The sequence below is a fragment of the Macaca fascicularis genome, chromosome 8 (assembly GCF_037993035.2).
Source record: "Macaca fascicularis isolate 582-1 chromosome 8, T2T-MFA8v1.1".
Taxonomy (NCBI): domain Eukaryota; kingdom Metazoa; phylum Chordata; class Mammalia; order Primates; family Cercopithecidae; genus Macaca; species Macaca fascicularis.
The window spans coordinates 44916981-45426991 of record NC_088382.1 but is presented as its reverse complement, the minus strand read 5'-3'; the positions used below and the strand labels follow the sequence as shown (position 1 = coordinate 45426991).

The 510011-nt window shown below is 47.0% G+C and overlaps 5 protein-coding genes, 1 non-coding gene and 2 pseudogenes across 50 annotated transcripts; 3 read left to right on the top strand and 5 right to left on the bottom strand.

Moving 5' to 3' along the window:
* The first annotated feature begins 11372 nt into the window (after positions 1-11372).
* On the top strand, positions 11373-12481 carry LOC123575309 (histone-lysine N-methyltransferase SETMAR-like; annotated as a pseudogene). The gene has a single exon (XR_006700602.1). The product of XR_006700602.1 is annotated as a histone-lysine N-methyltransferase SETMAR-like (transcript).
* A 23609-nt stretch (positions 12482-36090) lies between these two features.
* ANK1 (ankyrin 1) lies at positions 36091-282603 on the top strand. 29 transcript variants are annotated; one of them, XM_073998717.1, is made up of 44 exons: positions 36091-36521; positions 174391-174492; positions 198224-198322; positions 203949-204047; positions 204604-204702; positions 205999-206184; positions 207383-207481; positions 207977-208075; positions 208386-208484; positions 212058-212255; positions 213705-213803; positions 214204-214302; positions 214851-214949; positions 216043-216240; positions 216816-216914; positions 217665-217763; positions 222973-223170; positions 225699-225797; positions 227468-227566; positions 227813-227911; positions 229779-229871; positions 230301-230373; positions 231474-231497; positions 232380-232476; positions 233784-233862; positions 235131-235228; positions 235317-235541; positions 236602-236756; positions 237116-237327; positions 237802-238006; positions 238691-238787; positions 239000-239228; positions 241327-241452; positions 241580-241699; positions 243328-243391; positions 243687-243758; positions 245633-245764; positions 247530-247676; positions 259774-259846; positions 267217-267514; positions 272074-272157; positions 273844-273909; positions 274228-274362; positions 280037-282603. In XM_073998717.1, the coding sequence occupies exons 1-43, from the start codon at positions 36396-36398 to the stop codon at positions 274324-274326; spliced, it is 5262 nt and encodes a 1753-aa protein (XP_073854818.1). In that variant the 5' UTR covers positions 36091-36395; the 3' UTR covers positions 274327-274362; positions 280037-282603. The 29 variants fall into 29 exon arrangements, with proteins under 29 accessions (XP_073854818.1, XP_073854817.1, XP_073854814.1 ...); XM_073998716.1 differs by having other exon boundaries at positions 273844-273984; XM_073998713.1 differs by having other exon boundaries at positions 259288-259846.
* A 2651-nt stretch (positions 282604-285254) lies between these two features.
* NKX6-3 (NK6 homeobox 3) lies at positions 285255-290946 on the top strand. The gene is made up of 3 exons (XM_005563171.4): positions 285255-285960; positions 287847-288016; positions 289430-290946. The coding sequence occupies exons 1-3, from the start codon at positions 285579-285581 to the stop codon at positions 289673-289675; spliced, it is 798 nt and encodes a 265-aa protein (XP_005563228.1). The 5' UTR covers positions 285255-285578; the 3' UTR covers positions 289676-290946.
* A 21124-nt stretch (positions 290947-312070) lies between these two features.
* GPAT4 (glycerol-3-phosphate acyltransferase 4) lies at positions 312071-358363 on the bottom strand. Of its 3 annotated transcripts, none has more exons than XM_015454711.3 (13): positions 358313-358363; positions 331385-332392; positions 324550-324619; positions 324080-324380; positions 323227-323301; positions 322032-322121; positions 321752-321845; positions 321039-321154; positions 319551-319606; positions 318950-319035; positions 315162-315290; positions 314997-315076; positions 312071-313092 (listed from the first exon to the last, which is right to left on the bottom strand). In XM_015454711.3, the coding sequence occupies exons 2-13, from the start codon at positions 331547-331549 to the stop codon at positions 312984-312986; spliced, it is 1371 nt and encodes a 456-aa protein (XP_015310197.1). In that variant the 5' UTR covers positions 331550-332392; positions 358313-358363; the 3' UTR covers positions 312071-312983. The 3 variants fall into 3 exon arrangements, with proteins under 3 accessions (XP_015310197.1, XP_005563225.1, XP_005563227.1); XM_005563168.4 differs by lacking the exon at positions 358313-358363 and adding an exon at positions 346968-347046; XM_005563170.3 differs by lacking the exons at positions 331385-332392; positions 358313-358363 and adding an exon at positions 346968-347046.
* Positions 358364-375673: 17310 nt separating this feature from the next.
* Positions 375674-395688, bottom strand: GINS4 (GINS complex subunit 4). 10 transcript variants are annotated; one of them, XR_012416391.1, is made up of 9 exons: positions 395461-395688; positions 394617-394731; positions 388425-388511; positions 387569-387682; positions 385086-385183; positions 384857-384945; positions 382920-383010; positions 382651-382828; positions 375674-376020 (listed from the first exon to the last, which is right to left on the bottom strand). XR_012416391.1 is itself a non-coding variant. In XM_015454709.4 (8 exons), the coding sequence occupies exons 2-8, from the start codon at positions 394710-394712 to the stop codon at positions 375972-375974; spliced, it is 624 nt and encodes a 207-aa protein (XP_015310195.1). In that variant the 5' UTR covers positions 394713-394731; positions 395461-395688; the 3' UTR covers positions 375740-375971. The 10 variants fall into 10 exon arrangements, 7 of the variants coding, with proteins under 7 accessions (XP_015310195.1, XP_073854810.1, XP_073854812.1 ...); XR_012416392.1 differs by lacking the exon at positions 375674-376020 and adding an exon at positions 380794-380896; XR_012416393.1 differs by lacking the exon at positions 375674-376020 and adding an exon at positions 380794-380896 and having other exon boundaries at positions 395519-395688.
* Positions 395689-412450: 16762 nt separating this feature from the next.
* On the bottom strand, positions 412451-413920 carry LOC102134262 (keratin, type I cytoskeletal 18 pseudogene; annotated as a pseudogene).
* Positions 413921-414072: 152 nt separating this feature from the next.
* On the bottom strand, positions 414073-434185 carry GOLGA7 (golgin A7). 5 transcript variants are annotated; one of them, XM_015454358.3, is made up of 6 exons: positions 434129-434185; positions 433731-433863; positions 426475-426627; positions 419056-419157; positions 417945-418007; positions 414073-415480 (listed from the first exon to the last, which is right to left on the bottom strand). In XM_015454358.3, exons 2-5 carry the CDS (start codon positions 433839-433841, stop codon positions 417960-417962), a joined length of 414 nt encoding a protein of 137 aa, XP_015309844.1. In that variant the 5' UTR covers positions 433842-433863; positions 434129-434185; the 3' UTR covers positions 414073-415480; positions 417945-417959. The 5 variants fall into 5 exon arrangements, with proteins under 5 accessions (XP_015309844.1, XP_015309845.1, XP_015309846.1 ...); XM_015454359.3 differs by lacking the exon at positions 434129-434185 and adding an exon at positions 434007-434116; XM_015454360.3 differs by lacking the exon at positions 434129-434185 and adding an exon at positions 434078-434116 and having other exon boundaries at positions 417945-418012.
* A 66181-nt stretch (positions 434186-500366) lies between these two features.
* LOC123575399 (small nucleolar RNA SNORD65) lies at positions 500367-500439 on the bottom strand. The gene has a single exon (XR_006700690.1). It is a non-coding gene; the product is annotated as a small nucleolar RNA SNORD65 (small nucleolar RNA).
* Between the last annotated feature and the right edge of the window lie 9572 nt (positions 500440-510011).

Below are 510011 nucleotides of genomic sequence, written 5' to 3'. Positions count from 1 at the left end.
ACATGCAGAGACATACATAGGCTCAAAATAAAGGGATGGAGGAAGATCTACCAAGCAAATGGAGAACAAAAAAAAGCAGGGGTTGCAATACTAGTCTCTGATAAAACAGACTTTAAACCATCAAAGATCAAAAGAGACAAAGAAGGCCATTACATAATGGTAAAGGGATCAATTCAACAGGAAGAGCTAACTATCCTAAATATATATGCACGCAATACAGGAGCACCCAGATTCATAAAGCAAGTCCTTAGAGACTTACAAAGAGACTTAGACTCCCATACAATAATAATGGGAGACTTCAACACCCCACTGTCAACATTAGACAGATCAATGAGACAGAAAGTTAACAAGGATATCCAGGAATTGAACTCATCTCTGCAGCAAGCAGACCTAATAGACATCTACAGAACTCTCCACCCCAAATCAACAGAATATACATTCCTCTCAGCACCACATCGCACTTATTCCAAAATTGACCACATAGTTGGAAGTAAAGCACTCCTCAGCAAATGTAAAAGAACAGAAAGTATAACAAACTGTCTCTCAGACCACAGTACAATCAAACTAGAACTCAGGATTAAGAAACTCAATCAAAACTGCTCAACTACATGGAAACTGAACAACCTGCTCCTGAATGACTACTGGGTACATAACGAAATGAAGGCAGAAATCAAGATGTTCTTTGAAACCAATGAGAACAAAGATACAACATACCAGAATCTCTGGGACACATTTAAAGCAGTGTGTAGAGGGAAATTTATAGCACCAAATGCCCACAAGAGAAAGCTGGAAAGATCTAAAATTGACACTCTAACATCACAATTAAAAGAACTAAAGAAGCAAGAGCAAACACATTCAAAAGCTAGCAGAAGGCAAGAAATAACTAAGATCAGAGCAGAGCTGAAGGAGATAGAGACACAAAAAACCCTCCAAAAGATCAATGAATCCAGGAGTTGGTTTTTTGAAAAGATCAACAAAATTGATAGACCACTAGCAAGACTAATAAAGAAGAAAAGAGAGAAGAATCAAATAGACGCAATAAAAAATGATAAAGGGGATATCACCACTGACCCCACAGAAATACAAACTACCATCAGAGAATACTATAAACACCTCTACGCAAATAAACTAGAAAATCTAGAAGAAATGGATAATTTCCTGGACACTTACACTCTCCCAAGACTAAACTAGGAAGAAGCTGAATCCCTGAATAGACCAATAGTAGGCTCTGAAATTGAGGCAATAATTAATAGCCTACCAACCAAAAAAAGTCCAGGACCAGATGGATTCACAGCTGAATTCTACCAGAGGTACAAGAAGGAGCTGGTACCATTCCTTCTGAAACTATTCCAATCAACAGAAAAAGAGGGAATTCTCCCTAACTCATTTTATGAGGCCAACATCATCCTAGTACCAAAGCCTGGCAGAGACACAACAAAAAAAGAGAATTTTAGACCAATATCCCTGATGAACATTGATGCAAAAATCCTCAATAAAATACTGGCAAACTGGATCCAGCAGCACATCAAAAAGCTTATCCACCATGATCAAGTGGGCTTCATCCCTGGGATGTAAGCCTGGTTCAACATACGAAAGTCAACAAACGTAATCCAGCATATAAACAGAACCAAAGACAAAAACCACATGATTATCTCAATAGATGCAGAAAAGGCCTTTGACAAAATTCAACAGCCCTTCGTGCTAAAAACTCTCAATTTGGTATTGATGGAACGTATCTCAAAATAATAAGAGCTATTTATGACAAACCCACAGCCAATGTCATACTGAATGGGCAAAAACTGGAAAAATTCCCTTTGAAAACTGGCGCAAGACAGGGATGCCCTCTCTCACCACTCCTATTCAACATAGTGTTGGAAGTTCTGGCTAGGGCAATCAGGCAAGAGAAAGAAATAAAGGGTATTCAGTTAGGAAAAGAAGAAGTCAAATTGTCCCTGTTTGCAGATGACATGATTGTATATTTAGAAAACCCCATTGTCTCAGCCCAAAATCTCCTTAAGCTGATAAGAAACTTCAGCAAAGTTGGCCGGGTGCGGTGGCTCAAGCCTGTAATCCCAGCACTTTGGGAGGCCGAGATGGGTGGATCACGAGGTCAGGAGATCGGGACCATCCTGGCTAACACAGTGAAACCCCTGTCTCTACTAAAAAATACAAAAAACTAGCTGGGCAAGGTGGCGGGCGCCTATAATCCCAGCTACACGGGAGGCTGAGGCAGAAGAATGGCGTGAACCTGGGAGGCGGAGCTTGCAGTGAGCTGAGATCCGGCCACTGCACTTCAGCCCGGGTGACAGAGCAAGACTCCGTCTCAAAAAAAAAAAAAAAAAAAAGAAACTTCAGCAAAGTCTCAGGATACAAAATTAATGTGCAAAAATCACAAGCATTCTTATACACCAGTAACAGACAAACACAGAGCCAAATCATGAATGAACTTCCATTCACAATTGCTTCAAAGAGAATAAAATACCTAGGAATCCAACTTACAAGAGATGTAAAGGACCTCTTCAAGGAGAACTACAAACCACTTCTCAGTGAAATAAAAGAGGACATAAACAAATGGAAGAACATACTATGCTCATCGATAGGAAGAATCAATATCATGAAAATGGCCATACTGCCCAAGGTAATTTATAGATTCAATGCCATTCCCATCAAGCTACCAATGAGTTTCTTCACAGAATTGGAAAAAACTGCTTTAAAGTTCATATGGAACCACAAAAGAGCCCACATCTCCAAGACAATCCTAAGTCAAAAGAACAAAGCTGGAGGCATCACGCTACCTGACTTCGAACTATACTACAAGGCTACAGTAACCAAAACAGCAACGTACTGGTACCAAAACAGAGATATAGACCAATGGAACAGAACAGAGTCCTCAGAAATAATACCACACATCTACAGCCATCTGATCTTTGACAAACCTGAGAAAAACAAGAAATGGGGAAAGGATTCCCTATTTAATAAATGGTGCTGGGAAAATTGGCTAGCCATAAGTAGAAAGCTGAAAATGGATCCTTTCCTTACTCCTTATACGAAAATTAATTCAAGATGGATTAGAGACTTAAATGTTAGACCTAATACCATAAAAACCCTAGAAGAAAACCTAGGTAATACCATTCAGGTCATAGGCATGGGCAAGGACTTCATGTCTAAAATACCAAAAGCAACGGCAACAAAAGCCAAAATTGACAAATGGGATCTAATTAAACTAAAGAGCTTCTGCACAGCAAAAGAAACTACCATCAGAGTGAACAGGCAACCTACAGAATGGGAGAAAATTTTTGCAATCTACTCATCAGACAAAGGGCTAATATCCAGAACCTACAAAGAACTCAAACAAATTTATAAGAAAAAAACAAACAACCCCATCAAAAAGTGGGCAAAGGATATGAACAGACATTTCTCAAAAGAGGACATTCATACAGCCACCAGACACATGAAAAAATGCTCATCATCACTGGCCATCACAGAAATGCAAATCAAAACCACAATGAGATACCATCTCACACCAGTTAGAATGGCAATCATTAAAAAGTCAGGAAACAACAGGTGCTGGAGAGGATGTGGAGAAACAGGAACACTTTTACACTGTTGGTGGGATTGTAAACTTGTTCAACCATTATGGAAAACAGTATGGCGATTCCTCAAGGATCTAGAACTAGAAGTACCATATGACCCAGCCATCCCATTACTGGGTATATACCCAAAGGATTATAAATCATGCTGCTATAAAGACACATGCACATGTATGTTTATTGCAGCACGATTCACAATAGCAAAGACTTGGAATCAACCCAAATGTCCATCAGTGACAGACTGGATTAAGAAAATGTGGCACATATACACCATGGACTACTATGCAGCCATAAAAAAGGATGAGTTTGTGTCTTTGGAGGGACATAGATGCAGCTAGAAACCATCATTCTCAGCAAACTATCGCAAAAACAGAAAACCAAACACTGCATGTTCTCATAGGTGGGAACTGAACAATGAGATCACTTGGACTCGGGAAGGGGAACATCACACACTGGGGCCTATCACTGGGAGGGGGGAGGGGGGAGGGATTGCATTGGGAGTTATACCTGATGTAAATGACGAGTTGATGGGTGCTGACGAGTTGATGGGTGCAGCACACCAACATGGCACAAGTATACATATGTAACAAACCTGCACGTTATGCCCATGTACCCCAGAACTTAAAGTATAATAAAAAAAAACTATGTTAGGAAATCACTAACAAAAGAAAGCATTAGTATAGGTATATTAATATGAGACAAAATAGAATTTAAGGCAAAAAGGATTACCAAAATAAAGAGGGTTAATAATGGTAAAAGTTTGAATTCATCAGGAAGGTATAAAAATTCTAAATTCATTTGGCCTTATTAATGTGATCCTAAAATATGTAAGTCAAAAATGGGCAAAACTATAATGAGAGAAAAATCATAGAGGGAGTTTTTTTTTTTTTTTTTTAATTAATATACTTGATTTACTAGACCAGTTTTAGGTTCACAGCAAAATTGAGTGGAAAGTACAAAATGTTCCTTGTCCCCACACATGTACAGCCTCCCCGATTATTGGCATCCTCCTCCACAGTGGTACATTTGTTACAATTGATCTACATTATCACCCAAAGTCTATAGTTGATATTAGAGTTCACTCTTCATGTTATACATTCTATGGCTTTTCCCAAATATATGATGACCTCTGTCCATCATCATACAGAATAGTTTGACTCCCCTAAAAATTTTCTGCCCAGTCATCCCTCCCCGCTATTCCTTGGCAACCTCTAATCTTATTCCTGTTTCCATAGATTTGTCTTTTTCAGAATGTCATATAATTGGAGTCATACCACATGTGACCTTTCAGATTGGCTTCTTTCACTTAGTAATAATATGCATCTAAGTTTCTTCCATGTTTTTTTTTTTTTTTTTTTTTTGAGACGGAGTCTTGCTCTGTCACCCAGGCTGGAGTGCAGTGGCCGGATCTCAGCTCACTGCAAGCTCCGCCTCCCGGGTTTACGCCATTCTCCTGCCTCAGCCTCCCGAGTAGCTGGGACTACAGGCGCCCGCCACCTCGCCCGGCTATTTTTTTTTTTTTTTTTTGTATTTTTTAGTAGAGACGGGGTTTCACCGTGTTAGCCAGGATCGTCTCTCGATCTCCTGACCTCGTGATCCGCCCATCTCGGCCTCCCAAAGTGCTGGGATTACAGGCTTGAGCCACCGCGCCCGGCCTCTTCCATGTTTTTTCATGGCCTGACAGCTCATGTCTTTTTAGTGCTAAATAATATTCCATGGTCTGGATGTACCAGTTTATCCATTCATCTACAGAAGGACATCTGGTTCTTGCCAATGCTGGCTATTGTGAACAGAACTGATAAATGTCTGTTTGCAAGTTTTTGTGTGCAGACAAGTTTGGAATTCATTTGTATGAATACCAAGAAGGACAATTGCTGGATTATATGGTAAGAGAATGTTTAGTTTTGTAAGAAGTTACCAAATTGTCTTCTAATGTGACTGTACCGTTTTGCATTCCCACCAGCAATGAATAAGAGTTCCTGTTGCTCCACATCCTCACCAATATTTGGTGTTGTCAATGTTTTGACAACAGAACTGCTAAAAGAAAGTTCTTTGGTGGCTCATACCTATAATCCCAGCACTTTGGGAGGCTGAGGTGGGTGGATCACCGGAGGTCAGGAATTCGAGACCAGCCTGGCCAACATGGTGTAACCCTGTCTCTACTAAAAATACAAAATTAGCCTGGCATGGTGGCACATGCCTGTAATCCCAGCTACTTGGGAGGCTGAGGCAGGAGAATCACTTGAACTCTGGAGGTGGAGGTTGCAGTGAGCTCAGATTGTGCTATTGCACTCTAACCTGGGCAACAAGAGCGAAACTCCATCTAAAAAAAAAAAAAAAAAAAAAGATAACTGGAAAATTCCCAGATATTTAGAAATTAAGAAATACTTTTAAATAATTAATGAGCCAAAGAAGACTAGAAATTAGGAAATATGCCCGGGTGCGGTAGCTCACACCTGTAATCCCAGCACTTTGGGAGGCTGAGGCAGGCGGATCACAAGGTCAAGAGATTGAGACCATCCTGGCCAACATGGTGAAATCCCCTCTCTACTAAAAATTAGCTGGGTGTGGTGGCACACGCCTGTAGTCCCAGTTACTTGGGAGGGTGAGGCAGGAGAAATGTTGGAACCTGGGAGGCGGAGGTTGCAGTGAGCCGAGATCACACCACTGCACTCCAGCCTGGGTGACACAGCAAGACTCCATCTCAAAACAAACAGACAAACAAACAAAAAAAAAACTGAAATAAGTATTGATGCAAGGATATTATGTCTGGAATTTGCTTCAAAATAGTCCAGCGTTGGTCTAAATGAAATAGTATTAACAATAAGCTGATAATTGTTGAAATTGGCTAGTGAGTACATGGGGGCTCATGACACTATTCTCTCTACTTTTGAAGATATTGAAAGGCTAAAGAAGTATTTAGAGGGAAATTTATGGCCTTAATGAAAAATGTATGTAGTCAAAAAAGAAAAAAAGAGCCAAAGATGAACGGCCACTGTGCACCCACTAGATTAACGTCAAAAGGATTGAAAATATAAAGTATTGGCTGGGCTTGGTGGCTCACACCTATAATCCCAGCACTTTGGGAGGTGGAGGAAGGTGGATCACTTGAGGTCAGGAATTTGAGACAAGCCTGACCAACATGGTGAAACCCTATCTCTACTAAAAATACAAAAATTAGCCAGGCATGGTGGTGCACACCTGTAATCTCAGCTACTTGGGAGGCTAAGGTGGGAGAATTGCCTGAACCCGGGAGGTGGAGGTTGCAGTGAGCCGAGATGGCACCACTGCATTATTCCAGCCTAAGCAACAGAGAGAAACTCCGTCTCAAAAAGAAAAGAAAAAAAAAAATAAAGTATTAATGAGAATGTGAAGCAACTTATAAACTACTATGGGAGTATAAGTTAGTTTAACTACTTTTGAAAGCTTCTTGGCATTATCTGGTACAGTTGAAGCTATGCCTGTTCCGTCCCCCAGCAATTCCACTGTAAATTACAAACTTAGAGAAATTTAAGTCCATGTGTCTCAGGGTACATGTACAAGAATGTTCACAACAGCATAATTTGTAGTGGCCCAAAACAGTCCACATACCATCACTATAGAATGGTTATTTGCAGTATGTACATGCCAAATTCTACATGCCAATGAAATTGAAAGAACTACAGTTAAATGCAGTGAATGAATCTGAAGTATAATGTGCAAAAGAAGCCAAAAAAAGAATACCTAGGACACCAAAAAACACAATCCATTAAAGAAAAAAAAACTGATAAATTGAATTTCATTGAAACAAAACAAAACAAAACTCCTGCTCTTTGAAAGACACCATTAAAAAATGAAAAGTTTGGCCACAGGGTGGGAGATATGCATATTTACAATATGTATATCTGACAAAGGACTGGTGTCCAATATGTAAAGAACTCTTTCAACTTGGTAATATAAACAACCTAATTTTAAAAAATGGGTAGGAGATTTGAACAGACACTTTACCAAAGAAGATATATGAATGACCAATATGTGAAAAGATGTTTAGTATTATTAGTCAGTAAGGAAATACAAATTACAACTGCAGCGAGATACTGTTTCCCACAATTAGAATGGAAAAGACTAAAAAGTGACCATGTTAAGTGTTGATCAGGACATGGAGAAATTTGTACTCTCATGTATCACTGATGGGAGTGTAAGAGAGTAAACCACACTGAAAAGCAGCACTATGGCCATTTCTTAAAAAGTTAAACATACACTTCCCACATCCGTCCCAGCAGGTCCACTCCTAGGTATTTACCCGAGAGAAACAGAAGCACATGTTCCCCCAAAGACTTCTACACAAATGTCTGTAGCAGCTTGAGTCACAAATGACCAACACTGGGAAGAACCCAGATGTCCATTAGCTGTTGAGTAGACACACATGGCATAGCCATACAATGGAACAGTAACTGTCCAATAAAGGACATACACAACAATATGAGTGAATCCCAAAACGCTTTGCTGAGCAAAAGAAGCCAGATTCAAAGAGTACTTTCTATATCATTCAGTTTATGTAAAACTTTAGAAAAGGCAAAACTGCTGGGCGTGCCTGTACTCCCAGCAACTTGGGAGGCTGAGGAACGAGAATCACTTGAACACTGGAGGTGGAGGTTGCAGTGAGCTAAGACTGTGCCACTGCACTCCAGCATGGGGAGCAAAGTGAGACTCTATCTCAAAAAAAAAAAAAAAAAGAAAGAAAAGAAAAGGCAAAACTGACCTACGGTGACGGAGAGCAGAGCAGGGGTTGCTGGGCATTGGGGGAGAGATTAACTGCAAAGGGCACAGGAAATTTCCGGGGCAATGGAAATGTTCTGTATCTAGATGACGTCTAGCAAACTGCACACAAAAATGGATACATTTTACTGTGTATAAATTATACCTAATCAAATTTAATTTTTTTTAAAATAAGTGATATTCATACACCCCAGTAGCATTATTCATAATACCCCAAAGATGGAAACAACCCAAATATTCATGAACAGATGAATGGATGAACAGATGTGGTCTATTCACACCACGGGATATGACTCACCCTTTAAGAGGAAGGGGATGCTGCACACCCTGCACCGCAGATGCACCTTGAGGGTGCGACACAGAATGAAAAGGCCAGTCACAAAGGGACGGATCCCATGTAGATGAGGCATCTCCAGAGCCCTGCCTGGTGGTCACGCCATCCGCCTGCAGGCCCCTGGATGGCCCACTAAACACCTGTGCCAGCCGCTGAGTGTTGAGTGGCTCCTATGCAGTTTTACAGTGGCAGTCACTAAGTCATTGGAAATACCTTGACAGGGGGAGGGGACATGTGGGGGGATTTTGAGTGGAGGATTGTTATCATCTGTCCTACACCTGCTGTGCTGTGGAGGACCAGGGTGGAAACGTGGGGAACAGCAAAGAGGCTACTGCGGTGGCCTGGCTGAGACTTGATGGTGGCTGGGACAGGGAAACCATGATGGAGGTGAAGGGAAGATCAGGGCTCGGGTTATATTTTGGGTATAATACCAGTGCAATACCAAGTTAAAGAGTTTGCATTTGGGTGGGTGGGCAGGTAAGAGATGGCAGCTGAAGGGCAATTGCAGGTTTGGGGGGAAGATGGGGTCAAGATCTGAGACAACCTTTGAGGCAGTGGTGAGGGTGGAGTGGAGTGAGGTGGGGCAGGAGTCTGAGACCGACAGCCTGGAAGAAAGCCTGGCAGTGGCCAGGAGACTACGCCTGTATGGACTGGGTGACCCAGGAGAGCCACGTCGAAGGGTGAGTGCATGAAGCCATGGGCTACCACCAACACCTTAGCACAAAATTGGCACTGGGTCAGTCATGTGAACTTAAGGGAAATAGGCAAAGAATGGATGCATTTTAATGGGTGCAGATAAGGGAGAAAGGTCTTAACTTGGGGCTCTGGGTGATAAATAGGATTATGGGGGGAGGGTGGAGGCTGAGGGGCATGGACAGCAGGAGAGACCTGGATATCTCCAAGTCAGGGAAGCGGGACAAGATGGAAGGGAAGGAAAATCTCCTACGAGCCTGTGCTAACAAGAGAGTGTGGTCCCAGCATAAAGACAGACATATAGACCAATGGAACAGAAAAAAGAGATCAGAACTAAACCCTCGTGTGAAGACGGGCAACTGATTCTCAACAAGGATGCCAAAGCCATTCAGTAGGGAAATGACAGACTTTTCAACAAATAATGCTGAGAAAACTGGATATCCACATGCAAAAGAATGAAGCCACACCCTTGTTTCACACTACACACACACACACACAAACACGCACACACGCACACACACATGCAAAACTCAAAATGGATCACAAAACAAAATGTGAAAGCGAACTCTACAAAGCCCTTATTAGGGAGAAGTTTCATGACACTGGATTTGGCAGTGATTTCCCGGACATGACACCAAAAGCTCAGGCAACAAAAGAGAAAATAGACAAATTGAACTTCATCAAGATTAAAAACATTTTGTGAATCAAAGGACACTATCAAAAGAGAGAGAAGGCGACTCACGTAATGGAAGAAAACATTTGCAAGTTTCCTTTTGGAGAAAGGATTAATATCTAGACTATACAAAGAATCTTACAACTCAAAGACAAAAAACGGAGCAACTCAATTACAAATCGGGTGTGGCAGGGCATGGTGGTTCACGCCTATAATCCCAGCACTTTGGGAGGCTGAGGTGGGAGCATCACTTGAGCCCAGGAGTTTGAGACCAATTCTGGCAACATGGTGAAACCCCGTCTCTACAAAAAATACAAAAATTAGCCAGGGCTGGTGGTGTGTGCTTGTAGTCCCAGCTACTTGGGAGGCTAAGGTGGGAGGATTGCTTGAACCTGGGAGGCACAGGTTGCAGTGGGCCTCAATCACATCACTGCACTCCAGCCTGGGTGACAGAGTTAGACCCTGTCTCAAAAAATTAAAAAAAAAAAAAAAGAAAGAGAGAGAGAGAAATTGGATGAGAGACTTGAATAGATATTTCCCCAAATACGATATACAAAAAACCAATAAAGACATGAAAAAAGTGCTCAATTTCACTAATCTTTAGGAAAATATGAACCAAAAGCACATTTAGCTTTGACCTCATACCCATTAGGCTTACTATTATCAAAAAACAGAAAACAGTAAGCATTGGTGAGGATGTTGTATAACTGGAGCCTTTGTGCTCTGTTGGTAAGAATGCAAAATTGAATGACTGCTGTGGAAAGCAGTAGGGCAGTTTCTCAAAAAATTAAACAGAATTACCATATGATCCAACAATTCCACTTCTGGGCCTATATCCAAAAGGAATGAAAGCAGGGGCTCACACAGACATTTGTCCACCTATGTTCCTAGCAGGCTACTTCACAATGGCCAAAAGGCAAAATCAACACAAGTATCCATAGACAGAGGAACAGACCACAAAATATAGTCAATCCACACAATGGAATATTATTCAGCCTTAAAAAGGAAGGGGATTCTGACACATACTGCAACAGAGATGCACCTTGGAGACATTATGCTAAGTGAAAGAAGCCAGTCACAAAAATACAAATGTTACACAATTCCACTTATACAAGGTACCTGGAATAGGCAAATTCAGACACAGAAAGTTTGGTGCAAAAGTAAATTGCGGTTTTTATATTGTTGAAATTTGCCATTTGATATTGGAATACATTCTTAAATCAATGTGGTTATGTTACACATCATTTTAATGTGCATTTCTCACTTTATTTTTTTGCTAATGACTTATTACTGTTGTTTTTTCTATATTTATTTATATTAGACTATGGAAATGATGTTAGACAAAAAGCAAATTTCAGCGATTTTCTTATTCAAGTTCAACATGGGTCATAAAGCAGCAGACACAACTCTCAACATCAACAACACATTTGGCCCTGGAACTGCTAACGAATGTAAGTGCAATGGTGGTTTGGGAAGTTTTACAAAGGAGATGAGCGCCCTGAAGATGAGGAGTGTATGGCCGGCCATCAAAAGATGACAACAACCAGTTGAGAGCAATCATCAAAGCTGATCCTCTTACAACCACTCGAGAGGTTGCCGAAGAACTCAACGTAGATGATTCTATGGTCCTTTGGCATTTGAAGCAAATTGGAAAGGTGAAAAAGCTCGGTAAGTGGTTGCCTCATGAGCTGAGCAAAATTAAAAAAAAAAACAAACAAAAAACCGTCATTTTGAAGTGTCATCTTCTCTTATTCTACTCAACAACAAGGAACCATTCCGAGATTGAATTGTGATGTGCCATGAAAAGTGGATTTTATACAACTGGTGATGACCGGCTCCGTGGTTGGACTGAGAAGAAGCTCCAAAGCACTTCCCAGAGCCAAACTTGCACCAAAAAAAGGTCATGGTCACTGTTTGGTGGTCGGCTGCCGGTCTGATCCACTACAGCTTTCTGACTCCCAGCCAAACCAATACACCTGAGAAGTATGTTTGGCAAATCGATAAGACACACTGAAAATTGCCACGCCTGCAGCCGGCATTGGTCAACAGAAAGGGCCTGATTCTTCTCTGACAATGCCCGACTGACCGCACATCACAAAACCAATGCTTCAGAAGCTAAACGAATTGGGCTATGAAGTTTTGCCTCATCTGCCATATTCACCTGACCTCTCACCAACCAACTACCACTTCTTCAAGCATCTCGACAACTTTTTGCAGGGAAAATGCTTCCACAACCAGCAGGATGCAGAAAATGCTCTCCAAGAGTTTGTCGAATCCCGAAGCATGGATTTTTATGCTACAGGAGTAAACAAACTTATTTCTCATTGGCAAAAATGTGTTGATTGTAATGGTTCCTATGTTGATTAATAAAGATGTGTTTGAGCCTAGTTATAACGATTTAAAATTCACGGTCCTAAACCTCAATTCCTTTTGCACCAATTAGGCACCCCTGGAGAGTAGTTACCAGGGGCTGCAGGGAGGGCGAATTGGGGAGTTACTATTTTTTTTTTTTGTTTGGAGTGCAGTGGTGCAATCTCGGTTCACCACAACCTCCACCTCCTGGGTTCAAGCGATTCTACTGTCTCAGCCTTCGGAGTAGCTGGGACTACAGGCACACGCCACCACACCGGGCTAATTTTTGTATTTTTAGTAGAGACAGGGTTTCACTATGTTGGCCAGGCTGGTCTCAAACTCCTGACCTCATGATCCGCCCTCCTTGGCCTCCCAAAGTGCTGGGATTCCAGGCGTCAGCCACTGCACCAGGCTGAGAGTTACCGTTAACAGGGACAGAGCTGCAGTTTGGCAAGAGGAAAAGGTTCTGGAGATGGATAGTTTTGATGGTTGCACAACAATGTGAATGTAGTTAGTGCCCCTGAACTGCACATCTAAAAATAGTTAAAATGGTAAATATTTGTGTTACATATAGGTTGGTATATACATATTTTTTTAAGTGAAGAAGGAGAGCCGACAAAGGAGTGCCAGGAACCAGTTTATTCAGAATCATTTCTAAGAGGCAGCCCTGATCACGGGGCTGGGGCTCTAAAGGGTTCATGGCCAGCAGGAAGGTGGGTCTGGTCCCCTGTGAGCAGGGTCAAGTGAGGGATTGGGGGGAACTTGAGAGCTGACAGCGCCTGCAGGAAGGATAAATAAGGAGCAGTGGAAAGGAAACTAGGCTCGCAGTGGCAGGAGTCCTCCTTGGTGGTTCTGCCAGGAGGTAACCAAGACTCTGCAGGAGAGAGATGTCAGAGCACACAGGTAGCCAAAGAAGAGCCTTTAACATTCTGTTCTTAGGCTGGGTGCGGTGGCTCATGCTGAGGAAAGAGAGAGACCCTCTCATATTGTTTTACATTGTTTTATACCCAGTACCTGTTTTAAGAAAAAACAAGGAAGTAAAACCAAGACAGGCAGCCCAGTGCCAGGCCTGAAACCAGGCCTGGGCCTGCCTGGCCTAAACCCAGTAGTTACAAATCAACTCATAACTTAGAAACCAATGTTATTCATAGATTCCAGACATTGTATAGAAGAACATTGTGAAACTCCCTGCCCTGTTCTGTTTCTCTCTGACCACCAGTGCATGCAGCCCCTGTCACGTACTCCCTACTTGCTCAAATCAGTCACGACCCTGTTATGTAAAATCTTTAGTGTTATGAGCCCTAAAAAGGGACAGAAATTGTGCACTCAGGGAGCTAGGATTTTGAGACGGTAGCTTGCCAATGCTCCCAGCTGAATAAAGCCCTTCCTTTTACAACTTGGTGGCTGAGGAGTTCTTGTCTGTGGCCTGTCCTGCTATATTTCTTGGTTCCCTGACCAGGAAGCGAGGTGGCTGAGGCAGCCCCTTAGGCGGCTTACGCCTGCCCTGTGGAGCATCTCTGTGGGGGACTCCGGCCAGCCTGAGTGATGTGAACCAAAGAGCGCTCCTGGGTAGGCAATTGTCCCGGTGGAATGCCTCACCAGAGCAGGGTGTAGCAGGCCCCCACGGAGGATTAATACAGTGGCTGAACCCGGGGAGGGAACTGGCACTGGGAGTTCGGACATCTGAAACTTGGTAAGACTAGTCTTTGGAACTTGCCCACTCCATTTGAGTGGAAGTGTGGCCTGATCACCCGTGGCATGCCTTTATTGGCACTTTGGTGGACTGGTCTTGGGAAATTGCTTACTCCATCTGAGTAGAAGCGTGGCCTGATCACCCACTGTGTGCCTGTACGGACACTTTGGTTTTTGTTTTTGACTTGACTTGGATTGCTTGATACTTTGGTTTTGGTTTTGACCTGGCTTGGATTTCTGGATACTCTGATTTTGGTTTTGATTTTGGTTGGTGTAAACTGCAGAAATGTGTGTGTGTCCTTTTTTACCTGTTTTTTTTTTTTGTTGTTGTTTGTTTGTTTTGTGATGTGCGTGTGGCGTGAGCATGGTGTTTTGTCTCAAAGAAGCATGGGTCAGGCACAAATAAGCCCACCCCAGCAGGAACTATGTTAAAAAATTTCAAGAAAGGGAAAAAAGCGGGGAGGCAAAATTTATATAAAAAGAGAATTATATGGTAAATTCTTGTCCTGAAATAAATTAACTGGTTGTTTTAAAAACAAAAAGTTTGTAATAAGTCAGAAAGTTGAAACATGTTGAAAAATTGTCTGCAAAAGTCATAAAAGTAAAAAGTTATAAAAATTTTTTATGCAAAAAATGTTGTGTAATTTAGAAGTAATAAGGCCTCCTGAGTACTATTGAAGAAACAGTTTATGTGTAAGGTGTATAATAAAAGTAAAATATACCTTTGGTAAAAAGATTATAGGGAGGCATAAAAATGTGGATTTTTACCTACATTAAAAGGTTAAAAAATTATTGTTTTAAAAGTTTAAGCAAGTTTTAAAATGTTAATTGTAAAGAAAATTCTGTGTGTAAACATATTAGCTAAAGTTGAAAAGGTATCATCCAGTTTTTCTGTGAACTGGACATTAAAGTAAAATGCAATAGGTTTTTCTTAAAGCATCAACCTACTCTTTAACAAAAATTATAAGAGGTTAAAAAAAGTCTATAAAATCTTACCTTATGATCAAACATAAAAACTTGGATAAATATGTCTACAAGGTTTTATTAAAATTAAGTTTAACATTAATAACATACTAATATACAGGTAAAATTTAGCTTATCTTGTATACAAATCATACAAGAAGCATTATTAAATATAAAATGGTGTTTAGCTTTCTTTGGTCTAAAAACTAATAAAGATAGGTGCTAAAGAAAATGTTCATTTTACTAAAGGATCATAAAAGTTAAAGACTTAAAACAAACTTTGGCAATTAAGACAGCATACCAAGATGCAAATGCCTGGTTAAAATGGATCAAATATTCCATCTGCACGTTAAACAAAAGCAATTGTTATGCTTGTGCACATGGCAGGCCACAGGCCCTGATTGTCCCCCTTCCACTAAGGTGGTCCTCCAGTCGACCAGGCGTGGGCTGCATGGTAGCTGTTTTCCAGGATTCTACAGCCTGGAGTAATAAGTCATGCCAGACTCTCTCTGCTATATCCCAGAGTCCCTGTGAGTCAGCCGCCAAGAGTAATCCAGCTTCTGTTTCCCAACACTAAGTTCACTTCGTGTCTCTCATGGCAGGGAGGAGACTTAGCATTCCTTGGAGACCTGAAGGGATGCGATGAGCTTAAGAATTTTCAAGAGCTTATCAATCAGTCAGCCCTCGTTCATCCCCGAGCAGATGTGTGGTGGTATTGTGGTAGACCTTTACTGGGCACTCTGCCGAATAACTAGAGTAGCACTTGTACTTTAGTCCATTTGGCTATCCCTTTCACCCTGGCATTTCATCAACCAGAGGAAGAAAAAAAAACAATAAGATATCGTAAAGCGAGAGAAGCCCCTTATAGGTCTTTCAACTCTCACATCTATTTAGATGCAATTGGAGCCCCGCAAGGAATACCAGGTCAATTTAAAATTTGAAATTAGTTACAGGATTTAAGTCAATATTTTGGTAGAAGACAGCCAATAAAAATGTAGATTAGATAAACTATATCTAATATAACCAATAGCAATGAGCTTTTCATGAGTTAAAAAGAAAAACTCATATCGGCCCCAGACCTGAGGCTACCTGACCTGACAAAACTCTTTACACTCTATGTGTCAAAAAGAAAAAAAATTGCAGTTGGAGTTTTAACCCAGACTGTAGGGCCCTGGCCAAGGCCAGTGGCCTATCTCTCAAAACAACTAGATGGGGTTTCCAAAGGCTGGCCCCCATGTCCAAGGGCCCTGGCAGCAATGGCCCTGTTAGCACAAGAAGCAAATAAGCTAACTCTTAGGTAAAACCTAAAGTCCCCCCCACCATGCTGTGGTAATTTTAATAAATACCAAAGGACACCATTAGCTAATGAATGCTAGACTAACTAGATACCAAAGTTCGCTCTGTGAAAATCCCCGCATAACCATTGAAGTTTGCAACACCCTAAACCCTGCCACCTTGCTACTGGTATCAGAGAGCCCAGTTAAATGTAACTGTGTAAAAGTACTGGACTTAGTTTATTCTAGTGAGCCCAACCTCTGAGACCATCCTTAAACATCAGTAGACTGGGAGCTGTATGTGGATGGGAGCAGCTTTGCCAACTCCTGCAAAGTGACTCTGAAGAAGATGACAAGCCCTGATCCAGTCACACCCAGAAGCTGATTGGTCCACGCATGGCCGAAGCATGAGGAAACTCATTGCAGGACTCATTTTCCTTGAAATTTGGACTTGTACAGTAGGAACTTCAACTGACCTTCCTCAGACTGAGGGCTGTTCCCAGTATATATACATCAAGGCACTGAGGTAGGATAAAAGATTGCTACAGTCCTATTATTTTATGGTTGTTATAAGTGTACCAGGACTCTAAAAGAAACTTGTTTGTATAATGCTATTCTATCCAAGGTATGTAGCCCAGGAAATAACCAACCTGATGCATGTTATGACCCATTTTAAGCCTCCCATGATCACAGTTTTTAAAATAAAATTAAGGACTGATCCTTTTCTAGGTGATACAAGTAAAGTAATAGCTAGGACAGAAGAAAAAGGGGTCTCCAAGCATATAACCCTAAAATTTAATGCTTGTGCCACTATCAATAGCAATCAGCATAGAATAAGATGCAGTTCTTTAAATTAAAAAAAAAAAGGTTTTACACGGCAGGAAATGAATATATCTGCCATGAATTAAGCTCATATGCAAATGTGTGTAATTACTGGTCTTGTGTAATCTAGACTACTTAAAAAAATGATAAGATACTTTTTAGCTCCAAAAAGGAGAAGGCAGCCCCTCCTGTACAAGTGGAAGCTGCAACCCCTTGAAATTAATAATTACAAATCCCTTAAACCCAAGGTAAACAAAAGGAGAACATGTATCTCTGGGCATCAATAGAAAAGGACTAGGTCCTAAAGTAAATATCTTAGTAAAAGAGGAGGTTCGTAAACTGTCTCTGGAACCAGTATTTCAGACTTTCTATGATAAACTAAATGTGCCAGTACCAGAGACTCCAGGAAAAAACAGAAATTTGTTTTTGCAATTAGCCAAGCATGTAGCCCAATCTGTAAATGTCACTTCATGTTATGTTTGTGAAAAAACTGTAATAAGAGATCAATGGCCATAAGAAGCCCAAGAATTAGTGCCTATAGACCCAGTTCCTGAGGAACTCCCGGCCCAAAAGAATCACCCTGATCATCTCTAGGCTCTAAAAGTCTCAATTATTGGACAATATTGCATAGCTAAGAAAAAGAAAAAAATTCACTCATTCTGTAGGATGACTTAGTTGTCTGGGGCAAAAACTGTATAATGGTACCAAAAAAACAGTTACATGGTGGAGTTCCAATTACACAGAAGGAGATCCGTTCAGTAAATTTCCAAGGTTGCAGACTGTCTGGACCCACCCAGAATTCCACCAGGACTGGACTGCCCCCACCAGGTTATACTGGATATGTAGACATAAACCTATGCTAAGCTGCCTGACCAGTGGACAGGTGGTTGTGTTATTGGCACTATTAAACCATCTTTCTTCCTACTGCCCATAAAAGCAAGTGAACTCCTGGGCTTCCCTGTCTATGCTTCCCATGGAAAATGAAGCATAGCCACAGGTAATGAAAAAGATGGTAAATGAACTCCTAAAAAATTATACAATACTATAGGCCTGCCACTTAGACACAAGACGGCTCATGGGAATACTGGACCCCCATTTACATGCTCAACCAAACCATACCGTTGCAAGCTGTTTTAAAAATCATCACTAATGATTTTGTTCTGGCCTGGCAAGAAACTCGGATAAGAAGTGCTATCTATCAAAATAGATTGGCTCTCGACTACTTGCTAACAGCTGAAATAGAGGTCTATAAGAAATTTAACCTTACTAATTACTGTCTACACATATACTGTCAAAGGCAAATAGTTAAAGACATAGTTAAAAATATGACAAAACTGACACATGTGCCCATACAAGTGTAGCACAAATTCAACCCTGAAGCCATGTTTCAAAATTAGTTCCCAGCACTAGAACGATTTAAAACTCTTATAATAAAAGTTATAATAGTAATAAGAACCTGCTTACTGCTCCCTTGTTTGCTACCTGTACTTCTTCAAATGATAAAAAAGCTTCATTGCTATCTTAGTTCACCAAAATGCTTCAGCACAAGTGTACTATATGAATCACTATCAATCTATTGTACAAAAAGACATAAGTAGCAAAAATAAGAGTGACAACACCCACTAATAAAAAGTGAGAGTCTCAAAGGGGGGAAATGAGGAAAGAGAGAAACCCTCTCATATTGTTTTACATTGTTTTATACCCAGTACCTGTTTTAAGAAAAAACAAGGAAGTGAACCAAGATAGGCAGCCTGGCACCAGGCCCAAAACCAGGCCTGGGCCTGCCTGGCCTAAACCCAGTAGTTACAAATCAACTCATAACTTAGAAACCAATGTTATTCATAGATTCCGGACATTGTATAGAAGAACATTGTGAAACTCCCTGCCCTGTTCTGTTTCTCTCTGACCACCAGTGCAGGCAGCCCCTGTCACGTACTCCCTACTTGCTCAAATCAGTCACGACCCTGTTATGTAAAATCTTTAGTGTTATGAGCCCTAAAAAGGGACAGAAATTGTGCACTCAGGGAGCTCGGATTTTGAGATGGTAGCTTGCCGATGCTCCCAGCTGAATAAAGCCCTTCCTTCTACAACTTGGTGTCTGAGAGGTTTTGTCTGCAGCCCGTCCTGCTACAATGCCTGTAATCCCAGCACTTTGGGAGGCTGAGGCACTTTGGGGTGGATGGCCTGAGGTCAGGAGTTCAAGACAACCTGGCCAATATGGTGAAACCCCATCTCTACTGGAAATACAAAAATTAGCTGGGCATGGTGGCAAGCACCTGTAATCCCAGCTACCTGGAAGGCTGAGGCAGGAGAATTGCTTGAATGCAGGAGGCAGAAGTTGCAGTGAGCCGAGATGGTGCCATTGTACCCCAGCCTAGGTGACAAGAGCGAAACTCCGTCTCCAGAAAAAATGTAAGGCTTTCACATGTCAGAGAAGCAGAAGTGCATACAGGACATACAATGAAAAGTTTAATTCCTCTCTCTGCCCCAACTCTTCTGTTCCCTTCCCCATAGCAGACAGTTCCCATGTGTATCTCAGCAGAGACAGACACAGCTGTCTATAAGTATGCCCACGCCACCTAGCTCTCCTCTTGTGTTTGAGTACACAGATGAAAGACTACTTTCTTCATCTGATTTGTATCACCTATTCTATGGGATCATCTTGTTCTTTTTTTTTTCACCTTTTTGAGACAGTCTCACTCTGTCACCCAGGCTACAGTGCAGTGGTGTGATCACAGCTCAGTGCAACCTCAACCTCCCAGGCTCAAGCAATCCCCCGACCTCAGCCTCCTGAGTAGCGGGGATTACAGAGGTGTGCCACCATGCCCAGCAAATTTTTTTATTTTTATTTTTTTAAAGAAAAGGTCTCTCTACATTGCCCAGACTAGTCTTGAACTCCCAGGCTCAAGCTATCCTCCCGCCTCGCCTTGGCCTCCCAAAGTACTGTGATTACAGATGTGAGCCACAGTGCCTGCCCACCTTGTTCTTTTAAAGGCTTATAGTACTTCATTGCAGGGATGTGTCATTATGCCTATAGGCTAATGCAAACCACTATTCACTTTTTCCTGTAACCTCCTAGGTTTTTTCCTGTTAAGCAACTGGTGGGAGCATAGGTGCGGAATTCCCCCACCCCCGACACGTTTCTGTGCACTGGGCTATGCAACAGACATGTTCAGTCAGCACATGGATGAAGGACGGGACCTCTGCCTCTGCATGCCTGTGCCATCTCTGAAATTCTCTGGGCCTGCACCACCTCCCTGCCCTCTGCGTGCACTTTCATTCTGCTCCTTCTCACTGAGGAATGAGGGGGGCCTGGCTGTGAAGTCTTTGGAACCCCGTTCTGTGATGTGTCTTTCACTTTCCCTCTGTCACAGCTGGACTCAAAGGAAGCTTCGAGGGACACCTAGGGGACTGGAAGCTCAGGCGTGTGTGATGGGCACAGAGGTTTCTGTGGGCTGATCTGGGAGGAAGATTCCTCCCTCCCCTGACTTCTCCCCTTTCCTGGAGCCACCACTCGGCTGCTCGGGGCTCACACCAGCCCCTGAGGGCAAAGCTGGGAGCCCACAGCGGCAATCAGTAACTCTGTGAGGGAAAAATGAAAAGGTCAAGAGAAGTCCAAAGTATTTGTAAGCATTTTACCAAAGAAATGCCAAGACAGCTGTATCTACCTTGATGTAGTACAAATGCCCTAAATAGTATTATAGGAATTACAATTTGTAAGTCAAATCACATTTTATGAGCACAAAAGGAAAACCACCGCTAAGGAAATGCACATTGAATCCTTAAAAATAAAGAAAAAAGAACTTTTAGTCAAACCATCACCCTTCCCTTTGGCCCTCTGCCTTTGCTTGATGTTTTCGGCATTTACACTTGTTATCTGTTGAGTCTTCTTAAAGCAAGGCCCGCAGTTGCAGAAAATTCACTGGAGGAAAAAAAAATCTGCATTTATGTCTCTCAGGGTGTGTTTTTAAATACCAAACAGAAGGGCAGGAGGGAAGAAAACGATGTGCCTTCTGGAGCCACAAAAAGGTTAAGAAATGAAAAGGCTGTTTCACAGTTGGCAGGAGGAAGAAGGTGACAGGGAGGAAGCAGCCTGCAAATGAACGAGCAAAAGCGTGGTATGAATGACCGTGACAAGTGTCTCCGAGAATGAGTCCATGTTCAGAGCTCACAAAGAAATCTTCCAGAAAATAAAGAAAAAACTAGGAACATCAGGATGCTCCAGAGGCCTTGCAAAAACAGCTGTGGCTTTAATTAATTGATCGAGTCAATATACATTAACTATAGATGTTAATTATGTTATATTAAGATAGTGGCTGCCTTACCAGGCTTTGTTAAAGGCACAGCGGATAAGGCAGAAAGTGAAACAGACAAGACTCCCTGCCTTCCTGGGGCTCACACTGCAGCAGGGGACACAGGCCAGGAATTCAAGGCATGGTTAAAATACACAGTGTGGCAGACAGACAGTGATGAGTGCCCGAGGAGCAAAACCCAAGCAGGAAGGGGAGCTGAGGCAGGCCAGATGGAAGGTAATGGGGCAAGGGTATGGGAGGCTGTTATGTGCTGAGCTGTCCCCCCAAAAATCCATGTTGAGATCCTCACCCCTACCTATCAGAATGTGACTGCATTTGCACACAGACCTTTAAGTGATTCGGTTAAATGGCATTATTGGGGTAGGTCCTAATGCAATAGGACTGGTGTCCTATGAGACAAGATTAGGACCTGCACGCACAGGGGGAAGGCCACAGGGAGGCACAGGGAGGAGACAGCCTCTGCAAGCCAAAGAGGGGGAGGCCTCGGGGGAAGCCAGTTCTGCTGACACCTTGATCCCGGACTTCTCAGACCCAGAATTGTGAGAAAATGGACGTCCGAGGTTGCAGGCACCCGGGCTGTGGTAGTTTGTTATGGAAGCCTGAGCAGACCAATAGAAAGAGCTCGCTGTGAAAGCTAACTTTTGGGGCCGGGCGCGGTGGTTTATGCCTGCAATCCCAGCAGTTTGGGAGGCCAAGGTGGGTGGATCACCTGAGGTCAGGAGTTTGAGACCAGCCTGGCTAACATGGCAAAACCGCATCCCTACTAAAGGCATAAAACTTAGCTGGGTGTGATGGCTGGCGCCTGTAGTCCCAGCTACTGTGAAGGCTGAGGCAGGAGGTTCACTTGAACCTGGGAGGTGGTGATTGCCATGAGCCAAGATCACACCACTGCAGTCCAGTCTGGGTGATAGAGTGAGATTCCATCTCAACAAAAAAAAGAAAAAAAAAAGAAAGTTAACTTTTGTATGATGCTCAGAGGGAAGTGAGGGAATGTGCCAGGCAGAGGGTGTGGGGAAGCAGACAGCAGGTGCAAAGGCCCTGAGGCAGGAGGTGCCCAGGCAGCCAGCAGGGCAGCAGGTGGATTACAGAGCTGGGAGGTGGCAGGAGCAGGTTTGGCTTTTACTTTTTAGATGGGCAAGTGTTGGAGGGTTTTGAACAGAGGAGTGAGACATGGTCTGATCTAATTTGAGCAGAATTGCTCTGGCTGCTAATTGGAACAGGCATCATGTAGACAAGGGGGAAACAGGAACAAGTTAGTGGGTTGTTTACACTTTAGGAGAGAGAGGATGGTGGTGTGAACAAGGGCAGGGCAGAGAGCACCCCTTCCGGATGCAATTGGAAGGTGGAGTCAGTGGGACTGGCTGACAGATCACATGTGGGATATGAGAGAAGAGTTAGGAGAACTGTGTTTTGCTCTGAACAGCTGGAGGCATGAAGCTGGCATGGCCTGGGATACATGAGATAGTGGGAGGAGCCAGGGGTAAGACTCAGCTCTGGGCATGTTAGGTCAGAGAAGTGGGTTGGAAATCCAGGTGCAAGTGTGAAAACGGTAGGTGGCCATTGAACTTCAGGAAGGGTGTGGCATGAAGATGTGCAGGTGGGAGTGGCCAGCTGATGGATGTGTCTAAACCACCAGATGGTGAGAGCATTTCGAGTAGGCACAGGAAGGAACGGGGTGCAGGGGCAGTGCCCTTGGATGCCCAGTACTCAAAGGCAGGGAGTGAGAAGGAGCAGCCAGGATGGTCAGAGGAGAAACAGACAAGGTGGGTCTCAGGCACCAAGGACACGCTGTGCTGGAGATGGGGGAGTGGCCAGTGACCAGCTCTGTTGAACGCTGCTGATGGGCTGAGTCAGATGGGACTGAGCGTGGCCTCTGGAGCCATGGGTGGAGGCCTGATGAGGGTGAGAGAGTAGGAGGCAAGGAATCAGAGGCAGCTAAGGCTAAAAATTGGGTGAAGAAGTGAAAACAGCAAAGGTTTTTTTTTTGTTTTGCTTTCAATTTTTTGGAGAGATGGGGTCTTGCTATGTTGCCCAGGCTGGTCTGGAACTCCTGGCCTCAAGCAATCCTCCGAATTGGTCTCCAAAGTGCTGGGATTATAGAGGTTTTAGGAGATGGAAGGGAATTGTTGGACTAGGTGCTCCAAGGCCAGAGTGGACTGTGGCTCCTTTCCCTGTCTCACCTCTGCAGACTCTCTGTGCAGTGCACACACACTGGTGCCTACCCTGGAGCCACTGTGCTAGGTGCTCTGGACCCTGGAGACCAAGGAGTGGAGGTGTCAGCCCCTCCCAACCCCACTCCACGCCCCACTCCCTTCAGTTGGCTGCATGACCTGGTTCTGGGGACTGAATCTGAGCCTAAGTGCCTCGGCTCCTAGGCTGACTCATTTCCCTTCTCCTGCCCAGAGCTGCTGTAGTCTGCAATGGGTCCTGGGCTGGGATGGGGGATCTATAACTCCCGTCCATCCTGTGCACAGACAGTCCAGCAGGACCAAGTCCCAAGGAGCACGCTCAGGTGACATCAGGGCTGGGCGCTCAACTGTGCTCCGCAGCGTGCCTCCTGCGACCCGCTGGCTGTGGCGGTTGAGTGAGATAATGAACTCAGAGCCCAGTTGGTGCCTGGCACCTGGCAGGGGCTCCGGGGGTGATTGGTGGATGACAGGCAAGACTGAAGGGCACTGAGGGAGGGGGCAGGCACACGACTGACTTGTGATGGGTGTCCTCACAGAAGGGGGCATCTGCCCAATGGGTTCCGGGTTCCAGCAGGGTCATCTGGAGATGGCTCTGCAGCCAGTGAGCCTTGGAGGACAGGGAGACCTGCAGGGGAGGGAGCGGGCCTGAGTCGATGCATGTGGCGCTTCAGCTTCATACGCGACTGGGTTGGGGTCAGCAAGCCCTCTTCCCCGGCTGGAATGAGGGCGGCAGGGGATGAGACTAGAAGCCAGGGAGGGGCTGAGCCAGGAGCCTCGACAGCCACCCCAGGGACTCATTACTTTATTGGCGGGGAGAGGAGGCTTGCTGCTGAAGGCTTAATTCAGGGGAGAAGAGAGCGTGAGGGGTTGAATTGTGGCCCCCCCAAAAGATGCTGCAGTCCCAATCCCCAGGACCTGCGACCATCACCTTGGAACCAGTCATTTAACTTGGTGTGTAACATATCATTTGGAAAAAGTGTCTGTTGATCAAATTGAGATGAGGTCATTAATGTGGGCCCTCATCCAAGTGACTGGTGTCCTTTTAAGGGGACATTTGGACACAGGGACAGATACATCAAGGGAATCTGATGGGGAGATGCAGGGAGAAGAGACAGGCTTCCATCTCCAAGCCAAGGAGCACCTGAGCCACGAGGAGCAAGCAGGGAGGCCTGGGACAGATGCTTCCTTGCAGCCTTGAAGAGTGACCTTGACCTTGACTTCCAGCCTCCACGCTTGGGAGACACCTCCGTTGTCCTCCCCGCCACTCCCTGACAAGCTGCCACAGCAAGGGGTGAGGTGTATGGGGGAGATTTAGGAGGTGAGGAGGCTGCCCTACAGTGACACACAGAGGCAGGGGATTTGGCTGATGGGGTTAACAAGCAAAAGAGACTCTGCCCAATGTGCAAGAAGCTGGTGCTGCGACACTGGGCTTTTGAGAAAAGAAAGTTTTGATTGCTAGTGGGCTAACAAGGAGATAGGCATCCAGCTCACATCTGTCTCCAAGTGCTGGCTTTAAGGCAGGAATTTTATTAGAAAAGGTTAAGGGAGTGGATTCTGGGATTAGTAGGTGATTGGTGGAGGGAAAAAGGAGGTCTGGAAAGTTCTTACACCTGTGCAGTTGTCTCTTCCTGCCTCCTCATGGGTCCCATGTGCAAATTCTGAGGAAGTTAGTGTGACATATGCAGTGGAAATTCAGGCTGTGACATTAGCAGATGGGCTCTGTGCAGACTTAGTTGGCCATATTGGTTCCAACCAATTGCAACCGGTTTTAAAATCTCGCAAGCAGAGGGAGTTTCAGTGTTTCCGGAAGTTGTCTTTTCTTATCTGCTATCCTGAAAACTCAAACATTTCTATTAGTCATTAGGTTTTTTTTTTTTTTAAAGCTCTGGGGCACGGTTTCAGTGGGTGACAGCCAAAGCCCAGGGACACTAGTGGAGGGCCCAGGGAGGGGCAGTGGCCATGGAACAAGAGGAGAGTGATGTCTGGGGTGAGCCGATGGACGCCAGTGTCCATGTGCAGCACAGCCACGTGGCTTGGAAGATGGGACTTAGGCACCAACGATGGCTCCATGCAAGACTGGGCCTGCAGACTCACCCTGGTAGGGAGGGACGTCCCTCAGGAGCTCCTGGCAGGAAACTGGCATGGAAAGGGAATGAGGAGGAGCTCATGGATGGAGTAGGATTAGGAAAATACCACTGTGAAATAGTAAGAAATATGTACATTGTTATCTGGCCCTGGTTTCTGACATATAGCTCCTAATATTGCTGTAGAAAGGGGTGCTGGAAGAATCTTTTGTTCTAATATTTGCCCTTTGACCCTGGTTCCTGACACAGAGCTCCTAATCCCTTGGCAGTTCCTGGGTGATCGGAGCCTCTTTTGTTCTAATGAGGTGACTCTTGGTGGGCTCTGGATGGCATCAGGATGGGTTGGTTGCCAGGGTGCTAAAGGTCAAAACAATACTTGCCTTTTTTGGAGGGGCACTGACATTGGAGGTAAGAGAGAGCACACGGGGGTGGGTGGAGCTGGAAATGTGGGCTTGGGCTGGGTGGGTTCACAGAGGTGTGTATGTAAATTGTATACATGGGCCGGGTGTGGTGGCTCACGCATGTAATCCCAGCACTTTGGGAGCCGAGGCAGGTGGATCACCTGAGGTCAGGAGCTCGAGACCAATCCGGCCAATATGGTGAAACCTCGTCTCTACTAAAAATACAAAAATTAGTCCAGTGTGGTGGTGGGCACCTATAACCCCAGCTACTGGGGAGGCTGAGGCAGGAGAATAGCTTGAACCCAGGAGGCGGAGATTGCAGTGAGCAGAGATCGAGCCACTGCTCTCCAGCCTGGACAACAGAGCAAGACTCCATCTTAAAAAAAAAAATTAATTAAATTAAAATAAATAAATAGTATGCATGCAGGGGAGAGACCATGAGCCGTGGCTGCAGTCTATCCATAGCAGTTGAATCAGTCTGAATTTTCATAAGATCCTTAGGTGACATGAGTACATGTGTAAATTTGAGAACTTTGAAGAAAGTTCTCTGAACTTTGAAGAAAGCCTCTGAAATCGAGTGAGTAAGAAGACTGGGGGCTGTAAAGGAGAGGAAACGGGGCTCCCCGGGATGCCCAGGTTTCTGCCTGGGTTAACTGGGAACTGAGGAGCCAGGAGGTGACTTCTGATGGTGCACTGGGCGGACTCCTTGCCTCAGTCTTCCGAAAGAGGTCAAGGCTAGAGTTATAGATCTGGGCATGCGGGTGCTAGTGGAAGCCAGGGCTAAGATCATAGAGGGAGAAGGTATAAACTGAAAAAGAGCCCAGGCAGAAGTTTTATTAGTGAGCCCTATAGAAAACATTCAGGAGCTGGGAGGAGAGCAACGAGAGAGTGGAGTCTCAGGAATGGGGGAGATACACCGCCAGGTCAAAGGCTCCAGGGAATCAGATCCAAATGTGTCCATAGGTTCCACGGTGGCAAGAGAATTTGGAGTGTAGTTGGGCTGCACCCGGGAGTAACAGGCTGGAGGAGCTGGTGACAGGCACAACATGGGGACGCGGTGAGAGCAGGGCTCTCTGACAGCCCGGTTTTCTGAGGAGGTGAGAAGGAGTGGGGTCCAAAGGTATCAAGAAGGGTTGGATGCATACATGTTTCGGTGGTGCAGAAGGGAGGGCACTGAGCCCACACAGCCCATGGCTTCCATTTCCCTCCAGAGTTGAAGGCACTGTCACCACGGAGGGGCAAGGTGGTGGCCACTTTGGGTGGGAGAGTGCAGAAGAGGGAGCAGTAGGGGCCTCACCCACACGCAGGCCTGAGGACCCAGCCAGCCTCCCCTTTCCTCCCCTCCCTTCCTTCTCTTTCTCTCTCTCTTTTTTTTTTTTTTTTTGAGACACAGTCTCTGTCTGTTGCCCAGGCTGGAGTGCAGTGGCACCATCTTGGCTCATTGCAACCTCTGCCTCCTGGGTTCAAGTGATTCTCCTGCCTCAGCCTCCCAAGTAACTGGGATTACAGGTATGCACCATCACACCCAGCTAATTTTTGTATGTTTTAGTAGAGATGAAGTTTCATGATGTTAGTCAGGCTGGTCTCAAACTCCTGACCTCAGGTGATCCACCCGCCTTGGCCTCCCAAAGTGCTGGGATTACAGGCAGGAGCCACCATGCCTGGCCTTACTCCAGCACTTTCTACGAATCTGGATGTACACCCTCTTCCTGCTTTTCTGTTTTTCTCTGAACACCTTGGGTTATAGGCTCTTTTATCTCTTCAAATTCCACCCTGGAACATGCAATTATGAAAAGGACAGATTGCTGTCATTGGTAAACCTTGGACAGGAAATTAGGAATCCGTGAGCTCAATATTCACCTTTGCTATGAACTCCTGACATTATTTTGGTCAAGCATAGGGGAGAGTGAAAGCTCTCCTCAAATATTTGAAGGGCTATCACACAGAAGCAGGGCTTGAATAATTTCAGTGTAGCATTAGATGGCAGAGCAGGGCTGGTGTGCACACACCTGGGGAGATGGCTTGAACCCTGTGGGAAATGGACAGAAGCCCTCTTGGGGAGTGGTCTGGTCTGGGAATGTGAGAGTGAGCAGAAGAAGCCTCCCATTTGGGAAGTGCAAGGCAGTTCTTTCTCATTCTGCAATTCTAATTTTCCATTTGTCTTCCTGTTTTATCCTCTATATTCATGGCTCCTGGATAACCTCTCCTGGATCAAACTTGACCTGAACACCTATAGGGTGTGGCATTGGACTGGATGGCTGAGGCCCCACAGCCCTCTGCCCTCAGAGGAGTCAGGACTGGTAGATACTGGTTGGCTCCTTCTTTCCTGAAAGGGATTAATGGTACATGGACAGAACCTTCCAGGCCCACCCTCAATTTAGGATGTTTGTTCTAAGTAGCAATAAAAGTACAGTCTCTAAAGATTGACTGTTTTGTTTCAAATCTGAGGTCCATGACTTAGTAGCCATTGATCTTGAACAAGTTTTTCATTCTCTCCGTGCCTCAGTTTCCTTATCTGTAAAATGGTGATGATAATGGCATCTGCCTCATGGAGTTGTTCTTAGGGTTAAATACGCTTAGAAGAATGCCCGGTGCTCTCATTATGTTTTAGCTATTTATATTATTTAGTTCAAGAGGCAGTTTTTATCTTGAGAAGCTTTATTAATTATTAATAATGTTTCTTTTAAAAACACAAGTCAGTCTAGTAGCATAAATGCATACACTCAGGATGGGACTGGGAACCAGATGGAAATCTTAGGGAAGAAGGCAGCAAAGATGTAAAAATGGACTCCATTCCCCTTTACTTAGCAGCTAAATAAAAAGGCCCCACTGAAATACAGAATTTCCTTGAGTAATAAGCATCCCTATATTAAAAAAAAAAGAAGCACTGGGGCTGTCTTCTGTACTAGAGTTCAGACCCACTCTCCACACCACTTCCCTGCATGTTGAGTGACCAACTGTCCTCACCCATGGGTTAGTGACCCCCACCGTGGGTGTGTGCCAGATTCTGTGGCTCCCAAGAAATGATGAGAAGAGCCTGAGAATGAATGGTGGGAACCCAGTAGGGACACCTCAGTGAGGGGTGTGGCCGCAGTGGAGGAGGTGGCTCTTTGGTGACCACAGTGGGGGAGTCTTTTGTCTTTTGATGCTGTGTGGGGGTCACTGTGGGTTCTGTTTCTATCACTTTGGAGGAATAGGTTGGCCTTTTGGTTGCCTGCCTGGGGATATTATTTTATGTGGCTAACTCAGGTTACTAATACTTCTACACTCGGGAAAACCAGCTGAGTCACTGTCAAAATCGGTCACCTGATGGTTCCTTTTAGGTCAGGCCTTGCATTAGGCAGCTTGGGCCTGAATTCTGACTCTGCTCCATCAGAATGTGACCTGGGGGAAGTCACTTAAACACATGCAGCCTGTCTTGGTCTGTTCGTGTTGCTATAAAGGAATACCCGAGGCTGGGTCATTTATAAAGAAGAAATGTTTATTTGGCTCACAGTTCTACAGAAAGTGTGATGCCAACATCTGCGTCTGGGGAAGGCCTCAGGTTGCTTCCAGTCATGGTGGGAAGGGAAGGAGAGCCAGCGTGCAAAGAGATCATACAGCAAGAGAGGAAGCAAGAGAGAGGGGAGGGGCCTGGCTCTTCCTAACAACCATTTCTAGTGGGAACTAAGAGTGAAAACTCACTCACCCACAAGGGAGGGCATTAATTGTCCCTTCATAAGGCAGCCACCTCCTCAGCCCAAACACCTCTCATTAGGCCTCACTTCCAGCTTTGGGGATCAAATTTCAACAGAGGTTTGGAGAGGACAAACATCCAAACTATGGTACAGACTTGGCTTCCTCATATGGAAAACAGGGCCGTCAGTGCTTTTGTTATGAGAAATCAATGTTTGATATATGATCAGCAATGCTTGGGGCACAGCAAAGAATCTTGTCAGTGAGTGGTGATTATGATGTTGCTGCTGCTGATGGTGATGATGATGATGATAATGATAATGATGTTGGTGATGGTGATCCTGGTGATGATGATGCTGGGGATGGTGATGGTGATGATGATGATGCTGGTGATGATACTGGTGATGGTGATGCTGATGATGGTGATGCTGGTGATGATGATGGTGATGATGATGATGATGGGGATGATGATGGTGATGATGATGATGATGATGCTGATGATGGGGATGGTGATGATGTGGATAGTAATGATGAGGATGATGATGCTGGTGATGCTGATGATGGGGATGGTGATGATGTGGATGGTAATGATGAGGATGATGATGCTGGTGATGCTGATGATGGTGATGCTGGTAATGATGATGCTGATGATGGTGATGATGCTGGTGATGGTGATGCTGATGATGGTGATGCTGGTAATGATGATGATGATGATGATGGTGATGATGCTGGTGATGGTGATGCTGATGATGGTGATGCTGGTAATGACGATGATGATGATGGTGATGATGCTGGTGATGGTGATGCTGATGATGGTGATGCTGGTAATGATGATGGTGATGATGCTGGGGATGATGATAGGGATGATGATGGGGATGATGATGGTGATGATGATGATGGTGATGATGATGCTAGTGGTGATGATGATGGGGATAGTGATGATGGTGATGATGATGAGGGGATGATGATGATGGTGATGATGATAATGGTGATGCTGCTGCTGCTGACGATGATGAAGATGATGCTGGTGATGATGAAACTAGTGATGGTGATGATGATAATGGTGATAATGATGCTGCTGCTGCTGCTGAGGACGATGCTGGTGATGATGAAACTAGTGATGGTGGTGATGGTGATGATGATGGGGATGATGACATTGGTGATGATGCTGATGATGGTGATGATGGTGATGATGTTGGTGTTGGTGATAATGGTAACGATGATGATGGTGATGATGCTGGAGATGGTGATGATGGTGATGATGATGGGGATGATGATGATGATGCTGGAGATGGTGATGATAGTGATGATGATGGGGATGATGATGATGGTGATGATAGTGATGATGGTAATAATGATGTGGTGATGATGATGATGGGGATGATGATGGTGATATGATGGGGATGATGATCATGGTCATGATGATGCTGGTGATGATGATGCTGGTGATGACAATGTTGCTGATGATGATGCTGATGATGATAGGGATGGCAATGATGGTGATGATGATGATGGGATGATAATGATGGTGATGATGATGATGGGATGATGATGATGATGATGGTGATGACGGTGATGATGATGATGATGGTGATGATTATGCTGGTGATGATGATGGTGATGATGATGGTGATGATTATGCTGGTGATGGTGATGATGATGATGATGCTGGTGATGGTGATGATGGTGATGATTATCCTGGTGATGATGATGGTGATGATGATGCTGGTGATGGTGATGATGATGATGATGCTGGTGATGGTGATGATGGTGATGATGGTGATGATGATGATGGTGATGATGCTGGTGATGATGCTGGTGATGGTGATGACGGTGATGATGATGCTGGTGATGGTGATGCTGGTGATGATGCTGGTGATGGTGATGATGGTGATGATGATGCTGATGATGTTGATGCTGGTGATGGTGATGTTGATGCTGGTGATGATGATGCTGGTGATGGTGATGATGGTGATGGTGATGATGAGGATGATGATGATGATGATGATGCTGGTGATGTTCATGCTGGTGATGGTGATGATGATGATGGTGATGATGATGGTGATGGTGATGATGATGATGATGATATGAATGATGATGATGAGGATGATGATGCTGGTGATGATGCTGGTGATGGTGATGATGGTGATGATGCTGGTGATGATGATGCTGGTGATGGTGATTGTGGTGATGGTGATGATGGTGATGGTGATGATGGAGATAATGATGATGGTGATGATGAGGATGATGATGATGATGCTGGTGATGTTGATGCTGGTGATGGTGATGATGTTGATGATGATGCTGCTGATGGTGATGATGGTGATGATGATGATGGTGATGGTGATGATGATGTGAATGATGATGATGAGGATGATGATGCTGGTCATGATGCTGGTGATGGTGATGATGGTGATGATGATGTGAATGATGATGATGGTGATGATGCTGCTGGTGATGATGATACTGGTGATGGTGATGATGGTGATGATGATGAGGATGATGATGATGGTGATGATGCTGGTGATGTTGATGCTGGTGATGGTGATGATGGTGATGGTGATGGTGATGATGGTGATGGTGAGGATGAATATGATGGCGATGATGCTAGTGATGATGATGATGATGGTCTGTTGCAATGGGGAGTATGGAGAAGGGTTGCATCATCTTTTCTCTGAACAGGAGTGAGGAAGCTCCTCTGGCTACTGAGATGCTGGTGTTGCCCTGGTCCCTCATTTCAGTAGGAACTCAGCTAGAGCTCCCACCATTTACTTATCACTCTCATGGTGTCCAGATCAGCCTGTTAGAGGCTTCGGACCATAGCTTCAATACTACATTCCCACTTTCTCTTTCTCAGCCTGAAATCTTCCCAATATATAATAGGATACAGGGGAGCTACCTCATAAGTAGACCAGGGACATGAACAGGACTCTCATTGTACCCCAACTGAGATTTTTGAATATTCAGGGCCACAGTCACCACTCTAAGTGTTGATATGAGGGGGACTCAGGCAAGACTTTCCTATCTACCAAGTGCTGTCTGCTGTTCCTTAAGGATAATATATTCCCTTTGAGTCAGAGAGATTATTGTTTCTTTCTAATCTTCAAAAGGCTTCTATAAAGATTTAGATCTACAGGAGGAATCACGGTTCTGGGGCTGAAGGAGCCTTAGACACCAACTAGTCCATGAAGAAACTGACACTCTGTACAGCGCTTGATGTTTTACTGAAACATTTAACATTCTCTTTCTCTTCTGGTCCTCCTGACAATCCTTCGAAGGAGGTAATATCAGCACTCTTGTTTATAGATAAAGAAATGGAGTGATTTAGTGCAGTGCAATGGTTAAGACTCCACAGCCAGCTGCTCAGGATTCAAGTTCTGGTTCTGCTATATTTTATTTTATTTTATTTTATTTTATTTTATTTTATTTTATTTTATTTTTAGAGACAATGTCTCGCCCTGTCACCCAGAATGGAGTGCAGTGGTGCAATCATAACTCACTGCAGCCTCAAACCCCTGGGCTTAAGTGATCTTCCTACCTCAGCTTCCTGAGTAGCTGGGACAATACTCATGAGCCACCATGCCTGGCTAATTGTTTTATTTTTTGTAGAGACAGGGTCTCACTATGTTGCCTAAGGTGGTCTTGAACTCCTGGGCTCAAGTGATCCCCCAGCCTCAGCCTCCCAAAGCACTGGGATTACAGGCAGCTCCACTATTTACTAGCTGTGTGACCTTGAATAAGTTACTCAGCCTCTCTGTGCCTCATCTTTCCTATCTGTAAAGTGGTGATAATGCTTGGTGCAATGGAAATGCTGCTATTTTTTAATGATTATTCCTTAAACCAGGACACAGTAGACCTGTGAATTTCTTCAACACATGTTTATCAAGCCCCTACTATTTGTCAGGCACTATGCAACTGCTGCAGATACCAGTGAGCAAAACCAGACACTACCCCTTCCCTTATGGAGATTCAAGTCTAGTGAGAGAGCTATGCATGAATCCAATCAACCACACTAATGTAAAATTACGTGTGTCATGAAGGAGGCACACATGATGTTACTGCAAGAGGATAGAGCCAGTCTGGAGACCCCAGGGAAGTGAAGACCGCAGTGAAATCTGATGAGTGAGTTGGAGTTAGCTAGACTGGGGATGGGGGTGGAGAGGACACAGGGCAGTCTGGGCAGGGGCCATCAAGGACACAGCAGCCTGGTAGAGGGACGACATGGACCTGCTCAAAGCCTGCTGAGGCTGGAGCACAGGGACCAGCACAGACCTGGGCGAGATGAGTCAGTGGGTAGGAAGGGCCTGATCATTCAGGTCTTCATAGGCGGTGTAACAGATTCTGATCTTCAGGAGCAAAAAGGAAGGATGCTAAGTGGAGAAGTGACAATAGCCAGATCTGTGATGTGCAGTCCATCCTGCAGTGGAGGGTGGACAGGTGGGTGGCCAGAGGGAATGGAGACATGACTGTGAGGAGGCCCAGGGGAACAGTGGCCCTGGGGCCCGTGCTCAAGGAAGAGGGCTGTGCTGGAGGTAAAATACGTGTGTTGTCGGTAGGTTGATTACAGCCCAGGCCAGGGGGTGAGTTGGCCTGGGGAGACAGTCTAGAGCTGTGCTGTGTAATAGAGTAACCACTAGTCAAATGTAACTATTAAGCCATTAAAATGTGCCAGGTCTGAATTTAGGTATGCTGTAAGTGTGAAATACACACTGAATGTTGAGCTTAGTAAAAATGTGAAATGCCTTATTCATAATAAATCCATTGCATGCTGATGAAATATTTTGAATATATTGAATTAAAATGTATTATTAAAATTCATTTTACCAGTTTCTTTTTTTTTTTTTTTTAAAGATATGGCTACTTGCAAATTTAAATTCCATATGAAATTGGGATTTGTGGGTTGCACTGTGTCCAGAGTGAGGAGACTTCAGTCCAGGACCCAGCCCTGGGAAATCGTCTTCAAAACAAGGCTTCTGCCGGAAGACTGCAGGTGGAGAAGGGGCTGGAAGGGCAGAGGCGTGGGGGTGGGGGGTGGTGGGAGGCGGGGGGAGGTCCTGTGAGGCAGCGCTTGCGGGCTGCAGGGGTCAGAGACAAGGCCCAGTTGCTCCCAAGTTTGCACAGCGTGGGGCCCAGCTCGCAGGCCCAGGACGTCGTTCTCTGCAGCTTGGTAGACGCCTCCTTTCTGGGCTCTAGCCTGGCTGGGTAAATGTCTACAGTAAGCCCTCAGCTTAGGGAAGGCAGAAGGAGGCAGACTATTTCATAATAACTCTTCTCCGAGTCTCAAATATTGTTTTTCACAACTCCTTCCTTAGCCGTTTGTGGAAAAAGAGCTCATCCCACGAGATGGAGAGGTAGTGGGTGGGCGGTAGCTCCCGAGCCGGGGACCCCGGCTGGCTCCTGTGCCGCGTGACGGGGTGGTTGGCTGAGCCCGAGGCCCCCTCCGCCTGCCGCAGGCTGGGTTGGCGCTGCGGACCCAAGTGCAGCTCTTCTCCGCGGGGCACGGGCGCAGGCGGCGTCCCCAGGGAGGGGTGCGCGGGAGCGCCGGGGAGGGCGGGCGGGCCTGGAGCGGGGACCTAGTTCCACTTCTGTCCCAAAAAGACTCAAAGGAAAACAATTTACTTGATCCTGGACACGTTTTCATTTATAATTGGGAAATATGCAAATGAAAAGGCCCACATGGCCTGAAAGGGGCAAATCAAGCTCCCAGCGCGCGACTCGGGGAACTGGCTTTTCCCCAGGGAGCCCCGGAGGCGCGCGACCCCCGCCGAGGGCGCCCGGGGCGGAACCGCGCGGCTGGCTTTGGGGTGGCGCGTCCGGGCCCTCAGGGGCCGCCGCCCGGGGGCGCCCCAGGCCCGCCCCCCGCCCTCTGCCGCCTGGCCTCCCGGCAGAGCCTGCCCTCCCGGCGGAGCCTCCGCTCCCGCGATGTCGCCGCGCTCGCCGCCGCCAGGCGCGCTGGTCCGCCCGCCGCAGCCTGCCCTCTTTCCCCGGCTTGGCCCTGCGGCCCGCGGCGGGGTCCGGGGTAGAGCGGCCGCTTTGTTCCCGCCGCCCGACGGCGAGGGGCTCTGCAAAAGCGGAAGCCCGGCGCTAGCCATGACCCCGTGCGGACGCCCAGCGCGCCCAGCCTCGCCGCTCCGGCCGGGCCCCCGGGCCTTCCCGCGCTGAGCGCCCGAGTCCGCCCCCTCCGCGGCCGCTCACCGCCCGCCGCCGCCGCAGTACAAGCCGCCTCCCCGCCCCCGCCCCCCCGCGCCGCCGCCGCCGCCGCCGCCGCCGCCGCCGCAGGAGAGGGAGGGAGGCGGAGGGAGGGAGGCGGCGGGCCCAGCCCAGAGCCCGTCCCGGGCGCCGGCGAGCGAGCTCCGGCCGCGGCGGCAGCGCCATCCCGGGCCGCGGGCAGCCGCGCCTCGCCCTCAGCGCCCGGAGCTGCCTTCGCCTTCCCGCGGCCCCGCCGCAGCCGGCCCGCGGCGCGCCACGGACGCTGTCCCCTCGGCGGAGCAGAGACCCCTTCCCCTTCTTAGGGGGTGTCGTCTCTGGGATCGCTGAGCGCTAGGGGTTCAGGAGGCGGGGACGGGAGCGCCGTGACACGCCATGGCTCAAGCGGCCAAACAGCTGAAGAAAATCAAAGACATCGAGGCGCAGGCCCTCCAGGAGCAGAAGGAGAAGGAGGAATCCAACAGGAAGCGGAGAAACCGCTCCCGTGACCGAAAGAAGAAGGTAGGAGGGGGCGGCGGTGAAAGCGCCGCGGCGCCTGGAAGTGGCTGCTGGGGACAGGGGTCGGGCGGCCCGGGACGCGTTGGGGCGCGGGGCCCGGTGCGGCGGAGTTGGGGGCACCCGAACGGGGAGGGCTTCGTGGGCGCAGAGGAGGGACGGAGGCTTCTGCGCGGCCGGGAAGGGGACAGGGCGGGAGGCTGGAAGGGCAGAGCGGGTGGCCGGGAGGCTGAGGGCGCGCAGAGCCGCCCGCCCGCTGCTCGCGGAGACCTTTCAGAACCTTGGACAGCGCCCGGCAGGCCCGCGGGGCTCTAGGACCAACTTTCCCGACCTTGGCTACCAGCCGCGGGTGGTGGGCTGCCCTGCTCGGGCGCGCCGCCCCCGCTGGCTTTCCAGGAGAGCTGGTTTGGGTAAACGCGGCTCCAGTCTCCGGGGGGGCAGATCTGCCCGGCGCCTCCCTAGGTGACCCACTCTGGCGCGGAGACCTTCTTTCCCAGGTGTCTCTGAACTGGAGTGGGGCTCCTGACCTTCCTTGACCCTTCTCAGGGAGCACCTTTCCTGACCCTCCGGATCTGGTAGCGGAAAAGAAGGCGCCTTCTCCTCTCCTCGGGGCATTTGGCAACATCTTATGCTCAGGTCACTCAAGATGAGCCACCCATGACAGGGAGGGGAAGTTCCTTTGGAAGCCAGGCACTGGTGCTCCAGCCTGGCCCAAAGGCCTGGTCAGAGACCAGCTCTGTCCATGGGCAGGCATCCCGGGTATTTCTGTGCCGGAGTGCCGAGACAAGATAGGCCTGTAAAGACCCAAACCTCCAGGGGCAACTGTTGCTGTTTTTAGCCCTTTTTGGGTCTGGGGTCCTCTTACCCCTGATCAAAGCACCTTGAGAAACACCTTAGGTCAGAAACACCTTTGATGGTGAAGGGAGGGTGACAGAAGTCAGGGTGCCTTAGAGCCACGGAGGAGGCCAAGAGTACGTGGGTGTAATTCTGGGAATCGGAGATGCTGAACTCTGGCTTCAGGAGAGCCATTTTCACCTGAAGAAGTCGATGTGGGACCCAGCCTGCACTGCTGCCTGGCAAGGAGTGGGACCCCTCAGGCTTCCAGGGAGAGGCTCTGGCCTTGGTTGAGAAAGAAACATGGTTTCTTTTCCTGAAACTGTCTCATTCTGAGAAAGAAGTTTGGAGCCTGTGGCTGACAGCAGAGTGTTGGGGAGCAGGCTGTCTGTGGGCCACACACCCCTTGACAGTTGGTCAGCAGACCAACATCCATCCTCTTCCTAGAGATGTTCTCTGATTTCAAAGGAAGTAACCAGCACTCTCTAGGCTTTCCTGTACCCTTCCAAAACCGACGTCCCCACCTCCCTTGAGGGATTGCCATCTTGTGTGTAAATAGTAGTTTCACAAAGACACCACCCCTTTAGAGGACCGAAAAGGGGCCTTTCCCAAACCGATGATGAATCAGAGTTTGGGTTGGTGCCACCGAGAGAGAATCTCCGCAGGTCCCTCTGCGGGGGTCTAAAATACCAGAGCCCGTCTTGTGAGTCAGGCAGGGGAAGTCTGGCTCTACGCTGCGATGCTCACCCACTTTCTTGGCTTGAATGTAAACTTCTTCTCGGTAAGGAGTGCTCTGTGTTTCCATTCCTGCCTCCTGCTTTTGGAGCCAAGGCGCTCCTCTTCGAGCTGCTCACTCAATGTTCTCATCCACCTCTCTCTCCCAGGCTTCCTTCTTGACGCTCCTGACACCATAAATCATTTTTTGAAAATAGTCAAAAAAACCCTCTCCCACCCCCTCTCCTGTGATTCCTTTCCATTCTGTGAAAATTTCCTTTAATATAACTCTGAATTCTGAATATGTGTAATACACACATATAAAAGTGGTGATTTCAATATTCTTTTTGCTTCTTTGGTCTTAATCTTTACATTCATAGTAAACCTCATTTCTTTTTTTTCTTTTGGTGATAGATGATAATATTTAATATATTCATCCCCCCAAATGGTGTTATCTTGTTTTACTAGCCGGTCGCAGCATACTGCGTCAGTAAGCGTTCAAAAATCTTCCATTCAGATTTTCATTATTTTATGCAGTATCCTGGGTGCTATGATTAATATAACGATAAGAAAATTTTCATTTAAAGTGATAGCAGTGACGCAAACTATTAGGACAGATTCTTTGGGTGCAGGGGAGATGGTATGGGGTGGGATATAGGGATGCTTTGTTCGTTTTTTGTAAGGGCTATGAGTTTTCTCAGCCATTGGGATGGTCTTGAGGGCCATCTCAGAGAATAGAGTTACAATTTATAGCAAAATTGAAAATCACAAGCAGATGGAAAGCTCTAGAGGGAAAGGTGAGGGAGGCAGTGCAGAAAGGAGCATTTGAACAAAGCTTACACGGGGCCTGGTGAGGCAGAGGGCCTAGGGCTAACTCAAAGGTTCATATAAGGTGAAGTCTAACTAAGCCATTTTTCATGAAGGAGATAATTTTTCAAGGTGAAGTGTATTAAAATCAGGCAGCTGAGGACTTTACAGCTGCTCACACAGACTACAGAGTGTGTGGACCCAGCCTCCGTTTCTTATACCAGCACGCAGAAAGAATCTCATACATGCAAACAAACATTTTATTCCAGGATATTGGTCTCTTGTGTGGATAGATAGCTGAGCCAAGGGCATTCTGAATTAACTTAAAGGAAACGTGTTTGTCCCATGGGTAACCTACTTACCAGGGACTGACTGAGCAGACCGCATCCCTCCCGTTTGTAGAAATAACCGCGGTTGTAACTTTGGCGACGGTTGCAGTTTTTACAGTTGATGATATTGTGTGGGAAGGCGCTTGCTAAGGGGTGCTGTGTGCGGCGGGTGGAGGAGGCTGGTGTTGTGACGCACTGACTGACACAGATAGAAGCTACCTCGACACAGGGAACTGAGCTAAACTCTAGAGCTCTAACGATTCCTGCTTCTCATGGGGCTTCATTCAGTGCTGTGCATGTGCAGAGCCAACCTTGTCAGCCACTTGCTGTTGTAGCTGCAGCTTAAAAAAAAATCAAGCATTTATGATATTTACTGATAAGTCCCTCTGCTTTTGAAGGTTGGAATGGAAATAAATTGCAAAGCATGTGTAAAGCAGGCATTTGCATGAAGAATGACAGCTTTTGAGGGCTGAGGGAGCCTGTGGCATAAGAATGTGTGTGCTTTTTATGTTTACCCAGAGCTTGAGGGTAGGAGGAGAAGAGGACAGGGAGGTGGGAGGAAAAGTGAGGCAGAGGATGGAAGAAGGCAGAATTCAAGGAAGGAAGAGTGGATAGGGAGAGGAGCGCTGACGCCTTGGCCCTGAGTGACAGGTTCACACTAAGCCGGCTACCTTCAACACTATGAGACCCCAGGGTAGTGTTTACTCAGCTCTCTCCTTGTCCCTAGTTATGTTCACCTACTTCATCCTCTGATGGTGAAAGAAAAGGACCATGTCCTATTCATAGCTGTGTACCTGACACCTAGCTCAGTACCTGACACAAGCAGCAGGCAGTGGATGTTGGTGGAGTGAATGGTTGAATGAGTGAATTAATATAATATTAATCTCTGCTTGCCCAGATGTTGTCTTGGTTGCAGGCATGTGTTCCGGTGAATAATACACCCTTTGACTGACTGTCTTTTGGGGGCATCTGGAAAAAGCCTGATCTTTTTTCCTTTTCTAATCATTTTCAAAGCAATAGAGATTTGTAGGCACGCAGTGGAACCATCTAATCTTTTGGTGCAGTGAATTCCACCACTGAGCATGTAGTTAGTTCCTTGCAGGGTCTCTGCTACACTAAATGTCAAGTGGGTTTAGACATTTGTAACAACAACAGTGTTTGCACAGGGTCCCAAGGAGCCAGGCACTCACAAGGAGGGATGGAGGAAGAGTGCAGGAAGAGAGAAAAAAAGCCCAGATGTGGAGAGTGGCCTCTGCCACTTAGCTGTGCAGGCAGCTCCATCAGTCTTTCCAGTCTATGCAGCAGTAATCGAAGAGCCTGCAGCCTTCCTCTCTCAGCAGGAGGAGACCCTGCTCCTGGACAGGAGGGTTTTTTGTGGATCCAATGATTGGAATCACAGGGGAGATTTGGGGTGGGGGCATCTGCGTGAGACTGGAGGATTGACAAGGAGGCTTGGTGGGTCTGGAGGTGGGGAAAGCGGGATGGAGGGAGGAAAGTTAAGCATTAGAATCATATCGGCCCATGACTCTCATTTGCAAAAGGCCTCAAATTTCAACTTCTGCTGTTATCTCCAAAAGGTTTTATAAATCCAATCCAAGAGATCGCCGACAGAATTGAAAGAGAACAGTGCTCATCACACATCTTTAATCTGGGTCCTGTTGCTAAACCATTTCACTAATATATGTTGTGGCATTAATGGATATTTATATGTAAAGCCTCAATTTGGCTTTTGATTAGCATATTTATGTTGTATTGCATGTGAATTATTAGAGCGTTGGTTTCTTTGTTGCAAGCCTTTAAAACATACCACAACTTTGGTATCCCTGCTTTGGCATTTCTTCTTATTTTAGTACCTTGGGAGCCTCAATAAATGGAGGTGGGCCTGCCTCTCTGGAGCTCTGGGAGGTGCCGGCAGGGGCTGAAGATGTGGGAATTTTCCCAGCCTGCCTCCTGTCCATTTTTTCAGTCCAGCTCCTCCCTCCTTGCTGCAGAGGTAGCAGCAGTGGGGGCTGTTCCCAGGAGCTCTCCTCACTTCCCAGCCATAGGCTAGACCAGGAGAGCAGGGTTTTGAGGGCTGAGAAGATGTTACACTCTGATTTTCGGCTGCTGCTCCACCTCTATGAGGGGTGGCTGTGAGGAGCAAGTGATATGCAAACCATCTAATGCAGGACTGTCTCAGAGCAGGGGCAGCAGCAGCCGAAATTCAGAACCTGGAGCAAGTCACCTCCCTGGGCAGGGGACACGAGCCAGCTTCCAGTGTCTCCCCATTTCTTTTGCTCACCCCAGCAAAGGCTGCTGGCTCACCAGTTCTGCTCCTCTCTTCTCAATGTGGCAACACTTAAAAAAAAAAAAAAACAAAACAAAACCATCTGAGGCTTCTTCCCCGTTTTCACAATAAAAATGAGCGCGTAGTGGCGAGTGTGTCCTATGTACAGGCACTCTTCATCTGTGTCAGCTCACCCCTGCGTCTGCTTTGGCAACACCTTTGAATAGGCAGTCCTGTCATTGATTCCTTGCTCCTTCAATGTCAAAGCCCATCACTGTCGCCTGCAAGAAACCTTTCATATCTGCCCCCTCCTCACCCCCACCCCACGGCTCTCTCTGCGCCTTTCACACATACACACATGCACATGCAGAAGTTCTTGTTTTATCTCTTCTACTAAATTGTAAGTACTTTGAAGCCAATGCTTGAGTCTTTGTACATAACCATTCACTACATATCTATGGCTTGTAGAATTGGTTGAAAAGCTACATTTAACTAGTACAGGTTTTTTTTCTTAGTTGTTCTTTTTGATTTTGAGAAAGTTGACCCTAAAAAATTGGTACCAAGTAAAACTATTGTTTCCCCCCACCTTGAATTATTCTGACTGAAATAAAATCTATTGTACTGTTTTTTCTTTTCTTTTTTTTTTTTTTGAGATGGAGTCTTGTTCTATCGCCCAGGCTGGAGTATAGTGGTACAATCTCGGCTCACTGCAACCTCCACCTCCTGGGTTCAAGTGATTCTCCTGCCTCAGCCTCCAGAGTAGCTGGGACTACAGGTGCGCGTCACCATGCCTGGTTAACTTTTGTATTTTTAGTAGAGGTGGCATTTCACTATGTTGGCCAGGCTGGTCTTGAACTCCTGACCTCAGGTGATCCGCCTGTCTTGGCCTCCCAAAGTGCTGGGATTACAGGCGTGAGCCATCACACCCCCACCCAGCTAGTATTTGTTTTTTTGAGAAAGGCAAATCAACTTTGCCTGGTTCTCTATCTCCATTTCTGGTTCTTGAGAAGCTCAAAAGTCTGCCTCCTACAGAACACTGGCTTGAAGTCGGCTGCCCGGGTTCCAGTTTGAGCTCTTGCATGTATCAGCTACGTGTGCATAATAAGCCTCTGAATTTCCTCCAACCTCAGTTTGCTCATCTGTAAAATAGGGATGAGGATCAAATGAGATAATAAATGAGAGCGTGCTTTGTAAATTTTAAAATTCCCATATATTTAATGGATTATAGCTAATAATATAATGATTGTTCATAAAGTTATTCTTTCTAATAAATCCTTTATCAAGGTTCATGCCTGGCCTTCCAGTGGCATTGTGAAGTCTTGAGGTTTGCTGGGGAAGGCCAGCTTGTTATTCTTTCAGTACGGAGAAATGAGAAAAGGATACTTTATATCATATCTTCATTTCATTTTCAGGAAAAAAATGAATTTTCTATTTGGACAGGATTTTTATTGCAGACCTGCTCAGTAATCTGCATGGATTCAGTCGACAACTTCCAGGTGGGCCTAGATACTTGTAAGCTTTATTGAAGTCCTGTGTGGCACCTGTGCTGTATATCAGAGGGGAACATAAAAGGGCTTCCTAACTTTGCTGAGACTCCCATGGCTGTTAGATGAACAGGTAGTAAATCTGGGTGTGAACTGTCACAGATAATGGAATGTGTGGTGTTATGGGGAGACCAGATTCCTCTGGCGGAGACTCTCTGGATCTTGGGCACACAAAGCACAGCACATTCTCCAAGAAAGGAAAACTTGCATTGGAGACACTGAAAGTGAAAGCAAAGATGTAATGGCCAGCCAATTAAAAAAAGAAGAGAGCACCATTTTTTCCTTCTCATTTACTTCCAATGTGACTGGACTCTTCTTCTCAAAGATTTCCCTGTATTTTTACAAGGAAATTGTACATGTCCCATTGCTTTTGCATCCATTGGCGAGCATTGACAATGATACTTGCAAAAAAACTTCTTTCTTTATCAAGGGAGGTGCCTGCACTTATAAGGGTCTCTAGTGTTCCTCGTGCATGACATGTGTTATCATGCTCTGTCGCCCAATAGGTTGGTAACCCCAGAACTGGGGCTCCAACCCAGACACACCTGACTCCAAAGCTTATTCACAGCCCACAGCACTAGACTACTCCCCCAGGTACTGGTTGTGCCCTTAGGATATTCAAAGCTATGCTAGGCACTGAGAGAAGAGTCAAAGCTGAAGCTGTCTTGCCTTCTCTGTCTGGACACGGTGACTCATGCCTGTAATCCCACCACTTTGGGAGCTGAGATGGGAGGATCACTTGAGGCTAGGCATTCAAGACCAACCTGGGCAACATAGTGAGACCCAGTCTCCACAAAAAACTTAAAAACTGAAGATAGTTTTCCTTCTTTGAAGTGAAGGACTTACAAATTAGTGGAAAAGCTGCCAGAGGTGGAAGTAACCTCAGGCAGAGGATGGAGAGCATAGGGCAAAGCCTGTGGCCTCTGGTTCCAATGGAAATGTGGGTGTCCGAGGCCCCTCTGAATGTCTTGGAGCTGAGGACTCTGTCCACCGGGCCCTGAGATTAACATAGAGTGCAGATGAAAAAGCAGGTGAAAACGGAGTCCTGGGGTTTCGGCTTTGTTTCTGGCTAGTCTGTCTCTTAACAGGTTAACTTTCCTCTTAACTTCTGTTTGGAGATTCTCTGTTCACCACATCGTCAAGTCCACATCTTCTCTATATAATCACTTCATAATGTGTGGACACTAGTCAATACACAGGGGTGGCATTGCTGCCATGATCATCTGTTTTTCCTGTTATCTGGGACTTTAGCTTTTCATGTGGATGCTTCCCAGGCCTGTCCCAGAAGCACCTGCCAGGAGCCGGACACGGAGATGATACGATGAGCAGGGTGTGAACGGATGAGCCCGGCTGGCTCTTGCTCCACAGCTCTCTCCCGGCTCTTGCATCCCCGTGGTTCTGTCGCCTGCCCCTAAGAAGTCGGGTGGTCTGAGTAGTTTCCAATGTGCGATATCACATTTGCATACAAATGTACATATGTAAGTGTGTGTATGTGTGTGTACATATGGTCAGATGCCAACAGGGGACCCTTCTTGATTTGGCGTTTGGGCAGTTTGTTAGTTGGTGCCTTCCATTGAGCTTGGGAAAGAGGAGGGGGACGGGTTAGGAGGAAGATGGTGAGTTCTTGGCATGTGGCATAGGTGGCTTCCTGGGGCTCTCACCTGATAGAGGGAGAGAGCTCATAGAAAACATCTTCAACAGCAGGGGCAGCTGCCGGGCTTGCAGTGGGAGGAGCTGGCAGTCAGTTCAAGTCTATGCCCTCCAGCTAGGCCCTGGAACACAGAGCTTCTAAGCATTGGCTTTAAGTATGACACACACATGACCAAGCTGACAGGGTGTTAGGACAGCTAAGGATGCTGATGGTCCCACCCAGAAGCCAGCCCCACCGGCTGGAGGTGGGCTCAGGGAGCAGGACCCAGCCACTCTTAAAGACAGGACTTTGGTGCCATCACCCATGTGGTGACATGTTTTACATTCACCAAAAACATGCTTAAAATGTTTTTAAGAATATTCTTTTAATTGAAAATAGGAATATGCTTCAGTTGTTGTGTTATGTTCACTTGAAATTGACACAATCTACACTTGTATACATAATATACGTGGAGTAGACCAGGAAGACTCAGGGCCAGAGTAGCCAAGTAACATGTCATCAGACAGAGAAATACACACTGTGTGAGCAGTGGTCATCTTTGTCATGTGTGTTTCTGGGTGATTAAATTTTCTTTTTTATCCTTTTCTGTATTTTTAATAATTGTTCAAAATAAACTGGGCGCAGTGGCTCATGCCTGTAATCCCAGCACTTTGGGAGGCTGAGGCAAGAGAACTGCTTGAGGCCAGGAGCTCAAGACCAGTCTGGGCAACATAGCGAGACCCTGTCTCTACAAAAACTAAGAAAATTAGCCAGTTGTGGTGGCATGCCTGTAGTCCCACCTACTCAGGAGGCTGAGGCAGGAGATTCACTTGAGCCCAGGGGAGTTTGAGGCTGCAGTGAGCTATGATGGTGCCACTGCACTCTAGCTTGGGTGACAGAGTGAGACTCTGTCTCTAAAAAAAAAAAAAAAAAAGAAAAGAAAGAAAAGAAGAAAAGAAAAAAAATGTTAAAAATAAACAAGTTATCAAGACACAGAAAGAAGAAGCAGAGGACGCCCCACCTGTCTGAGAGGGTAGCAGGGCTTTCTCTGCCTGTGTGTCTTCTGGAGATGAAATCTGGAATTTATAGCTGACGCCACACCCTCAGTAAGGGATTCCAAGGTGCTGTGGACTAGAGCCAAGTAGGTAACGGAATGTACTGGCTCAAAGTGGAGCTGAAGCATGGCCCCCAAGAGCCTGGGCAGTTGGGTCTTGGCATGTGAAGCCTTCCATTGTAAACCAACTTGAAAATGCGTGTGTGTTGGGCTTAATACTCCCTTCTGCAGCCAGGGGGATCTTCCAAAAATGCAAATCAGATCCTGACACTCCCTTCTTTCAATCCTTCAGTGGCTTCCTAATTGCCCTTAGAATGAAGTCCAGGCTGATTAACCAGGCTTCCTCCCTTCCAACCCCTGAATCTACTCCCTAGCTGCCTCTCCTGTCTTATCGCTCTTTCCTGCGTCCTGCACTGGGCTGTACACTGATACTTGGAAACGTATGCCTTCACTTGCTTTTAGACCTTCCTGTGGCCTCCAACATTAATGTCAAGTCCTCCGTCAGAACGCAGTTGGAACATTGCCTCCAGTGTCCTAGATGAGGTTGGGCTCCCCTCTCCCATATGATTCCAGTATACCCTTGGGCAAGGGGGCCAGAGCATCAGCAGAGCTTTAGTGTGCATCAGGAGGTCATCTTGGTGAAATCGAAGCAGTAATGAAGAGCTGTGACCTGTGGAGTGAGATGGAGTCAGGTGTTTACTAGCTGACTTTGAGCAAGTTGCTCAGTAGAGCTCCCTGAGTCTCAGTTTTGTCATTTGTAAGGTGGAGAGAATACTACCCACCCCACAGCTATGCAGGGCTGTTGGGAGGATTGAATGACTTCATATATGGGAAGTACCTGGCATATAAGCACTTCATAAATGGCATGGCAATGCCTCAGCTTCCACCCATACTCACCTTGGGGCTGCCCATAAAATCCAAGACACGAGCATTAGCAGGCTGTGGACCTGGGGGTGGCTGGCAGAGAGAAACACATGTCTGCACCTGAGCCCTGAGTGGGTAAATAGATGAAGACTTAAAAAATGTGGCCCTTGGAGTTTTCCTCTTTAATCCTGAACAAGACTTAAAAGATGAACGTCCGGTCCCACTTGGCTAAATTCTCACCTTGTATTTATTAATTTAAATACAGCGTTAGCCTTTCTGGAGATGGCCATCAGGTCAAATGCCAAGGTTGGTAGTACTCAACTAGTATTACTGCCAGTTTCTTAAATGAATTAGTAAAGACTTTGGAGAAATATGAACCTGATCTGAAACTCAGAGTGAAGAATCAGAAACAGCCCAGTCAGGCAAATTTCAAAGTCTGAAACGTCCGTAGAGTTGCACTGAATTTATGGAGACAATAGATTCTCCTGCAGCATAGAGATTTGGCCAATTCATTGTAATGCCATTTGCAAGAACTGCTTTGGTTTCTACCATTGACCATACTCTGGAGAGGAGACTGTTTCCCTGCTGATCTCAGGTTACATAGTGCCAGTGGGAAGGGAAGGCCCTTCCACAGCTTGTCTACCCTATGAAGCCTTGGGAAGGGACAGGCGTGTGACGGATCCAGTCAGCAAGTCTCCTCTGATTCAGGATAGCACACAATGCAAGGGAACCAGTGCCTGTCCGCCGACATGGAGCAATGTCTGGAAATCATGGTGTTTTACCAAGTTCTTGAGCTGTTGCACTTAACTACAATATCTGCTTTAGGCAGAGGAAGTCATAGTCAAACCATTTGTCTCTTTTAAAAAAATTGTCTTCTTGCCAGTCACATGTGTCACTTCATTCTTGAGAAGATCTGCATTGAAGGACACCTGGACTACAGCTGATGTGGTTGAATGTTAGCACTTTAAACCCAGATGTCAATACTGCCCTACACAGGACTTAAAGACACAGATGGAAAAAACGTACTTTATGGTTCTGTACCGGGCACCATCACCAGATTTTTCAGGAAGAACTTTTAAGGCTAACTCCAGTGAACTCACCGTCCTCACTGCTGCTGGAGTCTCCATTTCATCCCTGCCTCCTCTAGTCTTGCCCTTCGAATCTGGTCTTTATCTTGCAGTGAGAACCCCCCCCCTTTTTTTTTTCAAACACAAATGTGATAGTTGTCACTTCCCTTCCTAAAACCCTTCAGTTGCTTTCCACTGCCTTGAGGATGAAGTCAGACCCTTCCCCACTGCCGACCACTGCGCCTCACCCCTCCTCAAGCCTCCCTGTGTTCCTAGGATTTGCTGAGCTCCCTTGCTCCACACCTTGCTCAGGCCGCTCCCTCTCCAGAACTCAGTCTGATTCCCACTCATCCCTTGTTTGTTTGTTTATTTATTTTGAGACAAGGTCTCACCCTGTCTCCCAGGCTGGAGGGCGGTGGCAGGATCACAGTTTATTGCAGCCTTAAACTCCTAGGCTTGAACAATTCTCCCAACACAGCCTCTGAGTAGTTAGGACTACAGGCATGCACCACCAAACCCAGGTATTTTTTTTGTTTGTTTCTTGTAGAGACAGAGTCTCACTTTGTTGCCTGGGCTGGTCTCCAACTCCTGGGCTCAAGTGATCCTCCTGCCTCAGCCTCCCAAAGCTGTGGGATTACAGATGTGAGCTGCTGTGCTCAGCCTCTACTCATCCTTTAAGCTTCACCTCCTCCAGGAAGCTTTCCTGAGGCTGGGTCTGAGATACTATGGAAGAAGTGCCTGCCCTGAGGGATACTGGATGCAGTGGTGACCAGATCCCTTCCCACTCTGCCACTGTGTGTTAGCCGAGGCAGTTTCCCAGGCCCTTTAATGTAATGGCACCTTTATTATTTATTCATTTATTTATTTGAGACGGATTCTCACTCTGTCGCCCAGGCTGGAGTGCAATGGCGTGTTCTTGGCTCACTGAAACCTCCACCTCCTGAGTTCAAGTGATTCTCCTGCCTCACCCTCCCAAGTAACTGGGATTACAGGCACGTGCCACCGTGCCCGGCTCATGTTTTATTCTTGTAGAGACAGGGCCTGCCTCGGCCTCCCAAAGTGCTGGGATTACAGGTGTGAGCCACTGCGCCCAACCGTAGTGGCACGTTTAATGAAGTCCTAGAGCAACTCTGTGAGGAAATGGAACCAATGCATTCCCTGGCATTTCCCAGTTAACTGAGCCTGAGAACAATCTGAGTTGTAGGAGCCTCTGCCGCTCCGGTGCCACTCCCTCTGATTTATGAGCATTAACTGTGCTGCTGTGGATGAAGAGAACCTGCCCTCGAGAACAGATCTGCGCTTAGTTCCAGTCCTCTTGACTGTCCTGTGTAGCTTTGGACACAGAGGCTCTCCTGCTTCTGAGCCTCTGTTTCCCTGCCTTTAAAATGAGGGCTTTAGTTTAAAGGACTCTTAAGACCCTTCTGGGGAGCTGGGTGCTGTAGCTCATGCCTGTAATCCCAGCTCTTTGGGTGGCCAAGGTGGGAAGATCCCTTCAGCCCAGGAGTTCAAGACCAGCCTGGGCCACACAGGAAGACCCCATCTCTACAAAAAATTTAAAAATTAACCAGGTGTGGTGGTGCATGCCTGTATTCCCAGCTACTCAGGAGGTTAAGGTGGGAGGATTGCTTGAACCCAGGAGGTTGAGGCTGCAGTGAACTATGACTGTGCCATGAACTCTAGCCTGGGCAACAGAGTGAGACTCTGTCTCAAAAGAAAAAAAAAAAAAAAGATGAGATCCTTCTCGGTACCTGTTATGCTCTGATTATGTGGGTTTACAAGGCCACAGGGCAGAATGGTTTCAGATGCCAGCTGGCTTACATGGGCCTAAGGTTGCTTGAAGGGAAATCTGGATGGGTGGTGGCACCAGACTGCAAAGCATATGAGTGTGAACAGACATGCAAAAGGCCATCCAGCTCATCAGTACCCCATTCCACCTGGCCTCTCATTGCTCCCATGCTGACCCTGTTGTGGCTGATATGGGGAGGAATCTGTGCTGCTGAAGTGCCCGGGCCACATGCACTGTGGGAGTGTGGGCTGTGCTCTTCGTTAACAGAGCTGGCCATTTGGATATGTGTTTTTGAAGACTGTCTCTCGCTGAGCCTGTGTAATCAGGCACCCCTGTGACTCTATAAACCTCTGGCTGAGGCCAGAGAGGAGGTGCCCCTTTCTGTTGGCCAAAAGAGTGACCTCGGGGAGGGTGGAGAGCACCTGCCTCAGGTGAACAGGGAATGCAGGAGGCAGAATGGTGTCTGTTTTCAGTGCAAGGTGACTGGGTCTGTCACACACCGCCAAGTTGCTTTCAAGGTCAAGGGGACAGTCATCCTCCTCTGTGGAGCCTGGAGGAGCGTGGAGGCCCTAACTCCAGAGGGAGAGGGGGCTAAGCAGCCCTGGCTGCCTGTTTTCCTGGAAAGCAACTCAGGCAATCCCACAGCCCAGAGCACTGGCGACGAAACCAGGGTCAGACAGGCCTGGCTTTTTGGAGGCTTGGCTTGTAGTAGTGAATTTGATATTTTTGGTAAATCCCAGCTTCTTCCGTTTCTGAGGACTCAGGATTCTCAGGAGAGATCTGTCTCCCGGTTCACCCTGGCTAAAGTTCCTTTTCAATTTCAGTCCCACCCAGTGCCCATCTCCAATGCCCTGGGATGCATTCCTCACTGGTTGTCATGGAAGCTCCAGGTGCTGAACACCTTTTGCATTTTTCTCCAGCAGCTGCTCAGCTGGGGCCGGGGAGAGGAGAGAGGGAACTCCCCCAGGAAGGTGATGGCCAGGTTTGGGCTGCTGTTGAGCTGGAACCCTCTACTGTGGCTGCATGTACAGGCAGATGAACCCTGGAAACTCAGCCTTCCAGGAGCCCCAGGGCGTGGGGCCTGCACCGTGTGGACGGTGACCCATGGTGTCACATGGAGCTCAGTGGCTCACCAGGTGCTTCCCAGGGCATTATGTCATTGATCTTCCCAGCAACGCTGTGGAGAAGCAGGTATCATGTTTCCCATTTCACATGAGAGAAAACTAAGGCTCAGGAAGATGAAGTGCATTTCACACTACTGCTCAGTGGCAGAGGTAGGGGGAAGCCTTGAACAGTCCCTCTCCAAAGTCCTGATTTATAACAAGCAGGCGGTGACAGATGTAGGGTTTGTGATTTGAAATTCATGTCATTTTCTCATCTATCAACTGCCCACCCAGCTACTAGCAGGAAAAGAGCCAGGCCCCGTCACCTGTGACTGACCTTCTCTCCATGAAAGGAGACAGGGAAGGCAGGGACCATCTGTGATGGCTGTGCTCCCCACTCAAGCCCACTCGGCCCTCACAAGCCAGGCAGGTGCGTGGGGATGGTGTTTTACAGGTGAGGACCTCTGAAGGCTCAAGAAGGTGAAGTTCTTTGCTCACATCACATGTCTAATGAGAGCCACAGCTGGGGTTTGTCCCAGCTGCCTGAGACATCCTTGCCTTACTGCTTCCAGGGCTATTGTGAGGATTAAATGAAATGAATGAAGTAAGTACCTAAGAGGAGAAAAGTGAGAGGCAGAAGGCTAAACAGAAAGGTTTTGAAAGCATGTAACACAGAGCCTAGATCTTGATAGGAATGTTATATACCTGTTCCCTTGACTGTAAGATAAAATAGTATCCCCACCTTGTATTAGCATCCAACTCCCACACTGAGTACAGAAGGCATGTACTCCCGAGACAGAACCAATCCCATAGATACAGATACAGACATAGACACACATAGACATAGACATAGATCTGTACATACCACACACCCGGGTATGGGCAGTGCCTTAGAATGGGAACATTAGGAACTGAAGCTGCTGGGCTTGACTCTGCCTCTCAGGAAGTGGCTGGGTGACCTTGGGGAAATAACTGTGTGTCTCTGGGCCTCTGTTTTTTCACATGTAGAACAAAGAGCTTCTAGTCCGGACTAGACTAGAAGACACAGCCTCTTGGAAGGGACCTTGCGAATCTCACACCCCATCCCCTTCATGAGGAAACTGCCATCTGGAGAAAGGAAATGGCTTGTCCAGATCACAGAGCTATTTTTAGTGGCCAAGTAAGCACTAGAACTAGATCTCCAGGCCCAACTCTGTACTCTGGCAAGAAATCCCAGCCCTTATGAGCAATGGCTCTTGGAGCACAATGTGCTGAGAGGAACTCTGAGAAGACAAGGGGGATGCTGTTCTTTTGTTCCACGTGGAAATGGCCCTTGGCCCTACCAGGTAAGGCAGCAAAGTGCAGAGCCTGCAGTAATGGGAGGTGCCCATCTGCACTGCTGGTGCAGATTGCTAAATTATTCAGGACCCACCAGGCACCTCTGCGGGGGGAGAAACCTGCCAGGGAGCTCCAGTTTGGATGCAGAAGCCTGAGCCCTCTCTGGGACCTGGTGCAAGGAAATGTGTCCTGGATAGATTATTCCAAACTGCTCCTCGTCCCAGTGTCCTAATTAGTGCTCTTTGCATGCCTCGCATAGCTCAGGTGTTTGCGGGGTTTGGTGGATGCCCACACCAGCCCCCCTGCAAAGAACTGGCCCTGGGGGCACATGCAGTATTGCAGGACATATCAGTGGGACAGGCCCTTAGTTCAAAGACAACCTACTCATCCTGCAAATAAGGAAACTGAGGCCTGGGGTGAGGGCAGCCGCTTTCCCGGGGTTCACAGCTAAGCATTAAAGTCCAGAAGAAAAAAAATCACTCCTGGGATGCCTTCCCCAACTTTATTAAACAGGAATAATTGTTCCCTCTTCCGTGTTCCATTAACACTGATAATCTCACTCACGGCTTTGTTTCAGAGATTGGCAAACTTTTACTGTGCAGGACCTGGCAGTAAATATTTCAGTCTCTGTTGCAAATACTCAGCTCCGCTGGCGAAGCATGGAAGCAACCATAGGCAATACACAAACAAACGAGCATGGCCATGTTCCAATAAAACTTTATTTATGCACTCTGAAATTTGAATTTCATTTAATTTTCACACATTACGAAATGTTTTTCTTTTCTCTCCTAACCACTTAAAAATGTAAAAATCATTCTCAGCTCCCGTGCTATGCAAAAAATGGGCAGCGGGCTAGACCTGGCCCTTGAGTAGAGTTTGCCATCCCCTGGGTTAAACCCTTGTTGTTCTTGCTGGACGGCACAGAGGCAGCACCTTGGTCCCCTTTGCATTCCCAAAACTCGTTGGTTGAATGAATGAATCTGGTAATTTGCACTAAATGCAGACACACGGAATAATCATTATTAACACCTTAAACAATCTTTCGAGAGAGGGAGGCAGAAGAGGCATTATTGCCCCTCTTTTATGGATGGGACAACTGAGGCCATAGGACTGGTCTGTGGGAGGAGCCCCAGGGCTTCTGATTCCTACTCCAGCGGGAGTGTTGCTGTGACCAAGGTCTGAGCGGGGCTGTGCTGGTTGTTGGTCCTTCTCAGTCGGGGGAAGCTCCAATGAACTGGGCCAGCAGGACGGCTGGATGAAAGAGAATCTGTCCAGCGGCACATCTTTCAGTTGTGGAAACAGGAACAATCTGGCGCCTGCCTGGGTAAAAGGCCTGTGGCAGAATGGTTTGGTCTCCTTCCTACATCTCTCTGGCATTGCACTCCTTGAATGAGAGGCAGCAGTGCCTGTTCTGTTGAGAGGGAATCGTTACACATAGCTAAAATTAGATGTTTTGTTTGAATTATGTTAATTTGACTTAATTGCTGGGGAATGTCAATGTTCTTGAGAAATCCAGGCGCTCTGGCAGGTCTTGGTGAATAATAGTAATCCCTTACATTGGTGTAGTGCCTCCCGACCCAGACGCCACCTTCATGATCTCATTCAATCTCTCACAACAAACTCAGAAGGGCAGCAACCCCCGAGGAGGTGATCCCTGATTTTCCGGACTGGGAAGATGGGGTCCCCACTGATTAACTTACATTCCCCAGGTCACAGCTCTCGGGAGGCAGAGCTAGGACAGGAACACATGTCTGATTTCTCTATGGCTTCTATTCCACTGGGCTATATTTTAAACACATTGTCACGCTTTTTTTTCAATTTTTCAATTTTTATTTTTTATTTTTGAGACTGAGTCTCGCTTTGTCTTCCAGGCTGAAATGCAGTGGCGCAATCTCAGCTCACTGCAACTCTGTCTCCCAGACTCAAGCAATTCTCCTGCTTCACCCTCCTGAGTAGCTGGGATTACAGGCATCTACCACCATGCCTGGCTAATTTTTGTGTTTTCAGTAGAGATGGGGTTTCACCATGTTGGCCAGGCTGGTCTCGAACTCCTGACCTCAAGTGATCCGTCTGCTTCAGCCTCCCAAAGTGCTGAGATTATCGGCATGAGCCACCGCACCTGGCCCCTCTTGTATTTTTTTGACATGTAGGCAAGGCTGGCTTTATCAGTCGACAACCTGTCCAGTTACATAAGGTCCTGTCCTTAAAAGGGTCCTGTGCTTGTTTCAATGCTCTGTTCTGTGTTAAAATTACTCATTGTTTTTTTAAGGAGGGGTCCCACATTTTCATTTTGTCCTGGGCTATGCAAATTAAATAGCCAGTCCTGGCTGTAAGATCATCTTCCTGGGCTAGCACTTGTATTTTTCTATCCAATTAACCTTGAGTGCAATTTGATCTTGACCATGGCTACTGGGATGTCCAGAGGAGCTTTTTGTAAACAACTCCCTCGGAACCTGTCTAAAGGTGTAATTTCCATGTGGCTTCTGGCGAGAAGGCCAAGTCAGCTGGCTACTGCTGTTCCTTCCACCTTTGCCTCTGGACTTAGTCCCTGTGCGGGCAGGGACCATATATGAGAGGTGAGCTTGAAGATGTAGGGGTGTGTCTGTCCCCTGCCCAGGGCGGGGCAGCAGGCTGGATGCAGAGTAAACCTTCGGGTACCGTCTTCCTGGTGAGGGTAGAGAGGAAGAGCCACCCCAACTCTCCAGAACTGGCCCGGACTCAATTCTCTATTAGTTTTTGTTATTGTTGCCGATGACATTTGGGATGGTTTGGTAAGTCACATAACGGGTTTGAGAAAAGTGGGTGTCTGGTACTGCTATGGACTCTGCCACCTTCCAGAATGTTCATGCACGTGCTTTCAGTTGACTGTTTTCCGGGAATCCCAATAGCCTAGTCACTGACCTTCTGCTGGGTGCCAGGCTGTGTGTCCAGCCTTCCTGCCCAGGTCCCAGCCTCCTGTCCCTGTCCTCTCCCTTACACGGCCCCAGCCCTACTCGCCTTAGCTCTGTTCCTCAGGCACGTCTACCTGCTCCTGTCTTCAGGCCTTTGTGCTTCAGGCTGTCCCTGTCTTCTCCACAGCCATGAACGAAGCTACTCCACTCCTTTTTGTTGTCCTTAGCTCAGATGTTGCTTCCTCAGAGAGAACCGCCCAGACAACTGCTCTCCAGTGGCCACTTCGCCCCCGCCCAGCTCCCATCCACCTGCTTTATCACATCATTTTGTTTCATTTTCTTCACTATCTGGAATGGTCCTATTTATTTCTGTTTTATTGTCCGTCTCTCTCTTCCTCCACTAAAAAATAAATTCTGTGAAAGCAGCGACTTTTTCTGTCTCCTGAACTAGATTTCCAGAATCTGGAGGAGTGCTTGGCACACAGTTGGTGCTCCGTAAGTGTATATCCAACAAAACAATGGATTGACACCACAGTCTTGCAGCTAGGGCACTATGAGCGTCACTTCCTAGATGGGGTAGTGGAGACCCTGGAGGAATTCAGCAACTCGCCCAGGGTCTCAGCTGGAAAGGAGGGCTGTTGTCTGCATCCCCAACACACATCTCCCACCATCAGCGGCCTGCCGGCCACCGTGAGCCTGCTCCTCGCCCCAGCCTGGAGCACGAGACTGGTGGTTAGGAGGCCACGGTCTGGACCAGGATGTGTGCTTCTCCAGCGGGTCCCGCCCTTCTCACCTGCCCTGTGGAATGGTGATTTCTTTCCCAGGTCCCTTCTATGACAGTGTGGAAGTTCCATAACAAATATTTTTAATTATTATTTTTTTTCATAACTACTGGGTCTCACTGTGTGGCCCATCTGGCTTTGAACTCCCAGCCTCAAGCAATCCTCCTGCCTCAGCCTCCCAAAGCACTGGGATTACAGGTGTGACCCACTGTGCTCAGCCCATAAGTCTTTTTTTTTTTGAAGATGGTCACAGAAGTTATCCTGAGTAGCAAATTTGAAAATATGAGTTTTTCCATGAAATCCCTTTTGGTTTTACATTGATTAAATGGCCTTTATTAAAACGAACAAATTCTACCAAATCCATCCAATCCCCTCACACATGGTAAGAATAGATGAGATAACGTCTGCAAACTGCTCCGAAAAGTTAAAAGTAGTGCAGCCAGATGAGGGGTTACCATTCCCCAACAAACCTTTCATCTTCATCTCGGTGTCTTAATAAACATGACACGGGCGATGAGGATCAGGTCAGGGGATTTTAGGCATTCCCTTCCTTGTGCATTCTCCAGCCTTCAGGCTGGAAACCAGAGCCCTTTAGTGGTGTGAAGGACAGCGTGTAGGTTTCTGACTTGGACAGGCCAGGCTGGGGTCGGCTGAGTATTAAGTACTGGTTGTGCGAACCTGGGACTACTCACTTAGCTCAGCTTTCTTACCTGTAAGATAGGTCATCAGTTCCTCCTTGACACCTCCATGTGCCTGTGAGGTTTCAAGGTTACCTTCAAAGCGCCCCAGCCCCCAGGGGGCACGATCAATGTCAGTCAGCTCCTCTCCAGGTGGGGCCTGTCCCGGGGCGAGGCGCTGCTACTGAGCGGCCAGAGAACCTGGGTGGGGACAGGGCCCGCTGGCCGAGGGGCTGCGCGTCCGGGAGAGAGGCGACTGGGCGGTCGGTGCCAGGGCGCCAGGGTGCCGCGGCTGGAGCGCTGGCAGCGCCCCACGTGCTGGCGAGGCCAGACAGGGCCGTCCCCGCGCCTGCCTGGGAAGCGCCGCCTCGGGAGCCCAGTGAGGGAGGGCGGCCGGCGCTCCGAGCTCTAGGGCAAGGAAGTCGGTTTCTATATTTGGGCAGGAGGCGTGAGGCGAGGGGATTGGTGGAAGCTCCTGCCCTGCCCATTGCGGGCCGCGAACCTGCGAGATCGCGGGACGTGCGCGCGCGGGGCCAGGCGCGGGTGTGTGCGCGCAGGCAGGTGTGCGAGTGTGCGCCCCGGCGCGCGCCGGCCCTTCTGGGGAGCCTCGGATGCAGCTGGAGGAATGAAGGCAAAGTGGGTGTGCTCGGTCTCCTTTCTCGTGCCGGCTGCCTCACAGTCCCTGCGCCGTGTAACACTAGATCATCTGCAAAACACTGCCAAAAGGGAAAAAGCAAGATGCGGCTGTCCCGGGAGAAATGGCGCCCACAGTGCAGTGGTGTTAAGTGGGAGTTTGTCCTCCCCCTGCAAAGCGTGTTCTCATAGGAGCAGCAAGGAGGCTTCCCAGCTGCTTGGGAAGAGGGACCGGCTAACCCAGATTCATTCCATCGTCACTGACTGCATCCGTGGCGCAGCAGGAGAAAGGAATGGCCATGGGAAGCAGCCACTTAATACTGCACAGATGTGCCTGTCTGCCGAGCCTTGGCACTGGAGCTGGGCTGCCCACTGGGAAGAGCCAGGAGTTTGGAGTTGGATGGATCTAGGGTTAAGCCCAGGTTCCATCAGGTGTCACCTGGCAGAGTTCCTTGTAGATCCTCTTGGCAGGCCCGTGGTGACTTTATCAAGAACTTGTGGAGGCCCAGTATTGGGTACGCCCATCTCCATCCATGTTGACCCATTCTTTGCACTGATCCCCTGCCTCCTCCTGCCTCCAGTTCTTTAAAATGCCTGCTGCCGCCAGCCTCTAAACTTCTTCCCGTTGGCAAGGAACTGCAGAGTTTTAGGGTCTCCTGTGGGGGAGAAGAGGTGCAGGAGCACCCCCCATCTGGGTGACCAGGACTTGGAGGAACAGGACAGGAGAGCTTGGAGTTCAGGAGGAGAAAGGGCCGGAAGAGGGGAACCCGGTCATGCCGTACCCTTTCCAGCCCAGCTCTGCTCCCTCCCCTCTCCCATCCCAGCCCCATAAAGGGACCAAGGCAGGTGGTCCTGCTGGGCCCGTTCTCTCTAGACCACCACAAACTGCCACCCAGTCTCTCCCGAGGGTGCTGCAGCGGGGACAGCGCATTTTGTTCCATAGTCAGACTGTGGGGTTACATTGCAAGTGCCAGGAGGAGTTGCCCAGTGGAGGGTCAGTCGTGATGGTGGAAATGACCTTGGGTATTTTTCCAACTTTGGAATGGGAAGATCAAAAGCAAGAACTCACTCAGAGTCAAAGAATGACCATGAAGGAGAAGCAGTGGGAGACAAGGAGGCCAGAACCCAGAAAGCACAATTCTCGGTTGTCATGCGGGCAGGTGACCCGGATGTGCAGCCAAGACTTTAAGAAAAGAGTGCTTTGCTAAATGGTTCTCACTCCCTACTCACTGCCTTTTTCCTGGGCCCAGTGCAACTTTTCAAAATTCAATTATGATGGATGTGAGAAAAAATATAAGATCTGAAATAGAGGCCTTTGAGATAAGTGGCTGTGGGCCTTGCTCTGAAGGCGGCCACAGGAGGCTCTATTTTTGTTGTAGCTGCAGTCCAACAAGGATGTCCCTGAGACAGTTCAGGGTGCAAGCCCCATACCTGGTCCACCCCTAAGTGCCGCTGCCCTACTCCCTACTTACCTGCAGGACATCCAAACATCTGAGCTGTTGCCTTTCAAGTCCCCATCCTTCCCTGTTGTGTGTCCACAGGTCTCTTAGTACTTAGGAGCCCATGTGTGTGTACATGTGTGTGCCTGCATGTGTGTACTGTGTGTGCATGTGTGTTTGTGTGTGTAGGCGGAGTGTGTTGGTTTGAGCTTGGTTGGGTCTGTTTGGCTCCTGGAGTAACTTGTCCAGCCAAGGCCCCAGGTTTGCCAGCCTCCCCTTGGTTCAGCATATAAGGCAGTCATGCTGGTTACCAGGTTTTCCCAACAAAGGCACAAAGTGATCAGGGAAGCGAAGCTGGGTCTGCAGCATCTAAGGTCTCTGAGGTCCAGTGCTGTGAAGCCGGCAAGGCCCAGGCTCCACTCCACAGCTGTGCAATATGGCAGGAGCCCCTGCCTACCCCTGAAAATACCAGTGAGCCTCAACCTGACACGTGCCAGCTTACAGAGGGCTCGGCTCTGGTCTATGCTGTTTAATTTTATTCTTATAAAGGCATAGTGATTCCAGTGAGAATTTGGACTAGCCTAGCTTGGATGCAACTCCTGGCTCCACCACTTGTAACCACAGGCCAGTTAACCCTTTTCAGTCTCAGTTTCTTGTCTGCAAAATGGGGATAAGATTAATAATAGCGTGCCTTGGAGGGTTATTGTGAGGATTAAATGAGATCGTGAATAGGATGTGCCTGTTTCACCAGCCATGCTGAGTGGAACTCATTCACCAATGCTGACATCACCATCTTCAGTTTGCAAGTAAGGAAAGCGAGGCCTGGGAAGCAGATATCCCTAAGAGAAAGCGGCACTGTCAGGACGCGATGGACCAAATATGACTTCAAAATCTTTCTTATGTGGAGGTCCACAAAACACAGAGATAATGACATTGCATGAAGGTTTGAGGCAATCGGGAAGAAAATGTAGTCACTTGTTTCTTTATAGACTAAATCCATCAAATCTTTTACATAGAATAGTGACTTTTTTCTTTTTTGCAGAGAAAATAAACGATAAAGGGGGGGAGGGGAGAGCTCAGTGGAATGAGCAGGAGAGGAGAATGGCTCGCTCCGCATGGCTGGCTTCAGCCTTCCCCTCTGCAGCGTGCCCACGAGAGACTTCTTTTCCGTTGAAGAGGATTGAGGATTTAATATTGTGTTTTTATACATTACGTTACCCATTGTTCTACCTCACACTCTCTGCCTTTGTCAGCCGAGACACGGACCCTACAGACTCCCCAGCGGGAAGGCAGATGTGGGTTGGCTCGTGAGGGCGGCTGTGCGCTGAGGCTTTGGGTGCTATGGGAAGGGTCCCAGCAGACCTCCTGCAGGTTATTCCAGGGAGAGATGTGGGCAGGCCTCTGTCTTTCCGGGATGTTACTGAGTCATTCTGAAGGTATCTCCTCTTGGCTTGTTTCAAACCTTAAGGTCCCTTTGTAATCCAGGCTGAGAATTGTAAGGTGAGCACCTCCCATTCCCCACTTGGGGCACACCCTAGGGAAGCTGGCCATGCATCCGCAGCTGGATGCGCTCCCCACGGCTCCAAGGCCTCTGACATGGGGCTTCTGCCCTCACTGCCACCTTCACCGGGCATGACTTTCCAGAAATGTGGCTTATTTAGTAGGGAGAAGAAGCTGGGGGTCTGGAATTGGGGCTAGATTCGAACCCTGGCTTCCACCTGCACTGCTTCTGTGGCTCCTGGCACTCTTTGGACTCTGACGTGAGGAAAGAGCAGCACTGGGGGATTTAATGGGATAGCTGCACAGAGGCCTCGCCTGAGGGCCTGGCAGGAAGTGGAGTGCATGCTGGGGTGGGTGGCTGGACAGGGGGTGCTGTGTGCACTCACTGGGACTCAGGCCTCTTAGCCATAGGGACGCTGCTCTTCGGCTGTAGTTAAGCTCTACTGGGGAGCTGAGGCCTCCAGGCAGTCGGCTTCTCTCCTCTGCACAAGATGTTCAACTTGAAGTCATCTTGCAGCACCCTTTTGGAGGAAACGTTTTGTATGACTAAGACCACGAACCAGCTTGGGCAACGCTGGCTCATCTGTTTCTGAAATATTAAACACTCTCCAAAGTGGGTTAGACTCAGCAAAGTGAGGACAGCAGCTGATAAATAATAAACCCATCCAGGGCTGCTGCGGCCCTGTTGTCTGGAGCGTGGGTGCCTGGCCCGGACCCTCCCTTCCGCCATCCCAGGGGGCTCCGTTCCAGCCAGGATCCTTGGGAGGGACTTCGAGGTCTGCTTGTGCTGGGTGGGTTCAGAGCAAGCTCGTGCCCTCTGCTCCGCAGCAGCTACCATTGCTGTGGAATTTCAAGTATTTCACACGCAAGTTTTCTATCAGAACTGAGATGCATGGCGTCTTAGCTTGCTAGGGCTGGCGTAACCAAGTCCCACAGACAGGGTGCCTTGACCAGCAGACATTTATTGTCTCCCTCTTGTGGAGGCTGAAAGTCCAAGAATAAGGTGTCGGCAGGATCGGCTCCTTTGGCGGACTGTAGGAGAGCACATGCCCAGGTGGTCTGCCGGCAGTCTTTTGCATTTCTTGGCTGGTAGGAACATCGCCCACCCCGATCTTCTACGTAGGGTGCTCTCCCTGCATCTGCCTCTATGTCTGCATTTCCCCTTTTCATAAAGGCACCATAGGCTGGACGCAGTGGCTCACATCTGCAATCCTGGTGCTTTGGGAGGCTGAGATGGGAGGATGACTCGAGCCCAGGAATTTGACGCTGCACTGAGCTGTGATCATGCTGCTGCCCTCCAGCCTGGGTGAGACAGCGACCCTGTCTCTAAAACCTAAATAGCATCTACTATAGCTCCAGCGGCTGCCTTGATTCTGCAGAGGTTTGGAGGTCCATTGGTAGCCCCACCCTTCAGCAGCTTCCAGTCACTGGGAGAGAGAAGATGCAACCTCATAAATGCGTCAGAAACAATGCAGGGGCGATGGGAAGGCACCCTGGACCTGTACGGTGTTTCCCCCGGAAGCTCCTGGGGTGCGGGTCATAGTAGCAGAGGCCTCTTAGAGTCAAAGGTGTGACCTGTGAGGGGCAGATAGACGTGCTCTGTAGGACCCGGAGGCTGCAGAGAGGGCCAGCCCTGAGGAAGGGCCTTCCTGAGAGAACAGGAAGGGATGAACATTCATGCCCATTCGAGAGCCAGGAGTGCTGGGAGAAGCTCATCCTTGATTCCAGAAGGAGTGTTCACCAAGCAGAGGTTCCGACCCACGACTGCCAGCAGCACCACGTGCCCACATGCTCTGGTGCGAAGCGGAGCCCAGGTGCCATGGCCAGAGCGCTGCCAACAAGAACAAAAGCTTGGTCAGCTAAAGCCAGGGACTCGGCTAATGTGTGTGCCGGACCCACCCTTTCTGCCTCCTTTTCCAGCTCAGCTTTGAGTGGGCTCACATTTATTTGGTTGGCCTCCCTTGGCCCATCATCAAGCAAATGCTCCCTCACGCCGGCCACACGTTCTCAGACCTCTGGCAGCTTTGCCCAGTAGCCTCACGTTTCTCATGCAGCTCCTTCCGTGATCCATGGGGCTAGAGCTCAGAGAGTCCCCTTGATATTGTGGGGTGAAGCATCCCCAGTCACAGGGGCTGAGGCTCAGGGAGTCCTTTAGAATGGAGGGACACTCATGTCCCTGGAACCTTGCTTGAGGTGTGAGTCACGAGTGGAGCTCAGAGCATGTCGTCTGAACGAATGAACGCGAGTGAATGATGGAGAAGCTGACTCAGCCTTGTTTTCAGAAGGGACAGAGGTGGACTTGCATAAAAAGACTGTGCCCATTGAAATCTCTCTCTCTCTCTGTCTCTTTTATAGCAAAAACTTAGGCTGGTCATGCTTATCCTCCTCACCTTCACATGCATAATCTCAGGCATTTGGTAAAGACTGGCATTCTCTGCTGGATCTCTCAGCCTCCTCATTTCATTGGGGGCATAGAGGTAGGGCCCTCTGTTGGTAGAGCTGCTGTTGGTGTTACTTGCAGAGGGGTCCTTGAACCGCCTGAATCCCTAAAATGGTTTTAGGCCTCTAGGGCACCGATTAAAATGGCAGGGCCTACCCTCTCAGCCTGCTGAATTGGATTCTCCAGGGGTAGGACTCAAGACTCTGTATCTTAGATCCTTTCTTTTTGGGATCTTCTTAGTAAGTCATCTGTACACTAAAGTTTGAGAATTATTGCACTCAGAGGCCAACGTTATTGCCAAATAATTGAGCTTTTGGATGTGTAACAATATTGAAAATATAAGCAAGCCCCAGTTACCATTTTGACTGAACATCAGCTTTTCCTATAACCTGGGTCAGCAAATTGCAGTCTGGTGTCGACTGACGGTGGCCTATGGAGCATGCGGATGTCTGGAAGCACCCCCAGGCCTCGGCAGGCACAGGCCTCTGTGAGTTCTCAGGGTGCTTTTCCTACAAGGCAGCATTTCTCAGCACAGTCCTGATCCTGGTCTTCCCTGGTCAGTGTTCAATGCCCAGGTTTTTCTTTCTTTTTTTTACATATTAGATGGTCTTGCTCTGTCACCCAGGCTGGAATGCAGTGGTACAATCATGGCTCACTGCAGCCTCTGCCTCCCAGGCTCTAGCTATCTTCCTGCCTCAGTCTCCCAAGTACCTGGGACAACAGTTAAGAGCCACCACGCCGGGCTAATTTTCAGGTCCCATCTTTTAAAATGCAGCCTCTGGGTTGTGCCTCAGAATTACTGAATTAAGATCTCAGAGGATGGGGTCCTCAAATCTGCATTTTAAAGCAAGATCCTTGATGATTCTTCTGTCCAGTGAAGTTTGAGGAGCCCAGCACTCTCTTCCCTGCCTGAGACCCTGAGGAGGGCGAGGGGCTCCTGCCAGTCTTGAGTCAGAACATCAGGGATGGAAGGGAATGGACCATCCAGTCCAAACATGCAGTTTTAGGGATTAGGAACAATTCGTTTTTTGACACCTCCCACTCTGGATTTTGATCTTTTCCTCCTTTCTCAGCCCAGAAAGAGTCACCTAAAGAAGAAGACCATTGTTTATTGAGTTTCTCATAAGAATCAGGCCTGTGCTTTGCTTTCCTCATCCCATCTAATCTTGCCAACGAATAGTAAATGGTTTTACGTAAATATTTCGCTTTATGATCAGGACATGCTTTAGCTGGATGCTGGAAACCTGGGTGTTACCATTCCTTCTCCCCTCTCTGAGCCTCATCTTTCTCATTCCGTTTGCTTTTGTTAAATAGGCCTTGGGTGTAGTGTCTCCTATCTGAAAGTTCGAGTGGCTGTTATAAAATTTGTTCCAGGAACTTTGCTCTCTGCACACCCCTCTGAAAATTTCTAAGCTCTTTTAAAAAGATTTTGAAGGGAACAGTTTTGATGCAGTGATTCCTTGTCCCAGGCTTTAGTGAGCTTTGTAAATAATGTATCAGACCAGGGTCGATAGCTTATGGTACATGATTTAAGATTCCTACCAGAAGATCTGCTGGAAGAGGTTCCCGGGCACATTTCTTAATTATTCACAAGGTATATAAAGTCATAAATCATTTACAAAATGATAATAAATGCTGCAAACACTTCTGATGAGATTTCGTACATTGTCTGGAAGCTGCGTTGACGCCTTGGACCTTTAGAAAGTCTCTGAGAGGACGAACCCTGCCTGAATAATTGCTCATCATCTTGGTGCAGTGATTCTGAACTGGGAATGTTTTTATCCTTCCCCACCACCCCAGGGGACATTTGGCAAACTCTAGAAACATGTAAGATGTCATAATTGCGAGGAAGGGTGAAACTAGCACCTAGTAGGTAGAGGCCAGAGATACCAAACACCCTTCAATTTGCAGGATGGTGCCCTACAGCAAGGAATTATGTGGCCCCAAAAGGCCCCAATAGTGCTGAGATTGAGAAACCCTGCCTTAATACTGTTATCATGCTTTTATCATTAAAACCTGCTTTAGGCCGGGTACAGTGGCTCATGCCTGTAATCCCAGCACTTTGGGAGGCCAAGGCTGGTGGATCAGTTGAAGTCAAGAGTTCAAGACCAGCTTGGCCAAAATGGTGAAACTTAGCCTTTACTAAAAATACGAAAATTAGCTAGGTGTGGTGATGGGCACCTGTAATCCCAGCTACCTGGGAGGCTGAGGCATGAGAATTACTTGAACCTGGGAGGCAGAGGTTGCAGTGAGCTGAGATTGCACTACTGTACTCCAGCCTGGACGACAGAGAGAGAATCTGTCTCAAAACAAACAAACAAACACACACCTGCTTTAGAAATATTATTTAACCGTCCAAAAATATTTACAGAGCTTCGATTGTGTGCCTTGTCCTGTGCTAGGTATTGGGGATACAGAGATGAGGAACACTGACATTTCAGTGGGGGAGACAGCTAACAGCTTAGAGGGGTGATGGGGAAGAAACCCAAGCCGTGTCTTGATGGACATGCGTGATCTGCTCAAGCAAAAAAGAGGATGTCACCTAGCCTGATGGTGTGTGTGTGGCATGGGTGCTGCCGGGTGGAAGGTTGTGGTGGGCAGAGGGAATGGCATGGGAAAAGGTCTGCAGGAAACAGGGCTTGACGCTTGGGCTCTGGGAGTCATTTGCTGTGGCTGGAGTGGAGATCACTTGGGGCTGTTATCAGGTCCAGGACCCTCCTGTGCAGAAACTTCATTTCTTAGGCATTTTAAGAGATTTTAGGCATTTTAGGAGATTTGTATTATTTTTGGTATTAACCAGGCACTGTGAGAAGCATGAGCGTCTTTGGCTCATGAGTGTCTTATTTGAGAGCTGATGTTCCCTCCTTTTGCAGAACTTTGCAGCCCCCTGTTTCACCCCCTCCACTCTGGAACAAGCCCATCACAAGATGAGAGGAAGAGGGGCATCATCAGAGATTGGGGTGCTGGCCTGACACTCATTCTTCTTGGGGTCTTGTCCTGAGACAGCTCTTTCTAGGGCCTCCTAATGGAGTCCTAGCAACTTGTGCCTTCGCTGCTTCTCCTGGTGTTGGGGCCTGTACCTCCCCACGCTAAGAACCAACTGATCAGATGGATGTAAAATTTATACTAGGTTAGATGGGACACTGTAGGGAGGTTCCTCAAAAAATTAAAAATAGAATCACCATAGGATCCAGCAATTCCATTTTTGGGTATATACTCAAAGGAATTGAAAGCAGGAACCCAAACAGATGTTTGTACATCCATGTTCACTGCAGACTTATTAACAACAGCCAAAAAGTGGAAGCAATCCGCCTTTGATGGGTGAGTGGATAAAGAAAATGCAGTGTATACATACCACCATGGACTGTTATTCAGCCTTAAATAGCAGGAAGGGCAATGCTGCACCCTCCACATGGGTGAACCTTGAGGACAATGTGCTGAGTGAAATAAGCCAGTCAAAAGGACAAACTCTGTATGATTCCTAGAGTAGTCAAATGCACAAAGACAGAAAGTAGAACAGTGATTTCCAGTGGGAGAAAGCAATGAGGAGTTAGTGTTTAATGTGTACAGAGTTTCACTTTGCAGGATGAAAAGAATTCTGTGGTTGGATGGTGGTGATGGTATCACAGCAATGTGAATGTACTTAATGTCCCTGAACTGTAGACTTAAGAATGGTTAAGGCATCCAGGCACAGTGACTCGCACCTGTCATCTCAGCACTTTGGGAGGCCAAGGCAGGAGGATTACTTGAGGCCAGGAGTTCAAGACCAGCCTGGGCAACATAGTGGGACCCTGTCTCTACAAAAAATAAAAAATAAAATCAGCTAGGTTTGGTGGTGCACACCTGTGGTCTCAGCTACTCCGGAAGTCGAGATGGGAGAATCACTTGAGCCTAGGTGATCAAGGCTGCAATGAGCTGTGATCACGCCATTGCCTTTCAGCCTGAGTAACAGAGTGAGACCCTGTCCCCCTAACCACCACCACCTCCAAAAAAAGAAAGAAAATTACCTTTGGGAAAGGGTGAAGGCATGATATCCTAAGACAAAAGAGGAAGCAGGTTCTCTGGTGGCCCCAAGAGAAGGGAGGGCAGGCTCCATACGTCCCCACTGAACGGTATGTGCATAGTTCCTCCAGGGTCTGGCCGAGGCCAGTGTCATGGTGGAGAAGCAAGAGCTGGGCATGGAGCTCTGGGTTAGCAGGGGCACTTCAGACCCACTGAGTGTGGAATGTATCAGAGTGGCACTGTCACATTCCTACCTTGGAGAGATTTTCTGAGATTACTACGGATAGTGGCTTTGAAGGCTGGTGCAGGGATAGGGGAGAGAGAGAGAGAATGGTGATGAGGGGATGGAGGCGATTAAGAGGCGAGTCCTGGGGGGAAATCAGGAAAGCAGTGGAAGGGGGATGGGAAGAAGGAGATTGAACCTTCCAGAAGTCCTACCTGGGACTGATGTGGGGAGGAGGGAGAGGGGAGAATCTAGGCTGACTCCCAGGTCCTGGTGAGGCTGGCTGAGTGCATGATGGCGCATGCATTGTGCGGAAAGAAGAGAGAATTGGAGGAAGGGAGGGAGTTAGCAGCTCCAATTCACAGGTGTGCAGCTTCAGGTGCTGCAGGGCCATCTGCTCTGAGCCAGTGGGACCTGTGAATTTGGAGGTCTGGACTGGAGATGCAGATCTGGGAGGCCTCGGAGCACTGAGGAAGCCATTCCTTCCTCACCCAGGGAGTATCTACTGGGCCCCAGCTATGAGTTCAGTCCTGTGTTAGGCACGGTGGGCACCCGTGTGTTCATTGAGCTGTGTGTTCAGCTGAGAGCTGCTGAGTCTCCTGTGGGAGCGGGGCACCTTGCTAGGAACAGAAATGGGAGGAAGGCGCCGCTCAGCAAATGCAGTTCCGGAAAATGCGCTGCTTCAAAGAGACCATGAGTTTTAACACTTGTTTCAAGTCCCGCCTCAGCCATGAATCCAAATTCACGAGATGGGTGAGTCAGTGGGAGCTCATGGACCCCAAGCTCTTGGAGCCCTTGGGTGGCCAGGGAGGCCTCAGCTCAGAGGGTGTGTGCAGCGTCACACACTGGACGCTTGCAGACCCCACCACCTTGTGACTGGTCGGAATAGGGGTGATCCCCTTCTGGAGCCTCAAGGCTTCTGAAAGGGGTTGCCATGTTTCTGGCTGGTCCCCTCTTGCCATGTGTGATCGGGTTGGTCCGTGCTCTGAGCCTGAGACAGGCCTACCCTGGGAGGAGAAGCTGAGTTGTTTGGGCTGGGAAATGCTTATGAGAGATGCTTTCTAAACATCCAGGTGTTTGGCTTCATGTGGACATGGCTTTGGTCAGGGAGCCGAGGGAAGGGCTATCAGTTTCTTCTGTCCTGGATGCTCCGCACACCCGCTCAGCCGTGGTTCCATGAGTGATGATGGTTAGGTTGATGAGGGATCTGAGTTATCCTTTCCCTGCCTGCCTCACCCGCTAAGCGCTTATCTCTCTGCAGGGTTTAATTTCCCTCCAATTCTTCCATTTATTTTATTTACGATGCAGTAACTGGCAGAAGTAGCCGTGGTTTGCTGTTGCTTACAAGGAAGCCGAGTGTGGTTACCAGTCAGTAAATTCTGCGCTATCAGTTGAGGGGATCTCATGTGCAAGGAGGAGCCAGGGATGAGGGAGAGTAGGGAGGACTCAGCATGCGGCCAGCAGCTCTGGTGGTGGGCAGGAGGTGCACTCACAGGCTGGCTCGCCTCCGCTCAGGGGATCGTCCACATCCCACGGGCCAATCAAGAGAGTCTCCTAGGCATTTAAATAAAGAAACATTCTTATAAGGTTTTCACATATAACCCAATAGGAGAAATAATTTTCCGTTTGGCAAGATGTGGCCTCTTGGAGGAAATGGTACCCTCTTTTTTTTTTATTTTTATTTTTTTGAGACAGAGTCTTGCTCTGTCGCCCAGGCTGGAGTGCAGTGGCGTGATCTTGGCTCACTACAAGCTCTGCCTCCCGGGTTCATGCCATTTTCCTGCCTCAGCCCCCCGAGTAGCTGGGACTACAGGCGCCGGCCGCCACGCCCAGCTAATTTTTTGTATTTTTAGTAGAGACGGGGTTTCACCGTGTTAGCCAGGGTGATCTCGATCTCCTGACCTCGTGATCTGCCTACCTTGGCCTCCCAAAGTGCTGGGATTACAGGCGTGAGCCACCGCGCCCGGCCATTGGTACACTTGAATTAACAAAAGCACAGAACATGCAGCAGACTCATTCATTGCACCAGTTTCATAGAATAAGAACCCACAAACTGGCCCTTAGCATGTGGTAAGCGCCTGGATGTGTGGCAACAGCCTGAAAGAAACCACATTCGCTATTCTGGGAGGTAGAGGAGCCTCTGTTCCAGGCCCCAGCACAGAACCTCTTTCAACTTGTATGACATTAGCGAGACAGCTTCTGGTTTCAGTTTCTCCCTCTGCAAATGGGATTCATGATACCTCACCAGCAAGGGTGATGTGCAGAAGGTTTATCAACCAGCCAGCTTAGGCTTTAACCAACCCAAAGCTAAGATCTGGTGAGCTTTACCCAAAGCAACAATGTTAGAGTTCACTGTATAGTACTAATAAGGGAGGAAGTAAGTTACCAAGCACATGGCTTCATTTTAGCCAGAAAATATTTACGTGCCAAACATGCCTAGCAAGACAACAGCCAAGGTATACACAGGTTTGAAATTACCTTTAGTTGGTGAGATTATGATGATTTCCCCTTTATTTTTCTCTGCTGAATGTGCTTTCTAATTTCTCTATAATGAAAATGAATTTCCTTATAATACACTTTTTAATCCAGTGCAAAAAAATTCTCGATGTTAAACTTTTTATTTTTTATTTTTAGAGACAGGGTGTCTTTCTGTCACCTAGGCTGGAGTGCATGGCTCACTGCAGCCTGGAACTCCTGGGCTCAAGCAATCCTCCTGCCTCAGCCTCCTGAATAGCTGGGACTATCGGTGCATACCACCATCCCCAGCCAATTTTTAAAGAAATTTTTGTAGAGACAGGGGTCTTGCCATGTTGCCCAGGCTGGTCCTGAACTCCTGATCTCAAGTGATTCTCCTGCCTCAGCCTCTCAAAGTGCCGAGATTACAGGTGTGAGCCACCGCACCTGGCCTGCAGTAGTTTTCCTTTTTTCCCCTTTTGAACTTGTTTAGTTTTTCCTGGTTTTTTTTTTTTTTTTTTTCCTCTGAGCGTCCTCTCTCATCCCCTTCCTCTGTTCCTCGTCCTAATTTTAAGGAATTTTCACTTAAACAAACATTTCCCCAGCCTTTTGGCTTGCAAAAATTGGATATAAAATATTTCCATTCTTTTAAAAATGTTGAATGTGTCCTTTCTGCCATCAAACAGGTGCTCCTCTGTCTTCTCCAGTCTGACCTGGGAAGATGAATCAGCAGGTCCACCTGGGGCGCAGGCTGGGAGAGGGTGGCTTCTTCTGTTTGCTCTCTCTGTTCAGGGCTGGGAGGTGCTACCTGCCTTCCAATGTACCTGCATTTCAGCTCAGCCTCAACCCACCCTTGAGGCATAGTGTTTCTAGACAGCATTTTGTAGATAAGGAAACTAAAGCTTAGAAAGGTTAAATAACTCGTCCTCTGCCTCCCAGCTAGCAGTGCCAGAGCTGAGAGCTGCACCCTGGACTAGGAAGTTCGTGTATATCTGTATCTAGCTCTGTTATGCCCCAAGCAGAAATAATGTCCCTGGGAATCCGGCCCTTGGGAGGCCAGAGGGAGAGGGAAGAGGTTAAAGACATTTTGCCAATTTCCCTGAAATTTTGTTCCAGTTCCAAGTCACCTAGATTCACCCCGTCTGAGCAGGGCCTGGTGCTATTTGTAAAATTGGCATATCTGCTTCTGATCTAGAGAGGGACCTCTGGGGATGAGAAGAAAAATGTGGGTTTAAGGCAGGAGCGTGCAAGAGGAGGCTCGCGGAGGTGGGCACTGCTGTGCATGAAAGTGGCTGAGTGTGTTTGCTAAGAAGGCGTGCTCAGAAAGTTCAATGTGAGTCTCCTGTAAGATTCAGCAAGGAACGCAGGGGTGCGGGGAGAGGGAGAGGCCGAGAAACTGCCTTTGCCTCGGGTCCTCCCAGATACCCGTCCTTTGGTATTTCCTCAGAGGGCTTGGGTTCGCTCCTGCGCTTGTTTCTGCTGCAGTACCTGGCATGGGCCTGGCCATCTCTGGTGGACTTGGTAGGGTCTGCTCAGCCCCAGAGCACAGAGACCTGGAGATGAGTGAACACAGGCACTGAGTGAGCTCTCGCCACTGAATCAGCAGCAGAGTGGGGTCTCCCAAGCCACGGCTGATGCTTCAGTAGCAGAGTTCTGAAGTGGTATACCCAAAGTGTGTTCTACGGGGTTCTACCAAAAACCAAACTACAGTTCCACGCTTAAACAAGCCATGCATTTTTTTTCCCGCGGGCCCTTTCGAAGCCTTTATTAGTGCAGCTGTTCAGTGGGGGTTCTGTTCTGCAGTGTTCCCAAACACCTTTGACTGAGGAACCCTTTCATCATGGAGCATATGGTAGAACTTGTTTCCACAGAACACACTTTGGGAAATGCTACTCTCCAGGAGTGTGCCCAAGACTGTGAAACACTGCATGCCGGACACATGCTCATTAGCGAGCCCTGAATTGGATGGAGGGCTTTATTCAGTGCATGGTGTTGCTCTCCTTGTCCGGAGTTCATTCCGCCAAAGCCTGGTATCCGCAGGCCTGTCTTTTCCAAGCACACATCACCCAGACAGCCCTCATCCTCAGCCACACACAAAGGGCTCGGCTCCTGTTGATTCTTCTGTGAGGCTATAGGTTCAGGGCACCCTGCTAGCATTTTGATCACTCAGGCCAGTTTTTCTAGGGTTAAGGCATTTCCGAGGTTGTTAAAATGGCAGAGGAGTTTTCCGGAAGCAGCAGTTCTGTTCATAAACTGCTGGAGAACATTTGGCCGGCTCTCTGCAGGCTTCTGTTGGTAGCAGTGCAGCCTCGATGGTGCTCCAGGCACAGCCGGGGAGGCACTCGGGCACTGAGGACCCTTAAGGTTTTTCATTTGGCCCCCACAGCAATCCTCAGAGGGTCACTTCCTGGGAAATATTCTTACTGACTTGTAAAGTCCTTCACTTATTGCTGTTCTCCATATTTGGGAGAGATGCCGATGTTAACAACACCGCTTCTTGTTGGAAGGCAAATTCAGCTCTGGGCACTTGCCTGTATTCATCCTCCCAGCACCTCACGAGTTAGGTTCTTTCATTCCCCCATTTTTCAGATGAGGGACCTGAGGTTCAGAGAGGTTAAGTAGCCTGCTCAGGTCACACAGCTGAAGCTGGCCTTCCCACCACAGCCTACAGCGTCTTAGCACCTGGATGTCTCATGAGTGCATTCACAGGGGCTCTTAGCTTGGCCTGGTTGTGTGTTTACCAAGAATGTTAGACCTGGTCTTGACTGTTTGACTGCTCCACGTTGTGGACAAGGCTGATCGAGCTTCTCTTTATAGTTCGGGGTCCTCTTGCCTGTGAATGCCAGCAGTGGAATCTGCCTAAGCCAAAGTGAAACCTCACTGCTTGCTTGGAGGCCGCATCTGGGCCAAGCAGGACTGTCCAGCATAGGGGATAAATCTTGAGTTATTCTTAGCCTGCAGATTTTAATGATCTGGCTCCTCCGGGCTTTGGAGACTTAGCAGAATTTTTAAATGTCCATCTAGCACACAGGCTCCCCCTCCAGCCCCCACCCCGGCAGTTTCCTCTTTTATGCCATAAATGTTTGAGCAGATTCAGTCTGTAGTCTGCCTTGTCTTGTTTGCTGACGGTAGGTGTTAAGAGGGCCATGTCCTTGCTCCAGATGCTTCTCTCTGACCGTGGCCACCTCACCACTTCCCTTTCGTTAGTGAGATCAAGCCTTTGGTGGCAGAGGTCAGCAGAGAGGGTTGGCAATTTTCTAGAGAATCTGGACTGTAGACACATCAATTCTTCCAGCTGGTTGGGGCCAGAGTCATCCGTCAAGCTGCCTGTTGTGGCTGCGGCCAGCCCGGAGCCCCTGCTTGGACTTATAAAGTTCCAGTCCCTCAGAGGTGGGAAGACAGGCAGTTCATAACCCCACGCTTAACAGGCTTCATGAATAGGTTCATTCCTGGCAACACAGCCGAGGAAGAAATCAATCAATCAATAAGTGTTTATTGAGCAGAGTCTGTGACTGTCAAAAAAGTAGCCACTAAGGCTGGGCACAGTGGCTCACACCTGTAATCTCAGCACTTTTGGGATGCCGAGGTGGGCGGATCACCAGAGGTCAGGAGTTCGAGACCAGCCTGGCCAACATGGCAAAACCCTATCTCTACTAAAAATACAAAAATTCGTCAGGTGTGGTGGTGTGCGCCTGTGATCCCAGCTACTCAGGAGGCTGAAGCAGGAGAATCACTTGAACCTGGGAGGTGGAGGTTGCAGTGAGCCAAGATCATGTCACTGCATTCCAGCCTGGGCGACAGAATGAGACTGTCTCAAAACAAACAAACAAACAAACAAACAAACAAAATAACCCCACTAAAACAATATGGATTTAAGAGACTCAACTTTTGTTGGAGGGCCAAGCCCAGGGAAAATTCTTGTAGGTGCCCCATCGTCCTCCCACCTGCTGCCCAGGGGGCTTTCTTTCCTTCCGTGCTGTTCCTCTCCTGTCCTAGGTTTCCTGCTGCACCGTGGGGCCTCAGAGACCCCATGGGGGGCCTGCGCTCTTTCGGCGGGCATTCCCAGGACCTGATTCCCTTGACCCCTTTCAGTGTCCTGTTCCTGAGGCCCTGCTCTCCTGGGGCACCAAGCTGAACCTGGTGGGGTCAGCAACTAATAGCCCGGGGTGGCTGGGGGCCGCCCCTCTGCGCCTGGGTCTGGCCTCCCTCCTTGCAGCCTTCCTGAGCTGAGTCTCTCCATTCTCAGAGCCTGTCATCCACCCTTCTCCAGGGAGCCGCTCCTCAGCCCTGTTCCACACACAGGTAATGAGAACAGCCTGGATTTATTAAGCTCCCTGCCAGTCACCCTGATACCAGGTGTTTTACATAAGCATGTCATTTAATTCACACAACAAACTGTGAAGCAGGTTTTATTGTTGCTGGTTTTGGTTTGGTTTGTTTTTTTTCTAGACAAGGAGACTAAGATAAACTTGTCCTGGATTTTACAGGGGATCCCACAGAAGGAGCGGAATCCAGGCCTAATCCACCTGACGCCTGAGCCGGGCTCTTGGCCCCCAAGCCCTCTGCGGGTCCCATCTGTGCTCACATCTGAGCAGTTCTCTTGGCACTGACTGTTTGCACCCGAGGTCATCACGGTCTTCTGTGTTTCTGTTCATTTCTCCAGTGGACGCCCAGCTTGGGGCACAGTCCACGGGGTCTCCCCCAGTGTTTCTCATGTAGGGAGAATTGCTCAGCAGTGCTTGGGCAGATGATTTGGGCATCACCCTCTTGCCCTAGGTGAATTTTCTTTTCTTCTTCTTTTTTTTTTTTTTTGAGATGGAGTCACTGAGTCACCCAGGCTGGATTGCGGTGGTACAATCTTGGCTCACTCCAACCACCACCTTCTAAGTGCAAGCAATTATCCTGCCTAAACCTGTTTTATCTTTTTAGAGACAGGGTCTTGCTGTGTCACCCAGGCTGGAGTGCAGTGGCACAGTCGTAGCTCACTGCAGCCTCCAACTCCCGGGCTCAAGTGAGCCTCCAGCTGCAGCCTCCTGAGTAGCTGGGATTACAGGTACATGCCACCAAGCCTGAATAATTTTTAAAAATTATTTTGTAGAAATGGGGAGTCTTTCTATGTTGTCCAGAATGGTCTCAAACTCCTGGGCTGAAGTGATCCTCCTGCTATGGCCTCCCAAAGTGCTGGGATTACAGGCATGAGCTACCGTGCCTGGCCCCCTTGGTGGATATTTATTTATTTATTTATTTATTTATTTATTTATTTATTTATTTTTGAGACGGAGTCTCACTCTGTCACCCAGGCTGGAGTGCAGTGGCACGATCTTGTCTCACTGCAACCTCTACCTTGTGGGTCCAAGCAATTCTCCTGCCTCAGCCTCTCTAGTAGCTGGGATTACAGGCATGCGTCACCATACCTGGCCAATTTTTTTTTTTTTGAGACGGAGTTTCGTTCTTGTTGCCCAGGCTGGAGAGCAATGGTGTGATCTCAGCTCACCAGAACCTCCGCCTCCCGGATTCAAGTGATTCTCCTGCCTCAGCCTCCCGAGTAGCTGGGATTACAGGCATGTGCCACCATGCCCGGCTAATTTTGTATTTTTAGTAGAGATGGGGTTTCTTCCATGTTGGTTAGGCTGATCTAGAACTCCCAACCTCAGGTGATCTGCCTGACTCAGCCTCCCAAAGTGCTGGGATTACCGGCGTGAGCCACCGCATCTGGCTTAATTTTTGTAATTGTAATTTTAGTAGAGATGGGGTTTTACCATGTTGCCCAGGCTGGCCTTGAACACTTGACCTCAAGTGATACACCTGCCTAGGCCTCCCAAAGTGCTGGGATTATAGGTGTGAGCCACCGCGCCCGGCCACTAGGTGGATTTTTGACAGAGCCCATTAAAATGCCTTCACACCAATGAATGAGTCAAAGAGGGGTTCAAAGTACTTTAGAGTAAGAGAATTTCTTCAGTTCTCATTAATGGAAAGGGGGCGGAAAAGATGCCGGGAGCAGTAGCTGACGCCTGTAATCCCAGCACTTTAGGAGGCTGAGGTTGGCAGATCGCTTTGAGGTCAGGAGTTTGAGACCAGCCTGACCAACATGGTGAAGCCCTGTCTCTACTGAAAATACAAAAATTAGCCGGGCATGGTGGTGCGCATCTGTGATACCAGCGACTTGGGAGGCTGAAGCAGGAGAATTGCCTGAACCTGGGATGTGGAGGTTGCAGTGAACCAAGATGGTGCCACTGTACTCCAGCCTGGGCGACAAGGTGAAACCCTGTCTCAAAAAAAAAAAAAAAAAAAAAAAAAAAAAAAAAAAAGAAGGAGGGCTATTAAGCACCAAGGTGTAAAACTGTTGTGGTTGATAAGGTTGAGTGTTCCTTATCCAGAATGCCTGGGGCCAGAAATGTTTTGGATTTCAGATTTTTTTTTTTGGATTTTGGAACATTTGCATTATATATTTACCAACCAAACATCGCTAACCCCAAATTCCAAAATCTAAAATGCTCCAATGAGCATTATGTTTTGAGCATCATGTTGGCACTCAAAATGTTCCTAATGTTGGAGCATTTTGTGATTTCAGATTTTTGGATTAGTGTTACTCAACCTGTAGTCACTTTTCATGCGTTATCTGAAAACCCTGTGAGTTAGTTTCATTCCCAGTTTTCAGATAAGAAACTGAGACTCAGAGAGATCAAGTGGCTTTGTTAAAGAAACAGCTGTTAAATAAAGAACTGGGATTCGAATCCAGATTTTCCAGATCATAATATCCTAGGCAGTTTCTGGCCTGCATAAGGCCTCTCCTCTCTAACTTCTAAATCATATTTGGGCAGAGAATTGAAGACAACTCTTGTTGGTGTTAACATTAGTTGAGGTGCAGTCCTGCTTAGAAGACCAGAGCAAAGGCCTAGAGTTTGCATTTCTATCAGGGATTATTAACCTAGAATTTCTGGACCTTAGGGACTCTACAAATAGCTCTTAAGAAGTTCTCTTGAAATTGAAAGCAAAATGTGCACGTGTGCATTTTCCCTGGAAGAGAGGAGTCATTGCTTTTGTCAGTTTCTCAAATGTGTCCATGATTCAAGCAAGGTTGGGGACTTCCACTTTAGAGGGACAAAAACCAGATTTCTCCCAAAGAGCATTTCGTCCATGGACTTCTGGTGGAGCAGACTGTCCTGGCTTGTTGACATCAGAATTTCCCATGCTGAGGGTATTGGGGCGAATGATCTCGCCATGCCCCTTTGAAGCTCTAGATTCAGAATGTCATGGCTTTAAGTCCACAGGGACTGCAGTCTCCAGGCCCGGCCTACAGTAAGTGATGAATTGGATGTGACAGAACTGGATGGTAGGGAGCCAGGAGCTGTAGGATTTTCCACTTGGCAAAGGCAGGTTCTGAGTGAAGTCCTGCCCCCTTGGGTTAATGCATTCGGTGTTTTTGCTGATGCTGGGGAAAGGAGAAGGATGTCTCCAGCCTGCAGAGCACACTCGCAGCAGAGTCCCCACCTTCAGATCATCCAAATCTTGTCATGTCCACGTTTATAGAAACAGAGAGCCGGTTATCTGGGGTAGGCAGTGACCTTCTTCCTGACTTTTTTCTCAGAATGGTTTGGTTTCCAATGTGGTTGAAAAACAGACACAACAGATAGCCTGCAGTGGCTCTGTGCGTTCCTTTATACAGAAAGCGGCTTCTTTGATTGACTTGCTCTGTGAAAAATCCTCTCTAAACATGACCCAGTGATCCAAAATGTGGATGGAGGGAGGAGGATGGCCTCTGTGCAGTGCTTTGTTACGTATCTTTCTCCTCTCAAGCACCTTTTAAAAGGGAGCTCTCATATGGGCTTTGTAGTCCACTTTCTTCACTGACAAATAAAAAATGGAAAGTGGATGAGTCTGGAGATCACCGGGATTCTAGCTGTTCATCTCCTGGTGACTTTGGTCACGTAACATTTTTGTGTCCTATCTCTCAATGCATCTCATTTATTTATTCAATTGTTCCTGTACCTATCTATCTATCTACCTGTCAATCATCTGGTCAACTAACATTTCTTGAGTGTCAGCTACTTGACTGACACTGGGAATACAGAGATGAATAAGACATGGTCTCTGAGCTCTGGATACTAGAGCAATGGTTCTCGATGTTTATATGCACACGAATCACCTGGGAATCTTGGGAAACGCAGATTCTGAGTCATAGGTCTAAAATAGGGCCCAGTGTCCTGCTTTTCTTTTTTTTTTCTTTTGAGATAGGGCTGCATTCTATCTCCCAGGATGGAATGCAGTGATGCAATTATAGCTCACTGCAGCCTCCAACTCCTGGGCTCAAGTGATCCTCCCACCTCAGCCTCCTGAGTAGCTGGGACTACAGCTGTGCGCCACCAAACCTGGCTAATTTTTTTAAAAAAAATTTCTTGTAGAGATTTGGGTCCTACTATGTTGCCCAGGCCAGTCTGAACTTCTGGCCTGAAGTAATCCTCCTATGTTGGCGTCCTGAAGCACTGGGATTGCAAATGTGAACCACCATGACCAGCGTGTTCAGCATTTTAAAAATACTCCCAGGTGGGGCCGATGCTGCTGGCTAAAACAAGAGCCAGTAACTGGAAGGCCTTCACTGCCTCCCTTGTCTCTCTTTTCACCACCTCTCACTGAAGCATTATGGTGAAGGCCCAGTACAGAAAGCATGTGAAGGTGCTTTAGAAAGCAGAAGGCATGTTTCAGATATGATGCTCGTGCTTGCCGTGCATCCTTTCTGGGTCTCCAGACAATTAGGTGAAATAGAGGGTTCAGTTGGAATTATTTGGCTCTGTGATTGGCTTGATGGGACTGGGGACCAGGCTGAGCTGGATGGATACCGGCAGAGTCAGGTTTTAATCTAGATTGGGAGTCACAGCAAGCAGTTACATAAGTTCAGTGCTCTCTCTCCTCTCCTTCCCATTTCCTCGTTTCATGGGAGCTGAAATGAGCTGAAACGTTTTATACGAAAGATGCTCTCTCTCTCTCCTGGGAGTGCCCAGAGCCCTGGCACAGCCCAGCTGGAGCAGCGACCCACTGCAGGAAGATGTGGTTTAGCCATTTACCTAATTGGCAAGATTGGAAGCCATAATAAATAGCCAAGTATCTAATCAAATATTAATTAGTGAATAAATACTGTTAGTCTGATAAGGAGAAGGCATTTCAGTCCTTCATAGGAAAATGGTCATGTATATTAAGCCCAAATTGAGCAGAGAGGTTCTTCATTAGCCAATAAAATATTAACCCAGGGGGTCAAGTGTGGTGGCTCCTGCCTGTAATTCGAGTGCTTTGGGAGACTAAGGTGGGAGGATTGCCGGAGCCTAGGAGTTTGAGGCTGCAGTGAGCTATGATCATACCACTGAATTCTACAGAACGAGACCCTGTTTCTAAAAATAAAATAAAATTAAATTAAAAAATAAAATAAAATAAGTAAAATCCCAAGGGAAGGTGAGTTTGTGTCTCACCAATGCCCAGCCTCTGTTATAAGGTGGTGGGGGTAGGGATGAAGAGGTTGAATTTAGAGAGGAAAAGAACCAGTTTATTCTAGTCTAGTCTTTTTGCCATCTTTAAAATGTAAAAATTAAAATAAATTTGATTTTTAAAAGGAGCAGTGCATCAAGACAGCCTAGAGCAAAATCAATAATAAAAATTCAAGTTGAAAAATTACCCATAGGAAGAAAAACATTAAGTGTTCTGACCTCAGAAGAAAGAAACGTCTAAAATATATTTCGTTGATCTTGTCAGAGCGTTTTTAAGTTTGCTATTTTTCCCTCCCTCTTTTGCCTTTGCGATGCAGAAATTCTGAAAGTTTATTTCAACACTGCCCTGAAGAGACATTGTAAGCAAAGTTGGCAGACGTTTTTGTAGAGTTAATCATTTTTCAGCAAACCTTGACTCTCTTTGGCATGTCAGTATCAGGAAGAAAGCCAGGAAAGAGAACTGTTTTGTTCTCTTGTAAATTGACAATAGTCGTGTTCCTGAAAAGTTGAATGTCAAATGAATTTTTGTCAATTGAGTCTTATTTCTGAATGCACTGGGGGAATCTCATAGGTGTCAAAATGAAGATGCCTTTCGGGTAAGCGAATACTTTCCCTTTCTCACTGTTTTACATGGAAAGATTGTTTCTAAGACTGGATTTTTGTATTTTGAGTCTGCTTAAAGCAGCCACCACATATAGACAAAGAAGGAAAGGATAAATTGTCCCCATCACAGCCTGTGAGGTTCAGGCTAAACTCTGGGGGACATGTCCTTGAGCCAGGTCAAACATGGCAAAGCCTCAGACAAGCCTTACTCACGGAAGACTTCCAGGCCTTGGGCAAACCCAGGCACTTGATGGCCAGGACACTGAGCTGGTTGGGGAGAGGATTGCCTTGAGGCCAAACAGACCTGGGTGAGCTCCTGACTCCATCACCTATCAGCGGCATCAACCTCGATAAATCATCAGACCGTGGTGAGTTGCTGCTCCTCGGCTCTGTGACCAGGCGAAGGATGTTTCCCTTAGAAGCTGCTTAAGGGATGAAATGAGATTGTGCCTAGTAAATAGCAGGTGCTCAATAAGTGGTAGCCATATTTAGTGAGGGGGCTGGAGGTCTTTGGGTGCAGAGCCCCTCTGCCAAACCGTGGCCTCTTGGGGTCTCTCCCAGCCTCTTCCTCTGAATGTCCCCCATTTGTGCGCACTCTGTGCTGTGCTTCCTCTCAGTGAGCAGCATAGGAGGTGCCTTGGTCATCAGCAGAGCCTCTTGCAAGTACATGAGAGGCAAGCGGTGGCACCAGGATGTCACAGGGACCTCCTAGTTTTCACACCCTGCTTTGGCCTGCATGTTCCCTTGAAGCTCTCAGGCAGGGGCCACGTCTTAGGGCGAGCCAGGCCGTCTGTGACCCAGCATCTGCTCCATGGCTAAGGGCCCCTGAGTACTCACCCTTTCTTTCTCCCCACCAAATGCCTTCCCAAGGCATCGCTGTGGCCTCTTCCTTGCCTTCCAAGGCCCAGAACCCCTAACTTTGCTCTCCTTCCCTCTACCTGAATATTCTCTCCTAGGTAGGCATCCTGGGCTGAGCCATCTACTACTAGCCATGTGTGATCTCAATATGCTACTTTTCTTCCTAAAGCCTCAGTTTCCTCAGTTATAAAATGGGCGTGGTGATGTCTGAACATGCAGGATAATATAGAGAAAGCCTCTGAAGAGGGTTATGAATATGAACTTGCTTGTGCTCAGGACTGGGGGACAATGGTAGAGGAATGTCATAGCTGAGCCAGTTAACACACTTGTGCTTAGCCGGGTCTTAAAAAAAAAAATTAATAGAGACAGGATCTGCCTCTGTCACCCAGGCTGGAGTACAGTGCCACAATCATGGCTCACTGCAGCCTCGACCTCCTGGGCTCAAGTGATCCTCCCACCTCAGCCTCCTGAGGAGCTGGGACTGCAGGCCCATGCCACTGCTCTGACTAATGTTTTTTTAAAAATTTTTTTGTAGAGATGGAGTCTTGCTGTGTTGCCCAGGCTGGTCTCAAACTCCTGGCCTCCAGCAATCCTCCCATCTTAGCCTCCCAAAGCACTGGGATTACAGGTGTGAGCCATGCACCCAGCTGCCTGGGCTTTTAATACTTAGATGTGAAGGAGCAGCCTCCAGAGGTGGAGTGGTACTGCAGGGAGTGAGGCCCAGCAGGCAGGAAGGGCAGGAGGCAGTCAGTACCACCGCTTGCCTGCCCTGTGCCTAGCACGGAGCTAAGCGTTTGGCCTCATGTGAGCCCTGGTCTAGACCTAGTAGATTCAGATCTTGTTGGGAGCAGGGTGGGGCTCTGGCTTTTCCGTGGGCCTGCAACGCCCACTGCCTCATTGCTGGAGTGTTCTCTGCTGTCCTCGTGGGCCCTGGTGAAGCTTCAAGGGAGAAAGAGAAAGAAGAGATGGACGAAGAGAGAAACTGCTGAGTAAGCTGATGTCCATGCTGTGCCATTAATATTGATCACAATTTGATCGATTTCATTCTGTGAACTCTGCAGCTCCAGTATTGATCTCTAAGCACTAAAATTGAATAGGGAGGCACCTTACTGTCAAAGGTCAGCTCAGAGCTGGAGCAAGTTTTGATTGAAAAGACACAGTTAAGATTTCTGGGGAGGTGCCTTCTTTTCCAGAGACCACAGAAATCTCAACCAGTCTTCTCTTTACCAGACGCCCACCTGGTTGACTCACCCCGCCTCCCTTAGAAAGAGGCCAGGTAGCCTATGTGGTGACATGCATGTGAGCTTTGCCATGAGACTAACCTGGGCTTCGCTCCCGGCTCAGCCACTTACTAGCTGAGGCTTCAGGCATATTGCTTAAGCTTTTCATTCATTTGTTTTTCATTCAATAATTAGTTATTGTCGGCCAGGCATGGTAGCTCATGCCTGTAATCCCAGCACTTTGGGAGGCTAAGGCAGGTGGATGGCTTGAGCTCAGGAGTTTGAGACCAGCCGGGGCAACATAGTGAGACCCCATCTCTGCAAAAATATAAAAAATTATCTGGGTGTGGTGGCTCATACCTGTAGTCCCGGCTGCTCAGGAGGCTAAGGCAGGAGGATCACTTGGTCCCAGGAGGTCGTGGTTGCAGTGAGCTATAATTGCACCACTGCATTCCAGCTTGGGTGACAAAGCAAGACTCTGTCTCTAAAAGATAAATAAATTCATAAAGACAGATTAAAAATGACTATTTATTGAACACCTACTGTATACCAGGTACTCAATATGCCAGTGAGTTAGTTAGACCTGCTACTGTTTTGGTCATTTTATTTTTCCTTTCTGGAAGAAACAACTTTTGATTTTAAATGTTTATTATGAAAAATGTCAACTATACTCAGGTGAAGAGTTGTCGCCGTGAGCCCCACTTAACCATCGTTTAGTTTCAACAGTTATTGGGCATTCAGGTGGAACTTTTAGCCCATGGGCTAAACGATGGCTGCACTGGAACAAGAGTGAAAGGAAGTTGCTGGGACCACCCCCGTCCCCAAGCCTCAGTTTCTTCATCTGCAAAATGGAAAAACTCTACTTACCTTATAAAGGGTGAAGCGAGTGACTTCACGAAGCGTGCTGAGCCTGGTGCCGGCAGGAGGGTGAGGACCTCATGTGTGGGAGCGGTCGCAGGGCTGTGGGGAGGCTGCAGTGAGGGACTGTCTGAGAGCCGCTGCCGGGGCTCTGACGGCGTGATCAGAGGAAGGCGATAAAGGTTTGTGGCGATCCCTGTGGTGATGCTGTCTGCTTGTAGCACAGTGCCTGGCCAATTGCAGGCGCTCCACAAATAATGGAGAAGATGAAGATGGTGAATAAGTTTTCTCAAACTTCAGCATGCTTGGTGAAGACGAGTTAAGAGGAAGAGAGAAAATTGTGAGTGATGTGCTGATGAAAGGAGCTGAGAGATCACGTAGAAAAGACATTGTCCCGTTAGGTGCAATAACAGAGCACTAACTATTAAAGAATGAAAACACTGAAGTGATGGAAAGCCCTGAGCCTGTGGTGGGCACCTTCCCTGTGCGGTGGTGGGATCCGAGGGGATTGTTGTCATGCTCAGGATCCTGCGTTTGCCTTCAAGGGGTTACCCTCTATTTGGGGGACATAGGACAGGAACTCCTTATAAATGACTCCTTTTTTTTTTTTTTTTTTTTGCGACGTTGTCTCGCTCTGTCTCCCAGGCTGGAGTGCAGTGGTGTGATCTTGGCTCACTGCAGTCTCCACCTCCCAGGTTCAAGCTATTCTCCTACTTCAGCCTCCCTAGTAGCTGGGATTACAGGCACTTGCCACCATGCCTGGCTAATTTTTGTATTTTTAGTAGAGACGGAGTTTCACCACAGCCCAAGGCCAAAGAAGAGCTGCCATGGAGTGAGGCGGATGAACTGGCCTATTACTTGTACAGACAGTAAGTGCTCTTGAGTTCAGAAGAGCACAGGTCCCTTCCAGTGGAGACATCAGGGCAGCCTCACCCAGAAGGTTTCTGTTAGGCCTTCAAAGATGGACAGGGGATATGAAGTGAGCCCCTCCAAATGTGGTTCAGAGGTCCCTAAAATAATGCTGAAGCTTGGTTCCAAGTTCACACACTTTAGTCATTTTTGAATTCCCTTGGGTTTGATTCCAGTCCCTGGTGCCCTTTCTGGTCCTGGAGGGTGGAAACTTCAATCAATAATGCTCCAGGTGGACGGAGGCAGGTCAAGCTCCAGGTGGATGGGGGCAGGTGGCACCCGGGGCAGTGGTCACAGGCCTGGAGACTGGATCTGGCCCAGGGCCCCTGAAGCAATATTCCCTGCAGTGGGGAATGGGCTTTGCAGTGCAACCTGGGGCCATCTACTCCCTGCTGGGACTTGATGTATCCAGTTGTAAAATGTGGATACCAATGCCAGGCTGTCTGCACAGTTATATAAGGATTACATGAGATCACCGTAAGCACAGTAAATTCAGCTGTCCAGACCTGGGGCTATTTTCAAGTTGGTGTAGTCTTGTCTGTCTTTCAAAAAGTGTGAGATTTTTTTCTTCACCTTCAAGGGATCCATGTATCCCCAACTCCCAGTGTTCTGGGCAATTTGATGAGAGACAGGGTCTCAGGGCACAGACAAGAGTGCCCCCAAACCAGGCCAGGGGCCCAGGGCTGGCCTCTGGGGAAGGGCATCCACAGTGTCAGTCTTGGGCCTGGTCTCCCTGGGCCTAGCTCTGCAGTGACCAATGGTGCTACACACAGGCGTGAGTGACTGTTAATGCTTCATGCTTCCCACTTGCCTGTGAGATCTTCACATTTTAGCCAAGAACCTTCTAGAGTCCAAAGGGATTACTTACTCTATGGTGGAAAGTTGGGAAGCTGTGTGATCCAGCAGAAAAAAATCACTGGATGTTTTATGCAGAGGAATGTGCTAGAAATTTATTGCATAATAATGTATATTGCACAGTTTTATTTATTTTATTATTATTATTATTATTATTGAGATTGAGTCTCACTGTATCCCCCAGGCTGGAGTGCAGTGGCGCGATCTCGGCTCACTGCAATGTCCACCTCCCAGGTTCAAGCGATTCTTGTGCCTCAGCCTCCCAAGTAGCTGAGATTACAGGCACATGCCATCACACCCAGCTAAGTTTTGTATTTTGAGTAGAGACAGGGTTTCACCATGTTGGCCAGGCTGGTCTCGAACTCCTGACCTCAGGTGATCTGCCCCTCAAGTGATCTGCCCAGGTTGGCCTCCAAAAGTGCTGGGATTATAGGTGTGAGACACTGTGCCTGGCCCACAGTTCTATTTTTTAAAGAAAATGATAAATCTATCAGATAATCATGAGTACATGCATATAAATGCACATACAAAAAGATTCAGGACACACATCACACTGCCAGCTCTGGTGAATTTGGGTGCGTATGTGGGGAATCTGGGATAAAAGGCAAGGTGGCCAAGAACGCAGCTCTGTAATGTCTTAATTTTGCACAAGAAGACTATAATTTCTATGTTAGAGCAGGAACTTGGAATCAGGTTGCTGGATCTCTGAATCTCTGCATGTGTAAAATGAAGATGAGTAATCCTTCACAAGCTGTCTTGGGGATTGAATGAAATGATGCTTATATAGCTCCTATCGCAATACTTGGCTTACGGAATTCCATCAATAAAAGTCCGTGTCATTTTCACCTCCGTAGCAGGTCGTGGATGCTCACCTGCCTTTTCTCTTCTGCTCCCCAATGAAGACCATATTCCCCGGCCTCCCTTGCAGTCAGCAATCATGTGACTGGTTCTGGCCAGTGAAATGTGTGCACACAATGCCGGGCGCGGTGGCTCACGCCTGTAATCCCAGCACTTTGGGAGGCCGAGGCGGGCGGATCACAAGGTCAGGAGATCGAGACCACGGTGAAACCCCGTTTCTACTAAAAATACAAAAAATTAGCCGGGCGCGGTGGCGGGCGCCTGTAGTCCCAGCTACTCAGGAGGCTGAGGCAGGAGAATGGCGTAAACCCGGGAGGCGGAGCTTGCAGTGAGCCGAGATTGCGCCACTGCACTCCAGCCTGGGCGACAGAGCGAGACTCTGTCTCAATAAAAAAAAAAAAAAAAAAAGAAATGTGTGCACACAAGATGTGTGTTATTTCAGGCCTGGCCGTAAATCCACCTGCACCGTCTTCCTTGCTTTCACCTCCTCAGGTAAACCTTAGAGCTGAAGGTGTCATCCCTAAGTGTCCACCTGGACAACAGCCACCTGGAAAGCCAGCTGGTTCACATTAGACTGATAGGAGCAAGAAGTGAACTCCTGGTGTTAAGCCACTGAGATTTTGGGGTCGTTTGTTGTCAGTGCTAGGTATATTAAATTATCCTACTTTATTTGCTGTCAGGGTTCTGAGTTTGTGATTCTGTTTTGCTGCCTAAATCTCAGTTTCTTCACGGGAAGGTGAGAAAGTCACATTTTTTTGCTTTTGTTTCTGGCCTCAAGGGCTGCGTGTGAAAATCCCATGAGAGGCGATGGTCATGCCACTCTGTGAACGTTGCAGGGAGTAGCAGGCCGAGGTATTCGGGTTGTGTCCTGGAGCTGGGCTTTCTCCAGGACCCCAGGCCATGTGGAACAGACCAGGTAGGGTGGGCTGTGTGCTTGAGGCTCTTAATGAGGAAGGCCTGGCTGCAGACCATCTGCAGAGCAGGGTGGGAGGGTGTGGGAAAAAGGAGCCCAGATGAGGGCTGCTGGGTGTCCTCCAGCTGTGAGAACAACCTGTGGCCAGGGGTGGTTGCTGCAGCTTCTTTAGTTACCATAGAATCCATGGATAAGGCACGGATCAATTTCCAGGATCAATTAACTGCAGGCTGATAAGAGACTCAATGTGTTTGGGGGATTGGCTATTGCCCAAGCCAAAGCAAAAACTTGCACTGTAAGCAGTAATTAAGAAGCAATTTGCCCTTGGCCCCTGTTCCTGGGACAAATGCCAGCCGCTGCGAGCCTTCAGAGTTGCCTGACTTCAGGAGTCAGCTCAGATGGGGCAGGTGACACACGTCTGCATGTGCTGCAGCCCACGTGGGCCTTGGCAGAGCTCTGCCATCGTAGCTCCAGGCCTGGCTCATCTGGTGCTCTGTTCTGTGGGTGAATATGGCTGGAAAGGGCCTTTAAGGGCACACAGGTGAATCTGCCCATTCGGCCAGTTGCCAGCATAATGGGTGGCGTGGGCCTGCGGAGAGAGCTCTGGGCTCTGTGGCAGGACCCTGGACTCTGCTCAGCACTTCGTCTCAGTCTGTAACAAGCTTTGTAAGTCCAGCCACACCACAGTCATACTCCAGGCCTGCTTTGTCCCCCATAAAATGGCCAGAGGCGTCTTGTTTGTCCAATCATAGACCCTGGAGACACAGTGCAGTGCAGGTAGCCAGCATCCCTGAGTTTGTGGAGCCTCCTGGCTGGTCCATTATTGTGCCCTGTTAGCTTAAGAATTATCAGCTTCCATGCATGCTAAACACTGAAATCTGAAGCCTTCTATTTTGCAGAGAAAATGGTAGAAATGAATATGGAGAGAAGGTAGGGGGAAAAAGATGGAAGAAAGCAGGACTTTTGGTGATCCTGATATATCAACATTCTGCAAATCCCTGAAGTACATTCAGCATGTACTTTCTGCATGGGAAGCTGAAAACGGTTTTGGTATGTTTATGGAAGTAGCAGGAGGGGAAGGAGAAAAACAGATGGAAAAGGGGAACAGAAAAACACATTCCCATTTGCTTTTACTCATGCTCAGATCATTTAGTGAGGAGGCATAATTTATGCACATCTATGCAAATGAGCCAGGTTCCTAGAGTTAATCATTTCTCCCTTCTTCACTAACAGAGTGGGTGCAACTGCAGTAGGAAGGGAGTGAGTCATTGTTTCATGATCCAGACCCCCCCAAGCCCCAGACTCTTCTCCCCAAAGGCACACACCACACCATGGTCAGTGCCATTGGACTTCTTGAGGGGAGACCCCACTGTGCTCAGTGAGGCCACTGCAAACAGCAGAAATGAAAAGAGAACACAAACAGAAATCACCAGTCAATTGGTTCAAGAATTCACATCTTTTGTTTTTGAAATGGAGTATCGTTCTGTCACCCAGACTGGAGTGCAGTGGCATGATCTTGGCAACTACAACCTCTGCCTCCCAGGCGAGTTTAAGCAATTCCCCTGCTGCAGCCTCCCAAGTAGCTGGGTCTACAGGCACATGCCGCTACGCCTGGATAATTTTTTGTATTTTTATAGAGACGGGGTTTCATCGTGTTGCCCAGGCTGGACTCGAACTCCTGAGCTCAGGCAATCCCCCTGCCTCGGCCTCCCAAAGTGCTAGGATTACAAGCATGAGCCACTGCACCTGGCCTGGAATTCACATCTTTGTGTGACATGATTGGCCACCAGTTACTTTCAGGGGTAGAGTCTCTTTCAAAATAAACAGGAAATTGGTCTATCTGCTGAGTAGAGGCAGCTCTTCCGCATTACAATCCTGGGGCTGGTACAGATTCCATCCCTGACCAGTGGGTGTGCAGCGGGTCCAGAAAGTGCATCCTGGGGACAGGGGCAGGGGCCTGCTCATCTGTCTTCCTCTCCCAGCTCCTCTTCCCTCTGGCTCTCCCTCACTCACCCCCTTCTAACCTGCTTGGACCAAGACATCACATCTTCTGGGGTCCAATGCTGAAAGGACCATTTCATTAAGAACAAAAACAACTTACATTGATAAGCTGATTGCAGTTTACAAAGCTCTTTAGAGACTTTTTATCCCTATTTGTTCGTTACCACGTCTCTTTGGAGGCAGAGCTGTACTCAGAGCTGTGGAAGCCTAGGCTCAGGGAGATTCTGAGGCATGCCTGAGATCATGTTAGAGACGGGTGGCAGGGCTGGGACTCTGAGCCTTCGACTGCAGCTCCTGTGCTGCCCGCCCCACTGTGGCACTGTGTGTGTGGTGGGTGCATCAGTTGGGGGGAGGGGTGTGTGCCTGTTGTGTATGGCTGGGTGGGGAGGCTGGGGCTCAGGTGATGGAGGTGGGGGAGGGTGTCCTCTCTACTTGTTTGTCCTGGGCCGAGAGGTACAGAGGGTCTCTGTTCCCATCTGCCCACTTTTCTGACCTGGATCTACCCATTCGCCAGCACCTCCAATATAGCTTTTTCTGACTGTTCTTATTGGACCAGGTCACACCCATGGTTCATCTATAGACTTCCCTGAGGGTATACCAGGGTCTGCCAGGGTGAAGAGTTGGACCAGGGCAGGGCACAGATGCCCTCCTCTCAAAAGGCAGGGACAGGTCCAGTGAAGTGGCTCATGCTTGTAATCCCAACACTTTGGGAAGCCGAGGTGGGAGGATTGCTTAAGGCCAGGAGTTCAAGACCAGTCAGGACAACATAGTAAGACCCCATCCCTATAAAAAATACAAAAGTAGCTGAGTGTGATGATGCATGCCTATAGTCCCAGCTACTGGGGAGGCTGAGGCAGGAGGATCACTTGAGCCCAGGAGTTGGAGACTGCAGTGAGCCATGATTGTGCCATTGCACTTTAGCCTGGGTGACACAGCAAGACCTCTTTGGCTTCCCTCAATGACAAATGTGTGATTTCATGGCATGAGATTTATGGAGACCTGTCTCTCTCTGATTCCAGCCTGCATCATACATATCTTGAGTTAACAAGATCCGTACATGTACAAGCTGCTGCAAATTTGTCCTGAAATCACCTTGAAGAAGGGATCTGCTCTCTGGCAGAGAGAGTAGAGAGATCTGGCATTGTGGGGTTTGGTGAACAAGTTAGTGTCTGCCAGTCCTTCTCATGAGATTTTTCTAGATTCTTATCACCACTATCTCTTTGGCCTTTCCAGGAAGGCCCAAGCAGGCCTCCAGCAGCAGAATGAATCTTCTGATCGCCCCTAGCTGCCCTGTCTGCACCATGGACCATGCGCCTGCCCTGTGTGCCGGACCAGGGCTAAGAGCATTGCTGCAGGCTCCCACCTTTAAACACACATTCAGAAAGAGATAACAGAGACTGGGAGGAGTGTGGGGTGGGCGGGGAGTTGGGGCGGGGGGAAATGAAGAGAAGTGGGTGAAAGGGTACAAGTGCACAGTAAGATGGAGCAGATTCAATGTCTGATCGCAGAGCAGGGTGACTATACTTCACAACAATGTTTTATACTTGGGTGATGGACACGGGAATACCTTGACTTGATCACTACACATTAAATATGTGTAACAAAATCTCTCATGTATCCCAGGAATTTGCACAAATAAAAAATGTAAGGCAATGTAAGCATACTTTGTTAAAACATATAAACATCGGCTGGGTGTGGTGGCTCACGCCTGTAATCCCAGCACTTTGGGAAGTCGAGGTGGGCGGATCACCTGAGGTCAAGAGTTCAAGACCAGTCTGGCCAACGTGGTGAAACCCCGTCTCTAATAAAAGTACAAAAATTAGCTGGGCGTGGTTGTGCACACCTGTAGTCCCAGCTACTCAGGAGGCGGAGGCAGGAGAGTCGCTTGAACCTGGGAGGCGGAGGTTGCAGTGAGAAGAGATCATGCCACTGCACTCCAGCCTGGGCGACAGAGGGAGACTCTGTCTCAAAACAAGCAAACGAACAATCCCCCAAAAATGTGTTCAGTTATTTTATCTAAATAATCTAAATAATAGATTCACACAGTTCAGTGAAAGCAGCACTCCCCAAACCCACACCTTTCAATGCCCAGCCCCAGTCCCAAACAAAGTCGCCTTAACTGTTTCTGTGTTTAGTTCCCCGGGAGGCCCCCTCCACATCTGCATTAATATGCGCTTTCCTGTAACCTCCACCACAATTACACGAGGCGGGCGGTCTTCATCTCACAGATGAAGAAACTGAGGCTTACAGGGATATGTGGTTCTCACAGGGTTGCTTGTGCTAAGAAAAGGCAGAGCCAGGGCTTCATTCCTATTTTTATTTTTAAATTTTATTTTATTTTAGTTTTTTGAGATGGAGTCTTGCTCTGTTGCCTGGGCTAGAGAGCAATGGCATGAGCTTGGCTCATTACAATCTCCGCCTCCCGGGTTCAAGTGATTCTCCTGCCTCAGCCTCCCAAGTAGCTGGGATTATAGGTGCCCACCACCGTGCCTGGCTAATTTTTTGTATTTTTAGTAGAGACAGGGGTTTCACTATGTTGGCCAGGCTGGTCTCGAACTCCTGACCTCGTAATCTGCCTGCCTTGGCCTCCCAAAGTGCTGGGATTACAGGCATGAGCCACTGTGTCCGGCCTCATTCCAGATCTTTACTCGAAAACCACAGCACTGAACAGGGAGCAACGCTTTACTTCCTGCCCTGCCCACCCTGGTGCCTCCTGGGCCGCTGCCTCCCTTGCGGTGGCCTGGGTCACAGTCAAAGCAGTGCCTTCTCACTTCCAGCCAAGGTGTCTCTACAGCCGCTCCTACCACAGAGGCTGCCCCGCCTCCTCTCATCCTTGTCCAGATAAGTGGAACACATGATGCAACTGTCACTCCAGCAACAGGAGCAACAACAGGATAGAGCTACACTGGCTGGGGGAGTCCCCATGGCAGGTGACATGAGCTGCTTCTCTGCCCCAGGAGGTGCCTTAGGGTCCTGGCCATAGGGGGTTACCAGTTAGGACCACATCTCTGGGTTTACCCTTTGAGGAGGAAGTACAGAGAGGGGCAGGGGTCTTGATGTGTGGCAGAAAGGGTCATTTTTTTCCTTTTCCTTTTTTACAGTTTCATTGATACGTGATTGATATGCAAAAAACCCTGTGTGTATTTGATGTATACATTTGATGAGTTTGGACATCTGCACACACCTGTGAAACCATCATTATCAAATGGTGATAGATACATCCATCACTTCCAAAGGTGTCCTTGTACGCCCCTGTTTTTGTTTGTTTGTCTGCTTTTGTGTTAAGAATGCTTAGCTGGGGGGTCATCCTCCTAACAAATGCTTCAGTGCCTGGTGCGGTGTTGTTTACTGTAGGTACCATATTGTACATTGGATAGCTAGAACTCATTCATCTTGCGTAGTGAAACTTATGCCTACTGAGCAGCAAATCCCCAGCTCTCCCTCACCCAGCCCCTGGCAACCACCATTCTAGTCTCTGCTTTTATGGGTTTGACTATTTTAGTCCTCTGTTTAAGTGGAATCATGCAGCGTTTGTCCCCGTAGGCCTGGCTTATTTCGCTAAGCGTAACATCCTCCAAGTTCCCAGTAGGATTTCCCTCATTTTCAAGGCCGAATAATATTCTGTGGTATGAATAAATCACATTTTCTCAATCCATTCATTTGACATTGGACACGTGAGCTGTTTCCATGTCTTGGCTGCGTGAATATTGCCGCAGTGAACGTGGTGCTGCAGGTATCTCCTGGAAATTCTGATTTTCATTCTTTTGATGAATACTCGGAAGTGGACTGATGACGGGTTACACGGTAGATTCGCAGTAATTGCTGAAAGACCCTCCACACTGTTCTCCGTAGCAGCGACACCATTTCCTGTTCCCCATCGGTGGATAAGTCTTCCGATTTCTCCATGACCTGGCCGGCACTCCTTGTTTGTTTCGATATGGCCATCCTCACAGGCGTGAGGTGAAAGGAGGGATTACCGCCGTTTCAAGCGGGCCTCTCTGTGGCGTTGATATGCTCCTTATGGAATTCAGTTGTATTACGGGTTGCATGTTTGGGTCCCTGCTCCCAATCCTTACATTGAAGCTCTAGTTCCCAGTGTGGCGGTCTTTGGAGACCCCACCTTTGGGAGGTAATTGAGCCATGAGGGTAGAGCTCCCGTGATGGGACTTGTTAGAAGACCAAGAGACACCGGAGCTCCCCTCTCAGCTGTGTGAGGACACAGAGAGAAGCCAGCTGCCAGCAAGGCAGGGCGACAGCTCTCACCCAGAACCAAATCTGCTGGCACCTGGACCTCTGATGTCCAACCCCCAGAAATGTGAGGAATAAAGGTTTGTCTAAGCCATCAGGTCTATGTTATTTTGTTATAGCAGTCAGAGCGAAGACAAATTGAAATATGAAAAAAAGAGGTAGGTATAAAATTAAGTAGTATCATTAATGAGTATATATTTTTTATAACACGTTTTATTTGTAAAGAGTGTGCCTTTAGTTCCAGTTACTTGGGAGGCTGAGGTGAGAGGATCGCTTGAGTCCAGGAGATCTGGGCTGTAGTGTGCTATGTCAATCAGAGGCGTACACTAAGTTCAGCATCAATATGGTGACAACTCGGGAGTAGGGGACTGGCAGGTTACCTAAGGAGGGGTGAACCAGCCCGGGTTGGAAAAGGTCAAAATTCCTGTGCCGATCGGTAGTGGGATCATGCTTGTGAATAGCCACTGTGCTCCAGCCTGGGCAACATAGTGAGACCCCATCTCTTTAAAAAATAAAAATTTTAAAAGAAAAAATAAAGTTTAAATCTATAGAAAATTTGCAAGGCTTGTACAGAGAGCTCCCATAAGCCCCACGCACAGTTTCTCTACTGGTAACATCTTCCATGAGTATGCTTCATTTGTTGTAATGAATGAACCAGTGTTGATACAGTTTTATTAACTAGACATCTGTACATTATTCGGATTTCCTTATATTTTTCCTCATGTCCTTTTGCTGTCCTAGGGACCCATCCAGGATGCCACATGACGTTTAGCTGTCATGCCTCTTTAGGTTCCTTTTGACTGTGACGGTGTCTCAGATTTTCCTTGTCTTTGGCCACCTCGACAGATGACCCCTGGTTTTCTGGAATGTCATTTTGGCTGAGGTGGTTGTCATAAGTCATTGGTGAAGGGGATGAAGTCCCACAGTGGGTGAGGATTTGGGGCTCAATACACTTTCCTGGGCAATGTTTCTGGCAAAGGAATTTTTATCCCACCCATCTGTGCCTTCCAAAGATATGAAAATCATCTCTAGGGCCTGGGGGAGGCCAAGCCCATCTCCTGCTAAACACTGTTTGTTTCACAGTTTTCTGAGGACAAAGGGGTCTGCTGTGTCTGCTTCACAATGGCCCCTGAGTCCATTGCAGCTCAGGCAGGTGTAATGAGTGGGCAGAGAGTGGGTTTATATCCCAGATCTGCCACTAACAGCCAGGGAACCTGGCCAAGTGACTGGGTTTTCTTATCTCAGATGAAGTGAGGATAACTGTTGGCTCCATCTTAGTTAATGTGTGCAGAGTCCTCAGAACATGCTTGGCACAGGGTCAGTACTATCTACCTGGCTCCCATCATTATTATATAAAAGCACCAGTTTTAACTGGAAGTTACTGACACATGGAGGAGACAGGCGACTTTTTCTTTCTGCAGCATGACTACTAACTGGTGCAGGTGGTATGGTCATCATTGCATGTGTTTTTTTTTTGTTTTTTTTTTTTTTTTTTTTTTTTTTTTTTTTGTGAGAGGGAGTCTCACTCTGTCACCCAAGCTGGAGTGCAGTGGCGCCATCTCGGCTCACTGCAACCTCCACCTTCTGGGTTCAAGTGATTCTCCTGCCTCAGCCTCCCAAGTAGCTAGGATTATGGGCATGCACCACCATACTCTACTAATTTTTGTACTTTTAGTAGAGGCAGGGTTTCACCATGTTGGCCAGGCTGGTCTCCAACCCCTGACCTCAGGTGATCTGCCAGCCTCGGCCTCCCAAAGTGTTAGGATTACGGGCGTGAGCTACCATGCCCAGTCCATTGTTGCATCTTTAACAATCACTTTAAAACATAATACAGCAGTCTGGGGCACACGGTAAGTGCTTACTATTAATAAATGTTAGCTTTACTAGTAGAGTGTGTTTTACAAATACCCTGGGCTTCTGGCCATCCAGGTTATTCAGGTCCTACAGCCTGGAAACTGTTAACTTCAGATGTACTCAAATGGACTAGCCTTCAAACCCTGGCTGCCCTCACACTAGCTGTGTGATCTTGGGCAATTCACCAAAACTTTCTGTGCCCTGCTTTCCCCATCTATAAAAAAGGATAACAATAGTACCTCCAGTATCCTCAGTGTGAGGATAAAGTGAGGGGAGGGGTGTCTGGAGTATGTAAAGTGCTCAATAAACGGTGGCAATTTATGTTATTAACACATCTGTGAGCACTGTCCTTGTAGGCCTTGGTGAGGGGCGAGGGAGGGATCACAAATGGCAGGAGAAGACGGATGTGTGGAGGAGGTGATGTCAGAGGTCCAGTCACCCCTCCCCTAGAACTCAGGGTGACCAGAGCCTGCTCTGCAGCCTTGGCCATTCAGGCGAATGAGCTTACAGTGTTCACCAGGTGTCATGCCATTAAATTAACGTTATTTATTTATTTTTTTTTTTGAGACGAGCCTTGTTCTGTTGCCCAGGCTGTAGTGCAATGGTGTGATCTCGGCTCATGGCAACCTCTGCCTCCTGGGTTCAAGTGATTCTCCTGCCTCAGCCTCCTGAGTAGCTGGGATTACAGGCACCTGCCACCACACCCTGCTGATTTTTGTATTTTTAGTAGAGATGGGGTTTCACCATGTTGTCCAGGCTGGTCTTGAACTCCTGACCTCAAGTGATCTGCCCATCTCAGCCTCCCAAAGTGCTGGGATTACAGGCGTGAGCCACCGTGCCCAGCCTGAATTAACACTTTTTAAGCTCTACTGTGTGCATGGACTGGCTAAATGCATTCATACATATTATTTCATTTAATTTTCACAAATATCCCACTTGACAGGTGGAGAAATGAATGTTCAAATAACCATCCTTGGATCAGGAGGTCACTAATGGTGAAGTAGGAAGCCCACTTGTCCGTGCATTTCCCCCCCAACTCCTGAGCAAAAGGACCATGGCTTGAGTAATAAAAAACACACCATCTTTCGTTCTGGAAAGTAGACTGATATGTACGCCAGGGCAGGGACTGCTTCTCTCTTGTTCACTTTTGTCCCGGAACTGAGTTTGTGAGTGGCACCTAGTAAGTGCTGGATGAAGGTGTGACTATAGAGATTATAGCTATAAATCTCTCCTGCGTTATTTGTCTCACCTGAGACTTAAAATGACTCTGTGACAAAGGGGTTGATGATATTATCTCCATTTTACCAGTCAAGGAAATGTACGGGAAAGACACATTTATCGAGGGTCTTCTCTCAATGGGCGTTTTGCTGGTTTTATCTCATTTAACCAGTGCACATTGCCCTTGGGGGGACGTCACACAACTACTGACCACAGACCAGGACCAAGACCTCTGCATCCAGACCCCAGGCCCACGCTGTGCCCAATGCCTTGGAAACCTCTTACTCTCCCTTTTTTTTTTTTCTTTCAGAGATAGCTTCTTACCCTATATTCCAGGCTGGAGTACAGTGGTGCAATCATAGCTCACTGCAGCCTCCCACTCCTGGGCTCAAGTGATCCTCCTACTTCAGCCTCTTGAGTGGCTGGGATTACAAGTGTGTGCCACTATGCCCGGCTAATTAAAAAAAAAGTTTTTTTTTTATTGAGACAGGAGTCTCAGTATGTTACCCAGGCTGGTGTTGAACCCCTGGCCCCAAGCAAAGCCTCCTAAAGCACTGCGATTACAGAGGTGACCACTGCATCCACCTCTTACCCTTGTCTTGAGAGGCCCCTGCCCTCATGGCCCTTAGCCCGGGCTGAGTTTTCGCTGGTTGGAAGCCAGGGCACTGAAGAATGGAACTTGGTCTAGGAGCCCACCACCACCTGGGGGAGGGGAAGCCTGGACACATTGCTGGGTGGTGTCAGGAAAGGGCCCTGCACTGGCTGTGCTCACAGCAGGGTGCCGCCACAATGAGTTCCTGCTCTATAGTCACACGGTCCCTGCTATTGCAGACAGGAGACAGAGAAGAAATTACTGGAGAATGGAAACCTCGCTCAATGAATGTATGTGACGGATGACTTCCTCTCCCCTCAGAAACACCAAGAATGGAGGGGTATTTTTTCTTTGGGTTGTGAATGAAAATACTGAACTGTTGGCAGGATTTTGTGGCGACGGGATTTGCAGCAAAGAAGGAGGCCACTCTGACACGTCCGGTGAGATGCTGTGGGTTCTGGGGGACTTCCGGCCTAGTTGGAGCCTCCCAGAGTGGCTGAAGCGTCTTGCTGGGTCCTCTGACAGCTGTGTCGTCCCTGAGAGTTCCAGGGGAAGCACCGCCACCCCAACCTGAACATCTGTGCTGGGCACGGCCCAGAGAGAGGCTTGCAGACCAGCAGATCAGACCTGAGCTGTGGTCCTTCCGGCTCCCCTGCCTCTCTTCCTGCCCTCTCCTTTGCCTCTCCCCCTGTCCTCTCCCCTCCCTGGCGGGGCCTGCGGGAGACTCTGGGAGCTTGTGCGGGGCATGAGGGTCCTTCCCAGGCGGGGCGACACCGCAGGCTTCTCCGTGACAGTGTGCCTGACCCTGAACGACCATCTCAGGTGACAGACATCTGGGCCATTGTGTAGGCCGGGAGGCAGCACGCTTCCGCCAAAGACCAGATAGTAAATATTTCAGACTCTGAGGACCACATGTTCTAGGTCGCATCTATTCTTCTGTCTTTGAGTCCTTTTCTCAACTATTTAAAAATGTAAAAACCATTCTTGGCGCAGGCTGCACAGAAGCAGCCCTGCGGCCAGTGTGGGCTCTGCTGGCAGCAGCATCCCCTGCTCCCCGCTCCTCCTCCAACCCCCTCAAAACCTGGATCTTTTCTGTGGAAGCCCCTGTGACAAGGTGACTGTGCAGCCTCGGCCCGAAGGTCTTTGCAGAGTATACGCCTGCTAGCTTTTAAAAATATATATATTTAATTTTTATTTTATTTTATTTTATTTTTGAGACGGAGTCTCGCTCTGTCTCCCAGGCTGGAGTGCGGTGATACGATCTCAGCTCACTGTAACCTCCACCTCCCGGGTTCAAGCGATTCTCCTGCCTCAGCATCCATAGTAGCTGGGATTACAGGCACCCGCCACCATGCCTGGGTAATTTTTGTATTTTTAGTAGAAACGGGGTTTCACCATTTTGGTCAGGCTGGTCTTGAACTCCTGACCTCAGGTGATCCACCTGCCTCGGCCTCCCAAAGTGTTGGGATTACAGGCATGAGCCACCCTACCCCGCTTACACCTGCTAACTTTTGCAAAGGGACCCGTGGCTCTCCAATGGCTACAACACCTGCTTGCTTCTTGCCCTGCGCCCGTTGTAGCTGCTCTGACCTAATTCCTAAGCGCATCTGGCTGCCTTCAAATCAGACAGTAAGTTGTAGGGTCCTTTAGCCGCCCTGGGGCAGGATGATGGCCATTCTGGGTCAGGACCCTGCCCTCCAGCTCCTCCCGGGCAGCGGAGATGATCCCTGCACTGAGTGTGTAATGGCAAGAGGTGAGCAGTAGGCGGCAGCACTGAGCTGTATTTGCTGAGTTCTGCCCTCAAGAGGATCCAGAGCTTAGACCCAATAGGATGTGGCCTTTGCATGCTCATCCCTGGACAGACAGCTATGCTGAGCCCCAGCATGGGAGCAGGTGCTCCGGAATCCCTCCCCAGGGCCCCGTCTGCTGCATGGCCTCCGCTAAGACCGGGCTGTATTCCTGTACTTCTTGGGGCCTCTTCAATGCCTTCAGAATCTTCACCATGGTGACCACCTAAGGCCAACTCCGGACTCTGAGAACCTCCCTCAGCAGGTCCAGGTCCAGCCACACCTGTGCAACTGTGGCTGAAACGCTGCGGAGAGGCCGGGCCAGGCTGGAGACCACAGGACAGCCTCTGTGGTGACTTGTGTCCTAGGTTTGGGGATGGGGTTTGACCGGCCAGGGCAGGTCTTGGGGTTTGCAAGAGCCAGGGGTTTGCAAGAACAAAGCCCCAGTGCTGCCTCCGACGTGGGTGCCGTGTCATTTGCCTTCTCCTAGCCAGCTGGTTGGTGTTGGGAAGCTGAAGCACATATTTTCCTGCCCCTTCCTCGCCTCCTGCGTCCCATTATTCTCCCGAGTCTGCTGGCATTGCCTCCAGGTTTTCTCAATCCTACCCCTGCTCTCTGCCCCACGGCCATGGCCTTGTGGAGGCCTCGGCAGCCCGAGCCTGGACAGCCTCCTGACAAGCCACCCTTCTCCTACCGGAGTGACCTTTCCAAAATGCATGGAGGACCCTGTGGCTCTGACCTGCTGAGAGACCCCTGGCTGCTCGGGACAGGGGGAAACCCCCCACTGATCATGCCAGGCCTCCATCTGGTGCCCTCTCACCCTCTGATGTCACGCCCGAGCCACACCATGTTCCCCACGTACTCCAGCGGTTTCTCACCTCCATGCCTTTATCCACGCAGGGCCCTCTGCCTGGAGCCCTGTCCCTCCACAGCCTCTTCCTGGCTGACCTCTGCTTTTCCTTTCACACTACGGTCAGGCAGGGCCTCGGGGCTCTTAGTCCAATCCTGCAGCTCCTCAGCGCTCCGGGATTCTGGGACTCTGCTGTATGCTTGCCCCTAGAACACGACCTCCGAGTGCCAGGATTGTTCTGTACACATCTTAGCTGCTACAGCACCAACACAGAGCCCGGAACACAGTGGTGCCTAATAACTGCCTGTTCACTGATGAAAAGATAGGGCCCTTCATCAGTCCCATCTTTGGGACACCCAGGGACAGGAGACGTACCAGTCTTGTGCAGTGACCATTATCATCTTCAGCTTTCTTTCTTTTCACACCCCCCTTTTCCATGTCTAAGCTAACCTAAATCCCCACGCTTCCCCTTAGCCTTGTTCCATCAACCTTGCAGATGGAGGCCAGCTGCTTAGCATCTGCTGGAGCTTTTAATATAAATTCTGGACAGATTTTCCCTTTGTTAATGGCAAAATAAAACGCCCCAGAAAGGAAGCACCACCCCCTTCCCTACATTGCAGGGACCCATGGGTTTCACCACCCCCAGACACCTGCTATCACCACGGGGCACTTGGAAGGTGTAGAAACCCCTGTGGGCCACCTGGGGTGACTGGGGGAGACCTGGGAGGCTGGGCTGCGTGCAGAGTCTATCTAGGGGTTTCTAGGGGTGATCCGTGTATCCTTTGAGACGGTCTGATGGGTACCGGAGGGAGGCCTGGGATGGGCCTCCCTCCCCGCAGCCTGCTCAGGAAGAGGTGCTCAGGCTGGTGTGCCTTTCCCTCTCATGCCACCCACATCTGGCTTCTAAGCCCAGATTGTAGTAGGGGTGGGAGTTGGAGAGGGCATGCTGTTTGCTTTTTCTGCGCCTTCCTCAGCACCCCAGGTTGTTTTGGGGCCAGGTGTCTTGAGAGTTTGCCTAACAGACCCAGTTCTCTAATTCCCAGGAGATGAGCCAAGAAGCAAATTACGTGGGTGTACGGATCTAGAGTTACTGAGATGTAATGGACTACCTTCTGGTGTGGTGACCATAGGCACGCCCCTGTGGGTGGGGACAGAGTTGCCAGATTTAGCAAATAAAAACACATGCAAATACTGCACAGGAGAGACTTGTACCAGAACGTTATTTATTGTTTATCTGAAATTCAAATGATTCGGGTATCCTGTATTTCCTCTGGGAACCCTCTGGGAACCCTGGTGGAGAAGAAATCTCCCTTGCAGGGAGGGGGCACTCCCAGTGTCTGCCTCGCAAGAAGATGGGGGTCCTCCCCAGCTACAGGGGACTGGGCAGCTGTCCCTGGTATCAGGGTCACTCCTCTTGGCTCTGTTTTCTTGGGTCTTCAGGGCTTTGGGACAGCCTGGGGGTGAGAGAGTGGCTTTTGCTTCACTGGTACTGGCTAGGAGGTGGGCAGGGCATGGAGGAGGGGGTGTTAATACCTGGTTTGTTTCAACCTTACTGGCTCTAAACCTGTAGTCAGGTGAGGGGATGCATTCTGATCTAACATCTGCTGTGCTGTGAGCTGCGAAGGGAAGGGTCTGGCCCGTGCATGAGGCTGGTGGGAAGTGGCAGTGGGGAGGGAGGTGGGTCCCAGGGAACGTGGGTTAACTTTGGGGACACTTCTTTTTCCCCATCTCTCCCCTTCTGGTGGGGAGCCATAATGTCTTACAGGATCTGGGCTTGATTTTTTAAATACTTTCTAGGATTTATTTTGAAAATTCACATGCAGTAAAATTCACATTCAGCCCTGTGAGTTCTGACAAATGCACAGTTATATATCATCACCATGGTCAAGATACAGACAGATCCATTGCCCTGCAAAATTCTCTCCCCCCTTTTCCCACTCCTGCCACCACAGATCTATTCTTCACCCCTGGATTTTCCCTTTTCCCAATTGTCTCCTAAATGGGATCATAGAGTCCGAAGGCCTTGCATCGGTGTAGCAGTATGCCTTTGGGATGCACCCATGTTGCTGTGCGAATCCATATTCGTTCCTCTGTAGCACTCCACTGTACAGACGTGCTGCGGTTGGTTTATTCATTCACACGCTGAGGATGTCCCGACGTCCAGCCTGGGGCAGTGATAAGTAAAAATAAAGCTCTGCACATTTGGGTACAGGTTTTTGTATGTACCTTCTCAATGGTCTCGCTTCCTTCCCTGCTTCCGTCCCTCCCTCCCTCCCTCCCTTTTCTTTCCTTTCATTCCTTTTTTTCTTTCTTTATTTCTTTTCTTTTCTTTCTTTTTTTTTTTGATGGGCTCTTGCTCTGTCGCCCAGGCTGGAGTGCAGTGGCACAATCTTGGCTCACTTGCAACCTCTGCCTCCTGGAGTCAAGCAATTCTCCTGCCTCAGTTTCCTGAGTAGCTGGAACTACAGGCATGTGCCATCATACCCCACCAATTTTTGTATTTTTAGCAGAGATGGAGTTTCACCACGTTGTCCAGGCTGGTCTCAAACTTTTAGCCTCAAGTGATCCGCCCACCTTGGCCTCCCAAAGTGCTGGGATTACGTGCATGAGCCACCACGCCTGGTCAACATGGGTTTTCATTTATCGGGTAAATACCCAGGAGTGGGATTGCTGGGTCACGTACAAAGTATGTTACCGTTAGAAGAAGAAACTGTTAGGACTTGAGGTATAAGTGCTCACAGCTGCCCACACTTTTCAGACAATAGCCCCAGATTGCTGAGGGGCTTTTGGTTTTACAGATGTGGAAATGGAGGCCTTGAGAGGTCAGAAGACGAGTCCAGAGTTTTAAGGAAGGTCGTCGTCAAGGTCCAGGCAGAGCCTCATCTCCTGTCTCCCAGGCCGCTGTGCTTTCGTCTGTATCTCAGTTCCCTTCATCATCTGTTGCTGCAACCTTATTCTCATGGGATCCGTTTATGGGACACATTGGGCCACCAACAATGAGCTTCTCCATGCACTGATAAGGAATGTGACCAAAAAGATTAATTCATTTGGTGAAGTGACCAAGTGATTCTGTAAACAGCTGTGTTGATGAACAGAATCCATCTTCAAAGGTTATGACAGTATTATACACACAGCCCTCATGCTGGCCCTTTGGCTTGATGGAGCTGTCTGCAAAATTATTCTTCAATGATTCATCTACCAAATTACTCTTCTCAGATCTTTTCAAGCAGAACCGACACAGAACTGGTGTCTGCGTTTCTTTGGCACTGGGTAGGTAGGAGCTGTTTGCTTTCCTTATTCGTTTCTGACTCCCTTTGCCTTGGGATTTGGGTCCTATCCCCGAAAACCCTAGTCCCAGACCACCTTTTCTTTATCTGCTTCAAGCTTAGAATCAAGAGAGCAGTTCCTGACACTCCCTGGGAATCTTGGCTTTACCACAATTCCAGCTTTTGAATATTTCAATGGAGGATTAATTGTTATTCATGCTGTCATTGTTATGTAGGTCATTTTTTCTTTGGATCAAGTTGATGGGATTTTATTATCTGTGGAAAGCAGCCATATACCAGAATGAAGAATACTTTTGATTGATGATTTAGCTTAAAAATAGTTTGCTATTTTAATAAGCCTCATTCGGGAACAAATGACCCCAGAGGGGAACTTGGTGCTTATCTAGTAGCTTATGTATTTTGCAGAGAATTTCTAGAAATGTGTGTGTTTTGAAGAAAATAAGAGGGGCTTTGGCTGTTTGGTCCTGGAGATGGGTCTAGCAGCCTGGGGTGGGGGCATCTCTTGGTCTCTCCTAGCTGACCCCTGCCCAGAGAACTGCAGTGCCCCTCACCCAGATAAAAGGTGTGCCTGGAGTGGCTGAGTGTTTCTAGTTGGATTACTGCGGGCTCAACATTAGATTCACCAAATCGTTATTTAGTACTTACTCTGTGCTAGGCAAAACGTGCTAGATACTTTCATTGATGTTATTGGAGGAATATCTAGGCAAAGAGAGGAGACCTCACTTATAAAAACTAAAGACCTTGTCACGTCAGATTTCTTTTTAAAAGGCAGTTAGGGATGACAGTTTTAAACAATGAGCTCCCCTAGTGCCCTTCCGATTGAGAATCACAAAGAGCATCTAAATTTTGGAAGACTATTGACTGTATCCTGGGGAGCTGTAAATGCCAGGTCTTACAGGGTGAGTGGGACTAGGAGAAGGCATCGACTGGACGCTGGGGTCAGTTGCCTGGGAGCGAACCCAGCTCCACTCCCTGCTGTGGCCTTAAGCAAGTAGCACTTAACTTCTCTGAGCCTGTTTCTGCATCTGAAAAATGGGGATTGGTCATGACCCCACTCATAAGGTTGCAATGGGCATGCCACACGCTGAGAAACAGTAAGGTGGTGAGGGTGGCGAAGACGCTGTTCCTTGGGTTTTATTCCAGCAACGAAAGCTAAGTTCATCAAGCCACAAGAAGAAACCTCAGATTTTTATCCCCCTAGGAAATGTGAAAATTGAGGGTTTCGTTTGAAGCCTTGTGGCGGAAGCTTCTGAAAGCCGAGTCACAGATCTTGCACAGTGCTGTCCTAAACGCCGCTGATGTGCAAACAATGGCCCCCATCCCCGTAGAGGGGGCAGGATCGGACAGCAGAGACTGCGGCAGGGTGTCCAGGGAGCAGGGGACCCTCACGTGCGGGTCTAGACGGGAGACTAGTATTTATTTACTAATTCTTTCAACAGCGGCCATGGAATCAAGGTGGCCTAGAGGGCGCCAGGAGGTGCTCTGGAGAGGACGGGCGGCCGGTCCTCGAATGGACCCCGCCCTGGGTCCCGAAAAGAAGGGCGACGCCCCGGGTCACCCGCGACTTCTGCGGAACCCGCCTTTGCCGCGCAGTTCTCGGGATTCGCGGGAAGGAGGCGCAGCCTCTCAGGCCCAACTCTCTCCCCAGCACTTTCGCGTGGAAAATCTTCAGGAAAATGAAATGTAGCTCCCCGTAGCCCCCTACCCAAAGATGTAAAGGACTCTGGAACAGGCGCGAGGAGCAGTTCCTGTTTCATTACGAGCGCCCCCTCCCCAACCCGGTCATTGTAGTGCGAACCAGAACAATCCAATTAACAGAATTAGTGCTACTGGGCCGGGCGCGGTGGCTCAAGCCTGTAATCCCAGCACTTTGGGAGGCCGAGGCGGGTGGATCACGAGGTCAGGAGATCGAGACCATCCTGGCTAACATGGTGAAACCCCGTCTCTACTAAAAATACAAAAAACTAGCCGGGCGTGGTGGCGGGCGCCTGTAGTCCCAGCTACTCGGAGGCTGAGGCGGGAGAATGGCGTGAACCCGGGAGGCGGAGCTTGCAGTGAGCCGAGATCGCGCCACTGCACTCCAGCCTGGGCGACACAGCGAGACTCCGTCTCAAAAAAAAAAAAAAAAAAAGAAATTAGTGCTACTGTTCCAGGAACTGAAGAGGCCTCGGTATGGGAATCCCCAGAGTAATAAACAGCACGTGGTTGGAGCGCAGAGGAGGAGACTCGCTCCACCTTGTGGCGGTGACGTGTTTATAAGGAAGGGAGGCTTCCCGGAGGAGGTGGCAGGACACAGAGGCTGGCGGCCACAAACGGGATCTGTAATTCAGTGCCCGCCATCACGCACCTGGCCTGGCCCTGTGCAGCGTGGAAGCTGGAGATGGGGATGGTGGAGAATGAGAGTTCATGGCGTGCCGGGCCTGAGCTGAAGGAGGCGGCGCTGCTGCACGCACAGACGTGGGAAGGCGGCCCAGGGCGGCTGCGTGGTGTAGGGCACAGCCCAGCACGTGCGGGGCGGGGCGGGGCGGGAGGATGGGCGGGAACGGCGCTGGGTGTTCCTGCTTCCTCCTCCTCTAGCTCGCAGCCTTTCGTAGGAAATTAAACATTCAGCACCGGGTGATGGAGGACCGACAGGGAACTCCAGCCTGGTGCCCAGGGCCTGGAATCAAAATCCCTGAGCGCCTGCGGCCCTGGGGTGGGGCTGAACCCTGAATGATCTTAGTCTGTTTTAATAGGACTAAAGTGGGGGCAAACTGTGGGGGCTTCCTCTTTATTGGTTAGGCAAGGGTGTGTGTGTGGGTGGCGGGCGGTGTGTATCTGTGTATGCATGTGTGAGTGCGTGTGTGTCTGTGCGTGTGTGCATGTGTGTGGGCGTGCGCATGTGTAGGGGGTGTGTGTGGGTGTGTGTGGGGTGTGGGTGTGTGGGGTGTGTGAGTGGGTGTATGGGTGTCTGTGGATGTGAGTATGTATGTGTGAGTGGGAGTGGGTGTGCATGAGTATGAGTGTATGTGAGTGTGTATGTATATGGGGGGATGTGTGTGGGGATGGGTGGTTGTTAGTGTGTGTGTGTGTGTGTGTGTGTGTGAAGAAATAGCCTTTGTAAAACGCGGTCAAAAATACCTTTTATTACTTTAATGTTAGAAAATAACTGTAGTTAACTTGTAATCCTGTCTAACCTACATTTCCTTTTAAAGGCCATTTTATTTTGTTTTATTTTAAAGCTGTGAAGATAGTATGTGAAGGAGAGTTTGCATCTCATTATTTCTTCATTTGATGCTTGACTAATTCAGGCCCTAAATTCCAACTCAGAGAGCAGTCCAAAACGCTCGCAGCTGGTAAGATGGGTGCATCTTGGCCAGCTACTCTGGCGGAGGCATATATCTCATTCACACCAGCAAGGGGAAAGGCTGGATTAGGAAAACGCAAGATGGGAGTCCTGTACTTTTCTAGGACAAAACTTACAAGTATTGCTACCATTAGATGGATATTTATTCCTGGCTTCCAGCAACCTTGTCTGAGAATTTTCACTTTTGCATAGAAACAAAAAAAGGGCAGGAGAATATGGAACTCAAATAATATGAAGCAATCTGAAAATCAGCAAATATTACTGAGCGCTACTATGTATAAGACAAGGTTGCTGATTGTTAAGGGCTTATGTTATTACCAGCAACAGAAAACCAATTCTCAAAGTCATTAGAAAAGACAATAGATCAAGCAGTGAATTACGCAATCTGTGTGGCAAAGGCTGAACATATTGACAGGAACATACATACATACAACCAGAATTATTAGGCCAGGCTTTTCGGGACAGAGAATTAAAGGCAGGGAAAGATTTAGATGGGTGGAGGGGAGGAGAGGGGAATTCGAAAACCCACATGGAGATCTAAGGATAAGAGCAGAATGTTTATTGTTATGATGAGGCTAGAAAAAAAGTGCGGGGTACAAAATATTATGCATGGTATAATTCCAGTTTTGGAAAAACATGTATTATTAATGTGCAAAGAAAAAAGACTAAGCAAATGCATCAAAATGTAAATCATGTTTAGGATGTAATAGATTATGGGTGATTTTTAGTTTCCTCTGTTTACTTTTTGTTATTTTCTATTTTCAATGAAATGATTTATTCTTATCATTAGAAAATAAAATGTTGTTCATTAGTTGGAGAGGGGCCAGCTCAGGTGCTGGTGGGATGGTAGGACACTCAGCACACAGTGGGCCTGGGGTGCAGGGGAATCCAGAGGCCCAGGCGGCAGGGACAGAGGTCAGGGGATGGTGCTGAGCCGGGGAATGGGTGGTGCAGGCTGTCTTTGAGACCTGGGCAGCAGGAGCGAGCATGGTGACCAGAGGAGGAAGGGACCAGCTCTGAGGTTACATCGAGGTGGCAGAACTCCCACCTTTCCTAGAGCCCCAGCCTGTTTTCTCTGGGGACAGTTACAGTGAGTAACTTAGACCCCGTGGGGTCACAGACAATCAGTGATGGGCCAGAGTAGCCTTTTCTAGAAAAATAGGGCAATTGCACAGGCAGCAAAGGGAGGATTAGAAATCTCACAGCTGGCAGGTTGGGGGCACCGAGGACCCCTCCCCTCTATAGGATTGGATGCTAGGGGTGTACATTCCCTAGTTCTGACATTCCTGAGTCATCAGACCTCTTTGGATTAGGACTAAAGGCTTGTTGACTGCCTACAAAAAGTCACTAGTGGGCAGGACCAAGGGTGTATTAATGTGTTCTCATGCTCCTAATAAAGACATACCTGAGACTGAGTAATTTATTAAGACAAAGAGGTTTAATGGACTCACAGTTCCACATGGCTGGGGAGGCCTCACAATCATGGCAGAAGGCAAAGGAGAGTAAAGGCACGTCTTACATGACAGCAGGCAAGAGAACATGTGCAGGGGAACTCTCCTTTATAGAACCATCAGATCTCGTAAGACTTATTTACTATCGCAAGAACAGCGTGGGAAAGAACCACCCCCATGATTCAATACCTCCCACCGGGTCACTCCCACAACATATAGGAATTATGGGAACTACAATTCAAGATGAGATTTGGGTGGGGACACAGCCAAACCATATGGAAGGGTAAGGTGAAATCCCAACATGCTGTCCAGTCTCCACTGGGAGAAAATGGACTTGTTTCGAGTGCTGAGCTCAGACCTGGTGGTTCACTGAGAAGCTTAGCTTGGTCAACAAGACACAGTTCTCAGAGGCCGTTGCCACACAGATACCTGCGGAAACACTGAACCGTCAGTGGCCAAAACGACTTCTGACTGGATGGTGGACGTGGGAGGCCAGAGTGTGATTAAAGTGAAAGTGTGACCCCAAGGCCAGTTCTAGGGGGGACAGAGCTGGAGAGGTTTTGCAGCTTACTAACAATTGTGATTAAATATTAATAGAGTATTGATCATTTATATTCACAGAAGTACGTTTCTTTACCTAATCCACAGAACAGTAACATCATGAACTCAAAATCTTTTCAGCGAGAAGCCTATGTCATGGGAAACTAGAATGGAAGTGCATTTGGAAGAACAAAACTGTCCTAGTTGGGCAGCTGGGTCCTGGGCAGAATGCGGCCTAAGTTCCTGTTTCCACCCGGAAGTAGCCGGGCTGAGCCCCAAGGACTTCCTTCCTGTTGTGGCCTCTATGCTCAGGGACCCCTGAAGGGTCATCTTTAGGTTACTCTGCTGGTAACTTGTGAAATTTGGGCTGCCTATTTTGCTCCAGCCACTTGAGATCAGTGGAAGGCAAGAAATGGGGGCCCTTCACCCTCAAGTGGACCCCACCTCTAGAACTTTGGGAAGGGACTCAGGCCCTGCAGCTGGCCAGCCCCAGCTCCGCAACCAGCCCTCCACACCCCCTTCTTTCACACTGTGTGAGCTCGGGCACAACCAGGGGAGTTAGTGAGTCTTTTGCCTACACTCCTGAGCAGATACCTTGAATGAGATTCAAGAGAATCCCACACTATGCTGAACTCTGCTGTCTAGAAAATAAGAGTGGCGAAGGTGGGGTCAGGGCAGAACTCCACCTTTCCTAGAGCCCCAGATTGCTTTCTCTGGGGACAGCTTATTTAGAATTCATGACCCATCTTTTTGCAGAATAGAATGCCCCCTGTTCCTTGAATCACGATATCTACCACCGTTTTGCCTAATCACAGAACGGTGGGTTTTCTGTGGAAATAGAGTTTCTGTTTCCATAGGAGTGGTGACATGAAAGCAGCGAAAATTTGCAAAGTCTGAAAATGAATTTACAAAGTAATCATTTTTCATGTAGTTTGTGCTGACATGTTTCCAGGACTTGAAAGTGAAGGGACTTTTTGTTGTGATTACTCATGGCACAACAAACATAGTAGGTGCTTTAAAAACATGTGTTGCATGAATGAGTTAATGACCCAAAGTCATAATAATGATTATAAGACTTTTTAAGTTTAAAAATACTCAAAAAGGGCCGGACATGGTGGCTCACACCTGTAATCCCAGCACTTTGGGAGGCCAAGGCTGTTGGATCACCTAAAGTCAGGAGTTTGAGACCAGCCTGGCCAACATGGTGAAACCCCATCCCATCTCTACTAAAAATACAAAACTTAACCAGGCGTGGTGGCACGTGCCCGTAATCCCAGCTACTTGGGAGGCTGAGGCAGGAGAATTGCTTGAACCTGGGAGGTGGAGGCTGCAGTGAGCCGAGATCACACCACTGCACTCCAGCCTGGGCGACAGAGCGAGACTCTGTCTCAAAAACTAAACAAGACAAAACAAAAAATACTCAAAAAGATACAATTTGCTACTTGGGAATACATATGTATGTTGTAAAAGTATACAGAAGTATGTTGAATGATAAATGCCAAATTAATAATACTGGGTTAGGAGGGAGGTGTCGGAGAAGGTGCAGAGAGTGAACTTCACTGTGTGAGTAGTGTTTTATTAAAAATGTTTTTAAAATTTATTTTCAGATAGAGTCTTGCTCTGTTGTCCAGGCTGGAATACAGTGGCACAATCGTAGCTCACTGCAAGCCTTGAACTCCCAGACTCAAGCAATCCTCCCACCTCAACCTCCTGAGTAGCTGGAACTACAGACTCATGCCACCATGCCCGGATAATTTTTTTTTTTAGTTTTTGTAGAGACGTGGTCTTGCTGTGTTGCCCAGGCTGGTCTCAAACTCCTGGACTTAAGGGCTCCTCCTGCCTCGGCCTCCCAAAGTGCTATTTCTTGAGCTGAGTAGTGGATACCTGCGTTTATTTTTCTTTACTCATTTTTGTTTGTCTTCAACATTGCATAATACATTTAGAAGATACATACAACTACATTGAAAAAGTATCGCTAATATAAAGATTACTTCACTGGAGAAAAAGCGGAGGGTGGAAAGTTGAGTAAATATGTCTGTTTCTTCCCCAAGCTGGGCGTTTGTTTTTTTTTTCTAATGTTGTGCATTTACTCCCACTCCCTTTCTTATCTACACCCACCACTTCTCTCCCCATAGACGGTCCCTTGTAGCGTTTCCAAGTAATTCTATCTTCAGCTACCGGCTAGAAGGTAAATGCTCCCATTCATCAGTATGGAGGCTCTTCATGAGATCTGAGCAACTTCATTTCTTACAGATACCACCTAATAAAAAGGTCATGCGCTGTGTATGAGAGAAGACAGAGGTTTGTGGGCACCCCTTCTGCCCATATTGCAGGAGTTTACCCTTCCTGCCTCCGTTCCTGCTCAGAGCAGCCTGTCATGTAGGCGTTAGCATTCCTGTTTCACAAATTGGCAAGGCAGGCTCAGCGGTGCTCAGCGACTACCCAGAATAAGGCACACATGGAGCGCCCCAGATCAGCCTGGGATAAAACTGGGCTGACATCCAAGTCGCCCTCCACCCCTCCTGCTCTCACTGTGCTTCCCGTACAGGGGTGCAAATCCAGCCTCATTGCTGGCTCTTGACCATGTGACCAGCAGCCCCTGTTGGTGGGATGGTTGCAGGGTCAAGGATCCAAGGCAGTAGCTCCGGAGGCCTGTGACCCTCTCTGGCCGTTTGGGGGATTAGCTCATCATCCTCATTGCAAGCACAAGTCCTGCGGTCTCCTGGGTCCTTGTACCCAGCAGTGTGCAGGGTACAAGGATGCAGAAAGAAGTCATTAGAGCTTCTATGTATCCAGATTTTAAAAATATCACCCTTTAAACATTTCTATTTTGTTGTGTGTTTTATATGGCACATCATGTATTGACACAAGATAATACAGGTATATGATTTAAAAATATGTTAATATGTGTATGTTAAGATACCTGCTCAAAAAATATTTTTATTGATAGAAGTGTAAAGTTCTAAAAGTTTAGAGATCGTACTCTGCCAAACGGATCCACCTCATTCCCAATCAGCCATTAGCACACAAGCTTGCTGTCTTCCAGCGCAGAGCTACGCCAATCCTGGGCTGAGTGAGCTTGGACACATATGTGGTTGCAACGATGCTCTTGGGGATATTGGTGAAATCATGACAAATTAGAGAGGTCAACTGGAGACAGGTAGATGTCTCACCCTTCCTCCCTCCCTCCCTTCCTTCCTTCCTTCCTTTTTTTGTGATGGAGTCTCACTCTGTGGCCCAGGCTGGAGTGCAATGGTGCGATCTTGGCTCACTGCAACCTCCGCTTCCTGGGTTCAAGCGATTCTCTTGCCTCAGCCTCCAGCGTAGCTGGGATTACAGGCGTGCGCCACCAGGCTAATTTTTTTGTATTTTTAGTAGAGATGAGGTTTCACCATGTTGACCAGGTTGGTCTCCAACTCACCTTAGGTGATCCACCCACCTTGGCCTCCCAAAGTGCTGGGATTACAGGCATAAGCCACTGCGCCTGGCCAATGTCTCACTTTTTAAGACAGCAGGTTTCATAAGGCCAAATTCCTGAAAAAAATGTTAGAATTGATTATTAAACAGATGGTTTATCACTGATTAGGGGAAAAGCAGTGTTCCCTGGCAGCTAGCGTGGGTTCACCAAGAGGAAGTCATGGCCAACTAAACTCATTTCCTTTATGATACTCAACAATGGCTTATTGGGATAAGTCATTCATTTGTTTGGCCTTTCACGCATGCATGCGTTCAGGGTCCACTTGGCAGGTAATTACTGAGCACTTATTTTGGTTTAAAGCCCTATGGTTGGATGCCATCTAGTGATAAATATATTGCAATCTCTGCCCCCAAAGAGTTTTCTTTTTAATGAAGGAGACAACCACGTACACAGATAACTATAGTACAATAAAGTACTCCCTAAGTGCCACAAGTGACATAAACAAATAGACCATCCTTTTTAGCAAGGAAAGAAAATGTTACAACTCCTGTATATATTTATTTTTTAATATCATATTTCCAATCTTTATCTATTTTGTGTATGTTTTATATTGACAAGGTCTCTCATGATTTTATAGACTGATGGGGCTCAGGACATATCACCCCAAAATATGACCTTAGGAGACCAGAATATGCCACCCTCAACTATACTTCTGTGGCATATTTCGAGCTGGTTATTCTGAGAAACTGCAGACACAGAAGTAGCACTGAAAAGCTGTTCCTTTGTTAAAGAAATTTGCATCTGTAAAGGAAATCTACGTAGTAAAATTGTCTATATCAGGGACAGAGTTGCTCCAGACAACTTTTATTGCCCAAGGTACTTTTTATCTGCCCAGCAAGATAGCTTTCATTCATCATACATTTCCTCCCTTCGCCCTCCCACTGGTGGTCACCACCTCCCTGCAGCCCTGGCCCCTCTTCCTTTGTGTAGCTCAGGACGCCGTATCAGCTTCAATAATCTGACCCTTCATCGAATCTCATATTTTGTGGGACTCTCATGTGTACATATGCAATTAAAAATGGTTTTTCTCCTGTTAATCTGGTTTATGTCAATTTAATTCCTAGCCCAGCCAAAGGACCTAGAAAGTGGGGAAAGCGCTGTTTTGCTTCCCTACAGTTGGTGCCCAGTGTGGGTCATCACTGGCTGGGACCAGCTTGCTCTGGTACTGCTGCAGCTACAGGATCCTGGGACCCCTGAGAAAACACCGGCCACAGGTAACATTTTGTACCAAATTAGGTTCCTGAATCTGTGCCTGCAGAGTCTGGTCAAAATGAGAGTGGTGGCTGGGTGTGGGGGCTTATGCCCATAATGCTAGTGCTTTGGGAGACCCAGGTGGGAGGATTGCTTGAGACTAGGTGTTTGAGACCAGCCTAAGCAACATAGGGAGAACACATCTACACACACACACACACACACACACACACACACACACACAAATTTAGCTTGGTGTGGTGGTGCACACCTGCCATCTCAGCTACTCAGGAGGCTGAGGCAGGAGGATCACTTGAGTCCAGGAGTTTGAGGCTGCAATGAGCAATGAGTGTACCACTGCATTCTAGCCCGGGTGACAGAGTGAGACCTCATCTTAAAAAAAAAAAAGAAAAAAAAGAAAAAAAAACCTGAGATCTAAATTTAGATTAGAAAACGTGTGTGAATTAGTTCCTGTGGAGCAACTCTGATGTTTTGGGGGAGTATGAGTATTTTTATTTTCTGACCCTCTCCCTCCCAGAGATGGTCATTGTTTTCCTGCCTGTGTTTCTTGTGTCATGTGTCATAAGGAGGAGACTCTCAGAGCAGGATCAGTGGCATGCGCCCTACATAAGCCAGTGGTTTGAGCTGGCCTCACAGGCTGCTGAGTTCATGGTTCTCACCATATTGGTGTCTGTTTAGACGAACTTTGCTGTGTGTCCCTCAGACAGAAGAAAATGGATGAGAGTCTCCTTCCAGCTTGTTTTATGTCGTGAGATCCTGTCTTTCCGATCAGAGAGAATACTGTCTGGCCTCTGCCAGTCTGGGGTGCACGTGTCAGCTTGTGTCGGGAGGCCAGTGCAGTAGGCTGGGAGCCCGAGTCACAAGCCATAAGCAGTATTCTCTCTGTGACTGTGCCTGCTTTCGGGAGTTTGTCTTCAGAGGTCCCAGTTCTTAAGGGCCCTTGTCATCCCAACCTTTGATTGCTTGGTTAGCACTGGGAAAGTCCAATCCCAGTAGGTCCTGCCTGGCATCATAGATTGACAGGCTGGTGCCTAGAAGCTCCCCATGTGTCCAAGGGAGGCTGGAGGCACCATTTTCACAAACACCATCCCTTCCACCTGTGGCAATGAAGATCTTAGCTTTCTTTGTCCGTCTGTGGGAATGAACTCTTCAATCATGGGAGCTGTGTCTTCTGTGCCCACTTTCTAAACCTGCAAGTTACCTCTGGGTCTTTCTATGAAAAGACTTATTGGAGCTGAGTGGGGTGGCCCAGCCTGTAATCCTAGTGTTACAGTCTCGACATGCATCACAGTGTAGCAGTCTCTCATTGCCTGAGGTAGTACCTGAAGTCCTTTGTCTCCCGACCAAGAAATTTAAGGAACGTGGACACCAAGGGTGAGGTTGGAGCAAAAGTTTAACAAATGAAAGAAGAAAGCTCTCTGCTGTGGAGAGGGGACCCAGAAGAGGGTTGCTGTTTTTACAGTTGAATGCAAAGGCTTGTTTACGAGAAACCAGTGAGGGCTGGGCATCAATAAGGCTGGAAGCTCCACCCTGTCCTTCTAGTGCGCATGCAGGCCCTTAGCTTGAGTTACTCCATATTGCTTTGTTACCTTTACTGTGCATGTGTTAGGGGACAGAATTTTCCATTGCTGGCCTGTCTGGGCAAGTTACCTGTGTAGCCTTTCTTATCTGTGCTGCTGTGGGCATGCCTTTGGCAAGCCCCGCTGTGCAAGATCCCTTATCTGTGCCTGCAGATTGTTCTTTTGTTTGAAAGGATCAACCGAGAACCCACTTTAACTGCCTGACCAGGTTTTTTCCATTCTCCTCTCTCACTAGCATTTAGGGAGGCAGAGGCAGGAGGATTGCTTGAACCCACGAGTTCAAGACCAGCCTGGGCAATATAGTGAGGAGGGAAAAAGAAAGAAAGAAAAAAGAAAGAAAAGACTTACTGGTTTGAGTCACTACCTCTGGCTATATTTGAAAAAATTTTTAGAGAGCTCGCATCCCGAACAACTGTCTTACAGATGATACCTGTGGGATAATCCAACTGAAAAGAAGACATAATGGATTTAATGATTAGCCTTAGGGCCCCTTTAGCAAGAGTAAAAGCAGAAATCAAGTTTAGAACCAAGTTAAAATTGCTTAAATTTGACCTAAATTCCTCTTCTGTGCTCTCCTATATCCACAACTCCCTGGCTCTGGCCCTCGGGAAGATCTCTGGAGCTCTGGGCCCCTGATTTAAAATGTCACTCCTCCAACTCCAGCTCCATTTTCTCAGCAAATTCCATTAGCTCAGGCGGGAAACATTTGTAGGAATGGGTTTGAATTGAGTCTTGGTGTTGGGGTACCCATTAGTTATTAACCCTTTCCCTCCCGTGGATAGCTATTGCTTTCCTATATGTCTTCTTTTGTTTTTTCTTCCCCAAGAGCTTTGTTTGACTTCGCAACCAGCGGGGGCACTTGGGTTATTGGGCCTGTGTGTGCAGGTGGCCAGCCAGAAGGTTGGAAACCTCCAAGAATGTGACTGGACAGAAACATGGGTGCAGCCCATTGGCAGCTGGCACACCAACTGTTGCCAGCTCTCAGGAGCATTGTCTCAGTGTTTCTCTCTGTGGCTGTCTTTGAGAGTGACCCTGGATTGTGAAAGGGCTGCATCTTTTCTATCTCTCTTTGGAGATGCCTCATGCATCCGTGGTTCAGTGGTGAAAAGCTTGTTTGTTTTAGTCTTGAGTCACTTGTTAGGTATATCTTCGGTTTAGAGCTTTGGTTTATATAGAGCATGATAGGAACTTCTTCCTTTAGCTCTTCCCTCCTAAGCTAAAATGGAACTGTGTACTCAGAAATAAAGAAAACAGTTTATTATTAAAACTTTTCAAAGACAAATAGCTCTACCTCTAGAATACAGGAATATTTTGATTTCCATCCTAGTTGGAAATCTGTTTCCTGATATGAAGGAGCAAACTGAGAATCGGACGGATGGGTCAGCATCTTGACATTCAGGCTGCAACCCAGTGCTTAGGGCAATTAAAAACAACTGTCCTTGTCTTACATGTTGAGGCTTTATCACAACAGGAATGTGCCTCTAGAAGCAATTCAAAGCCCACCTAGCCTTCTTACCGGTACCCAAACCTCACCTGTTCATCTCAAGATGCTTGCAGAAACCTCAACAAATCAGAACATTGGAAACACAACTGTCTTGCATTTAAGAAAAAGAAGGAAAAGTTTAAATAGATTTATCCTAGGCTTCTGATAATAGGCAAATGTGCCCCCAAAACTCTTTCCTGTTGAAAACTTGAATTCTTTCTCTGTGTTTTTGAGATGTAACTTTTCTAACCTGTCTTATCTAAGAACAATCCTTCTTGAAGTGCAAACTTCAGGGAGATGATTCTCAGGTTAAAAATAAAGAAAAAAAAAAGAAACTATTTGGAAACTGGCAAATGAAAAGTCTTGACTACAAAAGCATGAGCCACCTGAGCAGGGAACCTTCACTGGTCCCATTTGCCAGATCCAGCTATTCTCTTATAAGTGAGTTTTGAATTATTGTATCTGGCACATGATTAAAATTTAGAAAGATCTGTTTCTGTCTGTATGTTTATGTATGTCTATGTATGTATGTATGTCATGTAATGCGATATTTTCTGTCTCTGGATGAGGTCTATTAAATTGGCTTAAAGAAAAATAAGTGCTTATAAAAATTATTGTCTCAGAAAAAGAGAAACTAACCAAAATGCTTTTCAACTTCATGTAACCGATAAAATTTGGTAAATAAAAATATTATTGGCCAGACCTGGTGGCTCACGCCTGTAATCCCAGCACTTTGGGAGGCTGAGGTGGGAGGACTGCTTGAGGTTGGAAGGGCAAGACCAGCCTGGGCAACATAACAAGAACCCTGTGTCTACAAAAAATAAACTTTTTACATTTTTATTTTCAGACTGCATAGTAATCTCCAGAATTCTAATAAGGAAACTGATAGATTCATGAAACTGCTAATAACATGAAGCAGAATAAGAACTAATTACATAGTTTTTCATAGGCGTGGTGGTACATGCCTATAGTCCCAGCTACTTGGGAGGCTGAGGTGGGAGGATCCCTTGTGCCCAGGAGTTCGAGGCTGCAGTGAACTATGATTGCACCACTGCCTTCCAGCCTGGGTGACAGAGCAAGACCTTACCTCTAAATAAGAAAAAAATGAATATTATTTGTTTAATTAAAACAGGCATGTCTTCAGAATTGTTAGCATTCAATATAATGCAAACAAATTTTCATCTCTTAGATGTTTAAAATCATAAGATTATGGGTTCAACCTAAGAGCAACTGTGCAAGTAAAACTGCAGTATCCATTACTGTGTGTATATCAAACACAGCAGTAAGACAAAAATCCAATTATTTAACTTTTTATGTTATTGCTTTTGTGACTCTCGTAACATGCAGGTGCTATGAAAATAGTTAATGGAAACAGCGTTTCCATTATTACTGAATAGCTGAATAGTTCCATTCAACTATTAAAATAGTTAATGGAAATGATGGCTAGCTTTATCTAATGTCTTATTTAATTTTTATGAATAATCCAAGTATAATTGTTAAGAACAAGTGAATTACACAGATGTAAGAGTGATAAAGGTTTGTAAATGGATTTTGAAACAGTAATTATGTTTTATAATATATCTGTTTAAAAAGGTTTCCCAATCTCTTTGGTAACTATACCCTTAGATATCTTCATCAAATGTCTAGTTTATTTCCAAATAAGATAAAATACTGAAACATTAACTGGTGAACATAAATTTAAGTTTATTTACATTTGGGTTCTTAAATTTTATAGAAAGACAAAACATACTTGGGTTAGTAAATATGTCCTGTTCCACATTGAAAAAGTATTCTATGAGGAAGCAGGAAGCATATATTTCTAGAAACGATGAAATATGCAGTCAGCAAATGTTATGTGACTGTTCAAAATTGCTTGCTTCCTAGGTTTTCACTGGGTTACTAAGTCTTAAAATTCTAATAATGTAATTAAAACTACTATAAATGATAAGAAAAACAATTCTGTATGGAAAGTGTACAAGGAAAGTAAGTTGTTATAAGGCATGAGGTTTTTTTTTGTTGAGGGAAAATAACTTTGTCTAGTTTAGAGGTTATTAAAAGGTTGTTTCAAAATGAAAGAAGGAAAGATGGGGGAAAACTGAACGGATATGAAGTTGGGAAGAAAGAGAGAAAGAGGGATCCCATAGGGTCAAACTGACTAAAATGGAATACATTTATTATAATGGTTTTTAAAATGAGCCTTAATATCAAAAGTACACTGATGCCAAACTAGAATTTAGTCTTCTCTTCTAACAACAAGTGTGCTTTGTAGTCTTAATAAGAGATAGGGAAAATTTTTTTTCCACCTTTTGAGTGATCTGCCTTAAAAAAAAAAAAAAAGAGGATTCTGTGTTTTATCAAAATAATTTCCTGTGCTTCCTGTTTTCATTATTAGGTCTTTGATTACTTAAGAAAACTGAGTCTTCTCAATGTTAAAAGAGTTGAGGCTTTTTATGATTATGTAAGCTTTTAAATATTTGCCTTTAAGATCTCATGTCACTTTGATTTTACTTCATAATGATCTGTGATCCTATTTAATTAAGTGTTTAAACCTTTCGATATTGGCACTTTCCAAAATCAAATTCAAAGTTAATCTTTTTGACCTGGAAATAACTTTGGGATTTTTCAGATGGGACCCTGGAAGTTTTCAAAACCAATTGTTCTCTCTTCTTATAAAACATACCTGGTAAGCTAATTAGGCTTATTTTATGTTACATTTGCATGGAAAGCATTATCAAGTAGGAAATGATGTTTAACCTTCTTTGAGTTATGTGGATATATGTTATTACATGCAATTCCTAGAAATCTGCTAAGTTCTGATAAATCAGTCATGATTCTAGTTGTTATTTTAAGATGTTGTTTGCCATGGAAATACAATGAATAATAAAACAATAAAATAAATAAAAATTTAAAAATAAAAAATAAAACAATAAAAATAAACAAATAGCTTGTCAGGTGCATCATTATTATAATGAACTCTCTTCTGATCTTTAACCATGGCTATTTTAAGTCTTTGTCATCCATTTATTGTTTTACTTTAATTCTCTAAAAGCTTCTTTAAGGAGATTTACAGAAAACACTCTGACAAATATTTTGGAATACAGGTTTCTGATAACTTTAAGATCATACCATGAGACTGCATAGTAATCTCCAGAATTCTAGTAAGGAAACTGGTAGATTCATGAAACTGCTAATAACATGAAGCAGAATAAGAACTAATTACATGCAACTGAATGAGCCCAGGAGGAATACTTTTTTTTTATTATTATTATTAGGCGGAGTCTCGCTCTGTCCCCCAGGCTGGAGTGTAGTGGTGCGATCTCGGTTCACTGCAAGCTCCGCCTCCCGGGTACACGCCAGTCTCCTGCCTCAGCCTCCTGAGTAGCTGGGACTACAGGCGCCCGCCACCACACCCGGCTAGTTTTTGTATTTTTAGTAGAGACAGGGTTTCACCATGTTGGCCAGGCTGGTCTTGAATTCCTGACCTCGTGATCCACCTGCCTCGGCCTCCCAAAGTGCTAGGATTACGGGCATGAGCCACTGTGCACGGCCTCTATGTGGCAATATAGTTCTTTGCATAAGTTTAATAAGAATCTGTTCTTGTAACGGGACACAATTGGAAACACTGATTATGTTACCAATGCTTTGACTGGAATGTCACATTTTATAATATGCCAGACAACTTTAAGGACCTAAGGTTGACTTTATGGAGCCAATGAAGCCCTTGAAAAACAAAACAACCGATGTGGTACCTTGAATCCATGGTTCATATGGTAACATTAAAGGTGGGTAAGAAATGTCACTTCTTGGCAGGCCCAGGAACCTCAGGATATTTTAGGGATCTTGAAAAGAGAGGAATTCACCCCAATCTACAGGTATTACAGACAAAGTTTGATGGCAAGTCCTTTGCTTAGCTTCCTAGCCTTAATAGGCTTTTAAAAGTCCAATCTGAGATTCCTTATTAAAAGTTTCAGAAAAACAGACTTCAAAGAGCTTATATGATCAATCACTATTCTTGCTGCACTTTTGTAAATGCTCAGGCCAAGTTTAAGAAGACTAAAGTTATTTTGCAGATATATTAGTCTTGCTGTAATTATTTTTGGTAAAATTGGAGGTGACTGTAAGAAAATCCATGTTTCAGTAGAAACTATAGGGTACCTGTTGTTATATTCTGGCCTTCATGTTCCTTGAGATGTTTATCTACCTCTAAACTGGACTGGAACCTGAATTTCCTTAATATCTGGCTATGACTCTACAAGCTAACATTTCAGAATTTCTCCCACCTTTCTGACTTGGAATCACTAAAAACAAAAGTTGTCCATTTCCGGAAGCCCTGCAAGCTGAAGCCAGATAACCTGATGTGAACTTTGGAGAAATCATTGCAACATCTTATGTATGGATAACCTTTGTGCCTATTGCCCTGTGGGCCACATAGACCACCAGAGACGTTCAAACTGCAAAAGGTGCTTCGTTATAACCCACAATCTAGAAATTTTCTCAACTGGCTGCCCTCCAGACTCAGAAATTTGGTTTATTCTCTCCTCCAGTTATTAACTTACATTTTCCTTTTGTTGCCATAGAAATGACTCTTTGGTGGATTATTGGACAATCTACCAACTCAGTTTCTGGACTAAAAAACTTCTTGGGAGAGTTTCAGCCTGTCCGGGGCCTGTTAGGAACCGGGCTGCACAGCAGGAGGTGAGCAATGAGCCAGGAAGCATTGCTGCCTGAGCTCCGCCTCCTGTCAGGTCAGCGAATGCATCAGATTCTCATAGGAGTGTGAACCCCATTGTGAACTGTGCATGAGAGGGATCTAGGTTGCACACTCTTTATAATTTAACTAATGTCTGATGATCTGAGGTGGAACAGTTTCATCCCGAAACCATCTCCCAACCTCCGGTCTGTGGAAATATTGTCTTCCACAAAACTGGTCCCTGGTGCCAAAAAGCTTGGGGACCTCTATTCTCTGGTGTTATTTCATGCTGGTTATTCTAAGAAACTACAGACACAAGAGTAGCTCTAAGAAGTTGTCCTTTTGTCAAGGAAATCTACATCTATAAAGGAAACCTACAGTAATGAAAGTATCTTTATCAGGAAGAGGACTGCTCTAGACAACTTTTACTTTTTATCTGCACAGCAGGACAACCTTTGCTGACCATGCATTTCCTCCGTTGACCTTCCATGGCTGGCCACTGCCTCCTCCTGGAGGCCCCAGGACCTTCTTCCTTTCTACAGCTTAGGACACTCTATCAGTTTCAAACATCCGACCCTTGAGTCTCATATATTGTGGGATTTCCATGCATAAGTAGTATATAATTATTTTTTTTCTCCCTGTTCATCTGCATTATGTCAACTTAATTTATAGCACAGCCAAAGAACCTAGAACAGTGGAGAGAAGCCATTTTTGCTCCCCTGCAGACAAAATGAAGGAAAGTGAAGATATTTGAGTTGGATGATGATAACGAAGTGATTTGGAACTCATGGAACAACTATACATTAAGTGGGTTACTTGATGAATTAATATCAGCCTCAAGGGAGAGCTTTAGTGATGTGCTGCTGGGCCCCATCCCTGGCCATGTACTGATTAACATTCCAGTTTACAGTTGCCTGCAGACATAGCAAGCAGCTTCATTTAATTCTCAGGGAGCCGGATCATTAAATGTATTCAGATGAGTGGAGGCTATAATTGCTCTTTGTCTTGTGTTAGGACATATACAGGTATGTTGTCACCACCTCTGAAAGATCTTGAGAAACATGGACAAACTGAAAGTACAGTCAGAGAAATTAACCATAATAATGATAACAATAGTTACATGTACTGAGCGCATACCACATGTGAGCACTGCGTTGAGTATTGCACTGGCACAACCTCACGGAGTCCTCACAGCAGCCCTGTGAGGCAGACACTATTGGCAGTCCCACTGTGCAGCTGGACACACTGAGGTTTGGGAGGTTCTGTGCTCTGGCCTCTGCAGCACAAAGACTGGTGGAAGGGTCTGGCCTGTGGCCTGGAGAGGGCAGTCTGAGTCAGGGAGGGCAATGCCATCCTATGTGTGGATGAAGGCTGAGGGGAAGGCTGTGGGTTTATTCCAAATGGAGCTGATGCACAGAAGTGGAAGCAGAAGGTAGGAGCTGCGGGGCAATGGCAGCTCCTGTGTGAGGAGGGACTTCGAGTCTTCTGAAACTGCCTTTGCAGAATTCTAAGTAATGAGAGAAAGCTAACGTGACTGACTCCATCTTGCTTCTAATCTCATAGGCTAACTTATTTCTTGTTTTGTTTTTTGCTTATTCTGGCATGGAGGCCAAGATAACTATGAGAGGAATTTAGTTTATAGTTAAACTTTGAGGCAAGGAAAACTGAAACCCCAGCTCCCTTCCTCGGAGCCTGAAGCTGCATTCAGGAAACAAGGTTTGAATTACGGTAGAGGCTTGAACTTTGCTAAAGGATAGGCAGAGTTAAACAATGAGCTGCCATGCTTAGCTTGTTTTTCTATAAATTGTGTACTGCCCCAGGGTCATGCAACCAGGGTAGGCAGGATTTATAACTTCTCTGACTATCCCTAGAGATAACATCACTACTGTGAAACCTAAAGAAGGGGCCTTTGAGATATTTTTTCAGATTTAGCATTTCCTCAGACCAAGAACCCCAACCTGGTCTTGAGACCCGCACCCGGGAACCGACGCACCTGCGTGAAGACGATTTTAGGCACCTCTGTGATGCCATCCATTGCTTCAGTTTCCCAGCCCCTGCCTGCCAAAGTACCCTTAAAATACCCCGGCCTCCGAATTTCTGGGGAGACAGGTGTGAGAAGTTTCTCCCGTTCTCTTGGCTCTCCCGGCCCTGTGGTCATGAGGCCTGCCTTTGGGGCAGTGCCTGTTCTCAGCACATTTGGCTTTCTGGGCAGCGGGCAAGATGAACCCATCCAGCTGTTACGCTTCGGCGGCACATTGCTCTGGAAGGCCAACGAGAGGCTGCACAGCTCCTCCTCAGGGATGCCAGAAGAGGAGTTCCACCCTGGATGACTCAGAGATGCTCTGCTCCTGTATGGCCCGATGGACCTGCAGCCACTGCTTACAGACAGTGGGTTTGCCAGCCACTAAAGAGCCTTCACACGGCTTCAGGGCAGCCTCAGCAGAGGGGCCACAGATGGCTTCACCGTGGAAACACGTTCTTTCTGGGGAGGTCAGATTCACGGCCTGAGGGGTGCAGGAAACAAGCTGGAGTGGCCATTGCCCGAGCTTTCCCTTTTTTGGGGGGAAATAGAAAATAGCCTTCAACGTTTACACCTCCTGACATGAAACCGCAGATTCGCTGATTCTTCAGCTAATTTGTGCACATTCAGCATTTGTCAGTCTGACAGACTTTCCTCCCCCAGAGCCACCTGGATTTAGGAAATGCCAAGCTATGAATAATCAGGCCGACCTCGCCCAGGTCTGAAAGCAGAAAGGAAAGAGTTTGGGCGTTTAAATGCCCTTCAGGTTGGAGAATGACCCTTCAACAGGATGTTTTACGTTTTAAACTTTATAATCAGCAAATCAGGGGTAAAAACGGAATTTAGGGGAACCTGAAGCGAAATTCTTTTCATTCTCTCTCTCTGTCCCCCCTCCCCACTACCTGCATATAACATGCCCTCCCCACATCTGTGGATCCCCGTGGCTCACAGTAACATGACAGTGGGAGAGCACAAGCCATCAGTTAACCCGAAACAACAGGACTGATTATTTTCACAAAGTAGGAGAGGCAGAGCACCTAGGGTTTAGTCAGAAGAATGGATTCCAGCCTCAGTCGGTAATTAGCTGTAGGATCATGGGCAGTGCAGTTTAATGTTCTAAGTTTCAATTCTTCCCTATTTTTTTTTTTTTTTTAGAGACAGGGTCTCACTATGTCACCTGGGTTGAACTGTAGTAGCACGATCATAGCTCACTACAGTCTGACCTCCTGGGCTCAAACGATCCTCCTGCCTCAGCCTCCCAAGTAGCTGGGGCTACAGGCATGCACCCCCATGCCTGGCTGATTAAAAAATATTTTTGTAGAGGTGGGGTCTTGCTGTGTTGCCCAGGCTGGTCTTGAACTTCTGGCCTCAAGTGTTCCTCCTACCTTGGCTCTCAAAGTAGCTGGAATGACAGGCGTGAGCCACCATGCCCAGTCCCAATTCCTCCCTTTGTAAAACAGAAATAATAACAATTTTTCATGATAATTGAAACTCCAGGACGGTTTTGAGTATCACACACCATAGTGCATGTTGACGCATTTGCTAATTGCTCTACGTTATTTCTATAATGATTATAAGATGGAGACCTCCTGCTGGCTTGGAAGTGTTCACAGAGCTGCGTATTTGGTGTAGATGTAGTGTTTGTTTTATGGATCCTCAAAGGATTGGGATAATTAGCTAAATAAATCTTGGCTAAGCCAGCATGTGTAAGGTAGTCATGCCCTTAGCTCAGTAACATGTACAAAAAAGACCCGTAAGGCATGAGATCGAAGTGGAGATTAAGAATGACTCCCCAGTAAAGGAGAGTCACCTGGGGAAGTGTGAGCCCTGGACGAACCACACTTGTGTGGTCACCTGGATCTGGCCATCCACAGGCAAGAACAAGACTTGCAGGGCAGTCATGCAACTGGGTGACTAGTGGGGATGATAATCCTATAGCAAAAAGTTAAAGAATAATAATATCAAATACCCTTTGCCAGCACAGTGCAGAGAAACACTCATTTTCTGGTTGGAAAATCTATAATGCCAATAAGGCCTCAGAAATGTTCATAAGCTTTGACTTCAGCCAGTCTAGAAAATTATCTGGGAAAGATCTTAAGGAAATAGTCACATTCAAGAGCACAAAATCTTAATTGTAACATTGTTTAAATTAGCAAAAAAAAATTAGGAAGCATCTATGTGCAGCAGTAGGGGGTGGATTAAATGAAACAGCAAACATTCTTTTTATTTTTATTATTTATTATTATTATTTTTGAGACAGAGTCTCGCTCTGTCACCCAGGCTGGAGTGCAGTGGGCATGATATTGACTCACTGCAACCTCTGCCTCCCAGGTTCACTTGATTCTCCTGCCTCAGCCTTCCAAGTAGCTGGGATTACAGGCGCCAGCCAGCAGGCCTGGCTAATTTTTGTATTTTTAACAGAGACGGAGTTTCACTATGTTGGTCAGACTGGTCTCGAACTCTGACCTCAAGTGATCCACCTGCTTCGACCTCCCAAAGTGCTGAGATTACAGGCTTGAGGCGCTGTGCCTTCCTTACAACAGGTAAGTGGCATGTCCCAGGTTCCATGGCCTAAGTAACAAAGACTTGCCCAGGACTGAGACCGTCTTACTCCAGTGCTTTTCTCTAGACAAGGAGCTGTCAGGACAAGTTGCTGTGGAATTGAAACAACCCCATGGGAACTCACATGTGATCAGAAATTGCATGGTGGGTCTGCAGCGGTGGGCCGGAGCGGTCTGAGTTGGTGCAGCAGGTAGCCACAGGGCGCGGCACTCATAGAGGAGGTGGGGTGTCCCCGGCCCTGGCATGCTCTGCAGAGAAGACCCTTTCTGGGTCTGGGCTTAGAGCAGAGGGCTGCCGACCTTGGGGCTGGCCAGGCACGGTCTCCACAAGGAGTCCTTCTCTTCCTCTTTCATCATCATCTCTTCTCCCTCCTCCTCCTCCCCTCCTCCTCTTTCCCTCCCTCCTCCTTCCCCCTTCTTTTGTCCCCATTCCTCTCCTCTTTCTCCCCTCCTCCTCCTCTTTGTAGAGAGAAACCCAGTCCTCCTTCTCACTCCCTTCTTTGGCTCCCCCTTGTAGATGCTGGGAGAGAGGGAAGTTTTGGAGACATGATCTGGCTTTCTTCAATTAGCATCCTTTGAATACTAATATTTTACTCTCAGATTTAAAAACAAGACAGAGGAAGTCAGTGCCCTAAGATTTCAAATATTATCTCAGAGGGGATCAGAGATTTTATGTGAAACCGCCCGGCCTCATCAGTGTCCTCTTCATCATGACCACTGCCACCACCAGCACCGTGCAATCCATCCAGGACACCAACCCCTCTTCAATGCCATTTCCTGTCAACTCCTAGGGATAGTCCTGCTCACAGATACAAGGTGCGATGTTGAACCAGCCATTCACAGAAAGAAGGTGAAAGGGCCATGACAGACAGGGCAGTACAGACTCTCTGTTTCCAATGCTGGACTTGAAGGGAGTATAAATTAACATAAATAAACTACAAGTGACTTGAAGCCACATTAGAGTCTTATCTGGGAGGCAATACAGTGTCATGGTTAAGCATGAGACTTGGATTGAAGTCTCCATTTGTCACTGGTTCTGTGACCTTGGTAAGCCTCTCTCTTGCCTTGGTCATCTAATCAGTAACAGGGGGGTTATCACAGTGCCTGCCTCATCAGACTGCTGGCCTCATGAGTGAATAATGATGCAGAACTCTAGACCGGGTCTGTTTTCTTCACCCATTGCATACCTAGTACTATCGCTGGCACATAATAGGCACTTGGTAAATATTACGAGAAAGACAGATGAGTGAATAAATGAATGATGAACAAATGAATGAATGAGAACATAGTAAGTGCTTAATAAATGTTAATTATTAGCATAGTGAAGTATCTAATTCTTCCATCCCCTCTTTTTCTCACATCTGTGAATGGTAAAACTGTTAGCAGCAGGAGCATGATCCAATGCAGGCATAACCAGGGATTTCTGAGGACAAGAAGGGCCTGAGACATCTATAAACTGGATGATCATCATGGAAAACCATTGAGAGTGGAGTCTGTCACAATCTGCTCTCTTACAACATTGTGTTGCTTTTTTCTTTTGAGACAGAGTCTAGCTCCGTCGCCAAGGCTGGAGCGCAGCGGCACCATCATAGCTCACTGTAGCCTCAAACTCCCAGGCTCAAGTGATTCTCCTGTCTCCCGAATAGCTGGGCTTACAGGTGCCATCATGCCCAGCTAATTTTTGTATTTTCAGTAGAGACAGGGTTTCGCCATGTTGCCCAGGCTGGTCTTGAACTCCTGACCTCAAGTGATCTTCCCTCCTTGGCCTCTGAAAGTGCCAGGATTACCGACACGAACCACTGTACCTGGCCTGTGCTGCTTTTATATTATCTTTTTCCTCCTTTTTTCCCTTTATCTTGCTCCTTTTTATACACAGTAGTGCAAAGAACAGGGGATGCATGAACTTTGCTCTGGAAAGATCCTGGACAAATTGTGTTATCTCCCTAGGCTGCCATTTTATTCTCAAAATGAGGACATGGGCGCCATCACTCTCTGAGTTCTTGTCCAGTCTATCATAGTCTGGTTCTGTGATTTTTAAAAAATAGCTTAACGCCAAGGTATATTTGAGTGCCTAAACTTGCAGTTTCAAAGTGTAGCCTGGGGACCCAGGGAGCTCCCCAAAGACCCTTTCAAGGGGTTCTAGGGTCAAAATTCTTCACAATACAGCAATGTTATTGGAATTTTTCACTTTCTCTCTCTTGGAAATGTAAAGGATATGAAAAGCTCATTAATATTCTTTGTGATTCCACTCTGTAACCAGCCTTTAAGAAATTACCACTTGCTGAGTTTTTATGTGGTATACAAAAGAATTTCACAGTTAACTGAAAAGGCTATTAAAGTACTCTTCCTTTTTCCAGCTACATATCCAAGTGAAGCCAGATCTTCATATACCTCAACCGACACAACCTATTCCACCACATTGATGTAGATAGCAATATGGGAACGTATCTGTTTTTTCTTAAGCCAGACATTAAACAAATTTGCAAAAATGGAAAGCAGTGACCCTCTTTGCACTGATTTTTTTTGGAAAATATAGTTATTTTTCAGAAAAATATGTTGTCTATATTAATGTGAAATTGGTTTATTATGCTATGTTCAAATGAACTAATATATACATAGTTTTAGAAACTCTCAGTTTTAATTTCTGATATAGTATATCTTGCTAGATATAACTCACATTTAAGAAGGAGCTCTATGGGGCTGGGTGGAGTGGCTCATGCTTGTAATCTCAGCACTTGGGGAGGCTGAATCAGGAGGATCGCTTGAGCCCAAGAGTTCAAGGCCAGCCTGGGCAACATAGTGAGATCCTGTCTCTACAAAAAATAAATTTAAAAAATTAGCCGGGTGCAGTGGCACAAGCCTGTAGTCCCAGATACCTAGAGGCTGAGGTGGGAAGATTGCTTGAGCTCAGGAGTTCTAGACTGTAGCAAGCCATGATCGTAATAATGTGCCCCTATCTGGGTGACAGAGCAAGAATCTGAGAGAGAGAGAGAGACAGAGAGAGAGAAAGAACTTTATGAGAGAGAGAGAGAGAGAGAGAGAGAAAGAGCTCTATGACAGCGAGAAAGACACACACACACACACACACACACACACACACACACACAGAAAGAAAGAAACAGCTCTATGGGGTCCTTAATATTTTTTAATGTAAAAGGGTCCCGAGATCAAAAAGTTTGAGTTCCATTCAACAATATTCGAAGTTTACCAGAATGAGTGGGAGTTTGTCCTTGAATTTTTAAAAAATTAATTAAGCATCTGTTGTTTAACCTCTTAAAGCTTTTAGTTCCCCCACCCTTCATGTAGACTTTTAAAAAAGACTGAGGTCACTTCTCTGTTTTCATCGTGTTTTGCCTGAATGTGGGAATTTCACAGCACTCTAAGCCAGTGCCGAGCAGATGGAGATGTGTAAGGTTTAAGCGAATGAGAATCAAGTTTTCAGAATCTGGAATATGTTCTAAAATATTGATCTCTTAAACTCGTAGCCTGAGCAAACATTTAACATTAAATAAAGTAAATCAGTAATCTCCCTCCCATAGTTACCCTCTCATTGAAAAAGACCAGATTATTTTGCAGGCAATTAATTAATCCCTCTCATAGCCAGGGAAAGAAACCAGCCAACTCACCTTGTGAGTTTAGTATGGTATGATACTAAAACTGGAGACAATTTAGGAAAATAAAATGATAGGCCAATGTGGGGGTTTTAAATATGTACATATTCTTCAATATACTTCCCTTGGACAATTCTGCTGCCGTTGAGGGTGGGCTGGTTTAGTGATTTGCTTCTAGCAAATAGAATGTGGCAGAAGAAGATATCACATGATATGTGATGTCTAGACTAGGCCATGATAGCCTCGTGGCTTCTGACTTCTCTCTTGGGTCACTCTGGGAAAAGCTAGCTGCAGTGTAAGAGGATGGTTGGCAGTCCTATGGAAGGTCCATGTGGTGAGGAGCTGAGAGCTTCTGTCAGCAGCCATAGGAGGATCTTGGAAGTGAATCCCAGCCCCAGTTGGGCCTTCAGATGACTGCATCCCCAGCTGACATCTTAATGGCAACTTCTTGAGAGATGCTGTGCCAGTACCACCCAGATGAGTTGCCCCTGAATTCTCGATCCACAGAAACTCTGAAATACTAAATTTATGTATTTTAAATCAGCACAATTGGGGGCTACTTTGTTATGCAGCAGTAGCAAAATAAAATAGCCAATATAACTTATGAATATACAGGTGTAAAAATCCTGTAGAAAATTCCACAACTCTAATTCAGTGGTGCTATATTACAAATAATTCATTATGACCAAGAAGGGTTTAATTCAAAAATGGAAGGATAGTTTAGCATTAGAAAAATCTATTAATGCAGTGTACCACCTTCACAAAAAAGGAAAAGAAAAATTTGGATTTCAACATTCATTCATGATTAAAATTTTAATAAACTGAGACTAGAAGCTAACTTCCTTAACTAATAAAAAGATATTCACAAAAGTCCTACATAAACATTATACTTAATAGTAAAACTTTAAAAGCAGCTCCATTTAAGTCAGCAACTAGATAAATGTCCTATCACTGTTTCCGTTCAAAAATATATTGGATATCTTACCCAACATAATAGAGCAAGAAAAGCAAAGAAGGGGCACAAAAACTGTAAAAGAAGAGAACAAAATGTCCTGATTTGTGAATAATAATTGTCTACAGAGAAAAATCAAAGAGAATCATCATCAATGTTTTTGAAGGCTAGTCAAGTGAAGCAGTGGGGATGGAGAAGGGACAAATAAATCTGTAACTGAATGTGATCAATTAATTGTAAACATCACTGCACTCGGACCAGCCAGGGACAAACTATGAGACCTCATAAAAGAGCTCAACAAAATTTCTGGCTACAGGCTCAAGATACAAAAATTTATATATCTGTAGACTGTAACAACCCAATAAAAATATCAAACAAGAGGGCAAAGGACCAAGAGAAGCTTTGATGCTTTTTTTTCTCTCTCTCTCCCTCCCTCTTCCCTTCCCTTCCCTTCCCTTCCTTTCCCTTCCCTTCCCTTCCCTTCCCTTCCCTCCCCTCCCCTTCTCTTCCCTTCTTTCTTTCTTCTATCGTCTTTCTCTCTCTCTCTCTCTCTTTCTCTCTTTCTTTCTTTCTTCTTTTAGATAGGGTCTCATTTTCATTACCCAGGCTGGAGTGCCGTGGCATGATCATTGCTCACGGTGGCCTCAATGACTTCCTAGGTGATCCTCCCACCTCAGCCTCCCCAGTAGCTGGGACTACAGATGCGAGCCACCATGCCTGGCTACTTTTTTCTATTTTTAGTAGAGATGGGGTTTTGCCATGTTGCCCAGGCTGATCTCGAACTCCTTGGCTCAAGTCATCGGCCTCCCAGAGTGCTGGGATGACAGGCATGGGCCACTGCGCCCGGCCGTTATGATGCTTTTCTAGAGGAATAAGCAAGGAGACTTCCTCAACAATACAAAGACTTATTACAGACAATATTAAAACTTACTATAAAACGTATTATTAGTTGCAGTGGCAATGAAGACAGTATGACATCAGTACTGAGATAGACTTACAGGCCAATGGATCATAGACTCTCCAACAGACTCATGCATGTGGAGACTTAATAAACGATGAACATGACACTGCAGTTCAGTGGGGAGAGGATGGGCTATTCAATCAATGGTGCACAGATATTTCATTATCCACATGGTAAAAATCAGAACTCAACTCACATCATACACAAAAAAAGTCAAGTGGATTTAAAGACCTAAATATGAGAAAACTATAGGCTGGACGTGGTGGCTCACACCTGTAATCCCAGCACTTTGGGAGGCTGAGGCAGGCAGATCACTTGAAATCAGGAGTTTGAGATCAGCCTGACCCCTGTGGTAAAACCCTGTCTCTACTAAAAATACAAACATTAGCCAGGCGTGATGGCGAGTGCCTGTAGTCCCAGCTACTCAGGAGGCTGAGGCAGGAGAATTGCTGGAACCCGGGAGGCGGAGGTTGCAGTGGGCTGAGATGGTGCCGTTGCACTCTAGCCGGGGCAACAGAGCAAGACTCCATCTCAAAAACAAAACAAAACAAAACAAAAACCCTATAAAAGAAATATAATACAGAAAAAAACTGTATAAGCTCAGGGTAGAAGTGGACTTCTTAAATAAGACAAAAGAAACACAAATCATAAAGAAAATGATTGACATATTTGACACATTAAAATTGACATTGGTTCATCAAAAGATACCATTTTAAAAAGTGGAAAGAGCTACACACTGGGAGAAGATATTTTCAATGCACATAACTGAAAAATGATTCGTATTCAGACTGCAGAGAACTCCTCCACCTCGATAAGAAAAAGCAAACATCACAGAAAAATGGGCAAAAGGCTTGAATAGTAATTTCATAGAAGAGGAAAAGTAAATGGCCCATAAACATGTGAAAAGATGCTCAATCTCATTAGTAATCATGGAAATACAAATAAAAAGCACCACGCCATACCATTTTATACCAACCAGATTGACAAAAATGTTAACGTCTGACAATACCAAATGTTGCTGAACTTGCAGGGCAACCACATCACCCTGCTATTGAGAGTGTAAATTGGAAAAGCCAATTTCAAAAACAAGTCGGTGTTATCTAGTAAGAGGGAAGATACACATACGGTACAATTTAGTAATTCTCCTGCTAGCATATACACTAGAAAGATCTTCCACACATGCACTGGGAAGCTTTTATAAGAATGTTCATAGCAATAATGTTTCAATAGGAAAGAGTTGAAAACAGCTCAAATTCCATTAGCAGTAAAATGGATAAATATTTGTGGTCTTAGCAACTCAGGAGGCTGAGGCAGGAAGATTGCTTGAGCCCAGGAGTTCAAGGCTGCAGTGAATCATGATGGGGTCACTGCACTCCAAGCCTTGGTGACAGAATGAGATCCCATCGGGAAAATAAGTAAATATTGTGTACTATTTGCCTTCAATGGAATATCACACAGCAGTGAAAAGGAATAAATGAATCCTGGCTGAATTTCAGGAACATCATGTTGTAGCAAAAATGCAAAGAGAAAAATTCACACGACATAATTCTATTTATTCACAGTCAGAAAACATGGCAAAACTAAACAAGACATTGTTTGAAGATACAACCATAAGGTGAAACACCGTCTCTACTAAAAATACAAAAATTAGCTGGGCGTGGTGGCACATGCCTGTAGTCCCAGCTACTCGGGAGGCTGAGGCAGGAGGATGGCTTGAACCTGGCAGGCAGAGCTGAGATCGCGCCACTGCACTCCAGCCTGGCGACAGAGCGAGACTCCGTCTCAAAAAACAAAAAACAAACAACAATCATACAACCATAAGTGGCAAAACTATAGAGAGAAACAAGGGATGATAAACACAAAATTCAGGATAATGTTTCCATCTCTGTTGGGGAGGGGAGCACAGCATGAGGTTGATGGAATCCCATGAAAGACTGGGGCATTAGAACCCAGAGCCTCTTTGTTAGCTGGGTCATGGGTGCATGACAGTATTGGTTTATTATCTTTTTGATGCCTTCCAGATGGGTATAAATATAGATGGGGAATGTGTATTGGCTAACTGTGAACTGAATTAAAGTGTTAATCTAATGCAAAATGGTGCACATGGCCTCCAGACCCTAGATCCAAATGGTTTGGGTAGAAACCTGGCACCGCGTCTTCTTGAGTAGCTCTCTTAATCTCCCCGTGTCTCCGTTTCTTCACAACGACTGGATCTGACAAGAGTGGATTACAGCGAAATTATAAGGGTTATATGTGATACTTAATATTTTGTCAGATGCTTAAAGCAGTACCTGGTACCAGGAAAGCACTATAAATATGTTAAACAAAGGGTGGGGGCTTGTGAAGAGGTTTGGGGGAGTGGAGGGGAGCACTGAATTTTCGAGGCATTCTCATAAACCGGGAGCAAAACTTTAAAGGCCTGGCACTGCACTTCCAGTGTGGGGACAGCTTTTGTGGCCCTCTTTCAGAGACTGGGGGGAAGCAAGGTATTCTGTGGCAGATAACTTGGGAAGTTCTTCGGGCAGTCTGTTGATGAAGGGAGGGACAAATGTCACTCCAATTCACAGTCCATGACATGCCTGTCCTTAGTTCCTTGTCATGGGGGGAGCTGCTTCCAGGGGTGAATTTGGGGGTCTCAAGCACTTCGTGAGTCCGGTTCACTGAAACCAAGCTGCGTGAGTAACCAGCCCAGCTCCTTCTCACCTGGGTGTTCGCCTGCCCCCGAGCACACCTGGCCTTTTCCTCCGCTTCCTGTATCCAAGGGAGAGGAGCCTTATGTTGCCTGAGGGGACCTGGTTCTGGGGTTAAATTCTGAAATGATCTGGTTCCCAGAGAAGCTGTGCTGGCCTGTCTCAGGCCTGAGGGACTGGGGAGGCACCATGTTGCCACCAGAAGCACTGCAGAAGGAACTAGCAGGATCCTAAGCTTTGGAATTATACTCTCTTCCTAAAGGACGTTTCCTACATCATGTGACACTCTGTGTTCATATGCTGGTGTTCTCTCTTCTGAGTGTGGGAACTCCAAAGAGAAAAATATTGTTCCTCCTCTTCCCTGGATGGTGAAACGGCTTCTAGCTTTCATCACTCCTGCTGGTGACAACCGTAGGTTTGTTCCAGAAGCCGTTACTGAGCACTTGCTGTGTTCCGAGTCCGCTATTATTTCAGCCTCATTCTTGCCCCCGAGTGGGGCGCAGGCCATACTGCCCCTTCATGAATGAGCCTGGCCCAGTATGTGTTGCCAAGTGAGATCATCTGTCCTTCGGGGAGGCTGTCTGAAATCATGTCTAATGTGACCTGCTTCTTTTACATTTTTTAGCTTTCTGGCTCCCTCAAAACAAACAAACAAACAAACAAAAACAACAAAAATAGCCATTGTTTTGAGTCCAAGTGCTTCAAAAGGCTCCTGCTTAAGGACTGTGCTGTGGTAGACATGGCGGTTCCTTCTAGCCCAGATGTGGCCTAGAACTGTGTCAGCTCTGTCAGGCACTAGTACCCAGGGAGATGGCCCAGCCCCTGTAGGGTGCGCTCCAGCTGCTGTGGGAAACACAGAGGGTTCATGAAGCCGATCTCCGTGGCATCATTCCGCAGCAGCTGTGCCCTCATGGCAAGGCTGGTTTGGTGCTGCAGGAAAGCTCTAAAGCCAGATGGCAGCCTTGTCAGGGGACCTGGACCAGTGTGGGCCCAGCAGGAGGCCAAGCACCATGTGAGGAGAGCTGGAGAGACCCTTCTCAGGTAAGACTGCACCAGCGGCCCCCAGCGGCGACACCCACCCCTAGAGGAAACCATGGAGGGAGACAGCCCCCACCTTAATGGCACCACCCCCAGGCTCCAGGGAGGCTGCCATGCCCCTGGCCCGGCAGCTCAGCTCGTCGGGGTCATCTGTTCCCTCTGCCAGCCACCAACTGCCATTCCAGGGCGTGGTATTCTCACTGATAAAGCCACTCTGGGCATACGTACACCTCATCCCATTGTTGGATGTGGACCTTGCAAAAGAAGGCTTCCTAGGCCAGGCCTACAGGAGCTTGGCCTGGGATGGTCCAGCCTGGCTGGCGGGCAGCCCCGACCTTCTGGCAGCTGCGGGACCGCCTGGGCGCCCCGCCACCCCAACCAGGGCCTCCTAGCCGCTATTTGTGGTGACTCACCTCTGGTTCCCAGGAACGTTGTTATTTTTGACCCTGATGTTATTAAGATTGTGCCCAGATTCCCTGCAAATCGTCCACTAAGCAGCATGGGGCCCTAGTGAAAGCACGCGGAGAACAGAGGGCCCAGGGTTGCTGGGCAGCGCACTCCGGAGGCTCCCCAGCCTTGGAGAGCTCCAGCCTCCCCCGGGGGTGGTGGGGAGGTATGGCCGGAAGGACTCCTGCGCCCCACACCCGCAGCGCCGACGGGGCGTGGCCCTGGCCCAGCTTTCCCTGGCTGCTCCCAACCCCGGGGCACCCAGGGCCCGAGCTGCCTCTACGAGCCTCCCCATCCTTGTGGGGGGCGGGGGGGAATCAACCAGGAAAGGCAAATTGTGTAGATGCCACTACAAAGAAATTCCCGCTTAACATTGCTTCCCCTGCACCCAGCAACTTTCAGACCAGCAGAAGAGGAGGTGCCCTGCCCGAGACTAAACCAGACTCGCTTCATTTACTACCCTGTCAGCGTGTGGCCTGATGGCCAACTCTGGGCTCTGAACTCAGCTCTCCCAGGCTGCTGCCGATGTCGGGGCACCCAGAGGTCCGCGCCGGCAGAGGCCTGTGGAGCGGGGCCGCCTGGGGTTGGAGGGGGAGGTGTTCTTGTAATCTGCGGTCCCCAGGCGGGCGCCACCCCTCCACCCGCCCGTGCCGGGAGCGCCCGGCCCGATAGCGCGCGCCTCCGGGGCCGATAAGGCCCTCGGGGGCCCGGCCCGCACGTCACAGGCCCCGCAGAGGCTGCGGGGAGTCCGCCAGCCCCAGCTGCTCCTCCTCAAGCCCCGACGGCCCCTCGGCGGGCCCCTGCTGAGGGACCGGCATGCCCTGGTCGGTGGGCTTCCGCAAAGTGAGTACTGGGCGGCTGCTCGGGTGGACGGGGGCGATGTCAGGAGGGGGCCACCCAGGCCGCTGCGGTGGACAGCACGCGGGCAAGGGCAGCTTTGCACCCCCCTGCCTCCCCGCGGCCTCCCTGCCTTAGCAGAGCGGCACATCGGCCTTGTAGCTGAAGGGAGCAGGTGGACTCTGCCCTACTAGCTCAAGCCAGTACATATTTTTTACATTCAGAGATTTGCTGTCAAATTGAGTTCCAACTACCTGGGTCTCTGAATTATGTCCTGTCAGCAACAGCGCTGGGGAGGGATGGTTTTTGGATTATAGTCCAAATCTATTGAGATCCTAGAAGCTTTCCTTTGAGTCTGCTAAACTGCGTTTTGTAGGTGTATCATCACAGGCTGCAGGGTGGGCCTCCCGGCTAGGTGGCTGTCACTGTCATTTGGAAGGGGACTTTGGCTTGTTTTCTCAAAGACCCACGGAGGCCGGTGGTCTCAGGGTCACACCTGCTCGGTTCTTTGGATTTATGTTGTTAATTCATGGCGGGAAAGACATCTACCAAGGAAGGAAAAGAGCGGTAGCATGGCCCTGGGAGATAGGCTCTCATGAATATTTTTCAAGTGATAACGGCGCGTTAGCAAGGCCAGCCCAGCCTTCTCGTTCTCCCTGTGTAGATAGGACCCGTCCTATCTCTGCCTGGCAGCACGGCCAGCCTGCACCATGTGTCAGTGTCCTGTGCTGGGTACGGTTCTTAGTTTGGTGATGGGTTCAGAGCCCAGAGTTGGCCATCAGGCCACACGCTGAGAGGGTAGTAAATGGACATCAGGCCACACGCTGACAGGGTAGTAAATGGCCACCAGGCCACACGCTGAGAGGGTAGTAAATGGCCACCAGGCCACACGCTGAGAGGGTAGTAAATGAAGCGAGTCTGGTTTAGTCGCAGGCAGGGCACCTCCTCTTCTGCTGGTCTGAAAGTTGCTGGGTGCAGGGGAAGCAATGTTAAGCAGGAATTTCTTTGTAGTGGCCTCTGCACAATTTGCCTTTCCTGGTTGATTTTTTTCCCCCTAAGGATGGGGAGGCTCTGTAGAGGAAGCTTTAGTTCCACCAGTGGCAAGCACTTCAGGTTAAGTTTGTAGAGTCTTTTTCCTCTCACCAGGCCACTCCAGGGCAGAGGTTCAGGGTGAGCCTTGGAGACCTGCTCATAGCCAACTTTGGAAGGAGGCAGGTGACTGCAGGTGTCCCGTGTAATGTGTGAACTGTCTTCAGACTCAAACACAAGTCTTTTGCAGGAATAAGGAATGGCCGATGGAAAAAACGGGTAAAATTAGCCTCCTTTCACAAACCAAGTCATAGCCTCAAGCCGCTTTTCTCTGTGTCTCAGTTTCCTTGTGTGGAAAACGAGTCTGCTGTGAGACTGAAGTGAGGTACTCGGTTATGAAAACATTAGCAAAGGGGACAGAGGCTTGAAGTTGGTTATTGTAACGATGATCCATATACTCAGCTCACTCTTGACTTTATGGGTCAATTATAATTAGTTTCTTCTCTGTTATTGGTATATAATAATTTACTTCTTTGTGGGATACATGTGAGTGTTTGTCTCACGCATAGAATGTGTACTGACCAAGACAGGGTATTTGGGGTGTCCATGGCCTTGAATGTTTATCATTTTTACATGTTGGTATCATTTCAAGTCCTCTCTTCTGGTAACTTTGAAATGTACACGGTATTGTTGCTATTACAGTATAGTCACCCTAATCTGCTATAACACCAGAAGTTATTTCTTCTCTCTAACGGTATGTTTGTACTCATAACCAATCTCTCTTCGTTCCCCTTGCCCCCCACCCACCCCTCCTGGTCTCTGGTATCTATTATTCTATTCTTTAGGTCCAAGAAATCAACTTTTTTAGCTCCCATGTATGACTGAGAACATTCAGTATTTGTCTTTCTGCGCCTGGCTTATCTCACTTAGCATAATGACCTCCACTTTCATCCACGTTGCTACATGATTTCATTCTTTTTCATGCCTCAGTGGTATTCCGTTGTGCAACTGTAATTAGTTTTTATATTTATTTATTTAATTATTATTATTATTATTATTGAGATAGAGTCTCACTCTGTCATCCAGGCTGGAGTGCAGTGGTGTGATGTTGGCTCACTGCAACCTCTGCCTCCCGTGTTCAAGCAATCCTCGTGCCTCAGCCTCCTGAGTAGCTGGGACTACAGGTGTGCGCCACCCTGCCTGGCTAATTTTTGTATTTTTAGGTCTCAGTCTCACCATGTTGGCCAGGCTGGTCTCAAACTCCTGACCTCAGGTGATCCACCCGCTTCAGTCTCCCAAAGTCCTGCGATTATAGGCGTGAGCCACTGCACCTGGTCTATAATGGTTTTTAAACCCAGGTTGCCACCTCTCACCCCAAAATGGTTCTGCCAGTGTCTCTGCAAAACCAGCTGACTTATTTTGAGATTAATCAAACTGAAATATATTTAGAAAAGCAGGTTTCAGTTGTTGTTGTTGAGAAAACGAACAGAGAAAATAGAGTGTTTTCTAAAGGTAAAGTGACTAAAAACCTTTGTCCTCGAGGTCTGTGTAACAACCTTTACGACCAGGCACGGTGGCTCATGCCTGTAATCCCAGCACTTTGGGACGCCGAGGCAGATGGATCATGAGGTGAGGAGCTGGAGGCCAGCCTGGTCAATAGGGGGAAACCCCGTCTCTATTAAAAATACAAAAAATTAGCCAGGCATGGTGGCGTGTGCCTGTAGTCCCAGCTACTCAGGAGGCTGAGGCGGGAGAATCGCTTGAACCTGGGAGGTGGAGGCTGCAGTGAGCCGAGATCATGCCACAGCATTCCAGCCTGGGTGATGGAGCGAGGCTCTGTCTCAGAAACAAACAAACAAAACAATCTTTAACAAACATTTATGAAGCACCTATTGTGTATTAGGTCCTGTTGGGGCACCAGAAATATGGCAGTGAATAAAACTGACAAAAACTCTGTCCTTGCAGAGCTTATTTCCTGGCAGGGAAAGGAAATAGACTAAAAACAAAATAAAGGAGTCAACTACATTCTGTTGAAAGGTGAAAAGTCAGTCCTGTTATTGAGGGAGAGGGAAGTGGGCAAGGGAAATAGGATGTGTGGGGAGTTCTGCAATTGAAATAGAGTGCTCTGAGACAGCCTCGGTGAGGTGCCATTGGATAAAGAGGTGAAGGAGACAGCCAGGCCCAACTCCAGAGGAAACAGCACATGCAAAGGTCCCGGGGCAGGCGTGTGTCATGGGATTAACCAGGAGGCCAGTGTGGCTAGAGCAGAGTGAGGCAGGAGGAGCAGGAGGAGGTGAGGTCGGAGAGACTGGGAAAGGGGCACAGGTGCAGAAAATACAGGGCTTTGTACATTGATATGGGGATTTTACTTCCGCCTTGAGCGAGATGAGAATCATTAGACGGTATTGGTATGATGCAAATGGCACCATTTGACTTCTACCTATATCTATGACTTCCTAATGCCTTTGAAACCAGGGATTCACATTTTGTAGGGATGGGCTACCAAATTAAACCACCTGATATAGTGTGGCAAATGGTGTTATCATGCAATTCTGATGCAACTGTTCTCAACTTGCTTCCCTCTGGGATACATAGGGCTGGTTGTTGACATTGTTCTGCATGACGTATTTCATGGCCATACCTGGGTATTAATAATCCCCCTCTCTCTTACACTTTCCTATTTAATGAGAAAATAGATAGTGCTATAGATGCTTCTTACTTAATAATTTACCACTGGTAATATTTAAAAGGAGATGGGAGCCACTATAAAATCACAATTCATATGTAGTATATGAACTTTTGATCACAGCTACAGAAGATCCTTCGTGGTCTTCTTGGGACCTTGGCATGGATAAAGCGGACCAAGGTTCTGGAGCACGAGCTGTCAAGAAAGCTTGGGTGTAAGCATGCAAGAGCAGCGCTGTGATAGAGGGGAACCTTGAATGTGTTCTAAGTTTTAAAAACTAGCAGTGGTCTTCTTACAGGTGGTCTCACTCCCTCTAATCCATTCTTCACACACAACCAAAGTGCTGTTTTAGAAGGGCAAATCTTACCACTTCTCTTTCTTGCTTTAAATCTTCAGCCGCTTCACAGTGTTCTCAGGACAGTGTAGACTCCTTCCTGAGATGCCTCCTGTCCTGATCCTGCACTGTTTTATTTTGTTTGTTTATTTGTTTGTTTGTTTGAGACAGGGTCTCCCTGTGTCACCCAGGCTGGAGTGCAGTGGCACAAGCATAGCTCACTGTAGCCTCCAACTCCTGGGCTCAAGTGATCCTCCTTCCTCAGCCTCCAGATTAGCTGGGACTATAGGTGTGTGCACCTCCACATTCGGCTAATTTTTGTATTTTTTGTAGAGATAGGGGTCTCACTATGTTGCCCAGGCTAGTTTCAAACTCCTGGCCTCAAGTGAGCTTCACTCCTTGGCCTCTCAAAGCATAGGGTTTACAGGCATGAGCCACCACACCTGGCCCTGGACTACTTCTTACTCAGCACTCCCACAATAATTGTTCCAGGACACTGTCAGTTCCTTCAACAGACTGCACTTGGAAATTTTTATATAATATTCAGAAACTCCACATGGGTGGGACTCGGGCTTGCCTTGTTCACTGCTGTGACCTTGGCACTTAGCACAGTGCCTGCCACTTGGTAGATGCTCATTAAATGTTGGTTGCATTCATGAACGAACAGTAAATTATTTGCAGAACACCTCGTGGTCGATGACTGCTTAGCAGTTTGCTCACAAACCTGTGATTGAAAATTATTGCTCTAGGGTTTGCGTGGATGCCTTTTTAGATACTCTGCTCTTGGGATTTTTTAAAATTCATAAAATAGTTTCTCCTTCCTCTGAACTCTCATTGCACTTTATCAGAACCTCCCTCAGGGCCCTCCTCATTTTCCACACCTCCCTGCTTATTTATATATATGTCATCCCTCCTCCCCGCTGTGAGCGGGCGGGAGGCGGGCAGCAGCTCCATCTGACTCATCTTTGAGTCACTTCCTCTTATTTTCCCTGGCTTCTACCAAGGTCTTGAACGTGGGGCTGAAAAATAGATTTGTTAAATGAATTAATTGGAAACCCATGAATGAGTCTGAGATCCTGCTTCTCCTTCACTTGCCCAGATCGTGAGCTTTGGCTGTTAGGAAAATGTTGGGCCAATTGATGTTGGGAAAATTTGGAAAATAAATTTGCAAGCTAGCCCCGTGCGGGAGTAGGTGGTCACAGCCTGACGCCCCTGCCGGCCGAGGGTTCTCGGCACAACCCAGCCTGGACTGCAGCCCTCTCGGGGCAAGTGTGGTGTTTGTCGTCACTCTCCGACAGGCAGTGACAACCAATTAGAAATCTAGTGAGAAGTGGCATTGTTTTTCCTGCTGCTTCTCACTCACCCTTGACCATCACCCTCCCCTCGGCTGCTGCTCTCTGAGCAGAGGTTGATTTATCTCCTGAATTTACAGTAGGGGCTCAGGAAGAAAAGCGCATTACAGGAGGAAGGCTGACTGCTGCTAATGGGCCCGGCTGAGCAGCTGCTGAAACCTATTGGCGTGTAGGGGAAGGTGGCGCAGGAATGAGACAGGGTGTGTTGCCTGTGCAGAAAACTTGTTTATAGACAGATTAGGAAAAACAAAGCAAACGACCTTCTGCCCCCAGCCTTTCTCTCCTATAGGAACTCCTGGAAGGGTTTTTCTTCCTGAGAAAGCTCTGGGCCCCCCAGTGGTGTCTGGAAGGCAGCAGGGAGCCTCTTGGCCCTCCCCCAGGGTGATATTGGTCAGAACACTGTTATACCCTTTCCAGAAGTGGGAAATGAAGCAATATTTTGGAAGAAAGGGCACCTGGTTTCAGTTTCCTTCAGAAAGTTAGTGCCTGCGCACTTTGGGAGGCTGAGGTGGGTGGATCACGAGGTCAAGAGATCAAGACCATCCTGGCCAACGTGGTGAAACCCTGTCCCTACTAAAAATACAAAAATCAGCTGGGCATGATGGCGCATGTCTGTAATCCCAGCTACTCAGGAGACTGAGGCAGGAGAATCACTTGAACCTGGGAGGTGGAGGTTGCAGTGAGCAGAGCTGCACTCTAGCCTGGAGACAGAGAAAGATTCTGTTCAAAAAAAAAGAAAAAGAAAAAGAAAAAAGAAAGTTAGTGCCTCCCAGTGGATCACCTGAGGTCAGGAGCTTGAGACCAGCCTGGCCAACATGGAAAACCCCATCTCTAAAAATACAAAAACTAGCCAGGCATGGTGGTAGGCACCTGTAATCCCAGCTACTTGGGAGGCCGAGGCAGGAAAATCACTTGAACCCAGGAGGCGGAGGTTGCAGTGAGCCGAGAGGGAGAGGCCGTCTCAAAAAAAAAAAAAAAAAAGTTAGTACTGAGGAAAGCTGAAAAGAGGCTGGCAGAGGCCCAGCCCTTCTCCACACCTAGGGGCGCAGCCACTGATTGAGGATGATGATGATTTGCAAACAGTGGAGCGGATTCCAGCTACTCAGAAAACCTATTAGCAGCTCGTGCAACCACCTGGTGCCCTCTGTCCTGCTCTCTGCCCACTCTGGCAACCTCTTCTCTGGGTGGGGGAGCTAGGCTGGGCCAGGGTGTGTACCTGTAGTTTGCTTTTTCTCCAAAGGGAGGCAATGGCGAGAGGCTCCTCATCTGCCATCTGTCTAACCTCTAACATGTCTAAGTCCCGCTTGGGGCTGGCTAATGTTCTGTCTACACGGCGTGATTTGAAGGTGCCAGAATGTCTTCGTAGTCCTTGAATACCTCCTCCAACCCCCATTAACCAGGAAGTCTAAAGTTCCGCCATCAGAGATTATTCCTTAGGTTCTTAAAGGGGTTTTATATCTCAAAGTCTTCTATTAATTGCATGCATTTAAAGCTGTATAATAGGATCTTGAGTTGTACAGATGCAGGGAACTAGTGGGATTAGTTGAGGATTAGGCATACGCCAGGAGTGAGATTCAGGGCAGTTCATGAATTGGGCGGGCGGGGAGGTGCAGAGGTGTTGGTGCAGTGGTTAGGAGGAAAGGGGAAGCTCACTCCCTGAGTTAGGATAGGAATGGGCTCAAGATTCCTTCTCAAGCTGGGTGCAGTGGCTTACGCCTGTAATCCCAGCACTTTGGGAGGCCGAGGCGGGCGGATCACCTGAGGTCCAGAGTTCGAGACCAGCATGGCCAACATGGTGAAACCACGTCTCTACTAAAAATACAAAAATTCGCTGGGTGTGGTGGTGGGTGCCTATAATCTCAGCTACTTGGGAGGCTGAGGCAGGAGAATTGCTTGAACCCAGGAGGCAGAAGTTGCAGTGAGCTAAGATCGCACCATTGCACGCCAGCGCAGGTGACAAGAGTGAAAATCTGTCTCAGAAAAAAAAAAAATCCTTCCCAAGTGGTCAGATACCCTAGGACAGTCTGGCCTATCACAGCATGGAGAGTGCAATTTGGTGAGTGATGTAGGACTTACAGTGGACCTGGAGGTGGGTGACAGGAATTACCCGGATTCTGAATACCTTTTTCATGAACGCGTCATCCAGGTGGCGACAGGGTCGGCCCAGGAGTTGGCTGGACTGCGTGGCCTGAGATCCCTGGGGTTTTATCCCTTGCCTCTCTACCAGCTTTTCAAACCTTCTGTGTGGAATTATATAGTTTTACCATACAAGAAGCACAGAACTTTCTTTATATATTTCATCTTAATGTGGTATTGAAACTGTCCTCGGATGTAGGTAACACTGTCCTCACTTTCTAGATGAGGAAACAGGGTTGAACAGTTAGTTGATTGGCCTACGTTTCCCAGCAAGGTTTCCAGCTCACGTCTGTCTCCTAACCCTTTAAGACAGACACTCTTCACCATACTGGTCATGCTGAAACTGTTATTTAGATGCCTGTCTCCCCACTAGTCTGCAGTCCCAATACCCAGACTGCCCGGTGCAGGTGAACCCATCCACGCAGGGCCTTGAGGCTGGCAGTGTGACCGTAGGGACCCAGCAGCACAGCATATGGTCCAGCTTGTGGGCACCGCAGCCAGAGCGGCTGACCTCCAACCTGTGCTCTGCTGCTTTCTGGACGTTATCCTTTGCCAGATATGTGCGCTCCCCGCATCTCCAGTCCGCACCTGGAAACTGAAGACCATCATGGTTGTCCTGAGGAAATCATAGCCAGCCTTTTGGGAAATGTTGGTGATTATAAACTTTTTTGGAATCACAGGTTCTTCTCTGGATCAATAACTCTTAACCTTCTAAGAACTTTGGAAATTTTAAAAAGATCTTTCTACCTTCCACGTACCTTTGACTCAGGCCAACAGAATGTATGGCGTAGGAAACAGTAAATCACACAGTCCCTTGTTCTCAGGAAGTGGGAAATGCTACTTTCAAACAATACCATGGAGGCTGAAACAGGGAAGAGTGAACGCTCTGGCCAAGAAAGCCAGGGAGTGTGCCAGGGAAGCTTTGCAGAGGAAGAGAACTTTGAATGGGCCTTGAGGAATCTGTAGAATTTCACAAAACAGAAAACCTCATGAAAAGTGTGGCTTGTGTGTTTGGGAGAAGTGTGGGATCCAGTGTTGAGGGACACGTGGGGTGGACAGAGTAGGAGATGAGGATGAAGAGATAGAGAGGGGCTGGTTTGAGGAGGTTTCTGAACGTCAGCCTGAGACTTTGGTCTTTAGTCCACAGGGTTGGGGAAGCCCACAAAGGTTTTGAGTAGGAAAGTGTTACGGCTTCAGGAAGCCCCCTCTGGCAAGACCCTCTCAAAGAGGGGTCACTGGAGTGAAAATACTGCTCCTCTACTGGCAAGGCTTGATGAGGTCCTAAATAGAGGGAACTGGAAGATCATGAACATTCTTCAGTAGCTACTGTGTACCTGCCACAGTGCTACGTGATTAAATATCGCAGCATATTTAATGCTCGCAGCAGCCACATAAAAATTACCCATGTTACAGATAAGGAAACTGAGATTGCAGCTAGGAAGAGTGATGAAATAAAGTTGCTTATTGGGGATACTGACTGGCTGGTCAAGCAGGTGCCCTTGTGGTCTGAGATGTAGTTCCGGTAACTTGATTTTGAGACATAACCAGAGGATAGCAGGTTTGGAAACTGACTTAATGCACCTCACAGGTGTCTGTTGTTTGCGTCAGCACTCCAACTTCACAATAAGAAATCCTCCGGTCCTCTGTCTTTCTTCTGTGTTCTTGTTCACTTGTGTTCTCTGGTCAGTGAATTCTGTCCTATCAAGAAAACCTAAAAGGCAAGTCAGTTACAACCAATGTCCTGGTAAGGGCGCAATCAGAAAAACAGGAGGCGACATCATCTTGAATCTGTCATCAAGGCTGTGCTATGGCATGATGAATCATGCATGCCCCATAGCCGAGAGCACCATGTTTGTTACAAATTACTGATTAAACAACATTGGAATAGAAAATGAGTCTCACTGCCCAGTGTCAACGCCAATCCGATTGATAGCAGCTGCCTGGGATGCTGTGTTGAGAGAGATTCTGAAGGCACTTTTAGACTTATGGGCGAGAGTGCTCTGATAACTTAGCAACCTCTGCCAGGGGTACTGAGGGGCAGGGTGGTGTGTTACTGGGAGTGTTATGGCAGCCATTTCTAGGTCACTGGTGTTTTTCCTTCTTTTCCTCCTCCTCCTCTCCTCTCCTCCCCTCCCCCCTCCCCTCCTCTCCCCCTCCCTCCCTCCCTTCCTCTCTCTTTCTCTCTCTCTCTCTCTCCCCCTCCCTCCCTCCCTTCCTTCTTCTTCCTTTCGAGACAGGGTCTTACTGTGTCACCCAGGCTGGAGTGCTGTGGTCATGGCCCACTGCAGCCTCCACCTCCTGGGCTCAAGTGATCCTCCTACCTCAGCCTGCCAAGTAGCTGGGACTACAGGTGCAGGCCAGCACGTCTGGCTATTTTTTTCTACTTTCTGTCTCCTTCTTTAGTTTAGCCTTAATCAGATGAGCCATGTTTTGACTGCTATTTACTTAAGAGACATCCTGTTTTTCAAGGATGTTTGAAGCTAGCTGGGGCTATGCATCTGTGTTGATTGCACTGGTTTACCTCTCAGAAGGTCATATGATACCACACGGTTTCCAGTTCCTTATCTCTCCTAGCTACCCCTGTCAGGTTGGGCTGGGGGTAGGGGGGTGGGTCTCCCTTAAATATAGGTCAGAGAGCCAGTAAGTGGCAGGGTCTGACCTAGGACTGTGTGAATTCTAAGCCCAGCTCTTTCTACTATGCTGAATCCATAAGTTGGGGAGGCTTTTCATTACTAAATAGGTGTGAATTGCCATTCAATATCACCAGCCAGAGCGGACTTTTCCCACATTTTTTACATAACCACCCACAAACCATGACTGCTCATTTCCACTGGCCTCCCCCAGGGCCAGCCCCTCCACCCCTGTTTCCCTGCCCCTGTCCAAGCCCAGCCCACCCCTCTGGGCCAGGCCAGGGCCTGCCCTCCTGTCCAGCTTCCTGGCTCCTCACCCTCTGGGCCCCTTAAGGCCATGACCCCCATCAGGCATCCCTCTGTGCTTTGGGATGTCGCTGGCACTGAATAAATACATGTGGAGTGGAAAAATGAATGACCACCGGACACCCACTCTGACTTGAGTGTGTGGGAAACCATGAAAACGTGTCAAGCTTGTTGCGTTGAGTGATTTGTTAAAGGGAACTTGTTCCACCACCACCTTTGTTCTTTTCTCTTTATGGCATCTGCCATAGAAACAGCCTTTCATTAGAACCACTGTGTTTCTCAGATGTGGTTAAAAAGCATCGGCAGGTGGAGTGATGAACTGGCAAATTGAGAGACTTGAATTTCCAGGCTTCATCTAGATAGTCTTCCTGCGGAGTTTTGAAAATTCACTTCGTTTTCAGTGTCCTCATGCCTGCATTTGAGAAACGGAGATGCTAGTGTGTGGCACCGACCACCACAGAGGTGCATGGTGGTGAGTGCTGGGCCAGGATTAGCAAATAGCTCCGAATGTCTCAGGCACAAAGCGGTACTTAAATAGCCACTCCAGGATTAGGATAACTGTTCTCAGCCCTTCTCTCGACTCTGTTAGTTTGTAACGTGGCCACTGGGGGCTTGTCCCTAGCCTTTGAATAAATGGGATGGCTTCAGAGCCAGCAGTGGCTGGGGCAGCCTGAAGGTGTTGTTGAAAGATTTTTGCTTTGCTTGTTTGCATCTAATTTTATTTCTTTACCAATAAAGATGCTTTCTCTTCAGGGGCATTATTATGACTGTGACCTGGGCGGAGCCTGTCTACAGGGTCCCCTGGGTTCTCTCAGGGCTCAGGGGCAGCAGGCAGGGCTGCCTGTAGAGGCCCCTCCAGCCCTGCCTCCTACAGGGAGCACCCCCTCTGAGATGTTCCTAATTCCTGGCCCCTGGCAAGATGCGAACTCCTCCTCTTCTTTCAGTGTCTGTGGTGGTTTCTCTGAAAAGCACTTAAGAGCCTGGAAGGGGAGATGGGCTGTGCCTCGACCACAAATGCCGCCAAAAGGAACCTGCAACAAGAGGTACAACGCTTTGAGGGAAAACTGCAAGGGAGGGAATAGGGAACGATCCGCAGGGAGGCGCCTTTAAGTTGGCTGTAAGGGACACTTCAGCGTGGAGGGAGAAGGGACGCAGGAGGGCTCCCAGGCGGAGAGTACGGCTGCCCGGCAGTGCGGAAAGCGTGAGGTCAGCTCGGACCCTCCGCTGCCAAGTGGACCCAGAAGGGCTGGGCAAGGCTCCGCCGGGGTGTTTAAAGGGTCTGGAAAACACCAAGGAGCAATGGACGACTCTGAGCGGGAGGACCCTTGCAGTGCGCGATCTGGAAAGGAAGGAAGCCTGGATACCAAGATCAATTCGGCAGCGCCTGCGGGAAGGCACAGACCGGAAGTGATGAAGACCCCACCTCAGGGATGCGCAGCGAGCAGGGCAGCAGTGGTTGGGACTGGAGTGAGCACACCCAGAAGAGGGGAAGGTCAGACCCCAGCCAAGCCTCATTGAAGAACCATGCATGCAGGAGCGCATTTTATCCCCATAGTTATCCCGTGAGGTCACTGCAGGCTACAGATAAAGACACTGAGGCACAGAGAGATTGATTTACTCACCTCTCCATAGCTAGACAGCTGCGGACTAGGACAGGAAGCCAGGCAAGCTGACCTCAGAGTCAGAGTCCTTAATCACAAACTCATTCTGCTTCATGTGGTTTTATTATCTAATTAATTGCTTTTAGAGACAGGGTCTTGCTCTGTCACCCAGACTGGAGTGCAGTGGTGTGATTATAGCTCACTGTAACCTTGAACTCCTGGGCTCAAGCCATCCTCCTGCCTCAGCCTTCCAAGTAGCCATGACCATAGTCATGCACCACACCCCTGGGTAATTTTTTAAAAATTTTTTGTAGAGAAGAGGTCTTGCTATGTTGCCCAGGCTGGTCTTGAACTCCTGGACTCAAGTGACCCTCTTGCCTTGGCCTGCCAAACTGCTGGGATTATAGGAGTGAGCCATCATGCCCAGTCTCATTCTGCTTTCGTTTGAGGGGCAGAAACAGGAGACTCAAGAGAAGAAGCTGGGGCTCGAGGGCTGGCAAAGCCCAGCGTCGCTCCTCCAGGTCCTGTGAGGCATTTCAGATGGGACCCTTGGAAGCCTGCTGACCACATGTGTGACCCCAGGGGAGGCCCATCTTTTGGAAACTTTGTATCACCTGCTTTGCCCATTCCTTCAAGAAACCCTGATTTGTTGAAGGAACATAGTTCGTTCCACTATGTACAGGGTTTTCTTCTGAACTCAGAAAATCAAAAACAAAACCACCTTAAAAACTGTGTACACATCAAGACTCAAAGCCCAGATGCATTGCAGGATGTTTGTTTAATTTGCAAAACCTTCACCATGAGGTTTCTTTGAGTAATTAGCTCCCAAGTGCACATGAAAAATATTATAGATAAAAACATTTGTGGAAGGCAAAAAAAAAAAAAAAAAAAAGCTTTAACTGAATAGATTTAGGTATACTTGCATGCTAAAAAGTGTCCAAAATGTTTCTGGTTTTCTCCTTGCCTTTCATATTTGTCAGCGAATTTAATGACAAACATCAATTACCTGAAAAATGCCCTTGGGGTAGGTGGTAGCATTGAATTGTATTACAATACAGATCTCGTTGAAGGAGTGAATACTTAATATACTAATGTTCACATGTACAGAGCCAGAAAATTAGAGAATTGATTAATTGTATCCCAAAAGGATGCTTCGTTTTAAGACGGAATTCACTAAATACTGAGAGCTATTGCGTTAAAGTTCTTTGTTTTGATGGTGTTAGTTCCTGGGGACCAGGAGGCTAAGAGTGGGGAATGGGATAGAGAGGGTGAGGGTGAGAGAGTGGGGTAGAGAAATATAGTGAAGTGTTAAAAGCTCGGTCAGAGTGAAAATAACCATCCTTTCCCAAAGCGTGTTTATTATGTGGGGGAAATAAAGAGTTTTAGAGTCAAATGTGATTATGGAATCTTGGCTTAAACACTGTTCATCAGTTTCTCCAAGAATGCTCACAGCTTTTTTTTTTTTTTTTTTTTTTTTTTTTGAGACGGAGTCTCGCTCTGTCGCCCAGGCTGGAGTGCAGTGGCGCGATCTCGGCTCACTGCAAGCTCCGCCTCCCGGGTTCACGCCATTCTCCTGCCTCAGCCTCCCGAGTAGCTGGGACTACAGGCGCCCACAACCGCGCCCGGCTAATTTTTTGTATTTTTAGTAGAGACGGGGTTTCACCGTGGTCTCGATCTCCTGACCTTGTGATCCGCCCGCCTCGGCCTCCCAAAGTGCTGGGATTACAGGCGTGAGCCACCGCGCCCGGCAAGCTTTTTTTTTTTTTTTTTTTGAGGTAGGATCTTGCGATGCCACCAAGGCTCCCTAGGCTGGAGTGCAGTGATGCAATCATAGCCCACTGCAGCCTCTATCTCCTGGGCTCAAGTGATTCTCCCATAGCTGGGACTATAGGTGCATGCCACCATGCCCAGCTCATTAAAAACAATTGTTTTTAGAGACAGAGTCTTGCTATGTTGCCCAGGCTGGTGGCAAACTCCTGGCCTCAAGTGATCCTCCCACTTCGGCCTCCTAAAGTGCTGGAATTAAAGGTATGAGCCACCATACCTGGCCCTGCTCAGGGCTTTAATATACTTCCTTGGTTTGTGACTAAGGACAAGGTTTTCATTGTCCACATTTACTTACCCAGAGCCCCCTTTGGATTGGTGTGGGTGACATTACACAGGGCTGGTGTTCCTGGGAACACACTTTGGGAAATGCAGTGTCAGTCTCCATTAAGAGGATGGCATTCAGATTTTCCTTTATTGGAGAGACCTTGATCGTTGGATGAACGTCAGCAGGGGTTCAATGAGGAAAAGGGTCTTTCTCCGTGCCTGGGAGAAACCTTGGAGGAACAGAGGAAAAGAGAATACTGAAAAGGCTGATAAAAGTCCAGATTTGTCACCAGGTTGCTACCAGCGAGGGTAGAGATTCACTCCTTGGTGCTCCAGGGAAGAACCTGGGAAAGGGTGGGGTAGAAGTCACAGGAAAGCAGATTTCAACTTGAGATGAGAAAGAACTTTCCAAAAATTAGAATTCTCTGAAGAGGGAAGTATTTGACCAGAGTCTTGTGAATAATTTTGGAGGAGGGACAGTTGCATGGACCGGGAGTAGGACTTGGGAGACCTTCAAAACGATCTCCTTCAATGACTGGATTACCAGTTAGACAGCTCTCAGAGGAAATAGGACTTGGTTCACAGAAACCCCACGCACTGCATTCAATTAATTAGGTGCACCGTTACTTTGCTAAGAATTGACTTATTTGAATGTTGTCTAATTTCTTCCTCCTCCTGGGCCTGTGTAGCTTTGATAGTTTGCATGGCTGGTTTAACAGCTCTCTGTGGAAATGAGAAAATCATTCAATCAGATGAAATGGATTTGGGATGAGCAAAGGAGCTTTTTTCAGTGTGGATATTTTAGAAACGCCTATACCATTTAGATTACAGTAGTTAGAAATCTTGGGACTTTCTGATCAGCTAGCATCTAATGATCAAGTTAATGAAATACTTGAAATTTGATAAACTGAATAGGATGGAATCTTTTCATCTAATTTGGGATCCAGATTTACACCTTGTTTACTTGGATTTGCTAGGTGATTAGAGAGGCTCTAACTCCAAATGCATAAGATGAAGTAAACATTGATGTATACAATGTGATGCATTTCGATTCAAATAAAATGCTTAGAATTCAACTCACCAAGAATCTGAGACCCCCTGAGACGGTTCTCAACAGGCGGCCCCACCCTTCCTGGGTGTCAGGAAGTACCTGGAGCAACAAGGGCCTTACAATGTTTAGGGGAAGACTTGCTGGATGCAGGGCTGACTCAGTTCCTACGCTGCTCCCTCTGGGAAATAAGATCTTATTTTGGGGAGGAAACTGGGGAGCGGAATGGTTCAGTGGCTTGCTGCTTAGCAGCAAATAGATAAAAGGAGACACAGAGGGTGACATTAAGGGACTCGCAGAAGGGCAGCTTTACTTCCCCTGTTTGAAATACCTACCCAAGAAATGCCAGGCAAAGCCTCACCCGACACGGTGGACTCCCCTGCAGCAAGCCCCTGCGTTTTCTTCTTGGCCCTGTGTTTTGGCCTTGTGAGTTTGCGTGTTTGGTTTGAAAGCTCTCTATGGAAATAGTCAGTTATTTTTTCCATCAGGTGGCCCCAAGGCAGGGGATGTGGCAGCAGGAACCCTTGCTGAAGGGCCCCCGGCCCAAGTGAGATGGAGCTGGTGTCAAGCACATAAGCAATGTTTCCTCTAGATGGAGGGCTCTGCACATTGTCATGAACCCCTGTTTTGTGCCTAGCCTTTAAAAATCCCAGTTATTTAAATCCCTGGGTTTACTTAGCTCCATTCCCAGTTTGGCCAGGGGTATTTCTTGGCACTCTGTCCCTGACTGTGACGTAGACCCTTAGCTGTGAGGCAGCAGGGGAGCCGCCAGCAGTGGGGACCCCCAGCCCTCACTCAATGTGCTCTCCACCCCCTCCTAGCCCCAGCCCCCGGGATGGACCCTGAAGCTAACCTCTGCCCCCAGCTGTCTTGGCCTTGGAGACCCTCTGCCTCCCTCCTGGCCCTGGGTCACCACCCTGGGGCAGGGTCTGTGCTCCCCTGGCTCTGTTGATTGCTGGTCTCTGCCCTCAGCTCCATCCCTTCCCATGAAGGGCAGGGAGCAGCCATCTGTGCAGACTCCAGTGGGGTGACTGTGGAATGGGCTGGCCCAGACCACAGGGGATGTGGTCTCTGGTGCCACCTCTGTCATGCCTTCTGCTCTTGCTGGGATGGGGACTGAGGTGTGTTTATTCCTCTGCAGAAGACAACAGCAGTGTGGTAGATGACTGCAGAAGGGAGGGCAGGGTGGTGGAAATACAGTGAGAGGGCCTAGGAAGGTGGTCCCTGGACGTGATACCCACGCAACAGGCACTGTGCATAGCTGTGCTGGGGCGAGAACAGATTCTCGTGAATTCTGCCTAAAAGGCGTATCTTGGAATTGCCTGGCATGGTGGCCCTATCCAGTTGGCGAATGGCTGCTCAGCAGGGAGTCCTAGCTGGTAGGCTTGTGTGTAGTCCAGAGCTTGCCACCTTTTAGAGAAACTGCAGAGAGCCGGGAGATGGAGGTGGCTGGACAGGCTTTGGCGTGCATGGGCCACAGATGGATCGCACTGCACATCACCAGTAACACCTCCTGTTGGCTTTCAGCTCTTCTCTACAGCCTTCCAAATGGAGTCCCCAGTGAAAACAGAAAGTGGTGACTGTTTTCCAGAGAGGGAGACTTTCCACAAATATAGAAGAACTAGGCAGAGATGTTTCTCTTGAGCACTTCTGGTTAGACGTTTTACAAGTTTTCTAGTGAGAAGAGATTAGAAATTTAAATGTCAGAACCACTCTTGATTTCTTTTTGTAGTATATTCTCTCCCCACCCCCAGCTGCATCCTCCTCATCATCCTCTCCCCCAACTGCCCCCAGCCCCACACACTAACCCCTTGGGACCCACTCTTGGTTTCCTTGTCTCAAGTTGCCTTGATATATGCACACACACACACACACATCCATGCATGCATGCACAGACACACACATGTATGAACATATATACACAAATACAAACTCATACATGCACATACTCGTGCATACACATACACATGCATACACACGTGCACACACAGGCACATGTGCACACACATGCATGCACATGCATGTGCACACATGTTCCCTCTGGGTGGCCCATAGAACACACATTCCCTTGGCAGCCAGCGCCACCAAGGCCTCAGACTCCAGGAACACCCTGACCCTCAGTGTCCAAGACACATCGACCCACTACGGAGGGAGGAATCTACTGAGGGAGAAGTGTCCCCTCCCCTTCCCACCCCCTGGGTGGGCAGAGGAGAGCATCTCACCCCCCAGAGAGGAGGAGAATAAGCTGAAGGCTCTCTGGTGAGTCACTCAGGTTAACTCAACAAACTCCTATGGGCATTTGCAAAATGTTAATGCTATTCATGAATTCAACTGGAGTCTAAGAGGAAATAATGGAAAGTTATTGGTCAAAAATCGAGAAGAGGCTGGGTGCGGTGTCTCATGCCAGTAATCCCAGCTCTTTTGGTGGCCGAGGTGGGCGGATTGCTGGAACCCAGGAGTTCAAGACCAGACTGAGCAGCATAGCAAGACTCCATCTCTAAAAAAAAAATTCTAAAAGAAGTGAACCCAGGCCAACTCTCTAGTCCGATTGACCAGTTGCCTCCCAGGTGAGTCCCCAGGGAGGCCCTGGGAGGACTATGTCAGCTGTCATTGACTTCAGCATCCCTCCATTGGCCTCAGCACAGGGTAGGCACTTGGCAAATGCAAAACACTAATTAGAGTTAGTGGCCTGAACAAGGCACTACCGTGCTCTGTAGCAAAAGCTGTCGATGGAGAACCAAGAACCTCCCTAGAGTCTCTCTCATGGCTTTCCCAGCCAGATCCCATGTCTCTCTTACTCATTACTTCCTCAGAGTTCCTGAGCTTCCTGTTGTTGCACAGGCATCTTTGAAGCACAAGAGCAGCATGCTCGTGGGGGCCGACTTGGCTCCGGTTGCTGAGTTCAAATCCCAGCCCCACCACTTCTCTGCTGTGTGACCTTGGGCAAGATTTTTAACCTCTCTGTGCCCTGTTTTCCACTTGTAAAATCAGGATAAGTGGAAAACCTGCTTTATAAAGTTGCTGTGAGGGTTAAGTGGGTGAACACTTGTAAAATGCTTAGAGCAGTACCCAGCGCCTCCTAAATGCTATCGATTCCTGTCTTTTCTTTCTTCTTTTCGTTCCTCCACCAGTGCCTCTAACTGCTTGTCCCATGGGCATCAAACTACAGGCTGAGCACAGTGGCTCATGCCTGTAATCCCAGTACTTTGGGAGCCCAAGGCAAGAGGATCACTTGAGGCCAGGAGTTTGAGACCATCCTGGGCAGCATAGTGAGATCCTCATCTCAACAAAAACTAAATGAAAAACATTAGCCAGGTGTGGTGGTGCTCACCTGTAGTCCCACCTCCTTGGGAGGCTGAGGTGGAAGGCCCACTTGAGCCCAGGAGTTCGAGGCTGCAGTGAGATATGATTGTGCCACTGGACTCCAGCCTGGGCAACGGAGTGAGAAAAAGGAAAAAAAAAGTTGCCTAACATCTGTAGGTGTAGAGAAGGACATTCCAGACCAAGCAAGGGGCATATCTCAGGGACAGGAGAGGGATGGAGTGGGGCACTAGAGTGGTCTCCCACTGCATGGAGCTTACCTGTCACAACCTGGGCATGTCCAGGTGCTGCGGCCTTATCCCCGCCTGCATCCAGCTCCCCAAGTGTCACCTCCTCAGAAAGGCCTCAGGGACCAAACACTATCGGGCACCGCACCCCACAGCCCTCTCCGTCCCCACTCCACGTTTGATTTTCTTCTTAGCACTCACCACTTCCCTGTGGGATAAATAGATCTTACTGCTCATCTGTCTCTCTCTCCTCCCGCCTATAGGAATATCATCTCTGTGTGCACAGGATTCCTGCCTGTCTGTTCAGTGTCAGATCCTAAACAAGGCCCGGCCCCTCCACAGGCACACACATAGTTTTTAAATGACTGAATAGATCTAAAAATCATCACTTTATTTTCCTCTTTGTATAAAATCTTTGTGAGGGATGGAAACTCCCTCCAACCTCACAACAGGAGACATTTAAGGCTGTAAAGGCTATACGATCATTAGCAACGAATCATTCCTTTACATAACATTCACACAGCTTCCTACAGTAGGCATATTTATGTTATCGTCTAACATACATGCTTTAATTTTCAAGCATTTGGTTCTGGATCCACACATTCTCTCCAGGAGGTCAGGAAGCCTGTGTTCTCTGATTATCTTTTATAATCAAGAAGATTCTGGAACACAGTGGCCTTCAAAAAAGCATTAGTGGTGTTGAAATGGATCCCCACGACTTTCTAAAACCTGGCAATCTTTGAAGATTCTGTTCAATTCTCACTGCTCCATCAAAGATGCCCCCAGAGCTGTAGCTCTCTCTGATCTCAGCCACTCCCATGAACTCCTGGCGGTTCTTGTTGCAACCTCTCATTTGGTATTTAATTGTACACTGTCTTGGGGCATCTCTTGAGCTATTATCTTACTGAGTATGTAACCCTTTTATTGTCCTATTTTTCATAGAACTCTACCTTTCACCTCTATTAGTTTGCAGTCTTTCCAAGAGTAGGAACCAAACAGCACTTACTTTTTTTGTGTCTACCACTGGGTGCTCAGATTGTACAATGCAATTCAACAGTTCACATTTGAATGAAAGAATAAATGAATGAGGAAAAAGCCTATTTAGTCCCATCGAATTTTTGCATTGAGACTTTATCTCTGTGACCCTCACCCGAAAAGCACTTGAGGCACTAGAGGCGGATATGGATATTGGCAATGATGTTCCTTCGGAAATGTTGATTGGCATCTTGGTATCTTATTTCAGAAATCCTGGAAATGTCTCTCTGAAGACTAAAGCTCAGTCATTCCAGAAACGATGCGTTGGCTGTTTTTGTGTGATACTTGATTCACTGTGCATTTTTCATTCTTTCTCTAACACTTGACATCCCTCTATTCAGGAGTTCAAGGTCACGGGTGCTGAGACAGGTCACTTTGAAAAGGAGATTATGAAAGTGGATTTCAGCACTGATGTTAGAGTAGAAATGAGGTCTTCACTTCACAAATTCATGCAACTGCAGAGGTGGAAAGAACGTTGCCGGCACAGCCATAACGTTATTGTTGTTGTTGTTTGAGACCAAGTCTTGCTGTGTCGCCCCGGGCCCAGGCTGGAGTGCAGTGCCGTGATTTCAGCTCACTGCAGCCTCTGCCTCTGGGTTCTAATGATTTTCCTGCCTCAGCCTCTTGGGTAGGTGGGATTATAGGTGCACGCCACCATGCCCGGCTAATTTTTGTATTTTTAGTAGAGACGGGGTTTCACCATGTTGGCCAGGCTGGTCTCAAACTCCTGACCTCAGGTGATCCACCAGCCTCAGCCTTGCAAACTGCTGGGATTACAGGTGTGAGCCACTGCACCCAGCCGTAATTCCTTAAAAAGACATGAAGCCAAGGCTTTAAGAGGGGGGCCTCTAGATACCCTTCAATACTGTGCAGATAAGAAATATCCAGATTAGACACATACCTTAGGATTCCCCTGGAGTGGGCAGGGTTTTCTACAGATAAGCAACATAGAAAGAAATGAAGCTGTGGTTGACAGTTTAGAGCTTATTTCCTCACCTTTTAAATTGAAATAGTTATAAAAAGGGTGATATAAATACTGTATGAAAAGATACCTGAAAGAGCAGCCAGCCAGAATTCATAAGAGGATTAAATTGAAAGATAATGGTCCCTCTTCAATTATTAAAATAATACGATGAGCCCCCATGTGAAGTATTATTTGTGGCACCTGCTCTTGTTGCCTTGGTAGTAAAGAGAAAACAGGACTAGGAAGTTGAGGGCTGATTCCAAGGTGTTTTCCAGTGGTAGCTGCTAAGCACCCTGTTGAAAGGAGTTTAAGTGCATCTTGGAGGAAGGAGCCTGTCTTCCTGTTGTTAAGTTGTACAAATGGAAAAATTCAGGAGGCACAGGTAGGCCAGTTAGTAATTTAATTGGGTTTAATTGCAATGTTTTGGCTCTGGGAAGAGAGGGGAAACCTCTGCAGTCAGCATTTAGCCAGTGGAAGCCACCCCTTATCAGCAGGGTCCCAATGACGACGAGTAAGTGGGTTTTACAGCAGAGGGTCCCCCGGGCTTGGTCTACCTCATTATCCTTTCTTGGAGTCTAGGATCATTCTGGGCCAGCCAGGAAGGCCTAGCACCAGCTCCTGGAGCTTCTTTCTCTTGGTTCAGAAGTGTGCAATGGCGGTTACATGATGATATTACTGTCGTAATTCTAGAGAGCTCGATTGGAGTGGGCTGGGATTATTGATTCAAGGACTCCCCATTTCTCTATGGCTCTTGTAAAGGACAGATTCCCCCCTCTTTAAACCCTGGAGGGCCTAGTTCATGGAAACAGATGCGTCACATTTCTGCATTGAACGTGATGGTGATTGGTGGCTGGCATCTTTTCTGAATAGAGATAATGGCCAAATTATTAAAGATGCCCCGGTTGCACCCAAATTTCCAAGACTGAGCAATTCTTATTGGAGAATATTGAATTTCAGTTTTCCCCTCTACCCTAAAAATACCTTGGGTTGCAGGATGGTGCAAAGCCCAGGGTCAGTCCCTCTGCTGTGTTCCATGCACTGCCCCAGGCATCATGTTACTCCTGGGGGACTTTGGACAAATGACTTAATGTTTTTGTGCCTTAGCTACTTCTGTGAAATGGGAATAATAATAGTTGCTAACTCATAGGGTAGTTGTGAGGGTTAAATGTATTAACACATCTAACATGCTTTGAACAATACTTGGCTCACACATTGTAGCTGTTACTATTATTACTGTTATTATTAGAAGTAAGGTCTCACCTGTTGCCCAGGCTAGAGTGTCATGGCAGGATCATAGCTCACTGCAGCCTTGAACTCTGGCCTCAGGCAACAATTTTCCCAGCTCAGCCTCCCGGGTAGCTGGGACTACAGATGCGCACCATCATGTATGGCTAATTTAAATTTTTTTGTGTGTATAGAGAAACAGAGATCTTGCTATGTTGCCCAGGTTGGTCTCAAATTCCTGGCCTCAAGTGATCTTCTTGCCTTAGCCTCCCAAAGTGCTGGGATTACAGGCGTAAGCCACCATGCCTTGCTGACTGTAGCTTTATTATTATTATTGTCTTCAAATCGGTTTCCCCTTCCTGCTCTTAATTCTGTATCTCATGGTCTCTGTGGTGAATCATCATGGGCTAGAGGGTGTGGAGGGGGCCTTCCAGGCCCAGTTCCCAATGGATGGTTCAAGGCTACCTTCTCCATGCAGGGAAAGCCTTGCTCTAGAGGCTGAACAAACTCCAGGGGTACAGACCCCAAATTCCAGGGTCACAAGCCCCTCTGGAATCTTGGGCAGGTCTCTCTGGCTGGCAATGGGCCACCCATTCTGGCTGTGTCCCTTGGGGTGAATTGTTTAAATAAAGGAGAAGCCTCAGGGGACCCCCTGGTTGGCCCTGTCTGCTCCAGATGGCAGCTCATATCAGGCAAAGTTGCATTTCTAAGGAAGGGTGGGAACCTTTCTTCATTGCTAAGGGTGAGCGTGCCATGCAGGGCTGTCCAACCCCTGGGCATCCTTCAGAAACTCTGGAGCCATGGGGTTCACTGCCAGTACTTAAGCCTGTTTGGCAATTTGAAAAAAAAGGAGTCCCTATTTTCCCTATTAGCACCGTCCCAGTGAGTTTGATTTTGCAGTTTCTCCGGTATGTGCTCCTCCTTCTCGCATACCAGCAGGCTGCAGAGGAAGGTTTCCCTAATGTTTGGAAACACTGAAGGTAGTTTAGTAAATGGGCCCATTCTGGCAGTGCCACTCATCCACGTTTTCCAAAATGTGTGTAATTTCCACTCTAGTCTCGGCTCCCCAGTCCGCAATATGTTCTGAAGTGTCAGTTCTAAATGCAGCCCATTCCTTGCACAGTGGGGAAATGTGGCATGCTCTGTGGCATGGGCCAGGGCTCTTGGTGATGTGGGTGCACTTGGAATTCTATTTAGGCACCCACATGACACCCCAACATCTTCCCATCCTCAGCAGAAAGATGTAAACTATTGAAGAGCTGTCTGCTTCGCTGCCTTGGGACTGAAGAAACAGAATTGCTCTCTTGGGCGTGACTGGCAATTTAGGACTAATGGAGATTGTGGGGAAAGGACGGATAGGGCAGGTTGGGGTGTGAAGGCTTTTTTCTGCAACACGGCCCTGGCCCTGGGATGGGAAGCACCTGAAACTTCTCTGCCTAGAAGACGACAGTGGTCCCAAGGCTGTTTCTACAGGGGCCATAACAGCACATGGGGGCATGAACAGTTTAGTCAACCAGCCCCGAATATCTGATTCATTTAGAAATCTGAATTGACTAGATTCCAATCCAGCTAACGTTTATTGAGCCCCTGTTGTGTGGCCAGCATTGTGCTTAAACTCATGTCTGTTATTTTGAGCATGCCTGATGGGAGCTCCTATCTGGTTGACATGGGGCACATAACTGCATCGTGTTCCGCTCAGGAAACATGTATTGAGTGCTGCTTCTGTGCTAGGCTTGGGGATTCTGAGTTGGGCGGAGATGAGAAGAGACCTCATCTCCTACTTCCCTGCCCAGGGAGTCCTGGGTGGTCCCAGAACTGTTCAGCAGAAGCATTTGCTTAATCTCAAGGCATTTTGTTCTTTAGGAATTCTGGTTCTATTTCTTATCCAAAAAGAGACACAGATACTGAAGCTGAAATTTGTTATTGTACATAAAACATTCTGTTCGCTTCATCTGGTTATTTGATGGGAAACAGTGGCGTTTGGATGCCTGTTTATTTCTCACTATTGGGAAAATAATCCTGTCCCCTGCAGGCTTGCCACTTGGGTCCACTCCCCATCCTCCTCCAGCACCGTGACTGGGTTTCTGGGGAGCTGGGCACTATGGCCATGGGGAACTTAGACTTTTTGGGTCTTCCTGTTGTAAATTCTTGGCTGTGGGCTCTGCAGTGCATGCAGGAGGGAGTGGGGGTTCCAGAGCATATGATTTGAAAATAGGAAGAAGGGGGAGATGCCAGATATATAAAAAGCACATAGATTTTTTCACACTGGGGGTAGGGGGATTAAAAAAAAATCTCAATTCTGAAAAATAGACCCAGTGTGCAAAACCTTTTCCAACTCACAAGCTTATTACGAGTCAAATTCCACCAAAGCCGTGCCAAAGAGTGGGCCTGTAACCCAAGAGATCCCTTTGGAAGGACTGTCAATATCTGATCCCAGGAATAAGGGGAACCCCTGTGTGTGTGAAGAGAAAATCTTAGGTTCAGCTGTGCCTCCCTGCTTCCCTCCCTCCTCCAGGGATCTCGGGTTTAATGTTGGCCCTTTTTGGAACCCACACAGCACCTTTCTCATGGGTTTAAAAATAGACTCTAGGGCTGCCAACCCTCTTAAAAAGAACATGATGGAGATCGGTGCCAACTCTGTGGGGCCTGATCTGGGCTCTGATCACCTCCCTAAATAGACCCCCGCACTTGCCATCCCTTACTCCAGCCAGGCTGGGTGCCCAGGGTACCTTAATTGACCACTGGGCACTCCCCACACAAAGTTAAATAGAAAAACAACCAAGACTCCATTCCCCTTTCCCTTTCTTCTGTCACTGCCATCAAGGTTTAGAAGGAATGACCAGGTTTGGAGGGGGTCAGGTTGGATTTCTGATTCAATTCAATGTGACATTTGTGTGGAACATTCTGTAAAGTTCCTTCCTAGTTAATAACATTTCCCCGACAGCGATGCTCTTGGTGGCTGACACACTCCCCAGGGTGGTCGCTGGCTGGGTCTGAGTGGCGATAAACCAGCCTGCCTTTCTCAGTAAAGGGTGGAGTTCCTGGTACCCACCCTTATCGGTGGTGCCCAGAGTCTCTAGGAACGGGGGTGGCTCCTTGGGTGGGTGGGGATGGAACAGATGGAAGGAGGGTCAGGAGGAGAGCTGAACGGGTCAGCGGGCCACAGCCAGCAGCAGGACACTGCAAGGGCAGCTGCGGACAGGGAGCGTGGGGGCACAACTGAGTCCACACATTGTTTCTTTGCTGCAGAGAATATGGGCATTGAAAAGGGTGCATTGTAAGCCCAAGAGGTCTGGGTGCAGGGCAGAGCTTTGAGATTTCTTGGGGTCTTGATTTCGGCCATGGGTGTTTGACCCTGGGTAATCAGTGATGAGGCCTCGATTTTCCAGTGTTGAGGTGATATCAGTGACACCCCACACCTCTGGGGGAGATGTTAACCTTTGACAAAAGCTTTAGTCGAGAAGAAATGGAGGGCAGGAGGAAAAAAGAGCGTCAGCTGTCATTGATGGAACACTTACCGTGTGCCGGAAGTGATGGTCAGCATTTTACATTATCCTCCCAATATTGGAGAGATGGGTAAAGCTATTTTCATTTTACTGATGAAGAAATCAACACTCAGAAAAGTTATTTCCTTTATCAAAAGCTGCACAGCTCTACTGATTTAGAGTCTCTTAAGAGGCTGTCCAGAAAGCAAATAGTGTTGTTGCTATTGAGTTCCGGGTTTGAGTTGATTGAATAGGAGGGTTAAGCGGGATAGTCATTGCCACAGGGCCTGAGCTGCCAGGACGCCCTTCTCTTGAATCCTGGGGCTGCGTGATCTCAGCTCTGATGTCCCTGTAGAGAGCAGCCACCTCAAGTCTCCGACTGGCCACCATTTGAAGCAGCCTGGACCTGCTCGCATGGGAGACCACTTGCATGGGATTCTTTGCTGCAAGCTTGTGTTCTTCCAGCTCATGAAATCCCTGCAGGAACTGACAGCAGCAGCAGCCCGTCAAGTGTCCCGGAGTCCCTGTCTACACCGAGAACAGCCCACCACATCAAGCTAGGAGCAAGCTGGGGGTTTAAGTGCTGCACAGTCTATTTCTTCCCTTTCTTCTCTCCCACATCATCCCCGCTTGGCATAGCTGCATGTGGCCCAGAGGACAGAACCCCACAGGCGAGGCCTCCAGTGTTTCATTATGCTTGTCCGCAGAGAGACCTGCAAGGAGACAGTCGGTAAAATATTTAGCAAGATGGGAAAAGCCTGAAGACTCCATGAAGCTACAGGCTAGAACAGTGGTCTGTGTCTGCCAAGAGTCTTTAGCCTTTTCTTCAGCCCATCAATTCCTTTCTGGTGGTTTGTTTTGATCTCACCAGCAGATCTTAGCACACTAAATGCCTACATTAAAATGTGCAGCCTTGAAGTATGAACAAAATGGAGATGGAGAAGCAGGATGATTATTTGTGGTCTAAGGGTGTGGTTGTGAGGGAAGGTTGAGGGGACAGTCAGTTATGGGGAAAAGAACAATAGTTTAGCTTTCTGAATCCCTAGAGCCCAAAAAGACCCTTCCAAGTCATACAGCTTACCGAGTGATCTATATGCCAGATCAAATGTTGAGGTTATTTTTTTTTTCCTGCCATCCTGAAGGATCTCCTGCAAAGATTAACCCCTTTCTGACTAATGAGTTCTATTAAGTCACATATCTCTTATAGCTGGAAAGTTCTTTCTGTAGAATCTAAATCTTTTCCATAGCAACTGAATCCCAAGACTTACAGTTTCTTTATGACTCATGGAAGTGGTGGGGACATCATTCTTCTAACACCAGTCAGTAATCACTGTGTTTAGCACTGCCCAGCACTGTGCCAGTCACATAGAGGAGTAGGTGGGGAAAGCAAGGGAGAGGGACTGGGAATTTGGAACATGAGAACCAAGCTGTCTCTGCCTGGGAGACATTTAGAATTCAGTCCCAGTGGCAGGGACCACACCTGGGAATTGGTACCATATAATTAGCTCCACTGTGGCATTTCAGGCTGCAGTGCTGGAATTTATGTTTCAAGGGCTCTCTCCCTTAGCTTTATCATCTCAGCTCCTTTAACCTCAGGCCTCACTGAGCAACATGTTTGTAGTTGTGTCCTTTCTCCTCCTCTTGGGCCTTGCCTGACTCATCGCCTGTCTAAGTTTCAAAGCCTCAACCCTAAGGAGGTCATGACTAATGTCAAGAATTCTTGGCAGTTCTGAGAACTTAAGTCCTCTGATAATACTTCAGCATCTTTCCCATTACACTCAGAGTGCTGTGGGTTGTATTCAGCTTCTGGTCCATTATGACTATCACATCTTTTTCTTTGTGATTATATATAACCCACAGTATTGTATAATAAGAAGAAAGACACAGCTTAAGAATTATAAGAACTGGGTACCAAAATGCGACTGGAAATGTTTTGCTACTGAGCTTTGAATATTTTACTTGTAAGAACTGTTTATCTCACCTTTAAGACAGATATTCTGTATAGATAGAACTCTGAAAACTCAGTAAGAAAACAAACTTTCCAATTAAAAAATAGACAAAAGATTTGAACAGATGTATCACCAAAGAAGATATATAGGCCGGGCGCGGTGGCTCACGCCCCTGAAATTCCAACACTCTGGGAGGCCTAGGCAGGCAGATCACCTGAGGTCAGGAGTTCAAGACCGGCCTGACCAACGTGGAGAAATCCCATCTCTACTAAAAAAATTCAAAATTAGCTGGGCATGTTGGCACATGCCTGCAATCCCAGCTACTCAGGAGTCTAAGGCAGGAGAATCGCTTGAAACTGGGAGGCGGAGTTTGCAGTGAGCCAGGATCTTGCCATTACACTCCAACCTGGGCAACAGGAGCGAAACTCTGTCTCAAATAAATAAATAAATAAATAAATAAATAAATAAATAAATAAGAAAAAAAAAGAAGATATATAGATGGCAGATAAGTACCTGAAAAAGGTGTTTGATATTATCAGTTATTGGGGAAATGCAACAGACCCCTTCTCTACAAAAATTTTTTTTAAAAATTCGCCATGTGGTGCATCTATTAGGATGTCTGAATTAAGACAGACCATACCAAGTCTTGACAAGGATGTGGACTGGCTGGCAGGAGGCAGGGAATACCAAGGGGCATGAGGAAACTTTTGGAGGTGATTATGCCCATTATCTTATGTGGCCCTGGTTTCAGGAATATACATATGCCAAAACTTAGTAAATTGTATGTTTTAAATGTGCAACTCATAGTGAGTCAATTAATCCTCAAATAGAAATAGTTGCTAAAAAAATAGTATCTCTTTCAGTTCATTGTGAAAGTCAATTGCATTCGTGTTTTTGAAAGTATTGTACATATGATTTATTCATTTGAGCAGGGAATTTTCTCTCTCTCTCTCTAAATATTAATGTTGGAACAGTGCATTAGAATCTCTTGAGATATTCCACAGGGCTGTGATCAGGGATGTTCCAGTAACCATCATTTGTTAATTGGAGCTCTCTGTGTAGAGGATTCTAGCAAATCTGGAAGGTGGTTTTCAGAGGCGTGAGGCAAGAGACCTGGAGGGTGAGCTGGGCTTTAGCAGCGTGTGCCTGGGGAGGGAAGGGGCTGCATGACTTACATCCAGACAGGCTGCTGCCTTCCAGAGGGTGCCCATCCTCAAGTTCAGCCCCAGTGCTGTGGAGGGTCTTATGCCTGGAGAATTCTCACATTGTTGTCTTCAAATACCAGTTTTTTGTTTTTTGTTTTGAGACGGAGTCTCGCTCTGTCGCCCAGGCTGGAGTGCAGTGGCGCGATCTCGGCTCACTGCAAGCTCCGCCTCCCGGGTTCACGCCATTCTCCTGCCTCAGCCTCCCGAGTAGCTGGGACTACAGGCGCCCACAACCGCGCCCAGCTAATTTTTTGTATTTTTAGTAGAGACGGGGTTTCACCGTGGTCTCGATCTCCTGACCTTGTGATCCGCCCGCCTTGGCCTCCCAAAGTGCTGGGATTACAGGCGTGAGCCACCGCGCCCGGCCCAAATACCAGTTTTTTTTAACACCCATGGGGAGGAGTAGTATTATTACACTTCAGGTCCCTGTTTTTGGCAATACCCTGGCTTTTTCTCTTGATCTTTGATTATCGCACTTCCTTGGGACGCCCGCCGATTGCTGCATGGCTTTGAAGAGTACCTGGTTTGCTTTGTAACACACTCTCATAGTATTTTCTTCTTTTTTAATTTTTAACTTGTTTTTTTTTAGAGACAGGGTCTCACTCTTGTCACCCGGGCTGGAGAACAGTGGTGCAATCATGGCTCACTGCAGCCTCCAACTCCTGGGCTCAGGTAATCCTCCTGTCACAGCCTCCTGAGTAGCCAGGACTACAGGCATGTGCCACCATGACTGGCTAATTAAATTTGTGCATGTGTGTGTGTGTGTGTGTGTGTGTGTAGACAGGGGGTCTCGCTATGTTGCCCAAACTGGTCTTGAACTCCTGGCCTCAAGCAATCCTCCCGCCTCAGCCTCCTAAAATGCTGGGATTATGATCCTTCAAGATCATCCCCCACATTATCTGTTCCTGGCGCTGAGCACACTATTGTTAGGAATCTTGCTGGTGCTGCTAGTGGCAGGGCTTTGGATCAGTTTGGCTCCGAACCGGTTGGACCCACCATTTACTAGTGGTGACCTTGGTCTCGACCCATTACCTCCCTGGGCTCAGATTATTCATTTATCTAACTGTAGTAGCGTTGCCTGCCTTATGGGTGGCTGTGAGGATTAAGTGAAATAATGCAGTATGTCCATCAGCTAATAGGCGCTGAGCATGCTAGTTCCTCACCAACGCACAGCTGTACTGTACAATGTCAGGGGACAGTGGGAGAGGAAAAGAGCATTTGGTATTGTGTCTTGACTGTGACTTGAAGCCATCACGAAGCCGACTCATGATACAAAACACCTATGATCTGAACAAGCCATATTGCTAGGGGCCCAGTTACCTGACACTGCTTTTACTGACGGTTCCCTCATCCCTCTGAATTGAGCCTACTCTTGATGATGTCACCCCAAGTCTTCTCCAAAACCCCTGACATGGGTTTTGACATCTGCCCCTGAAATGACTGCATGAAAAGGCGATGGTGGTCCCAGGACAGAACACTGGTTGCTTACTGCACGGACACAGCCTCGGGTGACGCTAGTTAACCACCAGCGTCAGAGCAGTGCGGGAGACAGCGGGGAGTGACAGCTCTGCTCTCCTGCAACCCAGCTGCGTCTCGCGTGGCGGCTCTCAGGCAGAATCTGGAATAGGCTGATTAACTGGTATCTCAGGACACGATGGAAGAACTCAAAACATGCAAATCGGTTATGGGGCATAAATAGAGTTTGCTGAGCTCACCCCGGCCGCGTCTCGGCAGGCTCCGGGGCCCATTTACTGGGGCATTCGGGGCGGCGGGAGGCAGAGCGGGAGGCCATGCAGCTTGGAGCTCCCCACCTCCATTGGACGTGTGTGCCTCCCCTCCGCAGGGGCAGGACGCCCGCCCCGCGCCCGCCGGCCGGCACCTGCAGCTGGGGCTGCACCCCCGCCCGCGCCACCGCGCGCACCCCCTCCGCAGGGCTTGGCAGCAGATGCCTGCTCTCTGGAGAGCGCTTCGCATTAACTTTCCCATCTGACATAATCATGGAGAGAAAATGAAGAGATCCCATTAGCGGCGGGCTGGCGGGCGGGAGAGCGCAGGGCCAGGGCCCGGCCGGGGCGAGCGGAGGGCGCCTGTATTTTTAGCCAGATGCCGCGTAACTTGCTGGCGCTCCCCGCGCAGCCCAGCAGATAACCGGGAGGGGGAGCGGGAGCCGGGCTCGGATTTCAGCGCGGGCGCCGGACGATGGCAGCGCGACAGGGCAGGTCCGGGCCAGACCCTGCGGTGAGTGCACGAGCTGTCGCGGTGGCCGGTCCGGGGCCGGGGCGCGGGGACCGGGGCCGGGGCTGGGGCTCTGCGTCCGTCCTGCGGGCTGTGGCTCCGTGCCTGGCTCCCCGGCGCCAACTTTCCCGGGCGGGTGCGGGCTCGCGCGCCGGGGCTGCCCTTCTGCTGCCGAGGCTTCTAGCAGGATCCAGAGGAAAATTCCTCTGGCCTGAAGGCTGCGGCCGCGGAGGGGCTGGAGCTGGGGCTGGGAGGCAGCGGGACCTGTGGCCTGCCCGGGAGAGGCGCACGGGCTGGAGCGTGGAGCCGCCGCCGGAGTGCCCCGAGGGGGGCCGGGCCCTGGCAGAGGCCGAGTCCCCTCACCCCAGGGGGAGAGCCTGGCCACGTAGATTCAGCAGAGGGTGGGAGATGCACGGCCTTGGTCTGGGCGGGCCCCTGGCCTGCGGCACGTCTGGCCCCTAAAACTCAGAAACGTGAGGCGCCCGAAGGCCCCCAGGTAGCAGAAAATGAATGGGGCAGAGGAAGGCAGACCTGTTGGGCGCCTTGGCAAGCCTAGAGCTCTTCGCCGCTGTCCCCTTCGATCCTCGCAGCCCCCTGGCAGAATCCCCATTTTAGCAATGGGGAAGTGGAGTTTTGGGGTCTTGGATGAGCACAGCATCAAGTGGCCAAGCAGCGCATCCCAGCCAGGTCTTCCCCAGCGACATCCCAGCCCACCCTGGGTGGGGTGCAGACAGCACAGGGAACCCCAGAGATTTTCCCAAGGTCCCGAGTTCGGGTTGAGAGATTAAGAGGGAGCCCAGCACTCCCGCTCAGGCGTCTTGTTTCCTCAATGACACCTTTGACTTGTTCATTTTATTTTTGCCAATGGTAGTCAGACTGGGGAGTCTGGAGACAGTTTGTAAAGCTGTAACAGCACACCTTTCTGGAAGGCAAAAGGAAAGACGCATAATAAAACACACACTCAGTAGGGCCCAGTGTTCACCTCTGTTTCTCCATCATCAAGGGAGTAAAGGCAGGGCTACCCGGGTATGCTGGCTGGGGACAGCTGTCTTTCCTCATACCCCAGTGCAGCTCTCTGATTCCCCACGCACAAGCAGACAGCTCCACATCAGGGCTGCTGCCTGTCTTCTGGCTGGGCTGCAGGTCCCCCAGGAAAGGACCTGGAATCTCTTCCTGAGAGCTCTGACAGTGGCTATGTTAAAGAAACTACATTTTGCTCCAACAAGACCCCTTGGGAAAGTGGTATTGCCTTATCACTGTTTACAGCAATTGGTATTAGCTCAGTTTCCATTCGCCTTTCTAGATAGGAATTTTGTACTAAAGATCTTGAGAAGGTCAGTCTGATTTGTTCTAGGGAAAACTTAGGCCACCCCAACCCCCTGAGAAGGTGTGAAGAGGCCCTGGGGTTCTCTCACCTGGGTCTGCCTGCCCGTGTTTCTGAACGTCCCCTGCTCATGGGTGACGACATGTTGACATTCTGCAGTGTGTTTCCGGCCCCTCCCTCCGAGGATACTGGAGCCCCCTCGCTCACCATGTATTGCTATATTAGTATCTGCTCAGGAAGTGCAAGTTTAATAATAGTCTGGGTGTCTCAGGTAACCAGGATTCACCACCCTTTCAGAGCAGGCCTGATGAGAACTTAATTCCTAGGAAGAATTCTGTTCCTGCGCGGTGGCTCACGCCTGTAATCCCAGCACTTTGGGAGGCCGAGGCGGGCGGATCACAAGGTCAGGTGATCGAGACCACGGTGAAACCCCGTCTCTACTAAAAATACAAAAAATTAGCCGGGCGCGGTTGTGGGCGCCTGTAGTCCCAGCTACTCGGGAGGCTGAGGCAGGAGAATGGCGTGAACCCGGGAGGCGGAGCTTGCAGTGAGCCGAGATCGCGCCACTGCACTCCAGCCTGCGCGACAGAGCCAGACTCCGTCTCAAAAAAAAAAAAAAAAAAAAAAAAAGAATTCTGTTCCCTTCCTTCTCTTCCATTCCCTTCCTCCTGACATGGGCACAGCCTCCAAACCCAGGCAGAAGGCTTTCTCCAGCCAGAGCTGAACTGGAGAGGACCCTTATGAGCACTAAAAAATGACTAGGTCAGCACAGTGGTGCATACTTGTAATCCCAACATTTTGGGAGGCTGAGGTGGGAAGATTGCTTGAGGCCAGGAGTTCACCAGCCTGGGCAACATAGGGAGACCTTATCTCTAGAAAAAATAAAGAAATTAGCCAGGTGTGGTGGTGCACGCCTGTAGTTCCAGCTATTCGGGGGAAGGGGATGTTGAGGCAGGAGGATCTCTTGAGCCCGGGACTTTGAGGCTGCAGTGAGCTATAATTGCACTGCTGGGGGACCACTCTGAAAGAAAGAGGGAGACGCTATCTTGAAAGAAAGAAGGAAAGAGAGAGAGAGAGAAAGAAAAAGAAAGAAAGAAAGGAAGGAAGGAGAGAAAGAGAGAGAGAAAGAAAAAGAAAGAAAGAAAGAAAGAAAGAAAGAAAGAAAGAAAGAAAGAAAGAAAGAAAGAAAGAAAGAAAGAGAAAGAAAGAAAGAGAAAGGAAAAAGGGAAGGAAGGAAGGAGGGAAGGAGGGAGGGAAGGAAGGAAAGAAGGAAAGAAGAAAGGAAGGAAGGGATATGATTGGCTCAGGAAGCAGTATAGCACAATAGTTAAGAAGATGCTACATAGACTCAAACCCTGGCCACGCTACATATTAGCTGTGTGACTTTGGACAAGTTACTTTTCTGTGACTTGGTCACTTCATCTATAAAGAGGAGATAACAAAACACCTGCCTTGTGACATTATTCTGAGGAGTGAGTGAATCAATTTATGTGGCATGTTTAAAACCTAGGGAGAGCTTTGTGAAAGTAAACTTGTTTTGTTTTGAAAGGAAGTTCAGGCACATCACATTGATTAGGCAGCAGGGATGCAGGCACAGCAGAATGTCTGCTGTGTGCAGATCCCCGAACACGCACACAGGTAGAATTAAATTAAAATGAAGCTGGAGACAAGTAGAGGAAGAGACACCAGAAGACAGCTTTGGTGGGGTGCACAGCAGAGGTGCCAGTGCCTCATTGGTGACCGGGATTTGTGGACACGGTGGGTTAGTTTTCTGTATAGGATGAGCAGACCTCCTGGCCTCCCAATCTGGGAATGGATGAGCCTTGGTCAGGTTTGTATTTTGTTGCTGTTGTTTTTCGGGTCAGTATGCGCTCAGGTAAATATTTTGAATGGAACACATTGGATTCATTGGACACTTCTCCTGCCCTGTTGCATTTGTTGAATGTACCCAGGACAGGTCATTGAATTGGAGCAGTTGGACTAGACAGATGGGCAGTAGGGACTTAGCAGAACATGATGGTAAAGATGAGTGTCACATCCCAACAAGGGCCATTTGCTCTGTAGCTGAAATATTTCCTGGCCCTTAGGAAGTTCTCAATGAATACTCACGGAATGGATCCATGGGTGCATGCATGCACATATGACCCCTTTATAACACAATCACTTGATTGTTCAGATCAAGAGAGCAAGGACCTCTATTCTGAGTTATTGTTCTCTCTTTACCCTAGCAGGATATTGGTCTTGAAATAAGACCCCAGTAAATACATTGTAGAATTAAACTAAGTGATGTGTGGTTGCTACTGGGAGTGGCATCATTATCTGTAGTTCACCTCCCAGATGCCCTGAGGATCCTGCTGAGTCCTGACTACTCTACGTCTGTAGAAGACCAAAAAAAAAAAAAAAAAAAGAAAGAAAAAAAAAGCTTTAGCAGTTGCACTTCACTGCTAACTATCTAGGTGACCTTAGCCAGTCACTTTACTTCCCCAGGCCTCAATTTTATCATCAGTGACAAGAAGGGCTGGAACTAGATGGTTCCTTTCTAGAGACCTGTCTTGGTCTGAATAGAGTGCTCAGGGACAGAGCCCAGACCTAGTGGGACCTCCCAGCATTTTTCCTCTGCCATGGATTAACTGTTTAATTGGCATGGGCATGTAGGCCTGCCCAGCCGCCCGCCTGTCAGGGCTGCCTGGACACCTTCAGGCTTGAAATTGCTGAGAACACCCTTGGGGTCAAGGGCAGTGGAAAGGCATATACTTCAGTGGGGTACCCCTGGATTGAATCACCCCAAGTGTTTATCTGCAGAACTTGGGCAAGTTATTAACCTCTCCAAATCTCAGTTTCATCACTTCTAAAATGGGGATAATAATTATACCTACCCACAGGTTGTGATGAGAATTAAAAGATATAATGCTGGTAATATATTTGACCCAATGGTTGGTATTATAATTTTAGTATTCTATTATGGCAACGACAGAAACGGTTTAGCCTTCCTCAGTCAAGTCCAGATGGGGCTTCCCTTACCCTCTATGTATGTGTTTTTTTTTTTTTTTTTTTTGAGACAGAGTCTCACTCTGTTGCCCGGCTGGAGTGCAGTGTCGCAATCTCAGCTCACTGCAAACTCTGCCTCCCAGGTCCAAGTTGATTCTTCTGCCTCACACTCCCAAGTAGCTGGGATTACAGGCACGCACCACCACGCCCGGCTACTTTTTGTATTTTTAGTAGAGATTGGGTTTCACCATGTTGACCAGGCTGGTCTCTAACTCCTGGCCTCAAGTGATCCACCCGCCTCAGCCTCCCAAAGTGCTGAGATTACAGGAACCACCGCGCCCAGCCAGTTTGTCATAAATATTCTTCTTTGCTTCCTGGATTCAGTGCTTTGAACAGTCAAACAGTGTCATTAGCAGATATTGCGTCTATTTTTATCCACCCATTCTCAGGTTTTCAGCCTGAATCCTATTATTGTGCCATAAATGGTAGTTAATTGGTGGGAGAAATGTCTCTTTAACACTCTTATTCTTGGGGAATAATATAGTGTTTTTCCTAGTAATTGAATCTAGACAGACTTTCTGAATCAGCAGGCATAAATAGACATTTATCTGAGAGACTAAACCTTGACTGGGTTTTCTCTGGAAACCCAGCTCATGCCTAGAGAGCCAACAGTTTGATCTTCATTTCTGAAATATTTCCTGCCCCACAGATGCCTTGCTGAGGAACCTAGGATGTGAATGTCATGTGCTTTAGGTCAAGGGAGGCCTCGCCCTAGCAGACACTTAATGCTCTGGAGGATTCAAAAGAGATAGAAGACTTGGTCGCTGCCCCAAGAAGCAAACAGTTTGGCTGGGGAGACAAGACTTGCCTGAATTAAATAGCTAGAGAAAGAGATATTTTAAGTGCATTAAAAAAAAAACAACAACCAAGCTCCTGTTTTGTGGTTTCTAGATTTAAAGATGAAATACTGAGTGTCTAAGCATAGTGTCATTCATGCAGGAAGTAGCCACCATCGGGGCCTTGAACAGAAGAAGGATTGGAATTAGCAAACCAGAGGGAGACAGAGCTTCAGGGCTCAGGGAGGAGGAACGTGCAGGCCAGGAGGTAGACAGAGCATGGGAATGTCACAGAGGACAAGGGAGGTGAGAAGGGGCTCCTGCCGCCATGGGGACAACGAGATGAGTGTGCTTTATGAGCAGGCAGCCACAGGGCTTGTACTTGAACTTGAGCTTACATCATAGAGGGCCCATGTGGGACCCGAGGTTGGGAAGGGCTGGCAGGAAGTCAGGATTTGGGGAAGACCAGTGAGGCAGGGATGGAGGAGGTTGGCTGGGAGGCAGAGGGAGGAAGCGGTACTTCTGCAGGCCTGGGGTTGTGGGCGGGGTTGGCGGGTGGTGCGGGCAGCACCTGAATGTGGAGGGAGGACCCCTGTCTGGAAGGCTGGAGAGCCCTACTGCTGACACCCTGGGGACTCCCTGTTTCAATGGTGAAGACGTGAAGCGCTGCTTTGGGGAGGAGGATGAGAGTTCTATTTGGTCTTCGGCTGTAGATTTGGAGTCTTCTGTGTTCAAGGGTGTTCAAGGGTGGTCATCACTAGTGTGTGCATGAGTTTCCCATGTCTGCTGTAACAAATCACCACACACTTAGTGGCTTAACACTACAGAGATGTGTTCTCTCAACATCTGGAGGCTGGAGGTCTAAATCAAGGCCTCCACAGGGTCACACTCCCTCCAGGGCTTCAGGGTCCTCTTCCATGAGCCTCCACCTCCCAGAGGTTCCTTGCTTCCTTGTGCATGGCTAAAGACACTCCAGTCTCTGGCTCTGTCTTCACATAGCTTCACCTCTGTGTGTGTGCATACATGTGTGTGCACATGTGTATATGTGTATGTCCGCACGTGTGTGTGTGCACATGGGTCTCTGTGTGCACGTGTATGTGTGCGTGTGTGTGTGTGTCTGTGCATGTGTGTATGTGTATGTGTGCATCTCTTGGTGTGCATGTGTGTGCATGCATCTGTATGTGTGCAAATCTGTGTGTGTGTGTGCATCTGTGTGTGCATGTTCATCTGTGTGTGTGCATGTGTGCATGCATGTCTGTGTGTGTGCATGTGTACGTGTGTGCATGTGTGTCTTCTCCTTTTCTGTCTTTTATAAGGACATTTGTCATTGAATTTAGGGACAGCCAAGGTAATCTAGGATGATCTCATCTCAAGATCCATGACTTAATTACATCTACAAAGACTTGTTTTTCAAATAAGGTCACCTTCACAGGTTCCAGGGATGAGAGTGTGGACGTATCTTTTGGGGGACACCATTCAGCCCACTGCAGCATTTTTTTTTTTTTTAGGAGGGCACGTAGAGGAAGGAGACAAAGTGCCTGGGTGGAGAGAAAGCCACTGTGGGTCTTCTGTGGGAATGGCGTCACATGCTTCTCCCATTTGTGGCTTGTCACATGACTACTCTCACACCTTCAACTCAGCCTTGTATGCAACTATGCGCCAAGCACTATTTATTTCCTTTAAGCATCATGAAAAGGGGACAAGAAAGGCTTTACTCTCCCCAGCTTACAGATAAGGAAATAGAAGCTGAGGATGTCTAAGTACCCGAGGGCACTCAGCTAGACCCAGTGGAGTGGCTCTGAGTCTAGGCCACCAGCTCCAATGCCTGAGGACTGGACTTTAATCATTACATTTGTCTTTGTGAGTGTGTTAGCCTGTTCTCACACTGCTAATAAAGATGTACCCGAGACTGGGTAATTTATAAAGGAAAGAGGTTTAATGGACTGATAGTTCAACATGGCTGGGGAGGCCTCACAATCATGGCAAAAGATGAAGGAAGAGCAAAGGCATGTCTTACATGGCAGCAGGCAAGAAAGTATGTGCAGGGGATCTCTTCTTTATAAAACTATCAGATCTCATGAGACTTATTCACTATCATGAGAACAGCATGGGAAAAACCAGCCCCCATGATTCAAGTACCTCCCACCAGGTCCCTCCCAGGACATGTGGGAATTATGGGAGCTACAATTCAAGATGAGATTTAGGTGGGAACACAGCCAAACCATATCAATTAGTAAACTTTATTTTATTGTCCTCAGCTCTCACCCTCTCTGGCTGTCACTCATCTTTAAAGCAAACAGATGTTCCTGGGGGCAGGGTCTGAGCTGCATGGGGTGGGTGACGTAGCACCAGCTAAGGAACAGAAAGGCTTCACTCTCATTCAATAAATCTGGTGGGGGGCACCCGGTGTTAAAGCTGAGACCAAGCTGGCTGCAGAGCTGGGAGGTTCAGCTCATGAATTTTGGAGTCACACTGCCTGCATCTGAGTCCCAGCTGTGCCTCCTCCCTGCTGTGGGACGCTGCACGAGGCACTTCTGCTCTCTGTGCCTCAGCCCGCTCATCTATAAAATGGGACTCTGCAATCCTACTTACCTCTTGGGTATTTAAAATTAGGATAAAATGCACATGTGTGCGTGTGCATGTGTGTGAATATATATCATTGTCATCCTTTGGTATCCGTGGGAGATTTGTTCCAGAACCCACTGCAGATACCAAAATCCACAGATTCCTCAAGTTCCTCATATAAAGTGATAATGTGTTTGCATATAACCTACCCACATCCTCATATATACTTTAAATCATCTCTAGATTACTTATAATACCTAATGTACGTGTTTTGTAAATAATTGTTATACAGCATTGCTTTTCTGTATTACTTTTTTTTTTTTTGAGACAGAGTCTTGCTTTGTCACCAGGCTGGAGTGCAGTGGTGCGATCTTGGCTCACTGCAACCTCCACCTCCGAGGTTCAAGTGATTCTCCTGCCTCAGCCTCCTGAGTAGCTGGGACTACAGGCGCACATCACCACGCCCAGCTAATTTTTGTATTTTTAGTAGAGATGGGGTTTCACCATGGTGGCCAGAATTGTCTCAGTCTCTTGACCTCGTGATCCACCTGCTTCGGCCTCCCAAAGTGCTGGCATTACAGGCGTGAGCCACCACACCCGGCCTTCTGTTAGTATTCCTTTTTATTTTAGTATCGTTATTTTTATTTTCTTTTCCTGCAAATTTTCCATCCACGGTTGGTTGAATAAATGGGTTTGACTGTATATGTAAAGTGCTAATAATGGTTCTTAACACATAGTAAGTGCTATGTGCTGTTTACTTAAAAAACAAAAACACAGGGCCGGACATGGTAGCTCATGCCTGTAATCCCAGCACTTTCAGAGGCCGGGACAGGAGGATTGCTTGAGCCCAGGAGTTCGAGACCAGCCTGGGGAACATAGTGAGACCCCATCTCTAAAAAGGAAAAACAGGCAAATAAAAACACAAAACAGTTCCAAAGAGCCCAGGCTTGGTTCCTTTGGTGCCTGCATTCATGACTCTTGGGGCCAGGGACCTCTGTGATATTGCAAACTCTTCAGCAAGACTGGAGCCCCCGAAACCTCAGAGCAAGGAGACACCAGGCTGTGTTGTGTGCTTGCCATTGGAATGGGCTCCCTCTCAAAGGCTGATACTTCCTGAGTCCAAACCAAGAACATTTGGTTATAAAAATACCGAAAGGGGACCAGGCACGGTGGCTCAGGCCTGTAACCCCAACACTTTGGGAGACCAAGGTGGAAGGATCGCTTGAGCTCAGGAGTTTGAGACCAGCCTGAGCAACATAGTGATGCCCTGTCTCTATAAAAAAGTTTAAAAAAAATAATTGGGCATGGTGGTGCACACCTGTAGTCCCAGCTACTTGGGAGGATCTCTTGAGCCCAGGAATTCAAGGCTGCAGTGAACTGTGCTTGTGCCACTGCACTCCAGCAGCCTGGGTGACAGAGTAAGACTCTCTTAAAAAAACAAAAACGAAAAACCACGGGAAAGGAGGCCTGGGTGTGAAGGCGGTTCACCCCAAGAACAGTCCAACCAGGGGCTCTAGGGCTCCTGTGCACACCTGGTGTCACTGTGGGCACCAGGGTGCCACATCAGAGGATGCAGGGGCTTCTGCAGGGGCCTGGGGCTTGAATGGGGCAGAGAAGTCATTAATATACCCAGGACACTCAATGCCTGTTGTTTTTCCTCACAGGCCGATGCTGCTACCAGCTTTCTGAGAGCAGCAAGATCAGGTAACTTGGACAAAGCTTTGGATCACCTGCGGAATGGGGTAGACATTAACACCTGTAACCAGGTAAGCGGGATGGAGGCAGGCCTGTTGTCTCTGAAGAGTAGCTCTTGCCTGATGCCATTTCCTGAGAGCTTTGATACTGCCTCTATTAACCTTTTCCCAGTGGCCTCAAAACTCCCCCATGGCTTCTGCCTGCGGAAGGCCCTAACCTTGCTGTTTCCACTTCTGCCGTGGCCCAGGGCCCCACAGAGAAGTGCTGATGCCTGAACAGTGTGGGCGAGGCCCGCATAGATCCCCTGCAGTCTCCTCGCTTAGAAGTTCCAGTCAGTCCCTGCTGTTGTCTTAGAATATGTGGCCTTTGAATTGGGGCAGGAGGAAGAGCCTTTGAAAGATACTGTGTCAGTAGGGACGTTCAGTCTCCTTTGTCCACCGGCAGTCTGTGTGGGTTCTCGGCTAGCCTGAGAAGAAAGTCGGGGAATGAGGCCCCGCTTTGGTCAGGTGCTGACAAAGGCAGGTGGGCTTGGGTTGAGGGTGGCGGGGCTGGCACAGAGGCTGGCACTCCAGGGCTCCTGAGTGACACAGCTGAGCCTTAGCTTCAGGAGGGGCTGGCTAGGAAACAAAATGTGTTCGGGTTGGGTTGGAGGGCAGAGACTCAGGCTTGGAGCCAAAGATCCAGGAACTGACTGAATAGAGAGGAAATGACCCTCCAGGAAGGGAACAGGTGTGCGGTTTGGGCTTGTGGATTGGTGACAGGTTTTGTTTGTTTGTAGATACTTGCCTGCCAATTAAGTTGTTTAGTTACACATGCTAATTGTTTCTAATTTAGAATACACTTATCCATTGCGACCTTTTTAAAACCATCTTAGCCATTAAAAATGTGTTCTTAATTGTGGTAAAATATACAGCATAGAATTTCCTGTCTTAACCATTTTTCGGCATACGGTTCAATGGGATTAAGTCCATTCATATTATCCTGTAACCATCATCATCTCCAGAACTCTTTTCATGTTGCAAAACTGAAACTCCGTACTCTTTAAACACTTACGCTTCATTTCCGACTACTTCCCAGCCCCTGGTGACCACCCTTCAACTTCCAATCTCTACGAATTATTATAGGGACCTCACAGAAGCAGAATCCTGCTATATTTGTACTTTTGTGACTGACTTCTTTTATTTAGCATAATGTCTTCATGGTTCCTCTGTACTTTAGTGGCTTGTATGACTTTTCCAAGCTAGCAGGGCCAGATTTTCTGAATGTAGGTTAACTTTTCCATGGGCCACATGCCTCTGTCCTACCCCCTCATCTACAGTTTCCCTACCCTTCCTGCCCCTGTTTAAAATGCAAAATACCGTCTGGTGCAGTGGCTCACACCTGTAATCCCAGCACTCTGGGAGGCTGAGGCGGGCAGATCACCTGAGGTCAGGAGTTTGAGAGCAGCCTGGCCAACGTGGAGAAACCCCATCTCTATTAAAAATACAAAAATTAGCTGGGCGTGGTGGTGCATGCCTGTAATCCCAGCTACTTGGGAGGCTGAGACAGGAGAATTGCTTGAACCCAGGAGGCAGAGGTTGCAGTGAGCCCAGATCATGCCATTGTACTCCAGCCTGGGTGACAGAGCGAGACTCCATCTCAAAAATAAAATAAAATAGACTGGGCGTGGTGGCTCACACCTGTAATCCCAGCGCTTAGGGAGGCCGAGGTGGACAGATCACAAGGTCAAGAGTTCAAGACTAGCCTGGCCAATATGGTGAAGCCCTGTCTCTACTAAAAATACTAAAATTAGCCGGGCATGGTGGTGCACGCCTGTAGTCCCAGCTACTTGGGAGGCTGAGGCAGAAGAATTGCTAGAACCCAGGAGGTGGAGATTGCAGTGAGCTGAGATCGCACCACTGCATTCCAGCCTGGGCAACAGAGTGAAACTCTGTCTCAAAAAAATAATAATAATAAATAATAAATAAGTAAGTAAATAAATAAATAAATAAATAAAATGCAAAGTACTACCTGCCCCTACTCCTAGGACTGAGACCCCATTTGGATTAAGATGGTCTTGCAGTGGCAGAAATTCACAGCTAAAAGATTAGAGAGAATGGAGCAGTGTGGTGTGTGATAGGAAACAGAAGTAGGTGTGTGATAGGAAGCAAAGCCTCTGGCAGTGCACTTTAGAGGGAAAGTGAGGTATGTGGACCTGACTGGAATTTGCAAACTGGATGAGGGACCAGGCCCTCCACCCCTTTTCTCATCCCTCCACCCAGAAATGCCAACATCCACATATCCACAGCCCAAAGGACATTGTGGTGGTTGTAACCAAGCATCCGCTCAGGCTGACCTTTGCACAGCAGGTTGAAAGTCTGAGCCCATTTTTTGATGCCAAGAGGTGGATGCAGCAAAGTCTGGGGGCAGGGTGAGGGTCCTGGTGTGAGAGTTGTTCGGGAGACAGGGTCTGGGACCTTCTTAGCACCACACCTCCAAAAGCAGCTGCACAGGCTCCAGCTGTGTTGCCCCAGCCCCCCATAGGCAGGGGGATTGCTCACTCTCTCCACCTGGGATGTGTTCTTGGGCTTGCAGAGATGCACACCTGGAGGCTTTCTTTGTTCTTGCTATGACTGGAGAATTGCAGATGTGTTTCTCTGCAGTGCAGTTCTCAGTGGAGGTGAATCACACCTTCAGAGGCCTTCCAAGGGTTAAGATTTTAGCTGTCAAAGGAATCCATTCAGCTAAAATGGGGACAACTGAACGTGTGTGAGACTTGAGCCAGGACTCATTTTCTGTGTGAAATTGGAAGATTTTGATGCCACCCGGGGAATAGCTATGTCCTGATTGGTCTCCCGTTGGAGAGGCCTTGGTGTAACTGCCTTGTCACTCTGCCTTCTCTCCTCAGAGCACCTCTTCGGTTCATTTTGGGCTCAGAGAGCAGCAAGCACTGAGGCATTATTTGCACTTTATTGACACCATTTCCGATCGGCTCAGCGCCAGTGACAAGTGGCTGTCAGCCCTGCTTGAGGTTGAGGGGAGGCTCCTGCCTCAGACTCAAGACTGCAGTCCTGGCTAAGCCTGGCCTCTCTTTCAAAGAGGATACTGCTGCAAGTTAGGCAATGAGTGTCAGAAGGGAACGAAAGGATGCATCGAGCGCAAAGCCCCTTGCTGCTGGTTAATTCCCACAGCTGCCAGATGTGGCCCTGTTGGTCCCTGTCTTATGGTCTATGGCTGAGCAGGACAGGTAGCTGCGGGTGACTGCGCCTGGAAAGGGCTGATCAGGGTTCTCTGAACCTCATTCTGGTTGCACAGGGCAGTTTGGTTTTGCTGTTGGCGGGACAGTCCTGGTAGTGGGGGAAGGACTCCAGTGACTGAACCCATGCCTGCATGAAACCCACGAGTGCACCCAGCGGGACGATCCTGCATCTGCTTAATGTGCACAGGGCCAGCCTCTTAATGCTACTAGAGCTTTCTGCTCTTTAAAACACGCATAAAAGCAAGCTGTTGTCCCGGGGTCATGGCAAGATAATTTGCTTTCAGCTTGAATCTTCTGAGCTGATGGACTGTGGTGGTGGTACAGGGCAAATACTTATCCTTACATAAGTAACACACTTTCAAATGGTATGTTTTTGTGGAAAGAATGCATACTGTTTGCCATAATAGGAAGTAATTAAGTAGTGTAGAAAGAGGAACTCTTGGCTTATATAAGAGACGTCTGAATATTCAGGGCAATTCCTTGTTGCATAGACTGTGCCTACTAATGTTCTATCATCATTATCATTACCATGTCTACAGGAAAGAAGAAATTTATATGTAAGAACACACACATGCATGCATACATGAGCCCCCTTATATGAATGCCAATTTTAAAATTTATTGTTTGCACTTTAGATGGCTGTGTCCAATGTACTTCCTGTGCATCTCCACATGTATATGGAGAGCTGGGCTGAAGGAATAGAATAATTTCATTTTAAAATCATGGTCCTTATCCACTCTGAACTGTAATCTATTGGCAGTGACAGCTATTAATCAAATAATGACATAAACAGATATGCATACCAAAAACTATGTTAGGAACCATGAATGGAAGGCAGAGAGTATATGAGAGGACTTCCTTAGAGTCAGAGGTCAGAGAAGGCTACCATGAGGAAGAAACAGCTGAGCTGAGGGAGGAGCAGGGGCGAATGAGATGAAGCGAGGGAGAATATGCTGGTCTTAGAGAGCAGCCTGTGCAAAGCCCCAGAGGCAGGGAAAGGAGCAGAGGGTTGAAGGAAGGCCAGAGTGGGCGCAGTGCAGACAGCACGAGAGGCCAGGCGAAGTGGAGCTGGGATCATGCTAGAGCTTACAGGTAGGGGCGAGAGTCACAACATTCAGCGACTGAGACAGGGACATAAAGATGGGAACAGGAGACACTGGGAACTATGGGTGGGGGAGGGCGGGAGGAGGGCATGGGTGGAAAAACTAACTATTGGGTACTGTGTTCACTACCTGAGTGACAGGATCATACGTCCTCCAAACCTCAGCGTCATGCAGTACATTCATGTAACAAACCTGCACAGGTACCCCTGAATCTAAACTAGAAGTTGAAATTATAAACAACTGGGACAGCGTGCCCCTGGGCCAGAGCAGTGTGTGTGCATGCATGTGTGTGCTCACCAGCTGCACCAGACGTTAACCCTATAGTTGCTGACTGAAGGGAAGAGGCCTGGGTGGGGGACAGCAGCCAGAGCAGCAGGGATGGGGTACTTAAGAGCCTGCAGCAGGCCGGCGCGATGGCTCATGCCTGTAATCCCAGCACTTTGGGAGGCCAAGGTGGGTGGATCACCTGAGGTCAAGTGTTTGAGATCAGCCTGGCCAACATGGTGGAACTATTTAGTCTCTACTAAAATAAAAAAAATTAGCCGGGCATGATGGCAGGCACCTGTAATTCCAGCTACTTGGGAAGCTGAGGCAGGAGAATCTCTTGAACCCAGGAGGCAGAGGTTGCGGTGAGCCAAGATCGAGCCACTGCACTCCAGCTTGGGCAACAGAGCAAGACTCTGTCTCAAAAAAAAAAAAAAAAAAAAAAAAAAAGCCTGCGGCAGTGGCCACTGACCTGGAGGAGTGGGGCATTTCAGCATTTAACACCTGCGCAGCTGTATTGCTGTGTCCTGGTTGAATATTCCCCCCTTGCAGAAGCCACATGAAGGATTCCAGTCTTTCTCCCGAGCATAGAAGAAAGTGAACCACAGACTGAAGCACAGGAGTGACGTGATTAAGGGTGTGCTTTAAAGGGTCTCACTGGCTACCTCATGGAAAACAGGCGGAGGGCCCAGTGGTGCAGTGGGGGAGCCTGTGTGAGCCCAGCAGCACCGGAGGGATGTATGGGCAGCTTAGATGAGGGTCGTGGCTGTGGAGATGGAGCAAAGCCAAGCAGGCTTGGGTGATGGGTTGGATGGGGCACTGAGGGGAAGGAGACTTGAGAATGACCTTCGGAGGACTGGCTTCCATGGCAGGTGGGTGGTGGCACCATCCGCTAAATGAGAGATGCTGGGAGTGGACCGGTGTGTGGAAACATGGGGGAGGAGTCAAAAGCAGAGCTGTGTCCAGATCCCGGTAAGGAGGCTCTGAGGAATCCGAGCAGAAATATATAGTAAGCAGTTGGATATTTGAGCCTGGAATTCAGATAAGAGGTCCAGCCCAAAGATAGATATTTGGAAGTCATTCAGCCTTCGAGGAAGTCAAGTGCTGGCGGGGGCTGATGAGAGCAGGGAGGAAAGGCATGTTGAATATACTCCCACTCGCCTGTGTGGGGTCATTCCACAGCACTCATTAAGCACCCACTCTGTGCCAGGCCTATTCTAGGCACTGAACAAGACAGACAAAATAGTCTGCGTGCTGGTGGCCTGTGCGTGCTGGTGGCCTGTGCGTGCTGGTGAAGGAAATAGACAATAGCTAAGAGGATGGGCACATACCTGAAGTCAGCTGACGGGAGACACTGGGGAGGAGGAAGGTCAAGGTGCCTATTTCAGTGGGGTGGTTGGAGGGCTGTCTAGGGAGACAACTTTTAAGAGGCCTGGAAGAAGTAAGGGAGAGAGCCATGTGGTTTCTGGGGAACAGCATTCTTGGGAGAGCAGAAAACACGTGCAAAGGCCCTGGGACAGGAGTGACAGTGGTTTGCTTGGGGAACAGTGAGGCTGGAGTTGAGTGATGGAAGGGAAGGTGGTAGGCAGTGGGGTGGGAGGAGTGCCTGGGGCCAGATCAAGGAGGGCTTGCATTGGTGAGGGTTTAGATTTTGCCATAAGGGTGAAGTCATTTGATGGTGTTACACAAGAGATGCTTATGCTGATGGAGGTTTCTAAACAATTGCCCTTGCTGCTGTGTGGAGGACAGACTCGGGGCACAGGGACAGGAGCAGCAAGACTGGTGAGGAGGCTGGTGTGGGGGGCAAGGTGGAACCCCGTGGTGGCTTTGAATAAGGGGGAGAGAAGAGAGGTGGGGAGGCCAGAGGACTTGTTGCCCAGGCTTGGAGTGTCATCACCTGAGATGTGGTAGTCTGAGCACACATTTTACCGGGGCCCCTTACGCAGCCCGGGACTGGGTCATTCTTGCTGCTGGAGCAGCCACATAGCAATGGGTTGGTAGATTCCATCTTAGCTCAACAGCCACTGTGAAGACAGCCCTGATCTCCATAGCTTGAAGCCATCCCTGCCTTTGTGATGTGTCAGTACCTCTCTTAAGGCTTAAGCCTAGCCGGCCCCACTATGTGGCGTGGTAACATTGAGCAGGTCTTCCCTCTCCTGGTGGGCTCCATGCTGCAGGAAGGCAAAGCCCATAACTGGGGACTCTGTTTCTCCACAGCACCTGGCATAGGATGTGTCCTATATTAGATGCTCTGGCATTTGTCTTCATAAATGGCCACATAATTGTGCACAGACCAGTATTAGCTTCACACGCTCAGTTTCCAGAATTATTGTTAGATTGATATCAAATCAATTTTTTTTTCTCATGGAGACTATAGCAATACAAAAATACTTTCTGGGATGAAGTAACTGACTATATACATTAATGAGTCAACCAAATAAAATAAAACTAGAAAAGACCAGTGCCAGCCTGTGTCCCCTGAATTCCTACAATTGTCAGATTGACGTGGATGCTCCACTGGGGGCTGTGAGCTGGAATCCCAGGGGCAAAAAGCCTCACGGTTTTAGTTTTCTGCTCTATTCCGATGACGCTGACACTTGCTGGTTCATTTAGCCTTCCTGATAGGAAAGAAAGAGCTTGAGGCTCCAGGAGATAATTTGCCATGAAGAGGAGAAGCCTTGTCATCTGCGACTCAGTGTAAGGCAGAGTTAAAAGTGAGGACTTCCCAGAGCAGCCCAGGCGCCGTTGGTCCTCTTTGCCTGTCTCATTTTTCTCCATAGTGCTTGCTACTGCCTGCCTTCATATGCATGTATGTGTCTGCTTATTTTTGTCTTCACTAAACTGTAGGCATCTTAAGGGGAGAGGGCTTTGCTTTCCTCATTGCTCCATATCAGGATCCTGCTTAACCTGTAGTAGGTGCTCATAAACTCCGTTGACAGACTGAATAAAAAGGAAAAAAAAAAAAGCAGCGATGTTGTTTGCTGTAGCTATGAATGGTGAAAGCTTATATATTTTATACTTAGACCACGTAGGAACTAGACTAAGCACCATCACTTTGTAAGAGTCTTGTGCAATCGTGCATACTTAGGATAATGACTCCTGCAATAAGCACGGCTCAGATGCTGACATTAGCCCCACAGATCGAGTATTTGGCAATATTTGCTGCAGCGTCCAGAAGCTCGACCATCTGAATGATCACAAAAGCATAAACGATTTCCAGTGCAAAAGCCCACTGAAAGCACCTGAAACCATGCCAGTTCCCCGGATGTGCCCTAAATTTCCACATGTGCATTAGGAAGCCCTATTATTGTTGGGCTCTTGTTTATCTTGAAGGTAAAGGGTTGCCGGCATTAGGAATAAATGGAGCACCTATAACAATAATTTCTGCTACAGTGTAGTATTTTCTATAGCAGCCAAATGCCAAGTCTTTTGATCAGGATTTCTTGGGCTCCAGTGATGGTGGTAATTACGACCTTTCCACGCTATAGAATCTTAGGGCTTAGTGGAACTCACGGCATTCAATTTTCATTTTATAGCTCAGGAAACTGAGGTCTAGAAGTTACTTCTGAATATCTTATGCTGTATTACTTTGGATTTGGTGAGTTGGGCTTAAGAAGTCCAAGATGAGGCTGGGCGCGGTGGCTCATGCCTGTAATGCCAGCACTTTGGGATGCCGAGGTAGGCAGATCACCTGAGGCTGGGAGTTCGAGACCAGCCTGACCAACATAGAGAAACCCCATCTCTACTAAAAATACAAAATTAGCTGAGCGTTGTGACGCATGCCTGTAATCCCAGCTACTCGGGAGGCTGAGGCACAAGAATCACTTGAACCTGGGAGGCAGAGGTTGTGGTAAACTGAGATTGCACCACTGCACTCCAGCCTGGGCAACAAGAGCGAAACTCTGTCTCAAAAAAAAAAAAAAAAGAAAAAAAAAAAAGTACAAGATGAGGCCAGGCACAATAGCTCACACCTGTAATCCCAGCACTTTGGGAGGACGAGGCAGGTGGATCACCTGAGGTCAGGAATTCGAGACCAGCCTGACCAACAAGGTGAAACCCCGTCTCTACTAAAAATAAAAAAATTAGCCGGGCATTGGTGGTGGATGCCTACAATCTCAGCTACTTGGGAGTCTGAGGCAGGAGAACCACTTGAACCTGGCAGAAGTTGCAGTGAGCCAAGATTGCACCACTGCAGGCCTGGGCAACAGAGCAAGACTCCATCTCAAAAACAAACAAACAAACAAACAAACAAAAAATCCAAGATGAAATTTCTCTGCTCATTCATTTATTCTGCAAACACGTATTGATCAATTACAATGACCCGTGCACCATGCTAGAGACTAGGGCTAACCAGGACGAGTAAATTCATGCCCTGTTCTCAAAGAACTCGGAGGCAGGTAAAAGGTCCAGCTTGTAGATAAAAGATTACAAATTCAGTATTGTAAGTGCCATCCTGAAGGAGTACAGGAGATGTTTTTGTCCGTGTAATCATTCATTCAACAAATATTTTTTGAGCTGTTCTAATGTTCCAAGAGCCAGCCAGTCAAAGATGAGCAGGTCCCGGGACCTGCTCTTACATCGTTTCTGGTCTAAGGGTAATGGCTGGCCTGCTAATGAGTCAGAGAAAGGTCGTGAAGGAAGGAGTCTCCTAGTAGAGAACTGGGAAACAGGAATTGCTGTGAGAAGGAACGGACTGCAAAGGCTGGAGTGCCAAAGGGCACTGGGGCAGGGGGCAGTTTGGTGGAGATTGGGGTACATGAAATGAAAGAGGGTGAGGATGGTGGTCGATCCATCTTAGGAGGTTAGAGCTAGATCTGTATAGATCTAGAACCTGGCACCTTTCTCTGTCGTCGTTTTTTTCTTAGGAACTGTTGACAAGCATAGAAAAATGTATTAAACTACATAGCTCTCTGATCCTACCTGCACCCCCAAAACACACAGAAAGCCTTCCTAATATGATGGTGTTGTGGTATTAAAGCTTCTTTAGACTTGCTGCCTTGGTGCAGCTCTGGAATAGTGATGAGGAAGAGAAAATGTTTCACTGGAGCCCTCACCTGGGAAATGAGTGTTCTGTGTTAAATAGTTAAACCAGATATGCAGTTAGGTGCCCCTATGCCTGGCACCTAGTGCCTGCTCCACCATTAATGCTCACATTACCCTGAGAGTTGTTTAGAGCAGGTGCTTGACCAGGGAGGCTGGGGAGACTCAGAGAGGTGAAGAGCCTCAGAGCCCAGGACTGAGACGCCCAGCCCAAGCCTCTGTACTTACTCAGAGGATGGATTTGACACTGCGCAGCAAGCCTGTTATTGCTCTGGGTGATCTGCCCCAGACTGATTTCATTTTCCCTTCCTCTGCAACCAAGGAAGAGCTAGTTGACCAGTTCAGTTACATAAAAATCTTCATTTGTAGTCACAGCAGCGACATTCCGTGGAATCCTGGGGACTAGGCAAAGGGTGACTAGCACCTTCAGGAATGATCGGAACATAGTGCAAGGAAAGCACGCTCTCTAAACTCCACTTTATGCTTTCATTGCTCTAGGAATTTAGAATATGAAGACCAGATGTGATCTTCATAGTGCTGAGAGACTAAGAAAAAAGATAGGCTTGTGTGTGGTTCCATGAAAGTGCATTCAATTCTGCAAACTCTTATGCACCAGGCTCCATGCTAGGACCTGATTACCAAGGTGAGCAAAACACAGGATCTCAAAAAATTCAGGCCTTTGGGATAGACAGACACAAGCACAGATAAATGCAATTCTGTGTGATGAGGGTCTTGAGAGAGTTATCAAGGGCCATGGGAACATGGCCAAGAAAGCAATCCACTTTTAGGGGGCTGGAAATAGGGTACAGTGTGGCAAAGAGAGCGGACAGGGAAAGTCACAGGCAAAATGACACTGGGTCTGGGCCTTGAGGAAGATTCGCCTCTCTGGTTGTTAGAGGAAATGCTGAAAGCAGATCCCATGGTTGTGATGAGACTAGAGGAGGAATGAGAATTGGCCGCGATTGTTTGCATTCTACTGTGACTTCTTTGGTGTAAATCCTTTCTGTCCGTTTTGACAAGCCTTGGCTCTGATTTTAACTCTCTTACGTTCCCCGAAACCACTGTTAACAGTTTATATGAATCTTGGCATATTTTTTTCTGTACATGCAAAACACATGGCTTAACTGTTTTCTGCAAGCTGTTACGTTGTCTTATTCTTGGAATTGTGGAATTCAGAGGAAACTAGAAGCTCAGAGCAGTTTTGTCATTGCAAAGCAGCATAAATTGAAGGCTGGGAGGTCATATATAAGGACAGTTTTAGAAGTCCAGGGTTCTTTTCTCCTGACCCCACTGCCCTTCTTCTGAAGGTCTGGGTCTTTTTTTGTTTTGTTTTTAAAAAGAATACCAAGATCTCGGGCATAGATGCTCTTTCTAGTCCATAGGAGATATTCTTAGCTGCTGAGCTGCATTTCAGAGTCCCATTCTCTCATTAACTCAAGCTCACACTTCCTCCTCCACCTTCCCAAGGGCCTATCAACCTCTGCAGTTGATGTGCTGCTGAGCTACAGGATTTCTCAGAGCACAGGGCTGCTGCGAGTTCTGTACAATCAGAGTAGAAAGAAGGTGAACTGAGGTTGATTCATTTCCTTGCAGAGCTCTAAAATCGTTGTGCATTCCTTTTCTTTAAGGTAATGAAAAGGATTAGAGTGTTTTTCCTCCTCATGAGTATCTAGCAAACTGTGAATCTTAAGTGCTACCTGGGCAGGAAGGCTAAAGTTAGATTGCAAGAAAGCAAACAGGGAAAATGCTCAGAGGCGGTCGCCTCCCTTTCCATCTGCACCACCTCTCTCTGAGTTTGTGCTGTCCTCTCAGTTTCTTCTCTTATTCTGTCTTTCCAGCCCCTAGGCAAGAGACAGGTTTGCAAAGGAGATCAGGTGTGACTTTCTACTATGGTTATGGCAGTTGCTTCAGCTCTGCCTGGCTTCTGATTCATTAGATTCCACGATCATGTATTTTTAGCAGACCTTTCCCACCAAGCGGTCTCTGGGGAGCCATAAACTATCTGGGTTAGAAACAGGCTGCAGGTGGTGTGGCCCCACAGAACGAGAGGCCTGCCCTCCAGAAGCGGTCGCCCCCATCAGCAGGTTTCCCTGTGGGTTGAGGGATGTTCTCTTAGCGTGTTTGATTGCACTCTGGGGTTTCCATCCTGGAATAATATCACAACTCCAGTAAAGGTCGTGCCTCACGGGTCCTTTACAAATAGGACAGATGCACAGCCACTCAGAAGGATGAGGCGGGAGGATGGTTTGAGCCCAGGAGTTCACGACCAGCCTGAGCAACATAGTGAGACCTTGTCCTACAGAATAAATAAATAATTTAGAAATTAAATATTAAAAAACAAATTAGCCAGGCATGGCCCTGCACCCGTAGTCCCGGCTCCTCAGGAGGATCGTCTGAGCCCAGAAGTTCGAGGTTGTGGTGAGCTGTGATCTCCCCTGTGAATAGCCATGGTACTCCAGCCTGGGCAACATAGCAAGACCCCATCTCTAAAAGCAAGAAAGAAACAAACCGGCCAGGCGTAGTGGCTCATGCCTGTAATCCCAGCACTTTGGGAGGCTGAGGTGGGCAGATCACGAGGTCAGGGGATAGAGACTATCCTGGCTAACATGGTGAAACCCCGTCTCTACTAAAGGTACAAAAATATAGCTGGGCATGGTGGTGGGCGCCTGTAGTGCCAGCTACTTGGGAGGCTAAGGCAGGAGAATGCCGTGAACCTGGGAGGCAGAGCTTGCAGTGAGCTGAGATCGCACCACTGGACTCCAGCCTGGGCGACAGAGCAAGACTCCATCTCAAAAAAAAAAAAAAAAAAAAAAAAGAAAGAAAAACCAGGACAGATAGATGTAATTATAACTTCATAGTGGCTGTGATTCCCAAATGTGTAGAAGCCCCAGTGGGCCACCTGTCCCCTACTGAGACCCCAGAATTACCCCCACAACATCACTCTTCTCCTGCACAGCCTCTGCAGCTCACCACCACTCCTCTTTACCTCCCATTAAAAAAATTGTTTAGTAGTTCCAAATCTACAGAAAAGTTACAAGAACCATACAGAGAATTCCTGCGTCTCTGGTGTCTGCATTCTCTACGCCCGTTCTCCTGCACTTCCTGTCCCTGTCCATCTGTCTATAATGTAGGACGTGTGACATGATTCTGCACATCCCCAGATAGTCCAGTGTATACCATCCAAAAGTAAGGGTACTTTTCCATGTATCCATCCCACGTGCCTGCCAATCTGGAAATCAACATTGATGCAACACAACCATCCAATCCACAGATTCCATTAAGATTTTGCCAACTGTCCCAACAATTTAGCCCTCTCTCTGTGCCTCCTTCCCTCACATCTCCCCACCCCTTCCTCTTTCTCCCTCACCTCCCTTTCCTGCTCCCCTCCCTCCTTTCCTTTCTCTTTCTGTCTCTCTGTCTCTGTTTTCTCTCACTGCCTCTGTTCCCCTCCACCTTTTTCTGTCTCTCTCTGTTTCAGAAATCTCTCCAGGAAGATATTTAGCATTTAGTTGTCACGTTTCATCAGCCTCCTTCCATCTGGAATAGGCCCTCAGCATGCCCATTTCTCCTATGTTTGACTGTTTCCATGCTGTAGTTTGAACCTCTGCTGTCTGTCTGATGCTGCCTCATGGCCATATGGCCATGCTTGACAGGAATACCATAGAAATCATGCTCCCTCCCCACTCCTGGGGATGTTAATCTTGATCACCCAGTAAAATTGGTGTCAGCCACATTTTTCTACTGTAAGTTCACTGATTTTCCCTTTGTAATTGATCAGTATTGTGTTGGGGGGAGGGATATATTTCAGTCTAAAGGGATCCACTGATGGGAGCCCATTGATGACATCTGCCTGTATCAGCTACTGCTATGGTGGCTCCAGAGAGTGATTCCCCATTTCCATCATGTCTTCTACAATGTTTAGCTGGCGTTCTACTAAAGGATAAGCTTTTTCTTCTCCCCATTCATTTATTTTTTCTTTATTTGTGTAGACCTGTTTGGACTCATGGATCCATCTTCCATTTGATGGGTTTCAACCTGATACTCCGATGACTTATTTTAATGGTCAAGTCTAAGCTGGGCCAATAGGAGTCCTTCCCATCAGTTGGCTTCTTCATCCTTTGACATGTCCTCCTCATTCCTTGAGCATTTTCCTACTTTGTGGCACAAGGTGCCCCAGGCTCATTTTGTACTTGCCCTGCCCCAGCCCTGGCTCAGCGCTTCTCCAAAGATCCCTGGTTCCTATTAGTGGAGACAGCACTTAGACACCAGGGTCCGGTCCCCAGTGTGCCAGTTGCTCCGGGTTGTCATACGTCTGTGTGCATGCATGTGTGCGTACACGAGTCTGTTAACTACATCTACAGCTGTCTATGTATATATATTTTACGAATCAATGAGATCACGCCAATAGTTTTTCGATTCCAGCCCAGTGCTCAGAATTCTTTCTAACCTTTCCTTTCCCCATGTTTGTCAGTCCTTCAGACAGCAGGAGGCCTGAATGCCACTGATGCCCATCCTCCTTAACGTATTCACTGACTTGTTTGCTCAGTGTGACAACCTCCCAACCACTCCATTAGCTGTCCTCTTTCTCAGACCCCAGACACGCTGCTGCCCATGCCCTGCAGGGCACCTCTCTGCTCACTGCCCTATAAGGCCGACATCACTCCCAGCTGGGTGGGGAGGGAGGGAGAAGGATGAGAAGGGAAGATGGGAAAGCACCCCTTCAGCTTTGATTTCCTTTCTGTTTTGGTTGAAATTTTGATGTAGGCAATTTGAGGAAAGAAATCAAAACTTATATAGCTCTAGTAATTTTTTAAATGTGTCTCAATTCATTTCCTCTTCCAGCCAAACCATCGTGCTGTCGCTCCTTCCCTTCCCATCATCTGCTCTGTTTCCTGTGGCTCCATGGTCTTTGCATTGCTTTCTTCCCTACTCTTTCTTTCATTCTCATCAGTTTGAGAATTTGGAGTAAGAATGGCAGTCACTCCAGTCCTTCTTTTCCTCTCTGTAACTCCAGTTTAGGCTCTTCTCTCCTACTCGGCTGCAGGGCTGCAGACCTGCAAATATAATATATTCTGTTGTGGTCTCACTCCACAAACAAGGACCAATAATAGAGGAAAGCGAGAGGTAACACACATACAGGTTGGTTGCTATTTGGGGAATTAAGCTTCTGTGACATCGAGTATAACACTTGCTTGTTTATAGCGAACTCAACAGAGAATCCAGATTGAATAGGAAACTGGGATATGAAATATATCCCACTAACCTAGGATATTAAATAGAAACATCCACTATGTAGACAGCTTCCTCCTTATCACAAGCAAGATCTTCTGACCGGATCTTTACTGCCTGCATGGGTAAATGTAAAAGCATCTAGGCATTTCTTTTCTCACCTTTCATTTTATTCACTCTGGGGTCCTCAGACTCCTTGGTGTCTCTGCCACTGCTATTGGGCCTGTTTTTTCCAGGACTGCAGTGCCTTCCATCCCCATAACATCTTCCCCTGGCCAGTGCTTCCTTGCCTCTGCGCCTGGCTCGACCAGTCATTGGATAGTAGCTGTTGATGGATGCAAACGTTGTGTTTCCCGAGTGTTATATGAACATGTTTCCTAGGTTCTCCAGAAATACAGCTCAAAGAAAGGGAGTGGGGGTCTGAGCAGTGAGTTTCAGGAGGTGTGGGGTGGGGAGGTCCTCAGTCACAGGACACAGCTGAAGCTGCCTGCTCCATAGAGACAGGGCCAGCCTTGTGCACAGGTGAAATAAACAGCTGTGTGGAAAGGATGTGTGAGGGCTGTGTATCCTCATGGGAATGTAGGCATTTGCTTTTGAGATGTTCTTGCAGTTTTGCAGAGACACCAATGCCTTTCTGTTTCAAACCGTTCCCCTTCTCTTGACAGGCAGAGTTAAATTCCCTGTGTCTCCTGTATTCATACACTTGGAAATCAATTAGTGCAATTGGGGCAATCAGAAGAGCTAAACAGAGGAATCATTTAATGAGAACAAATGTCTGGAATTGTGTATCTTGCCAATGGAATTTCTCACAGTTGGTGCAAGAAAATACTCCAAATTGAATCAATCAGGCTGAATGTGACTTTTTTCTTCTTTGTAAAAATGTTAAAAGAAACATAGCCAGCTGAGGTCTCCTTCCCCGCCCATCACACAGATCCCTTTTCAGAACAATTCTGTCAATTGACATCTCACCTGAAAAAGAGCAAAGGCAGATGCACAACTCCAGGTGTGTGTGCTTGGCATGAAGGTTTTTGCCAAAAAGAGCCTTAAAAGGTTATCTGCTGTGTTAGGACCATTTGGAAAGAGATCATAGGGGGCCAGCTGGCCTTAAGGGCTCAGTACAGGGAGTATGTAGGATGCAGAAGGCTGCAGAGAGCATGGCTCCTACCCTGACGATGAGAAAAAGCTCGATAATCTACAAAACGGTCATTTTTTCCTGAACCCATCTCATGCCTGCCTGAGGCAGTAAGGCAGCCGAGTAAACAGAAATTCAAACAGAAGCCAGGCTCTCTAAGAGCAGGCCACATAAATCACTTCAGCTTTGGCAGAGGTCGGGAAAGAGTGGTGTTCACCATACAAGCCAAAATCTTTTTTTTTTTTTTTTTTCAGATAAGGTCTCACTCCACCACTCGGGCTCAAGAGCAATGGTGCAACCATAGCTCACTGCAGCCTTGAACTGCTGGGCTCAAGGGATCCTCCCACCTCAGCCTCCCAAAGTGCTGGGATTACAAGCCACCACATGCAGCCACCAAAATCTTAAAAGTTCTTGAAGGCCAAGTGTCGGCTGGTGTGTCTGGAACAGGCTTTTCTCCATGGGCCCCCCATGAGAAGTATTGGGATATGTCAGGAGCCAGATGAGGCCCCCTCAGCAGCCAGGTGTGCAGGAGGTGACCCTTGGCTATTCAGGCAGGGGTGGAGGGAGGAACGGACATGAAGCTTTCACTGCTTCTCCAGATCTTTCCCTCGTGTGAAGCAAAAACAGACCCTCTCACCTTTATTTTTATTTTTGAAATTGTGGTAACATTTATTCTGAGAATAAAATAGGCCTCCCATACCCCACTCCTATGGGACACTCTGAGAGGAGGGAAGCCCAGTTCTGGGTGGAGTGGGCTGGAAGCCCCACCCATCTGTAAATGGGACTTCCAGGTCCCTGGGGGTGCATGAGGTGAACAAGGCAATTGCTCTTCCCCACCCACCCAGCATCCTCACCTGCCCTGTCCCCATCCTGGGGACCAGAGATCCCTGCATGGCCAGGAGCCAGCCCAGCCTACCTGTAAGAGCAAGTCTGTTAACCCAGTGCTGTCCGGGTGTGGGAGGCAGTGCCTGGCCCCAGGCTGAAGCCCACAGATCTGCCAGTTGGGCCTGGTTTGCACCTGTATCCCAGGGGACATGGTCGAGCAAAGATCCGTGTGTCAGCCCCATAGGCCTGAGCTGGCTTATCCAGCACTCAATGCACCCCCAACTCAGGAACCTTAATTTGAAGTAGACACTGAGGGGTAGTGATTACATGAATGTGTATATAGAGTGCACGCATATAGAGATACACCAATCCTTAGACCATTCACCTAGAGGAGGAATAGAAACAAACTGCCTCAGCCAGGGGAAGGGTAGGAAACATTCCTGCCAACAACTTGCTGCTGCAGGGAAGGTAGGAGCAGCCACCTTGGGACTCCTAGGGGAGGGGCTGGAGATTGTGTTGGGCCCGGGATTCTACACCAATAACAAGCAGGCAGCTGGACGTGGTGGCTCACGCCTGTAATCCCAGCACTTTAGGAGGCCGAGACGGGTAGACCACCTAAGTTCAGGAGTTCGAGACCAGTCTGGCCAAAATGGTGAAACCCCATCTCTACTAAAAATACAAAAAATTAGCCAGGCGTGGTGGCAGACACCTGTAATCCCAGGTACTTGGGAGGCTGAGGCAGGAGAATTGCTTAAACTTGGGAGGTGGAGGTTACAATGAACCAAGATCATGCCACTGCACTCCAGCCTGGGCAACAAGAGTGAAACTCCATCTCAAAAAAAAAAAAAAAATCAAAAATCAAAACAAACACACACAAAAATAAGTAGGGGTCGGCTACTGCTGGGGGAGGAACAAGAAACTCACACCCAAGACCAATGCAAGTGAGACAGGTTTTGCTGCCACAGAGAAGGGGGAAGGATTGCTAAACATGGAAGAGAAATCCCACCTTGGAGGGCCAGATGTACAGAGCCTGCCTAACACTGAAGCTGGAGCACAACAAAAGAGAACATGCTCATTACTACCAGCCTAACATGTTATAATAAGCAAGAGCAGGCCACTGCTGGGAGAAGAGTAGGAGCATGGAGAAAGACTGCATTTAAGGCCCAGGCATGCAGGATGGCTGGAAGTTGAGGCAAGTCAGGAACACTCACACAAAAAAACCCTGGCACCCCATCTCCAACTCAAAGTTCAAGATAACCACAGTCTACCTTTATAAGAATGTGAAGGCTGTGGTGCACTGAAAGTAACAACAAAACTCAAACTCAGGTCAACCCCTAAGATTGACTCAGCTTTCCCACCTCCATGCTGACAACTTCACAGAAGAAGAGGCATGTTCATTTCCAGCCATAAAAACTATTCACCTCAGTCTCTACTGCTCTTCTATGCTTGATGTCTGACACTCAACCAAAAATTATCACACACCAAAAAAAAAAAAAAAAAAAGAAAGAAAAAAACCAATGAACTATTTTCAAGAGACAAAGCAATAAACAGAATCAGACCTAGAGATGACCACAATGTTGGATGTTGGAAGTATTAGATAGACTTTAAAATAACTATGATTAATATGTTAAAGGATCTAGTGGGAAAAGTGGGTAACATTCATGAGTAGATGGAAAATTTCGGCAGAGAGATGGAAACTATAAGAAAAAGTCCAATGAAATGCTGAAAGCAAAAGACACTTTCTCAGAAATGAAGAATTTCTTCAACAGGTTCATCAGTAGACTGGACATAGCTAAGGAGAGAATCAAAGAACTTGAAGATAAGTCAATAGAAATAATTCAAATTGAAACAAAAGAGAGAAAAGGGGGAAAAAACAAACCAAAACAGAGCAGCCAAGAGCTATGGGACAACATCAGCTGGTCTAAAACACATGTAATTGGAGCTCCGGGAGGCAGTATCTGTAGGAAAAGGACTCTAGTGAACTGGTGTTTTCCTCCAGGAAAAGCCATATGGTTAAAAAATGGCCACAAGCTGTTATTGCTTTTCTCCCCAGCTTCTAATTTAGTGAAATCATTTACTCTTATATCCTTCCACTTCCTTCTTGCTTATCTTCTACACCCTGTTATTTGAGGGAAGAAATGTGTGATTTATCCACACCCCCAAACCCCTTTAACAGCCTGTCTGCCGTTTAGCTTCAAGAAAAGTGGCTGTGAAGGTGAGAGGGAGTCACCAAAAAGATTCAAAGCAAGTCTCAGCAAGCTGCCTTTTAGCAACCAAGCTAACTTAAACTTGATTTAGCTAAAGTAAAACATGATTCTCAGTTTTGAAGAGGTGGTAAATTACAGTTCATCTCTGTCCATAGTTACAGCTAAGAACAAATAGCTCACATAATTTGCACTCCTCCTCCTCCTTCTCATTTGAGCAATGAAAAATCTGCTTAAAGAAAAAGGAAGTATTAGATATGGTACTTATCCACGAAATGCTCTTTTGGATATCAGAAGTGGTCTCCTGTATAAACTAGTTATACATTTAATAAGACAGCTGTACAAGCTCCTTTGTGTGTGTGTGCAGGAGGTTCATTTTCAGATGTTCAGCAACTTCCGCTGCTAGATGGTGGTGACTTGTGGCTGTCACCACCCCTTAGGTAGGTAGACGCAGCCATCTACCTACTAAGACCAATTGCTGGAGGAGAGGTGCTGCTGGGGTCTGGATGTTTGTGCATCTCTTGTATCCAAATGCTTTGGGAAAGGAAGAGGAGGTTACTTGCTGAGAGAGCTGGTAGCATATTTTAGCTTATGGGTTTAGAATCTAAACTCAGACACTCTTCTCATCCTGTTGTTGTTAATGAACTTGCAACCCTGTCTTTGTGCAGGTGGGCTCCTCTGCCTTGAAAAGGCCTCTGTGAAGCTTTCTGGGCCTTCTTGACAGAGCAACTCCTTTCTCCTCTGTGCCACCTCTACCCCTTTACATGCTGTTTGGGACCTTTTTCACATGATTTTGCGTTTTTTTTTTTAATGCATCTGTGTTCCCTACAAAACTGAGTTCTTCAAGGGAAACAGTTTGTGTTTGATTCATTTCTAGCACAGGGCTAGACACAGACTAGATTCTCAATAAATATTTGTTGAGTTGGGTTAAGTAATTGCTCAGCGTTTGATGGCAACAGTGCTCACACCTGTGTTTGAGACGAGTGCTTCTGCAGTCCCGTCCCCATGTGGTTTTTACAGGCATTGCATTCCCAGGCCATCTTGCATCTCTCTCATGAACTGTGCCCAATGGGGTTTGATTCAGTGGCCCTGCTGAGAACAGTGGATTCAGATCCCCATAGTAATAGACTTGGAAGTGATTTAGGGTGACTATGTTAAAGACAAATTTACACTAAAGTGAGAAAACATTTTTCAAAAATCATAAAGAAGATGGAGGTCACTGAGCCAGTATCTGGGATGGAGGGAGAGTGCAGCTCTGCGAGAGGCGGGCCTACTCAGGAGGCCCCTTTCGTGGCAAGGGTCCTTACTCTCTGCCCTTTGCGAGGGAAGCGCGGGACCCAGGAAGGGAAGAAAGGGGATTTTCTGCAGATCAGGGCGATGAATAAAATCCTAGAGATCAATTGCCGAGGTCACATCCATTCGTTAGCTCTAAACTTCATGGAGACCAGAAAAGGGAAGATATGCTTTCATCATCTGATAAAAAGAAACACAGTCGTTTGGGGTTTTGTTTTGGTTTTTTGAGACAGAGTCTCTCTCTGTCACCCAGGCTGGAATTCAGTGGTGTGATCTCTGCTCGCTGCAACCTTGGCCTCCCAGGTTCAAACAGTTCTCCTGTCTCAGCCTCTTGAGTAGCTGGGACTACAGACGTGTGTCACCACGTCTTGCTAATTGTTGTATTTTTAGTAGAGACAGAGTTTCTCCATGCTGGCCAGGCTGGTCTCGAACTCCTGCCCTCAAGTGATCCAGCTGCTTCGATTCCCAAAGTTCTGGGATTACAGATGTGAGCCACCGTGCCCAGCCAGTTATCACAGTAGTTTTTAGGGGGAAGAAAACCAAAACTCTTTTTTCCTGGGAATTCCAGGTTGGTCCTGTGTGTGGGTGTGCCCTGGAGAGGCTGTGTGGCCTCTGCCAATCATTTGACTACTCTGGGCCTCAACTTCCTCAGCTGCAGATGAAAGGGTGGAGTTCAGGGACCTCTAATATCCCTTTTGAGTCCTGCATTCTCTGGTCAGACAGTATATCTAGAATGCCTCCAGATTGAAATCCTGACATTGGCCTCAAAGAGCAGGGGCCGGCCGTCCCAGAGCATTAGCAGCAAGCATTAGCTATTTTCTTTCCAGGCTTGCTGGTTTTGCGGCTTTGATGCATTCAGGACCCACAAATGCTCATCAGAGTGACTGTGCTGCCCAAGTAAACACTAAAACCCCAGCCGTCGTCAAGGCTGGCTGCCACTGCGAGTCAGCTTCCTGCAGTAAGCAGCCCGCGGCAGCTGCCGGACTGTCACTCCAGCCGCGCCCACAGCCACAAACACCACCCCAGTTCCCAAGCAATCACAGGGCATCCGCTGTGAGCACCAGGAAGCTTCTTGATAAGGTTGTCGCCGGGTTGGAAGAGCGCTTGCAGAAATGCTGTGTGCTGCCTGAAAAAGCTCACCCTGCTCTGAGAAGGAGCAGGGACTCCTTCCTGCCCACCCACCCCAGAAAAGAGTTGCAAGATGGCAGAAGCAAGAATGACTCCGGGCTACCAGCGCACTGGTCACTCAACAAATTGCTTTGCAGTGAATTTTTCTTGCAAATCGAGGGGAGGGGAACTGGTTTCTGCCTGCCCAGTGCTCTCTCCCCTTCTCCTGGATTCCCATTTGGCCCTCAAGCACTTTCTCCCTCTCTATTACCCAGAATGGCTCTGACCTAGCTTTCTCTGATAAACTCATTCACACCGGGTGAGAAGAATCCACACAGCTTTGGACCCTTCAGTGAATGGTGTGCAAAATCTGCAAGAGGAGGAAATCTAATGGCCAGTGGTCATTTTCAGGCATTTGCATGAGGAAATATTTGGTGAACCACCCTCTCTCCCCTACACACACACCCTGGCAAGGCTGGCTGTGCTGATAGGCGGGGGTGTAGGGCTGCCCTGACCTACATAGGAGATAGTTAATGTTCCCTTTGCAGCCCCCTCTCATTTCTCTAACATCCAAGGCACCTGTTATATTTCCTCTGTCCAAGGCCCCCACATAAAAGAAGCACTGGACCCCTTCCATTCTCCTATCGTGACTTTGGGTGACTTTCCTCTGCTAGTTATGGCAAAGCAATTTGCTTAATCTGTGAATGGGCTAATGCACTCCCATTCCCATGTAGAATACTTGTGTTTGAACAAGAACCTCCTGAAAATGATGCCCTGACACAGTGGGAGAGCTGGAATTTGAGGAACGCAGGGTGGGGCTGCGGAGATATTTGGGGACATGTGAGTCAGGGACCCCACACATCATACCTGCAGAAACCAAGCCCTCTGTCTAGGTGGCGAGGATCTATTTCATGAGCTGGAGCCTGCAGTGGCTCTGAGGCCTCCCCTGGAAAGGAACAAGATAGAACAGAATTAATCAAAACGGGAGGCCAGGAGGAGGAGGAGGAACAGGAGAGGAGGGGAAAATTGCTAGTGGGGAAGGAGGAGGACAGGAACAAAATAAAAAAGCGGGGGGTGGAGTTTGCTCACTGACTAAAATCATTTTCTATACGGAGCCAAGATCAACTCATCTGTTGGAATTGATATTTTGCTCCTTCATGTTGTCAGACTTATTTGTGGCTCCGAGTAGCACTCCTTGATGTCAGCTTTTGCCAGAAAGTTTCAAGACCTTTCAGGGCAAGGATCAGAAGAGCAGGAAGCATGAGAGTGATACATAAAACTTGAGCTTGGCTGCCTTCCATAAAGCACAGTGGCAGCTTCACCAAATGCAGCTGGAACTTTTAATTGGTTAAATTTTAATTGGTTCTGCTCTTGTGGGCTAAGGGTTGGGCAGGGAAAATGTTTTTGTTTGTTTGTTTGTTTGTTTTTGCTTTGCCTAAAGCTTAACTGTCAGCCAGGCTTCTTTGGTCACCTTTGAAATTATGGGATGGCAAAGGGGCTATTTTATGTTTTATATTTATTTTTATTTTTGAGACAGGGTCTGGCCCTGTCACCCAGGCTGGAGGGCAGTAGCAGGATCTCAGCTCACTGTAGCCTCAAACTCCCGGGCTCAGGTGATTCTCCCACCTCAGCCCGCTGAGTAGCTGGAACTATAGGAACACACCACCACACCTGGCTACTTCTGTGGGTTTGTTTTTTTTTTTTCTTTTGTAGAGATAGGGTTTTACCATGTTGCCCAGGCTGGTCTCAAAATCCTGGGCTCAAGCAACCAGGCTGCTTCAGCCTCCCAAAGTGCTGGGGCTACAGGCATGAGCTACTGTACTGGGCCAAAGGGGCTATTTTAATACTGATTTTTCTATTGAGGAAATCTTACAGCTGGGTGGTTGGTGGTATTCATTTCTCATATGAGCTTGCTTCAAAGTTTAACATCTTATCAAACATATGTCTATTTCTACAAGCGTTTAGGATGCACTGGTGTTACCACTTTGCTTTTCTTGGTCACTGCTGTGAAAATTAACCAGGAGTTGAAGCTACATCATTTTAATTAAGTGGGCTGCCTAAAGCCTGGCCTCAACCTGAATTTCAAGGTCACCATGGGTCTTGTGAAAGCTTCCTGCGCAATTCCCATCTGGGAGTGGTGGGCCAGTTCTTGCCCTTCCTTTCCACCTCTGCTCTGCTGTGACCTGAGGCGTGAAGGGGAGGCTGGGTGGCCCTGCCCTGTGCCCTTTTCAACCCCTAGACACCCTCCACTCCTTCCCTCCAGTGCTGTGAACACCTCAGGGCTGGGAAGGGGCCTGGGCCCCAATGGGACCTGCAGAATGCATCATTTGACTAACCATCCCGTTCCCGCCTCTCTGCTCTTTACAGAATGGGTTGAATGGCTTGCATCTGGCCTCTAAGGAAGGCCATGTGAAAATGGTGGTTGAACTTCTGCACAAAGAAATCATTCTAGAAACAACAACCAAGGTATGTCTCACAGGGAGTGGGGGAGCTTTGCATTGAAAATTCAAGTTTGTGAGTCCTTCCTTAGAAATCAGTCCTTCATGAGAGAACTCAGGCATGCATCTGAATTTCTCTTATCCTTCCAATCACTTTCTATTGATTCTCTGAATCCCTGAAGCTGCCTGAAACAGACCCCGTTTCCAGAAAGATTCAGTGGGCCTTTATTCTCATCACTAGGTTACATATCTAAAACTACAGCCCTTTCCTGGTTGCTCTATGCTTTCTCAGGGTCTTTGACTCTAACTCAGTGTCCAAGGGCTCTGAAAGCGCCAGTCAGGTGCCTGGAGTTGAATCCCAGCAACGTACTTCACACTCTGCGACCTGGGACGAGTTACTTGGCCACTATGAAGCCTCAGCTTTGTCTGTAAAATGGAGATTATAATGCTTAGTTGCAGGGTTGGTATGAAAATTAAGTGAGATGGCATACATCAAATGCCTGGATGTATTTATTGGATGGATGTATTTACTGCTTATTGGATCTATTTATTGATTACTGATGTATTAATGATTATTGATTCCTATAGTAAGGAATCAATAAATACTGGTGACCATGTTGTTGCTGAGGGTTGTAGACAAGAATCCAGATCTCTTTCAGTTTTCCTTCTCCAGCAAGTCTTCCTTGTTCAGCCCCAAACTGATTTCCTCTCCTCGATAATGACCTGGAACAGCATTCTCTTTCACGAGGAGGCGTTTGGCATGGGGCGAGGTCAGGCATCCACAGTAATGTATTTCACTCAATTTCAGTAGATTATAAACACCAGTGACTCAACTTCTGAAATCCCAGAGTCATGAAATTGATACGTCTACAGATTGCAAAATAAGTTTCATTTTTTACCTGTCACGCATCTTATTTATCAAACAGGATGCAACCAGCAATTAAAAATAAAACCAAACAGGCTGGGCACAGTGGCTTATGCCTGTAATCCCAACACTTTTGGGAGGCCGAGGCGGGAGGATCACCTGAGGTCAGGAGTTTGAGACCAGCCCAGCCAACATGGCGAAACCCCATCTCTACTAAACATACAAAAATTAGCCAGGCATGGTGGCGCAGGCCTGTAATCCCAGCTATTCGGGAGGCTGAGGCAGGAGAATCGCTTGAATCCAGGAGGCGGAGGTTGCAGTGAGCTGAGATCACGCCATTGCACTCCAGCCTGGGTGACAGAGACAGACTCCCTCTCAAAAATAAATAAATAAAATAAAACAAACAAAAAATCATCTCCATTTGCTAACTCAAGTATTATCTCCCTAGTTCTTGTTTTCTCTTCTCCTCCCTCCTCTGTTCCTTTCCTATGTTTTTCTTCTGGAGTTCTTTCCCCGCTAGCCTCTTATTTTTCATTTGGTATTTATTACACGTGATCTCACACACAGCCTCAATTTCAGTTCCATGCAGCAAACAGTTTGCTGCCTCTCAAGCAGAGAGTGTAGAAGAACAATACGTAGAGAACAGATATAATTTATGGTTATGAAGTGAACTACCAAAATATTATGAAGGTAGAATCATCTCTCAGGTAAAATTCTGTAATTTTCATGTCATTTCCTGAATGTGAAAAGATCTTATTGCACTTTTGGGTAAAATAAACTGAATTGCTCTTTCTGACTGGATATGGGGTATTTTTTTCCCAAATTCTATGTCAAATTCCGATTGTTCCCACCCTGCTTCTTGTGTGGATGAAGGATGAGATGATTTTCTCCGCACACTCCCACGTACCTGGCTGTGAGCTGCGTGCCATCTGACCTGCCCCGCGTGTGCCGGAGCGGCGCCTGCCCTGGCGTGCCTTCAAGGGCTCCGGAAACACGAGGCTTCCGTGCTTTGACTATTTCCGAATCTCCTCCCCAGGTTGTGATTTTGCAAGTGAACACTTGGTGTGTCTTTTTTATTTTTAGAAATTTTCTAAGCCAACGTGGCTTTGGAATACCATCCAGAGAGAGAGGGGAAAAAAAGGTGGAACTGAAACCGTGGGCTGGGGAAGAGTCACAACAGATTGGGGACTGTGATGGGGCTCCCAGGCAGCAGAAAGATGAAAAAAAAAAAAAGAAAAAGAGTAAAAAGCCAAAACCAATTTAGATTCCTAAAATGTACTTAGAAATTTTAAAAGCATAAAACAAATGCATTCTCTCCCCATCCTCCTATCTCCAGCTCTTAAAGACTGGAGCTCGGCACCTAAGCTGTTAATGAACGGGGACAGCTTTCATCTCCACTGGAGAAAAGCCTGCTCTCTCACTCGGGGTCCCTCTCCCCCTTCCACTTGCATTCACCCAGCACCCATGCAACCTTCGTCCCTGCTCTGAGCTCTGTGAGCCCCTGAAAATAGAGAAATTGGGTATTTGTGGAGCAAAATACAGCTGAGTGATTTTTCCTGCTCCTTTGAGGCAATGGTCTTTCATATTGAGGGAGGGGCAGAGGAAACAGAGGCTCACAAATCCCTTTTCCTGTGACTCCCACGACTTAGGCCAGGGGCCTTCTTGAGCCTCATAATGTGTGTGTATAGATAGGGGAAAGGAGGTCCACTTCCAGAATTTTCCCTGTGTTCTTATTGCTCACTTATGCTGCCCTTGGTCCAGCTGGCTTGAACCAAGATCCATAGCCAGGGTTCCACCACTGATGAGCTCCCCCAGACAGGGGGGCCTTCCCCTCCTCGTGGGGTAAGGAAAGCTCTCATATCGCGGGACTTCAGGCAGGAAGGCTCAGATGGAAAGAAACATTTGACGTGAGCCTCTTGATGTCTCCGTGGCCTCTGTGCCTCCATGCTGGCCCGGGCCTGCTGTGCTTATGCCCAGGAAGCGTGTGACCAGTGAATGAAAGGACCCAGGATGCCTCCTTCTTTTCCATGGGAGCCCAGAAGACGCTACTTGGAGCTCAGCATCCTGGTGTCTAGAAAAGTTTCTGGTGCCAGCAGCCGTGCTGCATTTGGTACAGCAGGTGCCAAGCCTCTCAATGGAGGCTCTTTGGACTTCTATGAAAAATTATTAATGAACTTCCAGACTTTCATATCTGGCATTTATTCTCCAATGGATACTTGAGGAAGAACTTTGTTCTTCATCAAATAGAACTTGAGGAGAAATCAAAAAGACAACTTCAGGAGGCAACAAATGGGAAGTGCCTGCCTTTAAACAAACAAACAAACAAAAAAACCGGTTTTATGCCTTTTTTTTTTTTTAAAGACACAGAGACTGGGTCTCACTGTTTCCCAGGCTGGTCTTGAACTCCTGGACTCAAGCAATCCTCCTACCTTGGCCTCCCAAAGCACCAGGATTACGAATGTGAGCTGCTGTACCCAGCCCCAGGCTTTATGTTTCAATTACCAGGCAGAGTACAAGAAATAGACCTGGGCTGCTTCCCAGCCCCCAGGGCGGCCTCATGGGCTGCCTCCCTGACCCAGGAAAGCTGGGTCAGCAGCGGCTGGGGGGCCACACGGCTGGGCCCCGGGCTGCTCTCTTCCATCTCAGTGAGGAAGCTTTTCCTCCAGGTGACAGGTGCCACTGGGCAAGGTCAGAGTCCGAAGTCCCTGCCTGTCCGTTCTTAAGTTTCTTGAAATGGATTAGTTAACGATTATGTAGTTTAGTAAAAAGAACTACATACTGTCTAAACTCTAAAAACGAGGTTGTTTGAGATCTCTGCTCCTTAAGTAGTGCAGGGACAGATGGGTCCGACCATGGACCCTTTTTCTACACTCGCCCTATTTGACGGAAGCATGGAGTGGAGCCTGCCCACCCCCGCCCCCGAACTCCCTGAATGGGGGCGCAGGTGCAGGACACCCAGGGGAGTCCACCCCCAGAGGCAGTGCTGACATTCTGGTCCAGGACCCCCGGGGGCTGGCAGGAGCCTGGCTGGAAGGCTGTGGGTATCCCGGCAACAGATGGAGGCTGCTGGTCCTGTCTGTGAATTGTTGTTAAATATTCAAGAAGAATCCAGACAAGAAAACCTGAGAACGTTAAACTCATGTTCTCAGGCCCACGCCTGTAATCCCAGAGCTCTGAGAGGCTGAAACGGGAGACCAGCCTGGGCAACAAAGTGAGAGCCCGTCTCTGCAAAAATTTTAAAAATTAGCTGGGCACGGTGGCACACACCTTAGTCCCACCTACGCGGGAGGCTGAGGTGGGAGGATCGCTTGAGCCCAGGAGTTGGAGGCTGCAGTGAGCTATGATGGTGCCACTGCGGTCCAGCCTGGGTGTTAGAGTGAGAGCTCCAATTCTAAAAACAAAACAAAACAAAAACATACTTTCTCAGAACCTGCCTTATTTCTCAGTCTCTGCTGTTGGTTCTCATCTTTTACGAAGTTTAAAACAATTACATGCCTTGTTTTCCTCCAGTGTTTATTCTCTCCAGTTTTTTTCTACTCTCCGATTTGGTGAACCCTTACTCGTTACATTTTGCCTACTAGTATGTCGCATATTCTTTGTATTTTTCTTGGTCAGATTGTATTCCATTTATTAACCCCCATTTATTTTCTGATTTTTCTTCTCTTCCCTACATACATAGTAGAGTTGATCTTACCCTTTCCTTTACTGTCCAATACTTTCCTCACTCTCCTGCCTACCATCTCTTTGTCCCCTCCACTGCAGCTTGTGGTCTGTGGGTATCCCTGGGATGGTGTCAAAGGTGTGGGCCTGAGGGACCTGCCGGCCTCCTTTCCCAGTGCTCCCAGGCCTCTCAGAGGGCTTGTTGCCTTGCAGGGTTGCAGGCTGAGCGGAGCTGCAGGTCCGCGGAGGGTCAGCTCGCTGACAAGCCTTCCAGTGTGTGTCCTGAGGGTCACTGACGTGCCGTCTGCTAGGGACAGGACACCGCACCCACACAGCAGATTAGGTGGTCAGAAGTTGTGTGTGTTGGCGGAGGCTCTTTTTTTCTTTTATAAACATTTTTTGATTTTTAATTATTATGGATACATAATAATAATAATCATAATAATAATAAAGGAGTTGTTTTGACATGGCTGCAGTCTCCTTCAACCGCACCTCTCAGTGTCATCTGTCCCCTTCCTGCGCCACTCCAATTACACCAGCCAATGCTGATGGTCTTCTTTTTAAATGTTTTTCTTTTTATAGATTGAGGGGGTACGAATGCAGCTTTCTTCCATGGATACATTGTGTAGTGGTGAAGCCTGGGCTGTTAGTGTGGCCATCACCCAAATAGTGGGCATCACACCCAAAAGATAATTTCTCATCGCCCCCACCTCCCACCCCCTGAGTCTTCAGTGTCTCTCTACCCTCTGTATGTCCACGTGTGCACATTATGTAGCTCATACTTACGACGGAGAACATGCAGTATTTGACTTTCTGTTTCTGAGTTGCTTCATGTAAGATACTGGCCTCCAGTTCCATCCGAGTTGCTGCAGAAGACCTGATTTCCTTCTTTTCTATGGCTCTTGCAGCATTGTTTTTCATAGACAACAGGCAGGATTTTCCTCCCTGTACTTTCAGTGTGATTTCAGGATGTGCGAGGGGTCAAGCACATACGTGTGTCCTTTCTACCCCTTTTGGCCATGAAGAAAGCCCCCGGGTCCTTCAAGCAGCACCTGTCCACAGACCTTTGCTGGTCCCATAGCAGGCCCAGTGGGAAACCGCCTCTGTTCCCTTCCCCTGTGTGTTTCAGAAGGGGAACACGGCCCTGCACATCGCCGCCCTGGCCGGGCAGGACGAGGTGGTCCGGGAGCTTGTCAACTATGGCGCCAACGTCAATGCCCAGTCACAGGTAATGGCTCTCTGCTCTGTACTAGAGGGTGCTGCCTTTCCATACGTGCTTCCTCTTTCCTGCTCCCTCGTGCATCCACTGGCAGCTGTGTTAACACACACACTGTGGGGCAGGACCTAGATTTCTCAGGAGCGTGTCTCCAAGCAGTGGTGAAGACATCCTTTATTATTTCTCATGCATAGACCGCACGTCCTAAGCATGACGGGGTTGAACTGTTGTGGACCTAAGCCAAATAATATGTCCAGTTATGGCCCAGGTGGAGAGAGAAATGGAGGACTGGAGGAATGAGGCACGGGGTGCAGCATTGATGACATCAATGAGGAGTATGTGAGCCGAAGAGATTGACCTACGGTGGCGAGGGGAGGCACAGCCTCTGTGGCCTTTTGTAATAATCCCAGGATGCCAGTCACCGTGACAATGAGTTTCCTTAGGAGGGGTCAGGTGGGAGGAAATGGAATGAAGAGAGTGCTGTCCTCCAGGTGAGAGGATGTTGTGCTGGTGTCGGCCTTTCTTACATTGCGGATGGATGCTAATGATGTCCTCTCTTGGTTTACAGAAAGGTTTTACACCCCTGTACATGGCAGCACAAGAGAACCACTTGGAAGTGGTTAAGTTTTTACTGGAAAATGGAGCTAACCAGAACGTAGCCACGGAAGTAAGTACCTTGGAAAAATGTTGTCACCACCGGAAGTCTCCCAGTGACACCTTCCTGGGTGTGTGGCTTGGGGCGCATCCATGTAGTGATGGATGACCTTCAGGTCGCTGCACTAATCCTGAGCACTGTCGAGTTCTGCAAGGGAATAATGACAAAGTTGTGGGTCTTGAAGAAGGCCCAGACACGTACCAAAGAAACGACGTCACACTTGAGGACGTCATTCCTGCTATGGCCAATACTTGTGACTGGAGGGGCAGGCAAAGCATGCGTGTGTATGGTTGGCAAGTTTGTATTGGGCCTTAATGAGAAAGGCTTTTGCCACAAAACCACCATGCACCCTTGGACAATTCTCATTCGCTGTGGTCCTGAGTCTTGTCACTGGCGAAATAATGAAATTGGACTAGATAGAGCCAAGGAGTCTCTTGACTATTAACTTTGGATGGCTCAATGACATGCTTTGTTGTCATTCCGTTTTATCAGTTCCTGGGGTCCTGTGCCCCTTAGTATATCCACAACTGAGGGAATTAGTAATAGTAGCTCATGGCCAAGCACAGTGGCTCATGCCTGTAATCCCACTGTTTTGGGAGTCTGAGGTGGAAGGATCACTTGAGGCTAGGAATTCAAGACCAGCCTGGGCAACACAGCAAGACCCCATCTCTACAGAAAAAGAAAATTAGCTGGGTGTGGTGGTGTGTGCCTGATTCCTAGCTACTTGGGAGGCCGAAGTGGGAGGATCACTTGAGCCCAAGAGGTCAAGGCTGCAGTGAGCCATGATTGCACCACTGCACTCCAGCCTGAGTGACAGAGCGAGACCCTGTCTCAAAAATAAAATAATAATAATAGTAGTAGTAGTAGTAGTAGTAGCTCACAATTGAATTCTCAGGGCCTGGTGTGGACTCTGGCCTTTGGTCAGTGTTAATAATGTTCTGCTTTGTCAAGGCATTATCCTGGCACCAGCAGATGGGGTGAGAAGGGGAGCAGGCAAAGAATCCGAGCAGTCAAAATTTCTTAAAACAAATCAAACTGGAAGCAAATTATAAAGGAAAACTAAAGGAATGCTAAAGAAAAATTTGGCAGGTTCTGTGAGATTGCAGAGAAAGGAAGTGGAGGCAGGAAGGGCTTCAGGGAGGAGGTGGCATTTAGGCTGAACTTGGTGGATGAAGAGGGCTTTGGTGGAGGGAGGTCCCTCAGGCTGGCGCCGCTGGGAGCATGAGCCCGAGGGGCAAGGGTGTGTCCTGTGTGAAGGGCAGCTAGGTTCAGACGAGTCAGAGCAAAGCGTTTTCCTCCTCTGGCCAGGACGGGTTCACGCCTCTGGCGGTGGCCCTGCAGCAGGGCCACGAAAACGTCGTCGCGCACCTCATCAACTACGGCACCAAGGGAAAGGTGCGCCTCCCGGCCCTGCACATCGCGGCCCGCAACGACGACACGCGCACGGCTGCGGTGCTGCTGCAGAATGACCCCAACCCGGACGTGCTTTCCAAGGTGAGGGCGAGGCGGAGGGAGGAGCCCTGGGCCGCGGATGCCGACGGGCTCAGGGCGCACTGAGTACACCCTGCGACTTCCCAAGCAGGAGCCCCGAGCGTGCGGGGCCGCACGCTCATCCCAGCGTGCTCACGGAGCGTCCCCACCCCAGGACGCAGAGGGGCCCCTGGACAGCCCTGCTCTAAATCCCTGGCAGCGCGGGTGGTTCCTGTTGCTCCAGGTCATCTGGAAATGTGTCCAGGCGGGCAGGGCGAGTCACCCTGGAACGCCAGAAGGCGGCCTTCCTGGTGTTCCTTCATCTCTCCTCCCGGGCTGCCCCGTAGTGGAGGGAGGAGGCGTGCAGGAGTTGGGGTGTGGAGAAAGGGGGTCCGGGGCTCTGCACAGTCACCTGGACATGCTCTCCGGTGTTCGGAGGCACTGCTGATCTGCTGTCTGTAAGCTGAGGCTGCTGGTTCTCTTTTAGTGGAAATGGATTTGCTGGAGTTATTCACCGTCCCCTCCTGCACCCCGCCCCTCCCCTCTTCCGCCGGCCCCAGATCCACCGGGTTTTGTCTGGAAAACATCTGGGTGGGGTTAGGCCTGGCTTGAGGCTCTGGAAGAGAGTGATGACAATGGACAGAGGCTGAGGCAGGAGGATGGTTTGAGCCCAGGAGTTGGAGACCAGCCTGGACAACCTAGTGAGACCCCACCTCTTAACATTTTTTTTTTAATTAGCTGGGCATGATTTTGTTCGCCTGTAGTCCCAGCTACTGGGGAGGCTGAGGTGGGAAGATTGCTTGAGCCCAGGAGGTCAAGGCTGAAGTGAGCTGTGATCACATCACACTGCACTCCAGCCTGGGCGACACAGTGAGACCCTGTCTAAATGGAGAGGAAAAAAAAAGAAAAAAAAAAAAGACCATGGCCCCATCACATTTTCATTCATGAATGAAAATCTCTTTGTCGGTGATCACTCTGACGAACGGGCCCACAGAGTCTGAGGTTAGCATATAAGTCGGTTTGCTCAGGGTGGATACCCAGCTTTTGAATACACTGTGCCACAGAGCCTCTCTTGACCCCCTCACCAAATGTTCCCACCCATCAAAATCTCCTTTGTCTGTAAAGTCCTGTCGCCCCACCTGAGTTTCGGGCATCCCAGGGCTGACTCTGAGATAGAAGTAAATCACATATGACAAGTTTCTCCCCCTCTGTTGTGCCCTAGACGGGATTCACGCCCCTGCACATTGCGGCCCACTACGAGAACCTCAACGTGGCCCAGTTACTCCTCAACAGGGGAGCCAGCGTCAATTTCACGCCACAGGTAACCTGGGGCAGGTGCGCCCTCACTGTCTGGGGGCTTGGGGCTAGCAGGTGCTCCTGCCTTGGCACCATGGATTTCATCCCAGTGGCAGAAGTGCCTGTGGGTCAAACAGCCCTGCTGTCTGTTCAGCCTCCTTGCTGGCAGGTTTCTGACCATCCACTACCCAGTTTCTACCTGCTTTGCTTGAGAAAACCCTAAAGTCCATTTGCCCATCCTAGAAGTGGGAAATCTGGAGGGCAGAGAGTGATTTCCAAATAACTGACTTTCCTGCAGTCTGTTATGTTGACTCTGGGAGGCGTGGGCTTGGCTGGTGTGGTGGGATGACCCATCCTGTTGGCAGGTCCTTACAGGTTTTAAAATGTCTTAGGCTAGAAATGCCCTGACAGCACCATTGCAGGACTGGGGGCTGGGGGCTGGGGACATGGGGAGCGGGTGCACAGCAGCTGCATTCCAGGGAAGGATGACACACCCTGATGTCCTGCTTCCTCCCTTCAGAATGGCATCACGCCCCTGCACATCGCCTCCCGCAGGGGCAACGTGATCATGGTGCGGCTACTGCTGGATCGGGGAGCCCAGATAGAAACCAAGACCAAGGTGGGTGCCAGCAGGCTCCGCAGCCAGGCAGGGGGAGGGAGTTCCCCCCTCACGAACCTCACCCAGAGCAGCGGGCCCTTGGTGACCTAGTTAGGGATGCACCAGCAGCCTCCTGGAGCTGCCTGCAGCGGTATTCTGGGCAGTGCCGCGTGCAGTGGGAGGCAGTAGTAAAACTGTGCTGAGGTCGAGCTGGTGCTTGAGGAAACGTCAGCACTCGCGTGGGCTGGGACGATGCCATAGGCAGTCTTCTCTCCAATGACCTCTGATAGCTGCCTTTTGGGCTTTCTGTTTTTGACTCTGTCTTTTAAAGGACGAATTGACACCTCTCCACTGTGCAGCTCGAAATGGGCACGTGCGAATCTCAGAGATCCTGCTGGACCACGGGGCACCAATCCAAGCCAAAACCAAGGTGTGTGCTTCCTTCCTGTGAGGAGCATTTTTTAGGCAGGGCTCCAGGTCCAACAGACCTGGCATCAAATCCTATTTCTGTAAAACAGAAATGCTAATACTACTAAATGAATAGCACCTTTGACATTTATTACAAGGCCTGTCACATAGGAGGCACTCAGTGTAGCTCTAATTCATAACTAGATCAGGGTCGGCAAACTTTTTATCTAAAGGACCAGGTATTAGACAATTTTAGGCTTTGCAGGCCATGGTCCCTGTTGCAGTGATTCAACACTGCCAACGTAGCAGAAAAGCAGCCATAGGCAATATGCAAACTAGGGCCCGTGTTCTAATAAAACGTTATTGACCAACACTGGTGGCGGGGCAGATTTGACCCACAGGTTGTATAGTTTGCCTACTACTGCTCTAGATCAATCCCCATGTCTCCCTTCCTAGCTCCAGAAAAGACAGGCACTAAGTACTCTGAGAAGTCTTCAGAGCCCGGGTCAGACTGAAGCGAAGTTAAAAAGAAAAGAACACAGTTCTTCTCAGGCTCCATTACAGGCCGGAGAAAAGGCTTGTTACGTGATTCTAACATAAGGACTTAAGTCTTCCAGGGAAGAAAGCTGTCAGCCACACAGAGCTGCCTGAGCCTGCTCCAGGCCCTCTGCCCCGTGAATTGAGCTGTGTCAGAGCAGAGCAAGGCAGAAGACAGGCCCACTCACGGCTACCCAGAATGTTTCCCACGAGCAGTTCTGTCATGAAATGATGGCTCAGTCCATACAGTGAGAGCTGATTTATTCCCGACACATTATCATGTTCTGTTCTGTAGAGCTGTCGTTAATTTGGGTCATGATTCATAGTCCCCACACTGGCTCTTGTTTGTGTCTGTGTGTGCTGTTGCATGAGGGTGTCCTCTACTAAAGCAGTCTCTCATTTAACCCTCCATCCTTGGCTGATTTGCTGTGTGACTCTGAACATGTGTCTTGCCGTCTCTGTGTTTCAGTTTCCTCATCTGGAGAGCCCCCGCCCTCTCTCCTAGGATTGTTGGGACGACCATGTGAGATAATGTCTTCAAAAGTATATCTAACAGTGAAACTCCTCAGCTAAATGAAAGTAGAATTGCTACTATCAGTTAGATTATTAGGTCAGGAAATTCCCAACATTTTTCCAGGAGTGCTGTATTTAAACATAATACATGACCAGAAGTTAAGATATTTTGTTTTATTATCCAGATCATTAGAATGGGGCTGAAAGGAATGCTTATGAAAAGTATTTTCTGAGAATATGAGAATATGTGACTTTTCCATTGGGAACTATGGTACAACCTTTCTGAAATGCAAGTGTAACTAACTGAGTTAGCTCAGTCCACCCTAACAAAGAACCACACGTTGAGTAGGTTAAACAACAGAAACTTACTGTCTCACACTTTCAGAGGCTGGAGGGTCAAGATCAAGGTGTCAGCAGGGTTGGTTCTTTTTTTTTTTTTTTGTGACAGAGTCTCTCTCTGTCGCCCAGGCTGGAGTGCAATGACATGATCTTGGCTCACTGCAACTTCCACTTCCTGGGTTCAAGCAATTCTTGTGCCTCAGACTCCCGAGTAGCTAGGATTACAGATATGCACCACCATGCCTGGCAAATTTTTGTATTTTTAGTAGAGACAGGGTTTCGCCATGTTAGCCAGGCTGGTCTTGAACTCCTGACCTCAGGCGATCCGCCCGCCTCAGCCTCCCAAAGTGCTGGGATTACAGGCATGAGCCACTGTGCCTGGCCTTTTTGTGTGTGTGTGTGTGATGAAGTCTCGCTCAGTCACCCAGGCTGGAGTGCAGCAGTGTGATCTGCACTCACTGCAACCTCCACCTCACAGGTTCAATCAATTCTCATGCCTCAGCCTCCCAAGTAGCTGGGCTTGCAGGTCCATGCCACCTCACCTGACTAATTTTTGTATTTTTGGTAGAGATGGGGATTCACCTTGTTGGCCAGGCTAGTCTCAAACTCCTGGCCTCAAGTGATATGCCCACCTCGGCCTCCCAAAGTGCTGGAATTACAGGGGTGAGCTACAGTGCCTGGCAGGGTCGGTTCCTTCTGAGGCTGTGAGGGAGCATCTTTTCCAGGTCTCTCCCCAAGCTTCTGGTGGTTTGAGCACAATCTTTGGTTTCCTTGGCTTATAGAAGCATCATGCTGACCTCTGCCTTCATCTTCATGTGGCATCTTCCTGCTGTGCAGGTGTCCAAATCTGCCTATTTCTAAGGACTCCAGTCATAGATTAGAACTCACACTAATGACCTCATTTTAGCTCATTACATCCCCAAAGACCCTGTTTCCAAACAAGGTCACATTCTGAGGTCCTGGGGGTTAAGACTGCAGCATATGAATTTTGTTGGGACTTAATTCAGCCTGTAACACTAACATCTGCTGTCATGGAACCTGATTTGCGTCTTCCTTGATGAAAATCCTCTCATTTCCACTTTCGAAAAGCTGAAGTCCCAAGTCCTGAGCTCCTAGCCCTTCTTGGCGCAGCCCCGGGCTCCTCTCCAGCCCGCCTCCATGCTTGCCATCACTTTGCCCTGGCCTGTCGAACTGCATGGAGGCCCCTGGGTTCCCCTAGGGTAGCTGCCTCTGTGATGTTGCCCATGCTGCTCCCTTCACTAGGATGTTCTCCTTGGTCCTCCTGGTGAACTTCCATTCAGCTCCTTTCAAGTCCTAGTTTAGGCCTCACCTCCTCCCTCCCGGTGCCCCTCCTTTATCAGGGACGCCATCTGTTTGATTCTCACCTCTGTGCTTTGATCATTTTTCATCCCACTTCAGGGCACTGAAAGACACCACCATGTTTGTCTACAAGCTTCCTTGGGCCAGGGGTTATGTCTGTTCTCTTCTGTTTCCACAGAGCTTAACCCATACCAGGAGCATATTAATCACTTGATAAGTATGTGTTGAATTAATGTCTGAATGAATGAGTGAGTCTCCTCTCTCTTTAATGTTTTTTCAGCAAATTGCTGTTTGAGAAATGAGTATCCTTAATGAATTTTCTTTAACTGAACTGCATTTGACAGGGACAAGGAAATTTAGATCCAAGTTCTATTTTATCATCATTCATTCATTCATTTATTCAAAATTGCATAATTTAAGGACCACAATGTGTATTACATGAATTTACTGGGCACTGTGGGGCATTTAAGAAGAAATATTAGGCTCAGTCACTGATCTTAAGAGGCATACAAGTAAAGAGAAAAGATGAAAAGATACACTCCCCTAAACAGTTAACTATGAATGTAATTGGGCAAATATGAGAATAAGGTCCAAGTGCATGGCGCAGATAAGGAAAGCCCACTGGAGTCTAGGGTGGTCAGGGAAAGCTTTCTGGAAGAGATGGGGCTGCTGGAGATGGCTTTGAAGGTTTGGCCAGGTGGAAAGGAGAATGTCTGTGGTCAGAGACTGGCAGAAGTGTGGAGGCCAGGGTGAGCCAAGCTCCCTCCGGAGCCTTGTGGAAGCATCGTGTAGGGAAGAAGTAGGGAGTGACGTTGGAGTCGTCCTGAATCTCCATGCTCGGGCCCCAGAAGGCTTTGTGATTGCTTGTGTTTTCCTCTTTACCCAGAACGGCCTGTCCCCAATTCACATGGCGGCTCAGGGAGACCACCTCGACTGTGTCCGGCTCCTGTTGCAATACGACGCAGAGATAGATGACATCACCCTGGACCACCTGACCCCGCTCCACGTGGCTGCCCACTGCGGACACCACAGGGTGGCCAAGGTCCTTCTGGATAAAGGGGCCAAACCCAACTCCAGAGCCCTGGTGAGTGGGGGGCTGCTGGAGAAGGTGCAGAGGGTTAGGGCAGGCTCAGGGCAGGACCAGAGAGGCATGGCTGGACCTGTGGGAAGGGCGGCAGGTGCCCAGAGCTCCCCAGATTCGAGGCCTGAGAAGTGGGGTGTGACAGCACAGGATGGTGGGGGCCCTGTGTGCACCCCTCTTGCACCCTCCACTGCACACCCAGCTAGGTATCGACCCCTGCCCCTGGTGACCAGGCCGAGGTCAGGGGTGAGTTTGGGCCCAGGAAACCGGACTCAGGAAGCATCCTGCATGGTAGGTATACAGGCTTGGGGCACCTGTCCAGTGGAGTCAGGCCTGGAGCTGAGTGATTCCTTAGGGGCTGCGTGGCTTTCTGAGCTGCTTTGGGGATGAGTGAGGTGGCTGGAGCTGAGAGCATCCTTCGTCCACAGAGGGGCTTGCAGTTCTCATGGCACTCGTGTAAAGGGAAGCTCAAGCCCAGAGCAAATCCCTTCTGTGGTTCCTCTGCCTCCTTCCCAGGACAGGGGCTCCCAGGGAGGTCTGGGGATCCAGTAGGACTGTAGCTTTGCACTAAGCATGCCCGTAACCACATCTCCTCTCTGCCCTTTTCCAGGGCAGCAGAACTGAGGGGCAGGATATCCTCCAGGGATGGCAGAGGATGGCTCATTCACTCACTCACTCACTCAAAAAAGCTTTCACTGAGCAATGCCCGCAGGCCACATGCTATTGTAGGGGAGTTGGGATTTCCCAGCCTCAGGACTATTGATATTTGGGGTCGATATTTGTGGTCTTATGTGTTGTAGGATGTTTAGCAGCATCCCGGGCCTCTACCCACTAGGCACTCATAGCTCTCCTTCCCTAGTTGACAATAAAAAATGTCCCCAGACATTGCCACATGTTTTGGCGGTGAGGTGCAAATGATACCCCCCACCACCACCTCCCACGTTTGAGAACCACTGCCTTAAGTGGGTAAAGCACTGAAAAAACAGACAAAAACAAACATACTTTTCTGCCCGTCAGAGTTTATATTCAGAGTACATCACACTTTAGAGCAGAAATCCATTTCACTAAAAATGATCAGTGGTTTCAGGGAAGAGGGAACATGATTTGCTTCACAAAAGTACTCTTTTATTGTAAATTTACCCTTAGGGGACTTTAAACAGCAGGATCTTTTAGTGCATCCAAAATGTGAATAAATTTTTTAAAAAGGTTTATAAACAACATGTTCAGGAACATATGTAGTGCATCAAGTTAGAGCCACCTGTCTCTTACGTGATTTGCATTAATTGACATTGTAAGACTAATCAATTGGCATTAATTCATTGATTGGTCTGTGGGCATCTGCTGGTGGCCTGGGCAGCAGCTGCCTTTTAGAGCAGCGAGGTGGTCTTCTGGGCGTTCCTTGGGCCCGTGTGTAAGCTCCTGCTTGTCTGTCTTCCTTTGTGTGGGCTGCAGAATGGCTTTACCCCCTTACACATCGCCTGCAAAAAGAACCACGTTCGTGTCATGGAGTTGCTGCTGAAGACGGGAGCCTCAATTGACGCGGTCACCGAGGTAGGAGAGACTGCAGAGGAGCCTGGGGGCAGGCCCGTGGTCTCCCCCGACCCACCTTCTCTAAGAGTCGCTCTTTGTAGCTTTGTGTGGCTGCAGGGGTGTGTGCGTCTGCAAGTCTGGACTGCTGGAAGGAATGAATTAGAGGTGACTAAGGGGAACATGAGTCAAGTCTCATGGAGCTTTCCAAGATCAGACACAATTTTTGCAAGTTGTAAGAGTGGGCACGACTTGCCCACGGTAATTTTTTTCTCCAACCATTTTCTTGGAAGCAAACCCACCTCATATAACTCCATTTTCTTGGAAAACCATTTGTGAAAGCGTTAGATGCCGTCAGGTTCTCTCTTCTTCAGGGGAGCGGAAAGACTCCCCACTTATCTCACTCTGCCCTTGTCTGTTTCAGTCTGGCCTGACACCTCTCCACGTGGCCTCCTTCATGGGGCACCTTCCCATCGTGAAGAACCTCCTGCAGCGGGGGGCATCGCCCAACGTCTCCAACGTGGTAAGCCCTCAGGCAGGCAAGGGACTTGCTCCTCTAGACCAAGAGTTCAGAGGGCAGCTTTCACCAGTGCTCCCAGGCCTCTTCTCTGGGGACAGAGCTACAATTCCCAGAATAGCCAATGCTTCAGACTGGGGGAGGACATCCCCGTGTACTGACGCTTTCTGGATGAAATTTCTCACACATCCGTAAACCTTGGAGGTTTTGTTTTGGACAATAATTTTGGAACGTCTATAAGTGTTCACTGGGAATACATTTACATTTTTGAATATTCATTAGCTCTGGGGTTTACTTTTAAGTGTACCTAGAATATACAGATGCACACATGCACTCACATACATGCCTGCACCTGCACACGTGCACACACACACACATACATACATGCGCATGCACACAAGCACACACACCAGACTAAAGAGTGCCTGCTGGGGCAACTCCACCTCTTGGACAAAAACCCACCAAGCCACTCGAAGCTGCACTTCCTAGCTCTGTGTGTGCAGTTTTGGACAGCAGGCATGTATGAACAGTTCTACAATTTTGTTATTTTATAGAAAGTGGAGACCCCGCTACATATGGCAGCCAGAGCTGGGCACACGGAAGTGGCCAAATATTTACTCCAGAACAAAGCCAAAGTCAACGCCAAAGCCAAGGTGAGTTGTGAAGGCAGGAAGGGAAGGGTTTCAGATATGAGTAGTTCCAGCACTGTGCAGAGAACCCATCCTCATTCCAGGCAGGGCTGCAGTACTGTGGCCTGGGGATCGCTTTTCATCCCGATCAGGCCGCTCTGCGTGCTCCGACTCTGCTTTGCAGGGGGTTTGAGAAGACCAGGGATATTTTTGCATTAGAGCCACATTTCTTTAAAATAAGGAAAGTCCAAGGTGCTTGGTTGGGCTGAGTATGTCCTGGGCTAACGACGACAGTTGCCGTGTAAGGAGGCGGGCAACCTTTTGAAGAAAGCATTGCCAGTGAAAATCAGGCAAGAATTAACTTGATCTAAACCTGGAGGATTCCCCCTTGCTGTAAGCACATTTTGCAGGGGTTGGAGGAGTAGGCAGTGAGAAGAGCTGTGGAGTTTGCCAGTTGCTCGCTCGGCCAACAGCAGGCTTCCTAACCACAGGCCACGATGGGTTCTCCTTAGAGTCAGGCCTGTGATTTGTGTTTGGGGCCCTCGAGGGATGCCTCCAGCTGGGCCCCATGAGACCTGGCCCAGGCAGCTCGACAGCAGCATTCAGAAACAGGAAGCTGGGGGTGTGGATGGAAAAGTCCTCATTCTCTGTCAGCAGTTGAGACTCCCCTGACCCCAGCACAGAGAAAATCAAAGTAGAGCAGAAAGACAAGCGCATCCTCTCAGAAAGGATGTGGGAGACGGATGAGCAACCACACTGCATTGAGTGCCTTTTATGCACAAACGCAGAAACGTGCATTATCTGCTTGATCCCAGATGAGCCCTAGCAAGTAGACGTTATTATTCCCATTTTACAGATGGGAGGGCTGGGTCTTTGGGAAATTAGGTAGAAATAACAGCTCACTTGAAGAGCTGTTGTAAGGATTCAGTAGGATACAGCATATTGGTTCCTGTAACTCAGAGATTTGATTCAAACCCTGACTCTTCATCTTCTTAGCTGTGTGACCTTGAGAAGGTCACTTGCCCTCTCTGGGCCCTGCCTTGCTTCTCTGTAAGATGAAAAGTTGGATTTGGTAACATCAGCATTTCTTCTTCTTTGCTTTCGCTTCGGGGTCCAGGATGACCAGACCCCACTTCACTGTGCAGCTCGCATCGGCCACACAAACATGGTGAAGCTCCTGCTGGAAAACAATGCCAACCCCAACCTGGCCACCACTGCTGGGCACACGCCCCTGCACATCGCAGCTCGTGAGGGCCACGTGGAAACAGTCCTGGCCCTTCTGGAAAAGGAAGCATCCCAGGCCTGCATGACCAAGGTACAACCTCCCTCCTCTCGGTCTAAGGAAGCAACAGGCTCACTCAGCCAGGCCTGGGGCTTGGAGGGGAATTCGTGCCTGGTTCTCTTTGTCACCTCAGTGATGTTGCAAGCAACTGGAAGGGTCATCACACTCGGGGCTGCCTGCCACCTGCAAGCCCGATGTGTCTCCATCCTTCCCCAAAACGGGAGGTCAACCACAGCTTCTCACACACCCAGCCAGCCTTCGTCCATTTATCATGGCGCAATTATTAGTCGAAACCTGCTTTGGGCAAGTCACAGACGGGTTCTGGGGATATGAGAAGGATTAAGACTCATACCCTGCCCTCAGCTAGCCAGCAATCAACTACCACTGCGAGGTGGTCGAGACCCTCTCGCCAGAGGAGTGTGTACAGCAAGTGCAGGGATGCCTGCCCACTCCTCAGGTCTTCAGCCTCCTGGAGGGCTCAAAAATGGCTGTGCCTTTGCTTTTATTGGCATCTCCATGCCAGCGGAAGGGGGCAGCCTCCTTTGCCCTTTCTTCAGAGAGGACAGCCCTGGGGCCCCGATGTCCTGACGGCCTGTGTTTCTCCTCAGAAAGGATTTACCCCTCTGCACGTGGCGGCCAAGTACGGGAAGGTGCGGGTGGCAGAGCTGCTGCTGGAGCGGGACGCACACCCAAATGCTGCTGGAAAAGTGAGTTTGAACCCCGCCCTCCCCTGCAGCTCTCAGGTTAGAGGCAAGAACAGAGGATGGAATTCAGCTCTTGCAGATTCCATCTCTTGCTTATGTTGTCCATCCTTTTTTTTCTTTTCTTTTCTTTTTTTTTTTTTTGAGATGGGGTCTCTCTCTGTTGCCCAGGCTGGAGTGCAGTGGTGCCATTATGGCTCACTACAATTTCGACTCCTGGGCTCAAACCATCCTTGGGTGTCAGCCTCCTGAGTAGCTGGGACTACAAGCAGGTGCCACCATGCCCGGCTCTAACTTAAAAAAAAAAAAAAAAATTATAGAGACAGGGTCTCACTATGTTGCCCAGGCTAGTCTCAAACCCTGGGCTCGGGTGATCTTCCCTCTTCAGCCTCCCGTAGCTCTGGGATTACAGGTGCGAGCCACTGCACCCGGCCTGTTCATGTTTCCATGGGTAGCATCGAGAGAGAACGCCCTTTGGAAAGACTGGCCTTTCTGTCAACGGCCTTATCTGTTTGGAAAGACTCGACGGCCTTCTCTGGGCGAATGTGCTGACCTCACCGCCCACGTCCCCTCTGGTTCCCACAGGGCTCTGGGTCCTGTCCCGACATTCTGTCGTGACTCCAAGTTAAGACTGGCCTGGGAAGGATTTTAAACAGGATTTTACTGTGTAAAATAGGTGCTGCCATGCCTAAAGGGAGCCCTGGGAGAAAGTCCGTGGGAGTGACATCTGGTCTCTTTTGTCTTTGTCCTCTGCAGAATGGCCTGACCCCCCTGCACGTGGCCGTCCATCACAACAACCTGGACATCGTCAAGCTGCTGCTTCCCCGGGGTGGCTCCCCGCACAGCCCCGCCTGGGTAAGACTGGCGCCTCTCCCCAGCTGCCCCCGGAGAGCAGGTCACCTGCTACCTTCCAGTCCCTCAGGGAGGGGGGTTTCCGCAGCAGCCCAGGCGTTTTGCGTTCTGTAGCTATTTTTACCTCAGAAATCATGCCTCACTTTCACACATGTTACCTGTCCTGTAATCGTGCTATTCAGGGTCCAGGAGTGGGATGGGAAGTGGGTAACAATTCCCAGCCAGGGCTTACCTCGCAGAGGCAGAACTTGTTTTATACAGCAAATGTGTCCCCAAGCAGTTGCACGTCAGCTGGGTTTTGTAAACTGACTGTCAGAGATCGGTGTGGATAAAAATCCCTGGGGAGTGGTGAGCCTGGTTCTAGCAGATTCCGACTCTGTGGGACTGTGCAGTGTGGCCTGGAAGCCTCATTTTTAACCTACTCTCTGCGTGGTTCCGGGGCTGGGGCCACAGCGACCGTACTTTGAGAAATCCTCAGGGCTGCTGGTGAGCTTGCTGGAACCTGGAAGCAAGGGACCTCTTTAAAATGAGAATGATCACCTCCAAATTCATTTCTCTCTGAGATCAGACTTTTCGATGGTGGCATTTTTGTAGAGAGGCTTACCTAAATATGAGACACGTTGGCCCGGCCTCACACCAGCTACAGAGGCGAGCTGCTCAGAGCAGCAGGTTCCGTGACTCTTGAGGGAATCAGAGGAGGGAGCAGATGGGTAGCTTCTGGAAGACCCCACGGGATTGGGTAGTACAAGGATGAAGCTGGAAGGATCATTTTTGGGAACAGGCTGCCTGCTGTGGGAAGACAAGGCTGTGTAGGGGTAGGTGCCATGAGACTGGTGGCCAGCGGGGAGAAGGGGAGAGGAGAGGGAGCGGGGCCAGGAAGACAAAAGCCACACACAGTCCCCGCACTCTGTGGGGCAGCCAGGCGCACGGGAAACAGGATAATCTATGGGAGAGCAAACCCTGGCGATCCGTCATGTGGCAGGTGTCCAAGTGCCACAGAGAAGGAGCCTAAGGGTGGGACCACGCATGACTCCAGCCAACACCTGCTGGCTTAGGGCCGCCGCAGCCCAGGCGGGGAGCCTCAGTGTCGTTGCGGCGCGTTCTCCCTCCCTGGACAGACGCGTGTCCCCATCTTGCAGCATCGCTCTTCTGCAGACGCCGGCTCCCGACAGCTCTGTCTCCTCCTGTCCTCGCTACTGCTGCAGCGAGCCCCACGTCGCTGTGCAGAGGGAGCACACGGCCCTGCTGCGATGTCGACTTACTCCTGCCTCTAAAAATAAAAACCTGGACTCCCTTCCTCCTCCTCACTCCCCTACTTATATAAAAGGAAAGGGAGCCAGGTTCATTATATTTAAAAAGAACTAAATCCAAGCACAAACCCTGTACAGATGGGCTTTGTTTCCATGGCAAAAAATAGTTTCCAAAGTAGTCTGGCAATTTTGTAGAATTTCACATGCAAATCTCTCTGCACCCAAACCAAACCCTCCCCTTTCTAATTTTGATGCTAATGTTTGAACATTTGGGCAGAGCTCCCTCCGTATGCATTCCTTAGGATGAGCTCATTTCCTTGGGAAAGAAGAGCCTTTTGCGGGCACACATTCCTCCCTCCCCTCTCCATGACTTTCCAGCCTAGTTGTCCTTGTCCTTGTCACCTGCAGAAGTTCATTCGTTCCTTTCAGTCCTGGTTTAGGGGAAGCTCTGTTCTGTGAACACTCCGTGTTCTGAGAGTGACAGTGGCACTTGTATCTCAATTTTAACCAGAGGTTTACCTGGCAGCCTGAGCCATGTCCAGGGCAGGCCTACTCTTGGGCAGGACAGGGGGCTGGCCTTGCCAGTGTGGACATCACTGCTTCCCAGGTAGCTTGGGATTCCTGAGGATACATCCATGAACACACTGCAGATTGCTCAAGTGATGGTCCTTTGTACATCGAAAGATGGCCTAATAGGGCCAGGAACAGTGGCCCAAGCCTGTAATCCCAGCACTTTGGGAGGCCGAGGCAGGCCGATCGCTTGAGGTCAGGAGTTCAAGACCATCCTGGCCAACATGGTGAAACCCCGCCTCTACTAAAAATACAAAAATTAGCTGGGCATGGCGGCATGCACCTCTAATCTCAGCTACTTGGGAGGCTGAGACAGGAGAATCATTTGAACCCGGGAGGCAGAGATTGCAGTGAGCCAAGATCTCACCACTGCACTCCAGACTGGGCAACAGAGTGACACTCTGTCTCAAAAAAAAAAAAAAGCCTAATAATCATTGCTTTCATGTAGTTATTAATGGAAAAACCAGACTCCATAAAGTATTTCTGAGGTTTATTCTGAGCGGATGTGATAACCATGGCCCTGGGCAACACAGTATCAAGAGGTCCTGAGAAAGCGTGTCTGGGGCGGGTTACAGTTTGGTTTTATACATTTAGGGAGGCAGGAGTTATAGGTAAAAACATAAATCAATACATGGAAGGTATATATTGACAAAAATACCTAGAAACAGGGGCCCAGAGGTTATAGGCAGATTCAGAGATTCTTTAATTTGCAGTTGGTTAAAGGAGTAAAGCTTTATCTAAAAGTTTGGAATCAGCAGAAAAGAATTAAGTTGAGAGAAGGGTCTGTTCACCAGTGTCCTGGGCCGAGTGACCTCTAGGGGGTGTGTGACTCAGCCCTTGCCTATTGTGGCCTTGGGTCCTGTTGATAATTTGGTGTCTTGTCACAAAGAGTCCCTTTAGTTAGTCTTATGATCTCTTTTAACATGAATGTTGGTCAGTTGTGCCTAAACTCCGAAAGGGAGTGGGTATAGCAAGGCATGTCCAACCTCCCTTCTTCCTTCATGGCTGGGAATTCAGTTTTTAAGGTTTTTCTGGGATCTCTTTGGCCCAACTGAGGTCTGTTTGAGGGCTTAGGGTTTAATTTTTCGTTTCCATAGTGAAAGGCTTCTCTGGGCCGGCGCTGACTGGTGTTCTGTGTCTCGTTATGGGGAGGCTTAGCTCCATTTTGAGCCGACCCTGCATCTCAGGCTGGATCTGTGGTATCGCACCCCATTCCTTTGCTCTCTTTTAATACAGTGCAAAAATCATGCTGTTTAATTAAACTTATTATAATCCAAATGCCGATCTTGTTACATGAACACAACCTACAAAGAACAATTTAATGTTTTCTCATAACATAATCAAATTAAAAAGGAAGAATACTAGAAAGGATTATCACTCGTCATTCTTCAAAAAGAATGATTTTTCAATTTAATTCAATTCCTTGGGTAAGTCACAACTTTTCATTTCACCACAAAAGCCGCCTATGGGCCCACTTTGCTGAGCTTTCTCTGTACCTAGGGCTTTGACGGCCTTGGCCGGCACCTTTCTTTCCCTTTCCTCTTCCTGACCAGTGATCCTGGCAGAATCAGAAATGTTAGTTTCCACAGTAAGAGAGTGGCTGGCAGGGAGAACTCAGTCCTCAGCCAGAGGAATGCTGGCCGAGGTGGGGAAATCTCGTGCCCTGAGACAGATCCCACATTAGGCAGCCATCTGCTATGGGCCTGGGTGGGCACATGTCCAGGACGTCCTCCAGCCTGGCATTGCCCTTAACCCTGAGTGCCCTAGGGCCTTGCTACTGAAAGTGTGGTCCCTGGACCAGCATTGTCAGCATCACCTGGGAGCTTGCTAGAAATGCACAATCTTGGGCCCCCCCTAGTGCCTCTGAATCAGACACTGCATTTTAACAAGGTCCCAAGGGATTGTGTACACATCAGAGTTTGAGAACCACTGTTCCAGGTGGAATTACCTGCGCTGTACAATCAGAAGGTCAGGGCTGGGTTATCTGTTGTTCTGCTTACTATGTGACATTAGATAAGGCGCTTAACCTCACAGAGAATTGGCCTCTTTCTCCACACGATGTGATAATAATAAAAATGCCTGCCCTAGTGACCTTATGTGGTTTTAATGAAGCACAAAAAAGATAACGCAGGTAAAAGTGGTTTTTGGCAGTGATGAGCAAAGGCGCCCACCTGGGAACCGTCTCCTGCCTGCAGGGAGATAAGGAGTGTGCTCCAGAGTGTAAACCCATGCACTGCTTCCTTCATTAAGACAGTCTTGCTATCAATGATAATAATAAAAACAAAAATTGGCTGAATAAACAGTGCACAGTGACATCATTGATTTACTTTTGAGGCAAGCTCCTTCATCTCATTATGCAATTATAATGTCTTGCAAACCAGTGCACTACAAAACCATGACACACAGGTGCATTGCTTTTTAAAACTTTCATGTGTAGAGACAAGGTCTTACTCTACTGCAGGCCATAGTGCAGTGGTACGATCAGAGCTCACTGCAACCTCCAACTCCTTAGCTCAAGCCATCCTCCCACCTCAGCCTCCTGAGTAGCTACAGGCATGCATCACCATGCCCAGTTAATTTTTTAATTTTTTTGTAGAGATAGGGTCTAGCTATGTTGCCCAGGCTGGTCTCAAACTCCTGGCCTCAAGTGATCCTCACACCTCAGCCTCCCAAAGTGTTGGGAATACAGGCATGAGCCACTGTGCCCTGCCAACTTTTTATATCTTAATTTTGGAACATACCTTCACATACAGTATCATGTTTGGTCTACCTAACAACTTTGAGAAATTAAAAAGATAGACGCTATTATCCACTTTTAATGACTTAAAAGATACAGAAGGAAGTCTAGGTCATGGAATATCTTGCCCTGGGTCACACAGATAGTTAACAGTGGAGTGAGGACTGTCCCACATCCTCAAGTCCCTTGCCAGGTGCATGTCCCTTAAACCACCCTGCCTAATGCCGGCAAGGCCCAGAGGGCAGCACTTGGCCCAGCTGCACTGGGAAAAAAAGGGGCTGTTGTTTCTTCTTCTTTATGAAATATTTGGGGGTTTTGGCTCTTATTGCAGGAAGAAAGAAATGAGAACCTTTCATTTCCTTACCTGGCCTTCCAGTTGTTCTCTTCCTGTCCAGCAGTTTGTCAGAGCATAACAGAAAACACATGGTGAAAAAAGGTGGACATACAGAGGCTCTGCAAGCCTGAGGCGCTGGCTCTAAATCAAATGGGTTTTGTTTGTTTGTTCGTTTGTTTATCTAAATTGCTCCTGGGTGACGCCAGCCCTGCTCATTGGGTGTCCAGCCGGCCAAGAACCAGACTCAGCCCCTGCTCATGTGTTGATATTGTCAGCTCAGCATTCCTGTAACCAGGCCCTGGGTGGCTTCTTCTGTTTCAGAATGGCTACACCCCTTTGCACATCGCTGCCAAGCAGAACCAGGTGGACGTGGCCCGCAGTCTGCTGCAGTATGGGGGCTCAGCAAATGCCGAGTCGGTGCAAGGTGTGACGCCCCTTCACCTGGCCGCCCAGGAGGGCCACGCAGAGATGGTGGCTCTGCTGCTCTCGAAACAAGCCAATGGCAACCTGGGGAACAAGGTAGACATGACGTCTTTGGATCTGCCCTGAGTGCTGGCTAACAACGTGTGGTGTCTGCATATTAAGTATCTATCTGTGCCCAGGTTCTGAGTTAGGGCTGTGTGTGTGTAAACCTTGGAACAGCCCTGTGTACATTTCACCTTCATTTCATAAATGAATAAACAGAAAGGTTGCTTATTCCCAAGATGGCAGGATTCTGAGCCTTTCTGATGCCAAAGGCTTTGCTGATCTTTCTAAACAGATTGACTTAAGGACCTGCAGAAAGATCAATATTAAAATCCATAATACACTTTCCCAAATATAGGCCGGTGCCTACCTTCAGAAGTACATTCTATCATTTGGGACTAAATATTCTATGTTCTGTGGGGAAAGATGTTTTAAAACTACTGACCTATACACTAGGAGTTCTTACTCCAGCGACAATAGGTATGTGAGGATAAAGCCTTCTAAAACTGCGCACACATCTGGGGAGGAAGGGTGTGTGAGCAGTTTTCTGGGTGAAGTGTTCAGTGTTTCTCAGCTTCTCAAAGGAATGTGTGACCCAAAAAAAGACTAAAAATCACTTCTTTTTTAAATAACAGTTTTATCGAAATATAATTCACCTAGAAGGCACCCTTTCAAACGCTACAATTCAATGTTTTTTAGTATTTTTACAGAATTCAGCAGCCTATGATCTAACTCTAGAACACTTGCATCACCCGCAAAGGGAACCCCGTACCTGTTAGCAGTCACTTCCCGCTTCCCCCAGAGCCCCCGGTCCCTCGCAACCGCCAATCTTTCAGTCTCTAGGAATTTGTCTGTTCTGGACATTTCATATAAGTGGAACCACGCAATGTGAACAACCACTTCTTCGATGATATATTCACATAGCAAATACTCAGAAAGGCAAGCATTTTCAGGACAACTTAAGATTTCTTAAAAACCTGTAGATTTTGTACAAAATCTGGCACATTTTGTACAAATTTGAACAGTTGACCCCCAATGAGGGAACCGTTCTGGTAGGACCATTATATTCATTATATCTCATGGCATTCTGGGTTCCTTCACTGCCCCACTTAATGGGAGCTTTGACAGGACACAGTAAGGTGACTGGTAACCCACTCTGTCATCCACACGCCGCCCTCACGAGGCAGATTATTGGTGTTAGCTCAAGAATGAAGCAGAGCGCCTGCCTGAGAGGCTGACAGTCACTCCTCAACTGAGGACTGTTCTCATTTGAGCCATCCCCGGTCTGCCTGCAGGACAGGCCCGCCAGTTCTGGCCACAGTGGCATGTGGTGGGGTGTCATGACTACCCACAAGCCTCTGGTCAGCCTGTGGGATGTGCAGAAGGCAGAGGACGGCAAGTGGAGTCCCGTAGAGGGGACATGGTCTGTGCCTACAGAGAAATCCAGCTTTGTTGGTCCCACGTAAGCAAAGGGTATTGAGGCAAAGTCCAGGGGAGAGAAGACTTTTCTGACATTTTCCTGTGGGTGCCCACACGTCAAACAACATCTCTGATACCTTACTGCCTTCCTGAGGAAGCTGTGATGCCACGTGCAAGAATATGGTCCGTTCACTCCTGGTGGGATGCTTTGCCCTCTTGACCATGCCAGCACTGGCTGCGCAGTGATAACAGTATGGTACTTTATTTATTTATTTATTTATTTATTTATTTATTTAAGATGGAGTGTTGCTCTGTCACCCAGTCTGGAGTGCAGTGGTGCGATCTCGGCTCACTGCAACCTCTGCCTCCCAGGTTCAAGTGATTCTCCTGCCTCAGCCACCCAAGCAGCTGGGATTACAGGCATGAGCCACCATGCCCTGCTTATTTTTGTATTTTTAGTAAAGATGGGGGTCTAACCATGTTGGCCAGGCTGGTCTCGAACTCCTGACCTCGGGTGATCCACCCACCTTGGCCTTCAAAAGTGCTGGGATGACAGGCATGTGCTGCCGTACCCAGCCAGTGTGCTTCATTTAAACAGCACTGTGTGCCTCTCAATGTGCTTCACCTGTGCTTTCTCCAGCACTCCTCACCTTGCCCCTGAGATGGATCCATGATAACCCCTCTTGTCTAGATTAGGAAACCAAGGCTACAGGGCTCTGAAATTCACCATGGAAATAGGGCATTCTTTATTGGGAAGTCCATAAAGCACCAACACTGGGAAAGTGCCATAAAGTTCATCTAGATCAGAAGTCAGGAAACTACGGGCCCGTGGGCCAAATCTGGTCCACTACTTGTTTGTGTAAATAAAGTTTTATTGGAACACAGCCATGCCCATTCATTTAAATGTTAGTCATACAGAGGCATGGCCAAAAATATTGATCATCTGGCCCTTAACAGAAAAAGTTGCCAACCCCTGGTCTAGTGTAACCACCTTACTTTTTAGATAAGGACATTGGGGCCCAGAACAAGAAGAGCTTTGCCTGGAGCCAAATAACTAGTTGGTGACTGCAAAGTCAGCTTCAGCTCCCAGACCTCAGAGCTCTTTCCTTGTGGCCTGGAATTCTTTACTTGCTAGAAGGTAATGAACATCTTTTTCTTTGCAGAGTGGACTCACTCCTCTCCATCTGGTAGCACAGGAAGGCCACGTTCCAGTGGCAGACGTGCTGATCAAACACGGCGTCATGGTGGATGCCACCACCCGGGTAAGGCAGGCAGCTGGAACTTCAGTCTGTGTGGACTGCTTGCTCACACTTCAGAACTGAATCTTCCACGGGGCTTTGAAAATGCCCCGAAGACCCAGTGGAACATTCTTCCCTGCCACTTCCTAGAGCGGGCAGTGGAGTTTGAAAACGCTACTCCTAATTATCTCACTTTCCCATGGGGGATTTTTAAAGTTTGCTAGACCTTTGAGCCTCTGCAGAGAGAAAGTGGGACGAATGTTTAATCATGACTCTAAGACCTGTCTAATATGAGTAGTCAGCATGTCAAAATGTCAAGTTTCCCCAGATTCACACAAAAGCTTAGCTCCTTTTCTTCCAGCACTTGGTTAAATTCAGTTCAACTTTCTCTGAACCTCTGATGTGTGCAAGGAGCTATGTGAATGGAATCTGGCATCAAGGCGTCTGCAGTTTGGTGTGGAGGTGATCGCCAGGGACAGGAAGGAAGAGCGTGATCTGATATTTACTCTTAAGAGAGGAGCTGGGAGCACAGAGGGCAGAGATGGTGTTTTTAGTCGGTGCGAGGAGGCGGGCTTCATGGAAGAAGCCACATTTTGTTTCTTTTCCCCACAAGGGAACCATATTAAAAGGAAGGGACAGTGACAGTACCAGGAACTCCTGCCCCCTCCAGAGTAGCACAGAAATGCCAGCAACAATGTTATGCTGAAGTCACCCTGAGAAAAGTCTGGAAACTGTTTTGTCTCCAACTGCCTGCAGCTTCCACAGGAACCTGCTTAAAATCTAAGAATGTTCTGGATCTTTGAGGCTTCACTTGCAGGCCCTGTTTAGTCTTTTGGGGTCCTGCACCAAAAGACCCTGTCCTGTGGGTTAGAATGTCCTTGAGGATCCCAAAGTCACCCCATTATGGGAAGAACCTGCGCTTGGGTGGTCTCTGGAATCTGGCACCAGCTTCCCGGGACACTTGGGACCAAGGAGCTCAGAGGGCCTTGGCCTGCCTGCCCACAGGAAGCATTACCACAAAATTCAGCAGGACAGACTCCTTGAACAGCCCAGACTCACATGAGCAAATGTCCCAAGCCCATGCATTTCAATAAGCAATGATCAGTTCCCGTAAATTCCATCACGCCACAACTAAGTCACTTGGACAGCCTTTTGGGGGTTTTTCAATGGGATTTCAGCTTTCTAATGGAAATAAGCCTGTTGTCATTGGAGTGAACATGACCTCACATCCCCATCTGCCCTCATCTCAGCGCCATTCCCAGGCCTGAAGGCTATCTCTTCCTCTTGAAATAGCCCCCTGGGATTCTGTGACGCTGCTCTCTCCAGGTTTCCCTCTCTCTCTCTTCTGCCTTGGCCTCACTCCCTCAGCCCCACTTTTCACCCTCCACTTTATCCTGGGGGACCTCACTCACCTCCAAAGCTCTCAGATCTCCCATGCACTGACGACCCCAGCATAGCCCTCTTCTTGCGGTTCAGTGTCCATTTTCCAGTTGCCAGGTTGACGTCTCCCCTTGGGTCTCCCACAAGCATCTCAGCCTGGTGGTCTCTGCCCAGCAGCAGCCATTCGGCTTGTCAGTGTCAGCCTTCAAGGGGCTCCCTGTCCATTTTTTCTTTGAATCGGCTGCTTTGGGAAGGATTTCATGTGATGCCCAGCTCAGGAGAGCTCTGGTCACTCCTTCTCATCTGCTTTTCAGATGGGCTACACTCCCCTCCATGTGGCCAGTCACTACGGAAACATCAAGCTGGTGAAGTTTCTGCTGCAGCACCAGGCAGATGTAAACGCCAAGACCAAGGTACAGGGATGCCCTAGCCCCGACTCCTGCGCTGACCCTTCTCCATGCCACATCAGGGTGCAGCCAGAGCTGCTGCTCTGGGCCACTAGGGGTTCCACCACAGTTGACCGTGGACACTGAAGGAAGAAAGGGGGAAAATGCATTTTATTAATGTCCCACTTCGAAGATGGACAGGCACTATCATGTGTAGGCAGGTCTCTGTCTAATGGTTGGCTAACCCTGCCAAAATGTCTGCTTGCTTTGCAGCTAGGATACAGCCCCCTGCACCAGGCAGCCCAGCAGGGACACACAGACGTCGTGACTCTGCTTCTGAAAAACGGTGCTTCCCCAAACGAGGTCAGCTCGGTGAGTACACTCTCTCTCCTGAGTTTAGAAAACTGCTCCCCGTGGCAGCAGCCCTGGGTGACCTCCCCTAACCATAGAGGTTAATGCACATGTCTGGGGCCTGGACGGGGCCGCAAGACCCTAAAGCCATAGCTACCTTGGATACCCTGGGGATGGGGCACTGTGATCAGTTCCTCTTTCTGGTGAATTGATCGTTTTCCTTTTAAGCACCATTTTCCCTCCTCTTTTATGTTTATTAAAATATCCTTCTTGAGTGCGAGTGCAGTGGCTCACGCCTGTAATCACAGCACTTTGGGAGGCTAAGGAGGGAGGATTGCTTGAGGGCAGGAGTTCAGGACCAGTCTGGGCAACACAGTGAGTGCCTGAATCTATAAAATAATTTTTTTAATTATGTGGATGTGGTGACACATATTAGCTGTAGTCCCAGCTAACTGGGAGGCTGAAGTGGGAGGATAGCCTGAGTCCAGGAAGTCGAGGCTGCAGGGAGTTGTGATTGCGCCACTGCAGTTCAGTGTCCATTTTCCAGTTGCCCACTTGAAAGCCAGCCTGGAAGACAGAGCAAGACCTTGTGTCTTTTTATATATATATATATATACACACACACACACACACACAGAGACATATACATATATATGCACATACACACATATATACCGTATATATAAATATTTGTTGAAACCCATTCTAAAATATGTGAAACTGTTTTCAATATGGTGCAAGTGAACATAGTTCAATGTCCTGGGTGGTTCCTGATCTTTCAGGGCTCGAGGTTATCTTTAGTGACATCAGCAATCATTGTTCACTATGAGCTTTCTCATTTGACCATGCGGAGGTTCTATGAAATTATCTCCATGTTTGCTTCTATCTCTGAAATAATGTGGACCCCCTTGGCTGGGTGCAGTGGCTTACACCTGTAATCCCAGCACTTTGGGAGGCCAAGGCAGGTGGATCACTTGAGGTCAGGAGTTAGAGACCAGCCTGGCCAACACTCCAGGGCGAGTGTCTCTACTAAAAATATTTAAAAAAAATTAGCCGAGTGAGGTGACAGGCACCTGTAGTCCCAGCTACTCGGGAAGCTGAGGCACAAGAACCACTTGAGTCCAGGAGGCAGAAGTTACAGTGAGCCTAGATTGCACCACTGCACACCAGCCTGGGCGACAGAGTTAGACTCTGTCTCACACACACACACAAAAGTGGATCCTTGATTGTAGATGGGGTTGCAGAAATTGCAGCTGCAGCTGGGCTTGAATCTGAACAGAGCCCAAGGCACATCCTAGAAGTAGAGAGGTCAAAAGAAAAATCAAGCCTCAGTATCCATTTATGATCACGTAGCTCTTTCTCTTGGAATCAAAGTAGAAAGTATGCCCTTGCTGTGTTTCTGGTGATTTGTGATTTATGAGTATTCTGATTAGAGTTCATTGAAGTATATGGATTAATTCAACTACTTTAATACCCCATCACTGACACCCAAGAACAGACTTTGGGAGCAGCAAGCAGCCTCCCTCTGTCCTCATCTTCCTAAAACTGCATCTGCTAACTTCCTGACCTCCTTCCCGGTGGGCACCCACTTGGCAGAGCCTGACTTCTCCTTGGGAGATTTCCCCTGCTGGGTTGCAAGGCCCCACACTTGACGCTGCAGATCAAAAGCACCCCTGCCCTCCCTCCTCCCACACCCATCTCTGGGTGTTGCTGCTAACACACATCTAGGCACACACACGTGCAGGGATCTCGTTCTGGGCCCCACGGTGACATCTGTCCACTCAGGTTCTCCTGAACAACTAGAAGGTGAACTCGATCTGTGTCTAAGGGGCCAGCCCCACCTGCTAGACTCCATCCTCTGACTGCACCTGGGCTGCTCTTTTCCCAGGATGGAACCACACCTCTGGCCATAGCCAAGCGCTTGGGCTACATTTCTGTCACCGACGTGCTCAAGGTCGTCACGGATGAAACCAGTTTCGTGGTATGTCTGCCTCTCCCCCGCACCCACCCCGGACATACTCAGCCTGGCGCAGAGGCGTGCCCGGGGTTACTCTGGAAGTGGGGTGCGTTCTGGAGCTCCAGGATGCCGGTCGGAGGCGCAGCGCCCAGCGGGTGGGAACTTGTCCTCCTTCCAGCGGGGCTGTGCTGCCACCTAGCGGCCTGAGGACTCGGGGCAGGACCAGCATTCCGAGCAGCAGTGGAGTGGATGGGGTTTGGGGAGATGGGAAGCCAGTTTTCCCGGGTCCCATCTCAGTGGTTCCTGCCCGGCAGCTTCTAGGCTGAGCACCTCCTCCGTCCGTTTTTCTGCGTTTGGGGCACACCCCACAGGCGTGACCAGGGAACCGCTGGGCTGGTAAAAAATGTGTGCGGCTCTAGTTTGGGTTGAATTATCTGCTTTTTCTCATTTTAGTTAGTCAGTGATAAGCATCGGATGAGTTTCCCTGAGACAGTTGATGAGATCCTGGATGTCTCGGAAGATGAAGGTAAAGTTGGGGTAATGAGCTCAGGCTGGTGGGGACAGAGGGGCTCTGGGCACCCTCCAAGGGGGCTTCCTGCCACCTGCCGGCTTTGCCCCCTTACAACACGCCCAAGAGCTGTAGATGGACACTGAAAGTGGGGAGACCTGCTTTTTATAGCTGTTGTCTATTATCAAAAATACTACTCTATTAATACAATCTTAGGTGAAGGAACATTGACTAAATTTAAAATTCTGTGAAGTTTCAAAAACATGTGTGTTTGCATAGATTATGGATGTGTTATCAAATTGGAGCATGGTTCTACTCAGACCAACTCTCAGCCCATGAGGAACTGTAATAAAATTCTGTCTGGTTCTTTCTTTATGCTTTGAATGAATACTAAGTGGATTATTCAAAATCTGTGAGAATGCCTTTTAAGCTGCACTTCAACCACATAGAGGGTCAGTAGGTTTTGGGTTATTTCTGTGATTATGAAATTACTATAGTCTGGCTGGGTGCCTGGGTTCATGCCTGCAATCCCAGAATTTTGGGCAGCCAAGGTTGGAGGATTGCTTGAGGCTAGGAGTTCAAGACCAGCCTTGGGCAATAAAGGGAGACCCCCGTCTCTACAAAAAAAAATTGGAACTAAAAATTAGTGGGGTGTGGTGGTGCACATTTATAGTCCCAGCTTCTCTGGAGGCTGAGGTGGGAGGATTGCTTGAGTCCAGGAGCTTGAGGCTGCAGTGAGCTGTAATCACCCTACTGCACTCCAGCCTGGGTGACAGAGCCAGACCCTGTCTCTAAAAGAAAAAGAAAGAAATTACTATAGTCTCAGCTTGTATGAACTACAGAATGCTTCCAGTATTTTCCTACCCCCAACAAACCTTATTTCATCACTAATTAGATGGGGATATTGAGCAGTAAGATCCTCAACTCTGGGGATGTTGAATAGTGGGGTGGGCTGGATCAGCTCGGTAGTCCTTTCCATCTGGGTTATTCCATGGTTGTATAACTTTGTCAACTAGAGAAGCAGAGCTGTCTGGTGCTCCTTTGGATAATATATGTCTCTCGCTTTAACTGCCTTCAATGTGGTCCTTCTTTCAACTCTGCTCTCCTTTGCTTTCCAGGAACTGCTCATATAACTATAATGGGTATGAAACGCTTTCTGTTTCCTGTGGTCTTTTCTCACTAGAGTGCATTTCACCCTAAGCAACCCAGATGCTCACTAATCCATTCCTGCTTTCCATCTTCCTCTGACAGCGAATAACCTGGAGCCAGGAGCTCAACTAAACTAAGGAATTCACACCCATGAGACCCATGCCTGGCAGGCAGCTCCTGCCTGTCCATCTCTGTGTCTGTGCCCATGCCACCATGTTTGTGATCATAACTGCATGAGCTGTTGTTCTTCCATCCTGTTAGCTCCAGATCACAAGCCATGGTGCTCACTGCTGGGTGGCATTGAATGACCCCTCAAGGTTGAGGGCCGGGGCTCCAGCTCCAGTTCAAACTAGGAGAGAGAAACAAAGGGGCAGTCAGAGGTGCAGGCAGCTGATTGACCCGTAGTTTGAACCTCTTTGTGATGGGTTTTGGAAGTAATGAGGTTTTGGCTGCCACGGTTACAGAAAATTCTCCAACCCTTTGAAATGAGTGGGTCCAGTTCCACTGTAGTTTGTTCTTCTGTTGGTGTGGAGTGGAAAAGAGCAGTAGCAGTTCCTTCTTTGGTGTCATTGCACCCTAAAAGGGCTGTTTTGAATTGGAACTAAGCGAAGAAAGTTCTTTCTGGCTGTGTCTTTGGCTTCCTGCAAAGCCTCAGGCATCTAAGATGTCAGGAGCTGGCTGCCCTGCTCTCTGTCCCAGAGCTGGAGGACCAGGACTGGGCAAAGACATTGCTCCCGGTCTCCTTGCAGCATCAAGGCCTTCCCCACTCCTCAGGAGCAAGCCCTGAGAGGCGGAGTGGGAACAGAGCTTTTTAAGAAGTAAGAAGGACTCTTCTCCCTCTACCTTGTCGCTCACTTGAGCTCTTGCTGTTTCAGGGGAAGAACTCATCGGCTCCAAGCCTGAGAGGCCGGATTCCAGGGATGTCGATGAAGAGAAGGAGCTCCTGGATTTTGTGCCAAAGCTAGACCAAGTGTGAGCAGCGCTCCTGGGAGGGTCCCTAGGAGGATGCTGAGGTGTAGCCCTGTGGCTCAGAGCAGGGATTCCAGAGGGAGGAAGAGCACAGCAGGCCAGGTGCTGGGCATGCTGCCCGCAGAGAGAGACGGTTTGCACCTTAGGATGCACTAGCTGTGCACCTGAGCCACCAGGGCAGGAGGAGGCCTTCCTCACACCATGCTGCCTGGATGCCTCTCTGCTCCTCTTCCAGTGTCCCCTCCTCTCCCAGGCTCCCCTCATTCACAGCCTTATATCCACACCCCCTCTCCATCTTATGCACACTCAACTTCTCATCCAAAAGTTGAGGAACATGGCCGGGCGCGGTAGCTCACACCTGTAATCCCAGCACTTTGGGAGACTGAGGCAGGAGGATCACCTGAGGTCAGGAGTTCATGACCAACCTGACCAACATGGTGAAACCCCGTCTCTACTAAAAATACAGAAAAATAGCTGAATGTGGCGGTGTGCATCTATAGTCCCAGCTACTCGGGAGGCTGAGGCAGGAGAACTGCTTGAACCCGGGAGGTGGAGGTTGCAGTGAGCCAAGATTGTGCCACTGTACTCCAGCCTGGGCAATAAGAGTGAAACTCCATCTCAAAAAAAAAAAAAAAAAAAAAGTTGAGGAAGGTTCACATTAGAAACTATTGCCAGGCTAAGCTCGAACTCTGACTGCATCCCTCTGCCCCTGAGGTATGTTCGGTACAAGCCAGGGGAGATTCGGGTCTGCCTGGACCACATCTCTCATTTCCCCGTGACTGCTGTGAGTTATCTCACCGTGGGCACAGTGTACACAGGGACATTTTGCAAAGCAATCTAATATCAACGACTTTGTAGAAACACTAAGCCCTAGGTGTTTTCTGAAAAGACGGAAATGTCCCTGAACAAGCGGGGAGTGAAACCACGGTGCCATTTGCTCCACTTGAATTTGCTAGACATCTGTTAGAAAGAAATACAGAGCTGTAACCCTGACCATAAGCAACTTACGATTCATTTGGTGGGATTGAAATGCACACCAAGTGGTCATATAGCAACACAGAAAGATATATTGTTAGCCAGAGCAAGGATTCTGTCAACAGGTTCTAAAGGAGGAGAAAGGGGTGGCGAGTGCAGGTTGGAGTCATTGGGGAGGACTTCATGGAGGAGGAGGCAGTCCTTCCACCAGGTTGTGAAGGGCAGTCAGGCTCCGCAGTGGAAAGCGGGAGGGAGAGACTTGGAGGCAAGAGGAAGAGGAAGCTGTGTGCACATGTGGATCAGCCCTGTGATGTTCTGGTGTTCTTGGCACGCAGGGTGGAATCTCCAGCCATCCCCAGGATTCCCTGTGTCACACCTGAGACGGTGGTGATCAGGTCAGAAGAGCAGGAGCAGGTAAGAAGCTGCTTGTCTGTGGTTTCCCCACGTGGAGAGCATGAGTACCCCGGGACAGTGATTGTTGAGGGGTGGCCTGTACATAGCACAATAGACACTGATAGCTCACATGCCACTCACTGTCCAGCTGGCATTCCACGCTTGGACGCCTTAAAATGGTGCAACATCGGCGGCATTGGGTGGGCCGCGTCTGGGAGAGATGGTCAGATGGGGCCCTATCCTGTGGTGGCTCAGTCCTTGGATGCAGCCCAGGACAGCAGCAGTGAGAAACCTGCGGGTCCTTGACCAGCCCACTGTCTTCAACTCTTGGCCTAGGGTAGGAATTCCAGCCAGCAGATGTTTACTGGATTCCTGCTGTGCGCCCTGGACAGGCTCAGGCAGGAGGGCTGGACACCTGCCTCCTGGGAGCCAGGGCCCAACCGGAAAGAGTGGACTCGGACGCGTGAACCCAGTTAGCACAGAACCGGGAGGGAGAGCAGGGGAGTGCTCCACTGTGTGGTGTGAGTGCTGGCAGAGTGCAGAGCAGGGAGGCCCTAACCAGCCCCAGGGTGGCCGGGAGTATCTGTGGAGGAGGTGAGATGTGGGGAGTGGAGAGGATTAGATCAACAAGGGTGAGGGACAAGGATGTTCTGGACTGGGGGAAAAGCAGACGTGAAGATCTAGAGAGCACCAAGGCCGGGCTCAGGTCCTGCTGGCTGTGCCAGGGCAGGCTGGCATCCCTGTAGTTGCAATGTTACCCTAAGGCAAGTCCCCGCTATACAGGTGAGGAAGCAGGAAGCCCCACAAGGGCGGGAATCTGTTGTGTTCACCTCATGGACTCCAGATGTCCACAGGGCAGGTAGCCCACCCACAGCTAAGTGGTGAGGCGGTCATGGTGCTGGGATGCAGTGCCCATCCTAGAGGAAGTTGGCCTGCCGAGGGCAGGGCTTCCCGTGGGCAGAGCTGGAAAGAAGGGGGCAGGTCTGCAGCAGGTGCGGTGGGCCTGGGGGCCAGGAGTCAGACTGAATGGTGAGGACTGGCTCCATCCATTCCAAGGCTGTGTCCCAGGGTCTTGAGCCCAGGAGAGGCATGGAGGTGGGAGGAAGCTCCTGTCTCCTTTTAGACTCCAGGACAGCCTTGTCTGATAGGGCGGTGGGGTCCTGTGGGAGCACTTTCTCCACATGCACCTGGTTTCTAGCAGCAAGGCTCTTCCAAGCCTCCATGCCCTGGTACGGCATCCAGCCGGCCAGGGAGGAAGTGGAACAGGAGGACCTTTTCTCTGTCCTCAGGCATCTAAAGAGTATGATGAGGACTCCCTTATCCCCAGCAGTCCGGCCACCGAGACCTCAGACAACATCAGCCCGGTGGCCAGCCCGGTGCACACAGGGTGAGTGGCGGGCGCAGGGCTCGGGGACTCCTGTCTCCATCTCCCAGAGGGGATGCAGAAGCCCAGCGTGCATCTGCCCCACTCCTAGGTTTCTGGTGAGCTTCATGGTCGACGCCCGGGGTGGTTCCATGAGAGGAAGTCGCCACAACGGCCTGCGAGTGGTGATCCCACCACGGACGTGCGCAGCGCCCACCCGCATCACCTGCCGCCTGGTCAAGCCCCAGAAGCTCAGCACGCCACCCCCACTGGCCGAGGAGGAGGGCCTGGCCAGCAGGATCATCGCGCTGGGGCCCACAGGGGCACAGTTCCTGAGGTGAGCATGCACAGGCAGCCCATGTCCTCACCTGTCCCTGTGCCACGGAGGCCACGCCATCTCCACTGTCCCGACGGGGAAACAGAACTGGGTGCCCCTCCCCTTTCCCTGACTTTTCTTAACACACGAAGGCATCCATAGCCCTGAGAGGGCTTACAACTCTCAGATCTCAGATCAGGCATGATAGCTCACGCCTGTAATTCCAATGCTTTGGGAGGCTGAGGTGAGAGCATCGCTTGAGGCCAGGAGTTCGAGACCAGCCTGGAAAACATAGCAAGACCCCGTCATTGTAAAAAAAAAAAAAAAAACAAAAAAAAAAAAAAACAAAAAAAAAAAAAACAAAAAAACAACTCTTAAATATTGCGTGACACTAGAGACAAGGCCAATCTGAGGCCCTGAGGGTCTGACCATTTATGCACTGAGAGTCCCCAGGAAGACAGCCTCCCTGGCTGTTTCCCCTGCGGACGAGCGAAGTACGCAGCTCCAGAGGCCTATGGCCCACCTCCCTGAAGCAGCCTGGGCTCCTCCTGGAGCTTTGCTACCCTTCAGGCACCATGGGTGTGATGTGGGGACAGGGCTGACCAGGAGGTCTTGCCTTCTACCTCTGTCCACCCTCCTGGCCCCGCTCAGAGTGGTCACCACAATTTGCAAAGCAGCAAGTTTTCTCATTGACCTTTCTTTGTCCTCAAAGCGTCCCTCCGAAGGAAATGTCATTATGACCAGTTGATAGATGAGGTTACCCGTGTAGGGATGTCAGATGGATTTTTAGAATCAGGTGCAAGGACAGGATCCTTAGGTCGTGGGAGCAGAGCCCCCGTGAAATGAGACTGGCCCTGCCCTCACTGTTACTGCAAGCCTGGTGGGGAGCAAGCAGGGCTGTGGGAAGCCCGGGGGACCCCCCACGGGTCTGGTCCACTTAGAGACCTGCCTGCAGGTAGGGCCTCCACGTGGCTGTGGAAGCGCCTTCTCCATCTGGGTGGGAGCCGGCAGCCCCATCCCTCCCTGTGCCCTGCCTGCCCTGTGTGAGCACCTCCCCACCACCACGGTGTCCTTGCCTCAGCCCTGTAATCGTGGAGATCCCGCACTTTGCCTCCCATGGCCGTGGAGACCGGGAGCTCGTGGTTCTGAGGAGTGAAAACGGCTCCGTGTGGAAGGAGCACAGGAGCCGCTATGGAGAGAGCTACCTGGATCAGATCCTCAACGGGATGGACGAAGGTAGTAGGGGGAATCCCAGGGCTGGGTCCCCTCCTTGCGGAAGAGGGGTTTGAGTTGCACCTTAAAGGTGGTCTTTCAGGGCCACCTGGAGTTTGGGAATCCCCAAGAGGCTGGAAATGGCCTGGTGTGGACAAGCCCTGGGTCCCCAGGATGTGTGAGGAGATGCTCAGCTGCTGCCTGCAGCCGCATCTGCTCTGCTGGGCCTCTGGGCCTGGGCACTTCTTCTGGCCACTATGCCGCCCGGCACCTGGAGAGGGTGTGTGCACTGGGTCTTGGGGACAAGGAGGCTCTGGGGCCCCTGGAAGGCCTGCATCTGTGCCTGATGTGACCGGGGTGGTGGCCTGTGTGTGTGATTCCAGAGCTGGGGAGCCTGGAGGAGCTGGAGAAGAAGAGGGTGTGCCGAATCATCACCACCGACTTCCCGCTGTACTTTGTGATCATGTCGCGGCTCTGCCAGGACTACGACACCATCGGTCCCGAAGGGGGCTCCCTGAAGAGCAAGCTGGTGCCCCTGGTACAGGCAACGTTCCCGGAGAATGCAGTCACCAAGAGAGTGAAGCTGGCTCTGCAGGTGACAGCTCTCCTCCCCGCCAGGTCCTGGGGGTGGACTGAACTCCAGGCCCCGGGAAGGCCACCCTCTTCCCCAGGACATCCCCATGCTTTTGTCCAGTGCTTTGAAATACCACAGTGGAGATCTGACTTTAAAGCTCAAAGGAGAGTTGAGTGGGAAGGGGTGAGGCGGAAGCTCCCTGATAAGGTGCATCCATCAAGCTGCATGACCCGGTCTGTGCAGCATGCGGGAACCGCATGACCTCTGGGAGCTGGCCGTGATGCGAGCAAAGATGCACCAGCCCTGGGAGTAAGAAGCAGAGGAGAAGGGGAGAAAGGGCTCAGGAAGGCGAGCTCCACCATGTCAGTCCTGCGGTCCAACAGCAGAGGGGACCCCATGCACCGACGGCCACTCTCTCCGGGCATGGAGCTGCCTCCAGTCTGACTAGCCCCTCTCCTGCTTGGGCCTGAGTGTCCTGCCTCTGTCATTTCACAGGCCCAGCCTGTCCCAGATGAGCTTGTCACTAAGCTCCTGGGCAACCAGGCCACATTCAGCCCCATTGTCACCGTGGAGCCCCGGCGCCGGAAGTTCCACCGCCCCATCGGACTTCGGATCCCGCTACCTCCTTCCTGGACCGACAACCCGAGGGACAGCGGGGAGGGAGACACCACCAGCCTGCGCCTGCTTTGCAGCGTCATTGGTGAGAGGGGCCCCTGTCTCAGACTTGTGTTCTCCACAGCTGCAGTGCTTCTGGAACACAGTAGGGGGGTGACACGAGAAGGCGAGGCCAGCAATCCCCTTAGTTTTTGTTGGCTTCCCTGGGAGTGAGGTGCTCTTCCAAGAGGTGGAAGGATGATGCATCTGCATAAAAGTCCATGCCCATGCAGTGGCTCACACCTGTAATCCCAGCACTTCGGGAGGCCGAGGCAGGTGGATCACCTGAGGTCAAGAGTTCGAGACAAGCCTGACCAACATGGAGAAACCCCATCTCTACTAAAAATACAAAAATTAGTCAGGCGTGGTGGCGCACGCCTGTAAACCCAGCTACTCCAGAGGCTGAGGCAGGAGAATTGCTTGAACCTGGGAGGTGGAGGTTGCAGTGAGCCGAGTTCATTCCACTCCTGGGCAACAAGCATGAAACTCCATCTAAAAATAATAAAAAAAAAAAGTCCATGGCCCTGGGGAAGAACCCTCCAAGCCCTAGGAGGAGGGGCATGCAGGTCGCTAGGAGGAAGGGCAGAGGGTGAGGGTAGGTGTGCCCAGGGCTGCAGACCAAGTGAGCCTCACCCAGTCTCACCTTGCACACCAGGGCCTTAGCATTTTAGTAAGCTCCATGCTTACGTCCTGAAGACTGTCCCCAGCCCCGTTTCTGCCGGTGTTACAGGAGGAACAGACCAAGCTCAGTGGGAAGACATAACAGGAACCACCAAACTTGTATATGCCAACGAGTGCGCCAACTTCACCACCAACGTCTCCGCCAGGTGAGACAAGGCCAGCCCAGCCCAGCACTGTGTGGGCCATCCTCAGGCCTGAGACTGAGGCTCCCTCACTGTCCCCTCCACATGGAAGCCTCTGTGACCACAGGTGTGGCGAGAGTAGCCATGGCATGGTTCATGGGCTGCTTCCATCTGGACGGAAAGGATGCTCTCTGTTGGGCACTTGGGAACACATTATAACGTGCCCTCCTTTTTAGGTTTTGGCTGTCAGACTGTCCTCGGACCGCTGAGGCTGTGAACTTCGCCACCCTGCTGTACAAAGAGCTCACCGCAGTGCCCTACATGGCCAAATTCGTCATCTTTGCCAAGATGAATGACCCCCGAGAGGGGCGCCTGCGCTGCTACTGCATGACGGATGATAAAGTGGACAAGACCCTGGAGCAGCATGAGAACTTCGTGGAGGTGGCCCGGAGCAGGGACATAGAGGTACGGGGCTGGGCCCTGCACCGCCTCTGGGACAAACCCTCCCGCCATTTCTCCAGAACAGCCCTGCCTGGTGCAGGCCGGAAGTCCTCCCTCTGTAGACGAGGGGCTCCACAGCTGTCTCTCTTTGAGACCCCTCTTGAGAAGCATCTTAGATAAGCTTCAGGAAAGGTGAGAGATGCCACCATGCACATATCAGAGGAGGCTGCAGGCTTTTGGTCCAGTGATCTGTGAAAAGAGTTGGCATTTGCAGAAGGTCTTGTGCACCAGGGACTATTAAAAGTGCTGGACAGGCCAGGCGCAGTGGCTCACGCCTGTCATCTCAACACTTTGGGAGGCCGAGGTGGGCGGATCACCTGAGGTCAGGAGTTAGAGACCAGCCTGGCCAACATGGTGAAACCCTGTCTCTACTAAAAATACAAAAATTAGCCGGCGTGGTGGCACAGGCCTGTAATCCCAGCTACTCGGGTGGCTGAGACAGGAGAATCACTTGAACCCGGGAGGCAGAGGTTGCAATGAGCCGAGATCGCACCGCTGCTCTCCAGCCTGGGTGACAGAGCAAGACTCTGTCTTAAAAAACAAAAAACAAAAAACAGTACTAGCCAGCTGGGTATGGTGGTGGGGGCAAGAAACAAAACAAAAAACAAACAAACGAAAGTGCTGGCCAGGCTCAGTGGCTCATGCCTATAATCCCAACACTTTGGAAGGCTGAGGCAGGTGGATCGCTTTGAGCCTAGGAGTTTGAGACCAGCCTGGGCAACATAGTGAGATGCCATCTCTATTAAACAAATAACTAAAAATGTTTTTCTTGCATAATCTCATTTAATTCTCATATTTGTGGGTACCTTTATTATTCCTTATTTAGGTATTAAGAAACTGAGGCTGAGAGGTTAAGTAATGTGCCCATGGTCACACAGCTAAGTGAATGGTTGAGACAGGATTTATCCAGGTCATCTCTGGCCCGAGTCCACACTGTGACCTGCTGTGCTAGAGTTTCAGTAGCACCCAAGTAAGGAGGCAGAGGAAAGGGCTCAACAGATAATGCGCAGAGTGAAGGCATGGGGGCTAGGTCTGAACCGGTTCCCGACCCTAAGAGACCCACTTGGTTTAAGATGTGTAGTAAGCCAGCAGTGATCTAAGCCTCAGAATCTGTGCTGAGTTTTCCTGGGGAAGGCTGAGGGCCCCGTAGAACAAGCGCAGGACTGGAACCTTGGTTCTAATCCTGTCTTAGGCACTAACGAGGCAAACCGGTTTTTCTCTTTGGGCCTCAATTTTCTCAACTGTCAAATGGGTTAATGATAACTTCTCAGTTGAAAGCTTTATATATACACAGTAGGGACCATTATTATCGGTGAGATTAAAATAGAGCAAGTGCTTTCCAGCTCTTCTCATGAACAAAGCATCTTTGGACAGACGTAAAAACAGAATCTTGGTTTTATTTTTAGAAACAGGATCTCAGTCTGTTGCCCAGGCTGGAGTGCAGTGGTGCCATCATGCCCACTGCAGCCTCAAACTCCTGTCCTCCAGTGATCCTCCTGCCTCAGCATCCCACGTAGCTGGGACTACAGGCACTTGCCACCACACCTGGCTAATTTTTAACATTTTTTTTGTAAAGATGGGGATCTCCTTGTGTTGCCCAGGCTGGTCTCAAACTCCTGAACTCAAGCAATCTTCCCACTTTGGCCTTCTAAAATGGAGGGATTACAGGCATGAGCCGCAATGCCCAGCCCAGAACCAGGATTTTTTGTTGGTGGTGGTGGTGTTTTTTGTTTGTTTGTTTGTTTGTTTGTTTTTCAGAAACTATGTTATGATATTCAAGTGACGTTTTGGAGTACTTGATAGCAATTCTCATCAACATCTCAGGGATATTAGAAGATCGCTACATGTAACAAAATCCATTGAAGTCAGGAAGCATGCCTCATTGATCACAATTTTAGAAATAAAGCCTTTCCCAAAACAAATAGTGGATTTCTCAGCACACACCCCCATGCCTCTTGCTGTGGCAGGGTGTGTCTTGGAGAGGGAAGGACCGAAGGTTGAAGGTGGGACATCTGGGCCCTTCTCTCCCTGACAAGCTGTATCTGCTTTTCCTCTCCTGTAGGTGTTGGAAGGAATGTCCCTCTTCGCAGAACTCTCCGGGAACTTGGTGCCTGTGAAGAAAGCTGCCCAGCAGCGGAGCTTCCACTTCCAGTCATTTCGGGAGAACCGTCTGGCCATACCTGTAAAGGTGCCGGCACCCTCTGGCTGACCTCTCCTCTGGGTCTAGGAAGTTGGGGAGGCAGAATTCTCTAAACCAGACAGCCCAGTGGCCTAGGAAAGGGCCCCTGAATTCTCCTTTGTGTGATTGAGTTTAGGTGAGGGACAGCAGTCGAGAGCCGGGAGGGTCCCTGTCATTTCTGCGCAAGGCGATGAAGTACGAGGACACCCAGCACATACTCTGCCACCTGAACATCACCATGCCCCCCTGCAGCAAGGTGAGCTGGCACCTGCCGAGGAGCCTTGGCCAGAGAAGGCTTCCCCATAGGCGGTCCCCAAACAGACCCCAGGTCCAGCACTTCCAAGGGGCTTCTTTCTGGTGGAACCTTTGAGTCCCCCGAGGCACACAAAGGTGCTGAGCTCTCCTCCACATGCTCATGTTGTGGCCTGGGGGGAGACCGTGCCCTGGCCCTCTCTGCAATTCACGTGCAGCGCTGGTTATGTGACAGGAGAAACAAATGTTGGTATGAGATGGTGATGGGCACATTCACGCTGTGGACCCTGGGCTCCCTAGGTGTGAAGGTGGCAAGGGGCCCTAAGAGCATCTGCCTCAGTATCCCTGGCCCGAGGCCTCCAAGGTTCGCACCAAGGAGAGCTGCTAAGGTCTCCCAGCCCCGGCATGGCTTCTCTCAGGCCGCTTTTTCATCTACCTGCTTATCTTCCCAGGGTGCTAGGCCCTCACAGAAGGGAAGCCTGGTGTCCTCAGCCACTGCAAACACCCAGGGTTTTGAGCTCAGCAAAGGAGTCTTGGCCACGTATGTTCATTTGTCGATACCTGTAAGAGTATCCCAGTCACCACCTCTGCTAGGGACTTTGGAGGGATCATACGTCTCCAGACCGTCTCCGTGGTTTTCGTTGGTGTTGTTTTGCTGTTGTTGTTGTTTTAATCATTAGCCTTCCATGCTAAACTAGGAAAGAAGCAAGGTTACATTCATAAGTCCATGGCTCAATCTCTTTTCTTTTTGGAGATGAGATGAGGGTGAACCAACTTACCTTTCAAAAGAGGATTTTCAGGCTGGGCACAGAGGCTCATGCCTGTAACCCCAGTGCTTTGGGAGGCTGGGACAAGAGGATTGCTTGAGCCCAGGAGTTCAAGACTAACCTGGGCAACATAGTGAGATCCTGTCTGTACAAAAAAATAAAAATGAAAAATTAGCTGGGCATGGTGGCATGCACCTGTAGTCCCCAGCACTCGGGAGGCTGAGGCAGAAGGATCACTTGAGACCAGGAGTTTGAGGTTGCAGTGAGCCATGATCGTGCCATTGCACTGCACTCTAGCTTCAGAGACAGAGTGAGACCCTGGCTCTTAAAAACAAAAGAGAGAGAATATTTTTCTGCAGCCTTGGGCAAGCATCTGGATGCTTTCCACAGGGCTGTGATGTTAAGGCCTTAGGGCAGTACAGAAACGGGTCTTTGAGGCAGAAAGAAATCCAAAAAGAAAAACAATTGTTTTAAGTTCAAACCCAGCTCCACCACCTATTAACTGGGTGATCTTGGGCAAGGAACTTAGTCTCTCTATGCTTCAGTTTCCTTATTGATGAAATGGTAGTAATACAGTACCCAGCTCCTACGTTGCCATGAACATTAAATAGGGCCTCACAGGTGATGGGGTGACGTGAGCTTGCCGTTATTATGACTGTGATTAATAACGCATGTACACTTCGTCAGCTTCCCTTCACTCCCACTCCTCCCATGCGTTACTCTTTGTGCTAAGTCCCTGAAGAAACGGACTGTTTACCAGGACTGGGGTCAGCCTTCCCCACCCCTGCATCATAGGAGCTCAGATCACCTTCTCTAGGAAGGTGGGGAGAGTCCAAAACCCAAAGCACCCTTTCTTCTTCTGCAGGGAAGCGGAGCTGAAGATAGGAGAAGGACCCCCACACCCCTGGCCCTGCGATACAGCATTCTCAGTGAGTCCACACCAGGTACAGCCTCTGTGTGATAATGCATGCTTGCTCCCTTCCCAAGAAGGGTGGGTGTGAGCTTATCTCCCTGCAGCCCTGTGAGGGCTCTGCTGAGGTGCCGCTCGCTCAGCCAGTTCCAAAAGCAGCTGCAGAGCTGACTCGGGTCTTCCCCTGATCTTGCAGAGAGTCTAGACAATCACCCCAGTGCACGCGGAAGCCACGTCCATCAAAGGCCGTATCCTCACGCCTGTCAACTGTGTCCTGCCCTGGCTACTAAATGAAATCTAATGCTTCTCCCCAGGTCTTCTCAGCGGGACAGACCAGGCAGAGAAGATGGCTGTTATCTCAGAGCACCTCGGTCTCAGCTGGGCAGGTGAGTGTGGAATTGGGGGCAGAAAAGCACTTTGTCCGTCTCACCTACCCTCTTCCCCCGTAATGAGCAATGAATGAGGCATTTCTAACCCTCCTTTTATCACCCATGGGTTATCTGATTTGTGATTGTCTGAGCTGGGTCTGCTGTCCAAGCCACACCATTGAGTGCCCATGGAAGGGGGAGCCCCCGCCTCCATCTCTGTCTGACTTTCCTTTCTAAGAAAGAATCAACTTTTGAGGTTACAGGCGACCTTGAAAAGGAGGGAAGGAGAGGGCAAGTCTTAACATATTTCACTATAATCCGTGGCTGTGCCTGGATCTCGCAGAAGTCCTGCCAGGCGTCGGGGTCGATCTTATTTAAGGGAGGCAGGTGGGCAAATAAAGTGAAGGCTCAGAATGTGCTGTGCCCAACCACAGACCCTAGAACTGGATTCTCCCTGTGTAACCGCAGCAGGTCCATTGCCCGATGTGAATGGCAAGTCAAGACACACGGAGACACAGGGTTGCAGCAGTGAAAGAGGCTTAATCACAGGGCCACCAAAGAAGGAGGGAGGAGGAAACCTCAAATCCATCTCCCCAAGGAGGCGTTCAGGGTTAGGGCTGTTAAAGGCTTTGGAGTGGCTGAAGTGTGGAGGTGGTTGATTGGTTGGAAAGTACAGGGTGAAGTCATGGACAGGGAGAGGAAGAAGCTACGTTCTCGTGCTGATCCCTGCCTTCAGACTGGTTGCTGGAATTGGGATTCTGAAAACCATCTTAAGGGATCCTTAAACAGAAGCCTAATGTCAGAAACCCTGTCTTTAGGAACAATGGGGGTGCAAGTGGTCAGTATCCAGCACTGTGTGGCTTTGAGCAACAAAGAAGAGGACCCAAATGCAGCTTGGTGAATGCTTAATTATAACTGTATTTCTGTCCAGAGCCCAGCGCTCAATTCTTGTTGACGCTGAGAAGATGGCTTCCCCTCCCCCTCCTTATTTTTTGTTAGCCTTTATATGAGTAGACTCCCTTCATTCACTTCACTTCACTTCATTCACTAAAGAAGATTTTAGACATACTCAGAAACCTTTTGGCAATAACTTGTGAAAAGACAGAAGTCCAGACATGGCTCCTTCTTTAAACCATGACTGCTGGCTGCTCAGGGGGCGTGTATGTGCATGCATGTGTGAGCGCATATGTGTTGTGTGTGCACGTTTGTGTTGTGTGTGCGTGTTCTGATTCTCACCATCACTTTCTCCCCAGTCTTCTTCATCCTTGAAATTAAACTCTAATGCTATTTTCCTTCTAAAGAAATAACAGTAAACATAATGGGGGATTTTGGCTAACAGTCTGCATTATTGCCTTGCATTTAGATGGGAACTTGTATTTTCATTTTAAATGTAAATAACACCTCTCCCTGAAGAAGCATAAGCTTCTCAGGAGTCCATTTCTGTTCTCACTGGTTCTTGGCAGCAGGGCGTGGTGAGAATTGGCCAAGGCAGCGCTGGGGTGAGAATTGGCAGGTGCGGCTCCCTCCTGGCTCAGGGGGACTCACTGACTCTGTGACCTTGCAGAAGTTGCTGACCTTGCTGAAAGGTCATGTCATCTCATATTGGAACTTATGAAAGGAAGAAAGGACATTTAATCATTCATTCATTCATTCATTCAGGACCTATTTATCAAGCACCCCTCCCATTCTTCCATTTTCTGGAGATATAAAGGTATAGGTGCTGGCATTTCATAAGGAACTTCTTGATAAGAAGGAAGACCAAATCCACAGGGAGGCTGCCTCAGAGCTCCCTGTGCTCCCCACTGGGTGCCCTCACGCCCCAGTGCCCACCCAGCCTGTGTGCTGGAGGCCCCTTGCATGGCTCACATTTGCCGTTGTTTCTTTGCTTGCAGAGTTGGCCCGGGAGCTGCAGTTCAGTGTGGAAGACATCAATAGGATCCGAGTGGAAAATCCCAACTCCCTGTTGGAGCAGAGCGTGGCCTTGCTGAACCTCTGGGTCATCCGTGAAGGCCAAAACACAGACAGTCAGTACCGTCCCGCTGAGGAAGCCTGTCCTAGGACCTCCTCCCCACCCAACTGTTCTTTCTTCAAATTCCATTCATGACACTGGCCTCTGGAGTCAGTGTGTCTGTCTCTCTCACACACACGCATGCGCCTCTCGCATCAGGAGGTCTCCAGGCAGTCCTGCTGGAAGGCATGATCAGAGAAGCTTGGCCTCAGCCTTTCTAATATCCTTGGAATAAGATAAAAATTGCAAAGCCTGGCACAGTGGCTCCCACCTGTAGTCCCCACACTTTGGGAGGCCAAGGTGGGAGGATTGCTTGAGCACAGGAGTTTGAGAGCAGACTATGTAACATAACCCTTTAAAAATTAGCTGGGTGTGGTGGCACACACCTGTAGTCCCAACTACTCTGGAGGCTGAGGCAGGAGGATCACTTGAGCCTGGGAGGTCAAGGCTTCAGTGAGCTACAGTTGCACTGCTGCACTCCAGCCTGGGCAACAAGCAAAACCCTGACTCTAAAAAACATAAAATAAAAATTGCTTCAGGACTCCTAGATGACAATGTGTGTGCAGGGTGTATGACTCATCTTTGTTTTTTTTGTTTTTTTTTTGAGACGGAGTCTCGCTCTGTCGCCCAGGCTGGAGTGCAGTGGCGCGATCTCGGCTCACTGCAAGCTCCGCCTCCTGGGTTTACGCCATTCTCCTGCCTCAGCCTCCTGAGTAGCTGGGACTACAGGCGCCCGCCACCGCGCCCGGCTAATTTTTTGTATTTTTAGTAGAGACGGGGTTTCACCGTGGTCTCGATCTCCTGACCTTGTGATCCGCCCGCCTCGGCCTCCCAAAGTGCTGGGATTACAGGCGTGAGCCACCGCGCCCGGCCTATGACTCATCTTTGAGGTCTTCCTGTTGAATTTCCCAAGCAAATGAGTATTGTCCTCTCAGGACACAGTCTGGGTAAGCTGGACCCCAGTCTGAACCAGTTCTCATTCTCCCAGGAGCTTCCTCCAACCTGGAGGGAACTTTGCCTCGTTCTCTTTTCAGCTCCTCCTCAACCAGATTCCCAGACTCAAAACCACTAAGTAGAAATTGAGTGTTTACATTTGCATCTCAAATCATCTGGCAAGGACCAAGAATTTCAAAAGGACAGAATCTAATCATTCTAATCCTTATTTTCTTGTAGTACTCCTCTTAGATTACAAAAATAAAAATAAAAATAAAAAACAGTCTTTCTAGACTTTTAAATTGGCCACTGTGGTGGGCGCGGTGGCTCACGCCTATAATCCCAGCACTTTGGGAGGCCAAGACAGGCAGATCACTTGAAGTCAGGAGTTCGAGACCAGCCTGGCCAACATGGCAAAACCCTGTCTCTACTAAAAGTACAAAAATTAGCCGGGTGAGGTGGCATGCACCTGTAATCTGAGCTACTCAGGAGGCTGAGACACGAGAATTGCTTGAACCTGGGAGATGGACAGTGAACCAAGATTGCCCCACTGCACTCCCGCCTGGGTGACAGAGTGAGACCAATAAATAAAATAATTTACTATTTTTTTGGTAACAGGCCAGTAAGTAAAATAACTGCCCACTGTTAGCGTTTGGAAAAGATCTGTTGAAGTATAAAAAGTATTCTCCCAAGAGGAAGTTTGTTTTGATTCTAAGAAAAGAGGGTACCTCCACCTTCTGAAAAAAATTATCTCCCTTCTCCATCTTCATCCTGACACCATTTTCTGAGCCCATGTGATCCTTGCTTGCTGGCCTGGAGTAACGCATATCTCTCTTCTGCACCCACAGTGGAAAATCTGTGCACAGCCCTGCAGAGCATCGACCGTGGCGAGATCGTGAACATGCTGGAGGGTTCTGGCCGACAGAGCCGCAACTTGAAGCCAGAGAGGCGGCACACGGACCGCGACTACTCGCTGTCACCCTCCCAGATGAATGGTGAGTGTCACCTGGACCAGGTGGGGGCTGAGCCGGGGCCCTGCCCTTCAGGCATCAGCACCAATAACCCCTTCCCATAATACTTCATCCCTCAAAGCCCGCTCTGCCTCCCACTGGTGGGAGGGCTGGTTTGTTAGCAATGAGTTCCTCCTTTTGGGGGGAAGCAGAGGTGAAGGAGAGAGAGATGGCTGCTCCTGTACAGGTGGGCATCGCCTGCCGACTGTGCCTCTGCAGCCCTGCAGAATGGCCTCCAGGCCCTTGCCATCAGCAACTGCATCCCCAGAGGGCCTGGTGTATGAGAAAAAGCTGAGTCAGAGGCAGCCAGCTAGACATTGCCCCTAAACAGCTGCAGACTTTCCAGTAGCTCTTTGCAAGGCGTGGGCCCTCTTTGGGGTGTCAGTGTCCCCATCTGTAAAACAGTCAGTGGTTGGGAAGCAGAGGGCCATTCCTGGCCCAAGGTCTAGCACAGTTTAACTGGGCGATGTTTTACAAATCCTGCTGCGGCCACTTCTAGGGACTGAGCAGTTTGCTCTTCCTGGAGCTGGGTCTCTCTGCTTTTTCCTCTCTCCCTTTTCTATCATCTCATCTCCTTCCCCTCATTCTTTGTTGATGTGACTCAGCATGGCAGGGGTCCCCCATGAGATCCAGCCCAAGGAGAGGATGTACAGGAGTCTGTGACCTCTGCCCCCAAGCCCCTGTCACTCCTGGGCCAGGGCCCCTCACAACCCCTTCCTCGCCCACCCCCTCTCTGGCCAGCGGGCACATAAACGGTGAGGCCCCACTCTCCGGCCAGGAGGTCTGGGTTCTAGGCCCTTCCTTCCTGCCAGCTCCCTGCATGACTGAGCCCTCTCCCCTTCTGTAAAATCAGCAAGTTGGATTGGATCCCTAAAATTCCTTACAGACCTTGAAACAAAATTTCCATGTCTGTGACATGGCATCCTCAGGTGGCTGACCCGTCACCCTGGATGCCTGCATGGTGATGTGTATGCTCCTCAAGCTCCTCGTCTTAAGGGCCATCCCCGCCATGCCCAGACTGAGGGTGGGCACCTGCGACTGGGTACACAGTTGGGGGACGCGGCCGAGGGCGAGTCCCAGGTGGGCCTGGGCACGGAGCCCCTGCCAGGGGACCCTGTGCTCGCTGAGCCCTCCCTATTCCCTACCCCACATCCTGTGACTCCTGAAGTGTGCCATTTCGCACCCTGGAAGCAGGGCCCATCTGCTGATCACGTCCCAACCCCTCTCTTCTGCCTCTAACCTCATGTTGACCTCTGTGCACCCACGCTATCGTGCTGCCTGTCTCCACTGTCTCCACTGTCCCCATTTCGGCAGGCACAGAGCCGGCCATGTCCACATGCATGTCATGGCCCCCAGCCCTGTCTCCCCACGCATCTCATGGCTGTGTCCTAGGTGTACATGTGTGTGCGCCTGTGTGTGTGTGCATATGTGTGTGCGCGTGTGTGCATGCATGTGCGTGTGTGTGAGTGTGTGTGTTTGCATGTGTGCGTGTGTGTGCACAGGTGTTGCTGTGTGGTGCTGCCTGCTGCGTGTGCCCAGCCCTCTCCCTGGGTCCACCCCCTTGGGGATTCCAGCCTCCCCTCAGGGGACCTGGCTGGAGCTTTACAGGAGCTCAGTGGGCCAAGGGCAGTTGAGGGAGGTCACAAACCTGGGGAAATTCTGGTGACAAAGCTCCTCTGCCTTCCCGTGTGTGGAGGCTTCTTTAACATCCAGCGCGTACTTTCGGTCAAGTCAGAGGGGCACGCTTTTGATTTCCTGTGCCCTGATTAAGCACCTACAGGACTATGGGCCAACAGAACCGCTTCAGTGTGAATATTCACAGTTACAGACCTGGGCATCTGTGAGCATCTCCCCGGGCCACAGACCCCTGGCCTCTGCCAGGCTTTGAGGCATTCTTGCCCGAGTGGTTCTCAATCCCTGTGTGGGACTGGGCCTGTGTACTCCATGTCTGCTGAAAGCGCTCTGCTTCAGGGGGTCAGCCCATTTGGCAAATATTTTTCAAGCATCAGCCGCACGCCAGGCACTGTGCTAGGCAGGAGAGAGATACCTGTTCTCAACCAGACAAAACAAAACAAAACAAAACAAAAATCTGCCTTCGTGGAACTTTTCCCTCCTGTGAGGAGAACCACGCGGGGGACTGTATCACGCACCAGCAGTTACCGCACATGGTGCAGGAGAAACAGACCAGAGTCGGGGCTTGGGGGACTCATGGTGCAAGGGAAGCGGGTGGCGTTGGAGCACTTGCCGGAGATGAGGTGGGAGCCATGCGTCAGCGCTGAGGAGGAAGATTTCAGGGCAGGGAGTGTGAAGAGGGCTTTCCTGATGTGTTCACAGGATGGGGCTGGAGGCGGAGGCAAAGGGACAGCGGGAGAGAGGGCAGGCGTGGCGGCTGAAGGGGTGGCACGGAGCCCACCCATAGACTGTCATGAGGACATTGGGTTTGATGTGGAGTGAGCTGGAAAGCCACCAGAGGGTTCTGGCCAAAGAGTGGCATGACTGCACTTCAGTCTTTGAGGGAGCCCTCTCCCAAGTAGTTGATTTCAGATGGTCACAGTCGAATGCTCCGTGCTTCCTGGCTACTCTGTGCAGCCTCAGCAGCCCCCGATGGCCTCTCTGGCAGGTCCCCGTTAGACCCAGCTCTGTGCCCCATGTACCCTCCCCTGGCCCCAGCAGACTGATGCACCAATGCCCTGCTTGGTCTAGAATTGGCGTCTTTATATTTTTCCTGCCTTCCTCCCTGCCCCAGAAAGTCTGGCCCTCATCTGGATGCCCTTGTGGTCTGGAGAGAAGGTGGCAGGACAGTCAGAGGTCTGAGGGGTTGGGGGGGCACTACAGGCTCTGCAGCTTCTCTGCTGTCCCCTGGGCAGGGCTCGTGATGGCCTAACCTGGTGCCCACCCAGCCCACTGCACCGATGCCCACAGTCGGACCTCGGCTCCTTTGTGCTTTTCCTGGTCCCTCTGCGTGTCTGAGCCTCCTTCTGAGGCCCTGGGACTCCGGGCAGTGATAGGCAGCTCTGTGAGAGCGCCATAAGTGGGTGGTGTCCGGGAATTAGAAGCCTGAGGCTGTCTCTCCCTCCATGGCTCTGCTTGCCACCAGCGCCTGAATTGGCCAGAGCAGAGGCACTCAGGCCAAAAGGCCAGTGTGCTTCTCCCACACAGGACAAAACTGCCCAGGCCCTGGGAATAAACATGAAAAAAGCATGGCCTATAGAGCCAAAATAAAATAGCATGTTTCTGAAAATAAAACAGACTTCCCTTGTGAGAGGAGAAATGGTCATCTCACACCCATGTGAGCTCCATTTGGCCTGATAAATCAGACACAAACTAATGTCTACTTGGGAATAAAACATGTTTTATTTCCCTCAATTCTTCACAACTGTGGCTAGTGAAGTGTGGCCTTGTCTGGGGCGAGGCTGTCTGATGACCCCTGTTGCCTTGCCCCATTTGCTGCTGACATTATGCTAGCAGGACGATTATTACCGCTGGGTCAGCACAGAACCAGGGCAGTGACCTGAATGAGGAGGGACCACCTGACCGTATGCGGCCCCAAACTGATATGTGTGGCTGGCTGCCTTTTACCTGACTTCCCCAACATGTAGCCCCAAGAGGAGGTCTCTAGACTGAGGGAGGGGCTGGGGACCCAGGTGTGGTGGGGCTGCGTGAGACTACCAGAGAGACAGACATTCTGGAACTCATCCTGGGGGATCCAGTGGACCTGCCTATGGTCTGGTCCACCCCAGACCTGTGAGATGTTCCTCATAAGGATGCGCTTGTGCTTCTGCGAGTATTGCTCCAGCTTCATAGTGATCCCCACCAGCACCAGGAGTACAGCTAGCTACCTGTGGCGTTGGATCTCAGCCTGCATGGCTGGGAGAGGGAGCAGCTGGGCATGCACCCTAAATACTGCTACCAGGGAAGGAGTCTCAGAGTGAAGACAAGCAGGGACTTCCTGCAGAGGTGGTACATGTGCTCTCTGTATCCATACATTTTTTTTTTTTTTTTTGAGATGGAGTTTCACTCTTGTTGCCCAGGCTGGAGTGCAATGGTGCGATCTCGGCTTACTACAACCTCTGCCTCCAGGGTTCAAGCGATTCTCCTGCCTCAGCCTCTCGAGTAGCTGAGACTACAGGTGCCTGCCACCATAGCCAGATAATTTTTATATTTTTAGTAGAGACACGGGGCCCACCATGTTGGCCAGGCTGGCCTCGAACTCCTGACCTCAGGTGATCCACCCACCTCAGCCTCCCAAAGTGCTGGGATTACAGGCATGAGCTACCGCACCCGGCCCCTTACATCTTTATTTGGGTGAAGTTCCATTAAAGTGAATACCGTGGAAGTCTCAAGGTGGGAAAGTCACAAAAGGAACCCAAGAATGAGCCTCAAGTGTTCTGTGGCTACAAAGCTGCCCTCTCCCAGTTCTCAAGTCTCATCCCAATTTCAAGGAGTGATGAAATGTTCATCCAGCCAAATCCAAGGAGCCATGTCAGATGCAATGTGTGCCACTTCTGGCCAAGACAGGGTAACAGGGACTGGATATACCCTCCTGCTTGAAACTACTGCAGACCAAAAAAAAAATGGACATAATATATGAAACAACAGTTTTTAAGACATTGGATGTCAAATAACAAAGGACATTGATCCACAAAGCATGGGAAATCAATGAAGTGAGTCCTACAGCTGTCTAGTTTACTGTTTTGAAAGTCCAAGGAGACCAAGACAGCTGGAGTTCTCAAGACAGAGCACCAGAGAGGAGACAGTTGCACAGATAGAACACTCTGGAGACCTGTAGAGGGTCCCCCACAAATTTCAGATGAGTATTAGCCAGCTTTTCCCAATTAATCTCTCACAGCCTTTGTTCAGGAGACAAAAAAGGATCTCATCTGAGAAATAGGGAAAAATTAACCCCCAAAGCTCCAGTCCTTCCTAATAAAATTTGAAAGCAAAATGCAAAAGGATCAAACTGCTTCCAAGTAACTTAACTGCATAACAGAACAAAGCTCAAGCATACAGGGATACAAAAACATCCAGCACTCCACAAGGTAGAATTCGCAATGTCCAGCATTCAATTAGGAGTAACCAGACACACAAAAAGGCAGGAAAACAGGATCCATAATGCGGAGAAAAATCAACCCATTGAAACTGACCCAGAGTTGACAAATATGTTAGAATTAACAGACAAAGGGCTGGGCTTGGTGGCTCAGCACTTTGGGAGGCCGAGGTGGGCGGATCACCTGAGGTCAAGAGTTTAAGACCAGCCTGGCCATCACGGTGAAACCCTGTCTCTACTAAAAATACAAAAAAATTAGCTGGGTGAGGTGGCGGGCACCTGTAATCCCAGCTACTCAGGAGGCTGAGGCAGGAGAATCGCTTGAACTCAGGAGGCAGAGGTTGCAGTGAGCCGAGATAGTGCCATTGCATTCCAGCCTGGGCAACAAAGGTGAGATTCTGTCTCAAAAAAAAAAAAAAAAAAAAAAAAAAGAATTAGCAAAGATAGTAAAACAGTGATTGTAACTGTATTTCAGATATTAAAAAAAAAAAAAGTTAAGTAGAGACATGGAAGATATTTTTTAAAGGCCCAAGCCAATCTTCTAGAGATGAAACTGTAATGTGTAGGATGAATACACTGGATAGGATTAGACATTAGATACTGCAGAAGAAAAGATTAGTGAACTTGACAATATAGCAAGAGAAACTCCAAATATTTTTCTTTTCTTTCTGTTTTGGAGAAACAGAAAGTGAGCTATGGGGAAATTTCAAGTCACCTAATATGTGAAAACAGTTCCCAACAGAAAAGAAGGAAGAAAAAGTATTGTAAGAAATTCGAAGCTGGGCACAGTGGCTTATGCCTGTAATACCAGCACTTTGGGAGGCTGAGGTGGGTGGATCACTTGTGGTCAGAAGTTTGAGACCAGCCTGGCCATAGTGAAACCTAGTGTTTCAACATAGTGAAACCCTGTCTCCACTAAAAAAATATACAAAAGTTAGCTGGGCATGGTGGTGCACGACTGTAGTCCCAGCTACTTGAGAGGCCAAGGCAGGAGAACTGCTTGAACCCAGGAGGTGGAGGTTGCAGTGAACCGAGATTACATTACTGCACTCCAGCCTGGGCAACAGAGTTCTCAACCATCCCCCTCAAAAAAAAGAAAAAGAAAAAAAAAGAAATATAGACAAAAATTTGCCAAATTTGATAAAAATCATAAAGACATAGATCCAACAAGTTTGATGAACCCCATGCGCAGGAAACATGTGAGCAACTCTATCAGGGCACATTATTAGCAAACTGGTCAAAACCAGTGGTAAAGAGAAAAATCTTAAAAGCAATCAGAGGGGGAAAAAAATGTGTTATGTACAAGGGAACCAAAATAAGACTGACATCAGATTTCTTATTAGAAACAGCACAAGCCAAGGACGGGCATGGTGGCTCATGCTTGTAATCCTGGCACTTTGGGAGGTCAAGGTGGGTGGACCACTTGAGCTCAGGAGTTTGAGACCAGCCTGGGCAACGTGGTGAAACCCCATCTCTACAAAAAATACAAACATTAGCCATGCATGGTGGTGCATGCCTGTACTTCTAGCTACTCAAAGGCTGAGGCAGGAGAATCGCTTGAGCCCAGGAGGCAGAGGTTGCAGTGAACCAAGATTGCACCATTGCACTACAGCTTGGGTAACAGGAGTGAAACCTGTCTCAAAAAAAAAAAAAAAAAAGAAAAGAAAAGAAAAGAAAAAAGGAAAAAGAAAGAAAAAAAGGAACAACACAAGCCAGAACATGGTATGGCATCTTTAAAGTATGCCACATCTTTAAAGAGGAAAGAAACAATATCTCCAAAGTAACCTAGACTTCTATACCTAGCACAGTAACTTCAAAAATGAAAGCAAAATAAAGAGTTTTCTACCTTAAGAAATTAGAAAAAGAAGAGCAAATTAAACCTAAAATCATAGAATAAAGGAAATAATAAAGATTAGAGTGGAAATCAGTGACATAGAAAGCAGAAAAACTTGGAGAAACTTAATGAAACCAAAAGCTGGTGATTTGAAAAGATCAATAACATTGATAAACCTCTAGCCAAACTGATTATGAAAAAAGAGAAGACCTGCAGATTACCAATATCAGGAATAAGGAATATATACTACCTATAGAATATCTACAGGTAGTAAAAGGACAATAAAGGGATACTGTGACAATTTTATGTCAGTAAATTGGAAAACAGGTGAAATCAACAAATTCCTTGAAAGACACAAACTCTCAAAGCTCACTTAGGAAGAAACAGATATAGCCCCATATAAATGGAAGACATTAAATGTATGGTTTGGAACATTCCTACAAAGAAAAGTCCATGCCCAGATGGCTTCACTGGTGAATTCTACCAAACATTTAAGGAAGAAACAACTTGTTTAGAAAATTGAAAATGAGAAAATACTTCTCAGCTAAGTTTATGAGGCCAGCATTACCCTGATATTGGGAAGACAGACAATTAACAAGAAAACTGCAGACCAATATCATTTATGAATATTTATGCAAAAAATATAAACTAACATGAACTTGGATTATTACCTTGTGTACAAAAATCAACTCTAAATGGGTCATAGATTAAATGTAATATCTAAAACTTAAAACTTCTAGAAGAAAACATAAGAAAAAAACCTTAAAAATCTTGGTTAAGACAAAGATTTCTCAGATACAACACCAAAAGCACAATCCATAAAAGAACAAATTGACAAATTGGTCTTCATCAAAATCAAAACTTCTGCTCTTCAAAATACACTGTTAAGAAAATGAAAAGACGAGATACAGACTGGGAGAAAATATTGGCAAATAACCATCTGCTATAGTATTGGAATATATAAAGAACTCTCAAAACTTAATAATAAGAAAACAACTCAGTTTTTAGATTGAACAAAAGATTCGAACAGACTTTTCACCCAGAATATATACACAAGGCAGATAAGCACATGAAAATATGCTCAACATCATTACTCATTAGGGAAATACAAATCAAAACTATAAGGAGGTACCACCACACACCAAAAAGAATGGTTAAAATTAAAAAGGCTGGCCATATAAAGTGTTGGTGAGGATATGGGAGAACTGGAACTCTCATACATCACTGGTGGGACTGCAAAATGGTACAACTACTTGATCATTTCTTATAAAGTTAAACATACACCTACTGTACGGTCAAGTCATTCCATTCCTAGTTATTTACCCAAGAGAAAAGAAAGCATTATGTTCATACAGACTAGCAGCTTTATTTGTAATAGCCACAAACTGGAAGCAACCCAAATGTCCATTGGCAGGTAAATAGATTTGCAAACTGTGATATATCCATCCAATGGACTATGGCTTAACAACAGAAATAAATTATTGATACATGCGTCAGCATGGATGAAACACAAATGACTGTGTTGAGTGAAAGAAGCCAGGCTTAAAAAAAAGAGAGAGTGCATACTGTATGAATCCATTTATGTAAAATCCTGGGGAATGCAAAGTGATGTATAGTGACGAAAAGAAGATCAGGGTCACCTGGGAATGGTTTGGGGGTTGGTGGAGGGGGAAAGGGGAGGGAGAGATTACAAAGAAGCTTGAGAAGACCTTTCTGGGGTGACAAATGTCCATTTTCTTATTTGAGGTGATGGCTTCATGGGGGTACACATGTTCACAATGCATCAATTTACCCCCTTTTAAAGATACACATTTATTGAATGTCAAACATACCTCAACAAAGCTATTTTTAAAAGAGATTAATGGCAAAGTCTATGGGAAAGACCAAACTTACTAGCTATGTGACCTTCCCCAAGTTGCTAAACCTCTAGTTTCCTAATGTATAAAGTAGGAATCACATTATTTTCCTTGTAGGGTTGTTGTGGCAATTAAAAATAACACGTAAGATATGTTTTGCACTAAAAATATGCTCAATGGTCGGGTGCAGTGGCTGAACCCTGTAATCCCAGCACTTTGAGAGGCTGAGGCAGGCAGATCACTTGAGGTCAGCAGTTTGAGACCAGCCTGGCTAACAGGGTGAAACCCTGTTTCTACTAAAAATACAAAAATTGGCCAGGTGTCATGGTGCATACCTGTAATCCGAGCTACTCCCAGTGGAGAGGCTGAGGCAGGAGAATCACTTGAACCCGAAGGCAGAGGTTACAGTGAGCTGAGACTGCATTACTGCGCTCCAGCCTGGGCAACAGAGCAAGACTCTGCTTCAAAAAACAACAACAACAAAAATGCTCAGTATGTGATGTAAATTAAAAAATGCTCGCAAGAGTAATAAGAAAAATAATCATCACTTGACCCCAAAATGTCCTGCTTTTGTATATCTGGAGGCCTTTCTATGAAGGGTTTGAAGGCCAGAGCCCTGGTCAGCTATATAATTCCTCAAGTCACAGTTTCATGTACAGTGACTTGGAGTTCATTTCATGGTAAGATGTGACCCATTTCATCTTTTCTTCCCACTCCCTCCTCCTTGTTCTTCCTAGTTTGGCCAGAGCTAAAAGGGGTTTCCCTCAGTCTCTGCCATTGTGTAGCCCTGCTCCCAGCCACCCCACCTTCACAGGCTCATCCTCCCCGCTCATTTGGGACCTGGAACCAAGTAGACTTGTAGGGAAGAAAACTTTCCTGGGGAGATTAAGAGAATGCATGCCGAGTACACAGCCCGGCTCCGGGCACGTTGAACACACAGGTACATGTTAGCAATTGCAGTTCCACTAAATGTGCCTGAGGTCTTTCTGTTCCAGCTGCTGGGTCCTCACACACCTGGAGAGCTCTGCAGTGGTCATGGGGCTAGTGGAGGCCCAATCCTGTTGTAGAAAAGGGTGGGGACAGGAAAGCAGACATCAGCCCTGTCCTCATGGGTTTGCATTTCCGAGAACAGCCTTAGCAAGGGCCCTAGGACAGCCTCAGAGATGGGAGGGATCAACAGGAGCGGAAGCTGTGAAAATGCCATGAAACAAGAAGCTGGCCCATCTGTGAGTGTGTGGGTGAGAGTGTGTGTGAGTGTGTGTATGTGTGTGAGTGTGTGTGTGTGTTCGTGTTCATGTGTGTTTGGGATTTGTCATCCCCTAGCACAGTGCCTGGCATGTAATGGGACCTCTCTTGTTTTGGTTGAACAGTGAGTGGATGAGAATAAATGGAGCTAGTGATGTAAAAGCAGGGGAGCAGGTGATCAGGAGCTGAGGCCCTTAACGGAGGGTTAAGAGGGCAAGAAAGGAACCCACCTGGCTTGAATCAAAGCACAGCCTGGGGGCAGTTGGATGTGAGTAGAGGTGGGGGTAGGGACTGAATGGCAGAATGGAGCATTTGAACTAGGTTTGAACTCTAGGCTGGGGGTTGTCTGGACATCTCTGGATGGCAGAGAGATGCAAGGGGCAGCCCTGCCCATTCACAGGGTTCACTTTCAGCTCCGTGGGCTTTCCAGCTGCTGTAAGCACGTACTTGTTTCCTGGTTTCCTAGACAGGCCAAGCCCATTGGAGAATCTTGTCTTCTATTCCCTTCTCCCACCCACAGAGGCACCTGCTCTGAAGGGACATCAGAGACCTCTTTCTCCTGTAGCAGAGGTCCTTGCTCCCAGCCAGAGGAGGGCTGAGAAGCCCCGGATGGAACGCTGATGCCCCCGCAAATGCACATGTGCATGCATGCCACTCACTCAGTGTCACGGTCACTTATGAACATCAGGGAGCCAGTGCCAAAGCCAACCAGAACATCAGCAGGGACTCCCATCCCAGCCAGGGAGCAGGGAACGACAGATGGGCAGGCCATGGTGACTACGGGTCATGCGCTCAGGGCATGAGCGAGCTGGCTCCCATCCCACCAGGTCAGTGCTGACCTGCAGCTGGGACAAACAGCTCAGGGCTCTTGGACACAGGGCTTTGGGGCGGGCAGACCTGGTGCCTCTTGGTGCCTTCTGACCTTGCCCCTTTTGAGCCCTAAGAGCCCTCCCCTCTGGCACTTTAGATCATTCAGAGTTTCTAGAACCAATAAGCAACTTGAGGAGGGTGACACCTGGCCACACCAGAAGGTTGTTTCCCATGTGACCACCACATTGAGGTCTATGGGTGTTTGGTATACCCTGGTAGGCCCCTCAAGGGCAGCCTGGTTACTACCCCTGGTTCTGGTGGCTTTTCCTTCCCTTTAAGGTACATCCCTGAGAACCTAAGAACTGAGCTAAAGTGAAGTTTTGAGTAGAGGAGCTATATCTATTTCTGCCCAGCCATGGAGAAGTGGAGCTTTCGCGGGATCAGAGACAGATTGGAGCACAAGTCCTTTGGATAAAGGCTTCTTTATCTAGTGCTCTGAACTGGATAAGAAAGAGTCCAATCTCCTCTTCACCATCCAGCAGGGAGCTCCCCCATCCCTGCCTCACACCCTGGCTGCCCCCACCCAATTCAGAGCCTTGCTTCTCTTGCCTGGATGCCCAGGCAGTAGCCAGAAGGCCTGAGCATTGGGCCTGGAGCTTGGAAAGCCCCAACCCACCCTGAATGTGCATGCACCTCTCTGGCCGTGCCTGCGTGTGTGTGTGTGTGCGTGTGCGTTGACCTGCATGTGAATGCGTGGGACAGGAATCGCTGCTGGAGCATGTTGCCCTCTGTCTGCCCATCCAGGTTACTCCTCGCTGCAGGACGAGCTGCTGTCCCCTGCCTCCCTGGGCTGTGCGCTTTCCTCTCCGCTACGTGCAGACCAGTACTGGAACGAGGTGGCCGTCCTAGACGCCATCCCCTTGGCGGCCACGGAGCATGACACCATGCTGGAGATGTCTGACATGCAGGTGTGGTCCGCGGGCCTCACACCTTCCCTGGTCACTGCTGAGGACTCCTCTCTGGAGTGCAGCAAGGCTGAGGACTCTGACGCCACAGGTCACGAGTGGAAGTTGGAGGGGGCACTCTCAGAGGAACCGCGGGGCCCCGAGTTGGGCTCTCTGGAACTTGTGGAGGACGACACAGTGGATTCAGATGCCACAAATGGCCTTATCGATTTGCTTGAACAGGAGGAAGGTCAGAGGTCAGAAGAGAAGCTGCCAGGTTCTAAGAGGCAGGATGACGCGACAGGTGCAGGGCAGGACTCAGAGAATGAAGTGTCTCTTGTTTCAGGCCATCAGAGGGGGCAAGCCCGAGTCACATACTCCCCCACCGTGAGTCAGGTGACGGAGAGGAGTCAGGACAGGTAAGAGCTTGACTGCGGGAGCAGGGTCCCTCTTTGTCTTCTGGGCTCCTGGGTAAGATTGTGCCTGGCAGTGAGGACAGAGGTGTTGATACCAACCCTGACCCTGGGTTCTAATTGCACAGGAGCAAATACATTCAGTCTGGCAGACGCCATATATAGGAGTGTAGGTGCCATCTGCAAAAGCCAGTGCCTCCCCAAGACCCCACCAGGTATGCCCAGCAGGAGAGACCCCGAGGAGCACTGAGAGAGCACATGTTGGGACATTAGGGCGACGGGAGAGCTCACTTACATACATTAGGGCACTTGGAGGTCTCACTTAGGGACATTAGCCTGCTGGGAGGGTTCACTTAAGGACATTAGGCTGCTGGGAGGGCTCACTTAGGGACATTAGGCTGCTGAGAGGGCTAACTTAGGGACATTAGGGCACCCGGAAGGCTCACTTACGGACATTAGGGTGCCAGGAGGGCTCACTTAGGGACATTAGGGCACCCGGAAGGCTCACTTATGGACATTAGAGCACTAGGAGGGCTCACTTAGGGACATTAGGGCGCTGGGAGGGCTCACTTACGGAACATTAGGCTGCTGAGAGGGCTCACTTGGGGACAGTAGGGCTCGGAAAGAGCTCACTTAGGGATATTAGGGGCACCGAGAGGGCTCACTTGGGGACATTAGGGCACGGGGAGAGCTCACTTAGGGATATTAGGGTGCTGGGAGGGCTCACTTAGGACATCGGGGCACTGGGAGAGCTCACTTAGGGACATTAGGGTGCTGGGAGAGCTCACGTAGAGACATTAGGGGGCTGGGAGTGCTCACTTAGGGACATGAGAGCACTGGGAGAACACACATAAGGACATTATGGCGTGGGGAGGGCTCACTTAGGGACATTATGGCATGGGGAGGGCTCACTTAGGGACATTAGCGTGCCGGGAGGGCTCATTTTGGTACATTAGGGCACTGGGAGGGTTCACTTAGGGATATTAGGGTGACGGGAGGTCTCACTTAGGGACATTGGGGCACTGGGGGGCTCATTTCTGGACATTAGGGCACCAGGAGGGCTCACTCAGGGACATTAGGGCGCCAAGAGGGCTCACTCAGGGACATTAGGGCACCGGGAGGGCTCACTTAGGACATCGGGGCACTGGGAGAGCTCACTTAGGGACATTAGGATGCTGGGAGAGCTCACATAGAGACATTAGGGGGCTGGGAGCACTCAGGGACATGAGGGCACTGGGAGAACTCACTTAGGGACATTAGAGGGTGGGGAGGGCTCATTCAGGGACATTAGGGCATGGGGAGGGCTCACTCAGGAATATTAGGGTGCCAGGAGGGCTCATTTAGGGACATTAGGGCACTGGGAGGGCTCACTCAGGGACATAAGGGTGCCGAGAGGGCTCACTTAGGGACATAGGGCATGGGGATAACTCACTTAGGGACATTAGGGCACCAGGAGGGCTCATTTAGGGACATTAGGGCACGGGGAGGGCTCACTTAGGGACATTAGGGTGCTGGGAGGGCTCACTTAGGGACATAGGGCATGGGGATAACTCACTTAGGGACATTAGGGCACTGGGAGGGCTCATTTAGGGGCATTAGAGCATGGGGAGGACTCACTTAGGGACATTAGGGCACCGGGAGGACTCAGGGGCATTAGAGCATGGGGAGGACTCACTTAGGGACATTAGGGCACTGGGAGGACTCACTTAGGGACATTAGGGCACTGGGAGGACTCAGGGACATTAGAGCATGGGGAGAACTCAGGGACATTAGGGCACCGGGAGGACTCACTTAGGGACATTAGAGCATGGGGAGGACTCAGGGACATTAGGGCACCGGGAGGACTCACTTAGGGACATTAGAGCATGGGGAGGACTCACTTAGGGACATTAGGGCACCAGGAGGACTCACTTAGGGACATTAGAGCATGGGGAGGACTCACTTAGGGACATTAGGGCACCGGGAGGGCTCACTTAGGGACATTAGAGCGTGGGGAGGACTCACTTAGGGACATTAGGGCACCGGGAGGGCTCACTTAGGGACATTAGAGCATGGGGAGGACTCACTTAGGGACATTAGGGCATTGGGAGGACTCAGGGACATAGGGCATGGGGAGGACTCACTTAGGGACATTAGAGCTTGGGGAGGACTCACTTAGGGACATTAGGGCACCAGGAGGACTCACTTAGGATCATTAGGGTGTCGGGAGGGCTCACTTAGGGATGTTAGGGCACGGGGAGGGCTCACTTAGGGACATTAGAGCATGGGGAGAGCTCACTTAGGGACATTAGAGCGTGGGGAGGGCTCACTTAGGGACATTAGAGCGTGGGGAGAGCTCACTTAGGGTCATTAGGGAGCTGGGAGGGCTCACTTAGGGACAGTAGGGTGCCAGGAGGGCTCACTTAGGACATCAAGGCACTGAGAGGGCTCGCTTAGGACATTGGGGTACTGGGAGAGCTCACTTACAGACATTAGGGTGCCTGGATTGCTCACTTAGGGATATTAGTGTGCCAGGAAGGCTCACTTGGGAACATTAGGGTGCCAGGACGGCTCATTCAGGGACATTAGGGCACTGGGAGGGCTCACTCAGGGACATAAGGGTGCACTTAGGTCCGCTTAGGGACATAGGGCATGGGGATAACTCACTTAGGGACATTAGGACACTGGGAGGGCTCATTTAGGGGCATTAGGGCATGGGGAGGGCTCACTTAGGGACATTAGGGTGCCAGGAGGGCTCACTTAGGGACATTAGGGTGCCAGGAGGGCTCACTTAGGGACATTAGAGCATGAGGAGGGCTCACTTAGGGACATTAGGGCACTGGGATGACTCACTTAGGGACATAGGGTGTGGGGAGAACTCACTTAGGGACATTAGGGCACCGAGAGGACTCAGGGACATTAGGGCACCGAGAGGACTCACTTAGGATCATTAGGGTGTCGGGAGGGCTCACTTAGGGACATAGGGTGTGGGGAGGACTCACTTAGGGACATTAGGGCACCAAGAGGACTCAGGATCATTAGGGTGTCGGGAGGACTCACTTAGGATCATTAGGGTGTCGGGAGGGCTCACTTAGGGACATTAGAGCATGGGGAGGACTCACTTAGGAACATTAGGGCACCAGGAGGACTCAGGATCATTAGGGTGTCGGGAGGGCTCACTTAGGGATGTTAGGGCACCGGGAGGACTCACTTACGGACATTAGAGTGTGGGGAGAGCTCACTTAGGGTCATTAGGGAGCTAGGAGGACTCACTTAGGGACAGTAGGGTGCCAGGAGGGCTCACTTAGGACATCGAGGCACCAGGAGGACTCACTTAGGGACATTAGAGCATGGGGAGGACTCACTTAGGAACATTAGGGCACCAGGAGGACTCACTTAGGATCATTAGGGTGTCGGGAGGGCTCACTTAGGGACGTTAGGGCATGGGGAGGACTCACTTAGGAACATTAGGGCACCAGGAGGACTCAGGATCATTAGGGTGTCGGGAGGGCTCACTTAGGGATGTTAGGGCACCGGGAGGACTCACTTATGGACATTAGAGCGTGGGGAGAGCTCACTTAGGGTCATTAGGGAGCTGGGAGGGCTCACCTAGGGACAGTAGGGTGCCAGGAGGGCTCACTTAGGGCATCGAGGCACTGGAAGGGCTCACTTAGGACATTGGGGTACTGGGAGAGCTCACTTACGGACATTAGGGTGCCTGGATTGCTCACTTAGAGCCATTAGTGCATGGAAAGGGCTCACTTAGGGACATTAGGGCACCAGGACGGCTCACTTGGGGACATTAGGGGGCCGGGAGGACCCACTTCGGGACATTAGGGTGATGGGAGGGCTCATTTAGGAACATTAGGGCACCCAGAGGGCTCACTTAGGGACATTAGGCTGCTGGGAGGGCTCACTTAGGGACATTAGGGCACTGGAAGTGCTCACTTAGGGACATTAGGGAGCTGGGAGGGCTCACTTAGGGACATCAGGGCACCAGAAGAGCTCACTTAGGGACATAACAGTACTAGGAGGGCTCACTTAGGGACATTAGGGTGCCAGGAGGGCTCACTTAGGGACATTAGGCTGCTGGGAGGACCCACTTAGGAACACTGGGGCACTGGGAGGGCTCAGTTAGGGCCATTAGGGCACTGGGAGGGCTCACTTAGAGCATCAGGGTGCTGGGAGAGCTCACTTAGGGACATCAGGGCACCGGGAGGGCTCACTTAGGGACATTAGGCTGCTGGGAGAACTCATGTAGAGACATTAGGGGGCTGGGAGGGCTCACTGAGGGACATGAGGGTACTGGGAGGGCTCACTTGAGGACATTAGGGCTCAAGGAGGGCTCACTTAGGGACATCAGGGGCTTGGAGGGCCCACTTAGGGACATCAGGGCGCCGGGAGGGCTCACTTAGGGATATTAGGACACGGAGAGGGCTCTTTTAGGAACACTGGGGCATGGGGAGGGCTTGCTTAGGGACGTGAGGGCACACAGAGGGCTCATACAGGAGAGCAATGATGAGGCTGGGGGAGACGATGGGTCAGTGTGCTGCTGGAGCTGGTGTTCTGAGCTCCTCTCCCTCTGCGTGCTTCTGGTTGAAGGCCATATTTAGTTGAAGACCATATTTAGAAGCACCAGTACCCAGGGAAGTTATTTGTGTGCAGTCACACAGCCTGCATGTGATGGAGCTGAGAATGGCGCCCTCCCCACTTATCCCCTTTGAAGGAGGAGCTGGTGGGCTTATCTGGGGCAGGACAGAGCTTTCAGCTGTAGAGCAGTGGGTCTCTCCTCCCCAAGCTTCCTGGGCTGAGAAGACCCCCCCACCCCCCGTGCTGCAGCAGAAAAGCAGCGTCGGCAGGTCAGGAGAAGGGGGTGCATTTCCCAGACACTGCGAGTCTGCAGCCGAGGGCAGGCTCACCTTGGAGCTCTCATCGTCCCATCTGGGCCAGGGCCTACACTACGCCCCTCTGCTGAGTGCAGGGAAGGATGCCAAGGCAAGCCAGGCCCTTGCGGTTACAGAAAGAGATGAGACAGACATGAGGTGGGGCTCACGTTGTCCTCCTGGGCTAGCACAGGAAGCAGATGACAGAGGAATCCCCTTTCCTTCAGGTCACCTGGCTTGCTAAGTTTTCCCTAAAGAAAGGACACGGTTCTTGTGCCCCCGGGCAGCTGTTCCAGGCCCCCACCCCAAGGAGCTCAGGACTGGCCAGGTAAAGGAAAGCTATTCTCGTGTCCTTTCCCCACCTGTGTGACCCCTCAGTCCCACCCTGAGGCCCAGGCTGGAAGGGTCATTCCACAGGATCCGTTCAGCGTAGCCCCAATGCCCTAACAGGAAGGGAAAGGAAGTAGTTTGGAAGTTGAGACAGCAAAGATTCAATTTTTTTTCCTACACAAATCCTTGGATTCATGGGGAGGATTGAACAGATGGAGCTTAAGCCGGTGTGAAGTGAAATAGTGGCCTTCCCGGGAGAGAGGCACCTTCCTGGGACGGCCGTTCCTTCAACAAGCATTTATTGAGCACCTGCGGGGGCTGAATGCTGGCCCCTGCATTATCCAGCATTGCTAACTGGGAACATGAACGCCTGGGCTCTAGGCCTATTGTGTCACTTCCTGGTGCTGTGACCTTGGTCAGCCTTCTAATGGGGACAGATGAATTTCATCCACTCACTCAACAGTATTTATTGAGTGCCTACTGTGTGCCAGGCACCTATAAAGAGTGCCTGGGTGCCGGCATCGAATGAAACAGAAAAAAGTCTCTACCTGCAAGAAGCGTAGTTCTAGCAGGGAAACTAATAAGAAACAAGATAAAGTAAATAAAATTAGAAGTCATTAAAACAGAAATTCTAGATAATATGTGCTAAAAAGAAAAATCAAGCAGAGAAGGAGGACAGGAGGTAGGAGTGTGTGTGGAAAGAAGGCCGGCTGGAATTACAGATGGGCGGCCAGGGGAGGCCTGCATGAGTGCCAGCTGACAGACTTCAAGGAATTGAGGGTGAGCGTGAGGACATCTCAGGGAGGATGCCCCATAGAAGGCCTAGCCCTGTGAAGGAGACCGTGCCTGGCACGTGCCCTAACAGAGTAACCAAGCCCATGAAGCTAGGGAGGGGAGGGTGAGCAGGGTAAGCTGTACCTGCCTTGAGAGGAGGCTGGCGCAACCTGGCAGAGAAGCAGGAGGTGCGTCGGGAGGAAAGGGCCGTGGGCTTATGGGCTGGAACGGCAGCGGTGGCCGTGCTGAGAGGTGGGTGGGTGCAGGACATATTTCCGAAGCATCTGCTGGCAAATACAATGTGAGGTAAGAGAGGAAGAGAGGGGTCAAGGAGGGCAGTGATGTCCTCGACCTGCCCGCTGCAAGGATGAAGATACCTGGGATGGCAGCAGGGATGGGGTGGGACAGGCTAGGGGAGAAGATTCTGAGTGTGGATTGGATCTCACTGTCCTGGAGATGCTGAGTAGAGATCCAAAGTAGACCTGTGAGCCAGACCCATCTCTACAAAATTTTTTAAATAGCTGGACGTGGTGGCATGTGCCTGCAGCCCTAGCTGCTCAAGTGGCTGAGGCGGGAGGATGGCTTGAGCCCAGGAGTGCAGAGCTGCAGTGAGCTGTGATTGTACCACTGCACTCCAGCCTGGGAGACAGAGTGAAGCACTGTCTCAGAAAACAACAAAGTAGAGATGTGGAGGAGGCAGCGGGATGCACACAGCTGTAGTTCGAGGAGGAGAGCTGAGCTGGAGACACACATCCAGGCACGCTGAGCATAGAGATGGGCTTTGGAACCATAGGATAAACAAGCTTGCTTAGGAAGCGGATGTGGACAATGGTGAGGTCTGAGAACTGAATCCCAGGGCGCTCCAATGTTCAGAAGTCAGGAAAGTTATGAGGAATCAGCAGAGGACACGGAGCAACAGTGGCCAGAGAGGAAGGGGGGACGCCAGGCCAGCACCTTCCAAGAGCCGCGGGAGAATATGTCTCGAGGGGGAGAGAATGACCACCTTGTCAGATGAGGACTGCTGAATGGGAAGGGCCCAGAAAGCAGAAGGAGGTGGTGGCAGAGTTTGAGGATGTGGGATGAGAGTGGAGGCCCCAGTGTTTGGACCATTAGGGTGAGCCAAGTGCCCTGGGAGCCCCAAGGGCGAGCCGTTCACCCACAGCGAGGGACCAGTGGCCTTTCCACCTGGACAGCATTAGATGGGCCACGTGTACCCCTCTGAACCACAGCAGTGAGGTGGGCAGTGTGCTCACGTGCTCCTGACCTTTGGGGGGATGAGAGGACAGTCCGTGTCCTTGATGAGCCAGAGCTCTGGAGGGGGAGAGTGTCTAAAAGGAGTGAGACTGATGGGTGACCAGGTGTCCTTTCTCTCTCCCCGGCCGGCCATCTGCTGCCTCCCCTGGACCCCAGACTGCAGGACTGGGATCCAGACGGCTCCATTGTCTCATACCTGCAAGATGCTGCACAAGGTTCCTGGCGAGAGGAGGTCACGCAAGACCCACACTTATTCCAGAGAACGAGCACCACGACCGAAGGGCTAGAGCCCAGTGGATCTCAGGAGTCCGAGAACGTCCTGGTGTCTGTAAGCGAGCACACACGGACAGAACAGCCCGAGGCTGAGAGCTCCCAGGCCGATAGGGACCAGAGGCAGCAAGGTCAAGGAGAGCAGGTGCAGGAGGCCAGGAACACCTTCACCCAGGTGGTGCAGGTAAGAGCCTGAGGGGAGCTGCATGCTGCTATTCCTTCCCAGCAGCGGAAGGGACCGGGACTCCAGGGCTGCCTCTCAGACACTCAAGCCCTGAGCTAAGCATATCTCCTTCCTTTAACACTTGTGGTGGTGCTTCCCTTTCTCTAGAAGTCAAGGGTAAGGCCTGCCTTTCTGCCTCCCGGATCCCTGCTAAGGTGCCTGTACCCATTGGGCAGCTGCTGATCAGAGTGGCTGAGCAACTTGCTCAAGACCACAGTTTCAGAAGTGGGCTCTGAGCTAGGTCTGGCTGACTCCAAAGTTGTGGCTTTTGTTGGTTTTCTTGTTCCGTCTCGTTTTAGAAAGGGCTAGGAACCCAGCACTGGGCGTCGGGCTTACTCTCCTCCTACAGTGTCCTGTGTGATGTGCCCAAGGTGCTCTCTTTCCAGCACGTCAGGGTCCTCATTGGTAAAGGAGGGAGTGATTGGAATGTCGCCGAAGTTACTTGGCTCTGGAATTCTGTGGCTATTCAGGTGGACTCTGGATGGCGGTCACCAAGTAGAAGAGGGGCTCTGGGATAGAGAGGTTTCCTCTCCTGCTCCTGATTTCCCGGGCCTCTCCCTCTCCCGGCCCTCCCTCTCCCGGCCCTCCCTCCTTTCTTCCACTTCTCTGGACTCCCTTTGAGTTTGCTGAACTTAATTTTGTTTGATTCATTCCCCCCTCCCCATTTCCAGGCTCCATGATGATCTACTTGTGGCCAATCTTGTTTCATCTGCACCCCCACTTTCTCCCGCTGACCTATTATTTGGAAGCACATCCTGGCCATCATATTAATGGATGTCTTTTCCATTTGTGTTCTTATAAAACATGCACTGCTGTTCTCCACATTTGCGTGTTTAGTGTGTACATGAACGACATGTTCTGTCTCTTCCTGTTTTCAGGCCTCATCCAGGCATGGTGCTTCCTCCTCTCCTTCCTCTCTTTCTTTCCTTCTCTCCCTTCTTTTCTACCTGAACCTCAGACTCCAGGACTAGGGTGGCTCTGGAAGGAAGACCCTGAGCTGCCGGCCATAGAACTGCTAGGAATTCAGTCAGGTTTTATTTAGAATGCTCCCCTGCCAAGTATGTGCCCCAGGCGGGGCCAGCACCTGTGTGCACTCCTCACCACAGGTGGCCCGTGCATTTCTTCCATCAGGCCCTCCTGGGCACCTAGTTCTCCTGCTCCCAGAGCACACATGATCTTAACTGGGTCTCTTCTCCTGAATCCCTGGGGAAAGAGAAAGACGCCTATAGCACTTTTTCCCACTGCCTCTCTGCAGTCAGCCTTTGGTGGGGGGAGCTAGAAGGGCCTTCTAGATCACACATCCAACCCCCTCAATTATAAACGAGGGCACTGCAGACCAGAGGAGCCAAGGGCTTTCTCCAGAGTCACACAGTGGACCAATGTCAGGGACCAGGAGGGTCAGATCCCTCAGTTCCCAAGCCCTACATCCTCACGTCCAGCATGCACGTGCAAGGCCAGCATGCCCAGCCCAGAACTGGAGACGCTGATAGGAGGGCCCGGCAGGCTGCTGCCGGTGCCTGTCTCACAGGCCCAAGGGCTGATAAGGAGACCCTTGAAGGTGACTGATGGTTGCAAAGCACCCGCTTATTAGTATTTCCACTGGACCTCTGAAAACAGTGACAGGGAGATAGAGAGATTGCTTGTAACTTGGGACTTGGGAGGTGGCCTGAAATGACTGTGACCCAGCTGATTTCCCTGAGGACTTAGGAGGAAATATCTGAAGTTGGACTCTTCTTGACTGGGCCAAAACCAGATGTTTCCCCATGCCTGGCTTCTTTGCACATACTTTTCCCCATGCTTTCTTGTTGAAATGAGGAGCATTGTGGAGTGAAAGGCATTTGGAATGTGACTCCTCCGTTTACTTACTCCTCTACCTAGGCAGAATACTTTACTTCTGTTTCCTTTGTGTAAAACGGGAAGACGATAGAACCTCCTTGGTTAGGCTTGTGGTAAGGTGTCTCTGAAATAACGTGAAATCCACAAAGAACCATGCACTATCACAAGCATTTGCCATTATTACTCATAGTGTTAGCATTCAAAAGCGGCATGATTATCCCAGCAGCCTTGAGGGAGAGGAGTGGGGAGAGCACTTTAATCCCTGCTTCACAGATAAGGAAACTGAGGCACAGAGAAGGTACCCAGCCTTCCCAAGACCCCACAGTAGGTGAGTTGCGGGGTCAGTCTGCTGTGTCCCGGATCTGTGTTCTTTCTGCCATGCTGCATTGCCACTCAGAGAGGAACAACCTGATCTAGAAAGTGAAATTTTTTCCAGCCACAGCTGCTGCGGCTGCATTTGTGAATCAGCTCTGTAAACACGAGTTAATATGCGTGGTTCCTGTTCAGTGGGCGTTGATAGCCCAGCCCTGGAAGAGCCTTTAAGGACAGGCCTTAAATAGACACACCAGCTCCATGCTTCAGTTTCGGGAGGCTGTGCCCCGTAAAGGAAGGGTGCAAGGCCCTGCGAGCTGATAAGAATTACAGACTGGCTTCCAGGTGGCCCCACCACCTGTGCTGGGCCGCTGCTGGGCTGACTTGACTGTCCGCGAGCCCATCACTCACCCTTTTGGGGCAATTTTTGAAACAGACAAGTGTTCAGGGTATTAGCTGGTCTCATCCCTACCATGCTGGGGAACATCATTCAGATCACTGCAGTAGCAGCCCGAGGAGACACACAAGTAGCTGGTTTCTCGGGCCATGTTATTTTCTGAAAGTAAGAAACTTTCCGTGGGCAGAACTCTTTCTAGTTCCCATGGGGATGGGCAGGATAGGCAAGAGGCCGAGCCCCCACTTCCAGCTCTCTGGACAGGGCGGGGCAGGGCGGGGTTAGGCAGCAGTGGGTGTCACTCACACAGTGACTTTCACTTGTGCTTTCAGTGCTCAGGACATGGGCACCTGCCAGCTTCCTTCTAGCCCGGTTGGACAGCTCCAGCAGCTGGTTTGGGGAGCTAAAATTGTAGGAGCGTGATGTCACCCAGGCCACTAAGGGCAGAGCCTGGCTGCTGGGCAGAAGGGCACTTGGGCTGGGCTGCTTCAGCCGAGAGGGCCATTCGGTGTCCTACCCAGAGAGAGAGAAACAGTGAGAGACGAAGAGAGCAAACCAGAGAGATAGGGAGGGGGAATGCAAGGGGTCCCTGGGGGATTCAGGAGTCCCAGTGGAGAATGAGAGGTGGGCCCCCTGTGGCGGTCTGGCCCCTGGCTGCTCTGGTCCCCGGAGGACCGGGCTGGTGAGGAGGTGAGGATGTGGACTTTCGTCACCCAGCTCCTGGTCACACTGGTGCTGCTGAGTTTCTTCCTGGTCAGCTGTCAGAACGTGATGCACATTGTCAGGGGGTCCCTGTGCTTCGTGCTGAAGCACATCCACCAGGAGCTGGACAAGGAGCTGGGGGAGAGCGAGGGCGTCAGTGACGACGAGGAGACCATCTCCACCAGGGTGGTCCGGCGGCGGGTCTTCCTGAAGGTAACCGCCTGGCAGGAGGCCGGCGGGGCTGGCGGTGTGGGCGCCGGAGGCCAGGGCTGAGGGGACACTGCTGTGGGGAGCTCCGGACCCAGAGTTGGGAGACACTGGAAGAAAAGGACCAGGAGGTCCCCCCGGGATCAGGTTGTGTATGGGAGCCAGAGTGTGTATGGTGCCCACCAGAACCTGCCCTCTGGTGCCCAGTGCGTTGTGACAGTGACATTAAACACTCAGCTTTGGGTCTCAGGAGGCTGTGCTCGTCCTGTTTCCTTCTTTGTTTCTTTCTTCTTTCTCTCTTTTCTCTCTCTTCTCTTCTCTTTTTTCTTTTGTTTTTAAAGGTGAAGTCTTGCTCTTTAGTCCAGGCCGGAGTGCAGTGGCATGGTCATGGCTCACTGTAACCTGGGCTCACTGTAAATTCCTGGGCTCGAGTGATCCTCCCACCTCAGCCTTCTGAGTAGCTGGGACTACAGGCACACACCACCATGCCTGGCTATTTTTAAAAATTTTCTGTAGAGACGGGGGCTCACTATGTTGCCCAGGTTGGTCTTGAACTCCTGGACTCAAGTGGTCCTCTGGCCTTGGCCTCCCAAAGTGCTGGGATTGCAGGCATGTGCCACCATGGGATTGCACCTGGATTGTCCTGTTTCTGTCACCAACTGGCTCTGGGATTTCGGGCAAGTCACATTCTGGGTGATGCTGCCTGTCGAAGGGCTTTTCTATATTGCAAAGTGCTGTAAAAATAGGAAACAGGTGCCTCACTTCCTCTCTCAGGGCCTCCTCCATCAGACTTGCATAATTGCCCCCATTTTGCCGGTTCCCAGGGGGTGTTGTGAGGGCCGAGTGCACAATTGCAAGCTTGGGCTGTTCATCTTCAGGCCTCCCAGACCCTCAGGGGCGTCGCCCACGCCCTGGGAGCCCTGGCGTGGTTCCCGCTGCATGCTGAGCCGGAGTTTCCTGCTGGGGGAGTTATTGGGCCATGGCTATTTTGGCTGCTGCTGTTTCATTTCCTCTTCCTCCCAGACTCCCACTCACCAATCTTGCATTTTCTCCTCTTCTCTAATTCCAGGGGAATGAGTTTCAGAATATTCCAGGGGAGCAGGTGACAGAGGAACAGTTCACGGATGAACAGGGCAACATTGTCACCAAGAAGGTGGGTGTAGAGTGTTGTTCCCCTCTGTGCTGGGGACAGGCAGGTGGGCTAGAAGCTAAAAGGCGGTAGAAGCCAGCAGCTTCTCCCTGCTGCCCTCACAGCAGGTGAGCATGGCCAGGCTGGCTGCCCCTGTGCCCAGGAGGGATGGAGGGCCCAGGAGCTGGGAGCTTTGGTCATCTGCAGTCCAGACACGGTGTCCTCACAACTGCTTTGTCTGAGTCAACCTGAATAGCTTCTGCTGCTCCCTTCCAGAAGGGCCGGCCCCAAGGAAATATCCCAGACCTAGTCCCATGATACCTAACCCTGAAAACAGCTGTTAAACAAGCAGTTTGAGCATCCCAGGCCTACCATGGGCCTCCTTAAATAAAATGGATGTGGGCAGGTGTGTCGGCTCACACCTGTGATCCCAGCACTTTGGGAGGCCAAGGCAGGAGGATCGCTTGAGCCCAGGCATTTAGATCAGCCTGGGCAATATGGCAAGACTTCATCTCTAAAAAATTTTTAAAAAAGGAAGAAAGAAATACACACACACACACAAAGTTAGCCAGGCATGGTGGCGCATGCCTGTAGTCACAGCTATTCAGGAAGCTGAGGCAGGAGGATCACTTAAACCCAGCAGTTCAAGGCTGCATAAGCTTTGATTGAGCCACTGTACTCCAGCTCCAGCCTAGGTGACAGAGTGAGACCCCGTCACCATAATTAAATAATTTAAAGGAAGTGAAAACGCATTGGATTGGTAGCAGATATTAATTCAGAGACATGATCTTGCCTGTCAAGTATGGGGCACGGTGCTAGCTATGGGTAAAAGAGAGGAGGAGCCAAGGCAGGGTCTCGAATGTGCTTCTGCTGGGGTGCAGCTCGCATCACCTTGGAGCGAGGCTGCTTGTGTGTCTGTCTTTCCTCCCGCACTGTGAGCTGCTTGCTGGCAGGGACCGTGTCTGGCTGATGTTTCATCTCCCACTCAGACCACATGGCAGGTACAGAGTAAAGGGTTTGAATATTTGGACAGGTGAATACGGGAGTGGGTGGGCGAAAAAGAGATGCCCTCTGCCCTTAGGCGCCTGGGAGTAGAATGGGGAAGAGCGCAAACTTCCATCCATACCAAAAAGCAAAACAGAAGGCTGTGGGCTCAAGGGGGAGGTCACACCCAGTCACACCTTGGTCATGGAATGGCACTGCCAAGGCCCCTTCAGGGCTGTCTGGCAGAGGGTTTTCCGTAAAGCGATGGGGCAAAGGCTGTCCCTCTTCTTGGCCTCTCAAGGAGGGGCTCCTAGGACAAAGGCTACCTCCCCCACTCGGAGCTCATTCCTGGGACCTGCTCTTGAGGGCTTGACCAGCGTTTTTTGTTTTTGTTTTTGTTTTTGTTTTTTTTATACAGAGTGTTGCTCTGTCGACCAGGCTGGAGTGCAGTGGTGTGGTCTAAGCTCACTGCAACCTCCACCCACCAGGTTCAAGTGATTCTCCTGCCACAGACTCCTGAGTAGCTGGGATTACAGGTGCCTGCCACCGCACCCGGCTAATTTTTGTCTTTTTAGTAGAGACAGGGTTTCACCATGTTGGCCAGGCTGGTCTCGAACTCCTGACCTCAGGTGATCTGCCCATCAGCCTCCCAAAGTGCTGGGATTACAGACATGAGCCCCCGTGCCCGGCCTGACCAGCCCTTTCCTCCTTCCCTTCCTCTCCCAGATCATTCGCAAGGTGGTTCGGCAGATAGACTTGTCCAGCGCCGACGCTGCCCAGGAGCACGAGGAGGTGACTGTCACGGGGCCCCTGGAGGATCCCAGTGAGCTGGAGGTCGATATTGATTCCTTTATGAAACATGCCAAGGTACTGAGGCTCCCGCGGCCCTGGGGGACCCAGCGCCATCACTGCCGCCTCGCTCTGCCCATCTTGCCGGGCCATCTGCGTGACACCTCCCTCCACTCACCTCTTCATGAGCTCCCTCCAGTCTCCCTTCTCCCCTGTGGGCAGTGTGTCTGCCGCCTCCGTGTAGCCTCCTTTCAATTTTCTGCCTGTGTTCTGCCCATCTTTGCCATCTATCCTGCTTTCTGTCTCTGCTGCTGTCTGCAGGTGGAGCTGAGAGGGAGTGGCCTACAACCGGACCTGATAGAGGGCAGGAAAGGGGCGCAGATAGTGAAGCGGGCCAGCCTGAAAAGGGGGAAACAGTGACCCCGAGCCGCTCTCCTTGGAGTAGCCTCTCGGGAGGTAACGCAGCCCTTCTCATCCCCTCTGCATGGCCTGTTCTTTGGTGGAGTGGCTGCTCCCTGTCTCACCCGATCCCCTCCCAGCCACCCCAGCATGATGTGGGACAAACAACTTGCGGCTATGTCTCGAGGCAGAGATTCTCGCTTCCCAGCCCTACTAACAGCGGCTCTGAGCCCCAGCTTCCTCATCAAGGAAACAGAGTTAATAACATCCACTTAACAGGGACCGCACGGTTTTGTAAGAATGCCTTTTGGGCCGGGCACAGTGGCTCATATCTGTAATCCCAGCATTTTGTGAGGTCGGGGCGAGAGGATTGCTTGAGGCCAGGAGTTCAAGACCAGCCTAGGCAACAGAGCAAGACCCCATCTCAAAAAAAACACAAAAAGCCAGAAAGAAAAAAATGCTCTTTGAAGAGTAAAAGCACTCTGTAAATCTAAGTGGTAATATTATCTTGGAAACCAAGCAATGGGGGTCTAGAAGGTGGTGGACAGGGCACTGGAGAGGGCAGGAGAGTCTGTCTGGGCTGTGATGTTTCAACATAAGAGCTCCAAGACTGAGGACTGGACTGTCTCTTGAACCTGGAGCCCAGCTACAGTTCTGACCTGGCCAAGGCTTAGCTTCTCCTTGGTGTTTTGTGAAACATGTTGCTCCCTTGCTTTCTAGGAAAGGGCTGAGCTGACAGGCCTAAGGGGTGGACGACGTGCTTTCTGCAAGTCAGGAGACCGTCAGGGTTGGGGCCTGGGCCATGGTGCATGTGTGTGAGCACGGGGTAGTGTGGCCACGGAGCAGGGGCGTGCCGTGCCGTGCCGTGCCATGAGGGAGGGACATGAAGACGCTGCACGATCGCGACCGTCTCCAGCAGGTGTGTGCGGTGCTGGGGGCTTCAGTGGCCGGCTCTGATCTCCATCCTCCCTGGGGCATCCTGTACTGAGCTGCCCCGAGGCCCTTCATGCTGCCCAGCTCGGGGCAGCTCAGTACAGGATACCTCGGGGTGGGAGTCAGCAGGAGGTGAGGGGGCATGGTGGCCCCAGTGCAGCACTAACCGGGTCGTTACCATTCACACCCCAGGGACTGACTCTGGGGCCGAGCAGCAAGGAGGCTCTGGCTTTCCGCTTTCGGCAAAAATCAGGGCCTGCTGCCTCCTGAGCCACCAAAAGTGCTGACTCTGGGCTTCCCGATATATCTCAGCACTTGGGCAAAAAAGAGGACTGGCAGATCCAGTTATAGGATAAAATTAGACCTGACATCTCAGCAGCTTAAGGAGGTCACCGTGTTAACCCCTGCACTGCCAGGGGTCCCACTAGGCTGCTGGTTTAGAAGACTCTGAGTAGCTGCTGTTGGGTCCTGGAAAGAACCCAAAGATGCAAATAATGTTTAAAAGCAGCAAACGGAAAGGAAGAGTACACTCTTCTGACTTGTTTTTCTTATGGTAGCAGTGGCAGCTGTGGCTTTAGATTTCTGTTTGGCTCAGGTTCTATGGATGCTCCTGAGTGGGAGAGAGGCAGCCCAAAAGCCAAGCTAGGGGGAAGGAGGGAGCCTTGAATTTCATTTTAATTTGCTGTAAATGATCAGCAGTGTGGCTGAAGCCCCCACCCCAGGTGATTAAGGACCAGATCACACTAGCGTGGGTGTCAGAAACACGGAGCAGCCTGGCTCTGGGACAGCACTTTGCCCTCTGTCAGTGACAGGCACAGGGACAAGTGTGACAGTGGCGGCGGGGGAAGGGGGCGAGGAGGGGTGAGAGCAGTGGCGAGGGAGAGGCGGAGAAAAGCTCCTGCTGAAGTCCCAGAGGGTTAGGGGACAGCATTAAATGCCCTACCCTCCCAACCAGGGCTAAGGCTACAGAGAAGACGGTTGAGGGCCTGAAGGCTTTCTAATTTACTGCCCCCACCCCCGACAAGCATGTACAGTCGATCCTCATCATTCACCGATTCGGCATTTGCGAATTCGCCTACTCATTAACATTTATCTGTAGCCCCAAAGCTGACGCTCACCGTGCTTTTGCTCATTCATGGGCATGCACACAGGGGCAAAAAGTTTGAGTCGCCCAACACATGCAGTCCCAGTTGAGGATGGACAAAGCCACACTCTGCCTCGGTGTTTCATACTATAAATAAGTGTCCTCCTCACAGCTTGTGTAGTGCCACATTTTTCGAATTTTTGGTTTCATTGTTTAGAATGGCCCCTGAGGGAAACGCTATCTGGTGTGAAGCGCAAGAAGGCTGCGATGTTCCTTAAGGAGAGAACGGACATCAGATAAGCTCTGCTCAGGGATGAGTTAGAGTGCCTGTGCTGGTGAAGTCAGTGTTAATGAGTCAACCCTATATATTACATAAGGTGTCTTGAAACAGAAACGCACCTAAGACAAAGTTATGTATTCATCAGTTGACCAAAATATTGTGGTCAGAGGCTCGCGGGAGCCTAACCTTGTATTTCCCTTAGGACCAGTGGTTCAGTATTCGCTAATTCCATGTTCACAGCGACTTATTTGTTTATTTATTTATATTTTGACAGGGAGTCTTGCTCTGTTGCCCAGGCTGGAGTGCAGTGGCACTATCTTGGCTCACTGCAACCTCCATCTCCCAGGTTCAAGCAATCCTCCTGCCTCAGCCTCCTGAGTAGCCAGGATTACAGGCGTGTGCTACCACCCTTGGCTAATTTTTGTATTTTTAGTAGAGACAGGATTTCACCATGTTGGCCAGGCTGGTCTCGAGCTCCTCACCTCAAGCAACCCGCCCTCCTCAGCCTCCCAAAGCGCTGGGATTACAGGCATGAGCCACTGCGTGTAGCCTCAAACAGTGACTAATTTATGGAACGGAGCTATTGCAAATGACTAGAATGGGCTGTATTTGTTTCAAAGAGTGAAAGCTGGAGCTTGTGTGTCTAGAATTAAGGCCTCTTCCTCCTGCTTCCGGGTTGTATGGCCTTAAGTCATGTAAAAGCCCTGAGCTTCAGTCTCCTCAAGGGAGGATGAAAATAGTCCCTTTCGATGTGTCACACTTCAAGAAAAAGGTTTCAAAATAATAATGGTAACTGTGAGCACTGATGTGAAGAGAGTAAGTAAGAACATATATGCCCTGGGACTCAAATAATTGCAGGTCTTGTTTGTAGTGTGACTCAGAGCAAGTCAAATGATCTCCCTAAGCCTCAGGTTCCTTAGCCATAAAATAGCAATAATGCCAGCATTTCCCTTGTAGGATGGTTATGATGGTTGCTGAGTTTATGTTTGTGAAAGGGCTGTCTAGGGCTGGGCATAGTGACTCATGCCTGTAATCCCAGCACTTTGGGAGGCTGAGGCAGGAGGACCACTTGAGATGAGCCTGGGCAATGTGGGAGGACCCTGTCTCTAAAAAAAATTTTTAAATTAGCTGGCCATGGTGGCATACACCTGTAGTTCCAGCCTCTTGGGAAGCTGAGGTGGGAGGATCGCTTGAGCCCAGGAGTTCAAGGCTGCAGTGAGCTATGATTGTACCACTGCAATCTAGCCTGGACAACAGAGCAAGATTCTGTCTCTAAATGAAATAAAAATAAAGAATGAAAGAGACTCTTTTCTAACCTTTTGAAAGGTGAGGGGACCCAGGAGAAGAGGTCAGAACAATGCAGGAGTCCTGAGCAGAGTGAGGTGACCTAGATCCTCATCCCACCCCTCTTCTTGCCACTGCACCTCCAGAGTCTCAGTTTACCAAGGGATGAAATGGGCAGTCATGCCAGCATGATCTCTGAGGTCTGAACTTTCTCTTCTGCTCAGTGCCTGGGCAGTAAAGTAGATGGGAGATCCTAGACTATCTTTCCTAGGCCGCACATTCCATGATGGTCTCTTATTTGAGGATTGCTTCCCCTTGGGGCAGGCACCGTGGGGAGCACCAGGAGGCTGTTCTTGCCCTCGGTGTTTCCAATCCAACCAGGGAAATATGCAGACATCAAAAAGCACAAACGGACAGAGACGGTAACATTGCTAGAGAGCCAAGTAATTGTTCACATTCATACAATGCTAAGCACCTATGTGTCTTGGCTTTTTTAAACATCACACCTCTCTAATGGGTAGGTCCTATTACTGCCCTCATTTTACAGCAGAGAAAACTGAGTCACAGAGCGGGTACGGCACTTGACTGAGGTCAGGCAGCACGGGACTTGAACCCAGGTGGTCTGGCTCCAGAGTTCATGTTCTTACCCATTCGACTCTGCCATCTCCCGATCAGAAAAGGCAGCCTCTTTTTTTTTTTTTTTTTTTTTGTATTTTGTATTTTTATAAAATACAAAAGGGAGAGCTTCCAGAGTGGAGAGGGGTCTGCTCCAAGGATCAGGAAAGTTTTGTGGGGTGGAAATGTTGAGGGCGGCAGGCAGAACCTCTGCAGAAAGGAGAGTGGAAGGCAGCCTTGACAGGAGAAGCGTGACCAAAGGCAGAGAACAGGAGGGTAGAGCATGTTCAGAGGCTTAGAGGAGACAGTCAGGCCTGACTGATGTGATGGCCCGGCAGTGATGAAAGCATCTTCCCTCTACGGTGACAGCACTGTCCACCCACTGCGGCAGCGGTTCCTGGTTTTACAGTTCTACAGCAGCCCCTGGCAAGGAACCCGGCACCACCCTCCCATCCCTGGGGAACCACCCAAGAGCTGAGCTCTCCCTGCTCCCTTCCAACACTCCTCCCCAACACCTTCACCTGGAGAACCCAAGACAGCTCCATGTCTGGGGATGGCACCACCTGGGGATGAGCTCCTGCCCCCCTGTGTCACTTCCTGCCCTGCCCAAGAGATTGTCACCTTCTCCCTATTGAAGCATCCTCCTTTCCCCAGTGGTCCCAGGGTCCCTGCAGATAGAACATGAGTGGCTGGTCTTGAAAACATGGAGTTTTCACCCCAGGTTGGAGGCTGGAGGCCCCATGGGAACAGGAGAGTTTTCTCACTGCGAATCCCAGGCTGAAGAATGTAGGCTTAGCTCCTCCAGCAAATCTGCTCTTCTCCAGACTAGGACTCAATACAGGAGGAGGAGAGGAGGATGCATCTGCTTTTCAGAGATCTTGTCCATCTGAGGGGAATGGGGAGAGCAGCCAGAGGCAGCAGTCAGGAAGAGCTGTGGACCAGAGCTGAAGGGGAGCTGTCACCCTTGAAGCATGAGCTCCCAAAGCCAGGGAGCCTGTCTGCACCATCCCTGGGTCCCCAAGGCTGGCGCATGGCAGACATCAGTGCATGTTGGCAGAGCTGAACTGAGAAAGTGAAGGTGTCACCTAGCCTCACCTAGCCCCTTCTTGGCACAAGCCCTGGCTCAAGAAAAATGGCCCTTCCTAAGTACAAGGATCTGCTGGGGGGATGTCTCCCCAGGTGACCACATAGGCACAGGGGCCTCTGCTCCTCTCCCAGGACATGGAGCACAGCACTGTCCTTGGCCCATACAGTGAGGCATCCTGGAGCGCTCGAGCACTCAGAAGGAATTCATGAGGCCTATGTGGCGGCTCTGAGGAACAGCCTCTGCATAAGGAGCAAGAGAAGGAGGGCAGCATCTCAGGAGGTTGGGCCTGCAAGAGCAGCACCCTCTGCACGTCGCCTTGCCTGGGGAGACTGTTTTTCCTGAGTCAGATTCGGCCTGAGCTGCCAGCACAAAACTCTGTGTGTAGGGTTTTTGCTGGACGTTGCCCTTTTGCATTCTAAGTGACCGCTTCTCTCTTTGTGTCTCCCAGGATCACACCTCGACACCCAACCCCTGAACCCCACACACTCTGCCATGCACACAGGAGGAGAGCTGGACCTGAGGGCCACCGCAGCGGTGCACATGTTCCTCTGGGCTGACGGCATGACCTCTGTAAGGGACTCCCACTAGTCCCCTCTTCGCATGAATGACTGACTGTAGACGCATGACCTCCAGGCTTCAATCCTGCCTCTTGCAATGACAGCTGATCTGTCGGAACCAGGACACAAAAGGAGCAAGAAGCGGGGAGAGAGAGGGATAGAAAACAGGCGCGGGAGAGCGTGTGAACGCAAAAGTGAATGAGGGCTTTTTGTGGCTGGGGATGGGTTTTGGTTTTTGGGGTTTTTTTTTTAGTTGTTTTGACTTTGTACAGGGTACTTTTTCCCGACCTCATCTGTCAGAAATCCATGTGGGCTTCCTGGAAAGAAAAAAAAGAAAGAAAGAAAGAAAGAAAACTAGGCATGAAATCAGTTTAGCCACCTTAATCTTAAGCCATGTCCTCATCTGCCCACCCTCCCCAACCCAACCTACACACCTCCATTCCACTTGTGACACCCCCTCCACTCCCTGGTGACGCTCCTGCCAGATCGCTCTACATGACATTCAGGACACACACACACACACACACACACACACACACACACACACACCACTCGCCTCCACTGAATCTACACACAGATTTTACTGTGACTTCTGAAGCTGTATAGACTCTGCTGTGGATAAACTGGAATTTTTTATGTTGTCTCTCTCTCTCTCTCTCTGCCAATTTCAGTACAAGTCATCTTCCAACGGAAAATCATTACCTTGAGAGTGCATTCGGGGTTCCTTGTGTTAGGGACTTAAGAATCTGAGGCGAGGACTCCCAGGCTTACCTGTAGGGCTCAAAGGGAGCCAGGACCCCATCTGAAAGGGTCTTCTCTCTCAGTCGGGGGACGGGCCGGTGGCTGACCCAGGATTGCACCAGCATGTCCATAGAGAAGAGATTTTCTATATCTTCAAGCACTATATCATAGTCCGTGTTCAAAGTGTAAACTGTACAGTAATCAGCCTTGTGTATATGAAAAACAATAAATACTATGCAAACCAATAGAAACATTTAGCAGTATGTACAGAGCCTGACAGCACAGCTCCTGAGGACTTCTGTGGCTTCAGGAGAAGGAGCTGTGGCCTGCCTTTCAGTGAAAGAGGAAGGAAAGGAATAGGGCTAGTGAATGTTTATCTGCCAGTTCTTAGAAGTCAGGACCACCCAAGGTCTCCCAGAGTGAACTTGGTGCTCTAAGTCCAGGCAGCCTGCAGGCTGGGGGCCCTGGGTGCAGGTGCCAGGCTCGAGGCTGTTCCCTGTCTGCCTCGGTGCCTCCCCTCTGCCCAGCCCCTGTGGCCTCTTGGAGAGGCCAGCCAGGGAGCTCCCTGGATCGCATGACCAGTGGTAGCAGAGTTGGTGGCAGAGAGCCTGGACGCCAAGAGGCCGGGGCCAGGCTCTGGGTCAGGGCAGAAAGGAGACAGACAGCTGGCAGTTCCTCGCCTCGGTGCCATCAGGGAGGAGCCTTAAGTTCCACTAGAGCCTCCGGCCCAGGGAGGCCCCAATCAGCACAATCCCTGCCCGCCCTCGCAGCGGGCGTCCCCAGGGCCAGGAGAGAGAGACAGGGCTGGCTCCTCTCGACCCCGGAGCCGCGGTGTGGACGGCCTGGCCCCGTCCGCCCCGCCGCTCTGCGGGAGTGTCCTCGGGACACACTTAAACCTTCCAAGTAGCACAGAAGCCCCCTCCACGTCAGAGGCCCCCTGGCCGCGGGGCCTGTGAGCGGAGAGGGGCCCTGCCTCCCCCACAAGTCCGCTCCGATGCACCCAGGGCCGAGCAGGCCCCGGGGCGGCCGAGGCACCTTGTCTGCCGGGGGCGGGGCTGCTTTTGCTTCCTTAGAGGGGCGGGCAGGGAGAGGAAGCTCTAGCTCCGGGCCTCAGTTTCCCCGAGGCTGCCTCTGAAGAGCTGCAGGGCGAGCCTGGACGGCTGCCGTCGCCGCCAGAAGCCACCCTGGCCCGGCCTCCAGGGCGCAGAGGCGCCCCCATTCTTCCCCCCATCCCGGGGGCCACGGCAGGGCGGTCGCGCAGCGCGGCTGGGACCGATTCGATGACGGCCCAAGGAAGCTGGGCGCAGGGCTCGCCTCCCCCGCCTCGATCCTGCACCTTCCTCTCCCAGGTCGCCGCTGCAGCCAACCCAGTAGCCCCCTTAGCGCCCCCGCGGGCCCCGCGGCTCCAGGCTCCGCTTTGGCACCTCTGCTCCGGCTGGCATGGCTGCACGCTCCGGCTGCTAGTAGGAGCCGTTAGGGGAGGAGTTTGGGGTCTCCACACGATGCCTAGAGAATGCTGCAGTCTGCACATTAGACGCTTTTTAGAAGTTTTGAAATTACCTTGATTTTTTTAATTGTTATGAAAATGGATCTTTTCTTGACTCTCCCACATGCTCTGTTATGGGAGAGAATCCCCTACCCCACTCTGATGTATAGACCATTCTCCCTACACCAGCCGAACCAATGTCAAAATTAATAAAGAAATGGACTAATGGCACAGGGCTCTATCTCTCCTTCCCGCTCGTCTTTAGGGGGTAAGGGGTGCTGAGGCCAGCCTAAAGCCTGGGTTGGGATGTGAAGGAATCTATGGGTGGGGCTCAGGTCCCAGAGAGCCTGCCAATGCGCAGTCCTCCCAGAAGCCTGGACAATCCCTTAATCAGGACCCCTGACCTGGGAGAGGCCTCCAGAGAGGTGGCAGAGTAGATTTCTATTCCACCTGATGGCTCCCATGGGATGGGGAGAAGCTGGGGGTCGGGGGAGGGGGCACCACAACTCACCAAGATTCTTGGCCAGGCCCCCAGCTGGCATGCACTGAGGGTGCTCCCCAGCATTTCCTAGGAAGGCATCTGGCCCCAGTACTCAATGCCATTCAAAGTTCAAGAACTTTTTCTTGCTGTAGGGAAAAAATTGCCCTGTTTCTAACTAGTCGCTAACACTTCCTGCAAGGCTGGTCACCAAGCTGACCTCAGTTTCCTCATCTGTCTAATGGAAGAATGGGTTAGGTGGTTGCTAAAGTCTCTTCAGTTTCTCATCCTAGGGGTGCCAGACACCAATGCCTTTGTCAGGCTTGGCATCTGTAATCCCAGCACTTTGGGAGGCCGAGACGGGCGGATCACTAGGTCAGGAGATAGAGACCATCCTGGCTAACACGGTGAAACCCCGTCTCTACTAAAAAATACAAAAAACTAGCCGGGCAAGGTGGCGGGCGCCTGTAGTCCCAGCTACTCAGGAGGCTGAGACAGGAGAATGGCCCGAACCCGGGAGGCGGAGCTTGCGGTGAGCTGAGATCCGGCCACTGCACTCCAGCCTGGGCGACAGAGCGAGACTCCGTCTCAAAAAAAAAAAAAAAAAGAATCAAATCATTGGCTGTGGCTTTCCTGCCACATAAATTCCCCATCATGAGGGGGTGATGGAGTCACAATCCCAAGGCCCCTGGAGCACCCCAGTCCCACCCTGCTCCAAGCCTCTCTCCTGGAATCGGAGAGGCCGTCCAGGCCAGTGGGCATTCGCAGCAGGTCATCTGCAGCACCCAGGGGGCTTTTCAAAACGCAGTTTCAGAATCACAGTTGCCTGGGTGGGATTGGGTGGTGACGCCGAGAACCAGAACCAGGTCTATCAGATGGCTGTGGCACTCAGCCTGGGGGCAAAGCCATCTCAGACGAAGACATAGCTCTTTTCCCTTTAAACCAAATTTGTAGAGAATCATTCCACACCCTTTGTGAGGTCTTTCTTGCATAACCTAAATCCTTTTGCTACAGAGGGTCAGCTTCTGCGTGAGAAGGAAGCTCGCCCTGAGCCCTGGGGTCCTCTGCTCCCCACTGAAAACCAAGATGGTCTGGAAACCCAGGAGAAGCTCAGTGAAGCAGTGCCTCTCGTCTCCCACCTACCAGGGCGGCCTCTGGGAAGTGAGAGATCAAGCTCTGCAGAGCTCATGCCTGGTCAGGAAGGGCTCTGGGGCCACCAGGCACAGAGATGAGCAGAAGTCCGTCTGTCTGGCAGTCACAATCTTTCCTGGCATTTTACATGTTCAGGCCAGTGGCATGCTAGTTTCCATTTTTAGAGAAAAACTGCAGGGAAGAATCCTGCCCAGTCCAGAAATCACCCATATACCTGGAACGTGGGCTCCAACTCCTCTATACCTTGGTTTCCCTGTTTGTAAAATGAGAGTTTCCCTCAATAAAGCCTTGTACATTATAAAAATTTATTCAAGGAAAAAAAAAAAAGCATATGCATGCTCTGTGATTCAGCCCAGTCCCGTGCATCAACTACTAACTGAGCTCTGACAGAGTGCCTGGCACGGGGCTCCACCACCCTCTCAGCCATCAGGGATTTCAAAACTGGGCACCACACCAGACAGAGCATGGCCATTGCTCCAGCCGAGGCACAAATGAGGAAGAGATTCTGATAGGGAGGTCAGGGAAGGCCGACTAGAGGTGGAGGCAAGAACAGGCACGCAGGGTGGCCCTCTTTTCAGCCTCCTGCAGCTGGAGGAGGCACACCCCGGCACTGTCAGGGCTGCCCATGCCCCACCCTGCCCTCTGCCCAGCAGGCTCCCACCCTAGGCTCTCAAGCCAGCCACAGGGACTTGCATCCCCCAGAAAGCAATGCCACTCGGCCTCTTACCCCATCCCCACACTTACCCAATCTTAAGCCACTTACCCCATCCCCCCATGAGGAACGGAAGGAAGAGCCTGTGTTCTCCTGTGGAGCTTGGACATCTGCACATAAAGGGGCCGGGGCAGCTCCCGGACAGTGGCCTCGGAGTTCAGCCTCATCTCCCCCAGGGAAACAGCTGCTTGGGAGCCTCCCGGGGCCCCCAAGACATTCACCTTTTCCTAGATGCTAGACTTGCGGGGAGCAGATGGACCCTCTGGCGATGAGCAGGGCTTCTAGAGCTAATTCGCTCTCTGTCTTTCTCACACACACGCGCACGCACGCGCGCACACACACACACACACACACACACACACACACACCCTGGCTGATTTTACAGTCAATCTTTCAAAGTGCAATTTGTCTAGGAAAAGCCAATGTGAGGCCCGTGTGTGCCCCGACCAATGGTGGCGCGGCTCCGGCGGCTCAGCCAGTCTCGGGCCTGTATTCTAATGGGCCGTATCTTTATCAGGGAAATGTTCCTTCTCTGAACTTAAAACTTCTCATGTAGGGTCCCCAGACTCAGAGGCAGAAAGGGGGTCTGAGCTGAGGCGTAGGGGGCCACCCAGTCCAGCCAGGGCAAGGAGAGAGGCCAGGAGCCCCGGGGAGGCCTCCCACCTGCCCCGAGCACCTGACTTCCGAGCAGCTGACCGGGTGCCGGTGCCTGGGCCAGGGCCTGGCCGAGGCCTTAGGTGGGAGGCAGTCAGGGGCTCAGAGTTGGTCCTGACCCTCCAGGCCTGCCATGAGATTTGGGGCTAGAGTGTGGGCTCTTGGGTTTTAGGGGCCTGGAGAAGCCTTCCCTGTCCTGACTGGGAGATCATGGAGTCCAACCTGCAGGGGACCTTCCTGCTGAACAACACGCCGCTGGCTCAGTTTCCGGAGATGAAGGCCCCTGTGTGCCAGTACTCAGTGCAGAACTCCTTCTACAAGCTCAGCCCCACGGGGCTGGGCCCCCAGCTGGCCGCGGGGACCCCCCACGGGATCACGGACATCCTGAGCAGGCCCGTGGCTGCACCGAACAGCAGCCTCCTCTCCGGCTACTCCCACGTGGCAGGCTTCGGGGGGCTCAGCTCGCAGGGGGTCTACTACAGCCCCCAGGTAGGAAATTTTTCCAAGGCTGGAAACGAGTACCCCACCCGGACCCGGAACTGCTGGGCGGACACCGGCCAGGACTGGCGGGGCAGTCGGCAGTGCAGCAACAGTGAGTACGGGGCCTCCCCAGCCACTTACCCGCACCCACCAGGCCCCGAGGGGCAGAGAACGAGGAGGGGCCTCCTCCCGGGCACCCCACACCACTGCCTTCTCCCCTAGCCACCATTAATCCCTGGACTCGTGGCCTCAGCTCAGTGCAGGCTGAGTTCCACCCGCTCTTCCTTCCCATCCAGCAGTGCTTGGACACAGGTGTCTGAGCCACCCCCCCTCACCTGCTGCCCCCTTAGCTGCCCTCCTAGGGCCCCCGGCAGTTCCAGATCTAGAGAAGGCCCCATAGCCCACACCTGCAGGGTCCAGCAGGCAGCCCAGCTCGCTTCTGCAGCCCAGGGTGCATGCATCCACTTCTTCACCCAAAGCAGGCAAATGCTACCCTGTGAGGAAGACATGCCAGCTTACCTTCCCAGACAGCCCTGGCATCACTCAGGGGTGCAGAACACACCCTGACCCCATCCAGGTCCAGCCTTTGAGCCAGGGGACTGATGCCCACCACATCCTCTGGTTTCTAGCAACAGCAGCCGCACCAAGTAGCCTGTCTCCGGGAGTTGCTGCTGAGCCCAGCTGAATTTGGTCCTGGCTGTGGGGAAGCAGGGGGCCTCTTCTCAGCCCACCCATCCCTCAGCCAAGGTTTTCAGAGGGTGGGCCTGTGATGCCATTCAGGGTTACTGGAGGAGGTGGCAGGGCGTGCCCGGGCAGGTGAGGCTCCGCTGGGAGGCAGGGAGGTGAGAGTTTTTGGAACCTTCCCTGTGCCACTGAAGCCCTGCCCACGTCAGGCAGGGGCCTCCACTTCTGTCTCATCTCTGGGCTCCCCCACGCCAATAGGGGCTTGGGGCCAACCTAGGAATCCCCAAAAGCACATCTGTCCCCCCATTTGCTACTCTGCCTTGCCAGGCACACTGCCTGACAGCCACCCCTCCATGGGCTGCCACCCATCCCTGTGCCCCTTGAGGTGAAGGCCTCCTCTCTCGGATCCTGTTTTAGGCTTGGCTTCGGGGGCGCTTTAAGCCTCAGCTGGCTCTCTCTTCCCTCCATCTCCCCCTCCCCTGTCCACATCCCACACACTACCTCTTCAGTCCTGAATGCAGGTACACACACAGGGACATAGCCAAGAAAGTCAGTGGCTAATGAAGGCAAAGGCAGACAGACTTGAAGATGATCTCTCAGGAGGGCCCTTCCTCTCTCTGTGCCTCAGTTTCCTCACCTGTAACTTGAGCTGTCAGACTGCACAGAACAAGGCCTGACACATGGGAATTCTGACTCCCCTGAGCCCACTTTCCACGACTCCTTCTCAAGCCGGCTGCCCTGGCCAGGCTGGAGGTCTCTGGCCTCTGTTCCAGGCTCTCCAGGGTGGTTTAGGCCACATAACTTCCAGGCCTGGTGACATGGGGAAGTAGCAGCTTGGGGCTTGGGGTTCCCCCTCCCTGGTTTCCTGGAGACCTGGGAAGTAGGGTCTCAAGAGCAAGGAAGTTGGCAGAAGCCAGGGGTGGAGGGAATTCACAGGCCCCGGTCCCTAATTATAGGAGAAGGGTGACCTGAAGGGACATCCCTGGGACAGAGAAGGAACTCCTGTTGCCCCTCAGAAGAAGGCAACATCAGCGAGTATTGAGAAATTTAGACAGAGAGGCATGAGGCTCTGCTGCCCCTCAGTCCCCTTACCCTAGGATAGCTGCCCTCTTGGAGCCCTGTCCACCCAGGCAGGGCAGAGGTCACAGTCACTGTTCTCCAATATCAAGAATGCTGGTCAGGGGAAAGGAATCTTGGTGTCCTGGCAACCTGTGCAGGAAGGAGAGGACAGGCATGGTTGTTGCCCTGACAGTGGTGCCTAGCCTCAGGGTCCCCACTTACTCTACTAACCCCACACTTCCTTCCTCCTGCCAGCCCCAGATCCCCTAAGTGACAGCATACACAAGAAGAAGCACACCCGGCCCACCTTCACGGGGCACCAGATCTTTGCCCTGGAGAAAACCTTTGAGCAGACCAAGTACTTGGCTGGCCCTGAGAGGGCGCGGCTGGCATACTCCCTGGGCATGACTGAATCGCAGGTCAAGGTAAGTCTGTGCGAGAGGTGGCGCCTGCCCTGCAGGGAGGAGCCTGCTGGACAGGACGGCACTTCGCTGGAGAGAGGTGGCCACACAACGCAGCCCCCCAGAGCACAGCTGTACTGGTGTCTGGGCAGTGCCTGCCTAACCCTGGAGCCTGTGATAATTAACCATAGCCAGGAAAAGGCAATCATCCACTGAGCCCCATTCTCAGAGCCTTATGTGCGGCACCTCATTTCATCATCTCAGCAAGCCGGGGAGACGGTATTATTACCCATTTCGCAGATGAAGATCAGTGTCTCCCGCCTCAGAGAGCTGGGAGAGCTGGCAGAGCTGGGATTCAACCCCAGATGTGGGGGGACTCCAACCTCAGGCTTTCCCTCTCCCCCCGTATTTGGCCAAAAATTCCAAGCACTGTCGGCAGCCTCTGGCCCAGATTCATGCTTGATGCCTGGAGCAAAAGGAGCTGACCTCAGTTTACCAATCTTTAAGATGAAGACAAAGCCTTCTCCTACTAAGCAGGATCGGATGGGCTATCAGGGGCATGGAGCCTTGTCGCCCATGCCAGGGCTAGGGAAGGTGAACCCAGGCTCTCCCACTCCACACGCAGGGGCCCCAAATGTCCCCTAAATAGACCTGGGGAAACCTGTTTCTACCGCCTCAGAGTCTGGGGGCAACTTTCCCCATTTTGATGCTAGATCTCTCTTGGGACTTTGAGTCGGGGCACCGAAGCTCAAGAAAGCTCGGAACTGTGCAGGAACTGCTGGCTCAGTGACTCGGCGACGGGCCTAAGGATGCAGCACGGGCAGCTGGCACCTGGGTCTGGGCTTTGCTCAGGGCCCTGGGGCCTCCGAGCTCCCACCCGCTAAGCCCTCCTCATCAGCCGCTCAACTGCCCTGGGGCGAGAGCTGGGGGGAAGAGGCAGACTCCCCTGCACGTCTTTCTGCTTCTGAGGTGCATTCCTGCACTCTTCAACTATCCCAAGGAATGGACCAACGTTACTTTTCTAACCAGGGGAACAATTATTTATGAAGTAGGGTGAGGGTCTATGAAGCCCAGAGGAGGGACTGCTCATAAGCACCTTCCAACGAGTACCAGGGCTGAGCCTTCCACCCCCGCACTCCGCATCTTCCACCTAGAACCCAGGCGGAAGAAGAGGAAGAGGAAAAGGAGGAGGAGGAGGAGGAGGAGGAGGAGGAGGAGGAGGAGGAGGCGGCGGCGGCGGCAACACGGGGGAGTTGAGGGAGGGGAGGGGAGGGCTCTTGCGCTCACGTTTTTAAATTTTATTGTCCTTCCCCAAAAGAAACGTGAATGTGACAGTCACTTGGTTGTTGAACCATTTGTTTAGCTGTAGCAGGGTGGCTGTTCCCGCGTCCCGTGCGCGCTGTGGCCCTGTGCCCTTCACAGTCTTTCTCATCGCAGGTGTGGTTCCAGAACCGCAGGACCAAGTGGCGGAAGAAGAGCGCCCTGGAACCCTCGTCCTCCACGCCCCGGGCCCCGGGCGGCGCGGGCGCGGGCGCAGGCGGGGACCGCGCACCCTCGGAGAACGAGGACGACGAGTACAACAAGCCGCTGGACCCTGACTCGGACGATGAGAAGATCCGCCTGCTGCTGCGCAAGCACCGCGCCGCCTTCTCGGTGCTCAGCCTGGGAGCGCACAGCGTCTGACGCCCGCCGTCCAGGCCCGGGATCCTGGCTGCAGCCCGCGGGGGAACGCCGAGGAGCCTACCTTCCCCTCCCCTTCCCCACGCTGCTGGGGGCGCAGGGACTGAGCCTTCTGATGAGAGGCGCGTGGAGAAGGTGGAGGAGGAGTGGCAGGTGCAGGGGAGGAGGCGGAAGAAGAGGAGGGGAGGCGGGAGAGGAGGAGAAAAGGAGGGAAAGGGGACAGGCATCTTAGCTAAGGGAGGAGGAGGCGAGGAGGGAGGCACAGCACTCCTGAGACCGGGAAGCCGCTGCCCCTTGCACCTCCGCGGGCTTCGCCTGCCACTTCTGCAGATTCACAAGTGGACAGAGGACTAAAATGACCAGGCTCTGCAGCCAGAAAACTGGCTGTGGGGTCCCAGACATGCCACTGTGATCCAACTTTTGTGGGGGTGGGAGGCAGGACATCCCAGGAAGAGAGGCAGCTGGCTGGGGAGTCAGAAGACCAGAGTCTTGGGCCCCAAGCCAGCTGCTGGCTGCAGAAGAAAAGACAGGTGAGTGGCCAGGTGCACTCCTCAGATCTGTGCACAGGAAGGATCCCACTGGAGGGGCCAGAGCTGAGCACCTAACCCAGGCTGCAGGAATCTGCCTCCAGGAGGGCAAGTGGGACATCTCAGTGAAGAATAAACGCCCCTGACACTCCAGAATGATGGCCCCTGAGCTGCGGAAATCCCCTTGGCCTCCTTTCTCCGATTTACCCTCAGGGTCAATACCTCTGAGACCGGAAGACACGGAAAATCCCTGACAACCGGGAAAAGGGGAGGATGCAGGGAGAGGTGAGGCGGGGACGGTGTACCCAAGGGCTGCCCACCTGGGCATCATTTGGTGCTGATATAAGGACAGGCCTACCCAGAGAGAAGGAGCATCCCATCTGGGGAGGAAAGGAAGGGCTGGGAACAGCACCCCTCCAACAAGGCAGGAAAGGAGAAGGAGAGCCCCTCCAGCTGGGTGAAGGATGCCAGGGAGGGGCTGAACCACGGCCTGCTGGGAATCATGGCCCTTCCTTTCCTCGGACAATCTTGCGGTCTGGCACTGGAGCTGGTGCTGACAGGGACGCTGGCCAACAGAGTGGTATTTTTCACCCAGGTGATCTGAGCTGCTGGCAGGTAGGGGGTGGGCTGGGGGAGGTGGGTGGGGACTGGTGGTAGAGGAATGCAGCCCAGAAGGGACTGAGCATTTGCCCATCCTTGTTGGCTTTCAAAAAATAAACAGTAAAAATAAAAGTCCCATGAACCTTATGGCTCCTGTACTTCTGTGAAAGGAACGAACGGCAGGAAACTGGCTGTGAGGTCCCAGACTTGCCAGCTGTGGGGACTTCCCCGAGGGCCGTTGTCTAGTCTCCTGGGGACATTCGTGCTCTGACAGGTTGCACAACACAGGTTATTTGAAACCTCACTGGTAGATGCCAGACACTGTCCCCAGGTGCTGAGAAACCCAAGATGAATTTTATGGGGTCCCTGATCTCCAGGAATTTATAGCCTAGTGGGGAAAATGATCTGTGTGGAGAATTGGGTATCATAAGAAAAATAAGGAGGGAGAGACTAGAAGAGCTAACTTTAACAGAACACCTGCTAATTTCTCCCCTGTAGAATGTCTGGATTATCACTGACCCCACAAGAAAACTAGGCAGTAGGTATCATCTTCAATGCATGGAGGAGAAAACCAAATCTCAGAAAGTTCCTAAACCAAGTCACAGAAGTGGGAAGAGGCAACCTCAGAGTAGATTCCCAAGGCCCTTTCAGCCACTTCCTTGGGTTGTGAAGGGCACCCTTCAAAGCCTTTTCTGTCAAATGAGAGGCTAGAACCAAAAGTAGTTTAAGGCCCTCCAACTTCAACAATCTATGCAACTAGGCTTGACCCCTTTGCTCTCCCAAGAAGTCCATCGTCCATCCTTGGACCCCCAGGACAGGTGAACCTGGCTCTGGAACCAGCCTGAGAGGGGATGAGGGTGGAGGAAGACCCTAGCTAGTAGCATCTCAGAAAAGTGGCGCACCCACCTTTCCTAAGACCCTTAGTGGAACTGGAGGACAGTGGGGAACATGACCAGAAAATGCAGAATGTGTGCAAACTTCCACCCTCCATCTGTGAAGATGCCCAAGCTCAAGTGTCAGTCTCTTCCCTTGGAAAGCGGAAAGGAGAAAAGAAGGGAATTGAGCACAATCTCTGTGTGCACACTGAGAAGCTGTGCTCTGTCACGGGTGTCCTGAGTGGGTCCTACAGTGGCTACAGCAGGAGAGGACCCTAGAATTCAGCACAGGCTTCAAAGAAGAAAAGTCTCTGTGTCCCTGGGAGGCTCGCGATTCACTGAGTGCTGCAGGCAGGAAAAGGCTATCACATAGCCCAGGTGCGAAGTCACCAAGCAGGTATGGAGGAAGATGCCAGTGACATAAAAACTGTGTTTACTTATCTTTTTCTGAAGCATGCTGTAATCTTAACTGCTCTATTGTAGCTGTAATTCCGGCATGTCTGATTCAAGTCGTTTGGGGGCAATATGAAATCAAGCCTGGGGAAAGTTTTTCCCAGGAGACATTTGCTGATCTAAACAAGACCTCCTTCAACCTCAAAGTTCTGGGTCACCTGCCACTGGAACCTTTAGCTAAAAGACTCCAGCTTTCCAGGCCGTTTCTTCTAACTCTACGCTGCCTTTCAGGTACTGCCTGGACATAAGGCCAAGCACAGGAGAGGCACTGCCTCTCATTTCCCTAACGATCATGCTGAAGCATATTCAAAAGACTAGATTTGGAGTTCAAAGGAGGAGAAAACTCAAAGGTGGATGATCCAGATTCCCAAGGGTGATTCGAGATAAGTCTGGCCCTCTGCAGATATACACACGTGTGAATGCATGTGCATGCCTGTGTGTGCACACGTGTGTGTGTGTATTACTTGGGAGAACACAAGGCTATTTCACTTCGTCCATCATAAAGAAATCATAAGCCGGCCAGGTGTGGTGGCTCACACCTGTAATCCCAGTACTTTGGGAGGCTGAGACGGGTAGATCACTTGAGGCCAGGAGTTCAAGACCAGCCTAGCCAACATGGTGAAACCTTGTTTCTACTAAAAATACAAAAATTAGCTGGGTGTGGTGGTGAGTGCTTGTAGTCCCAGCTACTCAGGAGGTTGAGGTGGGAGAATCCCTTGAACCTGGGAGGTGGAGGTTGCAGTGAGCTAAGATTGCACCACTGCACTCCAGCCTGGGTGACAGAGTGAAACTGTCTCAAAAAAAGAAAAGAAAAAGAAAAAGAAATCATAAGCCATAGGCTCCACTTTTATCCCTGCTCATAAATAGAACTTCTTGTATATTCTGGGTTGAATTAACAAACATACAAAAAGCAACAGAACTTTGGAAATGCATGCTCCCTGCAGCTCCTCTCTTACCACATTACAAACTTTTCAGAGACAAAAGGAAAGAAATTAAGTCCCATGTCCATGACAGCTGTGGCGTCTGCTCTGACAGGTGGCTCCATGGGCTACACCAAGTAGGGACTGATTCTGCCATAGCCGTCATCTTTGTGGCTTCCGCTATCAGCAGGACCCGGGATATGTCTTCAGCAGGTTGGGGGGTGAGGGTGGATGGATGTCCATGCCTTACCAGGCTCACAGTGGCCATATGCTGATTGTAACAATCAGAAAGAAGACAAAGAGGCCAGGTGCAGTGGCTCACCCCTATAATCCCAGCACTTTAGGAGGCCAAGGTGGGCAGATCACCTGAGATCAGGAGTTGGAGACCGGCCTGGGCAACATGGTGAAACCTCTCTCTACTAAAAATACAAAAATTAGCTGGGCATGATGGTGGGCACCTATAATCCCAGCTACTGGGGAGGCTGAGGCAGGAGAATCGCTTGAACCCAGGAGGCGGAGGTTGCAGTGAGCCGAGATGACTCCACTGCACTCCAGCCTGGGCAACAGGGCAAGACTCCATCTCAAAAAAAAAAAAAAAAAAAAAAAAAGGCGACAAGGTGCTGAAGTCCCACTTCTGGTAACCCCTCCTCATCCTCAGGTCACCCCTAGGTTTTGACCCCTGAAACTGGCTGTCCCTGCAGCATGGGTTAGGGGAATGGAGTCAGTTAGATAGGGGCTTAAACCACAGCTCCACCACTCTTCGTATCATTGGGCCAGTTACTTAACCTCTGAACCTCAGTTTACTCATCTGTAAAATGGGAATAATTCCACACCTTGCAAGGTTTCTGTGCTATTAGAACTAACGCATGGGCCTGGCATACACAGTAAATAGTAGCCCTGTATTATTCAGAGAGGGCTTTGGTGTGAGTGTCGGTGTCCCCTCCAAAATTTACATGTCAAAACTTAACTCCCAAGGTGATAGTATTGAAAGGTAGGGCCTTTGTGAGGTGATAAGGCCATCAGGGCTTCATCCTCATGGATCGGATTCCTGCCCTTATAAAAGGGCTTGAGGAAGTTAGTTCGACCCTTTTTGCTCTTCCATTCCTTCCACCATGTGAAGACATAGCATTCAAGTCACCACCCTGGAAGCACAGACCAGGCCCTTGCCAGACACTGAACCTACCAGCACCTTGATTTTGGACTTCCCAACCTCCAGAACTGTGAGAAATAAATGTCTATCATTTGTAAATTACCCAGTCTCAGATATTCTGCTAAAATGCCACAGATGGACTAAGATAAGGCTGGCAGTCCTGAGTTTGAATCCCCACTTCACAAAGTAGTAACTGGGCTGCCAGGACTGGTTAGTTAAGCTCTTCAACTCCACTGTTCTCACCTGTAAAATGAAGGAGATGAACCACTTCTGCAAGACAGATGAGACGATTCAAATGGAATCATGCACAAAGCATAGAATGGTGCAGGCACTTAAACATTGGCACACTCACACTCTCTCCTTCCTCTCAAATTCACGCCACCAGTAAGCGGCAGAGCCAGTTCTAATCTGGTCTTCTCAACAATGGGACAAGCTGGTCCAAAATCACAGCTACCCACTCCTGTAACAGTCCTGGCAAGTCAACTACTAGCTGGGAAGCTACGGAAGGACTCAATGAGTGACCAGATTAGTTTATCTGCAAGCCCCTGAGATCTGAACTCTAGAGTAGGGGTCTGAACAAGGTGCCCAGGGCTGAATTCAGCATGCAGATGTGTTTGTTCATGGAACAGTACTTTTATAGAAACCGTAGCTTGCCAGGTGTGGTGGCTCATGCCTATAATCCCAGCACTTTGGGAGGCCGAGGCGGATGGATCACCTGAGGTCAGGAGGTCGAGATCAGCTTGGCCAGCATAGCGAAACCCTGTCTCTACCAAAAATACAAAAATTAGCCAGGCATGGTAGCACACGTCTGTAATCCCAGCTACTTGGGAGGTTGAGGCAGGAGAATCACTTAAACCTGGGAGGCAGAGGTTGCAGTGAGCCAAGGTCGCACCCCTGCACCCCAGCTTGGGTGACAGAGCAAGACCCTGTCTCAAAAAACAAAGAAAGAAACTGTAGCTTGCCTCTAGGCAGGACGAGCCTGGCCCAGTGAGTGACCCACCATTTCCCACGTCCCACACCTGGGTTCCACAGCAACATCACCTGTCTGGCTCAAGCAGGTGTTTGAGTCTGTGCACCTGCTATAAACCTCACTATGCAAAGAAGTGGTCCATGCACAGAAGCAGCAGCCTCCCTTGGGAAATTTTAGAAATGTGGTGTTTCGGGCCTTATTTCAGACCTCCTGAATCAGAATCTGCATTTCAACAAATTCCCTGCTGGTGTGAGGAGATCCAGAGCAGACATGTCTGTGTGCACATGTGTGGACAGCACCCCTCTTCTCAGACACAGTGCCTGGATGCTATCGTTTGGATATTTGTCCCCGCCATCTCCAATGTTGAGACGTGATCCCCAACCTAATGGGAGGTGTTTGAGTCGTAGGGGTGGACGCCCTCACCAGATGCTCAGTCTCCCAACCAGCAGAATAATGAGCCAAAGAAATCTCTTTTCTTGGCCAGGTGCGGTGGCTCACACCTGCAATCCCAGCATTTTGGGAAGCCAAGGTGGGCAGATCATCTGAGGTCAGGAGTTCGAGACCAGCCTGACCAACATGGCAAAACCCTGCCTTTACTAAAAAATACAAAAATTAGCTGAGTGTGGTGGTGGGCACCTGTAATCCCAGCTATCAGGGGGCTGAGGCAGGGAGAACTGCTTGAACCCGGGAGGCGAAGGTTGCAGCAAGCTGAGATTGTGCCACTGCATGTCAGCCTGGGTGACAGAGTGAGACTCCATCTCAAAAGAAAAGAAAAGAAAAGAAACCTCTTTTCTTTATAAATTACCCCACCTTAAGGTATGTCTTTATAGCAATGCAAATGGACTAAGACACTGGCCCAAATTGGAGGCTCAATGAAAAAATCGTTAAACAAGTACAGATAGGTATGCGCAGATGAGCATGGGCAACACAGCTGGAACTCGACTGTGAGCAGAATAAGGAAAAGCTTCTGAGGACCAGAGGGCAGCTGCCATAGAATCCATGCAATGCTCTCCCAGGTAAGGCCAGGAGATTCAACAGGTGCAAGACTAGACTCCGAGGGTCCCATCAGTGAAGACACAGGGAAGCAAACCACTAGCAGAGGCTGAAGGAGGCAGAAGGAGGAAGCCCAGGAGTTCAGCCTCTGATAGCACTGAAAACCCAATCCAAAGTCAGAGGACATCACAGGGCTCCTGTTTAGAATGAGGCTCCACAGTAATTGAGATTAGCTCTGTTTTTTTTTTTTGTTTTTTTTTTTTATCTTCTGCTTCAAATGGCCAGGACAGCATAATATTCTAGAAGATTTTCATTGGAACATTATCTTGCTTAGAACAATTCATTCACCCTTGATAACGTGCAGATAAACAAAATGGTACCAAATACATACAAATCCTGTAATCACTGTTGGATCACATCATTTCAGCTTGGTTCTGAGATTGGGCTGGGAGTTTATGGAGGAATCTAATACAGGCTTCTGCTTGAAAGGATTTCCCATCATCCCAAGGCAGAGGTCCTGGGAACGAGGCTAAGAGGTTCCCTGTGGTCATCTTGTCCCCAGGGCCTGGAACTCTGACAGGACCCATCTGGCCTCAGACCAGGCTGCTGAAGAGGTGCTTGTGTGTTCCCTATAATGCAGGAGGCCCAGGTGCAGGGGAGACTCCAGAACCTTCTAAGAAATGGGCACGACTGGGTGCGGTGGCTCACGCCTGTAATCCCAGAATTTTGGGAGGCCGAGGTGGGTGGATCACCTGAGGTCAGGAGTTTGAGAACAGCCTAGCCAACATGGCGAAATCCCATCTCTACTAAAATTACAAAAATTAGCTGGGCGTGGTGGCGAGCACCTGTAATCCCAGCTACTGGGAAGGCTGAGGCAGGAGAATCACTTGAACCGGAGGGTGGAGGTTGCAGTGAGCTGAGATCGTACCACTTCACTCCATTCTGGGGGACAGAGCGAGACTCCATCTAAAAAAAAAAAGAAAAAGAAAAAGAAAGAAAAAAGAAATGGGATATTTCTATTAATAAATGCCTCACATTCACGCTTTTATCCTCCAACAGCTGTGCATGATTAACACCCCCATTTTCCAGATGAAGAAGCTGAAGCAGGCAGGTTCACTGGAGTGCCCCAGGCCCATGGCTTCTCAGTGGTGATTCAGCTCCACTCCAAAGCACAAGCTTTGTGCCCTCACCACACTGCAACGGAACAGCCAAGCCTGCCCCACTCCTGCTGCTACTTTCTGCAGACATTTATTAAACATTCACTATGTGCTAGGCACCGTTCTAGGTGCTTTACTTAGCTCGTGTAATTTTCAAAAATCCGTATCAAATAGGCACTACTATTACACCCACTGTCTTGCCAGGACATGGCACGGAGAAGTTAAGTAAACTGTCCTAAGTCACACAGCTTAATCCCGGAAGACAAACCCTGAAGCTCCCGCTCTTAACCACCATAAAAACACCATAAAAAGGGAGAGGAGAGAAGGCCTGTTTGAATTAAGGCTGGGCTATTGAACTGTTTAAAAGAAAATGAAGGTCATATGTGCTGTAAACGAAAATCTATGCAATCAACATTTGAGGTCTGCCTTTTGCCTTGCTCTGTGCTTAGAGCTGGGGATAGTGACAAGGGCGAGCTCCCTACCTTGCTGACCTCACAGTCTAGAGGACTGCACCAAGAAACGAAGGGAATGCGGCTGCTAGTGCTCTGAGGAATGGCTTCACCAGGCACAGAGGGACCTGTGGGAGGCAGTGGTTAAGAAGCAAGAACATTAAGTAATGTACACTAGCAATAACGCGACTCACAATCGATCCACACAGCATCATTCTCACCAAAAGCATTACATCCTTTAACATATAAGGATTACTAAACATATTCTTTAACATATAAAGAGTACTAAAATAAAGGTAAGTGTTTCAGTAAGAATCATCGTGTCTACATTACCTAAAATTAAGAACTCATAGAATTTCAATGAGACTATATAGTATATGAAAAGCCATGACCAAATTCCCATTTTTAACAACATACTAATATAACTCACTAACATACTAACAATATACTCACTATTACAAGCTGAAGTTTTTCAAGACACTTCCTTATACATTATTATTTTTTTGAGACAGAGTCTTACTCTGTGCCCAGGCTGGAGTACAGTTTCACAATCATGGCTCACTGCATCCTCTACCTCCTGGGCTCAAGCAATCCTCCCATCTCAGCCTCTCCAGTAGCTGGGACCACAGGTGCGTGCCACCACGCCCAGCTAATTTTTTGTATTTTTTATAGAGACAGGGTCTCATATGTTCCCCAGAATGGTCTCGAACTGCTGGGCTTAAGTCATCTATCTGCCTCAGCCTCCCAAAATGCTGGGATTACAGATGTGAGCCACTGTGCCTGGCTGTCTTGTACATTATTTTTTGTTTTATTAAAATGTTAATTATAAATTGATGGTTTATAATTGTATATATTTTGGGGGTTGAAAGTGATGCTATGTTTATGAATAGAAAGTGGAATAATTAAATTAGGCTAATTAACAGATCCATCACCTCAAATACTTATCATTTTTTGTGATGAGAGCATAGAAATTTAGTCTCTTTGCAGTTTTGAAATGTACAATACACTATTATTAACTATATTCACTACACTGTGCAATAGAGCTCAAATAAAACCTCACTCCTGGCCTGGCGCGGTGGCTCACGCCTGTAATCTCAGCACTTTGGGAGGCAGATCACGAGGTTAGGAGATTGAGACCATCCTGGCTAACACGGTGAAACCCCATCTTTACTAAAAACACAAAAAATTAGCTGGGCGTGGTAGTGCGCACCTGTAATCCCAGCTACTCAGGAGGCTGAGGCAGGAGAATTGCTTGAACCTGGGAGGTGGAGGTTGCAGTGAGCTGAGACCATGCCACTGCACTCCAGCCTGGTGACAAAAGTGAGACTCTGTCTCAAAAACGAACAAACAACCAACCTCATTTTTCTTGTCTAATTGTGTGGGAGACCATCATCTCCCCACTCTCCCAACCCCTGGTCTCTGTAATTATCACTCTACTCTCTGCTACTGTGAATTCAATTGTCTGAGACTCCACATATGAGTGAGAACATGTGGTATTTGTCCTGTGATTGATTTATTTTACTTAGCATAATGTTCTTCAATTCCATCCATGATGTCGCAAATGACAGGATTTCCTTCTTTTTTAAGGCTGAATAATATTCCATCGTGACATATATCACATTTTCCTTATCTACTCGTCTATGATGGATGGACACAGGTTGATTCCAAATCTTGGCCATTGTGAATAGTGCTGCAATAAACGTGGGAGTGCAGGTATCTCTTTGATATATTGATTTCCTTTCCTAATAGGTGACTGCTGGATCATATGGGAGCTCTGGTTTTAGTTTTAGGAATGAATCTCCATGCTGTTTTCCATAATACCTAATCTAATTTACATTCCCACCAAGAGCAGATAAGGGTTTTCTTTACTTCACATCCTCAATAACACTTGTATTTTTGATAATAGTCATTCTGACAGGTGTGAGGCGATAGCTCATTGTGGTTTTAATTTGCATTCCCTAATGATTAGTGAGGTGGAGCATTGTTTTTTTCATGTCTCTTGGCCATTTGTATGTCTTATTTTCAGAAATGTCTATTCAGGTTCTGTGTCCATTTTTTAATTGTGTTGTTTGTTTTCTTGCTATCAAAGTGTTTGATTTGTTTTGGGGGGTTTTGTTTTGTTTTGTTTCCTGAGACAGAGTCTTGCTCTGTCACCCAGGCCAGAGTGCAGTGGTGCAAACTCGGCTCACTGCAACCTCTGCCTCCCAGGCTCAAGCAATTCTCCTGCTTCAGCCTCCTGGGTAGCTGAGAATACAGGCACCTGCCACCACGCCCGGCTAATTTTTGTATTTTTAGTAGAGATGGGATTTTACCATATTGGTCAGGCTGGTCTCAAACTCCTGACCTCAGGTGATCCACCTGCCTCAGCCTCCCAAAGTGCTGGTATTACAGGCGTGAACCACCACGCCCGGCCTATTTGCAATTTTTTTGTCCCAGTCTATAAGTTGGCTTCTTACTCTCGTCATCATTTCCTTTGCTATGCAGAAGCTTTTTCATTTGATATGACCCCATTTATCTATTTTTGCTTTTGTTGCCTGTGCTTTTGGGGTCAAAGCCAAAATATCATTGTTCAGACCAATGTTGTGCAGTTTTTCCCTTATGTTTTCTTTTAGAAGTTTTACAGTTTCTGGTTTTACATTTAAGCCTTTAATTCAGTGTGAGTTGATTTTTGTATGTGATGAGAGATAAGAGTCTTATTTCACTCTTCTGTATGTGGATATCCAGTTTTCCCAACACCATTTATCGGAGAGGTTATACTTCCCCCATTGTGTGTTCTTGGCATCTTTGTCAAAAATCAGGCTGGGCACAATGACTCACGCCTGTAATCCCAGAACTTTGGGAGGCCGAAGTGGGCAGATCACTTGAGGTCAGGAGTTTGAGACCAACCTGGCCAACATGGCAAAGTATTGTCTCTACTAAAAATACAAATATTAGCTGGGCATGGTGGTGGGCACCTGTATTCCCAGCTACTCGGGAGACTGAGGCAGGAGAATTGCTTGAACCTGGGAGGTGGAGGTTGCGGTGAGCCAACATTGTGCCACTGCACTTCAGCCTGGGTGACAGAGTGAAACTGTGTCTCAAAAAAAAAAAAAAAGAGTAATTGCCCATACGTGTGTGGGATCATATCTGGACTCTACTCAGTTCCATTGTTTGGTGCTTCTATTTTTATGCCAGTACCATGCTGTTTTAATTACTATAGCTTTGTAGTATGGTTTGAAGTCAGGTAGTGTGATGCCTCCAGCTTTGTTCTTTTTGCTCATGATTGCCTTGGCTATTCAGGATTTTTTGTGGTTCCATGTGAATTTTAGGATTTTTTTTTTATTTCTATGAAAAATGACATTGGAATTTTGATAGGGATTGCATTCTTGAACATTATTTCGTAATTCTCAGACCAGCCATCCAGTTTTATTCCTGATTTGCAGATGAGAACACTGAGGCATGCAGTGCTGAGAAGACTTTTCTGAGGCCAGAACTCTAGTAAGTGTGAGGTCTGGGGCTGACACCCCTGCCCTCCAGCTCTCATCTAGATCTGTGTCCACTCCCCAGGTGTATAAAGGCCTGAAGTTCCAAGCTACAGTGGACACAAGAGGATGAGAGGAAGTCTTCTAACCAAAGGCACGCTGATCAAATGTGTTCCAGTTCATTTTCACAGCAAGCATCATATTTACTGGAGTGGTTCCTGCTGCTTTGTAGCTGGCTGCCAGTATTCCTGGATGGAGCAGATACCCCTCAGCCAGCAATGTTCATGTAGGCAGCTTCCCAACCCGCCTGATGACCAGACTAGTCAGACACATAGACCCCACAGCCAGCAGGGATATTCAGACTCAGTGGGAGGTGGGAGGGGAAGGGAGGGGCAGCCTAGGAAACTACCCGGTTAACAAGTGCCCCAGGGACTTGCGACGGAGGCATTTCGGAAAGTGATTTTTTTTAAAAAAAAATTAAAGTTCTGGGATACATGTGCTGAACGCGCAGGTTTGTTACATAGGTATACATGTGCCATGGTGGTTTGCTGCACCCATCAATCTGTCATCTAGGTTTTAAGCCCTGCATGCATTAGGCATGTGCCCTAATGCTCTCCCTCCTGGGAAAGAGTGATTTTTAAAGCCCAATTTGATTTAAATCCATAAGTTTTGGTTCTCCCTGCCCCCTATGGAGTTGTCCATATATGATCTAAGTTGATTTCTGTAGTTTTTCCTTCTTCCCCAGATGATAAAGAAACGAATGACCCGGAAAGGTGGCAAGGGTGAAAGAGCAGGGACAGGCCCAGGCGTCCTGCTGCGCAATGCCCGCGGAAGGTCTTACGGAAGAAAACCTTCGTAGGCTCTTGGGGTTTAAGATCGTGTTTATTTATTTTCTCAAGAGACCCTGCTTTAGCAGAATTTGCTAAATTGCTGCTGCTCAGTGCTGGAAAGAAAGCAATGCCAGCCTTACAATTCTAGCATGGCTCTGCCTGAGAGCTGGCGCTTCTGTTTGGTGGAGGCCTGCTGTGTCTGGCTGCTTGTGGCATGGCCTTGTCTGCCTCCCACCTGGTGAGGTGGTCCTCAGGAGATCCTGGCAGTCCCTGGATCTGAAACAGCCTGCGACTGGGGCGACTCCACCCCTGCACCCGCTTTCATGATCTGCCACCGGCTGTTCTGCTGAGAAGAGAGGCTGTAGGGCTTCTTCTTGCCCTATTCAAGCTGTGCTGAACCTACAAAGTCACAAGGCAGAAACAGCTCTGATCCAATCTTATTGCTGCATCACTCGCAGGCCCAGGAGTCCCCTCCCTTTAGGTCAAGGCCCTGATGCTCCTCTGCCAGCTGTCCCACCTCAGAAGCCCCAGCTTGTCCTCTCCAATGCTATTGTTTACTCTTCAGAGCCATAAAGCAAAGACTGATCCTACATTTGACCTTGGCCTTGGGCACAAATGGAGGGAGGATCTGGTTTGCACAGGTGGGAGGAGAGTTTCCGGTGACTGGCAGGGGCAGGGGTAGGGGCAGGGGCAGGGGTAGAGGTAGAGGTAGGGGCAGACTGACTAGGGACCCCATTTGCAGGTCTGTTGAGAAGTTCTCCTTGTCAGAAATAACCCCAGGGGCAGGACACAAAAAGCCCACATTCTTTATCCAATAACTCCTTGATTCTGTTGCTGCTAGGGAAAGGTACCAGCGCCCAAGGAGGAGCTGTGGCGTTGGAAGCAGAGTGGGGAGGCTGCTTCTCCTCCCACGTCCAGCAGCCTGCAGCCTCCTTCCCTCCGCCAGCCCAGAAGGCATGTGTTCCAAAGCCCCTCATTAGGCCGCTCTTAGCAAGCAAACAAGTATCATTAATCTTGGTAAAGTTAGTGAAAGCACATTCACCTGTCCAAGCAAGAGAATTAATGTTGTGTCAATAGGAAATCAGTGTTTACCCCTGGCCTTTCTCTCTTCCCTTTACTACAAACAGCCCAGGCAGGGTGGGACAGCCCCAATGCCAGACCACAGCCAGACGAGGGAAAAACAAAAAGCCAAAATGCAGGGGTCGGGGTGTGATGGAGCTGGGAGGGCAGGGGCAGGAAAGGCCCTCCTGAGGGTGAGCTCTTGGGGGCAGAGGACAGAAGCCCTCAACCTCAGACAAGGCGGCGGGGGGTGGCGACCACAGGGCCTCGGGGTCAGAGGCTGACATTGGATTGTGGGTCCCTAGGAGGACATGATCCCCCCAGCCCAGTCCTACAAACAGAGGTGTCAGCAGGAGATACCGCCTTTCCAATGCACATGCCTGTGGCTCTCTCTCTCCATGCCTGCAGTCACATGGAACGGTTACAGGAAAGAGGTCCCGATCCAGACCCCAAGAGAGGGCTCTTGGATCTCTCACAAGAAAGAATTCAGGGTGAGTCTACAGAGTAAAGTGAAAGCAAGTTTGTTAAGAAAGTAGAGGATTAAGGCCAGGTCCGGTGGCTCACGCCTGTAATCTCAGCACTTCGGGAGGCCGAGGCAGGTGGATCACTTGAGGTCAGAAATTCAGGACCAGCCTGGCCAAAAGGTGAAACGCCATCTCTACTAAAAATACAAAAATTAGCTGGGTGTCATGGTGGGCGCCTATTATCCCAGCTACTCAGGAGGCTGAGGCATGAGAATCGCTTGAACCCAGGAGGCGGATGTTACAGTGAGCGGAAATCACACCACTGCACCCCAGCCTGGTGACAGAGTGAGACTCTGTCTAAAAAAAAAAAAAAAAAAAAAAAAAGTAGAGGAATAACAGAATGGCTACTCCATGGACAGAGCAGCCCTGACAGCTACCGGTTGCCCGTTTTTATGGTTATTTTTGATGATACGCTTAACAAGGGATGGATTATTCATGCCTCCCCTTTTAGACCATATAGGGTAACTCCCTGACGTTGACATGGCATTCGTAAACCGTCATGGCACTGGTGGGAGTACAACAGTAAGGACGACTGGAGGTCACTCTCGTCACCATCTTGGTTTTGGTGGGATTTGGCCGGCTTCCTTACCACAACTTGTTTTATCAGCAAGGACTTTATGACCTGTATCTTGTGCTGACCTCCGATCTCATCCTGTAACTAAGAATGCCTTAACTTCCTGGGAATGCAGCCCAGAGGTCTCAGCCTCATTTTACCCAGCCCCTGTTCAAGATGGAGTTGCTGTGGTTCACAGGCCTCTGACAGAGCTGCACGGGCTGAGTGGGACCAGGCAAATGACAAAGGAGCTGCTGCTCGTTCCACCTACCAAGTGCCAGGTGCTGTGTGGGGCCTGAAAGCTAATCTCCAGGAGTCCTACAGGGCAGGTATCCACTCTACCTTTCTGTCAGATAAGGAAGAGATATTACTGTGCTGAGAAACTAAATAGGCTAGCCACGAAGACATACATGGAGGAAGCGGGTATGAACCCAGGCCCCACCCAAAGCCAGTGTTCCCCAGTGATCATCACAGACACACACACATTCACTCCAGGAAGGATCGGCCCCAGCTCAGGAGGTCAAGTGTAAAGCAAGCCCCCCGGGCCATTCCCTGCTGCCCCCTTAAGCCCGGGCAGGCCTGGCTGTGGGAGGCTCCGGGAGAGGCAGGGTTGGGACTGTGCATGCCTGTGTGCCCCAGGAAAAGAAACCCAGCAGGCCGATAAGATCTCTGTTTCCAGAGCAAAGCACCAATTAAACACAAGGCAGATGTGAGCAAATAAAGCTGTGGCGTCCAGAGAGAAAATCAATACTAGATTATATGTCCCGGCCCAATCATATACCAATTAATACCAAGCGGGTGGGGCGAGGGAGATAAGTCCACGGCCAGAACCAGGGCTGGCTGTGCCGCCCCCGAGGCCCACGCCCTCCAACTTTCCAGAATGTGGGGCGGGGGGCGGGGGTCAGCCGGCAGCCCTTCTCAGCAGGGACTGGGACCCCTGAGTCTCGAGGGCCTGGACCTTAGCTCTCCGGGGAGCCCCGTGAGCGGGAAGCACATGGGAGGGCAGGAAATGCTGTCTGCCTGCATGGGGCCCACTGGGCCTGGACACAGGGGCAGGGGAGCAAGGGCTGCTGTGGGAGGGTGGTGCCCCTGGGAAGCAGTGGGCGACCCAGACCCTGTGGACAGTTTGCAGGATGGTTAATGCACCCGGGAAGAAATAAGGGACTTGCTCTTCGGAAGTGATAGGAAACTAGGCAAACATGGAAAAACTAGAAAACACAGTTCTCACCCCAAGAAGTGAGGCTGAAGTCTCTAGTTGTTCCGTCCATATTTTATTGAATGAGAAGTACAGTCAAGCAGTTAATAAATCATTTTCCAGAGGGGTGACAAAAGACAGGCAGTGAAGGCTTGCAGCACAGGAGCCAGTGACAGTTACGGTGGGTGTGGGGTGGCACTGCCCAGGACATTCTGTGGAAGGGCTTCAGGCCCATCACTGAGTGCCGGGGAAGAGGCAGCATGACACCCCGTCGCCCGCCAGCAGGTGGAGTGTACCCAGCACAGGGGGCCCCTGCCCCAGGGAGGTGGTTTCGGCATCGTCAGATGGACAAGCCAAGAGTGCTGGTGTCCCAGGGAGGGGAAATCTGGCTGTGGGCTCGGGGGCCAGACGTTGGCAGGTTTTGTGGAAAGAGACGCTTGCTCTAGACCCTCTGTCCTGGCCCCACAGAGCAGTCATAGACCGTCAAATCCCCTTCCACAAAATCTCCCAAAGTCCTTGGGGAAAGCAGACCCCGGATGTGCAAGAAACAGAACAAAGTGGAAGGAAAGGTGGCAAATGACTGATGAGCCAGGCACCTGCGTCCAGTGTTGCCCTACCGGAAGCCCCTGCCCGGAGCTCCTGCAGTGGCCTGAATACTCCCCACACACGAGTCCCGGAGGTAGAGGCCCTTCCTGAGTGGGAGTTTCATGGGCTGTGGACTGTTGCATGCGAAAGAAAAGGGAAATTTGCTAGCTGAATATTTTTTAGACATTTTGCAAGATGCACGGCCTCCCTGACAATTTTTAATGTACTAACTGCCTGGTCCAGTGAGCTGATTAATTGTTGCTGGAGAGATCAATAAAAAACAGAAAATTAAAACAATTTTAAAGTGATTAAGTAGTTTAACACCTGTCTCCCGTCACGTCAGCGCAGGAAGAAAAATAAAGCAGGTGTCGAAGGGGCCTCCTGAACCAAGAGAAAACAGCGCCTGCCTGGGAGAAATGACAAATCACAGCTGGCGGATCAATCTGCGTACGCGCAGCCCTTCCCCAAGCCCACGCCGAGCAGCAGGAACCGGGACCCCGGCCCGGGGCTGGGCCCTCCCAGCCTCTGTTTCCAGCCTCTCCTGCAGCTGAGCAGGGCCTCTATGCCCCCCACCCAGTCCTGACTCCTTAGCAGGGAGAGGCAAGGTGTTCGTTTGTACTTGGAACACAGGGCAAGAGGGAGCAGAGGGAGCCTCCGAACGTCTGCCTAGAACTCTAGATGGATCAGAAGGGAAGGCACCAGTTAACCTCTTGATCTCACATCCAGCCATCCAGAGCTGAGTCTGTGCGTATGGAGGAGTTCGAATGCACTGAAAGTACATTTTGGTTGCCCAGGCAAGGTGTGTCACACCTGTAATCCCAGCACTTTGGGAGGCCAAGAAAGGAGGATTGCTTGAGGCCAGGAGTTCAACATCAACCTGGGCGGCATGGTGAGACCCTACCTCTACAAAAAATTTAAAACATTAGCTCAGTGTGGTGGTGTGCGCCTGTAGTCCCAGCTACTTGGGAGGCTGAGGCAGGAGGATTGCTTGAACCCAGGAGCCCAAGCTGTAGTGAGTCATGAACATGATCACACCACTGTACTCCAGCCTGGGCAACAAAGTGAGATCTAGTCTCAAAATAACAACTGGGCTGGGTGCAGTGGCTCATGCCTGTAATCCCAGCACTTTGGGAGGCTGAGGCGGGTGGATCACCTGAGGTCAGGAGTTCAAGACCAGCCTGACAAACATGGTGAAACCCTGTCTCTTCTAAAAACTACAAAAATTAGCGGGGCACGGTGGCACGTGCCTGTAATCCCAGCTACTCGGGAGGATGAGGCAGGAGAATCACTTGAACCTGGGAGGCAGAGGTTGCAGTGAGTCGAGATCATGCCACTGCACTCAGCTTGGGCAACAGAGCAAGACTGTCTCAAAAACAAACAAACAAACAAAACAACAACCAATAAATGCATTTTGGGACCCGTGGGTTCAAGGGAAGGGAGTGCAGTCATGGCTACTCTTGGAATTACCAGGTCTCCTCTTTTGCTCTCGAGGGAGACAGAGCCTCCTGACATCCGCCTTGCTGTGGCTTCCTGCTGGTGACATCAACAGGTGGTGCAGGTACCTGCCGGGTGATGGCCCAAATCCCCTTATCCCATCTTTAGCCAACCTCACTCCTCTGGCCCCCATCAGCAACTGTAATGGCAGCTGCCAAGCAAGAGCCATTCCTTTCCCAGTTTAATGTATTTGACTCCTGCATAGGAAGTAACCTCACGGAGTACGAGAAAGCCTGAGATCATTCTTTAGCCTCCCCAGCAAAGTGCTCCTAACAGTGCAGTGGGATGGGTGTGGGCACCGGAAGTGAGGTGTCGGGGAGCCAGAGCACTGAAGCCCTCACTGAAACGTTTCAGAAGTGTCCTGCTTAACCCCGAAAGTGGACTTGAAGTCTGTACGTGTTAACATGCAAGGTGCGCTGGGAATCCACATCCATGGTGTCCCCCGGCTTCACTGGCCAGCCTGGCACATTCCTGGGGGCAGGGCTGGAAGTCTTTGGAAGAGAAACTAGGTCCTTGACCAGCCTCCTGCACGTGGGCACAGCCTGGACCACACTCCTGAAAACCACTCTATTAGCATTCGCCTGCTCTGCGGGACACTCAGACCTGTTTTCTGCTGTCCAGTTTCCTAACCACCTTCAAGGTCCCGAGACCAGAAGAGAAAAGGAAATCCTAACAATCCCAGAGAAGGCCCGCAGCCTCACTTCTTACCGAGAGTCCTGCTGTCAAAAGCCCTTGTGTGTTCCCATCCGCTCCACTAAGCATGAATGGGAAGGAAGTCCGCAGGGGCAGCCTGAACGAGGGAGGGTCAAGAAGGTGTTCCAACTATTCGCTTTAATAAAAACGTTTATTAGAAACACTAGAATAGAAAGTGTTTTCCCTTTCCTACAACTTCCCCCTGGGTGAGAATTCTGGTTGCATCGTCAGTGGTTGGGTTACTCTATGTAAGACCATCTGTTAGGGGCCATATTCGTCTCGATGAAAAGTGCCAAACTCTTTACAGCAAACTCTATGCCAATGAAAATCTCACAAAACGGCATTTCCAGTCTTCAGCTATTGGCCCACACTTAAAAAAATAATCCACACAGCCTGATTGCTGCAAAAGACTGTCTCCTGGCACATCTTCCTGCCACAGGTGACTCTGGTGGCAATTTGGCCAGGAAGGAAGCTAAAGGGTCCTGCCATACGAGCTTCTCTTGTTGATGCCAGATGTCTGCTGGCAAAGGGTGCCTGCCCCAGGGTGCATCCTCAGCTGGGAGAGGGCCGGTAGGTGCCACCCCAGAATGCAGCCCAGCAGGGGCATCCAGCCCTGGCACCTGGGCACTCTTGGAGACCAACACAAAGTTCTCAACTCGGCGCCCTCCGGCCTGCGGCTGATCCCTGCAGAGTAAGCCTCAGGCTGACGGAGATAAAGTTTCCCTGGGCCCAAGTTCCAAACTCGGCCGTTTTGTTTCTGTTAAAATGCAATTGTTTTTCTCTGGAGTGTGTGGTGACTGCTCTGCGTCAGGAAGATGTATGAAAACCTCCACTTCAATTCGGCATCCCTTTTCTCCCAGACAAACACGGTCGGATTTTAATAAATCAAAGAGCCACACTGTTTAATAAAAATTTATTGACTTACAAGTGATTATTTATCAAAAGACCATTAATAGCAGGTACTGAAATGATGTGTTACTGGGTGGTGCTGGGAGACTAATAGGAAATCAATGCAGCTGGCCGGCCAGAATGCATATGAGAAGCCCACCCCCAGGCAGCCAGTGCAATCACCCCCACAACACACGCCAGGCGCCACCCCCGGCGCAATGAAAAGTTCCCCCTTTTTATTTATCGTTTACAAATGAAATGATCAATACTTTTAATCTAGAGCAAAATTTATTAACTTTCCCATCGGAGAGAGACATATTGACTGGGGGGGAGGGGGGTGTGTGTGCTGTAGAAGACGGATGGCCGCGTGCCCGTCTCTTAACCTGTCTGCGAGGCAGTGCGCCTGCAGCTGCCCTTCCAGCCCACGGGCCGGGCCACCCAGGACAAGTACACCTGGAGAAGCCAAGTCTGGCCACCCGGGATGCACAGCAGGCAGGTGGGACCTATGACACGGGGGGATCCTTCATGCATCAGGGGACAGCAGCAAGCACTAGCCCAGACAATCAAGTTCCTGGCCAATTCCAGGAAGGAAACGGCAGGATTCAGGGACCCAGATTTCCACAGGACAACAGGGTTAGTGCCCACTGTTTGTTCTGCCGTGAAGGTCACACGACGGCGCCCAAAAGTGCCTGTCACTGGTCTGGGATGGACATTCAGGGATCTGGAGCACTCCCCTGACCCCTCACACATCAAGCCTCTTCTATCTCTGAAAGGCAGCAGCAGGGACTGGATTCTGACACAGTGAAGCATCAAGTCCCAAAGCTGGTTCTGCTGTCAAGGGAATCCCACTAGCTTTATTAAAAAATTCCCTCTTGGCTGGGTGCGGTGGTTCATGCCTGTAATCCCAGAACTTTGGGAGACTGAGGAGAATCACCTGAGATCAGGAGTTTGAGACCAGCCTGACCAACATGGTGAAACCCAGTCTACTAAATACAACAAATTAGCTGGGTGTGCTGGTGCATGCCCGTAATCTCAGCTACTTGGAGGCTGAGGCATAAGAATCACTTGATGGTGGAGGTTGCAGTGAACTGAGATTGTGCCATTGCACTCCAGCATGGGCAACAAGAGTGAAACTCTGTGTTGGAAAAAAAAAAAAAGTTCCCTTTCTAACTGGTGGGTGGAAGGTCTCATGTTTGAGTAAAAAAGGCTGTCCGAGATCCACAAAGGACACTGCCCAGCCTGAGAGCAGTGTGGCACCAGCCCCACGGCTGCCTAAAGCCCTTGAGGTCACCCTCAAGTGGGTTAGTTCCTCTAGCCCCGATGTTTTAGAGAAGCAATGGATTCAGAGGTGACCTCCCATATTTCCAAACCCAGAAGACTTCAGAGATCAAAACCAAAGTTTGAACTATGGGCTTCAAAATAGAAAATTCAGATGTGGACGGGGTCTCTGAGGTCATCTAGCCAAGTCCCTAGTTATGACTCAGGAGACAGACGCAGAGAAGTGAAGATGCAGCAGGCTTGGAGGGGGGTTAGCAGCTGGCCAGCACTTGTTGCACTCATTACGCTACTGGGTGTCATTCCCAGCTCAGCCCCACCCTCACTGGGGCAACAGGAGGGAACACATTATTTTGTACTTTGCATATTTCTAAGTGTCTTGAGGTTTTGTCCCATAAGACCAACTCAAGTCATCTCAAACCAGATACTCTATGGGTCACTTGGGGCCTGCAGGACCCCTAATTTAAAAGGATGGAGCAGTCGCCTGGATGATGATAGAAGGCATACACAGAAAGGGGAGGTTTTGTTTCTGCAGGCGTGAGAGTCAGTCCTCTCCTCACTGCCTGGCCCGCACAGGACTTCCCTCCACAGCGCTGACTCCACGTGACTTCACACCAGGTGTGGCCATACCTGCCGGCAGGGGCTGCAGACAGCTGTGCTGAATGTGAGACCAACAAAAGCAAAACCTGTGTGTGTATACATAAATACCTATGCAAATCACGAAAGTAACAAATCATAGTTTCAGATGAACCTTTTAAAAGAGAACCTGATCTTTAAGACCAATTACTGATCCCTCCAGTTAGTTTACAAACACTGTAAACATCACCTATAAAAGCTGGAAATCACTTTTTATTCTTAAGCATTCTGTAAAACAGTTCCTAAGAGACTGTTATTAGTCATAACACTGACTTTATTTTCTTTTTCAGTCTTCATTTCAGAGCAAAAAGAGGATTTCCCCTGGGCTGACAACAGGGTAGGTGAGGAAATGGGAGGCTTTCCCGGGGAGGTCACAGGTAGGCGCAGAGAAAGGGAGACTGCAGGGCCAACCCAGCAGGTCCCCACATGACAAAGTGGATCTGTCTGCAGCCCCACGAACACGGCTTCACTCCCACCCCTCCCTGAACCGCAGGACAGAGGGCAACCTTAGGGACACGACACTTGGCAACACTGGCACAAAATCCTGAGAGGCGTCATGACTGTGTCACAAGGGAGCGTGGGTCCCAAGTGAGGGCTAGTGGCACATGAATGGGGGGCTGAGGGGCATGAAATTGGTGAAACCCCAGAACCCAGAGGGGCTGTTTGGCCTTGGCTCTGCCTCCACTGTGACTGTACAGCAGGCACCAGTGGCCGAGTCTTTTCCCTGTGGTGCCTGCTCTGGCTGTGTGGAAGCCACCATGCAGCACACGCCCTGCCCACCCTGCCCCTCTGCAGCCCTCCCGGGGCCCCTGCTCCTCCCCCGCCCTGGAGTTTACTCATTGCTTCTCCTAGGCCTCACATCAGCACCCCGTGTACCCCCAATCTCTGGAGAAATTCACGTCTATGCTGGAAATTCTAAATTACCCAAAGATCTGCAAGCATCTGAGACGAGCCCGTTCACCTTCTCAGCTGCAGGCTTCCTCGATCCAGCAGTCAGGCAGCTTCTCCGCAGCCCCAGGGCCATGCTCCCAGAAGAGAACGGGAATTCTCACGAGAAGCCCGCTAGTCAGGGCCACAGCCAGGGGAGAAAGTAAAGGGAGAAGTCCCCCAGTTCATTCACCAGCCAGTTTTATTTACTCACAAGAACAAATCCAAAGCCCAGGGCAGCAGCTCTGAGCTCAGGCCTGCCCTGCCCCGTTTTGTGGGCCTGTACTTGAAACACTGAACGTGACGTGTCCTTCACTCACCCGCAGCACTTTAATCCCCACAACAGCCCTGTGAGGTAGGAATCACCACGCTTCCCCCCGACTCAGGTTACAGATGGGGAAACTGAGACACACATTCAACAGAGCGCGCATCACATGGGGAGTTCAGGGTTAGCCTGGAGTATGAACACATGTTCTCCCCACGGCCCAGTCAGCGGCCCACCTGGCCTCTTCCCCTTCCTTTGGTGACCCCATCAGCAGCAGCATAAAAATCTAACCCTTCATTTTGCTGAAAGCCCCTGCAGATGACAATTTCCTTTCTATCATGTCTGCAGAGCTCCAAGGCTGGGGGCAATGTTGAGGCCGAAGCCAGCCACAGTGCCTCAGCTGTGCCTTTCCTGGAGAGCGGGTGGCCACCCCCAGCACATCCCTGGCACACAGGCTTGCATAACAGACTCTTGTCCCGCCATCCCTAGCACAAGAACATGGCCACATCTCCCCAACCGCTCAGCCCGCACAGCGTGCACAGGTGGGGAGTTCACTTTAATGGCATTCCTCCAACGACTTATTGTAAAAGAAACAAGGCATCTCGTCCTGGGTCGTGACACCCAGCAGCATCCGTTCAGACCACCAAGGGCAGGCTGCGCCGGGTGCACAGGGATCCCGCTGCGGCTCGGCGAAAGCCGGAGTCCTGGGATGCAGAGCAGCCTGGGGAGCCCTGGAGTCTGGAAAGGACACAGCAGTGGGGGCCGCGGCGGCAACTCCAGCTCCGAGCCCATTGGCACTCCGCACGGTGGCCCCAGCCAGCTGGAGGCAGGCTCAGGAGCGGCTCCTGTCCTCGTGGTTCCCCACGATCATCTTGCTGTACAGCTTCTGCTGCTCCTCTTTGAACGTGTCCTTCACCTTCTCCCTCTTCAGGCCCCCATCCCTGGAGAGACAAAGGCTGGATGTAGTAACAGCCAAGAGGATTCCCAGGCACCCTCACATCATGGGAGATGCACCGTGTTGCCCAAATACTAAGAAAAACCTGCCAGAAACAGGGTACCCCGTGGCACTCTCACCAAGACAACCTCAGGGGATCTGGGGCTCTGGGCTCCCAATATTCACCCTTTCTATCTCAGAAGGTCCACTCTTGCCCTGGAGTAAGAATTTACTACTCACATTGAAAGTACTTGGTAACTGCTTAAACCTACCAAGGAGTTTACAATTCTTTCTACTCTAACATTCATCTTCACCTCACAAAGGAAAAGGAGGAATTCTGGCATTACGGAAGGTAGACATGCTTCCAAATTATCGACTCGTATCTGTAATATCGATCTGTAAAATGTCATTTGTTTAATTCAGACCCAGGGATACTCCGAATTCATGCAGAGAGCTAACACAAGGGGTAACGCGCGTTCTGACTTCTTCCATGCTCAAAAAAGAGTGCCGTCAGGAATGGAGGTTTATCTCCGGGGCTGCCTCTCAGAGTCCCAACCTCACTGCCCCAGTGCCTCCCTGCAGCAGCCCCAAACCAACCCACCAGACTTGGGGTTGTTTCGTTACAGTCCCATTCCCTCTTGCCTGCTGGTCCCCTCTGTGCCTACACTCTAGAATTATCACCACCTTCAACAACTTATAAAAATCCAAGCCCGCTTTCAGTCTCTCCACTACACCCTTTAAAATCCATAGCAAAGGCATGGTTTTTAAAAGCAGCCACTCTGTCTTTCTTAGAGGTGGGAAGATGGGGCAGAAGTTAAACCTTGAAGCTCTAAAAGTCTGTTAGATGTGGATGCAAAATCTAGCTCCAGTGCTAATGTTATGACTTTGGAAAAAAGTGATTTAACCTGAGTATCAGTTTCTCATCTGTAAAATGGGAACACTGTTTACAGGGCTGCAGCTACTGTGAGGGTGAAAGAGATGATCACACAGGGCCCCAGAAGCTCAGTGGCTGGCACACAGTGAGTGCACAATCCACGCTAGCACTTTTTAAAAGGCCATGATCTGAGAGCCAATCTAATCCCTGAGACTATACAGTTGGGTTTACAATGTAAATTTCTACCCTTTCTTTTCTCATAGATAATGCCCATCTAAGTCAAATGCTCTCCCCAGTTGACCCTTGGCTCTTAAACCTAAGTGACCCACAGAGTGGAAAAGTTTCTCTGAACCAGCATTCACCTCTGGTCACTCTCCTACTGTTTGGGATAAAACTATCTTATACTCTAGTATAAGGGCTGGTCAAATGCAGCCCATGGGCCACATCCAGCTGATACCTGTTTTTGTAAATAAAGTTTTATTGGAACACAGCCATGCTCACTGGTTTATAGACTATCTGTTTTCACACTACAATGGCAGAGATCAGTAGCTCCAACAGACACCATATGGCCTGCAAACCCTAAAATATATACTGACTACAGAAAAAGTATGTCAATCCTGCTCTATTAGGTAATAAGCTGAATACAACACACACAACCTTTGCCTTTCTAAGGATGGTTCAATTTTGCCAGATACACTGGGACCAGGGAAAGTCACCCTGCCTTCTTGAGGTTTTCAGATCAGTAGCAGGTCATGCCCACCCAGAGAAGGACACTGTCCAGGTGTCCTGGAAGACAGGTTCAAACCCCAGAAAGGTACACAGAATCAACTGCTTCAGTCCAGGTGTCCCTGATCCAGCTTCCCCAAGGTCAAGGAAGCACAGGGCACTTCTGGGTTGGAATTCAGGGAGAGTCAAACTGCTCTCTCTAGAGCTGACAAGTTGAATTCTCCACAGCAGGGGGAATGACATGTAAGTGAAGTCAATGACACAGCATCTGCTGCAGGAACTCAGCTGATAAGGCCTGGCTCTAAACTTACCACAGCAGGTCCACCAGTCCTCCCTGCCTGGCAATGGCAGATTTCACCCTATTCGCAAACTGGACAGCATCTTCATCTGCCTGTAAGAAAGAACAAATGAGACCACTCAGCCCCGGCTTGACGTTACACAGAGCAGGTGCAGATCTGTCTGGGGCAGGCACTCACCTCTCTAGTCATGGGAGGCAGGTACCACACACTGCAGACAATGGCCCAGCTGGTCATCATTCGCAGCAGGTACGTCACCATCCCATATTTGCTGCTGTTCCAGAAGGCATCGCCGAATTGAGGGTCATACTGAAAACAACGGAAAGCTGAAGGTAAGACGTGAGTAGTTCTCACGTGTGCGAGTCCACAGCGATTGCTCTGAGTGACTCCACTGGGCCGTGCTGGTACTGGGGCGCTGCTCCCTGACCCTGCATGAGTACTGCAGAAGCCCCTCTCCATGTGGCCGGTTCTGACTGCGAGCAACACTGCTCTCCCCCGAGGGACCTGGCCTCTGCTGCAGATCAGTAAGGAAGGCTCCCCTGACAGCCTGCCTCAAGCAAATGTCTCCTTTTTTGGTTAGTTTCAGGTCTTACTCATAGGTATATAAAGTTTTCAAACATCTTCAAAACCAGGGAGAAAAGGATCATGCACTCCCATGTACCCATTCCCTGATTCAACCACCGCCAACGTTTCCCACTTGTTCCATCTCTCCCCTCCCAGCATCCTGTCATTCATCTAGTGTACCTCCCCCAAATAAAGATATTTTCTTACACAAACACCAAGTTTTAAACATGATTTCTGGTGCCCAGACCAGGGAGGAAACTATTAGAAAGCTTTTGCATTTACACTTTCAACAAAGTCAGTCCTCTGTTCAGGACACGGCTCTGTGCTCACGCTGACAGCCCCGGGAGGTCTCAACCACATAGGCTGCTTCTACCATGAAGCAGGTATCAGATCCTTTCATTTGCCAGTGACTCTAATGGAGGCAAAAGGCAGCACTTCAGTGGCGTTTTGCAGAAAATGTGGCTGCAGCTGTGACCCACATTCTCACCAAACCAGCAGCTGGAGGGGCAGGTGATCAGGGTGGGTAAGCTCCGGAGGAAGTTGCGCAAGGAGCAACAGGAGGACCTGGGCGCTTGAGAACGCCTGGACAAAGTGCCTGGTGCTGCTAGCAAATGTCTGAAGGGATCCTGTACACAAGGCAGTAGGCTGACCTTGTGCAAACACCCAGGACCAGAGTGGAAAAATAAAGGAGCCAGAATTTCAAGAGTTATGCCACACGGCCATGCTGCCAACAACATCAAAAATGCCCTTTTCCTGGGAAAGCCTGAGAAGCAGCCCAGGGCAGGGTCCTGCATGTGAGCATGGGCTGGGGTGGGGTTGAACTCTATGATCTTTTAGGCCTTTCCAGCCTAACTTTTATGATCCACAGTATAAAAATTGGATAATTTTGACAAGACTGTGGCCCTAACTACAAAAATGAAGGTAATTTAGGCTTAATTATAGAAGCTAAGAAATTTAGATTTAACCACAGAAGGCTTAATGAGTTATTATAATACCAACAGAAACAAGGGAAAATAATAAGTTTTTAAAACTAAGCTAATGTGTATGATCAGAAAGAATTTTTTTTTTAAATTATTATTACATATATATATTTTTTGAGCTAAGAGTCTCGCACTGTCGCCCAGGCTGGAGTGCAGTGGCGCTATCTCGGCTCACTGCAAGCTCCGCCTCTTGGATTTATGCCATTCTCCTGCCTCAGCCTCCTGAGTAGCTGGGGCTACAGGCGCCTGCCACTATGCCCAGCTAATTTTTTTGTATTTTTAGTAGAGACGGGGTTTTACCATATTGGCCAGGCTTGTCTCAAACTCCTGGCCTTAAGTGATCCACCTGCCTCAGCCTCCCAAAGTGCTGGGATTACGTGCATGAACCACCGCACCTGGTCATGTCGTTACATTTCATAAAGCCTGATATGGACAGAAATTCTGATGTCACAAGAGTGTGAGAATCCTTTGTTTCGGGCTGATTCTCTATTCCACACTGGGCAGTGTGTGTGGACAGAGAAACAAGGCAGAAGCTCAACACAGTGACACACTCCTCACATCAGGTCATGGCGGAATTCCAGTGGGAATATAAGAAGAGCCTGGAAATCACTAAGGTTATCCAAGTTTGGTTACCAATAAAGGGTTCACAAAAACCAGTAATCTGTAGACCAGATGTTCTTAGCCATACATGGGCTCTACCCTGTGGACTGAATGGAAATGTATCTAAAATTTATAAGCATTTTACTTTGGAGAGGAGCGGAAACTCCTCAGGGTTCGTGTTTCAACAGCAGCTAAGAGCACTGCTTCAGAACTGTGGCTGCCACAGTGTGGTCCCAATAGGCACCATCAGTGCCACCCAGAACATGTTAGAATGGAAATTCAGAAGACCCAGAGGGGTGGCTCAGGCCTGTAATCCCAGCACTTTGAGAGGCCAAGGCAGGCGGATCACTTGAGCCCAGGAGTTCTAGACCAGTCTGGGGTGAAACTCTGTCTCTACAAAAATTAAAAAATTAGCTGGGTGTGGTGGCATGCACCTATAATCCCAGCTACTTGGGAGGCTGAGACACGAGAATCACCGGAATGTGGGAGGTCGAGGTTGCAGTGAGTCATGATTGTGCCACTGCACTCCAGCCCGGGTGACAGACTGAGACCCTGCCTCAAAAGAAAAAGAACAGGAAGTTCAGAAACCCCGGGTGTGGGGCCCAGCAATCTGCATTTTAACAATCCCTCCAGGCAATGCTAATGCAGCCTAAGTTCAAGAGCCACTGTTCTGGGGGGAGCGGTAAGGGCTTCCATTCAGCAGCTTCACGGTCACACTGCAAAGCACCTGTCCTCGTTTTGCCAGAATATAGGATGCAGATGCCACTCCCCACTCCCACACCCAAGGCAGACTCTGCTACCAGACTATGTTCCTCTTTCTTGCTATACCCAGACACTGCATCCTCAGGCTCTGGTGAGTCCTAACCTGTCAATCAGAGTCCCCTGCAGGCAATATTCATCTGCCATCCCTGGCCTGGTCCTCTGCCTAAATGATGAACAGTGAGTGGCTGGTAAGCATCTGTCTCACCAGGAACAACACCTCTCCAGTGGCACTGGCAAGGTGAAAAGAAAGTCAGAACCAACTCTACAGAATGCTCTGCAGACAACCCACAGTCCCCTATAAAAGAAATTCTAAGCGTGAGCCTGACTCATATCTGCTCACCATTTTACCGAGCTCTCAGGCTGCAGTCTAAATACTTTAACCACACTGAGGATGGCCTGTGTTTTGTAGGTGTCATGATGTGAGGCCTCGTGGATGTGGAGAGTGTAAGAGCAGGGAGGAACAAAGTGCAGATGACTGGTTAATCACATCCTATAGCTCTGGGTGTCTGAAGGGTTAGAGCAGCAGTTCCTAAAGCGTTGACGTAGATTAGATAAACTCCCAGGGTCCATCTCATTGTTAGGAGCTGCTGTAGGTCTAAAAGATGACACGACTAAAAGCAGTGAAGCCGTTTCTCCCACTGCGCTGGAATAAGGAACCCCCCCATTCTCGCAGCTCCCCCAAAATGCAAAAATCCAGCTTGAAACTACACCTCTGTGCCCTGCAATCAGTCACCTTTCCAGGTGGACGGGCCTACCTTCCAGCTAGGTTTATGAAGGTAAGAAGTGAAGGGCTTGCCATTTCCTGAATAGTGGCGGCAGCAGCATGCAGGCAGGAATCTGGCTGTCCCCCATCCCACACTCCCCAGGCCCTTCTAAGGGGGTGCTGAGTGCTCAGCATCCTCCTCTGGCAGCACTTGACCCACATCAGCCCAGTCCCATGTCACTCTGCTGAGGGCATCAACCACAGACTGGTGACCCCGGCTCCTTCCTCCACCTCCTCCTGCTGCGCTCCACTCACAGCAGCTCCAATAATGACAGTGTGTACCATCGGAGGTCTTGTACCTTGATAGCAACAGGGTAAACTGTGGCTCCAATTTCAAAACTTCCCTTTTTGAACATCATCACCGATGTATTATTGATGCAGGTTCCTAAAATGCAGGAGACAATAAAATGCTATTTCTGTTGGCCCTTTACCCCAGATATTAGGTGTTTCTTAAAGACTAAGCACAATAGTCAAAATTCTTCTAATGGTTCCTCCAGTAAGATACATCTGTCATCTCCCTAACTTCAAACACTTAACGAGACAGGCAAGATGGTGCCTCCAATTCTCCTGCTACAGGACCACTTTCCCTGATTCAGGCACACAGCCTGGATAAAGCAGAGATGCACAGAGGTCTTAGGAGGACTCCACGAGCTCCATGAGGAGCTGAAACATTACAGAAGAAATTCCTGCATTTGGGGAGTTTACACTATGGCATTCTTAGTTCAAATTCTGAACTTGCCTGAGTTTTTAGTCCTATTTCCAATCTAAAGGGGACCTAACATTATTCAGTGAAAACAGATAACCCCAACAAGGGCTGAGGGCCTTGGTTCCCACGAAACATCAGCATCACACTCTTGCACTCCTCACAGAAGCGCTTTATGGCAACCAACCCCTTCTTACCTTCTGGGAAGATGAGGATAGGCAGCTTGCTTTTATCTTGCACATGTTCAGTCAGTCTTTCAAAGAGGAAAAAAAAATGAAGGATCAGACAACCTTATACACATCGTCAAAATATGTTTATAAATAACTTATTTATTTGTGACACTAGTTTCAATTATAAGAAGTTAACAAGCATGACCGTGTCCTTTTAAACCCATCATCTAATGCTCATCAAGAAAAAATGTATATGGATAGAGAAAATCAGGTTACTATTTAATTCACAGAACTGTTCAATTCTGTGTGAACATCGGAGCACCAACGATGCCACTCAACCTGGGGGCCACTTGAAGGAGACGCCTGCCACAAGGCCTGGGCACGGCCCCCTCAATAAACCTGTGGCACTAGACTGTGTAACAGTTGTGAGGCTGGGCCCAGCCCTGCTGGCTCAACACTGTCCCTGAGATGTACCAAAGGGAGTTAGGAGAGGGTTCATCTGTCTCTATGGAAGATAATCTCAGCTGTCTTTTCTTATTTGTTATTTTTTGAGACAGGATATCCCTGTGTTGCCCAGGCTGGAATACAGTGGTGCAATCACAGCTCACTGCAGTCTCACCCTTCCCGGCTCAAGCGATCCTCCTACGTCAGCCTCCCAAGTAGCTGGGACTACAGGAGCGTACCACCACGCTTGGCTAATTTTAAATTTTTTGTAGAGATGAGGTCTCCCTATGTTGCTCAGGCTGGTCTTGAACTCCCGGGCTCTCAAAGCACTGGGACTATAGGCCTGAGCCACCATGTGTGGCTGGGTCTCAACTGTCTTGATGTGTCTTTCTGCTGCAAATCTCTTTGCATTACTTACACCAGATTCACCTTCTTAAAGTTTGAAAACAGAGCAGTACTTCGTTCCACTGCCCTGGGTTTCTTTGTATTTGTGATAAATGAATTCATTTTGAGGTTTCAAATAGCAGTGAAAGTTCGTATTTTGTTTATTACGATGGGTACAATGAATTAAAAAAGGTTAAGAAACATTATTAACTTGGTAAATAATACTAGGGTTTCTATACTTTTTTTAAATTTTAAGACAGAGTCTCACTCTGTTGCCCAGGCTGGAGTGCAATGGCACGATCTCGGCTCACTGCAACCTCTGCCTCCCTGGTTCAAGCGATTCTCCTGCCTCAGTCTCCCTAGTAGCTGAGATTACAGATGCCCGTTACCACACTCAGCTAATTTTTGTATTTTTAGTATTTTGTATTTTTACCATGTTGGTCAGGCTAGTCTCGAACTCCTGACCTCAAGTGATCTGCCCACCTCGGCCTCCCACAGTGCTGGGATTACAGGCATGAGCCACCACACCCGGCCACTTTTAAAATCTCATGTTTTAGGAAAAGATTATTATGAAAGCAGTATAGGCTTATGATAGAAGGCACATAACTACACTGTGGAGGGATAACTCCCTGAAACCTTTTCAGCATTCTAACCGGCCAAGCAGAACAGCAGTGTTCTGTCCATTACCTCTTAGCCACCAGGTGGCGATCCTTCACTTCCGAGCGCTCAAACCAGACGTGTGGGCAGGCCTTCACCATGGCTCTCTGAATCACACCCATGAGTCCCCCGTGCACTTGACCCACCTAAGCACAGGCACAGGACCCATTAGTAGTGAAGCCATCCTCACACAAATCTCCCCACTCTAGGAAGCCCTAGATCTCACAAAATAAGCAATCCAACCTCTCACCTCTAACGCTTGCTGGTCCAACCTCTTACCTCTAACACTTGCTGGCTGGAGGTTGCTCACTGCCAAGAAACCACTACCAAGACTCCCCAAATCTTAAACTTCTCCTTTTAATCAGTAATACTAGAAATAGGTAATTAAAAACATAACCGAAACCCCTAAGACAAAATACTAAAGTAGTGCAAATCCCTGTGTAAAACTGCCCCTCCCTGGGCAGATTCTCAGATGCTCTGGACACAGTCCTTGCCAGCTCCTCCCTCTCCCCATGCTGGTCTGCCTGACCGCCCTCAGCATCCTCTCCAACCACATTCACCACTCACTCTACCCAGGGTATCTCCTATCACAGTCCCACAGAGCCCCCACAGTGACAGTAAGGTGGTGGCCCACGCATAAAAGTGTTTATGTGAAGGGTCCAGGAGCCTCCTAGACCCTCCTGGCCCTGACCAGTCTAAAGCAGGAAGTCTTGCCTCAAGAATGCACTGGAAAGAGCTCTTACCATGGCATAATAGCCATCGCTGGCCAAGATGATCACATCGATAGGTGAGGTATGATTGGCCACACAGATGCCACCATTTCTTGGTCTGTTTTCCCTGGGTTTAAATGTATGCAAAACAACCAAAATTAGTGTGAAACAGTTCATGTAACACACCTCTCACCTCACACGCTTCATCTGCTCTAACTAAAAGCTCAGAAGTATCTTCCCATTTGGCCAAGTATAGGTGGGTGGTGTTTCCTGCAGTGCCATTTCCCTTCCTATTGATACAAAGCACTCTCACCTGTCATGGTAGGTGATGATGGCTGTCAGTGCTCGCACGCAGATCCGGTAACACATTAAGTGAACATGTTTACTCATGAACTCCTTAAACCTGCAACAACAGGACAAGGATTCTGGGTTTTATTTTACATACAGGAAGACAGAAACAGTTGCTGACTTGAACAGTTCAGCAGTCCTTTATGACGGCAAAGTGCTTTTATAGACATGAGCACGTACAGGAAAGCCCTGTGATGCATGACCACCTTTATGTTCACACATGAGGAAAGAAAGAGGGGACAGGGAGACTCGCTTACATCCACCCAAATCAGTGGGTGGAGAATTCACAGCCTAGAATTTGGCATCGGCAGACCACAGGCGGGCTGAATTCCGTTCCCCCAGTCAACACCCAGTGGCAGGCCCAAGGCCAGAGGCCAACCTCCTCACCCACCCAGGTAGAAGAAAGGTTTCCAAGCCCCAGAATTTCCTGAAGGGAGCAAAATATTCTTCACAAACAGACAAAACCTCCCTACATCTCGTATCATTTTAAAAACTGTATTGTCTCACCACTTTATCCACACGGTCAACTGCTCAAAACTAAACAACAAGCTGTAAAATCTGTTAACATCTGAGTCTCGGACTCTACATGTTTGTGGCTTCTCCCTTTTGTCTTTAAAATGGGAAGAACGTGAGGGCTAAAGGACAAAAAGAACAGTCATAGATCAAAATAAAAAAAAGTAAAGACTTTACTGCTGATGCCATTGTTACCACTGGGTTGTTGTTGTTGTTATTATTATTATTATTAGAAACAGAGTCTCGCTCTGTCACCCAGGCTGGAGTGCAGTGGTATGGTGTTGGCTCACTGCAACCTCTGCCTACCGGATTCAAGGATTCTCCTGCCTCAGCTTCCCAAGTAGCTGGGATTACAGGCAGCCGCCACCACACCCGGCTAATTTTTGTATCTTTAGTAGAGACAGGGTTTCGCCATGCTGGCCAGGCTGGTCTCGAACTCCTGACCTCAGGTGATCGGCCCACCTCGGCCTCCCAAAGTGCTGGGATTACAGGCATGAGCCACCACACCTGGCCACCACTGGGTTATTTAATCCATCTAAGATTCCATGGCTTTGGTTGTGTCCAAAGAAGGGGCCTGGCCTTCGATATCTGAGCACCATTCCCAGAACTAACTGCCCTTTAGGCGTGGACTGCCACATTCTACTCACCTCCCATTTGGCAAGTATCCCACCACAGTTGTGCCCACCACCAGAAGGCTAATTCCTGTGAAAGCCAGCGCTATCCTGTAAGAAGAAGAAAAGTTAGAGCACAGCCAGCAAATCCTTGCACCAAGTACAGAACTGAAGGTGTGAAAATCACACTGGGCATCACAAAAACCACCCCCAAGACCTGCTCACCTGGGATCTGGACCAGAGTTCACCTAGAAATGTGAGCAGGCCTATCAGAACCAGAGATCCTTTTGATTCCAACTGACAGTGAGCCATGGGTCTGGCTCTCAGCCGCCAGCATCTCCTGAGGCCTCAGCAGCTGGAAGGCTGGAAAACCCTAAGCAGGCTGTTCTGCCGCAGGGCTGCTCCCTGCTGCCCACCCCTTCCCTATGGCTGAAAACCCCTGCGGAAGCACAGCTTCCCTCTGAAGCAACAGGAGGTGGAGCCTGAAGGGTATTAGCATCTGGCAAGGCACACTCAGAGCAGCACACGGTGCAGAGAAGCTGAAAGATCAATACTGCCTCTGTACCTGAGAGGCAAGCTTCAGGAAAGAATAAGCCATGTCCAGGGAGGAGTGGCAGAAAGCACACAATGTTCCCTATCCCCGTGTTTGCTGTGATCTAGACAAGCAAGCTGTCTTTAAGAAATCCAACTATTTCTGTCTGATATGCAGAAAATCCAAGGGCCTCTAAAAGAAAATCACCAGTGTACCCCTCCAAAGAGTCACATGGCCTGGCTAGTGACAGTCATTCCCTTCTTTCTAAAACGGGAACACACAGCGGAGCAGGCAGGTGGGCCGTGCACCAAGTGGGGTGGCAGCAGCGAGCCCCACTCCCCACAGGCCCTGCCTCACCTGAGCGGCAGCAGGAAGCAGTACCGAATCAGCACTCCTAACCCCCACAGGACCGTGAGCCGAAGGCTGATGTACTGGAAGTTATAATTGGTTCTGCTCAGCAGGTTCCAGGATTCCAGTTCTTCTGCTGAGAATCTCTTTGTCACCTCATCGTCCATAATGGTCTCCATTCCTTTCCGGCAAAAGTAGAAAATGTCAGAGAGCTCGAACTCTGGAGTGTTGTCCAGAGCCTTACTACTGCCACTTCGACGAATCTCTTTGATCTCTTCTTCTAGTGAAGTGGGATCCTTTGCAATGATTCCTGCAAAAGAGTGTGTCCCTGTCAAGCAGCGTGCTGCGGGAGAGCACGTGAGACATACTCAGAGCACACATCCTGCACTAATGCAGGGAAGAGTGTGTGTGGCACCAGAAGCACTGGGGAACACTGTTCAAATGGACCTCTCAGGACAAGGACCACACCCCCATCTTACCATTGGTGTAGGGCTTGTAAAGCTGGTGGTTCTTCTCCTTGGCTCCTCGCTCCATTCTCAAGGTAGCCCACTGGGAGGGGAAGGAAGCAAGATACAAGAGAGAGAATGAGATCTGTTTTCAATCAGTGAACACCTCCATTTCTGTTCTGTGAAAGCCTCAGTCCCAGTCACTTAAGACCGTAGCCAAGAAGCACAGAGTCTAGAAGGAAACTCAAACCACCTCTCCCCCGAGAAGCCCCTTCCTTGACAGCTGGGACCAAGAGTTAAGTCACCTTAAGCAAAACACTGGGAACTTCAAGAAGCTGGGGTGCGTTCCTCAGGCCTGGTTCCTCACTGCCTACGTCTCTGTCTCCGGGCTGTAGGGAGCTCACTTGCCGACAACACAGACCTCACAATTCCTCCTGCACTGCCCCATGGCAGTTACTCAAAACAGCGAAGCCAGACATCCTGTAAACTACTGCCTGCCACCAAATTACTTCAAGAAAGCAGCAATTTTCATTTTCGAGGAGACAAAGAACTTGAGCAATACATATGTTTGGACCGTCCAGTAACAGGAGTAACATTTTAATGATAGAATCCCACAACTTAACATTGAAAGGCATGGGAGTGGCTTAATAGTGTTAAAGGAGAAAAAGAACACTATCAGGAAACCGAAAAAAACCCAGATTCAATTCCCAAGTTTACACTCACTAGCTGTGTTCATTAAGCAACCCATTCCAAGTCTCTGAATCTTGATCTCTTTATCTGCAAAACAGGATACTACCTCAACCTCCTACTTCACGGGGTCACTTAGGATCAAATGAGATCGTGTATGGGACAAAACTGGGGAAATGCAAAGCACTCTGTCCTCATTATTACTGAAATAACACAGATTCTGGAACAGACCTAGGAAGAAGACGCTTTTCCTAGAACCCCTCTTCATTAAAACTTTCGCTGGTATAAGACAGCTGGTATAAGAGGCTGGTTCTCTTCCACTATCAAATGAGAGGTGAAAATGTGGGTGCACTTATCCCCTCTTGGATATGGTATCACTAGAGAGAAAGCTATGTCATGTCCACAGCAAGTCAGAGAAACAGAACAGGCATTTCAAAAGCCTCAAACTTCAGCTTCCACGGTTATGCATGGTGGGCACGAGCCCATCATCCCACAGCACAGGAAGATGCACATGGCCCAGGGCACATGGTGCAGATTCTGCTGGCAAAGCCCAAAGGGTCAGCAAGACTGCACCACGTGGTCCAGCAAAGCCGAATGCTGCACACGAGTTTAATCAGTGATCTGACCTCATCTGGAAATCTCAAACCCCACTGTCTAGAAAGGAAGGTGGCTCACAAAGTCACCACGCAAAGAAAGTTCAAAGGCAAGAAAACTCACATGAGTTTCTCTGTTTCAGATATTTGGCCATTGATGTCTTTTGGCTCTAAGCACAGATGAGCTTTCCTTTAAAAATGTTAATACCTAAAATGGAGGAAAGTAAATCTCATCTGGTTTCCTGGAACTAGAGAAGAGGTGAAAAGGGGCAAGAGAGTTCACAAGAATCCTGGCATGCAGAAACACAGGTCACTCAACCAGAATTTAGGGTTCTACATTTTGGCCAGGCTCTGTTTTGGCACCGCAAGAATAATCAGAAGTGAACAACTTGGGGTCAGACGCAGCGGAGCTCACGCCTGTAATCCGAACACTTTGGGAGGCCAAGGCAGGAAGATTGGTTGAGCCCAGGAGTTTGAGACCAGCCTGGGCAACATGGCAAAATCCCGTATCTAAAAAATACAAAAAAATTAGCTAGGCATAGTGGTGTGTGCCTGTAGTCCCAGCTACTCCAGAGGCTGAGATGGGAGCCAGGGGAAGTTGAGGCTGCAGTAAGCGGAGATTGCACGGCTGCACTCTAGCCTGGGAGACAGAGCAAGATCCTGTCTCCGAAAAAAAAAAAAAAAAGAGAGAAACTTGATTCTGTACTGACAATTCTGAGACTCCATGAGACTGCAACAGACGGAGAATATATGACATCAGGCCTCTTGTGGATGACTATTTCAGTCTGAGGACTGTTTCAATGTGCAAAATTCAAGATGGCTACAGTCTCTGTCATCACAGGAAAGGGATCTGCTAATTGAGATTCTACATCTCCTAGTTCTGTGGCAGTTCAGTAATAAACATCCCTTTGGCCTCACACTTTTTAACTTCAGGAACATGACAAAACATGTCTGTGTTTAGGAAAGAATTGTCCAAAGTCACAAGGGCAGGGGAAATGAGGAGAGGGCTGAACAGCCTGTTAAGAAATGGCTGATCAGGTGGCTGAGTGCAGTGGCTCACACCTGTAATCACAGCATTACAGGCAGGAGGATCATTTAAGCCCAGGAGTTTGAGAAATGGCTGATCAATGAACTGGATCCTTTTGGCTGAAAGAAATCAAAATATTTCATCCCGAAATATACTTCTTTGTCATATTTCAAGATGACTGTTCAGAAGGACTGGAAATGCAAGAATAACGGAGAAGCTGTCTTTTGCAGGAGGAATTTGCATCTGTAGAGGAGACAAAGTGAAGTAAACAACAGATGCCAATGGGCTTTCTCTGAAGCACCTCCCTCCTTGTCCGAATCTAGAAAGAACTGAGAGACGCCTTTAAAGGTCTGAAAGAAACACTTAGCATCTACACTCTTGAAGGGCTGCTATCTGTGAGGCTTCGTCTATCTGTGAGGCTTCATCTACACAAGACCACCTGTGCCAGCCAGGCCTCCTCTTCTCTCCCTCTTGTTACCTATTGCCACCTGATTTACCACCATAGCCTGTTTTTTGGCCATGCTCGGAGCCTCCACTGCTTCTGTAACCTCAAATGCTACAAAAGCATCAACCATCTGGCTATTTCTTTGAGATCTTTGTAAAACTCCTGTGCACATTAATAAATCTGTATGTCTTTTCTTTTATTAATCTGCTTTTGAGAGTTGATTTTTCAGTGAATCTTCAGAGGGCAAAGGATGCTTTCCCTTGGCCCCTACAAACCCTACTGGACCAAATCAAAGGGCCTCTGGGAAAACACTGCTTCTCTGCACTATACTCGCACAGCACACTCCTGACACCAGATGTGTGAGGAATGCCACCCCCAAACCCAAACCAAGCAAATCTTCAGCAGGCACCAGCTGGGTGTCCTCTAATTCAATTCAATTCTGAGGCTATCGACCTGGAGTTGGTATCAGATTCCACAAGTTATGAGAGTCAGTCCCGTATGACTGCCCCTACTTCAGATGCAAGTTGAAAGTCTCATGTGACCCATACTTCTGACTGACCAGCTATAAATCAGGGTTCCCACAACCCCTCATCAGGTTCAATTTGCTGGAGTGACTCCCAAGACTCAGGGTAATGGTTTACTTCCATGTATGGCTTTATGATAAAGGACACACAGCTCAGGAAGCACCAGATGGAAGAGATGCATAGGGCAAGATATGCAAGCCCTTGCCATTTCTCCCAAGAGGATGCTCTCACCCAGCTGCCTCCCGGTTCATGCCCTGTTCTCTGCACTCCCTTATTCCCTATTGAATTGCTTCCCTCTTGCCTCCCTCCAATCCACCTGAACACATGCTACCAGAGTCCAGCCACGTCACTTTCTTGTTCAAAAACCTTCAACGGGCCGGGCGCAGTGGATCACGCCCGTAATCCCAGAACTCTGGGAGGCTGAGGCGGGTGGATCACTTGAGGTCAGGAGTTTGAGACCAGCCTGGTCAACATGGCAAAACCCCATCTCTACTAAAACTACAAAAATAGTCAGGTGTGGGGGCACAGGCCTGTAACCCTAGCTACTCAGGGGGCTGAGGCAGGAGAATCACTTGAACCCAGGACGCGGAGACTGCAGTGAGCCAAGATTGCACCACTGCACTCCAGCCTGGGCAACAGAGGGAGACTGTCTCCAAAAAAAAAAAAACAAAAAACCTTCACTGACTTCAATGACTTCCCAATGCCTAAAGTTCAGTATTATAACCCACGTCAGTCCCTCCATGTTCCCAATGTTTTTGCTCTACTGAACTATGTGCCATCTCTGAATAAGACTTACCTTTTCGCCTTTATCAACTGTGCTTCTAGAATGTTCTATCCTTTTCCCTTTTAGGATCCAGTTCAAATGTCAAATCTAAGAAATGCTACCTACTCAATTCCTGCAATCAGAATTCACCTCTGCCTGTGTACTTCAACTGGTATCCCATTCTGAATTAGTTATATATGCATATATTTGTCTTTCCTACTAGACTACACACACCTCAAGAGGCAGGAGCCAGAACTTACCCCTTTGTGCATTTCAGCACAGTCTGAGAGAGTGCTTTCCACTTAGTAGGCAGTCACTGATTTAATTTATCAACTCCCAATATTTCTCTCCATCAAGGTCTCCTTATGGAAAAGTAGAACCAAAACGACAAAACCTGGAACTATTTCCTATCATCTTTCCCCCAATTCCTGTCTCCTTCAGTTTGTCCTTTAACCTACTCAAGGCTATGTTAAAATCACACTCATCAGGGTAGGTAGGATGACCTCTTTCACTACAACCATGTAAAAGGAGTATTAATACTCCTACTCTCTGGACAAAGAAACACTGGAAAGTTCAATGCCTTTTCAGAGCCAGTAATGGAAGCCCTGGGATTCAAGGTAACAACTGCCTGACCTAGCACGAATGCCCATCGCCCTAGTCTCTTCAGCTTCTCCTTCTTCACCACTAGTTTCTTCAGCTTCTTCACCACTAGTTTCTTCAGCTTCTTCACCACCAGCCTCTTCAGCTTCTCCACAACTGCCACTAGTTTCTATGACTCTCCACCAACAAGTTCCACCTTGGAGTTTAACACAGATCACATTACAGCTGTCTCATCTTCTCTAACGTGACCTGATCAACTCCTTTCACATCATTTATTCTCATCTTTCTCCTTTACATCCAGGCTTTATCTTCTCCCCTCTTCCAGGTCATTTTCAACTCAGCTGAGAGTCTACTCCTGGGAATTCTGCTCTTAGTGATACCATCGCCACTGTGGAGAGGGTTCATGTGAAGCACAAACATTAAGCAAACAGACTAAAACCCTTCCAGTCACATGCTGCTCTCTGCACACAAAGATCTTCTGTGACTCAGCATGAACAGGACCTGCACTGAGTTAGGGCTTCCAGGAAAGGGAATAGAAACGACATTGATCCACCCATATCCTCTCCATATTCCTCATCACTTGGCAGGTACGCAGATATTTTCTCCTAGTTCCTTTATATTGGGAGAACTAGTCATGGGAAAGGAGCTGTAGGCCAGGGCTTGCTTAGGTCTGCCAAAAGCACAGGTATATGTACCGCATGAACTATTAGGTATCCAGTTTTAGTGATCTTTATGAAGAATGCAGACTGTGGTTGCCAGGGGCTGGCGGAGGGAGGAATGGGGAGTGAATGCTTAACGAGTGTGGGGTTTCCTTTGGACTGATGAAAATGTGAACTGGACAGAAAACAATGTGAATATAGTAAACGCTACTGAACTGTTCACTCTAAAATTATTAACTTTATGTTGTCAATTTCCCCTTGGTTTTCTTAAATGTGAAAAAAAAAACCATATGCTTATAGACATACTAAGTACCAAAAAAGATAAAACCCAAGATTCAATGATAAACATAAAAATATTTCCCAATATAATGTAACATTTCATATCGCTCACTTAATCTGAGTCGTTTTCTTCATTGATAAAAATGCAGATAAATAAAATGCAGGTTAATAAAATGCCCCGTCTACCACAGAATTATAAGGAATCAAAGAAAAATGATAAAAGTTACTCTCAAAACCAGAAGATACAATATGGGCCAGGAACGGTGGTGCAGGCCTGTAATCCCAGCACTTTGGGAGGCTGAGATGGGCAGATCACTTGAGGGGTCAGGAGTTCGAGACCAGCATGGGCAACGTGGTGAAACCCTGTCTCCACTAAAAACACAACAAAATTAGCCAGGTGTGGTGGCATGTGCCTGTAGTCCCAGCTACTCAGGAGGCTGAGGCAGGTGAATTGTTTGAACCTGGGAGGCAGAAGTTGCAGTGAGCCGTGATTGCGCCACTGCATTCTGTCCTGGGTGACAGAGTGAGACTCTGTCTCAAAAAAAAAGAAAAAAAAAAAAGATACAATATGAACAAACAATGTTGTATTATTTTTACTACTGTAAGTGCACTTCTCAAATTATACATGAATCCCTAAAGATTTGGTGACTACTAAAAACAGACATTACAATTAAATCACCAAATCTGTGCAGAGGTATTTAAGTCTTATGGGAGAGAGCAACTTCCAAAAAACATCACTTCTCACCCATTTCCTTACAATGTGACCAGTTTGGTATAATTCAACGGTCAGGTAAGTTCTGATATATGTTTAGAAATGTATCCTTCGCCTTTAAAGAAAATAAAACAATTCCAATGCCCTTTTCTGTCCATTCTTTTAGTCTGAAATGCAAGGACCTACTTAGAATAAATGACTGGAAGAGAAGAGGCTTTCCCATGCTTCTCAAGTGAGGGAATATGCCTGCCGCAGCTTTGAGCTATGGCATCAGTTATGTAAGAAGAGACAGAGACTGGCAGTGCTTTTCTTTAATTCTAAGCCCCATTCTCTTTGAAATAAACAGGCGACATGTGCAGTCATGGCATAGGTCCCTCAGCTCAGCGTAAATCAAACATACAAGTACCTCTCAAAAGTACACGTTTAGTTATTCTTCTTACTCAAAAAGCCACTTCCCATTCTCCCAACTTTCTCCCTGTCTAATAAAGAGATAACAATAGGCCTGTAAGAATAACTCTTTTTGCTAAATGCACTTCTACCCTCCTCTGTGAAGCAACCTTTTATAACAGCACAACTTACCGCAAAGATTTTTAACAAAGTTTTCATGTAGAGTTTGCGGATACCAAAGGAGACTCCAAAAATGGCTGGCACTATGATGAAAACGAGGAGGAGGGTGAAGAGGACAGTCAGGGAGATGCCCAGAAGGTTGACAATCAGGCTATCAAAAGGCAGCAACAGGAACATGGTGGAAGATCCAGGCCAGGCCAGCACCTGCCTCCCCAAGAACAAACTGTAGCCTTCAGATGGTCCTTCCCGACAGCACCAGCCAGGGAAAGGAAGCAAGTTCCCGAAGAACAGCAAACCCCATTCCAAAGTCCACACCCCTCAACCGCCTGAATAGAAGGCCTGGGAAGAGAAGGACAGGAAAACACGGCCACAGGAGGCAGCTGCAAACGCCAGGTCTCCCCAGAACGGATGGACTCTAAAGATGAATGAAGCTCGATGGGTCTTCAGTAAAAGCATCCGAGTCCAGATGGAATTTCTGTGCAAGTGAGCAGTGAGGGCAGGGGCTCTGCTCTGCTGTCCTGATGCTGCTTCCAGAGGTTTTACATGGTTTTCCTGCCCAAGAGCATTCAACAGATAAATCTGTCCCTGTCGCTGCCAGAAGTACCAAGAAGAGTTCAACTTGGTGCCAGAAAAATCCTGATAACTTCCGTGGAGGGGTAATCACTGGCACTTTACACAGAAGGCTTTTGAACTTGAATATGTGGAAATTAAATAATTGTTTTACTTAAAATTCCTTCATAAGCTGAAAACCATGTTCACTGTAGAGAGTTCATTATCTGGCCCCATCCTCCTCTGGTGAGGCTCCTGGTGCTCACAGCTTCCAGGACCCTCCTACCTGGAGAGCTACAGTCTTTGCCAGCAGGAAAGAGATGCTGGCACACAATGTCTCATAATGCAAGTGCTGAGTGTAACTCCAGATGCATCTGGCATTGGTTTCCTCTGGACACTCTTCTCCCTAAGGCTCCCTTTCTTAGCGGTGACCTGGGTTCTTGGCAAATAGCTGCTTACATGCTGCCAAAGCTGGGGGAGGGAAACAGAAACACTGTCAGTCACACAAATCAAGAGGAGAAATGTCAATATGCTGGGGACCAGGGGGACTGTTTCAGGGTAAGCCTAAAACTGTCAGTGTGGTCAACGCCCACTTTTCAAGTCATCAAGGTCAAAGAGACCAGGCAGAGCCAACAGGTGGCAGACATGAATGTGGGAGGGAAACATAGAGGTTTCAGTTTTCAATCCAAATGATACGACCTGTGGTCAAACTTTCTGAATAGAAAATACGTGTATACGAGACACATTTGAAAGATAAAAAGCATGTGCTATGGAAAGTACATCTCCTTACTACCTGTCCCCCAGGTATTCAGAGTGGTTCTGCACAGGTGCCGCCAAAGGTTGTAACCACCTCTGTGTTCTTCCCAAGACATTCTGTGCTTAAACAAGGAAATCACAATGGTTCTCCATCACCACTGGCCCCCAGGCTGGGCAACAACCACATATTATTCTTCACCTTGCTTTTTGTTTTTGTTTTTAGCTTAACACATCTCAGAAGAATGTCCCATCAATACACATAGAGTTCCCTCACTCTGCAGGTGCACAGTTTTCAACTTAAGAATGTGCCACAACTTAGTTCACCAGTCTCTTAAGGTTAAACACTGATATTTCTACTTTTTTTTTTTTGTATAAATAATGTTGTAAGGAATAACCAGGTACATGCGTGACTTAGTACACAAAATGTGCTTAGAAAATATATTTTCGGGGTAAATTCCTAGAAATGGAATTGCAGAGGAAAAGAAAATACACATTTTTAAATTTGCAAGATCTTGTCGTATTTTCCATATAGAGATGAACCTCCTCCAGCCTCTCCCCACACGGGTCACCCATTGTGAAATTCCACTATTTCAAATATCTCACAAAAGTATTCCAATTTTATATCACACACTCCAAATCCCTGAACTTGGGAGTATCCTATCAACTCTCTCTGGCAAACATTTTGGCTTCACACCAATCACCCTCAGGCTGTTCCCAACACTTAGAAGTTCAAGAAACCGAACAAATTAACAAGTACTGACTTCGCCTTAAAATCTGCTCAATGTTTTAAGGGAGGAGACCACCCCTCATCTTGTCTTTACGCCCAATTTCTGCCTCCAAAGAAAGAAGAAGCATAAAATCTAAAAGGCAGAAATGGAATCCACAGACAGACAGCCCAGCACCATGCCCTGGGCCTGGTAGTTAAACATCAGCCCCTGACCTAACTGCTTACGTTATCTATAGATTCCAGACATTGTATGGAAAAGCATCGTGAAAATCCCTGTCCTGTTCTGTTCCCTTCTGATCACCGGTGCCTGCAGCCCCCAGTCACGCACCCCCTGCTTGCTCAATCCATCAGACGCTCTCACGTGGACCCCCTTAGAGTTGTAAGCCCTCAAAAGGGACAGGAATTGCTCACTCGGGGAGCTCGGTTTTTGGAGACGTGAGTCCTCTGATGCTCCCAGCTGAATAAAGCCCTTTCCTTCTACAACTCGGTGTCTGAGAGGTTCTTATCTGCGGCTCATCCTGTTACAGTTCTAGAGAACTCAAGGCCGTTCCCTTGTTACCTCGTTTGTTTATCCCCAGCCCATCAATCTGTATGATTTCCATTTTACACATCAGGAAGCTGAAAGAGGTAGTTGCAGACCCAGCTCCTCTGTACGACTCCATGACATTCACACGTCTGAGGACGAAATGCTCCAGTCTACAAGGACATGCTAATCAGTGGCGCTGAGTCATGAACCCTAGTTCCTAGTTCTGATGGCCACTTCTTACGTTTCCTTCCACTTTCACATTGTCACTGCTATTGCCAACATTGACTGAGTGCTTACAACATGCCAAGCACTGCGCTAAGGAGCATTTCACATACACCACCCTCACGTAATCCTCACGATGGCTGTACGGTGGAGTCATTGTCATCCTGATCTACAGGTGAGGACGCTGAGGCTGGGAAGATTAAGGGAGTCAAGTCACCCAGGGTTGCAGAGAGTTGGAAGCAGGACAAGAGCATCCGTCTCCAGGACCCTGCTCTGTAAACCCTACTCCTTCCTATCTCCCAAACTACGTGCTTTAAAATGAAGTAGCACTGGCCAGGTGCGGTGGCTCACGCCTGTAAGCCCACTTTGGGAGGCTGAGGCAGGCGGATCACCTGAGGTTGGGAGTTCGAGACCTGCCTGGCCAACATGGCGAAACCCCATCGCGACTAAAAATACAAAAATGAGCTGAGCATCATGGAGCATGCCTGTAATCTCAACTACTCAGGAGGCAGGAGAATTGCTTGGACCAGGGAGGCAGAGGTTGCAGTGAGCCGAAATCGCTGCCACTGCACTCCAGCCTGGGAGACAGAACAGGACTCTGTCTCAAAAAAAAAAAAAGAAAAAGAAAAAAAGAAGTAGTACTTCCTTCAAGCCAGACTGCTCTACAGAACTTCTTGTGATTAGACAAAACCATCAGGATCTGGACTCCAGTATTAGAATTTGGTCGTGTTCTCAAAATCCAAGATACAGACATGCTCTTGTATTTTCATAAACACTCATACACGCCAGTTTTCTAACCGTGTTCTAGAGGCAGTTCAGGCACCTGAGCTACCAAAGTCCTCAGGCCTATCCAGGACAACATCTCCTTTCCTCCTTCATTGCTGTCTCCCCACTCCCCGTGGACAGGACTGCCGTGGGAAAGAGGCAGCAAGGGCCTCTGTCCTACTGGTCAGGGTTACCCTGAGTTCCACAGACCCAAGGTGACTGACACCAGGGTCACTTTGACCCCCATGCCAGAGTGTAGATCACTCCTCTAAGGATCACAACTGAAAATTCCCAAGGTTATTCTGGGTTCATGTCCCCAAACCAGTAAACACGTGTAGCAATAAACCAATTTCTTCACCTAGTTCAGGGGTTGGCCAATTATAGCCCACATCTGGCTACAGTCTTTTTCACAAAGGCTCATGAGTTTTTACATTCTTAGACTCTTTTAAACAGATGCAAAAAACAAAGAAGATTTGACAAAGACCATGGCCTACAGACCCTAAAATACTCACTATCTGCCCCTTATAGGAAGAGTTTGCACTCATGACCTTGCTGGTCTTTCCTCCGCTCAGAGGCCCCCTGCTGGCTCTCCCAGTCCCATCCCATCCCACCCCGCCACACCCTACCCCGAGTTCCTTTTGCTGAATGCCAGCCTCCAGGACAGAGAACACCAAACTGGCCGAACAAGTTATTAGGCCAACACTAAACAATACTCACACAAATTCTTAGAAGTAGAGGAAAGAGCAAGCCAACTGAGTTTATCGAATCAGTAGTGTTTGGAAACTGAAAACTCATTAAAGCCAGAGGGAACTAGTGGCTGAAGGTCCCCTTAATACAGACTTTGATGTGTGGAAATATCAAAACTGTTCACATCAGAACTAAATCCAACCACAATTTCTAGATAACCGTTCATTTACGAGAGGCTATGACTTTGCCTCAAGTAAATATAAGCATGACCTCTTAAGAATGTGAGCTGGGGAAGCCATTCATTCACAGGAATATTCACTTATTCTCTCAACATCCACAGCTGGGTTCCAACCAAACTCACCCAGAATCATCAGGGCCAACGTTCCCCAACAGGCCAAACATTCTAGAGAATCAGCTAGTTCTGAGCCTTTTAGGAAGGAAGCTGCCTCCATTCCAGGAAGGCAACAGAGCCCATCACTAAGCTAACCTAACTCTTCAACCCATGGAATGGCAAATCCGGGCCTTTAGGCCCCCTAACAGCCTCAGTTCTTGGAGTGACTAGTTCATTCATTCAACAAATACTCACTGGGCACACAGTGTGTGCCAGACAGTACACCATGTGTTAGCTGTTGTTCAGCGGTGAAAAGATATGCCCATCCGGAAACAAGCACACAAAAAGTCGTAATTTCAAACTATGATGACTGTAGACAAGGAAAATAGACTCCTGGAAAAGAAAAGAAAACAAAGGAAAAGAAGAGAAAAGAGAGAAGAAAGAAAAGGAAAGGGAAAAGGAAAAGGAAAAGAAAAGAAAAGAAAAGAAAAAAAGAGAGAACAAAACAGAACAGAACTTAATTTAAATCAAGGCATCTACACCAATTCCGTCCCAATCATTGGACTGGGACTATTATCACTCCTAACTGCAGAATCAAATACTTTTCAGTCGGCTCTCTGTGACATATCCCAACTCAGGGACTATAACTGCTAGAATATGTGCAGACAGAGGCCCTGTGCCAACCCAAAAGGTAAAAGAAAGGCCACTTTATTAATACATGCTTAGATCACACAAGAATGCACATATTTTTAGAGCACACCAAGCACAATGCCAGTCATATGTTAGATCTCAATGAATGGTACATATTATCATTTCATTAGAATCAGAAGAAACTTAGTCGTCAGCGCTAGGTACCAAACTTCAAGAAGGCTTAGAGAGGAAGGCATTATAATGTATGACACATAATACACAGGCCAAACAACACAACTTGCCTAGCAAGCAGTAAGTGTTCAATAAAAAGGTTAGCCATAAAACAGAGAAATTCAAACTGAAAGTACAGTGAGATGGTAAAGAAATTCTGATAAACCACTGTACTGGTGAGAATGAAAAAATATCCTCAAATACTGCTGGTTGGAGTGTAAAATGGGTTTAACCTCTACAAAGAACAATTTAGCGACTGCCATCAAAATTTTAAATGTACATAACCTTAGATCCAGCAATTCCACTTCTAGAAATTTATCCTAAGGATAAACCAGACCAGTGGTTCCCAACCAAGGATGATTTCTTTTTACCCCCTTGGGGAGCATCTGGCAACATGTGCAGGGATTTCTGGCTGCCATGACTTGGGATGGGAGTGCTACTACTGGCATCTAGTGCAGTGCACAGGGCAGAGATGATGCTGCACATCTTACAAAGCACAGGACAGCTCCCACACAACGAGGAACTGTTCAGCCCCAAACGTCAGTAGTGCAGAAGTGTATAAATCCTATATTTTAAAGCATGAGCAAAGTGATAATATGTGCTGGGTTACTGACTGCAGCATAGTCTGTAATATCAAAACAAACATCAGTGTCTCCCAATAGAGGATATAATGGAATACTATTCATCTGAGCCCCTGTCACTAGGAAGGAGAAGGGGAATTTGAAGGTATTTCCCAAGAAGTAATGACATTACACTAATGGGGTTTTCAACTACCACTTTTGCCTAAAGGTGTTTATATGCCTCTAAAATGGCTGGAGCATGCTTTCTCATTCAGAAAGTGCACACGGCCTGACAGGGAGGCAAACACTGCCACAGTCAGTGTCTGCAGAGCATACTGGGGGCAAACGAGACTCTTCAGAAAACAGGAACACAAATGCTTGAGGCTTCAAGATGGCACTCTGTGTAAACGCATTAGTAAAAAATGAGACTCTCACAGTAATTCTGAATCAGGACAGCTGGTATCCATGCACAGATGGCAGGGGCATGAGCCACGTGGGCCCTCAGAGACCCACACAGAGCCATCCCCTGGCCACTAAAGGCTGCACTGGTTCTCTACCCAGCATGCTCATTTGCATCACTGGGCCTCAGCCCAGATGAAATATATTAGAATATCTGCAGGTACAATCTGGATTTGTTCTTAAGACACTTGAGCGATTCTAATGTGTAGTCAGTTGAGACTACCGGGTTAAGGGTTCTTACCAGTTAACTGAGAAAGGACAACTGAAACTGAGAAGACAACCATCTCCGAGCACAAATTACCCACAAGTAAAAGGCATCTAGTTCTCTAAAAAAAGGAGGGGGATCACATTCATAAGAGAGGTGGTGAGGATCTAGAATGACAACCCAGGACATGAAACCCAGTGGAAGCCCTTCAGTACTGGAGAGCACTCAGAAGGTCAGATCGGACTGGCTGTCACCTAGAAAAAGTGGATTTGCTTGGGACACCTGATGCAAGGGAATTGGTTTTATGGTTGGCAGGTATGGGATGCAAATTCTAGCTCAATACTAAGAATCCAACCCTCATGCTTTTATGGTTGGAATGTAAGCTAGTGCAGCTCAGAGAATGGTTAAACAAAGTTACCATGTACCTCACAATTCCACTCCTAGGTATATACCCAAGAGAAAGACAAACTGTCTACACCAAAAAAATTGCACATGAATGCTTACAATGGCATTAATCAGAACAGCCAAAAGACAGAAACAACCAAAATGTCCATCAGCTGATGACTGGATAAACAAAATGTGGTGCATCCATACAGTGGAATCTTTGGCCATAAAAATGAAGAAATGATACATGCTATAACATGGATGAATCTTCAAAACATCATATTAAGTGAATAAAACCCATCAAAAAGATCACATATTGATTCCACTTATACAAACAGCCAAACCTACACAGAAAGAGATTATTGGTTACCTCAGAGCTGGCGAGAGTGGGGAGATACGAGAGTGACAGCTAAAAGGTCTCTGAGGTGATGAAAACGTTCTAAAACTATGTTGATGACTGTACACACCTGTGAACATTATAAACCCCAATGAACTGGATACTTTCATTGGGTGAACTGTAAGTCAATAAAGCTATTTTTAAAAGAATCTAAGACTGAGTTGTTCAAAAAGAATAGGCTGTATAGGGAGACCTTCACCTACATCCGCATTCTGCCGAGTGGCAGATAAGTTATGGTGGTTACACTAGATGTCTTTTAAAATTCCTTCCTGAAACAAGTTTTTTGTCCTTACGTCTTTATTTAAAATTGCAGAATGTGAGGGAAGCAGTAAAGCATGATGGCCAAACATACAGGGAATCAGACAAGCTACATTCAAAACCAGGCTCCCAGGCCGGGCGAGGTAGCTCAAGCCTGTAATCCCAGCACTTTGGGAGGCTGAGACGGGCGGATCACGAGGTCAGGAGATTGAGACCATCCTGGCTAACATGGTGAAACCCCGTCTCTACTAAAAAATACAAAAAAAAACTAGCCGGGTGAGGTGGCGGGCGCCTGTAGTCCCAGCTACTCGGGAGGCTGAGGCAGGAGAATGGCACAAACCCGGGAGGTGGAGCTTGCAGTGAGCTGAGATGCGGCCACTGCACTCCAGCCTGGGCAACAGAGCGAGACTCCGTCTCAAAAAAAAAAAAAAAAAAAAAAAAAAAACCCCAGCCTCCCCTACCTTCTGACTGTCTGACCTCAAAAAAGTCACATTCCATGCTTCAGATTTCTCATCTGTAAAATGGGAATAATACATATCCTGTGGTATTGTTGTGAAGATTGAACGTGATGCCTATCAAGCTATCAGTGTAGTGCTTGGCACAAAATCATCTATAAATAGAAGCTTCTACTACTAATCATCACTATAAAGCTGGAGGCAATAATAAAAAAATGATGACAAAACCACAACTTTATTAGTTAATCTTTCAGATTTCTAGTCCAACCTCTTCATTTTATGGCTCAAATAACTGAGCCTTGGAAGGGTTCGATGACAGGGACAAGTTACAAAACTGGCTGGTAACAGAGGCAGGACTAATGCCCATCTGATACCCAGTCGGGTGCGCTTCCTACTCCCCAGGCCAACTCCTCACTTGCTTTGGGGTGGGTTACAATTCAGAGAAAAGCATCCATTTCTCCTAGTTTACTTACTGTCAGAACATAGGCCCATCAAATGCCCCATCTGTGATGTAAACAAACATGCACACACAGGCACGAGGAAATGTATGCTAGGCTGAATTTAATGTCGAGTGTATCAGGACTAGTAGAGTGTTAAGAAATTTGCTTGACTAGGATTCTGCTGCTTAGTGGGGAAAGTGCATAATGTTTCCAAAGAGGGTAGCTCTCAGAGCGACTCGGTTGACATGAACCTGAAGTGCTGAAAACCCAGAACACACACAGTTGGCATCAATCCTGGATAAAATAAATCACTCAAGACAAAGCCAGGATCCAACCAGCCAAAGGATGATTCAACTCACAGGGAAGATAGAACATGGTCAGGTTCAGGGCCTTGGTCTTATCTAAGATCATTATGCCCTCCAGAACTTTCTTGAGTTAGAACTGGCACTGGTACCAAGTTCACCCCAATGTAACGGAACCATCTATTGAAGCTGGCAAAACAAAAAATAGAAAACAAAACAAAAAAGACAGAGTATATTTTAATGGGACAATTTGATTTGCTGGAGCTTTAAGACCCACGACAATTCATTATTCGACCTGAACACTGCTCTGATGGCTCCATTTCAATACCAGTTCTTGACATCTGAGTACTGTATATGTAATTAGAAGCAACTTCCTGGCCTTTTTCTTGTTTAAAAAATCTTTTTATCCAGTTTATTTCACTCAGCATAATTATATTGAGAACCATCCACGTTGCTGCATGTGTCAACAGTTTCTTTCTCTTGATTGCTGAGCTGTATTGCAGTATATGGATATATCACAGTTTCTTCATCCATTCCCCTACTGATGGACATTAAGATTGTTCCAGTTTGGGGCTATTACAAATAAAGGTGCTATCTACAAGTCTTTGTATGGACATATACTTCATTTCTCTTGGGTAAATACCTAGGAGTGGAATGACAAATTCCAAAATGAGTTGTACCATTTTGTATTCCCACTAGCAGCGTAGGAAGTCCCACTTGTTCCACATCTTCACCAATACTTGATATGGTCAGTCTTTTAAATTTAGACATATCACTGGCCAGGCGCAGTGGCTCGCACCTGTAATCCCAGCACTCTGGGAGGCCGAGGCGGGCAGATCACTTGAGGCCAGTTCAACACCAGCCTGGCCAACAAGGAGAGACCCCATTTCTACTAAAAAACCAAAAATTAGGCAGGCATGGTGGCTTATTCCTATAATCCCAGCTATTTGGGAGGCTTACGTGGGAGGATCACCTGAGCCCAGGAGGCTGAGGCCGCAGTGAGCCCTGATAGTGCCACTGCACTCCAGCCTGAGCAACAGAGCAACACTCTTGTCTTAAAAAATGAAAGCTTTTCATCACAAATGCACAAATTTGTGACATCAGACTTTTTTGTTCATCTCTCTGCAAATTCAAAATACTTCTAATTGTGCAAAGAAAAAAATCACTAAAACAGGAAAGAAAAAAACAATGACAACCACAAACTCTAACCTCAGACCTGAACATTACTAAGCAAAATAAAATGTTCCTTCATGTTCCACTGACAGTGATTCTCTGCAGTCCAACAGAGCAGCCACTAACCACGTATGACCTTGGAGTACTTGAAATGTGCTGTGAATGTAAAATACACACTGGAGTTCTATGACTTCGTATGAAAAAACGCATGTAAAATATCCCATTAATAGTTTTTATATTGATTATGGATTAAAGTAATATTTTGGATAAACTAAGTTAAATAAAATATATTGTTAAAATTATTTTCACCTGTTTCTTTTTACTTTATAATTTTTTTTTTTAAATTTAAATTGACTTTCATTTGTAGGAGCTAAAAATGAGGTCATGGAGGTAGACAGTAGAATATAATAGATACCAGAGGCTGGGAAGGGTGGACGTTGAGAGCTTGGTTAATGGATAGAAAAAAAAAACTTACATGGAACAAATGAGTTCCAGTATTCAAGAGCAAAGTAGGATGACTATAGTTAACAATTTCTTGTACATATATATATATTTTTTTATTTTTATTTTTATTTTTTATTTTTGAGATAGTCTCATTCTGTAGCCTGTGCCGGAGTGCAGTGGCGCGATCTTTGCTCACTGCATCCTCTGCCTCCTGGGTTCAAGCAATTCTCATGCCTCAGCCTCCCTCATATCTGGGATTACAGGCACAGGCCACCACACCCAGCTAGTTTTGTGTTTTTAGTAGAGAAGGGGTTTCATCATGTTGGCCAGGATGATTTCAAACTCCTGACCGCAAGTGATCCATCCACTTCGGCTTCCCAAAGTGCTGGGGTTACAGGTATGAGCCACCACGTTGGGCCAGTTTCTTGTGTATTTTAATTTCAAATGTTAAGTAGAAGATTTGAAATGTTCCCAACACAAAGAGATGATGTATGTTTCAGGTGCTGGATATCCTAAATCCTCTGATTTTATCATTACACGTTCTATCCACGTGGGCAAATACTACTGTACACTATAAATATGTAAAATTACTGTTCCTCAATTTTTTCAAAATTGATACATACATTTACATATTTATAGGGCACAATGTGATGTTTTGAGATACACACACACACACACACACACACACTCTCTCTCTCTCTCTCTCCCCTTGTGGAACGATTAAATCAACCTAATCTATTTCCTTGTGCTTTTTAAAAAAGCATCACTATAAAATTTTAAATTGTATATATAGCATATATAATATTTCTATGGGACAGCACTGATCAAAAATTTTTAAAGGAGACTCTGAAAATAATATACCTTCAGCCGGGCGCAGTGGCTCACGCCTGTAATCCCAGCACTTTGGGAGGCTGAGGCAGGCAGATCGCGAGGTCAGGAGATCAAGACCATCCTGGCTAACATGGTGAAACCCCGTCTCTACTAAAAATACACAAAAAAATTAGCTGGGTGTCATGGCGGGCGCCTGTAGTCCCAGCTACTTGTTAGGTTGAGGCAGGAGAATGGTGTGAACCCGGGAGGCGGAGCCTGCTGTGAGCTGAGATCCCACCACAGCACTCCAGCCTGGGTGACAGACCAAGACTGCCATCTCAAATAATAATAATAATAATAATAACAACATATCTTCAACTGGCAAAGAAAGAAAGACATGTGTGCGTGTGTGTGTATATATATATATATACACACACATATATATATAATTTCCCACCCTATTTCTCCGAGAAGAAAATGGTACAGCAGAGAGGGCTTAGATCTGGAACCAGGACTACTCTTAGGTTCCAGGCACAATTCTTACTGTCTGGTCTATGTGTCCTTGAATAAATCATTCAGCTTCAGCCGCATGCAGTGTCTCACGCCTGTAATCCCAACACTTTGGGAGGCTGAGGCAGGTGAGTCACCTGAGGTCAGGAGTTTGAGACCAGACTGGCCAACCTGGTGAAACCCCGTCTCTACTAAAAATACAAAAATTAACTGGGCGTGGTGGCGCACGCCTGTAATCCCAGCTACTCGGGAGGCTGAGGTAGGAAAATCATCTGAGCTCAGGAGGTGGAGGGTTGCACAGAGCCGAGATCTCACCACCGCACTTCAGGCTGGGCGACAGAGGGAGATTCAGCCTCAAAAAAAATTTAAAAAAAAAAAAAAAAAAAAAAATCACTGAACTTCCCTTAAGTTTCCTGACTTTTTTTTTTTTTTTTAATTCAGAAAAGTCAACAAAGGCCAGGTGTGGTGGCTCATGTCTGTAATCCCAATCGTTTGGGCAGCTGAGGCGGGAGGACTGTTTGAGCCAGGGAGGTTGAGGGTGCAGTGATCCTTGATCATGCCACTACACTCCAGCCTGGGCCACAGATCAAGACCATCTCCGTAAAATAAATAGGTAAAAGTCAAGCGCAAACGTATTACACTCCTGTTTTACAAAGTATTTTTCCATTACGGCAGATCTTCAGCTTACAAATTAACTGGAGGTGGGATCCAAACATACTAAGATTATACAAGGCAAAATGAAGAGAGCCCTAGATGAGCCTCTGTGTTTGTGTGGCATGAGCACGTGTCTGCATGTGTTTTAAAGGTGAAAGAGTACACTGAAGGACTCAGGGTAAACTCTAAGCACTTAGAAGGCTCCTTCTAACTCTAAAATTCTATTCTCTTAAAAAGCCTTAATCATACTGTACGCTACTACATGGTTTAGTGATACACGGAACAGATGATATTCCGTCAAGTTTTCCCGGTAAACACAATGACACATTAGGAAGTAAATGACATGCCGTAATGAGGTTTTACTTTACCCGAACAAAAAATTCTGCAGTACAGTTCAAGTTTAACCAGGGCAAAATAACCTCCAGATAGCTCAGAGTTTTGTTTTGTTTTGAATACAAGCTAACTTTTGGTGACAAGCACACACAAGAAAAGTGGATTTTTCTTTAGCAGAAAACACTCAGCAAGTTAGGCTAGCCTCCGAAGAGACTAGCCACAGCACTCCTCACACCAAACACAAAATAGACACAACAGTCTCCTCCTCCTCGTCCCTCCTCTATCTTTAGGGGTAACGATATACCATGACACTCAAATGCTGTTATTGCAGTGGTACTTCCATAAACTGGACAAACATGACAACTATTGTATTTAGGTCACAAACTCACAAAAGAAAAATCCATTCTGAAAGTAAGTTGACAACTATATCATCATATAATTAACCTAAACTTCCATGAAAACTCAAAGATCCCTAACATGAGGAATTGCTTGTTTCCAGCATTCCTTGTAGAGGTAGAATATCCCCATTTTAAGGGTAGGAAAATTGAGGAACAAGTACTGAATTCACAAGTCTTCGCTGAGATAAGGAAACGTAATAGCATAAACTTTGCTAGGAAATGCATATTATGGTTTTGTAAGAAAGTCTAACCCACGGTCCAAGAAGCCCAGATTTTTATCTGTTAATGGCATGAAAGGCTTTCTGAGACGATTCTATTGTTCTCTCAGAAAAAGAAGAGTAACAGTCCCAAGTCATTCTGGTTTCCCTTAGTAACTCTTTCTTAAATAGTTGTGAATGTTATCTACATAGTTTATAGCTTGTTCTTATTCTCAAACTGGTATACCAGTTCTAAGGTCAGAATTTTATCATGCTCCCTAAAAACTACTATCAGAACTTCTCATCTGTCCCAAGTCGATTTTTAAAAATAATTTAAGGCATTTCTTAAAATTCTGGAATTTGGTGGAAAAGCTCATGTTTGCCTATCCAAACCCTCCATGAATGTAAGCGTCTTCATCCACAGCCCTCCTACACATTTCTCTTTCCTGAAGGCAAACCTAAAGGCAAGCAGTATGGGTCAGTGGAACCGCAGCCTGGAGGCAGAGGCGGGATTTCCAGCCTCTGGACCTCCAAGGGCTCAGAAAAAATGAAAACATTGGACAGGACATTCCAAATGTTCTCATCCAGATCTGAAATACTTTTTTTCTTTTTTTGAGACGAGTCTCGTTCTGTCGCCCAGGCTGGAGTGCAGCGGCCCAATTTCGGCTCACTGCAACCTCTGCCTCCCAAGTTCAAGCGATTCTCCTGCCTCAGCCTCCCAACTAGCTGGGATTACAGGCACTCGCCACCACGCCCGGCTATTTTTTGTATTTTTAGTATAGGCGGGGTTTCACCATGTTGGCCAGGCTGGTCTTGAACTCCTGACCTTAGGGTGATCCGCCCGCCTCAGCCTCCCAAAGTGCTGGAATTACCGGCGTGAGCCATCGCGCCCGGCCATACTTTTTCTTTTAACCTGTTCGATCATGTTAAGATACCTTTTGCTGTGCTCTTTCTTCAACTCTATTGTGTGTTTCTTAAGACCTCATAAGAGTGGCCTGTGTTCCAAAACAAAAAGTATGACTTCGTAGGGTGGTTTTCATTATGGAACTGAAGCTACTTTTGACAGACTCACCTTGCATCAAGTTCTCCCTGAGACAACGGGAGGGGAAATGTGTGGGGTGTGGATGGAACAGGAATAGCCACAGTTAAGTGGCTGAGGAGGCCAGACCAAGTACAAAGTACATGCTGGTTCCCTATTCCATCTATTTTCCTGTGTCTGAAATTCTCCAAAATACAAAGTTTAAAAAAAAAAAAAAAAAAAAAAAAAAAAAGCACATCTCTTTCAAAGAGAAAGAAGTATACTCGATTGGCATTATTACAGGATTTTGTCTGCAGACTTTGGTATGGTATAACTGCTCTTCACACCATTTCCCTTGGATTGAAATAGAATCTACAAGACATGAAACTAATCAGAACTCCTCAAAGCTCAGCCAAAATTAAGGAAAACGAACCAGAACCAAAATTCCTCAAATAACCTCAAGGTTATCAATGAGAAGATTCATGGTGATACTTGGCAGAGGATGGAACTCATTTCCATTGTGCTACACCGTATGTCTCCTATAAGCTATTTTCCGCACTTCTGAAGAGCTAAACTTCAGCCTTCTGTGACATGGAAAGCGAGGAAATAAACAAGCCCCAGTGAGAGGAGGATGCCTCGGAGGGCGCTGAAATAAAAAAGGAAAGACAAGGGATTTCGCGAGTTAAGAAATCCTAAAGAAAGAAAAATGGGAGCATGCATTTGGTGAAAGAGAGGGGAAAGACAAGCATCTCAGGGCAACCAGAGAACACAGGAAGGGGAATGACAGGGGAAGGCGCTTCCTGGCGCTCCAACGCCCTGCAGCTCTCGCCACCCACATCCCCGGACTCCCGGGGCGGGAGGGCTGCGGACACCTGGGACTCGGGGGAGGCGCGGGGCTCCGAGGAAACGGGCTCGGAGGGCAGGGGAGCGGAGAGGCGGGCAACCGGGGCTCGGGGCGGGCGCGGACCGTTCCATCGGGGACGGGGGGCACCCGCTCCACCCGCCGGGGATCCCCGGGGCGCAGCGATGGTGCCTCCTGACGCCGGCGCGGCGTCGCCGGGGCGTCCCAGACCGCAGGCCCCGCGCGGCCGCCCGAACCTGGCCTCCTCGTCCCGCTCTAGGCTCCCCGGAGGCCGGGGACTTTGAAGGAAGGGGCCAGCTCTTTCCTACTTACCGACCGCGAAGCTCAGCAGCTCCAAATCCCGCCGCGACCGCTCCCTCCCGCCCTTGCCAACGCCGCGGGCCCAAGCTGCGTCAGGACGTGCGCGCGCCCGCCTTTGTCTACGCCGCCCAACGTGACCTTGCGCCCACCGCCCCGCGCGCTCCCGCCGGGCGCGCGCGGGCCGGCAGGGCGGGGGCCTAGGAAGAGGCGGGTGCCGCGTGGCCGGGCCCGCGGGGTGGGCGCGCCCGGGAAGCGAGGAGTCGCCCCCTGGCGGACGAGGGGCCACTGCCCGGGGCGGGGCGGGAGCGGGAGAGGCCGGGCCCTGGCCGCCCCTCCGCTGGCGCGTCCCTGTCAGATAAGCAGAGCGCTTCCCTGCGTCAGGACCCGATACTGGCTCCCTACCTGGAGGTTCGCACGTGCGTTCCGGAGAGGGTGAAATCAACCCTGCACCGCGGGAAGAGGCTAGAGTCACGAAATCACATTGTCTTCTTGGGGCTGCTGTCCGTGTGCAGCGACACTCTGCCCGTAGAGGACTGAGCTCAGGGCCTGGTACACTCAAGATCTGTTAGCTGCCAGCACCATCACCCCCATCATCACCACGACCACCGTCATCACCAGCAGCATCCCTTAATCTTGTCTGCCTTGCTTCTCAAGCAAGGTGCTCCAGGAGTGGGTGTGGGCCACCTTTGCCCTCCCTGGCAGATGCAACTTGCCAACTTCCACCTCCACTTGGACCTGCTGTCTCTACTCAAGTCCAGCTGGTGCCTGCTGGAGTTTCTTAGCATATCTTCTGATTTCACACGCCTAACCCAAGCTTATTATCTCCCCTAATATTGGACCTCTTTAAAATATATATTACCTTTCTCTTTCCTGTTCTGAAAAGACAGTTTGCCTTTAGTGCCAAGCCCTCTCCGCCGGTTTACGCTGTACACTGCTGTCAGATTGTCATTCCATGCTAAATGCATAATCTGATAATGAAATCTTTAGGGTAAAGTCCACATTCTTAGACCTCAAAATCTCTGTAAAAATAATGGGCAGGGTATGGTAGTTCATGCCGGTAATCCCAGCGTTTTGGGAGGCCAAGGCAGGAGGATCTCTTGAGGCCAGGAGTTTGAGACTAGCCTCGGGGCGACATAACGAGACCCCCACTTCTACAAAAATTTTTAAAATTAAAAAAAAGAGTGGGGGGAGCGGGGCGCAGGTAGCTCACGCCTGTGATCCCAGCACTTTGAGAGGCAGAGGCGGGCAGATCACTTGAAGCCAGGAGTTTGAGACCAGCCTGGCCAACATGGTGAAACCCCGTCTCTACTAAAAATACAAAACTTAGCCGGGGCTGGTGGCTCGCACCTGTAATCCCGGCTACTACGGAGGCTGAGACAGGAGAATTGCATGAACCCAGGAGACAGATGTTGCAGTGAACTGAGATTGTGGCACTGTACTCTAGCCTGGGTGACAGAGCGAGACCCTATCTCAAAAAAAGAAATAAAGAAAGAAAGAAAAGAATAACCACTTTGCTCCAAAACACTGGACTACTCATCTCCACCAAATATAACTAAATGTTACCCATTTGGAACTGATCACATATTTATTAACTCAATCACTTATCCATTCATTGAGCCCTTGTTACTTGCCCAGCTTTTTTGGGGATCCCAATTCAAGATTGAGTAATGCATGGCCATGTCTAATCTTCAACTACATTAAATTCCATAAGAGGGCCGGGCGCGGTGGCTCACGCCTGTAATCTCAGCACTTTGGGAGGCCGAGGTGGGCGAATCACGAGGTCAGGAGATCGAGACCACCGTAAAACCCCATCTCTACTGAAAATACAAAAAAGTAGCCGGGCGCGGTGGTGGGTGCCTGTAGTCCCAGCTACTCGGGAGGCTGAGGCAGGAGAATGGCATGAACCCGGGAGACAGAGCTTGCAGTGAGCCGGGATCGCGCCACTGCACTCCAGCCTGGGCGACAGAGCAAGACTCCGTCTCAAAAAAAAAAAAAAAAAAAAAAAAAAAAAAAAAAACTCCGTAAGAGAAGAAACTACCGGGCGCCGTGGCTCACGCCTGTAATCCCAGCACTTAGGGAGGCCAAGGCGGGCGGATCACGAGGTCAGGCATTAATTTAGTGAAACCCCGTCTTTACTAAAAATACAAAAATTAGCCGGGCGTGGTGGTGCACACCTGTAATCCCAGCTACTGGGGAGGCTGATGCAGGAGAATCGCTTGAACCTGGGAGGCGGAAGTAGCAGTGAGCTGAGATCTCACCACTGCACTCCAGCCTGGGCGACAGAGGGAGAATCCACCTCAAAAAAAAAAAAAAAAAAGAGAGAAACCAGACATCATACATTTTTGTGTTCTCCACAGTGCTAGGAATAGGGATTTAAAGTGGCCACTAGGATCTCAGCTGCTCTTTGGAGTCTTATGCCTGGTCTCGTTTTCTGCCCCCAGAACCACTCTTGGAAGTAGCCCACTCATCTGCTCTACTCTGTTTGTGTTCTCATGATATTTTGTCACAATTCTCACATCTACTAGTTCTTTGTACACAATATTGAAATCTTCAAATATTTCACACGTATTAGAAGCTCAAGAGAAAATGGTGTTGATTGATTCTTTGCCCAAGCAAATAGTAGGCTCAATTGTTGGGTATTGACACTGATACACACACACCTTGTGAGTGTGCACATTCACTGGCACATTCTCTAAACTTCTGAAGTGCAGGAAGGCAATCAGACTTCCCTCTGAGCGGGAAGCCAACATGAACTGGGTAAATATAGTTCCTGTAGGCACCAAAACTTTTATCACATTCGTTTCTAGGTACAAGGAATATAAATGGAGCAGATGAAACAAGCAAGTCATGCTTGAAATGCTTGACACAAAGCAGACCTAGCTTTAGAGAAGGCCTCCTGCCCATAGCATGACCGAGCTTATAGCCAACACTGAACTTCTTGTCGCTGTAAATATGGGCTGTCCTTAGGTTATTGTTGGCAGTATTTTCACATTCTAGAATGAAAAAACTCATACTACAGAAACTATAGGAGTAATTTTTAAAACCTGATGAAAGGTAGTCCTTTAGAAGAAAGAGATCACAAGATTTAGATCCTACCCCATACTAACTTTGAATTCATTCATAGTATGAGGGCATTTCCCCAAAATGCGTGTTTGCTCTGTACATGGTGCACAGTGCTGTGAGCCTAGGAAGGACTCCTTTTCCCAGGAGAATACCATGCCTGTGCTGTACAACTTATCTTTCTTCCAAAGTCAACCTTAACCTCTACGAAGACTTTGCCATTCATTAAGAGGTGAATCTGTAACTGTTGACTGCACAATCAGCAACATCAATGCTCATTTCCAAGCACCAAAAGAAAAAGCCAAAGAAAGCAAAAGAAATATTATTTTTAAAAAATGTTTTAAATTACGGTAAAACCTAAAATTTATTACACCATCTTAAGCAGTTCTTTTTTTTTTTTTTTTTTTTTTGACAGAGTTTCACTCTGTTGCCCAGACTGGAGTACAGTGGTGCAATCTCGGCTCACTGCAACCTCTGCCTCCTGGTTCAAGCGATTCTTCTGCCTCAGCCTCCCGAGTAGCTAGGACTACAGGTGCGTGCCACCACACCCAGATAATTTTTGTATTTTTAGTGGAGATGGGGTTTCACCATATTGGGCAGGCTGCTCTCAAACTCCTGACCTTACGTGATCCACCCACCTTGGCCTCCCAAAGTGCCGGGATTACAGACATGAGCCACTGGGCCTGGCCCATCTTAATCATTTCTAAGTGTACAGTGCAGTGGTGTTAAATATATTCGCATTATTGTGAATCTTCAGAAATTTTTCATCAAGGCTGGGGGTGGTATCTAATGCCTGTAATTCTGGTTATTTGGGAAGCTGAGGCAAGTGGATTGCTCGAGCCCAGGAGTTCAAGACCAAGCCTGGGAAACATGGGGGAACCCAATCTCTACAAAAATGAAAGAAAGAAAGAAATTTTTCATCTTAAAAAATTCACATTGTATACCCACACACACACAAAAATCATTTCTCTTCTCTCTAACCCCAATAAAAACCATTCTACCACTCTACGTTCTTCTAATGGGAGTTCGAGTACTATACCTCATATAAATAGTCAGAATTTGCCTTTTTGTGGCTGGCTTATCTCACTTAGCACGGTGTCCTCCAGATTCATCCATGTTGTAGCATGTGTCAGAGTTTCCTTTTTTTTAGGGCTAATATTCCATTGTATGTATGTATGTATTTATTTTGAGACGGAGTTTTTGCTCTTGTTTCCCAGGCTGGAGTGCAATGGCATGATCTTGGCTCACTGCAACCTCCGTCTCCCAGGTTCAAGAGACTCTCCTGTCTCAGCCTCCAAAATAGCTGGGATTACAGGTGGGCGCTACCATGCCTGGCTAATTTTTTGTTGCTGTTGTTTTATTTTTAGTAGAGATGGGGTTTCACCATGTTGATCAGGCTGGTCTCGAACTCCTGACCTCAAGTTATCCACCCACTTCAGCCTCCTAAAGTGCTGGGATTATATGCATGAGCCACTGCGCCTGGCCCCATTGTATTTGTATACCACATTTTCTTTATCTGTTTGTTGATGGACATTTGGGAGTGATCTTGCTTTCAATTATTTTGTGTATCTACCCTGAAGCGGGATTGCCCAATTGCACGGTAATTCTACTTTCAGTTTTTTTAAGTCTGGAGTTGGGAGGAGAGCTCTAGCTAGTGATATAAATTTGAGAGTCAGGCTGGGTGTGGGGGCTTATGCCTGTAATTCCAACACTTTGGGAAGCTGAGGCAGGCAGATCGCTCAAACCCAGGAGTTCCAGACCAGCCTGAGCAATATGGTGAAACCCTCTCTCTCTCTAAAAAAAAAAAAAAAAAATTTGCCAGCTATGGTGGCAGGAGCCTGTAGTCTCAGCTACTTTGGAGTCTGAGATAAGAGGATCACTTGAGTCCAGGAGGTTGAGGCTGCAGTGAGCTGAGATTGCTTCACTGCACTCCAGCCCGGGCTACCGGAGTCAAACCATGTCTCAAAAAATAAAAAAGAAAAAAGAAAAAATAAAAATAAATAAATTTGAGAGTTATCAGAATATGAACAGATGAATACAAGAAAGCCCAGACTTAAGGCGAGACTTGGCAGTTAAGAGCAAAGTGAGGAAGACAGGTTGTTTCAGTACAGATCTATAGCATAGTCTTCAATTTGAAAGTAACACGCTCTGCCGGGCGCAGTGGCTCATGCCTGTAATCCCAACACTTTGGGAGGCCAAGACAGGTGGATTAGCTGAGGCCAGGAGTTCAAGACCAAGGCCTGGCCAACATGGAGAAATCCTGTCTCTACTAAAAATACAAAAATTAGCCAGGTGTGGTGGCGGTTGCCCTGTCTCTACTAAAAATACAAAAATTAGCCAGGTGTGGTGGCGGTTGCCTGTAATGCTGGCTACTGGGGAGGCTAGGGCAAGGGAATTGCTTGAACTGGGGAGGCAGAGGTTGCAGTGAGCCGAGATTGCGCCTTTGTTCTCCAGCCTGGGCAAAAAGAGCGAAACTCCGTCTCAAAAACAACAACAACAATAAAAAACAAAAAAGAAAGAAACACACTCTATTTTGCCAATTTATAATGAATTGATTGTGACAAGTTGGTTCAGAGACTCAAACCAACAAAGGACACTGATACAAAAAGGTTTATTTATTATTTTGGGAGGATTGAAAATGCAAAATTAACTGGAATGATAGAATTAGTAGGTCAGCTCATACTTTGAGCAGTAGGAAAGTCTACATACTTGGAAAATCAAATCAATATCAGTTGATTGTTTACTATAAGGTTTTTTTTTTTTTAAAAAAGAAACGAGGAAATGTGTGGCTCTCAGGGCTCTGACAATGGGCTCTACTCGCAAAGTTCTGCTTGCACCTGCCAAGCAGTGGATAAAAGCTGGCATAGCAGACCATCCTCTTGGATGACTATGATATACTATTTCTCTTAGCCCAGCTCCCCACTTTCTGAAATTCACTCCCACCTACCATTACCACCTCCCGTGAGACTATAGTTCCCTTCCTGGGGTTCCCACGGAAAGAAAACAGGAGCTTGTACATTATTTTAACAATTCAAAAAGTCTAGTAGAAATCACACATTTACCTGAAATAAGGATACTTAAATGGACTAAAATGTAATTTTTTGCAGATATCCGCTCATATTTTAGGGACTCACTTCAGACATCAACCCCAACAGAAAGTTTTCTCTGATTCCCCCAGGGGCTCATTCTCTTTGGGTGCCTCTAATATTGTTTACTTTCATTATTTATTCACATGTCTGTCCCCCAACCAGACCATAAATTTTGATTTATTCATCCTTCTGTCACCAATTGGCATATATAGTAGTTGCTCAATAAATGTTTGTTGGCTGAGTAAAAGCTACATGATGACTACCAGAAACTACTAGACAAATTATGCATACATCTGATGAATAAAATATAAACTAAACTAGTACTTAATACACAAAGTTTGATAGAAAATACTTTAGGTATGTGAGAAAATGAAGATGTGTTTTTCTTTTTTTTTTTTTTTTGGTATGAGTTCTTACTCTGTCACCCAGGCTGGAGTGTAGTGGTGCAATCTCAGCTCACTGCAACCTCTGCCTCCTGGGGCTCAGGTGATCCTCCCACCTCCGCCTCCCAAATAGCTGTAACCACAGGTGTGCATCACCACACCTGGCTATTTTTTTTTTTTTTTTTAGAGACGGGGTTTCTCCATGTTGCCCAGGCTGGTCTTGAACTCTTGGACTCAAGTGATCCTCCCACCTTGGCCTCTCAAAGTGCTGGAATTACAGGCATGAGCCACCTCAAGTGGCACAAAGGAATTCTTAACAGCAAAAATATTGAGCTTATTGAATTTTTTTTTTTTTTTTTTCAACAGAGTCTCACTCTGTCGCCCAGACTGAGTGCAGTGGTGCAATCTCTACTCACTGCGAGCTCTGCCTCCCAGGTTCATGCCATTTTCCTGCCTTAGCCTCCCAAGTAGCTGGGACTATAGGTGCCCGCCACCACGCCTGGCTAATTTTTTTGTATGTTTTATTAGAGACGGGGTTTCACCGTGTTAGCCAGAATGGTCTCATCTCCTGACCTCGTGATCCGCCCGCCCCGGCCTCCTAAAGTGCTGGGATTACAGGCGTGAGCCACCATGCCCAGCCCTGCTTATTTAATATCCACTCATATTCATACATTTATACATATTATACATACATATTAAAACATTACCTAGATGGGAAAGGTTGTAATAAATCAGACCAGTTTATCTTCGTCTGGACCTTTCAGAGGTCAAGGGAGCCCTTGATCACTTTTTATTTTTATTTTTTGAAATTATTCCTACATTAAAAAAAAAAAAAAAAGAATTACAGGATTACAATTGTGGCATATGGTATCTGTGTATATTTCCAAAACTGACAATTCACAATTGTGCTGCTTACAAGATAAAGCTTTATAAAAATGTCAAATATTATTTCAAAGTGCAAAGCAGGCAACATGAGATACATCTCTGGCTATGAGATGCAAATGTGAAATTTGGAGGTGAATGATGAGCAGCATTCATCTTTCTTTTTTTCCTTCCTTCCTTCCTTCTTTCTTTTCTTTCCTTTTTCTTTCTCTCTCTCTCTTTCTTTCTTCCTTCCTTTCTTTTCTCCTTCCTTCCTTCCTTCCTTCCTTCCTCTCTTTCTTTTCTTTCCTTTTCTTTTCCTTTCTTCCTTTCTTCCTTTCACAGAGTCTCACTCTGTCGCCCAGGTTGGAGTGCGATGGTGAGATATCAGCTCACCGCAACCTCCACCTCCTGGATTCAAGCAATTCTCCCACCTCAGCCTTCCAAGTAGCTAGGATTACAGGCACTTGCCATCATGCCCAGCTAATTTTTGTGTTTTTTAGTAGAGACGGGGTTTCACCATGTTGGCCAGGCTGATCTTGAACTCCTGACCTCAGGTGATCCACCCACCTCTGCCTCCCAAAGCGGTGGGATTACAGGCAGGAGCCACTGAGCCCAGCTGAGCAGCATCTTTTTTCAATCCTGTTAGTTCTCTCTGTAGTTGTATGTGTAACTTAATTTGGAGATAATATCAAAAGTCTAGGTCCCAGGCCCTCTCTAAATGTGACGCCTGGTCCACGTGGTCTCCCAGCACTTCCCCTTTCCAGTGCTAGGCCATGATGATGAGATGGATTTCAGAAACTCTAATGTCATTAGAAATACATTACCACACATCTTAGGAGTACGTCACTTCTACAGCTGGCTACTCATCTTTTCTGTTGATTTTCACTAACTTGAATTTGAAAGCAACCCCCAACTCTGACAGCATGCTCTGTAAGTCCACCTGCCCTATTCATGATCAACCCTTAATGGGGTCAGGCCTTCCAGAAGGCAAGGGGGAAACAGTAGCGATTGCAATAGCTCCCCTTATCAGATGAGGAAGCTGCAGCTGTGTCCACACTGTTCCTGGAAGCCTGTGTGTCTGGCTGCTTCTGTCTTTACCCTGTTATCCACCTGGCAGGGCACCCTGTCTGTTTTGTTTCAGAGTCAGGTGGGACAGTCCCTTTAGGGAAAAAAATAAAGTGGCCAAGTGGGGCGCCTCACACCTGTAATCCCAGCACTTTGGGAGGCCAAGGTTGGGTGGATCACTTGAGGTCAGGAGTTCATGACCAGCCTGGCCAACATGGTGAAACCCTGTCTCTACTAAAAATACAAAAATTAGCTGGGCATGGTGGCAGGCACCTGTAATCCCTGCTACTTGGGAGGCTGAGGCAGGAGAATCACTTACCTGTGAGGCAGAGGTTGCAGTGAGCCAAGATAGTGCCACTGAGCTCCAGCCTGGGCGACAGAGCAAGACTCTGTCTCAAAAAAAAAAGAAAGGAAGAAAAAAGTGAATGTTGCTTGCTCAGCCTCAATACCTGCCATTGGCACAAACAAATGTAGTCCAACTATCAGAAGAGATAAAAGTGTACACAAAGAAATTTTTTATTTAAAATTTGTCATCTATGAATAATAATTGAAGAATGAAGAGTCCCCAGAAAGACGTTAAAGCCTTCCAACATCTAAAGCTCTCAGAACATTGTAAATTGAAGCTAGAGGCACACTTGGCACACGTTCACATATATTATTCTAATCCATATGTTCTGAGCTCCAGCGGGGTGGCCAGCCTGGGGCTGGCTGTGTCCAAGGCTGACTTGTCCTTGCTTTCTCCCATTCTGGGGGAGGCAAACACTTCAGTGGACGCTTTGAATACTGGACCATCAATACACAACGGGGAGCCATGAAGGCCGTGGGAGCAAAAGTCAGGCTTCTGGGTCTAGGTAAATTGGACGCAAAAAAGTAGTAGCGGCCAGGTGTGGTGGCTCAGGCCTGTAATCTCAGCACTTTGGGAGGCCGAGGCAGGAGGATCACGAGGTCAGAAGTTCGAGACCAGCCTGGCCAACATGATGAAACCCTGTCTCTACTAAAAATACAAAAAATAGCTGGGCATGGTGGCAGGTGCCTATAATCCCAGCTACTCGGGAGGCTGAGGCAGGAGAATCATTTGAACCCAGGAGGCGGAGGTTTCAGTGAGCCGATATCACACCATTGCACTCCAACCTGGGTGACAGGGTGAGACTCCATCTCCAAAAAAAAAAAAAGGGAGTAGCCAGGCACCATGGCTCACGCCTGTAATCCCAACACTCTGAGTGATCCTTAGACAGGATGACCATTTGAGCCCAGGAGTTCAAGACCAGCTTGGACAACATGGCGAGATCCTGTCTAAAAAATAATAATAATTAAAATTAAAAATTAAAGTGAATTAAGCTACTGAAAATAAGTGTTTTTAAAAGTACCCGTATTTTGAAATGAATGGAGACAGAGTCTCCCCACACTCTTATATGATGAAGAGAGAGAAAAAGTGTTTATTATATCAACTATTGAAGATGCTTTAATGAACATTCCTTTTGGCAAAAGTTGAATAAGCTGGACTATTTCAAGTTACCAGGAAACTAGTCCTTCCCAGATGGAGAGGAAAGTAGAAGGGCAAAGTTCTGTGCTGCATCTCTCCCATCTTTAATGTCAAGAACCCCTCCCCAACCTCTGCAATACACACACAAACATACACACACACACACACACACGCACGCACGCACCGCGCGCGCACACACACACCACCCGCGGTCCTTAGACACTCTCTGCTAAGCCCTTTCAATAATTACTTATAAGTGCTTTATTTACATTTCTTCCGTTTCCCCACTCCATTCCCAGAATCTTCCTAAAGAAAACCTCATCCCTTGTAGTCAGGAAGTGAGAGAAGAATGCGAGGCATTCGAGGCCTTCTGCAGGTACTAGGAGTTGAATCAGTCCTGTTTCCCCATTATGAATTCAGGAGCAAGAAAACAGACTGAGCAAAGTTCCCCGACATAGGAAACACGCACGTCCTGGACGAGAAATCACGCTTTGCCCAGGTGGAAAAGGCAGGAGTCAGAGGGCTCAACCCGTCTGTCTGTGCGCCCTCACAGAGCCTGGCTTCATTCTGATGAGCAGGACCGCGATCCCAGCACCCAGCTGTAGTTTTGCCTTTGACTACTGTCCCCGAAAGGCTGCTGAGCACGCTCTAAAGAGAAGCAGAACTGGACGATGGCCCGTGGGGCCAGGTGACTCGGCGGCAACATCACCTGGAAGGTGAAGCTGATCCTCTCACCTCCGCGGGGAGCCGGCGTTCCAACACAGGGCTCTTGTTGGAAGGAGCCCCAGGCATCCAGGGGGTGCGAATCTGCATCGCCTGCTGGCCCCCGCCTGCGCGCGCGGCGCCCCGCAGGAAGCCCCTACAGGGCGCACGGCTGCTCGCCCCCCAGAGTGCGGGCACGCCTGAATATCCCCTAGTCCGTCCCGGGGCGCAGCAGCCCGGGGCGTGGGGGGCGGCTCTGCAGCAGGAGGAGGCCAGGCCGGGGAGGCTGCACGCGGGACACCGGCCCTCTTCAGGCTCTGCCCGCATTGGCTTCAAACCAGTGCACCGATACCAACGACAGCCTCTTTACGTCTGCAAACGCAACTTGCTTCCTGGGTCGCCCCAGTCAGGGGCGGGACAGCCGAGGCCGCGGCGCCCCTCGGGGAGGCCGCTGGGGCTGTGGGAGAGGTGCGCTGCGGCAGAGGCAGAGGTGCACAGGGAGGCGTGCTGAAGGTGGCACGGGGACCTTGGCAAAAGGGAAGGAAGCTCTGATGAGGGTGCAGAAGGACCGTACATTCCCACCTGCAGCCCAACCCGCCCTTCGCTGCGCTCCCCCTGGCTCCCACACCCCACGGTGTCCCCTGAAACTGGAGAAGAAGAGGCACTGGCAAGAAGAGAAGTGCAAGAAGAACCATGTGGCACCGTGCTTACCCTACTCAGCTCCAGGCGGCAGGCGTGGCAGGGGTGTCGCTGCTCCTGTCTGAGAAACAGCTTTCCTGCGGGAATTATTTATTTGCTCCCAACCCGCGGCGCTGAGGCACTAGTTCCAGGAGGCGGCCAATCAGAAGAGTCTTTCATGATTAACCAGTGAGTTGGAGAAAGGAAAAGGATGTGGCTGCAAGTGTGACTCAGTAGGTCCCAGGTACTCAGGAGGCCGAGGTGGGAGGCTCGCTTGAGCCCAGGAGTTAGGAGACCAGCCTGGGCAAGATAGTGAGATCCCGTCGAAGAAGAAGGAGAAGGAGAAGCAGAAGAGAAAGAAGAGGAAGAAGAAGAGTGTGACTCAGACACTTTGCCTCAGGCCACCAGCACCTCACCTGAGGCAGCATTTGGGATCACTCTGGGGTGGTCAGTGATGGGGGTCTGTGATCAGGACAGGAGGGACAACAGGGACAATGTTGAAACTGGAAATCCTCTCAGCTGTGGAACAGACGGGATTTGTGTTTGTTTGTTGTATTTATTTTATTATTATTATTATTAGAGATGGAGTCTCGCTCTGTCACCCAGGCTGGAGTGCAGTGGCCTGATCTCAGCTCACTGCAACCTCCGCCTCCTGGGTTCTAGCAGGTCCTGCCTCAGCCTCCCTAGTAGCTGGGACTGCAGGTGTGTGACACCACACCCGGCTAATTTTTTGTATTCTAGTAGAGATGGGTTTTCACAGTGTTGCCCAGGCTGGTCTCGAACTGCTGAGCTCAGGCAATCCACCCACCTCGGCCTCCCAAAGAGCTAGGACTATAGGCATGAGCCACTGTGCCTAGCCTGTTTGTTGTATTTATTTACTTTAATTATTTTTCTTTTAATATAGAGACTTGGTCTCACTGTTGCCCAGGCTGATCTTCAAATCCTGGGCTCAAGCGATACTCCCACATCAGCCTCCTAAGGGCTGGGATTACAGGCATGAGCCACCGCGCCCAGTTCCACCAGTAGCCTTGAAAAGTTGCCCTTTTGGCCAGGAGCAGTGGCTCATGCCTGTAATCCCAGCACTTTGGGAGGCCGAGGCACGTGGATCACTTGAGGTCAGGAGTTGGAGACCAGCCTGACAGCATGGTGAAACCCTGTCTCTACTAAAAACACAAAATTAGCCGGGTGTGGTGGTGCACACCTGTAATCCCAGCTACTTGGGAGGCTGAGGCAGGAGAATTGCTTGAATCCAGGAGACAGAGGTTGCAGTGAGCCGAGATTGCACCATTGCACTCCAGCTTGGGGTACAAGAGCAAAACTCTGTCTCAAAAAAAAAAAAAAAAAAAAGTTGCCCTTTTCCCATATCTTCACCATAATTAAAAACGATCAAACTTTAAGATATTTGTCAATATGACAGGTGTAAAAAAGCATCTCATGATTGTTTTGATTACATTTTTAAAAGAAAATGGCAAGTAGGATTTTTTTCATATATTATTGGCCATTTCCATTTCGTTCTCAGTGAATGACATATTCAAACCTTTTGCCAAGTTTTAAATTAAGCCATTTGTATATTTTCAATAATGTAGGTATTAGTAGCTCTTGGTTAATTAATGATATCAATTGGTTCAAACCTGTGCACCAATGCCAACAAGAGTCCCTGTGCATCTACAAACACAACTTGCTACTTGGGTCACTGGGGATCAGGAGGTCTTGCCAGGCAGGGGTTAATGATATCAACTAAGTGGATTATCTGTTTGGAAGAAAATAAGGGTGGACCCCAATCTCACAACAAAAATAATTGAAGAGCTTAATAAAAAAATAAAACTGGCCGCGTGTGGTGGCTCACACCTGTAATCCCAGCACTTTGGGAGCCGAGCCGGGTGGATCATGAGGTCAGGAGATCGAGACCATCCTGGATAACACGGTGAAACCTGGTCTTTGCTAAAATACAAAAAAAAAAAAAAAAAATTAGCCGGGTGTGGTGGCACGTGCCTGTAGTCCCAGCTACTCGGGAGGCTGAGGCAGGAGAATGGCCTGAACCCGGGAGGTGGAGCTTGCAGTGAGCTGAGATTAGGCTACTGCACTCCAGCCTGGGTGATAGAGCGAGACTCGGTCTCAAAAAATAAATTAAAAAAAAAAAAAAACTGTAAATTATAAGGAAGAATTATAGGATAATATTTGCATAATTTGGGGGTGGGAGAAATTATATATGGCATGATAAACAAAATCAACAGTTAAACAAAAGACTGGGGAAATGTGTTTTCAAAACACTAACCAACCAAGATGATGTTACTTCTTCTTGAGTCTGTTTTGCTTATATTTTCTGAGAAAATCATCCATTTCCTTTAAATGTTAAATTTATTAAGTTAAGCACAGTGTTATTTTAGTTATTAAAAAGCCTTGGCTGGGTACAGTGGCTCATCTGTGCAATCTCAGCACTCTGGGAGGCCAAGGCCAGGGGATCACTTGGGCTCAGGAGTTCGAGACCAGTCTGAGCAACATGGTGAAACCCCATCTCTACAAAAAATACAAAAATTAGCAAGATGTGGTTGTGCGTGCCAGTTATTCCCAGCTACTCAGGAGGCTGAGGTGGAGGATCGCTTGAGCCCAGGAGGTAGAGGCTGCAGTGAGCTGTGATTGTGTCATTGCACTCCAGCGTGGGCGACAGAGCCCTTTTATTATTCCTAATATGCTTTATCTGTGTTTTCTATATTTTTCATGGTCAGACTTGAAGTTTTTTATATATTTGTTTTTCAGTTTCTTAGGTATATTGATTTCCTTGTTGCCTAGTTAATTATTTTGTTTTCATTTTATGATTTCCCCTTTCATTTTTCTACTGTTTCTCCCTTCTTCAGTGGAATGCTCTGTTTCCTTTATTTTTAATCTTTTGTGTTTCCCAAGAAATGCTTTTGAGATTGTGTATTTTCTACAAAAAAACCTATACATTTTAAGACAGAGTGCTTTATTGCTAAACAGGCTCTCATTTGCATATTTGTTTTCTCTTTGACACAAGAATTATTTTCAAGAGTGCTATAAAAATTTGTAAGATATCATATTGGGAGGAGGATATCTTTTTCACGTTGTCTTTAAGTTGTATTGAGAGCATAACTTCCTTCCTTCCTTCCTATGTAAGAAATTCTTATGGATCCCTGCTTTTTGCTGAACAATGTGTTAGGTGCTGAAGCACGAAGGTAAACAAAACTGGTAAGATTGCTGACCACAACAGACTTGCTTTCTAGCATTCAGATAATGTGTTTTTGTTGTTGTTGTTGTTGTTTTTGAGACAGAGTCTTACTCTGTTGCCCAGGCTGAAGTGCAGTGGTGCGATCTCAGCCCACTGCAACCTCTGCCTCCTGGGTTCAAGAGATTCTCCTGGCGGCTAATAGCTGGGATTAGCCGACATCACACCTGGCTCATTTTTGTATTTTTGGTAGAGATGGGATTTCACCACGTTGGCCAGACTGGTCTTGAACTTCTGACCTCAGGTGATCTGCCTGCCTCGGCCTCCCAAGTATTGGGATTACAGGCATGAGCCACCACACCCAGCTGAGAGTGTGATCTTTACAACCTATATATTGGGGGAATTTATTGAAATTTTCTTTCATGGCTATAGGTGATCCAATTTTTTAAAGAAGTATTTTCTCAGTTTGCTAAAATGTTCTCTCACTTCCTAAATCCTGAGAAAGGAGTTTTCTGGTCTCCTATGATGGTTGGATTTTTCTCAAATTCTTGTGTTTCTGACAGTTTAGGGTTTATATATTGTAACGCTTATGTTGTTTGGTATATGAAGGCTCACTACTATTATATCTTCTTGGTGATTTTGTCTTATATTAATGGTTGATAAATATCTATTCTATTTAATGATTTTGCCTTTAAGTTTATATTGATTTTTCTATCTGACACCCCAATTTTGCTTTGCTAATATCAGTCTTTTTTTTTTTTTTTTAATTTTCTTGAGATGGAGTTTTACTTTTTTGCCCAGGCTGGAGTGCAATGGTGCATGGTGCAATCTTGGCTCACTGCAACCTCCGCCCCTGCCCACCCCCTACCCCAAATTCAAGTGATTCTCCTGCCTCAGCCTCCCAAGTAGCTGGGATTACAGGTGTGTGCCACCATGCCTGGCTAATTTTTTTGTATTTTTAGTACAGACGGGATTTCACCACGTTGGCCAGGCTGGTCTTGAACTAGGATTACAGGCGTGAGCACCGTACCTGGCCGTTAATATCAATTTTTTATAGATTCATTGTTATTGTTTATTTATTTTTTATCCACTTTCTACTATTTGAGGTGTGTGATTATTTTGAAGGAAGAGAAAGTAGCTGGATTGTTTTTCCAGATTTCTTTTTCTCCTGTTCTTGGTACTTCCAATAAGCTCTAGGTTTTCAACTGACTCTCATTGCATAAGAGTTGTTTTTCTCTATTTACATTAGTTAATGCCAAGTATTTAACTCAGCGTGATCCTGGCATTGCTATCAAAGCAAATGTAGAGTAAAATAGCAGTTGTTTAGACAGCTATTTAGATCTCTTTTTGTCAGGATTGTGTGCATTTATCTTGCACACTGAAACCCCCCAAACCTGGCTAAACACACAAACATATGTAAAAGTTTCAAAGATCCTAAAAACCTTTCACCCACAGAGACCTTGAGTTGGAAGAACATATTGAACCAAAGTTAGACCTGGAAATGATCTACCATGATCAAAGCAATCTCACTGCTTAACATAGTTGGAAACCAGGCAGTTGGGCAGGCATTGCCTCTGTAGGTGCCATGGGAACAGGTCAAGGTCAGAACTTATTTTTGCTGGACAAACAGTGTGGGGTCAGGGAAAGGTAACTGATTTTCTGAGTCAGAAGTGCTAGATTGCACAAGCTTGGCCATACTGCCTGCCAGTGACTATGGAAACACTGAAGCTTTTATATCAGCAAATGGGATAATGGTAACTGTCTATGTCAATGTATTGTTGTAAGAAGATGAACACAACATCTTATACATCTTATATACGTGGGATACTTTGACTTCTCAAAACCTCTTTTTTTTTTGAGACGGGGTCTCTGACAACCAGGCTGGAGCACAGTGGTGCCATCTCAGTTCACTGCAACCTCCACCACCTCCTGGGTTCAAGTGATCCTCCTACCTCAGCTTCCTGAGTAGCTGGGACTACAGTCAAAAAACTTTGTGTTTTTTTTGTTTTTTTTTTTTGAGATGGAGTCTCACTCTGTCACCCAGGCTGGAGTGCAGTGGTGCAATCTTGGCTCACTGCAACCTCCGCCTCCCATGTTCAAGTGATTCTCGCGTCTCAGCCTCCCAAGTAGCTGGGACTACAGGTGCGCACCACCACACCTGGCTAATTTTTGTGATTTTAGTAGAGATGGGGTTTCACCATGTTGGTAAGGCTGATCTCAAACTCCTGACCTCAGGTGGTCCACCTGCCTTGGCCTCCCAAAGTGCTGGGATTACAGGCATAAGCCACTGCATTTGGCCATTTTTTTGTATTTTTAGTACAAATGGGGTTTCACCATGTTGGCGAGGCTGGTCTCAAATTCCTGAACTCTTAGAAAGAATGTTGAAAAACCAAAATTCAGGCTGGGCGTGGTGGCTCACGCCTGTAATCCAAACACTTTGGGAGGCTGAGGCAGGCAGATCACTTGAGGTCAGGAGGTCCAGACCAGCCTGGCCAACATGACAAAACCCCATCTCTACTAAAAATACAAAAAAGCCACCCACCTTGGCCTCCCAAAGTGCCAGGATTATAGGGCTGAGCCACCGCACCCTGCCTCAAAAACCTTTTAGTACCTTATTTTATTTTGTTAGAGACAGGGTCTGGCTCTGTTGCCCAGGCTGGAGTGCAGTGGTACAATCATAGCTCACTGTAGCCTCCAACTCCTGGGCTCAAGCCATTCTCTCCCAAGCCTCCTGAGTAGCTAGGACTAAAGGTGCATGCCACAACACCAGGCTAATTTTTTAAATTTTTTGTAGAGATGGGGGATTGGTATGTTGTCCAGGCTGATCTCGAACTCCTGGCCTCAAGCTAGTCTCCCTCCTCAGCCTCCCAAAATACTGGGATTACAGGCATGAGCCACTGCACCTAGCCAAAAACCTTTTAATACTTCATCTCACTTTTTCCCTATAGCAAACTTTTTATGTTGGTGTTATTACTAGCTCCGGTTTATAGATAAGGAAGTAATTTCTCCACAGCTGCTGAGTTAATAAAAATGCAGATTCTGGACCTGAGCTTCACTTTCTGACTCCAAGTCACAGGATCATTTCATTGTACCCTGCTCCTTGTGAAAATATTTTGAAAAACAAGAACTGCCTCTCAATGTAAGGAATTAGTATTAATATTCTGGAAGAGATGTATGGAACCATGCATAAATCTACAAAAGACTGCTGCATGTAGGCAGATTGGAAACTGGAAGGAAACTCCAGAGACTTTCTGATCCCACCTTTTGCAAATGTTGGGTGAGCAGCTGTTTAAACCTTTCAGGACAGAAGAATATCTATTAATTTTTCTGTTGTGTCTAAGACTATATCTCTTACAACCTTCTTCGGTAGACCATTCCAGCATTGGGTTTGCCTTTTCTTCCTGATGCAGCATAGGCTTTTCTAGTCTTCATAAATAGCTCTAGGTTTGGCTTTGTCACTTTACTGACTCATTTGTCCTGGTATATGTTCTGGGTATTCTGACTTAGGTTAGAAAACCTGCTTGCTTTTTATAAGAATCCCAGTTTCTTTTCCATTGCTTTCTATCAGTCACCCAGGCTGGAGTGCAGTGGTACGATCACGGCTCACTGCAGCCTTGACCTCTCGGGCTCAAGCGATCCTCCCACCTCAGACTCCTGAGTATCTGGGACCACAGGCTAATTTTGTGTAGAGATAGGGTCTCACTGTGTTGCCCTGGCTGATCTCAAACTCCTGAGTTTAAGTAAGTGATCCTCTGGCCTCGGCCTCCCAAAGGGCAGAGATTACAGGGGTGAGGCACTGGGCCTGGCCAACTTTTTTTTTTTTGAGACAGAGTCTCACTCCGTCCCTCAGGCTGGAGTGCACTGGCACCATCTCGGCTCACTGCAACCTCTGCCTCCCGGGTTCGAGCGATTCTCCTGCCTCAGCCTCCCAAGTAGCTGGGATTATAGGCATGCACCACCACTCCTGGCTTTTTTGTATTTTTAGTAGAGACAGGGTTTTGTCATGTTGGCCAGGCTGGTCTGGACCTCGTGACCTCAGGTGATCGGCCCGCCTCGGCCTCCCAAAGTGCTTGGATTACAGGTGTGAGCCACCACGCCCAGCCTGAATTTTGGTTTTTCAACATTCTTTCTAAAAACCCAACTTGATTAATTCCTTTCATCTTCCTTTCTTACCCTTTCCTCCTTAATTTTTTTATCCCACTAAACTAATTTGTTCCTAAAAGCCAGAATGAAATTGGATCATGAGATCTTGTTTATGACCACAGGTAAACTGCTGGTCTCCTCCCAGGTCATCATGACCCACTCCTGGCTGTTCTGGCTAATCCACTAAAATTAAGCAGTTTAATTTTAAAGGTCACTGGAGTGTAGCCTAAGGTGTCTTGGCTGGCTGTGAATGACAAGCAGTAAGGAAGGCCCAGGTTCCTACCCGATAGAGGATGGAGTGACATCTTTCTTACAGATGGATGTCTGTAAATCTCTTGACTGGGCTGTCCACTGTTTTATCTTCTTCAAAGTCAAGAGGCTTGCCTCAGCCAGGTGCAGTGGTTTATGCCTGTAACCCCAGCACTTTGCGAGGCTGGGGCAGGAGGATTCCTTGGGCCCAGGAGTTCAAGAAGAGGCTGGGCAACATGACAAAACTCCAACTCTACAAAAAATACAAAAATATTAGCTGGGCGTGGTGGTGCGCACCTATAGTCCCAGCTACTTGAAAGGCTGAGATGGGAAGATTGACTGAGCCTGGGAGGTTGAGGCTGCAATAAGCCATGATTATGCCACTGCACTCCAACGTAGGCAACAGAATGAGACCCTGTCTCAATAAAGGAAGGAAGGAAGGAAGGAAGGAAGGAAGGAAGGAAGGAAGGAAGGAAGGAAGGAAGGAAAAGAAAAAAGGAAGGAAGGGGCTTGCTTCATGTTCAGGGAACACTTCTTTTGAGTTAAGTGGTTTTACTCTACTTTGTGCTTTTTAAAAAATGAACAACTGTTTAGCATTGTTCTAAAAATTCTTCAAATTTAAAGAACAGGCCAGGCGCAGTGGCTCACACCAGTAGTCCCAGCACTTTGGGAGGCTGCTGAGGCGGGTGGATCACCTGAGGTCAGGAGTTCGAGACCAACCCGGCCAACATGGTTGTATTAGGGTTCTCTAGGGGGATAGAACTAATAGGATATATATATATATATATATATATATATATATATATATATATATATATATAAAATAGGATATATATATATAAAAAATAGGATATATATATATATATGAGTTTATTAAGTATTAATTTATACAATCACAAGGTCCCACAATAGGCCATCTGCAAGCTGAGGAGCAAGGAGAGTCAGTCTGAGTCCCCAAACTGAAGAACTTGGAGTCCAATGTTCGAGGGTAGGAAGCATCCAGCATGGGAGAAAGACGTAGGGTGGGAGGTTAGGCCAGTCTCTCCTTTTCACATTTTTCTGCCTGCTTATATTCACTGGCAGCTGATTAGATTGTGCCAACCAGATTAAGGGTGGATCTGCCTTTCCCAGCCCACTGACTCAAGTGTTCATCTCTTTTGGCAACACCCTCACAAATACACCCAGGATCAAAACTTTGTATCCTTCAATCTAATCAAGTTGACACCCATTAACGGTCACAGTGGTGAAACACCATATCTCTACTAAAAATACAAAAAAATTAGCCAGGTGTGGTAGCCTCTGCCTACTCAGGCGGCTGAGGCAGGAGAATTGCTTGAACTCAGGGGGTGGAGGTTGCAGTGAGCAGAGATTGGTGCCACTGCACTCCAGCCTGGGTGACAGTGAGACTACATCTCAAAAAAAATAAAAAAATAAAAAAATAAAAAATTTAAAGAACATATTTACTTTTTTTTTTCCTGTTCTCCACTACTTAGGCTAAAGAAGCCTTTTCTGCACTAGGCCCGTTTTTTGTTTTTGTTTTTTTAAATTATTATTATACTTTAAGTTCTAGGGTACACGTGCACAACGTGCAGGTTTGTTACATATGTATACATGTGCCATGTTTGCGTGCTGCACCCGTTAACTCGTCATTTACTTTAGGTATATCTCCTAATGCTATCCCTCCCCCATCCCGACTCCATGACAGGCCCCAGTGCGTGATGTTCCCCACCCTGTGTCCAAGTGTTCTCATTGTTCAATTCCCACCTATGAGTGAGAACATGCGGTGTTTGGTTTTCTGTCCTTGCGGTAGTTTGCTCAGAATGATGGTTTCCAGCTTCATCCATGTCCCTACAAAGGACATGAACTCATCCTTTTTTATGGCTGCATAGTATTCCATGGTGTATATGTGCCACATTTTCTTAATCCAGTCTATCAGTGATGGACATTTGGGTTGGTTCCAGGTCTTTGCTATTGTGAATAGTGCCACAATAAACATACATGTGCATGTGTCTTTATAGCAGCATGATTTATAATCCTTTGGGTATATGCCCAGTAATGGGATCACTGGGTCAAATGGTATTTCTAGTTCTAGATCCTTGAGGAATTGCCACACTGTCTTCCACAATGGTTGAACTAGTTTACAGTCCCACCAACAGTGTAAAAGTGTTCCTATTTCTCCACGTCCTCTCCAGCACCTGTTGTTTCCTGACACTTTAATTAATGATTGCCATTCTAACTGGTGTGAGATGGTATCTCATTGTGGTTTTGATTTGCATTTCTCTGATGGCCAGTGATGATGAGCATTTTTTCATGTGTCTGTTGGCTGTATAAATGTCTTTTGAGAAGTGTCTGTTCATATCCTTTGCCCACTTTTTGATGGGATTGTTTGATTTTTTCTTATACATTTGCTTAAGTTCTTTGTAGATTCTGGATATTAGCCCTTTGTCAGATGGGTAAACCGTAAAAATTTTCTCCCATTCTGTAGGTTGCCTTGCCTGTTCACTCTGATAGTAGTTTCTTTTGCTGTGCAGAAGTTCTTTAGTTTAATTAGATCCCATTTGTCAGTTTTGGCTTTTGTTGCCATTGCTTTTGGTGTTTTAATCATGAAGTCCTCGCCCATGCCTATGGCCTGAATGGTATTGCCTAGGTTTTCTTCTAGGGTTTTTATGGTTTTAGGTCTAACATTTAAGTCTTTAATCCATCTTGAATTAATTTTTGTATAAGGTGTAAGGAAGGGATCTAGTTTCAGCTTTCTACATATGGCTAGCCAGTTTTCCCAGCATAGGCCTGTTTTCTAGACAAGTTATTGTTTTGCTCAGTCATTTAACTCCACCATCAAGAAGGAAGCACAAACACTAACATTTTATTGGTGGTTATTTTAGGATGGTGAAATGTTAGGTGATTTTTGTTTTCTTCTCTCAGTTTTTCTTTCTAAACTATTGACAATGGCATATATATTTTAGTAATTTAAATAGTTATTTAAAGTTAAAACTAAAAGCTATAGAGCCGGGCATGGTGGCTGACGCACATAATTCCAGCACTTTGGGAGGCCAAGGTGGGCAGATCACAAGACCAGGAGTTCGAAACCAGCCTGGTCAATATGGTGAAATCCTGTCTCTACTAAAAATACAAAAGTTAGTCAGGCATGGTGGCAGGCATCTGTAGTCCCAGCTACTTGGGAGGCTGAGGCAGGAGAATTGCTTGAACCTGGGAGGCGGAGGTTGCAGTGAGCTGAGATCGTGCCACTGCCCTCCAGCCGGGGCGACAGCGTAAGACTCCATCTCAAAAAAAAAAAAAAAAAAAAAAAAACTAAACTAAACTAAAATCTATAGCAAATACGGTGGTTTTAGATGTAGACCAAATTAACAGACTAATAGAAATGAACAGCCAAACACACACACACACACACACACACACACACACACACACACACACGGTAGCATTAAAAGTCAGGACGAAAGAATGGACTGTTCAATAAAACATACCTGAACAGGTCAGGCATGGTGGCTCATACCTACAACCCCACACTTTGGGAGGATAAGGCAGGAGGATGGGTTGAGCCCAGTAGTTTGAGACCTAGACAGACTCTCAGTGTGTTGAGAGTCATAGTGAGAGTCTGTCTCTACAAAAAATTTAAAAATTAGCTGGACATGGTGGTGCGTGCCTGTAGTCCTAGCTATTTAGGAGGTGGAGGTGAGAGAATTGCTCAAGCCAGGAGGACGGGGTTGCACTTCTGCCTGGGCAACAGAGCGAGACCCCTGCCTTTATATACAAATGTGTATATATACACACATATATGTGCGCACATATATAATATAAAATATAAAATATATATATATATACACACACACGCGCGCACATATGTGTGTATATATACACATTTTATTCCCATTTTATGTGTGTGTGTGTGAGACACACAGCGTAAGACTCCATCTCAAAAAATGTGTGTATATATACACACACACACACATAAAATGGGAATAAAATGGGATGATTAGCTATCATATGGAGGAAAGTTCAATTCTTACATCACACCACATCCCCAAATTAATTTTGGGTGGATTAAATACCTAAATGTAAAAAGTAAAACTAAAGTTTTGGAAGAAAATATTGGAAACTCTATTTATGTCCTTGGGATAAGACTCCTTAAGTAATATATCATAACCAAAGACCATTAAGAAAATTGACTCCATTCAGTTGACTACTTCTGTGGGATAAAAGGCACAATAAGAAGAGATAGGCTGGACGTGGTGGCTCACGCCTGTAATCCCAGCAATTTGGGAGGCCAAGGCAGGCAGATCACTTGAGCCCAGAAGTTTGAGACCAGCCTGGGCAACATGGCAAAACTCTGTCTCTACAAAAAATACAAAAAATTAGCTGGGTGTGGTGGTGTGCGTGTGTAGGTAGGGTGCGTCTATAGCCACTCAGGAGGCTGAGGTGGGAGAATCACGTGCCCCTGCAACTGAGTGAGACCCTGTTTCCAAAAAAGCTGAATGACACACCACAGAAAATATCTGCAATGCATGTGACCAACAACAAAGGATCAGTATACACAATATATAAAGTATATTACAATAATCCTACTTAATCCCTAATGAAGCAGTGGTTGTAGTAGCAAAAGTTTGGAAACAATCTAATCATTTCTAGGGAATTGTTTAAGTACATTATAGTGTCCAGATAACGAGATTGCATGTAGCTTGGCCAAGCATCATGCTTGTATCCCAGCACTCTGGGAGGCCAAGGTATGTGGATCACCTGAGGTCAGGAGCTCCAGACCAGCCTGGCCAACATAGGGAAACCCCATCTGTTAAAAATACAAAAAAAAAAAAAAAGAAAAAAAAAAAAATTAGCCAGGTGTAGTGGTGCATGCCTGTAGTCCCAGCTACTTGGGAGGCTGAGGCAGGAGAACTGCTTGATCTTGGGATGTGAAGACTGCGGGTGAGCTGAGATTGTGCCACTACACTCCAGCCTGGGTGACAGAGCAAGACTCTGTCTGGAAAAAAAAAAAAAAAATTGCATGTAGCTGAAAGAGGAAGCTAGGACATCACTTTACTCCTCTTCCAACTAATAACATCTTTTTAAATATACCACTGCACTGATTAATGTAATTATTATTAAACTCAGATATTCTAGACTCTTCTGTCTTTAATTTCCCACCCACCTCCAATCTAAATGGTTGTCCTCTCCTCTCAGACGTGCCTATTGCTAACATTTTTTTCAAATCTGCAATGTTACTTTATATTGCTACTAGTTCCTTGCTGAAATTCTTGAGTTCATCTTTTATCTCCACAAGCACGGTTGTTTTCCAGACTGTCTGGAGTACCTGTTTGTATTATCTGTTGCTTCTGTTGGTTCTAATTCATATTTTTTCTCCATATGTGCCTAGACACTGTATTTGAAAAAATACTAATATAAGTCATTTGAGGACAGGCATCGTGGCTCACATCTGTAATCTCAGCACTTTGGCAGGCTAAGACGGGTGGATCACCTGAGGTCAGGAGTTCGAGAGCAGCCTGGCTAACACAGGTGAAACCTCGTCTCTACTAAAAATACAAAAATTAGTGGAGGTTGATGTGAGCCAATATCACGCCACTGCTCCAGCCTGGGCTACGAAGTGAGATGCTATTTGTCCTCAGAGATGATTTTAGTTTACTTCTTGAAGGCACCAGCAATCTGGATAGCTCTAATTCAGTTTATAATTTTGAGATTTTCAGGGCCATCTACATGATTCAAAGCTGGACTAACATCTGTGTGTGTGAGGGGTGGTTGACTTCTAATTCACTTTTACTCCTAGTTTGTATTATACAATGTAATACTATGTATTATTTATACACTTATACAATGTAATACTATGTATTACAATATATAGTAATTCTGCAGGGTGGTTGACCAGAACTCCCAGCCTTCATAGGCACTAAACTCTAGCATTGCCCCTCTAGTCCCACTGGGTTGGAGGTGCTTCATGATTTTTCTTCCACAGACCCCTTTGGTAGTCTGATGAAGCTATGACTCCTTCTCAGAACTATGTACCTATACATATACATTTTATATATGTATGTTATATACTTTTTATATGTACATATGTATGTGGGTGTCAGAGTGTGTGTGTATGTGTTTATTTGGAGACAGGGTCTCATTCTGTCACCCAGGCATGATCACGGCTCACTGCAGCCTTGACCTCCTGGCCTCAAGTGATCCTCCCAACTTAGCCTCCTGAGTAGCTGGGATTACAGGTGCATGCCATCACGCCCAGCTAACTTTTGCATTTTTTGTAGAGATGGGGTCTATGTTGCCCAGGCTACTCTCAAACTCCTGGGCTCAAGTGATCCTCCCACTTTGACCTCCCAAAGTGAAAACAGTATTTTTAAATGCATAAATAAAATATGTAATATCAAAGAAAACCTATTATGTTGAAATACAGTGATCAAAACATTAAAAAACAAATTTGCAGTAACAGTAGTACATGTGCTTCATGTACATGCAGCAGGTGTAATGATGGCTGAAATTTTAAAATAGGAACGTAAATGACATTTTGATATCTGTAACAACTGTAAATGTGGTAGGAAAATATCTGATTTCTGTTGGTGACAAAGTCACAAGTACTGATAATATTACTGTGGCTTATCAGTACTTGTGACTTTGTTACCAACTGATAATATTAGTGTGGCTTGGCTAGGCGCAGTGGCTCACGCCTGTAACTCTATCACTTTGGGAGGCTGAGACAGGCAGATCACTGAGGTCAGGAGTTCGAGACCAGCCTGGCCAATGGTTGCAGTGAGCTGAGATTGCGCCACTGCACTCCAGCCTGGGTGACAGAGCGAGACTCCGTCTCAAAAAAAAAAAAAAATAAAATATATATATATATATATATATATATAAATAAATATATATATACACACACAATTACATATATAATTACATATACATATAATTATATATATGTAATCACATATATAATATATATAAAACTGTGGCTTGTTGCCTAGATTCATAATAGAAGGGAAGTCTAAGCTTCATTTAGAAGTTAGTGCAAAAAAAGAAAATGTAATTTTTTTCTTAGCCAAGTTCATCAATCTTCTCAATTGCAAGGTCCATGAAACCCAGATTTAAAATCACTGCTTGAGGCTGTTGGAAGCACTGCTGTCTCTCAGCTACCACTTGGCCTGGGCAAATGCTGTATTCACCTCTCTTGACTGTGGTCTTCTAGACCTTGGTGCAACAATTCCTCACTAGCTTGTTAGTTCCTTGATGGCTTTAGAAAAATGCTTTTTATGTTTCACCCAGTGTTTGTCTTCACTGAGAATGATCCATATGGCCTAGTCTACCACTACAGCAGTAGAAAAGGCCCTGTACACTGCCAGATTACCTCTGCCTGCATGTACTACAAGGCCTTCTTTCCTCCTGGCTTGGATTTGCCCACACAGCCCTGGCTTCTAACCCTCCAGTGTGACCTCCATTTTCCACAGTGACCAGAGGGATTTCTCTGTGAATTGGATTTCTAAAAACGTAAAACTGGTCTGGGCCTGGTGGCTTACACTTGTAATCCCAGCATTTTGGGAGGCCAAGGCAGGCGGATCACTTGAGGTTAGGAATTCCAGACCAGCCTGGCCAACATAGAGAAACCCCATCTCTGCTAAAAATACAAAAATTAGCTGGGTGTGGTGGCACATGCCTGTAGTTCCACCTACTCCGGAGGCTGAGACATGAGAACTGCTCAAACCGAGGAGGTGGAGGCTGCAGTGAGCCAAGATTGTGCCATTGCACTCCAGCCTGGGTGACAGAGCAAGACTGCCTCAAAAATAAACAAACAAACAAATAAAAATAAATAAATAAATATGCAAAAAAAAAAAAAAAAAAGTAAAATGGATCCTATCGGGTGGGCACAATGGCTCATGCCTGTAATCCCAGCACTTTGGGAGGCTGAGGCAGGCAAATCACCTGCGGTCAGGAGTTCGAGACCAGCCTGACCAAAATGGTGAAACCCCATCTCTACTGAAAATACAAAACTTAGCCAGGCGTGGTGGCACATGCCTGTAATTCCAGCTACTTGGGAGGCTGAGGCAGGAGAATCACTTGAATCTGGGAGGCGGAGGTTGCAGTGAGCCGAGATTATGCCACTGCACTCCAGCCTGGGGAACAAGAGTGAAACTCTGTCCCCCCGGCCAAAAAAAAAAAAGAACTGATTATATCAAAGAGGCTTCCAAATGTTTTCATGCAAAATTCATATATTTTTAGCATGACAAATCAGACTCCTGAAGACTTTTGTCTGAAAACCTGGAATTACTCTTGGAGTAAGACTCCTCCAAGACAGGAAACTGCCTCTCCTACCACCCCTGACTCTTGTCTGATGCACCTGCCATGCCCAACTCCTGGGAGTTTCCAGAGTGCTGGATCCACCCTGTGGCTTCTGTGCCTTTGCACATGACCTTTCTGCCTCCAGTAGCCATCCTCTCTTCCTGCCTCAGCTTGGCTCAGCCCTCCAGTGTTTCAAGTCTTGGCTTGGGTGCCCACCTCTTCCAGGAAGATTTCAGGACTCTTCCAGCCTTTTGAGTTATTCCTGTGTTTTTTCATAATGCCCCGTGTTCATTCCTCTTTTTTTTTTTTTTTGAGGCATGGTCTAGCTCTGTTGCCCAGGCTGGAGTGCAATGGTGCCATCTTGGCTCACTGCAATGTTCTCCTCTTGGACTCAAACCATTCTCCCACCCCAGCCTCCTGAGTAGCTGGGACTACAGGCACATGCCACCACACCTAGCTTTTGTATTTTGGGTAGAGATGAGGTTTTGCTGTGTTGCCTAGGCTGGTCTAGAACTCCTGTGCTCAAATGATCTTTCTACCTTGGCTCCCCAAAGTGCTGGGATTACAGAAATGTGCCACTGTGCCCCGCCCATTCCTACCTTTATTCAAGCACAGTATGCTGTGATTTGGTTTTTGTTGGTCTCCCTCACTAGATTGTAAGCTGCTTTAAGACAGAGGCTTTCTTCTCTTAATGTGCAGCACATACCAGTGTCTGACCCCATCTGTCTTTTTTTTTTTTTTTTTTGAGATGCAGTCTCACTCTGTCATCCAGGCTGGAGTGCAGTGGCATGATCTCAGCTCACCTGCAACCTCCACCTCCTGGGTTCAAGCAATTCTCCTGCCTCAGCTTCCCAAGTAGCTGGAATTACAGACACCCGTCACCATGCCCGGCTAATTTTTTTTTGTATTTTTAGTAGAGATGGGGTTTCACCATGTTGGCCAGGTTGGTCTCGAACTCCTGACCTCAAGTATCTGCCTGCCTCGGCCTCTCAAAATGCAGGGATTACAGGCGTGAGGCACTGCACCCAGCCAGCCTACTTGTTTGTTGACTAAAGTGAATGGAGTTATACCTGGCACCTTACTGGGTCACTTACCTGACCTGGCCACTCTTTTTAAACAAGTGCTAGAGTGAGAGGACACTATACCTCCTGCCTTCATTACCACTTTTGCTTATGAATTTTCCTACTTAGGAATAAATACACTGTCAAATGGTTTATTAATCATCATTCCCATATATGTTTTAAAAAGTGGGAACTTCAGGCTACTAATATATGTCCAAGTTACTAATATGTACTTATATTAACTTTTACGTAATTCTTCCCCAAATTTGGGGTAGCTTTTAAAATTAAGGCAAAATATTAGATTGAAACTGTAGGTATTGTAAGGAGATCAGAAACTATTTAAGGAAAGACACAAGGAAGCTGGGAGGGAGGCAGGAGGCACACAAAGTGGCTCTGAGTTCCTGGTAGGGAGGCCGGGAAGGGGAACACATAGGACTCATTTGTCTGATAAAATGAACCATAAAGTTTGAAGATACAAACTTTTACTTGCACTAAATTCTGAGAAAAATTTATTACAGGGATTCTTATATAGAAACAATGGATATGTAATTGATAATACCTTCAGTTGTAATTTTCAGAAAACATGGAAATGTTATTCACATGGCTGTCTCTTTGCTAAAAGCAAAGAACTAATACATTTATCCAGAAATACTGACTTATGGGATCCAGTTTGATACAGAAGTAAAAGTTGGACGGCTGGGCCTGGTGGCTCACCCTTTAATCCTCGCACTTTGGGAGGCTGAGGTGGGTGGATTGCCTGAGCTCAGGAGTTCGAGACCAGTGTGGGCATCATGGTGAGACTCCATCCATCTCTACAAGAAATACAAAAATTAGCTGGGCATCGTGGTATGTGCCTGTAGTCCCAGTTACTCCAGAGGCTGAGTCAGGAGAATTGCTTGAACTCTGGGAGGTAGATGTTGCCGTGAGCCAAGATCACGCCACTGCACCCTAGCCTGGGCAACAGAGCGAGACTCTGTCTCCAAAAAAAAAAAAAAAGTTGGAGAACCAAGAGAAATGGACTAACGAAACAGCCCTTAGGCTCTCTCTTGTGTTAGTTGTTAAACTGTTAAGAGTGTGGGCAGCAGCCTACTCATGACCTCACTAAAGAGGACCCAAAGGGTACATGTTACGTTGTTGACTGGAGATCAGAAAGCTTCAGATTCCAGAAGATGGCAAAGTTGATGATCTTCTACACAAACAAGGGAGGACTGCTACAGTCTCACCCGGATTGAGGGCCAAATCACTCGTCCGGAGGTTGAGGGCAGCCACATCTGCAAACAGAACTGGGAGTGGACGGCACACGCTTTAACACGTGAAGCTGGGTGTGGGAGAGGCCATTTCTCACTGTTACTTTCATTACCTATTCTGGAAGTGAGATTTCAGGCCGACCAGAAAGCTGTGTGTGCCCAAATCACTCCAGTGTTTCTCATATGAAAACTTGTACACCTTAATTCCCCAAAGAATTTGGTGGGATTTAAACAAAGATAAAATAGTAAAACTGTAGGTATTAAAAAAGAGATTATAAAATATTTAGGGAAAGAGAAAGGATAATTTGACCAGGAAGCTGGGGTACTGTGGTGAGCTGGCGCTTATCTCACAGGGTCGTTATGAGGATTAACCGAGATAATTCGTGGAAAGCAATTTGCCTATTGTCCAGGACACAGATAAATATTAATCTCCTTTACTGTTTCCTTTTCTCTGGGCAATAGGTAACCACTGAAGCTTTTTTTTTTCAGATGGAGTTTCACTCTTTTAGGCCAGGCTGGAGTGCAATGGCAAGATCTTGGCTCACTGCAACCTCCAGCTCTGGGTTCAAGTGATTCTCCTGCCTCAGCCTCCCAAGTAGCTGGGATTACAGTCACCTGCCACCATGCCCAGCTGATTTTTGTAGTTTTAGTAGAGATGGGGTTTTACCATGTTGGCCAGGTTGGTCTTGAACTTCTGACCTCAGGTGATCCGCCCACCTCTGCCTCCCAAGGTGCTGGGATTACAGTCATGAGCTACTGTGCCTGGCCCACTGAAGCTTTTTAAGAGGCAATGAAATGGTCAGAATTCTGTTTAAGGAAAATTATAGGTTCAGTGATAACAGAAGGAGCAATCTGAAGTTTAAAGACATTTACATTTGAGTTGGCAACAACTTTGGGTCCCAAGTTGTTTTAAGCCACTTAAGAGGCTTAAAACACTCATATGCAAATCTCTGAACCCAAGAAAATAAATTCCTCTTAACCCTAGGCCTGGCCGTTAGGAAAATCTTTTTCTGAACCAAAGAATCTCATACTTTTAGGTTTACACTTTAAGACATTTTCTCAGGATTAATTGTAAATTCCTTAGAGGCAAAAATAGTCATTTACTTTTATTCTTATTTCCATAGAAACTAATAGAACTGGACAAGAAGCAAGACTTAGGTTTAATTGTGTGCGGGCTTTATTTCAAGTGGTTTTCCTTGTCTTAACAAGCTAGGCAGAATTTGTCAGCATTGTGTTATGTAGAATAGGACCTGGTTAAAACAGAAAACTATGTTGAGAAAAATGCCACCTCCTCTAAAGCAATGTGAATGGTAGTGGTTATTCCCTCAAATGAGTCTTTTTGGAATATGAGAACTCATTCCAGTGAAGCTATCGTTGCCGAAAGCATTTTTGGATCTTCTTTTCTTTTGTGGAAAGAAAGATTACGGTAAGATGAAAAGGATGTACTCAGGTGCCCTGGCCTCACTGGGGTTTGATCACATCTCCTCTACTTAGAAGTGATGTGGCCTTCAGCAAAGGAGTCTGGTATCTCGACTCTAAAAGGGGGATCTCAGATGCCATGGCTCATGCCTGTAATCCCAGCACTTTGGGAAGCCAAGGCAGGTGGATCACTTCAGGCCAGGAATTTGAGACCAGCCTGGCTAACATGGTAAAACCCTGTCTCCACTAAAAATATAAAAATTAGCCAGGTGTGGTGGCACATGCCTGTAGTCCCAGCTATTCAGGAAGCTGAGGCAGGAGAATCACTTGAACCTGGGCTTGAACCCGGGAGGCGGAGGTTGCAGTGAGCCGAGATCATGCCATTGCACTCCAGCTTGGGTGACAGAGTGAGACTCCGTCTCAAAAAAAAAAAAAAAAAAAAAAAAAAAATCTCATATATATACACATATATTTGAGACACAGTCTTGCTCTGTCACTTAGACTGGATTGCAGTGGTGCAATCATAGCTCACTGCAGCCTCAACCTCTTGGGCTCAAGCAATCCTCCTATCTCAGCGTCTCGAATAGCTGGGACTACAGATGCACATCAGCAAGCCAGGTTAATTGTTTTATTCTTTGTAGAGACAGTCTCTCACTATGTTGCCCAGGCTGGTCTGGAACTCCTGGGCTCAAGTGATCCTCCCACCTTGGCCTCCCAAAATTGCTGGGATTACAGGTGTAAGCCACCAAGCCTGGGCCAGTACATCTCTTTGTACACCAGTAGTTGTTTCTTAGCCGTGGAATGAATACGATTTTTCGGAAATAGCCAAGCTATTTGAAACCAAATCTGTTAAATAAGTACAGAATAGTGATTTTGCTTTTTTAAAAAACAAAGGTTTTTTGGACAATATAACGAGAGGGCTTTCATAGCTAGTTGATTAGATACATGAGAAAAATCAGTTCTTACAGAATTCTAAATGGGATATTTGGTTTCCCAAGATAAATTACTTAAAGGACACTATATGAAGAATTGACATATGATGTGTTTGCTTAAAAATGCACTCTGCGGCTGGGTGTGGTGGCTCATACCTGTAATCCTACCACTTGGGGAGGCCGAGGCATGCAGATCACTTGAGGTCAGGAGTTCAAAACCAGGCTGGCCAACATGGTGAAACCCCATCTCTACTAAAAATGCAAAAATTAGCTGGGTGTCGTGGCGTGCACCTGTAATCCCAGCTACTTGGGAGGCTGAGGCAGGAGAATCGCTTGAACTCAGGAGGCAGAGGTTGCAGTGAGCTGAGATTGTACCACTGCACTCCAGCCAGGGCGACATCTCAAAAAAAAAACCAAAAAAAAAAAAAAAACACCAAAGCACTCTGCAAGCTTACTGGCTAACTCTTGTACATTGCAGCTGGGAAAGTTTGATGCCTCTGAGGGCGATGTCAAAGCCAGGCTGGCTGCTGCGGCATGAGCATGGAGTAAACGCATCAAACTTCATCACAGATGACGGATGATGACTGCGGTGGGAAAACCCACACAGGGACCTGCAAGCACGTCTCAGGAAGAGCTGTCTTACTAGGGGCAAACTTATGGTAAAGGATGATGCCATCATTTGATAAAATGTTCTGTCATGCTTTTGGCGGCGAGTTTTTAACAAGAAAGCAAAACACTCACCATGAACCAAATGTTAACATCAATGTCAACCAAGTCACATCATTTCCTGTTCCACTTGGTTTTGAAATTCAACTTCTCCTTTATTTAAAAATGACATATCAAAACCAGTCTTCTTGAAGAGGTAACTTAGGAAATGGAGCAATTTACTGTGGCTTTAGAGGATGTAAAGGGCTTCGTGCAGTCGGACACGTACAGGGCAGCAGCTGGAGGCACGAAGACATAGGGCCATCACTCAATGTGGTCCCCGGGCCAGCAGCAACTGCACAACGTGGAGCTCCTTAGAAAGGCAGGATCCTGGACCTCACCCTGTTTCAGAACCCACATCTTTTTTTTTTTTTCTTAATTTGCAAAAATTTATACATATACAAATATGCAATGTCAATAATATGACCAATTAGGTTTGTTCTTGAAACATTTTCAATTGAACAGGAATTAAGCGCTTTTGAAAAGTGACAAAATGATCATACAGTGAAGATGTCTCTTTATATAACAGGTATAAATCAGGTACTAACTCTTGATTTTACTCTGAATTAACCATGACATACTAAACGAACTTGGGCTTCCGGCAGAACCTACATCTTAAGGCGAGCTCCAGGGGATTGGTAAGCACATTAAGGCTTAGGAAGCACTGTTCTAGGTAACAGCTCAGGTCTCTGGGCTTAGCACTACAGGGAGAATGTGACTAGGAAATGGAGACTTGGGTTCTGATCTCAGGCTTACCGCTAAATACCTGCTGTTTCCCATTAGCCCTGCCTGCTTCTCAGGACTGTGGAAGACCAAATGGGATCCTTATTAACAAGGTTCTATAAGATCTGGGCCCAGCCTGTCTCAGACCTTATCCTGTACTACTTTCTATTTTGAGTTGGGCTTTGTAGCCAGGCTGACCTCAAGCAGAGCTTGTTTCTGCCTCAGGGCCTTTGCACAGGCTGTCTTCTCTGCCTGGAACACCCTCCCTTTTGACCTCTACACTGCAGTTGCCTCCTGTTAATCAGATCTCAGCCTAAATGTTGTCTCTCCAGTGAGACCCTCCCAGACCACCCAGTCCAGTGTCCCCGGTAAGTCTAACTCTTTAACTCTCTGCAAGGCACTTCTCACTCCATCCAAGCAGGGACTGAATGTCTTACTCCTGGTTCAAGGCACTGGTGCCTTGAACTATGCCTGGCACACTGTGTGCTCAACGCACATTTGTTTAATGAGTAGCTTAAGGCGGTAAAGACACTGGAAAAAACAAGGGACTGCACGAGTATCAAATACCTTTGTCAAGAAATAAAACCTCCCCAAGCCGTGTGCGGTGACTCAATTCCAGCACTTCGGGAGGCTGAGGTGGGTGGATCACCTGGGGTCAGGAGCTCGAGACCAGCCTGGCCAACATGGGAAACCCCATCTCGACTAAAAATACAAAAAATTAGCCGGTTGTGGTGATGTGCATTAGCTACTCAGGAGGCTGGGGCAAGAGAATCTCTTGAACCTGGGAGGTGGAGGTTGCAGTGAGCCGAGATCATGTCACTGCCACTCCAGCCTGGGCAACAAGAGGGAAACTGTCTCAAAAAACAAAAAAGAAGAAAAAAAAAAAAACAAACACCTCCCTTGCCTTCCCCTACTGATTTCTCTTGGAAATGACAGCAATGTTACCCTGATTACTCTCGCAGCCCATATCCTGCAAATGGAAATCTGCCAACTTCATCCAGGAAGAAAAGATGGAATGCAGGTTGTTTTTTTATCGCATTTCAAGGAACGATCATTCATTCACTGCCTATACATCCTTCCTTCCAGCATCACTGTGAAACTCTGCATGCATATTAGGTTAATTTCATCCATTCCTCTTGAAAAAGTGAAGGACTTAAACCAGAAAAGCGGCCACAGAGGTCACAATACAGGATGGTTAACGTCACTCTGTTAACAGTGCCTTGGCCAAGGACAGCCAGATGGCCCGGAGGCTGGCCTGGCAAAGCCACTGGAGAGTTGGGGAGGGCTGCGGGTTAACAGCAGGGAGCACATACTTCATTAGACTACAAGCCGGGAGCCGTCCAGAGGTGCCTTCTGCCACAGAATGGAAATTTAATAATGGTTTATTGGTTTAGTTGTGATTTTCAGTTAAGCATGACAGAAATTGGTTTTAAGTCCAATATTAGAGGTTCTAAAACGTTAGTTCACACAGTCTAATGATGTATGATGGGAGAAGGCCACAGCTGTTTTCTTTAATCTATTTACAATCTTCCCAGCAGAAAGGCTAAATGAACTCTCATACCATTATCAGGTCAGGGCTAAATGCAGCCCCGATCACAGGCAGTGATGCCTTCTTATGAACTACCTCTGCCTGACTTTCCTTAGCTCAGAAAATACTACAAAGGGAAAAGGCGTGCTGAGAGCCTCTGCTGCTCCGCCAAGCATACAGAATAAACAGAGCAATGGCCCCATCTACTGACACAGGCTAAAGCGGCACACAGGACGTGCGGCAACACAAGCAATCCTGCCTCAAGCTCCTCTTCACGCCTGTGACCCACAGCACTGATGAGGAATGTCTGATGCCTAGTGAACTACTTTATTATTGTCCTCAGGCACAAGGTAATACGAGGGGTTTCTAGTATTTTCTCTAGGGTTCCAGGTCTTCATTCCTGTGTATGCCATTTTTTTTTTTTTTTTTGAGACGGAGTCTTGCTCTGTCGCCAAGGCTAGAATGCAATGGCACGATCTTGGCTCACTGCAAGCTCTGCCTCCCGGGTTCATGCCATTCTCCTGCCTCAGCCTCCCGAGTAGCTGGGACTACAGGGCCTGCCACCATGCCTGGCTAATTTTTTGTATTTTTAGTAGAGATGGGATTTCACCGTGTTAGCCAGGATGGTCTTGATCCCCTGACCTCATGAGTTTATACCTAGTTTGTTTTTTTTTCGAGACAGTCTCGCTCTGTCACCCAGGCTAGAGTGCAATGGCACGATCTCGGCTCACTGCAACCTCCTGCTCCCAGGTTTAAGCGATCCTCCTGCCCCAGCCTCTCGAGAAGCTGGGATTACAGGTGCACACCACCACACCCGGCTAATTTTTTTGTATTTTTAGTACAGATGGGGTTTCATCATGTTGGTCAGGTTGGTCTCGAACTCCTGACCTCATGATCCGCCTGCCTCGGCCTCCCACAGTGCTGGGATTACAGGCGTGAGCCACCATGCCTGGCTGTTTATGCCTAGTTTTAAATTAGCTGGACAGCTCCAGATGCAACCAGAGGTGCAATGGTTTTGTATCGGATCAAGTGCTGTGAGCCCTTTTCCAGGTCAATCACGTAGTCCCTGAAAAAGAGGGAAACATATTCGCCTGTAGAGCTCGGCTGGCCCTCCACTGGGAGGAATGTGCCCACTGTGAAAGACGCACGCCACTCACCTCTGCTCATCTGTGTCTGGTTCTACCAGTATGTTTTCTTGTCGTTCTCTCACTCTCAGAAACACGTAAGAATCTAGATCTGGTTTGGGAACTGCCAGGAAAATAATAATGTGATCAGGAAATGCTCGGCCAACAAAGTCAACAAAGGAAAAGTTGCTGGGAGGTATGGCACACTCAGGGTTTAGATAGGAGTCCAGCCCTTTCCTATTCTTCTAAGATGCAGACAGAGTGGCTGACCAGGGAGGGAACTGGACACGGATTGGGCCTTTTGTTTTCCTCAGGCAGCCTCAGCAAAATGACCAATTCAGGGTTTCACAAGTCTGATATGGGTCTGACTTGCAGCTGGTGTTATGGGCTACACTGTGTCCCTGCAAAATTCATATGTTGAAGCCCTAACCCCCAATACTTCAGCATGGGATTGTATTTGGAAACAGGGCTTTTAAAGAGGCAATTAAGTGAAAGTGTGGGCCCTAATCCAATCTGACTGGTGTCTTATAAGTAGAGACTAGGCCAGGCAGTGGCTCATGCCTGTGATCCCAGCATTTTGAGAGGCTGAGGCTGGAGGATCAATTGAGGCCAGGAGTTTGAGACCAACCTAGAAAACAATAGCAATACTGTCTCCACAAAAAAATTTTAAAAATAATAGCCAAGCATGGTGGCACATGCCTGTAGTTCCAGCTACTTGGGAGGCTGAGGTGGGAGGATCACTTGAGCCCAGCAGTTCAAGGCTGCAGTGAGCTATGACAGCGTCAAAGTACTCCAGCCAGGGCAACAAAGCAAGACCTTGTCTCAAAAAATAAAAAAACAAAAAAAAAGGGCGGCGGGAGGGAGGGGACTAGGACACAGAGACTAGGATTAGTGATCTTACGGAAGTAGCCTGAGAGTCTGCTTGCCCCTTGCCCTTTGCCCCTTCCCTTCTCTGTGGCGACATATGGAAAGCGTCATCGATGAGGAACAGGCCCACGGCAGATACTGAACCTGTCGGGGCCTGGATCCTGGACTTCCCGGCCTCCAGAACTGTGAGTAGCCCAAAGGGACTAAGAACTTGTTCCACCACCACAGGGGTGGCCGTGTGGCCCCCAGCCCCAGCACAGGCTGGGCAGAGATGAATTTCCAGGGCTTGGGTGCACTGGAGCTCGTGGCCTTGGAACACTAAGCTCAGCTTGTAGACAAGGCGGGCTCCAGACCCCTGGAGGGCATTTGATTTGGTGTGGCAATTTTGCCTGAGGCAGTCTTGCTTGGATCTGGCGCACCGTGAAACACTGAGGAACATGGGCTTTATCCTGTAAGCCAGGGGTCCCCGGTGGGTTGATCCACGGTTAAGGGCTCTACCTATACCTCCCTTTCCTTGCTCAGCAGCCCTCAGGAGCCGGTGCAGAGGCCCGTGGAGGGGCTCCGGCCAAGCTGCCCTTCCCCAGCTTCCCTCCCTCGTCTTTCCATACCCTCCAACCTGCTCCCTCTTCCAAGGCCACAGGGACTCAGTGGAGGTCTCCCTAGCCTCCTGTTTCAGCCCTCCCCTCCAGCTAGGCGGGCCCTGCACATTCTGGGACCTGTGAGGAAGAGACCGCCAGCCCCTCAGAGCAGGGGCAATGTTGGCGTGGGCTCTGCAGCACTGGTACTCGGGGCTGCCAGCACCTCGCAGAGGCTCAGCAGATGGCTAGCTACTGAAGGCGAACGCAGCTCCATGCCCGAGTCTACAAGCACCAGTGCAGTCATGGGGCTCAGCTCACCCCAGGGAACACGGAAGCAATGCTCAAATGACTACCATTGGATCTGCTTTCTGTTATTTTTTTGGATTTTAGCCAGAACCCTTCCTCTCCTTTCTGTTTATCTACATACTTATTTTCCCATATTTGGGTAAAAACAGTGAAGAGAGGATCCTACCCTGGGACACCTGAGGATGGGTGGGCCACCTGCAGGGAGAATGTCCTGTTTACCTGCCCGAAAGAGGTCCACCTTCTGTAAGTTAGGGGGCATGTGCTTCAAGGCGACATTTTTCAGATAGGTCTCTGTGTTCACCATGAACCTGAAAGACATGGATTCAAACTGCTGTGGTGTGCACAGCTGATGGACGTCCAAGGTTAGCAGGCAGCAGCGCACAGCCCTCGAGGACAGGCCTCATGCTGAACCAGCCAGGTGCCCCATGCCGACAGCTCACTCACTCACTCTCTGGCAAAGGCCAACTCTTCTGGGGAGAGGCTGGAAGGCTCCCCCTCGGGCCGGGTTTTCTCCTTCTCAAGGACATGAGGGAAAAACTTCTCTATCTGTGAGGATAAAGCAAAATCTTCATGAAAACGTTGGTAAAAGTCAAAGACAAGGATGTGGTTAACGTAGAGAGGGTTTACACAACTCTCCCGAGGAAGGACGTGTGGTCTGGAGGTGGGACAGTGTGGGTAGAGAGGCACACCATAAGACACGGGACACATCTCTGACACACCCTTGCAGGCAAGCTGTGGATGTGGGGCTGGGGGACAGCTTGGATTGGGAGACTCCTAAGTGGCTGAACAAAGAATGCTGACTCAATGGGTAGATGTCAAACTGTAAGGAAGTCTTTGGTGAGAGATCCTTAACACAGTCTAATTAATATTCACATAAGGTTTTTTATTTTTTTTATTTTTGAGATGGAATCTCATTGTGTTGCCTAGGCTGGAGTGCAGTGGTGCGATCTTGGCTCACTGCAACCTCCACCTCTCGGGTTCAAGTGATTCTCCTGCCTCAGCCTCCTGAGTAGCTGGGATTACAGGCACCCACCACCACACCCAGCTGATTTTTGCATTTTTAGAGATGGGGTTTCACCATGTTGTCCAGGCTGGTCTTGAACTCCCAACCTCAGGTGATCCACCTGCCTTGGCCTCCCAAAGTGCTGGGATTACAGGCATGAGCCACTGCCCCCTGGCTGGTCATCACCAGCTTTTGGTCATCAAAAACCTTATGTGGGCCGGGCACAGTAGCTCATGCCTGTAATCCCAGCACTTTGGGAGGCTGAGGTGGGGGTGGATCACCTGAGCTCAGGAGTTCGAGATCAGCCTGGCCAACATGGTGAAACCCTGTCTCTTCTAAAAATCAGGCGGGCATGGTGGCAGGGGCATGTAATCCCAGCTACTTGGAAGGCTGAGGCAACAGAATCACTTGAACCCAGGAGGGGAAGGTTGCAGTGAGCTGAGATCGCACCACTGCACTCCAGCCTGAGCAACAGAGCGAGACTCCGTCAAAAAACAAAACAAAACACACACAACCCAGCAAATAAAAAAACAAGGGAGCTGATGACATAAAGTATTAAGAGACAGCTAATACATTAGGTGACAAGATCAGGATCCAGAGACAAGGGAAATGGCCCAGTTTAATAAGATAAAGTTTAAGAGGAGTAAGTATCAAGCCCTACACTTAAGGAGCCAAAACCTAAGCCGTGCAAGTAGAGGACAATGACTGGATGGGATAATTATCATATTAAAAGGGGTTAGCGTCCATGTGAGTGAAGAATGAGCTCAGGCAGCGTACCTGTCAATATGCTAATGTGATAAATATGCTAATGTGATGTGGTTGGCATTACTACCAGCTTAATAATCAGAATAAGAGAAATGATCAGGCTGTTTTTCACAAACTTGGTCAAACTACAACTGGGATACTGTGTTTAGTTTTAGATAGTGTAACTTAAGAAGGATAAAGACAAACAAGAACCCTTTTAGAGACCAGGAGAGTAAATGGTTTGAATGGCTAAAATGTGTGCCTGAGAGAAGACTGCGAGGAGACTGTGGGCAGTCTTCAGATAGCTGAAGCATTCTCGTGTAGAAGAGATAATTTATTTTATTTGTAATAACTAAAGAGACACATAGAACCAAATGAAATGTCAAGGAAGTAGGAATTTCTCAGGGTTATAAAATAGGAATTTTTGCAATCTCTTTTCCTTTCTTTTTTTTTTTGGGGGCGGAGTCTCGCTCTGTCACCCAGGCTGGAGTGCAGTGGCATGATCTCAGCTTACTGCAACCTCCACCTGCTGGGTTCAAGCAATTCTCCTGTCTCAGCCTCCTGAGTAGCTGGGACTACAGGTGCCCGCCACCGCGCCCGGCTAATTTTTTTATTTTTAGTAGAGATGGGGTTTCACCTTGTTGGTCAGGCTGGTCTCAAACTCTCCTGACCTCAGGTGATCCACCCTCCTCAGCCTCTCAGTGCTGGGATTACAGGTGTGAGCCACCATACCTAGCCTGCAATTTCATTTTTGTAAGTTAGATAGCCACAAAGCTGTAGGCAAATGTAAGTCATCCTGGTTCATTTGACATTGACGCTGGCCATCTGACAGGCAAAATAATTTTGGAAACAAGTTCTCCTCTAGTCAGCATTCCCTATTCACCAACGCCAACGACTCTCCCTTCAGCACCACCATGCTGTAATGCAAGGGGGCACCATTCACTCAGCAGGTGAACAGACTAAAAATGTGTGCGGTGTTCCCGCAGTGGGCAACACATGCCTCTCTGTGCTTCTGCGGAGCAATCTCTTGCTCTCCTTACACTTTAGCTACACTGATATTGGGCTCTCAGCAGTGTCTTCAGGTCCTGCACCCTCCTGGGCCCCAGTCCAAGTTCTCCCCAGGACATTCAGTCTGCTTTACAGACTGCGCTGTCTCAATGCCTCCAGGTATCTCCACGTCAAACCTTCATGAGGCGACACCGCAAGTAGCTGCTGAGGACGTAGCGGATCCTCTCCATCTCCATTTGGTGGATGCTGACCTTCAGGTCCTCCCTTTTGGCTCTCCTGAGATTTTCTTCCTATTAAATGAGAAACTAAGGTTTATAAAAAACATGATGTTCAACCATCATCATTGGCAACGTTGAGGACCCAGACTATGTTTCAGTCCAAGGAAAACAAAAATATCATGTGAGTTTTCATTTTATTTTATCATTGTATAAAGTGCAAACAATAGTCATTTACTTTTAGAAAATGACCATTTGAATAGAATATGTTCAGCCAGAGGGTTCCAGAAGAACTCCAGTCCGATTGTAAGGGAGATAATACAGCACACAGAAGAAACTTCCATCGGGCCTAAAAAGCAGTATTAAAACACCAGCTGAGAAACTGTGAAATATCCACATTTCACAGCTTCTCTGAAGTTGACAACGATTTAGACTTAGATAATCTAGGCCAGGGACCACAAACTCAAATGTCTGCAGGGGCCAGGTTAGGAGGCTACAAGAGAAGGGTGGGTAGTCAGGGACTGTGGGGAGCAGGGAGTACATGGATGGGCAGCTCTCATAGGACTGCTCTGGTCAACTGTTCTCATGCAGAAATGCAGGATTTTAGACTTTTCATGGGAAGCCAATATCCAGATATTTACAAGAACTCTCAAGCTTGATAAACATAGATAACTAATTCAATGTTTTTTTTAAAGAACTGGACTGTGGGCTGGAGCCAAACAAAACAGATTTGCTATCAGACTGCAAGCTCTCAGTGTGCTCATCAAATGCTTTTACCTTTCTGCCCCTTTATCAGACCAAGACAAGCGACTCTTACCATGTGCTCCAGCTGTTCCATGACACATTCTACAATCTCAGGCTTGCTCTCCAACAGCTCAGGGGCAAACTTTTCATTCATCCAGGCCTAAAAGACAAATGCCAGAAAAACCAAGCATCATCCACCACAGAGCTAAACAACCTTGTGAGTCAGCCCAAGTCCCACAAAAACCAGGGACAGTGCAGGTGAGAAAACTGTCTGCCCACCAATTGGAAACACTGAAGCTGTTTTGAAGACAAACTACATTTAGCAATTGCTTTCTCATGTCCTGTTTTAGTTGGGAGGATATGTTCATAACCTTCTATTCAACTGACACTCACACAAACCCTTGCTTACTTCAGTTAGTATGACGCCTGGTGCTGAAAGTGACACCACCTGGTGTTCAAACCGTTTGCCAGGCAGCCCAGGCACACTGTTACTCCACCAGCTCCTTCCTCCCAGGGAGCACCACCCCATGTCTATTTAGAGAGAAAGCAACAACCCACCAATCCACACAGCTCTTCATTCCTGAAGCTTAGAGCACTTCACAAATGTTTTTAATTCATCATCATCATATCGCAGAGAAAATGGATATAGTTATCCTCATCTGATTGAAAAAATACAGATTGAGTAATTTACTAATGGCCCCAAAGTATACAGGATCATAATAGAAACAGGCGCTCATCTATTATGGAGTTTCGGAGCCAGAGGTTAAAGCTCTAATTTATGACTCAGGCCCAGCTGTTTGGTTCATTTTAGAGACTTCTAAGGCTTAGAGAACTGAAATATCCCTAAGTGACTGACGAAAGCTACACTTATCTTTCAATTACAGGAAATGTAGTTTTAGCATAGCTCAGAATTATACGCTGACCAGGCTCAACTTATTTTTTTCTGATGTCCTTGAGTGTCTGCTTCTCTCCATGATCACCATCAAGACACATTACCAAATGCTGGGCATGGCCACTATCATAAGTGTTTGTGCAGAGCCTGAGCATCTGCAACAGTTCTGCAGACTGAAACAAACAAACAAAACCTTGCATAATGCATGGGAAAACATCGTATTTTCTGACGGGCTTATTAGGAGCAGTATTTCTTTTTGACTGATTTTTATTAAATACTGAATAATTTTTATTTATTTATTTTTGAGGGACAGTCTCACTCTATTGCCCAGGCTGGGGAGCAGAGGCATGATCCCAGCTCACTGCAACCTCTGCCTCTCGGGTTCAAGCGATTCTCCTGCCTCAGCCTTCCAAGTAGCTGGAATTACAGGCATGTGCCACCATGCCCAGCTAATTTTTGTGTTTTTATTAGAGACAGGGTTTCACCGTGTTGGCCAGGCTGGTCTTGAACTCCTGACCTCAAGTGACCCACCTGCCTTGGCCTCTCAAAGTGCTGGGGTTACAGGTGTGAGCCACTGAGCCCAGCCAAATATTGAATAATTTTTAAAACTAGAAGAACAAGCTGGGCGTGGTGGCTCATGCCTGTAATCCCAGCGCTTTGGGAGGCCGAGGTGGGCGGATCATGAGGTCAGGAGATCAAAACATCCTGGCTAACCTGGTGAAACCCCGTTTCTACTGAAAATACAAAAAATTAGCCGGGCTTGGCACGCCTGTAATCCCAACTACTTGGGAGGCTGAGGCAGGAGAATTGCTTGAATCTGGGAGGCAGAGGTTGCAGTGAGCAGAGATCGCACCACTGCCCTCCAGCCAGGGCAACAGAGCAAGACTCCGTCTCAAAAACAAACAAACAAACAAACAAACAAACAAACTACGAGAACAGTGACAAGTCCCTGTGTGTCCCTACCTCCTCAGAGGTAATCACTAGCTTGAATTTCGTGTTGAATTTCCTTTATGGTTTCACTACATTTGTTCATATCTCTATAGAATACCTCTCAACTGTTCATGACAGGATATTCAAAGAAAGTGATAGTGCTTGTCTGGTACACTGGGGTACCATTGGGGACCACTTCATTTATATTATGAAATTATGATGATAAAGTATAAAACATTAGGTGGAAGTTTATATTAGTATAAAACTTTCATATAAATCTTTCCAAAATTTTTACTGAGAAACTTGTATCAAAATCCAATCTTTTTTTTTTTTTTTTTTTAAATCAGGTTTTACACTTGAAATGGCTACATCTGGTTTCTGGTCACACAGTGGCACGATAATGGCTCACTGCATCCTTGACCTCCCAGGCTTAAGTGATCCTCCTGCCTCAGCATCCAGAGTAGCTGGGACTACAGGCACATACCACAAAGCCTGGCTACTTTTTAAATTTTTTTAATAAAGATGGGATTTTACCATGTTGCCTATGGTGGTCTTCGAACTCCTGGCCTCAAGACATCCCCCTGTATCAGCCTCCAGAAGTGCTGGGATTACAGGCTTGAACCACCGTGCCTAGCCCCTGATCAAAATTCTAAATACCAATCAGTTCATTATTGCTACAGGCTTAAGTGTGTCCCCCCTCAAAAATCTACCTAACTTCCAGGACCTCAGACTGTGACTATATTTGGAGATGGGGGCCTTTAAACAAGTGATTAAGTTGCCATAATCCAGTAAGACTGGTGTCCTGATAAGAGGTAATTTTAACACAGACACACACGAGAGGGAAGACCACGCAAGGACACAGGGAGAATATGGTCACCTACAAGCCTAAGGCAGAGGCCTGGCAAGAAGCCAACTATGCTGGCACTTTGACCTGAGCCTCTAGAATTAAGAAAATAAATTTCTATTTAAGCTACCCAGTCTTTGGGACTTTGCTCTGCGGCCATAGCAAACTAAAACAATCATTAAAATGAGCAAATCTGCACTACAGGTAATAACTTTTAAATCACTTTTTACAGGTATTAAAGGGTATCCTATATATGCTCCCAAAGCTGTTCTCATCAGTGGTCCTGTCAGGCTGTCCCTTTGGCTGCATCACACAGCATAAGAGACAGGATCTGGCTGTGGCAGCCATGCAGGTGGTGGATCACTTCCTTGGCTGCACTCAGGGCACTGCACTGGAACATCAGGCATGAGATGTTACTCTAGCTCAACCACCGGCAAGCCACAGCGGTGCTGTCAGACCCCCCGCCGCCCATCCTCTAGCTGCCTTTCAAGGACCCCAATGATGTTCACTTGAAAAAGCAACCAGCCTGGGGCTCTGGCTGTCCTGGAAGGTGCAGGGGTCCACACTGAGACATCTGTGGCACAGCAGTGTGCCACATCACCCAAGGGTGGTGGCTCTGCCTTGAACAGTAATTTTGCAAGTTTGAACTTTACATAAAGTTTCTTTGGCAGCTCATATTTTATGGTTGTTATTGTTCTACATTATGTTCCTGTTATTCATGCTGTTTCAGGAGTTATTTTACTCATTTTCACTGTTATTTCCACTGTACATGGTATATTTTCTCAATGCTATTTATTTGCGGTTATCTAGGTTATTTTCATTTTTAACTATTGCAAGCAATGTGTGAAAATATAGTAGATGTCTCCTAGAGTATATGCGGAAGTTTTCACTAGGTATGTACCTGGGGGTGGAATTACTGGACCACAGGTATGTGCACCTTCATCTTTACTAGACAATAACAAATTATTTTCCAAAGTGATTACACCTATTTACATCCCATGGCAGTATATAAGTGTGCAAATTGCTCTACTTTTTTTTTTTTTTTTTTTTTGAGACGGAGTCTTGCTCTGTTGCCCAGGCTGCAGTGCAGTGGTGTGATCTCGGCTTACTGCAATCTCCACCTCCTGGGTTCAAGAGATTCTCCTGCCTCAACCTCCTGAGTAGCTGGGATTACAGGCGTGACAACACGCCCGGCTAATTTTTGTATTTTTAGTAGAGATGGGGTTTCGCCATGTTGGCCAGGATAGTCTTGAACTCCTGACTTCAGGTGATCTGCTCGCCTCGGCCTCCCAAGGTGCTGGGATTACAGGTGTGAGCCACCGAACCTGGCCTGCCCTATATTCTTAATTTTTTTCTTTTTGGGATAAGATCTTGCTATGATCCTCAGGTTGGTCTCAAACTCCTGGGCTCAAACGAACCTCCCACTTTGGCCTCCTGAGTTGCTAGAACTACAGGCATGAGCCACTGCGCTCAGCTGCTCTACATTCTTGCCATACTTTACATTGCTCACGTTTTTCAGTTCTTCCAATCTGATAGATATGAAATGATATCTCATGATTTTAATTTTCATTTTCCTGATCACTAAAAAGGTTGAACATCTTTTTCATATGCTTATTGGCCATCTTGTTTTCTTCTTCTTCCAGGTATCAGTCTGTATTAGGCAGTCTGAAAGAGTTGTTTATGTACTGTGGATAATCATCTTGTGTCAGCTACATATTAACATTTTGCAAGTATCTTCTCCCAGCATGGTGGCCTGTCTTTTCACTCTAATCCAGAAGTACAAACAGGCAGGGCACAGTGATTCACACTTGTAATCCCAGCACTTTGGGAGTCGAAGGCAGGCAGATCACAAGGTCAGGAGTTTGAGACCAGCCTGGCCAACATAGCGAAACCCAATATAGTGAAACCCCATCTCTACTAAAAATACAAAAATTAGCCGGGCATGGTGGCGCAAGCCTATCGTCCCATCTACTCAGGAGGCTGAGGCAGGAGAATCACTTGAACCTGGGAGGCAGAGGTTGCACTGAACCAAGATCATGCCACTGCACTCCAGGAATGTATCCCTTTTTTCCTTTATGCTTTGTGCCTTTTGATTTTTGTTTAATGAACCCTTTCCTAATGAACAAGGAACTCTTATGCTGTTCCACAAACTAGGTCTGTGGGTGGATTTCAGGGGATCTGTGATGCCCTGGAAGTCATATGCAAAATTCTGCATGGGTGCATGTGTGCGTTATTCCGGGATGAAAGACCAGAGTTTTTACCAGTTTCTCAAAAAGGTCTGTGATATAAAAACAGATTAAGAATCAGTGCTAAATAGTAAGGATCATCATATAAGGTATAATTCAAAAATTATTTTAGTTCGGTTTTGGCATTCATGGTATCATGTATGGCAGGGAAGAATGAAGAATACTAAAGTCGCAAACATGAGAGAGCTCTGGAAAGGGGCAGTTAGAGCAAGAGGCTAAGGATAATTACTATGAACAGCTCACATCTAGTGAGCGCTTACCACGTGTCAGACGGCATGCTGAGTACACAATTATAATTCCACATTTAATCAACCCAAAACTCTAGGAAGGAGACGCTATTATCATCTCAATTTTATTTTATTATTTTTTTGAGATGGAGTTTCACTCTTGTTGCCCAGGCTGCAGTGCAGTGGTGGGATCTTTGCTCACTGCAACCTCTGCCTCCCGGGTTCAGGTGATTCTCCGTCCTCAGCCTCCTGAGTAGCTGGGATTACAGGCATGCGCCACCACGCCCGGCTAATTTTTGTTTTTTAGCAGAGATGGGGTTTTATCATGTTGGTTATGCTGGTCTCGAACTCCTGGACCTCAGGTGATCCATTCACCTCAGCCTCCCAAAGTGCTGGGATTACAGGCTTGAGTCATTGTGCCCGGCCCTACTATCTCCATTTTATAGTCAAGCAATGGCTTGAGACAAACTCCCCAACTTGCTTAACATCACGTAACAGAGTCGTGTCAGAGACAGATTTAAATCCACATAGTCTGAACTGTTACCAGAGCGTCATGAGATATAAGTGTAAAGAACACAGTTACTGGCACATGGGAAATATGCAATAAGTCAGAGCTATTATAACTAAAAGGAGAAATATTTCAGAAAGGATTTTAGATAAGCCGTGGACATATGGAGAGCAGATGACTCAAGAAAAAAACATGTGAGAAAAAGGAAGAATATGACCAGTTATCCCTTACGGGCATTTCAGCATTTTTTTGCTAAACAGGCATTCTCCAGGGAAACAGCAGATGTTCAAGGGACTAAGGTAAAGAAGTTAGCAGTCCCACCACACCTCTACAGTCCCTGAAAATATCACGTGGATCTTGTTCTGTGAACTGTTCACTGAATGTGCCCAAAGCTGTCACTTACTGACCCCACTTGGGAATGCTGTGTTTGATATGATGAGGTCTCTAACAGAGGATGTCCTTCCTGCTTCCCGTTTCCATGTAGATGGTAAGATCCAGTCCCTGTTCTCCTGAAATAAGTCCTGAATTCCATTTCCTCATTTTGTGATCCCTGATATTCACAGATGAACTAAATAAAAAGGCTGACTGGAGCAAAGGGATTCGGTCTGGGATGCTTACCTGCTCCAACCTTTCAATGAGCTCTGCAGGAGTTAGGACCACTTCCTCACTACCCCCATCAGAGTCCTGTCCCAGGAAATCCAGTTCTTCGGTCATCTTCTCTGAAACCAGGAACCTAATGAGAAGGAGAGAACCAATACTCTGCAATGCATTTTCTATTTATTTGCAAGAATAGACATCTATCTGGAGAAGGGAAAGGTTTATTGCGGTTTCCTGCGGTTGTAGAGGCCCATTAGCAAGTGGTGAGAGAACGCAGGGACTCTAGTTTTCTAGTATCTGTCTCTTCCTCCAAGGCTCAGGTCAGGTATCCGTTTCTCAAACAATCCTCCCCTTTATTACTGCCCACCAGGAACTGACCACCTATCACATCATACAATCACTATTCATTTCTTTGACTTCCCAGCAGAGGTCCTGTTCCTCAGGGACGGGGTTCGTTTCAGTTCACATATGAATCGCGCCTCTGCTCAATGCCTGGCACTAAGCACTGGGGACGCAACGACTTGGGGAGCCCCTGCGCTCAGCACAGTGCTTGACTCCTAGCAGGCACTTAACATTGTTGGGAGCTGGCCGGGCTCACGCCTGTAATCCCAACACTTTGGGAAGCCGAGGCAGGAAGATACCTTGAGCCCAGGAGTTCGAGACCAGCCTGGGCAACATAGGGAGAGTCTGTCTCTATAAAAATAAAAATTGTTAGGAGGATTAATCAATGCTAATTTCCCAGAGCCACAAGGCCCGGCGACATTAGACCAGTCGGCGACTCCAAAGGCCTAAGGAAGTGGATGGCGGGGACGAGCAAAGTCCCCGGGGTCGCAGGGAAACTGCCAACATTCCCCTCCCCTTCTACCTCTCAGTGCCACCCACACAGGCCTTCCTTCGCCACAGAGGTCCCACTCGACGCTCACTCGGGGACCTGGGAGACAGCGAGGCACTCCACAGCAGCAACCGGTAAGGACGGGGAGTTCGTGGGGACGCAGTCGGGGAACCTGAAAGCAGGAAGACAGCGGAACAAACTGCTCAAGGCCTTCCCCAGATGAACCCGAGCCTCCAACTTCTCAGCTCCCGCGCTACTCTCGGAAACTTTCCGCCTAGGCAGGACGTCATCGCGCACGGGCGAGATTGACCAGTCAAGGCGCGGGGGGGAAGAGCGGGGCGGTCTTCTTGGGCCCGCCCACCCGAGGGGTGGGGACTGTCTTCGCGGCTGCTCGCAGTCCCAGCAACCCGTGGACACTAAGCGGCTGGAGGCTGGTCCGGGTGGGCCCCGCCCACCTGGGTCGGCGGTTCGGGTCTGCGGTCCGGGTTGCACTACTCACGAGCGTCGGGAGGGGGCGCCCCGTACCGTGGCCAAGGAGAGCGGAGGTGTCCGCCCCGGGGGGTCCCACCCAGAAGTGTGCTGTTGAGAGCTGGCCGCAGCAGCCTCTTGGGTCGTCTCCACCCACAGCTCCCGTGGCTCTTTGGGTTCCTCCGTCTTTGCGGGGTTTCAGCTGTGGTCACTATGGTCGGTGCCTTCAGAATCTCCAGTACATTCTTTTTTATCTTTCTTGAGACAGGGTCTTGCTCTGGTGCCCAGGCTGGAGTGCAGTGGCACCATCACAGCTCACTGCAACCTCTGCCTCCCGGGCTCAAGCGATCCTTCCACCTCAGCCTCTGGAGTAGCTGGGACCACAGGCCAGCGCCACCACGCCCAGTAACTTTTTAATTTTTTTTTTTTTAAATGTAACTATGAGGCCGGGCGCGGTGGCTCATGCCTGTAATCCCAGCACTTCGGGAGGCCGAGGCGGGTGGATCACGAGGTCAGGAGATCAAGACCATCCGCGCTAACTCGGTGAAACCCCGTCTCTACTAAAAATCCAAAAATAAAAAAAATTAGCCAGTAATCCCAGCTGCTCGGGAGAGTGAGGCAGGAGAATCACTTGAACCCGGGAGGCGGAGCTTGCAGTGAGCCGAGATCGCGCCATTGCACTCCAGCCTGGGCGACAGAGCGAGACTCCGTCTCAAAATAAAATAAAAATAAAAATAAAAATAAAATAAAATAAAATAAAATAAATAAAAAACTATGGCGGGGCGGGGGAGGGGAGTTGTGTCTCCCTATGATGGCCAGGCTGGTCTCGAACTCAAGGACCCAAGTGATCCTTCCACCTCTGCCTCACAAAGTGGCTAGTGGTTTTTGAAGCCTGGGATCTGACGACCAGCAGCAGCATCGCCTGGGACTCCGCGACAATGCAGATTCTCACGCCCCACCCAGGCCCACTGAATCAGAAACACTGAGGGTATTTCGCTAGACCCAGGCCCTCCCGGTGACCCTGACGCAGGTGAGGTTTGAGAATCACTGCTTTGGGGCAATGCTTTCAACTCAGCTTCTGGAGGGGAAAAGCAAAAAAACCCATGTCTGTATATTTATATTTTTTTTCCATCTTTGTGTGATCCAGTTTTTCTTCTCTGAATTGCTGATTCTTTTCTCTTTGCTGTCCTGCATTTTCTGTGCAAAGCGTTGCTTCTGGCTTCCCTAAAAGTGTCTCTTCTCCATCAGTCTGAGGGCTCTTTGTGAAGCTGCCCTGTGATGTCATATTGATTGACTAGTAAAATGATTGGCTAATACAGGATGATTGTACCTGCCTGATTACAATCCTGTTTTAAAAATGACAATAGAATAAGCTGAGTGAGAGAGTGGGCATCTTTACAAAGGGTGTGTAAGCTGGGGCGTATCAGCATGGGATTCCCAGAAGGAAGGGGCATTTGAACTGGGTCTTACAAAATGAATTTTGTGAGTGGCAAATAAGTGGTCATTTCAAGGTCTGTTTCAACGCTGTGTTTCAATGGTTTGGGCATCCCGTTGTTTTTGGTTTGGCAGAGTGTGTTTCCCAAACACAGCTGTTCTGACATGGATCTCACCCCACATACCCTTCTTACCATATGACACTGACACGCCTTCATCAAGAGGTGGGGTCTATGTTCTCATGTTTTATTTGTTTATTTAGAGGCAGGGTCTCACTCTGTCACCCAGGCTGGAGTGCAGTGGGGCGGTCACGGCTCATTGCAGCCTTGACCTCCCTGGGCTCAGGTGATCCTCCCACCTCGGCCCCCATGAGTAGCTGGGACTACAGGTGTGCACCACCATGCCTGGCTAATTTTTTTGTATTTTTAGTAGAGATGGGGTTTCATCATGTTGCTCAGGCTGGTCTTGAACTCAGGCTCAAGTGATCCGCTCACCTCAGCCTCCCAAAGTGCTGGGATTACAGGCATGAGCCACTGTGCCTGGCCCTGTTCTTGCCTTTTCCATCAGGAAAGAGCTTTTTAACTGCTTTGACCAAGAGAATTTGGCAGAAGTGATGCTGCTTGGCTTCCAGGACTAGGTCATAAAAGGCAATGTGGCTCCCACTTGGCTCTTTTTTCTGGAGCCCTATCCCTTGAGAGCTGCGGGCTGATGTGGAAGAAGTCTGGCTAGCCTGCAGTTGCTGTGCAATAGAGTCCTTATGAAGATGCCAGGCAGAGATGGGGAGCCTTACTGGACGAACCCCAGAACCCCAGTTGTTCCATTCTCCAGATGTCTGGGTTGAATGAGCCTTCAGGTGATTCCAGCTCTGAGGCTTCAAACTGTCCCAGCTAAGATGAAGGCAGCAGAGATGAGCTTCTCTGCTGAGCCCTGCCCAAATGGCAGATTTGTGAGCAAAATAAGTATTGTTGTTGTTTTAGGCCCTATGTTTTGGAGTGGTTTGTTATGTAGCATTCGATGACTGAAACAGTGGTCTTTGAGCACAATCCTATTCTTCCATAATTCTCATTACCAAATAGCTTTTCAATGATGTTTATTAATATTCCTTAAGTGTTACAGATTTGAGTCCAAGCATAGATAACGTCTCTACACAAGTGCCGATTATGTACTTTATTGATTTAAAAACTTCCCTTCTCTGGGTCCAATCACCGTCTCCAATCTCCCCCGCTCCTCCACTGGAGAGCTAGAGCCCGGCTTCTGCTTCGTTACTTAATAGAGGTGTGACCTTAAATGAGTCACTTTGGATTTCAGTCACACCACCTTTTTGTTGTTGTTGTTGTTAGATGACGTTTTGCTTTTGTCCCTCAGGCTGAAGTCCAGTGGTGTGATCTTGGCTCACTGCAACCTGTGCCTCCCGAGTTCAAGCAATTCTCCTGCCTCAGCCTCCTGAGTAGCTGGGATTACAGGCATGTGCCACCGCACTTGGCTAATTTTTGTATTTTTCGTAGAGATGGGGCTGGTCTTGAACTCTTGACCTCAAGTGATCTGCCCACCTAGGCCTCCCAAAGGGCTAGGATTACAGGAGTAGGATTACAGGAGTGAGCCACCACACCCAGCCATCAGTCATACCACCTTTTTTTTTTTTTTTTTTTTCACCCTGTCACCCAGGCTGAAGTGCAATGGCGTGATCGCAGCTCGCTGCAATCTCCACCTTCCAGGTTCTCCTGCCTCAGCCTCCCCAGTAGCTGGGGCTACAGATGCGTGCCACCGCACCTGGCTAATTTTTGTATTTTTAGTAGAGATGGGGTTTTGCCATGGTCGCCAGGCTGGTCTCGAACTCCTGACCTCAAGTGATCCACCTGTCTCAGCCTCCCAAAGTGCTGGGATTACAGGAGTGATCTACCACGCCTGGCTAGTCACACTACCTTTTACACAAGAATAATATGTGTCTGCCTGAAGACAGAGGGACAGACCAAAAAATTGAGGGACCTCTTTCACTTCTAAGATCTTTGATTACAACTAATATTCATTAGACAAAAACACTTCTAGAGGAAATGAGTTGGCAGAAAAATATTTCTACTATGTAGAGAAGGGTTATTAAAAGAAATGCCAAAGCAACACACAAACTTTCGGTGAAAGTGTTGATCATTTGGCACTGTAAAGTTCAGGAAAGTGGTAGAAAAGAGGTCTTCAGTTACATTATGCAGAATGAAGAGAAAAATCAGGAACATCTGGTTGATGTGCACCCACTGTCAAGAAGTGTTTTAGAAATAATAAGATAGCCATATAAATGGAATGCGATTCATTAAAATGATCACAGATAAAAGAGGATTACATAGATTGTGATAGCAGGAGGATGAAGTTTGTGGACAGAATTTGCAGGCAAGCTTAGATGTTTTAAATTGCAAGATGAACATACTAACATGAATTCAGGCAAGTAAAACATGCAGTTACATCGAAAGAGAAGGAAAAAGCTACTGCCCAAAGTGGAAGAGGAGGATACAGAAAATAGGATCCTATACAGCTGAAGAAAGTGACAAGCCACAGCAATTTCCAGATATTCTCAGTGAAGATGTTAATGGAAATTATAGACACAGCAAATAGAAACAGCCAAAATATTTGTGGGCAGCCATACATTATTATTATTATTATTGTTATTATTTATTATTTTTTTTGAGATGGAGTCTCCCTCTGTCGCCCAGGCTAGAGTACAGTGGCACAATCTCAGTTCACTGCCAGCTCTGCCTCCCAGGTTCACATCATTCTCATGCCTCAGCCTTCCAAGTAGCTGGGACTACAGGCGCCTGCCACCATGCCCGACTAATCTTTTGTATTTTTAGTACAGATGGGGTTTCACTGTGTTAGCCAGGATGGTCTCGATCTCCTGACCTTGTGATCTGCCCATCTCGGCCTCCCAAAGTGCTGGGATTACAGGCGTGAGCCACCACACCTGGCCCAGCCATACATTATTTTTATTTTTTGAGACAGAGTCTCGCTCTGTTGCCCAGGCTGGAGTGCAGTGGCGTAATCTTAGTTCACTGCAACCTCTGCCTCTCAGGTTCAAGCGATTCTCGTGCCTCGGCCTCCAGAGTAGCTGGGATTACAGGTGTGCACCTCCATGCCTGGCTAATTTTTGTGGTTTTAGTAGAGATGAGATTTCCCCATGTTGGACAGGCTGGTCTTGAACTTCTGACCTCAGGTGGTCCGCCCACCTCAGCCTCCCAAAGTGCTGGGATTATAGGCATGAGCCACTGCTCCTGGCCAAAAAGATACATTATTAATGAGAACAAATTTAATTTTTTTAATCACAAAGGAAAAACGACAGTAAATACTATATATCTATACAGAATTGTGAACTTTCTGGAGAAAGATGCTTTCAGAATACAAGTGATGGCATTATTATTGTTCTTATATCACTGCCCTTGCTTGTTTGGTCAACAGCTGTTTCTCAGGGGTCCCTTTTTCTGAATTCCATCACATTCTTGGTCTCACTGCCCTGGGAACCAAAGCATTAAGATTTGGGAGTGTATTAGTTAAGTAGAGTTTAACTCCCAGTTTTTCTGAATGCATGAAGATTGGCACTACAGACAGCCATGTAAGAAGACAGCTTGCATTTTTTTTTGAGACAGAGTCTTGCTCTGTCACCAGGCTGGAGTGCAGTGGCATGATGTCGGCACACCGCAACCTCCGCCTCCTGGGTTCAAGTGATTCTCGTGCCTCAGCCTCCCAAGTAGCTGGGATTACAGGCGCCTGCCACCATGCCTGGCTAATTTTTGTATTTTTAGTGGAAACAGGGTTTCACCATGTTGACCAGGATGGTCTCGATCTCCTGACATCGTGATCCACCTACCTTGGCCTCCCAAAGTGCTTTAAGAAAGGCAGAAAAGTGCGCTTAGGCTGTTTAATCTTAGCCTTATAAGGAAAGCTATTGGCTGGTGAACTTACACGTATTTTTCTGGCCAATGATAACACCCAATACCTGCTGTATGGCCAGGATGCTGGAGAACTCAGGAAGCCGGTCAAGACTTGGGTCTCCCTTACAAATGTAAAATCTGGGCAATTCATGATATTCCTAATTCCTTTGCTGTCCTCAAACCCTAGGTCCTCTGAAACTCTGTAAGGAGATACAAAAACTATCTGCCCCTTTGCTTGTTGCAGAATATAAAATAATCATACAAAATTTTTAAAAATTAAATCTATCTTCTGAAACACTGTGGCCAACATAGCATTTAGCAGGTTGAGTAAGATTCTTTTCCTAATGATTTTCTGAATATGTCAAGCAAAGAGAAAGGTGACCTTTCTATAAAGAAATTCATGTGCCTTTATATCATAGGCATCTTTGATGAGAAGCTTATGTGCCTAAGTGCTGGGCAAGTCTATTTATTTATTTATTTATTTATTTGCGATGGAGCCTCACTCTGTCGCCCAGGCTGGACCGCAGTGGTGTGATCTCGGCTCACTGCAACGGCACAATCTTGGCTCACTGCAACCTCTGCCGCCCGGGTTCAAGCAATTCTCCTGCCTTAGCCTCCTGAGTAGCTGGGATTACAGGCGCCTGCCACTGCATCCAGCTAACTTTTGTATTTTTAGTAGAGACGGGGTTTCTTGGTCAGGCTAGTCTTGAACTCCTGACCTGACCTTGTGATCCATCCGCCTCGGCCTCCCAAAGTGCTGGGATTACAGGCATGAGCCACCGTGCCCAGCCTAAGTCTTCATATTTATTAACGTCTATATAGTTTACCTGAGAGATCTTGAGGGACTCATCCTAAGGTCTAAATGAAAGCCAGGCCAAACTCAATCTCTTTTTCTCTCTGGCTGGATCACAATGGGACAATTATGACTCACTGCAGCCTCAAACTCCTGGGCTTAAGCAATCCTCCCACCTCAGCCTCCCAAGTAGCTGGGACCACAGGTGTGCACCACCATGCCTGGCTGATTTTTCTTTTTATTATTTTTTGTGGAGATGGGGTTTCACTATGTTGCCCAGGCTGGTCTTGAAGTCCTGGCCTCAAGCGATCCTCCTGCCTCAGCCTCCTAAAGTGTTTGGGATTACAGGCATGCACCCAGCCCAAACTCAGTATTTCTAAATGCTTGCACCTTAGAGCCATGCGTGCTCTCTCTCTCTCTATTCCCATAGTGGTAGGAAAAGGTCTGATTATAGTCAAAGTAAAGGGTAAAGGGTAGCCTTGCTCAAGACTGTGCCCCGTATCAAAATTTCATTTATTGTCTTGAATTTTAATGTCTTTCTTTTCTTTGTGTTAATGAATCATAGACATGGGCACCGTTTTGATAACATTTATTTATTTATTTATTTATTTATTTATTTATTTATTTGAGATAAGGTCTGTCTCTGTCACTCAGGCTGGAGTGCAGTGGTGTGATCTTGGCTCACTGCAGCCTCCACCTCTTGGGTTCAAGCGATTCTTGTGTCTCAGTCTCCCGAATAGCTGGGATTATAGGTGCGTGCCACCATGCCTGGGTAATTTTTGTATTTTTAGTAGAGACAGAGCTTCGCCATGTTGGCCAGGCTGGTCTTGAACTCCTGACATCAAGTGATCTGTCCCCCTCAGCCTCCAGAAGTGCTGGGATTACAGGCATGAGCCACTGTGCCCGACCCGTTTTGAGAACTTTAGACTAACAGTTATTGAAGTAATTGTTTTCTGTGGGAGAACTCTTAAATAGAATTTATTCATCTGTATACGTTGACCGTTGAACAACATGGATTTGAACCGCGGAGATTCACTTACATGTGGGTTTTTTTTTTTTTCAAGTAAGTTTCACCAGTGTGCCTGCCTCCCTTTCCACCTCCTCTGCCTCATCTGCCTCTGCCACCCATGAGACAGCAAGACCAACCCCTCTTTCCTTCTTTTTATAATTTTAATTTATTTATTATTATTTTTTGTACAGATGAGGTCTCCCTAGGTTGCCCAGGTTGGTCTCAGACTACTGGGCTCAAGCAGTCCTCCTGCCCAGGCCCCGCAAAGTGCTGGGATTACAGGCGTGAGCCACGGTGGCTGACCGCCTCCTTCCTTCTAATGAAGACCTTTATGATGCTTCACTTCCACTTCATGAATAGTAAATATATTTTCTTTGCATTAGATTCTTAGTAACATATTCATTTCTCTAGCTTACTTTATTGTAAGAACATAGTATATAACACGTATAACATTAAAATGTGTTAATTGACTGTTTATGCTATGGGTTAGGGTTCGAGTCAACAGTAGGCTATTAGTAGTTAGGATTTTGGGGAGTCAAAAATTGTACGTGCCCGGGCGCAGTGACTCACACTTGTAATTCCAACACATTGGGAGGCTGAGGCAGGCGGATTACTTGAGGTCAGGAGTTCAAGACCAGTCTGGCCAACATGGTGAAACCTTGTCTCTACTAAAAATAGAAAAATTAGCTGGGTGTGGTAGCATTTACCTGTAATCCCAGCTGCTTGAGAGGCTGAGATGGGAGGATCACTTGAACCTGGGAGGCGGAGGTCACAGTGAATCGTGCCACTGCACTAACCTGGGCGACAGAGTGAGACTCCCCTCCCCTCGCCCTCCCAAAAAAAACGTTGTACGAAGCTGGGGATGAGAATGGTGGCTCACACCTGTAATCCTGGTGCTTTGGAAGGCCAACGTAGGAGGATTGCTTGAAACCAGGAGTTTGAGACTAGCCTGTGCAACATAGTAAGACCCTGTCTCTACAAAAATGAGAAGATTGCTTGAGCCCAGGAGTTCGAGGCTGCAGTGAGCTATGATTGTGCCACTGCACTCCAACTTGGGCAACAGAATGAGACCCTGTCTCTTAAAAAAAAAAAAAATGCAGATTTTTGACGTGCAGGGATTTAGTGCCCCTAACACCTGAGTTGTTCAAGACTCAACTAGGTCATGGTTTTCTTGAGCAGGTCATGGTTTTCTTGAGCTGACAAAATACAGTAAGATTCATTTAAAGTTATTCCTAAATTCTGGCCAGGCATGGTAGTTGATGCCTGTAATCCCAGCACTTTGGGAGGCCTAAGCAAGCAGATCACTTGAGGCCAGGAGTTCGAGACCAGCCTGACCAACATGGTGAAACCCTATCTCTACTAAAAATACAAAAATTAGCTGAACGTGGTGGTGCACTCCTGTAGTCCCAGCTAGTCAGGAGACTGAGGCATGAAAATTGCTTGAACTTGGGAGGTAGAGGTTGCAGCAAGCTGAGATCGCACCATTGTACCCCAGCCTGGGCGACAGAGTGAGAACTTTGTCTCAAAAAAAAGAAAAAAACATAAATAAATTATTCCTAAGTTCCAAACTTTTTAATTAGAATTACAAAGATGGAATTACAATTAGAATTGTTGTCATTATTTTCCTTCTACATGTAGTGTCTATGAATTATACATCTCTTAAGATGTCAATACTTGAAATCATAAGGAATACGAGGCCTAGGCTGGGTGCAGTGGCTCACGCCTGTAATCCCAGCACTTTGGGAGGCCAAGGTGGGCAGATCACCTGAGGTCAGGAGTTTGAGACCAGCCTGGCCAACATGGTGAAACCCTGTCTCTACTGAAAATACAAAAATTAGCCGGGTGTGGTGGCGGGTGCCTGATGTCCCAGCTATTCGGGAGGCTGAGTCAGGAGAATTGCTTGAACCTTGGAGGTGGAGGTTGCAGTGAGCCGAGATGGCACCATTGCACTCCATATGGGTAACAAAGCAAGACTGTCTCCAAAAAAAAAAAGAGGCCTAACAGGAGAAGATTGTGAAATTTTAAATTTGTGACATCTTAAAAACTTCTGGGTTATGATAGGTTTCTTTACTGAAACACTTCCAGGTTTCTCACCGGTAAAAGTAAATATCTTAATTGGGTTCGACATTCACCCACTATTTATCAGAAGGCTAGAGAACAGGATGATTATGTTCCATGCCACATACCATTATCTGAGTATTTTACTACTAACTTAGCTCAGAACAGATAATGAAATATTTCCACCTTTAGAGTATCCCAAAGTGATAGAAATTATTAGATTTTTCAGTTTATTTCAGTTCAGTTATGAAAATACTGAAGTCTGGTCATGCAATTGTGTTAATTGTTGATATTTTTTTGAAATAAGAACCAGAAGCCTTGCGTCATTTGGTCTATTACTGCTGATCTTGCTGTGAACAGCTGTGATGCTATGAGTTGCTAACTCATTGGAATCAGTAAGATTTGGATGTGACCCATGGAGCTGTAAGGGCTGCTGTTGCCTTTGACTTTTCTCTGTGAAGCAAGATCATGCTTTCCTAGTCATCCTTTCTTTGCTTTGTATTGGACATGTTTACTTTCAGTGAAAATTCAGCTTGACCCTGAACTTTACCCTTGGCTATAACCTGCTTCTAGGCTGGAATTTTAATTCATTTATTTTAGAGTTCTACTCATATACTTGTAAGCATGAAAAAGCCACTTTTTTTCATATTTTCCACCTTTTTTAGGGGGTTATAATTAGAATGGCAGAGCTCAGAGGCTAGTCCCTGTTGACAACCAATGGAACCAATGAGCTGAACAGGCTTGGAGACTTTGAGGAAATTGAAGGGAATCCCAGGGGGTGGTGGTTATTGCATCCAAGTTATCAAAGCCATTCATAATACTGAAGATGTTAACTGGTGTGCATGGTATTTAGGATATGGTAATCCATATTGACAAGTACAAGTCGTTGGTTCTTTTTAGGCATTTGAAAAAGTACGAATGATAAGAAGCCATATAACACGACAAACTCAATCTAAGTCTGTTATGCTCCTGTTTCTGACCTCATTCCTGTTCCTTACACTCTAGATGTAACCTGTGTCTTCAACTTGGTGCTTATTGTTCCTATGAATAATTTTTTTGTTTTGTTTTTAATAGAGACAGGGTCTCGTTCTGTCACCAGGCCAGAGTACAGCCCACTGTAGCTTCGACCTCCTGGGCTTAACTTATCCTCCTGCTTCACTGTCCTGAGTAGCTGGGACTACAGGCATGCGCCACCACGCATGGCTCATTTTTTTTTTTTTTTTTTTGTATTTTTGGGTTTTTTTTTTGAGATGGAGTCTTGCCCTGTCACCCAGGCTGGAGTGCAATGGTGTGATCTTGGCTCACTGCAACCTCCACCTCCCGGGTTCAAACAATTCTCCTGCCTCCGCCTCTCAACTAGCTGGGACTACAGGCGCCCACCACCACGCTCAGCTAATTTTTGTATTTTCAGTAGAGATGGGGTTTCACCATGTTGGCCAGGCTGGTCTCGAACTCCTGACCTCAAGTGATCTGCCCGCCTCGGCCTCCCAAATTGGTGGGATTACAGGCGTGAGCCACTGTGCCTGGCTGCTAATTTGTTTTTTGTTTCACTATGTTGCCTAGGTTGGTCTCAAACTCCTGGCCTCACCAGTCCTCCTACCTTGGCCTCCCAAGGTGCTGGGATTCCAGGTGTGAGCCACTGTGCCTGGCCTGTTCCCAGAAATGTTTTTAAATTTAGCTAACTGTGTACCCCAAAATAATATGGTAATATAAGCTGTGTGTGTGTGTAGTCATGGCATCAATTAGCATAACTCAGGAAATGTGCTCATAAAACAAGTTGATTTTTTCTCTACATTTATTTGTTGGGGATAGTTCTTCCCCTGCCACTGGACAAAAACTGATTACTCTTGTCACTCTGCTTAAAAAAAAAAAAAAAAAAAAGTTCCATGATCTCCTTAAGTACCATTCAGTAATTAAAATATATAATCAAAACTTCCTCCCTCCCTCCTGGGAAACGGTGCCACACTGTGGGCTTAGCGTGAGTCTCCATCGGCCAATTGGGCTGCCGGCAGTAGCAGTGGCCAGGTCAGCCATGATGGAGGAGGCCCATTTTGTGGAGCCTTTTGCACACTTCATCCTTGCCGTGTCCACCTTTTCACATGGTCCCACTGAGCCAGCACCAGGAAGGCTGGGAAAGAGGTTGACTATTATCAGAGGATTTTCCACTTCCTTTCCTGCAGTGAGAACCTCCCTGCAGGGATGCTGTGCGGTGGGCATCCGCAACATATGAATTTCTTCACCTTCTATGCCCACTCCTAGAGTGCATCCACATAGAGTTTCTCTCCTCTTCCTCACCAGCCTCCAGTTGTATCTTTCCAGATCCCTAAGCAGCTGTCTAAATAGTTAGCCACTCCTGTGACGCAGTGTCCCACGCTCAGGTCCCCTGCTGATGCCTCCCTTGCCTGAACCCTACCAGAAGTGACAGGGCAAGGAAGCCAGGTTGATGCAGCCTGCTCAGATTAGTCTTCTAGAACATAAGGAGCACAGGGAAGGAAAAAAGGTATGAGAGACAAAAGGATCCAGGACACCATGCATGCTGAGGTCTGTGTGCAGGTCTCTCTTCTGTTCCATCATCCGTGAGCCTATTCTTGCACCAATGAGACACATCTCAGCTACTACAACTTCATGTCTTGCTAGACACAGGGCATATCTCTTCACCTTTTCTAAAACCAGCATGTCAAGTTCCATTGAAAACCTTGTTGGGACCTGGATTGCCAGGCAAATATTTTTCTCAATTTTTACTAAGCTTATCTGTTTGCTTTTTTTTTTTTTTTTTTTTTTTTTAGAGACGGAGTCTCACTCTGTCACCCAGGCTGGAGTGCAGTGGCATGATCTCCGCTCACTGCAACCTCCGCCTTCCCAGGTTCAAGCGATTCTCCTGCCTCAGCCCAACTGGGATTACAGGTGTCCACCACCACACCCAGCTAAATTTTTTTTTTTTTGTATTTTTAGTACAGACAGGGTTTCACCATGTTGGCCAGGCTGGTCTCAAACTCCTGACCTCATGATCCACCCGCCTCAGCCTCCCAAAGTGCTGGGATTACAGGCATGAGCCACCGCACCCGGCCAAGGTTATCTGTTAAATGAAATGATCAGATCGAATTTTACCCTCTGAGCCTAAATGCTGGCTTTGGTCTCAGAGGCATTTTTACTTGCTGTCTTAACTGCTGCATGGAGTTAATATACAGCTGTGTATTACTCTGGCAGCACGTTTCCTTAATGGAAAATTTGTGGTCACTTCAAAATCTACACAGTACTTGGGAATAGAAAACTATTCCCTTTCTATTCCTTGGGAATAGAAAACAACTTGTCACAAGCAAATTTCCTCAGGGAGCCCCTATCAGGGATCTGATAATTTTACATTTATAGCTCTTGCTGGCAGGGGCTAGTGAAGTTTCTATATTCAAGATGGCTGCTCTGGGGTTTCTGGTTACTTAAAAGGTGATTTTTCCTATCCTGAAATAGTCCCTCCATGTCATTAAACATTAAGTGAAGATCTTTTCTGCAATATTAAAAATCCCCTAAAACATGCTTTCCTAATTGTGCGCGCGCGTGTGTGTGTGTGTGTGTGTGTGTGTGTGTTGTTGTTGTTGTTTTTGAGACAGGATCTCATTCTGTCACCCAGGCTGGAGTGCAGTGGCATGATCTCAGCTCACTGCAGCCTTGACGTCTCAGGCTCAAGTGATCCTCCCACCTCAGCCCTGCAAGTAGCTGGGACCACAGGCGTGGGGCACCATGCCCGGCTAATTTTTGTGTTTTTTGTAGAGACAAGGTTTCGCTGTTGCCCAGGCTGGTCTCAACTTCCGGGCTCAAGTAATCCGCCCACCTTGGCCCCTCAGAGTGCTGGGATGATAGGCGTGAGCCCAGCCCCTATGTTTTTGTTTTTGTTTTGAGATGGAGTCTTGCTCTGTTGCCCGGGCTGGAGTGCAGTGGCGCGATCTTGGCTCACTGCAGCCTCTGCCTCCCAGGTTCAAGCTATTCTCCTGCCTCAGTCTCCTGGGTAGCTGGATTACAGGTGCTTGCCACCACGCCTGGCTAATTTTTGTATTTTCAGTAGAGATGGGGTTTCACCATGTTGGCCAGGCTGGCCTCAAACTCCTGACCTCAAGTGATCCACCCACTTCGGCCTCCCAAAGTGTTGGGATTACAGGCGTGAGCCACCGTGCCTGGCCTGGCCCCTAATTGTTAACTGAAGCACTCCTCATTTTAAAATTAGAAACGAGAATCACAGATGTTGGTTTTCAAGCACATAATCCTTCAAACATCTAAGAAAATAGAAACTGGACTAAGTAAAACATTTGTAGATTTTATGAGATAAACAAAGATATGCAAGTTGTGCACACGAATCCTTTCGTTGGGAGGAAAAGATCACGTCTGTTTCTCGGCCCCTGCGCATCCCAGAATCTGAGCTTCTAGTTATGTTGTTTGACACTCGGCTGCTCCATGAAGAGTAATTACCAAAACATTTTGAATACAAATTATTATCATTTCCTGGCAGTAAACAGGTCTGTTAAAACATGAAGCGAGAGAATATATACATGAACAGAAACAGAAAGATCAAGAACAACAGATACGGCAGCTAATAGGTGGATTTTTAGGTCTCTTTCTGCCTTTTTTTTTTTTTTTTTTAAAGAACTCTTTGTAGGTAAAACAAAGAATTTCTTCAAAGATAGTTTATGAATCTGAAGATTAAAGATTTCACTAGCAAAGTAAAATGTGACAGCACAAAGTTAGATCTAAGTTACTAGGTCAATAAATCCTTTTATTGCTCAGATACTATTTTTTTAAAAACCCACAACATCCTACTAGCATAAACTTGTTTTCACTTGACAATAACCCTTAACCAAAGATCTTTGGTAGTACCTAACTTGTAAAAACTATTCTGTTTTTTCAACAAAACAAATAGTTTTTTCAAAATGGAGGCTTAAAAGTGTGAAGAGTAGGCATTAAGTTCCCACAGGGCTTCCTGGTTCCAGGCAGAATTTCACAGAACTTCGTATCTGCAGCATTTGAGGTATATATACAGGAAGAACTTAGGATATAATTCAGAAGAGCCAAGATCTTTCTTTTGGTTCTGTAATTCTGTGCCTACTCATTTTGGAGCAAAATACATGTATTGCTGTACCCCTAACAATCCTAGCATGTAGGTGGTCCACAATCCGCATTTTAGCATTCCCAACAATCCACAGCAATGGGATGTTATTCAGATGTTTGCCGTTCTCTACACATTTCCAAGTTTTGAGTACAGTACTGGAGAGTACCATCATAAAGCCATTTATTCCAGCTCTTGAGGGTGGGGTAGAATAAAATCGTTCACACTGACACCCTTGCACATTAAAGCTGGTCACCGTGTAATGGTTATAGTCATCGATGTTTATCCTTCCAGCAAGCACACATGAGGACAGGGATCACTTTGGCCTGTTTCAGTTGGTGTTTGCACTACAGAGTAGTCTCTGGTGATGTTACACTACAAGCCTTCTTGATTCATTTTATCTAATGAGTGAGAAGCACCTTTTTTCATATTGTTCTTGTAACTTTGATTTTACATAGAGAAATTCAGTAGCAAGAACTCAAATGAGTACCAAGTATGGTTTGTGCTTATTAGGTCCTTAGAGAATTTTGAAAAGTGGAAATTATCTGAAAATAAACTTTTATCAGAAGACTAAGTTAAAAGAATTAAGGAGAAATAGACTGCTAAGTTTTCCAGTTTCAATGATAGCTAGATTTAACGTTACACGGAGAACAATACAGGACAAAGTATGAGCAGAAGACTTATTTATTATTTACACTACCCAACTCAGAGGTTTCGATGCAATTCCTTTCCTTTCCCTGGGAATTCCTAATCTAGAATTAAAGGGCATTGGGATCCTCAAGGGTACTTATCTCCAGGCAAAAGTCCACTCTATTGGAGGTTAAACCACAGATATCTCCTCCCAGTTTTAGAAGACTTTACCAAGGGAGCACACAAATCACTGCCTATCAAAAGCCAGACAAACACTGCACTAATCCAGGTGTAGCATCGTAATTCTATTCTGATGTTAATGACCTGATGGGTCAACTTACCTCTTATTCATTTATTCATTTCGCAAATATGTGAGAGCTAAGTATCTGTAGCACTGTGTATGAGGATGCATGGAGTGTGGGGTGGATGCAAGGTTAAGTAGGAAACCACGTCTGCCCTCATGGAATGTACAGTCTCCTTTGTTGGGAAGGGGAAGGAAGCTGGTGAAGGGGAGAGGAGGTAAGTATAAATCACACATGGCATTAATACTCTGATTTCCTTTGACATTAAAACAAATAAAAAACAAAGATGTTACTCCTGGGAAACTGTAGCTTTAACTTATGCTAGGGGCCAGGGCTAAGTGGAATACGGAAGACATTTAATTGAGGTGTTATGACCTCTTTTTTGACTCCTGGCTATATAAGTATTATTTACTATGAGTTTCACTGGATAAGGAGAGACACTGAACATTTTAAAATAGGAAAATAAGCTTACAAAAGAAAGTTGGAATATGGACTGTAACTTCTAAGTTGTTAATTTTCTACAAATCTACCTTATTTAAAAGAAATGGAGTCTGGGCCGGGTGCAGTGGCTCACACCTGTAATCCCAGCACTTTGGGAGGCTGAGGCCGGCGGATCACCTGAGGTCAGGAGTTCTAGACCATCCTGGCCAATATGGCGAAACCCTGTCTCTACTAAAAATTGCACCACTGCACTGCAGCCTGGATGATAAGAGCAAAACTCCGTCTCGAAAACAAAAAACCAAACAACGGAGTCTGTATTTGGATTGTTTGTAATGCAATGCTTGAGGGGATGAGTAGCCCATTTGACATAATGTAACTATTACGCATTGCATGCCTGTATCAAAACATCTCATGTACACCATGAATGTAGACACCTATGTACCTAGAAAAATAAAAAAAGAACCCCACACTGAGTCATCAGGTGATCCAAGATAGTAACAATAACTGTGATGCCTTTTTCCTAATGAAACATGTCAATGTCTTATTTCTTTAAATACGTTTTTTAGGCCAGGCATGGTGGCTCAGACCTGTAATTCCAGCACTTTGGGAGGCCGAGGCAGGCAGATCACCTGAGATCAGGAGTTTGAGACCAGCCTGGCCAACATGGTGAAACCCCATCTCTACTAAAAATAAATTAGCTGGGCATGGTGGTGGGCACCTGTAATCCAGCTACTTGGGAGGCTGAGGCAGGAGAATCACTTGAATCCGGAAGGTGGAGTTTGCAATGAGCCGAGATGGTGCCATTGCACTCCAGCCTGGGCAAAAAGCAAAAGTCCATCTTAAAAAAGTAAGTACATTTGTTAATTATCATGGACTATTCCTTGATTTTTTTTTTTTTTTGACCTCTGAACTTTTTATTGGCCTCTTGCTCCCCAAAGGGTACCCTGCTTCTGCTGGCTTAATGTCTCAGAACTTTGGTGTCGCTGGTCTCAGACACCACTTTGCTATCCACTATCCGGTGGGTTGGTCTTTTGGACGGTTTGCATGGAGTGGCTGCCGTCCAGGGCATCACCAAGATTGAGGCCCTCGCTGTCTTCCAGCAGGCGGCGATAGGTGGCGATCTCAGCCTCCAGCTTGACTTTGATGTTCAGCAGGTTCTCGTACTCCTGGACCTTGCGCTGGCCCTCTGCCCAGGTCTGTGCCAGCTTCGACTCCAGGTGCAGCAGGATTCCATTGAGCTGCTCCATCTGCAGGGCATAGCAGGCCTCCACCTCCCTCAGGCTGTTCTCCAAGCTAGTCTTCAGATCTCTCATTGAGTCCAGGTTGATCTCCAAGCACTGGACTGTATGTCTCAGGTCCATGAGTGTCACCTCCGACCTTAGCAGACTGAGTGGTGACCACTGTGGTCCTCTCCTCAATCTGCTGAGACCAGTACTTGCCTAGCTTGTCTGGATTCCTCCGAGACAGCTCGTCCTATTGGGCCCTGATGTCTGCCATGATCTTGGGGAGGACTTGAGATTTGGGGGCATCTACCTCCACGGCCAACCCAGAGTTGGCAGTCTGGACTTGCAGGTCTTTTACTTCCTCTTCGTGGTTCTTCTTCATGAGAAGCAGTTCCTCAAGAGCCCCCATCTCTGTCTCCAGCTGCAGCGGAGTGATATTGGTGTCATCAGTGACCTTGCGGAGCCCATGGACATTGCTCTCCACAGACTGGTGCATGGACAGCTCTGTCTCATATTTGACTCTAATGTCATCAGCAGCAAGACGGGCATTGTCGATCTGCAGAATGATGTGGACATCGTCCACAGTATTTGCAAAGATCTGAGCCCTCAGGTCCTTGATGGTCTTGAAGTAATGGCCCCAGTCTCTGACATGGGGTCCCTTCTCCAGATACTCCTGGATTTTGCTCTCCAGCCTCCAGTTCTCGGTCTCCAGGCTCCTCACTCTGTCCAGGTAGGCCAGGTGGTCGTTCAGGCTTTGCATGGTCTCCTTTTTGTTCTGGATGCCCCCCATTCCTGCCAAACCCCCAGCCATCCCTGTGGCCAGGCCCCCAGACCCCAAGCTGCACCAGAAACTGGTGGAACAGGACATGGAGATCCGGGAGCCTAAGCCCCTAGTGCCTGCATAGATGCTGGCCGTGCTGCTGACCGGCCGGGTGCCACAGCTGGGTGGCTGGACAGAGCCCAGGGACTGGTAGTTGGTGGAGAAGGTGGAGCGAGTGGTGAAGCTCATGCTGTCCAGGGAAGAGAGCAGGAGGACAGGACTCAGGCTTTGTCAACGACTACTCCTTAATTTTTACTTGTAATATACCTGCTCTTGTAAGATAAAGCAGGTAAGAAATTGAGAGGTGTGACATAGAAATGTTAAGATGTTTATTTTATAACGCTAAGCTACATTGTATGGTACACTACTACAATTCTAGTATTATCTGCCAAATTTAGTGTCCTATCACTTACCACTTTACCATCATTTACCACCAAATCCCACCAAATATGACACAGAGACAATTTGTTTAAGAAAAGTTTTATTAATGTGTTAATATTTCAGCAAAGTTATTGCAACGGGTTGAAAAGGCAGACACACTATTACAGGCTGTAAAGTAACAAATGAGTTTTACACAATTAAAATATTAAACATACTTACGGGATTTGCTGAATGACTAACAGACCCATAAAAGAAATTAAATCTGAAAGACGAAATCCAGTATTAGCACCTACAATAATCTCTGACAGTGAAACTTTTAATGGTTTCCCTCTTCTAATGTATTTTTAAACTCTCTCCCAAATACAGTGCTCTCAAACCCCAAGGATAAACGAAAGGCATAAGCAGCCCCGATCCTAGGAATGTACAGTCAAAAGCAGAGCTACAGATAGGACTCAGACTTGAGAGTTCTACTGAGAAGTAACTTACTGTACTTGAGCCAATCATAAGATTTCTGTGCACTGAATACTGTATATGAGAAAATTCTGTGAGTCATAAGGTTTGCCGTAGGGATAGTTAAAAATTAGTAATATACAGTATTATTCCTATCAAATTTTTTTCCCATAAGTTATATTTATAACAAAACTATAATTAAAATATTTTTTTATACCTGCTTATTCCATATCCAGGGACACAGCGGGAACACCTATGTGTTTGATGGTTTGGCATCCACTTTATTGTGCTTACTGATTTTTGTGATGAACAAGCAACACGCACCACATCTTTCCAACATTCAAGGTAATGCAACAATGACATCAAATTCTCCAAAGAAATAACTGGAAATTGCATTAAATACTGCTTTAATTAGGAATAATTGCTATAATAAAACAAATAACATTATACATAATTTTTTTCAAGGAGCTTCGGTTTGAGGAATTGAATAGTAGAAACAGATCTTAAGATTTGAGTCAAGGTAAAACCGGCAATTCATTGAAATCTGGGAGATGCATTAGCAAAACGACAGCCACAGCCAACCCTCACCAAAATCCTGGAGAAAAGCATTTTATTAATTTAGGGCAACAAGATAGAACACTGGCGAAGATACGGCTTGTTGAGGTCTAAAGCCACCTGAGAAGCTGGCCCAAGGAATGAAGAGAACTAATGGTACGTACTGGTGGCAGATAATAAGCTTTGCACTGGGCTAACCAACTGTGTTTTATTAAATGGCTTTGAATAAAAAAAAGTGAAATGCTTCACTGTGTTTTCTCAGAAACTAATCAAAAGATTACAGAGTCCTACACAATTTGGAGACACAAAGTGGATGCTGAGCGACTAGAGGTCACCTCAGGTGTGGAATTTTAGAAAGTTGAGTCCTTGGAGTAAATGGCACCGTGGCTCTGGCAGCAGATAGAAAGGAATGATGCTCTGGAGAGGAGGTAGGGACACTCTGCGGTCGGCCAGTGGATACATGAGGGGCCCGGCTGGAAGTGGGATCTGTAATTAGAGGGAGAAGTAAAGGTTTGAGAGAGATGCTGAAAATAACTTGTAAAATCATTTTTCTTCCATCAACTGATATGAGCATATAACATGTGGTCTATGTTCTACTAACCCAGGATTTTATCTACTAAAATATCTTGGTACCATTTGTCTAAATGAGTCTACAGCTCAATAGTCTACAAATCTAAGTCCTAGATATTCAGATCTCTGACCAAGCACATCACCACGAAGCCAGGCTGCCTTGACTGCTGTCTACTAGCTGTTCGTCCTTGGGCCAGCAACTTAAGTTCTCTCTGCCTCGGCTTCCTCATCTGAAAAACAGGGATAACAATATCTACCTCACAGGGTCGTTGTGATGATTCAAATTAAGCATTCAGAATAGTGCTGGCACAGATGTGCCAACAAACATTAGCTGTTTTTATTATCACTAGTTGTGATGGAATAATCATGTATTCCATTTTATATAAAGATGGCAATTTTAATCCAGAGAGAAAACACCAGTGTATGTAACAATAAGAATGTGATAATAAAGATACATGCAAGATATTATAAAAATTAAGCTTAAAGAAAAGTATTTTTGTTTAAAGCTCCTTATAAAAATAAAGGCCATCCTCATGTTTGTGTAGTCTTTTGTTAAGTCACTAATTCCCACATATTACTTCAAATTGCAGACACCTTGCAGACTGAAGAAAAATGGAAGAATTGAATAAATTATGCTTAGAGTTTCCTCCCCTTCCCCAAGATCTCAGCCCACATTGCATCCTGGACCTTGGGAACACCTAACTCCAAAAATGAAATTGTGTTGAACAAAAATATCTGCATTCATGAAAAATGGTATCCAGAAGTTATTAATGTAAATCTTTCCCATTTCAAAATTCTAGTTATTTGAATATTGATAGATTAGCCTCTGGTGTGCAATTGCTCAAACCCCATACATCAGAAAAACACATGATTACACAATAGCTGCAAAATGAGTCATGACAAATGGGCTGTGCCAAGTTATCGCAGCTGCAACTGATATACAAACCATGGCATGGAACAAAAGCCACACAGAAGGTCACTGGTTGTTTGAGAAGTATCAGTTTGAAAATTGTCCATGAGAAAGTGTATGGACAAGTAACACTAAGTGTTCCAAAACAAAGCCTTTTTAAGGAAACACAGCATACAGCAGAGGATGTCATGATTTAGATCTTTGGCTTTCAGGAATTCAGGTGACACATTCACTAGTGCTAAAGAAGGCAGCTCTGGAATGTTGCATGGCTTGCAGGATTGAATAAATCATACAGGATCAGACAAAATGTATTTTTTTTCTTTTTTTAAGCATTGAAAAAGAAGAGAAGGGGATAAACCTCTAGAATTATCTGATGAACTCTTCCCTTTCTCCATGTTCCTGCTGCTGCAAGTACTGAGAGGAAGTATGGTATAAAAGACAGGGGTTTTATGGTCAATCAGACTTGGGTTCATATCCCAATACTCGTTAACCGTGTGATTGTGAGAACATCATTTAATCTATTTGTATCCGAGTTTGCTCATCTGTAAAATGGGGAAATACTTTGTAGGGTTCTTATGAGGTTCAGAAGTACCATTTATACAATACCAGGCACACAGTAGGTGCCCTCAAAATGGTAGCTGTTATTAATGTTGCCCTAGGAAGACGTATGTTGGCTTTGGTACATTCTGTATCTGTGCTGTCTATTACCTAGTGACAGATACCCGTAAGCACAGTCAACTAGAAAAGTGCAGCAGCAGAACACTTTCTGTAGGAAGACCACGTAACTGAAATTGGCAGAAATAGTGAAGTGCTACTTCCTGTCACTTAGAAGGCTATGCTAAAGTAGTTATGGATTCAACGTGACTCTGCCTACAGATTCTTATTCGTATTAATTTGTTTCTTACTCATTAAAGGGCAGTATCTGGATATTTAAGGACATTAACACTTTAAACAAAGGAATGAAATTTATGTTTCTACTCAGTAGGTAAGGTTTCTTCCACAGGGGTCTGAAGCCACTTAAATATAATAAATGAAATATTCAGAATCTCCCTACTCCCCTCTGAAATGTTCCCTTTGCTTATTAAAGCCATTTGTCATACAGGTAGACATCTCTGAGCTCATTCTTATATGCAAAACCCACGTATTTATATGCCTATGATAGTTCTGAAATATTAAAACAAGCCAAGTAACTGCCATCCCCCATTCCCCCACCAAAGTAACAACAAAACCAGTCTGAACACAATACAGCAGGAAACAAATTAGAATTAAATTCTCTATCACCAAACAGAACTTGGGCCGAATATACATTTTAAGTATCAAGCTAATACGGTGACTAGCTTAAGCTAACACAGCAAATATACCGCTATTTAACTGCGTGATTTAATGATTTATTTACCATGCGGGAAAGAATATTTATGCATCTTCTAAACTTGCAAAAATTGCATACAAGCCATATCATTTCATATTTACCTTTAATTCTACAGTTTATCTTCCACTGCTCATGCCTCTGTCTTCATAAATGGTAATTTCAATCTAAACAGCATGGCTGTTAAGAAAACACACTACAGGACACAACACATAAAGGGGACTTGGCAAGGTGAAGGGTGTGATCCGCAGACTTTGCTTTCAGTTTGCTTTGCTTATTTTTCAATTATTAAACTTTTTTCCTACTTAAGTGTGCTTTCTCCAATTTGCTGAATATTTTAAGAAATGTAATTACTTATAGTCCACCTATAGTTCCTTCCCAAACACTGATGATTTATGTTTTGAAAACAAAACAAATTCTGAAAAGGAAGCTTTATTTGTAGAACTAGGGAGTTCTTAACTGAGAATCCATGGAGGTAATGAATTCAGGGATTTAAAAATACCCTGAAATTATATGAAAACTTTTTTCTTGGGAAAGGGTTCATGACCCCTGAAAGTTTAAGAACTATTGTTGCAGAGTATAATAAAACTGCTGAAATTATTATCAGCTGGAAGGCCTGGGCTTATGTGACCTAGGTTTTTAAAAAAATTTATTTACCCATTGCTCCAGTTATCAAGCTAAATTAGTTTTTTGCAATTGTATTTACCAAATTCACTTAGTGATTTTCAAAGCTTATTGCCTCTAAAAATATGCACAGTATGTCAAAGGTAATGAAATTATACATCTGGCAGCTGTAACTGATTTCAACTAGTCAGATGAACCCATGAAACTGCAATTCATTTGGATGACAAGTCTCACCACACATTATGAGTTTATCCATTTCAAAGGGGCTTCAGATTCAGGGTTTCTGCAGCTGAAATGCATTACTCAAACCACCCCCGTTATTACTACAAGATGCCCTCAGAACCACCAGGAAAGATGGTGACCAGAATAGTAAACAAACCACAGAGACCTGCACCATGCAATGGAAGGAGGGACATACTTTAAAATAAAAAATGTTGGAGACAGGGGATTTACAGTAGGTATGCAATTCACACAGAAACTACCTAGGGCAAATACAGGATGGGAGTTAAATTCTCTTTAGCCGATGCCAAATAATATCAACATTTTCTTGTTATAAATATTTAGACTTTCTGATCCGAACCAAAAAGATACAACTCGCAGTCCTCGCTCAATGGGGTCTGTCAGGAGGAGGCCTTGTGGAGCATAGATCTTCTCATTCTGCTCTTGAATGTATTTGGAGACTTTCTTCAAAACCTGACAAAAAGAAACACCACAGCTTTTTACAAACTTTGTCAGATTTCCCTTTAAGTGTTAGTGAGATCTCAAAATATTCAGGCAGTGGGAATTCGTTTTCAAGGCAAGTCACACAGATATTCACATGGTGGAATACAGCTGTGATTACTTGGCTCACAGGAGTTGCATATGACATATAGCAAAGTGTGAGGGACTCTTCCAGTCAAAAATATCTTCAACGCAATGCAAATAAATGCAAAAGCATACAATGGAACCAACCCCCTCCTTCCTACTTCCCAGTCACTTCAATCCTGCATGTGGAGAAACACACAGATGGCTATATACACAATGGCTGCTCATGCTTCTCTTTTCCTATTCATAAAATGCTGTTAATGTGACATCTTCTAAAATCAAGGACAGTTCTTGGCCTTGACTTTTACAAAACTTAAAGGACTGCTTCTCTCCTTTGTACATGTTCATCAATTTAAAGTAATGATAAAAGGCTGGCTTATAACAAAAGGAAGACCCATTATTTCAAAACTAAAAAGTTTATTTCCTTTGTACAGCATGTGGGCATTAGCTGCCAGGGAGTTTCTGATAAATACAAGTGTCTTATGTCATTTCCATGACTGCGTGTAGTGCTCTTCTGCAGTTTGCTCATTTCCTAGACAGGAACCTCAATTTATAAGTTTAGTATTAAGCTTGTAAAAGTCAAAGCAAATGTAGACAAAAACCAGATAGGATACAAAGGAACTTCTGGAAATTGCCAAATCTCCAGCTTTAATAAGGGCAATTCTGAGACAGATAAGCTAGAAGAAAATAAATCTTAATAGCTACATCCAAAATCAAAGAGTTACATGTTTTATTTCAGGCTCGAAGTCATCATAACTTTTTTCTGGCTCTAATGTTCAAAGAGGCTTTGATCCAGTTCTTCAAATTACTATGTATTTCCTTAAATTCACACTATTAGCAAATGATAAAGTCACAAATGTGATCACAACTTAAAGGGAAAAAAGAACTGTATGAAAATAAAGTTGGAAATTAAGCAATGATTTAAGTGTGCCTTATATAACGTACAGACCAAACTAACAAATTAGGATGTCACAATTTAGATGCTTTGGTATACACTGATTTAGAATTTAAAACTCTACCTGTTTAATATAAAGAATTTTCTAATTGAAGAAAACTAAACAGTTTATTCAAGTTTTTTGGGGGGATAAAAAAATCTCATCTCATGTTTTATGCTTCTTTAAAAGAGCGTAAGATTATTAAAAGAGCAATCTGCATGGTTCTTATGTAATAAATTAGGAGTACTATTTCTAAAGAAAAGATTTGTTTTTTTCATCTAATTACCTGAAGCAATGCATGTATCATTCTCCTATTTTCAGCACTCAAAAGAATTTGAGCTGTGCTTGGTCTTTATGAGCAAAAAAATCCCTTAGGCACTATCTTCACATCAGAGTTTGTCAATCATCCTAAAATAATGAATAGAAGGAAGTAGCCCATAAAGGTGCCCAACTAAGGCCTCTCAATCTTCTCTCCAATTTCCTTCTCAGCTCACCTGCCAGAATTGGAAACTGGAGACTCAGTCTCCCTTCACGCCAGTCCATTAATACTAAGGAAGACACTCAGAAAAATGCCTGCATGGCTGGTTTCAAAGAAAGGATTCCTTCAGAACAGCTTTCCGTCTCCTTTCTCTGAGTACAGGTTACGAGCAAAGAAACAGCAACAGCATTCTTTTATTTGGTTCAAGTATCACTTTGTTGGGCAAGTTTTCTGTTTTTTTTTTTTTTTTTTTTTTTTTTAATAAACTTTAGTAACATTGATATGCACTTGGGTATCAGTTCAGAAAGAAAACAATCAGTTTTCCTTTTTGTATAAGCTCTAAATCTTCTTATACTATTGTGGTGAAGGCAACACTCTCCTAAACAAGATGCTTTAAAACTCTTAGTCTCAAAATAAAAATAAAATAAAAATTAAAACAAACAAACGATAAAAGTCTTAGTCTCTTTAATAGCGGAAAAGCATTAATATGTGTAAACTCATACCACAATCTCAGAAAGGACAAAGCGCCATTCTCACCCCCAAGAAATCATATGTTGACATTTTATTTACACTTTATTATTTTTGGTAAATCAATGTCAAAGTAAACCATAATATTTAACAAAGTTATCTGTCACTCTCAAATCCTCAACAAAACTTCAATTTGTATAATATTTACAAAGTGAAACACAATCAAATCTTGGAAAAAACTACTGTCTTCCCTGAGGATATTCAACTGGAGAAAGCCTTCCAGCCCTTCAAGAAAAATAGCCTGATTGAGGCTAAGTAACACCACATCTTACTGTTTTCAGAACATATCCAAGTTCTCTCCTGTGTTCCTTCTAGACATTCTGCACATGGGCAGAAGGGATGTTTTCTAGTTCATGAACAAGGCAGAGAGATACTGAGAGGAGAACGTTCCACGAGCCCATTTGTTCCCTAATTATCATGGGTAGCAACAATAGAGAAATAACACTGAAGTCTTTATCTTCATTTTAAATCAATAAATAGCACATTATAGGGAAAAATACATGATTGTTCTAGTGAGTTTTAAAAGGCCTATTTACAATTTCAAAACATTTAACACACATGACAAAGTATAAGCACTGTTATATTTGGCTTACTGTTTGTAGACTAGGAATTTCGGTGTTTAAAACAATAGAGACTAAATGACTCAACCCCGTCCTTTCGTAAGTAGAAAATAATAGCACAAAAATTCCTGAGAGACAAACTGGGAAAGGGAGAGGGCAACTGTGCTTACATTTTAATCATTTTATCAAAACACAAATACACACTTCTATTAAAAGTATAGGTATATCATATCTTAACTATGATCATTCCAGTTATTAATTTTGCACAATCTAGTTATCCGTGTTCACTTTCTACAAAATATCACCTATTTTTAAAATGTGGCCATGCCTTAAATTTGGTTTCTGGATTGATTTTACTTGGTCTTTACTTGCTTTATAATATTTGCTTTATAAAAAGAAAAGGGCCTTGCTTAGACCTATAAAATAGGACCTAACACAATGTCTACAAATCCAAGCTAAAACACATATTGGGATCAACCAATTTCCATTGAATTTCTGGTATCAAGGACCATCTTCCAAGATTTCATAATTGGAAGGATTTTAATTGAGAGCTAAGTATTTTCAGCACCCAAATAAACTAGCAGCTGACTAAAAGATCACTTATACTTGAAAATAAAAAATCATATATGAGTTCACAAATATCTGATTAAAACTTACATAGGTAACTTCATTAAAATCTATCTTGGCTGGCCACAGTGGCTCATGCCTGTAGCCCTAGCACTTTGGGAGGACGAGATGGGAGGATCGCTTGAGGCCAGGAGTGCAAAACCAGCCTAGCCAACACAGTGAGACCCCATCTCTAGTTTTTTTTTTTTTTTTTAAAAGTAATAAAGGCTGGGTGCTGGGTGTAGTGGCTCACGCCTGCAATCTTAGAACTTTGGGGGGCCAACGCAGGTGGATTACTTGAGGCCAGGAGTTCGAGACCAGCCTGGTCAACGTGGTGAAACTTCATCTCTACTGGCACAAGAATCACTTGAACCCAGGAGGTGGAGGAGTGGGATCGCACCACTGCATTCCAGCCCGGGCGACAGAGCGAGACTCTGTCTCAGTAATAAAAAAAAAAGAAAAAAGAAAAAAAATCGACCTCAAGAAAACACTGTTTATTAAGCACTAACCACATGTGAAGAAAATTATGAATTCTAATATCCATTTTACAGTTGAGAGAATTCAGAGAGATTAATTTGTCCAAGATCTCATAATTCGTATAAACTGACTAGCACCCAATTACCAATTTCTTTTTACAAATGACATCAGTACTTCTATTTCAGCAAATATACTTTGACAAATACAATTAAAATTTTATCAACAAATGTAATGACAACTCAAGCCTTTTAATATTTCACTAAGCATGAATAAAATACTCAAGAGATGTGCTTCTACCTTAAATTAGCAATATTATGGACTTCTGTAAATAGCCATTCCGGATGATAAAGTTTCTACCCATATGAATTCAGCTTTACCCAACCCTCCTACATTCATGCCGACTATCAACATATCCCTTGGAGCTGGTCACCTCTTTGCACCTCCCCTGCTCCCTTCCTAGTCCAGGCTATCTCACTCTTGCCTGGACTTCTGTGGAGCTTCCTCACTTGTTTCCCTACTTCTATTCTTATGCCTTTTTTCCACAAAGCAAAGAGATCTCTTTAAAATGAAAATCTTGCTGGGCACAGCAGCTCATCCCTTTAATCCCAATACTCTGAGAGGCTGAGGTGGGAGGATCGCTTGAGCCCAGGAGTTCAAGACCAGTGTGGACAACACAGTGAGACCCTGTTTCTATTACAAAAATAAATAAAATGAAAATCTGATCACATCACTCTCTTAATACTTTGAGTAGCTTCCCACTTGCACTAAAAATAAAATCTATACTTCGTTCCATGAACTAGGCACTCCAAGCTACAGCTCCTGCTTACCTCTCCAAATCCACCTCCCATCATTCTCTGCCCCTCCTCTCCTGTGCATCACCTTCTCTCAGTTCTCAGGGTCCATCAAGCTCTCTGGGCCTTTGTGTATGTTCATCTTTCTGCCTTAATGCCCCAGGCTTTTCATCCTTCATGCAACAGCTTAAATGTCACCACCTCAGAGGCCTCTTTTGACCATACACCCTGGATTAGGTCCTGCCTATTATTTTCTACCACAGGCCAGTTTGTTTCCTTTAAGGCACTTATCATAATGTGTAATTTTGTTGTCTTTGTTTCCTTGTTATTATCAGCTGTCACCACTTAATTATGAACTCCACAAGGTTAGCAACCATGTTTGTCCTGTTCGGTTATGTGCCAGCACTTTGCTTAGCACATAGTAGGCTTTCCAATAGTTACTGAGCAAACAAATCCCCTGAGCCTTCACTCACTGAAAGTATTAGAGAGGAGATACACTGAAACAGACTGAAAGCTGACACTGAGCCTTGATAATTTCTGATTTTGAAAGTTAAACAGGAATGAAAGCTTCTCTCTGTGGTATTGATATGGAAGGGAAGAGCATGGTCCCTTTAAAAGGACACAGAAGCAGGCAGGTAGGGAAGTGCTGGGTGGAGAAGGGCGTGGTCCAGGCCTGTGCCCAGTAGGTGAAGACAGGCATTTTTGTTTTCCTGCCCAAAAGCTGCAAGTCCACCCTGGCCTGCCACGCCCCCATCCTGTGCCTATAAAAGCCCTGAGACCCTAGTAGGCAGGCAAACAGGCGGCTGGATGTCGAGAGGTGAACATTAGTGGAGGAACACACAGGTGGCTGGATGTCGAGAGGAACACACTGGCGTAGGAGCACACTGGCACACCGGTAGGCCATCAATTGGCAGAATCATGCAGAGTTTGGCCAGGATGGTTGGAGAAGAGTTCGGTCGTTGAGCAGCCTGACTCCAGGGGAAAACCATCTCCCTTCTAGCTCCCCCATTTGCTGAGAGCTACTTCCACTCAACAAAACCTTGCACTCATTCTCCAAGCCCACATGTGATCCGACTCTTCTGGTACACCAAGGCAAGAACTCTGGGATACAGAAAGCCCTCTGGCCTTGCGATAAGGCAGGGGTCTAACTGAGTTAACACAAGCCGCCTATGGACAGCTAAACTAAAAGAGCACCCTGTAACATATGCTCACTGGGGCTTCAGGAGCTGTAAAACATTCACCCCTAGACACTGCCGTGGGGTTGGAGCCCCACAGCCTGCCCATCTGTATGCACCCCTAGAGGTTTGAGCAGCAGGGTACTGAAGAAGCAAGTCACACCCCATCGCACACCCTGCGAGGGGGACAAGAGAACTTTTCCTGTTTCAACATGGGGAAGGATATAAATAACTATACTTAAATAGACCTGTTTATATGAGATGGAATTATAGTAACAGGATGGTAATGAAGAATACAACAGCATTTTCAGCCAACAGCTCCAAAAACTTTAGCTGCAACTATATGCACTCTCCACTACATGGAGTGTAAGACATTTCTATCAGATGGGGTATGATATATTCTTATAGCATTTCGTTTTCTGAGCACTGTCAGAATTTAGTGATATACCAGGGCTTACCGTGATTAATTTACAGTCATTTATTTAACATATATTCAATGAGTGCCTGATATACCCAAGGCATGGTGTCAGGCATAAAGAGGGATACAAAATGGTTAAGGCATTGTCCTCAAGAAAAATACATACTTGAAAGGCAAATAAGACAAGAACATAAACTGCTACATTCCAAAGAAGAGTGAGGCAAGTGCCATAAAACAGATACCAATAAAATGTAGGGACACAAGAGAAGGGAAAGAATTCTGACTAAAATAGAGAAAAAGTTAGATGAAAGTGACACCCAAGGGACTGGTGGGATTTGAACCTGGGAAGATAGCATTCCAGGTGGAGAACCACAGTGGGTATGTTTGCTGACCAGTGAGGGATGGAGTTTGGCTGAGGGAGAAAGTGAAGGAAGGAATGCGAGGCAGCGCTGGAAAGGTAAGCTGCGGTCAGCTTGAGCAGGGCCTTGAACTTTACTCAGTGGTAAAACGTGGGAAGCCAGTGAAGGTCTCTGACTTGGCAGAAGTAGTAAGGGAAGTAAATCTGTGTTTTATAAAAACAGCAGCAGATAATTTAGAAAAGCAAAAGGAGGGAAGAAATGAGACAAGTCACACTATTTCAATAGTCTAGGAGAGACAGAATAAGGGCATAACCTAGGATAGTGGCAGAGGAAATCACAAAAAGTGAATGACTGTGAAAATGAAAGATATTTCAGTCTTTGAAAACAGATTAATTTTTCCCTCTTCTTCATCCCTCATGCCCAAAGATGGTATTGAAAAGACAGGGGTGCTACTGACAAAATGGGGAGGTGGGAGGTTTGACTTCTGGTCATCTTAAGTTGGGAAATAAGCAATTCAGGAGCTAGCAGCCAACTGGAAAGAGAAGGTAAGAACTCAGGTGGGAGAAGAGAGTGACATTTAGGGAAATAAAGTAAAAACATTCCCAGAAAGCTGAGTAGGAAGAGAACATAAAGATTTTCTACATTCTTCTTAAGTGTAGGCCAGTCTGAACATTGACATGTCAACTGCAAGTGGACATACCAACTGTAACCTGTTTTGAAAGACTCAGGACTATGTGCCTCTGTACATCGGAACACAATTTGAATGATAAATGCCCCTAAATATTTTACGGCAACTATCACCGTGTAAGCATCCATGTGTAATAAGCTTGCCTTCTTCATGATTTTAAGAGATTTTTGTGAAAACAAAAGTAGCGTTACCTTCTCATAATGAGTTTCCATGCATAGGAAGATGGTATATGCTGTTAAACAAGCCAAACAACCTTCGAGATATGATTGGCCGCCAAGCTTCTCTGCTTCTGCATAAAGGTTATTTAGAGTTCGAACTGTTTCTTCAAACTGCTGCCTATCAATCTGTAGAGAAGAAAAGAATTTAAAAATAAGTTTTGGAAAAAAAAAATCAACTTACTAATGCATGCTATCAATAATGTATCTTGTTTTGTCACCATTCTTAGCCACTAGTTGACAATTTTTTTGGTGATTAAATCTGGGCCTAAGTTACCAAAACTGCTTAGTTTGTCTAATTTTATCCCTCTATAAATACTGGATAGCTTCAAGGCTCAATAAGGTACTTCTTTATTCTTTCTACTAAATTTCAAGTAACTCTAGACTTTGTTCCTCTTTCCATTCATTTAGATTCACATTTACTGAGCACCTACTATCAGATACTATGAAAAACCTCAAGATACAGCACTGTCTCAATCCTCAAGAGTTTCATTATGCAAGCAGAGCAGGTATGTAAACATAAAAATGCAAAAAGCTGGCCTGGCGCGGTGGCTCACACCTGTAATCCCAGCACCTTGGGAGGCCGAGGCATGCAGATCACGAGGTCAGGAGATCGAGACCATCCTGGCTAACATGGTGAAACCCTGTCTCTACTAAAAATACAAAAAAAATTAGTCGGCCGTGGTGGCGGGTGCCTGTAGTCCCAGCTACTGGGGAGGCTGAGGCAGGAGAATGGCATGAACCCGGGAGGTGGAGCTTGCAGTGAGCCGAGATTGCGCCACTGCACTCCAGCCTGGGCGACAGAGCGGGACTCCGTCTCAAAGAAAAAAAAAATGCAGTAAGCTGACAGGGTACTATCATATAGGCAAATATAAAGTCTAGTGGGGCATAAAAGCAAGGAGATATTCCCTTTATCTGGGAAGGGCAGGTAATCTTAAATTGAGTAAGTAAACACTGGAATTTACTAGGCAAGAAAAAAGTGACATTTTAGCAGAAGGATCAAAAGGCGTAGGTTCTATATTCTTTTTTTTTTTTTTTTTTTTTTTTTTGAGACGGAGTCTCGCTCTGTCGCCCAGGCTGGAGTGCAGTGGCGCGATCTCGGCTCACTGCAAGCTCCGCCTCCTGGGTTCACGCCATTCTCCTGCCTCAGTCTCCCGAGTAGCTGGGACTACAGGCGCCCACAACCGCGCCCGGCTCATTTTTTTTTGTATTTTTAGTAGAGACGGGGTTTCACCGTGGTCTCGATCTCCTGACCTTGTGATCCGCCCGCCTCGGCCTCCCAAAGTGCTGGGATTACAGGCGTGAGCCACCGCGCCCGGCCTGGTTCTATATTCTGTTTACTCAGTCTATCTCTTTTGAAGCAATTCTCTTGTTACTAAATAAGGTAAAATTTGTTAAGGTAAAATCTTAAGCTAATACACAATTTTTCACATCAAATCATTCATTCTTATTACCTCTCTCTATTTGGTGACACCATTATCTTAAATTTACACTAATACTACTACAGGTTGAGCATCCCTGATTTAAATTCTGAAGTCAGAAAGGCTCCAAAATCTGAAACTTTTGAGCACTGGCATGACACCACAAGTGGAAAATTCCACACCTGACCTCATGTGAGGGGTCACAGTCAAAATGCAGGTGCACAACACATAGTTTATTCAGTGTCCCCAAGGGAAAAAGACCCTTCCAGCCCCCGTCAGCTGCCATGTACCTTTTCCATGCACAGCCAGATTCTCCCATGCAAGCACGCTCACAAAAGGTGGTAAGATGGTTCAGTGTACACACACTTTGTCTCATAAAGTCATTTAAAATATTGTATAAAATTACCTTCAGGTTATACGTATAATAAGGTGGATATAAAACATAATGAATTTCATGTTCACACTTGGATCCCAACCCCAAGATATCTCATTAGTATAAACAAATATTTCAAAATCTAAAAAAAACCCCAAATCTGAAATACTTCTGGTTCTACATATTTCACATAAGAAAGAACCTGTACTGTCATCCATCGTTTCACTCCATCATCTGCTTTTACTTTATTCTCCCAATATTACTTTACTGTCTTCTAATAGTACTTTGTATAACAGATTTCAAATTTTGCTACTTCATCCTAGGATTTTCAAGGCCCATTAGGAGAGCATTCATCCAATACTGCCATTATCTGTCTGTACTCTAGGCCTTCTCTCGCATAAGGATTCCCTTATTTCTAAAATTAGTAAATACTTACATATGAATTCTCTCTTTTATGAAGTCTTTATTTAAAGACTTTTTTTGTTTGGCTTTTTTTTTTTTTTCCTTTCCTGGTCTCTGCGAACCTATTAAGTCTTGCTTTATAATAGAAATAGACTCAGAAAAAAAAAATTAGGCTAGAGATGAAACCTCATCTCTACTAAAAATACAAAAATTAGTAGGGAATGGTGGTGCACGCCTGTAATCCCAGCTACTTGGGAAGCTGAGGCACGAGAATCACTTGATCCTGGCACCAGAGGTTACAGTAAGCCAAGACTGCGCCACTGTACTCCAGCCTGCGTGACAGAGTGAAACTGTCTCAAAAAAAAAAAAAAAAAAAAAAAAAGATTGGCTAGGGTACACAATCTAGTACCCTAGACTGAGCTAGTGGCATGATGGCTCATGCCTATAATCCCAGCATTTGGGAGGCTGAGGTGGGTGGATCACTTGAGCTCAGGAGTTTGAGACCAGCATGGGCAACATGGTGAAACTCTGTCTCCACTAAAAATGCAAAAATTAGCCAGGCGTGGTGGCGCATGCCCATAGTCCCAGCTACTCAGGAGGCTGAGGTGGGAGGATTGCTGGAGCCTGGGAAGTGGAGGTTGCAGTGAACCGAGATCTCACCACGGCACTCCAGTCTGGGTGACAGAGTGAGACTCTGTCTCAAAAAGAGAAAAAAAAAATCCTCAACATACAGTATGAGCCCTACTATTCCCAAGAACATAATCTTTTTTTTTTTTTTTTTGAGACAGAGTCTCACTGTGTCACCCAGGCTGGAGTACAGTGGCACAATTTTGGCTCACTGTAACCTCTGGTGCCAGGATCAAGTGATTCTCGTGCCTCAGCCTCCCGAGTAGCTGGGATTACAGGCGTGCACCACCATTCCCTACTAATTTTTGTATTTTTAGTAGAGACGAGGTTTCACCATGTTGGCCAGGCTGGTCTCAGACTCCTGGCCTCATGTGATCCACCCCCCTGTCCTCCCAAAGTGCTGGGATTACAGGCATGAGCCACCTGCACCTGGCCCCAAGAACATCATCTTTCAAAGTGTAAAAAATTCATGACCATCCTTAAGCTATGACAATTCTTTAAGTTAGAAGCAGTTGTTGTCATTGTTTTGTCCACTGTGTGGAAAATGTGAGGAGTCAATGAGCTAGTGGCATGCATGAATTTAATGTAACCTTTAAAGTGGTGTTGGCTCGACCCATTTTTCAAAAGGAGTTAAATTTCCAGGAATATTAGAGATTTGGACAAAGGCTAGGTGGGTCAAGACGGCCTTTAAGCGCAGGGGCAGTGTTTCTTCACTGAGCTACCCCTTGAAGATGTGGTGTCAAGGTTGGTCATCTGGGAAACTGTCAGAGTTCTCATTCACGAAAACAGACTGAGAAGAGCTCAGCAAACAAAAATGGTAAGCTGTTATGTTCACCTAATTATGCCTTCAGTTTGTCTACCGATAAGTCCACAAAAGTCTAAATAATTCCAATCACATTTGATGTGCTTATAAGTCATTGAATTATTTATGTTTCTTTACAATACAATTCAAAACCATGGGATTCAACCCAGAAACATCTTATTTCTTTCATATTAGAATTACTATTTATCCAGGAAACCCTAATTATTATTTTTTAAGTTTAGAGACAGAGTATCGCTATCTTGCCCAGACTGGTCTTGAACTCCTGGCCCCAAGTGATGCTCCTACCTCAACCTCCAGAGCAACTGGGATTACTTGGGTGCAAACCATCATGCCCAACCAGAAACACTAATTCTTATGCGTTATTCTGAGACTACAATGCCTTATAGGATAGAGGTAAATCATATGTCAGTTAAACAAATAAAAAAAAAAAAAAAGGTTAATAAAAAAATTTAAAAAAAGGATAAACGGTTAAAGTAAATGCCAACACATTTTTGAAAGGTTATTTTAAAAAAGGGAAATAAAGGGTAAAAATCACAGAAGGCATCAGTAAAGGCAAACAACAAACTTCACAAGAAAGGGCTCAAGAGAACAAATGTTGGCATTTGTATCTCACTACCTTTAGGTTATGAAAAACAGTGGCCAGTGTTCTCCCTTAGGTTCCTGGACACTGATACAGGAGCTCTATCAAACTTTAGACATATGAGAAGTCAGAGCCAAATAAAATTTGGACCCACAAACATCAAAAGTCAGAATGGAAAGAGAAATCAGGCTCATTTTCTCAGAATTTTTGTTTCGTGCTGAACTACATAGTAGAAAGCATGGTGAAGCCTGCAGTGATCACGTATCAAGGGTGGCAGGTCAATGGTAATTACTAACCAGAAGGGGAGACATATTTTTAAAGGGAAATAAGGGAACAAATGCCTCAATTACAGTTCACTCATTCTTCTACCCAGACCAAGGGTAACTAAGGTATCTGTATTTTGGCTAATGAGAATAAAGCTTCCTTTAAGGAACTGTTCTGGCAACAAATCGCTTAAGCATCAAAGTAGTACATTCTAAAAGCCAGCAGAGAAAATGAACTTGTTAACAGACAGAACCTATCCTACTCCCAAATTAAAGGGCACAAATGTGTATGTATTTTTTAAAAAATGCTTTAAAATAACACAGAACACTTGCATATTAGTCTCTTTCTCTATTACGTTGCCAAGTGTGATGTTCTCACAAAAAGAAAATCAGCTCCAACAGCAGAGCAATCAGTAAAATTTCTAGGGTAAGTAGTAGAGAAACAGAAACCTTTCAATTTTTCATCAAAGCAAGGAAAGTTTAAACCTGTAATTTAAATTTAATCTCAACACACACACACACACACACAGACCCATACACACACAATCAAAGCTTTTCTAGTGGTTTAAAGCATAAGCTAGTGTTTTAACCCAAACATTTAAAAAGAAAAAAGAAATTCACAGGCACAATTGAATAGTGCCATGTAACATTCCATATAGTACTCAGTACCACAGGCAGTTCTGGGCTACACAGAGTCAAAGAGGTAAAAGGACTCCAGAATTTAGAAACATCAATTTCCTGAGAAGAATCAGTGGAGCACTGTAACTACATTGTGCTTTTGTACTTAGGTTACAAAATAAAGGCTCTGCCACACACAGAGTGGAAGGCTAATGTCTGATTCTGCGTACACACATTTGCTCAAATATGAGGTGTAAGTGTTGCTTTAAAACCTTAAAGCAAATGAATCTTTAATGTCCAAATAATGGCGGTAAAAAAAGAATACTTTATATTCTGATTTTGAAGTACATAAAATTGTATGTCATAATCTCCATGAGAGGCTTAAAAATAAAACATTTGATTGATTCCATGTAAATCTTTTTATTTTATTTATTTTTTGAGACAGAGTCTTGCTCTGTCGCCCAGGCTGGAGTACAATGGCATGATCTCGGCTCACTACAACCTCCGCCTCCCAGGTTCCAGAAATTCTTCGACTTCAGCCTCCTGAGTAGCTGGGATTACAGGTGCCCGCCACCACACCTGACTAATTTTTGTATTTTTAGTAGAGATTGGGTTTCACCATGTTGGCCAAGCTGGTCTTGAATTCCCCACCTCAAGTGATGCACCCGCCACGGCCTCCCAGAGTGCTGGGATTACAGGCGTGAGCCACCGCGCCCAGCCTGATTCCATGTAAATCTTAACATGTAAAACACATCAGCTGTGATGTTAAATTATTTTAAAACAACATTCAGTAGCTCTAACCAACTGGCCACTTGCTGAATTTCTAGCTCTTCTAACCACTGTAGATAGTTCCACCTACTGTCACGCTGAGTTAACTCATAACATAGTTGACAAGATACTGCAGCATTTAAATGGCATTTCAGAAACAAGTCACCTCACCATCTTTTAAAGGCATATTTGATCAATTTGCAATTCAAGAAACATATTTGGGCCACTAACCTGCCCATGGTTATGTCAAACTGAAGGAAACTATAATGGATCATTGTTGATTTCCCAACCATGGCAATCAGGCAGTGCAACCCACCTCACTGTAAACTGTCTGTAAATAACTGCTACACATTTCTCTACACAGACTCATCCACACCTACTTATCCCATGACCAGCATCCCTCAGTTCCACACCCAACGAATGCCTAATCACCTCTCAGGCCCTCGCCCTCCCTGTCACAGAGGAGGGAGCCACAAAACCTGCTTCCAGCTAACCAGAAATTGATCCCTGAACAGGAAACACAATCTACATGACATGGGTCAAGACCAAAAGAATCTTTGGTTGAGTGTACATATGTGGGCACACAAAAACACAGGCAGGCACGCACATACTCCATTACCTCTACAAGATACAATGGTTTTTTAAAAAAACGTTTGCTAAGTCTGAAGGAGAAGCAAATTCCATTCTTACATTTTTGCATGCAATGTTACCCAAAGGACCTACATCCTGATGGCAATTTTGATATGCAAGACAAAACACGTGGCTCCCAGTGAATGTGATAAGTTTAAGGCCTTGTTCTGAGATATTTTCCTGTCCAGGCCTATCTAACGCTCTACGTCTTTAAGGTTCCAAGAAAGCCTAAATGCACCGCCTGGCAATGCACCTAATAAACCCTTTCAGTCAAACAGTGCGGCCAGCACAGAGGCAGCAAACACCAGTTATGAGAATGATGATGATTTATCTTGCGCGGAGAGGTAGGAAGATATAGCTTAAAACCTGGTGGCTGAGGTGGCCTGGAGCCTCAGGAATTGGCTCCTCAACGCTGCCGACAATTACCCGGGGTGGGGATTTGAGGGAGTGCAGCAGGGGAAGACTGCTGGATCCAGATTCCCGGCACCGGGCAACAAAGTTCCATAAGGTCGTCAACCCCGGCGATCGGCGTATATTATTCTTGCTCCTCCAAACACCTGTCTTGCTTAGTGGCTCTCTTCTTACACCTTTGGCCAAGGCCCCTTCTGTGCCTGGCCCTCCCCAGAACTGCTGGATCCTCAACGGCCCGGTTGTCGCCCACACCCCTCCCGTCCCCGGTGAGTCTCTCTCCCTCGCCAGAGCAGGCGTGGGGAGCCAGGTTGCGTACCCGGTTCTCCAGCTCCGCAGGGAACTTGGTCTGGAACTGGCAGCGTGTGCCACTGCTGTAGTCTCGCTGAATGAACACCTTTCCGGACACCGGCGCCTGCTGCGGCCTCATGGCGAGGACTGGACACCCCGCGCTGCGGGGTCGGGGGAACACCAACCGCGGGTCAGAGCCCCGGCCTGGACCCGGGACTCCGACCCGCCAGTCCCTCGCCCCCACTCGCCGCCCAAAACAGCCCAAGGCCTCCTCTGCCCCGCTCCCCTTCACCCATGCTGTCACCGCGGGCCTTAGCTGCCGCCTGGCCCAGGCCCCGCGCCCCCCAACAACCCGGTTCGGCCCGGGAAACAAACCCGCCTCCTCTGCCCTCCAGCTGCTGTCGCACCGCCTTCGCCGTCACTTACGTCCTGCCGCAAAAAGCCTCTTCCCCGCCCCTCAGCTCGGCCTCCTACCTCAAGTCTGGGACCCACCCTCTCCTCTGGCCGTAAAGCCACCCTGCCGAGGCTGCGCGCTGCGGGGCTGGGCCGAGGAAGGGAAACGCTGTGGGCGGGGCCAGGGCCGACCCCGCCTTCCGCCCTCGGAGATTGTTTCCGGAAGGAGAGAGGCGGGGCGAGCTGTGGGGCTGCGGCAGGCGCGAGCGCGCGGGGGTGTGAGGGACGAAGTTTCCTGGCTGTGTCACTTGTGGCAGCTGGTTCCCGATCGCTGATTGTGAGGGGTTATTTTCGTTCTTGATTGGACGTTGCAACTTACGTGTGGGTTGTGCCACCCAACTCATACGTAAAACGAAAAACAAAACATAAAGAAAAAACAACACCCCATCCCCAAACCCTCAAACATAAACTGCTCATCGTGTTCAGAAGTAGAAGGGCTCTGGGGATGGATCCGTTTGGTCCCTAGACTCGTAAGAAAGGGTCAGGAAGTGAGGACGAAGAACCTGCGTGGGCCCCAGCGTTGGCCGTCCCCGCCCCTTCCCGACCCTTCTTTGGGGGCGGCTTTCCTCTCACCCCACGTTTCCACCCAGCTCCCATCCACGCCCCTCGACGGCGGCTTTCCTCTCACCCTCATTTCCACCCAGCCGCCACCCATGCCCCTCAGGTGACCCAAGGGGACAGACAAGCAGTTCTGCCCTCGTTGCCCACTGGCCCCTACTTTACTCAGCATCTCTTTGCAAGGCAGCCAAAGAAACCCCACCTTACCTTGTCTCCTGCTAATACAACCTTTCAGTACCATGTCTTATATATTTAATACAGTTTAAATATCCTGCCTTTTAAATATGAAAAATTCTCCCATTGTGTTTTAAAAACAGCTTTTTCGAGATATAAATGGCATACAATAAACCACACATATTTAAAGCAGTGGATTTGATAACTTTGGACATATGAATACACCCATAAACCATTGTCACAATCAAGATAGTAAAGCTCCATTGCCCTGAAAAGGTTCCTCCAGCTCCTGTGTAATTCCTCCCTCCTGCCTCTCCCCAGACCCCATTTCCCAGGCACTGATCCACCTTCTGTCACTATACATTAGTTTCATTTCCTTGAAATTTATATAAATTGAATCATATAGTGTGTACCCCCTTTTTTGCCTGGCTTCTTTCACATAGACTATTTCGAAGTCCATCTGTTGTTGTGTTATCAATAATTCATTTCTTTTTGATGCTGGATAGCTATTCAATTCTATGGCCATCCCACAGTTTGTTTATCCATTCTTCTGTTGATGGACATTTTGGGTTGCTTCCAGTTTTGGTATGTTACAAATAAAGCTGCTATGGATGTTTATTTACAAGGGTTTGTATAGATGTGTAGACCTTAATGCTTTCATTTCTCTTGGGTACGTACCTAGGATTAGAATGGCTAGATTGTACGGTGAAAACACGTTTAACTTTTTGGCAAACTGACAAACTGTTTTCCAAAGCGGTGTCACCATTTTATATTCCCACCAGAGTTCCAGTTGCTCCACATCTTTGCCAACACTTGTGTAGTGATATCTCCTGCAGTCATAATTTTCGTTTTTCCATGACTAATGATTTTGAGCATATTTTCCTGTACTTATTTGCCATTCATGTTTCTTCTCTGGTGAAGTGTCTATTCAAAACTTTTGCCCATTATTTTTGGTTGTATTTTATTTTCCTGTTGTTGAGGGTTTTTTTGTTTTTCGTTTTTTTGTTTTTTGTTTGTTTTGATTTATATCTTTATTGGCTGGACTAAAGGTCAGTTTTAAATTTTTATGGCACTTTAATTCTTGGGTTTTTGTATGTTTAAAGATGTTTTCCTGAGGCCTTTATACTTGTGTGAGAAATTGGCCGGGCTGTTTTAGAGTTTTGAGTTCTTTATACATTCTGGAGAAAAATCCTTTATCAGATATATGATTTGCATGCATTTTTCACAGTCTGTGATACGTCTTTTTACTCTCTTAATACGTTAGGGGTTTGAGGGGATTAGGTGTGGACCTCTTGGGAAGGGTATTTCTGCCTCCTACAGGTATAGATTGAAACTCTTCCCTCCCCCCTGTATGATTATTCAGTTGTTTACGCACCATTTGTTGAAAAGACTCTCATTTCTTCACTGAATTGCCTTTGTATCTCTGTTGAAAATCAGTGGGGTGTGTGTGTGTGTGTGTGTGTGTGTGTGTGTGTGTGTGTGTCTGTCTGTCTGTCTGTCTGCCTGTTCTGGACTCTCTATTCTATTTCATGATCTGATCTTGTTTTGCATTAAATGTCTACTAGTGTTTGTCTCTGAGATTGATGCTTCCTTGCTGACTCAGTAAGATCTCCTAGGAGCTGTTTTTCTACATATTCATTACTAGGAGTGGAGAACACCCTTAAGCAGGTAAAACAGTTTCTACCCTCACAATTCCAGTCTAATGAAGTCAACAAAGAAAACAATTTTCATCCATTGTGTATTTGGAGTATTTTCCTGCAGCCCTTGGCCACTGAGACTAGGTGGTAAAACAGATTATTATTGTTATTTTTTGAGACGGAGTCTCACTCTGTCACCCAGGCTGGAGTTTGGTGGCACGATCTTGGCTCACCACAACCTCCACCTCCTGGGTTCAAGCCATTCTCCTGCCTCAGCCTCCCGAGTAGCTGGGATTACAGGCGCATGCCACCATGCCCGGCTAATTTTTGTATTTTTTAGAGTAGAGACAGGGTTTTACCATGTTGGCTAGGCTGGTCTTGAACTCCTGACCTCGTGATCCACTCGCCTCAGCCTCCCAAAGTACTGGGATTACAGGCGTGAGCCACTGCACCCAGCAAACAGATTATTTTTGATTGAGGAAATTTGAGGGCAAATACAACCCAAGGAAAACCCTCTTCATATTTGGGAAGAGGATCGATCCTATGTGAAAGAGGAATGAAAGGATGATGAGCCATATTGTTATTGTCTTCCCTCATCCCTAAACACACTCATGTGTCTAGATTCTAGTTTTGCCATTAAAAGTAAAACTGCAAGTACTTTTGCACCAACCAAATAGCTTCTGGCGGTTGTCAGCAAACCTTGGAATTCCTTGGCTTATGATAGCATAACTGCAATTTCTGCCTCCATCTTCCCATGGCCGCCTTCCCTGTATCTTCTCTGTGTCTTCAAATACTTCTCTACTTATAAAGATCACCAGTCATTGGCTTTAGGGTTCACATAATCCTGTCTGACCATCTTAACCTGATTCCATATGTAAAGACCTTATTTGGAAATAAGGATCTGGGGTTCCCGACTGACATGGATTTTGGGGGACACTATTAAATCTAGTATGCCTACCTTGTAGAGGGTATCAATGTGATATTGTATGTAAAACATTTAGAATGTGTTTGGCACATAACAAATACTCAGTGTATGGTACTCTGTTTTTGTTTTTTTTATTATTATTACATCATTAGCTACATAGTGAAATGATTTGCTAACATTAACATCATAATAGTAACAGCTACTATTCATTGGGCTATTAGTGTTAGGAACTAGGTTGAGCGGTTTATATGCATTACCTCATATAATCTCTGCCATATCTATTGATCTAGTAATCCTGGCCAAACTGATAATACTGTGGTTCAGATATGATCTATAATCTATGAGCTCACTAGCCGCACACTATTATTTTATTCCTTTTTATGTTTTCAACAATCCTCTGATACTTTAAGGAGCTGAAGTCAAGCTATTAGTCTACAGCATTGACAATTCATTCTTCCTTTTTGAATTTTGAGTCCCTTGTCTATGTTTAGCTTCTTTGAAGCCTACATATTATCTATTTTATTGCTGTGTCCATAATAAATTCTCATGAAATGCTTTGAAATGAATTCATTCAACAAATATTTATTGACACTCATAAGGGCTGGTGATGAAAGGATAAACAAAGTGTGGATTATTTACGTCCTATGGAAACTCACATTCTTTTGGGTGGCCAGGAGGGTGGGAGGAGGGAGATTATAACAGGTAAATAAACTTTGGAGGAGGGGAGGGGTTTTAACAGAAGGAGAGATAATTGGGCATTCCAGCCTCTCTGTCCAGGGAATGATAAGTATTCCTACCTGAAATGAATAGGATCTGAAGTCAGCTTGGGTGAGGGTGAGGTGGGAATGGGGATGAGAGATCTTTAATAGAGAAGAGAGATGGTGAAAAAATCTTATATCCTTTTTACACACCCCTCTATCATTTCTTCTCCAAGGTAAATGAACCAACTTCCTTTTTCTAGAATAGAGATCCTACCTTAGAAGGATCTCTATGGTAGGATCTCTATTCCAAAGTTTCTGTCTTTTTGTATGACTCTTAGAAACTTCTGGTGTTTCGAACTACATACTCTGATAAGAGCGTTAACCCGTGCTGAATATTATCAGTGAAATCCTTTTGTCCCTCCATTTTAAACTCTATTTTTTTTTCTCTATTGGAACAAAGCTAGCTTTTCAATGTGGGGTCCTATTCTGTATCACCGACTCATGTTCAACGTTTGACCTATCCTGGATCATTTTCAGCCCTGCTTACAAACAGCTTCCCATGCTGCAGTTGGTTTCTTGTCTTCAGCTACGATCCCTCCTGGGCTTTGTTCTATTTGTGTCCAGCCACTTCCTCCCAGGTCCTTCATAAAGATCTCAATTGGAATGAAAGACATCCTTATACTAAAGAAACTTTAAACTCTCCTCCTTGGCCATGCTCACGTTGCTCACCGAAGTCATCCCTGTGTCGTCTAACATTGTTTTTGTTGTTGTTGTTGCTTCCTTCTAAAGCTTTGTGGCATGACTGGGGTAGGGGGCAGATCAGATCCATTCTCCTTGGTTTCAGTTCTGGTGTCTACCATGCACTGGTACAATGGGCAGAACTCCAAGGATCATTGTCTCTTTGTTTTCACGCATTTGCTGGTAATTTCAAGTCAGCTTCCGTTTTATAAGCTTGTATATCTTTACTGCATTTTGAGAGAATATTATTGGCATACCTGAAATGATGGCATCTGTTCCTTCCATTTAAATTTCACCATCTAAAACAACATGTGTCCCAGTTTCAGGAAACAGGCTGAACAGATGCCAAACAGTTGTACTGAATGCTCTCTCCATGAAAAAGCTGCTCTTGCCTACATTTTTGTTTATTTCAATGTGAGGGAGAAGAGCAGATTGAACGATGTCATTAATAAAGGTCCTTTGCCTTTATTGTTTAGGATCCTATTGAAGACCTCTCATATCTGAAGTGGCTGGTGAATAAGAGGGTTTGGAGATTTCAGTCTCTCTTCACTAGCACAGTGTAGAATCGCAGAGCTGGAAGCAAGTCTGGCGTCATGGACGTGTGACTTGTATAGTTGCATAGGGATCTGCACTGAGAAGTGCTCTCTGCTTGGCTTAATGTCCTGCTGTCATCATCTTGAAATTCTCAATACTTTCTGAACATGGGAGTCTGCACTTTAATTTTGCACTGGGCCTCAAAAATCATATAGCTAGTTGTGGATGGAAGAAATATGAGGGCATCTAGTGGGAACACACCATCATTATCTGGGATAGATGATTAACTGTCCATATCTTCTGTGAAACCTGATTTGATGGCAGTTTCGACAAAAGTGAAAAGAAAAACAGGCCAGGTGCGGTGGCTCACGCCTACAATCCCAGCACTTTGGGAGGCCGAGGCAGGTGGATCACGAGGTCAGGGGTTCGAGACCAGCCTGGCTAACATGGTGAAACCTCATCTCTACTAAAAATACAAAAATTAGCCAGGGGTAGTGGAATGCCCCTGTAATCCCAGCTACTTGGGAGGCTGAGACAGGAGAATCACTTGACACCAGAAGGCAGAGGTTGCAGTGAGCCGAGATTGTGCCACTGCACTCCAGCCTGGGCAACAAGAGTGAAACTCCGTCTCAAAAAAAAAAAAAAAAAGAAAGAAAATAAAGAAAAAAGAAAAAGACCTCCTCCTTGGAATTGTACCTCCCTTGAGTTGGAGGGGCCTGGCAAACATCTGGCCCAGGTGGCCTTCTTAGAATAGGGCATCATTTCAACTATCTTTATGACCTCTAGGGATGGAAACTTCACAACTCCCCCTGTGGGTTCTTCCATGTGCACTGCATGTTATGTCTAATTTTCCCGTAAAGGACAAATACTCACTAACGCAAAGGATTAATTTCTATGGTTGCTTTATAGTAATATGCATTCTAGGGCATTGGAAAAATGGGAAATGAGGCTGTCTGTAAAATCCCCTCCACCCACTGTGGGATAGCGTTGTTGAAAAAGGGATGCATACTTTGATCTTTCCTTTTGAAAGAGCAAAATTCCTGTCCTTCTGACATTTGTTCCTGGAGATACATTTATAGAGGGAATGAGTTGGACAACTTGAGGCTAGAAGAGAATCAAGATGAGGAACGACTGGAGTAAAGGATCCCAAAAAAGACAAAAGAGAAGATGGGTGTGTAGAGGATGTTGTTTTGAGAAGGGCACATCTGTGGCTGTAGACTCAGAACCCTGCTTAGTATGTTTTAGAAGCCTCTCTGCTTTCCACACTATCCATTCATAAATGTTATTGAATTCTGCTTTGCAGAAAGCACTCCGTGTTCAACTCAACCTCTGTACCCATCACACCTTTTATGGCTGAGTGGTGCTGAACCAAGTGGTTTCCATATCGTTTGTAGTATGTTTTTCATCCTTTGATATGTCAACCTGAAATAATGGAAAGGATCAGAATCCAGTTTTAAGAGTGTGAAAAGTTGGGAATAGCCACCTGGGAAAACCAGACTCCAGAGAAATGGAGTGAGTGCTCTGAAGTTAAAAGTTAAGTTCTTGCTTATATAGACAGAAAACAAATAAATTTAGTAGGATCATAACATTTTCTATACAAGGCTGGTTTATGAATTATAACAATTTGATTAGTTTGTTTTCTATATGGCTTGTTTTCATTTACTCTCCAGTTTAAAGGAATATATTTCACATTCTATCTTAAGAAAATATGATAAAGTCTTTGTGTGAAAGAGGTAAGAGGTAATTTATTTATTTGACTTTTTCTTTTTTATTATACTTTAAGTTCTAGGGTACATGTGCACAACATGCAGGTTTCTTACATATGTATGCATGTGCCATGTTGGTCTGCTGCACCCATTAACTCATCATTTACATTAGGTGTATGTCCTAATGCTATCCCTTCCCCGTCCCCAAACCCACAACAGGCCCCGGTGTGTGATGTTCCCCACCTTGTGTCCAGGTGTTCTCATTGTTCAATTCCCACCTATGAATGAGAACATGTAGTGTTTGGTTTTCTTTTCTTGCGATAGTTTGCTCAGAATGATGGATTCTAACTTCATCCATGTCCCTACAAAGGACGTGAACTCATCTTTTTTTATGGCTGCATGGATTCCGTGGTGTATATCTGCCACATTTTCGTAATCCAGTCTGTCACTGATGGACATTTGGGTTGGTTCCAAGTCTTTGCTATTGTGAATAGTGCCATAATAAACATAAATGTGCATGTGTCTTTAGAGCAGCATGATTTATAATCCTTTGGGTATATACCCAGTAATGGGATGGCTGGGTCAAATAGTGTTTCTACTTCTAGATCCTTGAGGAATTGCCACACTGTCTTCCAGAATGGTTGAACTAGTTTACAGTGCCACCAACAGTGTAGAAGTGTTCCTATTTCTCCACATCCTCTGCAGCACCTGTTGTTTCCTGACTTTTTAATGATTGCCATTCTAACTGATGTGAGATGGTATCTCATTGTGGTTTTGATTTGCATTTCTCTGATGGCCAGTGATGATGAACATTTTTTCATGTGTCTGTTGGCTGCATAAATGTCTTCTTTTTAGAAGTGCCTGTTCATTGTTCATATCCTTTGCCCACTTTTTGATGGGGTTGTTCGATTTTTTCTTGTAAATTTGTTGAAGTTCTTTGTAGATTCTGGATATTGCCCTTTGTCAGACGGGTAGATTACAAAAATTTTCCTCCATTCCGTAGGTTGCCTATTCACTCTGATGGTAGTTTCTTTTGCTATGCAGAAGCTCTTTAGTTTAATTAGATCCCATTTGTCAATTTTGGCTTCTGTTGCCATTGCTTTTGGTGTTTTAGTCATGAAGTCCTTGCCCATGCCTATGTCCTGAATGGTATTGCCTAGGTTTTCTTCTAGGGTTTTTATGGTTTTAGGTCTAACATTTAAGTCTTTAATCCATCTTGAATTAATTTTTGTATAAGATGTAAGGAAGGAATCCAGTTTCAGCTTTCAACATATGGCTAGCCAGTTTTCCCAGCACCATTTGTTCAATAGGGAATCCTTTCCCCATTTCTTGTTTTTGTCAGCTTTGTCAAAGATCAGATGGTTATAGATGTGTGGTATTATTTCTGAGGGCTCTCTTCTGTTTCATTGGTCTATCTCTCTGTTTTGGTACCAGTACCATGCTGTTTTGGTTACTGTAGCCTTGTAGTATAGTTTGAAGTCAGGTAGCATGATGCCTCCAGCTTTGTTCTTTTGGCTTTGGATTGTCTTGGCAATGTGAGCTCTTTTTTGGTTCCATATGAACTTTAAATCGATTTTTTTCCAATTCTGTGAAGAAAGTCATTGGTAGCTTGATGGGGATGGCATTGAATCTATAAATTACCTTGGGCAGTATGGCCATTTTCACGATATTGATTCTTCCTATCCATGAGCATGGAATGTTCTTCCATTTGTTTGTGTCCTCGTTTATTTCGTTGAGCAGTGGTTTGTAGTTCTCCTTGAAGAGGTCCTTCACATCCCTTGTAAGTTGGATTCCTAGGTATTTTATTCTCTTGGAAGCAATTGTGAATGGGAATTCACTCATGATTTGGCTCTCTGTTTGTCTGTTATTGGTATAGAGGAATGCTTGTGATTTTTGCACATTGATTTTGTATCCTGAGACTTTGCTGAAGTTGCTTATCAGCTTAAGGAGATTTTGGGCTGAGATGATGGGGTTTTCTAAATATACAACCTTGTCATCTGCAAACAGGGACAATTCTACTTCCTCTTTTCCTAATTGAATACCCTTTATTTCTTTCTCCTGCCTGATTGCCCTAGCCAGAACTTCCAACACTATGTTGAATAGGAGTGGTGAGAGAGGGCATCCCTGTCTTGTGCCAGTTTTCAAAGGGAATGCTTCCAGTTTTTCCCCATTCAGTATGATATTGGCTGTGGGTTTTTCATACATAGCTCTTACTATTTTGAGATACGTCCCACCAATACCTAGTTTATTGAGAGTTTTTAGCATGAAGGGCTGTTGAATTTTGTTGAAGGCCTTTTCTGTATCTATTGAGATAATCATGTGGTTTTTGCCTTTGGTTCTGTTTATATGATGGATTGCATTTATTGATTTGCGTATGTTGAACCAGCCTTGCATCCCAGGGATGAAGCCAACTTGATCGTGGTGGGTAAGCTTTTTGATGTGCTGCTGGATTCTGTTTGCCAGTATTTTATTGAAGATTTTGCATTGATGTTCATCAGGGATATTGGTCTAAAATTCTCTTTTTGTGTGTGTGTCTCTGCCAGGCTTTGGTATCAGGATGATGCTGGCTTCATAAAATGAGTTAGGGAGGATTCCCTCTTTTTCTATTGATTGGAATAGTTTCAGAAGGAATGGTACCAGCTCCTCTTTGTGCCTCTGGTAGAATTCGGCTGTGAATGCATCTGGTTCTGGACTTTTTTTGGTTGGTGGGTTATTAATTATTGCTTCAATTTCAGAGCCTGTTATTGGTCTATTCAGAGATTCAACCTCTTCCTGGTTTTGTCTTGGGAGGGTGTATGTGTCCAGGAATTTATCCATTTCTTCTAGATTTTCTAGTTTATTTGTGTAGAGGTGTTTATAGTATTCTCTGATAGTATTTCGTATTTTTGTGGGATTGGTGGTGATATCCCCTTTATCATTTTTTATTGCATCTATTTGATTCTTCTCTCTTTTCTTCTTTATTAGTCTTCCCAGCGGTGTATCAATTTTGTTGATCTTTTCAGAAAACCAGCTCCTGGATTCATTGACTTTTTGAAGGATTTTTTGTGTCGGTAAGAGGTAATTTATAATGAAGATCAGTGTGAAGAAAAAAAGGATCTTCCCTGGTGCCCTTTAGCCATTTATAACATTTTACAAACTAATGTAGGTAAGGAATAAGGCTAATCTATACTCAGAGAAACAAAGGTTACAGCTGCCTAAGCTACAGCTGCCTATCTTGTGACTCAGGCCCCATAGTTACATCCTTTAAAGGTTCAAAATAATTCAGTTCCAATAGCTTAGATTTTGAATTACTTATTTTCACAAATGTAAGATATATAATATTCTTGTTAAAGTCCATATTACCTTTGAAAATCAGTCTAATTTGTTCCTTGCCTAATTTAACCAGCAGAGTTTCTACTCCATCATTTAAGTCATTGATATGAAAGTAAGTAACAGGCAGGGTCACTGAGTAATAGAGGTTAAAAAAATCACTGTGTAACTGAAGGAATGGCCCAAGGTTCTCCTACTGCTAAAACACATCTGTACTATTATATTTGCTTCTTTGACCTCAAACATCTTAACCAGGAAGCCACAATTGATAAAATGTACATTTCTTACCCGTGGCATGTTTATTTTCATGAATGTCAGCCTAGACTGACTTTTTTTTTCCAGAAGTCTGGAGGGCCTGTCCTCACAGCCTGTCTAAAGGCACAGGGTGCCTGGGAAAGGGTCTGAGTAGGCGGGAGTGGGTACTTATCTAGGATGTCATCACACACTCACAACTTGGTTAACGATAATCCAGGACAAGAAGTTAGCCCCATATTGTGTCTAATCTGCAGAGAAGGCACATCTCTCCACTGGCCCTCAGTAGCCAGTCACCAGGCAGGGCTATGGAGAACCAAACAAAGGCCACCTGAGCCTGGACCAGGCGGAGGAAGAAGGGGCTCATCTGAAGCCCGGTGGGCTTTTGTGTGATGATCTCTAACTGGTAGGTAGGCAGGGGAGAACGTGGTAAGCAAGACAGGAGGTGGGCGTCCTGACCACAAACTTGTCCCATTCAGCGGTTTTCCTGGCATGGTTCTGCTACAACAGAAAAGGGTCCTCTCAGAAGTGAGCAGTCAGTCAGAACCAATGGCTTCAGGATTTAATGGGATTGTGGAGGGGCGGCTGGGTTTGCAGTTGTGAGAACCCAGGTGTTCTCTGGTATGTCATACATCCTGCCAGGTGAGAAGTGTCCATGTGGAAAACAGGTCCTTCATCCCACGCTTCTGGGAATGAGATTAGTCCTTCCTGGTAGTCGGTCTGTAAGCTGTACCTATCCCTTGAGATTTTTTCTTTCTTTTAGTTTTTTTCAATCCATCTAGCATGTTTTAATGGACAAAATTGCTATACGTTTAAGTTCCTTGTATGAAATCAGAAGTAATTAATTGCTTGTCTCACAGGTTGTAATGAAGATAAAACGAGATGAGCCAGGTAAAATTCTTCACCCCGCTTCTGGTGCTGTAACTCTCAGACGTTAGTTTGCTTTTGCTTCTAGCATTTCTTTTCATTTGTTCATTATTTCACCAGTATTTACTGAGTGCATACTATGTATCATGACTATTATGAATTTCTGCAAATGATTATTGCCTTGAAAAAAATCTAAAGTACTGGGTTGCCTCTTGATTAGTTAACATTATATATCACTCATATGATCAATTAAGAATACAATTATTGATCACATAATTAATAGTAAATTGATAGTCATACAACTAATTAATAGCATGATTGATAATTATACTTTTTTTTTTTTTTTTTGAGATGGAGTTTTGCTCTTGTCGCCCAGGCTGGAGTGCAATGGTGAGATCTTGGCTCACTGCAACTTCTGCCTCCTAGGTTCCAGCAATTCTCCTGCCTCAGCCTCCCGAGTACTGGGATTAACCACCACCCTTGGCTAATTTTTTTGTATTTTTAGTAGAGATGGGGGTTTCGCCATATTGGCCAGGCTGGTCTCGAACTCCTGACCTCAGGTGATCCACGCACCTTGGCCTCCCAAAGTGCTGGGATTACAGGTGTGAGGCCACTGTTCCGGCCATAGTTACTTCTTACTCTAGTTCTGTAAGAGGGTGACATTTGAGGAAGCAAAATGAAAGCTATATAAGACTTTTTAATACAACTTTTGATGTAATTATTTCAAAATGAAAAGTTGAAAATTAAAAAATTTACTAGGGCTGGACTTGGTAGCTCACACCTACCTTGGTAGCCCACTTTGGGAGGCCAAGGTGGGAGGATCCTTGAGGCCAGGAATTGGAGACCAGCCTAGGCAACATAGCAAGACGCTCTTCTCTACAAAAAATTAAAATATTAGCCAGGTGTGGTGGTGCGAGCGTGTAGCCCCAGCTACTTGGGAGGCTGAGGCAAGAAATCACTTGAGCCCAGGAGTTACAGACTGCAGTGAGCTGGGATTGAACCACTGCACTCCAGCCTGCGCAACAGAATGAGACTTTGTCTCTTAAAAAAAAATTACTAGGGTCTCTTTGCTAAGTAGCAATCCACATGTATTTATCTCTGTGTCAATAGATGATCCTGAATGAGGGCACTGTAAATTATCTTGGATTTCATACAGGGTAGAGATTCAGGGAGACAGATACTGGGGTGAAAGACCTCAAAGTCTGCAATCCCAAACTTCAGCTAATTCTCTTTTTCCTCTGCCTGCCCTCCTTTCTGTACTTCCTAAATTAGTACCTGGCTCCCTGTCTAATCAGTCACCATCAGTTAGTCATTGGATCCTTGTCTATATATCTCTATACTATCTCTGAAACTCTGCTGTCTCTCCATTCCCACTGCCATGTTCACATTTGAGGCTTGCCACCTCCCATCCAGACCCACTTTGGCTTCCTTCCTCAGGCCTGCATGGTGTGCTTCTGTTGTACCTTTCACATTTCTGCTAGACTGTTCTCTCCAAAAGGCAAATTTGATTGTATCACACTCTTGTTTAAAGGGCCTATCTGGCTAGGCGCGATGGCTCATGACTGTAATCCCAGCACTTTGGGAGGCTGAGGCAGGCGGATTACTTGGGTCAGGAGTTTGAGACCAGTCTGGCCATCATGAAACCCTGTCTCTACTAAAGATACAAAAATTAGCCGGGTGTGGTGGTGGGCATCTGTTATCCCAGCTACTCGGGAGGCTGAGGCAGGAGAATGGCTTGAACCCAAGAGGTGGAGGTTGCAGTGAGCCGAGAATGCGCCACTGTACTCTAGCCTGGGCAGCAGAGTGAGACTCTGTCTCAGAAAAAAAAAAAAAAAAAAGCTTATGTGCCTACAGTAGAAGTTTCGAAGTTCCTAGATGAGAGTTATGGGTTGAATTGGGTCTCCCCAAAATGGTATGTTGGAGTCCTATTTTCCAGGACCTCAGAATATGATTTTATTTGGAGATAGGATGTTTACAGAGGTAATCAAGTTAAAATGAGGTCATTAGGATGGGCCTTAAACCACTGGGACTGATGTCCTTATAAAAAGGAGAAATTTGGACACAGAGGTGCACACATTGAAGAACACCATGTGAAACCTGGAGTTCTGCTGCTATGAGCCGAGGCACTACCAGTGGCCAGGAGAGAGGCCTGGAACAGACCCTTTCCTCCCACCTTCAGAGGGAGCGTGGCCCTGCTGATGCCTTGATCTTGGACTTGTAGCCTCCAGAACCATGAGACAATACATTTCTATAGTTTCAGCCTTCTAATTTGTGGTGCTTTGTCTCAGCAACCGTAGCAAACTAATACAATGAGTCTCTGCCACATCTTCCAGTACTTTCTTCATTTATTCATATAGCAAGTATTTGTTGAGAGCTGATAAGATTTCAGATACTGTGTTAGACTTTGGGATATAGCTACAGACAAGACTGGCAGCTTTAGGGAGGGCTGCGACAAGTACCCAAGCCAGGTGATCAGAATGTAGCAAGAAGGCTCTCATTAGTATGGTCCAGAGTGCACAAAAGCAGGGCACCAAATCAGTATTTGAAGGCTAGGAAGGCTTCCTGGAAGAAGTGACATTTCAGCATAGAAGTAATAAGAACTCTCTTGTACAAGATGTTTCAGATGAACGATGAAAAGAATGGGAAGGAGGAGAGGCAAGCTATGGCAAATGATGCTAATCATCCCAGTCATCCCCCTGAGACTTTTATGTACTTTCTCAAATGAGTGTTCCAGTATTTTGTGAGAAATCTCTTTCAGTACTTTACCAGATCTTGGGTATGTATACTAGGACATATAGTAAGATAGAACTGTGCTAAGCACTACCCTCCTTTTCTCTCCCGACTGGTCACCCTTCCATTACGTTCCCTTCAGGGGGCACACTTTGTGATTTATTTTTTCTTTCAAGGTTGACCTTATTCATTTTAACCAGATGTTGACTATTTTTAAAACATGGCCAAGAGAATGAGAAGGCAAGCCACAAACTGGGAGAAAATATTTGCAAAAGACACACCTAATAAAAGAATGTTATCCAAAATATACAAAGAACTCTTAAAACTCAACAATAAGAAAATGAGCAACTCAATTAAAAAATGGGAAAAGACTTGAATAGACACCTCGTGAAAGCAGATACACAGATGGCAAATAAGCATATGAAAAGATGTGGAACATCGTGTCAGTTGGGAGCTGCAAATCAAAGCAACAGTGAAATATCACTGCACCTATTGGAATGATCAAAATCTAGAATACTGACACCACCAAATGCCGGCGGTAATGGTGAGTAACAAGGACTCTCATTCATTGCTGGTGGAAATGCAAAATGGTGCAGCCACTTGGGAAAACAATTTGGCCATTTCTTACTAACCTAAACACACTCTCAGCATACAATTCGGCAATCACACTTCTTAGCATTTACTCAAATGAACTGAAAATGTACGCCCTCCAAGAAAAAAAAAAAAAACCTGCACAGGGATATTTGCAGCAGTTTTATTAATAATTGCCAAAAGTAGCGGTAATCAAGAGGTCCTTTGGTAGGTGAGTCAATAAATAAACTGTAGTACATCCAGACAATAAAATATTATTCAGTGCTGAAAAGAAATGAGTTATCAAGGCATGAAAAGACACATCGAGGAACCTTAAATGCATATTACGAAGTGAAAGAAGCTAATCTGAAAAGGCTGTTTTATGACTCCAACTATATGACATTCTGGAAAAGGCAAAGCTATGGCAACAGAAAAAAGATCAATGGTTTCCAGTGATGAGGGGGAGGGGGGGATAAACATGTGGTGCCCAGATAATTTTTAGGGTAGTGAAACTATTCTGCATGATACTGGGATGATTGTTGCCTGTCATTATACCTTTGTCCAAACCCATGAAGTGTACATCACCAAGAGTGAGCCCAAACATAAAGTACGGGCTTTGAGTGACAATGCGGCAACACAGGCTCATCAGTCTCAACAAATGTACCATTCCAGTGTGGGATGTCCCCATTGGAGGAGGTTGCATGTCTGTGGTGGCACAGGATATACAGCATTTCTGTATCTCCTGCTTGATTTTGCTGTGAACCTAAAACTGCTCTGAAAAATAAATTCAATGATGAAAAACAAAAACATGGTTGTATGTAAGGTTGTGGGTGAGACTTGTCATCTGCTGCAGGTTCTGTGCCTCTTCCTTCCAATCCACAACCCCACAGTTGACGTTCTCAGCCATTTCTCTTGTTCCACCTCTGGCTTCTGTTTTCTTATTTTCTCTACTTTGTCAGAGTCCTCGGAATGCCAGTTTCCTATTACAATGATGTTCCCGCTAGCATCCGATTTCCATTGAAAAGATTCTCTTCCTTTTCTGGTGCCCAATAAGCTTTAACTGCCTTCTCAGGTCTTTCAGACCATAGGCTCCCTGGTCCTTACCAGTCACTTGTTTAATTCTATGTAATTGAGTCTGTCCTTTATACACTGCCATATGGCTTCAATATGTATATTTTCAGTATCTCCTAATATGTGATCTCGAGACCCAGAGCATTTATAAAGATGCTGCAAAGGGAATTTAATTAAAAACAGATGGATCCTCTTTGAAATACTCCCTTATCAATTAACAATACCCAGCTGTCTTACTAATGCAATCCCAGAGAAGACAGAGACCATTTAATCTCACTCCTTCCTTTTGCAGATGAAGACACTAAGAGTCAGAGATGTTAGTGTGACTTCCCAAAGGTCATGCAGCGAGATAGGGCCAACTCTGTGCTTAGAGTCAGAACACCTGAGTTGTAGTCCCAGCTCTGTTTCTACTAGCCTAGGCTACTCTCCAACTGGGATGTGGGTCTGCAGGGAGCCCCCTGTGAGGTACTCCCTTGTAAGGTGCTCTAGCTACCGCTGTGGCAGCAATGCTAGGATAGAGCAAAGTTTATTTCTCGCTGCTATCCTCGTTCTCCTTTTCCTTCTCTCAGCCAGAGAAGGCATATATATATATATATATATATATATATATATATATATACACACACACACATATATATATATATATTTTAAGATCTCATATTTTGTCCTTTTAAAGAATAAGAATAAAAAGGTCAATGCAAAGACTTAAGGGGTCACTGATCTTACCTTGCAGGCTTACAGGAAAACAGAGGCTCAGAGGGTTGAATTCATTTGCCCCAAATCACACAGAGGGTGGTAAATCTGAAATTAGAATCTAACTTTGCACACCTCTAATGGGATAATCCCTCCACCCCGCCTCGCTCCTCCCAGTATCCTGGCATAGCCTGATTTTGTGCAACCATTTCATTTAGCAAACGGGGTGGAAGTAGGGTTGGAGCAACCGGGAGGAGAGCACTTAGGAAAGATTTGAAAATACACTGTTCATTAATTTTGTGTGAAGGGGATCCAATGTTTCTAAAAACATGTCCCTGGGTCAGAGATAACACTGTTGTCCTGGGCTGCTCAGAGGATGAAAAGCAGACGTTTATATTGGCACAGTCTTCTTCAGCTCACAAAAAAGGGAAAAAATGTCCTTTTTTGTGCAAAGGCGGCATGGATTGTCAAATTCATTGTGTTTTCCTAGGAATTTGAGACAGTGAGAACATATTGGCCTTTATGTGCATATTATTTCTCAGTTTATTTTGCTGATAAACGTATTATCATTTCCAGACCAACTAACCTTTGACCTCCAGCATCCTGCCTTCACAAGCACAAGCAAGGTCAAAGGTTACTTTGTTTAATGAAAGATCAGGATGGTTGTTGCTCCAGCTCAGCCGCTGCAAAATGTAGTGTTTTCTTCCCTTTTTATATCTGTTTTTAGAGGGTTCCTTTTTAAAATAGAATTTATCAGACTTTTATAAAAAGAGGCAATGTTAATTATTTGTGATTTAGAGCATTCTGTGCTAATAAATTTGAAATTGAGATTTTAAGCCCTTAGGCTCAAAAACAGCATTTCTTAAAAACTTCCCTGTATTAGTAACTGAGAGACATTTTGGACCTTTTAAATGCTTCACTAATGTTTGAGTTGAAAGCTCAATTTCTATTTCCTAATCACCTTGATTTTCACCTAAATCAAATAGCAATTTCAGCACCTTCAAGCAGGGATAGTGTTAAGGCCTGACTTGTGTCTCCTCTAAAATTCAACAAATGTACCATTCTTAACTCCCAGGACCTCAGAATGTGACTGTATTTGGAGACTGGGTCTTTAAGGAGGTGATTAACAAGCGGGGTTTGGTAGTGCGTGTCCCAGCTGCTTGGGAGGCTGAGGTGAGAGACTTGCTTGAGCTCAAGAGTCTGAGGTTGCAGTGAGCCGTGATCTCACCTCTACAAACAGGGTGCTTAGATAGCCCCAAAAGGCCTTTTCTTCTCTCTCTCTCCCTCTCTCTCTCTTTCTTTAGAGATGGAGTCTTGCTCTGTCGCCCAGGATAGAGTGTAGTAGCGTGATCTCAGCTCACTGCAACCTCTGCCTCTTGGGTTCAAGTGATTCTCCTGCCTGACTCCCGAGTAACTGGGATTACAGGTGCACGCCACCACTCCCAGCTAATTTCTGTATTTTCATTAGAGATTTTCATGTTGGCCAGGCTTGTCTCCAACTCCTGACCTCAGGCCTCCCAAAGTGCTGGGATTACAGGTGTGAGCCACCACGCCTGGAAAGAGGCCATTCTTTATCAGAGACTAGGACATGTGGCTTTTCTCTTACCTTGTAGGACTAATAAGGCTCCAGAGTGATACTGTGCATGAATCTGATTCAAAACCTGTAAATCACTGTCTAACTCTGTAACCTTGGGCAAATCTCTTTGGTCTCTGATAGTGAGTTTCCTGTCAACCATGGAGAGTCCCTTGATACCCCAATATTTAACAAATCTTCTGGCAGTTTCTGATGGAAGTCAGGTTTGGAAACCACTGGATTTGATCATTTCCAAGATCTCTGCTTGTTCCTGCATTCTGTGCTTCTACAGAAAAGGTTTCCATCCCTGACCTCCAACAAGGGTTGGACTCTGGAAGAAATGAGCAGTGGAATCTTGTTAACTCCATCACATGCTGATCAAGCCCAAATTTGTTTTGTTTTGTTTTAGAGATGCGGGTGCAGGGTGGTCCTGAAGTGCTAGGCTCAAGTGATCCTCCTGCCTTGGCCTCCCAAAGAGCTGGGATTATAGGTGTGAGCCACCACACCTGGTCTATGCCCAAGTTTTTTTTTTTTTTTTTTGGATACATAGTAGGTGTATATATTTATGGGGTCCAAGTTTTATGTCCTGCACATTTCTCTGCCAGTTCCTAGGAATTCTGAAGCTTCACAGGACAGCTCGGGTGGTGAGGAGGCTGGCTGGGAGAGGGACTTGGACCAGGGTGGCAGGCAGATAAGGCTGGTGATGGCATAGCAGGGTGGTTTGGGGCTTAAGTAAAAGGGTCAGATACTAGGTGTGATGCTAGCAGGCAGGTTCTGTGCAGCCTCGGGCTGCAGTGCACACGGATTGATGGACTGAATAGTGTTCTTAGCTTTGTAATGCACTTGTTGTGAAGCCTTGGCCAGGAGAATTTGTGCCCAGTTTACTCACTTGCAGAATTCACGTATTTCCTACTCTGTCTCATGGGACTATTGGAACAATCAACTGAGGGAATGATTATCAAAGTGCCTTGAAAAATATAAATCCTCAGGCCGGGCGCGGTGGCTCAAGCCTGTAATCCCAGCACTTTGGGAGGCCGAGGCGGGCCGATCACAAGGTCAGGAGATCGAGACCACAGTGAAACCCCGTCTCTACTAAAAATACAAAAAATTAGCCGGGCGCGGTGGCGGGCGCCTGTAGTCCCAGCTACTCAGGAGGCTGAGGCAGGAGAATGGCGGGAACCCGGGAGGCGGAGCTTGCAGTGAGCCGAGATCGCGCCACTGCACTCCAGCCTGGGCAACAGCGTGAGACTCCGTCTCAAAAAAAAAAAAAAAAAAAAAAAAAAAAAAAAAGAAAAATATAAATCCTCTTCACTAGTTTATGGTTTTATAGTTATAGTAAGATAATTAGTCAGGGATGGGATAGGGCTGAAGTCAGGGGGGGTGACTGAGATATAGGATAGGTTTTCAGAAAGCTAGAAAGGTAAACTGGCTAGTTGTGGTTTTGTTTTGTTTTGTTTCGTTTTGTTTTTTTTTGAAATGGAGTCTTGCTCTGTCACCCACGCTGGAGTGCAGTGGTGCGATCTCGGCTCACCGCAACCTCCGCCTCCCAGGTTCAAGCGATTCTCCTGCCTCCGCCTCCCAAGTAGTTGGGATTACAGGTGTGCACCACCATGCCAGCTAATTTTTGTTTTTTTAGTAGAGATGGGGTTTCACCATTTTGGCCAGGCTGGTCTTGAACTCCTGACCTCAAGTCATTCGCCCTCCTTGGCCTCCCAAAGTGCTGGGATTACAGGTGTGAACCACTGTGCCTGGCCTTGAACTGGCTAGTTTTAACCACATTTTCTGAACTATATTTAATGAAACTATACAGTTTTAGTTAATGCCTAGCCAAGACTCTGACTCGAGTAATGAAATGACTCTGAATTCAGTACAGGGAAAATGAGTTATTCTACCAAATACTAGTTTAAAGGTGTCCTGCTGAACTCCTATTAACCTCAAGAGAGAAGGCTCCCGGTTCAAGAGGCTGAAGAAGAGACTCAGAAATAGCAAACGAGGCATGAGGTTTTGTTTTTGTTTTTGTTCTTTTTTTGTGAGACGGAGTTTCACTCTTGTTGCCCAGGCTGGAGTGCAATGGCATGATCTCGGCTCACTGCAACCTCCGCCTCCCAGGTTCAAGTGATACTCCTGCTTCAGCATCCCGAGTAGCTGGGATTACAGGCATGCGCCACCACACCTGGATAATTTTGTATTTTTAATAGAGACAGGGTTTCTTCATGTTGGTCAGGCTGGTCTTGAACTCCCGACCTCAGGTGATCCACCCACCCCGGCCTCTCAAAGTGATGGGATTGCAGGCATGAGCCACTGTGCCTGGCCAAGACATAAGGTTTTATTAGGGGCTTACAGATGGGGAGAGACTCCAGTGGTGGTGGGCTGGACAGGAGAACCCCAACTGCTTGTAAACAGCATACAGTTTATATAGCACTTTCACTTAACAACCTCTTCTTAACGACCTCCACCTGGAAACCTTCACTTAACCCAAAACTCAGGCCCTCAATTCTCTATTTGGCCCGTGTCCCACGGACCAGGCCAGGGGCTTACACATTCCTTATAGGCAAGGAACGAATCTCCAGGTTGGCCATACTGGATTCCTTAGCTCAGAACACACGTTCAGGTGCATCTGCCATACAGAGTCATTGTAGGGATATGCTTAATTATTGTTGTCAGGTGCGTTTACCCTACAAAAGGCTGCCGGCCAAAAATGTGGTAGAGTTAGAATATGCATCCAGGTCTTCTGACCCTGTAATTTGGGGCTCCTTCCCCACATTCATCATCTCTCTCTAAGTGTTAATGTGTTGCCCACAGCATCTCTCTCCCCAGTCATTCCCTTGGAAGGGTGAGTTCCAAAGAGAACCTCTCAAGATGTTCGTGGAACCACCAAGGCAGACTTGTATTAAGTCCCTTTCACACCCATACCCTGATTTGTGGAAGACCGTTTCCGGTTTCGGTACATACCTCAGGCATATGTGGATAGTTGCACATCTGATTTTCATAATCATTTTCAGCCTCAAAATATTTACAGATGTCAATAGTGAGTCCTCAGAGAGTCCTCCAGTGAGGCAGGCAGTTCTAATTTCAGTTTTGTGAAAAGGGAAATTAAGGTATTGAGAAATTATGGGATTTCCTTCAAGCTCAGCGGGAGGCTGGATTCCAGAAAACCGGTTATTTCAGGCCAGGCTACACAAACTCAACACTCTTGGGCATAACGTCAGGTCCCTTAATTGCCTGTGAGGTGGCTGTGTCCTTATACTAGCACACTATGGGGACACAAATGAAGGAATGATAATACCTTAAGCTTATTCCTCCTGGGGCATTTATACTTACGCACTGAAGCAAACTAACATTTCAGGATCTCTCCAAACAGAGAAGGGTACAATCAGCAAGAACCCCATATGGATATCTGTAAGGATGTTGACATGGGAGAGAAAAAGTAAACTGTCGTCTTGATGAATATGGACTAAAGAAGACATTCTGATCTAAATCATTAAGGAAATACTATAGAACCACAAGGAATGCAAAATTTAAGCTATCTCCATCCTCTTTTCTATACAGTTCCTACTCAATGATTTTTCCACTTTAAGATGGTGTTAAACCATTGAAATTTCAATGTAATGTACAGTAGTAAATAAATTACATGAGATGTTCAACACTTTATTATAAAATAGGCTTTTTATTAGATGACATTGCCCAGCTGTAGGCTAATGTAAGTGTTCTGAGCACTTTTAAGGCGGGCAAGGCTAAGCTACGGTGTTTGGGAGGTTAGGTATATCAACTGCATCTTCAACTTATTAGATCTTTGGCTTATGATGAGTTTATCAAGGTGTAACCCCATCTAGACTTTTATAGTCTAACTTACAGGTAACCACAAATGAAACTCTGTCTGGGTCATCCCAAAAGTCCCTAAGTATTCTAGCTTTACATGGTCATCTTTTCCTTTACTATCCAAATAAAGTGATGTGCACAACAGGAAATGCTTAGGTTCCTACAAGAACTGAGACTTAAGCAAATGTCTTTTGGGATGCTGTCTAAGCCATCTTTCTCTTCAAAGTCACTTAGAGATGGTGTGTTCATTATACGATCAAAGTGTTCAGCCTGTGCAGGGAGCTCTGAGAAGGTCAGCTGAGCAGGTCAGAGGTGGATCTAAAGAGACAGGGTGAGGCTGGGGGCCGGGTTTTCTGATTGTCCAGCTAAGAACTTACATTTTACCCTAAAGCAGGGGTGGATTCATGTTTTGTGTTTTTTGAAGTTTATCAAACTTGCGGGAGTGGTGGTGAGAGATGAGGCCGCACAACAGCCAGCTCTATGTCTCCAAACCTGACAGAGGCATCTGGACCTATACGCAGGATAGATTTAGACTATGTAAGCTCCCATGTGGGATGCCCAGACCACACCCTTTAGGAAGATTTTAGATAGCTCTGAGATATTCAGATAGATACTGAGGTTTCCACGCAGCCCAGGATATAAACTTCGCCAAGAGAAGAAGAGAGAAAATTGGAACATGACTGGCCTGACTTATCGGGGGGCCTTAGGATTGCATTTGGGATAAGACTGTGGAGTGATACAGATTTGGGAGAGGCAGAAAGAAGAAAAGGAGGGAGGGGAGTGGACTGTGCCTACGAGATCTGTTTCTCTGGCCCCTTTCTTTTTCTAAATGCCTGGAGGGTCAGAGAAAGTGATGGGCAAGATGGCGGGGAGAGGAGTTTGTAAAAAGGTAAAAGCAATGCAAACTAGAGAGTCCTGCAGGAGGAAGCCAATTTCCACTGGCTAGGAAGGATAAGAAATACCATTCAAGCAGAACTGGGCTTGAACTAGGTATTATGGGAAGAAAAATCTATAAGTAGAGACGCACAGGACTGCCCTCAGCTGCAGTGTGGAAGAGGGAAAGTGGGCAGCATGGGCAGGGATCCCCGAGGGGTCAGCTGAGCAGAGGGGAGGGCTTGGGCAGGCGATGTGTGGGAGGGTCTGGAGAGACAGAGTGAGGCTGGGGGCAAAGTCCTCTGGCTATCCAGCTAACAATTTACATTTTACCATGAAGGCAGGGGTGGATTCATGTTTCACGTTTTTTGAAGCTTATAAATAAAATTTAGGTTGGGGGTGCGGTGAACTATGATCACTCCACTGTACTATAGCCTGGGCCACAGAGTGCGACCCCCATGTCTAAGAAGAAAATAAAATAAAAAATAAAAGTAAAAGAATTTGGGGGGAGGTGGTAGGCAATCTAAGAAAAAGAATCTGAAATTATGAAAACAAAATTGTCAGGGCTCCCAGCATATGCAAATGATGGGCCATGAAGCTCAAGCTTCATGTTAGCCTTGCATGTTCTTAAGCAGGGGGGATTCTCTGGGCTGCCATGCTTGGAAAGAACTGTTTGGTTCCGGGATGAATGGAGATGTTTTGGAGTGTTCAGGGTGGTACCAGATGAGTTTGCAAGCTTAATGGAGACTATGTTGGTTTCCTTGGGCTGGTTTAACAATTACCACAAGCTGGGTGGCTTAAGACAACAGAAACATCTTCCCTTCCAGTTCAGAAGTCTGAAATCAAGGTGTGGAAGGTTTGGTTCCTCCTGGAGGATGTGAGGGAGAAACTGGGCTCCGCTTTTCTCCTGGGCTCTGGTGGTTGCAGGAGTCCGTGGCATTCATGGCTTAGAGACACATCACTCCAATTTTGACTTCCATCTTCACACTGCCTTCTTCTCTGTGTTCTCTCCTCTTCCCATAAGGATACAAGTCATTGGATGTGGGGCTCACCTTAAACCCAGGATGATTTCTTCCTGATTTCTTTAATTACATTGGCAAAAATCCTATTTCCAAATAAGGTCATAGTAACAGGTACCAGTAGGTTAGAATTTAGACATACCTTTTTTGAAGACACTATTCAACTCCCTACAGGGTCTAAACAAAATACCGCACAGTGTAGCACTTATGTCTATACTGCGGACCTGCGATCTCTTGTTGCTGTGTCCTTATATCAAATTTGGATCTTGACTCTGAGACCTTGGAGGGGTCACTGACCTCCCTGGGCCTCAGTTTGTTCAATAAAAAAGAGGTGGTTCTTACATTTTGCTTCACATAAAGATTTGAAAATCTGGCCAGGTGCGGTGGCTCACGCCGTAATCCCAGCACTTTGGGAGGCTGAGACAGGTGGGTCATTTAAGGTCAAGAATTTGAGACCAGCCTGGTCAACATGGTGAAACCCCTTTTCTACCAAAAATACAAAAATTTGCCAGGCGCCTGTAATCCCAGCTACTTGGGAGGCTGAGGCAGGAGAATCGTTTGAACCTGGAAGGCGGAGGTTGTAGTGAGCTCAGATTGCGCCACTGCACTCCAGCCTGGGTGAGAAAGTGAGACCCTGTCTCAGAAAAAAAATAAAAAAATAAATAAATAAAAATTGAAATCCTTGTTGTTCAGGCTATGCCTCATATCAGTTAAACCAGAATCTCTTTGGGGTGGGATTTAGGAATTAATAGTGTTTTAAAAACTATCCAGGTGATTCCAGTGCACATTGAGTTTGAGACTAGTGCTCAACTTTAAATGTACAGGTGGATCAGTGTGAAAATGCAGATTCCAATTTGGTCTGGGCGGGGCCTGAGAGTCTGCATTTCTAACCATCCGTCTCCCAGGTGATACTGAGGCAGCTGGTCTGAGGCCCACACCAAGTCTTAGGGTCTCCTGAGCTCTTACATCATCCTATTCACTCTCCTGCAGTGGCCAGGCTGCAGGCTGTGATGGAGTGAGGTAGAAACATCTTAACAGGAAATGGCTTTCCTGAGAAACAGTTCAGTTTGGAGGTGGTTTATATACTGGGAAAGTCCATATGCTACACATAAATGGGATCTAATGAATTAATGACATTATTTAGAAACAGTTTCACTAAATGAAAGGCAGCAGCCAGCCCTGTGAGCTTTCTCCTGCACCCTGGAATGCTTCTGTTTAGTATAACAAGTGTTAATACGGCCTCCCAAGACCTCTGAAAAGGGACAGCGCCCTTTCAGCAAACCAAAACGCCAGGAAAACAGCGAGAAGGATGTAAACAGTGTTCAACTTCAGATTTTAATCTGTCAAGTGCTGGTACTAGAAAAACAAACCCCTCCTCAACCTGGCCCTGAGGTCTGGGCTCTGTCAACTTTGTCACTGAACATTTGCACTCCACACAGGGGGGGCAGGCGGGAAGGAGTAGTGTGTCCAAAGGCCAAGGCTTTCTGTGCTGAGGCCACTTGACCACCCTGGGGTGCGTACCTGCTCAGAGACTGGGCTTGGATGCTTAGTGGTGATTCTCACCTATAGTGGCCTGTTAGAATCATCTGGGGAGGTTCAGATGGTACCTGTGTCTAGGCCCTCACCAGATCAATTAAAAATAATTTTTCTTGGGGTGGGGCTTGGGCAAGGGTATGTTTTCAATTTCTTCAGGTAATTCCAGTGTATACCAAGGACACTTTGCAGGTTCTGTGGCTATCCAGCTTGTAGTAGACTGTATAATTTGTTTGGCACATGTTTACTATGAGTCCTTACTATGTGTAAGTGTCAATTTGGGCTGCTGTAACAAAATACTATAAACTGGTGGCTTATAAACAGAAAGTTATTTCTCACAGCCTGGGGCTGGGAAGTCCCAGATCAAGGTGCTGGCAGATCAGTATCTGGCGTGGGCTCTGGTTCCCAGATGGCATCTTTTCCCTGTGTCCTCACTTGGCGAGGCGAGGGAGCTCTCTGGGGTCTCTATGGACACTCATCCTATTCATGAAGGGTTTGCCCTCATGACCTGATTACCTCCTAAAGCACCCAGCTCCAAATGTCCTCACATTGGAGATGATGAATTCTAGGGGGACACGTTCAGTCTACAGATAGCAGCAAGGCTCTGTGCTCGGCACAGGGGAGACAGCAGAGAACAAGACGGCCAGAAGCTGGGAGGGAAGATACAAAACAACAAGTTGTTAATATAAAACTTAGGAATTTCAGTCGTAATAGAGAGCTATAAAGGTGAAGTACGGAATGCTACCAGACAGAGCGCGTCCGTGGAACAGAACCCAGCCTGAGAGGCAGCCTTGCAGAAGTGACATTTGAACAGAGTTCCAGGAGATGGGTAGGAATTATCTAGGGAGAGACACGGGAGGAGATTGTTCTTGGCCAAGAGAACAGCCAGTGTCAAGGCCTGGAAGAAGGAGGTGCACGGCGGATTAGAAGAACTGAGGGGAGGCCTCGCTGGGGCCGTGGGATGCAGGAGGGGACAGCTGAGCCTTCTGGGTGGGAGGGGCCAGCCTTGGGGGCCAAGCTGGGGATTCGACGTTTATTAGTTTGGAGCTGTGTAAATGTTTTTCAAAATGTTTAGGTTCCCAAGGAAACTCCTCCAGGGCAGACAGAGCCCATGTGCCTTCTAATTCTGGTTTTTTTTTTTTTTTGAGATGGAGTTTCGCTTTTGTCACCCAGGCTGGAGCGCGGTGGCGTGATCTCTGCTCACTGCAACCTCCACCTCTCGGGTTCAAGCGATTCAACTGCCTCAGCCTCCCGAATAAGCTAGAACTACAGGCATGTTTTGGAGCTGGGCACCAGCGGAGCCCCTCTTTGGTCCCGGACACTCTGCATCTGATGGTACCAAAATAGGATGGCAAAGCTGGGTGCAGTGGCTCATGCCTGTAATCCCAGCACTTTTGGAGGGCGAGGTGCGTGGATCACTTGAGGTTAGGAGTTCGAGACCATCCTGGCCAACATGGTAAAACCCTGGTTCTACTAAAAATACAAAAATTAGCTGGGTGTGGTGGTGCATGCCTGTATTCTCAGCTATTCGGGAGGCTGAGGCACAAGAATGATTTGAACCCGGGAGGAGGAGGTTGCAGTGAGCCCAGATGGCACCACTGCACTCCAGCCTGGGCAACAGAGTGAGACTCCATCTCTCTCAAAATAATAATAATAATAATAATAATAATACTTATTTAAAATGTTTTTTCTTTCTCCACCATCTCTCACCACCTTTAATGTGTACTATCACTGAAGTTTATGAGACCCCTCACCTAAATATTATCCATTTAATCCTTTCAAGACGTAAGAGTAGACCACTGTTTATAGAAGAGAAGATTTAGAGAAGTGTTGCTACTTGTGAAAGTTTTCAGGGTGAGTAGAGACTCTTTTTCCCACTGGTCACCAAATGAAATCAGATACTATTTTATAACTATTTTATAACCTGCCTTATTCATGTAACATAATCACTATTTTATTCACATTCTCAAATATTCTTCAAGCATGTCACTTTTTAATTTATTTATTCTTACTGTAATCATTTTAAATGTGTAATCTTGAATTTATTAAAACATAAATATATGATGTGCACAGGAAAAGATTTGAGGGTGTCCATGCTAAAATGTCACTGCCAGTTATGGATAGCTAAATGTGGTGTACTTGACTTTTTAAAAAACAGATTTACAATGTATTTATTACTTTTGTAAAAAAAAGCATGACAAATATAGAACAAAGAATTATTAATTTTCTATCTGCTAAGAGATTTGACATGGGAGATTCTATAACTTTTAATTAATTGACTAAACTGAATAAATACACATTGCGTAAAAGCACTTTAAAGGACTAGAACAATGATCGTGCAATAATCCACAAGTAAGAATGTCATTTTTTAAATTGGCTGCTTCGGGCTGGGTGTGGTAATCCTAGCACTTTGGGAGGCACAGATGGGAGGATTGCTTGAGGCTAGGAGTTGGACATCAGCCTGGGCAACACAGTGAGATTGCATCTCTGCAAAAAATTAGCTGAGTGTGATGGCACATAACTCAGTCTCAGCTGCTGGGGAGGTTGAAGTAGGAGGATCCCTTGACCCCAGGAGGTCAAGGCTGCAGTGAACTATGATTGTGTCACTGCACCTCTGCCTGGGCAACGGAGCAAGACCCTATCTCTTAAAAAAATTGCTGCTTCATATTCCTTTATTTGTATACAACCTAATTAGTACTATATTATTGGATATTTGTTTTCTCTGATTTTTGTAAATATTTATGTTCTCTGCAATCAATAGCCTTGATAAATACATTTTTGAAGATATTTTTGAACATTTCTTTAGGAAAAAAAATCCTATAGGTGAAATTACTGGGTCAAAGGCTATGTACAATTTAAAAGTATTTTAAAAAAATATGTATTGCTAATTTGCCTTCCAAAATAATTGTACAAATTTAAATTCTCACCAGCAGTGTATGAGATTGCCCATGCAAAACTTTTCAATGAAGCAAGGCCAGTTGGTCTGTAGCACTTTGGTTGCTGCAAATATTTAAGTCAAGTATTTCACAATGGAGTGCTTAGTGACCAGGACGCACCCATTTCCTCTTTGTTAAGTTGTTGCTTACTTTATTCCCAGGTCTGCTTTGGGTTTTCAGGGTCCAAGGTGGCGTTGCTCAATTTTTTCTGGAGCTACTTTCTCCCTTAACTCTCTCTGTGTAAACCTTACTTCCAGATGAGCTTGGGTCTCTCTACGTATTTATGAGACAAAGAACACAGATTCACCATTTTCCCTCAGCAGTTACTAAGTTTCCTTATACCTTTGTCCAATTCCAGGAATTCCAGTTCCATAGTCACAGATATCAGGACTTTCAGTGTTGAAAGCGACTTTCATGGTCACCAGGCCCATCGGTCCGTCCATAGCAGCCTGACTCTTGACCAAGGATCATCAAATAGCTGGATGTGGCTGGGTGTGGTGGCTCCTGCCTGTAATCCCAGCACTTGGGGAGGCTGAGGCGGGTGGATCACCTGAGGTCAGGAGTTCGAGACTAGCCTGGCCAACCTGGCAAAATCCCATCTCTATTAAAATTACAGAAAAATTAGCCAGGTATGGTGGTGGGCACCTGTAATCCCAGCTACTCAGGAGGCTGAGGCAGGAGAATTGCTTGAATCTGGGAAGCGGAGGTTGCAGTGAACTGAGATTGTGCCATTGCACTCCAGCCTGGGCAACAAGGGCAAAACTCAATCTCTAAAAAAAAAAAAAAAAGTTGGATGTTCATCTCTCTAGGATGTGTCTGGTTCCAGTGTTGGGTCATTCTTTTTTTAAATGTATTTTTAATGTATATTTATTTTAGAGACATAATCTTACTGTGTTGCCCAGGCTGGTCTTGAACTCCTGGCCTCAAAGTGATCCTCCTTCCTTGGCCTCCCAAAGTGCTGGGATTACAGGGCTGAGCCACTGAAGCTGGCCCATTGCTGGATCTTTCAAGCTGTTATATTGAGAGCAAGTCTAGTTTCCTTAGATATTAAAAAGTTATGAAGCCTTTCAAAAACACAAAAATGCAGCAAATAATATGATACCTGTGTTCCCACCACTTGGATTTACTAAATGTTAATATTCTATTATATTTACTCTAACATTCTCTTTAAAAACAGAAAGTGTTCTAAACACAGGTGATACAGCTGCTCTTCTTCAAGGTTGACTATTCTAGGCCCTTCGTATTTCCATATAAATTAAAGAGTAAAATTGTCTCATAATTTTAAAAGCTAATCTCCATTTCTGGACATTTTACTCAATATTTTACTATTATGAGTCAAACTATAATAAACATTTTGTATGTATACATTTATGTACATTCCTAACTTCTTTCTTAGTATAAATTCCTAGGAATTGGATTGCTAGTCAATGATTAAACATACTTTCGAAGGCTTTTCAGACAAATTGTCAAACTGCCCCTCCTGAGATATATGAGAATGCCCTGTTCTTTGTATTCCTGTTAACACTGGGTATTATCTTTATTTTTCTTTCTACAATAGGATAGACATAAAATGCTATTCTATTGTAGTTATAATTTTCATTTTATTGATTGCTAAAGAAGTTAAAAATTTAATCATGCTTATTGATCCTTTAATAAACATGATTTTGTGATTCACCAGCTTATTTCCTTTTCTTATTTTTGTATTGAAATGTTATTTTTTGCTGTTGATTTATAAATACTCTTTGTGTTATACATGTTGCAAATATTATCTGCATTTATTTGTCTTTCAATTTTATTTCTTCTTTTCCGAAAAACAGAAGTGTAAACATAGTCAAATCTACTGGTCTCTTTTTTCCTTTGAAACAAGGTCTTGCTCTGTTACCCAGGCTGGAGTGGAATGATGCAATCATAGCTCACTGCAGCCTCAAACACCGGGGCTCAGGTGGTCCTCCCACTTAACACACAGTAGCTAGGACTACAGGCACCCACCACATGCCCTGCTAATGTTTTATTTTAATTTTTGTAGAGATGGGGTCTCACTGTGTTTCCCAGGCTAGTCTCAAACTCCTGGGCTCAAGTGACCCACCCATCTTGGCCTCCCAAGGATTATAGGCATGAGCCACTGTGCCTGGCTCTACTGGTCTTTTTTGTGCTTTTTGCTGTTCGTGTTAAGCTTAGAAAAACTTCCCTTATCTTGAGATTATATAAATCTATTCTTATATTTTCTTCCAGTCATTTTTAATCTACTTAAAAATGTGGAATACATTGTGAGCAAGAACTTTTAAGTTTTTTTTCCCTCTCAGGCTTATTCAGCTACCCCAATATTACTAGGCATCTATGATGTCCCCAGGGATCTCAGATACCACTTTTATCTTGTAGCAAATACTTACATACATTTTAGATTTTTTTTTCTTGTACTCTATAGTCTATTTACAGCCTATCATTTTAATGAGCTAATTATTATAACTTTTGATTATTTTAACTTCATTATATATTTTAAGAACTGACGAGATGCCATTCTTGTTTTAATTTTTCTTAACTATTACTGTATATTTTAAGTTGTTTTTGTTCTAAAACCCAATACAAAAATATTTCCTAATAGAAAAATAAAAGCAATGCATGTCATGGCCAATATTATATGCAGTCAAGAGGGTATAAAATATAAAGTATAGGCTCTCTCTCTTCTCTGCAGTTAACACTGTTAATGTTAACACTTGTAGTTTTTTGTTAGCACAAATAATTGCTCATTTTTTCCTGACGAACTTTAGATTACTTTTTCTTATTTTAAAAATTGGAATTGCCTTAAATGTATGAGATAATTTGAGAAAGGATTGCTGTCTTTATTATTTTTGAGTCTGTGCATCTAAGAACAAATCACATCCCTTGATTTATCTGAATATCTTTTATGTATGTCAGTAAAGTTTTACAGTTGTTTTCTTTTTTTTTCCTGAGACAGAGTTTCACTCTTGTTGCCCAGGCTGGAGTGCATTGGCACGATCTCGGCTCACTGCAACCTCCGCCTCCCAGGTTCAAGTGATTCTCCTGCCTCAGCCTCTCGAGTAGCTGGGATTACAGGTGCGTGCCACCACATGCGGCTAATTTTTTTTTTCTTTTGTATTTTTAGTAGAGACAGGGTTTCGCCATGTTGACCAGGTTGGTCTCGAACTCCTGACCTCAGGTGATCCGCCTGCCTTGGCCTCCCAAAGTGCTGGGATTACAGGCATGAGCCACTGCACCTGGCCTACAGTTATTTTCATATAGGGCCTTCATATTAAAAAAGTTTATTCCTTGGGATGTTATCTTTTATTAGATTTTATTTATTTATTTATTTGAGATAGAGTTTTGTTCTTATTGCCTAGGCTGGAGTACAATTGTGTGATCTTGGCTCACTGCAAACCTCCGCCTCCTGGGTTCAAGTGATTCTCTTGCCTTAGCTTCCTGAGTATCTGGGATTACAGGTGCCTGCCACCACGCCCAGATAATTTTTGTATTTTTAGTGGAGACAGGGTTTCACCATGTTGGCCAGGCTGGTCTTGAACTCCTGGCCTCCGGTGATGTACCCACCTCGGCCTCCCAAAGTGCTGGGAATACAGGCATGAGCCACTGTGCCTGGACTTTTATTAGATTTTAGAATGGTATTATTTCCTTTTATATTTTCTCACTAGTTATTGCTGTAAAGTAGGTAAACCACTGTTTTGTTGTATATTATTTTATGACTACTCATGTTACTAATTATTAGTAATTATGAGAATTTTAGCTATTTCTGTTGTTTTATACAATCACACTACCTATGTAAATGATTTTTTCTCTTTTTTGATAGCTATATTGATGTTATTTTTATATAGAAAAACACAAGTTATAATATAGCAATTACTTGCGTACCTTCTTAAACAGAAATAATAGTCGTGGTTTGATTACCTGTTTGTTTTCGTTATCTTGTTGCAAAAGTAAAAAGCTCTAGAACAATATGAATTAACGGTGCTGAAATGGTCATATTGGGTTTTTTCTTGCCTTTTTTTTTTTTTTTTTTTTTTTATGTTGTTGTTTTGAGATGGAGTCTCTCTCTGTTGCCCAGGCTGGAGTGCAGTGGTGCAGTTTCAGCTCCCTGCGACCTCTGCCTCTCAGTTCAAGTGATTCTTGTGCCTCAGCCTCCTCAGTAGCTGGGATTACAGGTGTCTGCCACCTCCGGTCTGGCTAGTTTTTGTATTTTTAGTAGAAATGGGGATTCATCATGTTGGCTAGGCTGGTCTCGAACTTCTGACCTCAAGTGATCCACCCTCCTCAGCCTCCCAAAGTGCTGGGATTAGCCACCGTGCCCGGCCGACATAATCGTTTTGATTCTACCTTTTTTGTTTTCCAGCTGTAGACATGCAATGGCACTGGATTATTCTGTAAAGTTCTATTTTCCTTAAAAGTAATACTTTTAAATTTGGAATTAGGTTTACGGAAAAGTTGCAAAAATAGTCCAGAGCTTTCCTGTATATCCCACTCCCATTTTCGCCCATTGTGGTCTTACATAACCATCAAAACTAAGAAGCCAACATTGGTATCTAACTATTAACTAAACTCCAGACTTTATTCGAATTTTACTATTTTTTTCCCACTAATATTCCTTTTCTACTTCAGCAACCAATCCAGGATACCATGTTGCATTTAGTTGTCATGTCTCACTGTTACCAGAAAGTGGTCCCAATTCAGACCCCAAGAGAGAGTTTTTGGACCTCAAGCAAGAAAGAATTCAGAGCAAGTCCATAGAGTAAAGTGAAAGCAAGTTTTTAAGGAATGTAAAGGAATAAAGAATTGCTACTTCATAGGCAGAGCAGTGGTATGGACTGCTTGACTGATTATTCTTATAGTTATTTCTTGATTATATGTTAAAGGAGGGGTGGAGGTCAGGTGGGGTGGCTCAACGCCTGTAATCCCAGCCCTTTGGGAGGCTGAGGCAGAAGAAGCGCTTGAACCCAGGAGATGAAGGTTGCAGTGAGCCGAGATCGCACCACTGCCCTCCAGCCTGGGTGACAAAGTGAGACTCCATCTCCAAAAAAAACAAAGGGGGTGGATTATTCATGAGTTTCCTAGGAGAGGGGAGGGGAATTCCTGGAACTGAGGGCTCCTCCCCTTTCTAGATCATATAGAGTAACTTCCTGATGTTGCCATGGCATTTGTAAACTGTCTTGGGGATGGTGGGAGTGTCTTTTAGCATGCTAATGCATTATAATTAGCATATAATGAGCAGTGAGAACAACCAGAGGTCATTTTCCTCACCATCCTGGATTTGGTGGGTTTTGGGTCAGCTTGTTTCCTCTGTCCTGTTTTATCAGGAGGGTCATTGTCATTGTGACCTGTATCTTTTTTTTTTTTTTTTTGAGATGGGGTTTTGCTCATTGCCCAGGCTGGAGTGTAATGGCACAATTTTGGCTCACTGCAACCTCTGCCTTCTGGGTTCAACTGATTTGCCTGCCTCAGCCTCCTGAGTAGCTGGGATTACAGGCACCCACCACCACGCCTGGCCAATTTTCGTATTTTTAGTAGAGAGGGAGTTTCACCATGTTGCCAGGCTGATCTTGAACTCCTAACCTCAGGCGATCCACCCGCCTTGGCATCCCAAAGTGCTGGGATTACAGGTGTGAGCCACCATGCCCAGGCGTGACCTGTATCTTGTGTCAACCTCCTGTCACATCCTGTAACTAAGAATGCCTGACCTCCTGGGAATGCAGCCCAGCAGGTCTCAGACTGATTTTACCCAGCTGCCATTCAAGATGGAGTTGCTCTGGTTCAAACACCTCTGACATCATTAGTGTCCTCCAATCTGTGATAGTTTCTCAGTTCTTTCTTTCTTTTCTCTCTCTCTCTTTCTTTCTTTTCTCTCTCTCTCTTTCTTTCTTTTCTCTCTCTCTTTCTTTCTTTCTTTCTTCTTTCTTTCCTTCTGTGAGATTTTAGTCAAATATTTTGTAGAATGCCCCTCAATTTGGATTTTCTCATGACTAGCTTGTGGTTTTGGGAAGACTACAGATGACAGTGTTCATCCCATTGCATCCCATCATGGGATACATGTTGTTATGACAGAGTACAGGCAATGTGAACCTTGATCATCTGGCCAAGGTAGCGTTTGCCAGGTTTCTACCCTGTAAAGTTACTTTCTCCCCCACCGATGCTTCTTGGGAAGCAAGTCACTAAGTCCAGCATACACTGAAGGATGAAGGGGTTGGGAGAGAGAACTGATTCTAATTAAATGAGAATCTTTCTGGTATTTTGCTATTATGATGTCGACTCTTGGTTTGTTTTAGATATTCTTGACCATGTTAGAGACGTAACTAAAGAAATGTATTTTTACATGAGCATCAGCTACCTAAATTATAATTCAGGGAAGAAATGAAAAAAATGAGTATCGGGAAAGAGAAGGGCTTTGAAGAAATTAAAACAATAGAAAGAAATTTTACTACTTGAATTAATTCAGAGGAAGCTCATGTGAATTAGTAAAAAGTCTATGCAGAATCTTTGACTTATTCCTTTTTATCTCCACAGGTTCTAAAAGACAGTATATTCTGGGAGTGCAGCAAGGGTTGGCAGAATGGAACTGAATAAACAAATGGGTTTGTTATCCATCTCCGGAAGAATCTCTTAATTTTCTTGCCATTTAAAGTGTATTCAAGCCAGAAGCATATTTCAGGCTCCTTTTAAATCTTCTCTAAAAAGAAAGCCAGATTCAAAGGGTTTGAATAGACATTTCTCCAAAGAAGATACACATGGCTAATAAGCACATGAAAAGATGCTCAAGATCATTAGCCATTAGGGAAATGCAAATCAAAACCACAGTGAGACACCACTTCCTATCCATTAGGACAGCCAGAGTCAAAAAGATAGTAACTATTGGTGAGGATGTGGAGAAACTGGAACTGGCAGGGATGCAAAACGGTACAGCTGCTTTGGCAATAATCTGGCAGTTTCTCAAAAAGTTAAACATAGAGTTACCACATGACCCAGCAATTCCGCTTTTAGGTATATACCCAAGATAAATGAAAACGTATGTCCACACAAAAACTTGCACAAGAATGTTCATAGCAGCATTATTCATAAAAGGCCAAAACTAGAAACAATCCAGGTGTACATCAATTGATGAAAGGATAAATCAAATATGTCATAGCCACACATCAGAACATTACTGAACAATAAAAGTAAATCAACTACTGATACATGCTACAGTGTGGATGAACCTTGAAAACATCATGCTGGGCTGGGGGCGGTGGCTAAGGTCAAGCGTGGTGGCTCACACTTGTAATCCCAGCACTTTGGGAGGCTGAGGTGAGTGGATCACTTGAGATCGGGAGTTTGAGACCCACCTGGGCAACATGGTGAAACCCTGTCTCTACTAAAAATACAAAAATTAGCTGGGTGTGGTGTCACATGCCTGTAATCCTAGCTGCTCGGGAGGCTGAGGCAGGAGAATTGCTTGAGCCTGGGAGGCGGAGGTTGCAGTGAGCTAAGATTGCACCATTGCACTCCAGCCTGGGCCACAGAGCGATACTCCGTCTCAGGAAAAAAAAAAAATCATGTTGGAAAAAGTCAGTCACAGAGGACCACATATTGTATGAAATGTCTGGAATAGGCACATTCACCGATAGAAAGTAGATTGGTGGTTGCCTAGGACAAAAGAATGACTGCTAATGCATGAGGGGTTTCTTTTGGGGGTGATGCAAATGTTCTAAATTTGATTGTGGTGATGGTTGCACAACTCTGAGTTTACTAAAAACAATGGAATGGTAAACTTCACATTAGTGAATTGTATGGTATGTGAGTTATATCTCAATAAGGTATTATTTTTTAGAAAAAGAGAGAACGGCAGATTTTGGAATATGGCTCCAGTTTAAAGAGACACTAAGGGCACAAATGCAGGCCACAAGTAAGCGAACAATACAGGGAGTACAGGAGGCAGTTTCAAAAACACAGGACATCACAGTTGCTCTAGAGCTGAGGAAATGCTGGCACTCACGGAGAGAGACAGTGACCTCCTGTGTGATGACTTGAGGGCTGAAGTTCCAGTATTATGTGTCGGTATTAGAAATTCCTTCTTTATTCTTTCTTTCTTTCCTTCTTTTCATCTTTTTTTTTCTCTCCCCCCCTTTCTTTCTCTTTCTTTATATCTTTATCTCTTTCTGTCTTCTTTTTCTTGACATGATCTCACTCTGTCACCCAGGCTGGAGTGGAGTGGCATGATCATAGCTCACTGCAGCCTCGAATTCCTGGGCTTAAGTGATTCTTCTGTGTCAGCCTCCCAAATACCTGGGACTGAGCTGCACACCACCATGCACGCCACCATGCCTGGCTAATTTTTAAAAATATTTTGTAGAGAAGGGGTCTTGCTATGTTTCTCAGGCTAGTCTCCAACTCCTGGCCTACAGGATCCTCCCATATCAGCCTCCCATAGCACTGGAATGACAGGTGAAAGTCACCTTGCCAGGCCATGAATTTAGTTCTTTAGATTGCAAACTTGAAATACAAGTAATCCAATACACAGTGTAAATCCACGCATCAGCTTTTTCCGATTGACAATGAGGGCAAGCAGGGTTGGATTGAGGAGGAGACCAGCCTCAGAGGGAGCCTGCAGGGATAGATGGCAGCTTGCTATGCTCTAGAGAACTGGCGATGAGGGCGGCCAAAATGAGAGGTCCAAAGAGGCCCTACAGCCTAGCTAAGGGCTGTCCTAGGGGTCACCTCCATTCAGCCTCTGCCCTGGCCATAGCTCCATAGCTCGTCGCTTTGGGATGCAGCCTTGTGGTTCCATCTGTCTTTTTTTTTTTTTTTTTGAGACAAAGTCTCACTTTGTCACCCAGGCTGGAGCGCAGTGGCGCAATCTCGGCTCACTGCAACCTCTGCTTCCCAGGTTCAAGTGATTCTCCCACCTCAGCCTCCCGAGTAGCTGGGATTACAGGCGCCCACCACCACGCCCAGCTAACTTTTTTTTTTGTATTTTTAGTAAAGACAGGGTTTCACCATGTTGGTCAGGCTGGTCTTGAATTCCTGACCTTCAAGTGATCTGCTCACCTCGGCCTCCCAAAGTGCTGGGATTATAGGCATGAGCCACCGTGCCCGGCCATGTCTTGAACTTTCTCTATCAATTAGGAAGTGGGCTTAGGTTTTTCATGCCTATGACCCACTTTCAAATTCACTCTTATTGTCTTATTCTTTTGGCCATCTTTGGGTATCATGCTGCTGTTGGAACAGAACTGCTTCCTGCCCCATTGTGGTCGTTGAAGTACTCATGAGATAAAGCTCTTGCATGGTGCAGTCACTTCAGACCCTCACGCATGTAACTGCAGGTTATATCCATGCCATGTTACAGGACCCTCTCAGTTCCATGTTCTAGCAAACAGAAATTGTGTAATCGTATGTCAAAGAAATGCATTTTACATGTTGATCACTAATTGCAAGCAACATGCAAGCTATGGTTTGCAGGTGAGCCACACACCACTGTGTCAAAGTACACTGACTCAGAGCCACTGTGCTACACAAGACACACACATGTGCATGCACGTGCACACTTACATGAACACACACTCTGTTGAAAGGACCAGTTCAGATTCAGATTTAGGTTTTCATCTGTTTCATATTAAACCTGTAATGCTTCCCATAAGCAAAGCTGGACTTTCCAGCAACTCTTGTTCCTTCTCTGGACTTCAGGTTTCTTATCTAAAACTAGGAGACTGAATCTCTGGGGTTTTTCTACCTTCCATGGTTATGATTTGGGATGGGAAAGTCTGATCTCTCTAATGAGGTTGAGCTCCTTAAGGTTAGAGAAGCTAAATCATTTGTAAAGGGCTTCCCCTTCTGTAACACTGAACAGTGTTATCCTCTGCCATTGGGCATGGGAGGGAGGGAGGAGAGTGCTTTCAAGCTACCTCCTACTTTCCAGAACTAAAAGAAAAGTCCCTTTCTTGTTTGAGAATTGCTAATCTAGCTCTTTGAGGAAATGCTAAGTAAGGTAGGCACTGAGTGCCAGTACTTTGACCCTGTGTACTAACATTATTTTGCACGACATGTGCCTACCGGACTTTCTTTGATGACTTAAAAAGAAAGCAACTTTTATTTTATGCTCGGGGATACACGTGCAAATTTGTTACATGGATATATGCATGATGCTGAGGTTTGTGGTACCACTGATCCCATCACCCAGGTAATGAGCATGGCACCCAATAGGAAACTTTTTAGCCCTTGTCCCCCGCTTCTCTCCCTGCCCCCTCTAGTAGTCCCCAGTGTGTGTTGTTGCCATTGGATAACATTTGGATAACTTTGGCTTTTTTTTTTCTAGATAGCATCAGAGAAATGGGAATCCCCCCAACATATTCCCATCCCCATTCTTTATTCTCTTTGTCTCAAGACAGGCTGGGACGCTGGAAGAAACCCCCCTTTTGCAGTAGAGCATCTGGGATCCATTTAGGGCCCATAGTGCACTGGCAGAAGAAAGTGACCTAGTGTGCTGGCCACAACTGCATCTGTTCCCTGTGCAGGTATCAGAGGGATCACGGCCCCTCTGGTAATTGCTGGAGACGGGGTCAACAGGGCCGAAGCTTCCTTCTCCTTGGGCTCCCTCCCTGACCCCACCACATTCCCTCTTAGGAAAGGCAAGTCGCCAGTCCTGTGACACCCCATCTGTCTGACTTACTGCAGCTCCTCCTCCCTCTCCACTCCCACCCTGCCACCCCCATCCCAAGGGCATGGGCTCAATCAATCTCTCCCGGCACCAAGGAGAGACTGAAGTCAGAAAATGGAACTAATGGCTTAGCTCCCCAGGCACCTGGACAACATCCAGGGCTCTGGACACATTCCATGACGGTGCCATCCGTCTCCTTTAGGGGTGCCTTTGCTAACCTAAACATCTGAGCAAGAAGATCCATCTTACCCTACTCCAGGGATATGGGCTAGAGAGAGCATTACATCTGCTATGCCTGGTAAGAGGCAGCTTGGAGCCAATCACTGCGGGAAGACCTGGGCCAGGTAGGCAGGGATGGAGAGTAGAGACGATGTGAGGGGTCTGATATTCATGGAAACCTGCTGGGGGTTGCCTAAGACATACTGACACCTCACTCCCACATTACTAAAGAAAACATTATAAGGCATATTAAAAGGCAGAAAACACAGTTGAAGAGATGGAGCAAGCATCAGAACCGGATTCAGACACGGCAGGGATGTTGGAATTATCAGCCTGGGAATTTAAAACAGTTATGATTCATATGCTAAGGGCTCTAATGGATAAAGTAGACAGCCTTCAACAAAAGATGGGAAATGAGAGCAGAGAGATGGAAATTCTGAAAAAGAACCAAAAAGAAATGCTAGAAATCAGAAGCACTATAATCCCAGCATTTTGGGAGGCCGAGGCAGGAGGATTGCTTGAGGCTAGGAGTTCAAGATGAGCCTGAGCATATAGTGAGACCCTGTCTCTACAAAAAGTTAAAAAAAAAAAAAAAAAAGCCAGATGTGGTGGTGTGTTTCTGTAGTCCTAGTTACTTGAGAGGCTGAGGTGGGAGGATGGCTTGAACCCAGGAGGTCGAGGCTGTAATGAGCTATGATTGTGACACTGCACTCCAGCCTTAGCAACAGAGCAAGACCCTGTCTCTAAAAAACAAAACAAAAAAACACTCTAAAAGAAATGAAGAATGCATTTGGTGGGCACACTAGTAGGCTGGACATGGCCAAGGAAAGAATCTCTGAGCTTGAGGATATCTTTATAAAAACCTCTTCAATTGAAAAGCAAAGAGAAGGAAATAGAACGACATATTCAAGAACAGTGGGACAACTACAAAAAGTATAATGTATGTATAATGGGAATACCAAAAGAGAAGAAATACAGTCTTGCATCACATAATGATATTTTGCTCAATATCATTGTGTTACCTCATGTGAGATGGTGGTCCTATAAGATTTTAATGGAGCCAAAAAACTCCTATTGCTTGTGATGTGGTAGCTATCATAGTGTTGTAGTGCAACATGTTACCTTTTCTATGTTTAGATATGTTTGTTTATTTATTTATTTTTTGAGATGGAGTCTTGCTCTGTCACCCAGGCAAGATCTTGGCCCAGTGGCATGATCTTGGCTCCACTGCAACCTCCCGGGTTCATGTGATTCTCCTGCATCAGCCTCCTGTGTAGCTGGAATTACAGGTGCCTGCCACCACACCCGGCTAATTTTTGTAATTTTAGTAAAGACGAGTTTTCACCATGTTGGCCAGGATGGTCTCGAACTCCTGGCCTCAAGTGATCTGCCTGCATTGGCCTCCCAAAGTGCTGGGATTACAGGCATAAGCCACCTTGCCCAGCCTCTATGTTTAGATATGTTTAGATTCACAGATACCATTGTGTTCCAATTGCCTACAGAATTCAGTAATGTAACATGCCATACAGGTTTGTAGCCTAGGAGCAATATGCCATGCCCTGTAGCCTACGTGTGTAGTAGGACATTCCATCTAGATTTGTATAAGTACACTTGATGATATTCACACAATGATGAAATCATCGAACAATGCCTATCTCAGAATGCATTCCTATTGTTAAGCAATGTATAACTGTATTTGAAGCAATAATAACCGAGAATTTCTCCATATTAATGTCAGATCCAGGAATTTCTGAAAACACCAGCAGAATAAATCCAAAAAAACCCTATACCTAGGCAATTATATTCAAACTATGAAAAGTCAAAGATAAAGAAAAAATCCTGAAAAAGCCAGAGAGAAAACATTTTACCAAGAGAGAAACAGAGATAAGAATTACATCTGATTTCTCCTCCATGCAAGCAAGAAGAGTGTAATAAAATATTTAAAGTGTTGAGAGAAAAAACCCTACCAACCTAGAATTCTGCACCTAGAATCCTGCAAAATTATCCTTCAAGAGTAAAAAAGAAATAATAACTTTCTCAGACTAAAAAAAAAAAAAAAAATGTCCGTGTGTGGTGGCTCATGCCTGTAATCCCAGCACTTTGGGAGGCCAAGGCCAGGCGGATCACCTGAGGTCAGGGGTTCAAGACCAGCCTGGCCAACATGGTGAAACCCTGTCTCTACTAAAAATGCAAAATTTAGCCAGGCATGGTGGCATGTGCCTGTAATCCCAGCTACTTGGGAGGCTGAGGCAGGAGAATCATTTGAACCTGGGAGATGGAGGTTGCAGTGCGCTGATATCACACACTCCAGCCTGGGTGACAGAGCAAGACTCCATCTCAAAAAAAAGAAAAGAAAAAGAAAAAAAAGAGGAAATGTTAAAATAAGTTTTTTAGAGGGTAAGAAAAAGATATAGGTCAAAAACTGGAATCTACATAACTAGATATATTTATAATGCTTGGAAGAGCAGCAAAAAAGTGAAGTAAAAGTAAGATACTAAGAAACCCCACAGCTTACACTGGTTTTGGGATACAAAACAAAGAACACATACCTTGTACTTAAGGAACTCACATTTTTGTTTTTTTTTTTTTGAAACAGAGTCTTGGCAGGTCGCGGTGGCTCACGCCTGTAATCCCAGCACTTTGGGAGGCTGAGGTGGGCAGATCACGAGGTCAGGAGATTCAGACCATCCTGGCTAACAAGGCAAAACCCCGTTTCTACTAAAAATCCAAAAAACTAGCCGGGCGTGATGGCGGGTACCTGTCATCCCAGCTACTTGGGAGGCTGAGGCAGGAGAATAGTGTGAACCTAGGAGGCGGAGCTTGCAGTGAGCCGAGATTGCATCACTGCACTCCAGCCTGGAAGACAGAGTGAGACTCCATCTCAAAAAAAAAAAAAAAGAAACAGTCTCGCTCTGTTGCCCAGGCTGGAGTACAGTTACGTGATCTCGGCTCACTACAGCCTCCGCCTCCTGGGTTCAAATAATTCTCCTGCCCCAGCCTCCTGAGTAGTTGGGATTACAGGTGCACTACCACACCCAGCTAATTTTGGTATTTTTAGTAGAGATGAGGTTTCACCATTTTGGACAAGCTGGTCTTGAACTCCTGACTTCAGGTGATCCACCCGCCTTGACCTCCCAGAGTGCTGAGATTACAGGTGTGAGCCACCGCACCCAGCCAGGAACTCACATTCTAGGAGGAAAGAAAAGAAACAGCAGAGTTCATGGGAAAACTATAGGCTTTGGGATCAGAATCCTTGAGTTCCAGGTTGCGCTCTACCGCTTAGGAGCTTTGTTTGTGATGCGAGTTACTTGACTTCTCTGATCTGTTTCCTCAGTTGAATAGGAGAGAATGAGAAGTAATATATACACATATAAATAGAGTTCAACAAGCAAAAGTGTTGTTATCATGTGATTATTTAGATAGCTCAAATATAAGTCAGGACATGAAAATTACACAAATGAGGACCTGACAACGTGCTGAGGAAGGCAGAAGGGAGGGACCATGGTTTTTCCCACTGCAGGAGTCCGAGACATCTTCATGGAGGCAGTGGTCAAGAGAATACAGCTCATCTTCATTCTCCTGTCATTTAAATCGATGTCTGTTGTTTGGGCTGGGCACAATGGCTCACACCTGTGATTCCAATAATTAAAGAGGCTGAGATGGGGGGGGGGAATCACTTGAACTCAGGAGTTCGAGACCAGCCTGGGCAGCACAGTAAGACTATGTCTCTACAGAAAATTTAAAAATTAGCCAGGTGTCATGGCATGCACCTGTGGTTTTGGTCACAGGGGAGGCTGAGGCGGGAGGATCGCTTGAGCCCAGGAGTTCAAGGCTGCAGTGAGCTATGGATGGTGCCACTGCACTCCAGCTTGGGTGACAGAGTGAGATCCTATCTCTAATCTCTCTCTTTCTCTCTATCTACCTACCTAGCGAATCTTCTATTTATTGAGGACCTTCTATGTGGCAGACATTGAACCGAATGTTTTATGTTCATGATTTCACATAATCCATCCAATAGTATTGTCAGGCAGAGATGATGAATCCAGTTTCTCAGAGGAGAAAAATGATATTCCTCAAGATTAAACAAGATGCCCTGGTCGCACAGCTAGTGGATGGTGGAGCTCAGAACCCTAATCTGAATGACTGCATTCTAAAGCTTGAGGTGTGGGGTCTTAGTTTAGAGGCACGGTGCTCTTCACACTGACAATTACTCTTCATTCCAAAAGAGACTCTTCCATTTATCTTTAAGATAGTTCACAAGGGGGCAGGCTGCTCTTGGAGAGTCCTTGGCTCCGCTCATCAGTTTCATATACTTGGCTAATTTCTGAGATTTTTAATTGAAAAGATTCAAGGCAGGACTTTTCATTCTAGTGAGGAGAACTAGAGCACAAAACAGAAAACCCAGGCTAAAGTTTGTTAGGTGCACTCTGGAAGGGTTAGGAAAAGGCTTGCTAACTGAGAGGAGCACAGATTCCAGGGCTTGCACCAGAACAAGGCGCCAGGCACCTTGCTGGCTGGGCACCCAGGGGTCAGAATGAAATTGGGGACCCCGTAAGGTCAAGGCTCCTGTTTGAAGGTCCTGTGGCCCTGCACTAAGCAAGGATGACGAGAGCAGGTGTGGATGTCAGGGGCTTCTCACACATTCTGCCTCTAAATAAAGTTACACGCAGAAGTTGAATCCCTGGAACACCAAAAGCATGGTCAAGCCCAGTCTTCCCCTGTAGGCAGCAGCATTTGATACAACCAGATTCTGGGACACAGAGAAAATGTGGGCGATCCCTTGGGGTTTCTTTAAATAATAACCTTTTGTGTTTGTGCAAACTTCATTTTAAAAGCACTTTCATAATCGCTGTTGCTGAGTCTTCACAAAGTTCCTGGTCCTGACTTTTCTGTGGAAGCAAACAGAAGTGACCTGATGAGGTAGAAATCGCTTGGGATTGGCATCGAGTGAACGTGGGGTTTGACTCTTCTTCTGGATTTAATAGCCGTGACCTGGGTGAGTTATTCACTCTTTTAAGTTTCAGTTTCCTTCTGTTAACAGTGAGGATTATCCTCAGGCAAGGATTAAGTGACATCTGATACATCAAGTGCCACACAGCGCCTGGCCCGATGCCAAGTGCTCGACAGGTGCCAGCCCCCTTTCTTTTTGCCTCTGTCCACTTCACTCCTGTTGTCTGCCCTTTCAGTCTGGCACCACCCGGCAGTTCTACCTGAACTGGGATGACCCACTGGCGTGGTTGTCAAGGCAGAGTTCCTGCATGTGTCTTTTGTCTCAAGGCTGGATGTGGAAGGCTGGGTAAGGTTGGTGCAGAGGCCGTCAGAGGGCCCAGGTGATCTCGGGTGCAGTGTCAGTCTCTGCTGCTCTGTATTCCTCTCTGGCACCATGGAGGGAGACCCGTGGTGTCCTGTGGTGTGGGCATATGTGGGTGGGTTATGGGGACAAGCTGGAAGCACCATCAGCTATGAATGGAGAGGTGACAGTTACTCAATGTGTTTCTTTGTGCCTGGGTTGGGGGAGGACTGGGCCTTGACCTGCATAGGATGGGGGTGGGGGACCTAGGATTTGGCCTGCATGGGGTTGGGAGGTAGGATAGGCACCATGTCATTCCAGGGACTTGGAGGCTGTTGTGCATAGAAGTGGTTAAAGACTGCATCTCTATATTTTGGTTCTGAGTCAGGACACATGGTCTGATATAAATAAGCTCACGGTGGAAATGGCACAGAATATGTGAAACCAGGAGCACACCAGGAAACCCAAGACATGTGATCACTGAGCCTGTTCCATCTTCTGGGAGGAGTTGGTTATATTCATTTAGAAGTTTGTTGATGCTTTTTCTGGGAACTTGTTTATTTTCTTTTCCTCAGGGTAGACAGAAAGAAGTCAGGATAGGTGGGATAGGAACTGAGAGAGATTCATATATTTGTTTATTTATTTTTTTACCTTTAGAGACAAGGTCTCACTCTGTCACCCAGGCTAGAATGTAGTGGTACAATCATAGCTCAATGTAACCTCGAACTCCTGGGCTCAAGTGATTCTCCCACCTGAGACTCGGAGTAGCTAGGACTATAGGTGTGCACCACCATGCCTGGCTAATTTTTTTAAAAACGTTTTTTGTAGATAGAGGGGCTCGTTATGTTGTCCAGGCTGGTCATGAACTCTGAGAGGTATATTTTTAGAGGAACAGAACCTTTTAGGCCTCCTCCACTTTCCCCAAAATGTAGCACTTTCGCCAAAATGTAGCACTTTCCATGAGCCTCGCATCCAGATTCAGGCTGCATGTTTAAAGGCAACTTAAAAAACTCATGCAATCTTTCCTTATATTAATTTTATTAAATAACTTTTCTTTCAAAATCAAACACATCAAAGAGTAAAATGTCACTTGATATACAGTTCTTGTTATTTGAAGTAGTTACGTTGTATTAAATCACAGTGGACACTGAATTAGTGAAACTGAACCACTGCTCCTAAAAGAAATACAGGGTTAGGTTCCTGAGAGCCTCTGGTCACAGCATTTTCATCAACCAATCAGTATGTAACTTTTGTTTTATATGTGTTTCTGCTTAAAGTTGCCTTATTTAATACGTGATTGATTCATTACCACTGAATATTAACATGGAACTCATGCCTGATCAAAGCTTACCTAATACACATATTTTCTCCATAAGGCAAATCACAGCTTTCTTGCATTTAGGAATGCTAGAAAGTACTTCAGCCCTACACTTGGGGGCCACAGTGAAATCACCAAAAAAATACACAAAAATGTGAAAACGTGGCACTAAAACAACTTCAGAAAGGGCATTTATTTACAGAGTGAGAGCTGAAACAAGAAGGCAGAATACCATCTTATTCAACACCTGGGAATGTGGGCATTGGGCAGCTTGAATTTCTCACTGTTGTGCAGGTTTCCTTGAATGACCATGAGCACCAATATGTGAGTGTTGAATTGTGGAGTACAAGGAAACTTTAGTGAGTAGGAGAATTTGCAAGCATATAATCTGTGAATAATGAGGATCAACTTGACTTTTCTTCCTCCATCTTCCCTCTCCCCCACACCTCCAAGTGGTTTTGGCAAAACCAGACTTTAGGGAAGACAATCACAGAATAAATTGATAGGATTCCTTTGGTTTGGAACTTGCCTGAGGACTTAGCATTTATTTATTCATTTATTTATTTATCTACTTTTTTTTGAGATGTAGTCTCACTCTGTTGCCCAGGCTGGAGTGCAGTGGTACAATCTTGGCTCATGGCAGCCTCCACCTTGTGGGTTCCAGCAATTCTGCCTCAGCCTCCTGGGTAGCTGAGATTACAGGCACGTGCCACCATGCCTGGCTAATTTTTGTATTTTTAGTAGAGATGGGGTTTCATCATGTTGACCAGGCTGGTCTTGAACTCCTGACCTCAAGTGATCCTCCTGTCTCAGCCTCCCAAAGTGCTGGGATTACAGGCGTGAGCCACTGCCCCTGACACTTAGCATTTATTTTAACTTTAATTTTAGGTTGATAACTAATTGAAGCCATTCTCTCTCCTCAGGTCTAGGTAAGCAATGGTACTGGCCTAGGTAAGCAATGGTATTGTCCAGCTATCTCCTTGCAAGGTATACAAACACCTTCCAGATCTGACATGTTGTCTTCTACATTGCCTTATCTTCTTCCACGCCCTTCCCAGTCTAGCTCCAGCCATACTGAATTCCGTGTAGTTTCCTCCTGTGTATATGTGTGTTTGCATATTCTGATCTCTATGCCCAAGCTCTTTCCTGCCTGCGTTGGCTTTTCAAGTATTGCCTCCCTGTGAAGCTTTGACAGTGAAGTCCCTCCCTCTGTTCTTGATATCCTAAGCATGCAAACCTATTTACCTAGTTTTATTTTGTTTATTTATTTTTTTTGAGACAGGGTCTCATTCTGTTACCCCTGCTAGAGTGCAGTGGTGTGATCTTGGCTCACTGCAGCCTTGACAGCCTCCCTAGTAGCTGGGATTACAGGTTTGCCACTGCACACGGCTAATTTTTTTTTTTTTTTTTTGTAGTGATGGGGTTTCACCATGTTGCCCAGGCTGGTCTTGAACTCCTGGGCTCAAGTGATCCACCTGCCTTGGCCTCCCAAAGTGCTAGGATTACAGGCATGAGCCATCATTCCTGGCCCCCTACCAGGGGTTTGTCTGTTTACCTGTTTGTTTTTCCCATAAGAATGTAAGCCCTTTGAGGGAAAGGACCCTCTCTCATCTTTGTCTACCAGTGCTTGGCAAGTGCCTTCATGAAAGGAGGGATAGAGGGGTGAAGAAGGAAGAGAGTGTTCCAAGATGTTGACACTTTTGCTCACGGTGGTTGAAAACACCAGTATAAGTTAATTAGGACTCATCAAAGGAAGAAAGCAAGGCATCTTATTTTTCTCTTTATTCACGTACCTATGTTCATGAGCTTAAAAAATTAGGTGTAATTTTCACAAAGGTTTAAAAAAATTAGGAGTAATTTATTGGAAATCCTTGTGTTCAGCCAAATATCGTGTAAATTACAGACCTTTCATTTCACATTTCTATGAAATATATCTGACTGATAGTGGAGAGTGATAAAGTGGAATCTTGATCTTGTGCCCAAGAAGTAATTACTATGTACCCATTGCAAGTCATTTCACCTTTTGGGACCTCAGTTTCTGCAGCTGAAAAATAAAAACATTAAGAGATTACACTGGAGTGTGAGTGTTCTGCTGTTTCTATCTGCCCAGTATCCTTTCTGTCTAGGATTAGGCATGACCAGAAGAATCAGACCTGATAAATCTATGTATTTCCTCTATCTGGCCAGAATAATTGGTTCAGAAATGAACATATGATTAAAGTCTGAAACTGTGGAACTTTTGGCCAGGTGTGGTGGCTCATGCTTCTAATCTCAGCACTTTGGGAGGCCAAGGCAGGAGAATCAGTTGAACCCAGGAGATGGAGGTTGCAGAGAGCCGAGATCACACCACTGTACTCCAGCCTGGGCGACAGAGTGAGACTCCATCTCAAAAACAAAAAACAAACAAACAAAAAAGGCAAAAACTTTTGTAGAAACTATCAGTTTAACATGGCAGATGAGATGTTATTAGTTTTCCTCCAAAATCCATTTTCTCCATCAACAGAACTCTTGATTTTTAGCTGGGCTTATAGCAGCCAGGAACAAAGATTACACTCCTAGTCTCCCTTACAACTGGGTGTGAGCATATGATTACATTTGACCAAGGATTTTTTTTTTTTTTTTTTTTAAGAGATGGGAGTTTTCCTTTAAGAAGTGGACAAAAGACATAAACGACACTTCTCAAAAGAAGGCATTCATGCAGCCAACAAACATATGAAAAAAAGCTCAGCATCACTGATTATTAGAGAAATGCAAATCAAGACCACAATGAGATACCATCTCATGCCAGTCAGAATGGTGACTATTAAAAAGTCTAGAAACAACAGATGCTGGTGAAGTTGCAGAGAAATGGGAACGCTTTTACACTGATGGTGGGAATGTAAATTAATTCAACCATTGTGGAAAACAGTGTGACAATTCCTCAAAGATCTAGAACCAGCAATACTATTTGACCAAGCAATCTCATTACTGGGTATATACCCAGAGGAATATAAATCATTCTATCACAAAGACACACACGCATATGTTCATTGCAGCACTATTCACAATAGCAAAGACATGGAATCAACACAAATGCCCATCAATGATAGACTGGATAAAGAAAATGTGGTACATATATGCCATGGAATACTATGCATCCATAAATGCATGTCCTTTGCAGGGGACATGTCCTTTGCAGGGACATGGATGGAGCTGGAACCATTATCCTTAGCAAACTAATGCAGGAACAGAAAACCAAACACTGCATGTTCTTACTTATAAGTGGGAGCTGAACAGTGAGAACATATGGACATAGGGAGGGGAACAACACACACTAGGGCCTGTCAGGGAGTGGGTGTGGGGAGGGAGAGCATTAGGAAAAATAGCTAATATATTAATAGTAGTGCTTAATACCTAGATGATGGGTTGATAAGTGAAGCAAACCACCATGGCACATGTTTACCTATGTTACAAAGCTGCACGTCCTGCACATGTACCCCAGAACTTAAAATAAAAATAAAAGAGAGACAGGGTCTTGTTTTGTCACCTAGGCTGGGGTGCAGTGGTGGCATCATAGCTCACTGCGGTCTTAATCTTCTGGGCTCATGTAATCCTCCTGCCTCCGCTTCCTGAGTAGCTGTGACTACAGATACATGCTACCATGCCTAGATAAATTTTTTATTTTTATTCTTTTAGTAGAGACAGGATCTTGCTATGTTGCCCAGGCTGGTCTCAAACTCCTGATCTCAAGCAGTCCTCCTTCATTAACTTCCCAAAGCACTAGGATTATAAGTGTGAGCCACCACACCCAGCCTTGACTGAGGATTTAAGAGGAAGTATTATATATTACTTCCTGAAAGTGTCCTTAAAGAAAGGTGGGGAAGTCTTTTTTCTTACCTTTTTCTTTCATGCTAGTTGGAATACAGACAAGATGGCTGGAGCTCAAGCAGTCGTATTAGACTATGAATTGGAAGTCACCTGTGGCAGATAGCAAAGCAATAAAAAGAGGAAGCCTGGGCCAGGCACAGTGGCTCACTCCTGTAATCCCAGCACTTTGGGAGACTAAGGCAGGAAGATAGCTTGAGCCCAGGAGTTCGATATCTGCCTGGCCAACATAGTGAGACTTTGTCTCTACAAATAATAAAAAAAAAAATTAGCAGGGCATGGTGACACATACCTGTGGTCCCAGCTACTTGGGAGGCTGAGGTGGACATCACGTGAACCCGGGAGGTGTTGGGGCTGCGGTGAGCCATGATCACGTCACGGCACTCTGGGCTGGGTGACAGAGTGAGAACCCATTTCAAAAAAAGGAAGCCTAGATTACTGATGTTTGTGGAGCAACTATACAGCCCTGGACTGCTTACTCTGGGGTTTTGTTTATATAAGACAGAATGAACTTCTAGCTTGTTTAAACAGTTGTCACTTTGAGTTTTCTTTTACTTGGCAGCTTAACCTAATCCTGATTGATAGAGAGCTATTGGGGAGGACAACCACTGGGCTTCTGACATGACCGGCGGGAAGCCTGAACCCTCTGGACGGTCATCTCGCCACCACATGGGAAGGAAGTTTGCCTGAATAAAGCCGACATAGAAGGAGGCAAGGTTGGAAACAGAGACTCCCTCAGCCCCTCGGATGTCAATGAAGCCACTGTATCTGGCTGTGCTTGAAGCTCACAGACTTTAACTTTTCAGTTTATGTGTGACACTACTTTTGCCTAAGTGAATTTTGTGTAAATCAGGGTCTCTGTCTTTCACAACTGAGGGTCCCATCTGATACAAAGCAGCAGAACGACTTCCCCCAACAACTTCTTACTCAGAAACCCAATCATATTCAGAAGGGGCACAAAGAGCTTCTTTGGCTCAGGCAGGGTAGGAGGATGGAGCCTGAGATCTCTTAGGAATTGCTTGTTCTCCTCACAGCACAGTCTGGAAAACACAAAACTAGACGAGTCTACGATCCTGTGGAAGAACACAGCTAATTCTGAGTGTTCATTTCAAAGCAAATGCCTGCTGCTTTTCTAGAATCACTCAAAGCTGGTTATTGCATCATTGCTACTTTTTAACATCTTTTTTTCTCCTTTGTTAGTAATGTTAATAAGGCAAGTAGACACCTTAGTTGAAACAAGCCCAGCCCTCCCTTGGCTGTTTCAACACATTCAGTATCCTCATCTTGAATGCTCATTCTTAATCAAGATTCAGCAATCAGGTCTCTTAGTTTTAGATAATTCGTTTATATTTTGACTTGTGAGGCTTGAGCTTAGGGTTAGCTAGATTCGCACAGACATTAACCCTCCTCTGGCTAATTCTGCCATTGTTTCAATGTCTGGCATTTGGGATTTGTTCAGTTGGTTGCTCCTTTGAACCAAGTTTCATTTGCAAGGGAGGGGAACAGATTCCAAAGCTGGATCCCATTTCCATTGCTTCAGGAGAGACTCAGAATATAGCACCAAGACCAGTTGCCTCTTCTAAGGGATCTAAGCCTCTTTGTGGAGGAAGGAGGGCATTGCCTGCCTCAGCTTCCACTCTGCGTGCAGCCTCTTTGGTGCTGGCCTGTTTACTAACAACAGTGGACTGCCCTGTCTTGGGAAAGGAAGTGTGTTCTCTGCCCTGATCAACAAAGGGCACCTTGGATCACCATTGATCTGCTGGAATGTTGGATGCCTTCTGAGGGTGAAATGTGCATTTTCTTCTTGATCTGAGCATTGTTGACATTTTCACTGGCAGGCCAGCCTTGAAAAGCCACATCCTGGCCAGAGAAGAGCTGAAATCTCACTCAAGCACTTGCTCTAGGCGATCACTCTGGGATCCAGGGCTGAGGCTTTCATTGGGGTCATGGAAGCACTGGGATCAAGGAACACCATTCTTTCCAGCGTTGGGAAGACACAGCAATTATAAGCTGTTTCTTCCTCTTCCCAGGGCTCGTGTATACCATTGCTGCAGACCCAGGGATGTTTAGAACTAGGCTTGGTGTCAGATCAGAGACTTGGTAGAATTTTCAGCTCTTTATGTGAGAAAAGTGGCAGCAACATAACCATCTTAAAAGCTGCTTTGGAGCCAGGCCTAACCCAGTCAAATTGCTGTTGCTTTATCAGAAGTTGATGGTGCGAGTCTCAGCTTCAACTAGACACTCTTAAAGGGAACAGAGTTAAACCAGCGTGAGTACTCCTTTCCCCAAAGGCAGAAAGATGAAGCTTGCATTGGCAACAACCCTTGAGCTGTCAGGCATACAGTACCCCTTTTATTGTTTGTAAAATTCTTTGCTCAATCAATAACCACACAAGTATTTTCTGTGTACGTGTTTTGTGCCTAGAACCATGCTTCATATTAAGGAAGTCTCGAGAATGAGGATGTTTCTGCCATGGGAGGGCCTGTGGTTTAGTGGAATGGGACACTCTTGTGATCTGGAATGAAGATAAGGCATTCTCATGACCCTAGATTATAGCGGACGTGGGAAAGGGGGTAAAGGATTTGGTTGCTTGAGAGTAAAAGAAATAAAGTGAGATTCACTGTATTTCAAGGTTGGGCATGATGTGCTTTGGATGTGTGTCCCTTCCAAATCTCATGTTGAAATGTGAGCCCAGATGTTGGAGGTGGGTATAGTGGGAGGTGGTTGGTTCAAGGGGGTGGATCCCTCACTTATGGCTTGGTGCCATCCCCTTGGTGGAGTGAGTACTCTCTCTATTAGTTCATATCTCTTCCTCTCTTTTTTCCTTCCTCTCTTTCCATGTGATCTCTGCACATGCCGGCTCCCTCTTTGCCTCCTGCCATGACTAGAAGCTTCCCGAGGCCTCACCAGGAGCAAATGCCAGCACCATGCTTCTTGCACAACCTGCAGAACCAGAAACCAAAATAAACTTTTCTTTACAAATTACCCAGCCTCACAAATTCCTTCATAGCAATGCAAACTGACTAACACAGGCCAGGTGCAGGGGCTCACACCTGTAATCCCAGCACTTGGGAGGCCAAGGTGGGTGGATCACCTGAGGTCAGGAGTTTGAGACCAGCCTGGCCAACATGGCGAAAACCCATCTCTACTAAAAATACAAAAAGTAGCTGGGCATGGTGGTGTATGCCTGTAATTTCAGCTGCTTGGGAGGCTGAAGCAGGAGAATCGTGTGAACCTAGGAGGCAGAGGTTGCAGTGAGCCGAGATCACACCACTGTACCCCAGCCTGGCTGACAGAGTGAGATTCCATTTCAAAAACAAACAAACAAATAAACACTGACTAACACGGGCATACCCTTGATTTTGTCATATCTCTGAATGAAGGTTTGCCAGACAGACCTTCTAGCAGGAATTTAAGTTTCCTGAGAACAGGGTCTTTCTTGGATTTGTTTACAGTTGTGTCTTCATTTGATAAATATTCACTACATGAGTTAATTGGAAGCTGGGTGCTGTGGCTCATGCCTCTAATTCCAGTTCTTTGGAAGGCGGAGGTGGGAGGATCCCTTGAGCTCAGGAGTTCAAGACCAGCCTGGGCAACACAGTAAGACTTTCTACAAAAATTTTTAAAAATTAGCCAGGCCTGGTGGTGTGTACCTGTAGTCCCAGCTACCTGGGGAGCTAAGGCAGAAGGATAGCTTGAGACCAGAAGTTCGAGGGTGCAGTGAGCCGTGATTGTACCAGTGCACTTCACCTGGAGTGATTCTGTCTCAAAAAGAAAAAAAAAAAGTTAATGAGAGACTGAGGCGGACATGGTAAAAGACCCCCCATTCCCATAGACTGCCTTTGCATTTATTTCTGAATGAGTTTTGGGAAGGGGATGACCTCTTTCTGCTGTATCTCTAGGAGCTAGGTGAGGGTTCCAGGGATAAGCAAAAGGTGTCCCAGCATCTTGGCATATATTTCCAGACACTCTCCCCTCAGTTGCTCATCAGAGGCGCCCTCTGAGAGATTTCCAGAAAACTTATGGAGAGTCAAGCATTTGCTTATCTTTGGGAGGCATATACATTCCCCTTTGCTGTCTCTGAAGGTTGTTATCTGAAAACTGTCTAGACTTTAGATTCAAGCTGGGCAGGAGAAGGGCAATGAAATACTTCTCCACTTGGGGGTGGGGCTGGACGCGATGAAATATTTCCACTGCTGACCTGTGGGGCTAACTCCCTGCACAGTCAGCTCGAGGCCCCACAACTCGGGGCATGGGGTTTGTCAGTGTCTCAGTGCCGTCCCATCTGGGAGAGACTGTATATTGCTTGGCTTGCACAAAGAGTTTTTTTGCAATAAACTTTTCAATTTGGGTAAAGAGGGAGCAGGAAAGGCCTTTCATCTTGTCTTTTGTGTGGTATCTGTGATGGGGTTAGGGTGACTGCTCTGAACTGATTAGAGAGCATTTTGGTGGGATGGTGGGAGGTGGATTCCAGCCTTGTTTTGGATCCATGTCTAACATTTTTTTTTTTTTGTTAAAGAAAAAAAAAAATCTCCTTTCATCCCAAAGCTCAACATGCGAGCATCCAGCCAAAAGTACATTTTTTTTTGCAGTTTATTAAATATGTTGCGTCTTAGATCTTATATTAAAATCTATTTCCTTTCTGCAGGGGACAAGTTGAAACCAGAAAACTTGCCTTATAATTTTTCCACTTTGATTCTGCTGCTTGCAAAGGGCACCTCCAGTCCTCCAGTTGCAATAGGGAGTTGCTCCTTAGGAAGGGAGTTAACTCTTGTTTCGCTACCCATTGGGGCTGGGAGGAGCAGCTGGCCTTCCTTCATCACTGGACCCAGCCTAACGTCCCCTCACTGCACAGCTTTGACTCAGCATCAGTCAACTGAGTTAAGGGAGCATGCTGGCTCTGCAAGTTAAACTAAATCAAACTCTTTCTTAATCTACTCCACCATCAAATAGGCATTGTGATCTGCTGGTTTAGATCCAGAAGGGATTCTCCCTGCTCTGGGGTCTGCCTTGAGCTCTCCAGCCCTGTGTTGTCTCTTCCACCTGATTCCTTGGGCATCTGTCTTACAGCAACACACACTAGAAATCTCCACTAAGAAGAGAACTCATTGTGTCCCAAGGCGGCCCATCCCAGTGCAGACCTCTCTAATTGTTAAGATGTTTTTCCTCATGTTGGGTTGGTCTGTCCTGCTCCTATGCATTGGTCTCTGCCCTGGCAGCTGGAGAAACCGAATTTAATTCAAATCAGCCTCCCATGGTGTATTACTCCGTTTTCATGCTGCTGATATACCTGAGACTGGTAATTTATAAAGGAAAAGAGGTTTAATGGACTCACAGTTCCATGTGGCTGGGGAGGCTTCACAATTATGGTGGAAGGCGAAAGGCATGTCTTCCATGGTGGCAGACAAGAGAATAGGAATCAAGTACAAGGGTTTTCCCCTTACAAAACCATCAGATCTTGTGAGACTTACTTACTACCATGAGAACAGTGTTGGGGAAACCACCCCTATGATTCAGTTATCTCCCACTGGGTCCCTCCTGCAACACATAAGAATTACGGGAGCTACAATTCAAGGTGAGATTTGGGTGGGGACACAGCCAAACCATATCACATGGGGAAGGGTAGGGATGCCAGTTGAGACCCCAGGATGGGAGCTTGGGCCCAATGTGCCCAGAGTTGGCAATTTTTCAAGAGAAGCTCAAAATTCACATTTTCAATGTGAACTCTCACTTTATAAATGCTGACAACTCATTTTTAAAAATTAGCATAGAACAGCAAACAAATCACAGCTTTAGGTCAGGAACAGCCCCTTGGGTCTTCACTTTGTGATAGAAACATGAAGATCAGCGATTGCAGGCTGAGAACTGTGTACAGTTCTGGAATCTTTGGATTTTGCTAATCTCTGTTTCCCTGGGATGGTTAGCATGCAGTTGTTACAGTGTTCATATTCATGGAGGAAGGGTAGAGAGAGAAGGGTAGAGAAAAGCTGGTGTCGAGGAGGGCAGCTTCAGGTGCTGGTGTGGGTGGAAGAGCCTAGGAGGAGAGGATGTAGGCAGAGAACAAGTGCCCCTAGCAGGGAAGAAAACAGAATACAGAGGCCAGCCTGGCTGCGGAAGAGAGAGGTCCTGAGAGTCCTGAGAGTCCTGAGGTCCTCTTGAGCCTCAGGAAGATGGCAGCCTCCTCCACTTGTTGGGCTGGGGAGACAGGAGCTAACTGGGCAGGCCCTGGGGCCAGGGATAGAGAGGCAGTTCCTGGGCAGGTGGTGGAGGTGGGACCAGTTGGAGGGGAGGTGAGAGCGGGATTCTCTGAATTCAGAGCTGAAGGAGCAGCTATATTATGGGGCTCATTGAGAATGTTATTTTTTGAGTGTTTTCTTGCTGATGCCTTGGCTAAGATCACGCTCTTTCTCAATCTCTATTATGTGGGCACATGGGCATTTTTACCTTCGCTCTTTATACCCATCACGTACTAAGCCCTTCAAGAATGTCTGTGGAATGAATAAACATGTGCATGTGTACACCGTGAATGTCTTTTTGTGTGAAACGTGTGGACTTGGTGGAGGAGGAGGACTGCACATCTTCTTCAGGAACCCTGAGGTGTCAGCTGGGGCTCTCAGAACTTTAGTCTTCGTGAGGGTTCACTGCCACCTCCCCCAACCCCCTATGCTGGGAGACAGTCAAGAGCTGTCAGTCTGGTTTTGGGGGCACCAGGTTTAAACCTCTAAACAAACAGGAGGAACTGTGGCATTCCTGGGCATTTGTGCAGAGAAAGTAGCCAGGTAGGAAAAAGTTACTGAAAAGTTACAGAATGGATATCAATCTTGGAGACAGCAGAGAAGCATGGTGTGGGCTTACTGGCTGTGGTAAGGATGGGTGGTGTTAGACCAATCCCTGGGGGATTTTCTTAAGTCCCCAAAGAAATGGAGAAGCAAGGAGAAAGGCCTGATGGTCTCAATGGGCTCAAAGGGCTGTGATGGCTTGGAAAGGCTTGGTCTGGACTCAAAACAGTGGACAGAGGCAGGCAGCAGGGGAGGGCGCGGGAAGGACAGCCACTGTTGGGAGAAGAAAGCTGGCTTGCTGCCTAGACAGCAAACTGAGTGCCCATGGCCTATCTGCTGGAGGCTGGGCCCAAAGTCTCATATTATGCCTGGGTCTTTTAGGACTAAGTGAAACATGTGTATTACTATTTGACATTATCTATCTCATCTGTCTGTCTGTCTATCTATCTATCTATCTATCTATCTATCTATCTATCTATCTATCTTCTATCTTTCACCCATCCATGTATTTATCTACCTATCTATCCATTCTTTTGTACACACATACATATCTATTATATAAAAATAAATTAATATATTCAAAATTCATAATGGCCATGCCTATTTGCAAATCTAAGAAATAATTTCATCACATTCCAGAAAGTGCCAAGGTGATGAGGTGTAGATTTAAAAATGTAGCATTTTTCCATGACTTTGGGGGTGCTCTTTAGATTTTTCCCAACTTCTGCCCTTCATTCTTTAATTTTCTTCCTTCTGAGAAAAAGCATTCTTAAATGTGCAGTGCATTCTTAAGTTGTTTTAAGGTAAAAGAAGATGGTGTGAAAAGAGACAAAAAGGAATGTTCCTTCACAGAACTTATCTGTTTCAAAGGTATTTGAAATTCCCAAGGTTGATACGGCAATGTGGCTTCTCATTTGCGCTGTTGGAAAAGAAAAGGCTTTGGGGTCCCCCAGCCGGCTCAGCCCTGGAAGAGTCAGGAGCTCATCTTTTGTGCTGATCTTCAGTGCCTGCCCACCCGGGTTCTGAGCAGGCAGCTATGGGGTGGGGGCCAGGACCTTAGGCGACGTCTTCTTCCTCCTCCCCCTCTTCCTACTCCTCTTCCTTCTCTTCCTCCTCCAGACAGTAGGCCACGATCCTGCCAAACCAGCCAAGTCTGCTTTCTAAGAAAGGGACACGGAGCTTCCCTTGGGAGGAAGCCATGTGCCTTGCACAAAAGAATCCTGGCCACAGGGGGCCGGCTGGGCAGGACCCAGCCACAGGATGTGCATCTTGAAAAAAAAAAAACCCCAAAGTCTCCAAGAAATATAATTTTAGCAATGTTATTTTCCAGTGATCGTAGAAATGTCATAATCATGTCTCTTCCCCAAGGCAAAAAATAGAAACCTTGACATGAAGGGAGTGATCTGCAGGCTTTTCGGACAAATTGGCACCCACTGGTCTCTCCTCTTCCCTCTTCATCTGCTCCACACATTTTGGCATTTAACTCCACTCTGCTCCAAATGATTCTCTAGTTTCATGCCTGGATGTCTTGTCTTCCCCACTAACCTTCTTTCTGATGTCAGTTTCTTTCTGTAGACTGGCCCTGTTCTGCCCTGATCCAAGGAGACCCCTAGTCTGTGGTGGACCTGCTGGTATTTGGGGACCCCTGAGTGCCCCAGGAGCCTGCTTGAACTCCACAGCCATGGCCAGGCTGTGTCTTGGCTCTGGGCTTTGTCCACTGGGATGGAAGCTTTCCCTGAGCCCGGCCTGATCATTACACCACCTCACTCCTGCCAGCTCCTAGGTGTCCCTGGATCCTCATGCTGGTCTTTTTGTATTGACTTCCACATTACTACCTCTTGTCTGATGCCAAGAAGCACTGCGGCTTCCGAGATGCTGCTGCATGGCTCTGCCCTGCTCTTGGGGCTCCAACCCCTGGGCATCAGCTTGACTCAGATCTAACCCCAGTTGACGGTGCTCAGTGGACTCTGTGATTCTGACCCTGATCCCACTTTGGCAACTGGCCAATTCTCTCCTCCATTTCTACCCCATGCCCACGCAGGTTCTTTTCTGCCCTCCTGTCATCTCTGTGTAGGCTGCATCAATCTTCTTATTATTATTCCTAATGGTCCTTAGCATTCTGCTGAGAATTCAGCAATGTTTGTGAAATTAAACCAATGTTGCCCAAAATATGATTGTTTTTAGAGTTAGGCAACAGTAGGTGTGAAGGAGAGAGACAGCCACCAGGGAATAAAAAGCAAGCTGAGCCATGAGGCTAGTGATGTGATGAGCAGAAAAAGCCAAGCCTTCTCCTAAGGAGGGCCAGGCAGCTTGCCGTCCTCTGCAACAGGCTGTGACTTAGAGAGAAGGAAAACAGCTCACCTGGGCCACACTAAGCAGCAAGCGGTAACTGCTTATGTTGTGACAACCTGCAACCAAAAATCGTGGAGTTTTGTAGCAGCCGGGGTCCTCTGGAGAGATAGAAGCAATAGGATGAATAGAGAGATAGAGAGATGGGTAAATAAATAGAGATATAGATAGATAGATAGATAGATAGATAGATAGATAGATAGATAGATAGATGAGAGAGGAATTACTAGAAGGATTGGTTCATGCCATTATGGAGGCTGACAAGGCCTCCATAAGGAGGCCATGAAGGCCATTTGCGACCTGAAGAATCCGGGATGCCAGTGGCATGGTTCAGTCCAAGTCTGGAGGCCTCAGAGCCAGAGAAGCCCATGGTGTAACTTCTGGTCTGGGGCCAGAGGCCTGAGGATCCACAGGGCCGCTGGTGTAAGTCCTGGAGTCCACAAGCCAGAAAGCCTGGAGTTCTAATGTCCAAGGACAGAAAAGAAGAGTGTATCCTAGCTGCACGAGAGAGAAAAAGTTGCCCGTTTGTTCTACCTGGGCCCCCAGCTGATGGGGGTGAATTGGTGATCTGCGTTCACCCACATTGAGGGCAGATCCCCACTCAGTCCACTGACTCACTTGCCAATGTCCTCCGGAAATACCTGTATGGACACATCCAGAAACAATGCTTTACTAGCTTTCTAAGTATTCCTAACCCAGTCAAGTGGACACCTAAACTTAACCATCATAGGTTTGGATTAAGCAGGTTCTTCAAAGAAACAGAACCAATAGTGTGTGTGTGTATGTATGTATATATGTATGTATGTATGTATGTATGTATGTATGTATCTATCTATCTATCTATCTATCTATCTATCTATCTATCTATCTATCAATCATAGGAATTGGCTCACAGGATTATGGAGGCTGAGAAGTCCCAAAATCTGCTGTCTGCAAACTGGAGAACCCAGAAAGCCGATGGTATGATTTAATCTGAATCTGAAGGCCTGAGAACCAGGGGAGCTGATGATATGAGTCCCAGTCCGAGTTCAAAGGCCCAAGAACCAGGAACACCAATGTCCAAGGGCAGGATGAGATCGATGTTTTTCAGCACAAGGAGAAAGAGAGAGATGGAGAGAGGGAGAGGGAATGAACCCTTCCTTTCTCTGCCTTTTGGTTCTATTCAGGCCCTAAGTAGATTGGATGGTGCCTACCCACATTGGTCGGGGGAGCATCTGCTTTCCTCTGTTCACCAATTCAGGAGCAAATCTCTTCCAGACTTCCCTCAAACACACACAAGGAAATAATATTTTACCAGCTGTCTGGTACCTTCATCCAGTCAAGTTAATACATGAAAGTAACTATCGCCAGACCATCCTTTATCAACTTGGCACCTGGATGCATCTTCTTAAGCCATACTTAATCTCCAAATAAATAACAAGGTCATAATCCTACCTGACTCGATACAACTAGCCTGCGTAGAAGTGAAAACACACTAACCCCTTCCCCAGCAGAGGAGGTAAAGTTTTTGAGTAATTATTATTCTTCTACTGATATCTCATAACTTAAGTACTATGATGTAAAATTAACAGTACTTAAATAGTGATGTAAAGTCAACACATCTTATGTTACATTATAAGGGAATCAGAGGGGAAAAGTATATTAGCTTGATACATGTACCTATGCACACAAACACATTCTTTTTTTTTTTTTTTTTTTTTGAGATGGAGTCTTGCTCTGTCACCCAGGCTGTGTGTAGTGGCAAAATCTCAGCTCACTGCAACTTCCACCTCCTGGGTTCACGTGATTCTCCTGCCTCAGCCTCCCTAGTAGCTGGGATTACAGGTGCCCGCCACCACGCCTGGCTACTTTTTGTATTTTTAGTAGAGATGGGGTTTCACCACGTTGGCCAGGCTGGTCACGAACTCCTGACCTCAGGTGATCCACCCTCCTAGGCCTCCCAAAGTGTTGGGATTACAGGCGTGAGCCACTGTGCCCGGCCAATAAACATATTCTTAACAAAATATTGAGAAAATAGGACAATTACAGTGTTTATTTCTGTAACTGACCACGTGGTTGTAGCTGGTATTTATAGCACTTTCTTCTACTACCCATTCTGTATTCCTTTTGCCTTCATCAAGCACCTTAGCTGGTTGTGATTCTTTACCTGATAGGGTGACCCAAACTTTCAGTCCTGAAGAGTCTGGGCCATTTGGGTTTGGCCAATCTAGGCCAATTTGTCTAGATTGGGTTGTTGTAGTTTCCCACTGACCTTAATCACGGGGTATGGAAATACTAAGAGATACCCTAAGGGATCTCCTGTATTCCAGACATGCTCTTCCTTACCTCCATTGTGGAGTAGTAGGCCAATTTCCCTTTGGTGCTCTAAATCAATCACCCCGGCTAACACCGTAACTCCCTTTGCCTATTGACTCAGAGACATGGGATGTCCAAAGTGGCTGGGTGGCATGTTAACTTCCAGCTCAGTGGAATTATTGTTGTTTCTCCTGGTGGAAGCGTTCCTCCCTCTGGAACTAAGAACTCTAGGCCAACAGAACATCCAGTTTTGGGAAGAAGGGTGATCTTGGAAGTGTTCATATAATTTGCTCCCCTTTCTCCTTGAACCAAGGAAAGTCCCTCTTACATGAGAGTTTTCATGTCCACAACTGAATCTGCTACATTACAAAAAATTGGAAGAGTCAAAAATATCAGAAGAGTATGTTCTTGTTTTCTTTCCATTGGAAAAAGGGTGGACAGAGCTGGGGGAGGTGCACAGCTACAGCGTGGGCATTAGCAGCCTGTCCTGCGGGAGGCACGGGTGCTGCTCGCTCCCTACTTCTGAGTAGGCTGAGACCACTCTCTTCCTTCTCATTCTCACTGGGCAAGAGCCTTGGGACAGCTCTCTGAAGAATAAAACAAACCTTTTCTGCATGTATAATTGATATAAATTTGATTATACTGTACTTTTTATTTCGTGTGTGTGTGTACATGAGATTACTTGTACACTCCCTTTCTCCCTTTTCTTTTGCTTATCTCCCTTTTCTGTCCCCCCCACCCCATGTCCCCAATTACATCAGGTCTCCCCAACCCCATGTAATCCTTTTTTTTTTTTTTTTTTTTGAGACAGGGTCTCACTCTATCACCCAGGCTGGAGTGCGGTGGCACAATCTCGGCTCACTGCAACATCTGCCTCCTGAGTTCAAGTGATTCTCCTGCTTCAGTCTCCCAAGTAGTTGTGATTACAGGCACGTGCCACCACTCCCAGCTAATTTTCTTATTTTTAGTAGAGATGGGATTTTGCTTTGTTGGCCAGGCTGGTCTCAAACTCCTGACCCTAGGTGATCCACCTGCCTCAACCTCCCAAAGTGCTGGGATTACAGGCATGAACTGCCGCACTTGTCCTCCCAAGGTAATCTTATATTAACAACCTGTAATGTATTCTTCCATATTTTTTTCCTATTCATTTAATCTCACGTACACACACACACACACACACACACACGCAAATACTCATAGAAGCTTTTCTGATTAATTTTACAATTGGAATCATATACACTTTTCTGCATGTTGCTTTTCTCACTTAAAAATATCCTGCAAAAATCTTTCCAAATCAATGGATGTAGTTCACGCATTCCCAATGGGAGTGACAGCGTGCCCAGAGAGGGTGAAAATTGCTTCTCAGAGGATGTATGAAAAAAATGTACTTTTTAAAAAATGTATAAATCACAGAGACACATACAGTACCTAAATAGATATGCTGTATGTTTCTGTATGTTTGTGGTATTAAAATTCCATGGGGGAGGAATCAGGGGGAAAATGTCTAAGGAGGCTCTTGGAAGGTGATAATAGAAAAAGGCTGAGAAACACTGGTGTCACCTTTTACACTTTTTAAAGTGGCCGCATAGTATTTCCTGGTGAGTCTGCACCCTGACTGACTGCAGCGCCCCCTGGTGGAAGGGCAGTCACTTCGTTTCCGGGGTTTTCTCCAGTATGAACATGCTGCAGTAACCGTTCTTGCTGATGCCTTTCACATTGGTGATTGTGTTTCTGTGGGACCCATTCTCATGAGCAGAATTGCTGGGTTGAAGGGATATGTATTTTATTTTATTTTATTTATTATTATTATTATTATTTTTTCAGATGGAGTCTTGCTCTGTCGCCCAGGCTGGAGTGCAATGGTACAATCTCCGCTCACTGCAACCTCCACCTCCTGGATTCAAACGATTCTCCTGCCTCAGCTTCCAGAGTAGCTGGGACTACAGGCGCCTGCCATCACACCTGGCTAATTTTTGTAGTTTTAGTAGAGGAGGGGTTTTGCCATGTTGGCTAGGCTGGTCTCCGATGCCTGACCTCAGGTTATCTGCCTAACTCAGTCTCCCACAGTGCTGGAATTACAGGGGTGAGCCACCGCGCCCAGCCAGAATATGTATTTAAAACTTTAAAATAATAAAAAAAAACAAACTTTTACATCGTCAGATCACCTTCCATAAAGCTGTAACACTTCACACTTCAAGGAACAAGATATGAAAGCACCCTTTCCCCTACATCCCTACTGGCAATAGGTGTTACAGCGCTTTATGAGTTTTTTATAGTTTGATGGGTATAACATAAAATCTTGTTATTTAAACTTATACTTCCCTAACTACTAGTGAATTTGACCACCTTTTAAATATGCTTACTGGTCATTTGGACTTGCTTTTTTCCATATTGCCTATTCATATCCTTTGACCAATTTTTATTTTTTTGAGATAGAGTCACTCTGTCACCCAGGCTGGAGTGCAGTGACGCGATCTCGGGTCACCGTGATCTCCTTCTCCCAGGTTCAAGCGATTCTCATGCCTCTGTGGCCCAAGTAGACGCAATTACAGGTGTATGCCACCAAATCTGGCTAATTTTTTTTTGTATTTTTAGTAGAGAGGCCGAGGTGGGTGGATCACTTGAGGTTTGGGAGTTCAAGACCAGCCTTACCAACATGGCGAAACCCTGTCTCTACCAAAAATACAAAAATTAGCCAGGCGGGCTTCTGAAATCCCAGCTACTCGGGATTCTGAGGCAGGAGAATCACTTGAACTGGGAGGTGGAGGTTGCCATGAGCCAAGATTGCACTCCAGCCTGGGTGACAGAGCGAGACTCTGTCTCCAAAAACAAAACAGAATAAAACAAAAACAAAACAAAGAAACAAAAAACAAAAGAAGACAGGAGAAGAACTTGTGTAGACCATTGAAATAAAGGACTTCCAAGCAAGAATTCTACACCTAGCGGAGACATGATTCACCTACAGGGAATAAGATGTTTGTGTATGGACAAGAATTCATGGAGTATATAATCCCTTATTTTGTCTGAAGAAAATATTGAGAAAAGATCTAGACAAAACAATAAAGAAACAGAAAAATCTTAAGGGGGAGAAAAGTGGGAAAAAATATATATATTTGAAACAAGTGAATAGGATAAATAAATTTTCTGCAATTGTGTAATGTAAGAAGAAAAGAAACAGAATCTTAAGAATGCACTAAATTATCTTAACATGTTTCAAGAGGAGTTGGGAAAGAAAGGAGATGAATTTTGAAGAGTTCTTCTTATTTTTTTTTTTTTTAAATGGAGTTGGCAATTTAAGGGATAAAAAGAGAAAAAGAGCACCTGAGTGTGGAAAATAGGACATGATTGTCACTTCTTTGTTTTTCCCTCCTCAGAGGGCTACTACTTTTAAATTTTATAATTACTGTTTCTTCTTCTTTTTTTTTTTTTTGAGGTGGAGTCTCACTCTGTCATCCAGGCTGTAGTACAGTGGTGCAATCTCGGCTCACTGCAGCCTCTGCCTCCTGGGTTCAAGTGCTTCTCCTGCCTCAGCCTCCCAAATAGGGATTATGGGTGTGCAACACCACACCCAGCTAACTTTTGTGTTTTTAGTAGAGACAGGGTTTCACCATGTTGGCCAGGCTGGTCTTGAACTCCTGGCCTTAAGTGATCTGCCCGCCTCGGCCTCCCAAAGTGCTGGGATTACAGGTATGAGCCACAGTGCTCCGCCCTTATTATTTCTTTTGTTATACTTTCTCTCTATATATCTCTAAGTAATATATTTTAAAATTTTGCCTGTTTTGATAATATATATGTATATATAAAAATGTATTTTAATTAAGTGTGCATTTTTCCCAAACCTGCTTTTCCTCTTATAGTTATGTTTTTGAGAGTCATCAGTACTAATGCTGTATTTCACTAATTTTCCGTGCTGTAAAATATTCCGTTATAGGATTTCACCACAGTTTATATATAAATTTGCCTGCTTATGAAATTGAGGTAGTTTCTTTGTTTGCTGTTGTGGTAATGATGCTATGAACATTGTTTTGCCTGTTTCCTGGTGCATACATGCAATAATTTCTTTGGGGTATCTGTCTTAGCATGGGATGGCTGAGTATAGGGTACACACATCTTCAGTTTATTCAGATAATTACAAACTATTTTCTAAAATGGTTAAACCAATATATACCCCTGGCAGCAACGCAGAACCTTTCAGAGCCACTTCTTCCCTGTGTCAGATTCCTATTGCTGCTGTGACAAATTACCACAAACTTAGTGGGTGAAAGCAATGCAAATGTATTCTCTTAAGCTTCTGGAAGTCAGAAGTCGGGACAGCAGTTTTCCTGTGTGAAAGGCAAGGTGTTGGCAGGAATGACCCTTTTGGATGCTCTGAGAGGACCGTAGGTTCCCTTTGGCTGTTAATGCTGCCTGGATTCCTTGACAGTGATCATCCAGTACCTGCTGGCATCATCACAGCGCCTTCTCCTCTTCAGTAGTTCTGTTTCCCTTGACTCCCTCTTACAAGGACACGTGATGGTATCATTGGACCCATGTGGATCATTCAGATTTATTTATTTATTTATTTATTTATTTATTTATTTATTTAGAGACAGGGTCTTGCTCTGTCGCCCAGGCTGGAGTGCAGTGGTGCGATGTTGGCTCACTTCAACCTCCGCCTCCTGGGTTTCAGCGATTCTCCTGCTTCAGCCTCCTGAGAGCTAGGATTACAGGTGTGCATCACCACGCCTGGCTAATTTTTGTACTTTTAGTAGAGACAGTGTTTTGCCATGTTGGCCAGGCTGGTCTTGAACTCCTGACCACAGGTGATCTGCCCGCCTCAGCCTCCCAAGGTACTGGAATTACAGGTGCTTGTTATTTTCACTCTTCCCTTTCTTCATGATGTCTTTTGCTGACCAGTGTTTCTTTGTGTCAATGTGGTAAAATGTATCTTCTGTGCATTTTTGTCCTAAGAAAATTTATATTGCCTCAAAGTCCCATTTTCTTGTATTTTCGTTTTCAAGGTTTTTCTCAATATCTTATGAAAAATTGTAAGTATGTAGAAAAGTTAAAAGAATTTTACAATGAAAACTCACAGACCTACTGCCAAAATTTCACCATAAGCAGTCTGCTACATGTGTTTCAATATGCATTTTTCCATTATCCATTCATTTCAAAGTAAGATAAGACATCAGCACATATGTAAACATGCATATTATTGAGTTCAATATTTATTTTTAAGTATATTTCTTTTTCTTCATAAAATTGTAGGTTCACCACTATACAATCTGCTGGTAATTCCAGCTATTTGGGGTGATTTCATCACACACACACACACACACACGCATATATGTATATGTATATATATATTTCATTTAATGTAAACTTTAGCTACAATGAAATGTTCAAATCTTAAGTGTACATTTTGAAAAATGCATTCTTTTATGTGACGCAAACCCATATCAAATGGTAAAACATCACCATCACTTCAGAAATTTTCTTTATGCTTTCCCTAGTCAATTATTTGTTTGTTTGTTTGTTTTTCAGAGACAGGGTCTTGCTCTATTGCCCAAGCCGAAATGTAGTGGTGTGACCATAGCACACTGCAGCCTCAAACTCCTGGGCTCACACAATCCTCCCGCCTCAGCCTCCCAAGTAGCTGGGACTCTGGTGCACACCACTGCAGCTGGCTGTCCCAAGTCAACTCTTAACTTTACCTTTTCAGACATTAACGACTATTTTGATTTTTTCCATTGCAGATTAGATTTGCCTGTTGTAGAATTTCCCATAGGTGGAGGTTCCTTTCAGTTAGCATAAGAGCATGCACGCTTGTGTGCGAGGTTCCTTTCAGTTAGCATAAGAGTTTTGAGAGGCATTCATGCTGCTTCATGTATCAGTAGCTCATTCTTTTTTAATGAAGGGTAATTTTATAAACCACAGTTTGTTTATTCCAGCCTCCTATCAATACTCAGGATTTGACTATTAAGAACAGGCCGGGCGCGGTGGCTCAAACCTGTAATCCCAGCACTTCGGGAGGCCGAGACCGGCGGATCACGAGGTCAGGAGATCGAGACCATCCTGGCGAACACAGTGAAACCCTGTCTCTACTAAAAAAATACAAAAAACTAGCCGGGCGAGGTGGCGGGCACCTGTAGTCCCAGCTATTTGGGAGGCTGAGGCAGGAAAATGGCGTGAACCCGGGAGGTGGAGCTTGCAGTGAGCTGAGATCCAGCCACAGCACTCCAGCCTGGGCGACAGAGCAAGACTCCATCTCAACAACAACAATAAATAAATAAATAAATAAATAAAATAAATAAATAAAGAACAAAGCTGCTCTAAGTATTCTTATATAAGTGTTTGCATAAGCATGTTTTTATTTCTCATTGTTGAGTCACAGCATAGGTGTATGTTTTACATTTTTTTGAAGGGGTGTATTAGTTCATTCTCACACTGCTATAAAGAACTACCTGAAGGCCAGGCGTGGTAGCTTACGCTTGTAATCCCAGCACTTTGGGAGGCCGAGAAGGGCAGATCATCTGAGGTCAGGAGTTCAAGACAAGCCTGGCCAACATGGGGAGACCCCGTCTTTACTAAAAATACAAAAATTAGTTGGGTGTGGTGGTGGGCGCCTGTAATCCAAGCTACCTGGGGGGCTGAGGCAGGACAATCGCTTGAACCCGGGAGGTGGAGGTTACAGTGAACGGAGATAGTGCTGTTGCACTCCAGCCTGGGTGACAGAGTGAGACTCTGTCTCAAAAAAAAAAATTAAAGAAAGAAAAAAAGAAAAAAAAAACTACTTGAGACTGGGTAATTTATAAAGAAAAGAGGTTTAATTGACTCAGTTTCTGCATGGCTGGAGAGGCTTCAGGAAACTTACAATCATGGTGAAACGTGAAGGAGAAGCAAGGCACATCTTACTCGGTAGCAGGAGAGAGAAAACCCCCATCAGATCTCGTGAGAACTCACTATCGCGAGAACAGCATGGGGGACACTGCCCCCATGATCCAATCACTTTCCACCAGGTCCCTCCCTTGACATGTGGGGATTACAATTTGCGATGAGAGTTGAGTGGGGACACAGAGCCAAACCGTATCAAGGGGTTTCACCATTTTATTTTCCCACGACCAATGCAAGAGTTCCAGTTTTCCACATTGTCCCCAACTTTTAGTGTCGTCAGCATTTTAAATTTTGGCTACTGAATTTTAGCATGGAGTGGTATCTCATTTGGTTTAAACTTGCTTTTCCCTGATATTGAGCACTTTCTCATGTGTTTATTGCCATTCATACAGAGTTAGGAAATCTGTTCAAATCTTTTGCCCGTATTTTAAGTTGGGTTGTTTGTCTTTTTTTTTTTTTTTTGAGATGGAGTTTCATTTTTGTTGCCCAGGCTGGAGTGCTAGTGGCGCAGTCTCAGCTCACTGCAACCTCCACCTCCCAGGGTCAAGCGATTCTCGTGCCTCACCCTCCCAAGCAGCTAGGATTATGAGCTCCTGCCACCACGCCCGGCTAAGTTTTTTGTCCTTTTAGTAGAGACGGGGTTTCACAATGTTGGCCAGGCTAGTCTCGCATTTCTGACCTCAAATGATCTACCCGCCTTGGCCTCCCAAAGTGCTGGGATTACAGATGTGAGCCACTGCGCCCAGCTGGATTGTTGTGGATTCTCTTTATCAGTTTGAGGAAGAACTTCCAGGGTGTTAGAGCTGTGCAGGCGTTCCCAGGCAAACTGTGAGACTAAGGGCTTTTTTGAGGACTCTTTGAATTTGTGCTTTTGAGGTCATTTTTGGCCTCTGAGGAATTTCTTTATGCTCTCGCCAGCTCAGTAAAGGTTTATTTTTTCGAGTCTTGCTCTGTCGCCTAGGCTGGAGTGCAGTGGCACAATCTCAGCTCACTGCAACCTCTGTCCCCCAGGTTCAAGCGATTCTCCTGCCTCAGCCTCCCGAGTAGCTGGGATTACAGGTGCCCACCACAACACCCAGCTAAGTTTTGTATTTTTAGTAGAGACAGGGTTTTACCATGTTGGCCAGGCTGGTCTTGAGCTTCTGGCCTTGTGATCCACCCACCTCGGCCTCCCAAAGTGCTGGGATTTACAGGCATGAGCCACCATTCCCAGCCTCAGTGAGGGTTTTTTGAACGACATTTTATTTCACCCAGAATTTTAATGTATTTTGTATTGAAAGGAATTTTTTTAAAAGCTCAACCCATCTGCCATATGCAGAGGCCACTGGAAACAAAAGCCCCTAGAGAGTTTTTAGGGCTGAAGGGGCTTTTAAGATTAACCTAATCCAATGCTTCAATTTTATTGATTAGTAAATCAAGGCCCTAAGAATTTATTTGAACTAATTTGACTCACCCAGTGTCTCACATTGTACAAGCAAAAGTAGCAGTTCTCCAGCCTGGGACTTCTCTAAATCTAGTGTTCATTTTTCTATATGAGGGTCAGCAAGCTATGGCCTGAGAGGAAATTTGGTTTGCTACCTATCTTTATATGACCGGTGGGCCAATTTTTTTTTTTCATTTTTAAGTAGTTGGAAAAATATCAAAATAATATTTTGTGATATATAAAAATTATATGAAATCCAAATTTCAGTGTCTGTAAAGTCTTATTGAACACAGTCACACTCATTCATTTATGTGTTATCTATGGTTGACTTTGTGCTATGATGGTAGGATTACACAGTTGTGACAGAAATTGTATGGCCCCAAAATCCTAAAATATTTACTACCTGGCCCTTTACAGGAAAGTTGCTCGATACCTACCCTATGTCACACATTATTTTTACTCTTGTTGATGTCAAAACATCAAATTCTTAATTGGGCCTCCAGGGGGAGATTGTGTGGAGTGTCCTCGGTTGGGATTTGGTTTGGCTTTGAGTTCCACCAGGTCCCATGCTTCTAGGAAGACTCTGGCATTTGCACAATATGTTTCAAAGCATGTACCTATATTCAAAGGTCCTGGCCAGGTGGGGTGGCTCACATCTGTAATCCCAGCAGATGTGAGGCCGAGGTGGGCAGATCACGTGAGGTCAGGAGTTCGAGACCAGCCTGACCAACATGGAGAAACCTTGTGTCTTCTAAAAAATACTAAATTAGCCGGGCGTGGCAGTGCATGCCTATAATCTCAGCTACTCAAGAGACTGAGGCAGGAGAATCGGTTGAACCCAGGAGGTGGAGGTTGTGGTGAGCCAAGATCGCTCCATTGCGCTCCAGGCTGGGCAACAAGAGCGAAAGTCTGTTTCAAAAAAAAAAAAAAAAAGAATAAAAGGTCCTGTAACTCCACGTGAAATGTGCATGGGAAACATGAAAGACATATGTGCAGCATAATGGAAACGCAGCTGAAAATCCCATATGGTCGGGCGCGGAGGCTCATGCCAGTAATCCCAGCACATTGGGAGGCCAAGGCAGACAGATCACCTGAGGTCAGGAGTTTGAGACCAGCCTGGCCAACATGAAGAAATCATGTCTCTACTAAAAATTCAAAAATTAGTCGGGCATGGTGGCACGTGCTTGTAGTCCCAGCTACTTGGGAGGCTGAGGCAGGAGAATTGCTTGAACCTGGGAGGTGGAGGTTACCATGAGTGAGATCACGCCCCTGCACTCTGGCCTGGGTGACAGAGGGAGACTCCATCTCAAAAACAAAAACAAAAACAAAAAAGCAAAGAACCCATATGATCCAATATGAAAATTAAAATCAGGCTTCATTGTGGCTCAGCAAATGAAGAGGAGGAAATTGCTTTGAGTTGTCATTGAGAGGGGATTTAGAGAATGTCTTGGTCAGATTTTGTTGGTAAAGAAATCAAAGGCCCATGAGAATCCTTCTGTGAACAAAGTTTCTGTCTTTTTAGAACTTAAAATTCTAATGAAGAAAGATCAAATATATATATTTATCTAATTATCATATTATATATTATAATGTAATTATAATTACTAAATGGCTGCTACATTTGTTTTGCTTCATTTTAAACTGATTGTATCAAGTGACCTCTTAATAGAATCCCACGCCAGCACTAACTGCATCCCTTCTGACTCATGAGCCTTCCCTAAGCAGTACTTTGTTATTCAAAATAAAGTAATTGAGAGAGAACTCCACAATGAGGGACTTTGTAAAGAGTTGAATGTAAGGTAACTTCTTTTTTTCTGAGGGATGTTTTGGGACAAAACGTTGCCTTATATTTAGGCTCATTTAGTCTTGTCTTGCAACATTACTATGACAGAAAGCAGAGTTTCAGATGCTTTTGGGAATGATGTGTGAGTATATTGCTGTCATTCCTACGTAAAAGCAAATTGCTTTTTCTCTTTCTTGCTGCTAGGGTTTAAAAGATTGTATTTGCTAACTCAAGTGTCAGAGGCTGTATTAATCTGTTCTGGTAAAGATGGCACACCAACAGTTTTAATTGAGTCTACTACTTGGTTAGGTTTATAGCAATGTATCTGCCATAATTAATCTGATTTATTTAGGGCTCATATAAATAATTAAACAGGGATATGATGACAACCACTTTTCTGAAATCTTTAAGTCTTTGATGATGATGCCAATGTCTGCAATTCCTTCTAACATGATGATTTGCCTCCCTCTGATTAATACTCTTGTTGGGAGTGGGAACAGTTTCAGGAGCTTCTACTTGGCTCTTCTTACAAAAATGGCTGCTTCTTCACTGAACAAGAAAGCAATGAAAAGGTTTTGCAGACTTTGAATATACCCTTTGCATGTTTGCACTCAAGAGGCTAAGGAAATAACCATGAGTTCCCTGTGAGATAGGCCTGGGCTGGGGCTCTGTTTCCCACCTGGCCTGCATAAGCCCCCATTCTAAGTGGGAGGCCATACATGACATTTTATGTCCTTGCTATCAGCATTGGCTCTGATCTGTATTTGGTAGACCTTTAAATATTTGTTATTCCCCTTTCCTCAATACCCAGAGACTCTGATAAGTGGCTACAGGTTTTTCGGGGGGAAAGTTGAGGAAATATGTATCACATATGCTTGTGGTGCCATGGCAGGGTACTTCCTTGACTCAGAATTTCTGTGTTAGTTAACTGGCTTCAGGATGAAAAATGGTGTGGGGCAGGTCCATGGCTCATGCCTGTCATCCGGCAATTTGGGAGGCTGAGGTAGGAAGATTGTTTGAGCCCAGGAGTTCAAGACTAGCCTGCTAGCCTGGGCAACAAAGTGAGACCCTGTATCTCTACAAAAAAAAAATTGAATTAGCTGGTCATGGTGGCATGCACCTGTAGTCCCAGCTACTCAGGAGGCTAAGGTGAGAGGATCACTTGAGCCCAGGAATTCAAGGCTGCAGAGGCATTATGGAGCAGCTGCACTCCAACCTGGGTGACAGAGCAAGACCCTATCTCTAAAAAACAAAACAGACAAACAAAAAAGAAAAAGAAAAAGAAAAGGAAAGAAAATTGGTGTGAGATTAAAATTTTACACTGTGGCACTAGTGTTAGCTCCTGATGCTTTTTCTGGTCATACAAGTTAAGTGACAGCCCAGCTGGCTACTCATATTTCTTGCCCAGGATACCCTGGCTTATTTGTTATAGCCATGGATTCTTGTGTGTCAGGTTTCTGGTGGCCACTCCTGCCTTGCTGACCATATGTCTGCCATCTGGCCTCTGTCATTCAAGAATTCTACCTTCTCGGTTTATGCCAGAGACTCCAGTACCATGGGGCATTATCTACTGTAGACCCAGATCTACAAAAGGGTTTTTACCACTTGTCTTTTCTTAACTGAAGAAATGTTATTAAATTAAAAGAGTTCTTACAGAGAGGGTATCCTCTGGGTCTTCTTGAAAAACACATCACGTGACTTGTTCTTTGGCATCCATTCTGATACACCCACCTCTGCCAGCCTCTGACTCCTTCCTCAAGGTTCTGCCAAGGCTGTCCCAGCACCTCTGTCCCATCTGCCATTGACATCACCTTCAAGCCTTAAGGAGCCAGCACAGTAGTGTATGAGAACCAGCTCAAGATGACCTTGCTAGGTTAAGTCCCAATTCACAGATGATTTCTCCTAAGTCAATATATTTTTTCTTAAACATCCTTGAGTTCCACCCTTCCTGATCCTAGAATCATTTTGACTGGGGTGAAGACTCTTCCTTCTCTTGCTCAGCAGGTAGCAGGCTATCAATTTTCCAGGGTAAGTCTCTTTCATCTCTTGTCTAGACAGGTGGCTGTGATCCAGCAAGACGCTGAAATGGTTTAGGGAAATTGCTGTCTACATTTCCACAGCAGCTGGCTTAGGGTTTTGGTGAAATACCAAAAGTCCTCAGGAAGGAAGTTCTCAGGACACACAAGCTCTGAAGTCAAAGGCCAGGGTGCTGCAATGTGAACAACAGTCGCATTACCAAGTTAAGCAATCACCTTATTCACACACACACACACACACACACACACGAATAAACTCTTCCATAAAATTGAAAAAATTTTTTGAATTGAAGCTGAAAGACCCCATAGGGAGAAGGGCTATTGGACTAGGGGTCAGGATGCCAGGGGCTCCACCTCCAGTCCCACCACTTCTTACTGTGATGTCCAAGGAGGCACAATGTTCAGAAAAAATAGAGGCTACAGAAGGAAAATGAAAAATTTGAGAAGACTAAAATACAAGTAAATCCTCAAAAAATGCCCTCTTTATTTCTGCAGTAACATTGTTAGTTTAAAATATAAAAATATTTCATGTATAAGTTGTGTCACTCAGACTTACCACAGATTTGCTATATGGATTTCAAAACTAAGTCACCAATTTTAGATTCAATCAGACTTAAAATGTTTAACATTTTTGTTACCAATGAAATTCCAGTTTTCTGAGCTTTAAATAAAGCCAGGCTTTCTTATATATTTTTAAAAAAATGTTTCAGTAATGTGGACAATGTATGTTTCCCTGGCTTTTAAAAAACTTCCTAGAGATTGCAAAAACAGTCGCTATATTCAGGGGGACTTAGTATTTCTTACAATGTCAAGTAGATTTGGAAAGCTTTCACATTCAGAAAGGGAACTGAGAAAAAAGAGAAGTTATCTTGTAATTATCTTTGTCATTGATTTCAACTTTTGACAACTTCTGCCTAGTGCATCTCATTTCTGACGGGTTACCATCAGTAGTTTGTCTTCCTTGAAGCTTATTTTTTCTTCTTTCCATAAGCTTCTATAAACACATTGGGCCAGATTTTAATTTTTTTTTACCCTAGATTATTTGTCTTTATTTCCAAGTTATCTGTGATTGCAAACACAGTCCAGCTTCTTTTACACGATGATGGAGAAACATGAGACGAGTGAAATGTTGATAAGAAAGAGGTGTGGAGTCTGTGACACACGAAAGTCACAAATGGGAAGAACAAGTTCGCCAGAACCTCAGGTTTCCCCTTGGGTCACTCACACGGAGACTGTCTCCATTCTAAAGTTATGAAAATTTCTTCTCCAATATCAAATTCTTGGTCCTTCCTTCCTTCCTTCCTTCCTTCCTTCCTTCCTTCCTTCCTTCCTTCCTTCCTTCCTCCCTCCCTCCCTCCCTCCCTCCCTCCCTCCCTCCCTCTCTCTCTCTCTCTCTCTCTCTCTCTCTCTCTCTCTTTCTTTCTTTCTTTCTTTCTTTCTTTCTTTCTTTCTTTCTTTCTTTCTTTCTTTTTTCTTTCAGACAGAGGTTTGCTCTGTTGCCCAGGCTGGGGTACAGTGACGTCATCTCAACTCACTGAAACCTCGCTTCCTGCGTTCAAGCAATTCTCCTGCCTCAGCCTCCTGAGAGTAGCTGGGACTACAGGCGCCTGCCACCACACCCACCTAATTTTTGTATTTTTAGTAGGGATGGGGTTTCACCATGTTGGCCAGGCTGGTCTTGAATTCCTGACCTCAAGTGATCCAGCACCTGGGCCTCACAAAGTGCTGGAATTACAGGCGTGAGCCACCATGCCCAGCCTGGTTTTCTAATCTTGTCATATGTTTTGATGACATAAAATGTTTACTGAGACTGGCAAAATAAATCCACCAGATAATTTTATTCTCTTTATTATTCCAGTTCTTTGTGTTTTCTGTAATTATAAATGAAGCTATATTTTGGTCTCTGTAGGCAGAAATGCAACTTTCACTGCAATGCACAAGAACCACAGTGAGCAGACACTGAGAAACTGGGTACTTTACAATGAAAATAATTTCTGATTATGGAAACTTCTAGGAAAGATTTCTAAAATTCTTCCATCTCTGTCCTTGACTAAAATAACCAAAAGAGTGTCAAAATAAGAGGCAAGGTACAGTAGTGTCAAACTTGGAGAAATTTCTGCCAAACTCAGTGAAGAGGGGACAAGCTAGGAGAAGACACAGAAGGCTGACTCACGATTCCACTCCTGGGAAAGACATGAGGTCTTAATACAAAATAGGAATAAGGAATCCCAGCAAAATCTCGTGAACATAGCCCCATTTGGAGGGAGATGGCTGGTACTGAATCCTGGCTGTGAAGCAAGGGACCCTTCACTCAGAATCCATTTTGGCTCTGGATTAACAGCATTTAGAATCCAGTTGTGACTGGAGGCACAAGGATAATTGAGCCAAGCCCAATAAATAGCACATTAAAAAATTCTGTAAAGCCAGGTGTGGTGGCATGCACTTGTAATCCCAGCTACTCAAGAGGCTATGGTGGGAGGATCCCCTCAGCCCATGAGTGCAGCCGAGGCAACATAGCAAGACCTTGTCTCTAAAAAATATCAAATACATAGATAAAATATAGGAAGAAAAAGTAGAATAATTCAAGAGTAGGCAATCTGTAGGGTCATCAGTAGGTAAAAATTACTTGAAGTTCCTTGGATGCCCCTGGATTCCCCTCATTGTAGGCTTTTGCACATGTCTGAAACCCTCACCAGCCCTCCTTTCCCTAACTTCCTTCAGTTGGCTGCTGCATTTTCAGCTTACGGTTGTCAGCTTCAAT

What these genes read in the sequence shown, in the direction of transcription:
- ANK1 (XM_005563172.4), top strand. Translation starts at nt 36,396, where the DNA reads ATGGCTCAAGCGGCCAAACAGCTGAAGAAAATCAAAGACATCGAGGCG. An exon ending in ACCAGAACGTAGCCACGGAA is followed by an intron (nt 204,703 to 205,998) that starts GTAAGTACCTTG and finishes TCCTCTGGCCAG; the next exon opens with GACGGGTTCACGCCTCTGGC. An exon ending in CCCGGAGCAGGGACATAGAG is followed by an intron (nt 239,229 to 241,326) that starts GTACGGGGCTGG and finishes CCTCTCCTGTAG; the next exon opens with GTGTTGGAAGGAATGTCCCT.
- NKX6-3 (XM_005563171.4), top strand. Translation starts at nt 285,579, where the DNA reads ATGGAGTCCAACCTGCAGGGGACCTTCCTGCTGAACAACACGCCGCTG. An exon ending in CAGTCGGCAGTGCAGCAACA is followed by an intron (nt 285,961 to 287,846) that starts GTGAGTACGGGG and finishes TCCTCCTGCCAG; the next exon opens with CCCCAGATCCCCTAAGTGAC. An exon ending in TGACTGAATCGCAGGTCAAG is followed by an intron (nt 288,017 to 289,429) that starts GTAAGTCTGTGC and finishes TTCTCATCGCAG; the next exon opens with GTGTGGTTCCAGAACCGCAG.
- GPAT4 (XM_015454711.3), bottom strand. Translation starts at nt 331,549, where the DNA reads ATGTTCCTGTTGCTGCCTTTTGATAGCCTGATTGTCAACCTTCTGGGC. An exon ending in GCGATGGCTATTATGCCATG is followed by an intron (nt 321,155 to 321,751) that starts GTAAGAGCTCTT and finishes GCCTGTGCTTAG; the next exon opens with GTGGGTCAAGTGCACGGGGG. An exon ending in GGACTGGTGGACCTGCTGTG is followed by an intron (nt 313,093 to 314,996) that starts GTAAGTTTAGAG and finishes TTGTCTCTCCAG; the next exon opens with GGATGGGGGCCTGAAGAGGG.
- GINS4 (XM_073998708.1), bottom strand. Translation starts at nt 394,712, where the DNA reads ATGACCGAAGAACTGGATTTCCTGGGACAGGACTCTGATGGGGGTAGT. An exon ending in GGTGGACCTCTTTCGGGCAG is followed by an intron (nt 383,011 to 384,856) that starts GTAAACAGGACA and finishes TTTTCCTGGCAG; the next exon opens with TTCCCAAACCAGATCTAGAT. An exon ending in CCAGACACAGATGAGCAGAG is followed by an intron (nt 382,829 to 382,919) that starts GTGAGTGGCGTG and finishes CCTCTTTTTCAG; the next exon opens with GGACTACGTGATTGACCTGG.
- GOLGA7 (XM_015454358.3), bottom strand. Translation starts at nt 433,841, where the DNA reads ATGAGGCCGCAGCAGGCGCCGGTGTCCGGAAAGGTGTTCATTCAGCGA. An exon ending in CTGCGGAGCTGGAGAACCGG is followed by an intron (nt 426,628 to 433,730) that starts GTACGCAACCTG and finishes TCTTCTCTACAG; the next exon opens with ATTGATAGGCAGCAGTTTGA. An exon ending in TGGAAACTCATTATGAGAAG is followed by an intron (nt 419,158 to 426,474) that starts GTAACGCTACTT and finishes TCTTTTTGTCAG; the next exon opens with GTTTTGAAGAAAGTCTCCAA.